Source organism: Macrotis lagotis, chromosome 7 (assembly GCF_037893015.1).
Source record: "Macrotis lagotis isolate mMagLag1 chromosome 7, bilby.v1.9.chrom.fasta, whole genome shotgun sequence".
Lineage (NCBI taxonomy): Eukaryota > Metazoa > Chordata > Mammalia > Peramelemorphia > Peramelidae > Macrotis > Macrotis lagotis.
Window position 1 is genome coordinate 114480915 of NC_133664.1, and position 411090 is coordinate 114892004.

Genomic DNA, 411090 nt, shown 5'->3' on the forward strand with positions numbered 1-411090 from the left:
TCACAAATTTAAATGAAAAAATGGTGAAAATATATGTATGAGGTGGGTCCCCCCCTTAGTTCTAATTCTTCTTTCACAACATGATTTATATAGAAATATGTTAAATAAGATCGTACAGGTATAATTTTTACCTGATTGTTCACCACCATGGAAAAGGGGAAGGGAAGGAAGGGTGGTAGAAAAATGTGGAACTCATAAACTTGCAGTGGATGGATGTTGAAAGTGACCTTTGCATGTAATTGGAAAATTAAATTAAATTAAATATGTGATATATATATATATAAACATACACTTTCTTCTTTTTATATATAGCTATATCTATATAAATAAATATAGCTATATATGAGAAGAAAATATTGACAAGGAAGGAATATAACTGTATATGGAAAGAAAATATTGAGACAAGAAAGGAAGAAATAAAAAAACAAAAACACATGAGAAGTGCTGCTGAAAACAGAAAAATTGAACAAAGATTATTCAAAGTACATGATCAAAGTGAGAAAGTGGAGAGATATAAGAGGTGGATATATGATTGCTAAGTTATCTACATTATCCAGGAGAGTTTTAAAAAAGACTCCTGTAATTGTAAAATTTTAAGGGACAGCCTTTCTTACACTGCAAATTCTGATTTTTTGATTGGGCAGATATGATTATCACCTTTTCAGGGAGTAGGAACCTCTTCTACATATAGAAAATTTCCCTTCCCTTGATTTCCTTCATGCTCCTTTGCAGAGGTTTTTTTTTTTCCTATGGAATCAGCATCTTGAAATGTTCTTAGGATTCTTGCTTTGGAATAGACACAATAGCACTATTTGTGTTATACTAAAAAAAAAAATGGACTCAAAAGGTCCACACAACAGATGAGCAAACTATATTGTCACAGAATCATAGAATGCTAACATTTGGAGATAGATCATCCAGTGTAACTTCCTTATTTTAATTCACTTAAGAATGTATGAGTATTATGTTAACAGAAGGAAGGATATGAGTAAAAAGATGGTGGGGATAGGGGGAAGTTCGAAGACAAACTAATCCATATTGATTGCAACCATGTAAAAACCACCACAATATACAGAAATGAGGTTTGGAAAAGATAATGGAGAGGGATATAGAATTGAATTTGGATTAGATATTTTTTTCATGAAAAAATTTACAAGAAAACTAGACATAATCAAAATAATGTTTATGTATCTACAACCTGATTCTTTTATAGATATCTCTTATCTAGAAATCCTCTTCACTTTCTAATTTAATCTATCTCACTCTAATAGAATCACAGAATCACTTTTTATTAAATCATTCCCCTCTGCTCAAGCATTTATAATGAATCCTTATTGCTTATCATGAATGGCAAATCTAAACTTCTTAGCCTAGCAGTTAAGATTTGAAGTCAATTCTACCCATGTCCACATATTATCCTGTCTCCAGGATTTTGGGGGGTTTTGGAGTTTTTCAATGCTTTCTTCAATTTCTTTCTTTTTCTTTCTTCCTTTCTTCCTTCCTTCATTTCTTTCTCTCTCTTTCTCTCCTTTCTCTCTTTCTTCTAACTCCATTTGGTCTTTTCTTGGCACAGGAATAGTTTGCCATTTCCTTCTTTACCTCATTTTACATAGGATGAACTGAGGCAAACAAGGTTAAGTGACTTGCCCAGGATCATATAGCTAAATGTCTGAGACAGATTTTGAATTCAAGATGAGTCTTCCTGATTCCAAGGCCCCTGCTCTTTCCACTCTGCCACCTAGAAACCCCAAATCTTCCTAATCCCATTGAAATCCACTCTTATCCTTCAAGATTCATTTCCTCCAGGGAGAATTTCCCTTGATCCTGCCCCATAACCATCTTCTTGCAGTCATTCCCTAAGCATCTACTTTTGCATTTTTCATCTATTTACATATATTCCTTATCATTTCCTCTTCAACCGTTCATTATTGTTGTTCAGTCCTGTCAGGCTTTTGGAGACCCTACTTGGGGTTTTCTTGGCAAAGATACTGGAGTTTGCACTTTCTTTTGTTTTGTAGATGAGGAAACCGAGGCAGACAGTTAAGTGGCTTGCTCAGGATCACAGCTAGTATCTGAGACCAGATCTGTACTCAAATAATAGAATTTTGAGAGTTGGAAGGAAAATCTCACATTCCATTTGAGGCTTTGGAAAAAAAAGAGTAAAAACAAAGTCCCCGGAGCAGGGAAAAGTTGCTAGGAAAAGGTGAAAAGGGCAGAGATCATAAAAAGGTCAGAGTCCTTGACAAAGGAGATTGACATCTCCTGCAGCTTTTACAAAAGCAAGCCCGGCCAGACCTGCGCCAATTCTACTTTTCCCTCAAACCAAATTTCCAGAGATATTTCCACTGTCTACACTTTCAGACTCCCAGAGAAGATCCGTGGGACCACATGGACATCAGGGAGATTATTGAATGTTAATCTGTCAACACTTCCTAGCATCTTTGAAATGGAAAGTCAGGTGATTTCCAAACTAGAGCGGCACCTCCCATTTCATCTCCCCCTAAAGGAATATCCCTAGACATTGTGGGCTTATTCATTTTAGTTCAACATTGATGTGTGGCTGGACCAGAGACTTCGGTCAGAGGAAAGTTCTATTTTAACTATGAAAGAGCATGGGAAAAAACCCATAAAGTTACAGAAATATAAGTTTTTGTAAGGCAAAATGAAATATGTATTGGCCTGAGAATCACCAGACCTGGGTATTGCCATTGTGCAACCTTGGATAAACCATATGCCTACTCTGGCTCTCCTTATCTGTGAGAGGGAGGAGCTCCTGGCTTTAAGATTCACAGTAGGAGGGGCTAGGTGGCACAGCAAATAGAGCACCGGCCCTGGAGTCAGGAGGACCTAAGTGGGAATCCGGCCTCTAACACTTAATAATGACCTAGCTGTGTGGCCTTGGGCAAGTCACTTAACCCCATTACCTTGCAAAAACCTAAAAAAAAATTCATAGTACATGAATGGAAGAAATGATAATCTTAGAATACAGAAAATCTGGGGGTAGTCCTAAGGCCCTTAAAAGTTATGATTCTGAACAAACCATTTTTTTAATCCTTAATTTTCTCATATTTAATATGAATAATACTCAAGTCTGTTCTTTGGAAGGAAAGAGCTTAAACACTTAAAAAACCCCTTTGAAACTTAAAAAGCAAACTTTTAAAATATTTTTAGAAAATAAATAAAATTTACTTTAAACTTTAAAAAATTAGAAAAAAATTTAAAAGCTTTACAAAATAACAACAGCAGATTTGATTCCAGAGGCCTAGGCCTAGAACCCCAGTGAGGAAATCCCTTCTATTAAAGCAGACAAGGACCTCCCCCTCAATTTAAGGTCTTGGGACACTAACAGGTTAAGTGACTGGGAGGGAACTTAGTCATCCTCTAATTCAATTTTATTTTTACAAATGCAGAAACTGAGACAGAAAAAGGATGTGATTGATCAAGGTTGACAAGTAATTAACAGCAGGGCAGAGTTTTAAGTACAGATTTAAAAATATGATTTAAAAATCTAGTCTTCTCAGGGCAGCTAGGTGGCACAGGGGATAGAGCATGGGCCCTAGAGTCAGGAGGACCTAAGTTCAAATCTAACCTCAGACACTTAATAGTTACTTAGCTGTGCGGCCTTGGGCAAGCCATTTAAACCCATTGCCTTGCGAAAATCTAAAAAAAAAATCTAGTCTTCTCACAGCACCATCTAGTTATTCACACTATGATGAAAATCAGGAAGATTGCTGAGTAGCCAAAAAAAGATATTACAAATTCTGTGAATTGAAGTTCACACATATGATAGATAAAAGTCCTTGCTCTGAACCTATTCATTTTTATTTTAGATATGCTGCTAATGTATCTAGTCATCTGATTATCCAGGACACAAGAAGTTTAGAAACCCCAAAGTAATAGTAATGGGTTTTTGTAAACCTTCATTTAAAAAATGCAAGTAAGCTTATATTGGAATATAAGTGTAGTGACATGAACAGGAAACAAATGGAGGACCCGAGAAAGTATTATCTAAGTTAGGTTGTTTCATAGTTCATGGGGAAAAAAGGAAGACATTTTGAAATTTTCAGTTAAAAAGTTTGGTATGAAGAATATGGTCAATGGGAGGCTGCTGGAAATTCCACAGAGATGGTTTTATACCCATTCTACTGCAATTTGATAATTTTGCCACTCACCTATAGTGTTTCATCAACAAATGCAAGAAAAATGGATAAGCTATGCATGCCCTTTGATCCAGTCATCCCTCTACTAAGTACAAACAAATCCCAATGAGGTCAAAGACAAAAATGAAGATATTCATTTACGCACATATGTGTATGGGTATCTGTGTATAATCATAGTAAAGGTGTTACATGTATTCATATATATATATATATATATATATATTCATAGCAATACACTTTATGGTAGCAAAGAACTAGACACCAAAGTATTTGCTAATATACTGAGGAATGATTGAATGAACTTTGGTAGATGAGTACAGGAAATATAAGGGATAAATTATAGATAAGAAGCAATCAAAGAAATATAGAAGGTTTGTATGAATGAAAGTGGGACAAAAAGAGGAGAAACATTATTTGAAATTACTCAGTGGTGCAGACCAAAAGGAAATCTATATCTGATTCAATGAAAAAAATCAGTGATGATCCTAGAAAATATATGATGAAACAGATCTTCCTCATGATAGGTGACTTGTAGTGCAGCATTTTGAACACTTTGTTAGATGGACTTATTGGTTTTACTTAATCTTCTATTTTCCTTTTTTCCTTTAGTTCAAACTAGAGGTAGGTAGGGAGGATTTTTTTTCTAAAGTGATTGTGATTAAATGGGGAAAAGGAGGGATAATAACAAAATGTAGGGATCAGGAATGGATCTGTGATTTCATTAGTAACTTGCAAGTGAAGGAACTTCTCCTTTAATGTAGGTCAGCAATGTCTCAGAAATTTATAGTCTTAGTTGCTTAGATCAGTGTTGTCAAACTCAAGGAGAAATGAGAGTCAATAATTGGTATATTAGGCTCCTGCTGGCAGCATATTGGCTTAGTTTTAAAATGTAATGTTATCCATGTTTTATTGTATCTTTATTTTGTTAAATATTTCCTTATTACATTTTCATCTGATTGGAGACACTCAGAAGTGCCTTATGTTTAATGAGCATTGAGAGTTAAAAATGATTTGTTCAGTTACCTGGTCAGGATGTGTTAGATGCTAGACTTAAACCCAGGTCTTTATGGCTCTGAGGATAGTTCTCTATTTACTATGTCAAATACACTCTCTCAATAAAATACATTTCTAAAAAAAGAATAAAGAACAATATTCAGAATCATGCCACCAGTCTCTTATGTTGAAAGCTTATTTACCTAAAAAAGGCTAATTTTCCTTGCTGAAGTTTAATTGGGAGAATACCTGCCTTTTTTTTTTAAAAAAAAACAAAATAGCCCAATTACTCTTCTGGGCTTGCAATAGTTTGGTTCTGTTATTGTTGTTGTTTGGAAGGGGGGTGAAGGGGGGAAGAATAGAAGGGCCTGATTGTATTAAAATGAGATATTAGGTTTCCCAGAATTTTAGGATTTAGAATCCACAGATAACCTGTATCTGGTCTAGCTCCTTCATTTTTACAAAGAAGTATTTGCTTGAGGTTGCAGAGATAGTAAGAACCAGGATTCAAGCCTGGAAATCAGGTCCTCAGATTACAGAACAAGACTAACCTGGGAGAAATTCCTACACTATCTCATGGAGGAAGCAGAATAGGTCTGGAAAATTTTAGGACCTGAAAGCTGCTGGCATCACACAGCATGGCAGGGAATGATCTTACCTTTCAGCACATTCCCAAGAAGTAGGAGCAGCAACATGGGAGGAAGTCACTCACTGGAATCAACTGATTCTTCTCAATGTCCACACTTCTGCCCGTGAGCCTCACGTGGCCAGGAGTGGCTTGGGGCTATGGTACGGCACCTGGAGGTCAGCCTTGGCGAGCACTCCAGGGCTAGGGCTCCTGCACTGTGGACTGAAGCAGTGTCCCCACAAATAAAGATGAAATGTTTTAACTTCTCTTTAGAAAGGAGATTTCTTAAAAGTGATACCAAAGAGCCTAGAAACTTCGGGGGTAAAGAACAGTTAAACTCCCAACAGAGACAAAGCCACAGGTGGGGGTAGAAGAAACAGGAAACGTCAGTCCAACTGGCAGTTAAAACCATCTCTTCCTCTGCAGTCTAACAACATTTACAGTCCAAATCAACCACTTAATTTAGCCCTTCATCCAAACATAGTCTCCAAGTGTTGACTATACTGAACATATATTAATTTTCTACATCCAAATAGACCTCATATTGTAAAGAACTATTTCCCTTCTCAGTTATAAATAGGTAACATTTACATAATGCCTACTTTAACTTCTGTATCTCTACCAAGTACTATAACTTCTGTATCTCTACAAAAAGTTGGACTGGGCTGAAATGACTGAACAACAACAATGACAATTAGAAGTTAGACATCGAAAAAAATAAAAATGCTGAGCACTTTATAAATATTATTTTATCTGAGCCTCACAACAACCCTAGTGATAGGTATTACTATTTCCTTCATTTTGCAATTGAGGAGATGAAGGGAAAAAAAAAGAGATAAAATGACTTTTCCAGGCTACATTTGAATTCAGGTCTTCCTATCCATCCTGTATCACTTAGCTTCCTCATCTATCATGATGCTGAATGAATGTTGTTTTTTAGGGGGTTTTTTTTGGTCTTGTCCTACTCTTCATGACCCCATTTGGGGTTTTCTTGGCAAAGATGCTGGAGTGGTTTTGCTATCTCCTTCTCCAGCTCATTTTACAGATGAGGGAACTGAGATACAGAGGATTAAGTAATTTGTCACAGTTAGTTAAAGCATCTATTGCCACATTTGAATTCTGGAATATCAGTCTTCTGGATTCAAAGCCCAAGGCTGTATTCATTGCTCCACCTAGAAGTGCTGGATTTACTATGTAGGAATTTAACATATGTTTTGCTGATTTTCCTGGCACTTTATACCCCAAAGATGTTCAATTCTCCCTTTCACCAGAATTTCATTTTCCTGGACATTTTGATTATTTTCAAAAATTATAGATTGAGAACTTGAAATATTTTAGGGATCATGTTCTAACCTCTTTTTCTACATGAGGAAACTAAGAACCAAGTCTAATTTTAGGTGACTTACCTAAGATCACCCAGGGAGTTTTGTGACAGTCCTGGGATTTGAACCTAGATCTTCTGTCTCTAGATCCAGTACTTTTCCCATTGCCCCAGGACTTTAAAAAATACTTTCCATTAGCCCTCTGGCTTTGTCCCCTATATAAATAAAGTGACAAATGATGGGAAGATAAACATTCTCAGAGCAGAGACTGACCCCACTCCTCTAACTTTACTTTTGGGCATATCCAAATGGTACAAATTAAAAGTGTCAGAGTTTGTGTCTAGGTTTAATGGAAAAATCAATTTTCAGAAAGAAAGCAGTCAGGAAGCTTTAAAGCAACGATGGTAGTAAAAACACAGAGAATCAGGGTTCTCTTCCACTCCTCTCACCATCCCCCATACAACTACTTTCTCTGGATTTTCTGGAAATAGTCTTTGTTTCAAATGTTCCTTAATATAGCTTCCGCAAGCCATTGAGATGTCCTTGAAGTTCTAATTTTTTGCCACATTGAATCAACTTGGATTAGTACCTGTTCTGTCCCTACTATGGAGCCCCTTTTTTTGAATAGAAATTAGCTCAGAAATTCAATGATTCAGCAAAAGACAGAATGGGATCCTAAAACCTATTTAGCACTGTTCACATACTGCTAGTATGTTCTGTCTAATACTCTATACAATCCTCACATTAGCTCTCCGTGTATACCTGGGCCTCCCAAACTTCTTGATTGCCTTAGCATCAACCTATTCATCCCCTCAAACCATACTATGACAATATTCTTGCACCAAAATCCATGTCCCAAACTAATCCCTCTTTCATTCTAAATCTCATAACAATACATAATGAAGCCCATTCTTATTACAACCCTTAGCTCTTCTTCTACCCTCCCTTGATCATCACCTCCAGATCAATCTCTCATCCTTCAGGTTCATCAGCTCTAGTACCAAGACAACTTTCTGACTCCTAGATGGACCTTCAGAAGTATAGGCTTGCAGTTTCCTAGTTCTCCTCCTCCCTACCTTAGCTCCCACAAGGTCCTAAATTCCTGACACCTTGGGTTTGAATTTCTACTCTGCTCCTCAGTAGAGTGACTTTAAATAAGGCATCTACCCTCTGTGGCCTTCGCTCTCCTATAAAACGAAGGTGTTGGGGCTGCTGGGTGGCGTAGTGGATAAAGCACCGGACTTGGAGTCAGGACTACCTGGGTTCTCAAATCTGGTCACAGACACTTAATAATTACCTAGTTGTGTGGCCTTGGGCAAGCCACTTAACCCCATTTGCCTTGCAAAAAACCTAAAAAAACCCATGAAGGTGTTGGACTAGATGATCCCTAAAGTTCATTCTCATTTTTAATCTTACTATTTTCTCAGTTAATATGATGACAGATTTTGTGGGGGGGGTAGAGGAAGGGAAGTAAGATTAGGGGAAAAATTGTAAAACTCAAAATAAAATCTTTAAAAAATATGATGACAGAAAAGTAAATATCAAAAAATCAAGAGCCATAAAAAGATAAATTTTAGTTGTTATCCTGACTCTTTATTTCATATTTTTTCCATCTTCTTGCATAATAGAAACCTGGCTCTTCCCATCCATGACCAACCTCTTCAGTTGAGGTGAATGAAAAAGACTGAGAGATAGTTTCTAGATAATTAATAATCAATTTATTAATTAGACTAGTTGATAATCAATAAATTGATGGTCAGTGATTTTTCTTGGTATCCAAAGATAAATCCATGGAGATCACAGAATGCTTAAATACCTTTAGAAAAAAAGAGATATACCTGACAAATGAAAATCAACTCTAATAAGTGAATAATTAATGAGGGGGTAAGTATATGCTGAGTATATGGCTTGATCATGAAATTTAGCTGCCTCTAGTAATCTAGACAAAGGAGTCCATCTCTATCCAGATCACTCTGATTGCTTTTCTCCTTCATAAACTGTGTAGCCCTAAACTCCAATAGAGGGGTGCCATGACATGGACTTATTTCCTAAAGGCAAGAATTCACCTAGATTAGATTCTGTTCACACTCTAACTAGAAGTAATGTCTTTTAGTTGGGTGGGGTCCTGCTTGAGATGGCAGAGCATGTACCCGGAGAATTTGGGCAATCATCTATCAGCAATGTCCTTCAGAGATTGACTGACTGGACTCTAGGGGCTGGTCCCTGAATAAGGAAATAAAGAGGGAGAAACCTTGATCCTAATTAATAGTTTGTTATTAATATAATAGAAAATAATCACTTCTCTTATAGTAATGAATGCTTCTTCTTGCTTGTTCATTGGAACATGGGTCAAAGAGAGTAATAAATATGCCACTTGTTCATCACTGATATTTTCAGTCCTTGCTTGCTGTCATCAACTAGCAACTTCTCCGAGGCTTACTAAAGGAAAAGGCCATGGAAGGGAGATGAGTCCATATTTGTGGGCATTTAGATAGCAGTAAATCGTCTATGTAGAGTATGTTTGACAACATAGTGGACTGGGTAACAGCATGCCAGAGGCAGCTTATTCTGGCTCCTGAGAGCCAATTGTTAAATTTCCACTTTCAGTATTATAGCTTTTGTTGTTCAGTTGTTTCAGTGATGCTTGACTTTTTGTTACCCCCATTTAGGGTTGCCTTGGCAAAGATACTGGAGTGGTGTGCCATTTCCTTCTCTAGCTTATTTTACAAATAAGGCAAATTTTGCTGAGACTTTACTTAGTGTCACAAAGTTACTAGATCAGATTTGGACTAAGGGAAATGAGTCTTCCTGACTGTGCCACCTAGCTGCTAAGCTGTAAATCAGCAAATACTACACATTGGGCTTTGATTTCTTGTTTTATTGGTTTTCTAAACTTGAGAAAATGATGGAAAAAACTTTAATAATGCAGATTAAATATGGAAGTGCTTAAACCTTTTCCCCCCTAGAGAACTGATCATTAAACATATAAGAGTACACTTCTGGATTGGGTAAAAGGAAACAGAGAAGTAGATTTTTATGCCATATGCATATAGCAGTTGATTCTGTTACATGGCATATAATTGTCTGATATCCTAATATTAAGGGAAAAAGCCTAAATTGAAGCCTTAGTAACCTAGGAGTCAAGAATGTCAGTATGAAATGGAGCCCTTAATGCTGGTAGGAAGTCTATCCATAAATATGAGACTAAAATGATTTGAATATCATCTTTGATCCTATGATCAGAAAATAGATAAAAAGTAAAAAAAAAGAGGTAAAGGAGAAACTGATGGAGTTGTGCCCTCTGAATTTATTTATGAGAATATAGTTGGTGGAATTTGGAAAATGTTATCAGTGGAGTGAAACTTCATGGTAATGTGGGAAATCTGGGACACTATTACACTGTTGGTGGAGCTGTGAACTCATCCAACCCTTCTGGAGAGCTATATGGAACAATATGCCCCAAAGGGCAACAAAAATGTGCATACCCAGCAATACCATATTGGGTCTATACCCTGAAGAGATGAGGAAAAAGGGTAAAAACATTACTTGTACAAAAATATTTATAGCATCCCTGTTTGTGGTGGCAAAGAATTGGAAATCCAGTAAATGTCCTTCAATTGGGGAATGGCTTAGCAAACTGTGGTATATGTATGTCATGGAATACTATTGTTCTATTAGAAACCAGGAGGGACAGGGTTTCAGGGAAACCTGGAGGGATTTGCATGAACTGATGCTGAGTGAGATGAGCAGAACCAGAAAAACACTGTACACCCTAACAGCAACATGGGAGTGATGTTCAACCTTGAAGGACTTGCTCATTCCATCAGCACAACAATTGGGAACAATTTTTGGCTGTCTGCAAAGGAGAGTACCATCTGTATCCAGATAAGGAGCTGTGGAGTTTGAACAAAGTACAAGGACTATTGCCTTTAATTCGGAAAAAAAACCCAGATGTCTTATAGTTTGATCTGGTTACCTCTGAGACTTCTCTTCTATAAGGATATGATTTCTCTCTCATCACACCCAATTTGGATCGAGGTACAACATGGAAACAAAGTAAAGACTGACGGAGTGCTATCTGTGGGGTGGGGGTGGGGGGAGGGAAGCAAGATTGGGGGAAAACTGTAAAACTCAAATAATATCTTTAATACAAATTAAAAAAAACTTCATGGTATAGTGAAAAGACAATTGGACTAGGAATCAAGAAATCTAGATTTTAGTCCTTAAACTATCATTAACTAGTTCTGTGACTTCTGGCAAGTCATTTTCCCCAATGTTTTAGTTTCTTAATCATTCAATGAAGGCATTGAATTAAGTGATATTTAAAGTCCCTTCCAACTCTGGGAGGGTAGAAACTGAATTAGAGAAGCCACAAAGTGAGTCTTCTTTCAGTAAGTCAACAGTGGTAGAATTTTCCTCACAATTCTCTGCAGGGAGACACCATTCAATAAACCCCTGTTCCTAAGAGACCTGAAAGCAAAACTTTATATAATCATAAACCCTTTAGATTTACACTGCCTACTGTAGTGCCCTAAACAATAGCATTAAGGAATTTTAAAACATTGACTAGGCTGTTCATGGAAGGAATAAGTAGAATCTTAAAAGGAGAGAAGAGTAGGAGGGGAAGGTGAATAGAGATTGGTAGCAGGCTTTAATGACAACATAAGCTCCTAGAGTGAGAGGTACAATAATTATGGCCAATTCTCTTTTTAATCTTCAAGCTCTATTTTAAGGGCTACTATTTTCTGGGGAGATCATTCAATTTCCACCCACATTCACAGCTGACTTTGGCACTATTTTGATCCTTAGAGGATCAAGCTTCTTTCTTCTTTGCTTTTCAGAATCACTTTTTTTTTGTTTGTTTGTTTCAGTTGAAACCTCTAATTTCACAGGAATATCCCTAATTAATTCAATCTGTTTTACACTGAGTTCCATCCTGAGTAATAGGAAGCAGCATTGTCTAATAGGTGGACCTGTGAACTTGCTTTTGCTTTCCATTTTTTTGGATTTAGAATTAAAAGATAGAGCAGTGGTCCTCAATCTGTAGACTTCAGAGAATGTATATATGTGGAGTTATTGTAAGGGATTATTAAATCCACATGCATACCAAACATTTCTTTTTTAAAAAAATGTATTTATTTAAAGCAATGAGGTTGAGTTGCCCAAAGTCACACAGCCAGGCAATTATTAAGTGACTGAGGTTGGATTTGAACTCAGGTCCTCTTGACTCCCAGGCCAGTACTTTATCTACTTTGCCACCTAGCTGCCCTCACACCAAATATTTCTATTCTGTCATTATTTTTTCAATCAATGAACAATGACAGTATTCTACTATGCATATAAGACAAAAGACCAAAAAAAAAGAGGAAGAAAACCCATGAGCACAAAAATTTTTGTAGCAGCACTTTTTATGACAGAGAACTAGAAACAAAATGTAAATTTGTAAAATGGGAAATGATTAAAAATGTGGGATATGAATGTAATGAATATTATTATTCTCTAAGAAATGATAGATGTGAAGAATTCATAGCAACTTAGAGATATTTGTTGATCCAGAGCACCAGTAGAATTATTTATGTGATGACCACATGAATGCAAAGGAAAACAGCCTGGAAAGACTTTAGGGCACTAATGAATGCAATGTCCAGTGATGAATTCAGAAGACTGATGATAAAGCATACTTCTTGCCTCTTGTCCTAGAGATGTAGGTCTAGAGATACAGAATGAAAATTACATTTTCAGAAATGGTCTATGTGTTGATTTCTTTTGTATGGCTATGCTTTATTGTTACAAGAGAAAATCTATTTGAAAGAGGATGTTAGAGTTAAAAGGAAATAATATCAACAAGACACTTCAGAAATACACAGAATACAAAGAAGTTTAGAAAGAGAAACAAGACAATTTTTGTTACCATTTTATTATATTTAATGCAATTAAAATACACAATATATATAAAGAAGCTCATATGTATTCTTTTTTGGTTCTTTTTATATTCAACTGTTTGCATTTGCTGATGATTAAGTCCATAAGATTAAAAGAAAATATGTATAACTTAAATGAGAGTCTGGTTATCATTGATAGATGTTCCAGTCCAAACAACTTATTCCATGAAAAATTAGACCCAAAAAGGGAAAGTGACTTGCTCAAAGGTACACAAATGTTAAGTAGCAGAGTTTTTATGTCAATCCATGTATTCAGTGTTAAATCCAGTCATTTTTCTACTAAAACAGATTGCTCTAACTCTGGAGCTTGTTGTTATATATTACTAAGAGCAGTCTCCAAATGAAAAGATTGACAGATCTACCAATTGAGTTCTGCATCTTCTTGTAAATATTTGGTTACTTTTTTCCCTGAAAAAATGATTTTTAAAAAGGGGGGAAGATTTTTCCATTAATGATTATGTGTCCTTTGGGAATTGAAGCAGGGAGACTCCTTTAGAATCAATCAAGAGACCCAGTGATTGGATGTCAGGAAGGCTAAACAATACTGATGAAGTGATTGATAGCAACATGATAAGTCAGACATATCCTGTCAGGAAAGTTAAAGATAAGTCAGTTGGGAAAACACCTTAAAGAATGAGCTCAAACCAAGGTAAATGCAGAACCATGGACAGCTCCAGGTACAATTCCCTGCCTTCTTAGTGAGATAATCCCTGTTTACCTAGTTTTACCTGCTTTACTTTGACAACATATTCCTGAGCTGGTGGATCTGGCTCTATGGCAAAGGCAGGGTTATTATGAGTTTTTTTAATCTTCTAAACCTTGACATCTCTGGAGGCAGGGACTAGAAACTTCAGAAAAAAATGATGGCTCTTTCACAATCTTTTTTCTTGACAAACCTTTCTCTCACTTGGCCTCATGAAAACTTGTTAGTATTGAGCAGACTGTTCAACAAAATAGCTAATCATACTACAGGGAAGGAATTTCTGTGTAAAGTTATATGTTATTGATATAAATCACAAGTATTGTCTCATAGCCCACAGGTCATTTGGTAGAAGTTCAAAAAATAATGCATTCCTCAGGTCCTACCTGTAGCCACTTTAAATTTTAACCTTTATGTCTTTTTCTTGGAATTTCATTTTTCTGTCTAGTACACTATATTTTCAATCTCTTTTATAGTGCTTGGCCTTTAATACCCTTTTCATTCCTTTAGAAACACAATTCTTTGCTATTTGAATAGTGAGTTAACCCTTTTCTGGTTCCCTGTTGAAATTGCTCTCTGCATGATCAGCTTTCTAATTCATCTTGTTTCTCTTTTAGTTCTCTTTTGCTCCTTGGTATATTATTTCCCTTTTATCTTCTCTCTTTTTGCAAGGCAGATGGGGTTAAGTGGCTTGCCCAAGGCCACACGGCTAGGTAATTATTAAGCATCTGAGACCGGATTTGAACCCAGGTACTCCTGACTTCAGGGCCGGTGCTTTATCCACTGTGCCACCTAGCAGCCCTATCTTCTCTTTTCAATACTTGATTCAAGCATCTTTTAAACAACTGTTTCCCCATCCCTTCTCTCTTTTTGTTTGTCACAAGGCAATGGGGTTAAGTGGCTTGCCCAAGGCCACACAGCTAGGTAATAATTAATAAGTGTGAGGCCAGATTTGAACCCAGGTACTCCTGACTCCAGGGTCAGTGCTCTGTCCACCACACCACCTAGCCACCCCTCCAATCCCTTCTCTTTAAAAAAAAGTCTGTTATCTTTATGTTGTGATCATTTCATTCACACACACATACACACACACACAGAAATTGAACCCTCCCTTGTGGTTAAGAAAAATAATTAAGCAAAATATACATCATATCTGACAATATACAGCATCTTATCTCATTGATGCCTCACCTATCTCCCCTACCTTCAATGTACTACCTTTTTTTACTTCAAAATCTTAGAATTTCCCTATTACTTTAAATTTTTAGCTCATGGAATGCCTCCTATGGAAATTCTTTTCTCATGTTCCCACTTGCTTCTTTTTCTTCAAATTATCTATTTATGTACTATATCCTGCAGTAGGATGCAAGTTTTTTGAAGTCAGGGACTTTTTTGTTTGTTTTTACTCCAGCACTTAGCACATGCCTTGCCCCATACAGGGGATAGGGATAAGAACTGGACTTATGATTTCATTGATATAGGGAACTTCCAGGTGAGGAAATCCCTTTACCAAGCTATTTTGGTATTTTTGCCACTTATAGTGCTAGAGAGTTGCCTAGAGCATTAAGAAACTAAGTGACTCACCCAAGACATTTAGTATTTGTTAGAGATGAGAGTCCAGGCTTTCATTCCCCACATTCCATTCTACCCTACTTAGTTTCTGGTGATGAATGATGTTCTGATTGCTTGCAGATTAAATTTAAGTAAGGCAGAATAGAGCAAAATTGTCAGTCTCACTCTCTTTTCCAGAGTCATTGAAGTCCAGTGACAGAAAAAGTCAAGGTGACTGGTTATAATCAGAAGATAGTGGATGACCTTGGTGTCTTTGATGTCTGACCAAGGATTTGTCTCAACTGCCTTCATAGCTGTTGGAAGAAATTGATCCCATCTGCCTACTCCACAGTCTTCACAAGCTTGGGGTAGACATCACCCTAATCCACCAATGGGCTTGAAACCTGTTGGTTATCCTCAACTTAGTTTAGCCTATCTGAAGAGATGGTTTTACCAGAATGTGTTCATTACTCATGCTGGAAATTCTTGACCCACAGGTGGATCAAATCACTTTGACATCATGGGAAATTTTCTTGTTTGTTGTTTTTGTTTTTGTTAGGCAGTGGGGTTAAGTGACTTGCCCAAGGTCACACAGCTAGGCAATTATTAAGTGTCTTGGGTGGGATTTGAACTCAGGTCCTCCTGACTCCAGGGTAGTGCTCTATCCACTGTGCCACCTAGCTACCCTTGGCATGGAAAATTTTCAGGTCACCAGTCTGAGATATCCTAAGATGCTAGAATTGTATAACATTCGGTATCCCAAGAAAGCAGCAACAGAACCAACCCAGATTTTTTCCTAAAGAAGTGTACTGGAACTGGTCCTAACATCAAATCTGAAGTCAGGAAGTTGGCTGGAAGAATGGACCAAAAGAAAAATAATGTCACTATAAAAAGCTATTATAGTGACAGGTATGCTCAAAACAGCAACAGAAAAGAATGACTTCAATACTACAAGCAAAACCTCAAAGAAAAATACAGCCTGGGCTGTACCCTGCATTAATGGAAATAATGAAACACAAGTTAAAAATGTGCTCATTGTGGAAAATTCATTTGTTTTTCCTTTTGAGTCTGTTTTTAGTTGTCATGGAGTTAGATTTGCAATAACTTTTTATATTGGTTCTTATTTTGATTTAACTCATCTCTCCAACTTTTAGTCCCTAAATTGGTATTCTGGGCCAAGACCAGGCTTTGTTCCCCTTACAGGGCACTTGAGTAAGGTTAGAACTGGTCTTAATCTGACTCCCTAGGTTCTTGCACTGGCCCCTTCACAGAGTAATTTTTCTGTCTGTCCTCTGCCCTCTACTCACTCAGGGCCTTTCCTGGCATTTTAGGACAGAATGCTAGTGACCTTAGAGCCCCCAGGTAACTGGGCTGTCCAAGTCTGAGTGATGTCCCATAGTACTCTGATTGCTATCATTTCCTAGGCTTCCAATGTCCCCACCCTGGGACTTTCTGATCTTCCTGTGTCTATTTCTGCTTCTGAATATAGAACCTTGTAGTTATATTTGTCTCTGGTCCAGCACTAGTCACTTGGATTTGTTTGTTGAGAATGGTTCTGGTTTTGCTGTTGCTTTCCCTGGGCTTCTGAATGAATTTTTTTGTGTAGCTTGGCCATGGAATAAGTAATTTATGGTAGTTTCTCATTTTTATTTAAATAGAATATTGGAGCTGGACAATCTCCCTCCCACAGTTTTATAAAAAGTAACAGTAATCTTGCCACCTGTCTCTAATGGGCATAGTTCTTCTATTTATCTCAGAATAACTAGGGAAAAGACATTTTTGCTTAGTGAACTTAGCATTATTTTAGGAATACATTTCTCATCTTTCACTCCAGCTGCACCTACTTTTTACTAATCTTGATCAAAACTTAGAATGTTTTTCTCTTTCCTCTATTAAAATTGGTAGTAGTTGTGAGGAAAACAAAATATTGTTTTGATTTCAGGGATTAAAGTGAATACAATAATTGTAAAAAAAGCAATGCAGGATAACTAGAACAAAATTCAATCAAGGTGCAGTAAAGCAGACCTCATGAGCAAAGGGTGTAATCAGTCTAGGAAAGAATTTTTCTCATATAAAACAGAGAGCCTAACTATTAAGTTCTCCCTACATATGAAGACCTTGATATTATAGACATAGACAGTTCAGGAAATTTTTCTAAATATTGTTTCACTTACCTTCTACCTTGGTAAGATTTCTTTTTGTCTCTAAGATTTAAAATTATTTTCAAGTAGTAGTTCATGAATTTATTTCAGATTGGTTCAATTGGGTTCCCACCCAACTCTGGAAAAAAAATCTCCTAATAGAACTCATCTTATTTTCCATTATGATTCTAATATCCTTTCCAAATTTGCATGACTCAAAAAGAAAACATACTCTCATAATAAATTAAAGTACATGCAATTTAGTACAATAAGCTGAAATTAAATGGATTTTTAATACTCCAAGTGACTCAGGCAGCAGCTGTCAGGATTAAGAACTGAGTTCAATTTTATTATTACCTTAGGAACCAGAATATTAGATTTCCAAATGCTGCTGAACTACCCATTATCTAGTAGAATCTGACTTCATTTCTTTGCTGTTTCCAATTTTTAATACTCAGGTGAGTCTGAATACTTTGTTTTTCATTAGGAAAGTGCTTCCTGAATAATCACAGTTAAAATCTCAAGGAGGAAAGGAAGGAATCAATTCTCCATCCTCTACTGCAGGTCCTATGGCTTGGGGGTCTTAAAGTATTCACTGTCCCAGCTGTATCCCAGTTTCTCATCAAGGAGGCTGTTCTGGCTGGTAGTTACCTGGCCAATGTCACTGACTCATGGATAGATAACTAACAATCTGGGCGAGAGAGGAAGAGTGGTGCATTTCTCTATTTGTTTGGCAGGGCAACCTCTACAAAGTATGCTCCACTGTCCGTGTGAATGTTCCTTTATGACCTAGTTGAGACAAAAAAACTAGTCAATTGTGCTTTTAGAGGTTTTGCTATGTATTACAATTAGCCTCAGTGTCCCGATATATTTACCTCCAGATTCCTTGTGGGACTGGGAAAAAACCAAGGAAATTTGAAGCAAAAATCTACCTGGAGGAATACATTTTTCTGGATAAAAAAGATTTATCTCTTTAAGGATTCTATCTTTTAAGAATTTTCATCATTTTATATAAAAAAAAAACTTTGTAGTATATGTTTCTGCCTTTAAAACTTAATTTTATTTATAAATTTTGTTTTTGTCATCTATATTTTCCAATAAATCCCCTCTGCACCTCCAATCATACATCATAGCAAAAAAAAAATAAAGGGTGGAATGGGATACTTCAGCAAACTTAATCAATATTTCTGAAGTACCAGATTTTATATGCAGTATTTCATATTCACAGAGAGGTTCATTTTCATCTCACTTCTTGGGGGCCAAGCTTGGTGTTATAATTAGAAGCATTCAGTTAAAAAAGATTTTTAAAAATATCTTTTATTTTTACATGGTGTACATTTCTCATTGCAGGTCTCCCCTTAGGCCCTCTCAGAGAGTCTTCCTTTATAATAAAGAATTTAAAAAAGGAGAAAGAAAAAAAGATTTCATAAAATTAATTAACATTATACCAAAAAACCCCACCAATACCCATAGCCATGGTTACATACCAATAGTTCTCCACCTCTTTTTCAGAAGCAAATGGAGATAGCTTCTCATAACTCTTCCTTGGGGACTAAACCTTGCTATTAGTTGCAGCATTCAATTTTGGATTTGTGTCATTCTATTTACATTGATGTAGTCATTGTAAATATTATTTTCTAATTCTACTTTCTTCACTTTATTAAAATTTTTTAATATTTAATTTTTTCAATTGCATATAAAATACTTTTGATTTCTTTTTCTGAAATTTGTCTGTTTATATCCTTTGATCATTTATCAATTGTGGAGTGTCATATTTCTTATGTTTGCCTTAATTCTCTATATATTTGAGAAATAAGGCATTTATGCAAGAAATTTACTATAAATTCCCTGCCCCCCAGTTTTCTGCTTTTCTTCTAAACCTAGTTGCAGTGATTTTGTTTATGAAAAAGTTTTTTTTAACATAATTAAAATTACCTATTTTACTTCCTGTAATCTTCTCCATCTCTTGTTTGATCATAAACTCTTTCCTTACCCATAGATCTGACAGGTATATTTTTCCTTGCTACTCTAGTTTCCTTATGGTATAATTCTTTTTTCTAATTCATGTACCTATTTGGACCTTATCTCGAGATCCAATGTGAGATGTTGCTCTATAACAAGTTTCTACCAAACTTCCTAGCACTTTTTAGTAAATAGTTCTTGCCCTAAAAGTTTGGATTTTTGCATTTATTAAACACTAGATTATTATGTATTACTATACATTATGCTGTGTATTGTATACCTAATCTATTCCACTGATCCACCACTCTATTTTTTGGCAAGTACTAAATTGTTTAGATGACCATTACTTTGGAATAATAACAGTTTGAGTTCTGACATTGCTAAGCCACCTTCCTTTTTCTCTCTTTCTCCCTCTTTGCCATCTCTCTCTCTCTCTCTCTCATGAATTCCCTTTATATTCTTAACGTTTTGTTCTTCCAGATAAATTTTGTTATTTTTCTAGTTCCGCAAAATGATGTTTTTCTTTATTGTTCCAACACTAAAAAAGTAAATTGATTTAGGTAGAATTGTCATTTTAAAAATTCTGTTGGTTCAACTTACCCATGAACAATATTTTTCCAATTGTCCAGATCTGATTTTATTTGTGTGAAAAGTGTTTTGTAATTGCATTCATGTAGTTTCTGGGTTTGTTTTGGCAGGTGAATTCTGAAGTAATTTATATTGTCTGCAGTTATTTTGTTTTATTAAAAAAAAATTTTTTTTTGCAAAGCAATGGGGTTAAGTGACTTACCCAAGGTCACACAGTTAAGTCATTATTAAGTCTGAGGTAAGATATGAATTCGGGTCCTGACTCCAGGGCCAGTGCTCTAGTCATTGTGCCACCTAGTTGGTCCCTGTCTGCGGTAGCAGTTACTTTAAATCAAATTCCTTTCTATGTCTTCCTGTTGGGTTTTGTTGGTAATATATAGTGATAATGACTTCTGTGGGTTCATTTTATATTATACAATTTTGCTGAAGTTGCTAATTATTTCTATTAATTTTTTCTTTTATTCTTTAGGATTCTTTAAGTATACAAAAATGCAAAATGCTTCATAGATTTGTATGTCATCCTTATGCAGGGGACCATATTAATCTTCTCTGTATTGTTCCAATTTTAGCATATGTGCTGCTGAAGCAAGCACCTTACATCATTTCAATTCATATGTCTTCCTGTGCTTCTTAGTAGTCATCATATTCATCATTTCTTACAGTGAAATAATATTCCAAAGGGAATGAGCCTTGAAAAACCCTTGCATGATGGTAGAGCCTTTGAGAAATATATCTTCAGAGGTCAGGAGATAGAGTCCTTCCTTCCTGACTAAAGTGAATTGAAAAGTGAATCTTTTTAATGAGGTTTGAATGGTGACTCAACTGGGAGCCAAACTTTGCTAAACATTTTTTTGCAAACATTTTTATTATTTATTTCGTGTGTGTACTGTGGCTGACCAATATGACCAATATGAGCATGGAAGACTCTACCTTAGGTTAGGCACTAATAGTTCATATTAACATCTGGAGTGGAGAGGAGATGTCCCTAAATTTGCTCTTTGAACAAAGCAGAACAGCAATAGCTCAAATTATTATTCATCTGACAGAGAGCAGATAGATTATATACAGAACAGACATACATTTTAGGATGAGTCCTATATGGGAATTTATTTTACTTGACTTTGCATATTAGTTAAAAGAGTTTATTTTTTCCTTTCCCCCAATATGGGTAGGGGAAATTGAGTGGGGGAAAAAACAAATGCTTGATAGTTAAAAAATAAAAATTAAAAACAAAACACAATAAAGCAAAAATCAAATTAGTACATACTTCATACTCTGTGATTTCAGTGCAAAATCATAGAGAAGGCTGGTGGAAAATATGTTTAAATATATGACCCAGGATCAAGAAATGAAAGTGGCCAAAGATTTGTAGACTGAAAAATAAACAACTTCATGATTATCTACTTAACATGGTAAGCACTGATTTATATCACAAAAATAAAGTTGCCTGGCTTTTAAGTAACTGGTTAATAAAGAAAGTGTCATTTCTGAATCTATATAAAGTTAGACATTAGCTTTTATAAATGCATGTGTGAGTGCTGGGAGAGATAAAAATATTAAAAAATACATGGGCCCTATCCTCACCAAATTTATAGTATACTGGGGAGATAAGATACAATACAGATAACTGTAGTATACATGCTACAAAAAAATGCATTCAAAAGTTCACAGGACTATTGAACCCAGATTTGAAGATCATATAGTCTAACTCCCTAGATTTTTCAGATCAGGCAATTGAGTTTGGTGAAGATAAAATGAATTTCCCAAGGGAGTATAGTTTAGTAAGTCAGATTTGGACCTAGAACCTCTAATTCTATATCCAGTGTTCTTATCACTATATCACAATGAGATTCAACAGAATCTTGAGCTTTTAAAGCAAAGATTAAAAATAATGCCGGATTAAAAGAAAGGATAAAAATGAGTAGCTGATATGGTATGCAATGAGAATAACTCCATTTTTAATTATTTATATGTTATTGATGCTAAAAAGTGGTAAATGGATAAAGGGATAGACATTGACAGATTACCATTATTTTCCAAGGAAGTTTAACTAAGGTAGGCTAATTACCACAATGAAGAGACTGAAATTATCTAGAAACTACCACAACCAACAAATAATCCTATCAAAATTATCTAGAAACTACCACAACCAACAGATATTCCTATCAAAAGGAAAGAAATTATAGTCAGGGTCAAAAAAGTTTACAAAATTAACTCTTTTATATAATCTTATAAAAATTATAATACTATATATTATACAATCATGTAAGATATATGAGAATCATTACGTTAAGAGGTACAAAATACCTATGGTAATAGAGGGGAAGAAGGGAGGAGATGAGAAGCACCTGAATCTTCTTCTTAACAGACTTGGCTTAAAGTCAATTTACACATAGTTAACTTAAAAAAAATTTAACCTTTCAAGTATTAAAAGGGGAAAAGGGGAGTGGGGAACGGAGAAAGGGAGGGGAAGGGGGAAAAGGGGAACTAACAAAAGGAAGGGAAGGGAAAAGGGAAAAGGGAAAGGGTAAAGAAAGGAGAGGGAGTGAGTGATACAGGAGGGCAAACACACCAAAGGGGGTGATATTCAGAAACAAAATACCGGGGAATACGGATAAAGGGAGGGGAAAGGGGGAAAAAACAGAAACAGAGGGAAGATAGCATGGGGGTAATTAAGAATAAGTTACCATAACTTTGAATGTGAATGGGATGAACTCTTCCTTAAAATGTAAGCAAATAGCAGAGTGGATTAAAAACCAGAACCCTACAATATGATTTCTCTCTCAACACACTCAATTTGGATCAATGTACAACATGGAAACAAAATAAAGACTGACAGATTGCTTTTCATGGTGTGGGGGAGGTAAGATTGGGAGAAAAATTGTAAAACTCAAATAAAATCTTCAAAAAAAAGATACATGAGAAAAAAGATATAGTATCATAATACAAATCGGCAAGACTCAGTGTGTATTGGAGGAAAAAGTATAAAAGAGACCCACTTACATCAAATCATTCTGAGAGTAGTTCATTATAATACTAGAAGGCCAGACAAAAATTGGAAAAAGTCTGTGCATTTTGAACAACAAAGTACTTTCTTTATCAATGATAGGAGAGTCACTACATTTTGATTCTAATGTCTAATATTAGTCTTGACATAGTATGGGAAGAAATAGAAAAGTAACTTTGAAAAATGGGAAAAGCAGTCTAGCCATACATATCATATAAACACAGAAGAAGTCTTTCCTGGAAGTGATACAAGTTTTTTGAAAGTGAAGAAGATCAATTAGGAGTGTGTTATGATAATTTTGGCAAGAAGTACGTGCTGGGATGTTTGAGAGAGATAATAGCTGATTGAACATGGGTGAGGGAGAGGGAAGAATTGAAGATGACCCTAAAGTTTTGAGATTAAGGGATTAAGAAGAAAACAGTACCCTTGGGACAGCTAGGTGGTGCAGTGGATAGAGCACCACCTGGAGTTTGGAGGCACCTGAGTTTCAAATTTGGTCTCAGACACACTAGCTGTGTGACCTTGGGAAAGTCACTTAACTCCATTGCCTTGCCAAAACAAACAAACAAAAAGAAAACAGTGCCCTTGACAGAAATAGGTTGAGAGGTCAGACAGATTGGCAGGAAGAATGATGACTTTCATTTTGGACAGTTTGAATATGTGAGAATCCAAGTTTAGATGTCTAGAAGACATTTGAAGATGTAGGACTATAGTTTTGGGGAAAGAATAGGGCTGGATTGAAAAAATCAATGACTTAAACACGTAGGCATAGAAGTTAATGTCATGGGAATAATTGAGATCACCTAAAGGGAGTATAGAGATAAGAGAAAAGCCCCAGGACACAGTCTGGGGTGGAAGGAAGAAGACCAAGCAAAGAAGACTGAGGACTAATCAGTCCTCTCTAATCAGAGAGGAAGGAAAATTTCTCAAAGAATTCATAGGAGAAAGTTGTGTTTTAGAAGCTAAAGAGGGAAGAAAAAAGTGTTCAGGAGGAGTTGGTTGACCATAATCAATGATGAAGAAATATCAGGAAGATTTCACATCTGTGGGAGACTTACATTTTGGGGGCATGCCCATATCTTTGAGGACACTTTCTGGATTAAATCTTCCAGCAGTCTATAGGGACAAAGAAAGTATTCATCCGGAGAAGGTCTTGAGCAGGAAGTGCCTTCCCAGGAACCATCATGAGGTAGATATCGGAAATCCCAGTATCCATATATGAGAAAGAGGAAGTCTTAATCAAAGAGAAGAAAGAAATGGGGAAGAAAAATAAATGGTAACTATGGCAGAGTGCCCTCCAGACCATATCTTATCGAGCTAAGATATTATAATCATTGGATCAAGTGAGATAATATATGTAAAGAATTGTACAAACCTTACAGCACTATACAAATACTAGTTATTTATAATTCAGAATAACTTTCCCATTCCTCCTAAATCCAGATTCAATGCTCCTGATAGTAGGAATGGGGGGAGACTGTCTAGGGGAGAGTGGCTAATGTGGAAGCATCCTGTGGGGTGGCCAAGTTTTCCAAAACCGTGGGGTAAGTTAAGGAGGGTCAGTGTATCCCAAGAATTTGATCAGGCCACCACGAGAGGCCTACTGTTTGGGAAATTATTAAAGGTAATAGGGATTGGGGCGACGAGGTGGCGCAGTAGATAGAGCACCCGCCCTGGAGTCAGGAGGACCCGAGTTCAAATCCGGCCTCAGACACTTAATCATTACCTAGCTGGGTGGCCTTGGGTAAGCCACTTTGCCTTGCAAAAACCTAAAAAATAAAAAAAGTAATAGGGGCCAAAGGGGAGGCAACACATCTGCCTGGGTTTTCCCGGTGGAGGGCTGCTTTTTGGAAGTGGGGAGAGGTGCAGAGTTCAATCTGGGGTGCGGAGGGGCGGCAGGAGGCCCGGTGCTGGGCAGGACGACTGTTTTCAGTTTTTAAGAGAGGGTGGACTTTGTCCCCCACAAGACGCCAAGTCGAATGGCCGGATGACAAGAGAGAACAGCTCGGGGCCTGGCCGGGCTGGGCCAGTTTGGAAGCCGGCGGGTCGGGACCACATCTGGACCGGGCTGTAATCTTTAAGAGTCTCGGCATCACTTGTACAAAAATATTCACAGCAGCCCTGTTTGTGGCGGCAAAGAATTGGAAATCAAGGAAATGTCCTTCCATTGGGGCATGGCTTAGCAAACTGTGGTCTATGTATGTCATGGAACACTGTTGTTCTATTAGAAACCAGGAGGGATGGGAATTCAGGGAAGCCTGGAGGGATCTGCATGGACTGATGCTGAGCGAGAGGAGCAGAGCCAGAAAACACGGCACCCCCTAACAGCAACATGGGGGTGACGACCAACCTGGATGGACTTGCTCATTGCATCGGTGCCACCGTCGGGGACAATTTGGGGCTGTCTGCGACGGACCGTGCCATCTGTATCCAGAGGAAGAGCTGTGGAGTCTGAACAAAGACCAACGACTATTGACTTTAATTTATAAAAAAAACCCTGCTATCTTAGTGTCTGATCTTGCTATCTGTTCCATACGGATGTGATTTCTCTTACATCACACTCAATTTAGGTCAATATACAACATGGAAACCATGTAAAGACCGGTGGGGGTGGGGGAGGGGAGCCAGATTAGGGGAAAATTATAAAACAAAATAAATAAAATAAATAAAACAAAATAAATAAAATAAATAAAACAAAATAAATAAAATAAATAAAACAAAATAAAATAAATAAAACAAAATAAATAAAACAAAATAAAATAAATAAAACAAAATAAAATAAATAAAACAAAATAAAATAAATAAAACAAAATAAATAAAATAAATAAAACAAAATAAAATAAGTAAAACAAAATAAAATAAATAAAATAAATAAAACAAAATAAAATAAAATAAATAAAATCTTTATTAAAAAAAAAGCCGAGTCTCAGGAAGGCGCGTGGGGGAAGGCTGAGGGAGCCGGGCCGGGCCTGGCGGGGCCGCCCCTCCGGGGAGGAGACGAGAGGGGCGGGGCCGGCCGCGGCGTGATGACGCAGGACGTCGCCGGCCCCGCCCCGCGGCGCCCGCCGGCCGCCGCCGCCGTTTCTCCCCGCCTGCCCCGGCCCCGGCGCAGCCTCGTCCCGCCGCCTCCGCGCCCCCGCCCGGCTCGGCCCCCGGCCCCCGCCCGGCTCGGCCCCCGGCGGCGCGATGGCGGAGGCGGTGGAGCGCACGGACGAGCTGGTGCGCGAGTACCTGCTCTTCCGCGGCTTCACGCACACGCTGCGGCAGCTGGACGCGGAGATCAAGGCGGACAAGGAGAAGGGGTTCCGGGTGAGGGGGCCGCCGGGGGGGGGGGCGGGGGCGGCAGTCCGCGGGGCGCCCGGGCCCGGAGCGGGAGGGGGCGCGGGCGGCCAATGCCCGCCGCCGTGCCACCCCTCGTGGCCGCGGGGCGGCGGCGCCCGTCACTGAAGCAGGAGCGCAGCCCCGCGCCGTGCCGCCGCTTCCGGCCGTGCCCGGGGCCGGGCACCCCCACAGCCGCTCCGCGCCCGGCCCGCCGCCCAGGGGAGCCCAGGGGAGCCAGAGGCAGACAGACAGACAGAGAGAAGCAAAAGAGAGAAGCAAGGGACAGGGACAGAGAGATGAAGAGAGACAGACAGAGAGATAGACAGAAAGAGAAAGAAAAAGAGTGTGTGTCTGGATCTGGGAAGGGGCAGCTTACAGCACACTTAGATAATTCATTAACTTTTCTACAGAAAATCTTTTTATTAAATTTATAAACATATTTTTATTAACCTTTACTTTGTGTGTGTGTGTCCCTAGTTCAAATAGGTCTTTAGACCCTTGTTAATAGCTGTCATTTGGGCAGGTCACTTAACCTTGCAAACTCACCTCCCTCCTACCCAAAAAAAGTCAACACCTAATATTTTATATATATATATATATATATATATATATATAAATATATATATATGTATACACACATACATATATGTATACACACATATATATGCTCTGCAGTATATGCATTATAGTAATAGTAAATATGTACTAAATATACACCATACTATGAGTTTTTTATGTTTGTCCTTCATTTTTTTTGGGGGGGGGGTTGCCCAAGGTCACACACCTAGGTCATCATTAGGTGTCTGAGGCCGGATTTGACTCCAGGGCCGGTGTTGCCCCGTCCTTCATTTTTGAAGAAGACTTATCAGGGAGATGATGTCATGACAAGCTCATGAATTGGATTTGAGTGAGGGGATGCAATACTAAGTCACCAACTTCACGCTCTCCTCTGGGAAAATGTATCGCTCAGTCTTTCTGTGGGTTCTGCCCCTCTAAATTCTGGCTAGTCATCATTTGCTGGTTTTTTTGGTGTTTGGGGTGGGGAAGGAGTTCCCAGGAAATGCTGCCTTCACTCCACCATCTTGGCTCTGCCCCCTTCACTCTCTTCTCCAGAGCCATCTGCGCCCAGTGGCCAGATATGAACGGGTGACGCAGTCAGGGTTAAGTGAATCGCCCAAGGTCACACAGCTACTGAGTGTCAGAGGTCAAATTTGAACTCAGCTCCTTCTGACTTCAGGTTTGGTACCCTACCCACTGTGCTATATACATATATATATGTATATATGTATATGTATACATATGTATATATATGTATATAGTACATATATGTACTATATACACTTACACTATATCGTAGTGCATAATCCAGGGAACAACTAGAATGTAAATAGAAGAAAGTAGTGTGAAGTGAGTTTGGAAAGACAGGTCGCACTGAGGGATTGGTTCCCCACATCTCAAAGACACATCCGGAGGGCCTAGGATAGAATTTTACAGTTGGAAGAGACAGCAGTGATTCCTATCTTAGTTCATTCCCTTTATTACCCATTTCCAGTGCTACACTTTGGTGGAGTTTGAACTAGAACTCAGACCCTCTGATTCTCAGCTCAATGTTATTATTAACCTAAAAACTTTCTGATTGTTGGATTGAACCAACTATCTAAAATCAATTAAATTTAAAAAATAATGACCCCATTTTCAAGAATGACTGAAGCTTTCATAAGTAAATGTTGATATTTTTATGGTGGAAAAACTCTTCGGGTTTCTTTTGATGGAAGCCTTTGCAGCAGAAAGAAACTGAATTGATTGCAGTATTGTTTCTTACTTACCCTGCCCATCTCTTTCTCTATTCTACATACTTCCTAGGTGGATAAAATTGTGGAACAGCTGCAACAATTAATGCAAGTTTATGACCTGGCAGCTCTGCGAGATTATTGGAGCTACCTTGAGCGTCGACTCTTCAGCCGATTGGAGGACGTGTATCGGCCTGCTGTCAACAAACTAAAGACCAGCTTGTTCCGTTTTTATCTCATCTATACCATTCAGGTGCCTAGGGGTTGGGGGCTTTGCCTGAAGCAAGTTCAATTTCTTGCACTTAAAGAGGAAACATTTTGATCAGAAAAAGATTTTAAGTGAACCACAAAAGAGGACCCTGAAAGTGGGTATGAGGCAGGCCGTCTTGTTGTTCCTTAGTGTCATTGTAGCTTCTTAAAACTTCGGTCTGCCTTTCTGTTCCTATTTTTCCTTTTCCTTCAAGTTCACTTGGTTATAGAGATTTTCCTTGACCTGAGGAATAGATCCATTTTTACAAGAAAATTAGAAAGGAATTGCTTACAGGTTGTCATTTTCCATTCATTGCGTCTCTTTAAGCCACATTTGAAAACAGAAATGAGCTTGAGTTCTTTGCCTTTTTCCTTCATGATATCTGGAGGAATTATTGGGGTCTTGGTTAGTGAGAATTAGCATTGGATTGCTCTTTGATGTATTTTATACATTTGGTACAGAAGACTCTTAACTCCTGGACTCTCTTTTCTCTCTTTTGTGTCATTGGCAGACAAACAGAAATGATAAAGCTCAGGAGTTCTTTGTGAAGCAGGCCACCGAGCTCCAGAACCAAGCAGAGTGGAAGGATTGGTTCATCCTGCCTTTTCTCCCATCTCCAGATACCAACCCTACCTTTGCCACCTACTTCTCCAGGCAGTGGGCTGACACTTTCATTGTGTCCCTTCACAACTTCTTGAGTGTCCTGTTTCACTGCATGCATATCCTTTTACTTGATTGGAAGTGGACAATGGGGAGGACTTTTTGGAATGTTTGTTCTTATGGGCTCTCCTTGAGCTACTCTGGACAATTCCACTTATTACTGCAGCTGGTGATTTTATTTTCACAGTGCTTTTTTCATTTTAATATGTAAAATATTATAAGAAGTACATTGCATCATGTTTGAGAGGCAGCATACTGTAATGGAGAATAACGTGCTTGGAATCTGGGAGACCTTAGTTCAAGTGCCATCTCTGTCTCTTGATAGATGGGTGAGTTTGAGCCAGTAATTGGGATCCCTTTAAATCTCTAACAACTCTCAAAATTGAGTTATTTACTATCACAGATCTGAAAGTTCAGAGTGCTGATGAAATGCTTCTTAAAACTTGTCAGGAAGTAACTTGCAGGAAGGATTAGGGTGCTACTAGTGACAGTAGATCATGTTACCTGGAATCATATGTTTCTTCTGTCAGTCATGGAAACTAAAGTAGCCAAATAGAGAAAAAAATCAGAAACAACTACTACCAAGGGCACTTCATGTTCTCAGGGACAGCATTTAACTTATATGTGACAACCTAGAAATTTAGTTTATAATTGATTGAGAATTAGAATTTCTTCTCTGTTGGCTAATCTCAGTTTTTACTCTAATTCTGGCTGCAAATGGAATAAAAAATTTCAGATTCTTGGGAAGAAGAGAGAAATTACAGAAATATGATGAAAAGGCTTTGGGTTTTTTGTAGTTGACTCAGATGATAGAGCACTGGCCTTGGAATTAGGAGGGACGGGAATTTGAATCCGGCCTCAGATACTTGCCACTTACTTGCTATGTGACCTTGGCCCAGTCACTTTACCCCATTGCCTCGCATCCAGGGCCACCTCCAGTCATCCTGATTCATATATGACCCCACTGGACCCAGATGGTTCTGGAGGAGAAAGTGAGGCTTGGTGACTCAGCACAGCCTCCCCCTCACTCAAATCCAACTCATGTGCTTGTCATGTCATCACTTCTTTAATGTCATGGTCTTTATCAGATGGTTATTTAGTTACTATTTGGTTAATTATTTTTTATTATCATAGGTGGTTGCCTGAGATCTAGTAAGCTTATGGATTTCATTCTCTTTTCTTTTACTTTGGAGTACTAGAGAGAAAAGAGGAGCTTCTCTTGCATTGGGATACCAGGTAAAATACTGATAAGTTCCTAGATAGCAAGTCTCCTTGTTGGGTACTGTCTGCCTTGGGGAGGAACCAGTTAACCAGTTTATTAGTTTTACTCTGATCTTTTGAGTGTTTCTTCCCTTCTTCTTACCCTCATTTCTGCAAGAGATCTTGGAGAGGAAGTATTGTTTACTTGAGTCAGAAACAGTTATAGCATGACCATTTGCCTCTCCAAGAGAATGCTTCTGTGTATTTGTCAGACTAGTTTGTTGATAGGGAATAAGAATCTGATACTTTAAATACAGGAAGCAGTTTTAGATGAAAATGTGGTGTTGGGAAAAGCTTTACTTTAACAATATAACAATAGGTGTTCATCGGTTCATAGAACTAGAACTGGGAGTGACTTCAGAAACCATCCGAGCTACCCCCCCCCCCCCCATTTAGTAAGTGAGGAAGCTAAGACCCAGGGTTAGTAATTCACTTGTCCAAGTATCTGAAGCAGGATTTGAACTCAAATCTTTTTGGTATCCTGTCTAGCACTTTAAACACTTTACCAAGTTACCTTAATGTTTTTTGATGCTTTTTTAAAAAAGCAATGCTTCTAGTTTCCAGTACTTTCATTTCTCTCTTCTACTCCAATCAGACCTTTCTTTACAACAGAGAAATATAGTTAAACAAAATAACTCAACAGGCTGGCACATCATTATGTCTGCCTTATTCCGCTGAGGATAGGGAAGTATCCCTCACCAATAGTTGGCTCACAGCATTCATGAGAGTTCTGCTGCCTTTATTTTTATTTGCCTGCTGTTGTCATTGTGTTCCTTCACATTATTGCCATCTGTTTTCTCCTGGTTCTGCCTGTTTAAACTTTGTTTTCTCTGTTTTACCTGAGGCTGTTGGGTGTCACACTATTAGTAAGAGATCAGAAATATGAATGCAGATGGACACATGGAAGATTGTGTAAGCTCAAGAACACTTTGTCATATGGTAATGCAAATCTTGCCCTGCACAGTAAGGCAGTCCTTTTTCGGGTTGGAAAGAGGGAAGCAAATGGATGATCCTTTTCCTCCATCTGATAGGTTTTCACATTTCTCAGCACATCAATTGGCCCCATGCCTGCTGAGTCACAAGACTCCCAAGATCTCATCCAGTCAGCTGTCTATTGTTCGTTGACTAAGGCCTAGCACTGTTAAAAAAAAATCAAATGCAAAATACAAAAATTTCTGTCATTCGATAGAAACTTTAAGTTTCACTTTCTAACATCTGTATTTGCTGTCCAGGCACACTTTTATATGCACCTAAACAGTGTTGTGATGGAAAGTAGGCCAGTTATGAAGTATTAATATTAATAATAACCTCTGACATTTAAACAGCATGCTCCATTATACACATGGCATTGTTATCTCATTTGATCTTTATCTGGTGAATTGTAGGGAGTACAAATATCCCCGTTTTGCAGATGAAGAAACTCAGACTCAGAGTAGTAATTTGTTCAAGGACAGGCAGCTAAAAAGTAGCAGAACTGGTATCGAGACCTAGTCTTTTAGTTCTAAGTCCAGGTTTCTTTGTACCTCACCAGAGTTCTCATAGTTTTATTAAACATTTGTAATGTGCTGTGAGGAAGCACTGGAATCGCTGGCAAACATTTTGCAGGTGGGCTTATTCTTTAACTTGGAGCACCAGTGCCAGTAATCCTGAACTTTGAGGCTGAGTGTCAAAGAACTTCTCAGGTACAAGAGGAAAATGAAATTCTGCGTCAGAAGGTTTGTTCTAATTTTTCTTCAGCCTTACTCATTTAGGAGCACTTCCTTCTGCTTTTTGGGCAAGAGATGAGTTAGCAGCAGTACCACAAAGTGGGGGTGGGGAAGAAAGGTCTCCTGGTCCATTGGCCTGGAGACTTGGCCTCATCAGTAGTTTGCAGAGCCTAAGAGACCATTTCAGTATTTTTGTTTTCTGGGTGCCATAAATTTGAATTGTTTTCAGCTATGGAAATGGTATCTGGGTGACTCTTTGACTTTCAATTTCCAGTATTCCATGAAATATTCAGAGTTGGATCCTATGTGTACCACAGCCTGAATAGTTTGAGGAGTTTTTCATGTCAGAAATGAGCAAGTTAGGGAAGTGACTGAAGGGAAGTTAGGGAAAAAGACTAAAGATAGGCTGTTTAACCCTGAGGTTTTAAAAATCTAGGTTTTTTGGGGAAACAAGAATTTTGTTCTAGTACATTAGGTGAAATAACTAAAAGAAACCATTTTAGTTTTCTAACTTAAAAACTTAGCACAAATCTTCCCATTTTCAGTGCTTATTTTTCCTAGACATAGAATGAAGAATGGGGTGGGCCTGTTTAGTGGAACAGAGAATAGATTGAAAAAATGAGAAAAAGCTAGTGAACAGTCATAGTTCTTGGCACTCATTGTTGTGTTACAGGTAAATCTTTCTTGTACATTAAAGAAATAGGAGAGGAAAAGTGTTTTTAGGATTGAATTGGCCAAGTTTATAGAGGAGAAAGAGGAGGTCTCTTGGTATCCAAGCAATGCCTATTACTGTTCCCAGGTGACATTTTGTATATATCTTCCATTTAGGTCTTAAAAACATAAATGTATTGAACTGTGGATAGTGAATCAAAAAAAGTGGACAGTGAACCTAAAAGTGAATAGTGAACCAAAAAAGAACTTGAATTGGGTGGAATACCACTCTATATATTGGAGCTTAAGTGTCTTTCTCAACTGAGATTTCGTCATTATTCCCCAAGGTCCATTGGTGAGAGTATTTATTCCCTTCCTTCTTGCAGATCCTATACCCTTTGAAGGAGATTCTTTTTGAGTTGCTGATGAGCCTCTTTAGTCTTACCTAGACTTCTTCTTGGGTGAGGGGCTGGTGTTTGAGAGGGGTCATACTTGAAGCCTGCTTTGATGTTAGGATCCCCAGGTTTGCTCTGTTGGCATAGCTTTTGAGGCTTGTCTCCATGCTGATTATAATAAGAACTGATTCATGAACGCTGTCTCTTATTCTCACTTTATAGTTGAGGAAGTCAAGGGGCAGAGAAGTGAGGTAACGTTTTTAAAGTGGCAGAACTAGGAAGGCTCTGAAGTGGGTTTGAACCCAGACTTTTAATACTCGAGAACCAATATTCTGACTACTTTGCCACCTCCTTAATGAACTTGAATGAAGACTGGTTCCAAATACTTAAAGGTTAAATTGTCAGTTGCAGAAGTTTTTAGATGGTCTTTCAGAGTGGTTTCATATTTCCAGTTTTGCTTTTTCCTTCAGTGGGAATATATTTACTATCTTCTTATCTTTCAAGTAGTTGCAGTTTTGGAGTTTCATGTTTTCTGTTTGTGATTTTTCCATATAGTAAGAGATATGATTATTGTATATGGGGAAAAAAATCCACTAATACCACAGAGTAATAGCAGATGTACTCATTGACAAGATGGTAGTTGATGTGGCTGACTTATTTTTTCAGCTTTCTTAGAGAAGATGTGGGCTTATGAGATAGATTTATAGACTTGATAAAGCTTGAAAGCATCAGAGACCTGAGGGAAGTCAGGTGAGAACCCCTTCTAACTCAGCCCCATCCCTACGTAGCTTTTTGCATTGCAAGCAGAAATCCATCGGATGAAGAAAGAAGAGCAGCAGCTTGAGGAGGAAGAGGCCGTGGTCCAACACAAACTCCCTCATTATGTGTCCAATATGGACCGCCTAGGAGACTCAGAACTGTGAGTTTAAGGGGAACTTATTCAATTGGGTCAATTAAGTAGTTCTCTGTGCTTTTTTTCCTACTTTTTACCCTATGGTGTTACTCAGTAAATCCTGTTTCATTATTCTACTCTAAATATTATCTTACTCTTTTGTGAGAACTATCCTAGAACATCTTTTTGACATGTTACCATCCTTCTTTCAAAGGTTAGCCTTTTGTCTTCTTAGTATTGCTCTCTAATGGAGGTTACCTGCCTGTGGTTCTGTGATGTTTTAGATGAGAAAATGAGGACACTTAAAGTGACTTTGAGAGATAGGAATCCAAGGTGTAGGGCCTTTATTGATGAACTTTCTTGGTTTCTTAACTCTGGAGCTCTGTAAGGTTAGAGAAGTTATATTCTCATTCCAGAGGAACAGCACCAAGAAAGATAACGGTTTGGAGTTTACCATACAGCTGGAGCCCTGATGTATCCCTAGTAGCTTTGTGGCCTTGCTGTGCCTTCCTTTTTTCAACTCTAAAACAACATTGTGTTTCTTTTTTGGCCAGTGTCATGGTGTGTAGCCAAAGAAGTGCTTCACTTTCCCATTCCCCCAAGATGGGCTTCTTCTCTGCCCTGTTGCCTCAGAGTAAGAAGAGTCCCTCCAGAGGATGTCCAACTCCTGGTCCACCTCAGGCACAGTCCTCCGTGAAAAAAGAGTTAGCTAACAATCAGGTGAGTGTCTCATTTCTGCTACATGTGCTCGTTTTCAGACTATTTCTGACATTTGACCAGGTATTGCAGAGGTACCTAATTAGTTTTTTATACTTTTCTTCATGTTCTACATGAAAATTTAGGTTTCTTTATCTTAAGGTTGTATCTTTTCTTTTTTCTTTTTCTTGTATCTTCCTTGATAATAGGACTGCAGGATAGAGATAAATAGAGGAGCCAGAGGAAAGGTATCATATTCCCTTCTCATCTCAAGTCTTTTTAATTCTGACAGTGAAATCAGAACTTTCCCATTGACTATTGGGTGACACTCTTCCCAAATTTTGACTAATCCTTGAGATTCACTGCTGCCTTTCAAGCTGGTTGAGATCAGCTCTAACTGTAGGATGCACAATAGTTTTTGAAACTTCCTTTCCCTTTCTAATATTATAGTGAGCAGCCTACAGTATTTGTGATTGAAGAGTGAATTTTAAAATCTGTAAAATTTTAAGACATGTAAAATCAAAATCTATAGGGAAATAAATGTTTCTTCATGGCAGGCCCTAGAACCAGAGTATTACTCCTTCAAACCAGCAAATATTTGCTGATTCTTCAAAGGATTTTCACCTTTTCAACTCCCCAGGAAGCTTGAAACATTCTTGCTTCCATTGCCAACTGCCATCTAATAATCAAAATGCCCTATTGAGATTCTCCCCCCGCCCAGGGAAAGACTGTCTGATATAGTGAAAGCTAATTAATTTTACTCAGATAAGTATTTCTTAAATTGTTATACATAAGCTTTTGATGGGATTGCTCAGTATTGCTCTTAGAGGCAGGTAAGAAAGGCAACTGGTTTAATCTGTTTCCTTTTTTCCCTTCATACACTCAACTATGGACCTTAACACAATGGCATATTGTAAATACTTCATAAGTATTAGTTGAATTGAATTCTTATCACAAGCACCAGTTAAAGACAATGGAGCATCTTGGGTAGTGTCCAAAGGTATTCAGGTATTTGGCCTCTTGGTCCTAGGGCCACCGCTATAAGCACATGTGGTTTCTGTTTTGTTCTAGTTCACTATTGGCAAATTGAAGTGAAAGCATCATCATCATCATCATGACTACTGTTTATTTAGCACTCTCTAAGTACCAAGCACTTTACAATTATTATTCCATTTGATCCACACAACTAGGTACTCTTTATTATCCTCAGTTTACAGATAAGGAAACTGAGGCAAACAGGGTTAAGTGACTTGCCCAGGGTCACACAGCCTGATGGCATCTGGCCCAGAGCTCTATCCACTGTTCTGCCTAGCTGTCCCTACATGTTAAGAATATGGTAAGAAGAGAGTTCTGGGATAGTGTGCCTCTACCATTTTGAATTAAACTACCATGGAAATGAGAAGTTGTAAACAATTTAGTAAAAAGGTGTTATTTTCCTCCTCATTGTGTCTCTGCAGCATTTGACCCTGATGTGAGCTTTTTCCTCCTTGTAGCTTTGCTTCTTTGCTTCTCTGTGTTGTCCTTTGTCTCTTGCTTCCTCTTAAAATCTTAAAATCTTCTTCTGTCTGCTTTCTTGACTCCTGTTATTTTCTTAAAATTCTGCCCTTCACATTTTCTCTCTTTGTTCAGGCTCTTGGTAAGCTTGCCTTTTGTCTTCAGCTCCCAAGTATCATTGGTTTATCAAAGTTCCAAATCACACTGTGGCTTCAAACCTGAGTGTGTCAGAAACCGAGAAATCAAAAGTTGCTTTGGGGAGATGAATGTTGTTTTGGGTATGCATAGTTTGAGATGTCAGAAGAACAATTCCAGTTGAAGGCAATTGTAATTTATAAATCTTTGTCTATACCAACACACAGACTCTCACACCCAGACATCCCCCCCCTTATACTTTATGATTCCATTAGTTCTCAATTCTTCTTTTGAGAACTGTGAACTATTTGTTCATATCCTTTGACCACTTATTTACTGATTTTTGTTCTTATAAATTTCTGTTAGTTGTTTATTATATACTAAATTATTATCTGAGAAATTGGATTTTTTACATTTGACTACTTAGATACATTTATTTTGTTTAAGCAGGATTTTTTTTAATTTCATGTAATCAAAATTATCTATTTTATCTTTTGTAATTTCCTTTCTCCTGTCTTTGATTAAGAATCCCCTTGCCATTGTCAGGAAATGGTTATGAACTTCTAATTTTTTTTATGGTATTTAATATTCAGGAATCCATTTTGAATCTGAAATTGGAATATGCTGTAAGGTATTAGTATGAGTATACTAGTAACCACACAGTTTTCCACTTTTCCTCATAGTTCTGATCCAGTGGGGAGTTCTTTCCTCAGTTGGGCAATCAGTAAACATTTATTATGTGCTTACTATGTACCAGTCCTGTACCAAGCACTAGGAATACACAAAGAGGCAAAAGACAGTCCCTGCCCTCGTGAAAGAGCTTACAAAATACAGACAAATATATATATAAAACAAGCTATCTACAGGATAAATAGGAAATGTTGAAAAGAGGAAATGCACTAGAATTAATAGGGGTTGGATCAGGTTTCCTGTAGAAAGTGGGATTTTATGGGGTGCTGGCCAGAGAAAATGTAGAGAACCGAGAACTGGAGTGTCATTGGTGTAATTTCCAGTTTGGGATTTATCAACCATTGGGTTATTGAGTTTCATTATTTCTGATTCTCTTTTGTCTATGCTGTTTCATTGATCTACTTGTTTAATCACTATCAAATGATTTTTTTCAACTCTTATTTTTCCAATTACATGTTATGAAAGTTTTTCAACATTCATCCACATGCATATTTTTAAGTTACAGAATTTTCTTCCACCCACCCTCCCTTCCTACCCCTTCCCCTCAGTGACAAATATTGTCAGGTGAATATCATACATACACAATCAATGGTTTTGATGACTATTGGTTTATTGTATAGAGTAGTATATCTTCTTTCTTCCAAAGTCACAACAATCATTGGAAAAATGATTGAAAGTACCACTTGCGAATCAAGGACAATCCCAAAAGACTTTTGATGGAAAATGCCATCTACATTCCGAGAAAAAAAACTATGGAGTCTGAATGCAGAGCACAGTATACTATGGCCACTTTTTAAAACTCCTTTTATGTTTCTTCTTTCTTTCTCAAGGTTTTTTTTTTTCTCTTTAGTTCTGATTTTTCTTTTACTACATGACTAATATGGAAATATGCAAAGCATGATTGTACATGTACAGCCTAAATCAAGTTACTCACTGCTGTGGGGAGTGGGGAGAGAAGGGAAGATGGTAGAAAAATGTGAAACTCATAATCTTACAAAAAGATGAATGTTAAAACTCTTTTCATGTAATTGGAAAAAATATCAAAAAATTATGTACCATTTGTATTCCTGGTCCTTTTAATTTCTTATTCATTATTTAAATTAATAGAATTTAGAGCTGGAAAATATATTAAAGATGACCTATAACCATCTTATTTTACAAAGGAGTAACCTTAGATCCAGAAAGATAAAATAATTTGGTCAAGGTTGCAAAAGTTCTAAATCCAGGTCTTCTCCCAAAGCATTGCTTTTCCCAATTTATCATGTCTTTTTAACTTTAAAGAAATACTTTTGATTTCTTCTGATTCAATTCTCATATATGGGTAGTATGTTTGAATGTTTGCAGATTCTTTGTCTTAGATATATAGCTAAGGAAATTAGCTTACTTATATTCCTGTTTGCCATTGCAGAAATCTTAAACTGACTAGAGTTCTTTAAGTAACCTAGAATTTCTCTTAAGAATTCTGGATATCATAATAATCATCATTTTAAAATGCCACAGTTTTTACTAATATCAACTTGCCCAATTATGTACACTTTGCAAAGACTATGGAGTGTGCTGTAACACTTTCCTTATTACATAATCTTTTGTGAGAGCTATTTAAAAAAAAAGTTTTTATTACCCTTATCATCTTCTAAGACAAATATTAGTAGACTAAGGTCATTATTCCTAATCTATAGATCTTGAAAACTGAGATAGAGATGTGGTGATATTCTTTTCATCATACATAATTACATTAAAAGTATAAATGGAAGTTTAAAAATTCAGATTCCCTGATTTGTGGAGCCACTGGATTACTGTTTGTCTGAAAGAGTGAAATTTAAATTTTCTGAAAAAAATAGACAAATAGTAAATGAGAACTGACAACTGATGACTCACTATTATAGCTCTTCTTTCTGTTCTTGCTTGCCTAAACTGATTGAATTTCCATTGTTCTGATTCTTGTCTTTGAGACCCTTAAAGGAAAAGAAGTCACAACAGGAGTCAAGGATGGAAAGAATATCTTTAGTGGCTTATCAACTGGAGAACCTGGCTTGTCACATCATCGGCAGAAGCGCTTACAGGATCATGGAAAGGAAAGAAGAGAGCTGTTGTCCAAATCAACTTTACAGGTATGACCCATTACTTCATAAGAGCCAATAATTATTCTTCTATATTCCTTTCTCATTTGTAAGAGTCAGAGCATTGACACACTTTTCCTTGCAGCTCAGGTTTTATTTGTTAATCCTATTCTGATTTATTAGTCTTACAGAAATATTTGTTTATTTCATTTTGTTTGTTGTGAATTGTTTTTGCTTAATTGATTCAAACTGAATTTTGTTTGGCAGTTCTTCAATTTTTTTTTTTGCCTTCTCTTTCCTCCCTATCCCTATCTCTCCTTTTTTTTTTGACTTGGTTCTTTTCTATGCTACATATTATATAAAGATTATGATTGGGGGCGGCTAGGTGGTGCAGTGGCTAGAGCACCGGCCCTAGAGTCAGGAGTACCTGAGTTCAAATCCAGCCTCAGATACTTAGTAATTACCTAGCCATGTAGCCTTGGGCAATCCACTTAACCCCCATTACCTTGCAAAAAAAAAAAAAGATTATGATTACCAGCTATCATATATAATATTTTTGCACAGGTTCATTTGTACAGAACTTAGTAAGGACTGTCCACATACTTAAGTTGATTCATAAGATTTCTAGCAGCTTTACCTATTATGTGTAAGGTCTGTACTTTTCAACAATAAAAACTTGAGATCTTTGTTGTGAAAAGCATAAGGATAGGTTTCTACATGTTTGCAAAGAGATGGTTGAGGAGATCACAAAGGACAAATGGCACTATGTTTAATTTAATGTTATAGTGATATATTACTGTTGGATGAGGAAGAATAATTGATTTGGGGAAGTAGATCCATGTCACCAGCCATACAGAGGCTTGCCCAAAATGATCCATCTTCCTGAGGATAGAAATGACCCCAGGCCTAAAGGAGGCGGGAATAGCCTTAGAAACCAAACTTTGAACTCCCCTCTACCTGAGGTTTCTTTAAAGATACCCCTTTTAAGCTGTTGAAGGTGTGTTTGTCTATAAATATCATCCTTCTTGCTCTCAGAGGGTGTTTCCTTTACACCTTAATTAGGGTAGCTCTGAAAAGAGCTTTTGAATTTCCAGGGAAGACTGGAAGTTTATCCCAGCCAGTTTGAACTGTAGACTATAGAGTGCATGGAGCAGAGTAATGTGCAGTAAGGCTGGAAAGGCAGGGAGAGTTCAGGTTGTGAAGAGCTACAAATAGAGGAGTTGAATATAGAGTATAGATCTCCTTTATATCCTAGTCATTCCATTTGCTTGAGACAGTGTCCAGAGAAGAAAACAGAAGTTAGTGGCCCAGAGACAGAGCCTTCCTCAGAGCTCCATATCGAGCAAGCAGACCTGAGTACTCGAACTTCTGGAACTGCCCTGGAAGGGAGCAGCTTCCAACCTGAGCAGCCTTTCATTGTATTGAGCCAAGAGGAATATGGAGAACATCATTCTTCCATCATGCATTGCAGGTGAGTAATAGGGCAATGAACAGTTTAGAAGCAGCAGTGATTAAATGCCAGCCCATGTCTAGATAGTCTTTAATCCTCCAGTTGAAACTTTCAATCTTGTGCCTTCAAGGTAGCTAATGGAAGCTATTACCTGGCATTGCAGGGAAGGATGCAAGGACTGGCAGTGAGAAAGGGAAGGTTTTTAGAGGGGAGCTATGATATTATATCCCCAAGATTTTAGGAAAAAAAGAGTCACCTAGGAATCCAGTATTTTCCAGTTTCTGCTGTCTGGAGCCAAGCATGTTAATGGTATCATGTGGTTATTTCCTCCTTATCTTCTCTTTAGCCTAGAAGGGTCCCAGTGAAATGAACCCTCCATTGCTTTCTAAAGAATATTGGTAGTAAGCATAGGAACAACTTTTCACTCTTTTCATTTATGATAAGAGCTCAGGGAGAAGCTGTGATTAGTCAATTAAGGATTTTAGTAGGATTTAGGAATTCTTAGCTTCTTAAAATTTAGGATTTTCTTTATGCTGGATTCTTAAATTTAGATAATTTAAGTTACTACATTATTGATTAGATTAAGGATTTTTGAATTTTATCTTCCAGTATTACTCCCCAGCAAACAGGAAATCTAAACTTTGACAAGGAGAATTGAAAGATCAAGGAAAGAGGATCCTGAAAATTAAACAAAATCTTTTTCTCTTATAGAGTGGATTGCTCTGGGAGAAGGGTTGCTAGCTTAGATGTGGATGGAGTCATCAAGGTGTGGTCATTCAATCCCATCATGCAGACCAAAGCTTCTTCTATTTCCAAGTCACCACTTCTTTCTTTAGAATGGGCCACCAAGCGGGACAGACTGGTGAGTAATCTCATTACCTAAATTGCCCATTTTGCCAGTCTTTGAGTTTTCAAAGCCTTTGTGTAGAACTCTTTAAAGTTTATCTTCCTCCTACCTGCTAACCACTTAACCATGTAGCTCAAACTGCTCTTGTACCTTTAGAGATCTAGGTATTACTACCATGATGAGAAACAGTCAACAATTCTTTTACATCTCCCTCAAAGGGAGATTTAAGTCCCATCTGTCTGGAATTTTGTGCATCACTATTGTGTTTCTGTTGCATGTGCAAGTAGGTGGTATGGCTATACCAAAGCTTGTGTCACTAAAAATTGTAATCGGAGCATATTGGAATTTTAAGAACAGTCCTCATGGTGGCAAGTTTCTATAATAACCCTTTCTGCTAGGGAGGCTGAGGCAAGCAGATTGGGAATCTGCACTGAGTTTGATATCAATGCAGTGAACTCCTAGGAGTAGAGGACCCCCAGACTGCCTGTGGTGGGATCACCTAGGGCAGCTGGGGGATCAGGCTTTCTTGGACAAGGTGGAGAGGTCCTGTCTTTCAAGCAAAACCCTAGTCCTCCCATATGAAACTTTTCTATAGTGTCTATAGTATAAGACTTACTTCCACATTTTCTATACTGTTTATTCTTTCCTTGCTTTCAGTTCATCAGAAATAGGCTTTTTAAATAGGCCTCCTTTTGATTGCTAAAACTAAAGAAAATAACTTTAGTTTGGTGTGTTACATTAAGTCCCATTTTATAGTTTCCATGATTATAATTGTCTCTCAGATTGACATTAGTTAACTCTTTATTTTGAAGTTTGTTCATGAGGCAGGATTCCTAGATAGTGAATATGGAATTACCTTTTTCATTTTTGCCTTTTTGATTGGACCATATCATACAGCCAAACATATTCACTGAAAATACTTAACAAGGCAAGTTGGGCTACATTGTTGTAAAACAATATCAGATGACAACCCTAAACCATCAATTTAGATGTTTAGAAATATTTTTCAGTGTTGTGTTTGCTATCTAGATTATATTCTTCTTGAGGTATGGGATTGGGCCTTCTATTTCTTTGCTGTTTCTTTTAGAATGCTGCTTTAAGAGCTATTCCCAGGTTATAATTTAGGGAAATGGTGTTTGACCCTCAGTTTTGGGAATCTGGTGTCAGAAGCAATGGATTTTCAAGGGAAAAATAGCCCAATCATGGGCAGCTAGATGACACAGAAGATAAAGCACCAGGCTTGGAGTCAGCAAGACTCATCATTCTGAGTTCAAATCTGTCTTCAGACACTAGCTGTGTGACCCTGGACAAGTCATTTCACCCTAATGGGGTCATGAAGAGTTGGACACCACTGAAAAATGACTGAACAAGTCCACCAATCTGGACAGTGAATTAAAAAGCCAAAGCATTTATAGATATTCAGTTAACCTCTAAATTCAGGAGATAAATGGGTAGATAAAAAAAAAGATTCCTCCCTTCTTGAGTTCAGATCTGGCCTGAGACACTTAGTGTGTGACCCTGGGAAAGTGACTTACCAGCTAGCCATTCCAGTATCCTTGCCAAGAAAACCCCACAGGAAATATGAGCGTGATATGGTCCGTGGTATCACAAAGAGTTGGACACAGCTGAACAACAGTCCTGCTGCCTTCATGCCTTCTAGTCCCTTGCTAGGTTGATTTTTTATTTCACTTACCTAGAAATGCTGGGCTAGTGTGGAAGCCATCCTGAAGCCTGAGGTCCATAGATGATCTTGGAAAGGCCATAACAACATTAAGCAGATGTCACTTTGTTCTTTGTCTTCTCACTCTTCCACTTTTGTCTCGCCAGCTTTTACTGGGCAGTGGAGCAGGGACTGTGCGTCTTTATGATACCGAAGCTAAGAAGAATCTCTGTGAAATCAGTATCGATGACGATATGCCTCGGTGAGTAGAGAACAGCCTCCTTCCTCATTCATGTGTTTAGAGGAAAATGTTCATTTATTTTGCCATCACCTTGATTTCTTAATATATCCTACACCACCATGTTCCCTTGTAAAATAATAAAAAGATACAATTCAACAAAACTAACCTGCAAATTAACGTTCTGACAGGTTGTGAAATGTTCCACACCAGAAGTCTTCTACATTTTCAATGAAGGAAGGGAAGCATAGTTTCTCATCTCTTCTGTGAGAATAAGCTTGCTATTTAATAATTATTGCATTCAGTGTATGTGTATGAATGAGGGAAGGGGGTGTTTTTCATTTATGTTGCATACATTGTTGCATGTATTGTTTTCCTAGTTCGGGTGACTTCATTCTGCATCTGTTGACATAGTCTTTCCCATGTTTTCCCCTGCAATCTATTCCAGTTCTGGACAATTCTAATTGTTAGGAAGTCTTTCCATAAGGTAACCAAAAATCCCCTTTTTTGTAGATCTCCCTTCTTTGAAAGAGCAGCCTCTGAGTCTAATCTCTCTTCCACATGATGGCTCTTCAAATATTTAAAGGGCATGCCATCCCAGATCTTTTTCTGTGATTTTCTTTATTTCTAATTTTTTCGCTATCACAGAGTGCTGCTATATTTTGGTGTATCTAGTACCTGTATTTCTCTTTTGACCTTCTTTCCCCTATTCATTTTTATTTTTATTTTTATTTATTTATTTATTTTAGGTTTTTGCAAGGCAAATGGGGTTAAGTGGCTTGCCCAAGGCCACACAGCTAGGTAATTATTAAGTGTCTGAGACCGGATTTGAACCCAGGTGCTCCTGACTCCAAGGCTGGTGCTTTATCCACTACGCCACCTAGCCGCCCCCCCCATTCATTTTTAAAAAAATTATTCATACCTTTTGTTTTTATATTTTCCAGTGCATCCAACCCTTTACAAAAATCCATCCTTTTTAGCAAAGAAAAAAAGGAGCACAACAGTTTGGCAGATCTCACCAAAATGAGTAGCATTTGTAGATTCCACATCCTCAGTCCCCTCTCTCCACAGAGAATTGTAGGAAGTACTTTCTTATATCTTTTCTTAAGGACTAAATTGGTCACTGTAACTTGACAGGAACCAGCTTTGATTATTTTGCTAGTTCCTTCCATTATAATTGTCATTGTTTGTGTTGTAGTTTGGTTTTGCTTTAGTTCATATTCTTCCTATATTTCCTCTATTCATAATCAGTATTTCTTATAGTGTTATAGTGCTCCATTACATTTATGTATAACAACTTGTTAGGCTAGCCCCCCAATAAGGGAGCATATATTTTGTTTCCAGTTTTTTTCCTATTAATGCTTTTTATCATTGACCTTTAAAAAAATTTTTGTTTTTAATTATGCTTTATTTCTTTAATCAATAAAATTATCTGCCTTTTCACTCTCCCTCTCCCTTCCATCGCCACTCCAGCCATCTAGAATAGTTAAAGAAAAGCAGTCTCTGTTCTAAGTATGTATAGTCAGGCAAAACAAATTTCTACATTACCCCTAACTTTAAAAAAAATGTCCTTTTGGACCCTGAGATTTCCTTTCTATTAGGAGGCAAATAGCAGAATTCCTAATTCTAAGTTGTTTATCTTTACCATGTTATTGTTATTGTATAAATTATTCTCTTGATTCTGTTTACTTCACTCTTTCATTATTTCTTTTTTTTTAAATTTTATTTATTTAAAGCAATGGGATTAAGTGACTTGCCCAAGGTCACACAGCTAGGCAATTATTAAGTATCTGTGGCTGAATTTGAACTCAGGTCCTCTTGACTCCAGGGCCTGTCCTCTATCCACTGTGCCACCTAGCTTTCCCTGTCATTATTTCTTAAAATACAATAATAATCTGTTACTTTATATAGTATAACTTGTAGGCATTCTCCTCTATTTACTGTTAAGGAAATCATGTAGGACTCAGGTCTTCATACTGTAGGTATCACTTTCCACTCATAGCATCTAATCTGGGTTTCTAGGCTCTGGCCTTCTTAGAAGCAGGTGACTTATAGACTCTCACAATTGGAAGAGACCCCAAAGATGATCAAGTTCCACCCTTTTGTTTATAAGCATCCTAACAGGTGGTTATCTGGTTTCTATTTGGAGTTATTCCATGATTGAGAGTTCATGAAACCCCCAAGGGCAATCTATCCCAGTTCTGGACAACTCTAATTATTAGTAATTTGTACCCATTTGTTTCTCTATAGTACCTTTAGCTAATATTCATTGTATTTTTTCAGTTCCCTGAACCATCTTGATGACTTTTTTTTTTCCTGGATATGTTCTAGCTTATTTGTGTCACTTCTAAAAGGTGGTTCCTGGTATTACAATACTCCAGGTGTGGTCTGCCCAGAGAGCAATATAGTGGGACTCTCATTTCTCTTGTTTTAGATACTCTTTTATTATTAATATAACCTAAAATGAAATAAGCTTTCCTGGTTGCCACATTGCATTGTTGACTCATTTTTGAGATTTTACTTTAGTAAATCTCCTTGACTTCTTTGTATATGAACTGCTTTCAAGCTTTATCTTCTCTCTATTGTTCTTGTGTAGTTGTTTTAAATCCTAGCTCAGCACTTTATATTGAGTTTGTTATATTCAGCCTATTTTTTTTTAGCTTGTCAGGATCTTTTGAATTTTGTTTTTGTTACCTAATTTATTAATTTCCTCCCAACTTTATATGATTTATGTCATTTTGATCCTTGATCTGAATGAAATAGAACCAAAGTCCTCTTCTTGGGGTCATTTTACTGATAAGTAAATAATTTCTGAACTTACCCATCTAAAATGTTTAGTCTATCCCTCTTGTCTTATATATAAGAATACTCTGAGAGACTTTGTTGTATGCCTTGCTAAAATCCATCATTTCTAGAATCTTCTAGTCTAATGACACTGAAAAAGTATCTGGCTTAGTAATCACCACCTCTTGATAACAATCTATAGTCAAAGCAAAATCTTATAAAATCTTAGCAGTTAATTTAATATAATCAAATGAATTAACAGCCTTCATACATAAAATGAATTTGCTCTATGTCCCTTTATATATATCTCTGAAATTCTGCCTTTTGAACTTATAATATTCTATTACATGACTATACTATAATTTTTCTAGCCATTCACCCAAATGTTGTTTGTGAAAAGTACTTCCAAATGTCTCATATTACAGACGATTCACTTATTTTTTTGTACAGTTAGTTTTCTTTTTACCTTTTAATGAATTTTTAGGATTAAGTTTAAATAGTTGAATTGCTGGGTCAAAAGGTATGATCTTTTTTGTTCTTCATAATCTATCTCTTTTTATAAAAACTCACAAGTCTTTAATAACCTCACCTGTAACTTTATAAAATCCATTTTATTTCCCTTTTTTGAAAATTGTAACATTTTACTATTACTGTGCCTTTCCTGTTTGCCAAAATATATGTCAAAAGTAGTGATTTACATCAAAAAATGGGAAAAGTCCCACATGTTCTAAAATATTCATAGCAGCTCTTTTTGTAGTGGCAAAGAATTGGAAATTGAGGGGATTCCCATCAATTGGGGAATGGTTGAACAAGTTATGGTATTATGAATATTATGGAATACTACTGTTCCATAAGAAACTATGAATGGTTGAACTCTAAAGAAGCATGGAATGAATTACTGGATCTGATGCTGAGCAAAGGGAACAGAACCAAAAGAACAATGTACACATTAATAACAACATTGTGAGTTGATCCACCTTGATGGATGCAGCTCCTCTCTGCAGTTCAGAGACCTAGGACAACCCCAGGAGACTGGCTATGTATAGTGGTACTCACATCCAGAGGAAGAAAAACAAAACAAAACCAAAAACCACTTCAGGATCTGAATGAACCCTGCATTCACTTTTTAAAAATTTCTCTTATGTATTTCTTTCCTATTTCATGATTTTCTTTGATTTCCCTTAATCCTAATTCCTCATACTGAAAATGACTAATCTGTAAACATGTAAAACACAAATGTGTGTGTACAATATTCACCTGACTATTTACTGCTAAGGGGAGAGGGGTGGGAAGGGAGGGTGGAAGGAAGGAAGGAAATTATGTAACTTAAAAATATGCATATGCATGTTGGATGAATATTGAAAAGCTTTCATAACATGTAATTGGAAAAATAAAATATCAATTGAAAAGCAAAACAAAAAAGTAATGATTTAGTAATCATATTTGCAAATTCAGTCTACTGAGATTAGGTCATATTTGGTCAGATGACTTTAACTTATTTAGAGTAATTTCAGTTCTAAGGGTTCAATTTTGTGAATCATTTTTTCCTACTTTTCCCAGTATCCTTTTCTTTGATTTTTAACTCTTCTTCTGTTCTTTCCATTGTTGTTTATTGTCCTGGACTCTTATCATCGTTGAACTTCCTCAATCCACTGAAAAGTGTTTTTAAAAGTCTCTTTTTATTGTCGTTATTTATTTATTTTTTTTTAGATTTTTCAAGGCAATGGGGTTAAGTGGCTTGCCCAGGGCCACATGGCTAGGTAATTATTAAGTGTCTGAGGTCAGATTTGAACTCAGGTACTCCTGACTCTGAGGCTGATGTTCTATCCATTGCACCACCTAGCCACTCCTGTCATTATCATTTTTCATGAACCTCAGCTCATATTGGCTTTGGTATTGGTTTCTGCTGCTATTCTCATCAGATATTCTAACTTTTTTTTTTCAAATATCTGCTCTTTACTCTTTTATGGTATAAGTATCAGTGAACTCCTTGCTCATCCATATTGATCTTCTATCTAGATGTCTCTTCTTTTTCCTTATCCTTTCTTTTTTTATCCTTTCCTTATATATTTCCTTATTATTCAGTGTCATTATTCAGTCTCCCTCTTTCAAGTTGATTTTCCTTTTAGAATCTCTGAACTTGGAATCTTTCCACTCTCTGAATTCTTTGAAATCTGTTATTTTAAAATTCAAGTTGCAAATCAAACTGTACCAGCATTTCCTTCCTTAATTCATAATGTGTAAGGTGACATGATCTTTGCTATCATGTATGCTTCCTGTTATTTCAGTATCACTAAATAATTTTTTTTCTTATTAATCATGGTCAGATTTAGAATAATGGTGTCCTGGATTATTTTCTCTTCCTTTTGAAAGATCTTTTGTGGTTGAGGAATCTGACTGAGCTTCTTATTCATTGTAGGATCCTGTCACTTGCCTGTAGCCCCAGTGGGACCTCCTTTGTCTGCTCAGCTGCAGCCCCTAGCCTCATCTCACAGATGGACTACACAACCTTAGACAGTGGCATCAAAGGCACGAACCATGTTCCTGGCAAGCTCTTGCTGTGGGACACTAAAACCATGAAGCAGCAGGTACATACATGGCTCCTTCCCCAGGTGTCTCAGCTGCTCCTGGCAGCCTCTCAGTGATGTCTCCTGCCAGGCCAGGACCCCAGGTGGGGAGTTAGTGGCCTCAATGGTAGTAAGAGTAGCAGTGCTATTCCTTATGATAACTAGCCAGGTTGCCTTATTTAGATGCAAGTTATTATATTCCCAAACAGAAACAAACAGCTGATTTCATATTGATTTAATATTTGCTAATGTGCTTAAATTGTGAAAGAATTTTGGGGTGGGGTGACAGTGTGAGTCAATATTAAAGTGTAGCTTGAGGTCAGACTTGCTGTAACATCATGCATTTAGAAGCCAGCCATAAACTGGGAAGTACAAACAAACAGGATTACTGGATGTAGAATTGTGTTTAAATTAAATCGGAACTAATTAATAGTAGTAAGAAGTGAAAGGGAATTTTGCTGGAAGTGCACAGAAGAATTATAAAATTATAGGAGCCCAGGGCCTAGATAAAAAGGGACAAAGCATCCCTATACTTAATGTTCCCTATTGACTTCATTCTATAACAGTCCACTACAGCAGTTTGTATTCATAAAATGGTGATTGAATCAAGAAAAGTTTAAATGAACTTTAGTGTAATCTGTTTAAAGCAAAGAGACCAATTCATTCAAGAAAGACTTTTGGAGCTTAAAGGGGGCAAATTTAGTGATTGGAAAATTCACTTATTTGGCTCATCCCATTTTCTTGACTTCACTAGATAAATGAGACTAAGCAATCTCTAGTTTTAAAATGACTTGTTTTCTGGATGTTCATTTGTAAACTAGTTTGGAAATTTGAAAATGCTTTCTCAAAGAACAAACATTATAAATTGCTTAAGTTCACAGACTAGCCCACAAAATCTTGGTAATTGAAAAAATGTAAAATGAAATTTTTACTGAAAATAATAAAAAATAACATTCTTGCAGATGTAAGGCATTTTAGGTACCTTTGGGTCTAAATGACTTTTATGAATTGATCTGGGAACTTTTAACCATTTATGATGTTATTCCTTTCAGAAAATGTGTTTTGTGCTTCACAGTAAGGAGGAAATACAGGAATTTTGATAACATACTCTTGCTCTACTCTGACAAGAATGTCACACAGTTGGTGTTAGTGTGTTTGAAAAAATCATGAGTTGTGAAATGCCTTTATTGAAATATGCTGTGACAAAAGGTGTCAGATAAATTAATAATTTTCTAATTAAGTCCTTTTGGGAATCTGATTTTATCTTAAGTGAGTGTCTTAACTCTCCCTGTTTTGACTCTGATGCTTACCCAAGGTCCTACAGTTGGGAAGCAAAAAAGTAAGATTACTTTCTCCCCTTTATTTTGTAAGAAAACTCACTATTACAGTCATAGAATTCTCTAGAATGTAGCATTCAGAAAATAGAAAAGTAAATTACTAGTATATAATTTTCTTCTCCAGGAGATTTTAAGACATAGAATTTTATTTAAAACACCAACCTTATAAGGCAAGAATCTTTACTGAATCTTTACTTAGAAGGCAAGAATCTTTAATCTTTGTTTTTGTATCCCTATTTTCTTGAACATAGTAAATAACTTTTAAAAATACTCATTGAGCTGTCTAGAATATTTACCTCTCATCCATGTCTCTTGGTTTCTCTGGTTTCTTTCAAGTCTAAACTCAGGCCCTACCTTTTTTTTTTTTTCAAGGCCATGGGGTTAAGTGGCTTGCCCAAGGCCACACAGCTAGGTAATTATTAAGGGTCTGAGGCTGGATTTGAACTCAGGTACTCCTGACTCCAAGGCTGGTGCTCTATCCACTGTGCCACCTAGCCACCCCCAGGCCCTACCTTTTGCTGGAGATTTCTCTGTCTCTCTCTCTTCCTCGCCTCCCCCTCCAGTATCTCTCTCCTTCCCTTTTTTCTCTTCTTCCTGGCTGCTAGTGCCTTCTCCTTTCAGATTATTTTGTAGATAGCTTGCATATACTTAGTTATTTTCATGCTGTCTCACCCATTCAAATAGAAGTTTTGTTTTTGCCTTTCTCTCCCTTAGTGCTTAGCACAGGGGAGAGTGGGTCCTTAGGAAATGCTGGTCACCTTTCTCTGACACTGACTGCCTCTGTAGTCACTGGTGTATCAGTTAATTTCTATGGGTCGTTGGCAGCACTGGAAGACTATCAGTTGCAAAAGAATTGCTGATTTGCCTTGGTAGGGGGAATTTCTTTTACTAGGGAAATCCCAGGTTAAGACAAAAAATAAGTTCAGTATGTTATTACTTCCATACCTACTTCAGCTATTATATGAAAAGCTCTTTTCAAGCCTTAAAGCTCATTGTGAGTAACTATTAATAATAAGATCAAGTCTGGAATGTTGTTAGCCTTATTTTTAGAGACATTATCATAACTATCATCATCACCATCACCATCACCCAAGCATGGACTGGCTTGTTTTGGAAAGGACAAAATTAATTTGGAGTCAGAGGATTGTGGTTTGATTCCTGAATCTGTTACAGCTTATAACATATGTTAGACAGGTCACTTAATCTTTGAGGGCCATAATTTCCTTAAAGGTAAAATTAAAGAGGTTAGCTTCTATGATCTCTTAAGATCCCTTTTTAGCTCCAAATCTACAGTTCTGTGCGCCTTACCTTTTGTTAATGTGCTGTAACAAAAGTCTGAGCATCTCAAGAAACACGTAGTCATTGCAGGACAGAAATTGGTTGCAGTAAATTCACATTCAGTATTTTTTTGGCCAGTGCAGAGATCCCCAATGCTGAGAGGGAGCCCCAAGCCACCTAATAGGGCCTCACTCAGCAGCACGTGGACACCTACTGATAGCTCTTTCTTATAGCTCCAGTTCTCCTTGGATCCAGACCCCATTGCTATTAATTGTACAGCTTTCAATCACAATGGGAACCTGCTGGTCACAGGAGCAGCTGATGGCGTCATTCGGCTCTTTGGTGAGTAGTGCTCTTCAAGGAGATTCATGTCTTGATTACCTCAGAGCAGTGACTTGGACTCTGGGTCTGTATACATGGAAACACAATCAAGCCTGAATCTGTGGGGCTGGAGTAAGATCCTGGGTGCTTTTGCATAGTAGCTTATCATTAATCATGGTCAATATCTGTGCGAACTGTGTCAGGGGAGGAGTGGAGAGGTATTGGGTATCATTGCTTCTTCCATCCGGGCTGCTCATGGATTTCTGCTCATGGATTGCCATGGGTGTTAGCTGACGCGTGATCCAGTGAGATCGACGTTGAGGAAGTTCACTAGCTTTCATCTCTTTGTAAGTTTATCCTACATAGTAGAAGAGAAGGCAAAGTACAAGGGAAGGTGTAAGTCCATCTTTGGTGGCTCTTTGTTTCTTTGTATTTTTGACAGTTTTCATAGCTTCATGAGGCTGTTTTGTTTGAATCATGAGTTTCCAGCTTCTTCCATTCAGGAAGGGTATCAGACTATCACTGATTAATAACAAAGTACCTGTTCGTTAGATTTGGAGGGAGAAGTCTTGGTTTTGAATCCTAACATGAGTGTGATTTATGTGACAATAGGAGGGGATTGTTGACTTTTAGAATCGCTTCCAGTTTAATATTCTTTGTTCAAGCAGACAGTGGAGCAGAACTATTGAGTAGCAAGCTCTTCACGCTTTGTATTGGGAAGGAGGTTCTCTGAAGTGATGAATTGATTTATTGAATTTGAACTAAAGAGTTATAAAATATAAACAATAATAAGTTATATATTTTTATATAATATATAATAGGAATAAGTTAATAATAATGGTGGCTTGGTGGGACCATTGAATATAAGGGGCAGTTCTGAATATTGTTTTTTCAGATATGCAGCAACATGAGTGTGCCATGAGCTGGAAAGCCCACAGTGGGGAAGTCTATTCTGTGGAATTTAGTTACGATGAGAACACTGTGTACAGCATTGGAGAGGATGGGAAGGTAGGTTGAATCTTGGGTTGAGTGTGTGGGGATTTGAAGAACCCCATAGGTAAAACCTGCTTGTCTTGAAATGCATTGGAGATGATGATATTTATGGCCCTGGATAATTTTAGTGTCAGGAATTTTCCCTCTTCAGTTGCATGGGTTCTCTTGGATTCTAAGGATAAACATTTCTTTTCTTTCTATTTTGCTTCTCTCCATTTCAGTAGGAAGTAGACCATGTCACAGCAGGTGACAGGCATGGGATCTGATAGGACTTGAGGGGCTGCAGCTTAACTGTAAAACATAATAGCTCTTTCGGGGTATTTTTTTTTTCCCACTATGTCCTTCTTATCTTTCTCCTGCTCCCTTCCAGAGAACCCTATTTTTTTTTTTAAGGTTTTTGCAAGGCAAATGGGGTTAAGTGGCTTGCCCAAGGCCACACAGCTAGGTAATTATTAAGTGTCTGAGGCTGGATTTGAACTCAGGTACTCCTGACTCCAGGGCCGATTCTATCTACTGCATCACCTAGCCGCCCCCGAGAACCTCTACCTTTTAATGAGGAATTTAAAAAAAAAGGGGGGGAGTCAGTAAAGCTATCTAATGAAATTGAAAACATCTGACATATGCTGTGATCCTCACCCACTGATCCTCACCCATTATCCCCCACCTCTCTCTAGAGTTGTCAAGGGAGCTGTTTTCTCATATCTTCTTCAGGACCAATCCTAGTTGTGATACCTGGTTTGGTTGTTTTGTTGTTCTTTCCATGCTTATTGTCACCATTAGTATCCTGCTTCATATTATGACTAGATGCTTTTTAATCAGCTTTTTTTCTTCTTCTGTTGAAATTCCAGTTTATTCAATGGAACATCCACAAGAGTGGCCAGAAAGTGTCTGATTATTCCCTCCCCATGGATGCCACAGGTCCCTTTGTGTTGTCAGGTTATAGTGGATACAAGCAAGTCCAAATTCCACGTGGTCGTCTCTTTGCTTTTGATTCTGAGGGAAATTACATGCTGACTTGTTCTGCCACAGGAGGCATCATCTATAAGGTAACAAGGTTGAAGTAGTAATCCTTTGTGTTTTTCTTGAAGGTCTCAAAGTACCTTCTGGCTCTAAATCTATGATCTTATGGATGCTTTTATCTAGATTTCTGCATCATTTGTCTTCCTTAATGCCTGATGCTCTGGGGTTTTTCTTTGTATAGGAACCATCTGCCCAGTTACTTGATTTGTCTGGGATTGTGAGAAAGAGACAGCATCATGTGGTGGAAAGAGCTTTGGGTTAATGTTCATCACTAACCAACAACTGCTTAAATTTGGACAAAGGACTGTTAACAGGGGAAAAAAATGAAAGTATTTGGAGAAAAGTATGTTGGAATCAAAATCCTAGACGAAATGAAAGATATATTACTTTCATAAATCAGTCTGGTATAGACTCATTAATAACATAGACCCTATAAAAACATGACTTGTACAAAAATGTTCATAGCAGCCCTGTTTGTGGTGGCAAAGAATTGGAAATCAAGTAAATTTCCTTCAGTTGGGGAATGGCTTAGCAAACTGTGGTATATGTATGGCATGGAATACTATTGTTCTATTAGAAACCAGGAAGGATGGGAATTCAGGGAAACATGGAGGGATTTGCATGAACTGATGTTGAGTGACATGAGCAGAACCAGAAAAACACTGTACACCTTAACAGCAACATGGGAGCAATGATCAACCTTGATGGATTCACTCATTTCATCAGTGCAACAATCAGGGACAATTTGGGGCTGTCTGCAATGGAGAATACCATCTGTATCCAGATAAAGAACTGTAGGGTTTGAACAAAGTCCAAGGACTATTTCCTTTAATTTAGGAAAAAAAAATCTGATATCTTATTGTCTGATCTTGTTATCTCTTATACTTCATGTTTCTTCCTTAAGGATAAGATTTCTCTCTCATCACACTCAATTTGGATCAATGTATAACATGGAAACAATGTAAATTGCCTTCTGTGGGGGGTGGGGGAGGGAAGTAAGATTAGGGGAAAAATTGTAAAACTTAAAATAAAATCTTTAATGAAGGGGAAAAAATAACATACACCCTAGTGAGTTATAAACACATAGCAGTCTTTTAACAGGATAGAACTGACTTGGTGATGTGGCAAGTGCTAGAACTACTTTTTCTTGTTAACAAAGCAAGATACATTTCCTACTTTTGTAGGATAATACAGGTGACAGTGTGTGTGTGTGTGTATATATATATATATACACACACACACACACACACATATATATATATATAAAATCCTAAAGTACTCAGGAATCTAGGCAGGTTTAAGTATGCATCCTCACATTCCACATCAGGTTTGTTTATTTAAAGTGAGCTGTCCAACTCTTCTTTATTTCCAATGACTTTCCATTCCAGAGTTCTCTTGTTTAATCTGTCTCTTTTTTCCTTTCTTCCTTTGCAGTTAAACAGTGATGAGAAAGTCCTGGAGAGCTGCCTGAGCCTCGGAGGCCATAGAGCCCCAGTGGTCACAGTAGACTGGTGCACAGCCATGGACTGTGGGACTTGCCTTACTGCTTCCATGGATGGCAAGATCAAGCTGACAACGCTGCTGGCTCAGAAATTCTGATGGGTCCCTGAGCCAGGGAAGCATTACAGAATGCTTAGAGAATCAGTATTAGCATGAGATTGAAATCACAGACTGGGAAAGAGGAGACAGAGAGAACACCATTGCTTTTGGCTTTCTGGAAAGACTGGCAGGTTTATTATAATCAATTGTCAGCTAGCTGGGGGAACCATGAGGAACAGGAGGTCAGAAAACTTGGTCCTGAAACTCACAAACTAATGTTGTCCTGAGCTCTCTCTGGGCTGTGGCAAATGGCTCAAGAAGACTGATTCCTGGTGACTTGTGCTCTGGCTCCTGTGGACAGTGACTATTTTGTATATAGACATTTCTTGCTTTTAAGTAAGTGGACCTTTCCACAAACCTCTACATAAGGCAAATTTGCCCATGGACATGGAGAAGGGAGAAAGAAAGGAGCTAGCACAGGGTTCAAAGATATGTGGGCGCCAGAGACAGAGGCAAGAGCAGGAGGAGGAACATGCAGGGCCCAGGTCAGCCTAATGAGGACCTGGCTAGAACCAAGAGGAAGAACAATGGGGGAGGTGGGGGGAGGCATGGACATAGACAAGAGAGGAGAGCATGAAAAGATTGGCATCATGCAGGAACCAGAGACAGAAATGTCCTAACCAAGCATGGATAGACATGCAGGGGACACATTAGTGGTTGGTGTGTGGTGAAGATTTTCTCTCTCAGTACTGGAAGTCTTAAGTCAAGTGTGGTGGTAGTCTCTCAGTGTGTCGGTTCTGCTTTTACTTGGAGGGTTGGTTTTTTTTTGTTTTTGTTTTTATCTTGGAGAGCGGATGGTGAAGTGGGAAGGCAGAGCTCAGAGCCAGGAAGCAGGAGCATAGTGTGTCCATAGTACTGTATACAATTAAGTTAGCATAGGGGGTTTTTTTTCAATGTGGATTTTTTGCAAAATTCCTTATGTAACATCAAATTTGCATAATAGGAATTTATATAAAGCAAACTATTCACACATCTTTTTTCTTTTTTTTTTTTTTTGGCACGGCAATTTGCCCAAGGTCACACAAACTAGGTGATTATTATGTCTGAGGCTGGATTTGAACTCAGGTACTCCTGACCCCAGGGCTGGTGCTCTATCCACTGTGCCAGCTAACTGCCTTTTCTCCTTCCTTTCTTAAAAAATATTATTCTCACTGTGGTGTCTTTCTATAGAAGTGGTAATGGAAAAGATGCTGCTTCTGTTACTCTCAGATGATACTTGCTTGTGATCCTTTTACATTCTTCAGAAAGCAAAAGCATTGTCTTAAATGCTTAGAAGAACTCTGTTTTATCTTCCTAAATAGAATTAAAATGAAGCATGGTATTGTGGAGTAGTGGATAGTGCTGAGTTTGAAATCAGCAAGATGATAGTTCAGTCCTGCCTCTAAAGTTTACTATCTGTGTGACCCTGGACAAGTCATTCTGAGCCTCAGACATCTCTGATCTTCTCTACTTTATAGACTAGTGGCAGTCTTACAGAGGAGGCTTTTACATATGGGTGAAAGCTCAGATCTTTAAATATCTATGTTACTTAGACATTGAGCTTTCCATAGTATATCCAACTAATTTGATTTATTGTAGAAGCGAAGCTATTTGTATAACTCACAATCTGTAATTCTAACTCAGTTGGTCTTTATTCCACATAGGTACTTATCTATGTATAATATTCTCTCTCAGTTACTCTGGACTGTATCCTTAGATGAAAGGTTAATTTTTCAGCTAAGAAAGCTTGAGGAGGGGATGTAGTTTCCTCTCCTGTGGTAAAGAACTGTCTAGCAAATCTGAGGTAGAGCTAAGACCTTTTTAGCAGACCATGTTAGCAGTTTTCCTATGATGGTTTCCACTTCATCTCTTCCACGTATTTCTCTTAATGGTTGTCTTCTGCCTTCTAGTTCATAAGGATGAGTAGCACTAGAAGTTGGATCTTAATTTTCCTGAGCCCACATCTCCTTTGTGTAGACAAAAGAGTACTGTCTCTCCAGATGGTGGAATTTGCAGATGAAGGAATAGAGAAAGATGTGTCCAGGTTGTAAAATTTGGTGGTAGAGTTCAGCCTCAAAACCAGGTGCAGGTGCTGTAATGAGCTACTGAAAAGCATTAAGCTGGGCTGACACAAGTCTTTGAATTGTGTTCCTTAGATAGGCTTGTAATCCCTTCATAAGGTAAAGATTGCCTGAGGAGGGGGGGATTAGCCCCATTGGTCCTGTGGTCCTAGCTATTGCAGTGAGGAGTGAAGTCAGGTCCAGAACTTGTATGGCTAACAGATGAAATAATAATAATAATAATAAGCATCTCTGAAACTTGAAAATTTGTAAAGCACTTCACATGTATTCTCATTCAGAACTTACGAAGACCCTGTAAGGGTAGGTATTATCTCCATTGTACATATGAGAAATCAGACCAAGAGATGGTAACTTGTTCCAGGATCATACAGCTAAGTCTGAAGAAAATTTGAACTCGGGTCTTCTTGACCCCCAAATCTGGAGCTCTTTCCATTCTCTACATAATATTGACATTGGATTTGATTCATTAGATCATCTGGAGGATGGACCATTATTGGTACTGACAAGTAGAAGCACAAATCAATAGCCATGCACTGTCTCTCCACTGCCAGGAGGTGGTTCCAGCTCAATTTCGGGGGCTGCAGTTCTAGAAAAGGATTTCCTCAGGTTTTGTTTCCTCTTTTCTTTTTCTCATCCATGCTCTCTAGGATGATAGAGAACAAATGTTAGGGTGGTGTTCTGCTTGTGGATAAGGGAAAAGTAAAAAAACTGAAGTACCAATTCTTTATTTGAGCAAGCTTGAATATGAAGTGTGATGGCAAATTCCATTTACTAGGTATTGGTGGGATATTCCATTTCCTGGGCTATTAGTCATCTCTCTCTTGAGATTACACTCCTGTCTTATTCTTGAGTACGTAATCAATACTTCATTGCTTTCTCTCCATTTTGATCCTTCTCCTAGGTAGGAAGGTCTTGGGGAAAAATATTTTCTTTGTGCAATTTCTTTTTCCCCCAACCTCTGTTCTCCATTTCTGTTGATGTGCTGCCACCCTCCTAGTCTTAAAATCTAGGTGTTACTTTTGATTCTTGATCTCCCATATCTAAACTATTTGCCATTTCCTTGACAGTATCTCTCAAGTTTTCTCCCATTTGAAAAATATCCCATTTGTTGTAGTTCGTCTGTAGCTAAGAAAACATAGCATAGAGGGTAGAGTGTTAAAAGGCAGGAAGACTTAGGAAATCTTGCCTTTCATGAAGATTATCTGTTTGATCTAGGTTGTCACCTGTGAACACTTATCTACCAAGTTATTGGAAGGTTGTAATATGTCATGTAATGTTACATTGACAAGCGACAGATTCTTCACACATCTAGTCAAAGGCACACATTTCCATTCTAAAACTCTCCTTTAGGTTAACCCATTGTGTAACCAATTTGTTTCAGACGTTCATCTTGGTTGATAACCTAATATTTGAACTTCTAAAGTTTGCGTCTTTCTAATATATACTACAGATTGCTGGTTGTCATGGTGGGGCTTACTCCTCTGCCCTCATCTCTTTGACTTCCCATTCCTTAATCTATACTCCTTAACACTGGCATTCAAGTTCTCTACAACAGAAGTTTAAAAGCTGCCCTGCTGCTTTTCCAGTCTTGTTCTTTGCTCTTCTGTCTCCACCCTCTCTTCAGGAACCAGTCTGTTTCCTGATGAAGCCTCATGAAGCTTTCCTTCTAGGATTCTCTCTCTGCCTCCTCCAGCTGTCTTGTGGCACTTTTATTTTTATGGTGGGAGAGAGACCTCTTTGCACTTCGCAATTGTGCCTTGTGTCATACAGTCATTAGTGTACCTTCCTTACCTCCCTCCCCACTTCCCCCTTGTTAAATTTGTATGCTCCTTGGGAGCAGACTGTGTTTTCACATTTGGGTCTTGGTGCCTTCACATATTAAAACCTTAATAAACAAATTGAATCTGATGAATTTTATGACTATGACCTCCCAAGTGGCTTCCCAGGTCCCTGGAAGACGGCAGCTTCTATCTAAATGTGCTGGAATTGTTTGCCTCAGCTAAGAAGTTTCGTCTGGAGAGGAGTTTTGTGTTCTGGTTCCGTGAGAAGCAAAATGTTTTGTTGGGCAAGCATAAAGTTAATGAAATAGAGTTCATTGAAGAGATGGGAATTTTTAACTTTTTTTTCCCCTCCTAATTTCTCTGTCACAGAGAATAGAAAATAGCCGATATGCTAAGTTTTAAGTGTTGCACCATTGGCTGGATGTTTGAAAATGAAAATTAGATTTTTTGTAGGGCATTTTGTGATGGTCTAAGTATTGCTATAGTTTCTGCTTTTTTTTTTTTTAATTTTGGGTAAAGAAAGAAGAAAACTCCTTTATTCAAGCAATGTTGAATATTGACTCTATTCAGTTATTGAATGGCGGGGTGGAAAGGATATAAAATGGTGATATAAAATGGTTAGGGTGGCAAACTGGCATTGTATTAGAAACGATAAAATGTGGACCGGTCGGTGCAGCGCAGGCTAGCCCTGCCTGCCGTCCGCTGCACCCCCGGGGGCGGCCCCGCTGCCCTGTGCCCGGGGGGCCCGGGAGGCGGGCGTGGCCGCGGCCGCGGCTGGAGGGAGAGGGCCGCCGGGGCTACCGCGGCCTCGCGGGGGCGGGGCCTGGCGGGGCGGGGCCAGGATGGGGGTGGGGCCTGGCGGGGCGGGGCCAGGATGGGGGTGGGGCCTGGCGGGGCGGGGCCTGGCGGGGCGGGGCCGGCGCGGCCCTGACGTGGAGCCTGGCGCAGGCGCTTCGGGGGCCCCGGCCCGGGGGCGCCTGGATCGGAGCTCGGGAGGTAAGGGGCCGCCCCGGGGGGCAGAGGGAGCTGGGCGGGGGGGGTCCCGCCGGAGTCAGGGCCCCGGCCCGCCCGGCCCACGGGCGGTTTTCTTCCTTCTGGGCGGGGTAAGAATCCGCTCAAAAAATAGACGCCTCTGAGCGAAAAGCAAGGCTTCTCGTGGCTTTTCTGCAGAAACGGCGCCCCGAGCCCGGGGGGCGGAGAAGAGCCCGGGCCCGGCCCCGGGGCAGGCAGGCCGGTGGCGCCCGAGCGCGGCCCCGCCGCCCGGCCGCTCAAGGGTTTCCTTGTTACGGTCTTCACGTGGAAAGTCTGCCGCCACGGAGACGAGAATGAGAGGTTTTCATAAAGCAGCCCCAAACCCCCCGGCGGCGAGGGCCAGCTGCCTGATGGGAGCGCGCGGCCGGCCTGGGCTCCTCCGGCGCCTCTGCGAGCGAGGCGGCTGCTGGCCTCGTGTCCGTTAGCGGCCGTGCCCGCCTGGACGCCAGCTCTGCCCGGCCGTCGGGAGGCGGCCCCCGGCAGTGCCCGCGGCAGTGCCCGCGGCCCCGGGAAACAGTCCGGCTTTAACCCAGAGGACTCGAGGGAATATTCCCCGCCCTCCCTCCCTCCCTCCCTCCCTCCCTCCCTCCCTTCCTCCCTCCCTCCCTCCCTCCCTCCCTTCCTCCCTTCCTTCCTTCCTTCCTTCCTTCCTTCCTTCCTTCCTTCCTTCCTTCTTCCTTCCTTTTCCTTCCTTCCTTCCTTCCTTCCTTCCTTCCTTCCTTCCTTCCTTCCTTCCTTCCTTCCTTCCAAGGCAGTGGAGCTAAATGACTCACCCAAGACCACACAGCTATGCAAGTATTAAGTGTCTGAGGTCAGATTTGAACTCACTTTTTTTTTGTTTTTTTGGCAAAGATCCTGGAGGGGTTTTAGAGATAAGGAAACTGAGGCCACGTGGGTTAAGTGACCCCATAGAGGCATCGAGGTGGCCCAGCGCATAGAGCACTGGCCCTGGAGGCAGAAGGACCTAAGTTCAAATGTGACCCCAGACACAACAATCACCTAGCTGTGTGGCCTTGGGCAAGCCACTTAACCCCATTGCCTCGCAAAAAAAAAAAATGACTAGAGTCACACAGCTAGTAAGTCTCTGAGGCAGGATAAACTCAGTTGTTTCTGACTCCTGGCTCAGCACTAGCCACTGTGCCACCTACCACCTTACAGTCAAGGTACATGAAAGGTCATTTCAGAGGGAAGTTGTTGGGGGAGGAGGGAGGTTGTCAAGAGTCCAGGGATTGGGAAAGGTCTGCTGAAGATAGGAATAAAGCTAGGAAAATCTCCAAGAAATGGAAGTGAGGGGTAAGCATTTCCAGCCTCCGCAGAGAGTGAAAAGGGAGGGAATTGGAGGTCTGTGTCTAGGATTGTTAGAATTCACTTGAGTGAACTTTTGTGTATTGAGGGCATTTAAAATCTTATTTATTTATTTATTTTGAATTTTGCAATTTTTTCCCTAATCTTGCTTCCCTCCCCCACCCCCCACAGAAGGCAGTCTATAAGTCTTTACATTGTTTCCCTGCTATATATTGGTCAGTATTGAATGTGATGAGAGAGAAATCATATCCTTAAGGGGAAAAAAAATAAAGTATAAGAGATAGCAAAATTACATAATAATAATGTTTTTTTTTTTTTTTTTTTATTAAAGGTAACAGTCTTTGGTCTTTGTTCAAACTCCACAATTCTTTCTCTGGATACAAATGGCATTCTCCATCACAGATATCCCAAAATTGTGCTTGATTGTTGCACTGATGAAATGAGAAAGTCCATCACCCCCATGCTGCTGTTAGGGTGTACAATTTTCTTCTGGTTCTGCTCATCTTGCTCAGCATCAGTTCATGCAAGTCCTTATTGAGGGCATTTTGCTAGGGTTTGGGGGGTTAGGATTTCTAAGAAAGTAAAAATGGGCAGCTAGGTGGCACAGTGGATAGATAATTGAACTTGGACCTCAGACACTTGATCCTAACTAGCCGTGGAACCTTGGGCAAGTCCTTCTACCCTTATTGCCCCACATCTAGGGCATCTCCAGTCATTCTGATCCATTTTTGGCCATTGGTCCCAGATGGCTCTGGAGGGGAAAATGTGGCTGGTGACTTAAACAGCCTCCCTGATGTCATGGTCTTTGAGAAGGACAAACCTCATCATCAAGGATCTAGGACTAGACCTGGGTCTGAAAAGATTAATGAGACTAGATCAAACATTTATATAGCACTGTGCTAGCTTAGGAGGGTGGAGAGAAAGTTTAGGGACGATATGATTCTGGCACTTTGAGTCATTAGTGCAATAGTGATATAAATAGCTAATAACCAATATGACTTGATAATCTTTTCAGAAATGTGTGGGAAAAAGAGAGGCAAGAATGTTTTGTTCAGATAATAGTAGGCCAGTTTGGCTAGATTTAGTGCCAATTGGCTTTACTTTTTAAGACAAAAATCTGATGTGTTTAGGTAAACTGGAAGATACAAGAGAAAAAATGATTGATAGAACCAAGTTCCACTGAATCTTTCAGACAAGGCCTACGCACAGATATGGGACTGTCGCAATAGTAAAATAAGCCCAAATGAAATCTTCCATGAAGCCCTCCTTCATACCCTCAGCCAGAGATGACCTCCTTTGACCTCTTTTGTCACTTTGTTTTATATATCTCCTATGGGTTTTATTTTACTTGGAAGCACCTTTTTGGTTTTTTTTTTTTTTTTTTAGGTTTTTGCAAGGCAAACGGGGTTAAGTGGCTTGCCCAAGGCCACACAGCTAGGTAATTATTAAGTGTCTGAGACTGGATTTGAACCCAGGTACTCCTGACTCCAAGGCCGGTGCTTTATCCACTGTGCCACCTAGCCGCCCCACTTGGAAGCAGTGTTAACCAAGACAAGTATTTATTCTGTGTTGGGCACTGTGCCAGGAATACAAAAAGATTTGACTTTTGTTACACTGACAGGTGATTGATTTTGCTACTTTGAAATAAGAAGGCCATCAGTGGACATTTCCTTCACCTGTGACATTATCTAGGTCCTGAACATTTTGCTTGGGAATCTGGAAAGATGGCAAATACACAGCCTGAGAGTAAAAAGAGGGACCTTCCTCCATGGATGACCACCCAGGTGACTGAGAAGAAATCAGGGCCAATATGGAGGCCAACTAAAAGGAGAAAAGCCACAGTACAGACAGATGCATCTTCGAGGTGAGTTTTGCAGATTGCTGCTACACAACAGCAAAACCTCTGGTCTAGGGCTCTTTGAGTAGTGAGTAAAATGTAACAGATTTGAGACATATTTCTCTGAGCAAGATAACATTTAATTTATAGGGCATGAAACTGGTGAACAAGATGAGTCAATGTCTGCCTCAGATTCTAGCCACAGACCCCAAGAAAAAGGAGAGCTTTTTTATAGATTTTGGGGAATACAAAATAAAAGAACAGAACAGGATAGGCGACATTTTGGGACTGAGGGCATACCATTGTTGCATGGGTGAGGGGGCAGGGGAAAAAACATGATTGATTGGAAATTTGTAAGGAGGGACCAGCAATAATCCCTTCTACCCTCCTGAGACTCAGAAGTCTTCATTGTTTGAGTTCATCTGCAAGACCAAAGATAAGGGCCCAAACTTCTTCATGGCATGGTGGTGTAAAAATGTTAGACATTCTTACCCCATCCCCCACAATCAACAGAATTTTTTTTTTTTTAGGTTTTTGCAAGGCAAATGGGGTTAAGTGGCTTGCCCAAGGCCACACAGCTAGGCAATTAATAAGTGTCTGAGGTCTGATTTGAACCCAGGTACTCCTGACTGCAGGGCCGGTGCTTTATCCACTGTGTCACCTAGCCACCCCAGCAGAATTTTTTGAAACAAGGAAAGAACAGTGATTAGTAAGAGAACTGAATTTCTAAACTTAATGGATTACAGTACAACTCAATTCTGAAGAAAATGTTACAGGGTCAATTTTAATCTTCTCAGAGGAGTAGTGGCTAAAAGAATTGGTGGACTTTGTGATTAAGAGGTTAGACACTCAAACTAGAGGATGCCCTCACAGTCTGTTTGTCTGATTCACTGACCCTTCCAGGGTCTTTTCCCCCCCTGTCCTTGAAACATTAATTTTTTTGTTTAATTTCTTTACTACTGGGAAAAAAAAGAAAAAGAAAACTCTTGTAACTTGCATAGAAAACTAAATCAGATTCACTAATTGGCTGTGCTCAGACAATTTATATTTCATTCTGTGCCCTGAATTCATCATCCCTTGGTTAAAAGATAAGCAGCATTCTTTGGAATCATAGATGGTCATTGCATTAATCTCAGTTTTGAGATATTTTAAAGTTATTTATTTGACTTTACAATTTTATTATTGTATAAATCATTCTCCTGGTTCTCATTTTATTTTGACATCATTTCGTACAAGTTTTCCCAGATTTCTCTGAAACTGTCTCTTAATTTCTTATGGCACAAATAGTATTTACATTCACATACCATGATTTGTTCAGCCATTCCCCATTTGATGATGCCTTCTTAAGTTTCCAGTTCTTTAGATCTTTCTCTTTTTTAAATTTATTAATACTTTCTTATCTAGAAAGGGATCATTTTTGGGCTGGAAGGAGCCTCTAGAGTGCTTGTCTATTCCTGAGACACCTATATTCCTATTTCAAAAAACCTCTTGGGTAAGAGAGTTCTGGTTCTTCACAAGAGATCTCTGTGGCCCAAAGCATATCTCCCCAAGTAGTTCCCATTACAACAACATATCAACAGGTGTTCAATCTTTTCTTGAAGACTCACAGTGAAGGGCCACAGTCTGTCTCCCCCCCCCCCATTAGTATCTAAGTTTCTTGGAAGGACATCCAGAAGAGCAAGACAGATTTGAAATTGATGTCATGAATTTATTATGTACTTTAAAAAGAGCAAACCATTTGTAATGAAGTTTTGTAGTTTCAAGTGCAAATCTCTTTTTGTCTTTTGTATATGGAAATATTTAGATTTATTGGTATTTATCAAATTCAGAATAACAAAAAAGAGAAATTTTATTTTTTGATTTTTGCAAGGCAAAAATCTTCTGTTCCACTTTTAAGTGCCCATTTTAGGCCTAAGGTCACACAGCTTGGGATTACTATCTGAGGTTGGATCTGAACTCAGGTCCTCCTGACTCCAGAGTTGTTACTCTTATCTACTGCACCACCTAGCTTCCCCAATAAAAATATTTTTTAAAAAAAGTAAGCTCCTTTCTAGCAGGAACTGTTTTTGCCCTTTTTGCATCTTCAGTGATAGTACAGCTCCTGGAGCTTTGTAATAAATGTTTATTGATAGACTGATTGAAAGGAAATCTGCTGCTTCCCATTCCACTTGTGAATTATTTGGTTGTTCAGAAGGCTTCCCTGTCAAGGCTGTATTTGTCTCTTCATTCTGTACCTATTCTCCTGAATCTCTTTGCCTTTCTCACACCAACCATCTGGTGCCAGACAGAACAAGTTATATCCCTCTTCCATTTGGCAACCTTTGAAATACTTAGAGCTCTCTTGATTTTTGTGAGACACCCCCCCACACACACATGCGCATGTATGTGCATACACACCCCTACCACCTCTCTCATCTCTCTAAGCTTTTATCAACCCTTAGCCCCTTCATTCAGAAAACATTTCATTATCTTATACTGTATACAAAAACTGTGTGACTTGGTGAAGATGTAAAAAGGTAACTAAGATATAGTGACTTTCTTGAGTGTTTTTTAGAGAATTGGCTATCATTAGAAAAAGTAGTAAATGCTGATGACAAACCAGACACATAGTTAATTATGTTATTTTTAGTTGCTTGAGGATTTTAACTTTTGAGTGTGTGTATATCTCAAAAATTATATCAGTTGCTTATATGTGAAGGGCGTATTTTGGGGAAAGGCAAGGACTGAATAGTGGCTTCTCATTTCAGTCCCTTCATCTGAGATACCAAAGCTCTAAATTGTCTAAGGGGGAAGTGATGTGTGTTGTCCTCCTTGGTAGGTAGGACTGGGAATACACAGTTGTAGGCTCCAGTTTCTTTTTTGGGCCATCTTTGTCTTTGCTTCTTTCTATTTCAGACTACCTGATGTACGAACTGTGTACTTCATGAATGAAGCTGAATTGGTGGATGTTGCTCTGGGTGTCCTGGTTGAGGTAAAGACCTTTTATTCTAGTCTAGAATATCCCAGTTTATATCTTTGTGAAACAGAAGACTCCTGAGGTTAGATTAATGTTAATAAAAATGTTAGCATTTCTAATTGCCTCAACATGATCAGCCCTAGTTGGGGGTTGGAATAAAGAGCAAATATTGATTATGTGCTAAAGCACATGTTATTTCAACTTCACAACCACTCTGTGAAGAAGGGGCTGTTGTGACCCCATTTTATTGTTGGGGGAACTAGGGCAGACAGTAGGTGGAGACTGTATTGAAACTTAGACGTTTCTAATTCCAAGCCTGGCACAATATCCATTGTGCCACCTAGCTGGCACATCTTTGTTAGTAATCTCTTTCTCTTGCGAAGAAGGTTGGTGTCGATTTTCCCTGTGGGATCTATACAGCTGGTGCTGTGGACACTTTGAGTCAGTTAGGTTGTAACTGCTCGGAAGCAGATTGGAAGGAAGAGGCTTGCCCAGCCCTGGGAGGGGGTAAAAGATAGAAGCTCCATGAATGATTGCTGTGGGAGGCTGGGATGTGAGAGATCTTGGTCACATACCCCCTGGGGTTGAACCACAACCTACTTGGGGTTATGCTCTAGCCTCTACTTTGGAGGACTCTGATCTAGAGGAGAGAACTGGGTTTGATTAGAGGACCTGAATTCAAGTCCTGACTTTCACTAATTTTGAGGTTTTGAGGAAAATACTTAACTGTACAACAAGTAGTTGTCCTTAAAATGGTAGGAAATTCTTACATTGTTTACCTTCAAAATTGCCCTGAGAAGCCATCAGGATAAGAAATATATATACTTGATAACTAGAAGGCACACTGTATAACTGTAAACTGTGCATCAGGAGGCTCAGATTCTTGGCTTTGTTGTTGATCATGCAGGTGAAGGGCTAGTGAGTTTACTCTCATCTTTGGGCCTTAGTTCCTCATTTACAAAATGAAGAAATGGGTCTAGATCAGAGATTCTTCAACTTTTTCAATGTATGGACCCCTTTGGTAGTCTAGTAAAACCTATGGATTCCTTTTCAGGGATATGCTTTTTAGTGACAGAAGATAAAATTCATAGGATTGCAAATGAAACCCAATTATATTGAAATATAGTTGTTAAAATATTTTTAAAAACAGGTTCCCAGACACCACTAAATCACCTGATTTCTTTGTCTGACAGTTTTTTAATGATACTTTCAATTAACCTTCTCTCTACCAACTTCCCACATATAGGAATGGAGATGTTGATGACAGCTGACAGTTTCTCAGCACTTTTTAAGATTTGCAGAGGGCCTTTTGGTATTTGGTGATTTGGTCCCTGCAGCAACCTTGTGAGGGAGAGTTTAAAACTCAGGCTAGTAGGGGTGAATTTCTTTCCAGCTAGGAAGTATCTAGTGGGATTCCTGAATCAAGGCCTTTCTGACTCTGACCCATTATACTCTCTGTGTTGTTTCATGCAGCCTTGTCACTTTGCTCATCTTTCTGCCTCAGTCAGTCACATTTTCTTCTGCCCAGTATACAGACTTGGGCTAGGGAGGATATTACTTGTCATGTTTATACTATTTTGTGTTAGGAGATAGGAAGGAGTGGGAGGAGGATTCTGGCATTATACATGTGTGTAATTTTTGTGATGGGCCTAAAATGGGCACTTAGTTGCTTCCCTCTTTCCTCTTTGAGTTCATTTGAAGTTTTCTGGCTCTGCTCATTCCAGGTGGGGCCTGCCTGATTAAATTAATCCTTCTTCTGTTCCTCCTTTTTTTTCCCCTTCTGTTTTGGGGCTAGAAGCTTGACTTCCTGAGCACATTTCTCTCCTCTCCTCGAATAATTGATTTCTCTCCAGAACTAAGAAAATATGTGTGTGTGTGTGTGGGGGGGAGCAGTGTTGGGTTTGGGAAGGGAATGTGGGTGGGTGTGGAAGAGAGTGAAGGTACTCATTTGGTTCATACCCAGAAGGGAATCCAGTGAAATTTTGGCCCAGAAATCACCCTAGACCTGCAGGAATTTTGTGTCCTATATAAACAAACTTGGGATGTCAGCAAAAATACTGTTCTTATTGTTTTTGTTCCCACTTCAGTGCCGTAAACAGGAAAAGCGTTTGGAGCACACAGCGCTGCTGGGAATTGATAAGACTCAAACCACACAGCTTGAGTCCCCCTGGGCTTCTGAGAGCAGTAGTGATGGAGAGGAGAGGGTGGATGAAGCCCCTCAGACAGGTCCCTCAAACAAGCAAGAGCATTCAACCTCGGGCCACAAGAAGAGCTCAGAAGATGAAGAGGATGAGGATGCGTTAAAATTTGTGAGGGAGATATTTTTCAGTTGAGAAGATAGAGGAAGGATTCAGAGAATGTTTTGGTTTGGGTATGTTGGGATGCTTCCATGTTCCTGGTTTCTAAGTTTGACCAGCAGGGAATGCAATGCTGTACCCTCTTGTCTCCCCCTGCCTCCTTGGGGTGGGACTTCTGCATCCCAAAGCTTTAGCCTTAGGCAGTGAAATCAGAGCAGTCCAAACTAGTATTGAATTGTTGTAGTAGTGAGCAGTTAAATCTGTGTCTAGGAAAGTCTTCATAATTATTGTGGTCAGGCTCTACTTAGTGTTAAGCATCTCAGGTCTTTGGTTCTGAAAACTGTGGTCAGCTTATCTAGAGAGTAATCAGATTCTAGAAAAAGCTGAGTCATACCAGTTAAATGCATACAAGAATAATTAATGTGTATCATTTATAATTTATATGGGCAGTGAAGAAGGGGAGGGATATCTATACTGGACAGCCAGTCTTATTTTCCCCTTCAGGATCAGACTTAGAGTAGATGGATTATCCCTGACTACAAAAGCACCTATTTCAGGTGGGATGAGGAAGAGACCAGGGTAAGTGATTTGCTACTGATATCAGTATTGTATATTGAGGTGACTCATGAAAAAAGGAAGCAAAGCCTTGATGAGGTTACTGAAGAGCTTCACTTGGACTGAAATGAATGGGTTAACTGATATTATAGCACCTATCTTTGTGTAGAAAGAGGTCCCAGACAGAGAGTTACTGCCATAAGCAAGTTTTTGTAAATTGATCTCAGTATGGGAAACTGTCTTCTCAGAGCATACACTTGCATCTTTATCTCCAAGACCCCCTTGCTCACCCTCCCAACCCTTGCAAACTCCATCCTTAAGAACTTTGCAAATGGAAAATTCCCTAGCCTCTGGGGTAGCTGACTAAGGTCTAAAATTTTTCTTTATAAGTAAACCTCTTTCCCCCATAGTCAGCTATCATAAACCCTTTCTTTCTTGACTCCTCAAACTTGCATATAATAAAGGTTGACTGAAACAGGTTCCTGTCTACATGAGTTCTCTCAAAATCATCTATGAACCAGGATGGGGACCCCTAGAACTTTGAGTCTCTTCCCCAAATATTTCTTGGCACCGAAAACCGGGCACTAAGTGGAATTCCTTTTGTGAATCCTAGGATTCTCTTTTAGCCAAAAGAGAGGTGGGTGAGTTGATTTTTCCCTCCTTATCCCTGTCCCCCACCTCTCTGCTCTGTGGTGCACCCTTGGAAAGTTCCAAGCAGATGGCAATTGCTTTTGGTTTTGAGAAACTAATTAGCAAGTGGTTTCAGCCAAATTGAGTGGGACTTGGTCAGAAGGGATGCCTTCTGCAATGTCCCATCATTTTCTCCTTTGGAAACTGGAAAACAGGAAAATACCAAAGAGTATGAGACATGGGACCTTTAAATCTCAAGGATTTCTTGAGCTGTTTTAATCACAGAGCAAGATTTGGAACAAATGAGATCAAGCAAAAGCACCTTTATCTTCCCCTTGTAACATCACCTGGCTTTATACCCTGGAAGACCAGGAGAAATGACAAAAAAGAACAGGTCTCTAAATTATAATGCAATTTAGCATTTTGACTTTTTTTTTCCCCCCTGCCTCAGTGAAGCAGCCCTTATTGTGAAGTTCATAACTTCCTTGCCTGCCAAGTCTTCCCTCTTCACTAGACCCCTGGGGGTAGCTAGGGAGAAGCAGGGAATTCCAAAACCTGGTCTGGATTTGACATCCTCCAACCCCCACACTTTAGTCCATCTGATTTTATAATCTGAGCTCTCTTGAGGCAATAAAAAAAGTTCTCATCAATTCACTTGGTGTTTATTGAACTCTAGCCCAGAAGTTTGCAGAATCTATGACTGAGTTGGTACATAGATGCCCTCTGAGGGCAATTGCTGTCCCCCCAACAGATTCCCAAGGAGACTTTAAAGATGACAGTGATAGGGAAAGAAGGGACTATATGATATCCTTCTTGCTAGAAGACAGAGGGTGGAGAATTAAAAATTGGGTGAATTTATGAGAGGCTTAGAGAGACCTCCCACCATCCTGATAAATGCCCTGTACTGAAATATACCTACCTTCCTCTGCTGAGGGAGCTGCTATTCTTGGCATGCATTCTTATGGATCTGAGATCCCAAACACCTTTAGTCCAACTTATTAATTCTTTTTGCTTAGACTCAACACTCTAGAGGACCATGAGAGATTATCAGACCTGCAGATATGCATATAATTGAAAAAATGCAAAACTTAAGCCAGCATAAGATTTTTTCAGTGCCAATAAAATGTCTTTTTATGTGCATGCATGTGTGTGTGTGTGTGTGTCTGTCTGTGATACATTTCTCTGTATTATGTATGGCCATCCCCTGCTCCCAACTTTCTTCTCACTGTCTCCTTTCTCCTGGGGGAACTAGGTGGTGCAGTGGATAGAGCACTGGCCTCGGAGTCAGGACAGGTGTTTGAATCCAGCCTCAGACACTTGACACTATCTGTGTTACGTTGGGCATGTCTCCTGATCCTGATTGTCTCACATCCAGGGCCATCTCTGGCCACTGGATCCAGATGGTTCTAGAGGAAAAAGTGAGACTGGTGATTTAGCACAGCCGCCCCCCCACCCCAAATACAATTCACATACTTGTCATGACATCACCTCCCTGATTTGGGATTTTCTTTGAAAGGAAGAACAAAAACTTATCTTTTGCTATTCTGTAGTTAAGCAAAAGGGAGGGTTAGCCTACCCCTGATAAAGTGGCTATGACATCAACAAGTAAAATTTTATTGAAATTGCCACTTTGAAAGAGGGATGGTCAGTCTTTTATTCGTTGCTTTACTTTGAATTTGGTGTTGGGAACTATCACCCCTTCCCCCTGTCTTTTTTTTTTTCTTTCTCAAATCTGTTTTTTTCAAAATGCAGTTCACTCTCTGTGTAAATCTAAGGTTCACCACATGTTGGATATTATGCAATAATTTAAAGGCTTGTCTGCTTCATAAGGAAAAAATGGAAAAAAGTAAAAAGTAAATGAATTTATTTTAAAATCATGCAAGTTAATATCATGCATTGATCACTGTAAATATATCTTTCTATAATTTATATGACTTCTTTTACCCATGTTTGAATTTCAAAGAATATAATGTAATTAAAGTAAGTGGAATATATTTTTGCTCTTTTTGTAAATTTTGTATTTGTAAGTTATTACAGATTTTTGTAAAGGGTTATCTTTAAGGATTATTTGAATTGTGACAAATTAAGAGAAAGAATATGCTGTGATAAATAAAATCATGTATTGGCAATACACATGTAAAGTTTTAAATAAGTCATTGGATTTGGTCAAGAACAATATATATACTAAAATCAGAAAAGGGGATATTCAGTGGAGTGAATAGAGGCTGAAATATGGTTAAACAGTATATTAAGGGGAAAATGCAAATTGTGCAATCCAAGTAAATGGATTTTAAAGACTTTTGTAAGAATGAAAAGACATAGAGAAGGTTGAGTTTTTGAAAACCATATGTGAGATATATAAAATTTATGGTTAAAGCATGTAGAAAGAGCATAAGATAGGTTTGACTTTGCATAAGTAAAAAGATTGATTTTGGAAGTTCTGAAAGTTAATTTAAAAATCATTGCTAAAAGAGAAAAGAGTGTAGAGAGCAATGAATCACTAGATAAGTTGTGAACCACAAGTTATATATATTTATGTATGTATGTGTATATATATGTGTGATATAGCATTTGTGTTGCATATATAACACTACAGTATTTTAATAGTCATTATTAGGACAAATTCATAAATTTTAGAACATTGGGAGATTAGAATTGCATTGTTCAGTCCTGGTGTTTTTTTTTTTTTTTGCCCATAACAGAAACTAAAATAACCTGTTATACAATTAGTCACAAATACAGTCCTAGTGTTTTTTGAATTGCATTGTTGAAAACAAGAATATATGAGTTGAGAAATTTAAGAACTTGTAAACTTCTAGATTTTGAAAGGAAATTAAGGTAATTTTGGTTATGACTTTTTAGTTGCAAAGAAAATCATCACATTTTTATGTGCTCTATAGAAAGACCTTCAGTTATTCTCTGGGGGAGCTTGCCATATCTACTAGCAAGAGAAGCAAGTTCCCTAGTCTCTTTGGACCAGAAAAGCAGTTTATGAAACTTGTCTTTATCTAGTACATATTTGTAAAAGGGAATATGTTAGAAATTAGGTTGTTATAAGTCTAAATTCAGTGTAATTTACTTAATTAGTTATTTGGTATTAAGACAAATTGGAAAAATGCATGGATTTAAAGATTTCATTAGCTAGGTGATTTAAGGAAGTTTCCTCACTGCTGTTTACTTCATGTGATTGTAAAGTGCTTGGCATAAGACAAACACAATATATGAATATAAACTGTTGTTATTGTTTCCTCAATTAAGAATAAGTGTTTCATGCATGATTTTTAAAATGTAAACAGTATATAACGATGCTGTTGGTGACAGGATGCCTGTAGGAAAATTTGGACATGCATTTAACTGTACAAAGCCTCACCTTATGATTATGGGTTTTGTTTCAAGTTTCAAATAATAATTTTCTTTGTTATAATGTACAACTTGGATATTTTAAAGTATGGACTGAAAGAAACTAAAAGAAAAAACAGTGGGAAATGTTTTTAAATCAGCTGTGTTATCTTTTAGCCTTTGTTTTGTCGCTGCCTGGATTTATTTGTTATCTACAATTATTTGTTATCACTTATGAAATTAATTGAAGTTCTTGCCATAATGTTGATAAAAGTTTCCTAAAGGAGTATATATAGCCCACTGCAGGATAGTTGGGTGGTCAGGCAGGCAAACCCAGTTCCCTTCTCTGGGGTCCCTGTCAGTTTAGTCTGGGCAACCAACCAGCCCTGGGAAATGGACTAACTTTGAGCCAGGGAATTTCTAAACTGTGAACCTATCTTGCTGCAGATAAGCAAATTTCTAATACAGAAATGATTTTTAAATGATTTAGTCTTTACATCAGGACAAATTGGAACTGGAATAGAAACCAAATGATGAATTCTAATTGAAATCTCTTATTTATGTATGAACTAGTACTCTCTATTGCAAGTCCAAGAGAGAAATATAATTATCTAATTTTAAGCTGGGATTGGTGAAAGATTGTCATTTAGAGTAAAAGCTTTGGGACGATGATTAATTTATTCTTAAGGTTTGACTTTAAGTTGCCTGATGGATCTTTAAGTCAGTAGAGCATCATTCAGAAGGACTGCTATGAGCTACTGACATAAGCTATTCAGAGGAAATATGATATCCTGCTCTTTTAAAGGTGGAGGTATCAGAGAACCAACTTTCCTCTGGCTCAGTTTCCCCAAGTGCTTCTTTTTTTTTGATTTAAAAGTTTTATTTATTTAAGGCAATGGGGTTAAGTGACTTACCCAAGGTCACACAGCTAGGCAATTATTAAGGTCTGAGACTGGATTTGAACTCAGTCCTGACTCCAGGGCCCGTGGACTGCACCACCTAGCTGCACCCCCTTTTGCTACTTTGAAAAAAAGAATGTTTACCATCTGCATATTCCTGAGTATGTCCATTAAGCAGAGTGGCTACTGCATTACAGGTTGTCAACTGTGACACTTAATCTGAGGTAGAGCTAAGGATGTTTGATCTTACTGGATATGTGTTGAGTTATCAGGGACTGTTTTGAAGTTATTTTTTTTAATCATGTTCCAGTTTTTTCTCTTTAGCAATTTTCTACATTCAGAGCAAGTAGCCAATGAAAGACATGGGTACATGCCAATGTACCTTGATACCATGCAGTGTTCCCCTATATACTAAAAAGACCAATGCCACCTGGGGAAACTGCTATATAATATATGCTAAATACACTTCAACCACTGGTTATCTACACTTCCCTATATTGTTAGCAGGTTGGACTCTTGAGTATATCATGGAAAAGACTGCATGGATGCAGAAAATGAAAACCTTGTCTTCCCAAGTTCTTCCCCTGGACAAGGCTCCTGGTTTTTCTTCTTGCTTACCCTGGAGTCTAATCCACTGCAGGATAGATGGGTATTCTCCCATACCAAAATAAGGATTTTGGAAAAATATTCTCTAGTACACATCCAAGGAGATTGAGTATTTGCTCCCCTGGTATGGTCACTAGAAACTGTAAGCCATTCTTTCTAACTTAATCCTACTTTTTAACTCCTCATGCCCCCTTTCTGATGAATCACTGAATCTGGCCAGTGTTTTAGATAATCAGATCATTCTGGATTACCTCCCAGCCTCTTCTGGAGTAAATACTTCCTGCTGTACGCATGTCAATAATACTCGCCAGATTGAGCTACATACCAGAAATATCCTAAATGAGGCTTAATTGATGAATGATAATCATACTGAGTTTGCTCCCTCCACAGTTTTCTCTATCTAGAGTTGCTGGCTACTTCCTCTTCTTACCCTCACTCTTGTACCCCAATTGACTAATTTCCTTGTTATTTGGATCTCTTCTCCTTAATCTTCTTATCAAGTTTGTTACCTCTGTACTTCAAGTCTTTCATCTTTGGATGGTGATGTGCAATGGCTACGGATCATTCTCCACTGCTGAAAAACACTGTCTCATTCTTACTCCACTTTTGTCTTGAAAGGGATTAGACATGCTAGCTTAAAGCCACTCTAGAAGCTGAGACTCCTGCTTCTTTTCTACTAGCTCCCAAAAATAAAGAAGTGGGGAAATGATGGGATTAACTGAAGTGCTTCTCTTGAACTTTGAAATGAAGGGTTAACTGATATTATAGCACCTAAGAGATCCCAGATAGAGAATTACTGACATAATCAAGTTTTTGTAAACTGACCCCAGTATGGAAGACTATTTCTTTTTCAAACTCCATCCTTGAGAATTTTACAAATGATAAACCCCCTAGCCTATGGGTACCTGGCTAAGGTCCAAAATTTTTCTTTATAATCAATCCTTTTTGGTGAACTTATGCATAATAAGGCTGACTGAGATGGGTTTCTATAAGTGAATTCTCTCAAAATCATCCAGGGTGAGTTTCCTAGAACCTTTCTGTTTTGCTTTTTTTGTTTCTGTTTTTATTTTTTTAGATTTTTGCAAGGCAAATGGGGTTAAGTGGCTTGCCCAAGGCCACACAGCTAGGTAATTATTAAATGTCTGAGACCAGATTTGAACCCAGGTACTCCTGACTCCAAGGCCGGTGCTTTATCCACTACGCCACCTAGCCACCCCTCCTAGAACCTTTCTGGGTCCATCAAGAGTTCTACCTACCTGTAACCCCGTGGGGAATCTTATCACCAGGGAAAATTCTGAAAAATGATGAACCCTTAACAAATAAGATTATAATATGAAAGGTGTTTTGAAAAGTTCTTAGAAGGATTATCAAATCAAATTTTGATCATTGTCATTGGAATTTAATAACATATACATTGTAACTGCTATAGAAGTAGCCATCAGAATACACTATTTTAAATTGTTCATTGTAATACTTTAAAAAGTTCTCCTGGTTGAAGTTGTTCTGTTTCTGATTCATCCATTTTTTTCACTAACCATTCAATCTAGGGTACTTTCTACCAATCCATAATTCAAAAGTAGTATATCTGCTTTATTCATCAAAATTATAATCAAAATCTAGAGAGAGGAATTGACTGGAAATAAAAGGCAATTCAGGAGTTTGAAACAAAATTATGGGCAATATGTTTCTACAGAGGTCATGGTATTTTTCCTAGATGGGAGGATTTTTTTCCTATCAAATAGCATAGGAATTACATTTGGTGGCAATTTGATTTTTCTGGGCATTTTCTATTATTTCCTACTAAACACCTAAACAGTATTTTGGATAAATTCTTGTTGCCCATTAAAACCTATTTCAGATTCTGTCATGAGTAGGTAAAGTGGGAGCAGTTCTCTTGATGAACCATCCATGCAATTAGAAAATACTGAAATGTTATTCTCATCTTTAATGACTGGTGTTAGATATATAATCCCAAGCAGTTTGCATTTCTTGGGAAAAGACCAACTGATGTACTTGGCTTAAATGTTTAATGTGGACCCAAGTCTGACCAACTCATAGAATAGCCCTTCATTTAGTAAGAGTTTTGCCATTAGTATAATCTGCATTTTATAAAATATTATTTTGGAACGAGTTACATAAAATTGTCTCAGCTCTACTCTGGCAAAGTTGGGGATAATTCATGCCTGGATATGTCTACCTAGATTCAGCTAATGGAAGATGTCTTTCTTTGGCAAGTAAGATGTGCCTTGCATCCACCCGAGTTACAATTTGTGTAGATCATTTCAATGAAGAAGCCACTTGTCTCCAAGATAGTTGGTTGCATAGGGGGCAGCTAGTTGGCGCAGTGGATAGAGCACTGGCCCTGGAGTCAGGAGGACCTGAGTTCAAATCCGGTCTCAGACACTTAATAATTGCCTAGCTGTGTGACTTTGGACAAACCACTTATAACCCCATTGCCTTAAATAAATTAACAAAAAAAAATTGGTTGCATGAAGGATTAAATATCAGAGGTGTGCATTTAGAGTATGAAAACCTTTAGGTAAGAAAATTTGGATCAAAATTATGCCCTGAATATGTTGCCAAATGAGGTTGAATTGACACAAACCTTTAGAAAGGAAAAAATGAACATCAGTAACATAAAAAGACAAACCTTTTGCTTTTTAAGGACTTTTAAAAAATATGATTTGGGGCATTTGCAATAATTTAACATGAATAGTTTATATTTACAAATAGTCTGATCAGTTGTAGACTTTCATACCTCCCATTGCATACCTGCATACCATCACACAATTTTCACCCTGAAATACATGAAAAATCTATTCTTGGCTAAGATGGAAAATTGTATACTATATTCATAAGTAAATGTCATGTCCTAATTGTACAGTTGTGAAACAATTGTACCAAAAAAATTGGATCTGTAGTTTATATAATAAAATGAGCTGGTTGACCAAGTTTTAACATTGAAATCATGCGCTTACCTGTTTAAATGTAATATGTTCTTAGCTCCATGTAATGTAAGTTATTAATCTATGCATTCTACATTAAGTATAAGACAGATCCACGTAAACAGTGTTTGGCATTCTTGCTACATAAAGCCAAATTGAAATGCTGCAATATTCAGTTTCATCATGTATATCTGTAATATTAATTGGGAATGTACAATTTATGTGATGCTTGAAATCTCATTGTTGCAAAAAAAAAATTGGGGAGGATATCCCAGCCCTTGCCAGCTATCTTGTTAGGAGAAAGCAGATGAGAAATAAGCTTAGTTGTGTTGGGGAAACCTTGTCATCCTTGACTGGAAAGGAGCTGATGGCCTGGAATCTGAAGCAGAGCTTCCTAATGTGACTGAGGACCAAACCTGGAAAAAAGAGGTGAATGCCTAGATAACCCTGGTCTTGTGGGCACCGTCATGACAATGGAACTGGACTGTGGGAGCCCTCTAGAGGAGGACACTGGTGAGCTCATGGAAAAAGAGCACTGAATTGGAAGTCAGGGAACCTGTAGGACTAAGCAAGTCACTTCACCTTTGTAGATGTCAATTTTCTAATTGTGAAATTGAGGGGATTCAAGTAAGTTTCTGCTTGATTTATGATATTTAGCTCTTTAACTAGGAAGTTTATCAAGTTCCTTTCAGCCTGAAGTCTATGAAAGTGTGCAGGTTTTCAGTGCCCTGGACAAAGTCCTTGGGGCCACATTCCAGTTATCTCCCTGATGCTTTACTCAAGTTGCTGCATTGGTCTCTTCGAACATTGCTTTACAGTACACTAGAAAGAGTTATCTAAGAGTGAATTGGTGGGGTGAAAAATTCTCTTCTTGATTCATTTCTCAAAATAGGATTTTAAAAAAGGTAATGGAAGCTTAAATTGGTTCAAGAAAAAAAACTAGGAGTGAAATATTCCCTTAGTAATATGTATGAGTAGCTCTGGTCATTAAAAAAAAAAAATAGATGTTTTACTAAGACCTAGAAGTTGACTTTTAGTTGTTGATGGTTCTAGATGTGGAATCTTTCAGAATAGTGGTATAGCAGAAAGAGCACCAGATTTGGAGTTGGGGTGACTTGAGGTCCAAAATCCAGGCTCTGACACCGATCAGCTGTATGTGACTTTGAACAAATGACTACTTTTTTGATCCTTAAGTTTCCAGTTCTTATAAAATGGGGATAAAATTTGTACTACCACTTATCAGGGTTTCTGTGGGAATACTTTGTGAATCATTAAGACCTATATAACTGAGTATAGTTATCGCTATTCTTACTGTGATTTGACTGATGTACTTCCTTCCTCCAGGTGTGCCTGCCACACTTTCTCTTAGTTTCAGTAACAACAATTTTGATGAGTTGCTATGGCAGAGTTTGTCATCCCTTGGTGTAGTCTTCAAAAATCCATCGTCTCCACCCTTGGACGGGATATTGGAGTAGGATTTTGGGAGAACATAAATTGGACTCCTGTAATTTAATTTGCACAGAGAGCTGACAAAACTCCCTCTTTTGGTTCAGTTTGATATCTTCTCTGCACCTCAGAGAGAAATGCCTAAAGCAGCAAGGGCATCTGGTCAGTATGTGTCAGATCCTGGAAAGTTGGACATGAACTCTGGCCTCTCTCCATCACATCACACTGAGTCACTGGTTTTTTCTCTTTATAGACCTCATGAAACCAGTGGGAGGCTACAATAGAGGTGCTTAACTAGGTGTGGCAGTCCATCCTGACTCAGCACCGAGTTGTAAGGAAGATCACTTCATGTTCCCTCCAGGGTCCATAGAAGGAGGAGGCTGCCTTATGCTCTGCTGCTTCTATGTCTTATCAATGTGAATGCTATCTTAAAAGGTGCTGCAAATAGAAACCCAGCAGTGCCTTTTTGACGGATTCCAATTCATAGGAAAGGAAGATAAATCCTCCTCTGGTTCTTTAATATTTTACTGATAACAGGGTCACACAGATTATTAGCCTTTGTTATCCCTCATTTTTGCTGACTGACCCTTCTCTGTCTGTTCATACATGGCCTTGGTGATGATTTTTTTTTATTGTTACCTGTTTGGAAGTCATTATTGCTGCTTCTCAGTTCCTATTATCCTGAAACCCAATTGAATATGTGAAAATTCTTTTGCCTCCTCCTCCCATACTCTAATCCCCATTTATTTTTATAATACCCTTTTCCCTCAGTTTTTATCTTTCTCTTCCTTTCCTTTCCAGTATGCTCTTTGTAATTCCCACTTGGAATTTTTATATCTTTATAAAGAAGATTTATATTTCTATCTTTTGCTTTTACACCACCTAAATTTCTCATTGTAGCCCCATCCTATATCTCTTCATAGAGAATCATTTCTTGTTAAAAAAGAAACTTAAATATCAAAAAGTTGACATAAAATATTAACAACTTGTAATATCTCTGAAACTTTTTAAAATTTTTATTGATGTCTATGTCATTTAGATTTCTGTTTGTATCACTTTTTCATCAGAACTATACCTTATAGCAAATAATTTTTTCAAGATCTTAATGTCAACAAACTGAAGAGAGGTCACCAAATATCAGGGTAAGGAGTTTGTATTTTATTTTGTAGACAATAGGGAGCTACTGATGTTTTTTTGAGAATGGAAATGACATGGTCAGACATGTCAGATATGAGAAAATTAAAGAACAGATGAAGTCAGTTTCATTTTGTGAAATGAAGAAATGGGAATAAGAGGTGGATATCCTTGTTATGATTGTATATAGGATTCATACTTCATCTTTGCTGTCTATAAGTAAACAGATGCCAGTCTTTGGTTAGTACTTGGGAAAACTGACAGTTCTCATTTATAAATCTTCTACTTTTCTTCTTGTGGGATTAGCTGTTGCAAATAGAAGGGACAAGGATGTAAACGGTAAGGTAAAGAAGATGTGTTTGATGGAGTCAGAGTTGGTAGAGTGTAGTTTGGTATTATAAACACTTTGGGAAGGAATCCTGGCCTCAGATTTCCCAGTTAGTAATTTATAGAATCTTGAGCATTTAGCCAATAGAACAATGTGTTTGATTCATTTTGTCCATACTTTAGTTTTGGTGATGAACATCAAACTAAGCTCATATGGAGGTCTCTGCAAAGCAAGGGCCCTCAACTCCCATGTAAGTATTCAGGCTACAAAACAAACATGGAGCAGTTTTTAACCCAACCAAAAAAAGGGTAAACAGCTTTGTCCATTAAACATTTAAAACACTGCTTCTTTTTATCCTTAATCTATCCCAAGGAACTATTCAGTATTCCAGACTTCTAGTACCACCCCAGCCTGAACTGGAGGAATCAGGATTGCTAGAGGGTAGGACAATATTTTCTCTTCCCCATTTAACTTAATCCAGTCCTAATTAAAAGGTAATTAGCATTACCCTTGATGGACCATCTTCTTTCCTACCTCAACAAGCAAAATTTGCTTGGGGATTAATAGAAGAATTTGTTCTTACATATTGTGCCCCTTTCTCTGTTCTTTTATTTTAGCTCCTACTTGATCCTGCAAATTCCATCATTCTTCCTCTACTGTTTCACTGATCTTGGGTTGTCCCAGGAACTTGTCACTGTTTTGCTATTTCCATTTTTGAGGATCTTTGGAGAGGTTGTATGTTGATGTTCAAGCTATCCCTCCCGTGACCCAAGGCTTAAGCTCAGTATAGCCCCTTTTGCTACTTAGTCAGATGACCTCTAGCCTGGCTTTTAAAGGGACTAATATCCCAGATTTATGAATTACTGTGAACCATCAACAAGATGCAGTCCAAAGGGCAAGGGGAGTTCCCACATCTCAGCTAATCTTAACGGGAATTTCCACCTCTTGAGCAATTTGAGAGAACAAAGTCCTCAACTCTGAAGACTACAAGGATGGTAACAGAGAGAATAGTCTATATCACTGAAGAAGCAAGGGCAGTGCCTAGGCACATCTTCATGCAAATCCTTTAGACATCTTAATATTTAAAATGCTATCCCCAGTCTATCACATGCACACACATATTCCTATATAAAGAGAATGCAATTAGAAATAAATTTCTCTCCTAGGGCTAAGTGGTAGATTTGAACACAGTCCACTTCCCAATTCCACTCCAGACTAAGGATGAAAGGGGAAAGGTGGGAAGAGAAGAAAAAAAGACACTGATGGACCTTTGTGACTTTGGGCCAATCACTTCTCTGGGTCTTGGTTTCCTTACCTGTAAAAATAGGTGCTTTGATTAGCAGATATCCCAGGTCCCTTGCTAGTCTAATACCCGTGGTTGTATGATCCTACGAAAGGTGGTCAGCTTCCATTCAAGAACGAGGTCAGATCAGGAGAGAACTTCAAAGGCATTCCATTACCTGAGTTAGGATCTTATTGTCATTTTACTTGCTGTGTGATCATAGGCAAGCAATTCTTTATGCTGTAGTTTACCTATCTTCAGATGGGGATCATCCTCAAAAGAGTTTAGAACTTTGCAAGCTTTCAGGTTCTATTACCAATGTGAATTATAATGAATGATGATATGGCCTGCCGGGGGCTAGCTAGAGCTACTTATTACCTGTATGACCTTGATCAAATCACTCCTCTGGGCCTCATTTTTTTTTTTTGTAAACCAGGGAAATATTTTAATCTGAGCTACCACATAGTAGATATATGTAATACTATGTATGAACTGTATGTGCAATATCTCAAAGTATGCCTGTACATAGGGTTTTCTATTTTATATTAGGAGGCAATTAATGACAACCTTACAAATTTTTTAAAAAATTTAGATTAAGAAAAATGTTTTGAATTCTATTTTGTATTTTCTTTAGAAATTGCTCTTGAAAGTAAATCCTATTTCCAACTAGACTGACAAATTAACACCCCTTGACAGTAGGCTAAACCTTCCCCCACATAAAGGTGGCAGGTGTTTTCACATGTGTAGATGAATGTTATTTTCTTTTAATCTGAATAATCAGTCAGAGCCAGCCTCTACTTTGTGATATCTTTATTGTGGTGGTCTTGAATTAAATGTAATATCTTCTAGGTATACACACAAAATAGATATGCATAATTATATTTATCTAATCCTCTAAATATTGATGGTCCTGGTCTGAGAGCTCAACTTTTAGGTTCAAGATGTTTGCTGACCATTCTCTTAAAATGAAAGGGTACCCTAAATTATAGCCTCCTTCTTGCCAAATGATTGCAAATAGTGAACAGCAGGTAAAAACTAATTAGAAATTGAAGTTAAACAGATTAAAATCCACCAGAAAATCTATAAAATAATTAAACTCCAGGTATTCAAGTCAACCAAGAAAACGAGAGGGAAAAATCCCTAGGGAATAATCTGGAAATCAGGGATATGTTGATTTCTGACTCCACCATGTTCTTTTGTTGCTTCCCAAAGATGTCCCTAATAAATAAAGAAAATGCCTTCATAGCTTTCTCCTCTAGTAATGTGACCTTTTATTGTAAATCCTAGGAAAAAATAAGCATTGTTTGGGGATCTTTCTATAGAAGTGTTAGGAACTCTTAATTACAGATGCATTCTCTAAGGGAAAGGAGAGGAAAAAAAAATCAGAAAGCTGAGGACACAAGTTTAGGAAACATCCATAGTCATAGAGCAAGAGGTGCTTGTGGGGGATGGGATGGGGACACTAAAGGAAAAGCCAGAGAAGTAAAAGTTGCTGGTAGAGATGGAAACAGAGAACAGAGATGGTAGAAAATGTCCTTAAAGATATATATTTTCTTGGGGCAGCTAGGTGGCGCAATGAATAGAGCACTGGCCCTGGAGTCAGGAGGAGCTGAGTTCAAATCCTGCCTCAAACACTTAATAATTACCTAGCTGTGTGGCCTTGGGCAAGCCATTTAACCCCCGTTTGCCTTGCAAAAAAACAAAAACAAAAACAAAAAAAAGATATATATTTTCCTTGATAGGAAAAAAAAGATGAAGTTTCTCTACTTGTGACAAAAGGCAACAGATCTATAGTACCTGGGTGTTTCAAGAATTCCAGGTTTTAAAGGACAGGTGGATTGAACTCATTCTAATGGTGCCCTCTTTAGTTCTTGTCCTTTGACTTACTACCATTGGAACCACTGAGCATCTCTGGAAGCAATGTGAGGGGGTATAGGGGAAGTTCAGGATAAAATGAAAATGAAATCTGGCAGGAGGCAGAACAAGAGATCATGTTATCTTAATGCAAAATAGCCCTCCCACCCACAGGCTTTAAAATCCAAGTGAATGTTAATAAAGCACAGAATATAACACTAATGTACAGGATCTCATTCTGAGGCACATGGGATCTGAGAGAAATTAGATCATCTGTAATTGAAGCACAGTAGGTGGATAAGTATGCCCATCTTTTCAAAATGTGGTCAAGGATCATGGATGGCAAGCTATTTTTTTCCTTTCATCCCTAAAAATAACATGGCTTGCCTTCAAATTCCTTGCCTATTTTGTTTATGCCACATTGCAAACTCCTAGGTCTTAAGTGCCTTCCCTATTTTCTTGCTGCCATTATTACAACCCTTTCAAAGCAAAATTTTATAGGATCTAAAGTTGTCTCTGGGGCAGCTAGGTGGCACAGTGGGCAGAACACTGAGCCTGGACTCGGGAAGACTTGGAGTTCAAATCTTGCTTCAGACACTTACTAGCTGAGTGACCTTGGATAAGTTATTTTGTTTCCTCATATATAAACTCAGTTTCCTCATATATAAAATGAGCTGAAGAAGAAAATGGCAAATATATCTCCAAATAGGGTCATGACTGAAAAATGACTAAACAACAAAAAGGTCTTCCCATATCTGTTTTTTTTGTTATCATTTTGAAAAAAAAAGACCCAAGAGATAGATATGGAGTAGAAATAAATGAGTTTTGCTCTCCCTCACCTTTCCTCAGGGGAAAAGGGCAAATGGACAGGGATGTCTCACACACATCCCCAGTGATCCTTGGAAAACTTCTGTGGATTTATATCACTTCCGAGTGAGGTCAAAGATGTGGGACTGATCTCTTTGTAGACACAAATCTTCTTTCTCCGGGGCTCAGGCCTGCTCCTCTCATACCCAAGAGGGTACTTGACAATGATAAGAAGCAGAAACAGTAGCATGACTTCTGCCCCAACCAGGGATAGGAACTCAGAACCCAGCTTCGAGGGTTGGATCCACTGACAGGTGTAGAAGAGGAAGAGCAAAAGTCCACCAAGCAACAGCCCAGCTGAAGTCCCCAGGAGCACGACGGTCAGATTCCACTTGTCCTCGTTGCCATAGCACCAGGCCATTAGGAGTGGCAGGGGGGCAAAGAGAGTAAGGACAAGGGCCCCGTAGACCCCTAGCCTTGCCAGGGCAATTCCAGCCTGGGACACCCTTAGCTTCTCCAGCTCAGGGAACTGATGACACAGGAGAGAATGGGAGCTCTCGTTCCACAGGCAGAAGTTGTAGAAGCCAATTTTCATGGTGGGTAGATCAATGAGGTTGCCCGACCTCCAGAGCAGGGCATAGAAAAGCAGGAAAATCACTGCAGTGATGAGGACAGCGGTGCTCAGGGACAGGAAGAGCCTGCAGCCTTTTGATTTCTTGTTGACCATCTCGATCACTTCTCCAATCTTTCTGCACAGTAACTTTCCTGAGGACCTGAAGAAAATAAAACAGCAAGGAATGTTTCACTTTTCACCCTCTGACATGTGCGCACACACACACACTCTCCCATGATACAGATTTCTCAGCTTTTCATCAACACAAAACTGTTACCTGGACAATCCATGGACAAGGATTATTAAGAACATCTAGGGTTAGGGTCATCCTTAAGATTCGGCAGATTCGGTGGCAGGCTTCCCTGTGGGTTTGAGGGACACCAGGGAAGACACAGAGGAATAGGAGATCCTGGCATTCCTTAATTAGACATTAACAGCTCCAATTTACAGGTGGGATTCAGAGAGGTTAAATGGTTCATCAAGGGTCAAATAATAATACTGAGAACCCTGAGTTTGCTTTGAATTCAAGTCTAGTACTTTTTCCACCTTATCCTCAGGACTCCTTAGTCTTCCCATTTGGAGGCCTGTCTCATACAAACAATTGCTTCCTAGAATTATATAAGCTCCCTCTGATGCATATCCTGTATGACATGGGGCTCCTAGTCAAAGGTGGGGGGGCAGGGAATTTCACTCTTCTACTTAAAAACTGATTATAGAGGCAAAGTAGCTCTAGTCGACAAGGGTTTAAACCGAATCGCTTAGATCCAATAGCCTTTTTTCTCAAACCTCATCCTTGACAAAGCTGATCAACTTCTCAATACTCTCCCTAGTTTTGGGGATAGGACTTCTACCTTTTTTTTAAGTTTTTTTTTTTTTTTTTTTGCAAGGCAAATGGGGTTAAGCGGCTTGCCCAAGGCCACACAGCTAGGTAATTATTAAGTGTCTGAGACTGGATTTGAACCCAGGTACCCCTGACTCCAGGGCCGGTGCTTTATCCACTGTGCCACCTAGCCGCTCACTAGGACTTCTACCTTTTTGACAGGCTCAGGCTCCTTTACTGGATTTTCATTTAGATCCTGCCCACTCCTAGTGGGTGCCTCTATAGGACTCTTTAGGAGTCTTCGTCCCCCTTTGAACTAGCTCATTTGATCTAATTAGCTCCCATGGGTTGTTTTATCCTGCCATAACCTGTTTGCAGACCTCCAGTTTTGAACCGCCAACTGCCTGTCAGACATCTCACACTGGACAGTAGATGACTTCAGTATCGTGTGTCCAAAGCTCATCGTTTCCCCTAGACCTTACCCCCTCCTCCACACTTTTCTATTACTTGTTGAGGGTACCACCATGCCTCCAGCTTCCTTGGCTCACAGCCTAGGGGCCATCCTTAACTCTTCACTCTCTTTCCCCACCCATCCATATTCAGTCTTTGGCCAAGGTCTGCCCATTTAACCTTTGCAATACCCCTTAAATAAGCTTCCCTTCTCTCCTCCAGTCGGAACCACCATCATTAGTCAACATATAACTAGGTGCCGGCTGATTTACTATTTTCTCAAATGATCCTTACAATAACCCTGGAAGTAAGTACTATTATCCCAGTTTTACAGAGGACAAAACTGAGTTCAAGTGACTTTCCCAGGGTCACCCAGCTTTTGTCTGAGGCTGGACTTAAACTCAGATCTCTCTTAGGCTTAGCACAGCATCTAGGGACAGCCTTTCAGTTCCTTGCATCTGGACTTTTGCAGTAACCTCTCTGCCTGCCCCAAGCTTCTCTCCATGAAGTCTAGTCTATCCTCCATTCAGATGCTAAAGCAATTTCCCTAAATTGTGGGATAACACTTCTTCAGCCCCCACTGTCATTCAACCAGGATCAAATACAAAGTTCTGCATTCCAAGTCCTTCATAATCTACCCTCTCCCCAATCCTGCCAGTCTTCCTATCCCCAACATGTGTATTTTTGTTCTGGTGGCACTTTAGTGACTTTCTGTTCATGAGCAAGTCAAGACATTTTCTCTGTCTTCTGGGCCTGGAAGCTTATTTTCCTCACCTCCACTACTTGGTCTTACGCTCCTTATCATCTGTGGGACCCTGGACAAGTCATTTTTCTTCTGTGGGCCTCAGTTTTCCCACCTATAATATGGTCTTGGCAAGGAAAGCATGACAATGCAAAATCAGGAAGATCTGGGTTCAAATCCTGCCTTTAATATATTATTAGTTGTGTGGAATTGGGACAGTCAGTCTCTCAGGGATATATTTCAGAGAAGGTGCTAGTTTGTGTAGGAGTTCCTTAGAAGATAAAATCTTGATTAAAAAACAAAAAGGCCAGACCTTAGAGATTTAGCTTAAGAGCTATGGTCTGTGATGCCTATATCTCACTGTAGCCCCCTACTTTCATAAGAAGAGAATGGCAATTATATTTGGAGGCAAGATACAAATTGGTCCAATGCTATCCACAAATAGGAGCATCCAGAGGACTTCATCTGTAGAAACTGTTAGCAACTTATACCCTTGGTAAAATGTCCTCCATGATAGCAGTGAGTACATTTCTGTGGTTCTTTTTATTTTTGTTTTGCTTTGCTTAATATTGAAAATTTTAAATCATAATTAAGATTTAAAATCACAATTACCTTATGCAGTTCTCATTGGGGCTACATTTATCTAAGGTAGTATGATATTATGTTTAAGGCATTACTACCCCTTATTTCCCCCTTCAGCTCTGCTTCTGATTTTCCTATTTGGTCATGTTTTAATTGCCATCTCACCATGGCAATATCCCTCCACTATGTCAGTACCCATTTTCCCATTAGGGATTTCCTCCTGAAGCTTCTTTCGGGGAGAGGTTCAGGTCAACCAACCTTCACTCATCTCTTTGCTCTGATTCTTCTTTGGATTTTGGAACCATTCCCCTGTTCAAGGATCCTGCCCACCCCTTCCAGCTTTTTAGTTCTTTTGTGTGTGTCTCTTTCTCTGTTAGAAGGTAAGCTTCTTGAGGACAGAGAACCCCTTCCTTTTTGCTTGTATTTGTATCTCTAGGGGCAGCCAGGTAATACAGTGGATAGAGCACTAGCTGAAGTCTTGAGTTCAAATGTAGCCTCAGATACTTACTAGCTGGGTGACTTTGGGCAAATCACTTAACCCTGTTTGCCTCACATCCAGGGCCATCTCCAGTCATCCTGATTCCTATTTGGCCACTGGACCCAGATGACTTTGGGAGAGCAATTGAGACTGGTGACTTAGCACAGGCCCTCTCACTCAAATGCAATTCACAGGCTTGTCATGGCATCACCTCCCTGATGTTGTGGTCTTCTTGGAGAACGAAGGACAAACAACAAAAAGGAGGTGTTTAAATCAATACTGATTGCCTTGCCCCATGTTGCCATAATTCTTTGGAACAGGGGCAATGATTGGGAGAGTGATCCCAAGCTTACTTCTTCCAGGAGGCTGTATATAGGTATGCAATGTAGGAACTCCTTTGAGGTAGGAGGTTTTTGAGAGTACTGGGGAACCCTAGAGGAGAAATCAAAGTAATCAGAGGAATACCATGAATCTCTGGTTTCCAAGGAGCAACATTCATCAGAGCTGGGCTTCTGACTCCAAATTCAATGATCATCAAGCCCTAGAAATCATCTAGGTCCCCTGAGGAGAAGTCCAGGGCCAAATTGCTGCTCTGCCTCTCACAACTGACCACCATAGTGACATGTCAACACAGGGTGTGGGGTCATTGAATTCATAGGTCAGTTCCCCCCATTCTATCAGCTTGTGGTGCAGGACTAAAAAAACATGAGCCAAGAGGACTTAGAGCCTACATATCCTATAAGTTTGGGAGGAGCTAGTTTTGTGATGGTAGCAATTGAGTGCTTCCTACACAATCTACTTGACTTCCCTTTCCACCATGGGACCAGATTGCTGAATGTGTAAGAGTATATAGAAGTTCGATACAAAAGAGATAGGGAGATTTGGACATTTGAACAGACAAAACATAGGAGAGGTCATATGGTGAATATAGGAAGATCTTTAAATGACTGCGGAAGCATACATTTGTAGGACTCTGTTGCCAGCTTAGTGGGGCTCTGTTCTTGGGTTGACTCCTTGCCTAATAACATTCAATGAGCCAGAATGCTGTAAGAGGGCAGCTGATGCAGCACCTTGAAAATGGCCTTGATCTTTTCCCTTAACATTTGCTCTTTTGTTTTAACTGAAAGATTAATCTGGGGAGACTGAGGATTTTGACAGGTTAGGAGAACAAGTCTGCAGGAGTAAGAGTCAGAGTGTTTGGGTAGACAAGAGTCTGGGAATTGATGTCTTTGTTGGGAAAAGCACAAGATGTAAAAAGATGTTTCTGATTATTAAATGGTTACAAAGAATAGGGACTAGGAGCACTAATCTGAGTAGCTCCAGGTAATAAAAATAATAGAATCTACTACATAAAAGACAGTTTGTTGGAGGAGAGCCATATAAGACTATGTTTTAATTATCCATCTGGAAGATTTTGATGAGACTGTTAATCTCAGGGGGTCAGACTCAGGGGGGGAAAAAGCCCTAAAAGCCTTGAAGTGGAAATGGTGAGAGAGGAGGTCATTTTTCCTTCTTTCCTGAAGGGAACCTTCCCCTCCCTGCCTTTTAGTTGATTTGCCTATGACTCCACACATTCTCATCTCCCTTGATTCTTTGGCTGAAGTGATGACACATTTTAGCATTTGTGTGACTTCAAGCCCAGCTTAATTTTTAAGTATTGTTTAGACTTAGAATTTGCCTCTAGGGAAGAGGATCCCTGGTTTTACTGGCTATGTGACTTTAAGCAAATCACATCCCTGGGATTTGGTTTAGACTTCTAAAGGGAGGCAGAATCTTGGTCCTCCTGACTCTAAATCGAAGGTCTTATGATCCTTGTTAAGAGTTGAGCCCCTAGCTGTCTGCAATGGAGAATGCCATCTGCATCCAGAGAAAGAATTGTGGAGTTTGAACAAAGATGAAGGACTATTATCTTTAATTTAGGGGAAAAAACCCCCTGATATCTTAATGTCTGATCTTGCTATCTCTTATATTTTATTTTTCTTCCTTAAGGATATGATTTCTCTCTCATCACATTCAATTTGGATCAATGTATACCATGGAAACCATGTAAAGACTGGCAAATTGCCCTCTGTGGGGGGTGGGGGGAGGGAAGTAAGATTAGGGGAAAAATTGTAAAACTCAAAATAAATAAAATCTTAAAAAAAAATTGAGCCCCTAGAGCCAGGCTGCACCTCTGAAGCAGGATGAATCAATCATCAGGAGCCCAAGGCCTGCCAGGTTCTATCACTACCTTTATCTTCTGCTTCCTGACTTTCATAGTTGATACTTTGGGGGAGCTTTAAATTAGAAACTGAAAGCAAGCTAAACCAAAATTTAAATTTAGTCAGAGTTCTGGATTGTTTCTCTGGCTATATCCTTGAATACAGATAGACCTCTGGTCCCAGGAGAACACAAAGAACAGCCCTGAAGAGAAAGCTTCCTGTTGCCTCTTGCTGTTCATGGGAAAAAGAAATTCTGAATCTCAGGGAAAAACAACAACAACTATGACTCCAGTCAGTGTTCTCAAATTGTACATGTCTGACTCCTCAAAATTGCAAATGCTTTTAATAAGGCAATAAATTTCTTACTTCCTTAATATCTCTTCATAACATCATAAACTGTGTTGGCCTTATAATAAACATTCAATAAATATTTGATTATGTGGGGAGATGTAAAGATTTTTCAATGGTGGTTTTCTGCTGACAGATAAGCATCATAATCAAAGTAGGAAAGTAAGGACCTTGGCTCAAATCATTTGCATACTAAACCAGAAATGATTTGGGGAATGTCTAATCCTAAGTAATACTTGTCTGGAATAGAGGGTGGCAATCTATACCAAGGTTCTAGGCAATAATAATCACCAGCAAGGAGTTGAAACAGCCTGAAGCTGGCCCTAAAGATGAGATTATATACCCACAAGCCACACGGAGACCATTCAAAATGAGCAGAACAATGCTGAGCAGAGACCACCATGCATAGCAGTTTCCATAAAACCATTATTGCCTTCCATCTGAAGAACACCTTATCTAAGCAGTTTTCTTCTCTTATCAATGATGCCTTGAAAGGAATAGTGTGACACAGATGATTTTTGCATAGAGGAAATAATGTAATTTGACATGGGCAAACAAATATTGGAGGTAGGACTATCTTGTAGGTGTCTCCTTTCCTCGGCACTTGTTAGGCACATAAACCCTCATATGGTTTGGGAGGCAGTGGATTAAAGATCGACCTAAGTCTGGGGTAGTTGCTACATTTCTTTTCTGCTGTACTGCTGCCTCGTACCAGGCTTTCAATCTGACATAGCCACAGTGGCCAACTGGTTGACTTGGCCATCACCTATCAGAGTGCACTGCACAAAGCTACTCCTCTTTGTAGGGCGGGCTGTCCAACTTGACCTTACATACTCTCTGCCTTTTTCTGGTTCCTGTATCATCATTACTTCATATATACCTCTAATAGCTCTCTTATAGCTCACTCTTTAATATTGAGTCTATCAGCAGATGAAAATGAAGAGAGGATTCTGATGGAACTGATGGAAACTGGGCTGAAAGAAGGGGATTTTAAGCTACAGGCAGATACTTTTAAAGGCATACCATTAACCCAAACATGACATAAAAGACAAAGAGCATGTGAGTTCATTTGGGGAATAGTCTTTAAAAGTTAGTACTAGTAAAAAAATGTGAAAGAACATGCATTAATCTGGAAAGAGCAGAACCAGATAAACCCACTGGAGAATTATTCAGAGGAGATTGCTCTTCTTCCAGGATATCACTGTCAACACATTAGAACTTCTTAGGTCATTGTCCTGGATTTTAGACTATAATATTGTGATGTAAGGATGTGGGCTGGTAGGACCCAGAAATGTTATTCTTGCTACATTGACAACCTTCTGCATTGAAAGGATTCTGTAGAACAGAAGTGTGAAAAGAAAGCAGAGCTGCTTCATTAGGTTGCTATTAGTTGTCAGTGACCTCTCATTTGGGGCAATCTAGCTATCACAATTACAGTTATGCAACCTTGAACAATTGGCTTAACTTCTCTGAAACTTAGTTTACATATTTGTTAAAAATATATCTCACCCCAGCCCTTTTCTCTTAAGTTCAATTCTAATGTCTCATTGTGGCAAGATGGTGGCCTCCAGTCTAGTCAAAGTGGTCTTCTCTGGAGTACAAGGCACTATCTCCCATCTTGATGCCTTCACATTGGCCATTCCACATGCCTGGAATGCACTTCTTCCTTAATTCTACTCAGTCCCTTTGTTCTTTTAAGACACAGATGAATAAAACTTAGAGCTTTTTGGTAGATGGTATATGATGGTCTATTTAGAGAACCGTCACAAGTCAATCACAAATTAATTGAAATAGTACCTTCAGCAAAATCATGGAATATAAAATAAATCCACAGAAATTACCAGTATTTTGTATATTATCAGTAAAACCACATAGAAAGGTATAGAAAGAGAAATTCCTTTCAGAATAAGTATATAATATATTAACATGACCAGTAAGATGAAGGACTAGACGTTTTATCTGATCCTCACAACCTCTTAAACTTTTCCAAAATAGGAATTAGGTGCAGAAGATAAAGTAAGTTTATTTGTTCCTAGGACTAGACCATCATGAACCCAAATGATGTGACAATTCAATGAACTAACAGCATAGAAGGAGACTCCCCACTACTAGGGTAATGATTTGCTGTTTAAAAAAACTCTGGGGTAAACTGGAAAATAATCTGGTAGAATTGTGAATAAAGCATCCTCTCACATCTTGTACAGAGAATCTCTAAATGAATACATAATTTAAACATAAAGGATGACATTATAAATAAATTAGAGGAGCAAGGAAAATATCCTTCCTAACTATACAATACAATAGACAATTTTGAGTATTTAAAATTTAAAGGTTTTATATAAACAAAAGCAATGTGGTTAAAATTAGAAGGGAAATAGTTTACTAGAAAAAAATCTTTGTAATAAGTTTTTCTGATAAAGGTCCAAGATACATCTAGTCTTATTCAAATTTATAAGTAAAAGACATTCCCCAATAGACACAAAGGTCACAGGTAGTTTTCAAAGTAATTAATCCAAACTCTCAAATGCCTTTTCAAAATGCTACAAAACCCCTAATAATTAGAGAAAGACAAGTTAAGCTACTACTCTGTGGTTCTACTTCATAATATATTGGCAAAAATGACAAAATAGGAAATGACAATTGTTGAGGAGTTGAGGGAAAGCAGGCATACTCATTCTTTATTGGCAGAGTTTTGAATTTCTCCAGTCATTAGAAATTATACTCTTCCAAAGTCACTAATCAGTGTATATACCTTTTCATCTAAAATACTACTACTACTAGGCCTATACCCCCTAAAGATATAAAAGAGAGTGGAAATGAACCTCTCTGTACAAGATTATCTATAGCATCTTTTTAGATGAAAAAAAGTAATGATATAAATGTTGAGTCCAACACCTGGGAATAGTTGAACAAATTATGGTTTATGAATGTAATAGAATACTATTGTGCTATGAGAAATGATGTAAGAGACAGTTTCAGAGATACTCAAGAAAATTTGTATTAGCTTATGAAAAGTTAAGTGAGTAGAAACAGAAAAAAATGGTAAGAAACAAAAAAAGGTTATGCAATAACAACATGGTGAAGAAAAATAACTTTGGAAGAATGAAGCATGCTACTAAACTGCCTTAATTCTCCTATTAGAGAGGTGATAGACAAAGAATATGGCATAACATTTCCTAACTGACCAATGTGAGAATTTGTTTTGATTGACTATATTTGTTACAATGGTTTTGTTTTTGTTTTTCAAGGAGAGGGTTGACTTGGTAGCCGAAAAGAAGAAAGAATGGGGGAAAAGGAAAAAGAGGAAAAAGAGAAAAATCACTAAAGCTTTTTTTTTTATTTTTTATTTTTTAGGTTTTCGCAGGGTAAACAGGGTTAAGCGGCTTGCCCAAGGCCACACAGCTAGGTAATTATTAAGTGTCTGAGACCAGATTTGAACCCAGGTACTCCTGACTCCAGGGCTGGTGCTTTATCCACTGCACCACCTAGCCGCCCCCTAAAGCTTTTTTTTAATAAAGAAAAAGTAAAGGATACGAAGAATCATAGATAAGAGCAGTTTTGACAGTTAATATGCTGAATTTTAAAATAAAAAACAATCTGAACATAATATGTATTTACAGTTTTATGGAAAATACTGTTCTGTTCTCCATGTACATAGAAATACTCATTTGCTGTTTTTAAGATAATTTTTTTAAAAAAGAGTGTGATGAATGCAAAAGAGAAATTTAGACAACTCCATTAAAGAAAAAAAAATACTTGACTCATCCAGTTGTGCCTGCATTAAGCCTTTCTGAAGTCCCTCAGTTAGTAGAGCCTGTACGCCTAAGTTACTTTGCTTCAACTTCTTTGGATTAGGTCGTCCTAAAAGTCTTAATATAATTTTAAGCTTTAATTAATTTGGGCTTCCCTAGGTCTGTGTTTATTCATGCTATACTTATGACACAAGTACATATTTATATTAATAAATTCCTTAAGAGTAGGGAGTGTTTCATTCTTGGTATTTTAATATAAAGTTAATGATTCTTAAAAAAGCTATGCTGATGACCAGGACTGATGGTAGCACCTCAAGGTTTGTCAGATTAGTGAAGTGAGCCTTTTCATCCAGGGATCAACCAAGCTAAGCTTGACGAGGCTCCTCACAGGGGTGGTTAACTTTTAGTAATAAACTCTTTTGGATACAGTAACTCATGAAATAGTTGGCTAAGTGATGAAGTAGAAAGAGCCTGGAACCAAAAAGATGTCAGACCTCATAAACTACTTTTGTGACTCTTGGCAAGTGATTCAGTTTCCTCATCTATAAAGGGATTAAAAAAATAGGACATCTACTTTCTAGGGTTGTTGTAATGATAAAATGAGATATTTGTAAAGCATTTTGTAAAGCTTAAAGCTTTTATTTTTATATTATATATATAATTATTTTATGAAACTAGCTTTTAAGATAGGAAGCGGTTATCTGGGTCACTGCACAAAGTATCTATGACTGAAATCATACATATTCTAAAGTCTGAATAAGAAAGAATGTCTGCTCTGCTGCATATGAAAATGTTATCAAATGGTATTATACATGCAAACTGCTTTGTAACCATAAATACCATGCAAATCTGAGACATTTTCATTATGATTTTTTGGACCAGTAATTTCATCTACATGGATAGTTCCTATTGAGGAACACCCTCCCCAAATGCAAGTTGACATTTTCTCTGCAACTCATAAATCTTAGAAATTTGCTTGTAGTACCCAAAAGGTTAAATAACTTGTCAAGGCCACATATCCAATTTGTGTCTTGAACTCAAATCTTCCGGAGTTGGAGACCAATTCTCTCTCCATTACCCCAGGTTGCCTCTCATTATCCTATTGTTTTTTTCAGGGCTAAATCAGAGCGTTCAAGTGTGGCAGAGATACTCTAAGGAAGCCTGAAGAGTTGGAGTTTACACATCCAACCTTTCTGGAGAGCAATTTGGAACTATGCCCAAAGGGCAATAAAAACGTACATACACTTTGATCTAGCAATACCACTACTGGATCTATACCCTGAAGAGATGATGAAAAAGGGTAAAAACATCACTTGTACAAAAATATTCATAGCAGCCCTGTTTGTGGTGGCAAAGAATTGGAAATTAAGTGAATGTCCTTCAATTGGGGAATGGCTTAGCAAACTGTGGTATATGTATATCATGGAACACTATTATTCTATTAGAAACCAGGAGGGATGGGAATTCAGGGAAGCCTGGAGGGATTTGCATGAACTGAGTGAGATGAGCAGAACCAGAAAAACACTGTACACCCTAACAGCAACATGGGGGTGATGATCAACCTTGATGGACTCACTCATTCCATCAGTGTAACAATCAGGGACAATTTGGGGCTGTCTGCAATGGAGAATACCATCTGTATCCAGAGAAAGAACTGTGGAATTTGAACAAAGACCAAAGTCTATTAACTTTAATTTAGGAAAAAAAAACCCTGATATCTTATTGTCTGATCTTGCTATCTCTTATACTTTATGTTTCTTCCTTAAGGATATGATTTCTCTCTCAGTTCAATTTGGATCAATGTGTACCATGGAAACAATGTAAAGACTGGTAAATTGCCTTGTGTGTGTGGGGGTGGGGGGAGGGAATTAAGATTAGGGGGAAAAATTGTAAAACTCAAAATAAATAAAATCTTAAAAAAAAAGAATTGGAGTTTACAGTCAGCTTAGAGAACAAGGTACGAGTCTAGTTTGTCCTTTGGTGCTAGAAGCGTGTAGTTACCCAGATTGCATTATTTGATGATTCATGATGGAGGAAGAGAAGAAATGAACCACAGTTGAGCAGTTGAGCAATTTGTACAGTAAGACAACAGGGAAGAGAAAAGGCAAGATTAACAAAACAAGAAAGGGAACAAGAAGCTTGATAGGGCTGGATTTTTCTTTGAGCAGAAACCATTCCTTATCTCCATCTCAAATCTGACCTAGATTCATGTGATCATGCCAACACACTCATTGGTTTGGTGCAGTGGTTTGGGAGTAGAAATATTTCCTTTGACACAAATGTCAACCCAAGATGCTTGCTGTTCATTTCCCAAAAAGTAAGTATGTGCATGATTGTAAGTAACCTAGATTGTAATAAATCTAGGTCTTCTGGCTCCCTTACCCCAAGCTGTAACAGGAGATTGCCATCTTCACACCACCTACTTAGGCAATATTCACATTCAAAAAAATATCAGTCTCATAATTGGAGACTTAGTTTTTAATTTTAGATGATTTAAGCTCAAATACAAATTCTGTTTGCCCTTTCCCTTAGCTTTTCAATATCCCAGTCATTGTTTATCATCTTGGAGGCAGTCAGTTAATGTTGATTGGGCAAGTACCCAATGACAGAATACTCTGTTGGTTGTTTTAAGTAGTTACGAAAGAAGAAGACATGGTCCCTGTTTCTGCAACTTAGCATTAGTTATGTTTTTACAGACTACATGAAGAAAAATACAGACTATTTGTTTTGTATATTGTCAAGGTCAAGGCCAGGGCATTGCAGAGATAGTCTTTGAACCCTTGCTGTCCTGATCAATTTTATTCATTATTCCAGATTCTTGAAAAGGCCCTTCAAGTGCCACATAGGTAAGAAGTGTCAGTGCCTCAGCATCTATGTTGTGCCATATTGATTGTGTTCATAGGCCACTTATTTTCTTCTAGAGTTCACAGGAAGAAATAAGATGCTTGTGGGTTTTTGGTGAGCTGCAAACTCATTATGAGTCAGTAGTATGATGTGAATATGGTGGAAAAAACCACATAATGTTAGGGGTTGTGTTAAAAGAAGTATTGTGCCCAGAATGAGAAAAGGTGATTATGTTGATCAGATCCTATCTGGAGTGTGTGTCCTGTTCCAAGCACCACAGATGAGATGGTGGGAACTGATAGTGGTAACATGTCTAGAGGAAAATGACCAAGATGTCTGAACCTTTGCCATACAAAAATCAGTTTAAAATAACAGGATGTGGGACCTAGAGACAATGTGGGAAAGGGATGGGGGGATGGTGTATGTGAGGTCTTTAAATATTTAAAGAGATATCACGTGGATGAGAAGTAGACTTATTTTGCTTAAATCCAGAGAAGACTTAACACCAAGAAAAATGAACTAGTTTTTATATCAAGTTCTCACAGGTCTCAGGGGTTTAGCCCAAATGCATACTCTTTCCAGTTTCTGGAATGATTCCACTTTTTAATTAGCTTAATATAGAGACAACCCTGAGAGTGTGCCCAAGTTGCTATGTATTGACTATCTAATATCTCCTTCAGTTCAAAGGACATCTTGCTCTTGATAGAAAGCATCTTATAATTTCCTTAAGATATCAAGGCCAAAATGAGGTGTGGACATTTCAACCCCACTGATATGAAAAAACTTTTTAATCATGATCACTCTATCAGAAAATGGAATAGATGGTGTTGTCGAGTATTTTCTTTGTTTTCTATTTAGAGAGATGATGGCAAGGCCATTTGTCACATATAGGTAGTATTCATACTTTGGGTAGGAGCTGGTCTACATGATCTCTGAGATTTCTTCAACTGTTGTTCAATGACAGGTTGGAGAGATAAGAGGTAGTTTAAAGGTTACCTAAAGGAAATTAGTTTGTTGCTGTTCAGTCTTTTTTTTTTTTTTTTTTTTTTTAGTTGTGTCTCTTTGTGACCCTGTTTGTGGTTTTCTAAGCAAAGACACTAAAGAGATTTATCGTTTTCTTCTCCAAGTCATTTTACAGATCAGGAAATTAAGGCAAACAGAGTGGAGTGAGTTGCCTAGGGCCACACATTTCAGTTTCTGAGGCTAGATTTGAACTCAGGAAGTTGAGTCTTCCTGGTTTCACTTCCAGTACTCTCCACTGGATCACCTAGCTTTCAAATTGCTAGAAATTTCCTAGGGATGCTGTAGGATTTGTTAAATGTTTTTGTTTTTTTGATCACTACTTGGATGAAGACATGTAAGGAGGGGCAGCTAGGTGGCACAGTGGGTAGAACACTGGTCCTGGAGTCAGGAGGATCTGAGTTCAAATCCAGCCTCAGAAACTTAACATTGCCTTGTAAAAAAAATAAAAACAAAAGAAAACAAAGACAAAAATGGAAAGCTTATCAAATTGTGGATGACACACAGCTGAGAAGAATAGCTAATTCACTGGATAACTGAATTATGAACCAAAATAGACCTCAACAGGAAGGAATGATGAACTGAACCTCATGAGATGGAATTGAACAGAAATAAATATAATGCATTGAATGTTAAATTTTTTTCTAAGTGTAGAGGGACAAAAGATTCAGGAAAAATAGAAAGCAATTTTAAATGAAAAATTCATGAGATTTTTAGTTGACTCAGTGGAAGTTATTGGTGTGATCTGAGTGCCCCAAAGTATAAAGGCAAACTTGTCTGTATCAATAACAGATTATATATATATATATATATATATATATATAATATATATATATATTCACATTTCTGTCTATGAGTATATATGTATGTTTATACATACATGTGTATAAACACACACAAGCATATTTATAAAGGGAAGTGATAATTCTATTGTAGTCTTCCTTGATCAGATGACTTTTGAAGTAGAGTGTTCAGTTCTGGTTGATACATCTTAAAAAGAAACATGGATAAGCTGGTGTTCATTTTAGTGAATCAGTTAAAGATTATTTCTTAAGTGCTTACAAAATGCTATAAATTGTGTCAGATCTCAAGGATACCAACACCAAGAAACTAAAACAAAAATTACTCTTATTTTTCAGTAACTTCCATTTTGTTGGGGGGAAAACAACACACAGCCTTCAAAATGGCAAATATATCCAAAATCAACACAAAATCATGGTGGAAGGGAGATGAGTTTGAGGGGGTGCTTTCAGGAAAGCCTCCTATGGGAAGAGCAACAAAGGAAGAGATTCTGAAAGGAGGATGTGAGAAATGTGCCAGTGGAACATAACCATTAAAATCTAAGGATGCCATAGTCATAAGAAGAAGGAAGTTCAGGGATCAATCAATAATCAACCAACATTTATTAATTGTGCTAAAACACTAAGGACACAGAAAGAGGTGAAAGCTGACTTGTTCTCAGAGAGTTTACAATCTAATCTAATCTCATTTCATCAAGGGTGAATAGGAATCTGTAACCAGGAAGAATGGGATCTGTAGGCAGACCCAGTAGAAATCCTTATCAGTATCCCTTTGTCAGTCAGATCCTCCTTTCTCCCTTTTTTCCTATCCCAGGATGGGATGCCTGGTCCCACACACCCCTGCTGATCCCTTGGGTTGAGGAGACCCGAAAAGTGATTCATTTCCCAAGAAAAGTTGGAGCCGCCTCTTGCTTAAGTGTCGTTTGGACAGGTGTTATTCAGGAAAGCTAAAGTGAGTTAGCTTTGAAAGGATGTGGCGGCTATGGTTTGGCAAAGAGAAGGAAGAGGCTCAATAAGGAAAGAACAGAATGTGCAAATGTGCAAAGTATAGTTAAAAGCAGGTACTGAATAGTTGGGTTAGAAGGGACAACAGAAACCATTTACTTTTACTAGTCCCCTGCCCCCTTTAAAGAATTCTGCATGTATGAGTAAATCAAGTTAACTGTGTATGTTCAGGAGGCAAGATAGACATCAACTCATGGATGTAACACTGTACTCACAAGAGATAAGAATAACAAAACATTTTATTTATTTACAATTTAAAATTCTTAATATATTTATGATTTCATTCCTGTACAGCATCCTTTCCTCTTATGTCTGTCCCTCCCTTTCCACTGCATCCTCTAGACAGATTGCCCTACTATTAAATTCAACTAGCAGAAAACCCTTCTGTTTTTCCTTCTCCTACCACTGCAACCTGGCTGTCCTCTGAAGATCCTATTTCTGGGTGTTCTTTCTTTAGCGACTTTTCTTCCCTCTCCACAACCCACCTCTTACCCAAGGCAGGGGAAATCACTACATTTTTGTACTCTCCACCTCCATAGCCAGACTGCAATGGCTGCTCAGCAGCCCCTTCCCCGCTGATGGTCATACTCTTCAGATGAATCACTCGGTCCAATCTCTTGAACTCTTAACAGGTTAAGCCAGCAGAGTGTAAACTCTGGCAGGATCTGCCAAGCTGGAAAGGCTTCAACTCTATAACCTTGGTGATAGTCTTTACCTGTTGTCTGAGAAGCAGCATGGCAAAGTACAGAGAGATGCATCATTAACCAGGAGGTTGGCCACAAAGTGAAAATGCATATATGCACGGGTATGAATATGTAGGCATAAAGACACAGTATATACACTTCCATAGACATAATGTACACAACAGAATGCATGCACTCAAGTATGTTTGCATAATATACATATGTGCATGCATAGGAATGTATACCTTTGTTTCAATATTTTTTTCTCTTCCAGTGAATTCTATTTAATAAACAAATGAGAAAATTGTTGGATTAAACTGAGCATATATTAAATATAGATCTGATTTGCATACCAGTTGACAAAAAAATGATACTCAATACATTTACTTCTATAAAAGGAAAATCCTAATAAGAGCCCTGCATTCTTGTGAGTTTCTTATGAAACTCACTTCATCAATACTAAAAACAAAATCTGGATGAACTCAGATTCTTGGATCATATTACATTTTTGGGGGGGGGTTAGCAGAGTGATCTTTTCTCCTCTACGTCTTATCTCTATCTGAACTGATGCGAGATAGTGATTCCTTTTTTAATCTCTGTTAGAATCAATACAAAGTTCTAAAGCTGTTACTGAGAAGATACTTATTAAATTCACATATTTGGCTATCATTTAAACTTTTTTTTTTGCATCATACACTCTAAATATGAAACTGGAGACTAAAAAGAAGTGATCTTGAGAAGGACAGAAATAGGGATAGGGTGGGAGGGGAAGAAAATGGAGAAGTGGAAGGGTTCAGTTAAACAGAGGAAATAAGGAATTTTCGAAGATCTATTAAACAACCAATTGCTGAATTTACCCCCAAACTTCTTATCCAAACCACCATCGCAGCATACTAAATGATCCAGAAAGCCTTTGGAAAAGGAGATGGATAGATAGCTGAGAAAATTTAGTGGGTGGGTACTTACATCATAGGATTCATGGTGCCAAACTAGCGAGAAAATCCACAGAGTAGGAACTAAAAAAAATCTTGTTTAGTGAATTCTTTCTTGCATGCTTCAGCTCCTGGTTTAGGGTCAGCCAGTTTAAACTTTTCTTGCCTTTGCTGCGGGATGTGAATAAATAACCCTTGGAACTTTAATATATTCCTTGTGACGTCTGTTGTAAATAGTTGATTTCACTTTCATTTCTTTAAACTATTATTTGCTTCATAGCTGGGAACTTCTCGGAAGCAAACTTGGTAAACAACCTCTTATACTTTTTTTTTTTTGCAAAGACTCACGAGGTTTCACTAAATTGTGGTGATCAGGTTTAGGAAGTCAGGAAAAAGTGCTGTCTCTGTTCCAAGCCCCAGGTCCTTTGTCCTCAGCTGTTTTAAGCATTAGAATGTGGCTTATCAAAATAAAACCAACAGGTCTTGTGGGACAGGAGGGAGGAGCCACTTAATCTGGCACAGGGCCAAATTATTTTTTCTTTATGATTGGAAATCTTGATCAAGGCTAGGGCTTGTGAGTAAGAAATTAGGGGTTGCTGCCACATTTTTTTAAAGGATTAGTTTATGATATTCATTAATCTGACATGACAGTTTTTTGGGGGGCAGGGCAGTGGAGTTAAGTGGCTTGCCCAAGATCACACAGCTAGGCAATTATTAAGTGTCAGAGGCTGGATTTGAACTCAGGTACTCCGGACTCCAGGGCTGGTGCTCTATCCACTGGGCCACCTAGCTGCCGCTGCTGCCACATCATTTAGGCCTTTCCCCCCTCCCACAGAAATCAGGATACTTTGATTTGTCCTTTTAAAATAGTCTGTCCTCTCCTTAAGCCATTGGCATACTACAATGACTAAAAGCAACCCTTGTAATGTCAGTGGCAAAATCTGATGTTTGCAAGAGTCAGGTAGTAACTATGAGTACATCCTAGTGAAGCAAAACAGAACAGAAGCAAGGGGGATTCAAGTATTTCTTTTTTCAATAATGGCCTTGCTGAGAGACAGGCAGGGTGGTAGGAATTTATAGAAAATATAAAAAATACAGGAAAGATGTGAAGACATGAAAAATATGAAGAACTGAAGGTGAATCCGACTTGCAGTTGCTGCTAAGTTTTGTGACCCTCATGCAAGTCAGTTACCCTCTCTCTGCTTCATTTTCAGCCTGAAAAGGTGGGGGAAATGGTACTTGCATCGCTCACTGGCACAAAAGGTGAACTCTTACAAATAGTGTTGTCAACTTGTTCCTGTTGACAGTGTTCTGATTACTTCAAGTCCTAGAACGGGAAATGACAGCATGATAAATATGCATTGCCCAGACTATGCCAGGCTGTGAGGAAGCTATCTTGGAAAGGGCATTGAGGATAAACAGGGTGTTATGGCCAGAATTGAGAAGGAAGAGAAGCTGAGTTACTTTGGGAAGTTGTGGATTCCTTTCCGAGCTGTCCCTGATCACAGAGAGTCATTGCTCCAGTAGCAGATGACAATTCCAGCCCTGAGGGACAGCTAAGGGGTGCAGTGGATAGAACACTAGCCTGGAGTCAGGAGTACCTGAGTTCAAATCCAGTCTCAGACACTTAATTAATTATCTAGCTGTGTGACCTTGGGCAAGTCACTTAACTCCATTGCTTTACAAACCAAACCAAACCAAACCAAAAAAAAAAAAGACAATTCCAGACCTGCCTTTGACACATATTAGTCATGGTTCTCTGGGTAAGCCACTCACTCCTCAGTGCTGATCTGCATTGGTGAAGTGGACTTTCCTCACTGGGAATGCCCCATGCCAGTAGAATCACAGGTCCAGACTTGTGGCTAAGATGGCAACATGTCAGAACCCAGAGGAATCCAGATCCTGAACCTAACATATAAAAAAAGTTCAAGGGAACAATGCCCAAGAAAGCCAAGGAGAAATGGGTATGAACTATACTATACAGGGCAAGACCACATAAGACTGGAAATTCTTACAGAGAAAAGTCAGGGTTATGGGACCCACAGCAGGAGATAGGGTCACACTAGTGCCCACTCAGCTAAGGTCTGAGCTAGTCCTCAGGTTATCCAGGCCTAACTCAGAACCCAGGTAGCCCACACCTGAACAAGTTTCCAATCTGAACTCTGGAAATTAGACTGGGCCAACCTGAAAGTAACAAATCCACAAAAAGAGAAATATTAAAACAAGTTAAAAACATTTAAAACAAAATTTAAAAACCCCAACAAATTTAAGAGATTTTTCTATTAAAACAGAATAAAAATGCAAGATACTTCCTATTAAAAACAAAAACAGGTCAGAAAGAGTTATCTAAGAATCACTGGATTGGTTAAGAATTTTGACTAATAAAAATCTAGATTTCATTTTTCAAGAAAGAATAAAGGTAAATTTCACAGATTTTTTTAGAACTAGAGGCAAAGTGAAAATAAAAAGAATCTTTTGAAATAATTCCTGAAAGAAATCTCAAGATGAAAATTTATAAGAATGTCATTGCCAAAATTCAGAATTTCCAGGTCAAAGAAAAAAATACCACAAACCACCAAAATGGATTAGAAAGTAAAACCAACAAAATGCTCTTTCCAATAAGCATACTTTAAATGTAAGATTCACACAGAGTCAAAATAAGGGACTCAGGCAAAATTTATTATGCTTCAGGTTAACTAAAAAAACAACAGGGATAACAATAATGATTCTAGATAATGTGACAGTAAATATAGAAACAATTAAAAGAGGATAAAACAATAAAACTACATCATCCTTAAAAAGAATATAAAATCCTGACATCTAGCTATATAGTATATTTGTACTGAATAGAACAGTATTCAGATTATTAAAGAAAAAGGAAATCAAATTGCAAAGAGAAATAGTAAAATGATGATGTGGAATAGTTCCATGTGCCTTTTTCAACTCTAGACAAATTTAAAAGAAAGATAAATAAGAAAAAAGTTCACCAGAAATCTGAATTCTCCATTGTGCATAGCACCTTTTCAAAAAATGATTATGGTGGGGTGGAGCCAAGATGGCGGTATGAAGACAGGAATTCCCAGAAACTATTCCCCAAAATAATTCCAAAAGCTGTCAGATTATGATTCTAGTCAAAATTTAGCGGGGCAGAACCTACAGAGAGTCCAAGACAACCTAGAAATTCTGTAGAAAGGTCTATTCCCCTGGGATTGGGGATTGGAAAAAGCCACAGTGAGGCTGTAGCCACAGCTGCAGTGCAGCACAGCCTGTGGTGAGAACCTGCATCTGGAGTCGGCAGAGCCACCCAGCCACCCATAGATGTTAAAGGGGTCGGGGGAGACTGCAGAAATCTCTCTGCTTTCCCTGGGGCAAGGCTCTGCTGTTTGCCCACACTCAGATCCAGGTTGCAGTCTGGGCCCCCACAATACCACCATAGCTGAGCAGGGACCATTTTCACAGCTCCAGGGCAGAGGGGAGGGCCTGAACACAGGCAAGAGAGCAGTCAGAGCCTCTCATAAGACTTGGAGGAATTAAGATCCCTGTGGGTTGTCCCCAAATCTCCCCAAAGCCTTGGAAGTGTGTCAAATCAGTCATAGGCTGAGGAAATGAGCAAACAACAGTGAAAGAAGAATGTGACCATAGAAAATTACTTTGGTCCCATGGAGGATCAAAATACATACTCAGATGAGAACAAAATTGAAGCTTCTGTATCCAAAATCTCCAAGAGAAATAGAAAATGGGCTCAGGCTATGGATGAGCTCCAAATTGACTCAGAAAAGCAATTAAGGGAGGTAGAGGAAAAATTAGGAGGAGAAATGAGAGCGATGTAGATAAATCATGAAAGCCAAGCCAGCAATTTGGTGAAAGAAATACAAAGAATACTGAAGAAAATATGTTAAAAAGTTTAGGCCAAATGGAAAAAGCAACACAAAAGGCAAATGAGGAGAAGAATACCTTAAAAAGCAGAATTGACCAACTGGAAAAAGATAAAAATTTCTCTGAAGAAAATAACTTCTTCAAATGCAGAATGGAACTAAAGGAAACTGATGACTTTGTGAGAACTCAGGAAGAAATAAAACTATACTTAAAAAACCCAAATTAGAAGAAAATGTGAAATATCTCATTGGAAAAACAGCTGACCATGAAAACAGATCCAGAAGAAATAAATTAAAAATTATTGGGCTACCTGAAAGTCACAACCAGGAAAAGAGCCTAGACTTCATTTTTCAAGAAATAATAGAGCAAAATTGCTCTGAGATCCTAGAAGCAGAGGATAAAAATAGAAATTGAGGGAATCACCTCCTGAAAGAGATCCCAAAAGAAAAACTTCCATGAATTTTATAACCAAATTCCAAAACTCCCAGGTCAAAGACACTATACTAAAAGCTGCCAGAAACAAACAATTCAACTACCATGGCTCTATAGTCAGGATTACATAGGATCTGGCAACGTCTATGTTTAGGGCTCATAGGGCTTGGAATATGATGCTCCAGAAGGCAAAAGATCTTGGTTTTCAAGCAAGAATCAACTACCCAGCAAAACTGGGTTTCCTCTTTCAGGGGAAAAGATGGACTTTCAATGAAACAGGGGACTTTCAAACTTTCCTACTGAAACAACTAGAGCTGAACAGAAAGTTTGATCTCCAAGTACAGGACTCAGAGGAACCATACAGGGGGTGGATGAGAAGGACTAATTATGAGGAACTTGATGTATTCCTGCATGGGAAAAAGATACTGATGACTCATATGAATTTTCTCATTTATAAGAGATATTAGAAGAAGGAAATATAGACAAGGTGCAGGAAGGAGTGGAATATAATGGTATAATATAGTAAAAAGATAGAATCAATGGGTGATAAAGGAAAGTACTGGGAGGAAGAGAAAGGAGAGGAAGAAGGGGTTAAGCTATTTCACATCAGAGTTGAGAGGAAGCTTTTACAATGGAGTGGAAAGGGGGAAGGCAAGGAGGAATGAGCCTTCATTCTCATCAGAAATGACTCAGAGAGGAAATAATATACACTTAACAGGGTATATGAATCTATCTTACCCTAGAAGAAAATGAGAAGAAAGGGGTGGGATAAGGGGAATGGGGGGAGGGAAAGGGAGAATGGTTGATAGTAGAGAGGGAAGAGCATGGGAGAGGGTACTCAGATGCAACATACTTCTTAGCAGGGACAGGGTGAAAGGAGAGAGAGAGAATAGAACAAATGAGAGTGGGGAGGAATAGAGTACAGGTACAGCTAGTAATAGCAACTGTGGGAAAAACATTGAAGCAACTTCTCTGGTGGACTTATGGTAAAGAAAGCAACTCACCCATCAGAGCCATTGTAATCTGAACACAACTGAAGTACACTTTTTTCCCTCTCTCACTATTCTTGAGGTTTCTCATCTTCTTGGGGGGGGGGGGGTTTATGTTTACTCTCATAAAAATTATTGTAATAATATAAAATTAAGAAAAAATGATTATGTATTAAGGCTTAAGGAGGCACACCTTGGTGGCTGGACTGGACTCAGAAAGACTCAAGTTCAAATCTGAATTCAGACATTTATTTGTCTGAAGCCACACACATTATTGTGTGACCCTGGAAATAGCAAGCCACTCTAGTATCTTTGCCAAAACAATCCTATATAGGGTCATGAAAAATCACAAATGACAACTACAACAACAATCAGAGTCATAGTCAGTATGAGTCAGAGCAGGACTTGAACCTAGACCTTCTTGCCTCCTGGGCAGGATCTCTTTCCACTCCATCATGCTTCCTTAATCACAAGCAAGCCATTATCTACATGTTTTTTTATAAGCATATTAGCTACAATTGCACCAAATTCCCAAACCCACTCCAATTTATACAATGTATATTGATGCTTTATGGTTATATTTTATTCATTTTCCAGTCAAAATATCCTTTTTTCTAGAGAAAGAAGTATGCCCTATGACATGACATATATTATCTATTCCTTCTCACTTTTACCTGCTATATCAATGATGGATATGATGACATTAAACATTGAAAATCTTAGTTATGGTATTATTCCAGGTTGTTTTTTTTAAAGGACCCCCCCCCCCTTCAGGTGACCTCTAGCTTAGCAGAGGACATATGGACTTAAAACACATTCTGGAGTTCTTGTTCCTAAACTTTCCGAAACATTTTCCTTTGTTCTAAAAGGGGGGGTAAATACGTTTAATCTTGTTTTGAATGGTGTTGGAAATGAGGGGAATTAATTTTATATTATGCTAATAACCAATTATTAATTTGTGAGCCATCTTTTTTTACTCCTATTTTTGTCAAGACCCTTTCCTGATAAGACCAGTCAATCTCTGAAGAGTATGACAAAGTAATGTGATCACTTCTAGCCCCCATGGCTTCTAAAACAAAGCCAAACTGAGCCAATTGATGCCATTCAGCCGGAGTTATCCTAATGAGGCACCAAAATTGCTAGAGTGGGCTCAAACCTTATGACTAGACCACATTTCAGCAAACCTCTTTCTCTCAAAAGATGAAGTAATTGGGAGGGACTGAGGATTCTTAGCCTACCTCCTCATTAAGTGCCTTCCAATTAGGGTTGCCTTTTTCTTGTTGGGGGAGGTCTCAATAATATGCGGATAAGAAGACAGATGATCATTTAAGGTGTCCCAGGACTCTGCCTTTTATCTTTAGTTCCGCAAGAGACCACTGAGAGGCAAAAACATTGAGGTCCCTGTCCTCAATAATGAGGGAAATAACATACATACATACACACACACACACACTCATATATAAAACAAAATATATACAAAGGAAGACAATCTTGGAGGAATTCACTAGCAGTGAAGGGTGGGTGAGTGGGAAGGACTGGGAAAGGACTCTTGCAGAAGGTAAGAGTGAAGAGTGAAGTTCAATTTTGAAGGAAGCCAAGGAAGCTGGGGGACAGCTAGGTGGCACATCTTCCTGAGTTGAAATCTAGCTCCAGACATTTACTAGCTGTGTGAGCCTTGGTAAATCACTTAACCCCGTTTGCCTCAGTTTCTTCTTCTGCAAAATGAGCTGGAGAAGGAATTCTCAAACACTCTAGTATTTTTGCCAAGAAAACCCCAAATGAGGTCATAGAGTTAGACATGACTGAAAAATGACTGAAAAATAACCAATAGGAATATAGGAGGTGGACATCAGGAAGGGGAGAGTGTTTCAGGTTGGGGGAACAACCACTGAAAAAAAATCACAGTAATTGGGAGATGGAATGTCATTGGAAAGGTTGCGGCAAGAAACCCAATGTCACTGGGCCATAAAGAACAAAGAGGGAAGTAAAGTTTAAGAAGATAGAAAAGCTAGAAAAGGACCAGGTTGTGAAGGATTTTAAGAGACAATAGATAATTTTATATTTTATACAGTGGGTAGAGTCTCACTAGAATTTTTGAGTACATAAGAATGACATGGCCAGTCCTGTACCTTAGGACTGGCCACCGAATGATGATTGTATTGGAGTGGGGAGAAACTTGTGACAGGGTAACAAAGTAGGATACTGTTATGGTGGTCCAGGAATAAGGTTATTAAAGTTTGAATACCAAGATGTTTGCAGTAGGAGTGGAGAGAAGGGGTTATGTACTAGAGATCTTGTGAAGGTAGAAATGACAACACTGTCAGTAGATGCATTATGTAAAATGAGGTCAAGAGAGCAGTCAAGGATGCTATAGCCACATTAAGTGGATGGTTATGTTCTTGAGAATCATAGAGATGTTCAGGAGAAGAGGTGGTTTTGGGGAAAATAATGAGTTAGGACAATGTGTCTTACAGCACATTCAGTTTGAGATGTTTAAAAGGCAGTTATGAATATTTGGAGCTTAGGAGACTTTCAAGTTGGATATATAGAGCTGAGTCTTCTTTATAGAGATGATTGTGATGAGATCACCAAATGAGAGAACACACAGACCTTGGGGAATAATCGTTAGTGGATATGATGTGGATGAAGATCCAGCAAAGAGGTCTGAGAAAGACCCCTTGAGAAGGAGTTGTCAGACAGGTAAGGAAGAGAATCTGGGCAAAGCAGTATCATGGAAGCCTAGAGGGGGAGAAAGTATGAAAAAAGAAGAAAGTGATTAGTAGTATCAAAGGCTATTAGATTTAGCAATTATGAGATTACTGGAGACTTTAGAGTAGAATAAGGAGATGGAAGTTAAATTGCAGAGGTGAGAGGAAACGAAGATATATTTCTCTAGGAAGATAGCCATGAAAAGGAAATATAGGATAATAGCGTGTAGGAAGGGTTTTTTTAAGGATGAGGGAGATATAGGTATATTTGTAGACATCAAGGAGGATAACCAGTATATAGATTACAGAGAACAGGGTGGGGTGATAGGGAAGACAATTTACAGGAGAAAATGGGATTGGATCATTTGTACATGTAGAGGGTTTGGTTTTGGCAAAGAAAAGGGCCTCTTCTTCCTGAAAGATGGGTGAATGAGGGGAGAGATGTAAGATGAGTAAAAGAAGAAAAGAGGAAACTCTTGGTGACTAGCCTCATTTTTTCAATGAAGTATGAGGCAGGATTCTCAGCTGATACAATGAGGAAAAGAGTGTCTTGGGATATTTAAGGAGGAATAAACAGGTTAGGAACAACCATTGTGGTTAAGTGGGATTATGAATTGGTGGGTGTGTGTGTGTGTGTGTGTGTGTGTGTGTGTGTGTGTGTGTGTGTGTAAAATGATTGCCTTGCTGCAGTGAGGGCCCTGTTAAGATGATCTAATTTGTAATGCATGGTTTTATGACTTTCCTTACTTCTTCAGCAGAACATAGGAATAGAGCAAAGAAGGGCTGAGACACCTAAATCTGTGTTCAACCAAAATGAAAAGTCTTTCTCCTGACATTTAAAGCTCTCCACAATCTGACTCTAATTTACATTTCTGCCCTTTTATATATGATTTTGCCCTCACATGCTCTATGTTTGACTGCTCTCAATCTTGTTCTGACCTTTTTTTGTGAATGCATCCATGAAATCCAGGACACCCTGGGGTGATCTTTCTCCTCAAATTTCCTTAGAACATTTTTGTTTAGATATTTCCCTTGTTCTTTTACATTCTCTTGTATCATACTTGGCCTCTGTGCATGTCCTATTAACCTAGTTAAGATCTCTGAGGCCATGGACCTATGTCATTTATTATCATTACACACATCCCTAATAAGACAGAATGCATAGAGTACCAGTCTTGCAATAATTTAGACTTTGATATACACTATTTAACCACCAGCAAGTCACTCAATATCTCAGTGCACCAGAATAATTCTCATTCTCCAATCTGGAGAACAATTGTTGAGCTTCATCAATGGAAGGAGGTCTCTTTACTAGCAGTCCCTGATACCATGAAATTACACATCCATTTTCGCCTCCCTCCCCCAGCCCCCATCTGTCTCCCAAATCCCCAGGAACTAAAACAGTTGCCTAGTATAGACTAGAAACCTAATTATTGTCTATTACATTAAATTGACCTCTTGTCTATTGCATTAAATCAACTTCTTTTAATTAGAAAAAATTTCTAAAATCTGAAGAAGTAGCATGATGGAAAGAAGATTGGATTTGGAATCAACATTTATTACTTGTATGCATACCTGGACAAAATCATTTTAACTTCTCCGGGTCAGGATTTCCTTATTTGGATGAAATAGACACTGGGAGTCCACCCTCCCAGCTTCAGGTCAAGAAGAAGGGGTGCTGCAATCTACTTTTTATTTTATTTTTTTAAGTTGACATTTTATTCTATTTTTCCAATTGCTTGTTATGACAATTTTTCAATATTTATCCACATGCATATGCATATTTATAAGTCACATAATTTGCTTCCACCATCCCTTCCCATTCCCCCAATCTACTTTAGAAAGCATCAGGAATGGGGTGGCTAGGTGGTGCAGTGAATAGAGCACCGGCCTTGGAGTCAGGAGTACCTGGGTTCAAGTACGACCTTGGACACTTAATAATTACCTAGCTGTGTGGCCTTGGGTAAGCCACTGTTACCCATTGCCTTGAAAAAGTCTAAAAAAAAAAGAAAGCATCAGGAACTTAGATCTTCTGTATTGACCAAGGATTCCATGAGGTACTAAGTGGAAAAAAGAAAAAGAGGTAGAGCCTTAAAAAAAAAAAAAGAGAACCTGTCTCAGCATCTAGGGAGTACTGGGGTTCCTGAGTAGCCATGAAATGGAGAAGGGAAAGTGGGGAGATGGGGTGAGGTGGTTGCACAGAGGAAGAGATTTATCAAGCACCTACAGAGGTGCTGTGCTAAATGATTTACAAATATTACCTCATGTGATCCTTACAACAACCCTGGCAGAGAGGTGCTGATGATATCCCCAGTTCATTGCTGTGGAAACTGAGGCAAAAAAGATGTTAAGTGACTTGTCCACAGTAGCACAGCTAGTAAGTGTCTGAGGTCTGATATGAACTCAGGTCTTGCTAGCAGGCTTCAGTGATGTAGTCAGTGGAGAGAAGGAAGGTGGTGAATATAGAGCAGTTGCTAGGGTACCTCTGAACCAGTGGTTCCAGCAGAATTCCAATCCTGTTGTAACTGAACTGAAGGACCTCAACAGATCCCAATGGACCTTGAGGGTTAGCAGATCTCCATTCTGATCAATGACAATAGACAAAGAGAAGGATGGTTGATCCTTCACTCTGTCTCTGAACAGTGAGGAATGGTTTCCATACAGCCTTGTAAGTTTTCCCCAGAAAGTTTCTCTCCTATATATGAGATATAGATTATACTTACTAGTATATGGGGGAATAGACAGTGATTCTATTGCTTGATTTCCTTTTATTCTCCATCCTTCATAGATAACTCCCTTATTCCCATCCGTCTGAACCCAATCTCCACAACTTCTCATTCTAAAAACTACCCACTTCTTCAGTTATGCTGTTCGAAAAGCCTGTTCTATTGGGCAACAAATTATTTCATCTTATACCTTTTCCTTTCTTGTTCCCTCCATCTTCTTGGCTCCCTCCCTCCAGCTTCTCTGACTACCTATTCTAGCTCTGACAGCCCATCATTAACATCCCCCAACATCCTGATAGTGCCAGAGGAGTTAAGATTACATACTGCTTTCTCCTCGTTGTCACTTCCAGGTTCTCCCTTTACCACCATCTCTTGGTAAACTTTCCTCCTTTGAAGTGCATTCAATTTATCTTAATCACTCATTCAAGATCCTGTCTACAAACCTCTGAAGTGCTCTCCTTCCTTCTTCAAGTCCAGTCTCTCTCTCCTCTCCCTACCTCCTGTCCAGGAGACTTATATATTGACATTGTGAGATCAGCACTCTGACCTCATAATACCCAACTTACTCGTTTCCCTGGACCTACTCCTCTACTCTACCAATCTACATACAGACTGGGCTATCCCTTTGAGTTATCTATTATTCAGAAGTGTTCCACATCTTTGTTCAAGAACTCTGAAGTTCCTTTATCTCACTATAATCTGTTTTCTTCCTACCTCTCCCTTCCAACTCCAAACCCTGTTCTTTGCATGGTGGCCCCTACTTCTTGGACCCCTCAGTTCTTCCCAGGCCATTATCCCCATATTGGCTTTCCCATCTTTCCCATCTTGAACTGAATCAACTCTATACTGTTCTCTTGATTCCATTGCCCCTTTGTTCTATGAAAGATTACTTCCATTGTCTTCTTTTTTTTTTTTACTCCTGTTCACATACTGCTGAAGGAAGCTGAAGAAAATTAAACTAAAACTGTGCTGATTGAGTTCTTTACAAGTTTCTGTTCTGTAATCTCACCTGGGCCCTCACTATGAACAGGCAATCCTTTTATCCTTCCTTAATTTATGGGCAGCTAGATGGTGCAGCGGATAGTGCAACAACCCAGGAGTTAGGAGGACCCAACCCTGGGCAAGTCATTTAACCCTGCTTCCTTTAATTTCTTGATCTATAAAATGAGCTGGAGAAGAAAATAATAAACTTCTTGTATCTCTTCCAAGAAAACCTCAAATGGGATCATGAAGAGTCAGACATGACTGAAAAAATGATTCAACAACACTCCATTTACTAACCTATTCCCCACAGTGGTTTTTCCAGACCTTTTTAATCTCTTCTCAAACCTCCCACAACCCTCCTCTCCCACCTTTTTCTTGCTTTATATTTCACTGAAAAAAGTTGACATCTTCCTCTTTATTCCTTCTGCTTTCCTCATATCATCCAAATCCCTTCTGTCACTATCCCTTCCTTTTTGTTGCATATGAAAAGGTAAGGTGGCCTTTCTTCTTGTTAAGGCCAACCTTTTGAATACCTGTGACCCCATTCCATCCCTTCCCCAGCAGTACTCCCTCTCACGAATATTAATTGCTTCCTGACTACTAGCTATTTCCTTTCTGCCTAGAAACATGCTCATGTCACCCCCACTAAAAAACCATCCCTTGATCCATCCATTCCCACTAACCATTGTTCAATATCTTTCTTACCTTTTCTAAATAAACAACGTGAGAAGACCATACAAATATGCCTTCACTTTGATTTCTTGAGAGAAATGCATTCTGTTTTCTAACCTACATTCAAACAAAACTCCTTTCTCAAGTTTCCAGTGAGCTCTTAAAGGCCAAATCCAGTGGCCTTTTCTCCATCTTCATCCTTGATTTCTTTGCAGTCATTAGTCCTGTCAATAACCCTTGTCTTCTGGATACTCTCCTAGTTTTCCTGACACTGCCATCTCTAGGTTCTTCTGACTGACCATTCTTTCTGTCTCTTTTATTGGATATTCACCACAACATGCCTACTCACCATAAGTGTCCTCTAAAACTCCCCCTTGGGTCCTCCTCTTCTTCCTCAATCCTATTTCACTTGGTGGTCTCATCAGAGCTATGAAGAAGGCTCTTGCATCTACTTATCTAGCCTTAACCTCTCTCCTGATTGCCAGTAGTACAGTACCACCTTTTTATTAAACATCTTGAACTGGATGTCCCATATGTTTATTAAACTTAGTATCTAAAAATGAACTCAATATTTTTCTTCCTAAACCCTCCTCTATTCTTAAGTTCCTATAACTGTCAAAAGTCCTGATTCTCCCAGTCCCCCACACTCAGATCTAGGTTATCCTTGACTCATCACTGTCTCTCTCACATCCTCCATTTCTACCTCCTGTCATTTCTGTCATTTCTACCTCTACATGGATATGTCCTTTTCTATCCTCTGACTGATACTGTCTCTACCCTGGAGCAAGCCCATATCATTTCAGGTCTGGACTATTGCATTAGCCTGCTGGTTGTTCTCACTCAAGTCTCTGTCCATCTCAATCTATCTTTCTCTTGGCTGTCAAATTGATTTTGTTAAAGTACAATTCTGCCCAATTTGATGAAAGGTAGATAGAAGGTAGGCACCCCAGTGTGGAGGGGGGGGGCTTGCAAAGACTGCTGGAGATTTGTTTATTAGTGAAGAAATCACATGGTTCATTGATCCAGGAATGTAAGAAATGTCATAAATTTTAATTCACAAGTTATTGCAAAAAAGTTACAAGTTAATTCACAGAGTTCTTTATGGACATGGGGAGATTAAATGATTAACCCAGGTGTCACATGCCTGTCAGAGGTGACATTTGAACTCGGGTCTTCCTAAGGCCTCTATTCACATATATATATATATATATATAAATAAAAACATATATTACATATATACATATTACATCCATATATATTACATGTGTATATTACACACACACACACATATATATATATATATATATATATATACATACACACACGATTATTGGTAAATTTATTAATTTATAGGAAATCCTGTTAACTTGATTAATAAATAGAAATGATATTCGGTCTTTTCAGTGGTGAAATGCCTATAAAATCATAGATTTTTTAATAATAGTTTTGAGGGATTATAGTTACTAAGGATCCACAGGAAACCCTCTGATTAGTTCCTAGTGCTTAGGGTTGTCTCTGACATGATTAAAGTCTAAGAAGTGGTGAAGGAGAAAGACAGGATCTTACTGAAATACTTGCTGATCCCCCTGAGCTGAGACACTTGCTTATATCTCAACTTTCAGATCAGAGTTCCTTAAGGCTATGGAGGTAGATTTTAAGTCTTTTCCACATTCTAAAAGCAACAATGGCAATTTGCAGAATTAGTATATAGGTTGTATAGGTTGTGCCTAAAAGGGAGTTTCTAGTTTTGTAACTCTTGATCATTGTCTTTTATCTTTCAAATTCTTTTTTTAAGCCCAAATCAGAAACCAGAATTCCTTAGAGTGGATTCTTCTAGACTGGGGTGGGGGGAAGGGTAGTGAGGGGTAGGTGGGACTTTCTGGTACTTCTAAGTTGTAGAGTTCCCAAGTTGAGAGGGAGAAGCATAGTCTTTGGAAAATTAAAGCAATTACCAAGGCAGTTAGATTGCACAGTGGATAGAGCACAGGCCTTGGAGTCACAAGGATGGAAGTTTGAATCCAGCCTCAGGTATTCACTAGCTGTGTGCCCTTGGGCAAGTCACTTAACCCTGATTGCTTTACATCTAGAGCCATCTTTAGTCACCCTAATTCATATTTTACCACTGGATGCAGAGGGTTCTGGAGGAGAAAGTGAGGCTAGTTACTTAAGCAGCACCCCCTCACTCAAATTCAGTTCATTTGCTTGTCATGGCATCACCTCCCTGATGCTGTGGGTCTTCTTTGAGAATGAAAGACAAGCATCATAATCATCATCATCATCATCATCATCATCATCATCATCATCATCATCATCATCAAAGAAACTACCAATATAGTCCCTGCAGCTGGAGAATTAGAGCCATATCATGAAGGGAAGAGACTGGAACAGGAGATTTAAATCTTACTATTAGTATGAATTACTCAACACTTTAGGTCCAATTAGATTGTAAATTCTTTGTAAAAATTTAAATTTAATGTGGACTTTAAAAAAAAATTCAGCAAAGTATTGCACCTGCCAAAGAAGATGGAATATCCAGAATATCCAGTAGTTTAGGATTCAATGGGTCATACTTTTTTTCCCCCCTCACACATCTGCTGTATTTTTTCCAATTTTCAATTCAGAACATTCTAATAATTTTCTTAAGGCTGGATTAATCATCCTTTTGGAATTTCAATTAAACATTGGCTAGCCTCTCATTCAGCTTGGTAGAGATCTATGTGTATGGAGTCTTGTTGGTCAAAAGCTATAATTAGGAATTTGTTTTTCAAAATATTAATATCCACTTTCATATCTGACAGGAAGTTTTCCCATTTACTTCTGGGAGGTTTCTTATATTTAGATTTTGTGATCCAGAGGTCAGTTTTTTTCTTGATCTTGAAACTCTCTAAGAGCTGAAAATCTTTCAAATGACTTCTGTCTTTCATAGGTCAGGGACACAGACCAAGACTATTGCGTAGAATTTGTCTTTATAATATCCCATTGCACCTAAGGTAAATGCTTTCTTAGTGGTATCCATGTAGTGAGATGTTTTTCTTTATATTTGGAAAAGTAGCCAAATTTCTACTCAGAAAGAAATGAAATATATCAATTTTTATTCAAATTGTACCTTTCTCTGATCTATTCATTTTCTTCTAGGTATTTGCTACAGTGTTTAGGTTATGAGAATCTTATTTCTTCAGTAACTTTGTCCATTTTCATAACTTCAGCTATCAACTTACTGAGAAAAATACAAGGTGGTTTCCAGTTCAAATAATAACAATGTTTTCCTCAGTAATCTGTTTATCTCTTATTAAATTTAGAATTCTTATTGGTTAAATTATTTTAACCAATAAGAATTTAGAGGGAAAAGGTTTAGGGTTTTACAACTTGCATATTTTCAGAGTTGGAAGGGATTTAAGAGGTTATCCATCCCAACTTTTATCTGAATAGCAATATCCCTTCATTTTTCTGAGAATGGCCCCCAAATCTCTAGTCCTGAATTTTTAACTGCCCTCCAGTCATACTTCTAATTGGCTGTAGGACATTGCTATTTGGATTTCTACTGTCATTTCAAGCTCAGAAACTGGCTGTGTTGACTTGGTTACTTAACTTTTCTTCTTAGGTTCCTAATCTATGAAATGAGCATAGGAGTGAGGGGTGGAGGTTAGATTAAATGACTTCTAAGTTTCCTTTCAGCTTTAAAATTACATTTTATTGTCATATTTTATGAAATTTCTTTTATATTCCATTTAAAAATCTTGTTTTACTTGACAGTTTAACATTTATTTTTTCTCTAATTTTTTTCCACTGTTGGTTTTATTTTCACATTTGTACCCTAAATTGCTTTAAGGCAGAGGTCCATGTCTTAAACTTTTTTTGTAGCCTCTTCCAAACTTGAGCACTGAACAAAAGAAATGCTCAGCATATTATTTCATCCTTGAATAGGATGAGAGATTTAGTCTTAGATCAATCAGCTAGAGCATGTCAGGAGTATATGAAAAATATATTCTTCCTATATATATCATGTCCTTGTTGGTTTGGTTTATTAAAATGATCAATACAAATCAAAGAGAATATTTCATTAACAAGATTTTATAGCCATTCCTACTCTCATTTCCCCAACCACCCACCTCATTTATAAAACTAGTTTTTCCGTAGCGGGCATAATCCAGCTGAGATTTGAATTGTAAAATGTTTCTACCTCAAGAATTTCCATCCTCACCAGATGGAGTAGAGACCCCTCACAGTTCTTCAATCACTTAACTTTTGCCTGAAATTTGACTAGGATCAGAGAGGAGCAGTAAGGTTGCCAGTATGACACTGAATGATAACGAACCCCCAACCTTGATGACTTCGATTTTGTTTAGAGAAAAGATAGTTTGAATGATCAATTTTTATGTCCAAGAATTATGTCCAGGTAACGATTAAGGCTGTTATGATATATGGTCTGGATAACCTAATCCTGGAATCAAGCTTGTCCAGGGTGAACCAGGAAACATGACTTTTTCCCCTTCCCTGTTATCATATTCCAACCTAATAATAAATAATAATAATGATAATAGTAGTTATACCTAACAATGTGTCAGATACTATATGAAGTGCTCTACAATTTTCATTCATTTGATCCTCAACGACCCTGGGAGTTAGGTGCTATGTTATTATCCTTATTTTACAGATTAGGAAACTGAGGCAAGCACAGTGATTTGCCCAGAGTCACAGAGCTACTAAGTATCTGCAGCTGAATTTGAACTGTGAAGCCAGGTCCAGTGCTATATCTATCCACCACCACCAGGCACGCATTTCCAACTAGGCAGATAGAAGAAAAAAATCAAGATCCCAGAAGAAGTTGTATTAATAAATGAAGTCAAAAAATGTCTCTTTAATAATTAATGTTAAAAATTAACAGGAGTAACAGATTAGCATCATTTAAAACTTATTGAAAAGAAATACCTAGTTCTCCAATCCCTTAATGCCTCATTTTACCTACTTTTCTGCATATGTGTGCTCAGTCTCACTCATATTAAGACTAGTGTGTGGCCATGGAGGAAAAGTAAATAAAGAGCTACCAGTCCCATAAGCTCTTGGCTCAGTATCAAACTCTATTCTTGCAGTTGGTGCCCAAGCCAGCAATCCAGACACCTGTTTGTCTCTTAAATCCTAGTTCCTTGACTTCTTAGGTCTGTGATACTGACTGTTCATTGTTCAGTTTCCTTGCTATAATTCCTGACCCAATTTTTTTTTATTTGTTTGTTTTTTATTTTTGCAAGGGAATGGGGTTAAGTGACTTGCTCAAGTCACTTGGGCAAGGTCACACAGCTAGGTAATTATTAGATGTCTGAGACTGGATTTGAACTCAGGTCCTCCTGACTCCAGGGCTGGTGCTCTATTCACTGTGCCACCTAGCTGCCCCCAGACCCAACTTTTGCTAATTTTCCTAAATTTGGTCTCTTGTCTACCTAGATCCAGAAGATCCACTTGCTGTTCTTCCATCAATTGCCTTAGCTAATCTTTCTAGATTTGGCTTCTAGCCTATATGTAGCACCCATCCCCCAAGACCCAATCTTGAACTTCCTCTTAAGTGTTGTCCAAAGCTCTAATTTAACTTCAGTATACCAACAAAAAAGTTAGATAAGGTAAAATATCTCTCCTGTTTCCCCCTTTTCTTTCACTCACCTATTGTATTTCTGTATAATTTTTTAGTCTACTTGGGAGATAGATTTCCCCTTAAAAATTTATCCCTGTATTACTCTCAGAATACTACCTTTTATTCATGCTGTGATAAGGGGTTTATTTTCATCTTTGGTGTAGTTTATTTACTAGGAAAACGTCTTTGAACAAGTTCCTTTACTTAGTGCTTAGTTTCCTGAAGTGAAGAGTTAGGCCTAGAAGTTCCTTCCATCTTTATTATTCTATGGTCTAATACTTTGGACTGGTTCTTTATTATGGATATTATTCTTTCTTTTCTTAACCTAATATCAAAGATTCTCTTATTTTCCCTTTCATCTTAAATTTGTTTTAATCAATAAAAATTTAATTCCCTTTTCCACTACTGTAATATTGCTTTTATTTCTCTTAGGAGAATGTTGGTTATAATCACTTTTCTTCCTTTGACAAGTAAAACCAGGTTAACTATTTGATCCCAGTTACTTCATTTATAGTTATATATTTCCAGTCTATATAAATGATTTATAATTTTACATGCCATAAATTTAATGTCTACCATACATGGTCAAAAATTAACAATGGTTCCGTGTAAGTAACTAAGAAGCAAGGCCTGGTTTTCTATTTCATAGATTTGCTGTTATTTTCCTTGGCTTTGAGCTCTTTTCTTTTGTCAAGCAGGAACTATTTTATTCCCCCCCTATGTTTTTGTTCTAGGAGACACAATTTCATAAACCTTGGTTCTATATAGAAAGAGTGAATTCAGTAAATTCCAAAGAGTAGCAGAATTTTATTGACCTACCAGTATGATTGTTTAAATAGTTGTTTCATTTGAAGGCTTTGTGTTCTTTGAGCACTTTCCACAACAGGAAATAAATATCGAGACATTTCTTGTGATTGATAATTCTTCTTTTTAATAAAGATCTTTTTTGTATTTTCTGTCCAATTCATGTCCAATTTCTTCAGGGAAGGTATCGTGTCTCCATAGTTCTTCAGTTTGTAGTGCTGGTCTGGGAAATGCATGCGAAAGAAAAATTATTTTGGAAGCCTCCAGTTCTCAAAACAAAAATGTTGTTCCTGACATAGACATAGGCCTAATAGATAACTAAGTAGACAGATACATTGAGCACCATATCTAGCATAATTGGCAGAAGAAATGAACCTTTCTATTGTCCCTGGTGAAAAAGATCAATAAATTTTAGTTCTAAGTCAATAGCCTGGAAAAGCCCAGATTTCAGAAAAAATCATTAGCTTGATTTCCTAAATTCTAGTAGGTACAAACTTCTTAAGAAAACAGATACCTCTTTTTGAACAGAATTAACTAATAGTTGTAAAACTAGATCACTCCAGATTAAAATGGAATTAGATTCCAAAAGATGACAGGACTGAATCATAGTGCTTTTCTTACAGATCTCTTAAAATCACAATTCTAAGGAAATAAATTGGAGGATTTTGGCTGACAAAGAATGGAACTATGTAGACACAAGTGGAAACTCAGTGTTATCTCAATTCAAAAACACTCTTATTTACCTTTTGAATTCTTTTAATGATATGTAATTACAATGACAATATCTGTCATAAAATTTGGTATGTATGACCTATAAAAATATAAATTATTTATTTATACTCCAATAGTGAACAGAAACAAATTTGTTTCCCATTTGCTTTCCATTTTTATCATTCTGACATATTCTTTTGGGAAGAAAATGAACTTAGCAAAAAAGACAATTATAATAACTGGGTACTCTCAGAATATTAGTAGCATTCTCTCCAATTAGAAGTTGATAGTTCAAATATATATGTAGTTTGGGTAAACGCTTAGTTTTTCTCTGGATCACTTTGACATTTGTATTCTTACCTTTTCATTGTGGGACAATTCATGCTTGTTTTAGCTGAGTTCTTGTCTCCTTTGCCTTCTCTATTTATTATCTTGCTTTGGTGGCCAATGGATGAAACTTCTAATAGCAGCTGAATTTTAACCCATGCACAGTGTGTGCTAGACTCCTCCAAGCTTAGTGTGCTATGGGGCCAATTAATTTTCCTCCCAAGACTCTCTTTGATTATATTGCTAACTGCTGTTAAAATGGAAGTGAAGTGCTTCTATTGGGGCCCTCAATCAGTCATGCCTTTGTATTCATAAATTTTAAAGCTCTTTCTATGAGTGTATTTGGGATTTGAAGGGCACAGTGTCCTTTCCTAACTATTTTTGGACATTGCTATGATGACCTGAAGAATTTTACAATGGATTGGAATAGTAGTTCTCAACCTTTTTTTAGTATGTAGACTTCCTGAAACTGGGGCGAATCATCAACCAACTAGGGATAGGAAAATCACTTTCAGGGCTCTTTAATACAACTTCAATTCCAGAGCAGAAGCAGACCTTAAAATGACCTTGAGGAAGCTTCACTTTCTATAGTATCTGGAATCACAGATTGCTACTCTTGAGGATCTTCCTCATAATCCATTCTGTTGAAGGTATTGCAGATATTTAGCTATTATTGTCACCTTCGTTACAGTAATTGGAAAATTTTGTTGTCTTGTTTTAGGTGGTAAGGGAGTCAAGATTGTGGAGAAAACCCCTTCCCCCAATCCTTGCCAGGTCCTTTTATAGTTTTTCCTTTATCCTCTTTTTTACTCTTTTCAAGAGCAGATTAAACTGCCTAATGACCCTCTTTATCCTTCCCAAAACTGATTCTGGTATTCCTAGTTTAGAAGTGGCAACCAATGATAATCACTGAAAGCCATCTTTACATTTTAATGCAACCTTTAAAATTTAAGTAAACGTTGGTTTTATCATGGAACATATTATAATTCTGTTTAAAAAATTAAAGAACCTTCGTTGGATATCACCCTCTTCTCAGTCCAGATAGAAGATTTTCCACTGGGGTACTGCTGGGGTGTTGTCTTAAAGATGTTTCCATTGGTGCTAAATGGTTTTGGCAGGCACATTTTCTGAATTTTTTGCTCACCAGGTCCTACAGGTTCTGAGAGATTTTTGGAGTAGTCATTATTAAGAGTTAGCCTATGTGAGTTGAAAAAAAATTGGGTAATCTGAGTTATTAACACATTTTCAATGTTAACAAGCAAACTGAAAAATACTAAAGCAGGAACGTCTGATGAGTACATTTGAGACATGTTTTTCCCTCCTCTATAATCTGTTTAAATAAATATAATTAACAACAAAGTCACACAGAGAGGAAAATTATCTATTCTAATCATTTGCTTTCATGTGAGATGGTTCTTAGGGATCCGAAGCAGATGGGTATCTGAGAAGGAGCTATGGTTTAATGGCAAGGAGCAGCAAATTTGGAATCTTCAATTAATAGTTTGGAACCTATGGGTTAAAATTCTGGGTCTGCTCTCCTTGCAATCCTGGGCAAGTTACTTCACTTGCCTCTCTGGGCATAATGAGTTAGAAAATGAGATAGTCTCTAGGCCCTCTTTCAGAACCTATTGATTCTCTACTAATTTCTTTTAGATCTTTGGTTTTTTTTTTTAAAGATTTTTGCAAGGCAAATGGGGTTAAGTGGCTTGCCCAAGGCCACACAACTAGGTAATTATCAAGTGTCTGAGACCGGATTTGAACCCAGGTATTCCTGACTCCAGGGCTGGTGCTTTATCCACTGTACCACTTAGCCACCCCTAGGTCTTTAGGTTAAGGAGATTTATTAATTCTACAACCAATAATATTCATGTTCATTCAATAATAAGGAAATTATTTCTGACATGAGGGAAAGATGAAGGAAAATATCAGATATTAGTACTTTGTATTCCCACTGTTACACAAATACAAGCACATTTCTGCATGTTCATGTACAATCCAAAAACTTTTCCTTTATCCAGATGGGTTGTGACCACAGCCCCAACTTGGCAAGCTCCAACCTTGGCAGCTGACCCTACTGAAACAGAATTATAGTCAGGGCTGGTCCCAAGCACATTGTGAAGTAGGAAAAGTTTATCTTCTTATATTCTCTATTCTTCTGAACCCCACTACCTCCTCTAATTTGAAGGTACACCTTAAAAGTATCATAGACCTCTAGAATTCCCAGGAAAAGGAATTTTTTAAGAACTTTTCCCATCTCTGGTTACCCATTGCTTTCACAGGGAGAAAAACCATTTGATTAAATTGATTGATTCATGTTAAAGCAATAATAATGTTTATCCTTCATTTTTGAAGAAGACCATAACATCAGGGAGGTGATGCCATGACAACCACATGAATTGGATTTGAGTTGGGGGGTGCTGTGCCAAGTCACCAGCCTCACTTTCTCCTACAGAGTTACCTGGGTCCAGTGGTCAGATATGAATCAGGATGACTGGAGATGGCCTTGGATGTGAAGCAGTCAGGGTTAAGTGACTTGCCCAAGATTACACAACCAGTAGAAGTCAAATGTCTGAAACTGGATTGGAACTCCTGTCCTCCTGACTTCAAGACCAGTGCTCTATCTACTGTACCACCTAGTGTTCTGTTAAAAGTCATAGGTACTTAATGTACTAATCCCTTTAGTGACTGAAAACACTAATGATGGAATTTAAGACTTAGTAGGGAGATACTTAGGAGGGTAAGGCTATGTGCTTTTTTTTTTTCTTGAGCCCCTCAAATCACAAAGGTGAGTTTCCTTCTTAACTCCCTTTCAAAACAGGCCCCACTCAAGTTTACTTGGAAGACTGTTGCTATTTAAAAGTCATTATAAAAAAACATTTTCATAACTTCAAAGAAAGCAGAAAAGGAATGAGATTGTGAGAGATCAAAGTTATAGTTCTTTTCTATGGAAAAACAGAAATTTGTCCTACCTGAGGAATCTTTTTAATAGCTAAGGTAAAATTGATTCTGGTATCTTCACTTTACAAGGAGAAATTATGACCAGTGTTGTGAGGTTATAGCTCAAGATTAGCAAGAAATTGAAATCTTATAGTTTCTATCTATTTTGGAGATAGGGTTCATTTATTCAATGTGATACCAAGTCATTTAGAATTGCCAAGAAATCTGATGTAAATAATGATTCTAAAACTTTTAAATCAGCAGGTTCAATGGTACTCTAGATGGTACAGTGGAAAGAACATGGAGTCAGGCCATCTAGACTATAATCTGGGCCCTAAACATAATAGCTGTGTGATCTTGGATGCAAATCACGTGCTCTTTCTGGACCTGTGTTTCCTCATCTTTACATTGAAGAGCTATACTAAATGATCTCAAAGGTTCTTTCTGGCTCTAAGTCAATAATCTTATGTCATTTCTCTACTAAAAAATCTCTAGTGACAACCCATTGCCTACCAAATAAAGTACAAATTTCTCATCTTGGCATTTCAGGTCCACTACAATCTGGTTTCACAACAACTTTTGCCTCAGAGTATTCCCTATAACATAGTCTACACTCAAGGTACTCTGGATAACACTCCTCCACCACCATTTATTTCCATGCCTCTTTCCTCGTTTCTGGAATATATTATTCCAACTGTTGAAATCCCTCCCTTCTTCAAGGCCCTACTTAGATATAATCTTCTCCATGAGGACACAGTGCTAATTAGGTCCATCTGCAACAGGGGATGATGCTTGGTGTTGTGATGATGTTGGAGTAAAGAATTTCTGGTGTGGACACTTTTCCAACAACTCTTCTGTAACTTAAGATCCTATAGAGATTTGCCTGGGAAAACTTAGAGGTTAGAGTAGTAATGGAATACTAAGATTAAAATGTACATGGTCCTACCCTCAAGGAACTTGCCTTTTTACCTGGTGAGAAATAGAATTTTGATAGGGAACTTCTATCAAGATAAATCTTAGTAAGGTGCTTGAGACACAAAGACATGGACTTGTTCAAAGTCACTTAAGCTAGTACCTACTTGAGGTGAGTCTTCCTAGTTCAGTACTCATTAGACCAAACTGTCTTTTTTTTAAAAACAGGATAAATCACTCCCTAACAAACCTAAATACCATATTTAACACTTAGACTAGTGACCCGAGCTGTAGTGCCCCATAACTTTTTTTTTTGCAAGGCAAATGAGGTTAAGTGGCTTGCCCAATGCCACACAGCTAGGTAATTATTAGGTGTCTGAGACCAGATTTGAACCCAGGCACTCCTGACTCCAAGGCCAGTGCTTTATCCACTATGCCACCTAGCTGCCCCAATGTGCCCTTGGGCACATTGAGGTCTCTGTTTTTGGGACTGGGGACTTAAGTTGACCTCAACTCAACACAAAACAGTGTTTGGAAATACAGACTCACCTGATGCTCGGTATTCCATGTTCAAATAAGTTCTATCAAGGATACAATAGCTAGCTAGCACTTATAGAGTGTTTTAAAGTTTGCAAAATGCTTAACAATATTATCCTATCCTCACAACAACTTTGAAAAGTAAGTGCTAATATTATCTCCATTTTTCTGATGAGGAAACTGAAGCAGAAAGGAGCCAAGTGACTTGCCCAAAGTCTCAAAACTAGTAAATATTTGAAGCTGTATTTGAATTCAGGTCTTCCTGACACATTACTGAATTGGGAGGGAGGTTAGAAAAATGATTCTCTAGAGTCCGTTTCAATTCATACATTCTCTGAACTTTTTAATAACATATTCATACCTGTCATCAGGTTATATGGCTTTCCATTAAAAGATAACATGTTCTCTCGGTAGTATTATCTCATTATATTACCCTTGACAACAACACAAACTGTTTCACTTTTGACTGGTTGTCTAGGGCAGGGAACTCAGACCAAGGGGAGACTGAAGTTTTGTTCTGAACCTGCAGGGTCAGGATCAGTCTCCTAGAACTTCAACCAGTGACCAAAGGGCACTTTTAATTATATTACCCAGACCCCAAAAGGGATCAAAAGTTGCAAAGTTCAGACTAGGAAGGCAGCAATGAGACTTTGCTGTAGATCAGAACTGAATCATTTTTGGTATCCTCAAAACCTGAAGAAAAGCAGAGAACACAAAACATACCCCAAAAGACCTAGGCATTATCTTCAGAGGGCACAAAGCCAGACCCTGACACAAAGTCCCAGTTCAGGAAGAAAGCTAAAAGAATAAGTAAACAAAATAAAATAGAACCAAAGGGTTCCCACAATAAAGGACTTATGGAGGCGAGGATGCCCAAAACACAAATCCAGAAGAAGGGAATAGCTTCAAAACATTTAAAGTGAGGTCTCAAAGTAAAAAAAAAAACAAAAACCTAAAGAAAAGGTTAATTGGGATTTCTGGAAGAACTGAAGAGTTAAAAAAAAGAGTGAAAAATGATTTTTGCAAATGAGATTTAGAAGAAAAGATGATAGAAAAAATGAACAGTTTAGTAAACAAGAGATAAAACAGTCCAAGTAAAGAATTTCTCAAACCTTTAAATGGACTAAACAGAAGTTAATGACATTTATGAGACAACAAATATTAAAACAAAGTCAATAGACTGAAAAAAATAGAAGAGAATTTTAAGTATAATATCAAAAACAACTTATCTGGAAAATTAATCAAAGAGAGATTACTTATGAAACACTAGACAGCTTGAAAACCGTGACAGAGAGAGAGAGAGAGAGAGAGAGAGAGAGAGAGAGAGAGAGAGAGAATATTCAAGAAATTATGAAAGAAAACTTTCCAGATCTCTTAGAATCACAAGGTGAAGTGAAAAAGACAAAGAATCTAGAATCTACAGGTCACTTTCTGAGACAAATAACAAAATAAAAACTCCCAAAAATACCATAGCCAAATTTAGATCTTTCATATCAAAGAGAATATTCTGCAGCCAGAAAGAAAGTATTCAAGTTAGTATCACACAGGTACCATTTTAAAACAGGTACCATTATAAAGGAGCAGAGAGCACAGAATATGATATTACAAATAGCAAAAGATGTCTTATAACCAAGAATAACTTAACCTGCAGAACTGTGTAAAATTCTATAGTGGGGAAGGGGAATGAACCTTTAATGAAACAGAGCACTGCTCCTGATGAAAAGACAAAGGCTAATAGAAACTCTGAAATACAAACACAAGATTCAGAGAAGCATACAGGTCAATACATTAAATTTGTATAGACTTTAATCAACAGATGGAGGGTGAAGTGAGCAGAATCAGAATCCTGTACAATGCATGCAAGATTTATCATAAGTTTAAGTGGAGGTAAAAGCTTTTAAATCTTATACCTGCACTAAGACTTTTGGGGACACTCTGTACAACAGTAACAACATTGTAAAGAAAAACAAATTTGAAAGATTTAAGAACTTTGATTAAAGCAATGACCAATCAAATCTCCAGAAGACCTTTGATGAAAGGGAGGTGATAAATTCAAGAAGACACACAATTTTGGACATGGCCAGTGTGCAGATACGTTATCTTTAATTATAGTTGTTACAAGTTTTTTTGTTTTCCTTTTTTTCTGTTTTCAAGAGGGAGGTAGTGGCAATGCTGGTGATGCCAAATAAAAAGAAAAGGAAAAAAACCCAAGAAGGACAGTTTTGAAATACTGAATTGATTTTTATATATCTAAATCTATATATATAATATTATTTATTTATAATATGAATTATATCTATTATATATAATTATAGAAAAAGACTGGGTTGAATGATACTTATTTATATATAATATAAAAGATATAACATGGATCATATATGATATATCATATATAAATATTATATCTCTGCATCATATATTATATGCATTATAATGTTTTGTTATAACTATATGTTATATAAAACTTTTTTTGCAATATGCTTTCTATAATTACTGCATTTGATCCCTACTTATATAACTATATATTGTATAATCTTTTGTTATATAAGTTAATATATAACATAAAATAAATTATACAATATTTTGTTATATAATAATCATCTAATATGAAATATTATATGAATTGTATTATGAATTACATAGACTATATATCATTCAACCTAGCCTTTCAAAACTGTCAAACATTCAACATTATATGTGTATTTATAAAAATATTTAATATATATGTTTGTGAGTGTATATATATATGTACATAAAATTTCTTTAAAAAACAAGCAGTATGAATTAGAGATTCATGTTTTCACATATATCATCTTTTTTGTATGATGTGTATGGAAATGCTTCCCCCCACTTTGGTATTATGAAGTTCATAATTTAAAAAAATTTACAAAGAGGGCAGGAAGAAATGAAGTGGGGAAGGAAATAGGTTAATTATAATCACAGATAAAGAATGAGGGGAAAAAAATAACAAGGAAGGAAGAGAAGGTGTGTGTGTGTGTGTGTGTGTGTGTGTGTGTGTGTGTGTGTGTGTGTGTGTGTGTGTGTTTGTGTACAGTTGACAAAATGATGAACTTGCAGTCAGGAGACCTGGATTCTACTTCTAAAACTTACTGAGCTATAAAATAAATCAATTAATTATCTTCTCAGGTTTGTTTCCTCAGCTATAGAACTGAAATAATAATAATACCTGTAATACTTATCCATGCAGTTTTTTAGGGATCAAATGCAGTAATTTTTAGAAAGCCCATTGCAAAAAATAAGGCATAAATGTCAACCAATAATAGAATCTGTGTTTAGTGTTTCAAAGTATTTATGGGCAGAAAAGAAATAGTAATAGTTTTTTAAAAAAGAAAAATGCATTACTTTTGACAAATGAATAATTTAAAAATGTTTGTGGTTACCATAATTTAAAAATTATAATTTAATCTTCTATATAAAGAAAAAGAGGCAATGACGTCTTATGAATAGAAAACTTCCCTTAGTCAGGAAGATCGAGATGCGATTCTCACTTTAGACACATATTTTTGTGTGATCTTGAGCAAATAACTAAGTAACTAAGTAACTTCTCAGGATTCTGGCTCACTCTCAAAGACTATAAATTGCAAAGAAGGATCTGACCTGCACTGGCAGAAGGAGTGTACCTTACCCTGTACCAATGAAAGTATAGATGCAATCTTACTGCCTATCCTATAAAGAGAAAAAAAGTGTTATCAAATTAAATACATGAAACCAACATGTTTCCTAGTAGAAAATCACTCGATGGACAAAGATGAATGTAGTTAATATGCGAGATTGGACCAAAATTTATTATGCTTTAGTAACAGATAATTTAGTATTGTGATGATGAAACCTGGAAAAACTGAATTAATGTATGCAAACAAAGCAATATCCCAGTATTGGGATAAATTTATGCTCTTAAATGCTTATATTAACATGGGAGAAAAAGAAGCATAATGAATCAACTTACAAAATTAGAAATTTAAGCAAGTAAAAAATGAAAGGGGAAACTAGCAAAATAAAATAAATTTATGAAAACTTTTTAGAAAACATTAAAATTAGACAATTATATTAGATGAAAAAGACTAAATTATCAAAATCATAATGAGAAAGGAGAGATTACAATAAATGATGACTGAATAAAGACAACTATTAGAGATAATTACATACAGTTGTTTGCTAATAATTAGAGGCATCCTGGCATAGTGGATAGAATGAAGAACTAGGCTCAAATCCTGCCAATGACCTTTACTATGTTGACTGTAGGTAGGTTATATAACATCTCTGAGACTCAGAATACTAGAATGTGTATTCTGTCAGTAGGCATTTCCATATTGATTGGATTATAGTCCTTGTTGAGTGACATTGGCTAACAAAAACTAAAACTATAAAAGAAATGAGTATAAGAATATAAAGTAGGCAAGTTGGTCAAATGATAACAGAAGTAAACCAATCTCAGCAGCAGTAGTTAAGAATATTGAGGGGCAGCTAGGTGGTGCAGTGAAGAGAGCAGTGGCCCTGGAGTCAGGGGTACCTGAGTTCAAATCCGGCCTCAGACACTTATTACCTAGCTGTGTGGCCTGGGCAAGCCACTTAACCCCACTGCCTTGCCAAAAAACCTTAAGAAAAAAAAAGAAGGGGAAGCTAGGTGGCACAGTGGATAGAGCACCGGCCCTGGAGTCAGGAGGACATGAGTTCAAATCTGACCTCAGACACTTAATAATTACCTAGCTGTGTGGCCTTGGGTAAGCCACTTAACCCCATTGCCTTGCAAAAACCTAAAAAACCCAACAACAAAAAACCCCCCAACAACAAGGAAAAAAGAAACAAAAAAGACTATTGAGGTGCTATACCAAAAGTCACCAGGACCAGCTGGATTCACAAGTGTGAATACTCAAGAATTCTTATACTATATCAATTATTCTTAAAAAAGCAGAAAAAGCACTCTCAACTCTATGTAGTAACTATGATCCATAAAATATCCATTGAATAGGTTGGAGACATTCTTTATATCATCTAATGCATGGGAAACTGCACACTCCAGTTCATCTTTTTTCCTTCCCTCTTGTTACATGGCAAGATACTTCTTTTTCTTATATGCCCTTCCTGGGTGACATATTTTTGCATAAAATTCATTCTTGAGAATATGCTACATTATACATTTCTTTATTGCCTTTTAGGTCAGATTATTCTGGTAAATTATTAACAGCTGTTTTCTGAAAAAATATTCACAATACACTTTAACTTGCATCATTAACATTTTCTCTCCTTAAGTCTAATCAATCAAAATAATAGTAATAAATCAAGCCCTTCTTTGTATTGTTTGGCAAGTATGAGGTACAACTGGTTCCCCAAATGATTTAAGACCAATAAGAAAATTACTATTTAAAGATGTTGTGTGTTCCTTTGAGGGAGTAGCTGGGATTGTTGAAATCACTATGCAATTTCCCAAATGCAAACCAGATTGGGTCTCTTCCTACTATTCAATGCTGTTTCCAAGTCTTCTTCCATTTGCAGAGTCTGCCCAAGATATGTTTGAAACTGCCATTGATTGGACAATAGGTATTCTTTATTCATTTGGTTTTTCCTTTGCCAATCATTAAACTGACCTCTTTTGGGTAGTTGTGGATCTCATTAAGGAGGCTCTATAGTGTTATTTAGTGCAGTCAGCACTTCAACCACACACATAGAGGAGCAAATCCTTTCATTTTTTAAAACTTAAGTGACTTGTTCAAGGTCACACAGCTAGGCAATTATTAAGTTTATGAGGTCACATTTGAGCTCAGGTCCTCTGACTTCAGGGCCATTTGCACCACCTAGCTGCCCTGGAATCCTTTCCTTTTTGCCTCCTTGTGGATAATTTATATTAGAGGTAAACAACGATTCTAAACATTTCTTCCCTGTTTAGGTCTCATTTAATATTGGACTTCAGCTCCTCCCAAGCCTTGCTTCCAGAGAGGTTTGCATGGATCAAACTTGTCGGAATGGGAACAGAAAGAAATGAAAAGAATACTTATAAACTCCCTGTCAGGTAGCAGAACTTGAGTTAGGTAGTGGCAGCCAGACAGAAACAAAGGAGTTGCAAAAACTGTCCGTGACCAAGTTTCTCTGGCCAGCCTCAGCCTGATCTGAATCCCCGAAGAGCTGCCATGGTTCTGGGACTAGGGCCTAGTAGTCCCCCTTTGCGGTGGAAGTCTGTGTAAAGCTCAAAACCAGCAGATGGCAGCAGAGAACAACACAAATCCTCAGAGCGCTGCTGTCTGGAGGAGTAACCCATCCCAGAGAAGACAAGAGCAGAGCACCAGCTTTGGAACCCGGAAAGCCTGGGTGCGAATCCTGCCTCAGCTCCTGGACAGGTCACTTAGCCTGTTTCAGATTTAGTTTCCTCATTTATAAAAATGGCAGTTATAATAGCACCAACCTTAACAGAGATGTGAAAATCAAATGAGTGTGTGTGTGTGTGTGTGTGTGTGTGTGGTGGATTATTGCAAACCCTACAACACCATTATATTCTGGTTCAATAACATCCTATACTAATAACATCAATAACTAATATCTGAGAGCAGCAGCTCTACAGGGGAGATGTCATCCTAGTGGTCCTGGCTATCTGCCCACCTTCCCCCATGTGTTCTTTAGCAATGGATCTATCTTATGTGTGCGTTCTCTAACATGTACACTTCCTGTCCATGAATATTTCCCATCCTCATTCCCTTTCCCTTCAGAGATGGGAGAATATGTGGGAAAGTGTATCCCCTAGCAGGTAGGAAGATGGAGGAAATATTTCTTGGCACTAATTATATAATACAAATTTAAGTTCATTTGCTTTGAATTAGATGTCCTTTGGTGAACCTGGGAAGGAAAAGTTGGTGGGAGTTCATGACTGTATCATCTCCTTGTTCAATAAACAATATAGTCATTTTCTATTAACTCTAGGATCAAATAAGAATTTCTTTTTGACATTTAAAGTTCTTAATTTTTTCACACTTTACTCCCCCAAATTCACTTTATGATCCAAAGATACTAGAGCATAGTGGCCAGAACCATACTTGCTGTTACACACACACACATAAACATGCACACCATTTCAACATTGTGTCTTTGCTCTAGCTGTCCCCCTTCCTACAATTCATTCTCTCTTCACCTTCACCTCTTGATACCATAAGACTTCTTTCAAGACTCAGCACAAATAGTTTTTTTGTCTTTTATTTTTGAAGAAGACCATAGGATCAGGGAGGTGATGGCATGACAAGCACATAAATCACATTTGAGTGTGGGGGGGTCTATACTAAGTCCCCAGTTTCACTTTCTCCTCCAGAGCCATCTGGGTCCAGTGGCCAGATATGAAATCAGGATGACTGGAGATAGCTCTGGATGCAAGGCAATCAGGATTAAATGACTTGCCCAAAGTCACATAGTAAGAGTCAAAGTGTGTGGTGCAGTGGATAGAACACTGATCCTGGAGTCAGGACCTGAGTTCAAATCCAGTCTCAGACACTTAATAATTGCCTAGCTTTGTGACCTTCGGCAAGTCACTTAAACCCATTGCCTTAAATAAATAAAATTAAAAAAATTTTTTAAATTAAAAATTTTTTATTTTTTAAATTTATTTTTTTATTTTATTTTTATTTTTATTTTATTTATTTAAATAAAAATTTAAATTTAAATAAAAATTAAAAATGAGACTGGATTGGAGCTTCTATCCTCCTGACTGCAGGGCCAGTGCTCTATCCACTACACCACCTAGCCACCCTAATGCTACCTTTGCAGGAAGTCTTCCTAGTCTCTTTAACCCACTTGAATCTTTTCTTCTAAGGTTACCCTATTTCTGTTCTTTATCTATCTTGTATGTTTCTGTTTATTTATATGTTGTCTATCCTATTAGGGATTTCTCCCCCCCCTTTATTTATGAACCAAGAATTTAGTTTAGTACTTAGAACATTGTACTTAATAACCAAATGTGCATTGATTGGATGAATGGAGGCCAGAACATCATTTATAGCAAGAAAATAAGAAAAAAGAAATTAGAGATATAATAATAGGCAAAGAAGGGACTCAATCTTTTGTTTCATGATTATATAATGATTTATTTAGAAAACCAAAGAAATAGAATAAAAATTAAATAAAATCATGTATATATTTTCATTAAAATAGTGGAATATACACTACTTCACAAAATAACTTTTCTATATATTGTCAATAGAAATATGAAGAAATTCTTAGAATGATAATAACAAACTATATCAAATTCTTAGGCAATTATTGGGTATCGCAAAAGTTTTGGTGCAGTTTTAAGCTATCACAGCTATTTAAGCTATTAAAGCTTTGGGATACGCCATAAAAACAATTTGAATGGAAAAACTGGAAATCTATTAATGTGTATTGATTATGCCAACATAGTCAAAATAGCTATACTAATCATTTACAGATTTCATGCAATAACAATTCAAATACCAATGGATACACCATTGAATTAGATAAAATAGCTACAGAATATAGAAATTATAAAAAGCATTAAAATATTGAAATTAATAGACTAAGGGGGGAAACCTTTAAATCATAGAAAGAGGCAAAAAAAAACCCTCAATAAAGCCCCTCTACTCTTACCATTTCATTTTGTAGATGTGGAAGTGGAGGTCAAGAAACAAAGTAAGTTAAGTTGACCAAGAGAGATGAATTGCTATTCCAATTGCATATCATCAGCTGCCCAATCAGTATTCTTCATTCACTTTTTTTCCTTGTGTGAATAAGTAGAGCACAACCTTCAGAATGAATAAGCCGCTTATCTAGAAGACTGCAAAATTCTGGTGCTTAATGCAATCAGAACAATGTCACCCTGGGGGTGGCTAGGTGGCCCAGTGGATAAAGCACCCTCCCTGGAGTCAGGAGTATACCTGGGTTCAAATCCAGTCTCAGACACTTAATAATTACCTAGCTGTGTGGCCTTGGGCAAGCCACTTAATCCCATTTCCCTGTAACAGAAGCATCTGGAGAACCTAAGAATTCTTTGAATTGGAATCAGCACCAACAGTAGTTTTTATGTTTGTTTTTATGCTTCACCCTATATTACATTAAATGAGGAACATTGTTGGAAAGCATGATATAGAGAAAAGTTGGATTTGGACTCAAAGGACTCAGATTTAAAACTTGACTCTGAGATTTACCACCTTTGTGACCTAATTTAACTTCTATGGGCCTTAGTTTCTCAACAGTGTAAGAAGAAGGTTGGATTATTTGTCTGGTATGTTCTGTTGATAGTCCTTTCATGTAGGGGTTAGACTATACTGTTGCTGAGGTCCTTTCCAACTTTAAATCTAGGATACTCTGATTAAATGATGCAATATCTCTTGTATATGTTTCAAAAAATTTTAACATGTACTTGGGAAATACTCTTTTGGAAGGCAGTCTTTGAGATGATAGCTGACTCTGCTGAATTAAATGTTTTCTTATAGTAAAAAGAGCAAAGCAAACCCCAATAATAAGCATAGTACAGTCTTGAATTCTTCATCTTTCAATAGAATAAATTAAGATGTGATACTTTTTATATTATTGATATAATTCAATAAATATACCAGTTTTTGCCCTCTTCAGTACCATTTCCATCTCCTTTATAAATACATCTGGGGCTGTGATGTTAAAATACAAATTTGGTGATTCAGCTGTCCATAATGGTTAAAAATTCAATACAAAAATCATTGAAGATCTTTTCCCTTTTTCCATCTGGTTACTGTCTTCATTCCAGAGCTATCTTTAGATATATTTGGGATGAATCTATTTAAATCAGGTTCTCAATAAACTTTTAAAATTTTTCCCTCTGTTGTTTTTTCCTTCTTTTGTGAATTGATTATTCTTATAATTTTTCTCAATTGGGGGATTTTAAAATTCACTTTATAGTTTAAACTGGTATTGCTTGTGCCTTCCATTTTCTCTGAGTTTATAAAGTTGTCTTTGCTAACTAAGATAATTTTTAGTCCTGTTTTGTCTCTTTGTTATATTAATTAATTTCAAATGCTTTTAAAAGAAAATTATTATAATTGGCTATAATCGGTCTATCATCATCTTGAATGCCCTTGGAATCATTGTGTATCTTGACAAGCTTTCTTCAACTTCGTTTTTTCCTCAACTGCTTGTCTCTACTTTTAGAGATAATACCACCACTCATAGTCACCCCTCATCCTTTGTACAAATTTACAAATGAATTCATTTTCTAAACTAATACCCTATGGTAGTTACCTTGGTTTGGGGAGTAAGTCAGGTGTTCACTGAGTAAGGTGCTTCATGGACTCATTGAACAAATTTCTGGATAAAATTATTATGGTCAGTGTTGATGTCTAAAAGAATGGTAGTGCCAAGTTTTGTTGTACATTTACCATTTTTGATTTTAAATTACTTTTTAAAATAGTTTAGTTTTACTGTGTAACACTGATAGTGGCAGAGTGGTAGAAAAGCAACTTTTAGACCATTAATAAACTTTGATTGTTGGTGCCCTAAATCAGAAGTGTTTATTCTGAGAACAATGAATGGACATAGTTCTGGAGGAGTTGAATCACATGAACTTTTTGTTATTGCTATAAACTAAATCAGAAGAATGAAGGAAGTTGTAGCTAAATGGAAGGATAATTCGTTTGGAGAGCAATCTTTGGAGAGCAAACAGAGAAATAGCAGAGTGGGCGTCATCATACAAACAAAGGCCATAGGAAGCATTATTTCATGTGATATTTTGTTATGACATATTGAAGTACTAATGATCTATAATTTGCAAAAAGACCACCATGAAGTTTACGAATTAATATGAATTGCTGAGGATGAAGAGTTAGAGAAATTCTACAAAGAACTTTGTTGTTGTTAAATGATTTCTCAGTCTGACTCTTTATGTATCCTTTTGGTGTTTTCTTGGCAGAGACATTGAAGTGATTTGCTATTTTCTTTTCCAGCTCATTTTACAAATGAAGAACTGAGATAAACAGTGTTAAGTGACTTGTTCAAGGTCACATAGCTAGTAAGGGTCTGAAGCCAGATTTGCAGTTGGGAAGATGGACCTTCCTGACAAGACCTTCCCAATCAAAGCAATAGACACTCAGATTCTTGATGACTTCGATGCAAAAATGAGGAAAAAGAGAGGATGGAAAAATATATGGGAAAGAATGGTTTAGGAAGAAGAAATGAAAGAGGTCAAACTGGCACATTACATAGATGCTTCATTCCTCTATGACTTGAATATTATTGAGGACTTGTTGAATAGATATTGCTAAATGAATGTGATGGAATATTTATAGTTGAAGACAAATATTAAAAATACCAAAGAAGCAGCTACCACTGGTAATTCAGTGGATAGAGTGTAGGAAGATTCATCCTACTGAGTTCAAATCTAGCCTCAGACACTTACTAGCTATGAGCCTAGGCAAGTCATTTAAGCTCATTTATCTCAGAAGGAAATGACAAATCACTCCAGTATCCTTGTCAGAAAACTTCAGACAACAATAAATAAACTAAAAATATTACAAGATATATAAAATGATGTAAGAGTGAGAAAGCAGAAGCAAAATTACAATATACATAGCAACTGTAACTAAATAAATAATCATACCAGTGGCAAAATCGTGAAAAATTTTTGAAGAAAAAAAAATTTCGAGGATACATAGAAATAGCCTGAAATTGTTACTATATTAATAAATTTAATATACACTTCAAAATGAACCATTAAGTAATTGAAGTTTGTGGTTTAATGTAAATGAAATTTATATTTACATGTGTTTGAATATTTGTTGATATTACTAACTTCATAGTGATAATAACTACAATAAGCTTTAGTTTAGTGACTTTGACTTTGATTATTGGAAAATTTTTGGAGCAGTGAGAAATAGCTCACATTTTCTTATAGAACTTCAAAGTTACTGATTTACTCCAATGCACTAAGTACTAAAATTATTATTATTCTCACATTCTAGATAAAGAAATTAAGACTCAAAAGGATTATGTCACTTGCTCATGAAAATAGCATGAATAATATGATTCAAATGTAGGCCTCTACTGACCCAAAGAATGCTTTCTACTCTACTGCATTGCTTCTATACTTTATGCTCTTATATAGTGATATTGATATTACAGGAATACTTTCCCTTAGAAAGGGAAATAATGAATACTATGACCAGAATTGATGCATACTAGATGGTAGGTTAGAAGAAGTTTCAGCCTAGGATATCTGAATTTCGAGAAGTAATGTAATAATTTAACAGCATATCATTGAATAATATGGAGAGATATAGTTTGGATTACAGATATAGTTTGAATTACAGTACAATTAGGTAGATTCAGAAATAGTTGGATGATGGGATCCAGAGAATACTGATGCTAATAACTCATTTTCTGAACAAATGTTGCTGCTCCTGATTTTCCCTGTATCCTTGCAAGAGGCCTTTCATGGAAGACTCTAATTCAATCATATTCATGTTAGAGAGGCAGGAGTCTATGGACATTCTGAATCCTACTATAGAGTAGCCAAAGAAAGAATAATACATTGATCTTTAATGATGATAAATATTAAGTCCCACATTTGAATTAGAGATTTGTACAAGATAAGGGAGACATATGGGTTGATTAGTAGTTTTGGTTAACTATAAATAGGCTGGTATCAGGGGACTGTATGATGTGAGAGTCAAAACAAGGAAATATGACTTTTGTCTATATTAATAGAAGTCATATAAGGGGAGGTGGTAACTCTATTACAAGATGATAACTCTTGGCCAGACCTTACTCAGGTGTTATGTAGTGTTTAATAAAAAAGACTGTGAGTCCTTCATAAAAATGGCAGAAGGCCAGGAAGAAGGAAGAAGGATTTTGAGAAAAATCAAAGCCATGCCTTATGAAGGAGGGTTAAAGAAAAGAATTAGAGCTGTTTAGTCTGAATTAGAGAAGACACAGAATGTCTAGTCTGAAATATTTTAAAGCTTTTCACATAGAAGAGACTCCATGAAAGCATTCACTAGGTTCTAGAGAGCAGAACTAAGACCAAAGAGAAGGAAGAGAGCACATTTCAGTTCATCTTTGTGTCTGAAAGCCTTCCTGTTGTCCACATATATAGGAGAAAGAAGGGCATTTGGAACAAAAAATTGAGATGTTAGTCAATGTCTTGGTTTAGCTCCACCTTGGGTATTTTGATATTGCCTTTCCCTAGCCCTTTCATTTGCAGAGATAACCCAGAGGATCATGGAGAGGTTAAGAAAAAACTGTGAAACCACAGATCCAGACAAATTTTAGCAGACTGCTGAAAAGCAGTTATTTTGAAGGTGTGCAGAATGGTGATGAAGAATTGATAGGGGTGGCTAGGTGGCGCAGTGGATAGAGCACCAGCCCTGGAGTCAGGAGTACCTGAGTTCAAATCTGGTCTCAGACACTTAATAATTACCTAGCTATGTGGCCTTGGGCAAGCCACTTAACCCCATTGCCTTGCAAAAAATAAAAAAACTAAAAAAAATTGATATAAGTTAAAGGGAACATAAAGTTTACTGAGTACATTGATTGAATTCTGAGGTGAAGGTCTACAGATCCTGTGTATCACCTCCAGAATGAATCTCAGGACAGAAGAGAAGAGTTGCTCCTGGTGAGCAGGAAGCAGCAGAGATTTAAAGATAGATTAAATATTGGTGGGCTGGCTTATTTGGTTGATTGTTCTGTGTTTAAAAAGAGTTTGATCTTCTGCAAAAAAAAAAGGGAACAGAATATACAACTTCAAGATGTTGGGACCAATCAATTCAACTAAAGGAGAAAAAGTTGTTGAGTGACTTTTCTAGTCTGATGAATGAGGTGTGTAAAAGAGTGATTATTTATTCTATTATAATAACTCATTTGAGTTCAGCTATAGCTGAAAACTAGAAGTTAAAAACAGGAAGACGTTTTGTAATCACATATCCAAAAGGGCAATTCCCAATAGCAACCATGATACCAATGGAGCCCCATCCTGCAGACTAGCTAGTGGGAGCTAACATCAGAAAGAAGGTATTATCAGCCCTGTGTCATTGAAGACATAAGAAGCCTTAGTCACATGTATTCTCCTAAAGTCCCTCCACAGACATATCCTAGTCACCAATGTTTCCTAGGTGAACATTCTTTCATGTAATGTTCCTTGGTAACACAGTTGCTTAGCTTATGTGTATCCTCCATGGATGTGCCATGGTCATACATTTTTCTCATGTTTATGCCTCTTCATGCACAGCCTTAAATACATCCACTCTTTCCAATGATGATATGTGTGTTTATTGGTGGGAATGTGTATCCAGGTGTATGGGGAAAAGCTCTGTTGTTACTTTTCTTACTAAGCTATTAGAGCAAATAGCCTTTGATTTACACTAATTCTATTTTCTTGTTGGCTGGTTAGCAGATGTCATATCTTAGGTCAAGGAACTTTATTGGATGATTAAAATTATGTAGGGGGAGGATGGTCTCTGACAATCACAGAAACTTCCCCCTGGTACTTACTTTGATAACCCTGCCCTTCACAATCCTTGGGAAGACTAGCATGGGAAGATGTAGGGTCTTTCATTAGACACCCACCCCAATACTCTGCTATTATTCCCCTGAAGTGGGACACTTTTGAAGTTCCACATTTCTTTGCAATGATGAGATTTTGTGGGGAGGGCCTTTCCTGATTCCTCCTCCCCCCTCTCCGAGAGATTGGAACAGGAGAGACACTTACTAGAGTGTCTGAGTCATTGTCTGAATTCTGAGGTGAAGGTCTCCAGATCCTGTGAGGAGCAGGGCTTGAGGCATGAACTATACTTCAATTCATAATTCAGGTCCACCAGTGTATATGGCTTGAGGCGATGACCCTCAGACCATGTGTAGAGTGGTGAGAGAGGCATAAGGCAGGGGTAGGGGTTTAGATCCTATGACAGCTCAACAATCCTTTCCAACTCTTAGAATTTCTTCAGGTCCACCACACTAAAGAATGAGGCAGTCTAGTCAAAACTTTTCCCCACATCTTTACCATGGAAAAGGAAAGGAAAAGAATGGAAAAAAATAGAGATAGAAAGGGAAGGGTGAGATTACAAAAAAGAAATTACTATTCCAAATGAGTCTAAGTAATTGTTTCATATAATCATTTAAGGAGAAAAATAATTTTGAAACCCATAGCTAATATTTAGGTCTTGATAATCACTCTTCTATTTTTAATATTTAAAAATTAAGGCAATATATATTCTTGGGGTTGTTATATGTTATCAAGAAATGATTTTGGGTAAAAGTAATTTGAACTTCAGTTTCATGGGTAATTAACAAAGAGAATGCAGACAAGGTAACTTTTGCTGCTGCCTAATATTTTTCAAGAGGGTTTAAATTTAGGTTGAAATTGTTTCTTAAGAATCTGTTTATACGAATAAACTACTTTTCAGGGGGAAAACTAATTCCATTCAGTTAACATTTTTAAAAATGGAATTTAGTTTTAAAAAATCTTGCTTTCAAAAACCAAGATTTTTTGATTAATTCAATTTTAAAATAAAACAAATCTGATCTATGTGTATAAATATATATTTGCCATACTAACATGCAAAGTATTATTTTTTCAAGCAAGACCTATTTTGTTAAAATAAATAAAATGACCCAAGTTTGTTCTTTCATTTGAGTTCAGGTCAAATATCTATTATTTTTTTTTGAGGGGAAGACCCCATGAACTAGAAATTAACTGATTCATTGAATTCAACCAGGAGTTTTCAAAATAACTGATAGGACAAAATTTAATCCATCTGAGTTTATTTATTGTAATAACCAAACATAAGAGTAAGAAAGATTTTTAACTTCAATACAAGGGTTAACTTGTAAAGTTCATAGTTATTTTATATATTTATACATCATGATCATCACACATTCTTTGAGCAGTCACAAACAACAACACTGTTCAGTAGGCTTTTGGAATTTTAGAATTCTGGTAAATGTTACAAAGGGTTTGGTAAATATTTGGTTTGATCCTCAAAGAACTTTCAGTCTAGCACTATAATAAGATGGACAAATATATTTTAACACACACACACACACACACACACACACACACACACGCGCACACACAGACAGACATATTATAACCCTAATACAAGTACTTAGTTGTGATATTATAGTGAGAAAAGGTAGGATGAGTACAGCTGTATGATGATTGGTATTTCTGGTTCTAGCATTCAAAAGATTTCTAAACTGAATGGTAAAGACCCAAATTAATATAGAATAGCATCGGAAAGGGGTAAGACTTTTGGATATGAAGACCAATTATATTTCTAGCAAAGCATTTTTTTCATGTATTGAAATAAGAATTTTTTGAATACTTGAAATGATAAGAAGTAGGTCTTTAAAAACCTTTTGTGTGATTTTCCACTATAATGTCAACTTCAAAGTATCTAATAATGATGATAATCCTACTCATTTTTCTGACTTCAGCTATCATTTTGATACTGATAGGATACTAAAATCTGCCTCTATTCCTCTCAAGTCCCATATTTACCATCTTTCTATTACAGAAAGACCCAAGTAAAAATATCACCTCAAAATCTTACTCCAATAAACTCATACTTCTATTGGTGTTGACATTCCCTTCCTTGATACATGCAACTCCCTCTTCCTTTAGTGAATAGTTTTCATGAGTCACTGTTTTTCAGACAATGGATTGCTAACCTTCTGATGATGAGTCTATCCAGAAAGACAACAGTTTTTTGGCTGGGCTGCACTTACAACTTTGGTAGGAGCTAAATTTTAGGATCTGTTTTCAAGAACTGAAGAATACCTCCCTAAAGAATTCCTGAAGACTTCCGGCCAAGATGGAGGAGAGAAGACAGGCACAGTTCTAAAGTCTCCTGATCTCTTCCCCATCTATCACATGAAACAAACCTCTTAACAGAAATCCGACCCACAAAACCCAGAAAGAAAAGCCAGGAGAAAGAACATCTACCTCAGGATTTGTCTCCGGCAGAAGATTTGGCTGAATTTGGGTGGGTGAGTCTGGGCTCAGAGGGAGGATCAGCCCCAGATCAACCAGATTAACAGCTGAATTGGAACTGAGAGTCTGAGGGCCTGATCAGCGGTGGGGCTGGATGGCAGGAGCTTGAGGCAGCTAGGGAGCAGAGGTGCTGGTGTTGGTGCTGTCCCCCTCGAGCTTGTGGACAGGGCTGGGGGGGAGAGTTCTAGTGTGGGAGAGCTGCGGACACCATCCCTGGGCTCCTCTGGTCTGAGTCCCATTACAACTCAGACTTCTTCCCTAACAAACAAATGCAAACTACTTCTGCCTCAGGCCCAGGTGTGTGAGCAGAAGAACCAGCCCAGCTGAGGAATGACCTCCGGCCAGGGTAAAGCCCACCACTGATTGAAGGCAAAAAAATTCAATAGCTCCAACTCCTCCCTTCAAGCAAAGGGAGAAGGCCTCAAGCGAGGTCACAGACACTCCAGAGAAAGCAACCAGCACCTCCTACTGGCCAGCCATAGAAACTGCATTCAGTGAGTAAAGCCTTTAGCGATCCCAAGCCCCAGTGAACCAGCCCCCGCCCCAACTCAAGGCCTTAGCAAAATGAAGAAGAGTCCGCGGAAAGGTGGATCCATAGAAAAATTCTTGGAAGGGAAAGACCCTAACTCAGAGAGACCTGGAACCTCTGAGGAGAATACAATCTGGTCTTCAGCATAGAAAGACTTCCTTGAAGAAATAAGGAAGGAGCTTAAAAATTTGGGAGAGACAATTAATACCTTGCAACAAGAAAACAAAACCTTAGAAAGTACAATTGGACAAATAAAAAATGAGAATAAATCTCTCAGATCCTCAACTGGACAAATACAAAATGAGAATAATTCTCTCAGATCTTCAAATGGGCAAATGCAAAAAGAAATTAATTCTCTCAAAACCTCAATTGGTCAAATGGAAAGCTCTTTCAAAAGTAGAATTGACCAATTGGAAAAGGAGTTGCAAAAGGTTAATGAAGAAAACTCCTCCCCCCCAAAAAAAGAATGGAGTCTACAGAAACTAATGACTCCACAAGACAGCAAGAGTCAGTTAAACAAAATCAAAAAATAGAAAAAAATAGAAGCAAATGTAAAATACCACATCAACAAAACCACTGACCTTGAGAATAGATCAAGGAGGAACAACCTGAAAATTATAGGACTTCCTGAAAATATTGAAGAGAAAAAAAGCCTGGACTTAATATTACAGGATCAAGTGATAGAAAACTGCCCTGATATCATGGAATCGGAGGGCAAAGTAGTTATTGAAAGAGTACATTGATCCTACCAGAAAAAAGATCCTAAAATGAAAACACCAAGGAATGTTGTGGCCAAACTCCAGAACTATCAGATAAAAGAGAAAATCCTGCAAGCAGCCAGAAAGAAACAATTTAAATATCAAGGAGCCACAGTAAGGATCACTCAGGACCTGGCTGCATCAACATTAAGGAATTCAAAGGGCCTGGAATGAGATATTTTGAAGAGCAAGGGAGCTTGAAATGCAGCGAAGGATCTACTCTCCCACAAAGCTGAACCTTCTTTTCCAGGGCAAAAGATGGACATTTAACGAAATGGAAGAATTCCAAAAATTTCTGATGAAAAGACCAGAGCTAAACAGAAAATTTGGACATCAAACATAAGGTTCAAGAGACACATGAAAAGGTTAAAAAAAAGGGGGGCGGTAAAAAGAAAAAAAATGCAATCCAGTAAGTTGAAACTGCCTGTATCCCAGCATGGTGGGGGGGGGGGGAGATTCTCATAAATCTTGAGAATTGTAACTCTAACAGAGAGAATATACCTAGCCAGAAATGATGGACATTCATGACCTATCCATGAGGCTGCCATCTAAAGAGATGTAACTGGCTTTAACCCCACTTGGGAGAAAGACTCTAATAACTCTCGGGAATTTTGACTCTATTCGATAGAATATACTGAACTAGAAGGGACAGACACTCAGAATTTTCTATGACTTAGATAGAATGATCTAAAAAACACTACCTCCTTAAAAAGGGGGACAGGAAAGAGACTGGAGGAGGGAGGGGAGTGAATGGGGTAAATCACATTACACTAAGAGGTACCAAAAAACCTATGGTAATAGAGGGGAAGAAGGGAGCAGATGAGAAACACCCGAATCTTCTTCTCATCAGATTTGGCTTAAAGTCAACCTACACATACTCAGTTAACTTATAAAACATGTAACAATTCAAGTATTAAAAGGGGAAAAGGGGAGGGGGGGGACGGATAAAAGGAAAGGGAGTGGGGGGAAAAGGGGAAATAACAAAAGGAAGGGAAGGGAAAAGGGAAAAAAGGAAAGGGGAAAGAAAGGGGAGGTTGTGATATAGGAGGGCAAACACACTGAAGGGAGTGGTATTCAGAAACAAAATACTGGGGAATATGGAGAAAGGGGGAAATACACACAGAGGGAAGATAGCATGGAGGGCAATATAGAATTAGTAATCATAACCTTGAATGTGAATGGGATGAACTCTCCCTTAAAAAGTGAGCAAATAGCAGAGTGGATTAAAAAACAGAATTCTACAGTATGCTGCTTACAAGAAACTCATCTGAAGCAGAGAGATACATATAGAGTAAAGGTAAAAGGTTGGAGCAAAATATATTTTGCTTCAGGTGGAGTAAAAAAAGCAGGGGTAGCAATCCTTATCTCAGACAAAGAAGCAGCAAAAATAGATAGCTTTAAAAGAGATAAGGAATGAAACTTTATCTTCCTAAGAGGTTCCATAGACAATAAAGTCATTTCAATATTGAATATATATGCACCCAGTGGAACAGCACCCAAATTCTTAGAGGAGAAGCTGAAAGAATTACATGAAGACATAGACAGCAAAACTCTACTAGTGGGAGACCTCAACATCACACTATCAGATCTAGATAAATTGAATCATAAAATAAACAAGAAAGAAGTTAAGGAGGTAAATAGATTGTTAGAAAAATTAGATATGGTAGACTTATGGAGGAAACTGAACGGGGATAGAAAGGAATATACCTTTTTCTCTGTAGTACATGGAACTTATACAAAAATTGACCATGTACTAGGACATAAAAACCTAATGATCAACTGCAGAAAGGCAGAAATAGTGATACATCTTTCTTAGATCACAATGCAATGAAAGTCATATGCAATACTGGGCCAAGGAGATACAAACCCAGAACGAATTGGAAACTGAATAACCTCATTTTAAAAAATGAATGGACCAAAAAACAAATTATAGAAAGAATCAACCATTTTATCCTAGATAATGATAATAATGAAACAACATACCAAAACCTATGGGATTCATTCAAAGCGACTCTCAGGGGATATATTATAGCTCTAAATGCTTACATGAATAAATTGGAGAAAGAGGAAATCAATGAACTAAACATGCAACTAGAGAAAGAACAAATCAAAAATCCCCAATTAAATACCAAATTAGAAATCCTAAAAATTAAAGAAGTTAATAAAATCGAAAGCAAAAAAAATATTGAATTAAAAAATAAAACCAAAAATTAGTATTATGAAAAAACCAATAATATTGATAAACCTCTGGTCAATTTGATTAAAAAAAGAAAGAAGAAAACCAAATTTATAGTATCATAAATGAAAAAGGTGAACTCACCACCAATGAGGAGGAAATTAAAGTAATAATTCGAAATTATTTTGCCCAACTCTATGTTAATAAATTTGATAATCTAAATGAAATGGATGGATATTTACAAAAATATAAGTTGCCCAGGTTAAATGAAGAAGAGATTAAATACCTAAACAACCCTATCTCAGAAAAAGAAATTCAACAAGCCATTATTGAACTCCCTAAAAAAAAATCTCCAGGGCTTGATGGATTCACAAGTGAATTCTACCAAACATTTAAGGAACAATTGGTTCCAATTCTATATAAACTCTTTGGGAAAATAGGGAAAGATGGAACTCTGCCCAACTCTTTCTATGAAACCAATATGGTGCTGTTACCTAAACCAGGAAGAGTTAAAACAGAGAAAGAAAATTATAGACCTATTTCTCTGATGAATATAGATGTAAAATCCTAAATAAAATCTTAGCAAAATGATTACAAGTTATCACTAGGATAATACATTATGATCAAGTAGGATTTATTCCAGGAATGCAGGGTTGGTTCAATATTAGGAAAACTGTTAGTATACTCAATTATATCAACAACAAACCTATCAGAAATCATATGATCATATCAATAGATGCTGAAAAAGCTTTTGACAAAATACAGCGTCCATTCCTATTAAAAACACTAGAGAGTGTAGGAATAAATGGACTGTTCCTTAAAATAATTAGCAGTATCTATCTGAAACCATCAACAAGCATTATATTCAATGGGGAGAGGCTAGAGGCATTCCCAATAAGATCAGGGGTGAAACAAGGGTGCCCATTATCACCACTACTATTCAATATTGTATTAGAAATGTTAGCATCAGCAATTAGAGAAGAAAAAGAAATTGAAGGAATTAGAATTTGGAAGGAAGAGACAAAACTCTCACTCTTTGCAGATGACATGATGGTCTACCTAGAGAATCCCAAGAAATCATCCAAAAAACTACTGGAAACAATTAGCAATTTTAGCAAAGTTGTAGGATATAAAATAAATCCTCAACTTTTCTATATATGTCTAGCAAGATACAGCAGGAAGAGCTAGAAAGAAATCCCATTCAAAGTAACCTCAGACAATATAAAATACTTGGGAGTCTATTTGCCAAGACAGACTCAGAATCTTTTTGAAAATAATTATAAAATACTTCTCACACAAATTAAATCAGATTTAAATAACTGGGCAAATATCAACTGCTCATGGATAGGTAGAGCTAATATAATAAAAAGGACAATTCTACCAAAACTAAACTATCTGTTTAGTGCCCTACCAATCAAAATTCCAAAAAATTACTTTAATGAGTTAGAAAAAATTGTAAGTAAATTCATATGGAGAAATAAAAAGTCATATTGCCAGGAGCTTAATCAAAAAAGTGCAAAAGAAGGTGGCTTAGCCCTACCTGATCTAAATTATATTATAAAGCATCAGTCATCAAAACTGTTTGGTATTGGCTAAGAAATAGAGTGGTGAACCAGTGGAATAGACTAGGTGTAAAAGCAGGCGATGATTATAGTAATCTGCTGTTTGATAAACCCAAAGAGTCCAGCCATTGGGATTAAAAACTCCCTCTTTGATAAAAAACTGCTGGGATAATTGGAAGTTAGTATGGAAGAAACTTAGATTAGACGCTTTACCAAGATAAGATCCAAATGGTTACAGGACATAGACACAAAAAACAATATTATAAGCAAAGTAGAAGATCAAGGACTAGTTTATCTGTCAGATCTATGGAAAGGGGAGCAGTTTATGACTAAGGAAGAGTTGGAGAACATCACCAAAAACCAATTAGATGATTTTGATTACATTAAATTAAAAAGCTTTTGCACAGATAAAACCACTGTAACCAAGATCAAAAGAAATGTAGTAAATTGGGAAACAATCTTTACAACTAATGATTCTGACAAAGGATTCATTTCTAAAATATACAGAGAACTGAGTCATATTTTTAAAACAAAAAGCCATCCCCCAAATGACAAATGGTTAAAGGATATGCAAAGGCAATTTACAGATGAGGAGATCAAAGCAATCCATAGCCATATGAAAAAATACTCTAAATCATTAATTATTAGAGAAATGCAAATTAAAGTTTCTCTGAGGTACCACCTCACACCTCTCAGATTGGCCAATATAACCAGGAAGTATAATGATCATTGTTGGAAGGGTTGTGGGAAATCTGGGACACTATTACACTGTTGGTGGAGCTGTGAACTCATCCAACCCTTCTGGAGAGCTATTTGGAACTATGCCCAAAGGGCAACAAAAATCCGCATACCCTTTGACCCAGCAATACCACTACTGGGTCTATACCCTGAAGAGATGATGAAAAAGGGTAAAAACATCACTTGTACAAAAATATAGCAGCTCTGTTTGTGGTGGCAAAGAATTGGAAATCAAGTAAATGTCCTTCGATTGGGGTATGGATTAGCAAACTGTGGTATGTGTATGTCATGGAACACTATTGTTCTATTACAAACCAGGAGGGACAGGATTTCAGGGAAGCCTGGAGGGATTTGCATGAACTGATGCTGAGTGACACGAGCAGAACCAGAAAAACACTATACACCCTAAAAGCAACATGGGGGTGATGTTCAACCTTGAAGGACTCACTCATTCCATCAGTGCAACAATTGGGAGCAATTTGGGGCTGTCTGCAAAGGAGAGTGCCAGCTGTATCCAGATAAGGAGCTGTGGAGTTTGAACAAAGTTCAAGGACTATTCCCTTTAATTTAGAGAAAAAACCAGATATCTTATTGTCTGATCTTGTCACCTCTTAGACTTCTCTTCTCTTCTTTAAGGATATGATTTCTCTCTCATCACACCCAATTTGGATCAAGGTACAACATGGAAACAAAGTAAAGACTGACAGAGTGCTTTCTGTGGTGGGGGGGGGGAAAGCAAGACGGAGGGAAAATTGTAAAACTCAAATAATATCTTTAATAAATATTAATTTTAAAAAAATTCCTGAAATAATACATCTGAAGCATCTTTCTGAGCTTCATACTGTCTCTGTGTGTCTTTGTATGTGTGTGGATCACTTGACTATTTGAAAATCTTCATTGGCCAAGTTTTTCAGAACCTATTGAGGTAAATACAACTACTGGCCTACTTTATCAGAACCTCTATGGTAGAGTCCCATATACTTTTTCCGATCTTTTACTGTTTTCCAAATTAGCCTTAGATTCCAGGTAAACTGGTCTCAATATCTTTAGTAACTGCTTTATGATTTCCCCTCTATGCATCTTGGCTCATGCCATGACTTCAACTAGTATGATCTAGGCTAGGAATCTTCTTCATCTACTCAAATCTTACTAATCTTTCAAGGTTCCACTCAGATTCTACCTTCTCTTTATAGCTGTCAGTGGCCAGGCTGAAGAAATTCCTTCTTTTCAAAACTATCACGTAACTACTTGTTTTAGTCAGTTGACCTGAGCATTTTGTATCTCAATTGTTGATTGTTGTTTAATGTGTTTATATTTTTTTTTTATCCCCAACTAGATTTTTGATTCTCTGAGGTCAAGACTTTGTCTCACACTTGTTTGCATCCCCTACTAGTAGCAGGGTTCAATAAATGCTAACAATACCATCTTATAATCATATAACAACTTATCCCTTTAAGATCCTATTTAGCATTATACTATCCTGCACAAAATGGGTGATCAAGAAAACTTTTAAATTGCATGAATGAATTTGGTTCTTTCAATAACATTGCAGTATAGGTCAGAGACGTATTCATTTTATAGATAAGGAGACAGAGAGAGATCAAGTGAATTGCTTAAAATTATCCACCTTGTTAGTGGTGGAAAGTGGGATTAGGACCAAGGTTTCCTGACTCTATCAAATAAATCATTGGGTAGGGGGATAAATATTTTAAATGTTTATATATATATAATTTTGCATTCATCTTTTTTTTTATTGAATTTAGTGAGGGAAAACACACTTCTAGTTTTAAGTCTAGACTTCAGCAGACTCTATAAAAGGGATATTTTTGGTAATTTTGTTGAGAATTAAGAAATTGTTGCTATTTAAAAAAAACCCACAGCATCTTTATCACCCATTGTGAAAATACATTCTATCATATGAATATAAATTGAAGTTTGATCATTGTCTATTTTGACTTATTACTCATCTCACATCCAGATTCTAAGTCACCACATAGGACTGACTACATTTGTTCTACTCACCTATACTTTCATCAGGGGAATTGAATATAAGATTATCTGGTACAGCTCTGGAGAATATGTTGAAATAGCATTGACACAGGGCAGCTAGGTGGTGCAGTGGATAGAGCACCGGCCCTGGAGTCAGGAGTCCCTGAGTTCAAATCCGGCCTCAGACACTTAATAATTACCTAGCTGTGTGGCCTTGGGCAAGCCACTTAACCCCATTTGCCTTGCAAAAACCTAAAAAAAAAAAGAAAGAAATAGCATTGACACAAAGAAAAGATCTCCAATTAATTCATAGAATCAGAAATTCTAAGAGAGTTGGAAGGGATTCTTGAATTATCAAAGAATCTATACCCACAACAGAAGGCAACACACGATAATTTATTCCATTTTCAGATAGGTATAACTTTTTGAAAGTTCTTCTTTACACTAAGTTTAAATCTATCTGCTTTTAACTTTTATCTACTGTTCCTGCTTGGAACCTCATAGAATAAACCCAACTTTCCCATTCACATGATGACCTTACATTTTTTTTACTTTTATATAAAGAAATATCTAGATCACTGGAATTTTCATTATACTTTTCACTTGTCCACTACTGACAGCTATAAAGAGAAGGTAGAATCTGAGTGGAACCTTGAAAGATTAGTAAGATTTGAGTAGATGAAGAAGATTCCTAGCCTAGATCATACTAGTTGAAGTCATGGTATGAGCCAAGTTGCATAGAGGGGAAATTGTAAAGCAGTTACTAAAGATAGAGACCATTTTACCTGGAACCTAAGGTTAATTTGGAGAATAGTAAAAGATTGGAAAAGTATATGGGACTCTACCATAGAGGTTCTGATAAACTAGGCCAGTAAGTGGACCTTGACTCATTTACAAGCATTTAGAGGATGATGGTGAGGTGCTGTTGGGCCCTAGAAACTATCTCAGATGAGAAATAGGAGAAAAGAAGACCAAGGAGAGACAGGATAGCTGTCTTCAAATATCTGAAGGGCTGCCACAGAGTAAAGGAAGGTTTCTATATCGCCTTTCCAAGGGAGAGAAAGAATCAATGCATAGAAGCTAAGGTAGATTTCAGTCCAACATAACAAGAACTAATTTTACTACAGTTATTGTGTGTTTGTGAATTTCCTATTACCAGTAACAACAATTATCATGGTTTGGTGAACTCCATATTACTGTAGTTACCATCTCTCAGGGTACTATGGGATTCTTATACCAAATAGAAATTTACAGAAGATAATCTCTAAGATCTGTTACAACTCTAAGAGTCTGTAATTTTAAACTTTTCTCCTTTTTTGGAGGATAAAAGAGTCAGAGAGTATATTGGAAACTTTGTATTTTAGCTGGGCTATTTTCTTTTAAAGATTCTTATATTGTATATTTTCCCTTCTATTGCTCTCTCCACTTAAATAGAAAACTAGATGTAGAGGAAAAAATTAAAGTCTGAAAATGTTTTTATAATATTTTTGATTATCAATTAAGAAACTATATATACTATATAGGGATCACCCACAAAAAAGACACTAGAATGAGAGTTAAATAAATGATTAAAAGAATATGAAAACTATTTTTAAGACCACAATTAGCAATAATCAAATGAAAGATTGTTTCAAATCTCTAATAATAAGAGACATTCAAAATAAAAAACTCAAAGGTTTCACTTCCCCCTTAGAAAACTGGCAAAGATGACAAGAGAATTGTCCTGAGAAATTTCAGTAAGATAGGTACAATTGGTAGAATTGTTGAGTTAGTTCAACCATTTTGGAAAGTAATTTAGAATTACGTAAGAAAAGTCAATAAACTAGTGATACCCTTTGATCCAAAGATTACACTTGATTAGGATTACTCTAAATGTGAAATCCTTGACACTCCTGAAGGAATTGAATTGTATTATCTTGAAAATTTCATTGTAAACAAGACTAGAAAACAAAAGGAAGCTGTAGGTAAAAGGCGCCTCAGAGGTCCTTCTTGGACAAATAAAGAAGTTGGTTTAATATATAGCAAGAGACATCAAGAAATATTATGTCATGACCTATTTAATCATCTCATACTGCAGTAGAGATAGGTATTTCCAAAACAATACTGAAAGGAATCAGCACTTACGAATCAACATTGGTTCCTGAGCATGAAGGACTTGAAATTTCAACAAGAAATCAATAAATTAAATGATTATCTACTCTGATACTTTATGAACTCAATGCAAAGGTGGGAAATATAGTAGAAAGCATGGATCTGGAAAAGAGGCTGAAGATTGCAGTAAGCTGAGCAGTGGCTAGCATGCCCATCTGGAATCGGGAAGACTTGAGTTCAAATTTGACCTCAGATACTTTATTGCTATTTGATGTTGGGCATGACATTTAACTACTATAGGCCTCAGGTTCCCCATTTGGCAAATGGGAGATAATAATATTATCTTACTCACAGAACTGTTGGGAGGATAAAAATGACACAGTAGTTGTAAAGTACTTTGCAAACTTTAAAGCACTATATAAATATTGGCTATTTATTATTCTTATTGGTTGTTATTGTTTTTGCTCTTATAGGTTAGGTGTCCAGTTTAGATTTATTTTACAGGGAAGCATGAATTAATATCTCTAGAGTCTTCTCTGTTCATCTTTCTACAAGAGAGATGGATTCCTGCTAGGAAGGGACATTGGGTCAGAGGCTGGCTATTTTGCTCTTCTGGGCTAGAATTATATCTGTCTACCTCTGCTCATATTGTTAAGTCTTCAGGGGGAAATGATTTTTAGGTCCAAGTTGCAATCTTGATCATTATCCTTTAATGGGGAAGGAGTGGTTTGAGTTATTTATTTATTTCCCATTGAATGCAGTTCCTCAAAGAATTCCTTTAGTAAAGAACAAGTAAATCCATTTTTTAAAAGCCGAGAGTAAGTAGGAATCAGAGAAATTGAAGAGCTGAGAATACACCAGACCATACATAAGGTGAATGAGCTGACATATAGGGAACAAGTTATCTGGAAGCCAGAAGACCAGGATCTCTCTTTTCCCCTCCACCTTTTGCCCACTCTGTCCCTCACCCAAGTTCAAGCATTGAGAAATTGATTTCTACCAAGGAAGAGTTTTATGCAAATGGGTTTTGAGTTCTGGACTAATTATTCTTTTAGAATACATGGAATTCACCCACCTTTACATCATGAATACTGCTTTTGAAAAAAGAATCAGTGTGTTCCACCAAATAACAACAGAAAAAATGGAATTGATTTATTTTTAATAGACAGGAAAAGACTTGCTATTAATGTGGACACCATTCCTAAATCAGTTACATTTGGATTACGATTGAGAAATTGAAATGTATCCAAATTGGTAAAAAAAAATTATAAAAAATAAATATAAATACATTAAAAAGAATAATGATGCAAAAGACATGATATGTAGATGAAATAGTCTAGTTCTGAACTATTTAAGCAAGTAATTGATAATGAAGAATAAAGCAACAGAAATGACACTGACAATGATTATAATAATTTTATAGAAAAGTTTTGGTAATAAAAGTCAATTGCCATAACAAAGCCAACAAAGGACCCTGAAAATGTCTTAGCAAACATAGCTAGGTGGCATGATTAGATAGAAGACCAGACCTGGAATCCAGAAGACCTCAATTTTTCAATTCAAATTTGATCTCAGATTCTTATTAGCTAGGTGATCCTGGGTAGTCACTTAACCTCTATTTGCCTTCCCTCAACTGTAAAATGGGGATAATAACAGTTCTACCTCCCAGATTTGTCATGAGTAAAAAATGAGTTAATAATTGGAAGACACATAGTAAGCACTATGTAATGTTGGGGATTATTATTATTATTATTATTATTATGATTATTATATTAGTCAAGTTGGGAGAGTTGGTGGCCAAAGTAACACTGATATAAAAGTTATTTGCAAAATCTTGCAAAGAATGATAATGGATGATTATGATCAGCATAGCTTCTTAAAGCAGAGAGAGGCAGTGGAGAATCAACTAAACAAAGCCATAGTGAGAGTATTCAAAAGTAGAAATGTAAAGAGAATAACAAATAAAAAAATGTAAGAATTTTTGTAACAAAATATTTTCACCATCAAGAAAACTAAAGCAACCATATTTTTCCTATTTATTTTTCCAATTATATTTAAAGATAGTTTTCAATATTCATTTTTGTAAAGTTTTCTCTCTTCCCCTCCCTAAGATAGCAATCTGATATAGGTTATATATGTACAATCATGTTACACATATTTCCATATTAGTCTTGCTATGAAAGAATCAGAAGAAAATAGGAAAACAATAGAAAAGGAAAAACAAAAAACAAATTTTAAAAAGTGAAAATAGTAAGCTTTGGTCTGCATTCAGACTCCATAGTTCTTTCTCTAGATAGCATGCCATTTTTATCACTAGTTTTTTTAGAATTGTCTTAGATCACTGCACTGCTAAGAAGAGCTAAGTTTATCATAGTTGATCATCACCCAATGAACAACTACATTTGGAACTCTGATATTACCAAAGCGGTAAAGTCAATTGGTAAGTTGGTCAACAGACATTTATTATGCTCTCAGTAAGAAAGAACTGAGCAAAGTGCTAAACACTAGGAATGAAAGGCAAAACCAGGAAGACTTGAGTTCAAATTCTGTCTCAGATAGTTACTTGCTGTGTGATCTTGGGCCAGTCACTTAACCCTGCTTATCTCAGTTTCCTCACCTGTAAAACAAACTGGAGAACAAACTGGTATTACTCCAGTATTTTACCAAGAAAACACCAAATGGGGTCACAGAAATTCAAAACGACTGATCAGTAACAAAACAAAAAATGCATAAATAAGTCTGGAAATAGAGGTTGACATTAGATAAGTTTATAGTGTACCTAGTTAGCACAGTTGTGAAAAATCTTTTAGCAAGTTTCTGCCATACAAAAGTAGGAGTAGAAAGGGAAATGGTAGGAGTAATTTCGAAAGAGATGAGCATCATAACATAAAGGAAAATAACTTTGTAAGACTTCAGAGTTCTGATTAATGCACTGATCTAGTGATCAATTATGACCTCAGAAGAATGATGATAAAGAATGTCTCTCATATCTAGACAGACAATGGACTAGAGGTATAGAATGAGATTCACATCCTCAGGCTTGGTCAACATGTTCATCTGTTTTCCTTGATTAATTTGTTACAATTTATATTTTTTCTATTGGTATTTGGAAAAAGTTGGAATAGTGAACTATTGGGTAGATATAGGCATGCAAAAAAAGAAATGAAGAAACATATAAACAAAAGAATATTCAGGGCAGCTAAGTGGTGCAATGAATAGAGCACTGATGCTGGAGTCAGGAGTACCTGAGTTCAAATCCAACCTCAGACACTTAATAATCACCTAGCTGTGTGGCCTTGGGCAAGCCACTTAACCCCATTGCCTTGCAAAAGCCTAAAAAAAAAAAGAGAGTATTCATTAAAAATTTTAAATATACAGAGCAAATAGTTCAAAGGAGGACAAAATCAGGGTGGTTAATAAGGTTATTATCTTATTAAATTTAATATAGTTAAAAACTCAGACTGTACTGACAAAAATTCAGTTTCACATGCTATCATCTTTTTAGTTATTTATACAGCACTGAACGGCTTGCAGGTTGCCTTATGTGACTCACTGTTGAAGGACTTGAATGCTTTGGATAATAAAGCAAAATGTGGCTGGTCCCTTGGTCTTCAAACCTTCAATATGTCAAAAGTTGGGGAGGCTGGGTCAGAGAGCATTGTCTACCAATCCAGAAGCTATTTTCCATTCAATGGACTTCAAAGAAATAATCTCACTCTTCAGATCTCTCTCTCTGCCCATCAGAATTGCTGAAACCTGCTCCAGGAGGGGTGGTGGACCCTGGTAGCAATATGTCTGACTATATGACACCTGGTGCAAAGGCTCAGTTATATGAGCTGAGCCTGCTCTCTGCTCCCTCCCCTATCTGCCTTTTTTGCTTGCTTTGTTTCTTGAACATGGATGACCAAATGGTGATAATAGGAAATGGATTATTTTTAGTCTCAAGAGGCAGCATCATGAGCTGGAGAATGTGGAGTTTCCTAGGTTCCTTGATGGGGACTGGAGACAGCAGGAGAAGTTTCTGCAGCAGAGGATGACTACCAGCCGGGGATAAATCCAACACTTGACCTGACTTGCCAAGACCTTGAGGGAATTATTTGGATAGTGTCAAACTCAAATAAAGATGAAATGCTTATTCAATTGCCTGAAAAATGACTCATACTTGATGTTTTAAGTATCACTATCCTGGGAGAGCATAGTAATTTTATGATTGCTGCATATTTAAGTTCGGTTAAAGCATATGTGTCTTGATCAGTATAATCATATCTTTTATGTAGAGAAAATGATATATCTATCTTCAAAGAACCAAAGTTAAAAATGTTGGGTCCTTTTCCCTAGAGGTCTGAACCTGGTTCATCTGAGCAGGGTCTAGAACTTGAGAGGGTCATCTGAGTGGGAGAAGGGGAGGACAGGCACCCCAGATCTACTGGGATTAGCAGTGGTTCTATTTGTACTTCTTTATTTGAAATGTTAATATTTGTGAAAGATTATGTTCAAAACAAACCTTAAATCACTTAAATCTAAGTTTGTTTTAGCTCATGTCTAGGGTCTCCCCAAAAGATGATTGTAGAAAGTTACACAGTGTAGAATATGAATAAGACAGCTACAAAGATAGTTCTGTATTACTTGATTCTAATCAATCCAGGATCCAGTCTTATCTATCATATCTCTTTTATGAAATGTTGAAGAACAGGAATGCTAGTGATAGAAATTGTGGGCTTGTCTCACCTTTTTTTTAAAGTTTTTGCAAGGCCATGGGATTAAGTGGCTTGCCCAAGGCCACACAGCTAGGTGATTATTAAGTGTCTGAGGATGGATTTGAACTCAGGTACTCCTGACTCCAGGGCCGGTGCTTTATCCACTACGCCACCTAGCCGCCCCCCACCTTTTACTTTAACACACTTTGGGAGAGATAAGGAAAAAAACAAAAGAGAGAAGAGGAGAGGAGAAATGTGGTATATTTGGAGTCAGAAGACCTGGGATGAAATTCCACTTGTAATATTCTTTACTTTAATATTTATTATAACAATCCATTTCTAAAGTTTATTACCTGTGTGATTTTAATCAAGCCTTTTCATCTCTTTGGGCCTCAGTTTCCTCATATATAAAATGATGGAGATTGGACTTTTGTTGTTCAGTCATTTTTCAGTCATCCTGCTCTTTGTGACCTTATTTGGTGTTTTCTTGGCAAAGAGGCTGGAAGTTTGCCATTTGCTTTTCCAGCTCATTTTCAAGATAAGGCAATAGGGTTAAGTGACTTGCCCAGGATCACATAGCTACTAACTCAGATCTTTTTGACCTCAGGCCTGGTGATCTATCCATTGCACCATCTTCCTGCTCCTGGAGGTTGAACTAGATGACCTCTAAAGACTTTCATTTCTCAGTCTATGATACTACGATCCTATAGGTTTATGCCAACCAACTTTCCTGGGAAAATTCTACAACAGATTATTATTTATTATTATTATTATTATTATTATTGGTTTTTGCAAGACAGTGGGGTCAAGTGACTTGTCCAGGGTCACACAGCTACATAATTAAGTGTCTGAGGTCAGATTTGAACTCAGGTCCTCCTAACTCCAGGGCTGGTGCTCTATCTATTGCCCCACCTAGCTGCCTCTTTACAACAGATTATTAAAGAGGTTGCATTCTAGAAGGGAAATAATTACAGCAAGCCAGCACAGCTTGACAAATCAAATTACACACATGTGTATATATGTGTATTCTATTTGATCTGGTTCATTTGAAATACTAATATGTGTGAATGATTATATTCATAAAACATGTGACAGGATTACTCAATTAGCGGAGATGGGAAAAGCTATAGATGTCATTTGCCTGGATTTTAACAAATTTTTTTTTTAGGTTTTTGCAAGGCAAATGGGGTTAAGTGGCTTGTCCAAGGCCACACAGCTAGGTAATTATTAAATGTCTGAGACCGGATTTGAACCCAGGTACTCCTGACTCCAGGGCCGGTGCTTTATCCACTACGCCACCTAGCCACCCCCCTAACAAATCTTTTGATAATGTAGATCATATTATTCCTGTGAAGGTGCAGAGAAATGGATCCAACAAGAATATAATTAGATGGATTAAGAATTGACTGGTTGACCAAACTGAGAAAGTAATTAAGGATTAATGTCATTGTGCCAAGAAGGGATAAATGTAGTCTTATACTTGGGTAAAAAAAAATGACTTTACAAGTATGAGTTGGGGAAGCATGGATAGACAGTTATTCTGAAAAAGAAAATGGGGGCTTGAGTATATGTCAAGCTCAAGATGAGCCAGCAGGATGCATTAAGAATACTGCAGTCCCTTTTTAGGAATTGGGAATCGAGTCACACTGAACTCTACCCTGGTCAAAAATCTTCTGGAGCACTGTGGAGGTCCTCTAGGCTTCATAGTCTAAGAAGAATATTGATATACTGAGAATGTCCAGAGGATCGTGAAAGGCCTTGAATCCATATCATATAAGGATAGGTTGAAAGAACCAGGCACGTTTAGGTGGAGAAGAGATCTGGGGGAACATGAGATATGTTTTGAAGGACTGTCATAAGGATCAGATTTCTCTCAGTTCCCTAGGTATTACCAGGCATAGTGGGTCAAAACTGCAAAGAAGTCAATTTAGGCTTAGTATCAGGAAAAACTGTTTACTAAATAGTTTTGCCCCAGAGTAGAATTGGCTATCTAAAAAAGGGGATGAATAGTCTCTCCTGGGAGTTATCCAAGTGTGGCTATTTTTCTATTATGTTATAGTAGTTATTCTTTTTTGTGATGAACTAGAATGACTATTGAGGTACTGTCAAACTCTGAAATTCTCTCACTGCAATTCTGAACTTGAGGCAAGAGAATCTTTTTTCTCTGACCTCACATTTAAAGACTATGATACCTTAGAACTATATCAGAGCTGGGAGGAACCTTGGGAGATCATACAACTTTTTCATTTTCAGATGAAGAACCTGAGGCCCTAAACTTAATTTTTTTGTTCTCAAAATTCTAATCTATAGTACAGATGTTATCACACTAAATGTCAATTTCTCTATGAAATCAACAGCGTAAAAACATTTTATCTGAAAAATGATTTTTAAAATAGTTCCTAGATATAGTAAAGAAAACAATCTTTGAAAATATTTTATTAAAGGATCAGAAGTGTACTAAACTCAGTGAATATAAGAATACTATAATTGATTTTGTCAATGGAACAGGTTCATATCTAATCACATTTATGTTCTGATCTTCCCCTCCATTTATATTTTCTGAATCTTCCCTCCCAAACCAACCAGTGAATTAATTACAAGACATCACATATTAGTGGTGAAAAAGGAGAATTTACTTAAAATAGAAGAAAATCATCACAATTTATTGAACAGTAAACACTCTCAACACTCATTTTCCAAAGCAAATCACCTCCCCAATCGAATCTATCATGGAGAACTGGTCTCTACAAAGCATTGCAGGTTATTGACTTAGCACAGAGTGAAAACTTGGGAAGTGAAGAGTATTATAAAATGTTTTGTTGTGTCGCCTCAGCACAACTTGATGAGTAAAACATTAAGTCCAGTTCCCAATCACCATTTCTTCCCTGTCTCTTTTTCTGGTGTTTCTGATCCTATTTGGAACCTTCTTCCTTGGATCAGGAAGCCTCAGATTTTTTACGTGAATGTCAGCTTGAACTTTATTAGCAGGGAAGGGATGAAGTTTTACAAAATTGATTGTCATCGCATAACCAGTGTCCAGGTGTGCATTGTAGCGAGAGAGGGTAAAAGCCTTAACTTGTTGTGGAGTAGGGTGTGAAATTGAGGGAAACTCCTGGATCCATAAATTTTTCTTCTTCTTCCTCCTTTTCCTTTCTTTTTCCTCCCCATCTCTCTTTGTAAAACCTTCTGACTCATGTTTTGTGACCATGAATGAAAGGCTTCCTGGGATATGATGTTCAGGCCCCTCTCCCCAGTGAATGAGTCTTTGTTGTCCCAAAGCATTGTGGATTTGTGGCAATCCTTTGAAGAGAGGCTTGGTACCCCTGTTCATTTTACCCTCAGTAAAAAATTTTGTACCTGCAAATTACAGAGGATACACTAGGGTATTTGTAACTCAAATAATAAACATTCAAAAATTAGCAATATAATAAAATCATATTTAGAGCTGGAAGGGATTTTTAATAATTATTGAGTTCTACCCTTCTCATTTTAAAGATGAAAAATGGATAATCTTCTATTCATATAGCTACCACCCTAGATTAGGCCTTTGTCATCTCTCAACTGAATCATTGAAATAGCCAAGTGATTGTTCTCACTGTATCCAGCCCATTCCCCTGCCCCAACTCATTCTTCACATAGCTGCTAAATTTCTATTTCAAAGCATAGGTCTGACCAGGTTATTCTTTACTCAAGAAGTAAGGTTTCCCATTGCTTCTAGGATGAAATACAAACTCTGACATTTAAAACCTTTCACAATCTGTCTTTAGCCTATCTTTTTAGACTAATTACAAATTATAGCCCTTCACATACTCTATGATACAGCTAAATTGGCCTGTTTATTATCTTTCACCCATGATTGTCCACCTCCTGTCCGAACCTTTGTGTAGGCTGTCTCCTTTCCCCCTGTTTAGAATGTCCTTCCGTTTCACTTCTGCTTCCTTCACTTCTGCACATTCAAAACTTAAGCACTACCTCCTCCTTAAATCTTTCCTTATTCTCCTAGCTATTAGTGCCTCCCCTTTACTCCCAAATTACCAAAATTTGAATATATTTCCTATTTATTTGTATGTACAAGTGTTTCCCTAAAATGTCAATTACCAAACAGCACCATTTTTGTTTTTGTTTCTCCATTGCCTTATATAAGACCTGGCCCATCAAAAGGTCTTATTATAATAAGTGCTTGTTGATTGATTGAATAAAGTGATATATCTATGGTCACAAAGTGGCAAAACTGGCATTCAAATTTGGGTTGACTTACTCCAAATCTAGCACTTTCCACTGTACCACATTATCTCAAGTCCCTCACATGTAATAATTATCCCAGAGTTTTAGTACAAATGCCAAGTACATAGTATTGTAAATCTTCATTAGAACTGCATTCTGCAAACATGAACATAGGCAAAAGTATAGAACATAGTCCATATTTCAAAAGATGGCCACCATAGACCCAGGAGGTATGTCCTCATGCAGTACAGATTCTGGCACAGTAGCAACATAAAGGTACATAAAACATCAAATAGATATGCTGTAACAAAATACATAGGTCATATAACATAGTATAGATTATGGTTACATACAAAGCAAGTCCTCTTTTTATTTTTTTAAAGGTTTTTGCAAGGCAATGGGGTTAAGTGGCTTGCCCAAGGCCACACGGCTAGGTAATTATTAAGTGTCTGAAGCCGGATTTGAACTCAGGTACTCCTGACTCCAAGGCCAGTGCTCTATCCACTGTGCCACCTAGTCACCCTGACTGTGCCACCTAGCCACCCAGCAAGTCCTCTCTTATGTACTTGCAAGCAATTGCAAGGTGATATCAAGGGACATCATCTAATGCTTGGTCACTGATCAGATAGTCTTGGCACTTCTGTGAGGACTGGTTGTCAGGTCTATGTCTTTGTTATCTTTTCCCAAATTCAGACTAGTGGATATTCTACTTCTTAATCCACTGTCCTATAATTCCAATTTGAGATTATGAATAGCCCAGGCTTACTTTAATTTTCTCTGGCTTCCAACGAGTCAGTCTCAATAGTCTTCTATTTAGTCCGAGGCAGCTCTCCACTGATTCACTATCTGTGTTTCCCCTGGGACCCCAAGATTCCTTAGCAGACCTCTGTCTGCTAGTTGAAGTTTCTGACAGAAAATTAAAGCAGGTTTTCTGGGCTGAGGTCATTGCTAATCAGTAAGCCATCAATCATCAACCATTTGGCTAAGAGATGCACAGGTTATAAATTTTTGAATTTTCATCTTCAAAACCCCCAAAGAATAAATCAATAGATAAAAATGACTCATTAACCAAAATCAACAGGGAAGGGTATGTGGTATTATTCTCAGTATTACTATTTTTTTTTGCAAGGCAATGGGGTTAAGTGACTTGCCCAAGGCCACACAGCTAGGTAATTATTAAGTGTCTGAGGCTGGATTTGAACTCAGGTATTCCTGACTCCAGTGCTCTATGCACTGCACCACCTAGCCGCTTCCTCAGTAGTATTACTATTGCATGAGCTAGTAATACCCATGTTAATGCAATTGCGCTTTCTGTTCAGGTCTTAGGATTACTTCCATATTCAGTAGTGTACAATTTAAGCACTGAGGTTGTAGGTCTCCTTAAACTTGGTTGGGTATAGTTCTAGAATTCTTAATTTCCCACAAACTACTAACTTGTTGACTAGCTTGGGCTCAATGTATAGAATTGGTTAAAATAAATCATGGCATAGAAATGATATACAAAGAAATAAATACTTCTTCCCTAATATATTTCTCCCACTTTTGCAACTATTGAAATTTTCTGATTCTTGCATGGATATGCCAGGAGAAATGGTTGACCATTATTAGGATGTTGCTCATATTTTTCCTATATTCTTCCAAAAATTTAAAAAAAAACATCTATACTCACAAGCTCCAAAGTCTTTCTGGTACTTATACTCTCCAGATTAAAAATGAGTTGGTAGCAATTTCCTTTGAATATAACAAACATACTTTTTATAGATTGATATCTGCTGCCATTTGGATTAATAAAATATATCTTGTACCAGTTTGTGGGTTGTCCCTCAGTGTTCAAAACCACCCTATAATACTTTCATTACTGAAGAGTAGAATGCAGTCGATAGCAACCAAATGCTTTTTGATATCTGGTTTTCAGATTTTTACAGTCTGGCACTATTCCACTGTGCAGCTCCAATTATCTGTCGTTCCTTCTTTTCACTCTGGGTACTAAAGTTTAAATCTTTAAGGGTGAGACCCTTGCTTTTAAGAGCTGTTACTTTCATAGCTGGTATCACTGCCAATTATGAAATATGACAAAGGAAAAAAAGTATTGGTCCATTGAGGAAAAAAAGTCACTGCTAGCATGCTCTCTAATGAAGGTTCAAACTTTCAGTTGCACTCTTGTGTGCTAGTGTCCTGGCTCTCTGTCACTCTTTCTTTGAGTGGAACTTAGAGAGTAGAGCATCTGAATCCATGTTAGTCTTCCCTTGCTGGTACAATAATTAACTTCATAGATGGCTAATGCCTCAAAACATCTATGGCAATAAATATTCAATTTAGCACCAGTGAAAACATGGCAATGTATTGATGCCTCTCCATACCTGGAATTGAGTTCCATAAACATTCACATCAGTAAAAACCCATTTCGAAGCCAAGAACTCCATTTGGGATAATGAGTTTTACCATTAATAAATTGTTTATTGGCAAATGAAAAATCTTCTGATATCTTCTACAAGTCTTCCCATCAATCTTTCAGGGGTGTAATATCACTTGTCAGGTATGTGATGGTGGGAATTATTTTTGTATTTTGGTTGGACTAGATGGTTGTTGAAGGTCCTTCTACCTTTTGATTCTGTGATCAAATATTCTAGGGGGGGTCTTTAAAAAAAGACTTGGTTACTAGTGGAATATATGAATTTTCCATTGGTTATCCCAGGCTCTTGCTATGTGACAGCTATCTTTTTTCTAGTCATGTATCTTTAATGATATCCTTTATACCATTAATCTTGTATAACTTTTTACTTGTAGTATGCTGCAGTCTATTCAGACCCACATATACTTTTCCATTTCCTTTTGGGCGTCCTTCTCTTCTAATCCTTCAGAGACTGGCATATACCATGACATAGCTATATAGCATCACCAGAAGAACATTAAATGGACCTTTATTTCAGAGAAAGGCTTGGGATCATCATAAACAATGCACAACTTCCTAAAGAAATGTAATTTGCTTTCCTTCTCCTATTCAACTCTAAGTTCAACTCATTGTCTATTTGCAGTGTTTGTCAAGATATAAATACTGAAGAACTAAGTCTTTACTTTGTCATTCCAACTGTACAAACAACATTCTTCATCCATTTGGTTTTGACAAACATACCTTTAGGGAGTTCTGCAGTGTTTTGAGACCAGTATCATCCATAATCAAAACATCTTGAACACCACAACACCTGTAGAGAATCTCTCAATATGTTGTGAATAACTTAGAACACATTTACTTGTTTCATGACTCAATTGATATTAATTATAAGATGGTCATCAACAAAATTATGTTATGAGCTCTTTTAAAGAATGTTGTATTATTTTATAGTACACATGGAAGACAGTGTTGTCAAATTATCAACAAATGATAGACACAGTGGGGTTTTGTATGCTCTAAATTTTTTAGTCAATTATGGACCACTATAGATTATCACTCGGCGATGTCTGATTGTTGCTTTTTTGTTCTTTCATTGAATATTCTCTTGATGTATATACCATTTTCATAAAAAACTTTGGAGGAATGAGAAAAGTAGGTAAATGAAGTAGCTATTAGTATTTTCTCATTTTGCTTTTGGTAACAATTTCCAAGATTTTTGCTGTCTTTAGCATTCTATCCTCTTCTAGATGCCTTAAGAACACTCAATACCAACTATATGTGTCAACTATAACACAGACCAAGCCTTGTATATCTGATCTGTTCCAGTTGATCTTCCTATTTTTGCTTTCTGGTGTTAATTTTACTTCTTCAGATAAGACTGGTATATATTAAGAATATGTCTAGGTGTGATAGCTCTTATGATGAAAAATTGTCTATTAAAATATATTTACAGGTTTTCTCTATTTCTAATCTGTAATCTTTCTTCCATTTTTTATCCTTAATAACTGGGCATGATTGGGATTTTTTAATTTTACTTTTTAAAATTTTATTTATTTAAGGCAATGGGATTAAGTGACTTGCCCAAGGTCACACAGCTAGGCAATTATTAAGTGTCTGAGGCTGGATTTGAACTCAGGTCCTCCTGACTCCAGGATGATGCTCTATCCACTATGCCACCTAGCTGCACTTGTGATTGGGATTTTTGACAAGCTTTTTGTAAACTTGCTTTTCTCTCCTGGCATAGAGAGGCTCACTCATTGGGGCGAGGGTCCTGAATATCTTAACCCAGAGGGCCATTCATTCATTGACAACTAGCATGGATACATTTCTGGTCAAGAGGTTTTGAAAAGAGTAATTGGATTAATTAATCAATATCAAACTGTTTCTCACTGTTTTCTAAGGAGATACGGCTTATAATCTTTCATTATTATACTAAGTAAAATGGTGTTCCTCTTGGCTGTGATATTTCCAAATTAGTCCACAGTTGTAACAAAATGCAATTCTGTCTCTGTTGGCAGCTATTTTATCTAAAATTCAATGACAAGTGCCATATCAATTCAAGAGTATTAATAACACTATCATCTCAATGACAATTTACACATGATTTATAATGATAGAAAAAATTATCTGCTCAGAAAGTTTCAATAAAAAAGATGTTTTGATGGTTATTAGTATGCAAAAATATAAAGAAAAAACCATTTCAAGCTATTCTAGCACTGCGAATGTAAATAACTTGAGTTTGAACTAAAACTCAAAATTAATTTTAAAATTTAAAATTAAAAAAAAGAAAGCCCCAAAATATTCCTACAATATAACTACCTCATGCTTACATTCAGGTTCTGATCATTTATTTCAGGTTCAGATCAATTCAGATTTATGTTCTGAGTCCCACCCCATCACTTCCCAATCTTTTAATATTTCATTCCTCAGTCAAAATTGCATTAAATATATAAGATGAAATTTAAATTGTAATAAAGGTCAATTTACTTAAAAATATACAAGTTAACCAAGTGATTGTATTAAACACCCTCAATATCCACTTTCTACAGCAAATAGCCTCTCTATGCATATCTGCCAAGGAGAACTGATCTCAACAAGGCATTGTAAGCTAAAGTGACTCATGTTTGGGGTAGGGGGAGTCAGCTTAGAAAGAGAAGAATATTGTAAAATTCTTTATTTGTGACCTTTCATCATAGTAACTTGATAAATAAAACTGAAGTTTGCCCCTGGCTACAATTTTTTCCCTGTCTCTTTTTCTCATGTTTTAGAACCTAGTTTGAACCTTCTTTTTTGGTCCAGGAATCCCCAATTTTCTCAGCTGACTTCCAGCTTGAAACTTCTTGGTATCAAAGGGTTTATTCTTGGGTCTTGTTACCAGAGACTAGCATTCCTACGGTACAGGAGGGGAGGAGAAAAGCCTCAATATATGCAATTTGTGGTAGAATGAGATGTATATCAGAGGAACCTCCAGGCTTAGTGATATTTCCATTCTTCTTTCCTCCCTTGTCTTTTCTTTTTCCTCCCAGTTAGTCTTTTCAAAACCTCTTGACCAGAGATGTGTCCATGTTAGCTGTCCGTGAATGAATGGCCTTCTGGGTTAAGATGTTCAGGGCCCTCACCCCAATGAGTGAGCCTCTCTATCCCAAAGCATTAGGAAAGTGTGGACATCCTCTGAGGAGAGCCAATGCCCCTTCTTGTGTTAGTATAGTAGCAATAATAAACATGTAAGTGTATGGAAGGAGCTTAGTGATTGTCCATGAGATATTTCCCTAAGCTACTCCCTACAGAAGGTAGGGGAAAGAGCTAAAAGGAAAGGGAGATGACTGCCCCAGAGTCTATTAGGACATTTAAAAAGGAAAGAAAATAGGAGTCAGGGTGTATTCTTTGTAGTGAGAAAGATGGTGCTTAGAGTAGTTCAGTGAATCCAGGGGTGACACTGACTGAGGTTTTAGCAGTCCACATTAGGTCTCATCACTTCTGATCCTAAGCTTCCTTCCCTGATATCATCATTGATGAATGGAAGTGTTCAGATCTGGGTATTTTAGGATGCCCACTAAGTCATTCTGGTTGCTTCCTTCACTTCAGAGAGTGTCAGAATTAGGAGAATAATGATGAAGATTGGTGGTTAGACATAACCCAGAGTTACCTTTTTGAATTGTACCAGGTAAGCTTACTCTCCATTTATATAGTGTCCCTAGATAAGGGTGCTCTATTGAAAGCTTGGGATATATGTAACAGATCAAACATAAGTTCTTTATTTAGCAGCAAAACTCTTCTGATTCCTTTTATCCTTTTTAACAAAAATTTTGAAACATTAATGGAAATGTTTGATTAGTCACAAGCCTAACAAAAACTATAAGCCATGGTAATATATCAGTTTTTGGGTCTCTCAGATATATACATGTTATAGACTTCCAATGCAACTTCAAATAGTATTAGACAATGAAATATATTCATTCAGAGAACTGAATATTTAAGTCTCAAGTATGTGTATGAAGTATAGACTAGCTCAGTACAACTTACTGAAGTAATGCATTTTGCACATATCTGATCATGCTACTCTCTTACTCTCTTTTGCCTATAGAATATAAAATTCATAGTTTGGTATAATTTAAGGACCTCCACAATCAAGCTCCAGTCTGCCTTTTCAGTCTTATTTCATGATTATTTCTCTTCACAATTCTATATTCCAGTTAAACTATGACTTGTTAGCTTCCTTCTCTCCTCAAGGCTGGAATATATTCCTTCTACCTCTCCACTGGGTAAAAAAATCCTTCTTTTCCTTCAAAGCCTTAACTCAGATACCATTTTTTCCAGGAAGGCTTCCCCATGAAGCCTATGGGAAGGCTTTCCTTACCACTTCTCTCAAAAGTGATTTCTCTTCCTTCCTTGTATTTATTATTACACTTTGGCTAGAACTTTCCTTTACCCTAATTTCAGTCTACCCCAGTTTACTTATTTGTCTACAAATCTTATCTGTTCATTTGACAGTAAACACCTTGAGGAAAGGAACTCTGTAATTTCTCATTTTTATATCTATACCACTTAGCATATTTCCTTTGACATCGCAGGCAAAAATATTTTGCTGAAATGAATTACCTTTTGCTTTAGGGTTTGTTTCCTTATGTCGTTGTGGCACATCTCCCTTGCTACCAACCTAAGAGAACACACAGAACCAGAAAGAAAATTCAACATATTATTAAAAGTGATAATATATAATTTTTAATATTTTTCTCTTTGAAATTATGCCAGCTAACTTTTTAATTGAAACAACATTATACTTTTCAAAATGTAATTCTCTTCCTCCTCAACAGAAGATAATGATAACAAATGATTTATGTTTAATAACCAATTTGGGAGCACTAAGTCCTTCCCATATCAAATATTGAGGATATTTGATTCTTGAAATAACCTTGCAAGGTAGTTACCACAGGAACTCATTTAACCAATGAGAAAACTAAGGTACAAGGATTAACTGATTGATTTAATTCTTTTCAAGGTTAAATTAAATTTCCCAGCACAATAATAGAAACAAAATAGAGCCAAGACTCAAACCCAGGTCCTCCAATTCTAATTCTGATTCTTTTTGGATTACACTAGTCTATATACCAAGAATTTCCTTTTAACTAAACAATAAGCAATCATTCATTTTATTTTTACCACTGACTTATAAAATCTGCAATTCTAAAATTAATAATTTTCATGATATAAAGAGAAAAACTAAGAAAAATTTGAGGGAAAGAAGAAATAAATTATTTAATAAAATTTTATTCAAATTCATATTTTCCTCATAATAATATTGCATGGTGGTATGCAAAACTATTGTTTTAATTTTAATAATTAAATTCTTTAATAATCATTTATTAACTATTTATTACATATACAAGATGCTGGAGGAGATAGTTAAGACATAGTCCCTAACCATGAGAGGTTAAGTGACTTGCTCAAAATCATATAAGTAGTAAATGGCAGAACTAAGACTTAAATTTCTCAGTCCTTATATATAAAAAATGCTTTTTTCAACTATCCATCAAAATAAAAAATATATAGATAATTATCATTGCTTTTTTAAAAAATCATGAAAAGTTGAATATTTGAGGTTTGAATGAAGAATCAGGGATGATGTCTGAAACTAAGAGGATGATGGTGTCCTTGACCTGAAGAGATGTTTTAAAAGGGGGGAGGGGAAGAAGATTATGACCTCACTTTTGGACATGTTGCCTTTAAGATGTCTACAGGACAGGCAGTTTAACATGTCCAATAGGTAGCTGGTAATGTGAGACAAGTGTCAGGAAGAAGGATAGGGATGAATAAGCAAATATGAGAATCACCTGCACAGAGATGATAATTTTACAGAGGCAGTTAGTAGGTACAGTGAATCATGATAGATCTAGAGTTGAGAAGACCTGTGTCAAATATAGTCTCAGATGTTAATTAGCTATTTAACTCTAGGCAAGTTACTTCATTTGTTTGCCTCAATTTCATATCTTAAAAAATGGAGATTATAGCAGTATCTACCTCCTAGGACTGGTGTGAGGATAAAATGAGGTAATCTTAAAGATACTATGTGCTAGCATCATCATCATCATCATTAGCTAAAAATATTTACCAAGTGAGATAGACAAAGAAATAAGAGAAAAGGGTCTAGGACAGGACCATAGCAAACACTAAAACTTGATAAGCATGACCTGGAGAAAGATTCAGCAAAAGACACTGAGTGGTCAGACAAATATTGAAAAGAAATAAGAGAAAGTAGTGTAATGAAAACCCAGAGAGTAGTAGTATCCAGGAGAAGATGATAATCATTATCAAGTCTGTAGAGAGGTTAAGAAATATGAGGGTTAATAAAAGAAAAAGCCCATTAAAAATAGCAGTTAAGACTTTGAAGAGAGCAATTTAAGTTGAAAAATGAGGTTGGAAGACAGGCTATCAATAGTCTATACCATCAGTAGTCTGGTAAAGTTATTTGTTTTGGTTTGTTTTGTTTTGGGGGACATAGGTGGCAGGTAGGGATGAGATTGAAAATTAGTGAGGAGGGATGTTAGCGAAAACAATGTTAGAGATGAGATGAAATAGAATCAAGGTATGTAGAAGTTGCCAACTTGGCAAGGAGAAGGGACAGTGAAGACCAGTGATCTTTGGTGAGGAGGAGGTGAAAAGAGGGAGCTCTCATGGAATGGCATCAATGTTTTTGATGAAGTGGGATGCTATGCTAAGTCACCAGTCTCACTTTCTCTTCTGGAGCCATCTAGTTCCAGTGATCATATATGAATTAGGATGCCTGGAGATAACCATGAATGAAAGGCAATCAGGATTAAATGACTTGCCCAATATCACACAGGTAGTTAAGTGTCTTAGGCTGGGTTTGAACTCAGGTCCTTTTGACTTCAGGTCTGGTGCTCTGTCCACTATGTCACCTAACTCTCCAAAGTATATATAACTATATGAAGCAGGCATTCCAGAAAGCCCAAAGTGAGCAGATCCAGAATGAGATATTTGGGATGGGGGAAGGAATGAGGAAAACTGGGGGTAAAGGAGCAGGCAATGGGGGTAGTGAAGGCACAATTGCAAACAGGTTTTTCAAATTGTTGGAATAAGGAGAATGTAATAGGGTGGGAATATGCTAATCAATGTGGAACTGAGTTCAAGGAAACTATCAGTGGTTGAAGGGAGGTTTGTCTAGGGAGGTAGGTGATTAGACTGCTCAGGGTCCTCCCTTAAAATTCAACCTCACAGTAGATGGAGATATTGAGTTCTGACGGGCCATCTCACAGCAGGAAAAGATATGGCCCAGAGAAGTCTAGACCAGAGTCAGGAGTTGGCAATTTGAGGTCTGTTTGATCCAAGGACAGCTTCCAGAGCACATAGGATGGACCCAGGGGAAGACAGAGGCCACAGAATGTACTGGGTAGAACTGAGTCAGGGCTCCCTTGAAGCCTCTAGAGAGAAGGGACCACAGGCCAGACCCTTATTCATCCCTTGTTCTTGCTCCAAACTTAGTAATTTAGAACCCTTTTTGTGTCTTTTAGCAATTTTCTTAAGCCTCAACTCATTCTGAATATTAGCCTTCCTCCATTTTTCTTACAGAATCATGGTCTTTATTCATCCTTGCTAAATTCTCTTTTGTTGATGGTCCCAAGCACGATGTAAAATAGAAAAGTAGTTCAGGTCCCTTGTTGAGAGACTGAGGTCACATTCATTTTAGAGTCAACTCTGCTCAAAGGGCAACCAAAATGTGCATACCCTTTGATCCAGCAATACCATTACTGGATCTATACCCTAAGAGATGATGAAAAAGGGTAACAACATCACTTGTACAAAAATATTCATAGTAGCCCTGTTTATGGTGGCAAAGAATTGGAAATCAAGTAAATGTCCTTCAATTGGGGAATAGCTTAGCAAACTGTGGTATATGTATGTCATGGGACACTATTGTTCTATTAGAAACCAGGAGGGATGGGAATTCAGGGAAGCCTGGAGGGATTTGCATGAACTGATGCTGAAAAACACTGTACACCCTAACAGCAACATGGGGGTGATGTTCAACCTTGAAGGACTCGCTCATTCCATCAGTGCAAAAATCAGGGACAATTTTGGGCTGTCTGCAATGGAGAATACCATCTATATCCAGAGAAAGAACTGTGGAGTTTGAACAAAGACCAAGGACTATTAACTTTAATTTAGGGAAAAAAACCTGCTATCTTGTTGTCTGATCTTGCTCTTGTACTTTATGTTTCTTCCTTAAGGATATGATTTCTCTCTCATCACATTCAATTTGGATCAATGTATACCATGGAAACAATGTAAAGATTGGAAAATTGCCTTCTGTGGGGGGTGGGGGACAGAAGTAAGATCAGGGGAAAAATTGTAAAACTCAAATAAAATCTTTAGAGTCAACTCTAGAGTAGGAAATAAAAGTACTATGTAAGTTACCCTTTGTAAAGTAGAGTTGGAAAAGTTTCATAGTCTTTTACAAGTGTTTGTTTAAATTCTAATAAAAGATCAAGTATTTACCTAAATTCTAATATAGGAGCAGTTTTGTTTGTACATAAAGTAGCATAAGTCTCACATTTCTTAAATACATTTTTTGCCATCTTAAGACTGGTAGAATCTTCTCCGTTTTGACTGCAGAGTTCTCTCTTAGCTATAGCATAAAGGTCATAAGATAATAGATTTTGGATAACCTCAAAAACAGCCTCTGGGCTCTATTATTAGATTATAGTCTGATAAAGCAGCTCACTGAACAACACCATCTTTTGCCATTTAACTTAACTTTGGAAAGAAAGCCTTTGAAACAGAGTATAATTTTCACATCTCTTGGTTTGTATCAGTTTTCATCTCCCTTCATCTTTCAACTTCATTTGCCACCAATTATCCATGACAATAGCACCAAGGAGGGTATAAAAACTTTCCAAGGTAGGTTCCCTTGTTTTGGCTGCACTTTTTTGGAATGAGCTGCTCAGATTCATGATCATAGAACATCATCTCCATCCCTTTTATGGGCATGTATAACATCCAGTTTAATACTTGTCAAAATATATCAGGAAATTATTGTCTGATCAAGCTTGAAACTGAGCACCAGAATGTCCACTGCCACTGTTATTATTTGGTATAGTTCTAGAATTCCCAGCTATAGCAATAATACAAGAAAAATAAATTGAGGAATAAACATAGGCAAAGAAGAAATAAAATTATTGCTTTTGGAAGATGACACCATTTACTTATATAATCCTAGAGATCAACTCAAATATCAATTGAAACAATTTATAATTTAAGTATAGTATCAGAATATCAAGTAATCTCATACAAAGAATCCACCCAACAGAAGGGAAGGAAAATTCCATTTAAAATAAATACAAATTGTATAAAATATTTGAAGATATTCCTAACAAGACACATAATTATATAAATAAAACTACAAAATATTTTCTTTTTACAGAAAGAGAGGTAGATCTAATTATTGGGGAGATTATTCATAGTTGAGCCATGCCAGTATAATAAAAAAAATTACAATACTACCTAAATAAATTACTTCTTCCGTGCCATAACAATCAAACTACCAACGGCTTTCACTAAAGAGCTAGAAATAATAATACCAGAATATTGGAGAAATAAAGCATCAAGTTGCTCAAGAGACATCCTGAAAAAATATGAAAAAGAGGGGCACAGTGCCAGACCTTAAATTATGCAATAAAGCACTAATTATCAAAATTGGAATAGCTTGAAAATTGAACAATAAGCTCCAAACGGACATATGACCTGTGTGTAAAAGATCCCTAAAGGCAATGAAGTGATGTAATGAATCAAATGTTAGATTTATAGTCAGAAGAACTGAGTTATGACTACTTGTATGACTCAGAGTCACTTTCTCTTCAACCTCCACTTCCCCATGTATAAAATGAGGATAGTAATAGCTCCTATCTCAAAGAGGTGATAAGGAATGCAAAGTGCTTTGTAAATCTTAGAGCACTATGGATATTATTAATGATAATATTAACTGACATTTATTTAGCACTTAATATGCTAAATGCTTTACAATTATTATCTCATCTGATAATGGTGCTATTATCTCTATTTTACAGATGAAGAAATGGAGTCAAACAGAAGTTAAGTGACTTTTCTAGAGTCATACAGCTAAACAGTATCTGAGGCAGCATTTGAATTCTGGTCTTCCTGATTCTAGGCTAGTTACTCTATGTGGCAGCTCCTAGTCATGCTACTTATCATCATCATCATTATTATTATATCATAAGCAAAACTTGAATCCTAGGAAATGGAAAATTTTAGTTACAAAAAATTAAAACATTTTTACAAAGATAATAGCATACGTGTTAAAATTATAAGGGAAACAGTTAACTGGGAAAATATTTGCAACAAACTTCTCTGAGAAAAATATATAAGGAGATGATTCAAGAGTCATTCCCATCTAGGTTAACTGAAGGATATGAATAGGCCATTATCAACAGAAAACAATGCAACTGTCAACAAGTATATTTTAAAAAGTTCTAAATCACTAATAATCAGAGCAGCCCAAATTATAACACTTTTGAGAACACATTGTATACTCATCAAATTGGTGAAGGTGACAAAAAAGGAAAATGTTAACTATTGAAGGAAACTATGGAAAGATAGGCACACTAATGTTCTGTTGGTATCTTGTGAATTGAGTCAATCATTCTAAAAGGCAATTTGGAATTACATTCCAAAAGTCACTAAATTTTTTACTGTTAGATCCAATTACATCACTCTGAGGTCACTACTCCAAAGTCATAAAAAAATAAATAAAAAGGGGCAAAAGACTCTTCCATATATAAGTATTTATAGCAGTGCTTTTTGGTTATTGCAAAGAAACAATAAGTGAAAATGGACAAAAAAGCATATATTACGTTTACTGAATGTCAAATACTGTGCTAAGTCTTAGAGATATAAATATAAAAGAAGTGCAAACAAAGTGGGTGTCTATCCATTGGAAAATGACTGAGCAAATTACAGTATCTGAATATAATGCCATAATAAACAATGAAAGGGATGAATTTAGACAAAATTAGGAAGATTTGTAATGAACTGATATAGTAGAACCAAGAAAACAATTTATACAACACAGGAAAACTTGGAAAACTTAGAAATTCTGATCAGTGAAAGTATTCCAGAGGGCTGATGATGTTTTTTGTTTGTTTGTTTTTGTTTTTAGGCTTTTGCAAAGCAAATGGGGTTAAGTGGCTTGCCCAAGGCTATACAGCTAGGTAATTATTAAGTATCTGAGGCCTTTTTGAACTCAGGTACTCCTGACTCCAGGGCCAGTTCTCTATTCTTTGCACCACCTAGTCACCCCCAGAAGACTAATGATGAATCAACACTTCTAACTCATGACATAGAAGTAATAGGCTATAAAAACAGAATAAGACAAATATTTTTCTGACAGGACCAATGTGTTTATCTGTTTTGCTTGAATATGCATTTTTTTAAATGGGGAGGAAAGCTAGAGTTATACAGAGAAGCACAGATAGCAATAGTGATGCCCCCCAAAAAGAGCTCTACGAAATATTTAAAAAGCAAGCAAAAGAAAATAGGGGGAAGTTCAGAGACACATACATATAGATAAGCAGTATGATATTCAAATTATGGTGTTAAAACTTTACAAATTTGAGATTCTTTTTCTGTTCTTTGATTGTGAAATGATCATATTTGTTGATATCAAGTTAAAAAATTTAAATCCCCTCTAAAGATCCCCTACCACCCCACTATGATAAATTTGAGTTGTCTGAAAGAAAATGAACCAATATATTATAAAATGCATCAACTATGATCAATTTAAAAATTTTTAACTTGCCTAAAATGTGAGACTGATATTTATAGGTCTGTGGACCTCAAAATTTTATCTAGCTAGAAAATGAAGAAATAATATGAACAACACAGCTATATATACAATTATATTTTTTATATTAATGCAATGTAATGGAAGAAAGGAATGTTTAGCATTCAAAAATAAAATCTTTTTTTTTTTTTTTAGTTTTTGCAAAGCATTGGGGTTAAGTGACTTGCCCAAGGCCACACAGTTAGGTAATTATTGTCTGAGGTAGGATTTGAACTCAGGGACTCCTGACTCCAGGACCAGTGCTCTATCCACTGTGCCACCTAGCCACCCCTAAAACCTTATTTTTAAGTAAGCAAAGTCTAAGGAATGCATCAGTGAACATATTTGGCCATCTATTCCATCAAATTATTATAATTTTTTGTGAGTTGTTTTTAAGTATTCTATTTAGGAAGATGATTAATGGAAAACCATATAAGTAGAATTAATATCACCCTCTTGAAGGTTTTTTTTAAAATTCATAACAGTTTTAGCATGTCAATTTTTTAAATGGATCTTAGTTGATGCATTTTCTAATATATTGGTTCATTTTTTTAAGACAACTCAAATTTCTCATAATGGGGTAGTGGGTTCTTTTGGAGGGATTTAAATTTTTTAACTTGTCAACAAATATGCTCATTCCCTATACAAAGGAGACTAGAAAAAGAATCTCAAATATGTGGTTAAATTTTATTTTTTCTTTAGTATTCCTTTTTACAATGTTAATTAAGCTGAGTTTATAACATAAACTCACTATGCAACAAACTGGTACCCTCATTTTATTCAATTTTGGCATATATTTGCCTTCCTTATCCTTTAACTCATTGGTTTCCTGAAGAAAATGGCAGTAAAGCAAACCATGTCAAGGGAATAAATTGAAATGTGTTATAAACAAAGAAGCGACATTGTTTCAAAACCCTTTAGTACTGGGCCATGTTCACTTCTTAAATGGGATGGATAGCACGTCTGTTTTCTCAAATGTCAAAAAGAAATAATTTACTCATATAAAATGATTTTCTGAACATTAAAATGCGAATGTGACTCAAAAAACCCCAGAACAATTATATAAGAATTTATTAGTGGCAGTTCACTTCAAAGCTAAGAATTCCATTTGTTGATGGAATAACTAATTTCACTTTGAATCTTCTACTAACAAATGAACTAGGCTTCCAAGGGCTCTTATTTTTTTTGATATCAAGCTCTCTAGAATGACTCCAGGGAGCCAAAAACAAAAGGTTGTTTTTTTTTCAATACTAAGCAATTAATCAAAGGCATGTTCACATTTTTTATCTCAAAAATCTCCAAATTCTATCAGAAGGTTCAAGCCAGATTTTTATTTTTTTTTCTAACTGCTTTTGGGTCATCATAAGAGGTTGAATAGTGATGTAATCTTTACAAATATCCTAGAATAGTTACTAAAACCTACAAAGAGTTTTCAGCTCCATAATTTTTTGATTATGACCAGGTGATGAGTATGGGTGACTGTTCTACTTGGCAGAGGCCCTTGAAAAAGCTTTCCCTTGTTGATTGATGGCTTTAAACAGCAGTTTCTGACATTGAAAAGCATCCCTGCAACAGACTGTGTCCTATCTCTTATCTCAATTTATAGAAAAAAGCTGTCTACATCCACTGCCTCCTTCTAGTCCTCTCACTTAAGCCTTAATCTCACATCTAATTTCCTCACTCAAGTAAACATCTCTTACTACAAGTGATCCAATGATCAATTTAGTTAAGTCTTTTCTCAGTTCTCATCTGTCTGATGTATTTGATGCTGCTAACCTCTCTTCTCCAGGATAGTCTCCTCTCACTGCTCTGGGCTTCACTGACAATACTTTTTACTGGTTCTCTTCATCTCAGTATGACTAGGGCATCTCTTTGGATGGCTCATTACCCTATAGCACATCCCCTAACTATGGATGCTTCCCAAAGCTCTGGCCTGTTCACTGTTCTCGCTCTTTTTATGAGGTTATCAGTTTCCAAGGATTTAGCTATAATTTTTATGCAAATAATTCTCAGATTTATATATTCAGTTCTTGTCTCTCTCTTGAGAGAGCCTGAATCACAATCAGTCCCACACGATAAATTGCCAACTGGATTTTTCAAACTGAATTTACAGAAGCTATCTCAAATTTAATGTGTCCAAAACAGAACTTGTTATCTTTCCTTATAAACTCACCCCTCTTCCAAACTTCCTCTATTTGTTGCAGGCACATCCATTTTTCCAGGTTTGGCAGGTTCATAACCTCAGCTTTATACCTGACTCCCTTTCTCTTAATCCACATATCTAATCAGATGACAAATCATGTTGTTTTTACTCTACATCACCTCTCACATTCATGCCCTTTTCTTTACTTACACAGCTACCACATTAATGGAGGCCATCATTACCTTTCACCTATACATAATTATTAATATTGGAGGCAATTAGGATTAAGTGACTTGCCCATGGTCACACAGCTAGTAAGTATCTGAGTCTGGATTTGAACTCAGGTCCTCCTTACTCCAGGGATGGTGCTCTATCCACTGTATTACCTAGCTGCCTCTTACATATATATTATTGCAACAGACTCCACACTGATCTCTCTGACTTAAGTTTCTCCTCACTCTTTTCAAGGGCTTTTCCTTAAGCATGAATCTAATTGTATCACATCCTTATTCAATCAACTCTAGTGACTTACTACTCCAATAAATAAAAACTCTTTTGTTTAGTTTTTAAAGTTCTTCAGACTCTGATATTACTAACCTAAGAATTTCTTTTGTTCTCTCTGTTTCAGATAAACTGGCCTTTTCTCTGCTCCTCCAATAGGATATTTTGATTTCCCATCTCTGTGCCTTTGTATTGGCTGTATACTACTTACTTCTGTCTCACAAGTCCTCTTTTCCTTTAAAAGCCATCTTAAATACCATCTTCTACATAAAGCCTTTCCTTATCCTACCCCACAAATGGTCAGAAAGAGATTCCAGGGGATCCTTTGCTGGCATTGCTTCAGGACCCTGTTGAGTTGCAAATAAGCAGTTCTGTCTGAGTCAGTCCAGGGTGAAGAAGACCATTATCACCTGTGGAAACAGGGCACAGTTTCAAGGTCAAGAAGAGTGCTAGTATTTGTGGCTACAGGAAAACAAGGTCCCTCTCTGGTAAAGACAAGAGCACAGGCCAGGATTTTTTAGATCATACTGCCTTGGAAGCATCAAAAGTAGCAACCCCTCCCCCCAAACCAAGAAGCTTGAGACAGTATTTCCCTTCACCCTGGGGGGGGGGGGGGTGTAGAAGCAAATTTTAACATAAAAAGTCAAAGATTAGACTGGAAAATGAGCAAACCACAATATAAAATCTTACTATAGTGAAAGGCAGATTAAGTCAGAAAAACACAACAAAGTAAAAATAACTACCAATCATCTAAAGAAAAATGTGAACTGAACACAAGTTCAAAAAGCAATTTTAAGGAGGGAGGGAGGGAGAGGGAGAGAGAGAGAGAGAGAGAGAGAGAGAGAGAGAGAGAGAGAGAGAGAGAGAGAGAACTAAGAAAATAAATGAGATACAAAAGAAAATTATGAAAAGAGAGTCAGCAGTTTAGGAGAGGTACAAAAGTACTGAAAAAAAAAATGGAATTGACCTTAAAAACAGAATTGGTCAAATAGCAAAGCAGGCACAAAAATCCACTGAAGAAAAGAGAACTCTTTAAAAATCAGAATTGCCAAATGAAAAAAAGAGGTTCAGAAATCTACTGAGGAAAATAATTCCTTAGTAATTAGAATTGGATAAGTGGAGGCTAATGACTCCATGAGACTTCAAGAAACAATCAAACATGGGGCAGCTGGGTCGACTAGCTCTGGACCTTAATAATAAACTGTGTGACCTTGGGTAAGGCACTTAACCCAATTGCCTTGCAAAGAAAGAAAGAGAGAGAGAGAGAGAAAGAAAGAAAGGAAGAAAGGAAGGAAGGAAGAAAGAAAGAAAGAATCAAGCAAAATCAAAAGAATGAAAAAATAGAAAATGTGTAATATTGCATTAAAAAAAGCTGACCTAGAAGACAGATGCAGCAGACATAATTTAAAAATTATTGGGCTGTGTGACAGCCATGATGAAAAGTAGAGCATAGACATCATATTTCAAGAAATTAAAAATGAAAACTGTCCTGATGTCCTAGAACAGAGGTATCCAACCTTTTAGTTCTTCTGAGGTATGTGGTCAACAAAAACCTCTAAAGGGCAGTAATCAGAATTTGATACTCAATTCATGAATATAACCACTCAGAGGAGCAATAACAAATACAATTAGACTGCTTGAATGGGCCTGGAGGGTGGTTATACACACTTGTCTAGAACCAGTGTGTAAAATAGAAACTTAATAATCCACCAGTCTCCTCATGAGACCCACCCCCCAAATGAAAACTCTCAGGAATATTATAGCCAAATTCCCAAGCCCTCCAGGCCAAGGACAAAATATTGCAAGCAGCCAGGAAAGAAGTAATCCACGTATCATGGAATTACAGTCAAGATTACAAAATATTTAGTAACTTCCAAAATAAAAGATTAGAGGATTTAGAATTTTATATTCTAGAAGGCAAAGTAGCTAGGATTACAACCAAGAATAATTTACCAAGCAAAACTGAGTAGAATCTTTCAGAGGGAAAATGGATATTTAATGAAATAGAGAACTTTCAAGTATTGCTGATGAAAAGACCAGAGCTGAATAGAAAAAGTTGACATTTAAATATAAACTCAAGAGAAACATAAAAAGACAACTAGGAAAGAGAAATCATAAGGCAGTTGATAAGGTTGAACTGTTTTCAATTCTATATGGGAAGATGATAATTGTAATTTCTGAGAATGTTTTCATTATTATGGCAGAAGAAATATACATAGAGGGAATGAGGGTGAGTTGACTACGATGGGATGATTTACAAAAATAAAATTAAGGGATTAAGAAAGAAGGATACACTGAAAGAAGGAGGAAGAAGAATAGGAAAAATTATTCACAGAGAAGAAGTATGAAAGGATGAAATTTTTACAGTAGAGAGGAATGGGTGTGGGATACAGGGCAATGCTTGAACTTCAAAGCAAGAATAATATACAAATGCAATTGGATATAGGAATCTATTTTACTCTACAGGGAAGAAGGAGGGGAAAGAGATAATAGGAGATAGAAGGAAGAGAAACAAAAAAAATACTTGAGGGACAGGATCAAAAAAGAAAGGATAAATAGGGAAAATAGAATAGAAGGTAATACACAATTAGTAGTCATAACTTGGAATGTGAATGGGATGAAATCATCCATAAAAGCGAAAGTAGATAGCAAAATGGACTAAAAATCAGAATTCTGTTTCAATAAACTCTAGAGACTCACTATAGGATAAAGTTTGTTTAATTTTTAAAGACCTTCAGACTCTGACACATTTGAAATAGACACACACACACACACACACACACACACACACAGTTAAAAACTAAAGCACTGAAGCAGAATCTATTATACTTTGACTGAGTTTAAAAAAAATGTAGGGGTAGCAATCATGATCTCAGACAAAGTGAAAGCAAAACCAGACCTAATTAAAAGAGATAAGCATGAAAGTTAAATTTTACTAAAAGATATCACAGATAATGAAGTAATGTCAATACTAAACTATATGGACCAAATGGCATAGTATCTAAATTATTAAAAGAGAAGTTAACTGAGTTTACAGGAAGAGATATAAAACTATACTTTTTGGAGTTCCCAACTTCCTCCTCTCATAACTAGATAAATATATTCATAAAATAAACAAGAAGCTAAGGAGATTAATATATTTTAGAAAAGTTAGATATTATAGACTTTTGGAGAAAATGAATGAAATAGAAAGGAGCAGTAAATGGCACCTTCACAAAAATTGGCCATGTATTAAGGCATAAAAACGTTAAGCCAAATGCAAAAAAGCAGAAATATTAAGTGCAACCTTTTCAGAACATAATGTTATAAATAATTATATTCAATAAAGGGCCATGGAAACAAAGATTAAAAATTAATTGGAAACTAAATAATCGCTCCTTAAAAGTGAATGGATAAAATATTAAATCATAGAAACAAATATTTTGAGTAAAGACATTTCTTGATAACAATGAGACAACATACCAAATTTTATGGGATGCAGCAGGCAAAACAGTACTTAGGAGAAAATTTATATACCTAAACACTCAATAAAATAGAAAAAGAGCAGATAAATGAATTGGTATGCAATTAAAAAAACTAGAAAAAAAGAAAAAATTAAAAATCTTCAATTAAATACTAAATTGGAAATCTTGAAAATCAAAGGAAAAATTAATAAAATAAGCATCAGGAAATCATTGAATTAATAAATAAAACTAAGAGCTGGTTTTATGGGAAATAATCAATTAAATAGATAAAAAACAATAGTTAATTTTATTTAAAACAAGAAAGAAGAAAATCAAATTACCAGGATAAAAAAAATGATGTATTCACCACAGATGAAGATGAAATTAAAGCAATTATTAGGAGATATTTTGCTTAATTACATGCCAATAACTCTAATAATTTAGGTAAAATTAATGAATATTTATAAAAATATGAATTACCAAGATTAACTGAAGAGGAAATAGAATATTCAAATAACTGTACCTTAAAAGAAAAGAAATTAAACAAACTATCAATGTCTCCTTAAGAACAAAATTCTTAGGACAGATTCATTACCCAAAAAATGCTACCGAACATTTAAAGAACAATTAATTTCAATACTATATATTGAAGAAACAGTCCTATCAAATTCTTTCTATGAAACAAATATGGTGCTGACAAAACAGAGAAAATAAACTATAAACCCATTTCCCTGATACTGAAACAAAAATTTTAAATACTAGCAAGGAGATTATAGTAGTATATCACTATGATCTGGTGTGATTCATGATAGTAATTTAGTGCTGACTCAATATTAAGAAAACTATTGATATAATTGGCATATCAATAACAAAACAACAAAAACCATACGGTCATCTCAATGAATGCAGAAAAAGCTTTTGACAAAATACAATTCATTCCTATTATAGAAATATATGTATAATTTGTAGAAATATATAATATATAGAAAGCATAGGAATAAATAGAGTTTTCCTCAAAACGACAAGTACTATCTATGTAAAATGATCAGCAAGTATTATCTGTAATGGGGATAAGCCAGAAGCTTTTCCATTAAGATTAGGGGTCAAGCAAGGATACCCATTATTGACATTATTATTCACTATTGTACTATAAATGCTAGCTATAGAAATAAGACAAGAAAAAGAAAGAGAAGGTGGTGGAATAAGCAACAAGGGAAAAAAAAAACCTATCATTCCTGGAAGATGATATAATGGTATATTTAGAGAATTATAGAGAATTAACTTAAAAACTAGTTGAAGTAATTTAACAGTTTCAATAAAGTTGCAGGAAATAAAATAAACCCACATAAATGATCAGTATTTCTATACGACAATGACTAATAGGAAGAGACAGATAAATTGCATTTAAAATTCCAGTATAAAATATCTGGGAATCTATCTGCTAAGACAAATTCAACAACTCTATGAACACAATTATAAAATGGTTTCCACAAAAATAAAGTAGATCTAAATAACTGGAGAAATATTAGTTGCATGTTCATAGACTAAGCCAATATAATAAAAATGACAATTAATTTATTCAGTGCTATACCAAGTAAATTACTAAAAAATTATTTCAGAGAACTACAAAAGATACTAAAATTCATCTGGTTAAAAAAACAGGTGAAGAATATCAAGAGAATAGATTAAAAAAATATAAAGGAAGGTGGCCTAGAAGTAAGTACCATTTCTCAAGTCGAATTACAAAGTGGTAATCAATAAAACAATCTGGTACTATCTAAGAAATAGCATGGTAGATAAATAGAATAGATCAGGCAGATAATGCAAAGCAATAAATGACCATGGTAATCTACTGCTTAACAAACTCAATAATCCAATATTTTCGGACAAGAACTATTTGGCAAAAATTTCTTGGAAAATCATTAAGAAATTTGGAAGAAACTAGGCATAAATCAATATCTCTTATGGTATATCAGGTATACTATGTAAGATTAAAATGGGCCCATGATTTAGAAATGAAGGGTGATATCATAAACAAATTATGGGAGTATGGAAAACTTCCACCTGTCAGATCTATGAATAAGAAAAGAGTTTATGACAAAACAAGAGATGAGGGATTGCAGGAAATTTAAATATATCATTTTAATTACATTAAATTAAAAAGATTTTGCACCAACAAAACCAATGCAGCCAAAATTAAAAGGAAAGTAGGAAACTGGGAACAAAATTTAAAGCAAGTTTATTTTCTCTGAAAAATGGTCTCATTTCTCAAATACTTAGAGAACCAAATCTAATTCATAAGAATACAAGTCATTCCCCAAATTGATAAATCATGAGAGGATATGAATAAGCAGTTTTCAGAAGAAAAAATCAAATCTTTTAATAATTTTATAAAATTTTAAATCACTATTGATTAGATAAATGTAAATTTAAAACAACTCAGATACCATGTCAGAAAAAAAAAGGAAAATGACAAATTTTTCCAGAAAAAGGAAAATGATAAATGTCAGAGGGGATGTGGAAAAATTGGGATGTTAATGCACTGTTTGTATTGTGAACTAATCCAACCATTCTGGAGAGTGATTTGGAAATATACCTAAAAGGCTATAAAAGTGTGCATATCATTTGACCTAGCAATATCACTATGAGCTCTGAATTCCAAAGGAATAACAAGAAAAGATAAAGAATCTATATGTATAAAAATATTTATAGCAGCTGTTTTTGTGGTGGCAAGGAATTGGAAATTGAGAGCATGCCCATTATTTGGGGAATGGCTGAACAAGTGATGATAAATGATTGTGCTAGAATACTATTGTGCTTTAAGAAATGATGAGCTGCAGACTGGCTAGTATGACCAGAAAGGATAATAATCATTGTTGGAAGGGTTGTGGGAAATTTGGGACACTATTACACTGTTGGTGGATCTGTGAACTCATCCAACCTTTCTGGAGAGCAATTTGGAACTACACCCAAAGGGCAACAAAAATGGGCATACCCTTTGATCCAGCAATACCACTACTGGGTCTATACTCTGAAGAGATGACAAAAAAGTGTAAAAATATCACTTGTACAAAAATATTCATAGCAGCCCTGTTTGTGTGGCAAAGAATTGGAAATCAAGTATATGTCCTTCAATTGGGGAATGGCTTAGCAAACTGTGGTATATGTATGTCATGGGACACTATTGTTCTGTTAGAAACCAGGAGGGATGGGAATTCAGGGAAGCCTGGAGGGATTTGCATGAACTGATGCTGAGTGAGTTGAGCAGAACCAGAAAAACACTGTACACCCTAAAAGCAACATGGGGGTGATGATCAACCTTGATGGACTTTCTCATTTCATCAGAGCAACAATCAGGGACAATTTTGGGCTGTCTGCGAATGGAGAATACCATCTGTATCCAGATAAAGAGCTGTGGAGTTTGAACAAAGTTCAAGGACTTAATTTAGAAAAAAAAAAACAGATATCTTATTGTCTGATCTTGTTATCTCTTATACTTTTTGTTTCTTCCTTAAGGATATGATTTCTCTCAATTTGGATCAATGTACAACATGGAAACAAAGTAAAGACTGACAGATTGCTTTCCGTGGGGGGTGGGGGGTAGGGGTAGGAAAGTAAGATTGGGGGGAAATTATAAAACTCAAATAAAATCTTTAATAAAAGAAAAAAAATGATGAGCTGGATGCTTTCAGAAAAACCTGGAAAGATTTTATATGAATTGATAGAAAATGAAGTGAGCAGAACCAGAAGTACACTGTACACAGTAACAGCAATATTGTACAGTGATCAACTGTGAATGACTTAACTATTCTGAGTCATATAGTGATCCAAGAGAATTCCAAAGGACATAGATGAAAAATTATAAAAAGAAAAATTCATCTCCAGTGAAAGAACTGAAGGAATCTGAATGCATAGCACATTTTTACTTTATTTTTCTTGTTTTTTTATTCTACATTTTCTTTTGCAATATGGCTAATATTGAAATGTTTTGCATGATTGCACATGTATAATCCTATATCTTGCCTTCTCTGGTGGGGCGAAGGGAGGAAGGAAGAGAATTTGGAATTCAGAATTCTTTTTGAAAGAATGTTAACTTTTTTAAAACATATAATGGAGAAAAAATAAAATGTGAAAAAGGAAGCATCAACTAACAGCATCTTTCATTAAAAATGAAGCATAATTGTCAGTTAGGATTTTCTGTCTAGCTCATAAGAGCACAGTACATTTTCCTTACTATCACTATTGTGAGGTGCTATGAGTTCAGGTAGAAACTACCTAGAAAATATTTATTAGTGCTAATGTTCCAATCTCATGCCCACTTCAGTTTCTTGACATGAATCTAATGGAATTAACCTTCTGACAAATCAATTTCAGATTTCTCTCTTACAATCAATGTGTACGTGTCCATCTAATCCAGAGTTATAGCAGAAGATAATTTAGACTCTTTGACTATATTGTATTGATGTTCCTTAAATGTTCCATCTTGAACTCTGGTTTCAAATCACATCCTCTCCTTCAGCTTCCAAATATTCCCATTTGCTAGTTCACCTACCCACTATCTTGGTCTGAGTTTCTTCAAAGAGGACTCATTGAACTGAGATAGCCTTTCTTTTGGAAGCAATTGCTCATACCCTAAGGAATATTCTGGAACCATATGGGCCTGATTTTTGTCACTTTTTTTTTAGGTTTTTGCAAGGCAAATGGGGTTAAGTGGCTTGCCCAAGGCCACATAGCTAGGTAATTATTAAGTGTCTGAGACCGGATTTGAACCCAGGTACTCCTGACTCCAAGGCCAGTGCTTTATCCTCTACGCCACCTAGCCACCCGATTTTTGTCACTTTTCTTTTCTGCCAATCATATTTGTAACTCTTTTCCTGCTCATAGGTATCAACTCTAAGTAACTGTCCCTGTTGCCCATTCATTGATGATGGAACGTATAGGATTTTCTCAGATATCAAATTTCTCAGATATCATTTGGATTGATCTGACATTGTCTATCAGTTCCACAGACATCTTCTGAAACAGCTTTTCCAGCTACTACACACTATCAGAAAGCTCCTGGTAGCAAATTAAGTAAACATATCAATTCTGAGCTAGTCTCCAAAATACCAAAATGGTAATTTAGCTTCTTTGTCACTAGCCCCATGACCTCAAGGTGCTGCATTTTTAATAATAATTTCAATTTATTGAGAATAAACCAGGTCTAAATTGTCTTGGAAATATTTGGCAGCTTTTTCTTTAGTAGTCTGGTCCTTTTTGAATGATCCCATGAAAATTTTTTCTCTTCTAGAGTCTGGAATAAATCATGGTCAAATCCAAAAGTTAATGGTCTTGTCAGAGAGGTTATAATCAGTGGAATTTTTCATCGGTTTCCCATTCTTTGTCTGGTAACCCTGGGTAATCCTACAGATCTTTTTGTTGATTTTGGTGCAATTGTGATAGCCCTTCTAACCAACCCAAGCCACTGACAATGCCATTGTAGGCAGGATGCGAAGATTCAATACTGGCCAACTTAGGTAGAACTTGGTGGCTATTTTGTGTGTCAGTGGCTGGTGGCACTTTGAGATTCTTGCTCTTAGTCACTCCAGTGTTGTCAATCATCTTCTCCTATCAATTATAGTGCTTGGGTGACCCCAGTATAATTTCTTAGCCATGCTGCTGCCCATTCATCTAGATCTTTATCAGACAAGATTATTTCTTTCTTAGAGGTAGCAGTCACATCTAGGTATGACTCAGACGACTAGATGGTATTTCTTCATGCTATTAAAATCCTTTTCCAACTTCTCACCAACACTGTCTTGCCACATCTTATAGAATTTGGTAAATGACTAGTTCTTGGACTTGTGTTAGTTCTTGTAGAATCGCCTCTTACCCTCATCTCTTGATGGAATCATCAAAAATGTCTTTGAATTTCCAGAGTCCTTGGGAGTCTTCATGAAGCCCACAATATTTATAATGATCACAGGGGGCATTTCCACAACAGTGACGAACTCAACTACTTCCTTTTTTGTTCTCCTGTGAGCCAGGCCTATCCACTTCTATTATATGAATCATGCCTGCTCTAAAAGATTTATGTAGTGGATGACCTTGGTGGGGTCTGGAGAGGTTCTTCATCTTTTCCTGATGTTTGCTGCTCTGCTTTTGAGGCAGGCAGCTCAGAGACCCATTCTAAAGACTGAATTCTAGTAGGACATGATACTGCTGCTTCTGTAAATGCTGCCAAGGAGAGCTAGGAGAACAAAGTCCTGCATTTTCAAGGAGCATCTGAGGTCAAAATCACATCTCCCAAGGCTCTCCATTACCCTCCTATACTTCTTTACAACTTCTTTTGTTGCTTAGTCATTCAGTCATGTCTGTCTCTTTGTGACCCATGGACCGCCAGGCCTTCTATCCTCTGCTATTTTCAAAGTCTGTCCAAGTTGATGTTTGTTGTTTCCATGAAATTATCTCTTTGTCTCATTCTCTGTTGTTTCAGTTTTAGTATTTGACCTTCCAATGAAAAGCGTGAATTAATTTCTTTAAGTATTGACTGATCTGATTTCCTTGCTGCCCAAGGGACTCTCAAACATCTTCTCCAGACTACACTTGAAAGGGTTGATTCTGTGGTCCTCAGTTTTCCCTATGGTTTAAAGTTCACAGTTATCTATTGCTAGCAGAAAAACCATATCTTTGACCATATGAACCTTTATTGGTAGGGTGATGACTCTGCTTTTTATTATACTGTTCAGATTTGTTTTAGCTTTCCTTCCAGGAAGGAAGTGTCTTAATTTCATACCTGTAGTTACCATCTATAGTAATCTTTGAATTCAAAAATATAAAATCTGACATAACTTCCATTTCTTTTCCTTTTATTTACTAGGAAGTGGTAGGATAAGTTACCAAGACAGAAGGGTTTTTTTATGTTAAATTTCAAGTTAACTTTTTATACTCCTCTTTCACCATCATCAAGAGTGTGAAGTTTTTTTCACTTTTTTTTTTAAAATAATACCTCTCTGCAATTCCTGTTATTACAGTGTTGACGTATCTTAAGACTGAAGGGATCATTTCCTGATGGGAAACGCTGCTCCTTTAAATATGACAGCTTTCCATATTGAGTCCCTTGTAACAATATTAGTTATCTGAAAGTCTGGTGTCCCTCCCACTCCCACTATAATTAGCTATGGTCATTGTCTATTGAGGAGGGTAAAAGATCCATCAGATCTTTTAAATTGTTTTCAATTCATCATTTTCTCAGGATGAAGTCTTTAGGGATGATCCAGTAGGCATGTGTGCGTGTGTGTTAACATTTTTAATTAACCTTTACATTCTTTTTTTTTTTAAGTTTTTGCAAGGCAGTGGGATTAAGTGGCTTGCCCAAAGCCACACAGCTAAGTAATTATTAAAGTTTCTGAGGTCGGATTTGAACTCAGGTACTCTAGACTCCAGAGCTGGTGTTCTATCCACTGCACCACCTAGCTGCCCCTAACCTTTACATTCTTTACAAGTTGTCTCTTGGAATTTTGAAATCTTCTATAGTTTCAGACAACAGTACTTTATCTTCCTTCCTATTTACCTGACATTTCCCCAAGGTGTCAAATGTTGTTATAAGGATCTTTCAATATCATCATCAAAATCATCACAGTCAAAAGGTATTCTTGTAAAACCAACAATACTCTTTAAGAGTAAATCTTTCACTGTGTTCTAGTTCTCCAATAATTGAACAGCCACGGTGACAATCTATCCAGCACAAAAAAGTACGAGTTGAATAACAACAGTTCAACAATGTCCCTTTATGCACACAATTATACTTACACTTAAATAAAATTGGACTACATTAAAGTATAAAATATTGAGTAAAATATAATTTCATCAATCAATAAAAATAGACAATGATATTTTTAAGGTTTTTTTGGCAAGGCAAGAGGGGTTAAGTGACTTGCCCAAGGCCACACAGCTAGGTAATTATTAAGTGTCTGAGGTGGGATTTGAACTCAGGGACTCCTGACTCCAGGGCCCATGCTCTATCCACTGCACCACCTAGCTGCCCCCTTAGACAATGACATTTTGACGTTCAATGGTAACTTGAACCAATATTCCAGGCCAGGGAAAAATTTTTGTACTGAGGTGGGGAAAATCTGCTAACAACTTATAGCCTAGAGGTAAAAAAGTCTTCAGTGTGGGTCCTCTCATAGAAGCTATTAATAGAAACAAATTAGCCACTGTAGCAAAGTGAGTTATTGTTGATAGTGACTTAAACTTTGAAATATCAATGTAACCTAAGCCAAAATGAAAAATCTTTAATGGGTTGCTGCAATAATAGAGCAGGTAGTCTTTCTTTGATCCAAAATACCATATTTGATCCATAATGATCTCGGCTAAGAACTACAAAATATTCTTGAACTTCAAAAAACTCAAGAGATCTTGGCTTGGGAGTCCCTTGATACTTCACTAAGATTTAGTGTGGGCTATTTAGGATAATCTATTTTGCAAATCATGTCCTGATTCCCATAAGAAAAATACTATTGTTGTGTAACTATACAAGCAGCACAAATCAACCACAAACACACTTAAAGAATAAACCTATATAAAATAGCAAGAGAATCATTATCTAGCACTCCTCTTATACAAACATAGTCCCGTATAGGGCCTAGAAAAATGATCTCCCAATTCTCATTGATTTCCTCATCATAGCAGAAAAAAACTCCCTAGCAATTTTATAATATATGACTCAGTGGTAAAAGTTTAGGATTCAGTGCTGTTTACCTCAGGGAGTTCTGCAATATACCTTTTGGTGTCTTCCAGAATCTACTAAGCTTTTCCACTTGGGTACAGAGTCAACAGTCTTCTATTTGGATTCCTGGGTTCTGGGATGCCATGGTGCCTATCTCCATGCACTCCATGTTTGCCTATTCATTCCAACAATATGGATACTGTTTCTTATCTCTTCCATCCCTACTCATCCTAGTGTCACTATTCCCCTTCTATCCCAACTCTACTTCTTAAACTTTTTGTGTATCAAAAGACTCCCTGATTCTCAGAGGTTTTGCCCAGTGATATTACTACTACTTGTAGCTATTTAATCTATATCTATCCAAACAATACAAGTAATTTTTCCCAATTAGTTATGTTTTCTGGACCATCAAACAGCATGGGAAAGGAAATTCTGGAGACTTTTCCTTGTTAAGTATATATTATAACTAAAATAAGATCGAAAATTCTTTGCTTATGCTAGAATTTGAACAGTAAATAGAGTATTCTAAGTATTTTCTGCTAAGATGTAACACAGTCTAGCTTATAATTAATGACATATGGTATTCAAACCTTTTGATTTTGTAGTTTCTTGAAAATTGGTCCTTCTCCAAATGGAGAAAATATAGTCATTTGCTTCCCAGTGATCTCCAAAATTTTCATTCTGCGGTTTTTTGCCTGAGGAGTAATGAACATTTATTTATAAGAGTTAATAAAGTCACAGAATTGAGAGAACAGATTAGGATATAAGCTTTCAAAAATAAATGCTTAATAAATGTTTCTTGAATTGAGCTCACATAAAGGAAGAACCATGCTGATTCAAAGAAAGGATGTGGGAGTGAGCTTTCAAGGCAAAGAGGAAAGTTGTGGAAAAAGGCAAAGTGGGAAAGGCAGAATGTAAAATCTTTCTCTATTAAAGGCTTTTAAGGTTCAATTGATGCCCCACAAATTTATATTTATCATTTTCTAAGAGATAAAAATATAAAATGCTCTATTTGACACTTTAAAAATAAAGAACAGAGTATAGAAAACTTCATTATCTATAGGTGAATGTATATTTTGATATTTCCAACTACTCTGTATTTATCTTACATGTTCTGACTTATATATTTGTTTCCTCTTAAGATTCCTGAGACAGTGACTTTAATTTTTCTTTATCTTTTTAGTCCTTAGCACAGTGGTTGGCACATAGTCATTTTAAATAAGTGATGTTTTTGCATAATGTCCAGTTAAGGAAAAAAAGTAAGAGAAACATGAGGATGGTAAAGATAATTAAAAGGAGATATAAAAGAGACTGGAATGGAAGGGGAAGGAGAAGAAAGGTGAGAAGAGAAGGAAGAAAAGGAAGATAAGAAAGGAGAAAATGAGTAGGGAGAATAAGAGGGGGAAGGTAAGAGAGAGGACTGAATTGTTAGCAGACTGAGGCCGTGAGAGGTAGGGAAAAGAGAGAGAGGGAAAAGAAGTGGGAGAAAAGGAGATAGGAAGAAAAAAGGAAAGAGAATTTTAAAAAGCAGAAACACACAAGGATTATAATTTTGTCAGAAATAATTAGAAAAGGAAATTTCCTCAGGGTGAGAAATTTAAAGACCAAACTGACCAGATATTGTATTCTGATGTCTGTGATAGAACCTCTGACAAGCAAGCCCCGAAAGGACAGTTAAAAGGAACCAAGATCGCCCTGGGGGTGGGAGGAAAGCTTGAGTGACACCCAGTGAGCCAGTTCTTCAGTGTTAAAATTGTCAGGCCCTTTATTGAAAGTTTTTGAGGGAAGACAGGGCAAGTATAGCCCAGCTGGGAAGTGACCACAACTTCTTATCAGCAAACAGAAACAGTGTTGCTTCATAGATTAGGGAGAAATAGCATCTTGGGTACCTCTGCTTCCCCATCTTAGAGACCTTTTCCTCTTCCCTGAAATGTTTTTGCTCTTCCCCAGCTTCTCTATCTTTCCAGAAAATAGAAGCCCAGGAGCTAGGTAGGGGGATTAGGTTGAAAATATAAATATGAAAAGTGGGACAGAAGATCTAAGGATAGATTTTCTAAATTAAGATTGGAAGAAAAATGAAAAGCTTTTAGGCACATTAAATCATAACTGGTCTCCCTAAAGAAAACTGGCTAATAAACTGGTATCTAAGAAGGCAATGTAGTACAATAGAAAGGGCTCTAGATTTGAGTATAAATTCTGGCTCTACCACTTAATACCTGAGAGACTGGGCCTGCTCTAGGTCTCTGGTGGCTCTGGGTCTCAGGTTGCTCATTTAACAGATACCAGAAATGCATTCCTAGGCCCTAGGCATTTTCCATAGCTTCGCAGCTAGGAGAAAGGAGATATTTCAAGTTGAGCCCTTTAAGGGAAGAAATAACAGCTTCATTTTTCCTAACTCCTTGAAATCTCTGCCTTTCAAATCTGCTTACTTTTCCTTGGGAGAGAATGATGGTGGTGGGTTAGGATGTCCCCTCCTTGAAAATTATCTGGGTGCTGCTTTTGCTTCTCTATATTCTGAGAAAGGTCACACATTTCTACTTCTTTGTTGAAAGTTTGAGAGACATAAGCTTAAGAGTAGGAATACTCAGAATGTTCTGTAGATTGAGCAGAATCTCAATTGGTATCTAAGGAATCTAAGGTCTCTGCCTGCAATAATAGTCTATGAGTTTGTGAGATCTGAGATCCATTTGATTCAACTTTAATTTTAATCACAAAATTGAGGCTTTCTATGTCAATTTAGAAAAATCCTTCACTTTCTGTAGGACCTCAGTTTTCTCTACTGTAAAATCAAATTGTTGAGTGGGATGATAATCCATGTGGTCTTTTTCAGTTAGAATATGATTTGAGGAGTTGGATTTTTTTGCGGGGGGATATAGCCCCTTTTTAATCTGTTTGCTGTGGAGTCCATAGATGCCAAATTAAAATCACTTTAATTATTCTTGACTTCTATGCACTAGAGACAATACCAAATGTTCCTCTTTTCCTCCTCCTCAGGTTCAGGAGGGGAATTTGAGGTGGGCAGCCTACAGTAGCCTTGTGAACTCCTGGGGTCTCAGGATCTTTTAATTTTTAATGGGATGACATGCATTCCCCCCTTTCCCTTTGCCCTAGGCACAATTTATGTGTAGGTACAAAATTTGTGAAGGAACTCCCTCTACCAGAGCAGGCCAAGACCTGCTTCACAATTTATAGTCTCCTAGATGTCTGAGCTCTGAGAAGTTTAGTGACTTGTGGTACAGTCACCCAAACATCATATATTAGAGATAACACTTCATTCCAGCCCTCTTGGACTCCAGCTCTCTAACCACTACATCACACCATCTCTTTTCCTATGGAATTGGAGATATTACTTAAAGCTTGAAATTTTCAACAACATTAAAACATTGGTTGTTGTAATGTTATTTTTTGAAAGATAAGAGAAACTTACATAATATTTGCAAAGGTCTAATTTGAAAAATCACAGTTCTGAACTGTTTTTCATATTAAGTCAAATTTATTTATTTTTGCTTGTTTTGCTTTGGTCTTCTGAGAAGATTTTAGAAGAGAAAGCCAATAAATAAACAAACATTAAACAGCTTACATTTAAGAAAAAAATCATAAAATATTTTCAGCAGAGTGGATTTTAAAAAATGATTAAACATTGCCAAAAAGTATTATAGAGGATTTTAGAAGCACAAAAATTCTTAAAATCCTCTCTCATTTTCAATGAGAGAAAATTTATCACTCTTCTTCCTACTGTGAATATAAGAAATGTCACTGTCATATTACAGGGGAAAAAAGAGATGAAATTACTTTCATATTAACAAGATGATAGCAATTGTGAAGTCATGCTGTTCTTGTTACTAGCCTCTCAGAATATAATTATGGAATCATAGACTGAGAGGAAAAAACCAATTTTACAAATTATCTAGTCTAACGGGCATCTGAATAGGAACATTACAACACTCCCAGAGAAGTTGTCAAACTTCTAAATCTCTGTTTTAAAAAAATCTCCAGGGGGGGGTGGCTAGGTGGTGAAAGTGAATGGGGGTGGCTAGGTGGTACAGTGAATAGAGCACCAGCCCTGGAGTCAGGAGTACCTGAGTTCAAATCTGGCCTCAGACACTTAATAATTACCTAGCTATATGGCCTTGGGAAAAGCCACTTAACCCCATTTGCCTTGCAAAAACCTAAAAAAAAAATCTCCAGTGAAATGGTTTACATATTCTCTTTAATTTGTTTGGTTTACCTCCCAGTATACTGTTAGTTTTGGCCTTCCTCTTGTACCCATTCTTCTAACTCCAGAATATTGCCTCAAACTCCAATGTAGTTGTACTGCCTTCCCCCATCACCTGCTTCATGGTATATGATGGAATCTTAAGATTCTAGTATTGTCTATTTGTAAAATTATGAAGAAAATCATTAGCTACTCTGTGTTGTAAAAAGTGAAGCAGTGACATTTAAAGTGCTAATCCCACTGCACAGTCATAACTTCTATTGTACAGCAAGACTAGAATAGTTTACAACATATTAGGAATGTGCCTGCTTTCCTTCCATGAATGGTATCATTACCCAAGAAATGAGGAGTGTGTGATAAAAAGACTGCTTAGTAGGATCATCATTAAAAATGATACCAAACAATTTTCTGTTTAGGATAGGTTGGGAATAATATCTCTCTTTCACTCAGCTCCAGGTGGGACAATAACTTTTTGGGAAAGATGGTCCCCAATGAGTCATGGATTAAAGAGGTAACTTTCTTGGGTTATGAATGGGACAGGATTTCCTTGATTCACAACTGAACTCTTGTTTGGAAAGGGGAAACTTTCATTGATTTTCAAATGCTCCCATCTCACAAGAGGGCAGAGCTGAACAGACCTGAATCTCAGCAATAGGGAACATGATTAAAAGTATGTGATCTCACTAGAGTAGAAGTAGGGCTACTCAGTCTTCTCAGGGATGTCTCCTAACTTGCTTTCCCCTTTTTCCCATTTGGCCAAAGAATAGACCTTTTGACTCTGGGCTCTCCATCTTTCTCCTTTTTAGCTGAAAAGGGAAGCAGAGACTTGGCTTTCATCTTCTTTCTCTCTCTCTCTCTCTCTCCTTCTGTATCATAGATCTAAATCTAAAAGGAACTTTAAATGTCTTCTGATCCAACTCCAACTTTGCTTAAGGAACTTGTCCAAAGCTATATATGTAATAAATAGCAGAGTCAGGATTTGAAATCAGTTTTCTTTCCTACCTTGCTATCCTGGTGGTCAAAGACATGCTTCTTGACTTTTCTATTTTTCTTAGGTTACTATATGGCAGATCCTGCTACAACTAAGACAGGTTTTTGAAGAGATGGTGACTTTCTTTACTAAAGAGGAGTGTAATCAACCCATGATTTAGTAGAGTAAGGATTAGAGAGTTGAAGTACACAGAAGTTAAGTGGTTTTCAGGGGTGCCTAAACAGCTAGTAAATGTCAGAGTTGTATTTTGCATGTGGGCCTTCTAAATCAAGTCCTACACCTAGAACAGGTATTAATTGGTAATCATCCTTCTTTCAGGAATTATGCCCCCTCTCCTTTTGGGATTAATAAGAATTCTATTTTCATTCTATAGAAGGCATTTAATGATAGATTTATCTGTTTGTACTTAGTTGGGAATTTCCCCTTCTAATCTATGTACTTGGGGGTTCTGAATGTACTGGCTTTGTATATTTATTCTTGAGATTAGAATTTTCCTTATAGTCCATATGACTGATAATTCCAATTAAATACTTCTTTCTGTCTCTCTAATCACACAGTTCTGTTCTTATTCAGTGATATTCTACTTCTAAGTCCTCTATTAGCCAGTGACTAGAAGAATCTGTGAGTACTGAGCCTTCAGGTGAAGCAGGCTCAGGAACAGACAAGGATTAGTAGAAAGGCTGAATGGTAATAACTATGGTGGGACAGAGTTGGGATTAAGGACAAAGAGGCATCAGTTTTTGAGTACTTTACAGGAAGACAAAACATATTTTCATAAAATATTCACTCATTTATTAGGTCTTTCCCAATTTGCAAGTATTACTTCCATCTTCTCTAGACAACAATGAATTTAAGTAAATCGACTATTCAATAGAAGTAAAGTTTTTAGATTTCTAGTCAGAATATTTTGTATTACATTTAATAGAATTCAACACCAAATCGAAGAGTTAAGTCTCTTCTTTCCCACCAAATACAAAATATTCTGAGTTCAGACATTAGATCATTTCTAGATAGAAGAGGAATAATTCTGTAACAAAGAGACACTCACATTTTTCCTTTCCTGGTCTGGAGGAATAGTAACTTCTGATTCTCTCACTTTATTCTAATATAAAAATAAATAATGAATAAGTAAATATACATGTACATGTACACATAAATACGGCTGATCTGGTCAATGAAAAATTAGGCCAAAGAAAGGACTAATTTTCTTTCATTAAGTACAATAATAGACATTTCAAGCTTAGGTAACATTTACACTATAATGCTGAATGATCACATATATATATCATATTAGGTAAAACACACTGATTATCATATTTATCTTCTCATTCAGGTAAATTTATTGAATTTTTCTCAAATAATATCAGCTTCCCTTGTATCCTCAACACTTAGTACAGTACTTGGGACACAGCAGGCACTTAATGTTTTCTTAATCAACTGGCTTTCCGGCTTCTGATATTTTACTTAACTATGTTCAGGAATCTGCATCTCTATTCCCCAGTCTTACATCTTAGAAGCAGTATAGTTGGGGAATGGAGTTTTCTGACAAAATTAAAATAAATCTATTTATGAAATACCATTGGCCTTTGAAATTTGTCTAAGTTACTTTGCTAGCAATACATGAGCCTAAAGAATTTACACACACACATATATATGTATATATGTATATGTATGTGTGTGTATATATGTATACATATATATACATATACACAAAATATATACATGTGTGAGATGTGGAGGAGGGGTGCTGAGATAATATTGACTATTTTATGATAAGACATTATTCTGTTGTAATTAAATATTTTTCAATTTGATTTATGGCTACTATATGGTTTATGAATAAAGAGTATGTATTAGATTGGGGGTTAAAGTTAAATTTGCCTAAGTAGAATTATGCCAAATACAGTATTCCAACTGAACCTGGAATTGTTGGGGAAGCCAGAATTGAGCAGGTTCTCAGTCACAATACAAAAATAATGGGAATCAATTCTTAATCATTCTCTGGAGAAAATTGGTATATAAAAGAAAACTTGAAATTTTATATAATTACTCTTAAAATATTTTTAGTTTTCATCATTCATCTTTTTATAAGCTTTTGGATTCCACATTTTTCTAACTTTCTTCCCTCCCCTATTCCCATGAAAATAAGCAATCTGATATAGGTTATACATAAAAAATGTTATTTTTTTGTTTCTTTTTTAGTTTTTTTGCAAGGCAAATGGGGTTAAATGGCTTTCCCAAGACCACACAACTAGGTAATTATTATTAAGTGTCTGAGGCCAGATTTGAACCCAGGTACTCCTGACTCCAGAGCCGGTTCTCTGTCCATTGCGCCACCTAGCTGCCCCAAAAATGTTTTTTAAAAAATCAAACTTAATGCACAAAAAAGATCATTTTCACATTCAATTTAGATCAGAAAGAATTGTGAAACCATAAGTCATATATATTGCTTGCTTTTTAAATCTGAAGATTCAACGTATTTCCAAGATGTCTTAATTGTCTATTTCATTTTGAGCTTCCTTTTGGTTTTTTTTAGACATTTAAAAATACTTCAATTATCCTCTCTTTGCCCTCCTCCTTCTCCTCCTTCTTCTCCTTCTCCTTCTTCCATCATTAATAGTTCCCTTCCCCCCTCAACTATGTAATAACTTTTAAGAAAACTAATGACCTTTAAAATTATTATTTACATCTTGATCATCTCTAGAATTTTTCTGGAACAATATACTAAAATTTCTTTGTTTTTGTTCTCATATTTTTCCCTTAGTTTTTATCTAAGTAAGAAAGATAAAATTTAAAATGAATTAATATTCATTTTAAATACCAAATTATGGTTGCATGTTTCAATGGAATACTATACCCAAATGTCAGTACAACACTGATATATGGGTTACTCATTTGGCCTCCATAACTGGGTTGTCTATCAAGGTTCTAGAATAAAATCTTGAAATTGGCAGATTGGATATTTCCAAAAAAGTACAAGTACATCTATAATTGTCTGCATTTATAACCATGGTTAGCATGCCTCAATTTTTTTGACATCTTACTCAAAGATTAGAATATTTGCTGCTTTATGACTGGACAAAGATAGAAAGAATCTGGCCTAGATACAGGCAGAATTGGAATTTGTCAATTATTAGAGTAGCTTTCAGTTTCAATAAAATTAATTTTTCAAATAGATTTTTATTGATATCTTTTATTTTTATATCACTTAGATTTCTCCTTGTATCTATACTCCTCTAATTTAAAAAAAGAAAAAAGAAAAAGAAAAGCTTGAAGAAGGGGCAAATGAGAAAAATAGGAAGAGGAGGAAAATACTCAGCAAAATTTATCCATACATTGAAAAAAATTCTAATAATATACTCCTATTCACTGCAAAGGAACGGGAAGAGGTATCTTTCAATGTCTTCTTGGGATCAATCTTACTCTTTTTTCATTTTCACAATATCCATCTTTAATTGTTTTATAGTTATTACTTTTATATTGATATAGTCATCACTTTGCATTAATTTAACTAAATCTATACATTCATGATTGGAAATTTTGTTTGCATTTATGATGTTTATCATTTCTTAATACCCAGTAATTTCTTAAAATATAGTAATAACATGAATTACATTCATGTAATATAAACACAATATGTTTTACCATTTCCCAGTTGATGGCTATCTACTTACGTTTAATTTTTTGCTACCACAGTATTGTTATAAAGACTTTTGTGAAATTTGAACCTTTGTATCAAAGATGAGGATTATGAATTAATTTGAGGAAGACATTGCTGGTGAAGTGTGATGACCAAGTAGTTATTTAAAAGAAAAGAGGGGAGTTGTGAGGAATGAAGGGCATTGTTGGTCTACATAGGGTGTGGAAGGGGGCCCCTTTGAAATCCATTACAAAGGGGGAAATGGCCCCAGTCAATCACAAAACTGGGATAATTCTCCTAATCCCATTCCAAAAATAGCAAACTAGATTAGAAGAAACTAGTCCTTAACTGATCAAGAGTAACCTAGTCTTGACCTTCACTTTTGCACATGCTCAAAGAGATCTATCTGTTCTTGCTCATTAGTATAATTAGCAGGGTGGGGAAACACATAGGAACCAATGTTTCAATTAAATTTGTGACCCCAGCCTATGGTTGGCATGAAGGGGCAGGAACAAAGTCTTTCAAAGTGCATAAAAGAGCTTGTATGTTGGGATTTCCCCACCCTTCTCTCCCACCATGAGAGAGGTGTGCTATTTTGTTAAGATACCATAATAAAAACCATTTTAATCACTCTGGGAAAAAAAAAGAAATTTGAGCCTTTATTTTTTTAATGGGTCCCTTATTGGATAGTAGTATCTCTGGGTCAAAGGGCATAAAAATTTTGGCCTTTTTATTTGCATCATTCCAAATTACTTTCTAAAACAGTTGTACTAATTCATAGTTCTACCAACAATATATTAATTAATGTTGCCTTTCCATATCCCCTCCAACATTAACTATTTTCATCTTTTTAAATTTGCTTTATATGAAGTGGAAAAAATTGCTTTGATTTACACTTTTTAAAAGTTAGATTTCAACTTAATTCTAAGCTAGAAACTTATAAAGTAGATAATAATCTTGATGTGTTAAAAATGACAAAAGTATAGTAACTAGAATTTAAAAACTGATTTCTAATTGAATTTTCTTGTCTTCAAAAAAGAGAATAATGAATATCTTTTCAGATAACTAATATTCTATGGATTTTTCTAACAAGTTATTCATATCACAACTCTTTAGAAGTCTTACATTTCCTATCAAACTTTCACTTTCTTTCACCTCTCCATTTTCTCATCCCCCATGTCATATCCCATCTTATCTATCTATTCTTTGAAAGGTGTTTATACAGAGACAGCATAGCAAAGTAGATGGGCACTATAACTGGGAGACCTAAGTTCAAAATCCACCTTGAGATACTAATACCTTGACAATATTTCTTAGTTTTACTTTCCATTTCTTCTGTTTTATGACACAATAAATGTCCATCTAGCATTATAAAATTTTACAAACAAGTTTATATTCTTGACCAGTGTTGCTTTTATAAGTATTTCTATAAAGTGAGATGTTTATTGACTAAAGCACTTTCTGGCCTCTTTTAGTGCCTTAATATACATTGATTTAATTTTTGGATAAGATTATTTGAATCAGTATTAATGTTATTTCTATAGTCCATTTCCCATTTTTTAATTTTAATTATTTTTCAAATAATCTCAAGTTAGATTATCAGAACTGGACCTGTGTTTTCATTGATATAGGGAATTCTCATTGATATAGGGGAAAATTTATCTAATAATGCAGAGTAGCACCTTCTCTTTAGTATATCATCATCTCAGAAAGCTGCCTGGAGCACTGATAGATGGAGTGATTTGTGCAGGTTAAATAGCCAGTAGGAATCAGAGATTGAAGGTTTGGAGTATGCCTTCTAATTGTATACTATATCCTTTTCTCATTATTTTTGTTTCTTCTTAGGGTTTTTTTTCCTCCTACTTCGCATCTGACTCAGGGATAACATTCCCATCAACAACAAGTCTTTTCCAGTGGGTGAAAATATAATCGATTTTGTTTTTTCTGGTGTTAGTGATCCCAGTGTCTACTACTTCTCTTCTTAAACAATGGTTCATGTTAAAGAAGTGTGAGGATTCTGAGTCATCTGTAAGTCTTTGGTTTTTCTCAATCCTTCATCCAGAGGCAAGTGTCCAAGTGTATACAGATTTGATTTGGAGGGTCTTTTATCTTTGTAGAATTTCTCTGTGGTCTCAGCAAACATGTAAGTATATAACCTGCCTCAAAATTGTTTGAATGTAAATGTGTGTCTATATATATATATATATATATATATATATATATATATATATATATATACATACACACACACAGAGGTATGTATTCACACTGCTAACAAAGTATAGTTATAAAATGACTACTTTTTACTCAAATGTACCAGAACTCATTAATATAAATTAATTATGTACTTCTTGCTGAGTATCTTATGATTATAACAACTTACATTTCTATAGAATTTTAAGCTTTACAAGTGTTTTTCTCAAATTAATCTTGTAGATTGTATAGCTTCAGTACTTCCAATTTTACAACTGAGAAAAGTGAGATTTATAGAGGTTGTGACAATGCTCTATTGCCTAAAGCAATCTCACAGTTGTTACCTAGTTTATTTGTAAGATTTGGTTCCAAATGACTTTTGATTTTTCCAGAAATCATGTCTGTCAACCTTAACCATCTCTAACATCACTTCCATGTCTACAATTCTGGATTTAAGATTTATCATTATTTTTTTTTTTAGATTTTTCAAGGCAATGGGGTTAAGTGGCTTGCCTAAGGCCACACGGCTAGGTAATTATTAAGTGTCTGAGGTTGGATTTGAACCCAGGTACTCCTGACTCCAAGGCCAGTGCTCTATTCACTGCACCACCTAGCCACCCCCAAGATTTATCATTATTAAGAATAGTTGTTTCTTCCTTAAGGATATGATTTCTCTCTCGTCACATTCAATTTGGATCAATGTATACCACAGAAACAAGGTAAAGACTGACAAATTGCCCTCTGTGGGGGTGGGGGGAGGGAAGTAAGATCAGGGGAAAAATTGTAAAAGTCAAAATAAATAAAATCTTTAAAAAAAAGTTTAGTTATCTTACACTAATAAGGGCTAATCTGATATCTCAATGTGACATAAAAATCACCCTTGATTTCTCAAAAACTATGTTACTGCAATATATGTTCTGGCAAGTTCTACCAAGCTGAAAAGGACTAAGGGTTTGATGATAAATTTTATGTAAGATGACTGAGGATCAGTCTGGCTAAATTTAGTAGAGCTGGGAAAAAGACTATCTAAATTACAGAGCAAGCTAAATAATAAAAGGCAGAGAGGGTGAGCATAATGACAAAATTATAGAATCTTGAAGTATTGAATTTTGGAAGAATATTCTGAAAAATACACAATAAGTTCTCTACCAATATCAGAGATGGGAATTGTAGAGACAAAATTAAGTGTTTGGGAAATAATTTTTTAGGTTGAATGTAAAAAGTTACTCAGACTATTTCTGGGCTAATGGAAATCCTGTTTGTTATGTAAAGACAAATTAATATATTCTGATGAATTCATGGCTTCACTGGTACTCCATCTACCAACATAAGCAGCAATTTCCTCTATATTTTTTCCTCTTACACAATTCTTATCCACATATTTCCAGAAATCCTCCAAAGAAGATTCACCCAAGGCATAGGATCCTCCTGTTTTTTTTTTTTTTAGATTTTTCAAGGCAACGGGGTTAAGTGACTTCCCCAAGGCCACACTGCTAGGTGTCTGAGGTCGGATTTGAACCCAGGTACTCCTAACTCCAAGGCTGGTGCTCTATCCACTGTGCCACCTAGCCACCCCCTCTCCTCTGGTTTTTAAAAATCCCTCTGAGGTAACAATACAACTTTTGAGTTGTCCATCCATCAGCTTTTATCCTCACATTACCAGTAAATTTCCTTTTCTAGTTGCATGTCTTCATCAGACAATATCTCCTATGCTACTTTTTGTAATTATCATTGCTGACTATATCACAGCTTACTTATACTTACTGTGCATCTTTTTATTCCCCTTTGGGTCAATTACAATTTTGACTTTTTTTCTGAGATCATGATGTTTCATGAGTCATATTATATATGGGAAAATCTGTTTTTCTAGCTTGGATAACAAGACTGATGTCTTTTGAATTATAATGGATTTCTTTGAGGAGGCTTTGTAGAAGTCAGGGTTTGATAAAATTGGTACAATGCAATTTGTGTAAAGAAACATTTAGAGAACCTGATTACTGAAGAGGGAATCTATAACTCATTTCTGTCTGGCCTTGCAGTGGGATCTAGACTGAGTGGAGTATGGACAAATCCTTGTCTTTTCTGAAAATGTATGAGATGGGTATTGGAGGAGAATTAGCACAAATGGGCATACCTTGTTTTTTTGACTATTAAGGTCATTAATGACAATTAAGGTCATTAAGCTACAGAAGACCAAAGTAGATGATGTTAATGCAAACAAGCTCAAAAATTTGTATGTCTAAAAATGATAGCTTTGGGGCTTTAAAATAGGTATACAGATACAAATAAGTTTGATCTAGAGAAAGTACCTGGAAGTAATTTATCTTCATTTCATTGATATCTATATATTTAAAGTGCATCCTACACTAGTCATCAGAGCTCTCTCTTTTTATTCAAACATTCATAAACCAGAGAACTCTATATATTTGTTGTGCTCCTAAGACTTCATGCAATCTATGGGAAAACTGATGTATCCACATTTTCATCAGCTTTCCATACCACTGCCACATCCCTCAATCTATTTTTTAAAATGTTAAATGATTTTTCTTTTATTAATCTGTCCCTTCTGCTAATTCCCTTCCTTAGACTTCATGCAATCTATGGGACAGCTGATATATCCACATTTTTATTAGCTTTCCACACTACTGCCACAGCCCTCAATTTATTTTTTAAAATGTTATATTTTTTCTTTTATTAATCTGCCCCTTCCATTAATTCCCTCTTCTACTGAGCAAAAATATAAAGTCCTCAATATGTCCAAGCATAGTCCAGCAAAACACACTCCCACATTAACCACATCTGAAAATGTTTTCTTTCTTTTTGAATTTTAAAAAATTCATTGGTTCTGGCAGTATGGAAGAAATATGTTTCACCTTCATTCTTTAACCCAGTAAACTCCTTGGAGTTCATGGGATGATAAGAGAGAATCTTTTTTTAAATTTGAATTCTGCATACTTTCTCCTTCATGACATTGAGGAAGTGGGGTGTAGGGTAGTGTATTGGCTGAGATCTTACCTAAGTTATTTAGCTTTTCTAAATCTCAGTTTCCTCATTTGTAAAATGAGGAACTGGATTTGATTGCTTCTAAGATCTTTTCTAGCTCTAATTCTATGGACATAGGAATATAACTTGTTTTATAACTCTAGTCATACTACTTGTTATATATTTTGTCAAACAATAGAATAAAATTGTTTTTGTAGTAATATCAATCATAGAACCTTATATAATTTCATCAGGTTTTGTTTAAAACAGTCAAAGGTTGCATTTTAATTAATGAAATTGAATTTTTTTATTTTTGTAAGGAAATAAGAGTTAAATGACTTGCCAAAGGTCACACAGCTAAGTAAGTTTTATGTATCTGAGGTCACATTTGAACTCAAGTCCTCCTGACTCAGCTGGTGCATTATCCACTGCACTGCCTAGCTACTCCTAAAATGAATTAAAAAAAAAACAACTTAACAAATAGGCCTCAGTAGGCTCCTATATCCTTCATCTGTCTTTCAGTCATATGACTGTCAGAAATCAATGGTGAAAGGGTGGCTAGGTGGCGTAGTGGATAAAGCACCGGCCCTGGAGTCAGGAGTACCTGGGTTCAAATCCAGTCTCAGACACTTAATAATTACCTAGCTGTGTGGCCTTGGGCAAGACACTTAACCCTGTTTACCTTGCAAAAACCTAAAAAAAAGAAATCAATGGTGAAACTGCATCTCCTCTCTTTTCATGTTTTTGCAAGGCCCAATAGTTTGTCTTTTTTTATTTTCACAAGAGGTAATCAGAATTAAAAGAATCATCCAAAAAAGACCTCATTTGAATTCAGGTCCTCCTTTCTCCAGGGTTCTACCTGGAGTGGTATTCTACCCACTATAGGACCTAGATGCCCCAGAAACCATTTTGGGGGGGGGCAAGGTGATGGGGTTAAGTGACTTGCCCAAGGTCACACAGCTAGGTAATTATTAAGTGTCTGAGACTGGATTTGAACTCAGGTCCTCCTGACTCCAGGGCCGGTGCTCTAGCCACTACACCACCTAACTGCCTGACACCACCCTCCCCCCCTCCAGAAACCATTCTTAAAAATGATTTCTTAGAATTATGGTAGTGAATACATAAGTTAGAAGTTATTTATGTCTTCTCAGTTGTCATTTTTGGGTAGTAATAGTATTTATGATCTTTTTCATTTTTCCATAATCTTTGTTGAAAGATCTTGAAAATTGATCTAAGTGCCTTTAAAATAGTTCCTCTATTCTTCTTAATGTGTATTTGTTCTAGAGATACTCTTAGAATTATCTGAAGTTGGTCTCACACCAGACTTTCTGTCATCTTGTTTTATGTTCAATTGTGCTTCATTATTTTATAAGATAATACTTTTTATAAGCTCCATTTTCTTGTTTTAATTAATAAGATTTACTAAAGTTTAGTGGTTTTTGAACTTTCTCTTATAAGAAAAACAATTCAGCCAAATGGATGAACAAAATGATCACAATAGATAACATATATAGCACTTTATAATTAGTAGTCCTTTACACCCTACTGAGATACCTTTCATTGTCCTCTGTGAGCAGACTTGATCATTGAAATTATTATTAATTAGATTGTCTTTTAACATAGTTTTCATTTAAATTATTGTAGCTACTGCATGCATTGCTTTTCCGTTTTTTTGCCTACTTCACTTATCAACTCAAATGCATTTTTTCATGTTTCTTTAATTTGTTACTGTTATCAATTTTAATGTATAGTAATGTTCCATTATATTATTATACTATAACCTGCTCAACCATTTCCTAATCGATAGGTATCAATTTTGTCTCATGAATTTTGTTACACTAGTTTAATTTATAAATTGGATTATCAGTATGAGTATGGTTGAGTTCCTCCAGAAGTGTTTTATCTCATTGGTCATTAGGTGGACACTGCATGGTCAGAAGAGCAACAATTAAATCAATGTCTGTAGACAATCCCCAAATTGTTGTGCTTAGCACCACTAACATAATGGAAGTGGAAGAGTGAATTGAGCTAAGAGTTATTTGACCCTTTCTTGGGTGTGGTGGTCAGATTTTTTCTTCATCTGGTAGCCAAACTTCTGGTAATTGGCTTTTCCATATTTGGCTAGGCTGGTCCTTAGAGATTGGCATAGTCTGTTACTGGGTATATATGGAGGAAAAAAACCAATTCACACACGCTTTTAATGCATCCTATAAACTAATTAGTCTGTGTGTATATTTAAATACACAAAGAATTTGCCTTTTATATAGATTTATGATGTAGTAAGTCCTAGGCATGGGACTAATAACTCATAGAAGTTAACTGATTCACCTAGGTTTATACAGCTGGAATATGCCAGAGGCAGGATTTTAACCCAGGTCTTCCTGATTTGACCCCAGGACCAACATTATATCTACTACATCACACTGTCTCAACATATCTATATTTATATGTATTTGTCCAGGTAAAATAAATAAATTCTTCAAGTAATAGTTTGGCCAAATGAGGACATTTTGATTCAATGGCACAAAATATCATTTGGTACTCTGAAAAAGATAAAGAGATGAAATCAATGCACATTTTATGGACAGTTTTAGCTCTACTACTAGAAGCCATTTAGCTTCACAAGGCTCTATTGAAAAGAACACTGGGCTTGGAATCAACTGAATCTGAGTCCCAGTTCTGTTAGTTCCTTGTAATAGAACTATAAGTCATGTAACTCCTCTCTTAGCCTTAGTTTATACATTATACAAAATGGGGCTATTATTTATACTTCAGAACAGTTTTTGTAAGGAAAGTACTTCATAAACTATAAAGTACATTGTAAATGTGAGTTGGATCATATGATCTCATTTCTCTGAGCTCTATATTTCTCATTGGGACTAAAAAGTTAGTACATAATATGATGGGAAACATTTAATGAATTTGGCTCTGATAGCTACCAGAATAAATAGAGAAGAAGAGTATACAAAAAACAAAGTAATCATACCTGGGAAGTTCCTTTGGGGAAATTTAAAGTTTCACCAGCCTCTGAAATGTCAGATTCATCACTACTAGGATAAAGCAAAAACATTTTGTTTAGATTGCAAAACTTTTTGTTGAGATTTTCCCCACATCACTGGAGAATGGCAGAAATAACTTGACAACAAAATTCTATGTATGTAAAAATGATTGTTTACAATGTGGCATGATTTTCAGGAAGGGTATAATTCTAATAATCACCTTATTTTATGATGTCTAATTTTAAAAAATAAAGTCACAAATCCATTCATTTCTAATGTCCATGGTAAAAATAATAAAATGAAAATAAAATAATTCACACTAAAGTAGATCAGACTATCCAGGAGAGTAGAAAAAACCTGGAGGGACTATTAAGAAGATTGGGCCCCTGGACTGACTGGAACAATTACTAGCTATGTGGCAACAGTCAAGGTACCTAACAACCCAGAATGTTAATTCCCTCATCTATGGAAATGGAATAATTCTTGACTAGCTTCTCTCACAGGGTTCATGTAACCATGAAATGTGACAATGTATATGAAAACATCTTGTAAAAGTTAAAGCATAGTATAAATGTAAGATATTATTAACATTTCTAATATCACCACCACCACCACCACCATCATCATCAACATTTCTCTGAAGGATACCATGACTGTACTGGGTACCTGAAGGAATTCTGGGAATCAGTTTATTTTGGTTTAGAGAATCACAGAATTGGAAAAGACCTCAGAGACCCTCTAATCTAAACTGTGTATGAATAAAATTATCTGTTAAAACAAATTTACAGGGACAAAAGTTCTATATGAACACATAGAATTATATATAGAATATTCATGAAATAACTATAAAGTAATTTGGGGAAGTTGTGCACGAGTTGGTGAGAGGTCCAAAATGAGTTTTCTAAAGAAGTTGGCACCTGCTCTGAATCCTGAAGAAAACTATGGATTCTGAGGGTGAATGTGAAGAGGAAGTGCATCACAGGTATAGAGTCCAGTTACTGTAAAGGCATAGAGATGTACCATGGTGTATTGAGGGCAGAACAGTGAATAAATCTAGGTCACAACATTCAGGAAAGGGAGTAATGACTAAAACTTAAGATGGGGTTGGTTGTGAGGAACTTTCAATTTCAAACAGAGAAGTTATATTTAATTCTTGAAGCAATGGAACCATTGGAGTCAAGTAAGTAGGGAAGATAACATAATCAAACCTGTGATTTAGGAAAATAATTTAGGTAGCTATGAGAGGGGTGGCTTGGCATGGGTCAGGTTTGGGTCAGGAAGACCAAATGGGAGACCAAATCCAAGAAGAAGGAGATGAGAGTGATGACTTTGTAGGTGGAAAGAAGTAGATGCATGTGATACTGTGAAGAAAGACATGACAATCTGTGGCAACTGTCTGGATATATGAAGTTTGTGAAAAGGAGAAACTGAGGATGACAGAGAGGTTGCTATGCTCAATGAATGGAATGATGGTAGTGACCTTGATAGCAATAGTAAAGTTTGGAAGATGGGAGGATTAAGGAGAGGCCATTAGATTTTGTTGAGAATTTTCATTAGTTTTAACCAGATTTGTAATGGTTTAAGAAGAAAAAGGAGAGGGATTGGAAGAATGAATGTAAATGGATTTTTTCCAGGAGCATGTCTAAGAAAGGGAAGATATCAGATGCTATAGGATGATAGCAAGCTTTTTATTTTTTCTTGTTTTATTTGAAAAAGGAGGCAGTCTAGGGTATGTCTTTAAGGTAGTAGAAAAGTAACCAGTATATATAGAGAGAAGGATAGCTGCAAGAACAGTTTGGACCTTGATGAGGAAAAGAGCCTTTTAAACAAGATGGGATGTAAGATGAAGAAGAGAAGAGAAGAGGGAGTTCTTCACAGAAATCTTCAACTGGGAACAGGGTAAAGTATGAGGGAAAGGCATGAACTGAGAAAGTATAAGAAGTTGGTTCTGTTGGAACATTTGGAAAAAAAAAAGAAAGTTCAGAAAAGTCATTATGGAGAGTTACACCAACTAGTGAGGATGAAAAGGATGACCTTACTGCAACAATGAACCAGTTGAGATTAGGTAATATAAATTTGTACTAATTCAAGTCACCACAGTTGTGAGCTCTGGTTCAGCAATACCAGGAACATTGGCAGAGGTAGATGACCTGTAATGTCCTTATATGTCTTTATCTAGTTTCTATTTGAAAACCACTATTTGGGGAGAGTTATTATTTCCCAATTATATTTCCCAGTTCTAATTGTTAAGGAAGTTTTTTTTTGAAATTTCAAGTCAAAACTGCCTTGTTGTACTCTCTCTTTGTAATATTTCTCTTAATTCTGCATTCTGGGTATAGACAAAATTAATCTAATCCCTCTTTCTAGAAATAGCTATTCAAATACTTGAAGAAGATCATCATGTTTTACACTAAATCATCCCTTCCTTTTCCAGTTAACTTCAACCAGTATCCTCATATGATATGGTTTCTAGGCCTTTCACCATCTCTATCATAATCTCTGAATATTCTTCAATTTATCAGTTCCTTCTTAAATTGTAGTGTCCTTAATGAACACAAAAAATATCTAGCTATAACTAAGACTTAATACACTATAACTTTCATCTACTATAGTACTAGACACTGTCCTTGACTAAGACCTGAGATTTTACTGGTATGAGGGACTCCTTCTACCAATATTCACCAACAGCTCTGTAATTAAATTTTAAAGAATTTACTGGGCACAATGAGAGGTTAGGTGACTTGATCAGAGTCACTCAGCCACTATAAGTCAGAAGCAAGCCTTGAACCCAGTTTTGAGGCTGGTTTTCTATTCATTATGCCTAATTGTTCCTTCTGGGGCAGGCTAAGTACAACTATAAGAATAAAAAAATGCAGCCATTATTAAGCTAAATAAAAATAGAAAATATGGATAACTAAAATATTTAACTATTAAAAATGATCTTCCCTGAAATTATGGTCAAGGAGTTTTGAGTTTGGCACTTAAATTCATGGCAATTATTTTATGGTAAATAGGAATCTTTTGTCTGTGAAGTTGATTTCCTTGAAATTAAATGTTAGATTTTATATTGATCTCTATTAAATGATATTATAAATATGATCTAACATTCAAGCATCTCAAGACCTCATCTGAGTTGTGGCAAAGTTCTACCAATTACTTACTATCTGTGTGGTTTTGGTGAAATCACATTACTTGATTCTAGGTTTCAGTTTCCTTGGTTATAAAATGATGACATGGAATTAGATATTCTCACTAAGGTTCCTCCAGTTCTAAAATATTCTAATAATTCATGACAGAAGGTGTTACCTGAAGTGAGACTTTATGGAGTGGACGTTTTAACTGGCAGTGTAAGTCAAGTATAAAGTGATTATTTTATGATTAGATATCTGTAATACCATATAGGAGAGATCAATATGTACAAATGCAACCTAAAAAGGTTTTGTTTAAATTTGATTAAAAAAAAGTATTTCTCACTGAAGATTTAAGTATTAAATTAATTTCCCCTGAAATTATTATTATTCAAAAAGCTTGGAATTTGCTAGTATATTAATGATTATTATATAGGATATAATTTTGTGAAGCAATTTACATCAGTAGTACCAAGATTTGTGGCTTTGCTTCCCAAAGCAGGCTGAAGTATATACATATACTTGTATAAGTAGATGTTCCATTGGTAGTTTACTTACTACCAATAAGCCTTGTTTTGTCTATATTCCTTAAAATCCCTGATTCTAATATAATTACCTCTATAATCTCAACTTACCTAGAATCTAGATCCAAAGCAGTGTCTATGAATGAAGCATCTGATTCATAGTACATTTTATTTGAGCTTATTATGCCTAACTGTTGCATTGTCAATTCTTCTAATTCTTTCACACATTGATGATACTAGAAAAAAATTATACTCTTGGTTAATAATAGAAGTCATTATTTTATTAGGACTTTCATTATATATCTCTCTCTTTGGTTGTAGAAAATGATAAATTTTTATTGATACCTTTTTTAAATATCATAGTAATCCCTGAAAATATTATCCCTGATCAGTCCTAATTGAGCTACCTCGTGTAATATAAAAAATTAAGCAAAAACATCCAATATCTGAAAATGTATACCACATTCTGCTAATCTGCCATGAGGAGGAAGGTGTTTCATTATATTTTCCAGTACCACTATTAATTTAATTATTTAGAATTTCCCTACTTTTTAGTTATCTTTCCATTTACATTGTTATAGTTATTATGTATACATTGTTCTTTTGGTTCTACTTATTTCATTCTGAATTCACCAATCTTTCCAAGTTTCTCTGAATTCCTCCTACTTTTCATTTCTTAGTGTATAATAATATTCTATTACATTCATATATACTATGGTTTCTTTTTTTTTAAACAATTCTTCAACTAATGAATGCTCACTTTTCTTCTAGTTCTATGCTCCTATAAAAAGGGCTTTGAAACTGTATACATATATGTCTGTGTGTGTGTATGTGTACACTTGTAAATAAATATACCTCTTTTTTTTTTTGGTCTTTGGCCTCCTCAGGGCATAAGATCAGTAATGGGATCACTGAGTCAGAGACTATAAAAAATCTAGTAATTTTTCTTGCACAATTCCAAATCTCTGGAACAGTTAGAGTAATTTATAGCTCTATCAAAACTCCATGATTATCTTCCTACAACACTCACTACTTCATATTTTAAAAAAAAATTAAATTTGCTAAACTAGTAATATTTCAGTGTTTTATTACTGTGCATTTCTTTTACCATTAGTGACTTGGAACATATTTTCTATGATCCTTTACAGTTTGTAATATTATTTGAAAATTGTTAATAATCTTTTATCACTTTGGAAAAAGGTTGCTGATTACAATATTTATGTCAAATATCCATATCTTCATTAGCAGATCTTTTACTAGTGATGATTGATGAAACTATTTCTATTTGACAGTTTTTCTTATTCTACATTAATTTTTTTCCATGCAAGATCTTTTAAATTTTATTTCATAAAATTTGTTTTTGTTATTTATATGATGACCTCTATCCCTTGTTTAAGAATCCTGTGTCTAGTAATGACAAAAGGCAATTCTTTCCTTTTTTTTGCTCTAATTTTTATGTGAACTTCTTTATGCAGGTGCTGTATACATTTGGACCTCATTATTATGTGCTACATTTCCTAATGGCTTAAAACATCAGGACTCTACTAACAATGGAATTAGATTGACATCCAAAGATACAGGAAAACTCCACTAAGTTTTTTTATATTACTAAGTGAAATATTCTGCCATAGACAAGGTAATGTTTTCTAATAAACAAACTATTATTTTTCTTACCTTTGTTTGGTCCGGATCAAAATAGTCTAAAAGAGAATCACAAAAATGATACCCCATAGACTCCAAGTCTTTTGTATTGAAGTGGGTACCTTGTCTATTACCTAAAAAAAAATAGTTTATTGACATATGAGAATTAAATTTCATAAGACGAGTAGCTGAAAAGATAGTACAATTAAATTATATTGCCTCCCAGGAAACTTTTCCTTTAATTTCTTTCCCTGATATAAGGAATATGTAGACAGATTTCCATAGTAATTTTGTGATATTATTCTATTTATAGGAGATGCACATTGACAGGATTGAAGAAAACTGGTTAATAGATGTAAATAATCCATAGTGTCCTAATTGTTTGTCAACCCTAATAGAACTTTTTGATCAAAGACGAGGAGGAATATGTTTTTATGAGAAAAACATGATCTTTTAAAAATCATTTTACATTTGCAAAATACTTTCTAAGTTTATAATATGTGGATTGCATCTATTTTTCTTTGAAAATATTTTTTTTTGTTTTGAGTCTCCTAGATGAGTTGAGACTTAGTTCCTGTTCCCTGAAGTTTGAATACTATATCAGGGAATGGGGCATAATTTTGTTGATAGGAACAATGAGACTTAGTCCCTAACCTAGAAAAAAGGAAAATGGAAAGAAAAATTGAGAGGGCATTAGCTAGCTGAAAGCATCCTTTGATCTAAAGAGTTTGGTGCCTGAGCTTAGACTATTGTAATACTTTCAAGAAACTTTGAAGAAAATACAAAATTGCTAGGAAAAGCATTTTTCTGGTCCAAGACAATGGTTCTTCTGCCTTTCTCAAAAAAACAGTAGCAGAAAAAAACTTTTGGACTATAAGCTAAAATAACAAGGCTACATCTGAGCAGGAGATAACCAAAGATATAAACTAAGCCAGAAGATTGGAGGCAAAGCTATTAACATCATGTCAAGGGTATGGCTAGGTGGCATAGTGGATAAAGCACTGGCCTTGGAGTCAGGAATACCTGGGTTCAAATCCGGTCTCAGACACTTAATTACCTAGCCATGTGGCCTTGGGCAAGCCACTTAACCCCATTTGCCTTGCAAAAAAAAAATCTAAAAAAAACATCATGTCAAGTAGATCAGTATTCTGCAAAGCAGTTTGGTGGATATTGTGTCAAGAAGGATCAGCATGAGTCAGCAGAAATAATCCAATAACATTAATGGCCCTTAAGAATCAGAAGAATGAAATAATCTGGTAACATGCACTGGTCACATGCATTTCTTACTGGTGACTCTCAATTTTTCTCCTTATATGTGCCCTCACTTCTCACTGATGTGTATATATATATTTTTTTTTTTGTGGGAGAGTATACCTCCAGGTTTATGGAAGATATTTTGTGATTATTTATTGTGACATTTTGTTAAATGTCCTTATTTCAAACTAATTGTGTCCCCTTAATATTAAAGTTAAACATATTAATGGTGACTTGTGAGGTGATTTTAGGGGAATGAAACTTATAGTAAAAGAACTGTCTTCATCAGATTGATCCATTGAGGACAGAAGGTTCTAGGGAATAAGACTCCTATTAGTATGTAGTATCTCTAGAAAGTTATAGACCCTTGGAGATCGGGGGAAGTCTACATCTGAGGAAAACTTAAAGAAGAACTTACAGTACTAGGAAATGTCAGATATCCATTTGCCTCACATGCTTTCTACATATTTATTCCATTACTTGTATACTTTAAGATTGAGTCCCTTCTTTTGCTGTACCTCATCAAGTCAAGATTTCAATCACTTTATAACTTAGCTGGTACTTGAAATAGTTGACTAAAACATTCATCATCCTATGCTTCTCAAAAGTTGAGAGGTTGGGGTTGGGCAACAGAGATATAGAATCATAACTGAAACATTTCCAATCCAGTAAAATCTTTTTTTAAGTTTAAACTCTGATGACATACGTTTGAGAATTTACGATTATCTCCATATCAAGAACATGTCTCAGAGTAGAATTGGAGTGGTTATTCACTATAGTGTGAAATTTATTTTAACTTGGACTCAGCTACTTTGTGATTGCTAAATAAAAGGAGAGACAGTATGGCATTGTAGACAGAAACTTGGTCTTGAATTGGGTTTAAGTCTGGTTCTGCTATATCCTGGCTATGAGACCATAAGTGAGTCACTGAACCCAGGTCCCAGACAGTGAATAAGTTCCTCAGTTGGAGCTTCATACCCTGACATGACAGGTCCAAAACAAACCCCAAAACAAAAACCAACATAACTTAGTTCTTATATTTTAGAGAAACAAATTTCTATGCTGACACTTTATTAAAAGTCAGTAAGGTCTCTCTATACTGCTCTTCTTATAAACAGCAAACCATATCCTATTATTTCTTTGCACTCATGAAAATCATGAACTCAATATGCCTCTGTAAGATGAGCAATAAAAAACATATTGGAGAGTTCAAATTAGCTAGGTGACCTTGGACAAATTCTTAAACTCTTATCCTCAATTTCTTCTGTCAAATGAGAACAATAATACCATGTACCTCCCAGAATTGTTATATGGATCAAATTAAATAAAATATATAAAATACTTTGCAAGACTAAAAAGGACTATACAAATCCCAATTACTGATATTATTATAATAATTATTAGCTTATTATATTTAGAAAGACTAAAACTTTCTGAGAGAAGATGTGGCAATATCAGTAACTATATAATAGACATTATAGCTATTATATTATAGTACATCATATGGACAAAACTGGCTAATTAATGATACATTTTTAGGGGGAATTAATTCACTGATACATTAACTTCCACTTCTGTTTTCACATTTTAATAATCTTTTAGTTTATAACCCTTGGGGACTTAAGTGAGAATACCATCTTACCAATAGTAGAGCCACAGAAAGTAGCCTCCATGGTAAAGCTGTTATGGATTCCCATTTTCCACATAACTACCCTTCCTGTCCCTTCTTTGCTCTTCTGAACATCAAACTTACAAGCTGAGAATGAAAACTGAAACAAAAAAACACCACGTAACATAAAAATGATTCTTAGTGATTAGTAGGTTAAAAATGCAAAAAAAAATTACATAAAGTGTAGAGCTTCAGGAAAAATTTTAAAGAAAATTTATGATCCTTTGAATCTTTGCAAATAAATATTTAAAACAAGTTTCAATGTTCATGGTCAATATGGTAAGTTACCCCATGGGGTATGCAAGTACCCAAGTGCTGATCTAAGAACAGTGAGGCCCTACAACACAGATGGCTACCTCATTTACTTGCTTTTGGTTAAACTTACATTTATAAATATATATGCATACATGCAACATAAATATATACAATATACACATACCCACATATATATATGCCATTTATATGTAACACAATATGGGTTACATTCATATATATATGCATATATATATGTATATATATATCACATGACAGCTGTATTTTATAGTGGATAGATAGCTGACCTTGAAGCTACAGAGATCTTGGTTCATTCCTACTTGACATGTATTATCTGTATGACCCAAGGCAAAACATCTAACATCTCTGTGCCCAGGAAAGTCTCTAAGACAAGGGTTCTTAACCTGAGATCTGTGAAGTTTTTTTAAAAAACTGATAAATATATTGATTATAATTTGATTCCTTTTGTAATTCAATGTATTTTATTTTATGCATTTTAAATATTTAAAGGTCCATGACAAGGAAAAAAGATTAGATATTCCTTCTCTAAGTTTCAGAATAGATACTGATCTGGATTGACTGAGGAAATTGTCTAAGAGTTCAAAGATCTGAACCATATATAATCAGTTTTACGCTGACACCTATTTCAAAAATACAAATTTGTTTCAACTTAAAATATTAGGAAACATTTTGAACATAATTTGATTTTTGAGTTTGCTTTTGTCAGATTTCTTCCATGAGATAAAAGCAAGAGAACTCAGAAAACGATCACTTCATAATGACTCACATGGCATGATGCTTCTGATGTTCACTTCTAATGAGCAAACTTTAATTCTTTGTTAACGTAAAGTACTCTGCTGTATAACTTCTGGTGAAGGAGGAGCTGTGGACTGAGGAGAAGGGCTAATCCTTTTCCCCCCCTTCTACCCCACTCCCTTCACTCTTTCTGTCAGTGATGTGAGGTCTGAGGGCAAGTCTGTAATTCCTCCAATTTGCTCTTTAAGTTTGGGAGGTCACCATTTTGTTAATTATATTTTTTTTATTTACTTAAAACATATAAAACTATGCTATCATTTTTTAGGTATCTATCTTTTTAAAATTTTTGAACATTTTATCCTTATATCCATTTTCCTCCATAAGCTCTGGAATTGTGCAATTCTGTGTAATTAACTGCTTTTTGCAATGTATATAACAGAACTGACTATGTAGATATTTATGTATCTATATGTATAGATATTTCATATGCATTTTCAACAAAGTAATTTTTTCAGAATCTCAGTAAGAGATCCATTGGATTTCCACTTTTGTGTATTTAGGAACATTTAATATAATATAGGCTCTGTTCTAGGTTCTATTTATACCCTTTCTATTGGTGATCTCATAAGATTCCATGGATTAAATTGTCATTTTTATGCAGATGACTCCTAGAAGAATATATTCACATGCAGTCCTAGTCTTTCCCTTGAACATCATTCCCAAATCACCGAAAGTCTAATGGACACCTCCAACTGGATGTTATACACTTAACTTAAACTCATCATTTCCAAGCCAGAATTCTTTTTTGCTCTCTTCCATACTCTCCCTAATTTCCTTCTCATTTTCTGTTCTTTTTTTCTATTGGAGGCAAGGTTCCTTGATACATTATAGAAGTACAATATTTAAAGCATATTTTAGGGGTGGCTAGGTGGCACAGTGGATAGAGCACCGGCCCTGGAGTCAGGGGTACCTGAGTTCAAATCTGACCTCAGACACTTAATAATTACCTAGCTGTGTGGCCTTGGGCAAGCCACTTAACGCCATTGCCTTGCAAAAACCTAAAAAAAAAAAACCCAAACCCTAAATCATATTTTAAAACTTGTAGTCAATTTATTGAACCAATATGGAGAATAAGTACCTAAATGCTCATGTAAGAGGTGTGAAACAATCATAGTATCAGCCTTTACTGAAGAAGTATATCCTTCCTGCTTCCTGCCTATAGCCAAGATGACACCAAGTTTTATCAAGGAAATCTCCAAAATGTTTCTCATCTCTGTCTTCCTCTTATTCATTCAGCTATTCTGCCATCCAACCATCAGACTCTCAGAAGTTTTCAGTGGGACATATACAAGTCTTCAAACTGGTCTCCCCCTTTTCAGACTCTTTTCTTTGCAATTTATACTCCACATAGCTGCCAAATTAAGAATATAGCACCAGACATATCACCAACTTATTCAAAAAGCTTCAGGGACTCTCTACGGGGAAAAATCCTCCCAAAATTTTTCAAGATTTAAAAAGAAACCCCTTTAAAGAAGAGGGAGTGTTCATATTTTATCCTAAAAGCCAAAAATAGTCCCTGAAGCTTACAATCTGTTTCCAGCCTATCTTCTTCTAGATTGATTTCATTTTGCTTCTCCTCGTGTACTCTATTCCAGTCAAATAGGCCTTACATGATATTCCATCTCCCAGCTCTGCCTCTGCATAGGCTTAGAATGCATTCTCTACTTACCTTCACCTGTTAAAATCCCCAACTTTCTTCAAGGTTCATCTCCTCTGCCACCTTCTAAGTGAAGCCTTTTCTGATCCTCACAATAATTACCTTTCTTCTCTCCTCCCTCAATTATTTCATATGCACTTCATATTAACTGTGTATATGTTTTCTCCTCTGGGAGGATTTAAACTTTATGAAAGAAGGGATTATTTCATTTTTTATTTTTATATCCCCAGAATAGATGCTTAATAGTTAAAAAGGCTTCAAAACTTTTTAATATTGGAGGAAATGATGATTGGTCTGTTTTCCTACTCTAATTTATTATTCTTAAAATGTTGGTTATATAATGGGTCCTCCTAAAATCTCCCCTTTGAGTACTGAATAAATATTGAGCTATACATAATATTTAATATATTTTAAAAAATTTTATTGAATCAAATTATCCATTTTATTGGCCTATATGGGTTACATTCAGTAAAGGAAAGAAAACTTGACATGCTTACTTTGTTTGGACAATTTTTGCTCAGCATAAATGGAAATACTCGTTGCCCTGAGCACAACTCTTTTTCTTCATCACTATCCTCACAGCCATACATGAAGATATTTTCTTTTCTACTGTGGCCATGAAGGTCACAATATAGGAGAATCTCCCGATCTTCCATTAATCTACAAAGAGGAAAAAGGAAGCCAAAACATTGCCTCTTCAGTTTTCTTCTAAGTCTTGAATCAGGGTCACATGATTTTCATAATATAGGAGTTCAAGGCTTTCTGGTTTTTCTGTCTCTAACAGCTCCTTTTTAAAAAATATTTATTCTCATTGTACAATTAATGTTTTTTTATACATTAATAAAATATTCTTGTTTAAGAGTAAACAAAATACCCCCTCCCCACCAAAAAATATAGGCTTGCTTGAGCGATAAAGTAAAGGGGAGAGAAAAAAATTAAAATTAAAAAAAATAATAGTAATAATTGTAGGTATGGCCAGGTGGCGCAATGAATGGAGCCCTGGAGCCAGGAGCACCCAAGCCCATATCTGTCCCCATACACCCAACAATCACCCAGCTGTGTGACATGCAAGCCACCCCAACCCATTGCCCTGCAAAAAACAAAATTAGAAAAAAACCCCAAAATAAAATAAAATAGTAATAATAGTAGGGGTAGCTGGGTGACAGACAGAGTGTTGGCCCTTGAACAGCTCCTTTTTTCAAGCCATCCTAGGTTCCTGTCTCAAAAAAACCCTCTAGCATAAGGCATAAAGTTCAAATTATTTATCAGGGCATTCAAAGTTTTTTCCTCACTTTGGTTCTGATCAAATTTTTCAACTAAACTATTCCCTAAGATGACCTTTCTCCCATCATTCTTGTCCACTGCTTTCCACAAACTAATCTTGCTTATTCCAACTCAAGAGACTGTGCTAATGTTATGACCCTTATTTAGAATTCCTACTCTTCAAATTGAATATTATTCCCATCCTTCAAGATCGTTTTCTTATTTTCTTCATAAACCTTTCCTGATCACTTTGGTTCAGGGATTTCTCCTTCCTCTGATGTTACAGAACTTAATAATGTCTATGCCACTCATCTGACATCTGAACAGGAAATGAATATGGACAGACACTATCATAATTTTCTCAAAAACAGAGAAATTAAATCTACAAACTACAAAATTTTATAGTATATTATAGGATTTATGGATCATGTGGCTCATAGACTCAAAGATAGAAGGAACCAAAGAGATAATCTAATCCAGCTCCTTTAACAGTTGAGGAAACTAAAGCCCAGATAAATACTTGCATAAAATTGTTTGAATGTAGTAATTAGCAATCCTAGAACATGAACTCTGGCTCCAAATTCAGTCCACTTTTCCTTGTAACAGTGGTGATCATTGTTATAGCATCATTAATAATTGGTCATAACAATCTAATTCATTTCCTTTTTTGACAAAGTTACTATAATGGTAGATCAAAAGAATGGTATAGTACCAATGTATATTCCCATTCTATCCATGGGAAAGATCTGTACTAGTTGAGTTCAGAACTGGTTGAATCTGCTATGATCAGTGTCCACTATCATCAAGGTAAATCTCAGCAGTGTTCCCAGGGATTTCTCCTTGATCTCTGTGTTGCTTAACATTTTTTTTTCAGTGATTTGGATGAAGGTTTAGAACTTACAAATATCATAAATCTGAGAATAAAATATAAATCCAAAAAATATTTTGAGAGTCTAGAATGTTAGGCCAAATCTAATAAAATGGAATTTTTCAGAAATATATGTTCAGTCCTATATTGGGGTTTATAAAATTAACTATTAGATGGGGAAGTTGTGACTATATATTTCATATGAAAAGATTTATAAATTTTAGTGGACCACACACTCAATATGAATCAATGGTGTGATCTAGCAGCCAAAACAGCTAATGCAATACCAGACTCTATCAATAGAGACACAGTAACCAAAATGAAGGAGGTGATAGTCCTATAGTCCCAGTGTAAGTAAGTGTATTTGGAATGCATCTACAATATTGCTTTAATTTGATTCCTTTTAGGAAGGATACTAATAAGGCTGGGCTTTGTCCAAGGTAAAATAAACAAGATGAAGAAGGGGCCAAAAACCATGCTATACATACTAGGATTAATACCAAGAACTGGGAAAGTTTTGTCTGAAAAAGAGAAGAGCTGTCATGTAGAAGAGGGGTTAAACTTTTTTTCTGGTCCCAGAAAAGCAAAATTAGGAGAAGCTGCTGGAAGTTGCACGGAGGCAGATTTTAAATTCTATGTAAAGGAAAAATTTCCCTATTGATTAGAACTGTCTGAAAGTGGAATAGACTGCCATGAGATGCCTTGGTTATCAGTGCAGGCTAGATAACTACCTGTCAGAAATATAGTTAGACCACTTTTTTTTTTAAAGCAACTTTTAAGGTAAAAATGAAAGTGTGAGGGCATCACAGATCTAGAACTAGACTAAATTTAGAGGTTATCCCGATCCCCCAACTGATGAGGATTATATCATAAAAAATTCCATTAACACTACATTCAAATCCCAAACTGGAATCTGTCTCCTACAGTGTTTCTATGTAGGAGATGGAAAAAGGACCAATAAGTGTTATTTAACAGGGATAGGGACAGGAATATGTTAGTTAATAATAATGCTAATCAACTAGTTGTTTAAAAAGACCAAACTCTATGACATGAGAGATAGCTTTTGATTATTATGAAATATAGTTATATATTTAAAGAAATTTTATTAATATAGCCAGAAAATCATATTCATTTTAATTTGTATATTGATATAAATTTGGCAAAACTTCTGAAATCTTACTATTTTCACTTCTTATGTTGTATCCTAAAGGTCCTTTCCTCTTGACCAGAGAAGTAGTTTCTTCTAAAGTGAAGCAGCATTGCTGAGTTCAGTATTTTATACGAATCTTAATCACTTAGAAATAGTTTTTAAAAGTTTTCTTTTATAAAAATGCTTACCAATTCTTCCTCTCCCGACCCCAAATAAGTATTATTGCATATTCTATCAATGCATAGTCTATCAATATATTAATGATTTCTCCTAATTTACATACCCATAGAAATGTTTCAAAAACAAAATTTTCTTTTGAAGACTATCAAAAAATTGTCCTTGCTATTTCAATGTATTTCCTACCCTGACCTCACAAAGAATACTAAAAAATGCCAGTAAATTTTAAATATGAGGTTAAGAGAATTTTGCTATATCATCTTTATCATGTTCAAAACAAGGAAAAAAATAGTTTTTTCAAGATAAGTCCCAGATGTGCAAACTCTTTTGAAGGAAACAACTATATTGGAGTGGTAGCACCTCATAATCACCCCTTCAATATAAATAAAGGTCCTGGCTATCTTTGTACAACTCAAGTATGCCCTAAACTCTTCCAAGAACTTTTGACTTTCATCTCTGAATTTATGAAGTCCAACAAGCTCCCCAGAGATCTGAAGTCTAAATTCTTCTATCATTTCAAACTTAAAGGACCTAAAATTCTTCCCTTTAGCTCTCCAGAAACAACATATCATCTTTCTTTCAGTTCTAGTCTTTGAATGTCTGGGACTATTAAACACAAGAGTGAGATTCATTTCACACTTGATTTGTTGATTCACTTCCCTGATTTGTATGTAGTTTGTAGTTTTGCAGAAAGGGTTTCAGTTACAAATAGGTCAAGATTGTGGCTATGTGGTTTCTCATTATTCAAGAAGTATTTATTACTTAGGATTTCTTTTATTGACACAAGGAATCATAGAAATAGAAATGGAGGTTGTTCTTACAGTATAAAATTATTTCTCACAGATAAGGGATTTAAGTTCCTTGAGAAAGGGAGATTTTAGGAAGTAATAGTGACAAGAAAGGTGGTACTGATAAAAACATTTTTTAAAAAGTTTGACTAGTATGAAAAGCAGTCATGAATGAAACTTCTCAAGAAATCTAATAACTGATTAAGTGGAATTCAAGAAAGAAATATTTGAAGGAAAAGTAATTAGAATAGTTAAGTAAATGGAAGCTTTCTTACCTACGGATCATATTCTTGGTGTACCAAACAGAAGGATAAGAGTCCTTTTGGATTGATTTGTAGCAACGATTTAAGTCCTGTCCAGCTAAAGAACATCGATAATTTCCCACAATCACACCATCTGGATTCAGCATAGGTATCACTTTGAAGATAAAAATGTCCCGAAGCAGCTGGGCATCACTTGAATCTCCTAGGATGTAATCTAGGAAGCCTTTCATGATCCAAGAACTGTTGGTTTCTCCTGGATGAACCCTTGCAGTCAAAATCACCACCTTACGCTTTCTTATTTCAGTATTCTTCAAAGGGGTTGTAATTGTTAAAACATACACCATGTTTCTAGCAAGTGTATGACACAGCACACGGATTTTACAGTACTGCGACCGGATTGGGTCATTAGTGATAGCTGAAAGGTAGTTTTGCAGGTTGGCATATGTGTAAGGGTAGCAGTGAGCAAAGTAACATGTGTCTTTGTCATGTGGAAACTGGAAGGTCCATGTGAGAGAGAAAAATTGATGCCCCTCTTGCCCTATATTGTTCCTATAATACTTGATTTGGTCTCCTGTTCTCTGCCAGCCAATATTGTTCATCTTGGCCTCTTTTTCAGAGTAGAAGAGTGGGCGCATGCCTCGATTATACAGACTATCTGGCTTAGTGAAGTTGACAATGGTGAAACGATAGGTTATCCCTGCTTGAGTGTTGGTCACTTGAAAGTAATACCACTGGGTATGTCTATTTGTGAAGAGGTCAGGGCGCACAGTCAACTGATATTCATAATCAGTACTAATTAAGAAAGGAAAAAAACAAGTTATAGGCAGAATTTGGCATAGGCAAATAAGAAAAAGAGCTTAACTTCTACCTATAAACCTCTAGATTTTTGCAAAATGGGCTCACTTGTATAAGGTATAGTTTGGCCAGTCTGCTCTAATATATACCTACAAAAGACAATAAATACTACAGAGGTCCTGTGATCAAATCCATATGAACCATTTATTCTATACAGCAGTGGTGTCAAATTTAAATAGAAACGGATCATCCTTGCAAGCATATATAGACTGAGAAAACCACAATTATTTTTATTGTATTATATTTTTATGTATTATGTTGGACATTTCCCGATCACACTTTAATCTGATTTGACACACATTTGGGTCAGTAACTTCTGAGAGTTTGACACATCTGCTGTATGGTTTTTAAGTATGTCTTTGCATTCTCTGGTATCTTAATGGTGCTTAAATGGAAAACAGGTAAAAATTTGGGATTTCATCAAATATCTAATATTTCATCTTAATCAAATTTCTCAGGCAAGTTAAATGATTAAACTAAAAAAGTTTTGGAACTAAAGGAAGTGCCACCCTGTTTGTACCTATCCCTGAACTATTTTCTTTAGATTTCCATCTAACCTTAATTAGTTTTTATTTGTGAACATTAAAAAAAGAAAGCTCTTAGAAATTTAAAAAAAAATTCATGATTTCATGCCTTATATCTAGTAATATTCCTCCTTGAGGAAAAGGACCACTTTTTAAAATTCATAATTTTGTAACTTCTGACTTGATCCTGAGAAAAGATACTGGGACCTAATAGATGTTCAGTTAATGTTCTTAGATGAAGATGATTAAAATCCTTTTAAAAATCTAGTTCATATTTTTGGTTTATTATCAAAAGAAATGTCTGATTAAATTGATAAGTAAAATGGGTTAAATGGAACATTAACACATACTTACAGGAAGATATTGCATTATTAGGGAAAAATAGAAACATTTTGAGGAAACTTTTTCTTTTAAGAATTCATAGGCAATATTATCTAGCTATATTAGTTTCCTCTTCATGGAGTAACTTGGTATCCTGAGTGTACAAACTATTTAGTAAATGGAATTTTTCAAATTTTTTCTTCAATGGTTAATCTCACCCCATCATACCCATTCTATCCAGCAATTCTGATCCTGAATTTAGCATCATTCAAACTTCATTCTTCATCTCTACTCCTTTTCCTTATTCTTCTCCTCAATCTACTTTCTACCCCAATATTCTCAAGTGACCCACTTCTTCCATTGTTTCTTGAAATGCCTATTCCATAAGCAACAATTTTTTTCCTTTCCTACTCCTATCTACTGATGTTTTCCCCCTCTGAAATCTAGTTCCTTTTTTATGATATAGCCTCTATCCTTACACTTTTTGACCATGTTTGCACTTTTACTCATTCCCACAAACTCACCGGCTGAGATGGGAGAGTTGGAATATTCCTTCCTTTCCACTGCCAATTTCCTCTACCATCACTCTGTGACTTCTCCACCGTTAGACTGACTCAATACATATCCATCCCACAACCCAAATTTAGTAGCTATTGTCTACTAATATCCAGGGAACTCTCCTTCCTCTATGAGTTCAGTGCCTAATCCATTGTCTGTCTTTCTTCCTCTAATTCCTGTCTACACTCTAGAAGACTTCAAAATACATACTGATGCTCCTTCAAGTTAATCTAACTTCACAGTCCAATTTACCCATTTCACAAAACCTAGTTCTTCACCCTGACTCAGCCATATACAAAGATACTCATACCCTTGATCTTTCCATCTCCCACAGATGCACCATTTTCATATTCTAGAACTCTGAAATTCCCTTATCTGATGATAATAATCTATTGTTTTCCTGCCTCTCTCTGCTTTGTAGCCTAACTTCTACTTGTTCTTCATCAACACCATGATTTCCAATCCCCCGACATCTCAGTTCTCTACCAGATCATCACCCCTGCACCAAGATACATGTTCGTTCTTTCCCCATTTTGACCACTTGGTAAACTAATTCAACTTTATATTGTCTCCTTCTCTTGAGTCCTTTGCCCCTTAATACTGATGATCTTTCCCTGCCAATTCTTAGTCTGGGATTATTCCCACTTTTCATTGCCTTCATTCCTACATGTGTGTTACTGAAGAAAGCTAAAGACCATCATGACATTGTACTGATGAGATCTGATATGAATTTACATTCTATAATAAGCTGAACTGGGTTCTCACCAAGACAATTCTTTTACATCTCCCTAATTAAGTCACAACAGGCTCAATTCCTATTGTTCTAGAAATAAGGGGGGTTTAAACCCCATTCACCACAATAGATCTTCCAAACTTTTAATTCCTCTTAAGATTTCCATGTTTCTCCCTACCCTGACCTTTTCAGGTGAGAATAATATATTTTACAGAAAAAATTTGGATTGTTTGCCCAAAGTACCTTCCCCATCGTCATCTCACATTATTCGGATACTTTTTGCCACTATCTCCTCTTTCACTCCTTTCTCATATGAGGATGTGACCCTTCTCTTTAAAGTCTTTCTGTGAAAAAGTGATTCCATTCAGAGGACTGTCCTTTCCACAGTCCTTAATCTCTCATTGATCATTCTCTCCTTTGGCTAATGGTTGCTTTTCAACTGCCTCCAAAGATGCCATCTTCCCTTTCATGAAAAATCAGCCCTTGAACTCTTTACTTCCACTAGCTATTGCCCTCTATCTTTCCTCCCCTTTTTGGCTAAACTCCTTGAAAAAGCTGTCTATAATAGGTACTCCCACTTCCTGTCCTGCTACTCGTTAAGTCTACAATTTGTCTTCCAATCTCATCATTCAACCAAAACTATTGTCTCCAAAGTTATTAATAAAATGAATTTTTTTTCAATCTTCATCCTTCTTGATGTCTCTGCAGCCTTTGATACTATCAATCACATTCTTCTACTGGATACTCTTTTCTCTCTAGATTTTTATGACACTACTTTCTTCTGGTTCTCTTCCTACCTATCTGATCACTCTTCCTCATACTTTTTTGGATCTTCATCTTTCTGTCCTCTAACACTGCTACTACCCTGGTGCAGGCCCTGTCTCCTATTATCTGTATTATTTTAAGAAGTTGATATTGGTCTCTCTGCTACATATCTCTCCTTACTATATAATCCACTCTTTACCATAACTACCAATTTCTACCCCCCCCCCCCAACCTGCATTAAACTTCAGAAACTCCCTATAATCTCCAGGATCAAATATTTTAAAAACTCCTTCATTTGGTATTCAAGGCCCTTCATGACCTTCTCTTCCTCAATTTTTCCCTATAAACTTTCCATTTTTCTTACACTTCACACATGTACCCTGGGACCCAATGACACGCATCTTCCTGCTTTTCCTTGAAGATATTCTACTTCTAGATTATTCCTTTCTCCTCACTACCTCCTGGCCTCCCTGTTTAAGGTCCAGCTAAAATCTCACTTTTCACACATCTTGTCTCTATTGGTCACTTCCAATTTATCCTGAACAAAGTTTGTTTGCATATAGTTGTTTGCATATTGTCTTCCCATTAGACTGTGAGCTTCTTGAGAGCAGGGACTTGTCTGTTATCTTTCTATCTTGACTTTGCCCATTACCTGACATAATCAACTGACACAAAATGTTGAGAAATTTGATTTTAACATGTGCAGACCCTACTGTTCAAAGAAATGGTCAAAGCTAGCTGATGTCCTAGCTCCCAAATCAAAGGAATTTTAAAACCTACACTTTAACCACCTTTTGCAGATTGCCACTCTCAAACCTGGCTTCAAATATCAAAGTGTTGTCACATTCCTCCACAGGTAGAATTTCTGAGTGCTTCTGAAGAGATCTGATACCCCCTATTCGAGAATACATGAAACAGCGACCTTTGCAAGCTGGTAAGTGAAGTAGAGAAATGTATGTCAGGATCTGTCATGACACAAGTTACTATGAATATAGTTTGAGACATGGGGTAAAAGTTGCGTACTCCCATTGAAAATCTATGTAATTTACATTTTTTAGAGTAGGATAAAAAGAATACCCAAGAGTAAACCACTGTAAGGATTCAATGTTTCATCTTCTGAAAATAGAATTTGCACAGAATTTTCTATCACAGGATAGACAGTGATTGTTGTTCCATTTCCATTAAATAGCTATTTGTTCTCTTTTATGTTTAAGTAAGTATGCATTCAGACTAGAGTTAATTCTGTTAAAGTTGGAAAATTAAATGACACCTTTAAAAATGGACCTTCTAAGATGATGGCATCCATTCTTCTTCCTTAAGACAATCCTGTCTAAAATCTTTGAATTGGAAAGTTACTAGAGGTCCATCCGCTAGCCCAACCTCCATCTGATGCATGAATGACTTCTATAGGACCCCAAAGTGCCTAGTAAATCTAGAGTCTAGTAAAACACCTACAGTAAAGGAAACTTGTGAGGCAGTTAATTCCATATTTAGACCACCATGATTGTTAAATTCTTCCTTATAACGAGTCAAAAATCTGCTTGCCTAGAACTTTTTGCCTATTGATTCTAGTTCATTCTTTGGAACCATAGTGAATAAACTGTGTATCTAATATGACAAATATTGTTAAGTCCTTCATAAATTTAAATACAGAATCATATTCCTCTCCCTTGCCCAATTTTTATCTTCTACAAGCTAAATATCTTCAATTCTTTCAACTATTCCTCTTTTGATTTATTTTTGAGTCTGGTCATTGCTATTCTCTTTTCTAAAAATGTGGCACCCGAAAATGAACTTGATACTCCAGATATGGCTGGCCCACTTCAAAATAAATTTGAATCTCCCTAATTGGAAATCATACTTTTACTGATGAAACTCAAGAAAAAATTGCCCGTTTTTTCAGATGTTTCATACTGTTGATTTATTAGTTTTTATTCATGAGGACTGTGGCCTAGCCAAATCCTATACCTATACAGTTTAATTTTAGAACCTAAGTGTAGGAAATTTAAGATCTTGATTCTATGATCTAAATATTATTTAGGGGGCAGCTAGGTGGAATAGTGGATAAAGCACTGGCCCTGGAGTCAGGAGTACCTGGGTTTAAATCTGGTCTCAGACACTTAATAATTACCTAGCTTGTGTGGCCTTGGAAAGCCACTTAACCCCATTTGCCTTGCAAAAACCTAAAATATTATTTATCCTTCCTAGCTTCATGTTATACTCAACTTGAGTATAACTTTCATGTTATACTCAAATTAAGTATAACTTTCATGTTATACTCAAACTGAAAGTATATCATCAATGTTTTCTTCTTTATCTAATTTATTGGTACAAAAATTAAGCAGAACAGGTCAAGACCAGAATAACATGGATATACCAGTAGAGGTTTCTCTTTATAGTAGCAGCTCTCAAAATATGATTCAAGCACTCATGGTTATTTGAGGGTCCTCAAGAATGTTTCAGGGCACCCATGAAGTTAAAAATTACTTTCAAAATTATGTGAAGATGCTATTTGCTTAAAATACTCTTAGTTTTTTTTCAACTACATATCTGTGTGAGGCTGGATTGCCTTCATATACTTAAATCAAAACAATATCCTACATTGAGTGACTACAGAAGCAGCTATGAGAATACAGCTGTCTTCTATTAAGGCAGATATTAAAGAGATTTGTAAAAATAAGTAAAACAGTGCTATCTGTTGAATTTCTCCTCACTATGCAGGTTAAAGCAAAGATCTGGGGTTCCATTATTTTCAGGAAATTGGTTATCAAGGAGTTAATTTAAATAAGAGCTTTATTATTATGCAACACAAACAAATAAAAGCATATAAACATACAGAATATGGTAATATGAACAGAGAGGTTTGTCTCCATAGATGCAAGAAACTCATCAAGCATGAGAGGGAGAAAACATGTTGAAAATTGGGGTTCAGGTAGCAAAATCATATACCCAAAGAATGTGTTTGGTTATGAAAAGGTAATTGGGGGTGGTTAAGGTGGCGCAATGAATAGAGCCTTGGATCAGGAGTACCTGGGTTCAAATCCCACCTCAGACACTTAATAATTACCTAGCCCTGTGGCCTCAGGCAAGCCACTTAACCCCATTGCCTTGAAAAATCTTAAAAAAAAAAAAAGGTAATTGGTGTCAAATATAGGAGAGGAAACCAATCAGTTGCAGATGTGGTGAAGTCCTCAAGATAACTTATCCATTATCAGGCTTAGATAAGGCTCAAGTAGGGAAAATTTCTTTATCTGGACCACAAAGGAAGTTAGCTATTTAAGGCAGCAGAAGAATGACTCAGGACCCCTGAATCAAGCCAAGAGCTGCAAGTGTTATCTGACTGATGCAGAGTAAAAGTAAATAAAAACAGTGGAAAAGTACAAACATGAATGACATGTTTTTAGGAGTTTTAGGACTGCTTAGCTAAGTGACTCTATAATGGAGTCTTATCATTATAATTATAACCTCAAACTACAACATCAAACAATATAAAACTTATGCCATTTTTTTCACTAATTAGAAAAGTTACTGTATTTTCAATTAAAATGTTTTTAGGTTAACATGTAATAGGTTATTTTTTAATGACTTTTTTCAAAATGTTTAAATTTCTAACATGGTAAATATTAATAGACATTTGGGGTTCTTGATAATTTTTGATAAAGTAAGAGAGTCCTAAGACTTGAGAATCTGCAGGTTGATAGCAATTTATTAATCAAAACTCTTTGTGTATGATCACACCAAAAGTTCAGTGAGTTCTAAATCTACTGAAATTGCCCATAATTACACTTATTTTTGCCTAAGATATGACTGTTTAATTGCATGACATAGTGATGCAATGCTAAGAGTTGAATTTGGAGTCTAAGGATATGGGTGTGAATCTTGACTATAGCATTTTCTAGATGAAGTTGGACAAGTCCTCTACAAGCCTCAGTTTTCTCATCTATAAATGTTTATACTTGATGACTTTAAGGTCTCTGTCACCTGTAAATATATGCTCTTATAGACCTACACCCAAATCTGCTACCCTAAAAGCATTCCCCCAAATTTATCATTCTAGCAGTCATGTTAATCGAAATTTGTGCTGAGTCAATTTGCGTGTATCCATTTTACCCATTGTTTCCATTCTTGCTTATTTTCCAGGTCTGTGTCAACCAGCAATGGAAGAGGCATCAATAAGTCTGTTGGTAGGGGTGAAATTTATTGAACCTGGGAAAATTTGAGGAAACCCTTTGTAGGCAAGGGAAGGAGTCTCTTGACTCAGTTTCCCATTGCACTATTCCCTTTCTGAATAGGAAATTTTTCCACCTGGTTAATTCTAAACCTGGCTTTTGATACCTGTGAATAAATGTGGAACTTTGCTACAAGAGAATTTTCCCCATTATGGTTTTGTCAGATAAGTGTTGATATCAAGATAATCATGTTCTTTCCTATTCCTTTCAAAGACAATTTCTATTATTATGACAGATGAACAATGGAAGTTTTAGCTTTGTAATACAAAATCTATTAAGTGGCATATCAATACTAAAATATATGACTTATAAAAATGAAAGGTCTTACTCTTTAAAATGAATTTGTGGTCAATCTCATATCCTGAGCATTTAAGTAAATGAGTTCTTAGACTCCCATTCACTTGCTAATAATTTTATTTCATCTTTTAAAGATAATATAAAGATAATAAAATAAGGGATAGAGTGAAGATATAAAAGTATTCCTTAAAGAAATATACATTTAACTAGGGGAGTAAACTTTGAGAACACAGTAAGATTAAGCTATTAAAAATTTAAGGACTAGGATGTGGTGTGTGTGTGTGTGTGTGTGTGTGTGTATGTGTGTGTGTGTGTGTATGTGCATGCAGGTACACATAAGTGAATAGCTTCAAGAATGTTTCAATATGGGACATATTGATTTTGAGTATAATTTAGAAATAAGTTATAATAACTGGATTCAGGATTTTACATATAGAACTGCATTATTACTTGTAAATATGTTTTAAGCCATCATTCTCTTATTTTGAAATCTGTTAATATTAAGGGATAGATTTTTAAATTTTAAAATTCCTCTATTGATGGAATTGTCCATATCATTAAACAAGGTTTAGGTGAAGGTGCAAGACACAAGAAATTCTTGTTAATTAGGGGTTCCTAAAGTGGTGATGTTCTCAGTGTCCTATTACTATTAAGGACTATTTCCATAAAATCCATAAGAGTTTGTTTTTCTTTTTACCATATGAACTAATTACTGGAAGGCCAATCTGAGTAGATTTTGGTATGGTTTACTAAATTACACTGAGCCTATCACTAGCTAGTTTTTAGCAGTATTTCTAGAGGATCTCCACAAGCAACCCAAGACCTGAAGATGGTTGATTCAATTGCCTCCACAGACCTGCCCTGATCCATGCACAGGAAATGCTTGACAGACCCCTAAAGATCATGGACACAGAAAAAGGATCAACACCTCTTAATTGACTTTTTTATTTAGGTTCTTTATTCTCCTATGGTAACTTTGCTTGCTGTGTTAGTGGTGTGCATGTTGTGAACCTGACAGCTATTCTACAAGCTGCTTCTCATTTTCTGCTTGAAAAGCAGCATCGTAGGAACAAAGGCTCTTGTACTATATGTTGACTAGTCATGGTTTGGTTGGTCCATGGTGCTTATGCAGTGTCCCTCTGTGCTTTCTTTCTTATCAAGTTGAACTCATGGAGGGAAACTGTGATAAAAGTGGGGTGAGTGTGGGTACCCTACCATTTGCACACTCAAGTGGCTTTATTGAACTACCAAAGTCTATGAGCTACAAATGTTTTGGATTATAGAATTTTTACTTGGGTAAAATATCCGTGTGTTTTCCCTTTTTACAGGCAACAGAGATTGGGATATTGCAGTCAAGAATGAAGGATGGATATAGGTCTAATTGTGGTGCTGTACCATGAGAATGGTTAAACCACAAAAGGGATGACCCCATTGTTCTAAGATCTTGTCTTCCTGGGAGTGTATTAACCAGTCTATTGGGAGAGGGATATATTTTCCATTCCACCTCTTATCTTGTTTATTACCTGCTAGTCAGCATTGCAACCTGTAGCCACAGGCACTTTCATCCCAATGCCCTTATCTCTAATCTTATGTCCCTAAGATACAACTGAGGAGTTGTTTCTTAGAAATATGCCTTCCCCTTATTATGAAATTACTTTATAAAAAAGAGTGAGGTTTGAATTTCCTTGGCTGAACTCAATGTGCTTTTTTCCCTTTAGTCTGACAATAAATTCTTTTTAATTTTCTGAGTTTGTTTCATTATTGAGGGCAAAAGTTTAACTGAAGATTTTCTTTCAATGCTATCAAGAAAATCTCACCTTGCTCAAGAACCTATCTTAATGTACTGTAAGTTTCATCAACAGAAAGTTTTTACACTCATCCAATTTAAATCCCTCTTACTGCATTTTAAGCTTTTTTTCCTTGTTCTATTATCATGAAAAAGAAAAATGACTTATCAATATCTTCTGAATAACAACTAAATAATTAAGTACTACTATAAGTTTTATCCTTCAATCTTTATCATCATCATCATCTACAATTTTCCTGTGTATCTATTCCCAATTCTTCAGATCTCTCATTTGGAAAGTTTGGGCTTGGGGAGAACAACTTGACAGATTCAGTTATTTCCCCCCCCCCCATTTTCTCTAATATTTAATAGGCTTTATTTAAATAATAAATGGAAATTTCAAATTGGCTATTTTTTCGTGTTCAGTCATTTCAGTTGTATCCAGCTCATCAGACTCAAACTTCATTTGGGGTCTTGATGGCACTTGTTTGTTATTTCTTTGTCCATCTCAATTTATAGTTAAGAAACTGAGTCAAATAGGGTGAAGTGATTTGCCCAAGATCACATAGCCAGTAAGTATCTGAGACAATATTTGTACTCTAGAAGATGAGTCTTTCTATCTCCAGGCCTGCATTCTATCCACTATGCCAGTGACCTGCCCAAGTTAGTTATTAAACATATTTAAAATCAAACTGGACGTTCTTGAAGTGTTTAAATCATCGGTAATTTTATTAGTGAGCAGTACAACTCTACATTTTATTTTTTAAAATAATCAACACTAAATGGAATTTGTATTTTTGTATAAGGAATAAAATAAAAAGTTAAAATAATAAAAATTAAATGTTACATAAAACTGGGAATCTCTATTATGCAGAACTTACTTTTAAGTGTATAATTAGTCCAGTGTTGTCAAACTCATATAGAAACACAATCTAGAAGAAGGATAATGACTTAGAAAACCACAAATGATCATTATCTGTATGTATTATTTTTATTACTTCATGAAACACTTTCCAATTACATTTTAATCAGCTTCTTTCTCAGGTTGTTTTGCCACTTGAAGACAGAAGGTCAAGACTTTGAAAATTGTGAGTCACTGTTCAAAGTTTCCCTGATTGCCCATGTTTGCTTCTGATACTTCTTTAGGCAAGGTATCTAGAATTGCCTAAGCCCCTCAAATTTCTGAACCTCTCTTCTGAGCTTTCAGAGTAATTTTTAAAAGAATTCAAATCAATTCAAGGAACACTTACTAAGTACCTACAAAGCCTTACACCAGAAGCCTGGAATACAAAGTCAAAACCAAAAATAATTCCTGCTTTTAAGAAGTTTATTTCCCACTATGACCAAATAACATGTAATTCTAATTAAACAACTCATTAAAAATCTAGCTATCTTCTACTTAAATTGTTTCTTTCTGGCTGCTTGCAGGATTTTCTCTTTATCTGATAATTCTGGAATTTGGCCACAACATTCCTTGGTGTTTTCATTTTAGGATCTTTTTCTGGAGGGGATCGACGTATTCTTTCAATACTACTTTGCCCTCTGGTTCCATGATATCAGAGTAATTTTCTATCACTAGATCCTGTAATATTAAGTCCAGGCTTTTTTTTTTCCCCCTCAATGTTTTCAGGAAGTCCAATAATTCTCAGGTTGCCCTTCCTTGACCTATTCTCAATGTTTTGCTGTTGAGGTATTTTACATTTTCTTCTAATTTTTGATTTTGTTTAACAGGTTCTTGTCTCTTGAAGTCATTAATTTCTGCAGACTCCATTCTTTTTTTTAGGGAGGAGTTTTCTTCATTAACCTTTTGCAACTCCTTTTCCAATTGGTCAATTCTACTTTTGAAAGAGCTTTCCATTCGACCAATTGAGGTTTTGAGAGAATTATTTTCTTTTTGCATTTGCCCAATTGAGGATCTGAGAGAATTATTCTCATTTTGTATTTGACCAATTGTATTTTCTAAGGATTTGTTTTCTTGTTGCAAGGTATTAATTATTTCTCCCAAATTTTCCAGTTTGTTTTTAAGCTCCTTCCTTCTTTGTTCAAGGAAGTCTTTCTGTGCTGGAGGCCAGATCATATTCTCCTCAGAGGTTCTACCTCTCTCTGAGTTAGGGTCTTTTCTTTCCAAGAATTTTTCTATTGATTCAGCTTTCCACTGACCTTTCTTCATTTTGCTAAGACCTTGAGTTGGGGAGGGGCTGGTTCACAGGTGTTTGGTGTTGGGGTCCCTAGAGGCTTTACTCACTGAGTGCAATTTCTGTGGCTTGCCAGTAGGAGGTGCTGGTTGCTTTCTCTGGAGTGACTGTGACCTTGATTGAGGCCTTCTCCCTTAGCTTGAAGGGAGCAATTGAAGCTATTGAATACTTTTGCCTTCAATCAATGGTGGGCTTTACCCTGGGGTGAGGTCATCCCTCTCTCTATTGTCAGCTTGGCTGGTTCTTCAGCTCACACATGTGCCTGAGGCAGAAGTAGTCTGTGATTGTGTTTGTTCTGGGAAGAGACCTCAGCTGCAATGGAGGTGTGGACTCAGAGTTCCTCAGACCCAAGGAACCCAGGGATGGTGTCCACAGGTCTCCTGCACTGGAACTCTCCCACCAGCCCTGTTGGCAAGCTCCAGAGGGTCAGTGCCAACACCAGTGCCTCTGCTCCCTAGTTGACTCAAGCCCCTGTGGTCTAGCCTCACTGCTGATCAAGCAGGTCAGGCTCTCAGGCCTTCAGGTTCCCTGGCTCCAATTCAGCTGCTAATCTGGCTGATCTGCCCTCTGTGCCCTGAGTCACCCGCCCGGACTCACCCACAGCTGCAGAAGAAAAATCCTGAGGTAGATGTTCTTTCTCCTAGCTTTTCTTTCTGGGTTTTGTGGGTCGGATTTCTGTTAAGAGGTTTATTTCATATCATAGATAGGGAAAGATCAGGAGACTTTAGAACTGTGCCTTTCTTCTTTCTGCCACCTTGGCCGGAAGTGTAATTATCTTTTACTTAAATTAATTAGAACTGAGAAACTTTAAAAAGGAAAAAGTTCTATGTAAATGAGAAAAGTTTCAAAGGAAAATAAACTCTAAGAGACTTTTATCTCTTTCAGTTCACTCAGTTCTCTTATCCAATCTGTTGTCAAATGTTATTTCTACCTTTACAACATCTCGCCTACACATCCCCTTTTCTCTGCTCACATAGTTATTACCCTAATTAAGGACTTCACTACAAATTGTTTATAATACTGCAAAAGTTCTTTCTCTGATTGGACTCTCTGCCTCAAGTTTCCTTTCAACTTCCACTCTGTTGCCAAAGTGATCTTCATAAAATGCAGGTCTGACCATGTGTCCACTCTTCTCAGCAAGCAGTCACAACTCCCTGTTATAACCAAGATCAAATATAAAATCCTCTTTAACTTTTTTTTTAGGTTTTTGCAAGGCAAGTGGGGTTAAGTGGCTTGCCCAAGGCCACACAGCTAGGTAATTATTGTCTGAGACCGGCTTTGAACCCAGGTACTCCTGACTCCAAGGCCAGTGCTTTATCCACTATGCCACCTAGCCGCACTCTCTTTAACTTTTAAAAACATTTATAATCTGACTCCTACTTAACTTTCCAGGCTTACACTCCACTCCCCAAACTTCTACTGACCCAAGCACACTGGCGGACTTGCTATTCCCTCCATCTTCTGCCCCTCTGCATTTGCACTGGTTTTCCCTTAGGCTTGGAATAATATTCTTCCTCACCCAATGCCTTGTTTCTCTAGTTTCCTTAAAGACTAAGCTCCAATTTCATCTTCTGCAGGAAACCTTTCTTGGTCTTCTCTACCATCTATAGTTAGTGTTTTTCCTCTGAGATTACTTTCCATTTACACTGTATATGTCTCCTTTAAGCAAAGTTATTAGCACAATATTCCCCTAATTAGAATGTGAGCCCCTTGAGGGCAGGAAAAGAAAAAGGAATGTCTGCAGAGCACAGAGATTTAGCAGAAATGGGCAAAAAATAGTAAGACCTGGGAGACCTGGGGCTCCTAACTGATCTAACTTTCCTTTCAAATTTTAGACATTAATGAGAGAGGCTGGACATACCTCATCTAGAAGACTCCCCTTTCCTTCTAAAATTCATGCAACCAGAAGTCATAGTTCTGTCTGCCTGACCTCTGCTAGGTCTGGATAGATAAGACCTCAGCAAATGATAGCATTTCTGACTTGGAGGGATGGAACCACAAGGAGGCAGCAGATTCCAACACCCAAAGCCTGTGTGTCTTTCTCAGACATGGACGAATTTGGCTAGAGTAGCACTTGGTGATTAGAAATGAAAAGACATAATTCCTCAGATATTATAATATACTAGCCACTGGGGGTGGAGGGAGTCTAGAACTCATTTGGATGGGAATTCAATCTTTGACAAGCAATTTTCCCACGAACCCTTAAAATCCTTTTGTTGTCAGAAAGGATTGAACCATAAGGATAATAGAGGAGATAACCTTGACCCTGGACTCAATGCTAATAACAAATAAAGAATAGGTACTTAATGCAAATGATAATTACTGTCTGTCTTAATAAATTCAAAGGAAAAAATCTTAAGAAGGGAAATGAAGAGTCATTAACTGGCTTTATTATTTTTCACCAACCAAAACCTATTGATCATGATTAATACAAAGGCCTGTTGTCCCATTCTACTAAGTTTATTTGTATAATTCTGTACATTTTCTATTTGTAGGGCACATATAAATAGTTTTTTAACTAGAAGCTAATTGATAAAAGTTTTAGATTCACTTTTATTCTTTCTAAATTGTAAATTTAAAATTTTGATTTGAGATCTTTTCAAAGTTTGTAGCATAGCTATAATCACAGATGAGACACAGTGAAAGACATGTATACAGATAAGCAGATTTAAAATGCTAACCCTACCATTATTTTATTGAGTGATCTTCGAATCTTTTAATGTTTGCATCCAAGGTTCCAGATCCTCAATATAATGGCTCATATTATACAATATAGCTACAGTTAAATTGTGTTTATGATAATCTAGTATAAAGAGGTGGGAATTGGGGTGAATAGGTGGCACAGTGGATAGAGCACCAGCCCTGGAGTCAGGAGTACCTGGGTTCAAATCCGACCTCAAACATTTACTGATTACCTAGCTGTTTGGCCTTGGGCAAGCCATTTAACCCCAACTGCCTTGCAAAAACCTAAAAAAAAATGAATCCCTGAGGTGGGAATTTAAGAATGTGATAATTTATATCAGTGGTTCATTTTGTAGGATAGGAATTTTATTCTATGAAAGACCTTCTTATCATTTAAGAGTTTCCTTTAACCTTGATCTTTGTTCCAAAAAATTAGTCTCTTTTGAGTTCTATTGCTAACCAGTGCCTCCCTCCATCATTCCCACCTTACCTATCAGTTTTTCTTCATCCATTTCTCTATTCAAGTTATTCTTCTTTAAGCTTTTTTGCACTTTGAATAAAATTAATTTACACTACAGCTACAAATGATCATTAGTAAAGTACTTCTCGGAAGTTATCTATTATAAAAGTATTATAAACTGTCAAGGCTGTAATAGTTAAACATGATCCATGTTTAAGGATCATAAGATACTGTGACAGATATAGGCTGTCAAGATTTCATGACTCAGTCAGAAAATCCGAGTTCAAAGAAAAGATATGATTGATAAATGTCTTCATATGTCATGTTTCCATATTTAATGAAAATAAATATCTTTAGGACTTCCGGGCCAAGATGGAGGAGGGAAGACAGGCATAGTTCTAAAATCTCCTATCTTCCCCCATATATGATATGAAACAAAACTCTTAACAGAAATCTGATCAATAAAACCCAGAAAGAAAAGCCAGGAGAAAGAACATCTACCTCAGGATTTGTCTTCTGCAATTGTGGGTGAGGGAGTACTGATGGAGGACTCTGCTGGGAGCATGGGACTGGTGAGAGTTTGGGAGTCTGGATTAGCCTGATTAGCCACAGGGAGCCCAGAAGGCTAAGGGCCCAAGAACCAGACCAGCTGGATCAGTGGGGCTAGAGGCTGGTCAACCATGGGGCTTGGGTCAACTAGGGGGCAGAGGCACTGGTGTTGGCACTGACCCTCAGGAGATTGCCAGCAGGGCTAGAGGGAGAGTTCTAGTACTGGAGAGCTGAAAGATATCATCCCTGGGCTCCTCTGGTCAGGAGGAGCTGGGAGTACACACTTCCATTTCAACTGAAGCCTCTTAGCAGAACAAACAGAATTACAGAGTACTTCTGCCCCAGGCTAAGGCCCAGCAGCAGAACCACCTCATCTGACAATGGGGAGAGTGATCACCTCACCCCAGGGTATAGCCCACCATTGATCAAAGATAAAATACTGCACAGCTTCAAACACTTCCTCTAGGCCAAGGGAAAGGGTCTCAATCAAAAGTCACAGACACTCCAGAGAAAGCAACCAGCACCCCAGGCCAGATGTAAATATTACACTCAGTGACCAAAACTAGCACCCCCTCTGGTCAGCTGGAGATATTACACTCAGTGAGTAAAGCCTCTAGAGATCCCAACACCAAACCCCTATGAACCAGCCCCTCCCTAACTCAAGGTCTTCGCAAAATGAAAAATTGTCAGAAAAAAGAGAAAATCCTGCAAGCAGCCAGAACGAAACAATTTAGATACCAGTGAGCCACAGTAAGGATTTTGCAGGACCTGGCTGCATCAACATTAAGGGATCGAAGGGCCTGCAATGAGATATTTTGAAGAACAAGGGGGCTTGGAATGCAGCCAAGAATCTACCATCTGGCCACTTAACCCTATTTGCCTTGCAAAAAAAAACCACCTAAAAATAATCTACCATCTAGCAAAGCTGAACCTTCTCTTTCAGGGGAAAAGATGGACATTTAATGAAATGGAAGACTTACAATAATTCCTGAAGAAAAAACTAGAGCTAAATAGAAAATTCAGACATCAAACAGGAGGTTCAAAAGACACATGAAAAGGTTAAAAAAAAAGGGGTGGAGGGATAAAGAAAAAATAAAACTGATACCCAATAAGATGAAACTGGATATATCCCAGCATGGAAAAAGAGTCTCATAATTCTTAAGAATTGTACCTTTATCAGAGAGAATATACTTGGCCAGAAATGATGGACACTCATGACTTATCCATGAGACTGCTATCCAATGGGATGAAACTGGTTGTATTTCTACTTGGGAGAAAGACTCTAGTCTCAAGAATTGTAACTCTATTAGAATATACTTAGCCAGGGTGATGGATACTCAGGATGATTTAAAAATACTTTCTCCTTAAAAAGTGGGACAGGAGGAGGGAGGGAATTGAATGGGGTAAATCTCATTACATTAAGAGGTACAAAAGACCTATGGTAATAATAGAGAGGAAGAAGGGAGGAGAAGAAAAACACCTGAATCTTCCTCTCATCAGACTTGGCTTAAAATTAACTTACACACATACTTAGTTAACTTAAAAAACATCTTACCTTTCAAGTATTAAAAGAGGAAAAGGGGAAGGGGATGGAGACAGGGAGGGGGACAAAAAGGTAAACTAACAGAAGGAAGGGAAGGGAAAAGGGAAAAGGGAAAATGGAAAGAAAGGGGAGGAGGTGGATAAAGGAGAGCAAACACACTGAAGGGGGTGGTATTCAGAAACAAAATACTGGGGAATACAGATAAAGGGGAAAAAAGGGGGAAAATACGGGGTGGCTAGGTGGCAGAGTGGATAGAGCACTGGCCCTGGAGTCAGGAGTACCTGAATTCAAATTCAGCCTCAGACACTTAATAATTACCTAACTGTGTGGACCTGAGCAAGCCACTTAACCCCACTGCCTTGCAAAAAAAAATTTTAAAAAGGGGAAAATACAAACAGAGGGAAGATAGTATGGAGGGCAATAAGGAGTTAGTAATTATAACTTTGAATGTGAATGGGAGGAACTCTCCCTTACAACATAAGCGAATAGCAGATTGTATTAAAAACCAGAATCCTGCAATATGCTGCTTACAAGAAACTCATTTGAAACAGAGGTACATATAGAGCAAAGGTAAAAGGTTGGAGCAAAATATATTTTGCTTCAGCTGAAGTGAAAAAAAAAAAACAGGAGTAGCAATCCTTATCTCAGACAAAGCAGATGCAAAAATAGATAGCGTTAAAAGAGATAAGGAAGGAAACTATATCCTCCTAAAAGGTACCATAGACAATAAAGTGATTTCAATACCGAATATATATGCACCCAATGGGATAGCATCCAAATTCTTAGAGGAGAAGCTGAAAGAACTACAGGAAGACATAGATAGCAAAACTCTACTAGTGGGAGACCTCAACGTCCCCCTCTCAGATTTAGATAAATTGAATCATAAAATAAACAAGAAAGAAGTTAAGTAGATAAACAGATTGTTAGAAAACCTAGAGATGATAGACTTATGGAGGAAAATGAATGGGGTTAGAAAGGAATATACCTTTTTCTGCCGTATATAGCATTTATACAAAAATTGACCATGTACTAGGGCATAAAAATCTAATAATCAATTGTAGAAAGGCAGAAATAGTGAATACATCTTTCTCAGATCACAATGCAATAAAAATCATATGCAATATTGACCCAGGGAGATATGAACCCAGAACTAATTGGAAACTGAATTACCTCATTTTAAAGAACGAGTGGATCAAACAACAAATTATAGAAAGAATTACTTATTTTATCCTAAATAATGACAATAATGAAACAATATACCAAAACCTATGGGATTCACTCAAAGTGGCTGTCAGGGGATATATTATATCTCTTGCAACTAAAAAAATTAGAGAAATAACAAATTAAAAGCCCCCCAGTTACCAAATTAGAAATTCTAAAATAATAAAGGAGAAATTAATAAAATTAAAAGCAAAAAAACTACTGAATTAATAAATAAAACTAAGAGTTGGTTTTATGAAAAAAAATGAAATTGATAAACCTCTGGTCAATTTGATTAAAAAATAAAGAAGAAAACCAAATTACTAGTATTATAAATGAAAAAAGGTGAACTCATCACCAATGAGAAGGAAATTAAAGTAATAATTCGTAATTATTTTGACCAACTCTATGCCAATAAATCTAAGTGAAATGGATGAATATTTGCAAAAATATAAGTTTCCCAGGTTAAACAAAGAAGAGATTAAATACCTAAACAACCCTATATCAGAAAAAGAAATCCAACAAGCCATCATTGAACTCCCTAAAAAAAAATCCTCCAGGGCCTGATGGATTCACAAGTGATTTCTACCAAACACTTAAGGAACAATTGGCTCCAACTCCATATAAAATTTTTGGAAAAATTAGGGGAACTCTGCCTAACTCTTTCTATGATACCAATATGGTGTTGATACCTAAACCAGGAAGAGTTAAAACAGAGAAAGAAAATTATAGACCTATATTCCTGAAGAATATAGACGCAAAAATCTTAAATAAAATCTTAACAAAATGATTACAAGTTATCACTAGGTTAGTACATTTTGACCAAGTAGGATTTATCCCAGGAATGCAGGGTTGGTTCAATATTAGAAAAACTGTGAATATAATTAATTATATCAACAGATGTTGAAAAAGCTTTTGACAAAACACAGCACCCATTTCTACTAAAAACACTAGTGAGTGTAGGAATAAATGGACCATTCCTTAGAATAATAAGCAGTATCTATCTGAAACCATCAACAAGCATTACACTCAGTGGAGGGAGGCTAGAGGCATTCCCAATAAGATCAGGGGTGAAACAACGATGCACATTATCACCACTACTATTCAATATCATATTAGAAATGTTAGTTTCAGCAATTAAAGAAGAAAAAAGAAATTGAAGGAATTAGAATTGGGAAGGAAGAGACAAAATTCTCTCTCTTTGTAGATGACATGATGGTATACCTAGAGAATCCCAAGAAATCATCCAAAAAAAACTACTGGAAACAATTAGTAATTTTAGTAAAGTTGCAGGATATAAAATGAACCCTCATAAATCCTCAACTTTTCTATATATGACTAGCAAGATACAGCAGGAAGAGCTAGAGAAAGAAATCCCATTCAAAGTAACCTCAGACAATATAAAATACCTGGGAGTCTATTTGACAAGGTAGACTCAGAAACTTTTTGAAAACAATTACAAAACACTTCTCACACAAATTAAATAAGATTTAAATAACTGGGCAAACATCAACTGCTCATGGATAAGTCAAGCAAATATAATAAAAATGACAATTCTACCAAAACTAAACTGTTTAGTGCCCTACCAATCAAAATTCCAAAAAATTACTTTAATGAGTTAGAAAAAGTTGTAAGTAAATTCATATGGAGAAATAAAAAGTCAAGAATTTCAGGGATTCAATGAATAAAGGTGCAAACGAAGGTGGCTTAGCCCTACCTGATCTAAAATTATATTATAAAGCATCAGTCATCAAAACTGTCTAGTATTGGCTAAGAAACAGAGTGGTGGACCAGTGGAATAGACCAGGTGCAACAGCAGTAAAACGATTAACCCGAAAGAGTCCAGCTATTGGGATAAAAACCCTCTCCTCGATAAAAACTTCTGGGAAAACTGGAAGTTAGTATGGAAGAAATTTAGATTAGATCAACACCTCACACCCTATACCAAGATAATATCAAAATGGATACAGGATTTAGACATAAAAAACAGTATTATAAGCAAACTAGAAGATCAAGGAGTAGGGTCAGATCTATGGAAAGGGAAGCAGTTTATGACTGAGGAAGAGGTGGAGAACATCACTAAAAACAAACTAGATGATTTTGATTACATTAAATTAAAAATCTTTTGCACAGACAAAACCACTGTAACCAAGATCAAATGAAACAATCTTTACAACTAATGTTCCTGAAAAAGAACTCATTTCTAAAATATGCAAAGAACTGAGTCAAATTTTTTTTAAAAAAATAAAAGCTATTCCCCAATTGACAAATGGTCAAAGGATATGCAAAGGTAATTTATAGATGAGGAAATCAAAGTGATCCATAGTCATATGAAAAATTGCTCTATATCATTACTTATTAGAAAAATGCAAATTAAAGCTTCACTGAGATACCACCTCACACCTCTCAGACTGGCCAATATGACAGAAAGGACAATGATCATTGTTGGAAGCTTTGTGGGAAATCTGGGACACTATTACATTGTTGGTGGAGCTGTGAACTCATCCAACCTTTCTGGAGAGAAATTTGGAACTACGCCCAAAGGGCAACAAAAATGTGCATACCCTTGACCCTGCAATACCACTACTGGGTCTATATCCTGAAGAGATGATGAAAAAGGGTAAAAACTTGGGCAAAAATATTCATAGCAGCCCTGTTTGTGGTGGCAAAGAACTGGAAATCAAGTAAATGTCCTTCAATTGGGGAATGGCTTAGCAAACTGTGGTGTATGTATGTCATGGAACACTATTGTTCTATTAGAAACCAGGAGGGATGGGAATTCAAGGAAGCCTAGAGGGATTTGCATAAACTGATGCTAAGTGAGATGAGCAGAACCAGAAAAGCATTGAATACCCTAACAAGCAACATGGAGGAGATGATCCACCTTGATGGACTCATTCATTCCATCAGTGCAACAATCAGGGATAGTTTGGGGCTGTCTCCAATGGAAAATACCATCTGTATCCAGAGAAATAACTGTGGAGTTTGCACAAAGACCAAGGACTATTACCTCTAATTTAGGGGGAAAACCCTGATATCTTATTGTCTGATCTTGCTATCTCTTATATTTTATGTTTGTTTATTAAGGATATGATTTCTCTGTCATCACATTCAATTTGGATCAATGTATACCATGGAAACAATGTAAAGACTGAAAAATTGCCTTCTGTGGGGTGGGGAGTGGGAAGTAAGATCAGGGGAAAAATTGTAAAACTCGAAATAAGTAAAATCTTTATAATTCAATAAAATAAAATAATTACAGACATTATAAAAAAAGAAAATAAATATATTTAAATATATGAAAGTGTGATTAGCCATATCCTACTTGGCCTCAAATGTCAGAAGAATGACCAGTTGGTAGAAATATCAGGGAGAGAGAGACTTCAGTTTAACACAAAGAAAAGTTTTCTAATAATTAGTACAGTTTAAAAAATGGAATAGATTACCTTACATGGTTGTGAGCTCACTTCACTGGCAAACTCTGACAAAAGGTTGAAACACTACTTATTGGGAATGTTGTAGATAGGATTCATGCTTTGTGTAGGGGTCAGGCTAGATGACCTCTAAGGTTTACTCCAACTCTAATTATATGATTCTAGAAACACCACAGAAATTATTTATAAGTTACTGTATTAATTCTACTCAAAGTCTATCAGTCCAAGAAAAACATTTGATGGTCATGAGAGCCAAAGAAAAACTGTTGAAAAAAACAGGTAAAAAGAGAAAGCAGGATCGACTACAGTGGTAGAAAATTAACTGAGCTTATCTCTGCAAATTTATGCAGGTTTATAGGAAAACAAAATTTGTCTTAGATAATTTCCAAGTATTATAATAGTGCTATTTGTTCAAATGCTATAAAGCTATAACTTTATAAAGTATTATAAAACTATAACTAATCTTCAGGTTTCATTTTCCTCATTTGTAAAATGAAGGCAATGGACTAGAAAATCTCCAAGTCCAGGATTAATGCTACAAGTTATGACTCTGTGAATAAATCTTGCATAAAGGCATACCTCTACCATTGTAATTATCATTCTATAAATATCTGGATGAACATATAACTGAATCCCATATAGGAGGCAAGTCTAGTAATTAATTTTTATAATTACAGGTATGAATAGTAAAATAAAAGAGAATAATTCAGCTATAGAAGTTACTGCATAATATACTTCTAAGTACATACCTACCATCACTACCAAGATAAACCACAGTGCCTTGAGTAGAGTCTGGATAATGGGGTTCAAATTCATCACCTGTTGAGACATACAATGGCTCAGGGTAGGGAGGAGCATAATCTGCAAAAGAAGATATATTTCTAGAGTTTAACTAGATGCTTGGAAATATATTTAAGTTTGGGTTCAATACCCAAAGTTAAAAATCAACTGTAAAATTAAAATATTGTATGTTTATGTGGGGAAGACATCACAGTTCAAGTGGAAAAACTGAGTTTTTTTTATTGGACTCAAACTCAATGAGAGTCAGCTGAATGATATGGCAGTGAAAGTATCACATCTGTTCTTAATTCAATACTTCAAGGTTTTATGATTTTATCATTTGGTTTTTCTCTTATCCAATACAGATCACGACTCTTATGCTTGTGTTTGGTGGAGGTTAGTGTGATGACATTACCCTATCATGGAAATATAGAGTTCAGAGTGAAGGAGATAAGAGCACTGATAGATTTTGCTCTGTTTAGACTAAATTTGAAATATGTGTTATGTTTGGGAGCTACATTTTAGAAGATATCCTCACAAATTAAAGAAACCCCAGGAGAAAGGCATCAAGATGAAGAGGAGACTTGAAAAAGGGCCCAGAGGAAGATGGGTTGAAGGAATTGAATATATTTGGTGTGGAGAAGAGAATAATTTTGGAGAGCGAAAATCTTCAAATATCTGCATTGTGGTTATATGGTAAAGAAATTAAGATTTGTTTTATATGACCAAAAGACCTCAGATCACAAAGCTGGCATAAAGGTAGGACATAGCTGTGACAGGAGACTTCAATTATTTTGATATCTGCTGGAGATTTTCTGCTAAAAGCAGAGAAGCTGATAAATTCTTGAAATACTTTGCTGGAAATTTTATTATATACTTCAGAAGGAAAAAGAAATGATAAGAAGTGCTGCTATGGGGCGGGTAGGTGGCGTAGTGGATAAAGCACCGGCCCTGGAGTCAGGAGTACTTGGGTTCAAATCCAGTGTCAGGCACTTAATAATTACCTAGCTGTGTGGCCTTGGGCAAGCCACTTAACCCCGTTTGCCTTAAAAAAAACTAAAAAAAAAGTGCTGCTATTTAGACCTGGTAAGAGAGCAGTGGAAGGATCAATGGCTTTGAGTAAGAGGAAGATAGCTGTCTTCAGAGTAAATGACAGATAAGTAGGGGACACTAGCTTAGTGTGATAGACTTCAAAGAATTCAGAGATAGTTATGAATCAGTTCATGAGAAAGGAAAGAATCTTAACACAACTTCATGGAACATTCATTCTACCAGGGAAAATAGCATCCACACAAATATCAATACAAAATTTATACCAAAGAAATACGAAGTAATTTAATATATTTCTTACATCCATCTTTTCTCTATTCACACGTCATTCACCTTAATTCAGGCCTCTTCTCATCTCAACTGGACTACTACTAATAATACTGTCTCCTAATTGGTGATCTTACACACAGTCTTTCTCCTTCCTTATAACAATACCGACAAAACAATCAATGAACTCTTATTGTCTATTATGTGCCAACCACTGTGCTGAGCACTGGATATCAAACACCAGTTATCCTATAAAACATAAATCATCAAAACTGATTTGATATTTTAGAAATAAAAGTCAACTAGTGAAACCAATTATGTACACAAAATAGAAGTAAACAAGTGCCATAACATATGTTCAATAAACCCAAATATACTGATAGCTATGGGACTAAGGACTCAATATGTGGAAAGGGGCAGGGAAGAAGGGAACAAGGAAAAACTGCACCAAAAACTGGAAAGGGAGTCAGGCAGAAATTAGGTTTAGACCAACACCTCACATTCTATAGAATGATAAGGTTCAATGGATATGATTTAAGATATTAAAGAAATCACACTGTAAATAAATTAGAAGAAAGAAAAATATATTTCTCAGCTCTGAACAGAGAAGAATTCATAATGAAATAAGATCATGGATGATAAAATGGACAATGTTGAGCATATAAATTTTAAAAAGGTTTTGTCAAATAAAAGTAAAACAGCTTAAATTAAAAGGGAAAGAATTATCTAGGGGAAAAAATCTTTGCAGCAAGTTTCTCTGATAAAGGGTTGATATATAAGATACATAAAAAACTTATTCAAATACCAAATTTTAAGGTCCAGTAGCTTAAAACTGTACTATGAGTTCTGGGACATCTTGGATATAAAAACAAGAGACATTCTTCAACAGTTAAATGGTCAAATGATATGAAAATATAGTGTTCAAAGGAATAAATGCAAGATAGCAACTGCCATATTAAAACTACCCTAAATAACTAAGACGAGAAATGAATATTTAAAAACTAGTTCTCAGGGCCATGAAATTGGCAAAGGTGGGGGGGGGGAAGGAAAATGACAAGGGGGCCATGGCAAATCAAGCAAACTAATAATGCACTGTTGGTGCAGCTATTAACTGATCTAACCATTCTGGAAAGTAATGGAAAATGATATTCCTATAGTCACTAAATTGTTCATACTTTTTAATTCACTGATAGCAATACTAGAATTAAAAACTAAAAAGATCTAATAAAAAAGAAAAGAATTCATATGTACAAAATATTTACAGTGGCTCTTTTAGTTCTAGAACTAAAGAACCAGAAACAAACTAGAAGCAAAGTAATGTGATGTCTATCAACTGAGGAATGACAAAATATGGCATATGAATGTAATGAAATATCATTGTTCTGTAACAATGAAAAGGTTGGCTTAAGAGAAGTCTGGGAGGACTTTTATGAACTGATTGATGCATATTAAAGTGAGCAGAACTTAGAGAATAATATACATGATAAAAATGTTTGTGAAGAAAAATGTCTTTAGATTAAGAATTCTGATCAATACCAGTGATAATTCCAGATGAGCAATGATAAAACCACTATTTGTTTCCTGACGAGGCACACACATTTGTACACAACCAATGAAGAAATTTGTTTTGCTTGACTAACCATATTTATTACAAAGGTTTTATTTTTATTTTTCTTCAATTGTAGGACAGTAGTTTATAATGTTTTATAAGATTATAAAAAAAGAAAAAGAAATGAGTCATTGAAATATTTTATAAATTCAGAGAAAAGAACTGATTAAAGTCTAGAAACACAAGCAGACCAGGTTTGAAAGTTACATTTGAATTTATTTTATACTTAAATAAAAAAACAAATTATATGTAATAGCAATTCATTATTTTACCTACAATCTTTATGTTCTTATTTATATACAGAAATGTTCATTTTATTTGATGTTTGAAACAAAATTTATTTAAATTCAGAACAAAATAATTAAATTTGAAAAATTAGAATAATACATGATAAAGACAGGACAATTTTGAAAACCTATTTTAAAACTTAATATCTAAATTAACTTATGAATTTAATATTTAAAATTAATATTCTATTTTATAACAAAATGGAATGACATGATTACTTATATAATCTTACTTTTTAATTCTTCTTTGTGCATTTAAATATTTGTTTTTGTGATGATTATGTCTATAACCACTAAAATGATGTTCCTAAAATGCAGGCTCACCCTTTCCCCCCATTCCCTTACTCAATAAATTTCAAATAAACTCCTATTGCCTCCAGGAGCAAATACAAAATGCTGTCTGACCTTCAAAGTCCTTCATAGCCTAGCCCCCTCCTACCTTTTCAGTCTTCTTTACCTTACTCCCTGTTATCTATTCTTCAATTCGGTGGCAGTGGCCTCCCAACCCGTTCCATGAACATGACCCTCCATCTTTTAGCTTTGGGTATTTTCTTTGGCTAGTGTTCTATGCCTAAGAATACTCTCCCTATTCTGCTCTGACTCCGATCTTCCTGATCTGCCTGGCTTCCTTTGTGATGGGTAATAACTAAGAAAACAATCTGAGCTATACAATTTATTAGCAAAACAGGAATAATAAATGTGTACATGGACTTCTCAGTCAGCCCAAAGACACTAAAGCAGAGTGAGGCCGATTTTTAATGTACTAAAAAAAAAAACACAACCCCCCCCCCCAAATAAGACCAATTAATTAAAAGAAAAACAATTAAACAGTATACAAAATTAGAGGCTTTCCAAGTTGGGAGGGGGAGAGAAAACAAGTGTAATTCCCTGAAATCAAAAGAGGTGGAAATCATAAAGAGATGGACACAACTGAACAACAATAAAGCAGCAGGTAGAGGTGGTCCAGCTTCTCAGCCATACAGGGCTGGGAAACAATGCAGTAATATTTTCTCACAAATCCAATAATTGAATTAAGTTTTCTCACAAGACAGAAATTGAGCTAGTCTTGTAACTGAATAGAAAGGGAAGAGAGCAAGATGCAGGATTGAGGCACAAGATGGAGTCAGTGTGGTTCATTTATTCATACCTTTAGGTTCCAATTTGTATAGGTAATCTTCCTTAGCCACCTTTAATTCTTGAGTTTTTCCTCTTTTAATTATTTCCTATTTGTCCTTTCCATAGCTTGCTTCATTCACATTGTCTCACCTTCCTTTAGGGCAGTGGCTGCCTTTCACCTCTTTGATTAATCCTATCACTTATCCCAGTACTTGTTGCTATTAGATGCTTAATCAGAATTTACTAAACTGAAGTGATTTTTTTTAAGTTTAAAAAACACAAACTGAGAACTACACCTGCATTGTAGTGGGGATTTTCTGTGTGGATTGGACTAGAAGGCTTGTGTAATCTATGATTCTCTAACAAATCTCCAGAAATTGCCAATAATACTTCAATAATATTGAATTAGCCTTGAGAATGGAGCTAATATCAGAATACTCAGAGTGTTTAGGATATAAAGAACAGAAATGAAAAAATACATAAAGATAGAAATTAGAGCTCCAGAATGAGGAAATGTTAATATTAAATGGTAGATGCTCTGAAGAAGAGAATGGAACACAAAACCATAGAGATGTTACAAGAAACATAACAGCAAAATCAAAAGATAACAACATTGGAACAATATTTCTGGACTCTGTAAACCAAAGTTTGACCTTGAATATCAAATTTTGTGAGAAATCAATCAATTGGTGACCTTCCAGAAAAACACAAGAAAATAAAGAGCATAAATACCACAATTCAGGAAATCATACAATAGTGCTACAAAATAATAGAATCAGAGGGCATAGTGTTAACTAATAAAAATCTATAGGCTATCAGCGAAAAGAATCAAATTTCAGACACTCATAAATGTAGCACCAAATTTTAGAATTTCAGTGTAAAAAATATAATTTTCCAGGAGGAAATAAATTAAAATATGAAATACTAGTTCAAATTGTCTAAAATTATTCATCAACAATGAGAAATGAAAGAAAACTCTGGAATATATGATATGTATCATGTATATCATATAAAGTTGAACATATTGTAAAAACTAGGCTTTTAATATAATCAATGACTAATTTTTTTGAGAAATCAAGAGAAGAGCAGGTTCTTAAAGATATTCATTTTGTGGACAAAAGAAATTTATAAGAGGCAAACAAGTACAGATAGTATGGAAAGGCCAAATGATGGCTCATTATTGATATGCAGTAAAAAAGGAGATGACTATGGCTCTTAAAAAAAGTGCACCTTGCTTAAAAGACATGAAAGTAACAATTATGGACTAATTCTACAAAAAAATCCTGGATATAAGAATTCTAAAAAAAAAAGGAAAGAAATGCTTTAATATTTCTGAAAATCAGGGTACCTCAAGTGAAATTAATCAAAGATACGGAGACAAAATAAGAAGAGAAAGAGGCTCAACCACATTCTTATTTGAGAATTACAAAATATATATTAAAATTTTTATTACTGGGGCTGCTAGGTGGCATAGTGGATAAAGCACCGGCCCTGGAGTCAGGAGTACCTGGGTTCAAATCCGGTCTCAGACACTTAATAATTACCTAGCTGTGTGGCCTTGGGCAAGCCACTTAACGCTGTTTGCCTTGCAAAAACCTAAAAAAAAAAATTATTACTAAAGAATGAATCTAGGGATCTTGGAGCTGGGATGAATAAGTGTGGGTGTTTGAGGCTATATTGTTTTCAGTAAAACAAGCTTTTAGTAAGTAGGGCTGATTTTTAAAAAGATAATATAACAAGATTTGATAGAAGGGGAAAACAACTATTATACACTGATTGGGGGAAGAGGGGAGTAGAAAGATGAGGAAAATCTCTATTCACAGTGAGAAATGACATTTCTGTACCTGACCTTTACTGACCAGTTCTTCCTAACTGTCAGAGATATTGAAAGTCTAGTAAGGGAGAAATAGAAATCTTAAAATTTTAAGTCTTTTAAAACTTGGAACTTTTGACAACTTAGGATAAATTTTACTTTTGCTCTTCTCATGAAAAAAAAGAATTTGCTAAACAAATTAATGGCAAAAGCAGAGTGCTTTGATCATACTTTATAAAAAATTTTCTCTGTATTATAAATTGGTAATTATCAAAACAATCTGATATTGGCTAAGAAATGGAGTAGTAGATCAGTGGCATAGAATAGGTACACATTACATTATAGTAAGTGATCATAGTGATCTAACAAATGATAAAGTCAAAAATTTGACAAAAACTTGATAAAAAAATTCAAGCTTATTTGACAAAAACTTCTGGGAAAACTAGAAAATAATATACCAGAAACTAGGTATAGAGCAATATCTCACATTATATACCAAGATAAGCTCAAACTTGGTATATGATATACACATAAAGAGTGATTCCATAAGCAAATTAAGAGAGCATAGAATAGTTTGTTTGTCTCATCTATGGATAAGAGAAGAATTTAAGACCAAAAAAAAAAAAAAGAGAGAGCATTACAAAATGTAAGAGAGATAATTTTGATAATATAAAATTTAAATTTTTTTTAAAAAGACAACCAAAATTAATAGGAAAGCATTAAACTGGGAAAACCTTTTTTTATAGGGGGCGGCTAGGTGGCACAGTAGATAAAGCACCGGCCTTGGAGTCAGGAGTACCTAGGTTCAAATCTGGCCTCAAACACCTAATAATTACCTAGCTGTGTGGCCTTGGGCAAGCCACTTAACCCTGTTTGCCTAGCAAAAACCCCCCAAATCCCCCAACTTTTTCTAACAACTATCTCTGACAAAGGTCTCATTTCTCAAATATTTAGAGAACTGAGTCAACTTTATAAAAATGTAAGTCATTCCCCAATTGAAATATGGTCAAAGGATAAGAACAGGCAGTTTTCAGACAAAGAATTCAAAACTAGAGAAATGCCAATTAAAACAAGGTGAAGGTACCATGACAAAAAAGGAAAAAAGATGGATGTTGGAAGGAATGTAAGAAAACTGGAACACTAAGGCAGAGTTGTGAATTGATCCAACCATTCTGGAGAGCAATTTGGAACTATACCCAAAGAGCTATAAAGTTCTACATACTCTTTGATTCAGCAATACTACTTCCAGATCTATTTCCCAAAGATATCCAAAAAAAGGGAAAAGAACCTATTTGAACAAAAATATTTATAGCATCTCTTTTTGTGTTAACTAAGAATTCAAAATAAAAAAGATGGCCATCAATTAGGGAATGGCTAAATAAGCTGTGGTGTGTGATTGTAATCGAATATTATTGGACTATAAGAAGTGACAAGTAGGATGACTTCAGAAAAACCTGGGAAGACCTACATGAACTGTTGCAAATTGAAGTGAACAGAACCCAGAGAATGTTGCACACAGGAACAGCAATATTATATGATGAAGAACTTAAATGAAGCATACTAGCTACTTCCAAAGAAAATACTGATGATGACTGAATACAGACAAGAATTCTATTTTTATTTTCTTTCATTCTTTTGAGTCTTCTTATATAAAATGACTAATATGGAAATGATTTACATGATTGCCTATATATAGCTTATATCTGATGGTTTAGCATCTCAGGAAGGTATGGAAAGGAGAGAAAGAATAAGGAATAGAATCTGGAACTCAAAACATTTTCACATGTTAAAAATTATATTAAAATGTAATTGGGGGGCAGCTAGGTGGCATAATGGATAAAGCACTGGCCTTGGAGTCAGGAGTACCTGGGTTCAAATCCGGTCTCAGACACTTAATAATTATCTAGCTGTGTGGCCTTGGGCAAGTCACTTAACCCCATTTGCCTTGAAAAAAACTAAAAAAATGTAATTGGACAGTAATAAAATATAGTAATTTTTTTAGTTTTATTTTTAATTTATGGAATAAATCAAACATTTCCATAATCTAGTATAATAAAATAGGATTATATATGAAACTGCAAATCTACTGCAATATGCCCAATTTTCTAACCCATTTAAATATACAACAAATTTATCCTGTAAAAGGCTGTTAAATGGAGGTATGCATGAAGCAAGAGAACATGATATTCAACCTACTTAGATATTATTGGAAATTCCTTTAGAAGTATCCATTTACATGAAAGTAATTACTGTACTAAGTTCAAATGTTTTTCTTTTGGTATCAATCTTTTTTTTTTTTTTGGTTTTTGCAAGCCAGTGAAGTTAAGTCACACAGCTAGGTAATTATTAAGTGTCTGAGGCTGGATTTGAACTCAGGTCCTCCTGGCTCCAGGGTAGTGCTCTATCCACTACGCCAGCTAGCTGCCCCTTTTTGGTATCAATCTATTTCATTAGATAGGGAACCATGAACCCCAGTAAAATAAGCTGTGATTCATAAAGTGGAAGACCATATAGTCAATGTACTTTGTATCACTGAATGAGCACTACCCTTTACATGTCAACATCAGACAGATTAGACTTTATATAAATGGAAAGAGGGAAAGTTGTGATTGATTAAATTACCACTTTCCAAAATTCTACAGTATTACTGACTGGGCTGGCAACAAAGGCATTGTCTTGGAACACAAATATTAAGGTCCAAAGATTAATAAAGAGAATGAGGGGAAAATATAAAAAGAGAAACCCTGAAGTAGAGGGGTTAAATATGTTAGAGTGATTGCTAAGTTTGCTAAGATTGCTAATCAACACTCTAAAAGCTTTTATCACACCCCTGCACCTGTCTCAGAGACCAATTCCTGGTTAGCTGGCTGAATCAAAGGGGAACTCTGTAGTACCCAAATACTATAGCGGAGTCTCTATGTGTACACAGGTCATGGGGTCTAGGGTTATGGAGTAGAATATTAGTCTAGCTAATACAGAATCAACTTTCTTACACATTTTAAGTCCTACATCCAGAGGTGGGTGAGGTTTCCCAATCCTTTTTGGTCATGAATCTCTTTAGACTCCCAAAATTTCATATGATTTATATCCTAAATGCAGCTGATAAGGACATACCAATGTGCAGGACTTTCTCTTCAACTACTTCACAATGAAATGGCCATCGTGTTTGATTCAGTGGACCAGATGAAGTGACACCATATAGGTCTCGGGGCTCACGAAGACGTGGGACCCATTTCCCTAGTTGATATTCCAACAAAAGCTGCGTAGTCCGAGGTAAAGGATGGTCACCAATAACATCTGTTAGAATGCAAATGCAAGCAAAGGGCTGATTGGGGGCAAAAACCACAGAATCATAAAAGTGTTCATATTTTAAGTTTCCTTTGTTTCTTCAACATCATTTGAATTCCTGAAACACATTTTTTTCCTCTCTCAAAGTTATAAACAATTATTTGACATTGTGTAACATCTTTTATTTACCAATTATTATGTACCTAATTTTAAGCAAACTTAATATAGAAAAAATTTTTACTAACTCTATGAGGCATCCAAATTATGGTGGAATGGAATTATGGTAAAATAAATACATTACTAGAAATTACATTATTTGTCTGAATGATCCAGAAGAGTCAGCAGTATTATGGACAGAGTGCTGGACTCAGTCAAGAAGACCTTGATTTAAGACCACTATGCATACATATCTATATATACCCTTATTAGGTAGGAGACCTTGGGCAAGTCATGTAAGCTCTGTAAGCCTGTTTTCTCATCTGTTTACATTATTCTAGCAGGATTATTGTAAGTCTAAGGAGATATTGTACATAAAATGCATTGGAAACTTTAAAACTTATATATGAATGTGAACTAGTATCATCATGAAAATGAACTGTAACCCGTCTCTCCATTATGAATTTCCAAGTGAAAAGAAATCATTAACATAACTCTTCCTTTTTCTTTCTCACAATTCCCTAAATCTTTGTGTGTTCTTTTATTTTTGTTGTAGCTTCGAAATATGAATTGTTTTTCTTAGATAATTAGGATGTCTGAGTCAAGAAGAAGTGAGGATATAAATGCCACTTAATAATGGAACACAAGTGTAAGGAGCCTAGCTATAAATTGCTTTCCCTTTTCTCTCATAATACAAATAGCACAAAATAAAACAGGTTGTTTTATTACACTTATGTGGACAGAAAACAAAATGAGTTTTATTCCTTTTAAAGGAAGATTTTATTATTTCTATACACCATGTAATTCTTTAAAAGGTCTGTCATTTCGAGGCGGCTAGGTGGTGCAGTGGATAGGGCACTGGCCCTGGAGTCAGGAGTACCTGAGTTCAAATCTGGCTTCAGACACCTAATAATTACCTAACTGTCTGGCCTTGGACAAGCCACTTAACCTCATTGCCTTGCAAAAACAAACAAAAAAAATGTCTGTCATTTTACCAGTATGAGAACTTGCACTAATGTAAAGCAAAACCCCTCCACAATTTAGCAAACTGCTTTGATAAGTTGCTATGACTAAAACAATTCCTGTCTGGTGATGAACCTCTCTATTAGCAAATGGATGGAATCTCTACTTGATGTGCAGTCTTCAGTAATAATGGTCTCTATTGACATCCTTGTGTTGAACCTTAAAGATATGTCTCATTTGGATACCTTTGTAGAGTTTCTCTCTGCTGTCAGTTTCTGATGTCAGGGATGGTCATCATTTGAGGTGCTCCTTCCTCACTGCAAGAACGGACTATACCATTGCTTTTTAGCTGAAATCACAGAAGTCTTTTGCTATAGCTTTTTTAGGAAAGCAAGATCCATATTCACTATTATTTGAATTAAGGAAAAATCCCTTAGCAATTTTTCTCCAAAATTAGGTCTTGTCTCTGTTAAATCAGAGCCATGGCAGACTAGAAAGGGGTTTCTTCTCCAGAAACAATTCTTCACCTTAGGCACCAAGCTCTTTGTAACAGAGTTACTTTAGTTAACTAGTACTCTCAATTTTAAATATTTTGCTTTTCATTTAAACCTGTATTTCCTGTTCACCAAAGGCAGCAGCATCTCATTCGAGGTTTCATTCTGATTTTGAATCAGAAAATTCATGTGGCATTGAATTATTTCCTTATAGGAATCATGTGCTCCCACCTAAATTTAGGAGAACTCTTATTAAAAGAACCTACAGGGGCGGTAGGTGGTGCAGTGGATAGAGCACCAGCCCTGGAGTTAGGAGCACCTGAGTTCAAATCTGGCCTCAGACACTTAATAATTTCCTAGCTGTGTAGCCTTGGACAAGCTACTTAACCCCATTGCCTTGCAAAAAAACCCCCAAACAAAAAAACAAACAAAAAAAGAACCTACAGATTTGCATAGGTCTAACCAAACTTGCTGTTTTATCAAAGATCTCAAAATGCTTTATATCCCCCATGCAAATAATTCTGAACAAGCACAAAAAAACAAGCCTTGGGAAAAGCCCTTGTCTTTTCTTTCTCCCAATTCTTTCTGGTCTTTTAATATGTCTTTGGCCCAATAAGGTTCCATAAAGCCTTGTGTAACTGCCTCAGAAATATGCTAATGATAAGTGAAGCATTTTGCAAACAAAATATTTAAGTAGATTGTGGATATTATTAAAGAAAAATAAAGCAAACTACAGGTATTTTATACAACTATGGTTCTCCATCTAGTTAATGGAAACCTTAAGATGCAAGCAACTAAAAAGTTTTATTTCTGGCTGGAGACTGGGCACCTTCAAAGGGGAAATGTTCCCAAATACTCCAGTGTAGATAAGGTGCCGATGCAAACTAATCAATATATCAGTGAAATAAGAGTTCGAATCATAGAAGCTTTCTCTTCTCTGCATCAACCACATACTAATAGTGCCATACCCTAGAACTCTGGAATATCAAACTCAATTTTTCTATTTCAGATACTCTCATTTTGCCTTCCTTACCTCCCTTTAACCTCCTCTTCCCCATCCTAACTTTCTATAATCTCTCTCAATTTGCCCATTTCATAAACACCATTTATTAACTTGAGTCCCTTTTCTGCAGGGTCAGTCATGTCAATGAAGTCTTAACTTGTATTAAATTATCTCAATCCCTTAACTTTGAGTTGTACTAATCTTTACCCAGGAACCATTCCCATAATCTACTCTATCCATTTCTGGAAGAGAACTTTCTGCTTATTGCTGGAAAATCATATAACCTTATTTACTGGAAGGGACTGTAGTAGTCATCTAGTCCAATCCCTTAATTTTACCTATGAGGAAAATGAGATCCAATGAAGCTACATGGTTTGCCTAAGGTCACAGAGTTAATAAGTGAAAGAACTGAGATTGGAATCCATGTCTGTTGACTCCAAATCCAAGGATATTTCCATTATGCCACACAGCTTCCAGGTCATCACACTACATATTAACATTATAATTTCAATTTATACTAAATTTCAAATTTAGATTTAATTTTACTGATTCTTTGTCAATTGTTTTTATCTCTAGCTTAGTCCCATAATAGTTTTTCTAGGCCTCTTCTATTATCCTCTAGTTCCTGAAATCCTTTACAGCATTCACTTCAAATTTACTTGAGATCAAGGCTAACAACCCTTTTTGATACCTAAATATTTCTTTCTCTCTTAGCTCATCCTTGTTTTAATGGGTATCCTCCCTTGCTAAGATTGACTCTACTTCCATAAAGTTTTTCGTCATTGTTTTGTCTCTACGATACTTCTTTCCCATCTGTCCTTGCAAAAGGATTGATATCCTGTCTTTAATCCAGTCTGCAGAAAGTTTTTGTTGTCATTCAGCCATTTCAGTAATGTTTGACACTTTGTGACTTTATTTTGCGTTTTCTTAGCAAATATATTGGAATGGTTTGTCATTTCTTTCTCCAGTTCATTTTACAGATGAGGAAACACATAGCTGCCAGTCTATCTCCTGGGTCATCTAGTTGTCCAAGTCTGAAAATCAACTGGTGGAGCTATAAACTAGTCTAACAATTCTAGAAAGCAATTTGGAATTATGCTTTAAGTGTATCTAAAATATAAATGCCATTTGATTCTACCAAGGAGGTCAAAGGTAAAAAGGTTCTAAATTCACAAAAATATAGTAACAGTTTTTGTGATAGCAGAGAGCTGGAATACAGGAGCCCATTGACTATGGAATGGTTAAGTAAATTGTGGTATATTAATTTTTTTTAGCAAGGCAATGGGGTTAAGTGACTTGATCAAGGTCACACAACTAGGTCATTATTAAGTGTCTGAGTTAGGACTTGAATTCAGATCCTCCTGATGCCCGGTTCGGTGCTTTATCCACTGTGCCACATAGCTGCCCAGTATATTAAATTAATGTGATATAACTATGCTATTAAGATATGATAAACATGAAGAATTCAGAGATGCATGGGAATATTTATAATATGGACCAGAGATTTCCCTTCTCTTTTCTATTTTTTTGCTTGGCTTAATCACTCCAACCTACACTCTGGGGAGGATAATTCCTATAGGGGAGGTCCACTTGACTACAAATAATTATTTTCAGGATCCTAGGGATAACCATGACTTTATCAGTTCCCATGGATTTAATTAATTTTATACAAATGACTCCTAAATCTTGACATATAGACCTGATTATCTTCTCAAATTCCAGATACCTCCATTTACCTCTTGGGATATTCTCACCTAGATGTTCCAATGAATTTTCTGTCTTATCATGCTAAAATGGAACTTAATATCTGTCCTAATACCTACATACATATTCTAGAGGCCCCCAATTTTTGTTATGTACTTCCACAAAGATGGTGTAGCTGTTATCTTATAAATTCAATTAGAATAGTTTATTTAAAAAAGAAAATAATCAACCCTTAATTTAGATTTCCATATGTCAAGGTTTGCTTAAAACAAGGTATACCTGTGTATACTAAAATATTATTTATCATGATAACAGAATTAGAAGATTTAGAGCTAGAAGCTAACATCTATTTCAATCTTTCACATTATATACTAATACTTGACTTGCCCAAGGTCACACAGACCTAAATTCTAAAGAAACAGAGTCAAAATTTGAACACAGATCCTCAGATTCAGAGTTCTTTCCAACTATACCATAGTAATAAGGTCATGATGAGAAAAATATCAAATTTTTTTTCTCTTCCCACCCATTTTAATTTTATTTTTCCTATATATTCTACTGCTATGACTTCCCTACCTTCTATCCAAGTTAGTGTCACCATAAAGAGAATTGAGTGAATTTGTAAGCTCAAACCTGAAAACAGTGCACACCGATGAAGATCTTCGCTTAGAAATTTCATAAAGGCATCATTATCCTAAAACAAAAGGTTTATTTTAAAATATAAACATATCCAAAAGTCTAAAAGATTCTCCAATGCTAATATAGTATTTGCTAATGGAAATCAAAGAATAAATTGATCTGCTAATGGCTGCAGTGCAGCTGAATTTGAATCATCTTGAACATGACATTCTGACATTACTGAGTTCTTCGATTCTGACGTATTGCCAAGACATGCTATTCATAGACCAAAGTTTTGAAAAGTTGGCGTAATCATGGCAAGATATATTACAAGGTTAAAATTTTGAAGAAGAATGATAGTAGCAAAGGAAACAAAGACTTTGTTTTGCTTATTTAGGGTTGCAATTTGCATGATCATTCCTAATTTAATGAGTCAATAAATCTCTTAGATATGCAAAACAGATGCATTTATATTTTTAAAATAATTTAAAAAGCCATGCTTTTGTTTCTTTACTTTCCATATTTAAAATCCTTGTCCTCTGTGACCTCAAAGGCATGGCAAACCTATTATGATGATGTGGAAGATGAAAACTTTATATGTAAAATTAAATGAATATGAATTACTTTGAAACATGAATCTTAATTTCATATCCATATTTCAAAGAACTAGAATTTCTTGGAGTATCATTAATATAGACCACTAATAGATTGTTGGGGGTGGGGTGGGGGAAGGGGGCCTGTGGTGAACTTGAGGGAAGATAAAGAGTCCAAGAAGACAGAAGAGGCAGGCATAGATGAATTGAAATCAATTTTACTGGAGGGAAAATTCACATTGAGGGGATCACAGATTCATCTGAATATCTTAGTATAAATTCCAAGTGGATGGAATGTATAATTTTCAGCATATGGCATTTTTAAACAATTAACTATAAATTATTTTCATATTTATGATATTCACTTCATTATCTAAAGAATCCTAGAGTACTTATAAAAACAAGTAAGTTCAGATTTTGCAGGCTACATTAAGAAGCTTTATAAAATCCAAGAACATTGAAAGAAAACATACCAACTCATCTTCATCACTGGTTATTCGGTCTGTGAGATGTTCATCTTTGTCTGACTCCTCTGACATTTTTTTCCAATGTGTGAGCCTGCAATTTTCTTTTTTTTTGCATATAGGCAAACTGCAAAACAATTCCTAAGAAATTATTTTGTGGGACATTCCTATTTTAGTGCCTTTATATACATTTAAATATTGAAAACTGAGTATCCAACGTAATCAGAGCTCAAATAAATGACTTTTAATTAATTCAAAACTTAACTGAAATCCTTCTTCCTTCAATGGAGAAGAATTGCATGGAGGAAAGAGGAAAATCACAGCAAAATAAGTTTATATCAGAGATCTATCTTCCTTGGTTAAAGTGTTGAAGATTATGCTTTCCCTAAATATTGGGGTTAATCAAAGTTTTATAATATGCCAGAATAGTGAAAGGATACAATTTTGAGATATAAAAATTTCCCAAAGATTCTCATGATTTTCTTACGACTTTATTTCACTTTTGCAAATTTTAATATTAGACAGAAATATACTGTAGATGTTTTCTGACATCTTAGAACCATCCATTTATTCAGTAGTCTACCTGTCTTGTTCTCTGAGATTCCCCTTATTCCTCAATATGTCTGGGCATCCCACCAGTGACATCTCCTCCAGTTTCCTCTGTGCTCTGATATCCAACACCATCAGTGGCTTACTCATTTCTGACAGCTGCATTTCATACCCATTAGTATTCCTTAATTGTGAAAGGAGTGGAAACAGAAGGATCAAAGTATCTTTGAAGTCTTCTGTTCATTCCCATACCTCGTTTCCTTTTTTTAATTTTATTTTTATTATTTTTTTTTAGTTTCCTTGTTTTATTAGAAGATATTTGGTTTCCTTTAAATTGTAGTAATGGTGGGCGGCTAGGTGGCTAGTGGATAAAGCACCAGCCTTGGAGTCAGGAGTACCTGGGTTCAAATCCGGTTTCAGACACTTTATAATGACCTAGCTGTGTGGCCTTGGGCAAGCCACTTAACCCCATTGCCTTGAAAAATCTAAAAAAAAAAAATTGTAGTAATGGACATAAGGAAATTTTTGTGTGGCATCCAATACTAATTTGGAATTTTATTCTCTTCAGGATGTCAGTGATTGTGTTTTAATACTTGGTCCAGTGAGGGTCGGACATTCCATTAAGGAGTCTGGGGAAATTTGCAGAGATTAAGTAGGAAAGACCCGGACCAAAAGTGGGCAAATCAAGCGTTGAAGCTTGATTTTGGGGAGAAAGACGAGGCAGGCGGAAGGAAACAAGCGTCCTCACAAAGCCCACCGCGACCTCATGGGACCCTCAAACCCAGACGGGGAGGCGCAGCTTCTAACAGTCGCAGTGGCCAGTTGAGGCCCCCGAGGCGGGCGGGTGAAGTGACCCCCAGGAGTCACGCGGCCTCGGCTGGTAACCCCGAATCTGGAGCTTTCTAGAGGGTTCCCGCGTCCGCGGCCCTTTGCTTGTTGCGGGCGGTGGAAGGGCCGGGGGTGCGGCCGCCGGGTCGGTTCGCCTCCCTGGGCCTCAGTTTCCCCGGGTGTCAAATGCAAGGGCCGGGGGGTCACCCCAACTAGCCGGGGGGTCACCCCGGCTCGCGCCTGCGCAGCCCGCGCGCAGAGGGCGGTCTCGAGGAGGCTGCTCCGCCCCTCGGCCCGTCCTCACCTCGCCCGATCCGCTGCTCTCTCGCTCCGAGGCCGAGTCCCGGTCCCCTCCCCGGCTGCCGCGGCCTGCCAGTCCCGCACAGTTTCGGGAGCAAGCCCTTGGGCGGCCCGGAGGAGTAGCTGTTCCGCTCCCACCCCAGCCCCCCGAACTGGAGCCCGAGCTCTGGGGGCATTCGGCCGGGCGCGCGCCGCTACGCTTCCGGTTACCCCGGCAACCGGGCGCCCTGGAACCTCCCCTTCCGGCCCAGCGGGCGGAAGCGGCCGGCTGCGGGAGGGAGGAGGAAGCGGAAGCAGGCGGCCCCCGCACTTCCGCCTCCAAAGCCGTGGCGCCGGGCGTCTACGGGGAAACTGAGACCCGGGCGCCCGGTTCCGAGGTTCGGGACCCGCCGCCCTCTGTGCTCTCAATCGAATCCAGTCCCACTAGGATTCGCTGGCGGAGCTAGAGGGTGTTGGTTTTTATTTGTTAACATTTCATTAGTTTGCCAATTATAGACAATAGTGGTATCTGCCTATCATTTTTTGTAAGATTTTGAATTTTACAATTTTTACCCCAGAGAAGGCTGTCTGACAGTCTCTACCTTGTTTCCATGTCATACATTGATGTAAATTAAATGTTATAAGAGTAAACATAAGAATAATCATACCGCCCCCCAAGAAGATGAGAAACCTCAAGAATAGAGAGAGAGGGAAAATAGTGTTGTTCAGCCTGCGTTCAGATTCCAATGGCTCTGTCTCTGGGGTGAGTTGCTTTCTTTCTCAGACGTCCACCAGACAAGTTGCTTCAATGTTTTTCCCACAGTTGCTATTACTAGCTGTACCTCCACTCTATTCCTCATTTATTCTATTCTCTCCCTCCTTTCATCCTGGCCCTGTCCAAAAGTGTGTCGCATCCGAGTACCCTCTCTTCCATCACCTATTCCCCCCTTTCCTTCCCCCATTCCCCCTTTAGAGGGGATGTGGACCCACAGAGCATTTTGGAACAGGCCGTTGCTTTTTGGAGGCTTCCTTTTGGGGAGACAGGGGTTTCATCTTTGTATACCATGATAAATACATCCCTGGTAAATGTTTGGCCTGAATGGCATTAATTTTGGAAGGTCAACTCTCTCATTTAATACCTCTGTTATTATTTTGTGTTATTTTAATAAATGTATTTATTTTCTAATTACATGCAAAGGTGGTTTTCAGCATTCATCCTTTTACAAACTTTTGAGTTCTACATTTTTCTACGACCCTCCCTTCCACCCCTCTCCCCCATGGCAGCAAACGATCTGATATAAATTGAACATATATAGTACCTCTATTATTATTATCCATGGCAAATGGGTGACACAATAGTGACTACCTTCCTAAATAACATTTTGTGGCACTTCTATGATGCTATTTATACAGAGTCTATCTGTTAAACTTGAATATGTTGATAATATTTCAATGTGTTTAAAAAAGATTTTATCAGAAACCTTATAGTAAGAAAAGATTAGACAATAGACTGGTGTCTTGGTAAAAATAAACCTCAAAGTGGAGCTTGGTGCTGAGATGGCTCCTCTTCCATTTTTCCTTTATAATTTTGGAAAAGTCAAGAATATGTGTGTTTAATGTATGTATGCATGTATGCTACCACATGTAACTACATTAGAAGCAAGAGGATGGACACTGAATTCTATGAATTGTAATCTCATCTTTATTCAAAATTTCTGAAAAACAAACTTTTCAGGTTCCTTCCACCTTGACCTTTTCCCTGAGTCTTATCTTTTGGGGAACAGCAACACAAGCATAATTGGAAAATTTGGATTTTTCCTTGAACTTTTTTCTCAGGCTTAGCCAATGAAGACAAAATTGAAATTTCACAAATATGTCTGAATTTCCTGTTCTGGAAATTTTTCCATATATATCTATATATGAAAATATATACATACAAAATATATACACATGCATAACCTATATGTATATATTTTCATATATAGATATATACTACTTATATACATATATGAGTTATATATATATATATATATATATATATATATATATATGAGGTTTTATATTTAAACAGTTTGAATTGTAGGGTCAATTAGTTAAGGAAACTAGGCAGAAATTATTGCATAATCATAGAACTGACAGACTTAAGGTCCTCTAATTTAACCCCTTCATTTTAAAAATGAGGAAGCAGATGGAGGTCCATCCAAAAGTCCTGCCCAAGGTCTTAAGATGATGTGTGTGGTGTTGCAGGAGTACAATAACAAGAATGGAAATAATCTTAAAAAAGACCATAGCACCATGATTTAACATTTGGAGCAGAATTAATTTGCTCTCAAAATAGTCAACCCTCACATTTCTTCTTGTTTTTAAGTTTTTAAAATAGGAAGCTTAAACTGTGTTTTGCAATGGTGTAAATAAAGATTCCTTGAAAAATGTCATTGTTAATTTTTTTAAAAGCCAAACTCTTCCCCTGTATAACTTCCTCAGATCAGCAGATGAAGCCACAACAGATGGGGACAGGATATCTGTGCCAAGTCACAGACCTCCCTCGCTTCTACTAGGCTACCATGGATGAGGGAGGAAGACTTGTTGACAAGGGCTGGCCTGATGAAAAAAGTGTAGGCAGACAGAAGACCTAAGTCCACCCTCTTCCTTCTAACATTAGTCACATGTTCTAGCATGTGTGTTTCATACATACATATATACATACATACATATTCTTGACCTCTCCAAAATTATAAAGGAAAAAATGAAGAAAAGGAGCTCTTCAACATCAACCTTCACTTTGTGGTTTACTTTTACCAAAATACGAGTCTGTTGTTTTAGTTGGAACTCTGGCTAATAGCAGCCTGTGGTCTTGACCTCATAGTTTTTTATTTATGGATTCTGTTAATATATTTCAAATGCTAAAGTAGTCTGTGGCTAAATTAGTTTGAATTACACTAGGCAAAGAAAATAACATGGTTAAGGAAAGCATTTCATTAAAGAAGCCTGGTTTCTTCTGGATTAGAACTCAGAAAAAGAAATAGATTAGAGAGTACATATTGAAACAAGCTTTGTTATAAGCAGCAGTTTTACCCAATGTAGTTATGCCTTGCTTTATGTAGTAGAGGCATTACTGAAAAAAGTTGACTTTAAATATAATTTCATAAATGAAATAATATTTTGTCAAAATTTACATTATAACAGTATAACATTATTTAAACAGAAAAAGTTTTCTTCCAAATACATAATTTTATAAGTATTTTTCAAGATAATGTTTAATAGAAAACTCTAATTGTATAATAATAATGGTGATGATGATGATGATGATGTATAGTAACCATAACACTTAAGATGTTACCTATAATAAAGTACCACAGTACCAGAAACCAGACTTTGCCAATATGATAGGAGAGAGATAAATTTATTCTCTACTTCTCATCCTAGCCACTTTCCTCCCATCTTCTATTGAGATCAATAATTTTATCATAACTATAAGACAAACTGAAGAACACACTTGCAAAATAACAAGAATATGATGATAGGGATGATGATGATGATGATGAAAATAGATGACAGTGATAAGTCATATCTTCCAGGAAGTCAGGTTCACACTGGTAGCTAGCATTGATTTTTTTCTCCTTTAATTTCTTTGCTTTTTGGGGGGACATATTACTTTTTACTTAGACCGCCCACTCAGCAGGATAACTACTGGACCAAAAGCAAGATGAAAGAAGAAAAGATTTCAAAAACTGGAACAGAGATCAAAGTGAAACACCAGGAAATATTGATTAAAGAAATAAAACATTAAACTCTAAAATCCCTGGAGTCAAGACAGGTTTAAATCCTGGCTTTAACTGTCACCAACTATGTTACTTTAAGCCACTTAATGTTTTTGAGCCTCAGCTTCTTCCTTGATAATATAGGGGCCATAATTCTGTTTGAATTGTTTATAATCCTTCCATGATAAAATAGTGGCTTATATTCTTTATTAGGGAGTGCAGTGCTGGGCTTCAGAGTCAGGAAGGTCTGAGTTCAAATTCTCTCTCAAGAGACTACTTCTGGGTGACCCTGAGCTAGTTATTTAACTTCTTTCAACCTCAGTTTCCTCATCTATAAAATGGGAATACCTAACATTTCCCTTATAAGGTTGTTGTGTGAATAAAATTAGATAACACATAATGTGTTTTGAAAAGCTTCAATCACCATAAAAGCAAAGTTACAATTATGAACTGAGTGTACACTGAAACTGAGATACACAAATTTCAAGTCTGGAATTGTAGAGTTTCTTTAGCCCCTCGCCCCTACCACCAACAGCAACAAAACCTCAAAAACCTCACATTTCTCTCCCCGGCATCCTGGTAGTACATTCATGTAGAAGATCATATGACCACAATTAAGTAGTCATGGAGAGTTTCCCAAAAGAACCATCTGTCAAAATCTGTGCTGTGGGGGGCACCTAGGTGGTATAGTGAATAGAGCACGGGCCCTGGAGTCAGGAGGACTTAAGTTCAAATATGGTCTCAGACAATAATTGCCCAACTGTGTGACCTTGGGCAAGTCACTTAACCCTTCCATTGCCTTGCAAAAACCTAAAAAAAAATCTGTACTATGTATGTCTCGAAGTAGAATTGTAAGGAGAGATTTTATAAATATTTTACATTGTTTTAATGGTCATGGACTTATAGATCTTGTCCCAACCAAGCACCATTCTAACCTGAATCTGTCAGCAAAGCTCTTTAATCTATAGACAAGCACTTTTAAAATCATTTTTTCTAGGTGGCATAAGATAATTTAAAATGATCATATTTTTTCCATTTACATTGTTTTTGTTATTGTGTATAGTTCTCCAAGTTCTGCTTACTTTCCCCCTTCCTCAGTCGTTATAAATCCATGAAGGCACCTTCTTCTCATCTGGATCTAATTCCTGAGTTTAGCCTAACTCCTGTCCTAGACAGGAGTGTCAATATTCCCACATTCCACCTTTTGTTCACCCTCTCTGCTTTTCAGTTCTCTTTTGTATTTATTTTCCTCTATTAGAATGCAAGCTTCTTGAGGGACCATCCTCCTTTTTGGCTTACATTTGTTTACTCAGGGCAAAGCATAATTCCTGCTACAAATGTTTGTTGACTAGGTACTTACTAAAACACAATTAGTTATTCTCTAACAAAGTTACCTTATAAGGAAGAGTATTTTCAAGGCAAGAATTATATTAAAAGGAGAAACAGTTCTATATTGAAATACAGGTACTTCTCTTTCTTATCTTTTTTTTTTTTTTTTTTAACGAGGCAGTGGGGTTAAGTGACTTGCCCCAGGTCACACAGCTAGGCAATTATTAAGTGTCTGAGGTCCTATTTGAGCTCAGGTCCTCCTGACTCCAGGTGCTCTATCCACTGCATCACCCAGCTGCCCCTTTTATCTTGTTTTTGTAGAAAAGTAATCACTCAAATAGCTAGCATATTTTATACTTTGAAAAAAACTCAAAAGAACAACAAGGCAAAGACATTTTAGAGATATTTCATTTATTGTGGATGCAGTTTCAGAATATATTGTTTGTATTGCAGTTCTTGGTTGTCAATGAAATTCTGAAGTGTTTATAAAATGGCAGATTCACAGAAAATACTAGGCAACTTGCAGTCTCACCTCTTAGAATTAACAGATGCATTTGTCTTCTAACATGTAAACAACAAAACCAAGTTGTTTTAAAAAGAAAATTAAAACAAAATGATAGAACAAAAATCTTACCCTCATACATATTACAACCAATTACTGGAGCACAATTCATGGTTGATATATTGCAGATCTTATTACCAACTTTATCTCTGATAGGAAAATATTATTTGAAGGAAGAGTTTTAATTTAAATATTCAGTACCAAGTTAACTCCGGGTAGGTCTCTTTTTGACTTAATTCACTCTATGTACTTCATTTTTAAGGAATCTGTGGGAACTCAGGTGTTGCATGAAAATTCAAACATCTTATCCTTAATCTTTCTATCTACGTTTTAAAAATGAGTGAATGACTATTTTAGAATCTCAGATAATGCTTTTTTCCTCTTGTCTGCTACCCTAGAATATTGAGATGCTCTTGGCTGAATTGGAAGAAAAAAGGTTCTGCTGCAGTCAGGGATCTCTATTTGTATGCATTTTGTACCTGCAGCCAACCCCAACTGAGAATGGGAAAAATTATAGATTTGAAAACTCCTACAACTTGTCAGGAGCTTGGAACTGAGCCTGACTTACTCTGTTAAGTCAAACCAGAGATGAGTATGTTTGTATACCCTAGCTAAATACATTGCTATCCAATCAGGAACCATTTGCCAGAGTCCCGTTTTTCTTTTATTATGAAGAATAAACATGTGCTGTTTTAAGAAAGACTTTATGTTTTAATTATAAGTACATGTAAAAAGAGTCATTGAACAAAGGTTCTCCTGGAGGTGGGGTGAGAATGAAAAAGTTTCCAAAATTCATACATATTTGTGAAATTTCAATTCATTTGCACTGGCTAAGACTGAGAAAGTTCAAGGAAAATAACTTCATAGTTTAAACACATTGTTATTTTGTTAAAAGAAATTTTGGGGGCCCCAACAACTCATATTTGTTAGTTGTTCTTTAAAGCCCAGTTTAGTTCAAGTTAGTCTTTGTACAAACACCTGAGACCAATCTGCAAGAATTTACAGTTTTTTAAATCAATTTTTATTATATAATTTTAGGGCTGCAAGGGACCTTAGAGAGTATGTCCAACTTATAATGGGCATTCCACTATAAAAGGACCTTGAACTGGGTCCAGTATAATTCATACTATACTTAGAATTACCTTGAATTATGGTAGTTTATATAAATTAACTAATGTGTTTTATAGAAAACACTGACCTATGTTGGCTCCTCTAACTTTTCTTTTTTCATTACTTTTTCTTCCCTTTTATCAAAGGTCTTCTGACATTTAAAATTTTCAGATCTCCTGCCATGCTTCTAATGGCAATTGTGAAATATTAATATAGAAGTTGTGATTTTTTTATTTTTTAAAGCTGTGATATTAACTAGTTATGTAGGTTTATTACTAAATATAATATTCTAGCACATATTAAAGCATCCTACCATTAGTAGTGCTTGGCGCTAAATTTTGTAAAGCTATGTTTGTATGTATATATATATATATATATGTATGCATACTAGTACATACATATATATATATATATATATATATATTCTAAATTGCAGTCCATGTTACTACTATTCACTACCAAAGAAATCCACAAAACCACCAGCCTTAAGAAATTAGTACCACTGTCAGCTAACATAATAATCCAACTTAGATATTAACTTAACTAGAATGGAAAAAGTGATACTTTAGAAGTATAAAACAAACAAAAAAAGACAAATTAATGCTGCAGTATCTCAAATCTGACATGGGCAACTTACAGAAAATATTACAATTGTCAACTAAAATTATTTCTTCCATGCCTTATTCTAAAGTGCAGAAACAATGACTTCTGTATTCCAAAAGTAGTAACTGTTTATTTTTCTATGGATACTGCACACATTCCTTAGGCATTTTTCAACTTGAATATATTTTGGTTGACTTCTGATGCAGCTAAAATCATTGTTCAGACATAGAGTTATGACTCTCAGTAGAAAAGTCTATATTTCACAGCATGGGTTTTCTTTAGAAATAGGCTCCTGTGCAAAGGCAGTATTTTTACCTTGAATGTCTCTAGATTGTGATTATTAAATACAGTGCTAATATACATGGGTTTAACTGGGATAATGCAAAATAAACCAAAATAAAAAGAACCCACATTTTAGTAAATCAACATAAATATAAAACAGAACAATTGAGCATTTTTAAATTGAACTGGTCCAGCATCTAGAGCAGGTACCTAGTGTTCTTTCTCCAGCTGTCTCAAACCTGCCAAGAGAAAAAGACCTTTAAAATGGTGAACCACAACCTTATAATTAGGTGTTTATTATCAACAAGAAAATACTTATTGATGTGTACAGTTTTTGGCTTTGGTGCCATTCTTTGGTACCTGAAATAATCTTCCTTCCGTGTCTATGCTCCCCTAATTTTTTTTGCTTCCCATTGCTTATTAGTCTTTTTTCCTATTCTTTCTTTTCTTTTTCTTTTCTTTCTTTTCCCATGTCTTGTTGCCCTAACTGGTGGCACTCAAAGTCAGAAACTTCCTTTAGAACTGGAAAAAACTGATCTTGTTGGGTACAAGTACAGGAGCTAGACCAAGGAAATGCAAGAGCTAATTAACTGGCTAGAAGGAAAAAAAAGCCAGCTTGACTGATGTTTAAGTAGTTCAAAGAAACAAGGTCATGGAATATAGAAGAAACAGTCTCTCAAAATAAGGGATGATGGTGATTCTATAGTTGTACAAATTAGTATAAAACTAGGTTTTAGTCTTAAAAGGAAGTTTATTCAAAGTTTGTTTAAAAGCTACCTCTATTTGTTTACTCCAGAGTTTCTGCCTATATCTAGATCAGAGAATCTCAGATTCAGAGTTAGAGGGTACTCTTCCACCCCCCTTATGTTCCAGGTAAGGAAACTGAGGCTTAGAAAGGTTCAGTGACTTGTCCAAAGTCACAAAGCTGGCAGATTTAGTTTTTTAACCCTGATCTTCAGTTCCAGGATTCTTTCTCCTAAAGTTTTTGACCTTACTTAACCCTTGGTTCATCATTTTTTTCCTCCCCTCCCCTCTGCTGGACTATAACATAGCAGAAATATGTGGACTGACAATTAGAAGTTGAATTGATTCCTTTGTTTCAAAATCAATTTCTTGCCTTTGGAAAAACTGCAGGGAACCAGTCTGGCATTAACTTTACTAATACCAAGGAATGATTGCCCAAGTCTGCTAATTCTTCTTGCCCATGCTTCTTGTTTTCCTATGAGCCTGTGCAGTCTGAGCATGAAAGACAGGTTCTCCCACAAATAAATGCCTAAGAAATTACCTTAGCAGGTGAAGTGACCTTATCCACAGATTGCTTTTCCCAGAGATTGCGCTTGCTTGATACATCACCTGGCCTTAAGTCCTGTTAGAAACAAAGGAAAGTAGATGAGACAAAAGTTCATACTTTGATCATGCCTATACTTTGTCTCAGAATTTTGCATTTTTCAGTTGCTTTAGCTTTTTCAGTGAAGTAAAAAGGTGATTTCCTGATAGTTTGTGCTGAAATTCAAACTGACCTTTGACCTATCTCCAATACATCAGACTGACCATTTCTAAGTGCTTTGTTTTTTGTTTTCCTATCTTACAAATATAATTTTTGTCTTTTGGATAAAGTGCGGGGCTAAAACTCAGAACAACTGAGTTTTAATCCTGGCCTGATCACTGGTTTCCTGCATGGCTTTGGGTAATTGCTTACATCACTTGCCTTAGTTTGAGGCAGACAGATAATATGGGGATGTAAGGAGAAATCATATAATTGACTTTTCATAATTTGTGCTTATTGGAATAAAATATAGCATAGATTATCTAAAATAATTTATATGTACTTAGCATTCATTTTAATTCTATAATACTTATTTAAATTTTTCATAAATCAATATTAAAAGCAGTATATAGTCCCTGGACACATTTTAATTGGCTAAAGAGGAAAAGTCAGAACAGGAGAAACAGGAAGATAAGCTAAAGATATACTAAAAGGTATAGAGAAGAGGCTCTCAGAATACATTTGCAATAGAAAATCCACAAATGGACTGGATAATCCACAAATGGATAATCAAGATTTTACTATAGATATAAGAAACAATAGACTTTAGGAAGGATACCAAACTTTATAATTATAATAACTTGGTATATATTGAATTAAGTATGAATTTAGATGAGAAAAATAGCACATTTGTGTTTTCCCTTTTATGACCTACATAAATTACTCTTGATAAAAAAAATACTTTTATAGAACATATATTGACTTTTGTGAACGTGATGCCTATCTCCACAAGTCCTTGTTCTGTGGCAATGAGAGCTCTAAAAGAAGCAGTTGCATGTATGGGTACTAGGACAAATCTATGTCACTTCAAGAATTCCTGGATCTTTTATTTCATTGGTGTAGCTGTTCCTTCTAACAATTCAGATATTGCTAGTGTAACCTTGGGCAAGTGGGTTAACTTATCTGAGCTTCAATTTCCTTGTCTGAAAAATGAACTATTAAGTGCCTTTTCAGCTCAAAATCAGTGATACTGTGACCCTGTGACTTACTCGGTGGTCCTCATGAGTTGCTGAGGGCGGGGGGGGGAGGGGGGGAATCAAATACTTCAGTGATGACTTTACAAATTTTACAAGGCTCATCACAGTCCATATCTGGGTCTATATTTGAAACCATATTGGTTTAGTTAAGATCTGCCCAAGTTATAATCCCGTTGGTTTAACTTTCAAGAACTGCCACCACTTCTATGACACTATGAAACATTAGACTAGAGAGAAGAAATAATAATTATTAACAATGTTTGGGGGCAGCTAGGTGGCGCAGTGGATAGAGCAATGGCCCTGGAGTCAGGAGTACCTGGGCTCAAATGTGGTCTCAAACACTTAATAATTACCTAGCTGTGTGGCCTTGGGCAAGCCACTTAACTCCATTGCCTTGCAAAAACAAAAAACACAAAAAAACCCACAAAAAAAAAGCAAACAATGTTTTTTTAGAATTCTCTGGTTGTACCTGCCACTATGCCAGCCAGGTTAGACCTTGCTAAGGATCTCATTGAGTTTTGGATTTTAGCAACAGCACATGATTCCTGATATCTAAGAAAGAACTACAACTATTTAATTTGGCAGCATCAAGCAGTGTGTTCAAATTGTTTCTGAAAGAGTTTCCCCAGACCCTTTTCCAGTATGACAAGATAATTGTTATGAAGTTGTCCTGAAGGTATCTTTAGAGTTTTGGAAATTAGACTAAGTGACATGTTGAGGCTAGGTTTGGAAAGTGGCTTGCTTTAAACCTAGGTGATTCAGAGAAAATAAATTTTTGTCTTTCATACCTATGTTTTTCTGTCTTTAAATATGTTCTAGAAATCTTCCACTCCCTAGAATCTTAAGTTATTTTCAGTTTGAACTCAGTTTTAAAGTACAGGTTGCCAAGAGGTATATTTTAGGACTTGAGAAAGGATAGGGTGATGAAGTGATATTTGGCAATGGCAACACTTTGGCAATTTGCCCATCATGTTACCAGATAACACTGATTAAAGCACAGAAAGAAATTGGCATTTTTTTTAATCAAAGTGGAAATGTAAATGGATTTACCTGACCTGGCTTTATATTTTTTAAAGAAAGACTCACTCCTGAAGAGCAGAGGAAGAAATGAAGGCATCAGAAGCAGGTTTCCAGTCAAGCAGAGATCAAAGAGTGAAGAGGAAGAGTAGTCAGCTGAGAGAGTTTGTTGATTTTTTTTAAACAAAAAAGAGAGACAAGTTAGCATTTTATTTGTTTTCTAATGGGGTTTTTAGACATAAGGAGAAACAAGACAACTAAGGCAGATATATTTAGAATGGAATTCCATTTGCAAAATTACATGACATTTTACATGTTCCATTCGCAAGCAACAATAGAAACCACCCAAATGAGGAATCAAGTAGGAACTAGTGTAGATTGGGAAAGATTTTAAATTCCTTTTGGAGGGAGAACCAATAATGACAGATGTTGAGTGAAATCTTTTTTATAAATTTTAATTCCTACCAGATCAAAGACTGGCATTAAGTTATTATATCTGGAGCAGGGTAATTTTGTTGTGTACTTTTCTGTCTTGAAATCTCTGGTTTCTTCCAAGGCTTAACTAATGTATCACCTCAATCAACAAACACTTAATTGGGCACCTACTATGTGCCAAACTGGGAAAAGGCACTAGAAATACAAATGCTAAAGTGGGACAGTCCCTGTCTGTGACGATCTTACATGGGGAAGGATTCTTTCCTGATTCCCCTTTGCTTACTTAGTTCTCTCTGTCTCTTTTTCTCTCTCTCACTTTCCTCATAATGATCTGTTAATATATTTTAGCTTTCCATCAAACTTTAAGCTCTTGGAGAGCAGACACTGACTTTGTTTTTGCATTTTCAATATGTGTATAGTAGGTGCTTAATAAATATTTGTTGGATTGGATTAAATATTCATGAAGGAAATTGTTTTATGTTCTTAGACAATTTTTAACAGAAGGTTCTTTAATTCTGTTGTTTCTTTTTTTCTTTTTAATTGTGCTACTAATGAATGGGTATCAATTGGATACTACTCTCCCTAAAACTTAGCTTCATTCTTGTCCTTTTCAGAATTCCTAGAGACACATGCCTCTGATTGCACCCTCACACAGCAGGAAGCATGAAAAAGAGATTATGGATTGCCTCTATCCTAGGATAGAAATTCACCTATTGGTGTCTCTGATTGTCTAGGGATTATCCTACTTTCTCACCTCTGAAGATGTAAGGGGAAAAATAAATGTTTGACAATTAAAAATAAAATTTAAAAAGAAAGATAACATGAGTTAGGGTATAGCAACAACTCCACAGAAATTGAGACATAGTTTCAAGGGAGGAAAGGACACTCTAAGGAATAAAACAGTGGTCATTTTACATCTGCTTGTTCAGTGTAGTCATTCAATAACAGGTTTAACTAATTGTAAGCAGGAAGCGAAGGAGATATTTTGTTTATCAAAATTGTTTTAAGGTAGAAATTTCGTAATTACTTTGTAATCTACTTTCTTCTAACTTTTTGATTAGAAGGTGTAGTAGACAGTGATGGACTAGGAAAAAGGAAAACCTGGGTTCAAATTCAACCTCTGACTCTAGATGTGTAAAACTATAATGGAAAGAATACTTGGTTTAATGTTTTTATTTTAGTTTAGAGGACCTGAATTCAAATCTATTACTAATACATATGGAAACTTTGAGCAAACCACAACTTTGCTTTATCATCTACAAAATGAGAAAGTTTAGACTAGAGCATATTTTATGTCCCTTCCAGTTTTAAAGCTGTGATCCTCTGAACATGAACAAGTCACTTATGGACAGAAATAAAGAATTATTATGAACTTGATTTGTGAGAATTCTCAAACCAATGAAGTCACAAATGTTAGTTACCATGGCAACTTGGAGTGATCCTCTGTTAGAGACATAAATATCATTTTACATATTTACATGAAGTATTCTATGTAAGGGAGCAACTGGTTTTGACCTGTCTTCTAATTATCAAGGCAGAATATGGTTGACTTATTGATTTATTAATCAATAATATAGAAGAGTTGTAGTTTATATATGTAATATGCTGAAGCATGAATAGATCCATCCTTGGCTAAGCTTTTGAATAAAAATAAATGTATTACTTCAAGTGTCTGAGATTTTACTGGGCTGAATATTCATTTTAGCAGCACAAATGGCACCATTTCTAAGGCTTACTAGCTAGCCTTCCTGAGTGGCTATGATTGAAAATTTCATCACTAATAGAAGGCCAGCTCTGTAGATGGCATTGAGCCTCCTCAGACCAAGCTTCAGAGTGAGTTTCTGAGTCTATACTCATAAAGTTCTTTTGGTTCAGTAGGACTTATGCTCTGCTTGCATAGTCCTTAAGAACCCAAGTTTACCTTCATGCTTTGATGAGGCAATAGGGGCCTATGTATGAAGAAAACTTTCTTCCCATCCCATTTGGAATGGTGCTAACTCATGCTATGCTAAGAGACCTTCCAAACCAGGACTTCTCTCGGATCAGATACTCACCTCAGGTAAACCAGACAAGTGTTTCTAGTATGATGCCATCCAGCCACTAGGGGACTGGAGCTAGCCAACACAGATATCCTGCCATTTGTCTTAACATTGCCTATTTCCTTTCATTGGAGTAACTTCATGAAATTTCAGAGATCCTGATTTTCCAAGGGGAGTTAATTCATTTATTTTTAGGACTAGTTCTGAGGAAGACCTGCTTGTTGAGTGACAGCCTCTATCCAGCCTGCCCTGGTGTTTATCCACCAGAAAACCAGGCTTTATCCAGAGCAAACACCTTTTCATTTCCCCAGATGCCAATAGGTGTTCTGTTCAATATCGTCCATACTTCCTCACCCTCAATAGATGAATAATCAAATCCGTGTCATCATTGACATCCTGTGTGAGCTTTGATAACCCATTCACATTTTGAGTTTCAGTTTCTTTTCTGATAAAAATCAGGGGATTAGACTAAATGTCTAAGGTTTCTTTCAGCTCTAAAAAAAAAGTGATTTTATGATCCAACAATTATCGAGAGGAATCTCAAGTCTGGTATGGAGAAAGAATCTGATAAAAGAATCAAAAGCTCCGAGTTCAAATCCTAGTTCTAATGAATAAACATTTATATAAAGCACTGCCTATGTGCTAGACATTGTGCTAAATGTTTTACAAATATTTCATTTGATCCTCATGGCTACCCTGAGTAGTAGGTACTGTTATTTTTTTCCATTTTACAGATAAAGAGACTGAGGTAAACCAAGGCTAAGTGACTTGCTCAGGGTTATATTAGCTATGTGACCTTGAATAAGGCATGCTATCTCTGCATTTTAGTTTTCTTCTCAAGGGACTGGTCCACAATAAAGTCCTTTCCAGCTCTAAATCCATGACTGAGGTTCTTTGGTACCTGCATATTTATTAGAAGGAAACTGGACTACTTTGCTTTCTCATATCAAATTAAATTATTTTCTTTTCCTCTAGCTTTCAGCTGGAAGGAGAAAGTGTAAAGGAATCCATAGAATGTCTTAGATGCACTTACAGAAGGTTTAGGAGCAGGGGACTTGTTGCCTTCTGGGGTTTTAGTTAGCCATTCATTGATGCGGCTGGAAACCCCCACTTTCAAGCCAGCAGTTTCCTGTGAAAGAGAGTTAAGCATACAAAATTTAAGATACTAAAATGGACAAAATATTGCTTTCTGACTAAGGCTGGAGTATTCTGTGTGTGGCTGCTTAGCTGGGGGTGGTGGGAAAGCCTTGGAAAAGAGAGATATCCTTTTTTTAGGAGTCACATGTGATACCAGACTCTCTTCAGGACTGGCTATAGAACCCACAGAGAGAGGTATGAGGAAGAAGGGAGGGGGAGAGTGAAAGACAGAGAGACACAGAGAAACTGAGCGACACAGACAGAGACACAGACACAGAGAGAGACACACACTGGCTGCTTGCAGACATGTAGGGAAACCTGGGTTCTTAACATATCCTTGATTTCTTGCTTGACTTCCCAGAGACTTTGTGGAATTTTCTTTTTGGTAAGATCTGGGCATTCTCTCCACCAATCTGTAATTATGACTAAGCAGCAGCAGGCGAGGTACCCCAGGCTTTGTCAGAAACATACTTTTTATCTTTGTTATAGCTGAATGAAAAATTGCTTAAGTGTATCATTTTTTTAAAAAGTCCTCAACTAGTATAGTGGAGAAGACATGGGACAGGTCTTCAGGATATTGATAACAAACTCATTTTGCTTTAGAAATATTAATTCATTTTATCTTCACAATAATCTGGGAGATAGGTGCTAAAATTATTCTCATTTTATGGATATGGCAACTAAAGCTGAGAAGTTGAGTAATTTGCTCAAGATTGCATAACCAATAAGTATCTGAGGCTATATTTGAATTCAGTTGTTCTTAACTTCAGGTCCAGTGTCCAGGTGTACCTACCTGCTCATTAGGAGACAGGGTTCAAATCTTCTTTCTGCCACTAACAAGTGGGGATCACATAATAGGTGATGTACTGGCTAGACCTCCAGACTCATCTTCCTGAGTTCAAATCTGTCCTCAGATACTTATTAGCTGTGTGATTCTGGACAAATTCCTTACCTTTATTTGTTTTGGTTTCCTCATCTATAAAATGAGCTGGAGAAGTAAATGACAAACCACTTCAGTTTCTTTGCCATGAAAACCCCAAAGGGAATCATGAGGATTTAGAAATAACTGAATGAAAGCATCTCTATAAAATGCCACTGAACCAGATACCTCAAAGGTTTCTTTCTGTTATCTGATTACATGATCTTTAAGATAATCTACAATGTTTGCCTCTTTATACAAATATATCACGTATAAGGTCTTGAATACTACAAACAGCACATTATATTCTTGCACATATATCTTGATATTTTCAATTGCATATATATTATTTTTTCCTGCAGAAATTGACTGCCAAACCTAAAAGTAATTTAGAATACTCTAGTCAAACATATTGCAAAGGCTATCCTTGTAAACTCATCCTCTGAGTATGATCATTATGAATAAAATTTTTTTAAAGGAATTCATATAAGAATTTTGTCTTTGTTCTATGATAAAGTGCTCTGATTAATATTGAAAAATGAAACTAGGCTTATAATTGCTAAAACTCACCTTGTTTGGTGTGCCTGTCCCAGTGGGGGAGGCAAACACGTTTCCTTTCTCCCACATACTCTTGATGTTACGAACTCCTTCAGCAGGAACTGGTAGATCTGAGGCTGCTGGCTTAGTTGGTTTTGAAGCCTTTGTGCCCTAGTAAGGTAGAATTATGTAAGTTCAGTGTGGATAAACTGGATAAACTGATTTCCTGAAATTTACAGCAAGGCTATCTTCTCCCCAAAAGTAATTGCTTTAAAATTCCTTCTTCCTGAGAGATCATCTGATCTAGCCCAAGGACATTTATATTGATGGGACTGGTTTAATCTGGGTAACACAGATTAAACTCTCAGAATGCAATTTTATCTCCAAAATAACTACTTTCACTAGAGGTGAAAAAGTATTCGAAAAAAAGTATTTGAGATGAATTCTAAAATTTTATTCTTTACTGTATGCAATCATATTCCCAGATTCACTCTGTCAACAGTTTCCAGGTGGCAGGAATATATTTTATGAGTAGAATTTTCCCTTTATCTTTTACAGTAAAATTTCTACTAAAAGAGAGCAGGGAGGGAAGAATTATAAAAGTAAATTTAATGATTGGGACTCCACTACTAAATTAGGTACTTCTTTGGTAGGACCAGGCTATGATTTAATTTCATTTCATTTCAGCTAACTTCTGCACATTGTAAAGTTTAAAGAGTTTCCTGGGACATGGAAAGCTTAATTTACTTGAGTAAGTTCATATAACCAATATGTGTTAGGGTTAAAACTTGAATTTAAGTCTCCTTGATTCTAAGGTCTAATGCCTTGCCAATTTTATAGTACCCTGGGGAAACAAAAGCATCAAAAGTTATCTTTGACCTCAAGAAGCTTAAACCATTGGAATTTTTAATTTGGTCGGCATATTAGGCATAATCTATTTTCTAACATTTGAACATTTTTGTCACTAAATACAAATGAACAAAAGTTTTATTAGGAAAATTAAATATGAACACAATTGTAGGGGACTTAGTTAAAATATTAAGAAAATGGTAGTTTAGTGTACTCAGGAAAGAGGAGTAGATTTGGGGAGTCAGAAGACTTAGATTAAAATTTGACCAAGGAGGAAAATAAATCAATTAACTTTACAATGAGCCATAATTTCTTCATCTTTGAAACTAGGATAATTAAATTAAAATGAATAAGCTACCTAAGGGTTATAATAAAGAAAATAATTTATAACCCTAGAAATATTAGTGAAATGTGAATTAGTATTCTTATTTGCTAATAATATGAAGATGATGGTAATGATGAGGATGATTTAAGGATATTAACTGAGTATATAAATTATAGCACTGATTAGAAAAGGAATTTCATCCATTCATTAAAATATATCCAGAGTAAGAGAAGTGTTAAATCTATATGAATGCAAGTATTTTTGGTCAGTCCACGGAAAAAAGTCTTTCTTCTTTCTTTCTTTCTTTCTTTCTTTCTTTCTTTCTTTCTTTCTTTCTTTCTTTCTTTCTTTCTTTCTTTCTTTCTTTCTTCTTTCTCTCTCTTTCTTTCTTTTTCTTTCTTTTTTAATTTAATTAACATTTTATTTGTTTTCCAATTATATAGAATAGTAGTATCTACCTATCATTTTTTATAAGGTTTTGAATTTTACAATTTTTCCCCACCCTCCCTTCCCTCCTCCCCCAACCACAGAGGGCAGTCTGATAGTCTTTACTTTGTTTCCATGCTATACATTGATCAAAATTGAATGTGTTATAATAGTAAACATAAGCCCCTCTCCCCCACCCCCAAGAAGACGAGAAACCTCAAGAATAGAGAGAGAGAGAGGAAAAAAATGTACTTCAGTATGTGTTCAGATTTCAATGACTCTGTCTCTGTGGTGAGTTGCTTTCATTATCATAAGTTCACTAGAAAATTTGCTTCAATATTTTTCCCACAGTTGCTATTACTGGGTGTACCTCCACTCTATTTTTCCCCACTCTCATTTATTCTATTCTCTCTCTCCTTTCATCCTGGCCCTGTCCAAAAGTGTGTTGAATCTGAGTATCCTCTTCCTTGATCTTCCCTCTTCTATCACCTACCTATTCCCTCCTTCCCCCCCCCATTCTCCCTTATCCCATCTTCTTCTTCTCATTTTCACAGAAGTGTCAAGTTCAGTTGTGGGCAACACAATTTAGAAAGGAAACAGATAAGCTAGAATGACTAGATGATGGTGATCAGGATGATGAGAAACTAGGAAGCACAACAGAGGAGAAAGAGTTGAAGGAATTGGGAATATTTGGCCAGAAGACTAATGAAAATAGGATTGCTATCTTCAAATGCCTGAAATGCTTTCATGTAAAAAAATTAAACTCAGAAAAGAGAGTTAAACTTTTGTTTTGCAGTAGATGGCAGAAGTGGAACCAAGGAGTAAAAGACATGGTGGTGAATATTTATAGAAAACCATAGTCACAGGTAAGTAAAATTTTCAAAAGTTATCCAAAATTGCAATGGGCTCTTTCAGGGTACAGTGTGTTTCACAACACTGTAAAAGTTGTATAAAGTAAACAAAATTGAAAGACCTCTTGTTAGGGGTATTATAGACAGAATTCATCATTTATGTCAAGTTTGAACTAATTGCCCTTTGACGTTTCTTCCATACATAAATCCACAATTACAAATTTTGGGGGGGTTAACTACTACCTAAAATCAAATTGAAAGAAATAAAGCTATATTTACTTAAACTTGTTCTGTAGTTTCTACTTTTTACCACTTCAGATGACCTTTCTTTGCCATAGCCTGAAGTCAAGTCAATGACTAATCATTAACTGGAAATTGGAAGTTATTACAACTTCAAGTCAAATGTTCTATGGACCTTCCAGCAAATGTTTTTTCATTCACCCCAATTATTTTTGCATCAGTAAGATGATCATTCAATTTGCTGTATGTACAAAAAAATGTTAGGACAATAATTACCTCAATTGCACTGGTATATTGCTCCAGTCTGCTATCAATCTTGGAGACAACTGCTGTAGGGTGACTTAACTTGGCACCACTGCTTAAAAAAAAAAAGAGACAATCTTATAGTTTTCAAATGAAAGACTTATCTCAGATAAACAATGAAATATATGTATATATGTATACCTCTTCTGAACGGATTTATTTAAAAATTCTGCCCGTTCTTCTATCTAGAAGTAGAAAAAAGTAAATGCAATTAATATTCATTATCATATCCTTAAAAAGGAATTTCTTAAAAGTATTTTAAAATATTAAAAAGTATTTCTTGATCCCACCATTATTCTACTCTTGTTGAAAAAATACACAAGACTGTTGGTGGGCTTTAGGATTGATACAGATCTTTAACAGAACGATACAAAAATATACAAAACCAATCATATCCTTTGACAGTGATTAATTGCTAAAACTTCATCTGAAAGATATCTTGAAAAGGAAACAAAGGATCCACCTGTACAAAAATCTCCAGAACGATTTTAATAGGAAAAAAATGGGAAAAATTTCTGTCTAATGATTAAAAAGTACTCTATGCAAGGGTATACTGAAATCAGCTTCAACTGTCTCTTTTAAAAATTTTCAGTGTGAACATTTACATCTTGCAAATCAACAAATGCTACAAATCATGGCTTGATTTGTTGTTTTGTTGATTGTCCAGACTTAAGAAATATGGAGGAAATATGAATAATTCAGTTTAATTTTTTTTTTTAGTTTTTGCAAGGCAATGGGGTTAAGTGGCTTGCCCAAGGCCACACAGCTAGGTAATTATTAAGTGTCTGAGACTGGATTTGAACTCAGGTACTCCTGACTCCAACTGCACCACCTAGCCGCCCCCAATTCAGTTTAAATTTAAAAGAGTTATATATACTTCCTCCACTTCCAGGGAGTTGGTTGTAACATGTACCTTCACATGCTGAACTTGAACAAATTATGTTATAGTAATATAAAATATATAATATGTTATATTATAAATCCTGTGATTTCATTAGTACAAGGAATTTCCAGGGAAGAAAAACCCTCCACCAAAGCAGATGGACCATTATTCTGCAAGATGTAATCTTGAAGAGTTGCCAGGGACCACTGAGAAAATAAGTGAATTGCCTAGGGTCATAGAGCCAGTATGTGTCAGAGACAAGTCTTGAATTCAGGTCTTCCTGATTTCAAACAACTATATTATACTGCCTGGATTTACTGCTTTATATTGTTTTCTCTAATTGTTTTTTTTTTTTTACAGATTCAACTTATTTCTTCAACTGGATCACAAATTCCTTTATATATAAGGACTGGACTTTATAATTCTTTTGGTTTCTCAAAGTACCAAACAATGCTAAGTAAATGTACATTTAATAAATAATCCTTGTCAATACCCATCACTTTATAGTTATATAGCATTACAGTTTACAAAGCATATTCCTCAATTTTAAACATAATGGAGCATTGGGGGGCAACAGGGTCTTTCATTCCTTCTGGGTATTTATATTTTTATAAATCCCATAACTATGTCTTGGATCCCATTAATATAGTTCCCTTTAGGGGTCTTTAATATACAGATATATATTTATAAATTTTTATTTATTTTATATTCTATGTATATTATCTTTCTATTTATAAATCCCTATATATCTCTATTTGTATGTATATGTGTCTATGTGTGTGCATATAGATACATAAAAAACATAATTATCCTTAACTCTCTAAAAGCCCATCACGCAGAAGAGGAAATCGATTTGTTCCACATGGCTCAAAATTTCAAATTAGGAGCAATATGTGGAAGGTGAAAAGATGCAGATTTAACTTGATAAAATGAAAAACTTTCTAATCATTAGAGTGAGGATGTAATGGAAACAAGGTAGATTTTATTGAATTAAATTTATTAATTAACTAATACAATTAATTAATTAATACATTTTGTTAAATGTATTAAGGTTTTTGCATTCAATATTTATTTTTTCAGCATGAACTATGTGTAATACTCTGTGTAAGGTAGTAAATAGACATTAATCATAGGCTCATAGATTTAGAACAAGCAAAATCCTTAAAGGTCATCTAATCTAACACTTTCCACAGATGAGACCTAGAGAAATGAAGCAATTTGCTCAAGGTTCTGCAGCATCAGAATGTGAATCCTGGTCCTTGAATTCTGGATTCTGTTTTCCTTTAATGAATGTCTATAAGAATGGTTGGGTAACTGCTTCCATGAATAGTGAGTGTGGGTTTTCTACTTTCTACTTTTCCAAATATCCAACAGCTCCCAAGCACTGACCTTTCATTCTACTAAATAACACTATTTCTTTCTGCCAGTGAGACTGACAGAGAACAGAATAGATAACCTATTTTCTTTTCCAAGTTCCCAGATTGGTTGTTTTTGTTTACTCAATTCTGGTGGCTATTATGACTTCTAGTACTAAGGAGTTCTGTCTTTAGTATTGAAATATCAGATGCTTTGTGAAGGATGCCTCCTCCAGATGCCATTATAACTTTCCTCTATATCCACAGTCTTAATATTCTATCTATATCATTTCTAGTTACAAAGCAATGAAGAGGCAGCAAGAGTCAGAGATAGATGAGTTATATTTAAATGTTTTTTTTGCCTTATCCACCTCAAGTGACAATTGCCAGTGGGATGACATGGATCAGTAAAAGGCATATAGATAGTCTGCAAGACTCATGTCAGGTTATATCTAAACCTCAAATACATAACCGATTTTTGTCAGCATTTTCTCTTCCACCATCCTTCATTTGGTAAAGACATTTACAAGCTATGAAATAGCTATAGAGTGGGTACCAAAGAGTTAGAAAGGGAACAAAGGCTTTAATAATCCATAGACTGAAATTAAAAAAAAAGATGAAGTTTCCTATAGTGGACAAAGTTGCTTGAAAAAGTTACCTTGAGAGATGAGCCTTTAGGAGTGAAACACTTAAATGGTTTCTTGTCATCTGATAATCCATCTTCTGGCATTTTCTGGCGTTTCTCAGCAGCCTCTGCCCTTCGTCTTTCAATCTCTTCCTTCAGCCTTCTCTTTTCCTCCTAAAAAGAAGCAACACATGATACATTTAGTAACTTCAAACTAAAAGGAGAAATTGAAAATCTGGGTTCTGGTTCCAACCCTGACTTTACTTGCTATGTGACCTGGGTCAATTCCTGTAACTGCAATTGATCCTCAATAAAATGGAAATAATATCTGACCTTGCCAACCTTACAAGGTTTTTGTAAGGATAAAGTCAGATAATGTAAATGTGATTTGCAAATTTCTATTCAAATGTAAGATCTTTTTCTTGCAATATTTTCCAATAGGAGAAATAATTGTATATTGGATAGTGGGTGAACTTGGGAGCCAGAAAGTTCAGGGTCCAAGTTTTATTTACAATATATACTCACTGTATTATAGGAAAGTCATTTAACCTTTCAATGGGCTCTGAAGGCTACAAGTTTCAAGCTGCTGCTAATTGGCACTGGAAAAAGGACTTTCCTCACTGGAAGCTACATCAATGAAACCACAGGACCAGATTGCCTTCACCTTTGCTGCTTCAGAATTATGGTTTCTAAACTGTTCAAGATCATCAATTCATCATCATTCTGTCTCAAGATGATTTTCTTTGATTAACAAAACCAATGTTATATGTGTAAAAAGTACCATAAAATGAGAATATTAGAAATATTTAAATTCAGTCTGTCTTCCCTCCATTGCCTGGAATGTCTTTCCTTTTCTCTTCAACCTATCCAAATTCTTCAAGGCTTACTCCAAGGAAATATTTCTTTATTTCTATTCTGCTCATTTGCTTCATTCTGCCTTGTTAAAGGCACAGGATTTGGGGAAAGATTTGACTCCTTAATTTATATGTTACTTGATGGGTTTTTAAGCCGGTAATTAAATTTGTAATAAAAAATATTTCCAAAAATGACACAGTTTGTGGCAGCTGGGGTTGCAGTAGATAGAGTACCAGCCCTATAGTCAGAAGGACCTGAGTTTAAATCCAGCTTCACACAAAAGTTGTGTGATCCTAGTCAAGTCATTTAACCCTGATTGCCTCAAAAAAAATTACCTAGTTCAAGTCTCACTTCCTTCATTGTTGTCATCTACTCTGGCCCAATTTATCTCCCTTCTGTGTTTTCATAATATTTCTAGAATCAAAGAATCCTAGTGATAAAGGTACTTAGATGCCACCTTGTCTCATTCCTACCCTTCTTCATAATCCTTGGCAGGTAAGTATTTAGTTCCTGTTTAAATACTTTCAGCAACAGTATTAATTTTTAGAAAGCTTTTCTTTATGTTGAACTCAATTCTACTCTTTACATATTAAAAATTATGGTACTGATAGCAACAATAAAATACCTTAGAGTGCTTTCTGCAAAATGACTTTATGGGGCAGGTAATTTAAGAATGGGTATGCTCATTTTATAGTTGAAGATACTGAAACCTGGAGAATTTGAATGACTTGCGCCAGGTCATACAACTCCTTATTATCTGAATGAGGATGCTCTCTAAGTTCCAAGGCTTTACTTTCATATTTGTCCTATTTCTGCCTTTTGGAACAATCATACTATGATTTGCCACTCTTCCTTCCAAAAGAGCTACTGTAGTCTTTATATTGTCTTATTTACCTTCATTATACCTCTGTGAAAAGGGAAGGGATACATATATATATATATATATATATATATATATATATATATGAATATATGATTAATCTCATATTGCACAGAGAACTATTGTATAAAGACATTATATGTTTTAGTCCATGTTATATGGTGAGTAAATGGCAAATCTGTGGCCCAACAGTGCCCCATTTCCTCATCTTAACTTTGAAAAATGAAAAACAAAATCCTGTGGCTAAGAATATTGGTCTAGTGGCTATTTTTTAGGATCCCACAAGATTTCAAAGCTGAATTGTTCTTCATGCCAGTTGGCTTTTGAAAGAGTGTGAAATGCTTTTGGTTAGGTCATTTTAAGAGGCCTGGTAAACAGATAAAAGAGAAGCACTCATTTGGGGCCCTTCTGACCCTGGATGACTTTGCCCTTACTGCATGATTTATGCTCTCAGGTATTAGTTGATGAGACCAGATTTACATTAGATGGAGTATGGAACATTTTTAAATTTTGAGACCATTGGATTTGTGGGGAAAAGTCAAATATAGGACCACACAAGCAAAAAAACCCCACAAATTTAAGGTTGAAAGGGTTTTTTGAGTAATAGAAACATTAAAAATTTGAATTAATTGGTTTTAAAATTAAGGACAGGATAAATAAAGGTTCTCCAATAAATAGAACAAATGTCTTAAAATATATTTTGATTTCAAAATACAACCAGTCGATGGTTGGAGACAGGGAGGGGTAAGGTAGGAGCAAGAAAAAGGAGGCAGAAGGAAAAAGGAGAGAACAAAAAAGAAGGGAAGGAAGAAGCTCCATAGATTTTGAGGGTGAGCCTCTTAAGAGAAAGAGAATTTATCATACACTTCAATTCATTTGGACTATGGTTTCCAGAGTTACCTGTTAGTTGATAAGTTACCTGGGATCATTGTTATTTTAGACATTAGGTAACTTGGTTTATCAATTTCTATCTGCTCAATTGCTCTTTACCCTTAAAAAATATTTAAAACTATTTGCAGATTGAAATAATGAGAGAAGTTTGGGCTTGGAAGGTGTGGGGGGGAATGGGGGTGAGTGTGTGTGTGTGTGTGTGTGTGTGTGTGTTGTGGGGATTACTGACAGGGCTGTAGCCTGCTCAGTGGTCAAGATCCTTTCCACTCTACCTTAAGCCCTTTCTCTCCATCATTACCTCCTCTCTGACTTTCCTCTCGGCCTCCTCTTGCTTCTTCTTCTGCTCTTCCTCTTCTAGAACCTTCCTGCGCTCTTCCCTCTTCTTCTTCAACTCTTCAAGCTCTAAGGCAGCCTCCTGCTGCTTTTGTTTTAGCTTCTCAAACTCTTCACTCTCTGTTTCTCCCCTGCGACGGCGCAACTCCTCCAGTCTCTTGCCAGCCTCCACTTGGGATGTTGGCTCAGCCTCCTTTGTGTCCGTGCTCCCTTTTCCACCACTTCGGCTATAGGAGGAACCAGAAGGAAATTCTTATGTTCATCAGCCTCAGCTAGTTCAGCACCAAGGCAGCTTGGGAAGCTGCTTTGTTCTGTATGACTTGAGGGATATAGACAAGTCTCATCTATTAAAAAAAATTTATCTCTATCACTTTGCTTAACTTTAGCTTCCTCTTCCACTTGAACTGAAATCCCTAGCAGTACCATTAAAACGGTAAAGAAGATAGGACATTCTAGAAAATCACCTGTTAAAACAACACCTATCAGTGACATCTGAGAGTATACAGGTAGGACCACTCCTTTCCTTGAGGGCAGGTCAGGATATTCCAAATAAATGAAACTACACAGGACAGGCTCAATGTAAAGGGAACCCTGAGATGTGTAAGCAGGGTAGGTTGGGACACTAAAATAAATTCACCTACTTTAGAATCTGACTCCTGGCCCATGCAAAATGAAATGATTCCTATTTTTTGGATCATTTATCTACTACCCATTAATAAATTACAGGCTCCCAATTCTTTAATAAACTCTATAGTTGGAATCAAAAATACTTGGGTTTAAACCTCAGACACATTAACTTTGTGACTCTGAGCAAGTCCCTTAATCTTTCTGATGTTCCATTTTAACTATTTTAAAAATGGAGATAATAGTACTCTATCACAGGATCAAATGAGATAATATTTGTAAACCACTTACAATGGTCTAAAAGCATAGGTATTAAGCCTAATAAAGACTTGTTTATGTAAACTTAATGCACTATATAAATATGAGCGATTATCATCATTATCATTATTATTGGTTTTGAAATTCTGTCAACCTGTGGTCTCAATTTCATAGGATTTTAGAGTTGAAAGAGATTGGGAAAAAAATCCTCTCAGTCCAACCCCTGTTTTTCTAAGGAGCAGCATCCATGCCCTTCCCACAGTTCCTTCATCCCTCTCCATGAGTGGTCAAAACCATCACAAGCATTAAAATGTCTAATCATAAAATCATAGTCTGATAGAGTGTCAAGTAACTTTTGCCCTGATCTAGGGTTTCAAATGCTGTTTTTGCTTCTGAAGCATACTTCCCTTAGTCAAAGGTAATTTCTTAGGAGATAAGAATCTAGTTAAAAGACAGAAGGAAGAGACATCCAACCTGCCATGTTGTAAGTCTTATTGAGAGTACTAATTCCCAAGTCTGAAGGATTTAGTCTAGCCCTACTACCTGAAATATCATCTGGCAAGGTAAAGGTTGCCATATAAGTCTATATGAAGAGCATGGACCTGTTCCCACCCAGCAGAATATGACTTAAAAACTAATAAAAACCTTAATGATAGTATTAGGGAACTAGAAAAACATGACGGTTTAGGGTATTCTGCAAGGAGATTCCCACATTTATAATCTGGTTACATGAAAATTATTTGGATGGTTTTATATGTTCTCCTAAAAAGCTCCCAAGGCAGCATGGTATGGTCTAGATAGTTAGACTTGGATGTGTGAAGACCTAGATTCAGATCCTACTTTGCAAAACATTTGACCTTTTTGAGGCTCACACAACTCACTCCTTGCTTAAAAGTCCCTGCTTCCCCAATGAGATTGGCTGCAATGAAGAAAACTCTTGCACTGTGAGTTCCACACCCTGATAAAACCAGATCCTTGCTGGAGAAGTGGAAGGGATTCTGGAGATCCACTCTTCCAATGGCATCATTCTGTAAAGGAGAAAACTGAGGCCCAGAAAAAGCCAATATGGAGTCTTGCTCAAGGTCACTGAGGTAAGTGGCAGAAATGGGATTCTAATGGGTATACTGTCATTTATGTCCAATACTCTGTCACAACACATGTCATTTGAACAATAAAAAGAAAAAAGAGAAAGATGTAATATAAAGTGACTTACATAATCGAAACTATCAATTAACCTAAATTGTATAGAACTCTTGAAAGATGAAATAGTATTTGCTATACACACATACATATTTGTACATATACAAGTAGATTATATTGGAGACTACAAGGGATAGTGATTAACGAGCTACCTTTGGAGTCAGGAAGTCCTAGGTTCAAATCCCACTATTGACATATACAGGCTGTGTGACCCTGGATCAAAGCACTTTACCTTCAGTGTCCCAGGCAACCCTGTCTAATAACAAATTGAAGAATAGGTCCAATTTTCATCCTTTGAGGGGAATTTCTTCACTGGGGCTTCCCTGTATCAGTGAAATTACAGGTCTGATATTCTCCCATAATTCCTGGTAATGAAGTAATTTTGAACATTTTGAATTTCCCAGGGTACCTGACATCTTGCAGATACATTTTTCCAATACCACACTGTTTTACTTCTTTCTACCATTTTGAATTGAAAACACTATCAAGTTAGAAACATGACTATTTTAGTGTTTAATCAGTTTACAATGGCATCTATGACCATACCAAAGAAGATTAATCTCTCACTTGAAGATTTCCGTCACTATTCCTAGACTTTCTTGGTTTGACTAGTCTAGGAGTTTTATCAAGGAATGTCCCTTTCATTGCTAGAGGGATTATTTGTTACCACTAGATGGTGCTCAGCCTTCTTTTCAGAAGTTAAATCTTTTCAATCAGATCAGAAAAGCAAGAAGGTAGATGCCTCTCCTTTCTCCTCTCCCTCCTTCTATATGGGAATGTATAATGGATCATGAATCTGGAGATGGAGGGAACCTCAGGTGACAGAGTCCAATCCCCTCAACTTACAGATGGGAAAACAGACTCAGAAGGATTTGAACCAAGCTATTTAACTATCAGTGCCATTTCTTCTGTAATAAGCCCTCCTTTCCCTTTTTGGGAAACCCTTCCTTCTTTCTGGTCAGAACCTTATTTTAACTAACAAATCAAATAATGGGGGGTTTATTTTCTTCTGATCCCTGTAACTTTTCTTGTCCATTGAAGAGAAGGAACCAGAAATAGGAATTCCCTTTATTTTGCCACTGGCATCCTGCTGACTCCTTTCTTAGGATGTGGGTTGTTTAATGATTTCCTGTTTCTCCAGAAGGGGCAATCTTAAATCATTCTTCCTCTGAAACCATTGGACAGTTTTCTGATTATTGGTTAAATTAATTTCCTACCAAAAGAAACTTTTTCACCTGTTTCTAATAAACAATCAAATGCACAGAACATCTTTTAGCCAATTAATATAATGCTTAAGCATTATAATTTTCTTGACTCTGACAGATCATATCTTGGTTCATCTACACCTCAAACTTAGGGAGAAGAGTTTGAAGATTCTCCTTTACTACATCTCTATCACCTTCATAGCATCAAAGAGAGATGGTATGAGAAATAAGGAATAACTGAGACAGAATCTGGTCAGAGAGTCTTCCACTTGACAAACTTTTGAGTTCAGAAGTCCATCAGGCAGCAGAATGACCACAGAATTTAGAGTCCAAATTTGGAGGTCAAATCCTGTTTCTTCCATTTAGTACCCATGTGACTAGGGGTAAATAATTTCATTTCTGAACCTCAGTTTTTTCACCTGTAAAATAAGGGAGTTGACCTAAATGACTTCTAAGGTATCTTTCAGCTCCATATCTTTGATATGATATTATTTTTTAAAATAAATTGTATTTCTTTTATTTGTTTCTTTGTTTTTGTAAGGCAATTAGGTTAAGTGTCTTGCCCAAGGTCACACAACTAGGTAATTAAGTGTCTGAGGCCAGATTTAAACTCAGGTTGTCCTGACTCCAGGGCCATTGCTCTATCCACTGTACCACCTAGCTGCCCAATACTATATTCTTAATATGAAAACAAGTGTCCTTGATAGATATATAAATACACATACAAATATAGAAAATATGTGCATACATAATACATGTACATTTATTATATATAATATATAGGGTCATTTGAAATATATATGGTTAGATATATAGCTCTGGAAATTATTGTTATAGAGATGATAATTGATTCCATTGGAGTTGACATTGTCACTCAGAGGGTGAATACAGAGAAAATATAGAGAAATAGCCCAGGACAGAGTCATAGGGAGATCTGAAGTGAGTAGGTGTGACATGGATAATGAATCATCAAAAGAGACTGAGAAGGAACGGGCTTGGGATTCTTCCAAGGATAACTGGGAGAAAGCTGCATCATGAAAACCTAGAGAGTAGAGAGTATCTTGGAGAATGTGACAAACAGGTCTAAGTGTTGCAGAGAGATGAAAAAAGATGAAGATTGAGAAGAGGTTTATAAGATTCAGCAATTAAGAGATCATTGCTAAATTTGAAGAGAACAGTTTCAGTTGAGTATTGAGGTCAAAAACTAGAAACTCCCTTGTTAAGAGAAAATAAAAGGAAAAGTGAGTTTGAGGAAGAGAGTAGAATAGTATTTAGCAAAGACATTGAGATCTAGTGAGGATTGGTTTTTTTTTAGGATAGGGTGGATAGGCATATTTATAAGCAGCAGAGAAGGAACTAATAGAGGGGAAGAGATCATAGAGAGGAAGGATAATAGTGGAGACAACATGCTGGAGAAGATGGGAGAGTAGGAAATCAAGGGTATATGTAGTGGGATTGACCTTGGTAAGAAGGGCCATCTTCAGATCAAATGAGATATTATTTATAAATTACTTAGTAGATCCCTTTATTCCCTTTTTTACCCTCTTCATTAGAGATTGGATAAAGAGTAGAGATTTGAGGATGAATGAGATTGTTGAGGAAGAAAGAAGGGGAAAGACTTGGAGAATGGCTTTGATATTTTTGGTGAAGTGAGTATAAGTCAAGGGCCTCAGTTAAGGAAGTTGGGGGAGGAGATATTGTGGGAGATTTGAGAAGAGAAGGTTTGGACAGAAATGATGGAGAGTGGCATAGAGAATTAAGGAAAGGTAAAAAAATTTTGCTTTGCCACAGTGAGATTCCTTTTGAAATTATATAATATGAATTTGTAGTGGACCCAGTCAGTAAAATCCCATGACCTCTGTGGGAAATCTAGGACACTATTACATTGTTGGTGGAGCTGTAAACTCATCCAACCTTTCTGGAGAGAAAATTGGAACTATGCCCAAAGGGCAACAAAAATGTGCAATACCCTTTGATCCAGCAATACCACTACTGGGTCTATACCCTGAAGAGATGATGAAAAGGGGTAAAAACATTACTTGTACAAAAATATTCATAGCAGCCCTGTTTGTGGTGGCAAAGAACTGGAAATCAAGTAAATGTCCTTCAACTGGGGAATGGCTTAGCAAACTGTGGTATATGTATGTCATGGAACACTATTGTCCTATTAGAAACCAGGAGGGATGGCAATTCAGGGAAGCCTGGAGGGATTTGCATGAACTGATGTTGAGTGAGATGAGCAGAACCAGAAAAACACTGTACACCCTAACAGCAACATGGGGGTGATGATTAACCTTGATGGACTTGCTCATTCCATCAGGGCAACAATCAGGGACAATTTGGGGCTGTCTGCAATGGAGAATACCATTTGTATCCAGATAAAGAACTATGGAGTTTGAACAAAGTTCAAGGATTATTCCCTTTAAGTTAGGGAAAAAACCTGCTATCTTATTGTTTGATCTTGCTGTCTCTTGTACTTTATGTTTCTTCTTTAAGGATATGATTTCTCTCTCATCACACTCGATTTGAATCAATGTACAACATGCAAACAATGTAAAGACTGACAAATTGCTTTCTGTGGGGGGGTGGGGAGGGAAGTAAGATGGGGGGAAAATTGTGAAACTCAAAATAAATAAAATCTTTAATAAAAAAAAAAGACAGAAAAAAAATCCCATGATCTCCTCCAGAACCATTCAACAGTATATGGGTAGAAGCAGATGAGGCAGATACCATAGAATACCAAGGATGAATGTACAAAGATAAATATGAAGAAAGTCAACATGACTTCATTTTGAGTTGTGTCTGTGTTGGCAGGGCTTAGTGATATTTCCCTTAAGTAATGGTCTGACCTTGTCACTCCACTATTCAGTAAAATCCAGTGGTTCCCTTTTGCCTCTGGGATAAAATATCAATTCCTCTGTTTTTTAAAAGCTATTCACAGGTGACTAGGTGGTGTGATGGATAGAGCACTGGCACTGGAGTCAGGAGTACCTGAGTTCAAATCTGACCTCAGACACTTAATAAATACCTAGCTGTGTAGCCTTGGGCAAACTACTTAACCCCAGTTGCCTTGCAAAAAACCTAAAAAAAAACTATTCACAATTTGGCCTCAACTTCCCTTCTTTTTCTTATTATATAATACTTTTTTTCTTGCCATCTGTGATCCAATCAAATTGCTTTCTTTGCTGTTATTCACAGTTTCTTTTTTGTGACTTTGCACAAGCCTACCCTCCCTGCCCCGCCAAAACTGAGATGTCTTTGCTTCTCAATTCTTCCTCATAGAATCATTTACTTCATCTTACTTTTTTCCACATGCCTAATCCTTTCGGTAAGTGCTCACCCACTCAAAACTATGCGTGTTTATAGTGTATTTATTGTGGATATATATATATATATGTGTGTGTGTGTGTGTGTGTGTGTGTGTGTGTGTGTGTTATCTTCCTCAACAGAACATAATTATGTTCACCAAGAGCAAAAACTATTTCATCTTGGTCTACTGGCATACACAAAAAGCTAAGAATATCTGCTTTAATCTAGTGAGATCAGTTTCTACTTAATACAAAGAAATTAATTTCATTACCTCTAGAATTATAGTTAGCAGGCACCTCTAAGTAGCCTCTGTCTCTTACCTGAAAGTATTCTCTGTGTGTTTAAGTTTATGAGTTGTAAGTTCTCCATTCTGAGATTTGACTTCTGGAAATCCTTTTTTGCGATCCCAATTGCTTTTGATTTCCTCTTTGGGCCCCTTATCCTTGTTGATCTTGTCTTCTTTGATCTATAAAACAGTATGATGTTAGGAAGGCATAAAAGCAAAAATCTGATTAGAATTTGTCAGGATAAAAAGAACCTGTCTCCTCAGACAGAGAGAAAAATATAGAGGAGAAATATATAAATGAGGAGTCTATTGGTTGGGTTGGTCAGCTCCAGAGAGAGAACTAGAGGGTATGGTTAAGATGGAGATGGAGGACTGAAAAAAATATATTGCCTTTACTATTTCTATGATTTTTATGTACCTCATAGTTAAGAGATATCTCTAGCAGATTTAATGAAGGTGTCAAATTTCAGATAAAATGTGCTACATAAATTCAAGACAATGGTAGCAATAATATTGCCTAGAATATACATATCATCTTTTGGTGAAGAGTTCAATATATTTCCTCTGTATTTGTTCTCTCATCCTCATAAACTCCATGGGAGACAGATGGTTATAATATTATTTCCACTGTGAAAACTGAAGTACATGGCATCTGGTATTCTAAATTCTATACAATTCTCAAGTAGCATAGTGGGGTCTTGAAATGTAAGTTTTCAGATTCATTGCTCCATGGACCCATACCACCTCTTTTCAAGCTGTCCTTTTTTATAAAGTACTCCTCTTTGAACTTACTCCTCTTTTTCACCTACCTTCTCTTAATAGGTATACTCTTAAAAGAAGAGAACATTTTTTTTTCTTTAGTGATTCTCTAACTTTCCTTTGTTGATTGCCTCTATTTCTGTTGGACTTACATCTCACTGTATTTTAACTGAAGGATCATAGTCATCCTGCTACTTTTACAATCTATGAACAAAATCTAGATTTCTCTCTACTTATATCCCCTAAGGGAAAAATAATCTGGATTTTACTCACAATCATATCATTAATTAGCCAAATTACCAATGACTATGATCAAAAGTCTCTTAATTTTTCTAAACCTATTTTCTCGTGAGAAAATGAGACTAGATTATTTCTAAAGTCCTCTCTAGTTTAAATATTTTCTCATTCTAGGAACTTTCATTTGCTTCTGAACAATTTTCTGTAGGGAAAAAATCCATAGGAAAAAAAAGAACTATGTCATAGACTGTCCTGTCTAATATGATTTGCCTGAACAGGGATATTCATGTGGTAGCTCTTTATTTATTTGCTGTTTCTGTTCTTAAGAAATGAGGTGGAGAAGGAGGGGAAATGTATACAGGATGCTCCCCTGTATCTGAGTTGTACATTTTTTTGTGATGGGTTTTATTTTTATTATTATTTTAGTTTCTCTCTGTCGCTAGCCCTTGAAGAGTTAGATGCTTTTTGGTGCAGGGAAAAGGAAATGGGGTTCCAGTTTCTATGCCATCTAGTTGACTTCAGTAGAAAGGGACCAGAAATAGTAGCCGGACTTTCAATTACTTTGAACTCCATCTAGAAAACAACAAAAACTCAGGGGCCCCCTTTAGTGGCACCCATGAACAAAGTGCTGAGTTATCTCCATAGGTCAAAAGGAGCAACAAACAGAAATATTCTTTAACTCAATTCTCTTGTTTTGTGGTGAGAGACATTCCCTCAAAATTCATTATCTAGTTTACTTGCCAAAATCAAGTTTAAAATAGCATTTGAAAAATAACAAATGCTTAACAGAAGAAGAATTCCTTTTTTTCTTTTTGCCCCTCAAATTTGACCTTTGTTGGCTTAGGGCCTGGTGAATGGGATGCTTGTGCTGTCTATGGAAAATTGTTCTTTTTTTATAAATATGTCAATAAAAACTGGTTAGTTTAATTTATTTGAAAATCATTCTTTAAAAATAAACAAATAAACATAAAACCATAGCATAGATTCTTTGAATTCTATTTTAAGCAAACTAATGAGCAAGATTCTATGGGAGAATAAGTTCAAGCCCAAGTGCTTCTGAGGTCCTTTGGGAGAAGTGTTAATTCTTTTAGACTATTTTGATATGGTGAAGGAAATTCTTGTTCTTTTACAAGAAATGATATTCAAATGGACCTAGAGTTACCATTGTTTACTGTGTAAAAGGCGGCTTATTCAGCTGGCAAGATATATAATTAGGGTAAAAATCCAAGTAGGTTTCAAATACTCCCTTCCTGTAGCTATGGATTGACCCATGGGTGTGGTGGGTTAATAGTTCAAATGATACATGCCTGTACCAGCATACTTAAAAAATAAAAAAAAAATTTAATGCCCACTAAGCAAATGGGAAAGGGCTGAAATTTCAATTACTTCAGCAAATCTGTTCTCATGCTTCGCTGTAAGAAAGGGGTCCAATTGATTATAGATCATGGCATTTCCAAAATGATTTTAATGATCATCTGTTAACTACCAAAAAATCTGAACCCCCTTTCTGAGCTCAATTTCTAACTTTCAGGCACTGGAGAAAACATATTGGGACTTCAGAATGAGAAGAATATGTACCAGTATAGTCCTAGTCCAGGAAACTACAATTGAAAATTTGATGTACACTTAAAAACTAGAAATAGAGGACATAGTGTGGGAGAGATGGAAACATCTTTGAAAACAATAACAATAATAACAAAGAAATAGGAAAAGTGAGCCACAGAATGCAGGAGTTGGAAGGGACCCTAGAAGCCATTCAGGCTACTCCACAATGGAACAAGAAACTTTGCTACAGAATAATCTCAATGCTCAATGTAGTCAGTCATCCAGCCTTTGTTTAAAGACCTACAGTGAAGAGAAGCCTCTTACCCCCTCAAGCAGCTCCTTTACTTTCTAATAGATCTAATTATTTTTAGGAATGTTTCCCATTATTGAACCATATTTGGCCTTTTACAACTTTCACAAATTTTCCCTAGTTCTGGACCCTGAGTCCAAGAGGGCTCTAATCCCTTTTCAACATAACTTCTCAAATATCAGAAGATAGTTAAGCCATTGTCTTTTATTCTCCGGGTTAAACATTCCCTAAGTGACTTCAAGAAAGGTTGATACTATCTCATGATTTTGAAGCTCTTTATCAATCTACCTCTACCCTTTTTTGTATCTTTTCCGCATTACCAGTGTCTTCTAAAATGTGCTATCTAGAGCTGAACCTCAGTGATCCATAGGTAGTCTGACCAGGACAGAGTACAATGGATCTCTTGAGAATCAACTCTGACCAGGGCCTGTTTCTCAATGTAGAGCTCTATCCTAGCTCCCTTTCTTTTCTTTCTCTCTCTCTCTGCTATCTCAGAAATAAAATAAGGTTCCCCAAATGTAGATGGTACCATCTATGCAGATGATGACCAAATCTACATGTACAATCCTAATCTCTCTCCTAAACTCCAGGAGAGTTCTCATTAACAACTAGCTAGATAGCTTCTCTTGGATGTTTTATGAGCATCTCACACTCCACATTCTCAAATATGACTCCTTTCCCTAAACTTTCACCCAGATTTGTAGTGCAGAATTATTCTTGATTCTTTGTTCTTATATCCAATCAGTTGTTTGGTTTTATTACTTCTACTTTAGTAATATCTCTTTATCTCTCCTGTATTTACCACTTTAACTCAGGGCTTGGTCATTTCTTGCCTGCACTATTAGAACAGTCTCCAAATTTTCCGCTTTGATGCCACTTTCTCTCTTTTTCAATCTCATTGCTGCACAATGGACAAAATAACCTTCCTCAGATTCCAGACCTGACTTCTGCTCCTTTCAAAAACTTTTAGGGGCTCTCCAAGGCCTATAGAATGAAATGGGAAGTCCTTAGCTTAGTATTTAAAGTCCTCTAACATCCAACTCCTGCTTCTTTCCCATTCTTATTTCTTAACACATCATTTTATGAACTCTGCATTGTAGTTAAAATGGGATATTAGACATATTCTAGATTTGATCTTCCATTTCCCATTTCCATACATTTGCACAAGCCATTCTCCATTCCTGGAATGTACTACCTCTTCATATCCATGTCGGAGAAACTGTCTTTTTTCAAGGTTCCTATATATATGAGAATTGTCCTGAGTAATCACTAAATTCTTTATTTTCATGTATTTTTGGTTTTTTTACTTTTAGCTACTTAACTTTTCTTGGGAGTAGGCATATTATAAAAAGGCAATAATATTTTAAATGCAGGAGGGTAACTTACTACTTAAAGGAACTCTATTATAGATTCATAGAAAATAAATAATTTTTCTCTTCAGTGCATTTGAATTTTCATAATTATACTTGAATGATACCTGGTTTTTCTTCATTTGAGTAACATCTCTATGTCAATTCTGTATAGAGAGGCTACTATATTGCAGAAATATAATACAGATGACATTACCAATTTTATTTGGTTCTGCTTGGCTACAACTTACCTTATCTGCCTTGAAAGCTATATGACTCAATTTTTCCTACCTCTGATAGCCCTAATTTCATATTTTCTGGCAGTCTCAGACATGTCCAAGTTTTAACTTTAGCTAAAAATGAACAGACTTTCTAAGCTAATATTTGTGATTGTTTAAGCTCAAGAGCAAAGTATTAATAGAAGTAATACCATTGGCAACCTCATTTACTTACCATACAGTAAAACACCCTAGCACCAGCTGTTGCATGTACCATGGAAATATGCAATGCAAGACATTTGGTCAAAATTTTCATTTTGAAAACTCAAATCATTATCTTCAAGTTTTTTACTAGGGACCATAAGGGACCAATTTTCTTTTAGAATCTGAGTCATTGGTCAAAATCAACTAAACTGGTTAAATATTTTCATGATCAAAAGGAAAACAGGATAATTTGAAGAAGAAAGCATAGTACAGTGGGGAGGGAAATAGAGGAAATAGGAACTCCGTGTCTTCAGACTTTTGTGTCTTGAATGAGACCGAGACATGTCTTCAGCACCATGACCTATTTGTTTCTCAAGTATATTTACCTCCTGTTTTTTGAACGTTGGCTTGTCTTCTTGGGATTTTTCTCTTTTAACTTCCACTTTGACCCCTTTTTCTTCTCCCTTTTTTCATTTTTAAGGATGTCAGGGTCATTCATTTTACAATAAACTCTGCCCCCTGAAATGGTGTTCAGGCTCTGTGGCATGTACCCGAGCAATTTTTTTAGCTGCCTCAGTGATCACACTCTGCTTTGGTGATAACAACCATGACAAGACCCATTCTAGTGTAATAGAGCAAGGCACGTGTTTATCTTTTCCCACTTCAAATCTCTCATGTGCCAGTGTTCTCATGGAGGACTACCATGACATGATGCTCCCTGTGGGTGCTGGTCAACCTTGTTTGGCTTGGTGAGCTTTGCTCCCACCAAATTCCTTGACTAGTGCCATGCTCACATAGCCCCTGTGAAGGTCTAGGCATGAAAAACCTTAATGGTGAAGCAGTGGTTGTGACGGAAAATTTTCTATGGGGAGGTGAACGTATCCGGTATAATCTCATGCTTAGAAAGAGATGATTTAAAGGCAGCCTTGTAGATTAGCTCTAAGAACTTCAGTAGTACACTCACAGTTTTTAATCAATTCTTCTTTCCCTTAGATAGACATTGTATCTGTATCTAAAACCATTGATTAGGCAAAACTGGTCCTGGGACCAATTCATTAGGTTTAGTACCCATAAGAGTCTTATCACCTAAGATATCATGCCAGGAGGGAGAACCCTGTCTCCAAAAGACCCTGGATGGCAAACTCCAGGTGAAGAGTATCACAGTGATGGGAATTAGTGGCCAAGAGCAATTGTAGTTCATACCTCTGGAGGATTAGGAGATGAGGCATGGACAAAACAGTCATTTCCAAGAGGAAATGTATATTTTCCATCTACCCTCCCCCCCACCAGATATCACCCCAAGCTAATTACAGCTTTGTTTGCCATTCACATGGCAAAAAATGTATGTGTGTGTGTGTGTGTGTGTGTGTGTGTGTGTGTGTGTGTGTGATATAAATATATTTTATTTGCTAGACAGTTTTTTAAGTTGTTATAGGATTTCTGCAAGGCTACTTTAAATCTTTTAGAATGGGTCTACATGATGTTAAATAATGTTTTGGCATTCATTTAAGGTAGATGAACATGCCCCAACATCAAAATTTGCTTCATCTTTTTTATTTGTTAATTAACTAATTGATTTATTTGTTGCCTTTACTACCAGTTATATTTCAATCTTAATACTTTTGCTGTGGAGATTTTTGATTACAAATCATGATATTGGGGTCCTGTCCTATTTTTTTGAGAATCTCCCCAAGTACACGGGGAGAAAGTGTTTGAGATTTAATATTTGGGAACCCTTTACTCATTCATGTAGACCCATTACAGAACTTGATAGTTAAAGTTATTTGGAGAGAACTGAAGAAAGCGAATTTAGTAAAGAAGCAGAAACAGACAAGTGAGTCTACACAGTGCCACCAATATGACTTTTTTAGGTAATTCATTTTTTTGCAGTTATAATGGCTGATTTCTAAGCAATTTATCTGTATATAGACATTACAGTTATTTAGATTTATGAACAGGTCTAAATGAAATCAAACATTCAGTGATAGCTGAATTGATAGCATAGTGGCTATCTATTATGATGACTGGAAAAAAAATGAATAGATTTCCCAAATGATCACATTGGTGATACTCTATGAACATAGCCCAATCCTAGATTTGATGTGCATTACATTTCTCACAAGTCACAGGCAATACACAGATGGTGCAAAATGTTTACTGTACCTGCGATTTTAGGTCAGCTGGCTGAAGTTTATCTTGTACTTTCTTTTCATTTACCCATTTTTCTTGTATTTTCTCTTCTCCCTTCCCCCCCTTTATCTGTTTTTCTGTTGTTTTGCCTCTGTTTTCTTCTAACTGTTTTTTAATCTTTTGCTCCTCTAACTTAGCTTTCTCTGCTGCTGCACGTTTCTCCTCTGCTTTTGCCCTTTCCCTTTCCTCTGCTGCTAGTCTCTCTTTCTCCTTAATCCTTTCCCTTTCTTCTGCCTCCTTCTTTTCCTTTTCTTGGGCAGCCAATCTTTTCTCTGCTTCAATTCTTATTCTCTCTTCTTCAGCTTTCCTTTCTTGTTCAGCCTTAATTCGTTCTCTTTCCTCAGCCTCTAGTCTTAGTTTCTCTGCCTCAGCCTCCAACCTTAGTTTCTCTGCCTCAGCCTCCAACCTTAGTTTCTCTGCCTCAGCCTCCAATCTCAGTTTCTCTGCCTCAGCCTCCAATCTTAGTTTCTCTGCGTCAACCTGGTCTTTATCTGTTTTTTCATCACCTATAAAATCATTGGCATCTCCTCTCCTCTCTTCCTCTATTTTAGATTCCTCTGCATATACCTGACCATTTTTCAATTCTATTACTACCTTTTCCTCTTGAGTTTCTATTTTCCTTTCTCCCATTACCTCTACCCGATTTTCTTCAGTGATTCTCTGCTTGGGCTTTTCTTCCTCTGCTTCCTTCTCTCTTTCTTCTTTCTTGTCTTCTTCAGGTTCCCTCCAATCATTCTTCTGGTAGGACTTGGTGATTGTTTCAGTTTCCTCTACTTTATATCTTTCTTGGCGGACTTCACTTTTCTCTTCCTTTTCAGAAGTATCATTTTCTGCTGCATTATTCTGAGCTCTCCTGTTGGATAGTGACAAACTTTCATCTGTTATTGTTGGATCGAACTCCTTCTGGCGCTCCAAAGCTTCCTGAAGGCGCTTTTGGCGTCGTTCTTCCCGACGTGCCAACCGCTCCAAGAATGCAGCATCATCACCTCCTTCAACTTGGGTGTTTGATATGGTGGTAGTTTTAGTCTCCTCATCACCCACACTGTGAAACATGAGGGAAAAAATATCATTTCCATTAATTATTTGATAGTCTGACTCACTAATTCTTTAAATCATCAGTCCTTTGAGGTTCCATCATCATAGATGTCCAGGGCAATAAGTGGTCTTCTATTATGGTACTCCAACTCTGGACTAGCATCATGTTCCCTAGAGTATTCTCATAATCTGGGGGTGTGGAGCAGTAGTATTTAAGGAAGAGTAAGTACATTAAGCAATTATGATATTTTCATTGTCCACTCTGCATATATATATATATATATATATATATATATAACATACTATAAGCTCCTTGAACTTAAGTAGTTGTATTTTTGCATTCATAGTGCTGAATGCAGGATATAGCTCAGAGTAGGTGCTTATTAAATATTTGTCAAATTGAATTGAAGTGAATGTAGTAAATATCAGAGAATTCTGTAACTTGTTAGGGATGGGATGTCAGAATCTTTGACTCTTTATCTAGATCAACATTTTTGTGAATAAAGATTTGCATACCTCAGAAATTTTTAGTTGGAAACAGAAATAAAAGGTAAAATGCTCTAAGAAAACAAACTACTTCATGACAATCCCTTAGTTTCTTTCATCATCAAGGGTCATGACATAAAGTTTAAAAGGTCACAGTTTGGAATTTTGATGAACTGATACTTCTCGCTACATTGCTCTGAATAAGCCCCTGAGGTAGTGGTGCTGGCCTTTGTGAGTAGAAACCAAATAGTTATGTGATATCAAAACTTTGGCCAGAGTTGCAAAATTGTGGCTCACCAAGAACAAAACTCCTTTGGATTTTATGATTCCAACCAAAAAGTGAACTATTTGAGGTTCAAGTTCACTTATTTTTGACTAAACACATTTCCCATTTGAAAACAATCATCAAAGGCTTAGAAAAGCTAAATTTTAAAAATTCCTTGACCTCAGGGCTGTGATACACCATGTATGTCCATTAGAAATGCAAAGACTAAATATCCCTGATGATACGTGTAGTTTATGTGGTGTTTTTTTCTCTTTTGAAACTACAGTTTGACTTTAATAATGATACTTATTATGTAATTGTATATTAAATACACATGTTTATTGAAATTCAGTTGTGGTGGCAACTAGGTGTGCAGTGGATAGAACACTGGCCCTGGAATCAGGAAAATCTGAGTTCAAATCTGACTTCACACACTTTCTAGCTGTGTGACCCTGGGCAACTTAACCTGAGCCTCCAAAAACAAACTAGGAAAAAAAAAAGAAATTCAATTGTATTTTTAAAAATATACTTATTTGCTAGAAAGAGGCAGGGAGTGATGTAGAGATTAATCATCACAATAAAAAAGAAGATAAAATTCACATAGCAATTTAAATTTTACAAAATATTCTGCAATATAAACTTATTCCAACCTTACAACAACTCTCTAGGATAGAAACCTGAGGCAAATAGGAATGAAATGACTTGCTCAAAGTCACATAGCTAGTACATGTCAGAAGCAAGATTTGAATCTGGATTTTCTTTATAAGTATATAGTTCTCTGTCTGCCATGTTCACTGCCTTCCTTCTTAAGAGAAATTATACAGGAAAGCACACACTGAACAACGAACCTGGCTCTTTCTAGTACTAACTGGCCTAAGTATTAATTAATAATAAGTAATCTTAAGCAATCCAGTTTTTTAATCTGAAAATTGAGTTACCTAGCCTCTATGGTCACCTTCCAAACCTAATGTTTTATGACTATTAGCTGAAATCAGTGGGTTCTATACTTTTTGTTTTTCTTGGGAATCAAACAACAGTTAACTATAAGCTTAGAAATAGTCTATAGTATATGTCTGGATAGATCTACCTAAGTGTGATACTTGCTATCATTTAAAGAGGTTCAATTTGCAAGACACCCTCCTTCTAGACTAGAGGTCAGTTCTATCTTCGTAAGACTTTATGACTGAAATTCTAACAGCTATAGATTAGTTATAACATCATCTGAATAATAAAAAGAAAGATATAATATGAAATGACTTACATAATGGAATTCAAAGCTACTATTTATCAGCTATGTTTTAAAAATGGGGTATCAGGTCCTGTCTGCCCTGATGGGCATTCATGGCATATCTTTCTATTGTTATTGCTATTTAGTCATTTTCAGTCATTTCCAACTCGCAACTCCCTTGTGGGGTTAGATTTCTTGGGAAAGATACTAGGGTATTTTGCCATTTCCTTCTCCAGATAATTTTACAGATGAAGAGCTAAGGCAAACAGGATAAAATGACTTGCTTAGTGGTGTCATACAAATAGTTAAATGTCTGAGGCTAAATTTGAACTCAGACCTCTCTGATTCCAGAACCAATGTTTATCCACCATGTAATTTAACTGTTTATACCTTCATATTAATTCTTGACTTTTTTGCCACTAGATACAGACTGACTTTTTTCCCCCCATAAGCTGTTTTTTTCCTTCCATCTTTAATCTTGCCCTCTCCAATATCAAAACTGAAAAGAGGGAAAAGAACTATATTATCCTGATCCTGATATGTCAGAGAGTTCATGATCACCATCTTCCAATTAGAGTATGCTTAACTCAGATACCAATAACTTTTAGCCTAGGTAGATAATTCACTTTTGCTTTGCTAAAAGGCTTCTCAGTTTCCTTCACTTTTTGAAGTTAAGAGATATGACTGTTTAATATATAATAATGTTATCAGACTGACAAGCAGTATCAAAGGTGCTTCTTTGAAAATATATCTTGGGGTGGCTAGATAAAGCAGTGGTTAGAACACCAAGTCCTGGAGTCAGGAGTACCTGAGTTCAAATTGGACATCAGACACTTAATAATTACCTAGCTGTGTGGCCTTGGGCAAGTCACTTAACCCCATTTGCCTTGCAAAAACTTATAAAAAAAAGAAAATATATCTCCTTTTTCCTCTCTTACATCTTCCCCTATCTCCACCTTAGACATTTTTATATTTAAATTTCATTTATTTTGTCCTGAATGTAAGAAATAAAATAAACAATTCTATAACATAGTAGAATGAAAAAAAATTGTGAATGAGACTGCAAATCTATTATGTACTACTTAGTCTTTTTAACTATATAATACAATTATCATGTAGCTTTTTTCTTTTTATTCCCTCCTCAGAGATAGTAACTATAAGGCACATATTTGTCTGTCTGTCTACCTGTCTGTTTCTCTCAAACCATTCTTTCTTTGGATGCAGATATGTCCCTCTTTGGTTAATGTGGATATGGGCAACTAGGTGATGCAGAGTACCAGTCCTGGAGTCAGAAGGACCTGAGTTCAAATGTGACCCCAGACACTTGACACTTATAGCTGTTTTGACTTTGGGCAAGTCATTTACCTTGTAAAGTTTAATAACTCTTTGGGCATAATTTCAGATTGCTCTCCAAAATGGTTAGATAAATTCACAGTTCCATCAAAGAATTAATATATGTAATATATATGCCCATATGTATCATAAAGACAATCCTAAATAGCCATTGACAAATAAATAATTGCTTTTTAGGGAAAAGTAATTATTTATTAGTTTCAGTAAGACACTGCCTTGAAGAGATCTCTGAACTGTGGAAAAATGAAAAATTAGGGAAAAAAATTTATAATTCATATCTCCTTGAGAAATTTGGTTACATTTTCATTTATTGATAAGTAATAATGACTATAGTAAAGTAAGATCTCAAAGAGAAGATAATATAAAATAGAAATATTCATATATGCTCAGTAGATGAATATCCTACAGAATTTAGATGAAGTTTTTTTAATCTAACATCTACTTAACAAAATACTAAAATTAAAGAAAAACAAAACAGTTCATGGGAGGGGGACCAAAATCAGATTATACAACAAAACAGAGGGGATCACATGTATCAATACTTGTTATTATAAAGAAGTTAGTTTGAAAACAGACCATGGATAAACACCATTATATTGGAATTTAAAATCCATAAAATGTTGAAATACTTTGTTCCAAACAAATCCCACTTGATCACATTAGCAAGTTTCACAAAGACTCCACATAGTGAGAACTGTTTTACCTGTTCTGGGCATTGACCTCCACCTTTTCAGTCATTTGTCCTAAAGACTCTTCCTCTTCCCTTTGACGAAGTCTTTCTTGCCGGGCTCTGCGGCGACGTTCTCTAGCAGCCTCTTCTTCATCATCATCATTTCTCTGATAGGCTATTCTGAAATACACCAATAACAGAACCTTGAGAATATAAATCATAATTACTATTCATTTTCCTTCTCAATGAAAATCTATTCAGTTCAGTCATCATTTATTAAACATGCTAGGTGTTGGGGCAGAAGATTTTAGAAATTATGTTCCTAACCCTAATTTACATTTTTCAGGAGAGGCTTTAGGGTTGGCTTGTCTTTCCAAAGTGGCATTTTTTTTTTGCAAGATAGTGTGGTTAAGTAACTTGCCCAACAGCCCTGTTTGTGGTGGCAAAGAATTGGAAATTAAGTAAATGTCCTTCAATTGGGGAAATGGCTTAGCAAACTGTGGTATATATATGTCATGGAACACTGTTGTTCTATTGGAAACCAGGAGGGACGGGATTTCAGGGAAGCCTGGAGGGATTTGCATGAACTGATGCTGAGCGAGATGAGCAGAACCAGAAAAAAACACTGTACCCCCTAACAGTAACATGGGGGGGTGATAATTAACCTTGATGGACTTGCTCATTCCATCAGTGCAATAATCAGGGACAATTTGGGGATGTCTGCAATGGAGAATACCATCTGTGTCCAGAGAAAGAACTGTGGAGTTTGAACAAAGACCAAGGACTATTACTTTAAATTTAGGGAAAAAAAACTGATATCTTATTGTCTGATCTTGCTATCTCTTATACTTTATGTTTCTTCCTTAAGGATATGATTTGTCTCTCATCACACTCAATTTGGATCAATGTATACCATGGAAACAATGTAAAAACTGACAAATTGTCTTCTGTGAGTGGTGGGGTGGGGGAGGGAAGTAAGATTAGGGGAAAAATTGTAAAACTCAAAATAAATAAAATCTTTAATAAAAAATAAATAAAATTTAAAAAAGTAACTTGCACAAGGTCACACAGCTAGGTAATTACAAAGTGTCTGAGGTAGGATTTGAATTCAGATCCTCCTGACTCCAGGGTTGTGCTCTATTCACTGTGCCATCTAGTTGCCCCCAAAGTTACATTTTTAAGCCAAAAAGCAAACTATGGACTTCTATGATAGTTTAATAAAATGTCATCTCCTAAAGAAATTAGCTTTAGGTGGCTAGGTGGTGCAGTGGATAGAGTACCGGCCCTGGAGTCAGGAGGACCTGAGTTCAAATCTGGTCTCAGACACTTAATAATTACCTAGTTGTGTGGCCTTGGGCAAGCCACTTAACTTCATTGCCTAGCAAAAACTAAAAAAAAGTTAGCTTTAAAATATTTTAAACTAGTCTATTCTTCCCTCCTATATACATAAATCACATGAAACAGATAGTAAGAACAAAAATCATCATTCTTTACTATTATTCCTACTCAATTTGTTTCAAGTGAGAACTTCTAACACATTTGTTCTTGTATCTACCTCTCTGGATTTTGTTTGGAGCAGAATCCTTGGGATCATAGATTATGCCCAACACTTCAAAGATAAGAATATTATTTGGTTCTTAATTTCACCCATGGATTAAGATTATTTTATTTCTTGAAATTATTGTTCTTTTCTTGTTTTCCCATTCCTTGTTTCCTACACCATCCATGGACTTCTATTCTTTGTTCCAGTCCACAATGGTCTCTTGTCCTAGAGACCAAATAGTTGGCTATCAGGAAGGCAGAAAATCCCAGAAGACAATAATATCATCAACCTATTTTGTCCTACCTAAAATATATTTTCAGATTCATGCATCTTGATATAATGAATTTCATGATTTCCCTTATTTGATGCTAACTTGAACTTGCAGTGACCCTTCTGGTTTTCCTAGAAGAGAATATGGTTAACTGTCAGAGGACTTAAGTCCAGCAGTAGCTTGGGGCCAGATTGTGGCATGATAGAATACCGTTCTCTGCACAGGTTAATAAATATCTTGGGCTGCAAATTAAACAGTGTAAACAGGTGTCAGCAGCTGGATCATCATCTTTTTATTCATTTTTATTGCTGACTCTTCAAAATGTTTGTTTCTTGAGGGGAAATGTGCGATACCAAACCTCCTGTGGAGGTTTTTTGGATTCTCAATGAGTCATTTCCACTTGGATTCACAGAAAGCCTGCTGATTGGCTTTCAATGACTCAAGTACATATCTTTACCCTCATCTTTACCCTTTGTTTTTCCAAGTTCCATTCCTCCAATCAATTTTGACCACACTTACTAATACTGTTTTTCATCATGACCTCTTCCATGCCAGAATCTTCAGAAGCTTGCTATTGCTATAAAACCAACCAAACAAAAACAAAACCCCTTAAGTTTAGAATTCAAAAACCTTTTTTCGAATTCTTCCTTCCATTGAGGGCTCTCTTCCTTTCTCCTTCCTCCTCTATTCCTCCCTTTCCTTCCCCTTCTCAAAAATTACCCTTCCACTTTATTCTTTATGCAGATCATAGAATTTTTAATTGAAACATTTAATTAAGAAGATAATCATTTCCCAGCAAACATTCTGCCTACTACCTTCTCTTAAAAAAACAAAAATGGTTCAGCAAAACAGTTTCATTAGAGATTAGAACTGATAGCACATGCAATATTCAGCTTTTAAGGTTTAGCAGAAGCATGTTTTGACGTTAGTCGTTTGGGAAGAACATTGTTCTTTGTTAGCTAGATTTTGTCTCCTTATCCTTTCTTCAATACTTCTTGCTTGTTCTATCTCTCAGTCTTTGGGATATTATTCTTATGTATGAAATGACCTCCCACTTAATTTTAACCAATTCACATGTATCACTTTCAAGACTAAAATCAAGATAGATATCCTTTAAGATGCAATCTTCCTACACCTGTGTTTATTAATATGCTCAGAATAAAAATTTCAGAGTTGGAAGGGGCCTTAGGAGTAACTTCACCACCACCTGAACATCATAACCAGTAAGTGAATTTCTTGCCTTTACTCCCCAATTAGACCATGACATCCTTGACTGCACATTGTCTTTTGCCTTCCTTTGTATTCCTCCCAACTCTTAATATAGGAACTAATAAATATGCTTAATAAATACTTGTTTCATCGACTATTCGAGATGACCAATTTTACTTTAAGATAGCTATCTTAGGAAGTTTCTTCTGCCTTCAAGCCTCAATTTATATTTGTTTTGGGGCTGTTTTGGGTTTTTTTTTTTAGCAACTTCTAAAAAGTTGTAAGTCTAATCCTTCTTCTTGGTAACATTCTTTCAAAGAACTGAAGAGAGCCCTCATGTCCCATTCTACAGAAAATCTTTAAAAGTTAACTATCAGGGCAGCTAGGTGGCGCAGCGTATGAAGCACTGGCCCTGGAGTCAGGAGTACCTGGGTTCAAATCCAGTCTCAGACACTTAATAATTACCTAGCTGTGTGGCCTTGGGCAAGCCATGTAACCCCATTTGCCTTGCAAAAACCTAAAAAAAAAAGTTAACTATCCCTATTTTCTTTAACCAATGCTTTTAAGGCATGACCTAGAAGCTTTTTACCATCCTATTGGCTCTCCTCTGACCACTTTTTTGAACTATCAGTATCCTTGGATTTGTGTCAATGAATTGTAGTTGAAAGAATGATAGATTTGGAGTCAGTGGAACTGGGATAAAATCTATCAGTCTATAAGCATTTATAAATACTTACTCTGTCCAGGAAATGAAAATACAAAAAAACAAATAGCCCCAATCCTCAAGGAGCTTACATTTTATCAGGTATTTAAAAGTAATATATTTATTATAAATCATACTAAACTTTAAAGCAATGAAATTGTTAATTTGTTGAATAATAACTTTTAATAATACTTTAGAGATGATAACAGCATATAATAATTGTAGCCTTGTCTCCAAACTGTAATATATACAGTAAGACATATGAATAATCCTGAGTAATAAACCAATAAGCATTGATTAAGTTCCTATTGTATACCAGACACACCAAGCAGGCTACCTAATCTCTCTTGTCCTGAGTTTTGGCATCTGTAAAATAAGATTGGACTAATGACCTCTGAGTTGTCTTATAGCAACAAACTCTAGAGTGCTATCTTAAAATTTCACAAAAATTTCATGTTTGATTGTATATTACTGTGGGACTTTTTTCTCATTCTCATATGGCTTATCACCTATCTTCTAATCTTCCCACTGAAACACTATTTCCTTGAGGACAGAACTGTCTTCTTTGCCTTAGTGTTTAGTACAATGCTATATATAGAATGAATATTCAATAAATGAACAAGATTGAATGATTTGAAAACTAACATTTGGAAATACTTGTATATGCTCATCATATTACTCAGTCTGTTGTAAAATTCCAAGATGCAAATGATTTTAGGATTCCCACAGTACAATTGAAACTGTGGCTTCTCAATAATACTCACTTCATTTAAAAAAAAGAAAAAAGTTATCTTTTTTGCCTGGCACTACAGATATAACCACACACACACAGTAAAATTTCTCTTTCAGACAGTGAGAGATACAATAGTTACTATTCCTTCCAAGAAGAAAAATTGCCTTCTTCTCCAGAACATCAGGCAAAAGGCTAGGAGCCAAATTGGAATCTGACCAAGACATTGAACAATGATACAGGATTCTTAACATAAATAAGTGATAAAGCGACCTTTGTTCCATGCTTCATCTGAAAGATAGTTTTTGTACCTATCTTATTCTCTATATGTCATAGTGAATATTTGACAAGCTACTTAACATTCAGAATATCATTTAAAAATCAAACTAGCCTTTCATTTAATTCTTCCCTCTGTAAAATTATTAAAAGGTTGCCTTATCCACTATTCTATCACCTAGCACAAGTTTGTATCTATAGTATAATGATAACAGATTTTTAAAATGATGACCCTAGAGCCCAGCAAGATCTTGATGAATAACTTCTGAATCATTGAAGAAAGATTAAGTTCAGCATAGCTGTGGTATTAAGTATATTTTATTATATTGCAAGTCTTTGAAAATTAGTAATCCACATCTGGCATGGTGGTAGCTCCCTATTAACCAAAGTACAGACTAACCAGAGTATCCCATTTCCTGGCCAAACTGGACAACAAAGAGATTACTGTACTTTCTTTCTTGGGAACTGTCCTCCCTTTGCTTATTTCTTAGCATTATAAAGAGCTTGATCATTCTGTCTGCAGGCATCAGTACTGCTAACCTTAGAAATTGTTCAAGAGAGGAGATGGTCTAAATCTCATTTCTTGGAGAATTCTGAGACTCTGTGACAGCCAAGAGGAGGAAAAGGAGACAACACCTCACTATTCCCAAAACCACAACTTTAAGATTCATATTTCCAGGAAAAAGAAAGGCAGATCTCTATGATGGGTGATTTCCCTTAGAATACTTCAGTTTTCTTATAAGAAAGACATCTCAAGACATTGGGAATATAGAATTCTACTGTCTCACTGGGTTTAGGTTATAGGATAATTAAATCAAGTTCTGTGCCTGGCAGTTAAAACACTCAGATTTATGAAATGTTATGTGAATGGCAAGTGAAAAATTTGAGGAGTCTTACTTTCTCAACTGAAACAGGCTAAAGGATTCTTTCTATATTGAGCAAGAAGGTAGAGTTGGTGAGGAAACTGCTAAGACTGTTATTTCCCATTTGGCATATATATATATATATATATACATATATATATATATATATATATATATATATATATATATATATATATACTTCCTTGTTCTTCAAATACTTTTCAAGATTTATCCAAGGATAAAGTAAAAGGCAAAATTGTTTCTCCTTACAAGCTCACCTTCAGTGCATGGATGGCTCTTTGTCTCTCTCTCTGTCTAACTCTGTCTCTCTTGCTGTCTCTCTGTCTCTCTGTCTGTCTCTCTGTCTCTGTCTCTGTCTGTCTCTGTCTCTCTCTCTCTCTCTCTCTCTCTCTCTCTCTCTCTCTCTCTCACCCTGTTTTCCCTCTCTTACTTGTTACTTATTCTACTGACTTGACAATCTGGTAATGCTAACCTAAATGCAATGCACAAGTCTCCGTAACTGAAGAGGTCTCTTATTTCCTCTTCTACTCAGGCAGAAATGAGAAGGATCAGTAAAGGGAATTTTCCATGAGAAATCTATTTTCTTTGAATGTTTAGGAGTATTTCAGACCCAAAGGGATGGACACACAAACATAGGAAAACAAATTAAAGAGAGAGAAAGAAAAAGAAGAGGGAAAACAAGAGTTCAGGTCCTTTTCTCCTTTCACTTAATCCTCCTGTAAAATCCTTCTGACTGATCTGCCTCTATCCTCCTCCCTCTTTGCCAGTCCACTCTTGGTACAGGGGCCAAATAATCATGTGGTCATGACACACTCCTGCTTGAGATTTTTCAGTTTTTCACTATTACTAGCCAGGCAGAGTCTGATTCTAATCTGCCTTTCTAGACTTAGTTGACATTCCTTTTCACATTTGTGAAACTAGACTACCAACTGTTCCCAGAGTTCCTCAGGCCTCCCATCTCCCTGTACCCATTCAGGCTATTCTTCATGTCTAGAGTGCAATTCTTCCTCATCTCTGCCTCTTAAAAATACAATTCTTCCTTAAAGACTAAATTTAGGTTTTACATCCTCCATGAAAACCCCTTGAATCTCCCAGATGAACATGTTTTCTTCCTCCTTAAGAGTACCTTCTAAAGCTCTTTCATATCATCTCTCTTTTATAAAGTCTCATTTCCCATCTAGGTAAATAAGTTTTGTTGGGTTGAGTTGAATTGCTGTTGTTTGCCATTTATTCTTGAAGAGAACCAGGACACCAGGGAAGTATTGCCATGATTTGCAAGTGAATTGGATTTAAGTGAGGGAGGATTGTATAAAGTCATCAGCTTCAGTCTCTCCAGTGGAGCCCCCTGGGTCCAGGGAGACTTGGAAGCAAGTTAGGTGAGGGAAGTTTTTGATTCCATCTCTCCAGTCTTGTTCCAAGAAATTTGCTGCCAGACAGTCCTAATACTAAACCTACTTGGGACCTATGCACTTTGAGAAGGACCTTTATTTCTTTATGGTTAATGATTCTGTCACCCTGTCTAGTACTAAATCTTGTGCACTTAAAAAAAAAATCTGAGTTCTCAGGTAGATAAGAAAGGTACTTATTCATCATTTGGGGGCCAAATAATTCAGTTGTGCTCCTGTTATTTTGTTTTCAGACAATGCTTTGAACAGAAGGGAAAATCCTCAGCTACTGAAACATGTAAACTTTGTCTTCAACATATATTACATGAACAATAGCTAAAAAGAGTCTGTTGGATGACTCCCAGACTGTGAGAGGTAATTCTCTCAATATGGGAAGCCTGTAAAGTGTTGCAGTTTGAATTCATGCAAAAAGAATTCCTAATTTCAATTGTTATAATGGGGATATTTTAAGTATGTAACATTAAATAAAAACAAGCAAAGCCTTCACAAGCCAGGAAAAGAAAAAGAAAAAGAAAACTGGGATTTCTCCAACAAGTATTGAATCTACTGTTATTTATTAACCATGGATAGAATTATTAACTTAGCATAGACTGAAAAAACAAGCATTAATTTGCAGGAGGAAAACTTTGGTTAGAAACAAAAAGGGGGAGATTTCCTGATTTTCTTAGATTTGTGAATTCAAGAACAAATAACATTAATAGCTGACATTTACATACCAACTTTAAGTTTATAAGATGCTATATATATATATATGTATACATTATCTCAGAATTATCTAATTATATATTATGTCATTAATATATCTCATTATTATGAGAAAAACCTATGAGGAAGGTATTTGAAATTTATTATCTGAAGTTTACAGATAAGGACATTGAGGCTTAGAGAAGTTAATTGACTTGTCCACTGTCTCAAAGCTTAATACATGTTAAAAGGCATGTTTGAATACAGGTCTTTTAAACTCCAAGTTCAGGATTTTATGCATTAGAACTTTCTTTCAAAAACAGGAAAGTTGGGTACTTTTCCTGGGTGTTTTAAATTAAAACTTTTCCTCCTCATTTTTGAGACCTAGTTTTCTTAAGCATTTAGATTCAACTATTGGCAATCTTCTGGACAAATGTTGAGAACAGCCAACTTTGTGTTAAGCCTGTATACAAAGGGAAATGTGCTATATAAAATCACTATCACATAACTGCAGCATTTAAAGCTATGAGGAAAAGAAGTTGAATGTTTTGAACCCCCAGAGGTTTCTCTCCCTCCTTTTTTCCCCAAACACCAGACTGAGTCCTATATTCTATTGACACTTCTTTTAAAATATTCCTCATCAAAGATAGTCAAGATAAACATTATTACCTTTACTTACCCCAGACAAAGATGTATATCTAGGTTCCTGCTCAGTCTTGACTGTACTCATAAATCCCACTACATACCACCATGTTTCAGTTATGTTACCTTGGGAAAACATATAGATCCTAGTTTATCTACTAGACTATAATGAGGAGGATGATGATGATTATTTATAAAGTACTGCATTTTCAAAGCAATCCATAGTCATATGAAAGATTACTCTAAATCATTAATTATTAGAGAAATGCAAATTAAAGCTTCTCTGAGGTACCACCTCACACCTCTCAGACTGGCCAATATGCCCAGAAAGGATAATGATCATTGTTGGAAGGGTTGTGGGAAATCTGGGACACTATCACACTGTTGGTGGAGCTGTGAACTCATCCAACTTTTCTGGAGAGAAATTTGGAACTATACCCAAAGGGCAGCAAAAATGAGCATACCCTTTGACCCAGCAATACCACTACTGGGTCTATACCCTGGAGAGATGATGAAAAAGTGTAAAAACATCACTTGTACAAAAATATTTATAGCAGACCTGTTTGTGGTGGCAAAGAATTGGAAATCAAGTAAATGTCCTTCAATTGGGGAATGGCTTAGCAAACTGTGGTATATGTATGTCATGGAACACTATTGTTCTATTAGAAACCAGGAGGGATGGGATTTCAGGGAAGCCTGGAGGGATTTGCATGAAGTGATGCTGAGTGAGATGAGCAGAACCAGAAAAACACTGTACTCCCTAACAGCAACATGGGGGTGATGTTCAACCTTGAAGGACTTGGTCATTCCATCAGTACAACAATCGGGAACAATTTTGGAACAAATCTGCAAAGAAGAGTGCCATCTGTATCCAGATAAAGAGCCATGGAGTTTGAACAAAGTTCAAGGACTATTCCCTTTAATTTAGAAAAAAACAGATATCTTATTGTCTGTTCTTGTTATCTCTTATACTTTTTGTTTCTTCCTTAAGGATATGATTTCTCTCTCATCACACTCAATTTGGATCAATGTACAACATGGAAGCAAAGTAAAGACTGACAGATTGCTTTCCTTGGGGGGGATAGGGGGAGGAAAGTAAGATTGGGGGGAAAATTGTAAAACTCAAATAATATCTTTAATAAAAAGACAATTTAAAAAATAAAAATAAATAAAGTACTGCATTTCAAAATACTTTTCTTACCACTGTAAGCTCTTCACGGGCAGAACCACCCTATATATCTTTGTATGCATGTCCCCCATAGCAGTGATGTGGTGTTTTGCACATAGCCAGGTCCTTAATAAATATTTGTTGTATAAATGGGATGCTTCAAGCATTTCCCTTGCCTTCATTTTCAACTTAAAAATAGTGATTCTAAAAGGAAAGTGGTTTTTCTTCATATTATCTTTCAAACCATAAGTATCTAACCATTGGATGATTGCTGATTTAGGCACATAATTTCCATTAATACTTTACTTCCAGTTATAGTTTTCATACAGTGAGTCCAGGGTAGGTTAATACCTAGGATTAGACACAATGAGAATCATCTTTTAACATGAATTTTATCATCTTGGAATATATTGAAGAATGATAGTTTCATCAGTGTGGAAGGGTTCTACCAGTGAAGATCTCAAGTCTTCTTTGACTTTGACTTTGGCTGGTATGGATAATACAGGGGAAGGAATTTTAGGAAGATAGCAAAATAAGGAAGGAAACTAACCAGCACTCAAAAATCCCTCCCCAAATAAAATTATGCCTCAAATTTTATTTTAGAGCTGGAGAAATAATTAAAAGTCAGGGAGAAAAAATCCTCAGACTTCCTAGGTTGGTGCTCTGGCCTGATTGAAGTGAAGATAGCACCAGACAAACCCCTACCAATCAACAAACCAATCAGCAAACCATAAGGGCAGCTATGTCTACAGAATCCTTCCTTTGGGAGTTTTCCTCCAGCAGGCTTCTTCCAGATCAGGAAGATTGTGAGGACCCTCCCTGGAGCTGGTTATGGAACCCAGGCACATTAACCAGACCAGGTCTCAGGTTGTGGGTGCAGGCAAGTTGGGATGAGCACACAATGGTAGTGAAGCCTTGCTGGTTGTGATCACGGGCAGGAGAATAGAGTCCCTGGTTTCTGTTCTAGAGTAGAGGGGTAAACTAAGGCTTCCACCAGCCTAAGGGATGACAGGCAGTAAGAACATTTGAGGTGGCAGCTATTCTGAGGGTCTGAATGGGGGTTCAGAGACAAAGAAGAGTATCTATGCTTACTTACAGACAAAGATGTGAGCCAGCGGAGCAATGACCACACCAATCTTGAATTACAGAACTTTGGAAGAACCAAGGGACCAAAGACCCCTTCAAATAGATTGTAGAAAATAGTCCAAAAAACTTTAGACCTGAGACATTATTCCCCAAACCAAAGGAACAGAGCCAAAACTCGAACAAAATGTTAAAAGCCAACAATAGGCTGTTTTAAAAAATGAGGAAAGAATAATGAAGGAACCAAATCATAGCTACTATGGGAAAGAAAAGACTAGGGTCCAAATTCAGAAGACAAAACAACTTCCTGTAAAGGTTCAAAGAGAAACATAGAGGTCACAAATCGAAAAAGAGTTGTTGGAAGAACTAAAAAGAGGCTTTAAAATAAAATAAGAGAATTTAAAGAAAAATTTGTAAAAGAAATGAATAATGCAAGAAAAGCAAGGAAATTATGAAAAGAAAGTCAACCAACTGGAAAAAGATAAAAAAGAACTTACTAAAGGAAAAAATAACTACAAAACTTGGGGCAATGGAAAGCTAATGAAAAAAATAGAAGAGAAAATGAAACTTTTCATCAGAAAAACAACTAACTTACTTTTTTTATTGTATACTCAATTCATTGATCTATTCTTTCTCTATTTTATTGATGTAAGCATTTAGAGATAGAAATTGTCCTCTGATTATTACTTTTGCTGCATCCCATAAGTTTTAATATATAGTCTCATTATCTCATCAAAACTGGGTTAGAGAAGAAATAGCATTTATATTTAGTAGGTTACAAAAGTTTTCTAAGCTTATAGAGAAATAGGAGGGCTGGGAAATAGGATAAAGGAGGGAATTTCTGAAAGATTTTCAAATTAAGAATTAGGAGGACAAAGGGAAAGGATAAGGGAGGGAATTTTAGAAAGATGTGCAGATTAGGGTATCAGTGATCAGAAGTAAATTCAATTTCTAAGAATGAATAGGGTAAAAAGAAAAAGAGAGAGGAAAAATGAGAAAAATAAGATGGAAGAAAATATACAACTAGTCATTTTAACTGTGAATATGAATAGAAGGAACTCACCCATAAATTGGAAATGGAAACATAATAGATCAGAATGTATCAAAAACCAGAACCAGACAATATGTTGTTTTTAAGAAGCACTTTTAAAAATGAGAGACATGCACAGAGTAAAAATAAAGGGCTGAAGTTAAATTTATTATGCTTCAAGTCATAGAAACAAAAAAAAAATTAAAGAGAATTATAAGGAAAACCAAAAATTAGGAAAATTTTTTGATAGTTTCATGGATAAAAACCTCACATTCAAATACATAAAGAATTCTGTTAAATTTATAAGAATATGACTCATTTCCCAAATGATAAATAGTTAAAGGATATGAACAGACAGTTTTTGAAGAAAGAAATCAAAACTGCATGTGATCATATAAACAAATGCTCTAAATTATTTGTTATTAGAGAAAAGCAAATTAAAAAAAACTTTGGGATATTATCTATGACATGTCAGATTGGATAAATGACAGAAGGGGAAAAATGACAAGTTGGAGAGAATGTGGGAAATATACTATTGGTGGGACTGTGAACTGATTTCAGAATTCTAAGGAGCAATCTGGAATTGTGCCCATAAAAATGAGTCTACTATTTGATTCAGCAAAACCACTATTAGATCTATTTCCCAAGGTGATCTGGAAAAAAGAAAAAGAACTTACATATTCTAAAATATTTATAGCAATTCTCTTTGTGGTGGCAAGGACCTGAAAATTGTGCTTATCATTTGGAACATGGTGATATAGGATTGTGATGGAATACTGCTGTTTAGTAAGAAATGATGAATAAGTTGAAAAATATGGAAGGACTTGAAGAGTTAAACAAGCAGAACTAAGAGAACATTGTATTCAGTAAAAGCAATGTTATTCAAAGAGTGAATGTGAGTGACTAAGCTATTCTGATAATCTATTGAATACAAATATTCAAATCAACTACAAAGGACCTATGAAGGAGAAAGAAGTCCGTATATGGAATAATGTATTGTATAATTTCACATATTAATCTGTGTCAGGTCTTGACTTTCTCTAGAATGGGGTTGGGAAGGAGAAAGGGAAACAACTTGAAACTCAAATATTGCAACAATAACAACAAAAAAAGAACTACTATGATTAAAAATCAATTACTTAGAAGTTAACCTTATTATGAGCCTCTTTGAATTTAATAAGACTTAACTTTGAGCCATTCAGTTTATCACTAAGCCCCCTAATGGAAGCTCTTCCATCTTAGTAAAAACTGAAAAGTTTATATTCTGCTGACACAGTTTTTGGGAACCCAGGGTCATTTTTATTTCTTAGTGAAGCATCAGAAACACAGTGGAGGATGATTTTTTAAAAATTGCACGTACTTTTAATGTTAGAAAATTTTGCTAGTACATAATAATTGGTTTTGTTGTATAGCAGTAAGGGTTCAATGACTCTATAAACAACAGTAAAACTTAGAGGGACATGATTTTCAAAACTTGCCTAGGGCTCACAGATATATTGGTCTAGATCTGGTATCAAAAACACAATCTCAAAACATTTGCAAAGCAAAAACCAATAACAACTGAAAACTGATGCTATTAAATTTTTCAAGAGAGAGTTCATCAGATGTAACTGAGACTTGATTAAGTAACTATTATTTTTTTTAAAAATATTTAATTGTTATTTTTAAAAGTTTTTTAAAGGAACATTTTCAAGTTTCTTTAGAGTACAGATATCTCTTCCACATTGTGATTTTCTACATTGCAATTTCACTGCATGGACGGGGGCAGCTAGGTGGCATAGTGGATAAAGCACCAGCCTTGGAGTCAGGAGTACCTGGGTTCAAATCTGGTCTCAGACACTTAATAATTACCTAGCTGTGTGGCCTTGGGCAAGCCACTTAACCCTGTTTGCCTTGAAAAAAAAAAGAAAAAAGAAATTGCATGGAAATTTGGGGAGGGGTATTTTGCAGAAGATGCAGATGACACACCAAAGTCAGTAGATGATGCAGAAAAAGTTTAGAAATTCAGAAATGTATAAACTATATGTATAATATTGCATAATATCAACAATTTTTATCTTTTAATGCCATAATAATTCAGATTTCTTCTCTGGTCTGAAGGGAGGGCCAAAAATTTTTACATAAATTTTCCAAAATGTGGAGGAAAGGGGTGGCTAGGTGGTGCAGTGGATAAAGCCCAGGAGTCAGGAGTACCTGGGTTCAAATCCAGTCTCAGAGACTTAATAATTACCTAGCTGTGTGGCCTTGGGCAAGCCACTTAACCCCATTTGCCTTGCAAAAGCTAAAAAAAAAAACAACGTGGAGGAAGAAGAGGGGCACACTATTAGCTCCTGTGAGATGGAATGAATAACTTTACTAGATTTGGAATTAGAAGATAGAAACTTAAGACTAGATCTATTTCTCATTAGCTATATGCTTTTGAGCAAGTCATTAAATTTGGTATCTCAGTTTTCTCATCTGAAAAATGATCAGTCCTGGTATAAGAAGATGAGTTTAAAACCTGACTCAGACAATCCCAACTGTGAAATCCTATTCAAATTTCTTAACTTCTCTCAGTATTAATATATTCATTAGTAAAATGAAGATAATAATAATAATAATAATGATAATGATGATGATGATGACACCTATCTCATAAGATTATTGTGAGGCTCAAATTAGATAATATATGTAGAGATGGTAAACCTGGAAAGCATATGAAATAAAAGGAAAATGTTCTTTATAATCATAAGGTATTTTATAAATATAAGAAATTATTATATGTTACATAAATATAAGTATTATTATGCTGTCAAATAGAACATTCTAGGTGTGTAAATAAGTTAGATTGACCATATTCTACAATGACAAAGTTTTCGATGAGAAAAGATGGAACTTCTAACCAAAACAAAAAGACAAATGAGACTGTTGAACCAAAAACTCTACTTGAGCCTAGAATAGTTCTGAAAACTATGAATGATTGTATCTTTCAGTTGATTTTCCTCCCTAGTTATCAAACTCATTGGAAAGAGTTCTAGAAATGGTCTTGCTATCATGGTTGGAAGAATTCTAGGAATGGTCATGCATGTAAAAAAATGGTCATGCAGGGGTATGCTAGTAAATGTTTAACATCTGGTTCTCCTATATGACATACTTTTAAATTTAATCTGCATTAATAACATTTTCTCCTATAATTTCTCAAGTTTAGACAATCAGCAAAATAAAAAAATCACTTTCTGATTTGTGTGTTTTCTGATTTCTAAGGGTTAAGTATTCATACTGAAAATTTAATAACTCTTGGATCAGATCAAGTGGCTCCAGCACATACCTCCCTCTAATCTTAAAAGCCCAACTCCACTCTCTCTAGTGCTGAACCCACTATTTCTGACTAGCTCTTCTAAAATGCTATGCTACTTTCCCACTGTGTTCCATTGAGACTCCTCCTCTTCACTTGGTATTCTCTCACTCAACCTCATTCTAACCAGGAGTTGAATGGTGATTAAACTTATATAAATTTCATCTATTCAGGTAAGGTACAAGGGACTGAGATGTTAAAGTACAAGAATATTTACATCTGTCCCCTTTGGATGAACCAAAAGTTTTTGAGACATTTCAAAGTCATCAGGACCATAGATTTCACCCTGATTTAGGATCCTAGGACTCAGAGCTAGAAGAATAATCATTAGAAATTAATTTAGTCCAATGCCCTCATTTTCTAGAGGAAACAATTGTGACTTAGTGAGAAATGACTTACCCAAGGTCATATGCTCCATTATGCCACAAAGCCATTCCCTATGAGGGTCTGATAATTGCTGCAATTTGGGCACCATTTGGTAAGTAAATTCTCTAGACATAACCCAGGAGCCAGTAAGAGTAGTGAGTTTCCAGAAAGTTCTTTGTTTAATTCCAATCTGGTTAGGGACAAATTCATCCTAACCACCAACTATGGCAATGTTAGCATTTTTAAGTGAGGAAGGGGGAAAAAAGGTTCTGAAAGGGGAATGTATTGATGTGGAAGAATTAATGAGAACCTCAGATGGTCTCAGAGGAGTGAATATATACACTATGTCCCAGGGGGCCTGGGCAGAATGGAAAGCTCCTTGGGGGAAGGAAAGGAAGATCTAAACTCCCTAAAACATTAAGTTCTCATTGTTTAATTTGTTGTCTGTAAACAAGTGAATGCTTCATCTGCCCCCGGATCTCTAAAAGTTCCTTCAACTATGTTAGCTTTCTGCCAAAGAACTTTATGCTAGTCTTTGCCACATCACCAAACATGAATGGGAGGACAAAGTGATAGTGAGAAATACCTTGAACTGGGGACTTGGAATATCACTTATTCTATCTCTGTGTTCTTCCTTGCCTTTGCAGGGTTAGAAGGTATACAAGAACCAACTGAAGAGTCTAAGGGGCTGATGATGATGATGATGATGATGATGATGATGATGATGTTTGTCCTTCATTTTCAAAGAAGACCAAGAAATCAGTGAGGTGATGCCATGACAAGTAAGTGAATTGGATTTGAGTGGGGGGGGGGGGGGGGACTGTGCTATGTCACCATTCTTACTTTCTCCTCCAGAGTCATCTGGGTCCAGTGATCAGATACGAACTAGGACTGGAGATAGTACTGGATGTGAGGCAATCAGGGTTAAGTGAATTTTCCAAGGTCACATAGCTAGTAAATGTCTGATTCTGGATATAATCTCAAGTCCTCCTGAATTCAGGACCAATGCTCTACTCACTATGCCATCTGATTACATTAACAGGTTAAGAAAGGTGGGTTAAGGTTGGGGGATAGAGAGGAATTAAGGGAGGGAGTGGACGAAGAAGGGATAATATCTATCTTTATCTGAACCTCTGAACAGAGACTCTGGTGTCCAGGGAGGGATACCAAGAAAAGGATAGGAACAGTCTGAAAGGGAATGAATAAACTAGAATGTAAGTAGAATTTAAACTCTCTTTATGGGTTTAAAAAGGTGCCTTATGTATAGATAGCTAGGAAGTGGTGAGGATTTTACCTATTAGGAGTTTGCACAAAGTCCAAATGATGGATACTAGGTAAAACTAGTTAGGATTTTACTGGATCCCAAATCTTCTGCAAACATTTGGTCACATTCAACAAATATTTATTAAGTATCTCCTAGAGAGAAGACAAGTTATCTGTAGTATAATGGAAACAGTTCTGCATTGGTGGTCAAATTCCAGCTCTGTCAATTGCTAACTCTGTGACCTTGGACAACTTTCCCTCCTTCTCTGAGTCTCAGTTTCTTCAACTGCAAAATGAGGGAGTTAAAATTGATGACTCTTAAGGTCTCTGCTAAACGATGAGCCTATGATTTGGCAATTAGAAATGGTTTAATTTTTGGTTATCTTCAATATATCATCATTATGGTTCACTATTTCCTTCTCCAGTGGATTAAGGTGAGTTGAATTTAAGTAACTTGTTCAGGGTCATACAGATTTTGAAAGTTTGAGGCCAATTTGAACTCAGGGATATGAGTTTTTCTGATTCCAGGCCTAGCACTCCATCTATTATGCTACCTTGCTGCCCTAATGGAATATTTTCAAGTTGTAAGAAAAGACAAAAATTACCTATAGAAAGATTTACAGAAACTGAGGTTAGAATGAGTTAAGCAAAGCTAAGAAAATATTTTCAATGACTTTGTTGTTTAACATGTCCAACTCTTTGTGCCCCTCATTTGGGGTTTTCTTGGCAAAGATATTGGAGGAGTTTTCCATTTCCTTCTCTAGCTTATTTTACAGAGAAAGAAACTGAGGAAAACATGATTAAATGATTTGCCCTGGGTCATACAACTAGGAAGTGTTTGAGGTTGGATTTGAATTCGGGTCTTTCTATTCCAGGCCCAATTTCTATCCACTGAACCACCTAAAAGCCTTGAACTCTACTAACTACATAACACTGAAGAAGAGTCAGAAGGAGACCCCAATACAAGAACTTCAATTTCCTGACAAACCTAGTTCAGAACATCCTTTTTTTTTTTTTTAGTACAAAGGACAGAGTGAGTTACCCTCCAACAATTGAGATCTTCATTTTTCTCCTAGTAAAAACTGGTCCTGAGTTCTTACATAGGTGTTATACTCAAAAAGAAAGAAAAATTCATTGCCTATCTATCACATAACAGTTGCTTCCAATCCACACTTGTCAAACATTTCCAAGAAAACGTCAGCTGTTGTTTACTTTTTGCATTAATAAAACATCCCCATTGGCAAGGGTCCTAGAGTCAGGCATGAAACAAACATTAACAGACTAGGAAAACAGGCTCTAGAAAACATGCAAAAAGAATTAACCAGAGCAGTAAATAATAATAAGTACACAGCATTCCAATAGCCTTTTTGTCTTCCCTTCCTCCCTCTTAGGGCCCACTCCCCTCTTAGTCTTTCCTTTTTTGAATGATACCAATAACAATTTTTAAATTGAGATGAAGGAAGTCCAAAGGAGAACTGGAATGAACACTTCTTTTCAAAGTTCTGCTGTTCCCCAGTAAATAAATTCAAGTGGATCGATGAAAGCTCACATTTTTCTAGAATTTGAAAGTATACAGTATCTTATCCAAGTTATCTCACCAAGAGATCGATTTAAGTACTATTTCCCCCAATGTATAAGGGAGTCAAGAAAAAAACTCAGAATATGCCCACGTGGGCAAGTTGGAACTGAAGTCAAGTTTGATTCTAGAACCAGAATTCTAGAACATTCTGTGTACTGATGGTATTGGCTTTGGCATTAATATTCCTTGAGCTTGGTGTACTCTCTTACCACACCACACTCTCTGTTCATTATACCTGGAGCAAGATGGCACAGGTCTCAAAAAACTAATTCTCCAAAATTTAGAAAAGTCCTTTGTGTATAAATAGCTAGGAAGTGATGCTCGATGGTATGGAAAATAAATCAGTTGTTACGTGTTACACCAAGACTGAGAGTTGCAAGAATGGATCTGGAAATAGAGGGCCTGGGTTCAAATCTTCTTTCTGACTCTTACTAGTATCCAAGTGACCAAGCAAGTCATTTATTCTCAGTTTCCCCACCTGTAAAATGAAGGGTTTGGACTAGATGGTCTCCAAGGTCACTCAACTCTAAAATTGTAATCTTATGATCCTACTTCTTATTTGAAGTGTGACCTTAGGTAATCATCTGAACTCTTTGTACCTAAGATTCCTGCTCTAGAAAGTGAGAGAGTTAGACTAGATTATCTAGAAGGTACCTCAAATATTTTATGAGTCTAAGAGAATATTTGGTAAAGGTATGGATGAGGAATTGAGAGTGGTGGATTGTATGGTTAGTATTTTAGTGGAATTTGAAAAAGCCCAATTTTTCTTCCTGACTTATGACCCAGTAAATATAAAATTTGGATAATGGACATCAAGCTCATCTTCATTGTACACTTGGGAACCTGAATTCCTCTTGTGCCTAATCCAGGATTTTTGCCAAACTCACAATTTCTTTTTATGTGAAACAGACATAAAACTTAGGCTGTTTACATTATGCTGGCAAATCAAAGGAAAGCAGGGCCAAAGAAACCAAGTTGCAAATACTATACAATACATACTTTTTCAACCTTTCCCCTTGGAGGCCTATTCAGATAGAAGCTTGCCACCAACTGCTTGCATATACTGAGATCCAGTCAAGCAACTTTTCACTAATTGTTCAGGATTCAAGTACATTTGACCATGTGTATATGAACATAATCTAAAGAGCCCAAAGAAGCATTTGGGAATTTCTACTTCCATGTTATATTTTTTTAAATGGTTCAAAATGGAGAAAACTGAATTTGGAATCAGAGGCTCAGATTCCAGTTCTGCTACTGGACTATGATGAGTCCTTGAACAAATCTTTTACTTTTCTTTTGTAAAATGATTAGCTAAGAATGGAGCATATCATTCATAAAGAGTTGAAAGATGGGTGCAACATTGTTCAGACCAAATGACCATAGTATATTTAAAGTGATCAAACCAAAGACTAGCTTCGGTTTAGTCATCTGAACATATATTTTGTAAATATTCACCTTCTGCCTAAGTCTAACTTACTATAAATCAAATCTGTATAAGACCAGACCAAAAGACCAGGGATTAGGAGCTCATCAAGATTAAATCTATGGTTCTTTATTCTTTATTTGTATTCCCACCATTTAACCCAGAAGTTGGAACACAGCAGATATTTAATAAATGCCTTGTTGACTGACCGACTGAATAATTTATTACTTTGGAAAGATCTGGCTCTTTGAATAATCAATAATTGTTCTAATTCAAATTGAGCCTCAGACATTTACTAGCTGTGTGACCCTGGGCAAGTCACTTAACCTCTATTTGTCTCAGTTTTCTCACCTGTACTGTAGAGATAACAACAACAATTACGTCCCAGGGATGTCAAAAAACATATGAGAATATGATTGTAAAGTGCCTGGCCCTTAGTAAACACCATATAAATGTTTTGTTAATATTATTAGAAATTTGCATTCCTTACTTTGATTATATCATTGTCCTTTTGTGCCATACAAGATATGCAGTAGGATGCCATTTTATGCTCCTGAACCCCCAGGTTTCTCATTATAGAATGAAAAAGACTTTTAAACTACAGAAACAAGATACACTAACAAGCCTTGAGTCAAAGGGATTAGAAGCTTGTGACTGATTCAAATGAACCTCCATATGGGGGGACTGTAGCATTCCAAATGTGTCCCCTGAAACCAAAAATGAAATAGAGAATATCATGAAGTCAAATAACAGGGATGTAGCTATCTTAAGACAGACAGTCCTAAAATAGAGACTGATTCCAAAACCATCCATGTAATAATGGATTTCTATAATAGGCCCAGCCCTCTCTTTCTCTCCAGAAGACAAAACAACCCAAAACATGCCTCTCTCTGCTTTCATTTTTCTTAAGTGGAAAATCCCCCAAAAGATTTAGTATTCATTTCCCCTCTTCCAAAATGGTGCCATTTCTTTTCAGTCAAGTTGGCACCTCTCCCCTTCTTCAGGAAGCACTAGATCACTTAGAGGGAGGCCTTTGGGGGTATCATTTCCAGCTCCACAGGTTGGAAAGATCACTACCAGACTTGCACAGAACCCTATTGTTCTGTGATTACTAGCCCAACAACTTCAGAGCCTTTAACATCAGATCCATCCAGGCAGCTGACACTTCACTGGCTTGCCTGCCACCCTCCTACACAGAAGCTTGTAGAGACATAATAATAGTTGATGGCAAGAGGAAGATTCTTCATGGATGGAGGCAAGAAATGAAAAAAAATAAAAGGACATATCCTGGATGCCGGATTCAATAAGAGTTCGCCTGAAGGCAAACTGGGGATCAGCTTGGGCCACTGAGACTGACACCCTCCCTACTAGAAAAGAAAATCAGAGAGCATGAGTCTGCTCACAGTGTCATATCATTCTATACTAAAGAAACCTTTACTAGATTTTTATTAAAGATGGAAGGGAAGTGGGGGAAAAGATGGCATTAGCTCAAATATCCTTGCCAAGGCTGTTTTTAAAGACCTGTGCTTTGCTACTCATCCTCTAAAGTCCTTCCAGATAGATCTTAAGAAGATGAATAAAATTATTGTTCATTAGATGTCTAATTATTTCTAGCAACCATGAAAAAATTTTAAAAAAAGATGGAAAAGATCTTAAAAATCATTTTGTACAGTTCTCTTATTTTACAATTGAGGAAACTGATGCTCCAGTTAGGATAGAAATAGTAAAATGACTTATCCCAGATCATTTAGAAAAACTAGGAATTTTTTCATCAGGGGCAACCTCCCCCCCCAAAAATAAATCCAAATCAGTTGGGGGGCTATACTGGTGGTGCCAGGGGAAAGCATGCCCCTTCTGAATGTCAGGGCCCTGGGCCAAAGCCTCATTCACCTATCCAAGTTCCTACAATGTAGTAATATTTGGAGAAGGCTGGCAAAGGGAACTGAAAGCAGACTGCATTTGTCAGGAGAAGGAGGGTGTGCCAGAAGGGAGATTGATCCTCTATTCCAAACAGAGAAGAAAGACAGAGATGAGGTTTAATTTTGCCCTGATTATCAATTACTGTAGGCTAGCTAGCACCATAGTGGCCTGAAGGAGTTACTGGACATTAGATTCCAAGACCTAGGAAACATAAAGCTCATTAAGTCTAATGTAGACCTGGTCAGTAAGGGAAGGGAAGTAGGGTCAAGTCCAAGGAGAGTAATGCTTTTCGGGAAGCCCTCCAAGTTAGCACACTGTGTCTAGCTTCTATTTTCATTTCATGTTCCAGCTGCTTCGTTTTCCTCCTCAGCCCTCCCAGTGTTCACATCCCATCAAAGAAATAAAACACTGGGTCCAGCTACTCACTATCAAGGGCTTCATAAATCCTAGTAACAAAAGGAGACTTAACTTTAGCAAATCCTACAAATCGTTTTGAACAGTAAGCCTGCAGAGGACCCTTCGTGAATAATCCAACACAGCTTTTCATTTTTCAGAATGCAATATTTTCCCTGTCATTCTCCTCCCCCTCCTTCCCTTACTCTGAAGACCCCTCCATTGCCTGCAAGATTAAGCCATCCTTTCACCCCAATAGGTCAAATCTCTGTGTCTGAATTCTAGTGGAATGTCCCTGGTAAGGGGAATCAGGAGAGGCCTTAGAATTAGAAAAATTAAAGTCTTTAAAGATGAAAATCTTTTAGGGATTATCATTTCATAGGTAAGGAAATGAAACACAGAGAAAGGGAGAGAATTCCCCAAGGCCACAGTACAGTGGAGCTGTTAGTTGGCTGAGGCTAGTAATAATTAGCATTTCTATTATCCTTTAAACTGTAAGCAGCTAGGTGGTACAGTGGATAGAACAGTGGACCTGGAATGAGGAAGATCCAAGTTCAAATCTAAACTCATATACTCACTAGATATATGACCTTGGACAAGTCATTTAAACTGTTTGCTTCAGTTTGAATTAGAGAAGGAAATGGCAAACCACTCTATTATCTCTGCCAAGAAAACCCTATACAGAGTCAGGATAATTTGGGAACAAGAAAATAGTACTTTAAAAGTTGGCAAAGTGATTTGATCTCAGTAACCACAGATTTATTATTTTACTAATGAAATGGAATTATTTTACATATATATGTATATATATATAATGTGTGTATATATATATAATATATATATATATATATATAGTATAGGTTATATATGTGCAAGCATGTAAAACATATTTCCGTATTAGTCATGTTGTGAAAGAAGAAACAGTATACAAAGGCAAAAAAACCAAAAACCAAACCCTTAAATGTAGACCATCCTTCTAGCAGTTTAATGGTAAAACTATATATATATATATATATATATATATATATATAAATATGTTACCAATAGAACTGAAGTTCAAGGATATTAAGGAATTGAACCTTCCAAGGTAACCCAGTTGGTAACTGCTAGAGATGTCACAGGAAGATTGGAGGATTTAAGGATTTAAGACAAATCAAAGTCTAAAAGGTACTGCCTCTTAGAACACAGTGGCTCCTGATTTCCAATCTAGTATTGCCTGTTGTTTGGAGATGTCTTGTGAAATCCTGTTCTAAGATTATACACTATAGAATTTTTCAGAATTTCAGTGTTGGAAGAGATCTCAGTGAACATTAAGCCAACCCAAACCTCTGGAATCCTAACAAAACCATCTTGTGAATTTAAAGCCTCAATTAATTTCTTCCCACCATTATAAATCAAATTAAATGTAACTTAGGAAAACTTGTTCAACTAAACTTTGTTTTAAGATTGAGATCAAATTCCTCCTTTCTCATGAAGTTTTCTTAGACTACAAGGTTCTTAACCTCTTTTTTTTTTTGTATCATATACCCCTTTGGCAGTGTGGCAAAGTCCCCTTTCAGAATATTTTTAAATATTTATAATAAAATACATAGGATTACAAAGAACACCAATCATATTAAAATATGGTTATCTAAATTTTTCTTAAAATTCATCGACCCCAAGAACTCCTTACATCTAGCCTACAATAATCTCCTTTTTGTACTCTGATACACTTATTGTCTGAACCCACTCATTTGACAATTAACAATGTGACATTACTTGTGTTTCTTTATGAAATGCTACTTTTCTTTGGTATTACTACTTACTTTTTCATGCTTATATAACTGTCTCTAGAGCATAAATCCATTAAGGGCAAGGTAGACTCATGATTAACAGCTATCCATAGAAAACCAAGTCTTTCAGAATTTTAGGTTAACCAGATCTCATGATCACTCCCTCTAAACAAACCTTTTCTGTTTCTGTGTTAAAAGACAGATTGGAGGTGACCGCTGCTTTCCCTTCCTTAATCTACATTTTCTATTTTATTTATTCTTGGAAGTACCATTTTAGTTTGAGATTATTTTGCATATCAGAACTGGAATTGCATAGATTCTAAAAGCATCCTAGGTCTGATAGTATTGAAAAAGTTCTGTGTGTGTGTTTGTTTGTGTGTGTGTGTGTGTGTGTGTGTGTGTCCTACCTCTGCTAGGACTTAGCTCCATCAATTGTCATCACTTTTACATCTTTACATCTTGTCTATCTCATGACTCTACTAACATAAAAACAAACAAACAAACAAAAATCCTTTCCTTTGGCCCCCTACTATCCCATCATGCTAATGTGATCTCCCTGACCTTTGTTTTACCATTAAACTGCTAGAAGGATGGTCTACCTTTAAGGGTTTGGTTTTTTGGTTTTTTTTGCCTTTGTATACTGTTTCTTCTTTCACAACAAATACAGAAATGTTTTACATGCTTGCACGTATATAACCTATACCAAATTGTTTACTGTCTTAGGGAGCAGGAAGGGAGGGGAGGAAAGGAGAAAACTTAGAATTCAAAGTTTTATTTAAAAATAAATGTTAAAAATTGTCTTACATGTAATTGAAAAAAGTAAAATGCTGTTTAAAAAATAGTCTACATTCATTGCCTCCATGTCTTTGGCTCCCACTGACTCTAAATCTTAGCAAAGTTCATTCATTCTTGGCTCAAAGCTCAATGTTTCTGTTCACTAGGACAAGAGAAATTCTAAGTTGATTAATGGAAGCATAGACAGGAATTAGAGATAGGATCAGAAATGGGATGTAAGGTGGTGAAGCATTTAAACAGAATTTGATGAGTACCTCTTGGGGATTTTGCTTTGGAGATTACTGCAGATAATCAATCAACCAATCAACATTTATTCAGGGCCTACTATGTGCTAGTCACATAGCAAGATTTGGGGGAATATAAAAAGAGGCAAAAGACAGTCCCTTCCCACAAGGAGTTTATAAATTAATGAATGCTCTCTAAGGATCCTTTCAAGAGATTCTCTGAACCCATGAGGAAAGCTGTGGACAAATGCCTTATCTTGAGAGTGCAGGCTTGGTTTTCCTCCTGTGCATAGTCTTCTTCTCATGTGACTGGTCAGAATCAGTCCAGTAGTGGGGGAAGGGGAAGACAGACCATGAGATTGGAGGAGAAAAAATTGAGGATGATCCAACTGGAAGCAGCCCTGAACTATGAAAAGAGTGTTGAATTTGTAATTAAGAAGACATTGATTTAAATCTCAGTTTTATACTCATTATCTATGTGATGGAATATCATTCATAAATTGAAAGAATTGAGCTAAATGATCTCTAAGGTCCTTTCCAGAGAAATGATGACAATATTTCACTCCTTTCTCTACCTCTCTTTGAGAGGTCATTTTGATGGTAATTGATTAGTAGCAACAAACTTTTTCACCATTGATTTTTTTGTAATCATTAACAATATTAATTCCTGAAATTTTAGCTACTGCACTTAAGGGTTTTTAAATGAATTTTCTCACTTTCATGCTGTTTCTTGTGCTTTAGATTTAATTCATTAATCATAGCTCTATGAGTTGGGCTACTGGATATTGGTTGGTTTAATGTATTATACAGGTCATCTTAACAGATGTAATGAGATCACTTTTTTTCTTTGTCAATACTCTCAAGTTAAACCAGCTAATGTAAATTAATGTTTGACTGTTCTTCTGACCACAGATGTTGGCTGAAGAAATTCTTTCTATTTGAATGCTTATTTTCCTAACTTTTCTCTAGGGATCTAGTAGATAAGCAGTATCTCTTCCTGGTTCTTTAAGGGAATCTTCCTCACTCTTCTCCCTACCCCACATTTGCTGTCTTCCCCTTTCCCTCAGAGTACTCTATCATACCCTTATATACCCTGATAATGTAGTTGTTTCAATATATTGATGAAAGAGTCAAATGAACTAATCACATGCTATACTAAAACTATTCATGTGGTCATATACTTTTTACCTACTTACATATATGTCTCCTCACCTTTCTTCAATCCATGTGGGCAATCAGTTGAAAAATTTTATAATTTCTATCTCCAAACCATCTCTCACATCTGTATCCTTTCTACTTATATAACTACCATCCTAGTTAAGGCTTTCATCACCTTTTTTGCCTGGATAATTTCATTTACTTTAATTGGTCTTCTCATCCCAGTTTCTTTCCCTCTCCAATCCATCTGTCAAAATGATATTTCCAAAGTATGGTTCTGACTATGCCACAACCCTGATCAATAAACTCCAATAGTTCCCTATTACCTTTAGAATTAAGTATGAATACCTCTTTTGGGCATTTTAAGCCTTTCACAACCTGGCTCCAACCTACCTCTTCAATTTTATTTTATAATTTCTTCCTCTCACATATTAAGTAGCATTAGCAGGAACTAAACTGGTCTTTTTACTGTAACTCATATATGACATTCCATCTCTCATCCCTCAATTTTTATAAATCGTCCCTGTTTGGAATGAATTCTTTCCTCATGTTTCTCCTCAGAAACTCCCGAATACAGTGAATTATATTTCCTAATCTTCTCCACCCAATGCCTTCATGTAAAGTGTTCCTGAGTCATTTAATTCACCAGTTGTGGCCCTTAAGGTAATAAGACCAGCGTTGGACTGCCCTCAAGTCTTTCCCCACTCCAACCTGTCCTCCACTGAGCTGCCAAAGTGATTTTCTTAAAGTAGAGGTCTGACCATGTAATCCCCTATTCAATAAAATCCAGTGGGCCCTATTACCTACAAGATCCAATATAAAATCCTCTGTTTGGCATTCAAAGTCCTTTATAATCTAGGTTTCTTAAAGCTTACTTCCCTCATGTACACTGTGTTTCTAATAACCTTGGGCTTCTTGTTGATGCTCTCACTCAATTGTCTATCTCTCATCTCTCATAATTTTCACTGACCTCCCCTGCCCCCATCAATGCTCAGCTCAAATTCTACCACCTACAAGAAACTTCTCAAAAAATATCCCTCACTGGTGGTGACTTCCTTTTTATATTACATGTGTGTATCCATATAAACACATTATACTTATATATATACACACACATACACACATGTGTAATTACATATACAGGTAGCTAAGATAGGGAGTTGGAGTCAGGAAGATCTGAGTTCAAATTCAGTTTCAGATACTTCCTAGCTGTGTGACCCTGGGGACTTTAAGTCATTTAACTCCTTCAGGCTCAGTTTTCTCATCTGAAAAGGGGGGGTAATAACCTTAAAGCACTAGATAAATTCTAAGTTATTATTATTTAAGGTGTATCTTGTATATGCCTATTCTTTCTTTAATGTATGTATTTCAGATATACATATTAATATTCATGTTGTCTTCCCATTAGAATACAAACCCTTTGAGGGCAGGGCCTGTTTTATCTTTTCTTTGTATTCCCAGCATCTTGCACAGCTCCTGGCTTAATAATTAGACCTGAATTTATTCAATAGCTCTGGAAGTGAGTCAGATCTGTGAGTCCTTTGAAATAATGACCAGGGCAACCAAGATGGAGAAAACAGGATTATGAACTGAAATGGTTATTTCTTTCTTTTCACATACATTCTAAGCTCATGACATACAACACTTTTTTGATATATGATTGACTTAAAATACAAAAAAAAAAGAGATTGGATTGGATTAAATCAAAAGTTATCAGGGTATATTTTCAATAAAACAGAAAAGTCATAGTATATCAATACTTTCAACTATAGCATGATTTTGCTTCCCTTCTTCCTCCCATCCCCAACTGCTTTGACAAACTTAGAGAATTGGACTTGGACTCTCAGAAACCTGAGTTAAAAACTAATACTTATTGCCTATATAAAAGTCATTTGCTCTTCCCAAGTTTCTGTTTACTCATCTGCAATAGGGGGTTGAATTTGATGGTTCTTCCCAACTCTAGATCTCTGATTTTATTCATTAGATACTAAAAATTTAAACATGTTTAACAGTTGATTTCACTCAAAAGCACCATTCTGCCACTAAGAACAGATCAACCTTAATAAACCTGTGAATCTGTTAAGAAACCTATTTAATTTTATCCTGTCCTCTTTCTAGACTTTGAAATACAAGAATGATTAAAGGTCTGCTCTGTTGGTGAAGTGAGGTAGCAAAATGGCAGGATCACTCATCCAGAGGAAGAAGTTGGAGTCAGCAGAGAATTCAGAAAGAAGAGCAGTCAGATGGGATGCTTAACTTGAAACAGAGGAGAGAAAGAAGTTACAGAACCCAGGGGCATTTTAGAATATACCAGGGGCAGTTAGGTGGTCCAGGAGATAGAATTCTGGACCTGGAGTTAGGTAGTCTTATATTCCTAAATTCAAATCTGGCCTCAACTATATGATCCTGGGCAAGTCACTCAACCCTGTTTGCCTCAGTTTCCTCATGTATAAAATAAACTAGAAGAAAAAATGGCAAACTACTCCAGTATCTCTGCCGAGAAAAACCCAATTGGGGTCACAAAGAATTAGACACCCCTGAAAAATGACTGAACAACAGAGTATTCAGCATATATAGTAGTAGAGAAATAGGTCCACCAAGGGAGAAAAAAAAATTCAAAAATAAACAGAATAAACACTTATTAGCAGCTAAGTGACAAGGTAATTAATGTTTAACCAGTAGGAAGGAGGAGCTACTAAAACATGTTCATCTCTAAACAAAAAAAATCTAGCATTCTAAACTCAGTTTGAATGAATTGGAATCAAATCTCATGACTCCCAAGTTGTGTAATTAAAAAATGACTTCATTTCTCTGAACCTCAGTTTCTTCATTTTACAAATGAGGAGGTTGGATTTTTAATGACTTCTAAAGTTTCTTCTAGTTCTAAATCAATCAATTATCCTATGTTCTTATTCTTTCCAAAAAATAAAAATAAAAACATGTGAGCATACTGAGATATATATATAGTCTAGCTCTATTTCTCTTGGATGTTCAAGACTTAAGTCAACTGCACTGCTTTGTCTTTGCCATTTAAAGCACTGATCACTTGGAGGCAGTCACTTGAGGGATAGCCATTGTTCCTTGGAGAAAAAAAAAATAAGACAAAACAATTTTTATGGAACCTCTCAATCTTAACCTTCCTTTTTGGAGTATGCATGGTAGAAATATCATGCCACAAAGAATCTTCATCTTTCCTTAGTATGTACAATCCGTGTCATGATGAAATTTTTATGGCTTAGTTAAACATCTGCAAAAAAAAAAAAACACCAAAAAACCAGTCTGCCTGACAGTCTGTTCTATGGGATTTGAACTGTAAAAGAGAAAAACTATGCGGGAGTCAGCCAAACCAATGAAATACCTGCCAAACCACACCTTATCCTTCTCAATCAGCAAAAATATTATCCACTGCCTAACTCTTCTTACCTCACCAATAAGGGCTCATTTATTCCCTTATTAGGACACTGGCAGTGGAGAGAAAGACCGGCCATGCACGATGGCCCCAAGAGTGGCTTTGACCACATGTGCTGCTCATCAAGCTAAAGGAGAAGTGGCTAATCGACACAGAAGGGAGGGGACTGGAAAAATTAAAGCCTCATCGAATGTAGGACAATCTATTTGGTATAGGCCACAATTATGGTTTTTGTAAAGAAAAGAAAAAAATAAACCAAAGCACTAATATACTTTTTTAAAAAAATGCATTTTCAGGAAGGGTGTTTTTGAAGCTTTCCTTGGAAATTCAGTTCAGAAAAGGCTTCAATTGAGAGTGGAGAGGGAATTGATTGTAGGGAGGCCAACATCCATTTGGTTTGGGTTACTGGTTTAGATGGGACTGAATTCAGCTGATCTTCAATCCTGAACACCCTTGCAGAGTCTCTCCCTGCCATGGATCAGGGAGAAAAGAACCAGTTGTCTTTGGACTTCTGGATAGATTAAGAGAACCACATCCCTGGCTATGACTTTTTTTTTTACCAACTTCCCTTTATCTCCATCCTGTGCCCTTGACTTAGAGCCATATTCTTCTCCTTTCAACCCTTATCCATCAGCCAGACTGGATCTTTTATTATTATTTTTTAAATCAATGTTTTAGCTTTTTTCTTTTTCCATAACTACTATTTCCCAAATGACCCTTTGTCTCTGTAACTTAAGGTGATAAAAGTCCTTTCTGCAATTCCTTCTGGTCTGTGGCCAGCACACTATTCTCTGTTCCAAAAAACTCCAAGACTGAGGTGCTTTCAAAACTATCTCATAAATTCAAGCCCATTCTAATTTAAACCAGAGAGTTCAATCCAGACAAAGCTTTAAGAAGATTCAAACTGTTGTTTCCTCAAAGACCTCTTGGATCATGGCTGTTCTAGACTTGATCCCTAGGGATCACTTTTTCTACCTAGGACTGGGAAGCTATTAGATAAACTTCTAGAGGAGATTTTAGGGGATCTATGATTTGAATAGGGAAAAATTGCATCTTTATTTTCACTAACTCAACAAAAATTTAGAATTTTCTTTACTTATGTAAAAAATATAACTCTAAGAAGGAGTTCATAAAGGGATCTATGACACAAACACAAAATAGTTAAGAGCTTCTGCTCTGGAGATATATGGGAGGTTTGTCAGGTAAATTGAAAGTAGGGCCTGTTCTATCCTGTTCCTGATGGGGCTTCCAGGTTGCAAATTCCCCACTTTAATGAGGTTAGCAATATAAACATGATAGCCATTGCCAATTGAAAGTGAAATAGAATATAAAACTAGTAATGGACAGGATGAAATGGAAAAGATAATTCTGGCAAAGAAAATGGGGAAGAAGGAAAGAATAAAGAAATAGGTAATGTAAAATGATGGAGCATTTGGATAATAAAGGCATAATTTAGGATTAGTTAGGATTAATTAGGATTAATTTAGGCATAATTTGGATAATAAAGGCATAAAGTTGGAAATAAAGACATAATTTAGAAGTTATCAGATGAGGGCCAAACATTAATTTAAAAAAAAAACCTTACATTTGGGTTATTTTAACTAATTTTATTTAATTAAATTAATTTAATTAAATTAATTAAATTTTAATTTAATTAAATTTTAATTTAAAAGGACATGTAACAAGAATAATAGGAAAGGTAGCAGAGTATTTTTCCATGAGAGCCTCTCTCCCTAAGGGGACAATGAGGCTCTTAATAGCTGTGCATGCATAATCATTTAGGGTCATTGAATTATTGCTTAGCTACCAGACTGGTAATGTGATTAAAAATGTTCTCACCAAGTTTTGAAGGATCAATACATTTGACTCATACCTCAGAGTGGCTTACTCATCATTACAATCAAATGTGATCCATCACTTGAACATAAGTGATCAGCAAGACACTGATTTATCAGAAATTGATAATTAGGTCACTATAAACCTATAAAGGAAGCCTTCTCAGAAGAACAGAACAATAGTCAATAGTCACTCTGGTGTAGGCCCTCATTGCCTCTTAGCTGGACTTTTGCAATAATGTTCTGGTTCATCTCCTTGTCTCAAGTCTCTCTCTCTCAAGTCTCTAATCACCTCTATCACTCAGCTACCAAAGCAATTTTCCTAAAGTGTATATCTGCTCCTTCTCATTTAATAAACTTATGTGGCTCCCTATTACCTTTAGGATCAAGGTATTTAAAGCCTTTCTCAAACTAGATCCTTTCTATCTTTCCAGTCTTCTTATTTATAGCTTACTTTCCTCTTTTTTTCCCATATGATCCTGCAAAACCGGTCTTGCTATTCCTTGTACATAGCACCCTATTTCCTAGTTGTGTGCTTTTTTTTAAACTAACTGTTCTCATGTCTACTTTGCTCTCCTTTCTCACCTCTATCTCTTGACTTCTTTGACTCCCTTCAAGATTCAGCCTAAATTCCACCTTCTATATGTGACCTTTCAAAGTCTCCCAACCCCCACTACTAGTGCCTTCCCTCTGAAATTTTGCTCTTCAGTCATTTACTATCATGTCTAACTCTTCATCACCCTGTTTGGAGTTTTCTTGGCAGACACACATTTGCTTCTCCAGCTCATTTTATAGATGAGGAAACTGAGGTAAACAGGGTTAAGTGACTTGCCCAAGTTCACACAGCTAGTATCTGAGGTCAGATTTGACCTCAGGAAGGTATGGATTCCAAGTTCTATTCACTTGCCACCTAGTTGCTCCTCCCTCTGAAAGTACTTTCCATTAATATATATATATATATATATATATATATATATATATATATATATATATATATATGTATGTATATATATATACATATATATATATATAGTTCGTATACTTATTTATATGCTATGTCTACCATTAAAATATGAGCTCTCTCTCAGGTCAGGAGCTTTATTTTTTTTTTTGTCTTTTCTTACCTCCCCCCCCCATACATAGCACAGGGTCTGGCAAAATAAATGCTTATTGACTAACGGTCACCAAGGATTTCTCTCGGTCACTTTTTCCTTTTTTTTTTAATCTTGGAGGAACATGAAAAAATATAGTTTTCAGTGTGTGAGTTATTGACTATATTCAAGCTGAGTATAAATAATGAGAACCAAAGAAAGGTTCTCTACTCTAAACATCCTGTGGAATTTGGAAGAAAGGAAGGGAGAACTGAATAAAATGTTCTGTTTAACCAAAGAATCTCAAGCATCTTCTCATTGATAATAACAAGACTAGATAAGATCAGGAGATGCCAAACTCCAAGGCAGACTATTGTCTCCATGGTCCATTTGTCCTATAAAGTATTTAACCCCCATCAACCTTTATGGATAGATTTAGCTACTTATAATTAGAGAGATCAGAACTTTCCATGAGGCATGTTTCCTAGTCATAAGGAAGAAATAGGCTCCTCCAGCCCACTTTGATTTTTGTATCCTTGGATGGGTTTACAAGCAGTCTGAGTTAAAATAGTAATTCTAATAGCAATAATGGTAATAATAATAAAAAACTAGCATTTATATGTCGCCTTAAGGTTGACAAAGAATTTAAAAAATATCTCATTTTATCCTCTGAACAACTTTGTGAGGTAGATACTATTATTATTTCTATTTTACAGATGAGGAAATTGAGGCAGACAAATTAAATTACTTGTCAAGTATAACACAGTAAATGCCATTGAATTCAGTTCTTCCTGACTCCAGGTCCAGTGTTCTATCCAAAGCACCATCTAACTGCCTCAAAATCAGACCAAAAAAAAAACCACCCAAATCAGAGCCTTGAGGTCCTATCCATAGTTATTAGTTAAAACATTCATCTTCAAGTTTCTAAGATATAATAATGTTTTGGGTTACCAGGCAACTGGTCAAAGAAAGACATATCCTCATTTCCTGCTTCACATTTTTCAGCTGGCCAGAATTTAAAATATACTTGATGTTTGTTGATTTGTTAATGAGGAATGAAAATTCATGTAAAATGATTTGAAATTTTATAGTACTCAGTTTCAAGATCAAATGATTCTAATTTGCTTCCAAGTGGCATTTTTGGATGACTTCTTTCTTTTTCTGGGACAATCTTTTGATTTTTTTTTTCATTCCTTTAGTGGCAGGAGAGGATGTGTCTAATTAATCTTACAGTTAGCCCTTCAACACCATCTGACATCATGTGTAATGGGTAAACATATACTTTAATATGTGATGTTGTATATCATTGCTGATGAAGTCTAATGTTTAATTAGTCGTGTCCTCCATTTTCTCTCCTTGCTGTTCTCCTTGTATTTTTCTGATGTCTGGTAACCATATGTAGGAAAGACCTAAGACCTAATGCTCTGCAACCTAGAGAAAGTCTGGGGAGTGAAAGCATTCCTCTTTATCCCACGGGAAATGGGAAGAGCATGTTTCTCACTGTGGAGGGTCACTGTATCCTCTGCGTGGTAGTGCCTTTCTGAGATTGGCCTGCAGGGGTTTACCTAAGTTCAGTTTTCCAACCAAAGGTCCAAGAAAGTCAAATTTCAAGCCTAGCCAAATTATATAGATTTCAAGTTATATAAAGTTAGTTACTCTCACCTAGAGTGCCTAGAACGGGGGAATATTTTGCTCCAAGAGTAAAAGTAACCAAAAAAAATATTGCTTCCTTATAATCAGAGAACCTAGATCTAGGGGCTTTGTATTATTAGCACAAAAATACTTTTTAGGGTTTTCCTCTTCTTTTCTGCTCCATAGATTAAAAAAAAAAGAAAAAAAGACTGGAGAATTGGATATGAGAATAGGCAAACTATGATCTTTCCTGTAATTCTCTTTTACTTGAAAAAGAAAAGATAACAAAGGTTAAAGGAAGTAGGTGGTAGTCAATTTAATATCATGTTAGCCTTATACTTGGAGAATAAAGCAACCATAAGCCCTGGAAGGTTTAAATTCTAAAGTAGAGTCAGTGAGTACTAGAAAAGAACATCCTATTTAAATTCCAAATCTAATATAAGGGTTGTGATAAAATGATATGGGAAAACTAAAGTTACCATATCTTGTGTTTATTTTATTAAAAATAAACAATACAATAATGATCTGCTTTTCTCTTAAGTACAGTGGATAGTGTGTTGGACCTGGAATCAGGTAGACTCCTCTTCCTGAATTCAACACTTTACCCTGTTGGTCTCAGTTTCTTCACCTATAAAATGAGCTGGAGAAGGAAATTGCTAAACACTTCTGGTATATCTGACAAGAATATAATATAATGGTCATGAAAAATCTAGCATGATTAAAAAATAACTGAAAAACAGCAAACCTACTATGTGTCAAGAATCATAAGATTAAAGTACAAAAGGCCGATGGTGCCTGCCCTGAGGGACCTTATAATTTACTGAGGGGGATACAGATCCATACATACACAATATAAAAATATATAAAAAATAAACACAATGTGTAGGTGTGAAGCTCCAAAGGCCTTAGGAGGGAATTAAGGAAAGTCTCTTGAAGGGAATGGTGTTTGGAATCTTGAAAGGCATTAAGGGTTCAGAAGGAGAAGAGGGGAGGAAGAACATTTCAAGTTTCAGGGACAGCCTGGGCAAAAACATGGAGGCAGGAGATGGACTTTGTGAACTAAGAATAGCTTACAGGCCAGACTGACTGGAATGTAGACTACATATGGAATGGAATAATGAGTAATCAATTTGGAAAGATAATCTGGAACCAGATTGTGAAGGGCTTAAAATGTCAGACAGAAGAGTTGATTTTTTATCCACGAGGAAACAGGAAGTTATTAAAACTTCTTCAATAATGAAAGGGTCAAGAAAGGACAATGATCATCGTTGGAAGGGTTGTGGGAAATCTGGGACACTATTACATTGTTGATGGAGCTGTGAACTCATCCAACCTTTCTAGAGAGCAATTTGGTACTTCACCCAAAGGGCAACAAAAATGTGCATACCCTTTGATCCAGCAATACCACTACTGGATCTATACCCTGAAGAGATGATGAAAAAAGGTAAAAACATTACTTGTACAAAAATATTCATAGCAGCCCTGTTTGTGGTGGCAAAGAACTGGAAATCAAGTAAATGTCCTTCAATTGGGAAATGGGTTAGCAAACTGTGGTATGTGTATGTCATGGAACACTATTGTTTTATTAGAAACCAGAAGGTAAAAAAAAGGGGGGGGCAGCTAGGTAGTGCAGTGGATAGAGCACTGGACTTGGAGCCAGGAGTACCTGAGTTCAAATCTGACCTCAGATACTTAATAATTACCTAGCTTTGTGGCCTTGGGCAAGCCACTTAACCCCATTGCCTTGCAAAAACTAAAAAAAAAAACAAAAAAAAAAAAAACAAACAACCAGGAGGGATGAGAATTCAGGGAAGCCTAGAAGGATTTGCATGAACTAATGCTGAGTGAGATGAGCAGAACCAGAAAAACGTTGTAAACACTAACAGCAACATGGGAGTGATGATGAACCTTGATGGACTTGCTCATTCCATCAGTACAACAATCAGGGACAATTTGGGGCTGTCTGTGATGGAGAATACCATCTGTATCCAGAGAGAGAACTGTGGAGTTTGAACAAAGACCAAGGACTACTACCTTTTATTTAGGAAAAAAAACTGATAGATTATTGTCTGATCTTGCTGTCTCTTATACTTTATGCTTCTTCCTTAAGGATGTGATTTCTCTCTCATCACATTCAATTTGGATCAGTGTATACCATAGAAACAATGTAAAGACTGGCAAATTGCCTTCTGTGGGGGGTGGGGAAGTAAGATTGGGGAAAAATTGTAAAACTCAAAATAAATAAAATAAATAATAATGGAGTCAGAGTTTAGTAATATCAATTGGGTAGCTATGTGGAGGATGAATTAGAGAAGATAGATTCAAGGATACCACTTAGTAGCTTATTGTAATGGTGCAGGTAGGAGGAAATGAGGACCTGAAATGGAGGGGAGAGGAGAATGGGGGTGGCAGATATTGTATAAGTAGACTTAACAAAACTTGGCAACTGATATGGAGAGAGAGAGAGTGAAGAGATGCCAGAGATTCCTAGATGATGAACCTGGTGACTGAATGAATGGTGATGACCTCAACAGAAAAGAGAAGTTGGGAGGAGGAGTTGATGGGAGATGGGAAGGAGAGAAAGGTAATGAGTTCTAGTTTAGTTCTATTATAGTTCAAAATGTCTGTGGGACATTCAAGGGGAGATGTCTAGCAGACAGTTGAAGATAGAGAATTGGAACTCAGGAGAGAAATGAGAGCTGGATATGTTCATTTGGGAGTCATCTGCATGAAAATGACAATTAAATCCAAGACAACTGATGAGATCACTGAGAAACTCCAGAGGGGGAAGGGAAAAGAAGAGCAGACCAGAACTGTGCAATATGCCCCAAGTTGAGCACATTGAGGTTGGAGTGGCAGAGTCCTACAAAGTAAACTAAGAATAGGTCAAAGAGGTAGGAAGAGAACCATGTTGTAACAGTATCATCCAGAGAAGAGAAAGTATCCAGGAGGTAGTGGTCAAGGGTTAAATGATGCAGAAAAGGCAAGAAATATGAATAATGAGAAAAGATTGCTATGTTTAAGAGATCATTGATGAGCATAGAGAAAACAGTTTTAGTCACATGGTGTGGATAGAAGCCAGTTTCAAAAGGGTTGAGATGCGAGTAGTTGAAAAATTGAGGTAAGGGAATATAGATAGCTCCCTCCTCCCTATTCCTCCCCAGAATTTCCCTGTGAAAAGGAAGAAAGGAATAGGAAGATAGCTTAAAAGAACAGGATAGTAGGATCAAGGAAAGTTTTTTTTTTCTTTTCATAAAGACTTAGGAAAATGGGCATTCAATGTTGGTAAATAATTAAAAAGAGTCTGAATGTCTTCCTGTAAAATGATGAATTTACTTTAGATGGCTATATTCTCAGTGCTGGAAGTAACAGTGTGACCTTGAGTAGGCCCCTTACCTGCTCTGCTCCCATATAAATTTCCACAGAACTTTGAAGTTGTATAGAAATAGCCCAGGGAAAAAGACTATTATTAGCTGAGTGAATTCATAAGAAATTACAAATTTGGTTGTAAACACTTAAATGTTAAAGTATCCATAAAAGCATGCTAATAACAATCATGATGATCTTTTTTTTTAAAGTAATTGGGTTGGGGCGGCTAGGTGGTGCAGTGGATAAAGCACTGGCCCTGGAGTCAGGAGTACCTGGGTTCAAATCTGGTCTCAGACACTTAATAATTACCTAGTTGTGTGGCCTTGGGCAAGCCACTTAACCCTGTTTGCCTTGCAACCCCCCCCCAAAAAAAAAAAGTAAAAAAAAAATAAAGTAAAGTAATTGGGTGTAAAAGTAGTTGTAGTGGACAGAGCACAACCGTTTAAGTCAGGAGGACCTGAGTTCAACTCCTACCTCAGACACTTAATAATTACCTAGCTGTGTGGCCATGGGCAAGCTACTTAACCCCATTGCCTAGCCAAAAAAAAATCAAGTACATAGCTATGAACTTGAAAGTAATTTTAGGGGTGGCTAGGTGGCACAGTGAATAGAGCACTGGCCTTGGAGTCAGGAGTACCTGGGTTCAAATCTGACCTCAGACACTTAATAATTACCTAGCTGTGTGGCCTTGGGCAAGCCACTTAACCCCATTGCCTTGAAAAAATCTAAAAAAACAAAGTAATTTTAGATATTAACTAGGCAGTAGATGCCTAAAATAATGATACCAAAGGCCACACACTTGAATTTGAAAACCTGTAGAAGAGTTATTCTGTTTGGCTCCAGAAATAGGAGTAAAGGACAGAAAAGGAAACAGGCAAAATTAGACTTGATAAAAGGAAAGATTTTCTAAAAATGACAGATTTTTATGGGAGACCTTCAGGCCCCTCTCTCTCATTAGACTCTAATTAATTTCATTTAATGTATTAAAAACAGCTAAAAGACATAGTGGATAGAAGACTGTCCTTGGAGTCTGGAAGACCTAAATTCAAAGATTGCCTCACTGTGTGACCCTCTCTATCTCTCTGTCTCAGTTTCTTCATTAATAAGATGAAAAAGCTAAAAGCATCTATCTCTCCAAGTTATTGAAGATAAAATGAAACGATGGTTGTAAAGTGCTTTACAACCTTAAAATGTTAGATAAATGCAATGTACTACTTGGATATTATTATAAAATTTGTACAAACTTGATTATCCATTCACTGTTTTCTCTCCCTTCATAGCAGAGCATTAGGAGGTGGGAAGCTACTAGAATATATTGACTCCAGCAAAAAATGGCAACTGCCAGAAAGCCCCATGGTGAAGAGAGAAATAGAAAAAAATATAAAAAATCAGACAAAGACATGAAAATTGGAAATCAGTTAATGAAGGAACAAAAATTCCTATAAAACTCAACTCTTGAGGATATCATTTGATATTACTAATTCCACTCCTCTTTTTCAATGTTTACACTGTTATTAGAGAAAGTTTAAGTCACATTGACAATGCCCTTTAAAATAGGTCACAAGAGTATGTGATACATTTTAAAAAGTTTTCTATAAAAATGGTTATAATTAAAAAGTGTTTGAAGTAGGTTTGTTATCTGAAAACTTGACTGATGAGACATTCTTCTTCCCCTGTTAATGTCAGATAAGTATGGTTTTATTGTACTTATTACTTCAGATCTCAGCAGATCTTTTCCAATCTAAAGAACCATATTAAAGTTACTCCTTTAATTAGGGCCAGTGATATGATAAGGCAGCCAAAAAAAAAAAGCTATGGTTAGACTACATTAAGCAGGACTAGGGAAGTTGTAGTTTTTACTGTGTTTTGCCTTGGTCAGAACAGTACTGTTTTCAGTTTCGATCACCATATTTCAAGAAGGAACTTGATTAGTCGAAGTATGTCTAGGGGAGAGAGAAGCAGGAGCATTGGAATGATGCCAAATGGACACCAGGGGAAGGAACTAGGGCTGTTTAGCCTGGAGAAGAGAAGATCTATTCAGGAACAGCATGATTATCTTGAAAAATTTGAAAGCCCTTAGAAGGGAATTTAATTTTGCTTGTGTCCATTTCTGTCCTTGCTCCTATTTGTGCTTTCAGGAGTAAAGGACAGAAATGGACACAGGCAAAATTAGGCCTGATAAACGGAAAGATGTCCTAAAAACGAGAGTTGCCTACAAGTATAATGGCTACCTTAGTAAAATATGCCTCCTCACTGGGAATCTTCAGAGACTGGATGACTGCTTGCCAGTTCTATTGTAGAGGTGATTCCCTCTCAGTTATGGGGTAGACTAGATGTTCCTTAGAACTCTGAGATTCATGGATAGATATTTTTTTTAATGGAAGGGTTTTTATCACCCAATAGAAAAATAGAATTAGATAATTATTAAGGATTCTTGGAACCAAAGTATTTAAGATATGTAATATCCTTCAAAATTTCTTTTGTTCTATGAATATTGTAGCATAAATAAAAGCTTAAATTTTTTTTTCTTCAATCATTTAGAAACATGTTTTTTTTCACTTAAGAATGCTGATCTTTGCTTGCTAAAGCAATGACTATTTAGCCTTAATCCTGAATACAGGGTATTCCAAATTTCAACTCAGTTTTCACATCTGCAAAATGGGAGGTTAGACTAAATGGCCTCTGAGGGAGCTTTCAACTCTAGAACTATGATCCTTTGACTGAGGTTTGAACCAAGTATTCTTATCAATTATCTGGGTGACCTTATGCAAGTCTTTTAGATTCAATATTCTCTAAAATGAAGGGATTAGATGAGATGAACTGTAAGAGTTTCTAGCTCTTAATCTATGATCCTTTGAATTCTAATGCTTGATCTTCCTATCTCTCTAGAATTACATTTCAAATGAGCTTATTGGCTTGTCCATGTAGTGCAGCAAAATTTTGGAGAGGGAGTCAGAAATCTTGGGTTCTAGTTCTGACTTTTCTACTATTCTTGTGTCTTTTAACAAGTCATTGAGTTGCCTAGGCTCTGTTTTCTCTTAGCTCTAACAAAGTTGTTTGACTATCTACCTTCTATGGTACTTTCTAGCTCAAATACTCTATGTCTCCATAATTCTCTAACCTTGATCCTGTTTTCTGATCAATAGCATATGCTCTTGACTCTTTCTGTCCTGTTCAGATAGCTTGTATAATGAAGGCTTTTTTCTATTTACTCCGAGGATTGAGCAATAAACGACTTAGATGAAATCTCTGTTCGGAAAAGCAATCACTCTGAACAGAGGGGCTGGGTTTAAATTAACCACAGGCCTTTTTTTTTAATCTTAGAATGCTGATCTATAATACATAGCATCTCTCAAGAGCATTCCCTAAATATGAAAATGAGCCCACCTATGATTATGTATTATAAAACATAATATGGAAACAAGGAAAATAAGAGATGTTTGAATACATATGGCATTTAAACCCAAGTTTTGTGCAGTCTTAGAACTTACTGTAACTTATTGCCTTCTTATCTCTCCATGTTTCTCCTACTTTAACAGCCTTCCCTTTCCCCTAACCCATGACTCAAAATTCAGTGCAGAAAAGCAATAGGGTCAAAAAATGAAGACAAAAAAGCACTCACTGAGAGAGACTGGATAGGCTCCGTCTTCCCTGCGATCTGCTGAGCATGTCTATAGCTGAGAATCAGTGGTGGCTGCTGCCAGGTTCGGAGAGGGACTGGACAAATCGTTAGGGTGTGGAATGGGACAGGAAGAATGTCATTTTCATTTCAGTCCTAATGGAGTTTGCAGGATGCTTGTCTGTTCACCCTATGTGTTAACATTTTGGTCTGCCCCTGTGACGAAAGTCTGAGCTGTCCTTTGCCAAATCTGCTCCTCCCAACATATGATCATCAGAGAGCTGATTGTTATTTTTTACTGTAATCTCTCTAAGAGAAGCCCTCAAAAGCCCCCATATTTCAAGATTCCCAAGAATATCACTCTCAGATAGGAGTATTACAGTGAGTCTTGAAATGCTTACCAATAAATAACTCCTATTTCAGAGTCAGTAACCATTCAATGGAGTTTAAAATATAGATCTATGTTCTAAAATTTTTCTGAACATTGCTGAATATGGTCATCATTAATATATACATATATAAGTATGTGTATATGCAGATTCACACACATACAATATAATTGTGAAAGGTTCATTGGGGATTAGCCTCCTGTAAAGTTCATCTGGGTACAGTTCTCCAGCAGTTTCTCTAAGATCTGTTCTCAATTAGTATTGGTGTAGGTGGCCTCCAAAGTAAACAGTTTCCACTATGAAACTGAATCTAAGAAACCTCTCTTGTCCCTTTTATCCAAGAAAGGATGCATGAAATATAAATGCAAACCAAATGCCTAAAGATGGAGACTCCCCCACCAAGTAACTGGAGGCACTGGGTGCTCAAAACCCCTCGGAGCCAGGGAGGCAGGAGGAGACCTGTGAACATGTTGAAACAACCAGCCAGCAGCAGAGATTGCATCCATGCCCCTCAGTTTGTGAGTTCATTGACTCAGCTAGGGCAAGGGGAGCTTGGATAGGGACCAAATTTCTGCCCTCATGAAGGAGGAGGAGGAGGAGGAGGTGGTGGTAGTGCTGGTGTTGATTCTATCGGGAGATTACACTCCATCTCTGCCTAAGCAGATGAAAACATTTCCCAACTCCAAGATGAACTGGACAAACTGATTCTGAAGCACAGATAGAGTCAAGTATCAAACGAGGAATTTTTATCCTCTCAAAAGAGATGAAAAACCAAGTAACTTGAGTCTCTCAGTACATAATTATTCTTTGGCTAAAAGGAAAGATCTGTACATAGGGTGGAAAAAGTCACAGCATCAAAAAATTGAAAGGGACTTCAAGGAGGATCCAATAAAATGTAAATTTGTTTTGTTTTGTCTTTATATATCTTCTGTGCTTTGCAAATAGTAGGGTCTGAAAAAGAATACTAGTTGGATTAGGTTGAGTTTAGATTCTGACCATGTCATTCCCTTATTCAATAAACTTCAGTGGCTCCCTATTACCTTTAGCCTCAAATAGAGACTCTTCTATATTTTAAGAATTCATTAGTCCTTTCTTATATTTCTAGGCTTTGCTACACATTACCCCCTTCTATGCACTTCCACCTTTTCTCTGAGGTTGTCTTCCATGCAGAGATGCTACCACTGCCTCTTAGAATTCCTCAGCTCTTTAAGGCTCACCTCAAACACCACTTCGTTTAGCAGGCATTTCCTAGTCCCCTTAACTTCTAGTTATTTCCTCTCTGAGGCTTCTTTCCATCTACCTTGTCTTTATCTTCTTTGGGTCAATTTAAGTTCATTTTGTCTTCCCCAATTAGAATGTATGCTGCTTGAAGATAATAAATGATTTTTGTTGTTTTTTTTCTTTGTAGCTTTGTAGCATCTTAGCTTCTGTGATTAGCATCTTTAAGTATCACAAAATAAATATTTAACACTAGCTTTGAGTTTGATCCATAGAAACCAATATTCCTCATTTTATGGAGAAAAAACTAATACAGAGTTCAAATGATTTGCCCAAGATCACACAATTTGATAGAGGCAGAATCTGTATGAAAAATTTGAATTTCCTTTCTCAATGTTCAAGCTAAGTAATTTTGGTTCTATTGCATTAAATTCTCCTTAGTTAACTGGTTAACTGGGAATTTAGCTCAGATTAAGTAGCATTGAAGCAATAACTTGTATGATGAACTAAACTTTATATTGCAGGAACCCACATTGGTTTTTTTTTTTTTATATATACAAATGGGAATCATTTAAAGTATAATGTTTTATTTATTAACCACATTTCTTATTACAAGATACAATATTTAGAAATGGAAGGGATGAAGAATTGAAGACCCAGAGAGGTCTTGATTTGCCCAAGATCACATAGGTTAAAAAAAATCAGAGATTAGATTTGAACTCAAGTGTGTTATCTCTTCTTAATTTTTCATGCTGCCTCTCCCATCTACAGTATCCCAGGCATTTAAAGATATGGTTTCTGTCTTCATAGTATATGCCCTTAAGAAGCATTTGTTGAATTAACTTGACTATGATTTTTAAAGATGAGATAGAAATGCATATCTAGTGAGAGGCATTTTGTTCCTTCCTCGTTTTATCATAATTGGTTTTACTCTCTTTCCTCATTCATTCATTCATAGAAATAAAAATGATTACCTATGGGCCTCTTTTTTTTCCCTCAGGGTTTTGGGAAAGAAGCCCATCTCTACTTCCTGACTGCTGACTCCCATCTTATCTGAGGGCGTAGGTGTGGCTTTGGCATAGACAGAGCTTTTTTTTTTTTAATATCCAGTAAAAAAAAAAAGCCTCACAAAGGAAGCTATTTCAAATGCAACATTAGTAGGATCAGGCCAAGAAATTTTCCCTGGATGAGTGCTTACTGAGAGGTGGGCGAGGATGATGGAGAGAGGCTTTCCTGCACATTTGCAGGCCATTCTATTTCCTTTTCCCCTGACCCTTGGGTTTCCTCCAGGAAGCTTGCCCCAATTTGTCCCACCCAAATGCGAGTTTTCTTTCAATCTATATTCCTCTCCTAGTAATTATGTCTTCAGTTTATGTGATACTCTCCTCTAGTAGAAGTAGTATTATTGTGGAGTGGATTCTCACAAAAGTCCTTAATTTGGAGTAATTCTCCTTTTTGCCTGTATCTCCTCTGTAAGGCGGCACAGGACATCTTTCCCATTTTCATGGGAAAGACCCAAAAGAAAGTCCACCAGAATATGTTATTCTTCCTTTTTTCTTCCTTCTCCTCTTTCTTCTGCCTCCTCTCTACTAAATAATTTCCACTTCAGATTGTTTTCTGTTCTTCCTTTCCTTCATTTTCACTTTTGTATTTGATGGTGAACACTCATCCTACCCCATTTTGTTGTAATAGATCAGGGAGTCACAGGCATAAGAGAATGGAGAGAAGCTTTTGTTTACATTTCTGCCTCTTTAATCTCTTGGGCTGTTTGCCAGAAATCTTGTAGAATCTCTTGAAGCCCCCACCCAATCCTCTCTTCCTCCATGATGTGTTGACTCTTCTAAATAAGTAATACTCATTATCACAGAGGGAAGGCTAAGGAAAGGTTTGTGTTGTAGAAATTCAAATGATCTTGGAATGAAAGAAGACCTGGGTTTTAGTTTCAGCCTTATTTCAAAATGGGAGAAGTGACCCTATAAAATTTGGATAACAGTTGATCCTTGCACTATATAGCTTACAGAATTATTATGAGGAAAGCAAACTTTATAGTACTGTGTAAATGTAAGGTAGTAATTTCTATTTTGCCTCAGAATTTAATCATCCTTGAATAAATGAATAAACATTTATTAAGTGCTTATTATTTGCCCAGAAAGGTGCTGTGATGGAGAATACAAATACAAAAGCTAGACAGTCCCTACCCTCAAGGATCTGATTTCCAATAGGAAATATGCAACATATGGAGGGAAATGGTACAATGAAGATTGTTTTTGTCTGGGGAGTCATAGGGATGATGAGTAGTCACAGGGGAGTTGACCCACTTTTCCAGAAGCAATGGTTAAGATGATTTATCAATTATAGTTTCTACTAGTCAAAGTCTCTTCCAGAAATTTAAGGCTATAAGTGGTATTGTCAGTCTTTGGCCTTGTCATTTCTAGGCTAAATGCCAGGGCTTTTAATCTTCTTTTCAGACTATTTTCTAGTTTCTTAATTATACCTTTTGAGAAATGTATTTTAGAAAATGGAGACTAAAATCGGACATAATACTCTAAAAATGTCCTACCTGATCCCAAACCTCATAATTATAACTAGGATGAGGTGACCAGAGTTTAACTCCAGGGTGCCAAATTTTAGAGGGTATTAACTGCTTGCAGTGGTCCAGTAGAATAGAAAAAACTGAGAACACCATCCAACTAACAAGAATAATCAGTTTGAATAGCAAGTTCCAGGAACTTCCCCCTGCCAAGTGTCTCTTCCTCCCATTGAGCTCTTCTCCACTGCACACAAATACATATAGAGCCTCCTCAGTAAGAGTTTTGAGTTGTCCTCACCTTGATTGTTTTGCTTAGGGCTCCAAAATGACTAGTTATGGCTCTGTCAAATTATAGGAAAAATTCCCTACTCTTGTACATCATAAATATGATAATGCCACCCAATATCATGTTTTATTTTGGTTTTGCTTCAGATCTGCCATTTAATTGGTATAGGACACTTTGTGATTTAATTGTTATAGGATTCTTCTCCCAATGTAGATTAACAACTATTCTTTTTTTTTTTTTTTTAGGATTTTGCAAGGCAATGGGGTTAAGTGGCTTGCCCAAGGCCACACAGCTAGGTAATTATTAAGTGTCTGAGACCGGATTTGAACCCAGGTACTCCTGACTCCAGGGCTGGTGCTTTATCCACTGTGCCACCTAGCTGCCCCTAACAACTATTTTTAAGGTCTTAGATAGTTACTAGAGGGTACTAAGAAGTCAAATGACTTGTCCCTGGTCACAAAGTCAGTAATGTTTCTAAGGAAGGGCTTGAATCCAGGTCTTCCTGATTCCAAAACTGACCTTTTATCATTTTTACCCCATATTGTCTCTCAACATTGATACATTGGTGATCTGTTTATCTGGGGTTTTTTTTAGGTTTTTGCAAGGCAATGGGGTTAAATGACTTGCCCAAAGCCACATTAAGTGTCTGAGGTCAGATTTGAACTCAGGTACTCCTGACTCCAGGGCCAGTGCTCTATCCACTGCACTACCTAGCTGCCCGATACATTGGTGATCAATTCAACTTGTATTATGTTTAAAGTCCTTTTTTATTCTCTTTATTTCTAGTCAGTTTTCCCTTATCACATTCGAATAGAATTCATTTTTTGTCTTCAAGTTCACTCTATTATATTAAGCATACTGAATTTCATCTTGCTTTTTATTGGAACAATTCTCTAACTTTATATGATCATATAACTTAGAATTGGAAAAGACCTTAGGGAACCTATATTTTGACTCCCTCATTCTAGAGAAGATGAAACTGGATGAAGGAAAAGAAATTAGTTGTCTAAGATCATAAACTAGTAAGTTGTAGAAACAAGATTTAACTTTATCTCCTCCAAAACCAGTGCTCTTTTCATGATACTATGCTCACTTCCTGGATAGTTTTCTGTGAATTGTATTTTTTGTCTTTTTAAGTTTGCTAAAATAATTCAGGTGGGGAACAAACTAGCATAATGTTTGTTTTTAAGTAAATACATAACTGAATCCTTTGTGTTGTTTGTCCTTCATTCTCGAAAAAGACCATGACATCAGGGAGATGATGCCATGACAAGCACCTGCATTGGATTTGAATGAGTGGTTGCTGTGTTGTCACCAGACTCACTTTCTCCTCCATAGTCACCTGGATCCAGAGGCCAGATATGAATCAGGATTACTGGAGATGACCCTGGATGTGGGGGCAATCAGGGTTAAGTGACCTGCCCAGGGTCATATATATATATATATATGTATATATATATATATATATATATATGTATATGTATATGTAAAATATATAATATATATATAAAACATATATCACCTACATAATATAATTTAATTAACTTAAATACTTAGGAAGATACTAGAACAAACCAAAGAACTTATTTGAAATCAATTAAAAGAGTCTGACATTTGAATTTCCTACCAAGATGGAATGACAAATCAACAAAAGATGTCAGTAAATTATTATTTTCCCTACTGAAGAAGACCAAGTTGATGATCCCTTGTTTTCTTCACTAGCTCTCATCTCAGTCCTAATCCCTCCAAATCAGACATCAATGGCTATAGTAGTCCATATCATAGCTTCTTGATTATTTCTATGATAAAATAAGTATATGTGTGGTGATGGTAGAATGTGTGTGTGTGTGTGTGTGTGTGTGTGTGTGTGTGTGTGTGTGTGTGTGTGTGTATTTTGCTCTGATATATGCTAGTCCAAGTTTCATTTTATACCTATGGTAAAATTCTTTCATCACAGTATCACCACTCACAAATGAAATGTAAAGAGACAAATCCTTTCTTTAGTGTTGATCATACCAACACTCCTCAAATTGTGACCAAATTTCCCCACTCCTTGGAATCCATGATGAATATTGGTTGCAAACTGTAAATTTAACATGAAGATGGAGAAATCCAAGGTAGGGATTTTATACTTGAGTCACTGTCCCCTGTCATACTCAATGGTCTTCTGGCTTTATGCATTGCTAGCTAGTCCCATTCTCTCCCACTTGGAATCCTTTTACTCCTACCTTATCCAAATCCAATACATCTGGTTAATAATGATTTGTCTTTTCCCCTCTATACCACTCAGTCAGAAATAACCAATTTTGTGCTGCTCTTATTTAATTCTTATCTTATTATTTAACTTTTCATGTTTTCATTTTTTCCCAATTACCTTGTTTTTTGTTTTTAGTCATGTCTGACTCTTTGTGACCCCAATTGGGTTTTTCTTGGCAGAGATACTGGAGTGAATTTGCCATTTTCTCCTCTAACTCATTTAACTGAGCCAATCAGATTTAAGTGATTTGCCCAGAGTCACACAATTATTAAATATCTGAGGCCAGATTCGAATTCAGGAAGATGAAGCCTGGCACTCTATCCACTGTGACAACTATCATCACAATAACAAACAACAAGAAGATAGTTTTATTCTTCTCAGGAAGAGGATGGATATGGCTCCCACATTCAGGAAGTATCCTTCCTTTGCCTTCAAGGCTCCCTGTTGGTAAAAAAGGCAGTTTCTTTATCTATAAAAAAAATGATGTAGTAGAATAACTACTTACAGTTCAGGGCTGTTTTGAGAAAAGTGCTTCATTGATTGGAACAAAATATATAAATGCAAGCTTTCATTGCAGTTATTTAAATTTCTTGATGATACCTTTAAGTTCTTTTACCTTCTAGTAGTTTGACTATCTGTATTTTTGATGAGAATTTATTTATTCAAAGGACCAAACCTTTGTCCCATGGTGAGCAGCTAAAAACATGATTTAAACAGAGCACAATTTTAAAATATAATAACATATTAGTTTATTCCTATAGCACAAGGTTACTAAGCAAAACAAATATATTTTGATGCTGAGCTGGGGAATATGTATAACGCTCATGTTATAGCATCTTTATGAGTTCAAATCTTGTCTCAGACACTTTTTAGCTATGTGACCCTGGGAGCAAGTCAATAAGAACAACAAATATATAGAAAATCTGTCTAGACAGCAGTACATGTGTAAACAACCAAAAAAATTCCACAAACAAAAATTTTCTGGACTCTGGCTGACAACAAATTCAATATGAATCAACAATATGTTGTGGCAGCCAAAAGTTATTTTGAATTTAGGGTCACTTATGGAATTATTACATATAATATCAGCTCAAAGTTTCCATGAAAATAATGTTAGGTTCCAAAGGGCAATGAGTTTTAATATAATGTTATAAATAGATCACAAGATGAAATCTATTACAACTGGAAATTGTGATTTTATTGTGGGGTTTGATTATGTTACATTATAGAGATCATCTTAAGCAGAATTTACCTATGTACTATGCAAAAAAATGAGAGTAATAGACTTATTGTATCTTATTTTTTGAGCCCAGATAAAGATTGCTGTGCTCAGTTCTAGGTGTTACATTTTGGGAGGCATGTTTATAATCTAGAATATGTTTAAAGGAGGGTGATGCAAGGGGACATTAAATCATTTCATATGGGGGTGAGTTGAAGGCATCAGAGATGTTTATTCAAGAGTAGAGAAGACTTAGGAATGACATGATTGCTATCTTTAAATATATGATGGGTCACCTTGCACAAGAATGATTGGATTTATTCTGCTTGGTCCCAAAGAGTAGAACCAGTATCATTATGTAGCAAAACCAGTATCAGGAAAATGTGTTTTATCTCGTTACAAAATGTTTTCTGACATTTAGACTTGTTCAGTCGTGGAATGGACTACCTTGACAGATGAGTTTCTTTGTCACTGGAGATATATGATCAGAATAAATCAAATTAATAAACTTTTATCAAATACTTTTTTGGTCTGGCATTGCCCCCAGCCTCCCTCTCTACCTCATCTCCAACACATATATAACAGGTTATGAAAAATAGTGAAAAGACTGATAATGCATTTCATTCCTGGGCAAATATTCTCAAAGAAGGCAAAAAATAGAAACAAAGGTCCAATAAAGACTAAAATATTTATGGCAAGATTTCTTGTGAAGCAAAGTATTGAAAACCAAGTGAGTGGGTATCTATCAGTTGGGGGAAAGCCAAAAAAAACCAAGATGAATCCATGACAAAAAAAACCCAACCAACTTAAGGCATATGAGAATAATAGAACATTAATATGCAATAAGTATTATGAGTGTGACACAGAATCATATATTATGAAGGGCATTATGGTATAGTTGGAGTCAGGAGGAACTGAATTCAAATCCCACCATAGACACTAACTGTATGACTTGGACAAATCACTTGACCTCTGAACCTCAGTTTCATATTTTATAAAGCTTTTATAAATCTTTTATAAAACTCAATGACTTCCTAGGTCTTTTCTAGCTCTAAATTTCTGATTCTTTGAATTCAGAGAAATGTGGAAAGATTTATATAAACTTGCACAGAGTGAAATATGCAGAGTCAAGAGATCATGATTACACAATTACAACAATGTGAGTTTAAAAGATTACTTAGAGGAAGTTGAACTTTGAATTGAAGAAAAATCAGTAACAGTCTTTAAAAAGAGATAATGAAATATACTTCTCCCTCATGCAGAAAAGTAAGGCTTGACAAGGACAGACTATTTTAGTAGATGTTTCTTGAGACAAGGTGGGCATGAGTGAGAAATGAATATGATGTAAAAGGCAAAAGACATCAATCAAACTTTTCAAAGGCTACAAGATTATATTTTCTTTATATGGTAATTTTAAATCATGATATTTTCAGTTTTTTACTAGCTTCTCTTTGGTAAAATTTTTTTTCTGTATACTGTACATTATTTGGGGAGGGGAGGGGTGATGCAAAGGTAACCTAGGAGCTTAGTGGGTCCTGACAAAGGAGACATGCTATCTCTCAAGTCATAGGATTCTAATCTGTATTATCCAGATAGTTTCCACTTGGAATGTTTATAGGTATTTTTACTTGTCTGGATATTACATTTGCATATAGAATTTGCAGCTGGAACATGAGCCAGATTTTTTCCCAATGATTTCACATATGGTCTTTTAAAAAAATACAAACATCCTGTCTCAGATGTGGATTTATACTCATCTCTGCAGATCTTTCATGAGATAGATAACCATGTGCTCCCATATTATTCCATTACAGTTGTCATCATACAATTTAGTAAATTATATCAGGATGTAAAAAAGCAATGCTTCATAATGCAATAGGATTAGCTGTAAGGGACTTTGGTGTCCATTTAATCCAACCCATTCATTTTCTAAATGAGAAAAGTGAAGTCCAAATGATATTACACGCAGCCAATGTCTGAGACAGTCTTTGACCTCATATCTTCCTGACTCCACATCCAGAATTCCATCCACCATGCTTCTAGCTCACATTTTATGGGCTGTAATGAGCTTATAGCCAGGAAGACTGGGTTCAAATCCCTCTTCTATCACTTCCTGTCTGATTCTGGACATGTCACTTAATGTTGATGTGCCTCAAGTAACTATGATTTATCTATTAAGTAAGATAGATTGTAATTTGTTGTGATGGAGGGAGCTTTTACATTGAGAAAAGCACAGATTCTTCCTTATTTTGCAAATGGAAGATATGTCACCAGAGAAATGAGTAAAAAAGATGAGAATGAAGTTCTAATCATTATTTGAAAATTTCAAATTGTGTAATACATCAATTAGGATTAAGCCAGGAGAGGCAGACAGAATCAATTAATCAACAAATATTTATAAGTCACCTATTAAGTTCAAGGATTGCAAAGACAAAACTCAGCTCTCAAAAACCTTACCTTCTATTGGGAAGCATTTTGTTATTGTATTAAGCTATAAAAGAAAATGTGAAGCTGCCTTTTCTGCTAAAACATGCAGCAATAGAAATGAATTCAAAATCTCATAAATAAAAAGGTAAAGAACCATCTGGAAAACTCTTTAATTTCAAGACTTTATGAAGACAACAGAGGAAAATAAAATTAATTCTCTTTTCAAAAAGAACTGTCAGTCTTTCCAATCTTGAAAGCCAATAATCTGAGATATCAATTTGACTTCCTAAAACATGTCATAGAATATAGAAAACTGGGGTAATCTGAGATTCTCCATGGTATTTCAGAATTCCTGGTCTTTTTAGGTGAACTTCAAATTATCTTTCCTTCTAACCCTTTTCCCAGTTCATTTAAGAATTTTTCTAAAAGTTATAATTCCATTGCTAAGATTATCCAGTCTATCATCTAGCTCTAGTCTGCTCTAGGTGAACAAGAATACTGACAACTTATTTTAGGCACAAATTTCAAGATTTAAATATGATCTGATGAGCAAAGTTTTTGTAAAATATTAAAAGAAGTAGTGAAAAAAATCTCATCAGAAATGAAGTTGATGAGAAGTGAATTAGAAAGAACTTTGAACTGGAAATCAGGAAGTCCAGGTTCTTAGCCCAATTCTATGTTATATCCAGTGTGTTAACTTTTTTGTGCCTCAGTTTCCTCATCTTTAAAATGGGGAAAATGAACTAGAAGATCTTAAAGGTCCTCTTTAGAAACACTAAGCTATCTGCATTGGTTGACTTTGTCTATTTTGCATATCAGGTTATTACATTTGGAAGTAGATTTTGTTATTGGAATATAAGTTACAGTCAGATCCTTATTAGCAGCAAATATGCATACCAAAAAGTGGTAGCAATGGAATTATAATATGTGAATTCAAATAAGGCAAATTACTTAATGGAATTTGTTATTTGTATTAATCAGGGTCTAGATATATAAATTCTATATTGCCAAAATTTTAGTGATTTAAAAACTTTAGTTATTCTAAAAGAAAGTAAAACTCTATTTAATGTAGATCTGAAGTGAATATTCCAACTCTCTCTTTCACTCAGGGTTCCAGGCTAAGATCTGTAGTATCTGGGGTGTGTTTTCTAATGCTATAGCTCATGAACCCCCATTTATACGCTATCCCTCATCTTTGAAATCAGTCAATTGAATTAAATTAGTTTTCAGAAAAGGATATTTAAGTACAGTTGATACAAAATATTTCCTCAAGAGACATGCTTTCCCAGAGTCAAGTGGGTTCATTTAGAGAGCACTGTAGAAAAGGAATAATAATGATGATGATAGTAATAATAGTAGTAGTAGTAGTAATAATAATAATAATAATAATAATAATGATAATAATAATAATAATAATAATAACTAAATTTATATAGGGTAATCCAGCTCCTGGGAGTTCTTTTACCCATATCTTCAAGATGCTTCCTTCAAATATGGTGTACTTTTTTTCCTAGACTTTGTCTAAACCTTGGATCGATGTCTACTGTATCTCTGACTTCCAGAGAAGGGACTACCATTAGCTACTGAGGGACATTGGTACCATGATGATTGGGAAGATGGGAGGTCTAAAATTCTTTATATTTTTTAAAGTTCACAGTTTTCCTTTGACTAGAGTTGTAAGTCAAGGAAGAGATTTAAGCACTCTCCTCCTCCCCCCCAAGCAATTCCTTCCCAGAGGTTTAGTTAGAATGCTTTCTGTTGACAGGCCCTGAAATCTCCAGGATTTCAAAATGACTTTTAGTTTTATATAGTCTCCATAGGGAATAATTAACCCTAATCCAATGGGAACAGATTTCCTATAATATCTAGTCTAAATGGTTTTTGTATAAGAAAGAGGACAAGGCTGGTTAATACTTAGTATTGATAGACTTAATCAAAAAAGTGTTTTTAATGTGTAGAGGTAATTGATTACTTTTTTTTAAATGAGGTAGGTTAATGAGTGGAACCTATTCCAACACTAAGATCACTGGGAATTTCACCTTGGGCACTTTTCTTGCCTCCATAAATTATTCACTATTATTTTTAGGTCTTCTCATTCTTTAGACATCCCTTTCCCTTTTCCTCAAGCTGAGGTTTAATGACTATCCTTCCTCTCACCTGAAAAAATTGTATAAATTCTCTATTTCTGTCTCTCTGTCTCTTTGTCTCTGTCTTCTCTCTTCTCAAAAATACACACAAAAGGCAAAAGTCCACACAAAAGTTCTCATTTGGGAAAAATTTTGGGATGTTCTTTCTCTTTTCATTAGGATTAGGGAAGCATGGTGGCCTATAGTTAGTTACTGCTAACATCTTTTCCATTCTAATCCTAGTGGTCTTCAATTCTCTTCAGTAATATCTGTAGGGTCGAGAAGAGGGGCAGCATTAGAAATCTGGAAATACTTTCTGGAAGCCTTGCGAAAATATTGGCTTAGATGATTCTCATCTGCCCTGTCTGAGAATCATCTAAGCTTATATTTTAGTTTGGCTCCCAGAGAGTATTTCCAGAGAGATGGATAAAGCAGGGTATTAGAGAAATGCTATATCAAAATCAGTCTTTATTAATAGTTAAAAGTTTATAATCTTAATTTTATTGTTTTCAGTAATACTAAGGTAGAATGACACAGAACACAGAAATTTGGACTTTGAATAAGGAAGATTCAAATCCTGACTCAGAAACTTATTAGCTCTGTGACCTTGGTCAAATCACTTAGCTTTTTTTCTTTTTTAAAGCTCACTTTCTTTAGCTATAAAATGGAGGTAAAATTATACCTATCTCATAGGATTGTTATGATGGTCAAATGAAAGAATCTTAATAAAGTGCTTTGCAAGCCTTGAAGTTGTATATTTCACCTATTTGCCCCCCTTTCATTCTCTCTGTCTCTGTTTCTCTGTCTCCTTTTTGGCAAGTGCAAAAACAAAAAAGCTTCCTTTTACCAAAAAAGACAACAAAAACACCTTGTTATTTTTATAGGACTAGTAATTCATAAAATAATTCAAATATTGATGAGTTCCTATAAATTCCATGCACTAAATAAGCCCATTCTGCCCGGGCTCAACAACTAATAAATAGTTATATCAGAGAGCCACTAAGTTATATACATTTAAAGATCAAGTAGTGTGGTCTTTCCAGAACTTAGACTCAAAGCTGGAGAAGGTCTGCTTCTAGAGATAGGTCAGAATTTGGGATGGGTCGAGGCAAGGCTAAGTTCCTCATTGAGTCAGTGTGGCTGGTGGATGTTGGAAATAATAGACGGATGTGTGGTTAGTGAAAGAGGTCAGGATCAGAGTCAATGGAGTGATCATGAGTTAAAAGCCCTGTTGAGGTCAGAAGAAATAGTTAGGAGCTGTCCAAGGACAATGAGTTGTGTTTCCTGAAGGAAGCAGTCTGTCCTGGCTTTCACTCTCAACCTACCGGGGATTATAGCAGTGAGAGTTAAAAAGGTCCTTAGGGATCATGATCCAGCTAACCTTCACTAGGCTTCACTTTCTTTTTTCAAACCGTGGGAAAACTGAGGTCTAGAGAGACAACTTGCTTAGGGTCACATAGGAAGAGTCGGATTTAAATCCGGATCCATTCACTCTAGATCCCAAACTCTTTCCATTCTATACTGTGTTGTTCTCTAATGGGGGAATCATTCTCATTTTTGTGTTCTGAATTAAATAGGCTGCAGTCTGGGAAGAAAAAAGTTCACTCCTCTTTAACTCATTATAATACTTAAATTCACAGTTTAAATGTTTAGGATGTTTTGAAGAACTACTTAGAATTAGGGTAAACTCGGGGAGGCTAGGTGGTGCAGTGGATAGAGCACTGGCCCTGGAGTCAGGAGTACCTGAGTTCAAATCCCACCTCAGACACTTAATAATTGCCTAGCCATGTGGCCTTGGGCAAGCCACTTAACCCCATTGCCTTGCAAAAAAAACTAAAAAAAAAAAGAATTAGGGTAAACTCTATAATTAAATGACAATAGTTCTAAATGAGCATAAGAGTAGTCTCTCAACAGTCTTTCAAGATTGTTATAACTTAGTCTTTTAATTAAAAAAACCTCTTGCTTTCAGTTTATTTAGGGTTGGACATCTATGGATCTATTTAAGACTCAGATGATTCTCTAGATTGTACTATTCAGAAAGGTCAATATAACAGCACTGGCTAAGAGGGACAAAACAAACAAAAAAGATGTCAAGATGCAGTAAGGATGTCAGGATCTTGGCATCTTTATCATATCAGAGAAGTAAGCATATAAGAACAAAAATCATTGCTATTATATTAGACTATATTATAATATATTGTGATATGTAGAATTTATATCATATATTGATATTATATATATGTGTGTGTGTGTGTGTATATAACATATTATATATAGTATATACCCCAGTAAATGGGATATCTTTTGGGCTCCCTCTTTACTTTTGGGCCATTAAGCAAAAGGAAGAGAATGGGACTTGTTTGTTCTAAATTAAGGAAAAATTTTTGAGTTAAGACAATTTCAGTTTTTAGCTTTTGCACAAAACAGAAATAAAACAAAAACAAAAAACACATCTTTATTCTGTTCATCCAGTACTAGCAACCTAGAAGTCTGTTTAAAACCATGGACAAATGGACTAGGTGGAGCAGTGGACAGAGAGCACTGGTCCTGGAGTCAGGAGTACCTGAGTTCAAATCCGGCGTCAGACAATAATTACCTAGCTGTGTGGCCTTGGGCAAGCCACTTAACCCCATTGCCTTGCAAAAACCTAAAAACAAAAACAAAAGAAAAACCATGGACAATTAAAAAATAAGTCCTAATGAAAATGATAAGGGAAAGAGTGATCTTTCTGCCTCGGTGAAGGGAGTTTCCATAGTGAGAACTTTTACATTAATGAAAGATCAAAAAAGGAATGGGGAGGAGTATGATAAAGGAAGTCTTAACTAAAAGACTTAGCAAAGTTCACAGAAATGTAGAAAAGATCTAAAAAGAGGAATAATCAACTCAGCAGTTAAAAAGTTGGGTGTGATTTCAAAATGGGGTAAAAGTTACCAAATGCAGACTTTGTCTATTTAATGATTCTACCTTGGCCCTTTTACTGTCAAATATACTTTTCTTGAGTTTCTTCATTTGGAGTGAGTAAAAGAATAAATGAACATCAGATCACTGAAATAAAATCCAATTGAACAAGCAGAATAGATGGAACAGTTCTGATTAGAGAAACAGAACAAGACTACTGTTCAAGGAAGGAGTGGGAAGACACTAAGATCAACTCCTATTGCCAATAGCATCGTGGGAAGGATCCAATATGATTATGATGCCTCTTGTCTTTGAAACAGCACGGTGACCATACTTGTCTCCTGGTTAGTTTCTAACTCAGTTATTTTCCACATTAGTCTCAGGAGTGCCTCAGAAAAACCTGCCAACTGAGTGTAAGATTTTCTGTGGGGGTAGAAAATGGATTGACTGCTGTTATTCTAAGCTGAGGCAGGCGCTCCCTGAGCTCAAGAAATAAAGGCCTCATTCATTACTCAGTTTCTGGTGACAGCTCAGGGAGTTATCCAGCTTTCATTTGGAGAGCCCCACGAAATCTGCAGTATTCCCTCAAGGTAGTAAAAGACCAAAGTTAGCCTTAGAAAAATAAAAACAACCCTTTAGCAATTCCCTGGAACAAATCAGCTGGAATCCTAAATCCTATAGGAAAATAGAGGGCAATGGAGATGGGGCAGATGTATGACCCACCCTGGAAAATATGGACATTGAAAGAATTTCCTATTCTAAACAATATGTAGTTAAAAATATTGTCCCAGGAGACTTTTATGAACATACAGGCTCATCACCACTATTTAAAGCAGCAAATATGAAAGCTACAAAGATTTTTATTCCAACAAAGGAAGTGTTTATGCATGTGGGGAGTTATTAGATGGCAAGACACCCATAATTAAAATCATCCAATCGAAACTGGTTTTAAGAATATAATTTAATGAGTAGAACTATAAGAACATGATACACATTCACAGCAACATTAGGTGTTCATTTCAGCAGTACAGCAATTGAAGATTCAGATATGACTGAAATAAATAAGCATCAGAATTATTATCATTATAATTCTAATACAGTTGGTTATAAACTGTCTAAAGAAGATTCTATAAGTCTTGTGATGGAAAATACCATCCATATCCAGAGAAGGAACTGTGGAGTTTAAATGCACACCAAAGTTTACAATCTTCAACTTTTAAAAGTTGTCTTAGGTATTATGTTTTTTCCCTATCTAATCCTTCCCCCCCCCCATTTTGATTTGATTCTTCTTTCAAAGTATGATTAATATGGATCTATGTTTAGTATGGTTATACATGTATAGCCTATGTTAGATTGCTTTTGGGCAGGGGGAGGGAAGGATAAGAGAGATGGAAGTGAGAAACTTATAAAACTCAAAACCTTGCAAAAAAGAGATTGTTAAAAACTACCATTGCATGTAGTTGGGAAAACAACTAAATAAATAAATAAATAATATTTTAAAAAAAGAATATAATCTAAAAAAGAGAATAAAACCTGCCTCACTATGTACCATTTTCAAAGAAATGTGGTTTTGTGACATTTTAATTTATTAAGTAGGATAATTAACTGAAGGGCTTATTAGAAGATCAGCTTTAATGAAGTTAAGAATGGCTTATAATTAATAATCATTTGTATTTAAATGGGTAATTCTAATTGCTCAGGAGGTAGGGTGGTGTAGTAGAAAGAATGTTCAATTTGGAGACAAAGAACATGAGTTCAAATCCCTTCTCTGCCACTGAATTTGTTGTTGTTGTTGAGTCGTTTCTGTTGTGTCCTACTCTCTATAACCCCCTTTGAGGTTTTCTTGGCAAAGACACTCAAGTGGTTTGCCATTTCCTTTTCCAATATAGTTTTGGTCAAGCCATTTACTCTCTCTATGACTTAATTTCTTATCAGAAAAGGGTAAGATGATTTTTGCCAGATATAAATTTATGATGATCTTTTGAGAAAAAAAAATATTTTTTTTCTCTTAAGTGGTTTAACCAGAACCAGCTCAGCTATGCTATTAATTTGCCAGGTTAATCCAGTCTCACAGCATTTGATTCTACCCTCTGCCTACAGTTTTTTTTTGGGGGGGTTGGGGTTTTTTTTCCGGTTTTTGCAAGGGCAACAGGTTAAGTGACTTGCCCAATGCCACACAGCTAGGTAATTAAGTGTCTGAGGTCAAATTTGAACTCAGGTCCTCCTGACTCCTGCCCACCCCCGCTTATATTAATATACTTTCCAAATGAGCGGAAATTGAATTTTCAAATTCCATAGAAGCAATGTGGTATAGGGATCCTGAACCAGCTCTCAGAGCTCTAGGCAAAGGTGACAACTATGAGGCCCAAGAGGAATAGAATAAGCAAAAATAGAATAGAACATCGATAATGTTATTATGTGATTTTCTAAGCCATTATGCTCCACATGGGGACCCTGATGTACAATCTAGTGGTCCCACTTCTATTTGACTTTGCTTTCTGTACAATTCTCCCAGACAATAAATTACAGAGAACATGACAACCTACATAGGGAGAGGGAATTTCTTTCCCCTTGTACTTCCCTGTATTGTTAAAATCATAAGTTTGGTTCCCAGTTCACCTGTCTACAATCTCAACATAGCTTTTCTTTTTTAAAAAACTGTTGAGAACTGATGTTTACTAGAAAGCCAAAAGGCTATGTGAAAGTTTGTCACTTCTTTCTGCTGCATTAAGGCCAATGATGGCTAATTTTTTTATAGAAATATAGGCTTTCAATGTCTGGCAAGTCAAAGAAGAAGATCAAAAAAGGGAAAATACTGTAATGGAATGATCAATGAGTTAAAAAACCTGGGTTATATTACTTACTGGTTGAGGAGGCACATTGATAAAGTGGAGTTGTGATCAAAAGAGATGGGTTCATAAACCATCTGGACCTTTTACTATCTATGTGATCTTGGGCAAATTAATTAGCTTTTTCTAAGACTCAGTTTCCTCATATTAAAAAAAAAGAATAATGATGTTTATTCTAGCTACCTACCAGGACTATAGTGAGGATTCAATAAGACAGTCTATATAAAGAATTTATTTAACTATGAATTGCCCTGTGAATTATTATTTGGTGAAGTGAATGGCAAATCACTTCAGTATCTTTGCCAAGAAAACTCCAATTGGGGTCATGAAGAGTCAGCCATTACTGAAATAAATAAGCAACATAATTATTATCATTATAATTCTAATACAGTAGATTATAAACTGTCTAAATGATAAACATTCTGAGTGAAAATCTTACTTCGCTGCTTTTGAACAGTTGAGTTTAAACAATTAATTTAGTTTGTCTTGCTGCAAGAATCCATTTTACACATTCAGAAATCATGTTTATGTTCAAAGGAATTTGTTTGACTCTGCCTTCCCTAAAAAGCTGTTTTTTGGCATAGTACATTACAATAAAAAGTGAAAAAGTTAATCTTTTGGACATTTGATTTAAGAATATGCTGTCCTTTCTATGTGAAGATAAGGTAGCCAATGGATGAAATATCCTTTGAATTAATTTTGAGTAGTGCGATTTAATTTTGGGGATCTATCCATACTCTTATGCTCTGTGCTTTTTTAGAAATAATGATAACCTTTAGTAAACCTGCTGGCTGGAACTGAATTTACAATCTGGAGTTAAAGAAGAATCTTCCTGGTGACATTTATTATCAGATTATGTGGTGATTAAACTAAGGACATTAGTCTTATTGGCATCATGTTAAAAAAATAATCATTTTCAAAGTATAGCCCATAGATCACTCACTGATGGTCCTTGAAGATCTCCAGAGATCTACCAATTGATTCAAGTTACAAAATTCTATCTTTTTTGTTTTTTCAACTGCATATATGAAATGCTCTTAAAAAGACTCAGAATACCCCGATATTTTAAAACTCAGAATCATAATAAAAGTTTGACCAGGTAAATGCAAGATGCATTTGTGTATGTGATTATGACAAACAGAAATAGAGGAGTCTTTTGTCTTATCAAAGTACTCTAGATACCAATTTTTTGAAGAGTTCAAATAAGTGATAGAGATTAGATCTGTGATTTCATTGATTTACTGAAACTTCCAGAAGAAGAAACTCCTGCTACCATTGCAAGGCAGTACCTTCTCTTCAATTTATAGTCTTAAGAAGAGTTACCTAGAGCACTGAATAACTTGCCCAGGGTCACACAGCATCTGAGGTGGGAATTAAAAGAAGACTTTCCTATCCCTGAGGCTAGTTCTGTTGACTATGCTATACTTCCTCTTTCCTGGCTACAAGACTAGCCCTATTAACTCTAGCATGCTTCCTTCTAAAGAAAAACTGTCATTATCTCTTCTCTCATATTGCAGTGAGAAGAAGAAAAACATTCTGTGAAAAAAGGTAGAAAGAATTACTTTTTCTTCCTGAGCCCTTACTGACTTTCCCTGGACCTCCCTTAGCAAAGTGTTCTTTCCCTTCCATCATCATTTACAAAACTTAGGGTTAGTGTTCAGCCACATTAAAACAACAAGGAGCAGGAAGAGTTTTCAGGTCAACTTATTTCTTTTCTGTCAACTAATTAATTCATAAGCATTTATTGAGCTCCTACTATGTGCTAAGAAAACAATTTGCTAGGCCCTGGGGAAAATTACAAAGAATGAAATCATCTCTAAAACTCAAGGAAATTACATTTTACCAGGGAATGGAATGGATATGGAGATAGTAAATACATATTCAGTATAAGTATCTTTGGAATAAATACAAGGTAGCTAAATATAGGGCAGCTAGGGAGGAAGGACACTAGCAGATGGAGTAGTAGATTCATTCTGAATCTTAAAGGAAGAAAAGGATTAGGGGAATGAACAGTGCAAGATACATTGATGGGAGAGGAAACACCATGTATGAAGAATTGAGAGGTCAATTTGTCTGGATTGCATAGTTCCAGAGAGGAAATAAGCCCCAGTGAGGTGGAGAAGATGGGTTGGGGCAGGTTGTGAAGGACTAGAAACAATAGGGAGCCACCAAAGATATCTATTTTAACTCCTTTGTCAAGTCCCTTAATTACTGACTGCCTCAGTTTCCTCAGCTGTAAAATGGGGACAATAACAGCACCTGTCTCCCAGGATTGTTGCAAATATCAAATGAAAGGATATTTTTAAGTGCCTGGTACATAATAGGAATTATATAAATGTTAGCTATCATCATCATCATCATGATTATTATTTTTATTATTTCTGTAACTTCTGTGTTAGGGTTTTCTTCTAACATAAATTCCTTCAGTTTCAGTTTTCAGCTCACATATTTTCATTGGCAAGGCAGAGGAAATGGAGAACAGCACCGTATAAAAACCCTTTATTAATCTAGTAGGACATTACTAAGGTATTCTTCAGTTTTCTTTTCTCTGGGCTAAATAATCCCAAATCCCCTCACCTTTGCTTGCCCTTTTTCCTAGAAGCAGGATTCTACTCTATCCTAGCTCATTTTCAGAGGATTTCGAAGTGTGAGTATGTGTAATATTACAGTCTATCAGAGGAAAACTACCTCATAAAATTCATTGTCTGGACACAGTGCAGTATACATTTCAAATATAACAACTTCATATTGGGCTTAGGGGGCCACCAAACTGATGCTGATTACATCATTGTTTCCATGGTAACCATGGTCCTTCAAAGGAGAGAAGTTAAAGGGAGATTTTAAGATATAGAAACAACTAGCTAAATAAAAAAAATAAAAGTTGCTGATTGGGTGAAGTCTGTAATTTCCATCTCCTCAAAATTGGTCTTTTCCTGGATTCTGTTTCTCAGATTTGAGGTATAGAATGGCATGTGAAATCAACAGTAATGGGTCCTGAGACAGCAGTAATGTCAGTGTTCTAAGGTTCTAATTACTGAGTGACTGGAAGATATTTCACCAAGTGTTATCACCTGGAAAATGTCTTGACTTTTCAAATGATGCCAGAAATTGCACTTTTTCAGTACTGTACCAACATACCACAACATCCACTTTAGTCAAGAAGTCAAGAATCATAGAATGCTTTAATTTACAGGTGAGGAAATGGAGACCCAGAGAAGTAATGTGACCTGTTTCAAGTAACAGAATTGATTTGTGTAAGGAACAGTGCTAGAATCTAGGTCGACTGATTCCCCTAAGTTGAACTTAACTGAAGCCTCTGAAAAGGTCATTTTGATCCTTTCATGGGATTGATGTTCTCTTACCTAGACATCTAACTAGTAGTCTATGATAGTACATTTAGAGATATTCTCTCCTAGATCACAAGTCTTCAAAGAAAAGTTTCCAAGAAGATATGGGAAAATTGGAAGATTAATGCACAGTTAGTGGATTGTGAACCAATCCAACCCTTCTGGAGATTGATTTGGAACTATGCCCAAAGGGCAATTAAAGTGTGCATACCCTTTGATCCCGAAATACCACTCCTAGTTCTGTATCACAAAGAGATCATTAAAAAAGGGAAAAGAACCTACATGCTCAAAAAATTTATAGCAGCACTTTTTATGGTGACCAAAAATAGGAAATTGAGAGCTTGTCCATCAATTGGGGAGTGGTTGAACAAGCTGTGGTATACAAATGTCGTGGAATACTATTTTCCTATAAGAACTAAAGAGCAGGATGATTTCAGAGAAACCTGGAAATATTTACATGAACTGATGCAAAATAAAATGAGCAGAACATTGTACAATGTACCAGCAACATTGCTGTGTGATGATCAATTAAATGCTGTCTACATCCAATGAAAGAACTAATGGATTGTGAATGCAGATTGAAGCATATTATTTTCACATTTTTGCATGTGTGTTTTTTTTTTCCATTTAGTCTGTTTCTTCTTTCACAGTCTGACTAATATGAAAATATGCTTTGCATGAATGCACATAAATAATTTAAATCAATCAAAACTTTTAGGAAACAAAGAAAATAGGGAAGGAGAGGGATAAAAATTTGGAAGTCAAAGTTCTGTAAAAATGAATGAAAAATTATCTACTTATGATTGGAAAAATAAAATAGTATGTTTTTAAAAAAGGAAAAAATAGAGGGCACAGTTCAAATTGCATAATTCAAATTTAAAAAAATTATTTGAAGGATGAGAAAAATTTGAAGTTGTGCTTTTTAAGAAAGATAACATTGTGCAGAGGGAGAAGTTACTGAACTTTGAGTTAAATGATCTGAGTTTGAGTTCTATCACTTACTAGCTATTTGGCAGTGGGAAAGCCATCTCTCCTGTTGAAGTTGCAGTTCTTTCCTCCATAAAATGGAGAGAATCATTCAAATAGATCCTGGTTAGCACAAATAAGGAATCCTATGAAGTGATTACATGTATTTAGGTTCATATTATTTGAAGTTATACTTATGTAAAATATGATACTTGAAATTCCTTATTCACACTCATTGGGACCAGACTATCTCTGTAACTCTTCTTTGAAGACTTGTGATCTAGGAGAGAACATCTCTAAATGTACTATCATAGACTACTAGTTAAATGTCTAGGTAAGAAAACATCAATCCCGTGAAAGGATCAAAAATGACCTTTTCTGAGCCCTCAGTTAAATTCATCTAAGGGGAAGGCACATGGGACAGGGAATCAGTCCACCTAGGTTCTAGCACTGTTCCTTACACAAATCTGTTACTTGAAACAGGTCACATTACTTCTCAGGATATTTGCAAGGAAGGAAGCTGGTGATTGCAAATGTGTGCAAAGTTCTAACAAGAGAAAAATGAAAATGTTGCAGAATGCTGGAAAGAACACTAGATTGAGAATATCCATCTAAAGTAAAGCTCAGTTACTTACATCTGTAACCTTGGGCTAACTTCATTTAACCTTTGGACCTCAACCTCTTCAAGATGTAAAAATAAAGGGACTAGACAAGATCAGGGATTCTTAATCTGACATCTGATAACAATTTTTTTTTGTATTTCAATATGATTGTTTTTCTTTGCAATATTATGTATTTTTTATTTAATGCATTTTAAAAATATTATTCTGAGAAGGGATCCATAGGTTTCCTCACACTGCCATGTAAATACCACAAAAAAGATTAAGAACCTCTGGACTAGATATTCCCCCAAGGACTCTTTCTAGCTCTAAATTTAATAATTCTAAATTCTAAAGTTCTCAAAAATTCTCATTCTAAAAGATCTCAGAAGAGTGATTAGAGAGCCAACCTCAGAGTCAGAAGGATATGGGTTCAAGGCTTATCCCTGACAAATTCACTTTGTGCCATGGGCAGGACTCTAAGACTTTAAGTGAAAGTTGAGGTGTTGATCTGTATTATTAAAGGAAGTTTTCTTACTGGGTGCTTCCTATAAAGATGAAATCATAGATACACTTAAAAAAAATCATTTCAGTCTACGACATTTCTTGACTTCTGTAATGTCCCAACCTGGAGAACACTTCCACCCTCCCTCACTGGATACAATCTCTTTTACCTCCAATCTTCATAGAAAATTTCATTTAGACCTCTTTATTTTCCCCCTCTTAATCCCTTCTATGTAGATTGAGCTCTGTTTGTTTTTCTGTCATATCCATTGACTCCACCTTTCACTTGCACACTTAAGGGCCATTGTACAATTCTTAATTGGATTAATTTCAATATTGTTTCTCAGTAAATAGAGAAGCCAGAGGGGAGGGAGAGAGATAAGAACAGCTAGCTGGTAGTTGAAGCAGTCAGAATACACATAAATATTTATCCATTAAGTTCACCATCTTTTACAGTAATGATATATTCAGCCCCAAACAATTATAATAGTAACATCAAAGATCACTGATCACAGATCACCATAACATATATAATAATGAAAATGTTTGAAATAATACAAGAATTTCCAAAATGTGACACAGAGATAGAAGCATCTGTTTTTGAAAAAATGGCACCAATGAACTTGCTTGGTGCAATAAAAGGAGGTACGCTTATATAAGAATAATAGTAATAACTCTTTCCTTACAGGTTTGTCATGAGAATAAAATTTATATACATGCACATACTTATATAAATATATTTCATTTGACTCATATATGTATGTATATATACATAAACCTGAAATCAATCTATAATTTACTAGCTATTGCTGTTACTAAGTATTATTGATGGTGATGATAATAATTTTGGTCTCATATATTTGTTATTTTTATTGGAGTGGTTGCAAGGGGTAGTTGATAGAATGACATATTAGGTGACTTGTAGTCAGGAAAACTGAGTTTGAATTCCTCCTTAGGTCATTTTTGTGTAACTGTGGCAAGTCACCTAATCTCTCTCAGTCTCGGTTTCCTCACCTATAGAATGGGGATATTTATAGTCTGTATCTCACTGGATCATTGTGAGGATCCAATACAACAATTAATATAAAGTGCTTTGCAAATCTTCAAGTCCCTTCTGTTAGCTGTAATTATTATTACTATCAATTCTTTGCAGAGACAGTATATCTTTGTTGGTTTGTCATCATCATCTTCCCTCTGGGAAGACAGTGTGACAGATTATAAAAGAGATCTCAGTTCCTTTTCCTTCATCTGGCACCCGGAAATTGTGAGATCATGGGAAAACCACTTCCTTCTCTATTCCCTTGGCAAACCTCTGTGCCAAGTGGGTACTTCCATACCTGAGGAAGTTTTCTATACTCATGAAATTCAAGTCCAAACCCAACCAAAAGAAAAGACTCTTTTCATCTTAATTTCCTCATCTAAAAATAGAAATGTTAATGCTTATAATGCTATCTACTTCACAGGATTATTGTGAGGAAGGCTTTTTGTAAAACTGTAAAGAAATATATAAATGTAGGTTCTTAATGATAATTCTCCATGCTATCCACTCGGGCTTTGCCTCCCCAGTCCCTGTTGCTCTCCATCTGAAGACTTACATCAGTAATGATATAGCAGGAATAAAGTGCTCTCCCCTCTGAGACTGCCTTCCATCTACTCTGCATATATCTTATAAATATTAAATTATTTGTGTGTTGTCTCCTCCATTTGAATGTGAGTTCCTTGAGGACAGGCACTGTTTTTGTCTTTCTTCACAGCAGAACACCTGAGCATATGATAAGTGATTAATAAATGTTTTGTTTTTAATGAATTGGGAAATTAAAAATAAGAGGGGGGAATTGCTCTTTCAGTACCTGTGCCCTTTCAGTGCCCTGCCTGGGTAGTAACTAACTTTGGAGGGAGAGAAATCCTTGTTAACTTCAGTTCTAAAATGAAACCCTGATGGGCACAGAAGAATTCTATTTAATACTTATCTCCATAATTAAGCCTTGTATGAAGAAGCTTAGCCAAGGAGGCATGTACACTAAATGAGAGGCTTTAGAAGTTGGGCTGAAAATGGAGTTTCTTTTTCAGATCACCACATTTTTTTTTTCTTTTTGGCACAGAGAGCAGAACTTGGCCCCAGCTCCTAGCAATTTACTACTAATGTTTGTACTCTGTGCCTATTCACATATAACACTTCTATTTTCTGTTCATTTTGCTCACTGTAGAGAAAGATGCTCTGGACTTCTTTTAAAGAGTCTAACTATTAACCTCCTCATACTAACAGGAAAAAACAACAACGACAACTCCCAAGATCAATGTGAACCACACATGGATGGAATAACAGAATTTCAAAGTTTTAAAGACAGTTGAAAAATAATTCTGTCTACACATACTCACCTTTCAACTGCTGTATGCAGACCTCCAATGATGAAGAAGAAGCAGCACACTAATTTCAGAAGCAGTCAATTATACTTTGGAGTCATTATTTATTAGGAAATTTCCCCTGATATAACTCCCACTCCATTGCTCCTGCTGGGGTCAAACAGAGCCTGACTCTTCCATTTGATATCCCTTCAAAAACTTGAAGATAACTATCATGTTCCTCACTTCAAATCTAGCTAAACATACCCTGTTCTTTCAACTGGGTGGCACAGTAGATAGAGGGCTGGATTTTTGGAGTCAGGAAGACCTGAGTTTAAATCCTGCCTCCGATACTGTGCAAATTATCTAACATTTCTCAGTCCATTTCCTTCTCTGTAAAATAAGGAAAATAATAGCAGCTTTTTTAAAAATAGGATTGTTGTGAGGACCAAATGAGATAAAGTATGGTGAGTGCTATATTTAAAGACTTTTCACAAATTTCTTCTGATCCCCATGGTTATTAGAGCCCTCCTTTTCTAAAGTACTTTTCTGTATTTTGTTTGTACTTATATAGTTAGGAGGCATAGTAGACAGAAAGAGCTGAACCTGAAATCAGGAAGCTCCAAGTTCAAATCTAGTATTAGTCAAACTATCTGTTTGATCTTGGGCAAGTCCCTTAATCTCTGTCTAATTTAGCTTCTTCAAGTGTAAAATGAGGATATTAGAACTTACTTCACAGAGTTATTATGAAGATCAAATGACATATTTGCAAAGTTCTTATCTATTGCCTGACATAATAGATGCTAAATAAATGCTCATTCTCTCTCTTTCCTCTCCCATTAGAATAAGCTCCTTGAGGGCAGGGGTACTTTAATTTCTTTTTTGGTATTCAACAGTGCCTTGAATAAGGGATTAGTATGTAATAGGTGCTTAATAAATATCTGTTGTTTCATTGGCTGATCATATGAAATGAACTCAAAGCTCTAGACAATTGGGCTGACCTTCTCTGGGTGCTCTCCAATTGAATCAATGTCCTCAGCAAAATGTAGCACTCAGAACTTAACACCATGCTTCTGATTGCTTTGACCAGGACAAAATTTGGTGGAACAATTAGAAATGCAGGTCACTGGAGCATGAACTTAGAGCATTTTAACAAAAATTTTGTAATTTTTTTGGTAATTTTTATTTCTGTTGATTGACAGAAATCAACCAGTTTGGTCAACCAGTCAATTTAATTTGGCAAATATTTATGGACAAACACCAGTTACGGTGAAGGGTCTGAAAGAGTAGTCTGGTTATGACTATTTGACTAACTATATGGCCTTGGGTAAATCATATTGGATCTCAATTTCCTTATTTCTCAAAATCTCAAAGGAACTGGATTGGGTAATCCTTCCAATTCTAATGACATGAAAATTTCCATCCTCACAAAGTTTTATTACTTAATTTTGATACATCTAAACACAGAAAAAATAAGCTAAATAATTTTTGACTAAATTTATTGTCAGCAATAATTAAATCCAAATTCTTGTTAAATGAAAAAAAATGATCTCTGCTTATTTTTCTATTTATGAAAAAGGAATTTAAAAAAGGACTATTAGTAGGCAAATGAGATAATGACTCTGTCTACATATATAAGACAATTAGACTTCATTATGGTAAAAGATTGAATCAAATCAATGTTTCTTGTGTCTACATAAGACTATAGATTAAGAACTGGAAAGGACTTTAGGGATAATCTAGTCCAACTTCCTTGCTTTGCCAATAAAGAAAACTAGACCAAGAGAATTAAGTGACTGACCCAAAGACATATAGTAGTGAAAGAGCTGAGATTTAAAACCAGGGACTTTGATTTCAGATGAATTTTTTTTTTCCCCTTTGTACCATGTTGCCTCTTGGTGCCAGATAGTTCCACTAAATTATTTGAATTTCAACTGTTTTCACATACACACAAAGCTTATTGAAAGGCAGAAAACTCAATCAACAAGTAATTTTATTGTTTATTTTCTCACTGAATTAACCAATATTTTTTTCTGCTGTGAATTTGAATTACATTGTATGAAAATGGGTTTCTTGTACAAAACAAAAAGTTATTTAGAAAGAGTATTACCATAAGTAATTTTAATGATGATGATGATGGTGGTGATTATGAAGATGTTTGCTTTTATTCTCAAAGAAGACCATGACATCAGGGAGATGATGCTATGATAAGCAAGGATTTGAGTGAGGACATTGAGAGTAATGTCACCAGCCTCACTTTCTCCTTCAGAGCCATCTGGGTCCAGTGGCCAGATGTGAATCAGGATGACTGGAGATGAGAGGCAATCAGGGTTAAATGACTTGCCCAAGGTCACACAAATAATAGTGAGTGTTAAGTGTCTGAATCAGGATTTGAACTCATGTCTTTCTAACTCCAGGACCGGTGCTCTATCCATTCTACCACTTAGCTGACCTTGTATTATTTTTAGTGAATTAAAAAATCAATCCCAAGAATAATTGTAATGCTTTCTACATGTATAAAAATTCAAAATTAATGAAATATTTTCTTTACAACAATTCCATGAGACAGATGCATTATTATGTCAATAGTATTCTGATTTGTGATTTTCTTGTTGCAGGGAAACTCCCACAGTGAGCTCAGACTCCTTCACAGAGGCAGATTGCAACTTATTTAACAACTAATCCTAGAGATTTGCCTGAGGTGCATCGAGGGTCACAAAGATGGTAGAAGTAACATTAATTTAGATCATCCTGACTCAGTGTCTAACCCTCTATCTGCTATATATCATATGATCTCATATCTCCATTTTACAGATGAGAAAACTGAAACTTAGTGCCTATGACTACAAGTCCCAGTACCCTTGCCCTCTATATTACTCTGCCTTCCAATTCCTTCATCATTTTTATAATCAGAGTAGAAAGAGATGTGGCATAAACCCCCCCAAACTCTATTTTTCTGTCTCATTAAAAATCCTTACAAGTGGCTCCTGGGCTGATATAGTCAAGGCAAATAAGATGGACTGAATCTTTAAGATTCACCCTAAATTCTGACTGAGTCAGGAAAGCAGTCATTCAGCAAGCATTTATTAATCACCTACTGTATGCAAGCCATCATGCTAAGTGTTAAGGATACAAAAAAAGGGGGGGATAGTTTTTGAGAGCTCATAATCTAATGAAGGAGTCAACATACAAATAACTAAGTACTTATAAGCTACAATCAAAATAAATAAGAACTTTTTCCTGAACTAAGAGGGACTGGGAAAAGCATTCCAGTAGAAGGTGAGATTTTAACTGGGACTTCAAGGTAAACAGGGAAGTCAGATGGCAGCAATGAAGAAAGCCAGCAATTCATGCATGGATAGTCAGTGACGATGGCCAGAGATGAGAGGAGTGACGTGTCAAGGAATAGCAAGTAGGTCAGTGTCACTTCATCAAAGACTATGTGGAAGGGATATGAGGTATAAGAAGAATGCAATGGCCAGGGGCAGGAGAGGTAAAGTTATGAAAGGCTCAACACCAAACACTGGAAACAAATATTTACCAAACCAGAAGTGATAATTGTTTTTGGTAAAATGAAGGTAGGCAAAGTTCTGGTGTCACAATCATAGTTATGAAAATGAATTGACTATGATTTAGATTGGTAGTTGTACTAACTCATATATGGGCCAGTTTAAAAACAAATTATTGATGTCTTGTCTTTTCTTTTTTTATATCACAGTCATTGTCTATTATGCCTCTTTCCCACCTCCACCTTCTGCCATCAAACCATCTCCTCTAATAAAGTAAAACAGTTTAGCTAAACCAACCTACAAAATGACCATGTCTGAAAGTATACACAGCATTCCATTCCCACAGTCTCTCATCTCTCAACTGAGAATAGGGAAATATTTTTCAACATCTATTATCCTAGACAAAGAATGAATGCTGCAGTCATTTTGTGTTTGCAGGGGGATAGATATTAAGCTGAAATTATTATTGGGGTTGATTCCTAGTCTTTTTAAATTTATTATTAATATTATGAATGGTAAAATTATTATTATTTTTTAATTTAGAAAGAGTATCTAAATAACTTTTTGTTTTGTAATAAGAAACTCAGTTTCATACAATGTGATTCAAATCAGAAAAAATATTGGTTAATTTAGTGGGATATAGGGAGCTTTGGGAACTCAGGAATTCAAATTTTTTTCCCTAAAGTTTAACTGCATCAGTGAAATGGTAATGACTTGTTGAATGAATGCTGGCTCATGTAATCTATCATTATTTGTAAGAAAATTGTATTGTTTCAGATATAGAGCAACTTGTTAGTTATTAGGGATCTGGTCAAAGCAAGTCTTTTTGCTATGAACTTAATGATTTCTATTTTCAGAACAAAAGGTATAAATATTTGCAACTTCTGCATGTGATTGACTACATATATTTAGAATTAAATAACTTTGGGCCTGGGAGTGATGATTCCACCAAATTCATCCCTCTTCATCCAAGCTTGATTGACCTTAATTCATCCTAATTAGAGATAGCTCAAAAATTCAGGAAAAAGATTTTATCACTGGCTACCTAATGTAGAATAACTTGTTTAAAATTAAATTTAAAATTCACTTATTAAGCTGGTTATATTGTCCATTTATCCTTGGAACAAAGTAACAAAAACTGTTTTCATTATCATGAAGGTGTTTTGAATAACAGTCATTTAAAAAAAATTTTAGTACTATTATTAAGTCTATATCTTGTTAAGTAAAAATTTTAGTGGGTTGTGTCTGGCAGTAAACTATATATGCTCAGAGAATTTTTAAATGTTGCTTTTCCAAAATCATGAAAATTTTGTTTACTATTTAGAATCTTCAGTCTCTGGCAGAAGCTTATAAAAATATATGAAAGTTGACAACAGTGAGGGTGTTTTCATTCCATGAATTTATGCTTGTGAATCTCCTGAATCTGATAATACAGTCTACAATAGGTGTCTTTCTTCTGACCAGAATGGGAAGCTCACAGTGGGGGTGTAGAGAATGGGTTGGGAATGTAATAAGTACACCTCTTAAAAAGGTGAGAAATGTGTGCTGTGAAAGTCAGTCCAATGCCAGGCTAAATAATGCATGACTTCAGATGCCCTCCAGCTTTTTTAAAAGATGTACATGGATTCAGGAAACTTTTTTTTTCTAATTTTGAAAACAGTCCTCTCATTGTAGTTTATTGGGCAAATACAAAGTATACCATCTCATTTAAAAAATAAAACAAATGAAAAGCAAAACCAAAGGAATTAGAAACAGTGTGCACGTTATCCTTTGTAGTGCAGAAACATAAATTAATTTAACTCACCATTAGGCATTTAAAAAAAAGTGAAACTTTGGCATTTTAAGAGTGTGTGTACTACATTAACACCAATTCAGGAAACTTTTAAAGAAACCTAAAAAGGTTTTTACTTCATCCAGGGTCTCAACTTCATTTCATATACTCTCTCCTAGTTCAGACGATGCAACTTTCACCATTTTCTAACCATATTCTCAACTCTGCTGATTTGTGACCCTACCCTTATTCTTAAATTTCTCTTCCTCTTAAGGATTTGCTTGGATTTTTAGTATCCTTTGGGAGGCATACAGAGAATGTTTTATACTTGGGCAAAAACTTACAATGAGTTCTAAATATTTTCCGTGTACCCCAGAAATCTAGGAAAAAGAAAAGGTTTACTTTAGCACTTTTTACTATTTGCATCATCTTTTGCTAGTGCTTGAATATAATTAATTTTGCCAAACATTTATAGATTTAATAAAAACCTTTCTGTATTCATTAGACAAGGGTAGAAATGACCCCAAGTTCCAAGTATGAATGTCTTTCCCTCAAGGAGTCCTTGAGAAGATAGAAATACATATAATCCAAATTTATTCTTTGCCTAGAATTTATTCTTCATTTGGACCAGAGGAGAAAGAAGAGGCAGATGCACATAGACCAAAGATCCAGTGATTAGCATTGAGCTATCCTTGGTGACCTGGTAGAGGGATCATCTCCTGTAGAACATTTTTTTCATCTTCCAATCTGAAAGGGACCTCTTCTTCTTGGAATGTCTCCTAGCTATTTGCTCTTACTTATGATGACTACAAACAAAACAAGAACCTTAGAGTTCTTCTAGTCCATACCACTTAATTTATAGATTTAGGAACCAAAGGCCAAAGAAGTGAAAAAATAAACCAATAGAATGTATGAGAATTAGAATTCAAATCCAGACTACCTGACTCCAAAGACAATGCTGTTTCCAATCTCATGTGGTGCCTGATGGGATCATAGTCTAATTTCTTTTATAGCTGTTTACTTCTTTATCTTACTGTATTTTTATCTTTCTTTTTTTGTGGAGTACCATAATTCAGAGTCATTTTGTATCTCTGGAAGAAGTGTGACATTAGGAAAGTCTGATACTACCAGTAACATCCTTGATGCATAAGATGTCCAATTGCTGCTTGAAATATCAGCAATTAGGAAAATCTAAAGAAGGCCCCCACATTCATACTTCTCATTGATATTAAGTTTTCCTAGCTTCCTATTACCTTCCAACCACTAGTCCTGGTTCTGCCCTCTAGAGATAAGTAGAATACATTTAATATTTTGGCCACATAATAATACTTCAAATATTTATTATTAGTAGTATTGCTAATCATACACCTACAGGAAAGTCAACTAGATATAGTGGATGTGGTGGTATTCCAAGTTCCTAGGTTCAAATCCCCACTCTGTTATTCTTTGAGAGGTCTTGGGAAAGTCACTTAGTCACTTTTGGATTAAATTTCCTTATCTGTAAAATGAAGAGGTTAGACTAGATACTCTCTAAGATATTTTTCCAGTTCTACATTTGGTCATTTAAAGTTTACAAAGGGTCTTACATATATATATATATATATATATATATATATATATATATATATATATGTATATATATATACACATATATACATATATATGAAATATATAATATATGTACACATATATGCTATATAATATATATGTACATATACAGATTTATCTATCTATATATGGATATCCATATATAGATATATCTATAAATGTATATCCATATACACATATGTATGTAGGTATATGCATCTAAAGATGTATATATTTAATCTCATTTTATCATTAAAATAACTCTGTAGGGTTGAGTGGTCAAGATTGAAAAAACTGAGACTCACAGAGGTCAGTGGTGAGCAAGTCTTTTAGCTTCAAGTCCAGTGATCTCTCCACTAAAAGTTATGGCTTCTCCAATGGCAAATAAACCTTTTGAACTCCCACCCCTGCCCATTTCTATAGCTGTTTAAGATGTACAAATTGTTTTCCCCTCAACATCCTTTGACACAGATAGCATATTGATTATGATGCCCAGAGTTATAGTGTCCAAATTTGAACCCTGTTTTTCAGATACTAAAACCAGCATTTCCAATTATCCATTGCTTCTCATAATAACTATTTGAACACAGCTATTGCTGTGTTAAACGTTAATTTGATTCAATTAATTCCTCATATGGTACATTCTCCAGATTTTCCTACTATCTTGACTGAATTACTTTGGATGTGCCTTGGTCATTTGTCCCTTTCAAAATATGGCACCTGGAAATAACACAATCCTCTATATGTGGTTTAAACTGTGCAGAGCACAGTAGGATCATTACTATGTTTGCTTTGGACATCATAATTTTAGATTTTTTAGCCACCATACCACACTGATGACTTGTACTGAGTTAGCAATCATTATAACCAAGCTAGCATTTCACTAAAATTCTTGTCATTTTTACACAAACCACAACTAACCCGCATTTCCCCCAATTTATACTTGCGTAGCTAATTCTTGAACCTAAATACACGAATTCACATTTATCCCTATTATATTTCTTCTTGTTAGCTCCAACCTCATATTGTAACCTGCCAAGATCTTTCTGAATCCTTACTGTCATCCAATATATTAGCTAGCCTTTTGTGTTATCCACAAGTGGAAATAAATATGCCTAACATGGTTTCATCCAAGTCAGTGATTAAAATCTTGAATACCACAAGGCCAAAAAGAGAACCAATGTCCTCCAGTGGCTATTTCTCAATTCTCACTTTTTGCCACCTTGAAGTCATATATAGCTGAACTGATCCCTCACTCAACTGTCTTGAAACTCCTCTCTTGTCTTTTGTTACTTGAGTATGGCTTTCCTTAACATTCTAGAATCTCTAAAACATCCTCCAAACTGTCCATTCCAATGTATTTTCTGCTATTCCTAAATTTCCATCCTTTAGAGTAATTATCAACCCTTCTCTGTCTTCCCTCAATCTGGGTTCATTCTATGGAGTTCAGCTAGGATAAAGTATATGCTCTGTATTCTGAACCTACAGAAAGCCAGGATTGATCTGGAAACTGTCCAGAGGAGAACATCTCTAAATGATTAACAGGGTGGGCAGGCTTCTATAAAAGGACAAATGGAGAAAAAAAACCTTAGAGTTTGAAGTTGAAGATTAAAGATTTGCCAAAGCTGTAACAAGTGACCACAGCTGGTCAGGGCAAGGTGTGAAGATAAGAATTGGAATGCTAACTATTCTATCAGAAGACCCATGGAAGGAATTATTATCAGAAGACAAAAAGACTCTTACATGAGATTATCAGATCTCAACTACTTGGAACTAAAGATCTAGAAACTCAAGGGAGAAAAATTTGGGGGAAAAAACTTTTTTTGTTTAAGGTAGCAAATAAAATATTAATAATCATAATAGTTGTGATATAACTATTTAAGATTTGCAAAGTATATATATATATATATATATATATATATATGCCTATACTTATGTGCACACATATGTATGTATATTACATAAAAATCTCATTTGATCTTAACACCAACCAGCCTGGTCAAGGCTATTATTGTCCCTAGTGTCTTTCCTCTCTCTATATGTATAGCTTCCCTTGTATATATTCCTTGCATGTTGTCTCTCCCATTAAATTGTAATCTCCTTGATTTAAAGACTATCTTTTACTTTTTTTTTTGTATCCTCAGGGTTTAGCATAGTGTCTGATTTGGAATAGGTGCTTAAATCTTGATTGATTGAGAATTTGACTTGCTTTGGATTACACAGTGACTAAGAGTCTTGAGATAGGGTTTGTCTCCAGTTTTTCTTGCCTTCAAGTACAGCTCTCTGTTCACAATAACATATTAAAGAGAAGTAAGGTGTCACAGACAAATACATAGATTAATGAAGAGTTTGGATTAATGAATGGTTAATTCCCCAATAGGATGCTAAGGAAGGTTAAGAAGTTTAGGTGCATCTTTTGACAACAAAGAAGGAAAATCCTTTCCCAGAGCTTCCCTTGATGACACTTCCTGAAGCAGAAAACAGGGCTAAGTAAACTATGAATATGACCTAGCATGGCAATTCTGATATTGTCTTGGAACTTTCCCGTCCTAGAATGTCAGGCCTAATTAAAGACCTGAGAAATCCTGAATTACTCTAACTTCATCTTATCTACTTATAACCTGGCCCCAACTACTCCAAGGCAGTTTTAATGTTCCTTTCACATAAGTGGTTTGATACATGTCCTGCTCTCCTGAAACCTCTATTCTCTCCTTTTACTTCTTACAATTAATGATAATTATCTCATTTCCTGAAAAGGTCCAGAATCAGGTGTGATCTTCCCTGGATCCCTGGAAAGGAAATTACAGAAGAAGCATAAGAGGGAGAAGCTATGGCCATGGCTGACCACTGTCTACTCTTCCTGAGGGTGCAATTTCCTAATCCATAGCTGGTCAGGGTAAGGGATGACCTGGAGCTGCTTCAAGCAAGGTAAGGCTGGACAAGGACATGAAATTGGAAGGAACTGACCCATGTAAGGGTCTTTTTGTCTTCTTGTAACAATTCCTTCTATGGGTACTTAGCATTCCAATTCTTCATGCTTTGCCCTGACTAGCTGTGTCCACTTGTTTCAGCTTGCAGTAGCCTTTTGACTTAACTCCCCACTGTGAGTTATGGTGTTTGGCCACTGTTAGTTATTAAGAGAATAAGAGACCCTTAGGGGCCAGAGTTGCACTTTGTTTTGTGAACACTGTTTCTTTATCCAGTCATGATTCCTGATATCTGACCCTGTTCTAATCTGGTTCATAATACTATAATACTGATAGATTCTTTGGTTTTTCTAGAAGACAAAGGAGAGAGAGAGAGAGAGAGAGAGAGAGAGAGAGAGAGAGAGAGAGAGAGTCAGTCTTCAGTTTAGATTATGATAGAGTCCTGACAAAGAAGGGGATAAGATAATATAATTTTTAGATCTGGAAATACCCTTACTTAATTTTTGTGCCCCTCCCCATATCCTTGGTGATATAGACTGGTTAGGTAGGGCCCCTTCCTCTGAAGGGAGGGGGAGGGCCAGGGAGATAAAGACAGCTAGAGTGACTGATGAATATCTATGAGGTCAACTTCTGACTCCAAAGGAATTCTAACCCTAGTGTTTAGCCTTATCTGACCAGTCATGGATTGGTATATCCATTAAAAGGCTCCAGCTTCTTTTGATTATCTCAATATAAAATCAGAGCCCCTAACAGCTGTGGGCTATCCAGTGGGTTGAACTATAACTGGAAGGAACACTTGTGGAAACCTTTACATATATAGCTTCATTTCCCTGAGTTAGACACAAATGAAGACTTAGAGGATAGCAGTAAGGCTAAATGAACATATGATCTACCTCTGTTATATGAATATATCTACTGGTGCTTTGTAGGTTTCCAAAAAGCACTTAGATCAACTTAATGCAAAATTGTCCTTGAAATTCTTGAAATTTGACTAGCATGTCATGAAATCCTTGCCTTACATTTAATTTATGCCTCTAATCTTTTGGGTAACTGGCACAGAGTTCTCTGATTTCTTGTTTTTTCTTAGCTATTCTTTTTCTTCTCAAGGTTCTATTCTCAACCCTCCCTTGTCCCCAACCCTTTAGCTGTTCATATTTATATATTTTTAAAATATGAAATATATTCATTTTCACCTATCTGTAATCTTTCCAATACAATCTCTATGTTGAAGGCTCCCAAATTGACATTTCTAATTCTGCCATCTTTATGAACAAAAACTGAAATCTTCTACTGCTAAATTCTTATATTAAACTTCCCTTTAGCTGTATTCTGAACCTTAAATTTAACAACTAGAAAACCAAAATCATCATCTCCTTCCACTCCAGCCCTTAAAATACTGCACCCATTCCCAGCTTCCTCATATTTTTGGTGAATATTATTAATTTTCTAAATTTGAGTAATTTGAAGTTATCTTTTTGTCTTCTGCATCATTTACCCTCCAACTTCATCTGGTTACATAGTTTACTGATTAGTTTTCTACAATGACTCTTGGATAAAATTCTTTTTCATTTTTATGGCTCCTATTCTAGTCCAGATCCTCATGTTACTCCTGTTACCAGCAACCCTATAACTGATATAGCTAATCTGTCTTTACTCTATTTTATCCCTTCTCTAAATACTGCCAGGATATGTCTTGAAAAAACATTTTCTGCTCGTGAGCATAAATAAAGTACATACCCACTTTTTTTCACATAGTATCTGAACTCCCCCAAATGGCAGTCAATGTCCTCCATCAGTTGATGGTTTGTACCATTCCTACCCTTTACACTACCTTTAAGGCTCCATCGGTAAGGATTTTTCAGGTTAGCCTCTTATAATCCTTGACTCTCTTATTTCTCTCTGTGTCCCTTTTGTCATGAGTACTCTCCACTGGATAGCCCTTCTCTCCTCCCAGCAATCCATGTCCACTATTTCCTTTATGACCCACCTTCCCCAAGCAACTTCCCCTAACTAATTTTACTACTGGATCATGACTCCCTCCCAGAACTATTTATACCTGCTCCCAAAGAGTTTACTTGTTAAGGGAAAGTCAAATAGGGTGTAAATGCTTTAGAGGGTGGGGTAGATATTGGCTCTCCTGTTCCTCTTTCCCAAACAATGCTGGGCATCTTACCATGTTTCAAAAAAAATGCTTCTGAAGACTGTTGGAAGATAATCTATATAGTTTCTATTTTACCACTTCTTCACGGCCAGTCTCTGAGCAAATCTTGGCCTCAGTTTTCTACATCTGTAACTGAGATTGTGAATACTTGTTGTTATACTATCTCACAAGGTTGTTGTGAGAAATAATGATATTTAAGAAATCAGCTCTTTTGTCGTTATTTTTCTGAAGACCTACCCTAGTCTCTGAACAGCAGAAATTAATTTAGCCAGCTGAAACTACTATTTATTCTACCTGAATGCTTCACTTCTCAGACAGCAACAAAGAATTGTAAATATATGTATAGAAATGTATATTTTATAAATGTATATAAATGTTTTATATATATACATATATTTTACATACACACAAATATAAATATACACTTATTTTATATGCACATGCATATATTTTATATGTGTACATGAAATATATGAATTTGTAAATGTGTGTATATATATACATATGTAAATATAAAATGTATGTTTGTATATATTATATATATATGACTCTCAAAGTTATCATCATACAGGTTCCTTTGAATAAAATTCAGATATAGAATCTGCTCATCCATACATGTAAGCAGCTACAAACCTGAATAATTTGTGAAAGACAGAGTAGACATGCTTTTCTAGCAAGAATAAAGAAAAAAGCCATCATACTCTCTGACAAGGCTAGAAGATTTCTATATCATGTTTCCTAAAAGTTCTATTTCCAGGCTTACTTGTTGTTCTGTCATTCCAACATTTAATCTCTTTCCAGACATTTCCACTATTCAGCCTTCCTCTGTCACCCAAGATACCACTTTTTGTCCTTATGTCTCTTCTAAGCATCTTTCTTTCTCTGAAACCTTAACCTACCAAATAACTTTTAGGCATTCACATGGAGCTGTTCCTGGAAACAGTACAAAGGGAAATGATCCCACAGGGTTTGACTTGGGGGAAGTGGAGGAGACCAACAAGGCCTCTCACCCCCAAACCACAATGTTCCACAATCCCCAACACCTTTACTAACATAATTTTGATATTTTCAAAGCCTTAATCCTTACCTCTCTGCTTCAAGGCGCATTTCCTCACGTTTTTGCCTCCTAAGTTCTCTGCGGCGTTCAAAATCATCCATGGTGTATATTCAGGTTTGGGGAGGCCAGATAAGGCTGGTTCTGCAAGGAAAAAGATTCCAACATCAAATGTGACCCAGGGTAGCACAAGCCTACATAAACCTGTTTTCCTTTTTTTTCATTTTATTTCATTTCATTATTTTCCTTTCCTATTAAGAAAAGGAATATTAGAGGACTGGCAGGGAACCCATCGGTTTCTGAGTTGAGCTTACTAGCAAGATTGCCAGTAAATGTTAAAGTCAGAGTCAGTTAACGGTTCATAGCAGCAAAGAAATAAAGTCCCAGGTTTAGTGGTGCCCCGCCCCCTAAAAAAGATCCAAAAATTCAGGAGAAAGATAGCTTTGTCTACTTAAAATATTTGGGAAATCACTGGAGAGCTGGGAATGGCTTTTCTCTCTGAAGTTTATGGTTCCCACAGGAAAATGCTAAAAGAAGAGGTGAACAGAGACAATAGGAGGACAAAGGAGAAAAAAGTGAAAAGTGGCTAGAATGGAATGATGAACATATAAAACTGGGGGAGAAGTCAGGAAGAGAATGGAGTGGGGGGGGGAACAGGGAGAGAGCCAGAGAGGGGGAGAGAGAGAGAGAGAGAGAGAGAGAGAGAGAGAGAGAGAGAGAGAGAGAGAGAGACAGAGAGAGAGAGACAGAGAGAGATATAGAGGCAGAGAGACAGAATCAGAGACACAGTGAGAGACAAACAGACAGAGAGAAGGAGAGTGAGAACGAGAGAGAGAGAGGAAAGAAAGAGAGAAGGGGAGAGAGAGGAAAGGAGAGAGGAGGAGAGGGAAAGAAGAGAGGGAGAGAAGAAATGAAGGAGAGAGAGAGTGAGAAGGAGAGACTGAGGCGGGGACAGGAGAGAGACAGAGAGGAAAGGAGAGGGTGAGAGAAGTGGGTGAGAAAGAGGAGAGGGGGAGAGAGAGAAAGAGAAGAGGAGGAGAGGAGAGATAGAGGGAGAGAGGAAAGAAAGGGAATAGGAGAGAAAAAGGAGAGAGAAGAGAAAGAGAAAGAAAGGGAGAGTGGAGGAGAGGAAAAATTAAATAGTATGTTACATTCTGTGAAATTATATTACTATTTATTGATAATAAGAATCATAGCAAAGAAATCATAAATAAACATACCTAAGCAGCAGCAAATTTTAAAATAATGAAATTAAGACCAAACTCTCCCAGGTATCAAAAGATCACAGCTCTTTTTTTTCTTTTTACAAATATAATCCACCCATTTTCCCCTTTCCTACCTCCTCCTTAGCGTTTTTTTTCCAGGCAAGATATCCCCTTTCCAGTTCTTCACATGTGAAGCCCTCTCCCCCTGTCTTTCTGGGCCATGGAGTCAAGTATTCCAGAATTCCCCTGCAGCCCCCAAACCCAAAATGACTACCAGAAAAGGGAAAGCTGGGCTCTTTTTGTCCTTGCTTTGTTTACAGAGCTGTCAGTGGTTAGTTAAACTCGGCCTGGAATCTGGCATTTAAGGCCTGCTTGGAGATTGTTTCCTGTGTGGAGCGGGAGGCCTCCACTTCCTCTGGAATCCCAGACTTCTCCGCTACACTCCGATCACAAAAAAATATTTTCCAGTCTTTTCTGTGCACATGAGACAAGCCATTTGCCCTGCATATAAAAAATGGGGAGCTGTATAAAATCTACAGTTCCACCCCAGGGTAGCACCTTTGAAAGGAGCAAAAACCTAAACTCCAGATCAGGAACTTTCACTAGTGAAGTTAATTCTTTTTGAAAATTCTTTTTAAATTTTCTTTAAAAAAAAACCACTCACATGGACAAGTGATATAAAGTTTATGTTCTGTCTTCCTTCTCCTTCTTTCAGATCCTATAAGCTATTATTTCTATTCTCTTAATTAATCTTTTGAACCTTGAAATTGTTAGCTTGGAGTTCAATTTTAGAATCATAGGCTTATAGGATTTAGGGGCTAAAGGGACCAGAAGATTATCTAGATTTACTTTCTCGGCTTATCAATGAAGAAACTGAGACCCAGAGAGGGGAATCAGTGACTTTCCCTCAAGGCCACATAGGTAGGAACTAGCAAATAAGAGATCTTAGTTTTAGAGCAGGAAAAGACCCTAGAGACCCTAGTTTAATCTTCCCCATTTTACATATGAGGAAACCACAGCACAGAAAGGTTAAGCAACTTGGCCATGGTCACCCACCTAATAAGTATCTAAGATAGGGCTTGAAAACAAGTCTTCCTGACTTCTAAAACTTTCTCTCAACTGGGATTTAAATCCAGATACTCTTGATTCCAATACTGTACTTTTATTTAATAATTAATTCCTTTAAACATATATACTTGTTAAACATGAGTGTACATATTTAGCCTATATCAGATTATTCTCTCTCATATGGAAGGGAAGGGAAGGGAAGATAAAGAAAGAAGGGAGGGAGAAAAATGTGGAACTCAAAAGTTTACAAAAAAATCAATGTTGAAAATTATCTTCTTATGTAATTGAAAAAAATTAAATTAAAAAAAGAAAAAACACAGGGAAAGGGATTGGATTTGTGAATTATATCTCTATAGATAAAATCACACATATGGACACATAAATATATGTATATGTGTGAAGATTTGTATGTGTGTGTATATGCATATATATGTATGTATGTATTTCTACACGTTTTTAATGGTTAGAGAGATAGATATAAAGACAACCAGCTTCCTGAGCCCTAGTCATAACTATGAAGTTTCTTTGCATTTCCCAGCACATTGCCCATATAGTCAATGCAGAAATGGGCAGGAAGTCCAATTAGTTTAGAGAATCCCAACCTCTTCTTCCTCCCAGATCCTACTGCAAGATTCTGTTTTCGACCTCAGGGAGAGGAAGTTCCCCCTCCCCCCCCAATTTAAGTTAAAGGGAGCTGGGACTCTACACACAGATAGCCATCTATTTGCTTTCCTTCACGGAAAGAGTCTTCTAGTCTGTGCAGAGTTCCCAAATAAATATATCAACCACAAGCAGAAGCAGGATAAAGACAGACATCCATTTCTGCTCAACAATGACAAATTTTGAAATTTTTTTGTGTAGATTGGATGACTGGAATTATCCAAGTCACTAGGTTTTGCTCTCTTCCCCATCCAACTTTAAATGAGTCATTTTGATCACTGAACTGCAGCTGTAGCTAGAGTTTGTATTTCTGTTATTTCTTCTGCCTATCCTTTGATGGAGGAGCTAACAAGTCATCCAGGAATGACCACAAGGCTGACTGAGAATGCATTTATGCCACAAAACCTAGGATTACTTCATGAAGCTAATATAGAAAGATCTTTTTGACTTGGCTCCCTGCTCTATTGGCATCTTGAGACCACTTTTCCTTACTTTCCACTCACTCAAACTTCTGCCCCCCTGCCCATATTGAATTCTTTGCCAGCTACCATACCTTCCACCATCTACCTACCTTGCATATGATTTTGTAATATAACCTCTGCTCTTCATTGGAGTTCATGTGCTTATGTGTATGGCAAAGTATGGGAGAAAAAGAGAATAAGATGAGGATGGGCTGGGAATGAAAAACAGGCAATCAAAGAAAAAGACAATAGTGAAAGACAAAGTATGAATCTATGAACATACAGATTCATACATTGGTGTACATATAAATACCTACACACATGCATATATTTATTGAGTTTGTGCATCAGTATGCGGTTTTTGTCAATCTGGAATGTGATTCAATGTATGTGTGTGGGATGTATCTGCTGGGCAAGGGAAGGCAATTGAATTAATTGTGTCTAGGTGTCAGTCTCCTGGTATGTTTTGTTTTGTGTGCATTCTCTGTGGGCGAGAGGGTGTGTGTGTGTGTGTGTGTGTGTGTGTGAAAGGATGTGAGGTTCTAAGTTGGTGAGAGTGTGACTTTCAGTAGGTCTCAGACTCCTGTATGGGGGCCACCTTAATCCCTGCTCCCTTCTTTTCCATAGCTACCCTAAAGTTCTCTGGCACAGTTCCCATTTACAGGGGGCCCTGCTTGGGGAGGCTTTTAAATATTATTTCTTTCTTTCCCCCCACCCTTCTCTGTTTTAGGAGCAACAGCTTCCGTGCCCCAGCTAGTAATCCCTCATTTCCTCTCTTACCCCCAGCCAGTGTTGGCTTCTTTCCAACAACACTGGGGGATGGGGGTAAAGGAAACAGGAGAGAATGGTATGATGATTGGTTAGGGAACAATCTTGAACCAATGAAATGATGTAAAATCAGCTTTAGATGTTTTCTTGAACAACACAAATTGTATCACCTAAGAAACACACTAGAGAAATATATTATACATGCAAAGGTGTGTTCCCGAAAAGTTTTTGGAAATGTTAGTGTTAAAATTGAATTGTATGTTCTAGGAGAGATTTGCTACTTAAAAATGATTCTCTTTGTAAAGAGATGAATACTTTTATGATGCTGATAAGCATGTATTAGTTTATGTTTATTACATTTATGTTTTTGCATGCCATAATTTCTTCAAATGAGTCACATTCTTATTGCCAACACATTTTCCCAATGATTATGTAATTAAATCTATCATAGATTTTAAAATTCTAGTATTCTCCTTTTTCTACCCTTTCTTTTCTCCATTCCATCCTCTCTTTATTGACATTTTGAAAAATTGCTATAGCTAATTCTGTTTCTGATATGCTTTAAAGGGACAGAGAATCACTGAACTTAAAAACCATATCCAATCATCAGCTTTATTTTATCTGACTCTCATTGTTATATTGCTTAAAACCCAGAGAATTTTCACCTCTGGGTTACTGTGATTATCATCTTCAAAGTTGAGCTTTCAGAAATTTATGGATAAAAAGTGGTTGTTCTATGAATAGTGCTTTATCAGTTAATTGTAATTTCAGAGGGCAGTGATACTTTGAAACTCAGACCTAGTGAACAAGAATTGATAAAAAAAAAAACTAACTGACCAAGAACAAGGCTTCTCATTTTTTTTTCATATTTTTATCCTTTATTTTCTTGACTTTTTTAGGGTTCCCATCTTGCAGTGTCACAAACCAGAAGAATTGGTTTTAAGTTCTGAAATTGGAAACAGGCAAATGATAATATCTGATGGGGTAGAGAATCATCAGTGACTCCAAGTGAATATATCCTAACATACTTAGTCCAAATTCAAGAGATAAAGAAATGGAAGCATAGTCTAGGCCTCCAAGTTCATTTGGAACTCATGGCAGGTAAATAGATATGTGCTATCAGAATCATGGAATCTCAGAATTGGAGATGGGGTCCTTTAGCTCAATTTACACCATAATGAAGAATACCCTCTACAGTTTCCATCATAAGCAATCATCCAGTCTTTGCTTAAAGACTGGATATTAGCTAATTCTACTTCCAGTGAGATCTGTTTGAAAGATTTTCCATACTTCATGCTGTAATCTGCCTTCTCTATAATTTCCACAAACAGGTCTTAGCCATCCTTTGGGAGTGAGGGTGGGTGAGAGTAGGCAAGTGGAATAAGCCTAGGGTTGTTTCCCCCCCCCCCATATGATAGTCCTTTAGACACCCAGCGAAAGCATACTTGAAGTTTCTCAAATCATTGCCCAGTGAATTAATTAAAATTCTTGGCTTATTTCAACAAATAAATGGGATTGATCATGCTGTTATTTAATTAAATTTAATTCAGTTGTGATTATGACTTAAAAATAACAACAACAAATAAGAGCATATATCTTAGTTCATTTGTCAAGCCAAAGAAATATGGCTGCAAGGACTATCCTTGGACCACTTGGACCACACAAGTCAGTGGTCACATCAGGTAATTGGTGCCTCTGAGTCATAGAGTCATTTAAGATATTGAACATTGTATCACTGCCTTTGGTTCCTCTTACCCACAGTCAGAGTTGAAGGTCTACCCTATAAACATTACTTTTAGAAAGCTATAGCTATGCATTTATCTCAATATTTATTCTTAAATCCCTGCCCCCATTCTAATCCCAGTGAATCTGATCTTTACCTTTTTGATTCTATTTGGAACACTGATGATTTCAGCTTATCATTTTATTTCTTCCTATCTTATGCTTTAACATATCCTTCAATTTTCTCCTATCCCAATTCTTCCATCATTCTTGTTACATACATGTAATCACTTAGAGGGCAAATTTGCTTACCTCTGAGATTCCTTTTCTGCATCACCTTATTTATCCTTCTATTCTGCCTACCAGCACTCCAGTAAGGACTTTTTTATTATTTGCCTAGACTATTCCAACTTTTCACATCTCTATGCCTGTAGTTTTGAAGAGACAAATCACACTTCAAACTGCTTCCAGAGATTTAGTCATATCATCGTATCACCTTTCAGTGTATCCATATTACTTATGAAACAAAGTCCAAATTCCTTAGGTTGGCAATCAAGGCTTTCCATAATCTAACATTATTCTGGGCAGCTAGGTAGTACAGTGGAGAGAGAATGATGAGCCTGGAGTTAGGAAGACTCCTCTCCCTGAGTTTAAATCTTGTCTCAGAAAATTATTAGCTGTGTAATCCTAGATAAGTCACCTTTTCCCTGTTTGCCTTAGTTTCTTCATATGTAAAATGAGCTAGAGAAGGAAATAGCAAAAGATACTCTAGTATCTTTGCCAATAAAACCCCAAATGGGGTCTTGAAGAGTCTGAAATGACTGAAAAACAACATACAACAATGTTGTTTTTTTTTTACCTTCGCAACAGCATCTCATTCTACCTTCCATCATGGCCTGGACCATTTACTATTTAGGTCACCCATTCACATAGGTTTTTTGTTTTTCTTTACTTTCCTGTCTCCAGACATTTGTTTAGATAAGTTCTTGTGCCTGAATCTCTTCCCTCTCTGTTGTTAGCTCTGTTGAGCTAACCTTTCTTAACTATTCTTAAAATTGGGCTAAAATTCTGTCTTCTCTATAAAGCCTTCCCTGATCTCTCTGTTTCAGGAATAAACCTTCCTAGAGGCAGGCATTATCACTCTGTACCTATGCCTTCATCTTGTATCATTTTATATGGTAGTTATTTGTGTATACCTTATTGCTAACCAGATTGCATGTATCATGTATTTATGGTTTTGTTATTTTTCCCATTCCAAATGCAATTTCTATGCATAGAAATATTTAAATAAATAGATCTTGTGGGTGTCTAGCTAATCTCATCATCACAGGCAGTCATCATCACAAGCAACAACATAGGGAATTCTTGTGGAAAAGTGGCCATCCATTTAGCCACCACCAATGCTAACCAATTGCTACTAATGACCAGGTAAACCTAAGGGCCTTGGAAATAGTAGTGCCCTTTCCCCTGACTCTGTTCACTGAATCTGTGGTCCACTGCCACTGTTGTAGTTCACAGTCACTGTTTGTAGTCCACTGCTACTGTCCAGGAAAGCAACCCTCATGGAGATGTGATATCCTATCTCAGATACTTACTGGGTACATCATCCCGGGCAAATCATTTGATCTCTTTCAGCCTCAATTTTCTCATCTGTAAATTGAGGGATTTGAACTTGATTGTTTCTTATGTCCCTTCCAGATCAAAATCTATGATCCCTATGCCCCCAAACAACTTTTGTATGGTACAGTCCCTGCCTCCTGTGATGTTTCCTCTCATTAGAATATGAGCTCCTTGAGAAAGGGGATTATTTTTTTTATCTGTTGTACTTCATATAACTCTTTGCATACTAAATAATGAGTTATTTTTTTCATTTATTCATCATATTCACTGCCACTTCTGTACTATGTCACAAAGGTCATCCTTTGTACTTCTGTTGGTAAACTCATTTATCCTAAACCAATTTCTCTGTTCATATTACTCACTCCTTTCCTCCTCTTTCCTCAATTGCAACCATTTCCTTGATTTAATGGGAATGCTGGCTTTTCTCTAGAAACTATAGCCCCCATTGCCCTCTCTTGGGGAGGCTTCATCTCCCATTCCCTTGACTAAACAGGTAAAGAGAAATTGTTGGCTTGTTTCACAGTCCCTAGAGTTAACTTGAAATGTTCCAAATGCCCTCTCCTCCCTTTCATGTATGCTACTCTCTCCAAATCACCATTTTTTTACTACTCTCCCAGACCCAAATTCATATCCTTTCATGACTTCAATGTTCTCTCCATTGTCCTCAGAAACTTCACTGCCCACACGGGGGTCTACACTAACTCTTGCATCATGTTTTCTCTATTTCCTTGACTCCAAAGATTCATCTCTACTCTGCTCTAGCCATAAACCAGCATGTGGCCAGACTTCAGACTGGATCACCAATGTCCTCCCTCTCCAGGACTCTGAACTTTGTAGATTTCTCTCCATCACAAACATATTACTTTCCACCTTTTTTAACTTTCCCTAACCTTCCTCTCTCCTTCCCTCCCACTCTCTCTTCCTCTGTCTCTCTGTGCCTCTGTCTCTGTCTTTCTCTCTGTCTCTCTTTGTCTCTCTCCTTCTCTCTCTCTTTCTCTAATACACTTGTGTGCATGAGCGCGCGCGCACACACACACACACAGACACAACAGACTCTGTGCTTTCAGTGTAATTTTTTCCCAATTCATACATCCCCTTCCTCACTTGGCTTGACTTCTGTACAGACCACATTTCATGGTTAGCCACAAACAATAACAGCAATAGCTATTACTTACTTTTTAAAACAGTGCTTTAATGTTTACAAAACATTTTTCTTCATATCCAATCCCATGAGATGGGTAAGGCAAATATTATAACCCCCCATTTTACAAATGCAAAAGCGTCTCTCATTAATGCCTTAGTCAATCTTTATTTTTGGGAGGTTAGGGGCTGATCATCCCTGTCTTCTCTTACTGTTTTTGATATGAAGTCTCAGAGTATAATTGAAGAAAAGTCTCTTATCTTTCTGATATTACATTACAAATTTCTCATACTTTTGAATATGACCACTCTGCTATGCAATCTCCTTATTGATTCCTTAGCATACTCTCTACAACTACTATTCTTTTAAAAAATATTATTTTTCCAATTACATGCAAAGATAGTTTTCAACATTTATTTCTGTATATTTTGAGTTCCATATTTTTTTCCTTTCCTTCCCTTCCCCATTCCCTTGACAGCTTTGGCCTTCATTCTCCAAGAAGACTACAACATCGGGGAAATGATTCCATGACAAGTACATGAATTGGATTTGAGTGAGGGAGTGCTATGTGAGGTCACCAGCCTCACTTTCTCCTCCAGAGCCATCTGGGTCCAGTGGCCAGATTTGAATCAGGATGACTGGAGATGGCCTAGGATGAGAGGCAATCAGGATTAAGTAACTTCTCTAAGATCACACAGCTACTAAGTGACAGAGGCTGGATTTGAACTCCTATCCTCCTCATATTAGTCATGTTGTAAAAGAAGAATCAGAACAAAAGAGGGGGAAATCATGAGAAGAAAAAATATATGAAATAAATTTTAAAAAAGTGAAAAATAATATGCTTTGGTATGATTCAGATTCTATAGTTCTTTCTCTATTTTCCATTATAAATCTTTTAGAATTTTTTTTCATCATTGTACTTTTGGTAAGAACTAAGTCTATCTTAATTGATCATCACACAATGTTGCTGTTAGTGTATACAATGTTCTCTTGGTTCTGCTCACATCACTCAAGATCAGTTCATATAAGTCTTTCCAGGTTACAATTGGTTACAACTATTATTCTTATAGTATCCACTCATTTCAATTGACCAATCACCACGTCTCTACTCTTCTTCACAACTACAGCCAACCAACATCCTCTCTCAGGAATGATTCTTGCATCTTACTTTAAAGAGAAGATATATATATATATATATATATATATATATATATATATATGTATACTCACAAGGAAGGAAATTCTCCCTTGTTCATTCTTAACATATTACTCTGTCTTTTTCTTCCCTCCTCTCTCACAGAAATGATGAGATCTAAAGAAATTATTTATCCAAAGTCACCTAATCATAAGTGGCAGAAGTAGGACTCACAGAATCTAGACCTATTAGAAACCTCACAGACATTTAATTCAAAACTCTCATTTTACATATGAGTAAACTGAAGGTCAGCGAATTTAAAATAGCTTTCCAAGGTCACACAATGTCAAGGACAGTATTTTTTTATTCTTTTTTTACTTTTTTTTATTTAAGGCAATTGGGTTAAGTGATTTGCCTAAGGTTACACAGCTAGGCGATTATTAAATGTCTGAGGTCAGATTTGAACTCAGGTACTCCTGACTCCAGGACCAGTGTTCTATCTACTATGCCATCTAGTTACCCTTCAGGGAGAGTATTTTAATCTCTTTACTTTAAATATGATGTTTTTTCCATCGTGCCACAATGCCTCAAAAGGTGAAATGTCCCTGCTTCTTTCAAAGCCTAAAAATTCTACCTGGTAAGTATTTAAATGTGTGTTGATGTTTAGGCATACCCCACTTCTAGCTACTGAATATACAAAGACAAAAACAAAACAGTTCCTATCCCTAAGGGACATGTATTTTACTAGTGGTGGGACATAGAACCCCAATAAGTAAATATAGATGATAGATAGATAGATAAATAAATAGACAGATGTCTATATGCATAGACAAGCATGTAATGGCAGGGACTGGTCAATGAATGCTTGCTCTTCAGAGTATTTGCCATATTCCCTTTGCTTAGTACAGTGTTCAGCACATAGTAGATACTTAGTAAGTATTGATTAATTGATTGATTGATTGATTATAATTCTACATGTGGAACTTTGGGGTTCTGACCTTAAGTAAATGAACTCAGAAGCCAAGACATTAAGTCCCACAAACAAGGGACTCCATGAAGGGAGTAAAAGAGTGTCAGAGCTAAGAGATACCCTATGGTCACACATGTTCCTTCCATATTTGCTTTGAGCACAGTCCCAGCTGCTCGTAGCCAGAGAGTAGTTTCCCAAAATTTCATGTGTTAGATTCATAGCAGGAAGAGAATATGTATGACTATACATATTCTGTATGACTCTTTATGACTCACAAGAAGGAATCTATCTCTACATGCTTTACGGGATCTTCATGGGTCAGTCCCCCATAACATACAAATAAATGGAATATGATTTCAGGAGTTAAAGAGCACTAATCGTTGGGGGAATCAAGGGTTGGAAGCTGAGATATGCTTTGAAGGCTGAAGTGAGAAGGCATGCTAAAAAAGTGATCAACTGATGGATAGTGAAGCAGTTTGAGGTGGTACAAACATTCTTGAATAGACCAATTAATATTGAATCCTGAGTTCTGAATTGTGAGGTACCCCTAAGCACATGGATTTTTGTTTCTTTATGTGTTTCTCTGCCAGGTTCTTTTAAGGGTGTGGCCACTCTTCACCAGAGAGACTGAATGCATTGGTGAGAAAATATGATCCAGATTTTTATGGGTATTATGTACTTTGTTATTTATGCATTATTATTCAACTCTTTTTCAGGTGTGTCTGAGCATGATCCCAAATGGAGTTTTCTTGGGAAAATATTAAAGTGCCTTGCCATTTACTTCTCTAGTTCATTTTTACAGATGAGGAAACTGAAGGAAATAGAGTAAATTGACTTACCCAGAGTCACACAGCTAGCAATTATCTGAGACCAGATTTGAACTCAGGAAGATGAGTCTTCCTTATTCCAAGTTAGGACTCTATACTGTAAAACCTATTTGCCCAAGCTTATCAAGTTTAATATATTAGTATCTACTACATTTCTTCTGTATTTTTGTTAGGTAAATGGTTATGTTTAAGATCCAAAAGTCTCATTATTGTGAGTGGCCAATTGTGTAAATATCATGTTCTATATGAGTGCACACAATGGAGAACTGTATATTTTGAAAAAAATATTGAATAGGACATGGGATGATGAATAGGGAAAGTACAAAACATGCATGTACAAAAATAAGCATTTCTTCTTCTAGGCTCACCCTCTTTCCTCCTCACCTTGCCCAAACAATATGGCTAAGTTTAATTTCAAAAGTCTGCACAGGGGCAGCTGGGTGCTGCAGTGGATAGAGCACTGGCCCTGGAGTCAGGAGTACCTGAGTTCAAATGTGGCCTCAGACACTTAATAATTACCTAGATATGTGGCCTTGGGCAAGCTACTTGACCCCACTGCCTTGCAAAAAAAAAATCTGCACAGCTCATCTCCCTTGTGATTTGACCATCTTCTTCATCTTCTAAACTTGTATAAAATTTCTTTTTTTGCATGTGCAATGCTATTTGATAATTAATTCTGCCTGGCTATATGAAATTTCTTCTGTTACTCATTTGAATGTTTGCATATACCCCACTAGATTATAAGGGCAGGGACTGGGTCCTATATTTCTTTGTTTTGCAGCATCTTGCCTTCATTTCCTTTACTAATTATGTATATACATATAAAATATATAAACATATAATTTATGTTATATAAAACACGAATATGTGAACTACATAAATATGCCTTCATTAAAATTTTATTTTTTTCATAATACATTTTCTTTGGTTAAAAAGGCATAATTGTGTCTGTCTTTTAGTACTACACAAGGTTTGTGTGTCTGGGGTAGGCATTCTGCATATAGCAGGTGAGCACTATTATTGACTTAGAAGTGTCTGTATAAAGTAATTTGAAAACCTTGCTATCAGAAAATGAACTTACCACAATATTTTAAATATCAAAACTGTATTTTCATAGGAAATTTGGCAGGGATTTCAATGTGACTGCTGAAAATGCACTTTTGTACAAAAAAATTCAATTTATCAAGCAATTTTGCTTTTTCCTAAACCGGATGGTTCATTTGGGACTCAAAACCAAATAAACATGAGGTTAACATATAATTTGGCTTGAGTTTCACTCTTCCCTTTACCATCTTGTTCCAAAGAACTAAGCTTCTTTAAAAAAAGAAAGAAAAAGAAAGAAAAAAAGAAAAAAATGCAAGCTTGCCCAATCACATTTGTCAAAACTTTATGAGATCAAATTTATGAGAAGAATTGCCTTCTCAGGATATTTGGCTTGGAAAGAGTATGAAATCTGTAGAATGGAGAGGTAGGAGCTGGGAGGTAGCTATTCCTGATTATCCTTTCATTTGTAGTATAACCTTTCATTAGCTTTCTATGCCTTTTTCTTCATATATATATATATATATATGTATATATATGTATATATATATGCATATATGATAAAAGTCTGCCATAAGAGTTGATTACATTAGCAAAGGCATTGTCCAAATGCCCTTCAGCTTATGGTCATATGAGACCTGAGTATTTTCAATATTTTGACTTTGTAAAATTACAGTGTATGTAAAATTGCATGCTGTTTGGTCAAGGGCAGTGAAGAAAAAGTATTGGATTTAGATTCATAAGGTCTGAGTTCAGATCTATTCATTTACCACTTACTTTTTGTATTAGTGAAAGGGAGCTTGGACAAATCATTTAATCTTTTATGTCTCAATTTTCTCACTTGTAAAATGAGGGAATTGGACTACATATGTCTAAGATCCTTTCCAGCTCTGTATCTGAGATCCTATTACTCACAAAGCCTAGCACTTAATAAATGCTTCTTATTTAACCGATACCTAATATACAATTCTGACACTAGGGAAATCTGGTGATAGCAGGACCCATAACTTAAGTGACTTTGGGAGACTTCTTAAAATAATACTAATACTTTATATTAAGCTTTTCTTTATTAAAAATTTTTGTTGGAAATTTTTAAAAAAAAATTTTTATAAAAAATAAATTTTACTGGTATTAACATTACCAGTAATGTTCCATTATATTTCACCCCCTTTCTTCCTTCCTTCCTAGATAAGTTTAATCACATCCATAATGATAGAAAGGGTCTCAATAATCTACATTCTGAAATATAAATTTTCCCAAATCTTATCTGACTCAAGCAGCACAAGTTAAATTTCTTCCTCTCTTCCCTGTCTCCTTCTCTTCCTTCTCCTGTCCTTTTTTTCTTTTCTCCCCCTCTCCTCCTCTTCTCCACTATTTTCTTCTCTCTTCTTTCTCCTCTCCCTTCCTTTCTCAAACCATAGAAAAATCCATTGAGAAGTTTATCTTCCAAAGTAGAAATGAGAGTCTAAACAGGAACCAGAGTCCTGACATCCTTACAATTTTCCAACAATGTAATGAGCCTCCTCATAATTTATTGCATTTCCCCATCTGGAGAAATATTCTAGTGAGGCCTGGATAACCATCTCTCAGGATGTTGAAAAGGTAATTTCTTCTCTGGATAAGAAGTTAGACTAGATAACCTCTAAGACCTCTTGAGCAGAAAGATTCCCTAAACTTATGATTGTACTATGTTTAGAACATTGCTCAAAGCCTAGGTGAGAGCAGAAAACCCTTCATTTTGGAGAGAACTTTTTAATTTGCAATGAATTTTACATACATTGTTTCCTTACAGTTCTTTTATGTGTCATTATGGTATGGTAGTGACCCTGGGTTGTCTAAAGGCTGTGCCAGTGAATCGTAAAGTTTGGCACAATCTAGATTTGTTTCAAGTAAGGACACCAAATTAGACTGATCAGCTAAGCTTGGTTCAGAGAGTTTCTTCATTGGGTTGGCTGCTGGGTGATTAATTTTTCTATCCCAACAATTCTCTAAGATCATTCATTAAAGCTGTTGAGGAATTGTGAGGCCCACAAGGATAAAACTGCAAAACCCTGAAATATTGAAGTCTATAAAAGTTGAGTTTGATCCTCACATTGCTACTTCAAAGTAGACAACTATAACAAACTTATATTAGATACCAATTATGGTAAGGATATAGTTATTTATGGTTGTATGATAATTAGGAATCGTAGCTAACCTTTATATATTGTGGGTTTTTTAGGTTTTTTTTTTACAAGACAATGGGGTTAAGTAACTTGCCCAGGGTCACACAGATAGGTAAGTATTAAGTGTCTGAGACTGGATTTGAACTCAGGTACTGCTGACTCCAGGGCCCGTACTCCATCCACTGTGCCACCTAGCTGCCCCCCTTTTTAGTTTTTTTGTATATTATTTTAAAATGTACAGAGCATTTTTAATTTAATCATTTTATCTATTTTATGAATGAGAAAAAAGGTTGGGATCTGCACAGGATCTCACAGTAAATATCTGAAGTAGTATTTTTTTATATGGGAGTGGGAGGCACTAATTGTAGAGAAGAGCTGAGCTAAGGAATCTTTGATAAGGTATAGAGGGAGAAGCAGATGAGTTGGGGATTGGGTGGGGGGCGGTCAGTGTAGGATTGAAGTCAGATCTTCCTGATACTAAGTCTAGGGCTTTATCTAGTATGCTATTTGTTGTGAAAAAATAACTTGAAGGCAGGGGCCCATCCATAGAGGAAAGAACAATGGAACGGAAATTAAAAAATAAAACAAAACTGGGCAGGACAAGGAATTCATGCTTATTTTTCAGAAAAATAAACTGAGTCCCAGAGAAGTTAAGTGACCTATCCAAAGACACATGATTAATAAAGGGAGGAGCCTAGAATAGAATCTAGGTTTTTTGAACCTCTGATCCCCAAAACACATACATAGTAGCATTTCTTCTTCTTCTTCTTCAGATCCTTTCAGAAGTTTACAACATGGAAGGGAAGATCAGAAACTTATACAAATAACTATAACCAAGGTTCTCCTGTTTGGTGCATGTGATGCTTTCCTTCAATCTTTTCAGCCATCTGGTCTTTGTTTACTGTTGTTACATTTACTTGAAGAGTGAGATGGCTGTGACCTAACAGTAGTAGGAAGCACATTCTTACTGGTATACGGTGGATTCAAGTCAGAATGTAATATTTTGCCAATGCAGTGGAAATCGAGGACAGATTGAATATGAAGTAGTTTTACATTTTCAGATTAGAAATTTTGTCTATTCCAAATCCCAGAAGGGGTGGAGTAGTCACAATCTATGCTCCCATAAATACAGAAGTGAGTTATCCTACTTACAAGGACTGAATTGAGTTATTATTTCAAATGAGGAAATCAAGTATTAGGGGAATAATGACTTGACTAAGGTCATATTACAATTAGAGACTGATAGAAATAAGAGCGGAATACATGTTTTTCTGGCCCTGAATCCAGCATGTTCTATATATGGCATTCAAATTCCAACTGAGTCAGTGACCTTTATATGTTCTACTATCCTCAAACTGCCAACTTGGCAATGGTGAAAGGGTATAGCTGGATCGGTAAAATGGAAAATAACTCAACTGGAAAAAACTCAAAATGCATGCTCTGTTAATGATGAAGGAAACCATTTTATTTACCTTTAATCGCTTTAATCATCCTGGTATAGATTATTCACGTCTTTTCTATTATTATGGTAATTAACAACCACAACACTAATAATATTAATGATGATAGCTAACACTTCTATAGCACTTTCTATGAATTTTGTTATCATTTTTTCTAGTTCTTTAAAATAATTTTGATAGTTTAATTGGTATGATGCTAATTAAAGTCAGGAAAATTGTCATTTTTATTATATTGAATCAGTCTACCCATGAGTAATTTACATTTTTTTCATTTGTTTAGATCTGACTTTGTGTTTAAAAAGTGTTTTATAGTTATGTTCATATTTCATTTGACCCTCACAACAACCCTTGGAGCTAGGGGGTATTATTATCCCCATTTTACAAATGAAAAAAATGAAACAATAAGAGGTTTGCCTAAATTGGCAACTAGTAAATGTCTGAGGTGGGATTTGAACTCAGGTCTTCTTGACTCCATGCATAATGTCCTATCCTGAATATAAATCAGATTAAAGACAAAAGGGCTAGAAACCAAGAATTTAAGCTTAAAAATCTAAACCAGATTATGCTAAAATAGAGCTTCCTTGATATAACAAACCTTACATTTAACATATTTGTTAAGCCACAGAATATGAATCAATTATGTACATTCAATTTAATGCAACAAATTAATAAAAAACCAAAATACTCAAATTCTAGTTCTAGTCATCATTTAGTTATGATTCTCCAGTAAAAGTTTAATAAACTTGTCTCATTGGGACTATAAGAGTTTTAGATATAGAGTTTTCAAATAAAAATACCTAATTTAATGTTATTGATATTGTCTGTTATATGATATATGATGAAATATTCTAGAAAGACTTCTGAAACTTAATAGTATTATAATTAATTTCATGGGCAGCTAAATGGCACAGTGGATAGAATGCCAGGTCTATAGTTAGGATGACCTGAGTACAAATCTAGCCTCAGACATTTACTGGTGATGTGACTCAGAGCAAGTTACTTAAGCCTGTTTGCCTCAGTTTCCTCATCTGTAAAATGCACTGGAAACGGAAATGACAAATCACTCCAGTATCTTTGTCAAGAAGATTCCAAAAAGGGGCGGCTAGGTGGCGCAGTGGACAGAGCACCTGCCTTGGAGTCAGGTGGGTTCAAATCTGACCTCAGACACTTAATAATTACCTAGCTGTGTGGCCTTGGGCAAGCCACTTAACCCCATTGCCTTGAAAAGTCTAAAATAAAATAAAATAAAATTATTACTTCACTTCCCCCATAGACTACAAATATACAACCCCAGGGTCAATGTCCTTGAGTGCAGAAACTTTTCTTTATACAACTTTTAGTTTAACAATGCCTTGCAATTACTACCACCTCAAAAAATGATTATGGAGATGAACTAATCAATTAAATTTGAGAACAGATTAGCCCTTTATTAACTGCAGAGTCAATTCTACTTTGATATGTTTGAGTTTCCTGGAATGAAATCAGTTCCTCTCTTATATGTTGAAAATGACTGAGCAAAGAGAGACTACACTCCTGGTGTCTTAGAGAATGAGATTTTCTGTGTAATCTGGCTAAGATCCCTCCTGTTAGAAATATCCAATAGACTCCTAGAGATACAGAACTAAAACTCAAGAAAGAGCCCAGGTTTGTGTATATCTATCTGGGTATAATCATCTGAGTATTTGATAAATGAATACATAGAAGCTAACATGATCCCCAAGATAGAGGAATGCCCAGGACTAAGCCTTGAGAACAGTCTTGGTTAGGAGATAGGATAGGAATGATGATCAAGCAACAGAAACTAAGGAGGTGAGGTGGGGAAACAAGAGATAGAAGTTATTTCATGAAGAGAGGGTACCCAGAAGGAGAAGGTATTCAATTGTCCAAATCAGCTAGTCTTAATCTAATGATCAGTATTCCAGTGTATAACTGGGCCTCAGTTTCTCTATCTGTACTATGAGGAGATTAAAACTAGCTGATTTCTGAGGTCCCCTACAGTTCTAAATCTGTGACCCTATAATTTAAGGGAAGGAAGAATGATATAGGGACAGAAAGAAGGCAGATGAAGAATAAGAAAAGTAGAGAATCAGGGACTCATTTGAAACAACCCAAATTCCCATAGCCTTGGGAGGCTCCTCACCACTCCCTCATCACAATTAGAAAACACTGACAGCCTTTTGTCCTGACTTTCAGTTCTGATTTAAATGCTTCCATCAGTCTAAAGAAAGTGTTGCCTGATTTTGCTCTCCAGCCATGCCCAGTAATTAGAAACATAAGTTCCCATTCTTGATGTTTCCTTAGGAACCTCCCCCTTCTCAGGAATGAAGCCCTGCGTATTGGTTGGATGACCCTTATTGGCCCCACTCTCTTCCCCTCAGCCCCACTCTCCATGCCTCCACACAGTAAGCTGGCAAGGTAGCTCTGGGTAAACCTGGAAAGAACAAAATGGAAAACTTCATATTTTAAAGTCTCATATCTTTGAGAAAATTCTCTCTATCTTGGAAATGCATTTTTTTTTTGACAGGAGACAAGATTGCTATTTAGTCCTCATGGTACTTGGGAGGCAAAGGCTCTGCTAAAAGCCCCCAACAAAACAAAGTATAGATAATTGCTGTGATAAAAAGAGCATTAGATGTATAATTAGAAGATATGGATTTGAATCCTGTCTCAACCACTTATTATGGACAAATAACTTAAGCCCCCTGAGCCTCAGTTTCCTCATCTGTAAAATGAGGAGGTTAGAGTAGATGGCCTCAAAGATTTCTTTCAGTTCTACATTTGTATTCATATGATCTCACACCAGTCACTACTTTTCTGGACATCCATTTCCTCATTTATAAAAAGAGCTGGAGTTTAGCTCTAAAATTCTAACTCAAGATAAATCCTGTTGAAAGTGGCCTTATTGAGCATTTCTCTCACTATATTAAGGCAGCCAGCACCTCTGAAAAAGATGGATTCCAATATATCAAAGTAGCAGCAGTATTTTTATTTTTATTTATTTATTTATTTTAGATTTTGCAAGGCAAATGGGGTTAAGTGGCTTGCCCAAGGCCACACAGCTAGGTAATTATTAAGTGTCTGAGACTGGATTTGAACCCAGGTACTCCTGACTCCAAGGCCGGTGCTTTATCCACTATGCCACCTAGCTGCCCCAGTATTTTTATTCTTAACAAATGAAGTGCAAAGAATATTAAAGCATCTTTGATAAAGAAGGCTCAATCTAGACAACCACCAAGTTTGCCACCACCTGCTAATTTCCTGACAAGATATCTTCTTATTTCTTGGACTGCCTGAAAATATCATTAGGTGGCCCAGTTTTTCCACACTCAAATTGTGCTGTCCACATCAACTATTGAGATGACTAAGTTTAATGTTAAATAACCAAGAAAATCCTTGCCAGTTTTAGAACAATTAAATTGCTGCAATTCAATGTAAATGGTCCTATGAATTACATGAATCCTCCCCAAAGCATCGAAATCAACCTTTGGCCAACTGGCATATGGAGCTATAGTCCATTAAGAGAGAACTGTTCAGCATTTACAATATTATTTTCTCTCTTCTTATTTTTTCTAAATCTAGTTTTGTTTCTTTGGGAATGTTTTCAAGCATACAATTGTAAGAGACAAATGTGAATAATCATAAGTACTTCCCTGAGGGCCCTTGAAATGCAGATTATTACACTCTTGGAAAATTGTCTTTTCTTAACAATCCTGGGTTGGCAAAGTGGAAGGGCAAGAGAATACAAATATTTCTATCCACACTTTACTTCCTAAACAAATGGTTCAGAAGTAGCTGGCTACTATGAAATGAGCATTTGAATCTATATGTCCATGAATCTATCATGGGGCAATTGTATTTTCTATTATAGAATTGATAAAAAAAATTGCACCAGGGGCCAAAGACTCCATGGGCTAAGACCTTAGTAGGGTTGGTGTCTTTGCACAGTCAGTTTATTATGTCTGGAATGTGCCCCTTACCCCTCCCTCCCCCAACTTTTAGAATCCTTCCTTAGCTGTGTATCCCTGGGCAAGTCATTTAAACTCTGTCTGACTCAGTTTCTTCAACTGTAAAATGGAGATGATAATAATAATTATAATAACAATAATAATAATACACTCCTCCCTTAGTGGTTCTAAGGGTCCACTGAATTATTTGTAGAGTGACTGATTCATAATAGATAGTGTATAAAATGCTTATTCCTTTCCCCTCTCCTTGTCCCTAACTCTCCTTATCAAGTGGCAGCAATACATCTTGGTTTTCCCAACAGATAGGCTCTCAAGTGAAAAGAGATTTCATTTTATCGTAAGACAAAATTCCTATTTTCAAGGAATTGTCAATCATATTTAACATTTGAACTTCATTAATGATGTTTTTCTCCAGTCTGCAGATGTGTGATGATTCTCAGATATTTAAATAGAATGTCTGGACCTCAGTAACCTCAGAGTTCAGTTTAAAAAAAAAAGTTGGGGGGGTAGGGGAAAGAATCCAAACCACTTAGAGAAATGTTAAAAATGTGTTGCCACTATAGTGCAGATGCACAGGATAAAGACATTCCAAAGGGATTAAAATTGGAGAATATTTTGGAGGAAGGCCATGTTCTGAGAGGGGCATAAAGTATGGTTCCCTGTTCATTTACCAGCTCCCTTCCCATGTTAACAAAGCCCACTTAATTCACCAACCTTTCTATCACTTGCTTTGCCTGTTCCTATGTCATAGAAACAAAAGCCATTTCAAATGAATTTTGTAGAGGAATCATTTAAAGAAAATGACTTTTATAAAATCAAATTGACTTACACTCTAGTTTTTCTCACTTTACTGGAGAGTGAATTGGGCTGTAATTAAAGTGGTGAAACTGCTACAAAGCCTGAGAAAAATACAGTACAAATACCCAGGGAGACTGTGAAAGCTAATTCAGGGACTGTGTTTTTACAACTTGACTGAATAGTCCAAATAAAACTTAGTGGGCCACTCCCCCAAATCCTGCTAGTCATTAAAAAGTCAAGATTCTGAGAATTTTGTCATATTGCTTTGATGGATATATTTCAGTTGGACTGTTCTTTTCAGAAGGTGCTTTTTGTGATTGTGTTAATGTCCATGTTAGGTAGCTGGAGAGCAATAATGTGAGATATCTGAATAGTCAGACTACAAATATTAAAACTTATTGGCTGGTTTCTTCCCCCCCCCTCCAATTTTTAAACATTTTTATTTCAAATTTTGAGTTTCAAATTCTATCCTTGGTAAGCAATCAGATATAGGTTATACATGTTCAATCATGTAAAACATTTCCATATAATCATTTTGTACAAGACCCAAATAAAAGTAAAAAATGAAAGGGGAAAAATAGTATAAGCAGTCTGTATTCAATCAAAATCAGTTCTTTCTCTCAGATAGTATGCTTTATCATTAATCCTTAGGGAATGTTTTGGATCATTGTATTGCTGAGAATAGCTAAGTCATTCACAGTTCTTCATTGAACAATAATATGGATGCTGTGTACAAAGTTCTTCTGGTTCTGTTTGTTTTACTATATATTACTTCTTGTAAGTCTTTCCAGGTTTTTCTGAAATCTTCCTACAGCTTGTGCCATTCCTCATTTGATGGGAATCCCTTTGAATTCCATTAGCTATCATAAAAAAAGCTGCAATAATTCTTTTATATAAATAGGTCCTTTTCCCCTTTTTTGGATGTCTTTGGGATATAGACCTCACAGTGGTGCTGTTGCATCAAAAGGTATGCCCAGTTTTGATTGCCCTTTGGGCAGAGTTCCAAATTGCTCTCCAAAATGGTTGGATCTGTTCACTACTCCACTAACAATGCATTAATTTCCTTCTCCAACATTAAACAATTTACTTTTTTGTCATATAAGTCACTCTAATAGGTATGAAGTAGTACCTCACAGTTGTTTTAATTTGCATTTCTCTGAACAATTGTGATTCGGGGAATTTTTTCATATGACTAAAGATAGCCTTGATTCCTTTGTCTGAAAGTCACTTGTTCATATCCTTTGACCATTTATCAATTGGAGAATGACTTGCATTTTTGTATATTTTACTCAGTTTTTTATATATTTGAAAAATGAGATCTTTATCAGAGATATTTGTTGCAAATCTCACCTTCACCCCCCAATTTTCCGCATTCCTTATCATTTTGATTGCATTGGTTTTGTTTGTGTGAAAATTTTAAAATTTTATATAATCAAAATTCTCTGTTTTACCTTTTGTGATGCTCTCCATATCTTCTTTGGTACTAAATTCTTTCTGTATCCATAAATCTGATAGATAAACTCGTCCATACTCTCTTAATTTGCTTATGTTATCACCCTTTTTGTGTAAATTATGTATCCATTTTGACCTTATCTTGGTTATATGTGGTGAGATGTTGATCTATATCTAGTTTCTGCCATACTGTTTTCCTGTCTTTCCAGCAATTTCTGTCAAATAATGAATCTTTACTTCAAAATCTTTATCATATATTTTTTAGATTACTTTGGCCATTTATTATAAAGCAATTTATACTTAATCTGTTCCACTGATTCATTACTATTTCTTAACCAGTACCAGATTGTTTTGATAATTATTGCCTTAAATAAGAGATCTGATATGGTTAGATCAACTTTGATTATATTTTTTCATTGATTACCTTGAACTTTTGTTCTTCCAGATGAATTTTGTTATTATCTTTCTAGATCTATAAAATAATTTTTAGAGTTTGATTGGCATAGCACTGAATAAATTAATTTAGGAAAACTGTCATTTTTATTATATTACCTTAGCCTATCCATGAGCAATCAACACCTTTTTTCATTTGTTTAGAACTGACTTGGTGTGAAAAGTGTTTAAAAAAATTTCTCATAGAGTTCCTAGGTTTGTTTTAACAGGTAGACTCCATGTATTTTATATTGTCTACAGTTATTTTAGAATTTCTCTCTCTCTGTCTCTTGCTGCTGGATTTTTGTTGGCAATATAGAGAAATGCTGATGATTTATATGGATTTGTTTTGTATCCTTCAACTCTGCTAAAGTTTTTAATAATTTCAAATAGTTTTGAATTAATTCTTTAGGATTTTTTTAAGTATAACATCATATCATCTACAAAGAGTGATAGTTTTGTTTCCTCATTGCCTTTTCTAATTGCTTTAATTTCTTTTTCTTCTCTAAATGCTATAGCTAACATTTCTACAATAGTAATTATAGAGATGAATATGCACATCCTTACTTCACCCCTGAATGTATTGGGAATACTTCTGGCTTACCCCCATTACAAATAATGCTTGCTGATGGTTTTATATCAACATTGTTTTTCATTATAAGGTAAACAGCTTTTATTCTTTGCTCTTTAGTGTTTTAAATAGGAATAAGTACTGTATTTTGTCAAAGGCTTTTTCTGCATTCATTGAGATAATCATGATTCCTGTTAGTTTTATTATTGATTTGGTCAGTTATGCTGACAGTTTTGCCAATATTGATCCAACCCAGCATTCTTGATATAAATTCCCTGGTCCTGGTGAATAACCATTGTGATATATTGCTGTAATCTCTTTGCTAGTATTTTATTTAAAAGTTTTCTGTCAATAGCCATTAGGAAAAATGTATAATTTTCTTTTTCTGTTTTGGCTCATATCTGTGTCATAAAAGGAATTTGGTAGGACTCCTTCTTTGCCTATTTTTCCAAATAATTCATATATTAATTAAGGGATTCATTTTTCTTTAAATGTTTGGCAGAATTTGTTGTAAATGCATCTGGTCCTGGGGAGTTTTTCTTAGGAAGTTCATAGATATCGTGTTCAATTTCTTTTTCTAAGATTGTATTATTTAAATATTTTATTTCTTCTACTATCAATGTGGGCAATTTATATTTTTATAGATATTTAGTCACTTCATTTATATTTTCAAATTTATTAGCATATAATTGGGCAAAATAACTTTACAATTGCCTTAATTTTCTCTTCACTGATGGTGAATTCATTCATTTCCTTTTTGATATTAATAATTTGTTTTTCTTTTCCTTTTTCTTCATCAAATTAAGCAATGATTTAAATTGGATTTTTGAGTGAGGGGGATGCTGTGCTAAGTCAAAAGTCTCACTTTCTCCTCCAGAGCCATCTGGCTCCAGTGGCCAGGATATATAACTCAGGGTGACTGGAGAGGGCCCTGGATGTGGGGCAACTAGGGTTAAGTGACTTGTCCAAGGTCACACAGCTAGTAAATGGCAAGTTTCTAAGATCAGATTTGAGCTATGGTCCTTCTGAATCCAATATCAGTGCTCTATCCACTGTGCCACTTGCATGTGGCTCTGTGCCACATGCATATGACTATGCTTT

At 36.2% G+C, this 411090-nt stretch overlaps 5 protein-coding genes and 1 non-coding gene across 27 annotated transcripts; 2 read left to right on the plus strand and 4 right to left on the minus strand.

The window, feature by feature from the left end:
* Positions 1-20472: 20472 nt before the first annotated feature.
* Positions 20473-20580, minus strand: LOC141494630 (U6 spliceosomal RNA). Its single transcript, XR_012470522.1, has one exon. It is a non-coding gene; the product is annotated as a U6 spliceosomal RNA (small nuclear RNA).
* Positions 20581-26165: 5585 nt separating this feature from the next.
* WDR91 (WD repeat domain 91) lies at positions 26166-59569 on the plus strand. Of its 2 annotated transcripts, XM_074193629.1 has the most exons (15): positions 26166-26303; positions 28179-28358; positions 28867-29073; positions 31907-31990; positions 33816-33946; positions 34474-34639; positions 38887-39045; positions 40272-40465; positions 41156-41306; positions 43119-43213; positions 48393-48561; positions 51389-51497; positions 52372-52484; positions 53318-53515; positions 54924-59569. In XM_074193629.1, the coding sequence occupies exons 1-15, from the start codon at positions 26181-26183 to the stop codon at positions 55086-55088; spliced, it is 2244 nt and encodes a 747-aa protein (XP_074049730.1). In that variant the 5' UTR covers positions 26166-26180; the 3' UTR covers positions 55089-59569. The 2 variants fall into 2 exon arrangements, with proteins under 2 accessions (XP_074049730.1, XP_074049731.1); XM_074193630.1 differs by lacking the exons at positions 26166-26303; positions 28179-28358; positions 28867-29073 and having other exon boundaries at positions 29229-31990; positions 33835-33946.
* A 287-nt stretch (positions 59570-59856) lies between these two features.
* CYREN (cell cycle regulator of NHEJ) lies at positions 59857-79595 on the plus strand. 7 transcript variants are annotated; one of them, XM_074193653.1, is made up of 5 exons: positions 59857-59925; positions 61598-61789; positions 62959-63130; positions 65999-66074; positions 68147-79595. In XM_074193653.1, exons 3-5 carry the CDS (start codon positions 62991-62993, stop codon positions 68390-68392), a joined length of 462 nt encoding a protein of 153 aa, XP_074049754.1. In that variant the 5' UTR covers positions 59857-59925; positions 61598-61789; positions 62959-62990; the 3' UTR covers positions 68393-79595. The 7 variants fall into 7 exon arrangements, with proteins under 7 accessions (XP_074049754.1, XP_074049749.1, XP_074049750.1 ...); XM_074193648.1 differs by having other exon boundaries at positions 62888-63130; positions 68147-79594; XM_074193649.1 differs by lacking the exon at positions 61598-61789 and having other exon boundaries at positions 59867-59925; positions 62888-63130; positions 68147-79594.
* Positions 79596-84178: 4583 nt separating this feature from the next.
* On the minus strand, positions 84179-112687 carry TMEM140 (transmembrane protein 140). Of its 3 annotated transcripts, none has more exons than XM_074193646.1 (2): positions 112626-112687; positions 84179-84954 (listed from the first exon to the last, which is right to left on the minus strand). In XM_074193646.1, the coding sequence occupies exon 2, from the start codon at positions 84906-84908 to the stop codon at positions 84252-84254; it is 657 nt and encodes a 218-aa protein (XP_074049747.1). In that variant the 5' UTR covers positions 84909-84954; positions 112626-112687; the 3' UTR covers positions 84179-84251. The 3 variants fall into 3 exon arrangements, with proteins under 3 accessions (XP_074049747.1, XP_074049746.1, XP_074049748.1); XM_074193645.1 differs by lacking the exon at positions 112626-112687 and adding an exon at positions 101486-101911; XM_074193647.1 differs by lacking the exon at positions 112626-112687 and adding an exon at positions 91925-92198.
* Positions 112688-122416: 9729 nt separating this feature from the next.
* On the minus strand, positions 122417-263177 carry AGBL3 (AGBL carboxypeptidase 3). 10 transcript variants are annotated; one of them, XM_074193636.1, is made up of 17 exons: positions 262975-263177; positions 261303-261420; positions 260252-260312; positions 255125-255307; positions 245842-245949; positions 227494-227644; positions 222970-223749; positions 218946-219108; positions 215676-215802; positions 212813-212913; positions 211250-211374; positions 207474-207537; positions 196721-196774; positions 191056-191160; positions 168414-168471; positions 162189-162328; positions 160441-160555 (listed from the first exon to the last, which is right to left on the minus strand). In XM_074193636.1, the coding sequence occupies exons 2-17, from the start codon at positions 261366-261368 to the stop codon at positions 160526-160528; spliced, it is 2316 nt and encodes a 771-aa protein (XP_074049737.1). In that variant the 5' UTR covers positions 261369-261420; positions 262975-263177; the 3' UTR covers positions 160441-160525. The 10 variants fall into 10 exon arrangements, 8 of the variants coding, with proteins under 8 accessions (XP_074049738.1, XP_074049735.1, XP_074049733.1 ...); XM_074193637.1 differs by lacking the exons at positions 160441-160555; positions 162189-162328 and adding an exon at positions 122417-122500; XM_074193634.1 differs by lacking the exon at positions 162189-162328 and having other exon boundaries at positions 159822-160555; positions 245842-245907.
* Positions 263178-270070: 6893 nt separating this feature from the next.
* Positions 270071-388223, minus strand: CALD1 (caldesmon 1). Of its 4 annotated transcripts, none has more exons than XM_074193640.1 (14): positions 387868-388223; positions 386562-386672; positions 306784-306930; positions 301687-302755; positions 299910-299987; positions 294936-295081; positions 287985-288246; positions 285094-285234; positions 282339-282382; positions 282171-282252; positions 279237-279374; positions 277644-277739; positions 271882-271962; positions 270071-270835 (listed from the first exon to the last, which is right to left on the minus strand). In XM_074193640.1, the coding sequence occupies exons 2-14, from the start codon at positions 386630-386632 to the stop codon at positions 270830-270832; spliced, it is 2361 nt and encodes a 786-aa protein (XP_074049741.1). In that variant the 5' UTR covers positions 386633-386672; positions 387868-388223; the 3' UTR covers positions 270071-270829. The 4 variants fall into 4 exon arrangements, with proteins under 4 accessions (XP_074049741.1, XP_074049742.1, XP_074049745.1 ...); XM_074193641.1 differs by having other exon boundaries at positions 282171-282249; positions 387868-388219; XM_074193644.1 differs by lacking the exon at positions 299910-299987 and having other exon boundaries at positions 302347-302755; positions 387868-388060.
* Positions 388224-411090: the final 22867 nt, after the last annotated feature.

Excerpts from the sequence above, each read along its gene's own strand:
- WDR91 (XM_074193629.1), top strand. The coding sequence starts at position 26,181 with ATGGCGGAGGCGGTGGAGCGCACGGACGAGCTGGTGCGCGAGTACCTG. Across the intron at positions 34,640-38,886 it reads AAGAGTTAGCTAACAATCAG|ACCCTTAAAGGAAAAGAAGT; the intron begins GTGAGTGTCTCA and ends CTTGTCTTTGAG. Across the intron at positions 43,214-48,392 it reads ATCGATGACGATATGCCTCG|GATCCTGTCACTTGCCTGTA; the intron begins GTGAGTAGAGAA and ends TATTCATTGTAG.
- CYREN (XM_074193653.1), top strand. The coding sequence starts at position 62,991 with ATGGCAAATACACAGCCTGAGAGTAAAAAGAGGGACCTTCCTCCATGG. Across the intron at positions 63,131-65,998 it reads CAGACAGATGCATCTTCGAG|ACTACCTGATGTACGAACTG; the intron begins GTGAGTTTTGCA and ends TTTCTATTTCAG. Across the intron at positions 66,075-68,146 it reads CTCTGGGTGTCCTGGTTGAG|TGCCGTAAACAGGAAAAGCG; the intron begins GTAAAGACCTTT and ends TTCCCACTTCAG.
- AGBL3 (XM_074193631.1), bottom strand. The coding sequence starts at position 261,368 with ATGTCAGAGGAGTCAGACAAAGATGAACATCTCACAGACCGAATAACC. Across the intron at positions 255,308-260,251 it reads TCGGTGTGCACTGTTTTCAG|ATGTTATTGGTGACCATCCT; the intron begins GTTTGAGCTTAC and ends GCATTCTAACAG. Across the intron at positions 191,161-196,720 it reads CAGACCAGGAAAGGAAAAAT|GCAAAAAACCGCAGAATGAA; the intron begins GTGAGTGTCTCT and ends ATTACTCCTCAG.
- CALD1 (XM_074193640.1), bottom strand. The coding sequence starts at position 386,632 with ATGGATGATTTTGAACGCCGCAGAGAACTTAGGAGGCAAAAACGTGAG. Across the intron at positions 282,383-285,093 it reads CTAAAGGCTCATCTCTCAAG|ATAGAAGAACGGGCAGAATT; the intron begins GTAACTTTTTCA and ends TTCTACTTCTAG. Across the intron at positions 282,253-282,338 it reads AATAAATCCGTTCAGAAGAG|CAGTGGTGCCAAGTTAAGTC; the intron begins GTATACATATAT and ends TTTTTTTTTAAG.